Here is a 449,009-nt window from a genome sequence, read left to right on the forward strand (position 1 = left end):
CATCGCGGCTCCTGAAGGGCTCGGGAGGGTCTGTCCCAACCCTCGTGCGCCGGGCAGGAATTTGGGATGGTGGGAGCCAGAGCTGCTCCTGGAATCGCCTCCTTCCAGCTCGGCTGAGGCTCGGGCAGACCCTCGCTGAAGCTCGGGGGGGCTCTGGATCCCCCGGGCCGTGTCCGTGCCTCGATCCCCGCAGAGCCCGGCCGCCGTCTCCCGCTCCAGCCCCGGCTTTCTCGCTCTCCTTTCTCCTGGTTCCGATCCCTGCGCTGACACGTCTTAAAATATATCCCTGTGCAGATGGTGGGGGGGTGGCGGCGGCGCCGGGCGCTTCCCGGTGCCTGGGAAAGCGGGAGCGAGCCCCCAGCGCCCACCCTGATTTATGGAGGGGGCAGCTGGGCCCCGTGCACTCGGCTGGATCCCTAATCCAGCCCTCCTGGTCCCTGCCCGCGGCTCCGCCGGGCTCCGGAGCCTCTCCCGGCGCGGCAGAAGGGACGCGATGCCATCCCGAGCATCCTCACATCCCACCTTCCCTTCCCGCTGCCGCCAGACAAAGCCCCACGTGGCCCCGGCTCCTGCGGCATCCCGATCCAAAGGTGACCAGGCCGTTTTATGCCATTTAATTTATTTTGGCATTGAACTTCCTCGGCAGCAGCTGCCGTGCCAAATGGCCGGGGGCTGCCCGGAGCCGGCGCTGTAAATCTCCGGCGTTCCCGCTTGGAATATGCTCGTTGGAGCGGCGGCTGCTCCATCCCGACATTCCTGGCTGCTCCATCCCACCGTTCCCGGCTCCATCGGCTCGAAATGTGGGATCTGGCGCAGCTCTCCTCCCTCCTCATGCCCGCGGTGCTCTCGGGGCCTTGGGGCTGTGGTGGCGGCCCCATCCGGTCCCGCTGGCTTCGGGAATATCCCGGTGCTCCGGGCACGGCCTGCTCCGGGAATGGGGATGGAGATGGGATGCTGAGGAGGAGGAGGATGAGGAGGACGGGGCCTTCCCATGGAGCAGATCACCCGCGTCCCACGGGCTCCTGCCGGAATCTCCAGCTGGAGGAGGCCTCGCACGTCCCGGGTGGATGTCCCGGGGTGCGCGCACACACCTGGGTGCCACACGCGTGTTCACACGTGTCCGGGGGGGGGGTGACTGTCACCAGGTGTCGCTCTCGGCACGGCCACCACCTCCCACCGCGTCCCCGTCCTCCTCCTCCTCCTCCTCTCCGGCTATATTTGTCCTTCCAGCTGCTCCGGCTGTCGGCATTAAAGGTTTTTCATCCAATTTAGACGTTTCCTTCCAAAAATCCGTTCACACCTTTCCCTGGCATTTGGAAAGGGGAAAGAAGAAAAGGATTGAGAAGGATAAAACCACCCCAAAAAAAAAAAAAACCCTTGGAGGTGTTGGAGGCCACGGATGGGGGATGGAGGAGGTGTTGGGGTTGGGTTTTGGGGGGAAGGATGGGGGTGTGAGCCCCCCGAACATTACCCATCCCGTGGCATCCCGCATTTTCCATCCCTTGGCATCAAGATGCCGCATTCTGCGGGCACGGGCGGCTTTTTGGCACAGGCGTGGATGGGGTGCGGGTTCCTCGGGCAGGGTCTGGGGGTGCGGGAGGAGGATGGCAGGGGGGGTGGCACCGTCCCTGTGCCATGGGGCCACCTGGCCCGGTCCCCTCGCCCTGGCAGCTTGATGAAAGCGGCGGCGCTGGCGGTGGCACAGCTGGTGCCTGCTGCCAGCACCCGGAGCGGGAAGCGCCCGCCATTAGCGGCTCCAATTAACGGGAACGCGGAGCCGCCGCCGCCCGGGGGGTTCCCCGGTGGGCACCCCCCGGTGCCACCTCCCAGGGACATCCCAGCCCCCGTGCCGAGGAGGTGGCAGTGCCACCACGTTCCGCCGAGCCGGGGGTGAGCGCGCCTCGATTTTGGGGACGTTCCCCTGGCGGCTGCCACCACATGCCACCTGCCATGCCCGGCCTTGTGGGAGGGGGACAGGCGGGGTGACCCCACCCCAGCGCCCCAAAGAACGTCCCGAAGGGGACAGGGCCTGGCGTGGCGGCGGTGGCAGCGGGGACAGGACCTGGCACCGCACCCCGGGCGGGCACATCGCCCTCCCCGCTGCCACCGGCGCAGCTGAGCCGAGGCGCGGGGGGACTGTGCCTGCACGCTTTCACCTGCCATTTAATTGGATGTATTTTTAATTAATGGCGCCTCTGGGACCAACATGAGACAACATGATCTCTGAATAGGGGCAGGGGAGGAATTGGGGCCGCGGGAGGATTGGGCCGCCGGGTGCCCTTACGCGCCAAACGCTGCCATCAATCACCCCCTACTTTTCGGCTCTGGACTTTTGGCTGAGGCTCAAGGCGGGCGCCGGGGCCACCCCCGCTGTCGCCTGGCACACGAGTGACGAGCGCCACGTCCTCAGCCGCGCCTGGCGACCGTGGTGGCGGAGGCAGATCCGCTCGCCGCTGCTTTTGCCAGCAAATCCTGCCCCAAATCTGCTCTTGGGAGGATCCTGGGGTCATGGGCGGCATCTGGGGAGCTCCCAACCCCTCTTCCCTCCGCCCCAGCACGAGCGCTCTCGGTGCTCCCCGTGCCTTCATCGTTTTGTCCCTCCCGCCTGGCTCTGGGGAGGGGACACAGATGGGTCTGGCGTGTCCCCCCCACCTTCTGGCGCAGTCCCGGTGGTGCCGGGGCAGCCGCTCACCCCCGCGAGGGCCGGCGGGGCTCGCCCGTGGCAGGTGCCGCGGAGCAATGTAGGGCAGCATTAATATTTAGCGGCACTGGGGGGTGGCACAGCTGCCTCCTGCGCTGGAATGCAGACGGCAGCCAGCGGGGACAGCGGCCACCACTGCCACCACCTCGGTCACCACTGCCACCACCTCGGTTATCACTACCACCCCCTCGGCCACCACTGTCACCCCCTCGGCCACCGCGGTCCCCATGGCCCCGTGCACCCCCAGCCTGCCCGGGGGGACATCACGGGTGGGGCACAGCCCCCACAGATCCCAGCTCTTGGCACACGGTGGCCAAACTCCAGGCCCTAAAAGCCACCGGCCACACGAGGGGGGATAGGAAGATGCTGGGGGTCGTAGCCTGGCCCTGGGCCCGCTCCCCGCTGCTGGGGCAGCCAGCCACAAAGCCACCGTGGTGTCAGGGTGACACATGGTGGCCTTGGCATTTTCCAGGGAAGTGTGGTGTCACCAGAGCCTGGCCCTGTGACACCGGTGACAGTGGCCATGGCTGGGGGGTTGGACCCATCTTATCTGGCATCCCTGGATGCTCTGCCGGGAGCAGGCGGGGCCTGGGCCGCCAGCCCTTCTCCCTGGTGAGTGGGGGTGGCATGTGAGCCCTGGGGGTGGCCCTCGCCATGGCTGGACCCTCACCGTGGCCAGACCCTGACCATGGCCAAACCTTCACCATGTCCAGACCTTCACCGTGGCCAGAACCCTCAGCATGGCTGGACCATCATCACAGCCGGACCCTCACCCTGACCAGACTCTTGCCATAGCTGGACCCTCACCATGGCCAAACCCTCCCCATGGCCACATCCTCAGCAGCCAAACCCTCCCCATGGCGGGACCCCCACCCCAGTCAGGCCCTCACCACGGCCATCCCCTGCCCACGGCCGGAGCCCGGCGGTGCCCGGGCGGTGCGGGCGCGGTGCGGGCGGTTGATTAGCGTGATTCCGGCATTGTGATGCAGAGGCGGTCGGGGCACCAGCTGCTCCTGCCCGGGTGTTTATTGTTACCTAGAGACGCCCCTGGCTTCCGCCCAGCTCCCCCCAGCCCCGCACGATGCAAAATTTATAGCGCGGCGGGTCCCGCGTTAACTCTCTGCCTCCCGGGCGGGGGGCGGCGGGGGAGGCTGCGGGAGCCCACCGGGGTGGGCACGGGCGGGGGGCAGCGGCCGGGCAAAGCCACGACGGGCGGTGCCACACGGGGGGATGGCAGGCTGCACCGTGCCGTATCGTGTCATGCCGCCGTGCCGTGCCGTGCCACCGGAGCCTCAGGCCTGCAGCACAGCGTTCCCTGCGGAGTCCGTATCCATGGCACGGCTAATCCTCCGGCCGGGCAGGGAGCCAGCCCGTCCGCGGTGCCCGCCGGCTGCCAGCCCGGCTGCTGGAGAGGACACGGCCCCGGCTACCCCCTGTCCCGGCCGGGCGGTGCCAGCCCAGCGCTGCGGTCCCTCAGCCCGGCCACCCCAGCCCTGCTCAGGGGGACAAGAGTGTCCCCACACGTCCCAGAATGTCACCGGGCGGGCAGAGGGGACGCGGCCGGGAGAGACGGGCAGGATGGGCTCTCACCGCGGGGATCCGCTCGGTGCCCCGGTCCTGCTCCTTCCCGCTGCCGTGGGGCGGCACAGCCCGGCGGGGAACGGCTCAGCGAGGCTCCGCTCCGCACCGAACGGCGCAGCACGGAGCGGCACAGGCGGTGCCATCTGCCCCCGCGTGACCCTGAGCGCGGCCACTCCCTCCGTGTCCCCGGCCAGCCCCGGTGACACCGGTGGCGCCGTCACCTGCCCCCAGCCGAGCCCCGCCACACCGGGGGCCACCGGGACCCTGCCGTGTCCCCCCGCCGTGTCCCCCCGCCACCGCTCCCGCTCCCCCCCCTCCGCTCCCTCCACCTCTCAGCAAGTTTTTTATGTGATTACAGGCACTGCATGGTAATTAGTGCTAAACTCATTTGCACAACTACAGTTAATTGGCTACAACAATTAATTAATGTGTTGGAAATTTGGCACTGGAAAAAAAAAAAAAAAAGAGAGAGAAAAGGAAAAAAAAAGTTTGTCATCAGAGGGGAAGAAGGGGGAGAGGGGAGGATGCACCCACCTGCACCCACCTGCAGCCCTGCTTCTTCCCCTAAGTTTCCCCCAGAGCTGCAGTTCCTGCCTTGCTCTGTGCTTTGTTTTCCGGTTTTTTCCTTCTTTTCCATTTTTCCCCTTTTGTTGTTGTTTCTTTTTTATTTCCTCCCTTTTTTTCCTGTTTTCCTGCTTTCTTTCAGCCCTTTTCCCGTTTATGTTGTTTTGGTTTTTTTTTTTTTTGCAACTTAAGCAAACTCATTTCCCTGATAAAATACAGCATGACTAATGACTGAAGCATGTAAAAATCATTGGGAAAATGTCCTTGGAAGACGAATGCATTTTCAGCAGAATAATTAACTTAATTAACAAATTCACATGCATATTCATCAGGCTATTAATGTCTTCTCAGCTCAGCTTGACGAACATTGCGGTAATAACCATCTCATTTGCATATTGCATTCTACTGCTATCCAAAAAAAAAAAAAAAAAAAAAAAAAAAAAAAAAAAAAAGAGGAGTAAAAAAAAAAAAAAAAAAGGAAAAAGAGGTGGATGCACACGCGTGTGCTCCCGGGGGACGGCCGGTGGGTGGGGTGTGTGTCCCGGGGAGGCTCCGGGCCTCGTGTGCCGGGGTCCGCGTGCCGGCGCGGAGCGGAGCGGCGGGAGGCGCGAGGCCACGGCGCCGTGCCGGTACCCGCCGCTCCCGGCCCCGGCATCTGCGGCAGGCGGCGCGGAGCGGGCGCGGAGGGGGAGAAGGACCCGTAGCAGCTGTCGGCCTAATTCGGCAAACGTGCTGCTCGTGGGCGGCTTAGAAAAACAGATTAGGCGCCTGCGACAGGCACTGATTCCTGACATACGCTCGGGGTCTGCGTCTTCATCGGTGGAGAGTGGAGGAGGGAGGGTGAGGAGGGTGGTGGGGCCGTGGGGAGGGTGGGGGTGGTGGGGGTGAGGGGGATGACAGGGATGATTGGGGTGATGAGGAGGATGGGGATGAAGGGAACGATTGGGGTGATGAGGAGGATGGGGATGATTGGGGTGATGAGGAGGATGGGGATGATTGGGGTGATGAGGAGGATGGGGATGATTGGGGTGATGAGGAGGATGGGGATGATTGGGGTGATAAGGAGGATGGGGATGATTGGGGTGATGAGGAGGATGAGGATGATGGGGATGATTGGGGTGATGAGGAGGATGAGGATGAAGGGAACGTTTGGGGTGATGAGGAGGATGGGGATGATTGGGATGATGAGGAGGATGAGGATGATGGGAGTGATTGGGGTGATGAGGATGGGGATGAAGGGAATGATTGGGGTGATGAGGAGGATGAGGATGATGGGAGTGATTGGGGTGATGAGGATGGGGATGAAGGGAACGATTGGGGTGATGAGGAGGATGAGGATGATGGGAGTGATTGGGGTGATGAGGATGGGGATGAAGGGAACGATTGGGGTGATGAGGAGGATGGGGATGATTGGGGTGATGAGGAGGATGAGGATGATGGGAGTGATTGGGGTGATGAGGAGGATGAGGATGAAGGGGATCATGGGAATGATGGGAGCGATGGGGTGAAGGGGATGACAGGGATGATTGGGGTGATGAGGAGGATGCGGATGATGGGAATGATGGGATGAAAGAGATGATGGGGATGATTGGGGTGATGAAGAGGATGAGGATGATGGGGATGATGGGGTGAAGGAGGTGATGGAGGTGAGTGGGGTGAAGGGAATGACAGGGATGATTGGGGTGGTGGGGAGGATGAGGATGATGGGGATGACGGGGATGATGGAAGTGATGGGTTGATGAGGATGATGGGGGTGATGAAGATGTTGGGGGTTGTGGGGAAAATGGGGATGATGGAGGTGATGGGGATGAAGAGGATGATGAGGATGGTGAGGATGATGAGGATGAAGGGGAAGATGGGGATGATGGGGATGATGGTGAGGATGATGGGGGTGATGAAGATGATGAGGATGATGAGGATGATGAGGATGATGGGGTGATGGGTGTGGTGGAGGTGATGAAGATGAAGGGGAAGATGGGGATGATGATGAGGATGATGAAGATGATGAGGATGATGAGGATGATGAGGATGATGAGGATGATGAGGACGATGAGGATGATGAGGTGATGGGTGCGGTAGAGGCGATGAGGATGAAGGGGATGATGGAGATGAAGGGGGTGATGAGGAAGATGGGGTTGAAGGTGAGGATGAAGATGGAAGTGATGGTGGGGATGAAGGTTGTGATGCGGTCAAAGGGTTGAAGATGATGATGGGGATGATGAGGGTGATGAGGATGAAGTGGATGATGAGGGACAAAGTGGATTATGGACGTCAAGGGGATGAAGATGATGAAAGGGATGACGGGAAGGATGGAGACAATGGGATGAAGGAGACTGTGAGGATGATGAGGATGGTGGGGATGAAGGAGATGAAGAGAGTGATGAGGTGATGGGGGCATCAAACAAATTCTGCCCCCAAGGAGACTCCACTGTCCCTCCCTGGGTCCTGCCACACCCTGATTGGCTCCACCCATGGGTGCCACACCCTGCTTGGCTCCACCCACCCACCCACGCATGTGCACACAGACAGATGTCAGCCATGGAGCACACGGGGATGATGGATGGAATCCATGGATGGATGGATGGATGATGGATGATGGATGGATGGATGGATGGATGGATGGATGGATGGATGGATGGATGGATGGAATCCATAGATGGATGGATGATGGATGATGGATGGATGGATGGATGGATGATGGATGGATGATGGATGGATGGATGGATGGATGATGGATGGATGATGGATGGATGGATGGATGGATGATGGATGGATGATGGATGGATGGATGATGGATGGATGGATGGATGGATGGATGGATGGATGGATGGATGATGGATGGATGGATGGATGATGGATGGATGATGGATGGATGGATGATGGATGGATGGATGGATGGATAGATGGATGGATGGATGGATGATGGATGGATGGATGATGGATGATGGATGGATGGATGGATGGATGGATGATGGATGGATGGATGGATGGATGGATGATGGATGGATGATGGATGGATGGATGTTGGATGGATGGATGATGGATGGATGGCTGATGGATGGATGGATGGATGGAATCCATGGATGGATGGATGATGGATGGATGGCTGATGGATGGATGGATGGATGATGGATGGATGATGGATGGATGGATGGATGATGGATGGATGATGGATGGATGGATGGATGGATGGATGATGGATGGATGATGGATGGATGATGGATGGATGGATGGATGATGGATGGATGATGGATGGATGGATGGATGGATGATGGATGGATGATGGATGGATGATGGATGGATGGATCCATAGATGGATGATGGATGGATGGATCCATAGATGGATGGATGGATGGATGGATGGATGGATGGAATCCATGGATGGATGGATGGACAGGTGACAGACAGGTGACCAGGTGGGAAGAGTGTGGCTGGACAGACTGGCATAGAGGGCTGGACAGACAGACAGACATGATGGCTTTCCTTGGCCAGGAGCCATCACTGAGGGGACTCTGTCCCTGTGTTGCCCCCTAAAGAGGGGACAGATCCCTCTGTGACCCCTTGGTGGCACCCAGGACCTGGAAGGGGACATGGAGCTGTGACCCTGGGGTCAGGTGTGAGCCCTGGGACAGGGCTGGGACAATGAGGGGGGTCCCTGGGACACTCATGTGTCCCCATCACTGGAGGGGGCCACCAAGGACCACCCGGACACCTGGGATGGGCACAAGCCTCAGCCAATCCCCATCCAGGGCTTGTACTGGCAGCCAATCCCCTGCCGGGGCTGGTGCTGCTGACCAATCACAGCCTTCCGTGGATTTGGCCCCGCCCACCCTGGGTATATAAAGCCCTGCCCGAGCTGTGCCCGAGGGCCCTTGGGGTGTCCTGAGTCCTTTTGGGTCACCCTGTGGTCTCTGCTGTCCCTCCAGGTTCTTCCCCATCATGATGTCCACATCCCTTCCCCCCCAAGGAAGTAGATGGACCAGGACAGGACCCAACCCCCCTTGTCCTGGGGGTGTCCCCCAGCACCCTCAGCTGTGCCTCGGGGTCCCCATTCATGGGGGGACACAGCCCAGCGCCACCATCCCTGTCCCCACAAACCCCTCTGGTGTCACCGGGCTCCTGGGGCATCGTGGTGGCAGAGGGTGGGTCACTGGCACTGGGTGGGACATCAGGGATGGGGCAACCCCACGTTTGCTCATGGCTTGTGAGGTGCCACCAACCTCGCCCCCAACCTGTCTGTCCCCATGGCCACACTGGGGACATCCCCGTGGAGAAACGGGGAAACCGAGGCGCGGGTCACCCGGGGTCACCACAAGGCCAAGGAACAAAGCCACCCCCCATCGTATCCCCAGGACCCCACAGGCATCCCTGTCTGCTCACACCCGGAAAAAAACATCCCCCAGCGATTCCCAAAATTGGGGCAGGGGGCGATCCGTGGGGAAAAAAGGGGGGCACGGATCCCTCGGGAGGGGGTGGAGGGGCGAAGGTCGGGTGAAGGGCGCCGGAGGAGGGGCGGGGGAAGCAGCGGGCGCTCCGTGCCAGCTGTATCCGGAGAAAGGCAAATAATTCAGCGGCACCAACCGGAGAGGAACCAGCCCGCGGAGCCACGTGCCAAAATACCAGCAGTAAAGTAGTTAAATGGATCCAGCGCGGGAGCGAGGAGCTGCGAGAGCGCTTGGGCCCCCATCCAAAGGAGTTAATGTCCCACAGTATGATCGATTAGTTGTCAGACGTGATTTCAAACCAATACAAGATGAATGGCATCATTTTCCTTCCCTCGGTTTCGGCGGAATTAAGAAGCCATTAGCTAACACAAATTTTTGGCAACTTTAATAAAAAAGAAAAAAATATATCAAATAAAAAGATAAATGAAGAAAAGCTCCGGTGTACGTTTTGGAGCGAACGTTCCCCAAGGTAAGGGCCGGGGTGGAAATGTCACTCCCTGTCACACCTGGGTGACAGCGACCGCGGCGGTGGCGGTGCCAATGCCGTGCCCACCACGGCGGGTGCCAACAGAGCGTTCTCTCCCGAGCAGAGCCACATGCCGAGGCTCCCTGCCCTGCTGGCGGTGACAATGCCACGCGTGTGACGAGCCGGGGGTCTCACGGCGGTGCCGGGGGGCTTTGTGCCGGGGTGGCAGCGCCAGGCTGGGGCGGCCACGCGGGGACTCGTCAAGGACAAACGGCGCACAAGCTGCTCCTGCCCGCGTGCCCGCAGGCGCGGGGCCTCCGTGCCAGCCCAGCCGTGGCCATTACGGCTCCGTGCGCCAGCTGCGGCCGCCCGATCCCCCCCTGTCCCCGGGGACAGCAGGGGGGGCTTGGGCACCGTGCCACCGCCCGGGCACCGGGACAGAGTCGCGGCATGCGGCGTCCGAGAGGCGATGGGGTCAGACAGGGCGATGGGCAGCGCGGATTCGGTGACCGAGGGTGGGACATCCCCGTGGACCCCAAAGGGTCGTGTGATCCCGTGACTCCCCGGGGATCCCCCAGGGACCCCCAGTTTTGTCACCTCTGTCGTGAAAGGACAACCTGGAGGGCAGAGCTGGGCCACAGGCACCCCCCCGGCCCCAGCTTTCACTGCCGGATAGCCGGATTTTAGGCACTAAATGGGGTTGAATTAGGATTATTATCACAGCTGCTCTAAATGTAATTAGTTTTGCTCAGAACTTGTTTGCTTTCCCGGGATTACGGCACAATCCTGCCGCCCTTCCCTGCGCTAACTTGGGGAAGGCTTTAATCAGTCTGATAACGCCGCTGCCGGGTTAATGCCGTGATTCCAAAGGTGTGTTTTTCAATTACATTTAACAAAACGATTTGTAGTCGGGTAAAATTTAATTAGGAGTGTGCGGGAGGGTGGGCACAGCCGGGACACTGCTCACTGCTGGTGGCAGGACCTCAGCTCGGGCCTTGCTGCTGCCACCGTGCCCAGGTGTGCCCAGCCTGGCGGCTCCTGGTGGATCCCATCACCCCATCCTGGAGCGCGGGTGGATGGAAGGGGGGTCCAGCGTGATGTGAAGCCACCCACGTGCTGTCCCCAACCCCTGCCCGTGTCCCCTCCTGCCCCAGGAAAGGTGTTCCCGTCCCTCCATCCCGGAGGCATCGTCTGGCGCTGCCGTCTCGAGGGCATCGGGATGTGCTCGGGGCAGATGGGATCCAGGGATCGGGGGAGCGTGGCCGGGGGGCACGGGAAGGGGCCGGGGGCTCACGCTGCCCGGCACAGACTCCGGCGAGCCCGGGCGAGCCAGAGCTGCCAAGAGAAATGGGCAGATTATGGGATGAACGCAGGCCAAGGCAGGGCTGGGATGCAGCCGCCGTAAATCAGCTTTTAAGTAGCAACAAAATGGACATTTCCCATATGAAATGAGGCACCGGCTGCCACCGAGCGGGGGGAGCGGGACCCCGGCCCGGGGGCACCGGGACATGGTGGGACCCCCAGCCCGGGGCTCCAGAGGGGCTGTGGGGATGGGCTGGAGCCCAGGATGGGGGAGGGATGGGGAGGGATGGGAAGGGAAGGGAAGGGAAGGGAAGGGAAGGGAAGGGAAGGGAAGGGAAGGGAAGGGAAGGGAAGGGAAGGGAAGGGAAGGGAAGGGAAGGGAAGGGAAGGGAAGGGAAGGGAAGGGAAGGGAAGGGAAGGAAGGGAAGGGAAGGGAAGGGAAGGGAAGGGAAGGGAAGGGAAGGGAAGGGAAGGGAAGGGAAGGGAAGGGAAAGGGAAGGGAAGGAAGGGGAAGGGAAGGGAAGGGAAGGGAAGGGAAGGGAAGGGAAGGGAAGGGAAGGGAAGGGAAGGGAAAGGGAAGGGAAGGGAAGGGAAGGGAAGGGAAGGAAGGGAAGGGAAGGGAAGGGAAGGGAAGGGAAGGGAAGGAAAGGGAAGGGAAGGAAGGGGAAGGGAAGGGAAGGGAAGGGAAGGAAAGGGAAGGGAAGGGAAGGGAAGGGAAGGGAAGGGAAGGGAAGGGGGCTGGGCTGCTGTGGGGTGCTCAGGTGGGCACCACCTGCTCTCCAGTGTTCCCAGCCAGAGCTGGCCTGGTGTCTGCTGGATCCATCCTCCCCCTCTGCCCCTGCTTGGGTTTTGTCCGTTTGCTCCCTTGGAGCCCGGGAAGGGCTGCGGTTCCCTCCTTCCCACAAACCTTGGGGCTGCAGACCCCGGGCTGCGCACAGAGTTCCGGCCCCCCAGGTGCCCCCAGCCCTGCCCTCCCCTTGGGTACCACCTGCCCCCATTGCTCTCAGCCCTCCCAGCTCTGCCCGTGTGCCTGTGTCCCACCGGAGTGCAGGGCCCTCTCCTCACCCCCGTACCCAGCGTGGGGATGTGGGACAGGACTCAGTGGGGCAGGGGGTAAATGGGGGACAAAAACACGACCCCCACGGGGCTGCGACTGGCGGGGGCACGATGGGGGCAGACACAGGTGAGGACACTGCCCAGCCGGGCCAAGGCCCTCCTGGCCTCGCAGCCCTCGGGGCCGGGCCGGGGCTCCGGGCGGAGCTGCCGGCGGTGCCGCATTCCGGAGAAGCCGCCTCCGCCGGCGGCCGGTGCCAGCAGGCGCTGGCAGGTTCGGAGCTTCGCAGCGATTCCAGGCACAGATGTCCTTGTTTTAACTCCTCTGCGATGGAGCCTGGCAGACCGGGCGGGGGAGGGGGCGGCTCTGCAGCCCCCGGGGCGGGGGGGATCGTTGCCAGCCCGGCCCGCCCCGGCCCCGGCTCCGGGGTCCACCGGGACCCCCCGCTCCCCACGGGGGTCGGCGTCCTGAGCTCCCCATCTCACAAAAACGGGGACAGCCCCCCACCTCGGACCCCCACACCCCTCCAGGTCCCCCACATCCCTCCCGACCCCCTGGCAGCCCCCGGCCCCCGGAGCGGGGCCGCCTCCGCAGCGAGGCGAGCGCCGGGCGCCGGGAGCCTCCGGTTTTTTATGGTATCTGCAATTTTGGCAGAAATCTGTCTTTAATTTAGCTGTCCATATAAAAATCCGCACTGTATAATAATGAACAGATGCCATGAAATTTAAACTGAAGCAATGACTCCTCCTCCCCCCCCCCCCGGCTGGCACTCGCCGGTGGCAGCGGCGACCCGGAGCTGGCGCTCGCCCCGCGCCCCCGCCGCGCTCCGCCGGGCCGGGAGAGGGGCCGGGCCAGCGGGCACCGGGGGCACAGCGGGCACCGGGGGTTCAGGGTAGGGGGGAGACACCCACCGCCATCGCATCCCGCTTTGAAACAGCGGGGCTGGGTCCGGGAGCGCCGCCACCGCGAGGTCCCCTCGGTGCTGGCCGAGCTCCGCTGCCCCCGGTGCAGCCGCGCGGGGTCCCGGCAGCTCCCCAGACCTCTCCACACTCCCGGGGTGAATTTGATGCCACGGTCACACGAAACACTCGCAGAACACGGCGGGGCGGCGGCTCCCGACCTCCCGCTTCCCTCCCCGAGAGCCGCCGGGCACCGGGGCCGCTTGGCGGAAGGGCTGGGCACCGGACACCGGAGCTGTGAACCGCGCCGGGCACCGGAGCCTTGAACCGCCGCTGTGTTTCGGAACAGGGCACCAGCACCGGGCACCGGAACCTCGTACCGAGGCCGGGAACCGGAGCTTTGCAACGAAACCGTTCACGGGGACCGTGCACCAAAACCTTCCACCGGAGCTTTGCACCGGGGCTGTTCTCCGGAGCTTTGCACCGGGGCCGTGCAGCGAGTGCGGGGCCGCATTGCGGGGCCGGGGCCTTGCCGGAGCAGCCGGGCCGGTTCCCGCATCTTCGGCGAGGCCGGGCGGGCACCGGGGAAACAAAAATCCGGATAATTGAGCATAAACCGTAGACCCCGCCACCGGGGCCGGCACCCCTGGCATAGCCGGCCTCGGGAGCAGATGTCGGCGGCCCCCCCGCAGCCCCCGGCCCCCGCGTCCCCCTCCTCCCCTCCGCGGGGGCATCCGCCCTTCGCCGCCGCTGCTCCGGGCAGCGGCCCCGGTGCCGCTGGTAGCGGATGGCGGAAGAAGGGCCGCACATCGACAGCCTCGGCCCCACGGAGCCTCCGACAGGCCCCATAGATTGTCCCCGGGTCCTCCCGGGGCTTTTTCCCCCGAGAAACGAGTCCCGGGAGGTTGTTGGGGCCAGAGCCGTCGGAAGAGGAGCCGCTGCTTTGCGGAGAGCGGCGAGTGCCGGGGCCCGACCGGGGGCTCGTGGGGCCGTGGCGGATCCGCTCCCCGGCCCGGGCCCGACTCCTCGCCGCCGGCGGCTCTGGGACGGGACCCAGCACGTCGGGGCCGCGCTGGATCCGGCCCCAGTTTGAAGTCACGGCCCGACCCTAAACCGGCCCCGTTTATCCCCAAAAGCCGCGGGGCTGCGGGACGCGGTATCGGACACCTCTCCCGGGAGGAAACCGGTGGCTCCGTCCCCGCAGCCCCGGTGCGGCCCCGGTGCACGATGATCCTGCGGACAACCGGCCCCCACGAGCCCGGTGAGACCGGGAGCGCAGTGCCCGACCCTGCGCGGGGCCGCCGGCCGTCGGGCGGCGATGAGCCCCGGTGCTGCGGACGGGAAATAAACCGACGGCCGTTAAGAGGCCCGGGAGGCCGGTCCGCACCGCTGCAGCGGACAGCTCCGCTCCGGGCACCGGCACCGCGCCGCGCTCCCCGGGCTCCACCGGGCACCGGCACCGGGTACCGGGAACGCCACCGGATATTGGGCACGGGCAGTGGCACCGGAGCCGCATCGGAGGTCGCGGGGCTCCCACGGGCACCGGCTCCCTGAACCGGCGCGGGAGCTTCCGGGGCTCCAAAGTGCGCCAGCGCCGGGAACCGGCACAAGCATCAACGCTGGCACCGGCGCTGGCACCGGGCACCGAGCCGAGGCGCCATCGGGAAGCAGCACCAGGAACCGGCACCAGCCCCGGGCACGGCGCCGGGAGCCGACCGAGGAACCCGGCCTTGGCTACCGGCACCGCGCACCCTTCCCGAGGCCACGGGCACCGCGGCCTGGTGCCAGCCCCGGGCACCGAGCTCCGAGCTCCCCCTCCCAGGGGACCGGAGCGGTGTCACCGCCGGTGGACCGAGCCGGGCCGCAGCACCGGATCCCGGTGCCTTTATTGGTGAAGGGGGGACACCGCCTCCCCGGTCCCGGGGGGGACACCCGTGGGGCAGAGCCGCGTTATATCAGCGCCGCCGCCCCGCGGGCCGCGCATTCGGGCGGCGGGAGCGGCGGTGGCACCGCCGGGGGCGGGGGGTGGGGGGCTCGGCCCGGCGCCCCCGGTGCCCCCGGTGCCCCCGGGGCGGAAGGAAAGCGGCGAAGGCGGCGGAGTCAACATTGAATATTTATTAATCGCCGTCGAAGGACGCTCGGTAATTACAGGCTCGCCGCGATCGCACAGGCGGCGGCTCGTCACGGCCGACGGGTCCTGGCGGGACCGGGACCGGGCCACGAGCGTCCAGCGGGGCCGGGGGGGGGCGGGCCCGGGAGGGGGGGGAGGGGGCCGGTGCATGCAGTACGGCCGGGCCCCCCGGCCCGGCGCCCCGCGCTCCGCAGCCGCCGAGCAGTGTCCGGGCGGCGGGGACGGGGACCGGGAACCGGGACCGGGGAGCGGGAGCGGCGCCCGGCACGGGGGGGGTCTTGCATATCGTTGGCCATAAATATTTATTAATCGAAATGAAACGGAACGGAAACACGAAAGCACTTCTGGTGTCGGGCAGCGGGTCCCCTTTGCTACAACGGTTTGTGGGTTTTTGTTTCTTTTTCCCTTTTTTTTTTTTGTTTTTTTTCCCCGTTTTAGTTTTTTTTTTTCCCAAAACTTTTTTCTTTCCTTTTTTCCCTCCGTTTTTTCTTTTTTTTTTTTCGTTTTCTTTTTTTTTTTTTTTTTCGTTTTCAAAACATTTCTCAGAAATCCTCCTCCTCTCCTCCTCCCTGGTCTCTAAAAATGCTGGTTTCTCGAAGGTGGTGCGGGCAGGTTCCGACAAAAAAAAAAAAAAAAGAAAAAAGAAAAATCCCAAAAAACAAAGAAAACTCAACAAAAAAAAAAAAAAAGCATTATCGGCTTCCCGGCGTCTCCCGGCTAAAGGAATGCGGCAAACCGGGACGGAGACCCCCGGGCCGGGCGCCGCGGGGGGGGCGCAGCCCCACCAGCCCCCCCGGAGCCCCGCTTGCATAGCTGCGGGCTGCGCTTCCCGGCTCCGCCAGCTCGGGAAAACCGGGGCGGGTCCCGAGGGGGGGTGGGGAGGTAATTTTTTTTTTTTTTTGTTTTTAAATATTATGGTTATTTTTTTTCCTTTTTTTTTTTTTTCCTATTTTTTTCTCTTTTTTTTTTTGTTGTTTTGTTTTGTTTTGTTTTGTTTTCCGTTTCAAGTTTTTAAAACAGGTAAAAAACGTCCTGACACACGCGCTGCGAGGAGCTCCCGGGGCGGGGAGCGGGGCCGGGGCCCCCCCAAAGCAAAGTGCATCTCGGAGCGTCCGCCGGGCCGGGCCTCTTGCATAGATAGAAATTGGGGTTCGTTCCTCCCTGCGCCTCTTTATTGCTTCGGAAAGTTTCGCTCCGCGCCGCAGCGCGGGCTCCTCTCGCTCCCACGGGCCGGGGCAGCGGGTGTCCAATGCCGGGGGGGTCCGGGGGGGTCGGGGTTAGGGCTGGGGAGGGGAGAAACGGCCCAAAAAAGGGGTGGGAGGGGGGGAAAATATTTTTAAAAATAAATATATAAAATTTAATTAAAACGAATTAAAAATGAAACGAAGCGGCTCGACCCAGAGGGTCGTGCTGGGCACCGGGGGGGCTCCGGTGGGCTGGATGGGGGGGTCGGCCCGTGAGGGGCATCTCCCCCTGGAAAATAATAAATTAAAATAATAACAATAATAATAATAATAATAATAATAATAATAATAATAATAATAATAATAGTAGTAGTAGTAACTATAGTAGTTATAATAGCTGTGATAGTTATTATAATAATAACGACGACAACAGCGATAATAATAAAAGAACTAAATAAATTACATTAAACAATAAAGAAATAGCAATAAATAACGAAAATTTTAAGATAACGGAATCGACAATAATAATAAAAAAATTAAGGAAAAGGGGAAAAATCCTCCCAAAAAAGCACTTTGTCCCCACGGGGCGCGGGGACCCGCCGCCGGGGCCGGGTCCCCATATTGCACCAAAGCCCACGGCGGAGCCCCGGGGGCCGATCCGCGGGGCTGCCGCGGGTTGGGGGGGGGGTTGGGGATGTGGGGGGTGGGGTATCGCCCCCCTCCCCGCCACCTCGGCGATGGGGAGGGGTGTGGGGAAGGGGTCAGTTGTGGAAGAAGGCGTTGAGCTCCTCGTACATGGGGCCCCGCTCGTGCGGGAGGTGCATGTCGTAGGGGAAGATGTTCTCGGAGTGGACCCCCCCGCGCATCCCCGCCGACCCGAAGACCAGGTTATGGGCGGCGGGCCGGGAGCCGGGCAGCGCCGAGTAGTGCATAGAGTAGTGGTAGCTTTTCTCGTGGTCGGGGGATGAAGAGTCCTGCTTGAGGGAGAAGTTGCCGTTGATGCAGAGCGGGGGGCTGAGCCCCCCGTCGTACTCCGAGCTGTTGTAGTCGGGGGAGGTGTTGCCGTAGAGGCTCTCGTAGGCGGAGGCGCAGTAGCCGTGTGTCCTCAGCCCGTGCGGCCCGGGACCGGCGGCGGGCGGGCAGGGCGCCGCGGCCAGCCGCGAGCAAGGGTAGGGGTAGGGGTGCACGGCGAAGGAGGCGGCGTTGGGGCCGTGGAACCGACCCCCCTCCTGCCCCTGCTCCGTCAGGAAGTTGCGGGAGTTGAGCTGGAGGCAGCCGGCCACCAGGTTGGTGGTGGGCTGGGACAGCCCCTTGCACAGAGTCTGCACGTAGGAGACCAGGTCGGGCCGCTTGCCCGAGCGCAGGATCTCGGAGAGAGCCCAGATGTAGTTCTTGGCCAAGCGGAGGGTCTCGATTTTGGAGAGTTTTTGGGTTTTGGAGTAGCAGGGAACCACCTTGCGCAGGTTGTCCAGGGCCGCGTTCAGGTCGTGCATCCGGTTCCTCTCCCGGGCGTTCGCCTTCTGCCGCCGCAGCTTGGACCGCTCCAGCCGAGCCTTCGTCATCTTCCTCTTCTTGGGGCCGCGCTTCTTGGGCCGCTCGCCCTCCGCCTCCTCCAGGCCTTCCTCCTCCTCCTCCTCCTCCTCCTCGTCCCCTCCTAGCTCCCCTTCCTCTTTGCTCTCTCCCAGCGAACCCTCGGGCGGCTCCTCGGGAAGGGCGCAGCCCTTCCCCGCCCGCTCCTCCTTCTCGCTCCGGGCATCCTCCTCGCACTCCTCGGCCCAACCGGGGAATTTCGGGACTTCGGGGACCAGGCTGGGCTCGCTGAAAAGTCGCGTCAACATGGTGGCTGCAGCGGGGGGCAAAGAGCCAGGCGTTACCGGCGGCCCCGCCGCCCGCCCCCCTCCCCGCCCCGCTCCCACCCGCCGGGACCGGCGAAAACGAATTGGGCGCGGGGCCGCCCGCCGCTGCCCCCCGCCCCGGCTGCCCGACCCCGGGGCCACCGGGGCTCTCTCGAGGCGCGGCGATTCCGCCCCGGCCCGACCCCCCCCCAGCCCCACCGCCGGGGTCCCCGCGGCCGCCGCCCGCGCCCCTCTCCCGCTGCTCTGCACAACCCCCCGCGCCCCCCCCGCTCCCGGCCCGCCCGATGCCCCCCCTACGGTGCCCCGAGGGCCGGGCCCGGTGTCGCCGGTCCCTCTTTGACGCCTCCAACTTTTCCCTGCCGCGGGCGCGGAGCAGCTCCGGTCGCGGCTCCGCCACCGCCTTCCCGGGGCCGGGGGCGTCGAGTCGAGACCTCCGCCCTTCCCCGCACCCCCAGGTACCCCCCGTACCCCCTCCGGCCCGGTCAGGCGAGCTCGGCTTCCCCTCCCCGCCCCGGGGCTCCCCGCGGCCGCCGGAGCGCGGCCCGTAAAATGCGGCGGCACCAACCGGGGGGCGGCGGGGGCGGCGGGGGCGGCCGGAGCCCCCCCGTGGGGGCGCGGGAGCCGCGGGCGGCGGCGCTGCCGGGGGCGCCCCCGGGGCCGGGCGGCGCGGCGGGGCGGGGGCGGGGGGCACCGCCCGGGGCGAGGGCCGGGGGCGCCGCGGGGGAGCGGGGGTGCGGCTCCGCCAGGTCGGGCCCCCCCGGGGCGGCGGCGCGGAGGCTCCGCGCTGATTTCGTTGTTGCCGCTCGGCCGCCGCTGCCCGCTCCGTCCCACCGGGACCGCGGCGCCCCGGGCGTGCCCAGGCTGGGGGGGGGAAGACCGGGAGCGGCGAAACCCCAACAACCCCCCTTGGGGGGGGCTCCGGCGGGGGGAGAAAACCCCATCAGCGGGACCCGCGGGGAGTGGGAGAACCGAGGGCCGGGAGAGAACGAAAGACAGGGGGAAAAAAGGGCGAGACGTGGCGGAGAAACAAAATCAACATGGAAGTTGCCTTTTCTCCATTCAAGTTTCCTCCGCTGCCCTCCCAACCCTCCACTTCTTACATAACTCACCTTCGGGCGGACCGCAGGAATTCTTATTTCATTGTTCCCAGCATCTTCTGGGAGCGGGACGCGGCTCCTTGAGGTGCTCCAGCCTCCTGCAGTCCTCTATCCAAAAGGAGGCGAGAGTGGCATCTCTACCCAGCAAAGGGGGTACCAGCTCTGCTGCCAGTGCCATATGGTTGGCACGTCATGCGCGAGAGCTATCACATGAGAGCTAATGATTGACATGCGCTTGCATTCAGGGAGATTTGTCTCTCTGGGGAAGGAGGACTCGCCATCTGTCACTCTGTACTCTAAAAAAAAAAAAAAAAAAAAAAAGAAAAAAAAAAAAAAAGAAGAAAAAAAAAAAAAAAACCTCTTCCAAATCTCCAGCTCTGCCTACACGCTGCAAAATGGGACCCGGGCGAGATGCAGGCGATGGCGGGGCCGGGAGGAACAATGGAGCCAGCGGGAAAACCGGCCATCCCGGCTGGGCCAAGCGTGGCGGGGACACAGGCGGGCGCTGGGGTGAGGGGGGAGATGCCACGGGGACCCTCGCTGGGAGCTGGCATCTGCGGCTCGCCGCAAAATGCCGCGGCGGCTCGCCCAGGTCCGTCCCCACCCTCAGCCAGCAGCCGAGCGGCGATGGCTGCGGTGGCGAGGGCCTGGAGCGGGCTGGGGGCTGCGGCCGGGCACGACAGAGGTGGTGGCAGTGCCCGCTTTGGCCACGCCGGTGCTGGCGGGGGGCTGCAGGTGTGGCGTGGGCAGGGCTGGTGGCTGCGGGGCCGTGTGTCCCCATGCGGGTGGCACATGGACGTGGTGGCACCCCCGTGGCCACACGGCCACGCCAGTGTCCCTGCACCCCATGGCACGGCCCCACACACCCTCTGTGTGCACACACACCGACACACATCCCCTTGCACACTCACAGCCTCCCTCAGCGCACGGGGGCTGAGCCTCCACGGATCCCGATCCCACCGTGGTGGTGGGATCCCGAGGCCCGGCCGTGCAGCGATGCAGCCAACGAGGCCTTTGTCTGTCAGGCAACTCCTCATGGCTCTGTCAGCCTCCGGTCCCCAAATCTGTCCCCACCACAGTGGCTGGGCACCCAGAAATGGCCACTGCCCTTTTGGGGCAGCAGCTGGGCCGCAGAACCTAAATGGGCACGCGGTGTCCCCAGAAGCCACTTCCCATCACCCGGAGCTCCGGTCCTGGCCGCATCCATCGAGGCCAATGTCGTGTCCTGGATCTCCTGTCCCCACAAAACCGGGGGATCAGGACGTGCCCGGCCTGAGGGGCTGGGTGCCACACTCCAGCACGTGCCGGCCGTACACGCTAGGTGAGGGTGGCGTGGCCACGACGTGGACACGGTGACGGCGGTGGCTGTGCCCGCACGCACACAAAGGGCTGGCCGTGCCCGGCCACCGGGGCTTTGCCAGGGCCATCAGCGGTGCCCATTCCCCCCGGTGCAGGTGCCGGGGCTGGCACGTGACAGAGGGGCTCCGCCGGTGGCGAGCGTCCCCCCGGCGCGAACCCTCCGACTGTCACTCACGGCTGCGGCCGAGCAGATGGCACCTGGGCTGGAGCCGGCCCGCAGGGAGGCAGGGCCCACCCCGACCCTGCCGGTGCCACGCTGGGCACGGCTTCCCGGGCATCCTCCTGGCACAAGGTGTCCCTTTCCCTCAGCGCCGTTCAGCTCCCTCTGTCGCTGCCATCTTCGTTTTGCCGGTGGGTGACCCGCTGGGGACGCCGTGCTCCACGAGCCCACCCTCACCTGATGCCTGTGGCACGTCAGAGCCCGCTCTGGGTAAGTCACCGCTCCTCTGCCATCGGTCCCCAGGCCGGGGGACACCCAGCCCTTGGAGGGTGGCCACGCCCTGGGTGTCAGGGCAGTGAAGCCATCGGTGCCCCATTCCTGGCATCAGACTTAGGGCCCGTGGGGCACCGATGGGGGCCCTGATTCTGCCTGAGGCCGAGGAGATGCCCCAGCATGAGTGGCCGAGCTGGCCCGTGTGGGGACAAGGGTGGGGACAGGGACGAGCAGCAAGGCCCTGGCCCAGTGTACCCATTACAGCCTAATTAGCAGCCGGTGAGCGCGAGGGTGGGCGCCGGCGTGAGGCTCATCAGCATGCGCAGAGCTTGGAGGGAGAAGAAAGTGGAGACATGAAACGGGGAGAGGAGATGAAAGGGGAGCAGGGAGATGAAAACCCAAACTGCTGCCTCGTGGCCGGGCTGTGCCTGGACACGGCCCACAGAGAGGGCAGGAGTGGGGTCCCGGTGTTGTCCCTGTGCTGTCCCCTCCACCGTGGCTGCTGATGGCACAGGGCAGAGCAGAGCAGGGGCAGCACCATCCTCATCCTCGGGTGACTTTGGGAAGGGGCTTCATCCAGGGAGGTGAGCAGGGGCTGGATGAGCAGCATCCATCCCACGGGAATTGTGGCTGTCCTGTGCAGCAGGGGCAGGTGAGGTTGAGGTGAACCCAGCACCAGGCACAGTTTGGGGAGCAGGGTGGGAGCAGGGGCAGGGCTGGGTGCTGCCTTTTTGGGTGTGGGGGCTGGGGGAGATGGTCCCAGTGACCCCGGGGCTCTGCTCCCCATCCCTCTGATGGTCCTCGTGTGCAGGGACCGGCTGTCCCAGCGCTGCCACCTCTGGTCCCGCTTCTGTCTCTGGTGGCCCCGGTGCCAGGCACACAGCGAGGAGTTTGGCTGAGGCATGAAGCTCTTTCCTCCTCCAAAATCCATCCTCCAGCAGGAAGGCGATGGATGCAGACGGGGACCCTGCCTGCGGCAGCGACGGCTCCGTCCCCGGGGTGTCAGGGGACACGTGCCACGGGGAGGGACACGGTGAGGGCACAGAAGCAGCTCGGCGCTGGCAGAGCCGGCGGTGGGAGCCGGGTGCTGGGTGGTGCCGGGACGCGGCTGGGAGCCAGCTGGGCCCGTGGCGGCTCCAGGGGCCCAGCGTGGGGCGAGTTCGCCGGGGCTCAGCCGGTGCCACAGCCCCCGCGTGGGGCCAGCGCCTCGGCCAGGCCACGCTGCCCCTCCCCGGGGTGGCACGGGGGTCATCCCAGCTGTCCCCCATGGCCGGTGGGGTCCCTGCTGCCCCTCGGCGAGGCCGATCCGTGCGGGGCCCGAGCGATGGATCCGGCTCCGGCATCTCCCCGCGAGCGGTGGCGGGGGGAGGCGGGGGCCGCTGCCAGATGGAGCCGGCTCTGCACTGCAATATTTCTGGGAGGTGAAGGCTGGGGAGAGATGGATGCGCTAACGTGCGGCGGAGCCACCGCCGGGAATGTCACTGAGGGGAGGAGAGCAGCGGGAGCAGGAGCTGAGCCCATCCCTGTCCCCATCCCTGTCCCCGTCCTTGTCCTCGCTGCCTTCGGGCCGGGTCCCTGGAGCAGCTCCTCCCTCGTAGGACCCATCCCTGGGCATCCTCCAGTCACCGGGTGAGCAGGGCCCCAGCTGCGGGTGGGGGGGCTCTGGGGGATGGGGAGGGGTGGGTGGTGCCCTGCCTGTCCCCGTGTCCCTAAATGTCCCTGCAGTGGTGACTGCAGGGTCATGGGTGGGGAGCTTGGGAGGAGGAGGAAGCTGATGGAGGAGGGAACTGAGGGAAGAGAGGGGGGGCCCTGGCTGAACTGGCATCAGGGGGGTTTTGGGAACTCCTTCATCTTCTGCCAGAGGAGGATGGGGAGATGCTGTGCCAGCCCTGGGGCTGTGCTGTGGCTGCTTCACCCACTGGATCCTGCTCCCAGGGCATCCGAATTCCTGCTCATATCCCCCGCCTGTGTCCCCAACATGTCACCCAGCCTGTGTCCCCAACATGTCACCCAGCCTGGCCCCCCAGCCTGGCCCCCCAGCCTGGCCCCCCAGCCTGGCCCCCACACTCACACACAGGCCAGGGACTTGACAAGTGCTCTTTAAGCCACACTTTGTTAATTAGGAAAATGACACCTGGGAATTGCCCAGTGGGAAACTGCCAGAGCCACGGCTCCGTGTGGCGCTGAGGACAGATGATCACGGGGTGGGGACACAGGGGACTTACACCCCCTGCCCCACGCTCCTCTGTCACCTGAGGGGGTCAGATGTCCTTTGGGGACGGTGAGGGGGCTGGGACAGGGGACCCCAACCCAGGGCTGCCATTGTGCCACCAGCAGAGCTGGCTGCTGCTGAGGTAACAAGGCTAGCCTGATGACATCACAAAGGTCTATGACATCACAACCGCTCTGTGACGTCACCAGGCTGCAGGACTGGCCACAGCAGCCTCTCCATGGCCACCGTGGCGGGTCGGGGGTCCCACACTGGCAGTGCCACCGTGGCGGGTCGGGTGCTGCTGGCAGCGGCCCCGGTGCCCCCCGTGGCAGATGGCGGCTGCCAGGGCCCGTTTCGGGGGGCTGTCAGGGCCCGGTGCTGGGGGGATGCGGCACACGGGGGTGCTGGGGGCTGCCCGTGGCCGTGGCTCCTTCCATCGCCCCCAAAAGCAGGGACAGGCAGCGGGTGGCCCTCCCGGCAGTGCACTGAGTGTGTCAGGCCTCAGCCAGACGGGTGGGCACAGGTGAAGGGACACCTGGGTGGCACCAGGGACAAAGGCCAAGGGGCTGGGGGTGCCAAGCCGCATCCCCCGGAGCCTCAGGTCACATCCCTCGGGAGCGGCTCCAGGGCTACCATCGTACAGCTCAGCCGCTCCCACCAGCCCCAGGGACCCCGGTGAGGGGCACCCTGGGGTGCTCCCGCCATCCCCGGGTGCCGCAGTCCCTGGGGACCCCCATCCCACCTCCCGGGTGCCTTTGGAGACCCCCACCCCGAGAAGCAGCGCCCCCACCCCAGCCCCGAGCTGGGGGGAGCCCGGCAGGGAGTGGATTTGGGGAGATGGGGAGGGTCTCCATGGCGACAGAGCGCGATGACGACAGTCGCCATGGCGAGGCTGCGTGGCCCGGCCCGTTGCCATGGCGATGCGCCTGGCACAGCGAGTCGCCATGGAGATGGCCGAGGGATGGAGCGGTCCCCATGGCTCGGGGACCCAGGCTGGGATGGGATGGGGGAAAGGGGGTGACCCGGGGGCTGAGCCCCCCAAACCCCACGCGGGGCCTCGCCGGTGCCGCTGCCTGCCCGGTGCCGCCTCGTGCCCGGTGCCGCCGCCGCCGCCCGGGATCATTTTCACGAGGCTTTTCCACTCCAGTTCACACTCCCATCTGACAGGCCCAACTTCTCATTTTCAGAGTAATCACTCCACTGCACTAATTGCACATGCAAATATGCAAATTCGTATTAATTAATTACTATACTAATTAGTTCTGTGGTATTTGCGAGTAATAAATCATTCGGAGGGAGCGGGAAGCTGGAGACCTGGCCCATTTACACTTCGCATAAAAATTTAATAGGCGCTCCGGCTGATCCGGGACAGCCGCGCCACCGCACTTAAAGGGACAGAGCTGGCCTGGCACGGCGTGGGGGGCACCGGCCCCCCCGGCCCCACCGCAGAGAGGGGGTCAGGGCATGCAGAGTGGGCGGGGAAAGGCAAAATTAGGGAAAAGCACCGGGGAGGAGGAATAGGGGTGGTTTGGGGGCGTGTGATGTGAGGGGGGTGATGGATGTGGTGGGCTCGGTGGTTTCCTCGTGGGGAAACTGAGGCAAGGAGGACAGGCTGGTCCCCATGCTGCACCCCAGTGTGGGGGGGTCTTGCCTTGCCTGGTGGTGTCAGACCCCTCCTGGCACTCAAGGATGGGGGTACCCAGTGGGGTCACCCTGCTTGGCAGCCGGGTGGGCTCTGACCAGGCACCGCTGCTGCACCGGCACGGTGACCACGCCACAACAGTGACCACACCAACACTGCCACCAGACTGGCACCGTGACCACACTGGCACCGTGACCGTGCCAGCATCACCACTGTGACCACACCAACACTGCCACCAGACTGGCACCGTGACCGTGCCAGCATCACAACTGTGACCACACCGGCACAGTGACCACATGCCACCACACGCCAACACGGTGACCACACCATCACAGCGACCACATTGGCACCGTGCTCGCTCTGGCACTGCCACCACGCCAGCACCGTGACCGTGCCAGCGCAGTGACCACGCTCTCAGGGTGACCACGCTGGCACCATGACCAGGCTGGCACCGCCACCACGCCGGCACCGTGACCGTGCCAGCACAGTGACCACGCTCTCAGGGTGACCACGCTGGCACCACCACCAGGCTGGCACCGCCACCACGCCGGCGCCGCTCTCGCGCCAGCTCGGCGCAGCCGCTCCCCGCTGCCACCTTGGGGGATTTTGCGAGCCTTTAATTGTCGTAAGCACAGATTAATTAAGCAGCGATAAACACAAACCCATGCATTATTGATGAATAAGGGTGAGTTCAGGTTGGTGCGATCGGTGTAATTAAATATAAACCTCAAGCTGCCCATTGTTAACGGACAAATTACATTACTATTGCGACACGTGTCGGGGCGCCGCGGCCGGCGAGGGGCTCACGCCCTTGCACCTCCACCCACGGCCTCCAGAGAGGGGGTGTGGGGTAGGAATGGGGACCCCCCCCAGTGCCGGGGTCGGGCCCTTTCCCATCCTGGATCCGTGTGCAGCGAGGATGGTGCTCCATAGGCCCAGGGACGCATCACCAGCCCACGGATCCGTGCAGACGGCAGGAGAGATGGGGGGTCCCCGCAGGGCCCCGCTGGGGTGTGGGGATGTGTGGGGGCTGTGGACGGCACAGCCCTGCCCCACACACGGATGCACACACGGATGCACACGCATGAACATCTCTGGCACACACATGAGCACACACGTGCCCGTCCCTGGCGCGCACACACATCCACACGCAGCCAGGCTCCTCCTTCCTTGTTCCCTCCTCCCGTACCCAAACACCCCCCTGGCAGCAGGGGAACCCCCCCTCACCGTGTCCCCACATCCCCGACCCCCCCCCCTGCATGACCAGAGCCCCCCCGTGGGCATCACACGGTCCCCTGCGTCCCTCTGGGACCCCCCTGTGCCAGGCACCGTGGCCGTGTCCCCTCCCCGCAGGCACCGGGCTCTCCCCGTTGAGTCCCCGGGGACACCCCCGCACCTCCACGGGGACAAGTGACAATGACCCCGGGGGGCTGCGGGAGAGTGGCGAGCCCGGCTGTGCCCCCCTGGCCCCCCTCGCCCGGCGCGGGGTGGGGGGTGCCAGCTGGAAGCTATTTATTAACCAGTCATGGTTAAATTGGTTTATAAATTAACAGATGTTTTAACTTTATTCTTTCTTCTGGGAATGGAGGCAGCAAACTGGTCTGTGCTGGCGGCCGGGACCCCCCCGGGGGGGGGCAGAGATGGGAGTAGGGGGAGTGCGGCTGGGAGCCCCCCTTCAGCCCACCCTGGCAGGGATCCGGGGGGGCACCAGGATGAGTTTTGGGCTCCCTTGGTGTCCCACCTCCGCAGGGAAGGGGGCGGGTGAGGCTTCAGCCTGTAGAGGCCTCGTGCTACAGGTGGGTAAACTGAGGCACGTGATGTCACCCAAGCAGAGGAGACCCCCGGGCTGCCTCTCCGAGCCTCAGCATTGCACCCCTTCCCTCCTGGAACTCCCTAGACTTGCCCACGCCCCATTCCCCCTTTATCCTCCCGGTATTCCCCCACAAAGTTCTCCCGTCCGAGGTTTGACCTCGTGCACGCCCTGGCACCGGGCATGAACCCCCCCAAAGCAGCACAGCCCCTGCTTGGGTGGGTGCCCACCCCGGGGGTTGTCTCAGGACCCCCCAGTGCCCCCAGCCCCCAATCCCACCCCGCGGTGTGGGTGCGAGGCTCGGCACGGGCCGGTGGCCGGTGGCTGCCAACCAGGACAGCTCCGCTCCGGCCACCCTGTGCCAAAGCCCTTGAGCCGCTGCCCGGCCCACGCTGCCGTGCCAGCCCCGGTGGCCGTGCCAGGCTGGCCATGCCAGTGTCGGCAGTGACATCTGCCACCGCGTGCCGCGGAGCCCACGGGCACACGGGGCTGGTGAGGGCACCGATGGCACCGGGACCGGGCACAGCCCAGGGGGGCCGGGGGAACGCAGCCCCCTTGCCCACCCTGTTGGGGGTTCAGGGGTGCGGCTCCTCCTCGTCGTGCTTGGTGTGGGGACACAATACTCCATCCTGCCGGGAATCCAGGGAATCCAGGGACACAAACCCTCCTCGGGCCAGCCTTGGAGCCCCCACACTTTTCCGGGGTCAGGGGGTTGCAGACCACCCCCCATCATGCTAAAGACATGGGATTCTAGCCCCCCGATCGCGGTGGGCTATAGGGGTGCAGCCCCCCAGTCCTGCCAGCGCCGGGCAGTGCCTCAGTTTCCCCATGGCACCCCCCAGTGCTGCCCAGTGACCCTGAACAGAGCAGTGGGTGCCCCTTCCCCAGCCCCCCATGAAGCCCCATTTAGGAAAGGTCCCTCCCAGGCCCCCTTTCCCTCTGCAGCCCCCCAGGGTGGTCGCTGGGGGGGTTCCCGGCAGCGAAGGGGTTAAGCCGCCTGCGTACCCCCCCCCCCTCCCACCGCCCCCTCGGGCTCCCACGCGTGCTCTGCTCCCACGCGTGTTCCCACTCCCGGCATCTCCTCTGCACCCAGGGGAGCACCGGCCCCCACCCGCCGCCCCCGCTGCAGCTCCTGGGGGGCGGCGGCACCCACGGGGGGTCTTGGGGTGCTGGGGGGTTCTCGGGGGGCTCAGCCCAGGGGGAGCTGGGAGGGGACACACCGGAGCGGGGTGAGGGACACCCCCACGGGGCCGGGCGCGGATACCGGGCTGAGGGGAGCTGGGGGCGGGGGTCCCGGCACCCCCGAGCCGACCCCCGCCCATCCTGTGGCCACGCCCCCTCAGTGCACAGGCCCCGCCCCCCGACACTCACCCTTGGACCGTGCCATCGTCCCGGTGTGTTTGTCCCCACGATGCGCTGTCCCCGCAAGGCCCTGCCCCAGTCAGGTCCTGTCCCCGTGGCGCCCTGTCCCCCAAAATCCTGCGTCCCTGATGCGCCACAACACTGTCCCCTGCACACCCTGTCCCCACCATGCTCCGTCCCAGGGACACTTCGTCCCCACGGGACCCTGTCCCCACGGTGCTCCATCCGCAGCACACCCTGTCCCCATCCCTGGGACACTTCGTCCTCACGGGACCCTGTCCCCAGGGTGCTCCACCCCCAGCACACCCTGTCCCCATCCCTGTGACACTTCGTCCTCACGGGACCCTGTCCCCAGGGTGCTCCACCCCCAGCACACCCTGTCCCCGTGGTGCTCCGTCGCCACCCTATCCCCGTGGCACCCTGTCCCCACGACGCTCGGTCCCTGCTGCACCCCACCACCACAACGCTCCGTTCCCAGCTCTGTCCCCATCTTGTCCCCACGCAGGTCCATCCCCACACCCTCTGCCCCCGGGACACCGCGCCACGTCCGTCCCCACGGCTCCGCGGTGGGCGCAGGCTCCTGCTCCTCGCCGGTGCCCGCTGGCGGGGGGCGAGCGCTTCTTCCCTCAACCTGCTGCTATTTTTACTCTCTCTGCGGGAGGATTCGCTGCTGCGCGGAGCTGCAGCCCCCGCGGCACCGCGGCACGGGCACGGGGACGGGCACGGCACGGGGACGGGCACGGCACGGGGTGCCCACGGTGCCGTCCCGGCGACGAGCGGGGCCATGTGTGCCACACGTGTGCCTGGAAGGTGCCCCCGGTGTGGCCCCCCCGTGCCACGCTGCAGGTGCCACCCGCGGGTGACGGTGCGTGGGCGCGGGCGCGGGCGGCGCGTGCCGATCCCGGGGGGCTGCGGGTGCTGGCGCTGCCGCAGCGCAGCGAGGGGAGGGGGCCCGGCCACCCCCTCACACGGCGTCTTCGTGGGTGGGAGAAGCGGGAACAGCAGCGGGATGGAGCCCGGGAACCTGTTGCCATAACGACTCCGGTCCCGGGATGGGGACGATGCTCAGAACCTGGCACGGGATCACCCGGCACAGGGTGACCGAGGGACCCTTCACTTTGTCCCCAGAGTTTGGTCTCCATGAGGACACTGGGCTGTGGTGGAGCCTGTCCCTGATTTGTCCGCACCTGAGTGGTCACTGCCACAGGGATAAGTTTGTCACCTAGAGCTAGGTTTTGTCACCCAGAGTCCGGCTTTGTCACACAGAGCCAAGATTTGTCACGCAGATCCAAGATTTGTCGCCCAGGAGCTGGACTTTGTCACCTAGAGCTGGGCTTTGCCAGTCAGAGCTGAGATTTGCCACCCAGAGCCGAGATTTGCCACTCAGAGCCGAGATTTGCCACCCAGAGCCAAGATTAGTCACCCAGAGCCGGGCTGTGCCGTGTTTTGCCGAGCTTTGCCGCGTGGTGCCGGGCGGGCGGGAGGCTGGTCCATGGCTCGGTGCCACTCGGGTAAATATTTTGCTGGAGCGGTGGCTGCTGGCCCACGGCCACCCGCAGCCGTTGGAGCACCGGGAGATCCGGGGGACGGAGCCAGTTCCCAGCTCCCCCTTCCTCGTTCCTGCTCAGAGGCGGCTTCCATCGACACCGCCCCGGGACATCCCAGGAGGGGACGAGCCAGCGCTCCGGCTGCTGGCCACCCCGCTGTCCCACTGCCTGGCGACCCCCTGGCTGTGCCCCTTCAGTGGGGCAGGAGAGGTGCCCTCGATGTCCCCCTCTCCCTGCCTGGACTGTGCAGCCCTGGTGCCCAGCGTTGCCCTGAGGGATGAGCCCCCGCTTCCCCACGGGGAACATTTTGTGTCCCGTGGGGTTTTCTATGGGGAAAATCTCCAAAAGCTGGGGAAGAACCAGGGCAGGTGGGCACAACCCTGGCTGAAGACACAGCCCCCCTACCCCCGACATCCCGGGGGCTGCAGCTGAGGGTGGGGGGACCCCCAGCACACAGGCGATGGGATGTTTTGGGAGTCCCATGTCCCCACCGATGTCCCCTGCACAGATCCCCAGAGTGGTGTCCCCGTCCCGTGTGGCACAGAGTAGCCGGGTGGGGGGAATTTTGCCGCTGCCCACACAGGGGTGGGAGCGGCTGTCCCCCCGTCCCCTCTCCCCCACCTCTGGGGCGACTCGGGCATAAGGGACAGGGACACACATGGAGCCACCCGTCCCTGTCCCATCCCAACCGGCCACCGCAGGCGGGGTTCCCCATGGCAGGGAAGGGGTTAAGGACCCCCCATAGGTTGGCTGAACCCCCTGGGGGGCTCCCCAAGGGCTCATTACCGCGGCCTCAGCCCCCCTGCCCGGGGAGGGGGGGATGAATAATTCAGCGCCTGGTAGGAAGACGTGTCCTCCCTCCCTCTCCTTCCTCCTCCTCCTCCTCCTCCTCACCGGCTCTGCCTTCCCCACCTCCCGCCACTCTCATTCCTCGCCGTACCGAGCCCCGGGTGCCACCGAACTCCGCTCGGTACCGGTGCCAGAGACCCCCCCCCGGCTCCGGTGACTCCCGGCCAAGGCCATGGACCCCAAGGAGCGCAAGAAGATCCAGTTCTCCGTGCCGGCCCCCCCCAGCAACCTGGACCCCCGCGCCGTGGAGATGGTGAGGGTGGGGAGCGGGGACACCCCGGGGGTCCCTCCTCTCGGCCAGGGCCAAGCGCTGCCGGTGACCTCCGGGCACGGAGGGACCCCCGGGATGACCCGTGTGGGACGGGAGGGGGACGCGGGAGAGCCGCAGGAGGGAGGCGGGGAAGGACGGGGACACTGGGGACGGGATGGGGACAGAGCGGGACAGGAGGGAGGGGATGGGACAAGGGGGATCGGAGGCGACAAGAGGGACGGGATGGGAGCGGGAGAGCAGAACGAGAGGGATCGGAGGGGACAGAGGGGACAAGGCAGGGAATGGGACAAGGGGGATCGGAGGGGACAAGAGGGGACAAGGCAGGGGATGGAAGGGACAGAGGGGACGGGGGGGATGCGTTGGGACAGATGGGATGGGACAAGGGGGAGGTGGGAGGGGACAGAGGGAGGGAGGGGATGGATCCGGGAGGAGATCGGAAGGGACAGAGGGGACAGCAGGGAGAGGATGGGACCGGCAGGGCGAGGGGGATCGGAGTGGGCAGGGGATGGGACGGGAGGGACAGACCGGACGGGACTGCGTGGGGGACACCGAAAGGGACGGGAGGTGGGAGAGACGGGGACAGACGAGAGAGCTCCAAGGTCCCCGTGGAAGCTGCGTCCCGAGCAGGAAGAGTTGTGCCAGGGGGACAGGGACAGGGACAGGGACAGGGACAGGGACAGGGACAGGGACAGGGATGGCACGGGAGAGCAGGGAAGGGATGAGACAGAGGGCACGGGAGGAAGACAGGGTTGGGATGAAGGGGACGGGACACGCTGGGAGTCGGTGCAGCCACCCCCACGCGTTGTCCCTGATCCGAGGGGACGTCCCCAGCACACGCCGGACCCAGAGCCCCCGGGAGGAGCTGGTCTGGGGCTCTCATGGGGCTGGGACGCACTGAGGACACTCCGGGGACCCCGTGCCGGGTGGGCTCGTGGCCCTGCACCCACAGGCGCACACACGCTCACACACGTGCAGACACGTGTCCCTGGGGCGCAGGGCAGGGGACAGGGGGACCCGGGGCGTCCCCAGCCGGTGACACCCCGCTGTGCCCCAGATCCGCCGGCGGAGGCCCACGCCGGCCATGCTCTTCCAGCTCTCCGAACACTCCTCACCAGGTGAGCGGGGTACGGGTGGGACACGGGGCAGGGGATGTCCGGTCCAGGGACGGGAGGCGGTGGCAGGGATGGGACATGGTGTCTGTCATACACGGTGTGGCATGTCTGCGATGGGACACGGTGTCTGTCATACACGGTGTGGCATGTCTGGGACACGGTGGCAGGGAGGGGACGTGGTGGGGGGTGGGATGTAGTGTCACCTGTGGAATGGGATGTCTGGGAAGCGAGATGGTGGCAGGGAGGGGACGGGGTGCCACATAAGGAAGGGGGTGGCAGGGAGGGGACGCGGGTCTCCGGCGGGCAGGGAAACCCCTGGAGGGGGGTCCGAGGGTGGGCAGGACCCTGTTCAGCTCCGCTCGGTGCCGGTGTCCCGCTCACCCCTCTCTCCCCGGCGCCGCTGACACAGAGGACGAGAATCTGCCCTACCAGGTAAGTGGGCGCCGGGACCCCCGCCACAGCCCCGCTCCCCCGTCCCTTGTCCCCCGGGGGGGTTATCGGGGCCCAGCCCTGGCGCCCGGAGCTTATCGGCTCCTTCCCGGCACGGGCACATGGCGCCAGCGCCGGGGACAGGGACACGGGATGGGGACATGGAACCGAGCCAGGCTGTGGAGTTTGGCCGCGGTGCAAACCAGCGCGTGACCGTGGCGGGGTCACCCCCCCAGTGTCCCCAGTACTGTGTCCCCAGTGCCACATCCCCATGGTGGAGTCCCAAATACAAGGTCTCCGTAACAGGGTCACCAACAGGGGAACCCCAAAATCACGTCCCCAAGGCAATGTCCCCATAGTGGGGACTCCAATGCCACGTCCTCACGGCAGTGTCCCCACAAGGGGGGTCCCCAGCATAGGACCCCCATGACAGGGTCCCCATGGAGGGGTCCTCAGGACGGTGCCCCCAGTACCCCACCCCCAGTGCGAGGTCCCCAGTGCAGGGTCCCATCATGGTGTCCCCAACTCCCTGTCCCCAGTGCCACATCCCCTTAGCAGGATCCTCATTGCTGGGCATGGGGTGGGTGTTGGCCTTGGGTCCCCATCGCGAGACCCCCATCGCAGCCCCCCACCTCGCCAGGGGGGTTCCCGGCTCTCCCGGGGCCGCGGTGACCCCCGTGGGGACACCAGGCCCCCCCATCCCGACACCGCTTCCCCCGCAGCGCTCGGGCGAGGGCTGCCTGCTCAAACCAAAGAGGACCAACCCGTGTGCCTACACCCCGCCCTCGCTCAAAGGTACCGCGCGCGGGGACAGCGGGGGGACTGGGGGGACACCCCGGTGCTCCCAGTGCTCCCAGTGCCCCCAGTTCCCCCCTGACACCGGCGTCTCCCCAGCGGTGCAGCGCATCGTGCAGTCCCACCTGGAGAGTGGCATGGGAGGGGGTGACAGCTCCGACGGGGAGCCCGATGACGGCTGCGACCCCGACAGTGCCCTCGAGTCTGGTGAGGGGGACGGGGGACCTGGGGATGGGGCTGCCGGAGCCCTGGGGACGCGGGGACATGGATGTCAGAGCCTGGGGAACACAGGGACATTCTGGAGCCCGAGGGATGCGGGGATGTGGTGATGGGGCTGCTGGAATCTGGGGGATGGGGACATGGCACTGCCAGAGCCCAGGGGACCGGGGGACATGGGGACACAGAGACAAGGATGCCGGAGTCCAGGGGATGTGGGGACAAGGGAACAGGGCTTCTGGAGCCCAGAGAACGTGGCGATAGGATTGCTGGAGCTTGGGGGGCACGGGGACAGGCTGCTGGAGCAGGGACTGGGGTCATCATTCCATGTCCTCGGGGACGAGGCGTGTGCCGGGGTTGGCACACGGACTGGCTGCTGCCGCTGCTGCCTGTCCCTGCTGCCGGTGCTTCTTGTCCCTGCTGCCCTCTCCGGGCACCACGTCCCCCCGCCGGGCCGTGTCCCCGTCCCCCGCGGGGCCGGGTGACGCCAGCCGGACCCCCGGCCGCTGTCTGACGCGGCAGTGCCCGGTCCCGGCGGGGCCCCGGTGCCGCGCGTGCCTCGCGGTGCCCCGGCCTCATCGACCCCCGCCCGGGCAGCCCCGGGGAGCCAGGGCAGAGCCGAGCGCAGCTACTTCCCCGCCGGGCTCAAGGCGCACAAGCGGAAAGGTAACGGGATGGGGACGGGGAGTGGCGGAGGGATGGGGATGGGGACAGCGAGGGCTGGATGGGGGTGGGGGATGGATGGGGATGGGGGTGACGGAGGGACAGGGACAGCGGGGGATGGGGACAGCCGGAACATAGGGACAGTGGGAGGAACGGGGATGGCAGGGGGACAGACGGAGTGGAGGTGATGGCAGAGAGACAGAGGTGGCAGGAGGATGGGGACAGTGGGGGGACGGGATGGGGATGGTGGAGGACAAGGATCTGGGGGCGGTGGGAGGATTGGGACAGCAGGACAGGGATGGCAGAAGGATGGGGATGAAGGGGACACGGGGACAACGAGGGGACTCGCTCCCTCTCCCGCTGCATCCCCTCGCCTGGGGATGCCGGGCGGGTACCAGGGCTTGGGGTCGCGTCCCCCCCGCGCCTCAGCGGGGCCACCTCACGCTGTGGGTCCCTGGGGCCACCGTGCTGTCCCCCCCAGGCGGGCAGAAGGTGTCCTTCGCCGGCGGCATCGACGAGCGCGAGGAGGACCTGAAGTCGCTGACGGTGTCAGAGATCCCCGAGGACCCCGAGGGAGCGGAGGGTGACGAGGAAGAGCCGGGGCAGGAGCAGGACGGTGGCACCGGGGGTACGTGGGCCGTCACCCCCTGTCCCCGCCTGTCCCCGGTGCCACCACGCCCGGCGCTGACGCCCCGTTTTCTGTCCCCAGAGCGGCGACACGTTGGCTTCGCCGAGGTGCCCTCGCGCCCCATCGGCACCGAGCGCCACTCGCCCACCTTCCCGCTGGGCACCAGTTAGCTGGCACCGGGCACCGGGCACCGGCCCCCCGGCGCCCCCGGCCCCCGCAGCTTCGCCTGTGCCCCCCGGCTGCCCCCCGCCCGCTGCCTGCGCTTCGTCTGCCGTGTGCCATGTGCCGTGCGCCATGTGCCGTGTGCCGCGCCATGCTGGGCCGCGCCGGGACACGTCGGGACCCCCGGCCACGGCCGCCCCCTCCCCACGGGCCTCGTTGCCCCCCCGGCTGCCGGCGCAGGAGCCGGGGATGGGACCCCCGGGCGCTGGTGGGGTCTGGGCCCCCCCTGGCTGCTGCCCCCCGGCCCCAACCGAGCAGAGCCCCCTGCCCGCAATAAACGGCTGTACAGAGGCTGGAGCGTGTTTGGGGGGGCTGCGGCCAGGGGGGGCTGCGGGCTCTGAGCCCCTTCGTGGGGGGGGGGGGGCTGGCCCTTGCTGAGGGGTGACAGACTGGGGGGGTGGGGCAGGGGATGGGGGGGGTGGGGGTCTGCGGGCCGGAGCAGGAGATGCGGGACAGGGCCACGGGACACCCCGTGAATCCCCCTCTCCCATAGGAGAATGGTTTGTCCCTCGCCCCACTGATTCCCCCCATGTGCGGAATGGTGTCTTCCAGCCCCATGGATACTCCCCCAGCACCGAATGGTCTCTCCCAACCCCATGGTCACCCCCCACTGGAGAATGGTCTCTCCCAGACCCACTGGCACACCCCCGAAGGGGGGGAATGATGTCTCCCTTGCTCGCCCCACACACGGGGAATGGCACTGCCTTCACCCCACTGATTCCCCATTTTGGAATGGTCTCTCCCAGTCATAGTGATTCCCCCCTCCCGTGGGTAACGGTGGTCCCCAGCCCCACTGATTCCCCCTCCCGCTGTGAATGGTCTCTCCCAGCCCCACTGCTCCCCCCCTCCTGCGGTGAATGGTCTGTCCCCGGCTCCCCCCGCGGCCGGCGATGGTCGGTGCCGCGCAGCCTCGCTCTGGGGTTTCCCTTCCGGGGTCAGAGGTGGCGGCGGGCCCGGAAGCGGCGCCCGGCGGGACCCGGAGCCGGCACCGGGAGGTACCGGGGGGACACGCGGGGGCGGCCCGGGGGGCTCAGGTGCATCCCCGGGCCTGGGGCGGGCGGTGCCGGGCGGTGCGCGGACCTCCGTGCCTCAGCCTCGGTGGGGCCTCGGTGCCACTCCCGGGCCCGGGAGCGCAGCCGCCGGTGGGAGCGGGACGGGACAGCGCTGTCCCTGCGGGTCCTGAGCTCCGTCCCGCTTCAGAACGCGGTTACCGGGTTCGGCCCTACCCTCGGGCAGCCCCGGGGGTGCAGTTCGGGCCCTCCCCGGAGAGTCCCCAGGTGAGCCCCGGGGGCCGGGGCGGTCCCGTTATAACCCCCGGGCCCCGCTTCACGGGCGCTCCCGGCAGCGAGACCCGAGGGGCGGGAATCGCTCCGCTCCGGGCGACTTTCACCGGTGTCAGCCCCGGGAGGCTGCGGGGAACGGGAGCCCGGGACCGGGGGGTGTTTGGGGGGGCTCTTTGGAGGAGTTCAGGGGGCCCGAGAGGCTCCCGGGGGTCGGGGGCTCCGAGCTGGGTCTGTGCCGGGATCCCGGGCTCTTCCCGCTGCTCCGGGCTGTTGGAAAAGCCCCCGGGCTTCATTCGTGCCTTGCTCGAGGAAGTGAAACGCCGGCAGCACGCCGGGGACCCTTCTGCTGGGGAACGGCAGCGTGAAACCCCCTCCCTGGCAGTGCCCAGAGGGTTCCAAATCCAGCCCCAAATCCAGCCCCACATCCCAAATCCAGCCCCACATCCCATCCCAAATCCAGCCCCACATCCCATCCCAAATCCAGCCCCACATCCCAAATCCAGGACGACATCGCAAATCCAGCCCCACATCCCATCCCAAATCCAGCCCCACATCCCAAATCCAGCCCCACATCCCAAATCCAGCCCCACATCCCATCCCAAATCCAGCCCCACATCCCAAATCCAGCCCCACATCCCATCCCAAATCCAGCCCCACATCCCATCCCAAATCCAGCCCCACATCCCAAATCCAGCCCCACATCCCAAATCCAGCCCCACATCCCATCCCAAATCCAGCCCCACATCCCATCCCAAATCCAGCCCCACATCCCAAATCCAGCCCCACATCCCAAATCCAGCCCCACATCCCATCCCAAATCCAGCCCCACATCCCATCCCAAATCCCCTTGGGAATGGTCTCTCCCGACCCCCGGGGGTTCACAGCACGGGGGTCCCCAGCGCTGAAACCCCCGAATGTTGGGCTCCCGCTGGCTTTGGGACACAGGGAGGAGAGCCCTAAATTTCACCCCAGAACTTGTGGAAATGAGGGAAAACGAACTTGTGGAAATGAGGGAAAACACGGGATGCTGCAGGATCCTGCGGCTGGCTCCGGGACAAAGCTGCTTTTCCCGAGGCTCTCCGAGTTTCGGTGCCAGGGGAGAACAGGCTCCCGGGGGGTTTCGGTGTCCCCACTTTGCACTGAACCGAACTCCAGCGCTTTGCCAAAACCGGTCCTTCCCTTTTTTTGTGGGTGGAGGTTCGGTGTCTGGTTTAATGTTGACCTTTCCTTGCTGTTTTAAAGGGAAGCTCAGACTCCCCTTAGTGCCCAGAGCAGCAGTCGGGGTCTCCATCCCTCTGGTTCTCCAGGTGTTCTCTCACCTGGCAACCTCCTCCCTCTGGAATATCCCACATTGATCCCGTGTCCTTTGCCCCTGGGATGGCTCAGGGGGCTGCAGGGGTTTTGGGGGTCCCACTCTGGGTGTTCCCCGATCCTGGGAGAGGCGACAGGAGGAATTGTCACATGAGCTCGGGGGAAGCATGGGAGGAAGGAGAAGTGGTGTCACAGGGTGGGAAGATGGGTCATTAATGAGCAAACGGGCTAACGAGGGGCTGGGGAAACAGGAAAGCAGCTTGGAGGGGGTGACACGGGGCTTGGGGGGCTGTGGTGGGGTTGGGACATGCCTTGGCACAGCCCCTGGGAATGTTTTGGTGGCCAATGTCCTGCTGGAACTGGGCTGACGGGGTTTTGGGGTGATGGCACTGGGCTGTGGTGGCACTGAGCTGTGGTGGCACTGGGCTGACGGGGTTTTGGGGTGATGGCACTGGGCTGTGGTGGCACTGAGCTGTGGTGGCACTGGGCTGACGGGGTTTTGCTGGGTGTTGGTGCTGACTATCGGATCAGGATTTCACCACCCGCCTCTCCTCTGCGTTTGTTTCCTGCTGGGATCTGCGGGATGTGGCATCACCCTCGTCCCTGCCGCCCCTGCCACCTCCTAATCCCCAAACCGGGAGGTTTCCCCAGCAAAAATCCTTCGTCAGAGCCTCAAAATCCCCTTTTTTCAAGTCAGAGAAGCCCACAAGGGTCCCTGGAGTGTCCCTTGGGCTGTGATCTGTCACCCGGGGTGTCCCCCAGGCTGTCATCTGTCACCCAGAATGTCCCCTGGGCTGTGATCTGTCACCCAGAGTGGCCCCCCAGAAGTGTTTGTCCCTCGCTGGAGTGGAATCCTGGAATCATTTAGGCTGGAAAAGCCTTCCAGGATCATCAAGCCCTTAAACCCAGCTCAACTGTGTCACCCCACCCGTGTCCCCAAGTGCCACATCCACACCTTTTTTAGCATTCCAGGGATGGTGACTCCACCAATGCCTGGGCAGCCCCTTCCAACGCCTGACTGTCCTTTCAGAATAAATCCCCTGGTGTCCACCCTGACCCTCCTCTGGCACATCTTGAGGCCTTTTCCTCTCATCCCATCCCTCATTCCCTGGGAGCAGAGAATGAGCCTGACCCCCTCCTTCCCAGCCCCTGGGCTGCCGGAGCGGGATGCGGAGGATGCTGGAATGCATAATGGAGCACCGGGGCGCTCAATAATTCATCTGTCACCCAGGAACAGCCACGTTTCTCCACATCCAGCCCCTGCTCCGAGCTCTCAGCTCCAGTGGAAGGAGGGGTGGGGGCTTGTCTGGGATCCAAGCATTCCTGCCCTGCCCCACAGTGCGGGTTCTCCCTCGGGAATTGGATGGTTTGGGAGGGGTGTGTGTCCAGAACAGCCTGAACCTCCCCGGGAAGGCTGGGATTGATGATGGATGAGCTGCACCAGGGTGCCCTGGTGCCGTGTCCTCGTGTCCTGCCGTGTCCCAGCACCCCACTGCGACCCCGCTCGGCGTCCCAGGATCGGGTCCCTGGAGCCTCTCTGGGTGATTTTAAAGCGCTGTGAAAGTTGGGGAGGAGCTGCCTAAGTGCAAAGTGCTGTTGGAGGGGAGGAGGAGGCGGCAGCAGCCCCAACGGGGGGGGATTTATTATTTATCCCTCACAGATGTCCTTAACTTTTGTCACTTTGAGCCAGGCCCGGTGCGCGGAGCAGCTGATCCGAAGTGACAAGGATTCCAGCTCCTTCCCAAGTGCCCTTGAGCGGGACTAACGGGGACTTGACAGGAGTCCAGCTTTGTTTCCTTTCCAGCCCCAGCACTCCCCGGGGGTGGGATGCAAAAAACCGCTGGCTCAGGGATCCAAACTGGCCCAAACTGCCCCAAATCGGGCTGTGCTCCTGCAGGTGCTCCTGGAAAGCGCCTGGCTTCACATTCCTTGGGATTTCCACTTCCCACAGATCTGGCCACAAGCTCGTGACCTTTTCCTGTGGGTGCTGCAGCCTCCTGGGTGTGACGGGTGGGATCTGTGTTGGACAGACCTTGCTGGGATCCCAGCAGGCACAGAACTGCTGGGGCAGAAGCTCACACCACAGTCCAGGATGGGATTTTTGGAGGCAAAACAACCTCGAGGTTTTAGCAGGGAAGGATTTAGCAGGGAAGGAGTTTGTGGCTGTGCCGTTGCCGTGGGTGACAGATCCCTGGCCCGACCTGTTTTGGGATCCTCGTTCCGTGTTTGTCTCCCGCGTGTGCTCCCGTCACGCTCCCTTCCCACAGGGGCCTCCTTGTGCTGCGCTGACGGAGAGGAAAAATTTCAATACAATGCTTGGCACAGCTGCAGGAAAACAGCCCCGGCCTTCCAACACCTCACTCGTGCCGGGATCGTGTGCCCGGCACTGCCAGGCGGGGCTGGGACACGGAGCAGCTCCTTCCCTGCTGCCCTTTTCATCCTGGGACACGGAGCAGCTCCTTCCCTGCTGCCTCCTGCTGCTGTGCCTGGCCCAGGCATCAGCCCCAGGGTTCTGTCCTGGCTGTGCAGGTTGGGATCTGTTCCAATGGGATGCCTGGCTCCCGAGGCTTTGCCTTCCCTGCAGAGGGAAGGGTGGGGTGGCTCCATGATTTCAGGGAGTGCTCCCAAAACATCCTCAGACCCCTTTTCGTGTGTCCACAGTGTCTCCGTGGGGTTTGGGCCCCCTTTTTCTTCTTCCACAACATTTTCATGAGGTTTGCAGCTCCTTTCCCTGCTGCCTTGGCATCTCCATGGTCCCTTTTCCTACTGCCATGGCATTAAATCCCATCCCCTGCCATGGGCAGGGACACCTTCCACTGTCCCAAGTTGCTCCAAGCTCCATCCAACCTGGCCTTGGACACTTCCAGGGACAGCCACGGCTTCTCTGAGCACCCTGGCCTGACCAGCCTCACAGGGAGGAATTTCTCCCTGGGATCTGATTTGCTCCAGGGATCGTTTGCCATCAGAGGGGGGACAGGAGCAGGGGTGTGGCGAGGCCTGAGTGTCCCCTGCTGTGTCCCTGCAGGTGACGCTGCCGTGGCCGATGTCCCCGGAGCCCGGAGGATGAGCAAGCCCACGGACCTGCAGCACGACCTGGAACGCAGCCTCCCAGCCATCGCCTCCATCAGCTCCTCCTTCTCCCAGAGCCAGGGCTTCTCCCCGTACCTCTTCTCCCCCGAGAAGAGAAAAGCCATCTCGGATGTGAGGAGGACCTTCTGCCTCTTCGTCACCTTCGACCTGCTCTTCATCTCCCTTTTGTGGATCATCGAGCTGAATGTGAGTTGGAGGAAGCAAACCCGGGGAATCTTTGCCCTTTTTAAGCTCAGTTCCCTCGGTTAATTGCTGTGTTTCAGCACTCCCGGGACAGATCTTTGTTTGCTGTTCCCAGCGCTGGCCAAGGAGCCGCTGTTCTTTAGTGTAAACTAAAGTCCAGCTCGTTTCCTGCCCCGGGGCTTTGTTGGGGCTGTCCGGGGTTGTTAACACCGTCCCTTTGTGTCCCTTTGTCGTGCTGTAAAATCACCAAGAGCCAAATTCCCCTCCTGCTCCCCTGGCCTGACACAAAGCTGCTCCCTGGGTTTGCTGCTGACGTGTTCACAGATCAGCAGAGGAGCAGGGGAGGATCCTCCAGGGGTTTTGATCCCAAAATTCTGCTGCTAATCTCAGTTTTGGGAAGCTGGAGGTGCTGCTCCACCTCCCAAGGGATTGTTGAGGGGGATGTCAGTGGTTTGGTTCCCTCCGAAGCGACTCACAAGCTGCTGTGTTTGCTCTGTGTTGCAATAACAGGGAAAATCCAGTTTATTTACCTCAGTCCCACCAAGTCCAAATCCCTCCCTGGGCTATATTTTATTTTTATTTTCCCTGAACCGGCCCTGGCTGGTTTCAGGTACTGCCTGTCCTCCCTTGGAGCACCCAGAGCAGAGATGAACAGATAGACCCTGGGCTCTGGCCTGCATTTATCAGCTGGATCCTGCTGCTCCCTCAGCAGCTCTCTCTTATCTCTGCCCTCCTTATCTCTGGGTGTCTGCACTTAAGAGACCATCCTGGCCAGCAGCTCCTCACCCTGCCCCAAGCCCCCTGCTCCCCACCCTCCTTAGGAAAAACCATCTCCCAGCCAGCATTCCAGCCATGCCGATGGTGTCCTGCCTGCCCAGCTTGGACCCCGGCCCCCTGCCCTTGTCCCAGTCCTCTCTTGAGAGCTGCTGGAATTCCAGCCCCCAGGAGATAATCCTGGCTCGGTCACCAGGGTGATGCTGAGCGTGGGTCGTGCAGGTAGCCATTAATGAGTGACTAAGTGCTGATATTTGGGCCCCGAGCTGAGATGCTGCATATTTAAAGCCATTAGAGCAGCTTATTTGCCTGGTTATGAAGGTTTGATATCATGACTAATGCCTTTTTTTGATTCTTTTTTATTTTTTTTTTTTACCCAACCGTTTCCTTCGCTGCGAGATAAGCCGAGCAAATTGCCCCTCGTTAAAAGCAAACCGTAATTGTGCAGGCTGGGTGCTCTCAGAGCCAGGGAGATGCCTCAGGTGGTTCATGTGCCTGGTGCACAGCCTGTATTTAAGCTGAAAACACTCCCCAAAAACCCTCACCCAAAGCTTTCCCTGTGTCTCCTCCTTCCTGCAGCATCCCATGGGGTCGGGGTGTGGGGATGAGGCTTTTGGTGGCCGCTCAGCAAAGCTGGTCCGAGTCCTGTGGCCACAGCCCAGCTGGAGACACAGCCCAGCTTTGCCACACTCTTTTTGGCCCCTTTGTTGTATATTAAGCCCCATTCCAGACTGGGAGGAATCCCTTCCCATTCCCACTCTGTGCTGCCCTTGGAGTGCCAGGACACCCCTCTGCCAGGGACTGGCACCCACCAACTCCTTCCTCACAGCCCATCCACCACAAACACCCCCCAAAAACCATCACCCAGAGCTTTCCCTGTGTCTCCTCCTTCCTGCAGCATCCCATGGAGCCAGGGAGGGGGGAAGAGGCTCTCGGTGGCCGCTCAGCAAAGCTGGTCCGAGTCCTGTGGCCACAGCCCAGCTTCACCCCCCTCTTTCTGCCTCCCTCTCCCTGGGTTTTAAGCCAGAGCCCTGACCCAGAGGGATCCTTTCCCAGTGGCTGCCCTTGGAGTGCCAGGACACCCTGGCTGCCAAGGACTGGCCCGAGACCCACCAGCTCGTTCCTCACAGCCCATCCAACAGCTGCCGGCTCCGCCAGCTCCCGGCCAGCTGGGCCCCGTCCAAAGCCATAGCCTAAAGGTGAAGCATTTGTTCCAGTTACCTGAGCCCTCCACTTCCTCACAGACAGCCATTCCAGACTCCCAGGATTTATGGTGGCCAAAGCACCAAGGCTGTCAGAGCCTGGATTATCTCGGGATGAGTTTTTTCCACGCTCCTGTAAATCCCAGAGAGTGTTTTTGCCTCTCTCAGATTCCCTTGCAGCCCGTGGCTGCGCATCCCCCTCTCCTCCCTCTTCCCCTTTGCCAGCACGTTTGATCCTGCTGCTTCCCTTCTTCCATCAGGTTTCCTGGAGCACTGCTGGGAGCTGTGGGAAGCCGGCTGGAGGGAGAAGGGACCCCTCAGAGCTTTGCATGAGGAGGATCCTTAAATCCCCCCAGGTCCTCAGTGACACCGAGAGCCCCCACAGGAAGGTGTTCAGTGCCTTAGTGAAGGTTCCTGAGGAGCGTTTTTCCTGTGGTTTTCCATTTTTTTTCCCTTCTCTCCTCCCATCTGCCACCTGGACGAGGTGGGCAGCAGTGGCAGGTGCACATCCAGGGGCTCCAGGCTGTGAGGAGCTGCCAGCACCGGCTGTGCTGAGCCAAGGATTTGGGATTTGGGTGTTGGAAACCTAAAGGTGTTTGATGTCCCTCCTGCCCCACCTCGTGTGGATCCCAGGGGGAAACACGGTGTGAATCCAGGCAGGAAATGTGCCATGGGATCCTCCCAGGTCCTGTGCTGGGCCTGTGGGACCATTTGTATTCCAGGTGCATTCCCTGACCTGGCCATAACCCCGGGCACTGCTTAGCTCCTTCTCCCATGAGTTTCTTATCAGTGCACTCAACAGCTTCCTGCTTCCCTGTCTCCCTCAGACCAAGGAGGGCATCAAGGAGAACCTGAAGGATGAAATCATCAGCTACAAATTCAAGACCTCATTCTTCGATATCTTTGTGAGTATCTCAGCCTCCTGCGAGGCTCAGTGGGGCCGGGAGGGTCTGGGGTCTCCCCTTGCCCACCTCGGTGAACCCCTCCTGCTGCAGCCTTGGCCCATCTGTTCCCCTGGCGCCTGTCCCTGCCCTCCCAGCACCTGGCAGAGGGACAAGGGCAGTGACTGCTGTGGCTGGGTGTTTGTTGTTGCAGCTCTTGGCTCTGTTTCGCTTTCTTGTGCTGCTCTTGGGCTACGCCGTCGTCCGCCTGCGCCACTGGTGGGTCATCGCGGTAAGGAGGCACTCCTGCCTTTCCTCTGGGGAGTTTTCCCTCTCCTCCTGGACTTCTCAGGGATCTGAGCTCTGTCCACTTATTTTTTCAGGTCACTACCTTGGTATCCAGTGCCTTCCTGATTGTAAAGGTCATCCTCTCCGAGGTTGGTTTCCCTGGGCTCGCAGGAAGTTGCTCTGTGATTTCTCAGTGCTGTTTTATTCCCTCTCTGGCTCATTCCCTGAGGTTTCTGCTTCTTCCCACACAGCTTCTGACCAAAGGGGCTTTTGGGTATTTACTTCCCATCGTCTCCTTTGTCATTGCTTGGCTGGAGACCTGGTTCCTGGATTTTAAAGTCCTAACTCAGGAAGCAGAAGAGGAACGATGTGAGTATTTTTGCTCCTCTGTGGTAGGAGTTGGACAAATCCAACCAGGCCTGGGTTTGCTGCTGCTCTGGCAGCACCTTGATGTGACATTTCTGGAAAAGGGATCTCCAGCCTGGATGGGATGGGAAATGCCTGACTCAGTTCTGTAATGGTCAACAAGTCCCTTCAGGGGAAGAAAACACCAGATTATAAAAAGCATCTTTTAATTGAGGGCAGAAAAAATGTGCCAGATTTCCCAATGGCTGTGTCCTGCAGCCAGACGTGCTGGAGACAGAGCTGAGCTCTGCATGGGAGAAAGTGTTTGGAAACAGGGAGGCAAATGCCAGGCAGAGTGTTGGACTCCCTGTCCCTGATATCTGTGTTTGGATCTGGCTGGAGCCCTTTCCAGGAGGGCTGCTGGAGCCACAGACACATTCTGTGGCACAGGCTGAGTTATGGGGTGTGAAATTCTGCGACCCGTGGCCTCTGAGGTCACACTGAGCAGGGATTGGGGCTGACCTAATGCTTCACACATCACCCTTTAACTCCCAGGGCCCTTCTAGGGAGCTGGCCTGGATTAGCTGCCCATTCCTGCGGCAGCACAAGGAGCTTGTCCCTCTCCCAGGAGTCACCGCCTGGGAAGTGGCACCAAACTAAAAAGGGACATTTGTCAGGCAGGGCTCAGTCAGAAATGCTCTGACTGGAAAGCACCAGAGGATGTTTGGGTCTTGTAAGGAGGCTTTAAGATGAAAAATGATCAAGTGTTTAATGCCTCTATTGGATTAGGCTCAGGTTCCAAATTGCTTCCAGGGGAAGCTCTTATTTAATTAGATGCTTAATCGCCTTTGGATTATTTGACAGGCAGAAGAGCCCATTGATCTCCGGGGCAGATAAAACGTCTCAGACAAAAGATGAGGCAACAGGAGCTGAGGCTGGCTGGTGTCAGTGGGAAAAGAGATGGGGAAAACGTGGGAAAAACAAGAGGGTGTTTTGGCAGGGCTGCGCTCCCAGAACCTGCCAGGTGTTAAATCCTTATGCTCCCATTCCCAGGGTTCCTGGCAGCCCAGGCTGCAGCCTCGAGGCCACTGCTGTACCCCCGAGCCCTCTCCGAGGGACAGTTCTACTCCCCACCCGAGTCCTTCGCAGGTAAGGTCACCTGTGCCATCACCTCGCTTCCCGTGCTCGTCCCACCATGGAATTCCTCACCTCCATCATCTCTTCCCCGAGCTCTGCCTCATTATCCCAACCCTTGGCAGAGCCTCCAAGAACTGACACTGCAACACAGAGTCCCCTCTGCCCTCTCTGTGCCTGCACCTGGGCAGGGGTGGCACTGCCACACTTCCCACACGACACCTTTTTATCAGAGCCGCCCTCACCCCTGCGAGCCGGGCTGCAGCTCCGTGGGGAACCAGAGCCTTGTTGGGGCTTGGGATTAAATCCTCTGAGCTGTGTGCTTGGGAAACGCTGCCCTGGGGTGAGGGCACGGGGCTGGGTGTCACAGGCAGGTGAGGGTAAGGGCTGGTGGCACGTCACTGCCCTTGCCAGCACTGGAGAGCTGCTGGCGTGGGAGTGGGGACATCTCAGCTGGAGTGTCCTGGTGTAGCTGACACCCAGGATGAGCCCAGCCCTCTGGAACACTGTTCCTGGTGTAGCTGACACCCAGGATGAGCTCAGCCCCCTGGAACACTGTTCCTGGTACAGCTGACACCCGGGATGAGCCCAGCTCTCCAGAGCAGTTGTCCCAGTGTAGCTGACACCCAGAACAAGCTCAGCCCTCTGGAACACTGTTCCTGGTGTAGCTGACACCCAGAACAAGCTCAGCCCTCTGGAACACTGTTCCTGGTGTAGCTGACACCCAGAACAAGCTCAGCCCTCTGGAACACTTTTCCCAGTGTAGCTGACACCCGGGATGAGCTCAGCCCCCTGGAACACTGTTCCTGGTACAGCTGACACCCGGGATGAGCCCAGCTCTCTGGAGCAGTTATCCCAGTGTAGCTGACACAGGGATGAGCTCAGCCCCCTGGAACACTGTTCCTGGTACAGCTGACACCCGGGATGAGCCCAGCTCTCTGGAGCAGTTATCCCAGTGTAGCTGACACAGGGATGAGCTCAGCCCCCTGGAACACTGTTCCTGGTACAGCTGACACCCGGGATGAGCTCAGCCCTCTGAAGAGCCAAGCAGGTGCTCAGGGAGACAGGACCAGAGTCATCCTCAGCCCTTCCTGTTGGATGAGGGACAGGGATCAGACACTGTCCCCCAGGAGAAGGGAGGGAGGTGGTACTGGTGGGGTGTTCATTAACTGTGAGTTGATTGGTGCTTCCCCATAGGCTCAGACAACGAGTCTGATGAGGAAGGTGTGGGGAGGAAGGCCTTGACAACTCAGGTAAACAGGGCCTGGCCCTGCCTTCAGCTCCAGGCTGATCTGGGGCTCTGGGAGTCTCCCCAGTCTTGTGGTCCCATCAGGTTCTGCTGCCCCCCATTCCAGACCCCTCATCTCTGTGTGGCTGAGCCTGCTCTGAGCCCCCCACTTTCATTCCACTTCCCCAGAGCTGTGTGCTCTTCCCTGCAGCATCCCACAGGGATGTGCTCTGGCTCTGCTCCTGCCTGTCCCTCTCCATTCCCCCTTCCATGGTCTCATTCTGGGATGGGCTCACCTCACCTGTCCCCATGGCCTGAGGCCTTGACCTCCCCAAAACCCGGCTGGGCACAGGCTTTGTGCCCTTTTCCGAGAGATCCTGCTCGTGTTCAGCCCCAGTTCTGGCTCCTCCAGGAAGGAAGCTGCACATCCCAGAGCCCTTTGCCTGCTGGAAGCCCTCCTGCTAGGGCGGGAGCCGCCGGGAGCAGCTGGTGTGTGGATCCAAGCCAGGGCGGGGAGCGTGACTTGGAGCTCCAAAATGAGGCCTCTGTGACCCAAATTAAGAGATTTCTGATCCCCTTTCCCTCTGCCAGCCCAGGGAGGGGGGAGCAGCCTCACACACACACTCCTCGAGCTTCCTGCACGCCCAGCTAATGAAATCCTCCCTTCTTTCCCAGGAAAAGGAGTATGTCCGACAAGGCAAAGAGGCCATGGAGGTTGTGGACCAAATCCTCGCCCAGGAGGAGAACTGGAAGTTCGAGAAAAACAATGCAAGTGTGGTTTTTCCTCCCCAGCTGGCAGAGGGCATGGATGGCTTAGCAAAAACCGGGACAAACGAGGCTTTGGAAACCTCCTTGCGCCATGAAAAATTAACAAGCGTTACAATTACCTGATTGAATTAGGAATCTATTCCAGTTCAGTTAAATGTAAAATCCCCTCTTATTTAATTAGACGTTTAATTGCCTTGCAGTTTGGTCAGGAGAGGGCCCTTCCCTCCTCCCTGTGTCCGGAGGGTGGGATGGGGCCGGCTCACCTTTGGGATGCAGAGCCATGGGAAAGAGCAAAGGAATGCTGATCCCACAGCCCTGCCCTTGCTCCATGGCCAGGTGCCTTTGGGCCAAACTGGGCTCTTGGCCCATGTGGGGCACTAACTGCTCATCCCACCCCTAAAGCCACCGGTGTCCCCCTTCCCCAGCACCTGCAACCTGGGTGGGTGCTGGGGTGTAAATCTGGGATGTGGCTCTGCCTACTCCAGACTTTTCTGGGGTGCACAGAGCTCTTTTCTCTCCCTGAAGAGCAGACAGAGAGAGGAGGGGGGTTTGCCCCCCAAAGCCAACCTTGTTTCACGAGGTTGAAACACGACTGGGGCGGGGGGTGCGAATCCTGCAAACTGCTGTCTCATCTGGTGTTTCAAATTCCCCTGTCAAGTGATCCTTTGTCTGATGCCAAACTAGCTGGGCAGATTGTTTTCTTTTTCCAAAGGGGGATGGATTTAAATAGACTAATCAGAGTTTAACACAGGGCTAACGATGAAAGGTTTTCATCTGCCCATCCCTGGCCCCTCCGGGGAGGCTCCTCTCGGCCCTAGGTAACACCAGCAGCGCTGGCAGCGAACCCCCTTCGCACCCCGGTGCTGCCACAAAGAGAATGTGACCTTGACGTGGGGTTTGCAGCCTGGCACGGGGCGGATTCTTTTTCTGTCTCATCCCTGCTGCCTCTCTGGATATTGTTTTGTTGATGGAAATTTGGGCATGGCCAGCTGAAACGTGCTCGGGGCGGTTTCGGCGCTGAGGTGGCTGCCTGGTGTGGGGGGCAGGGGGTGGTTGGGGGCTGCAGGGGGTGACAGGAGCCTCAGAGTTTTAGCAAACTTCACCCTAAACAGAAACAGTCCCTTTCACTGGTAAAAATACAACTTTCTCATCTCTTGCACAGGACTTTGGTGATGTTGTTTACACTTTTGAAATCCCTTTCCACGGCAAGATCTTTATTTTAAAGGTAAGAACATCCTTGGGCCGATTCCTTGGTCTCTTTGGCACGGGGCAAGAGCCACAGCTCAGCTTTCAGGACAGCTCAGGCTGCAGAACACGCTCCCTGTGCTTGAGATAGATGAACAGCACTAGGGAATCTCTCCAGGAAAACCCCTTGGCCGGCAGACAAACTCCCCAGTAAATATCCAAGGCCCCAGACTCCGCTGGTAGAATCAGGAGCAGGTGACTGCAAGACTCGCTTCCAACCCCAGCATCTCGGACTAATCTGACCAAGGAGGCTAATTGGAACTAATTGCCAGCGAGGCCAGGGCTGGGCGTGCGTCTGCTGCTGCCTGGCACCGGGCAGAGCCGCTCGGAAGTGCCGTGCTCCGTGCCCTCTCCCAAGCTGGAGTGGCTTGGCTGGGAACCACGCTTTAATGAAGCGTCGGTGCTGCCGTGGCTTTTCTTTGTTCCAGTGCATATGTTGCCTCGCTGGCAGGAGCTGCCAGTGGAGCAGCTCTGTGTTCACCAGCTAAAGCTGGATGGTCCCACTTTGCTGCGTTAACCGTTTGCCTCCGAAGATCCCCGCTCCCGTGGGGACTGGGTGGGAATGGAATGGATGCTGTGTGTGCTGGAGCTTGGGAAAAAAAAAACAAAAAAAACAACCAGTCAAAAATGCAGCTTCCCAAAGCAATGGTGCTCAGGGAGCTGCTGAGGGTGGGAGAGGGGCAGACAGACAGGCAGAGCTCAGCGATTCCCAAATCCTGAGGTCTGTGTGCCCTGGGAGCACTGGCACAGAGGGGTGACAGCCTTGGCTTCGCATGCAGGGGAGCCAGGCCGGCCTCACCCCTCCCCTCCCCTCTGATCCCACTTGTCCTTTGTGTTTTCCCCTGTTTTCCTTAAAAATAATCTCCCCCAAGGGGAGCAGAGGGGCTGGCTGACTGCTCTGGCTCTGTCCTCAGGCTTTCCTGCAGTGCTCCCCTGAAATGGTTTACCAGGAGGTGATTCTGCAGCCCGAGAAGATGATCCTGTGGAACAGAACAGTGGCAGCTTGCCAGGTGAGCGTGCCGGACAAAGATGGCTTAATCACAGGAGCTCCTTGGAGCGGAGAGCTGGAGCTTCCCCGTCCAACACAGGCTGCTGGCGGTGCTGGAGCCGAGCTGGATCCCAGTCACCGAGGCGTTAAATCTCCGCCGCTCATCCGTGCGCTCCGCGCGCTCCGTGGCAGCCGGCTGCACGCCTGTGCCCGGCCAAGAGCCCGAGAGGTGGGCAGGGACAGGGGCCAGGGCTGAGCCAAACCTGCCTCTGCCTGGTGGGAGGGTCTGGGCCTCGTGGAAGGGAGCTGGAGGTGACACCTGTGCACCCCAAAATCTCAGGAGACGAGAGCTCATCACCCTCTGCCCCAAAAGACGCTCTGGTGTGATCCTGGTGTTGATTTGGGGAGGGGCTGTATCCTCTTGCCACGTGCAGGCTTGGAGGCACAACCTGAGCAAATCTCCCTTCTCTTTTATTTCTTCCCCTGCCCTTCCCCAGATCTTGCAGCGGATTGAGGACAACACGATCATCTCGTACGACGTGGCGGCCGGAGCTGCCGGCGGGGTGGTGTCCCCAAGGTCAGTTCATCCCACACTGCCCCTCAACACCCCCCCAAACCACGGGGAGACCCCTCTAGGGCACTGGGAATGCTCTGGGCTGCTGGGAGCTCTGGTTGGCTCTGCAGGTAACGCTCCCAAGGGTGAGCAGCCCCTGAAATTTCCTCCAGACACTCCTGGCAGGATTCTCAGAGCTCCAAACCTCGGTCAGTCGGGCTCCCCGATCTCGAGGCTTGGCTGTGCTTTGTCCCTGTGTTGACACAGCCCTGCCACAGCCTCTCCCAGCAGTCCAGAGAGCAGGATCTGCCCCCTCCACACCCCAGGTGTGTTTTTAAGCTCTTTCTTTGCACAGGGATTTTGTGAACGTGCGTCGGATCGAGAGGAGGAGAGACAGGTACGTTTCCTCAGGGATGTCGACCACGCACAGCCTGAAGCCTCCGCTCTCCAAGTACGTCAGGTGAGAGGCAGGTGCTGTCTTTTTAGCTGGGATCACGCTCTTCTCCAGAGCTTCGAGGCAAAGAGCCACTTAACTGCAAGCCCTGCTGCCTTCCTGGCAGGATTTGCAGGAAGCTGAGCTATTTGTGGAGCTGAACCTCGCTTCCCTTGTTCGTCTCCCTTTGTTCAAGAAACTCTCTGCGCTGTCAGCGGTGCTGGGGCGTTTCCCAGCTCGGGGGAGTGGAGGTGCTGACCAGTAACAGCAGCAGCCCCATCCCAGCCCCACATCCTGTTTATGTAACAGTTCATTCCCAAACAGGAATTTCTGAGGGGCAGTAAACAGCTGGCTGTGGCTCCGAGCCTCTCACATGCCTTTTGCTCCTCGTAAACCGCTCACTCACCGAATTTGAGGCACTGAGGGATGAAACGAGGATGGAGCAGCTCCCAAAATCTCAGCAGGGTTTTGGCCTCTCCCCTTCCAAAGGGACAGGCTGGTGATGGATCCCGGCGGGGTCGGGCTCACCAGACAAGGACTCCTTGTTCCTGCCGGGGCCCAGCTGTGCCGCCGCGCGCTCCGACTTTGGTTTTCTCAATAATCTGGTTAAAGTAATTGACATTTTATCTCAGAGCCGTTGGAGCTGCCTCAGTCTATTTAGGAACTGGGGACTTCAGGGCCTGGAAAAATCCTTTAACGAAGGCATACAGCAAAAATAGCGTGTTCTGAAGAGGGAAGGGAAATCTGTATTTGGGCTGCGTGTGCACAGCTCCCGTCTCAGAGACGGATCAGATGGTGCCGGGAAGGATCTGGGGGCTGGAGTGACAAGTGCTGAGCCTGTCCTGAGAACACAGAGCTTCCTGGGACCTTTTGTTTGCACCCATGGTTCTGCCTGGGAAAGCTTCCCGTGGGGAACAGCTGGCACGATCCAGAGGCAGAGCTGCTGCTCCAGCGGCGGCCCTGGCACCGGCGCTGCCAAGGCACCTGTGGGAAAGCTGCCCTGCCGTGCTGGCTCGTGTGCCTGGAGCCAAGGCACACACCTTCCCGGGCTCCCAGCATCTGCTCCTGCCCCACTGGGCTCTGGCCTTCGCTGCCAGGCTCAGCTCCATGCGGTGCATCCCAGAGCCACGGAGAATCCCGGCCAGAATTCCAGCCTGGCTCTGCCTGACCCTCTTGGCTTTCCTCCGCAGGGGTGAGAATGGACCTGGAGGATTCATCGTCCTGAAATGTCCCAGCAATGCCAAGGTCTGCACCTTCATCTGGATTCTCAACACGGATCTGAAGGTAAAGGCAGCTCCTGTCCCCAGCACAGCTCTCCCCTCTCCCCAGCAGCCCCAGGCCCTGCTCCCAGATCCCGCAGCCACAGAAGTGTCCCCTTACCAAGCACTGCCCCGAAGGGACTCAGGTTTGGCAAGTGGGGGTTAAACTACTCCAAAATCCTCCTCCTTTCCCAGTGGGAGTTTGGGAAGCTCTTCCTTAACCTGGGAGCTCTTCCTTATTTCAGATCTCACTTAAGGGTTTCACCTGTGAGTGCAGGACTGGGGGAAGGGGGAGTTTTTATCCTCACTGCTGACCAAAACCAGTTTGAGGCACGGCAAGTTTTGTGCCTGCCCACTCCCGGCAACACCCCCGAGGGGCAATTCCCTGCTCCCGACCACATCCACCCCACATCCCCCCCCGGGGGAGCGAGCTGCCGCGGCTCCGGAGTCATTTGTGGAGCTTCGTGTCCTTGCCGATGTCCCGGACAAAAGGCAGCGCACGGAGGGACCGGGATGGGGCGGATGCGGGAGCGGGAGCGGAGCTGGCCCCGTTCCTTCCTCCGCGGAAGGTTGACGTGGTAACGGCGCTGCCGCAGCAGCACAAAGGCTCCATTCATCCCTCGGCTGTGCTGCAGCGCTGCGGCCCCCTCCTCTCCCCTCCCCTCCCCTCCCACGGCCCCCTCCCCTCCCCCAGAGCCCAGCGGCTCCTGCCTGTCTTGCCAAACGCTTCGGGAAAGGTTTGGGGAAGCGCCGGGAGCGGGATGGAGCAGAGCGTGCCCTTCCCGCCCCGTTGCGCCAGGGATGTGTTTTCCCTTTTGCGGATCTGGCAGCCATCGCGGGCAGGTTTTGGGTAACAAACCCCCCGTGGTGGGCTCGGAAAGAAAAGAGGTTTCTTGTGCTTCCCGGGCCCGGCGCCGCCTCTGCCGTGGAAGGAATGCCGAGCTATTAATAACCCCCAACTGCTCCCACCGCCTTCCCCAGGGGCTCTGCCAGCGCCCAGACCCCCTCGGCAGCTCCTCGCTCTTCCCTTTGGCCCTGGACGAGTATTTATAGCCCATGGCTCATCCCTTCCTGCTCCTTGGGGGAGGGAGGATTCCGCACGTGTGTGTGTTTGGGTCCGGGCTGAAACGGCCCCTGGAGCGGCGGCCTCCAACTTTTCCTGCCCCTGTGCCCGAGGGAAAACCCACTCCAGGAAAAGCTGTGTGCTGGACCAGCCCAGCCCCGGGGGAGGAGAGTGTCCTGTGCCTGCCTGACCCTCGGGATAGCTGGCCACTCATCCCTCCGTGCCTCTGGAGCCGTTCCCAGCCCTGCCTCAGCTCCCTCCCCCCCAGAGACAAGGATTATTATTTTTTCATGGATCTCCCACCACGGAGCCGAGGCCGAGGCGGGTGGGGGGTGAGTCGTGCAGGGCTTTTTTAGAGAAATCCAACCACGTTGCGGTTCCTCCCCCGGATCGAAGCTCCCCGAGAGCCGCAGCTCCGCGCAGCGGTGCTCCTGCATCCCTGGATCCCTCTGGGGTGGGATGGGATAGGGGCAGACCCCAGCCCCAACCCCCATTCATGGCTTCTGCATCCCTGGGATGGGGCACAGGCCCCCAGCCCAGCCCTGATTTCTCCAGGGCAGGTTGGGTGCAGCCCCCAGCCCCAAATCCTCATGTCCTTGGAACACCCTGGAATGGGATGAGGCCAACCACCAGCCTCGTTTATGTGTCCCTGGAACCCTCCAGAATGGGATGGGGGCAGCCCTGGTTGATGGCCCTGTATCCCCATCCCTGGAGCCTCCCAGGGTGGGATGGGGGCAGCTCCCAGCTCCAAACCGTCCCTCCTGTCCCCGTGTCCCTGTCCTGTGTCCGCAGGGTCGCCTGCCCCGCTACCTGATCCACCAGAGCCTGGCTGCCACCATGTTCGAGTTCTCCTTCCACCTGCGCCAGCGCGTGGCTGAGCTCTGCTCCAAGCCCTGAGGACATTCCAGTGCCCTCTGTGCTCTGTGGGGATGGGGACAGGACCCTGCACTCCCCCAGGGAGGGGTCCCCCCACTACCAGCCATGGGCTGAGGCCAGGGGGGCTCAGCCCCTCCTCCCACCACTGTTGCCCCGATGGGGAGCCAGGACCCGACTGTTCCGTGCCAAATCCCTGCCCTGCCCTCCCCGGGGGGCTGGGCCGGCCCCCCCCTCCCCACGGATGGGTTGGGGGGGGCTCAGCTGGCACCCCCAGATTCCTGTCGCTGCGCCCCAATTCCGTGAGGAAGAGGGGACAGAGGTGGTGGCCGTGTCAGTGAGGGCTCAGCTGAGCCCCGGGCCAGGCTCTGCCCCTCCACCAGCACCTGAAGTTTGTGGCCCCCCCCCACAGCCACGGTGACCCCGGGGCTGTCCCCCCCCACCCTGGGGACCCCAAAAACCTCCCCTCGGCGCTGGCCGAGCCCCCTCCTTCCCAAACCTGCAGCTCTTGGCGGAGCCAGCGCGGGATTTGCCTTAAGCAGAGACTCGGATCCTTTTTTGGGGGTGTTGTGGGGGGGTGTTGGGGGCGGGGGGCGCGGGGGCGACTGCGGCTTCTCTACCTGTGAGCGCCGTGTGCTGCTCTAAAAACGGCAGCAGCAGCAGCAGCGGCAGCGGCAGCAGCGCGGGGCCGCCCGCACGCGGGGGCTGCGCTGCGGGAGGGGGGCACCCACAGCCCCCCCCTCCCCTCCCCCCCCCCCGGGCTCTCTGCACCCCCCCGGAGGGCCGGGGGGGGGGTCCGGACCACCCCCCCAATCTGTGGGGGCTGAATTAAAGCCTTGCACTGTTTGCAGCTCCGTGTCAGCCGCGTGCCCTTTGTCACCAATGAATGGAAGGGGTGGGGGCAGCTGTGGGGCTGGGGTCACCCTGAAGACCCCCCCCCCCAGCGCCAAAGGGTGGGGTCTCCAGGCTCCTTGTGCCACTGGGTGTGGGTGGCACTGTCCCTCACCCCGTGGTGGCACCGGCAGCTCCATCACCTGGGGCATTTCTGTCCGCACCAGCTGTCCCCAGTGCCCTGGGTTCATCCCCTGGGGTGGGACCCCCACGCCTGGGGGCAGCTGGGGGGGCTGGAGCCCCTCGTCCTCTCTGTCACCAGCCACGTCCACGTGAGCCCTGCGTCACGGCCACCCGGCTGTTGGCCCTACAAACAGCCCATTGGGGGGTCCCTACAGCCCCACACCCCTGTCCTGGGTGCGGGGGGACACTCTGGGATGGACCCCAACGTCCCTCTGAGGTCAGCGGCTGCTGTGGGTGGCACTGGGGTGGCACAGAGGTGACACGTGGCACCCCAGCGCTGTTGGGGGACAGGGAAAGGCCAGGCGTGCCCTGGGCAGGTGCCAGGGGGGTCCTGCCGGTGCCAGCACGTTGTTGGCAGGAACCTGCCCCTCATCCCCACGGCCGTGAGAGGAGGGGGGGACACACCCGTGTGTGCCACACACGTGTCCGAGGTGCCACCGCCCCCGCTCTCCCCCCTTGGCAGCGCCCGGTGCCAGCGGCGCGTCCCAAAATAGCCCCAGCGGGGCCATAAAAGCGGGGCGGGCTCAGGGGAGGGGGGAAAGCGGCACCATGGTGGGACCTGGCGTGGTGGGGGGCTCCAGGGGGCTGCTCTCGGCTCGCCTGGGCTGCTGTGTCCAAGAGGAGGACGTGGGGCGGAGAGAGACCTTCAGTGCCGAGTGGCTGGACCTGGAGCTCAGCTCCCGGCCCGAGGACGGGTGAGGGGCACGGCCGGAGGGGTCTGGGGGGGTCCGGGGGTGCTGGAGGATTGGGGGTTTTGTTGTGGGGATTGGGCTCATGGGGGGCTCCAAGGGTTCTGGAATGTGGGGTTTCCATGGGGTTGTAGGGAGCTCAAAGCGTCTCAAATCGTGGGGTCCCCGTAGCATTTTGGGGGGCTCCAAGGGTCCAAAAATATGGGGTTTTCATGGGTTTGTGGGGTGGCTCCAAGGGTTCCAAAATTGGGGTTTTCCATGGGAGTTTGGGGCTGTAGGAGACTCCAAGGGTGCCAGTGGGGTTTTGGGCAGCCTAAGGGTCCCAAACTTGGGTGTTCCCATGGGGTCTTTGGGTTGTGAGGGGGCTCCAAGTGTCCCAAATTATGAAGTTTCCAAGGGGTCTTGGGGCCTTGGGGGTTTCCGAGGGTCCCTGTGGTGTCAGAGAAGATCCAGGGAGGTGGGGGGGGGGATGTCCAAGAGGGATTGGGAACCACAGGGGTCCCTGTGAGGAAACGGGGTTCTTTATGGGGCTGGGGGAAGCCGGGGTTCCACAAGGGGCCAGGAGAACACGGGGGTCTCCAGGGGTTCCCATGGGGTGGTCCCCATGGGGCTGAGAGGGTCCATGGGATATCGGGGGGGTCTCCAGTGGTCCTGACGGGGTGGGGTGACCCCAAAGGGTCAGAGCAGGACGCGGGGGTCTCTCCCGCACCCCCACGAGTGCCCGGTGCGCAGGTGGTGCCGGCGGGAGGTGGACACGCAGCGCCGGGAGACGCTGGAGCAGCGCGGGGCCGTGCGGCTGCTGGAGCAGCGCTCGCCCTGGGGGCTGCTGCGGGTGGGGGTCCTGGGGCAGCCCCTGACCCAGCACCTCCTGCCCTACGCCCGCACCCTCCCCGTGCCCCTCTTCGCCCCCTCAGACCTCCGCGGAGCCAAGGGGGGAATCCCCCGCACCCTCTCCCGCTCCCTCTCCCACGAGGCCCAGCGGGGCTGAGCGCGGCAGAGGGGCCGGGGGAGGTCGGGGAGGGTGGGTGGGGGGCAGGAGGGTGATGTTGGGGGGCTGGGGGGACCCACGCGCCTGGGTCGGCTCAGCCGCCCCGAAGAGGCAGCGCAGGAAGGCGGGGGCAGGTGGGGGTGGGCTTCCATTCACCTGGGACCCACCCCGCTGCGGGCGTCGTGGAGGCCGGTGGGGATGAGGACCCCGCGGGTCGGGGGTCTCCCGCCCTTCGGGGGGCTCCCGGCAGCTCCGGCGTGACTCAGTTTCCCTGGCGAAAAGAAGGGAATGCGAGGATGAGGAACGCTGAATCCTGCCCGGGGTTGGGGGGCGCCCTGGGGGGTCTGGAGGGGGGGTGGGGGGCTGCGGTGGGGTTGTACCAACCCTGGACTTTGTACGGCAATAAAACGCCTACTTTGGCACGGCAGCATCTTTTTTTGGGGGGGTACAAGGGTGGGGGAAAAGATTTAGGGGGAGAGGGACCGTTTTGGGATGACGGAATGGAGGCACAGGGGGAAACTGAGGCACAACAGCTGGAGGGACCCGGTGTCTTATGGGACTGGGGGTGTCTGGGGGTTGGGAGGGTTGTGCTTGTATAACACCCCCCCCTCACCCCCCCGCATCGCCCACCCGGTGCCAGGATCCGCAGTGCCCAGATTAGCTGTTCCCTCTCTGGATCCCGCTGTCCCTGGGCCCCCGCCAGGCCCTGTCCCCTCCCAGAGCCCGGCCCCATCCCGCTCCTTCCTCCCAGGAGCTGCTGACCCTCCACTGTCACCCCCCTACAGCTCCTGCACAGCGAGACACACCCGGCTCCTTATCCCGGGGTGCTGGGGGCACTGGGATCTCTGGGATCACTGGGAGCGCTAGGATCACTGGGAGCTCTGGGATCACTGGGAGCGCTGGGATCACTGGGAGCACTGGGAGCTCTGGGATCACTGGGAGCGCTAGGATCACTGGGAGCGCTAGGATCACTGGGAGCTCTGGGATCACTGGGAGCACTGGGAGCTCTGGGATCACTGGGAGCGCTAGGATCACTGGGAGCTCTGGGATCACTGGGAGCGCTGGGATCACTGGGAGCTCTGGGATCACTGGGAGCACTGGGAGCGCTGGAAGCACTGGGAGCGCTGGGATCACTGGGAGCGCTGGAAGCACTGGGAGCACTGGGAGCTCTGGGAGCACTGGGAGCACTGGGGTCACTGGGATCACTGGGAGCACTGGGATCACTGGGAGCTCTGGGAGCTCTGGGAGCGCTGGGATCACTGGGATCACTGGGAGCACTGGGAGCACTGGGAGCTCTGGGAGCACTGGGATCACTGGGAGCACTGGGAGCTCTGGGATCACTGGGAGCACTGGGAGCACTGGGAGCTCTGGGATCACTGGGAGCACTGGGAGCACTGGGAGCTCTGGGAGCACTGGGAGCTCTGGGATCACTGGGATCACTGGGAGCACTGGGATCACTGGGATCACTGGGAGCACTGGGATCACTGGGAGCACTGGGAGCACTGGGAGCTCTGGGAGCACTGGGAGCTGGCAGAGGCGGTGCCGGCTCCTGCCAGAGCTGGGCTGAGGTCCAGCACATTCAGCTCATCGGTGATGGAGAGCCCAGATGGGCCCCATCCCAATCCCTTCCCATCCCAATCCAAATCTCATTCTAATCCCTTCCCATTCTCATCCCCATCCCATTCCACCCCAATCCCTCCACATTTCCATCCCCATCCCTTTCCAATCCTTTCCCATTCCTGTCCCAATCCCTCTCCATCCATCCTCATCCCATGGGACACGAGGGAGCACAGAGGGGTCACAGCCCCCTCTCGGGGAGGGGGGACATTTCCCCCGGGCACAGGGACAGGATTCCTGGATGCCCGCAGCCCGGGAAGGGCGGGGAGCCGTTATCAGCTCCGGGATGGATCCGGCCGCGGCCCCGGGGCGCTGGCGCTAACCGGGTTAGGCGGGATGGATGATGGATGGAGGGATGCGGGGTGGATGGATGGGGCCGTCGCGGCTCCCCGCGGCCCCCCCCGGACCGAGCAGGGATAAAAGGCGGCGGCGGCGGGGCCGGAGCCGCAGCCCCTCGCCATGAACAGCCCGGCCGCGCTCCGCGAGGGCTACGAGCACTTCGACCCCCGCGCGTACCTGCGCAACAATTACCTCCCGCCCCGCGCCGACTTCTCCTCCGAGGAGTTCGTGGTGCCCTGGAAGCTGCGATGCCTGGCCGAGACCTTCGCCAGCGGTGAGGGGAAGGCGGCGGGGAGCCCCCTCCAAGCTTCGCAGTGGGGCGGGGAAACTGAGGCACGGAGCACCCGCGGCACGCAGGGGCAGCTCCTCTGGCCTTCCCTGGCTTTCCCTCTTCCCCGGATGGATGCGGGGACCACCCACACCTATGTCCTGTCCCCCTGCCAGGTGAGATCCGGGGGAGGACGTTGATCGATGTGGGCTCGGGCCCCACCATCTACCAACTGCTGAGCGCCTGCGACCACTTCGAGGAGATCGTGGCCACCGATTACCTGGCGGTGAACCGGGAGGAGCTGGGCCGGTGGGCGCGGGGCGAGCCCGGAGCCTTCGACTGGAGCCCCTTCATCCAACACGTCTGCAAGATCGAGGGGCGCGGGTAGGTGGGCAATGGGGGGGCAATGGGGGGGCAATGGGGGGGCAATGGGGGACCGCAGGAGGAGGGTGGTGCTGGGGTGGTCCCTGCTGGATTGTGTCCCCAAAATCCACAGGATCACAGATCCAAATCCTCACAGATCCTGGGCTGATCCCTGTAGAACGATGTCCCCGAATCCCGTGGGATCACAGCCACGTTTTCCCACAGATGTTGAGGTGATCCTTACAGGACCATGTCACCAAAATCCCACTGCATCACGGCCCCACATCCTTACAGGCACCGTTCCCAAATCCCATGGGTTCACAGCCCCACGTCCCTGCAGATGCCGGGGTGATCCCTGCAGGATCCCAGCCTCACATATCCATGGAATCCTGTCTCTCTCCCGGTGGATGAAGGGTTGATCCCCATAGGAGTCTATCCACATGTCCTTGTGGGTGCCCAGCTGATCCTGTTCCCACGTCCCTGCGGCTCTTGATCCCTCCTGGATCCCATCCCCACATCCCTGCAGCTGCTGGTTTGATCGCCTGTCCCTTTGTCCCTGTGGGTGTTGGGTTGGCCCTGGTGGGATCCATTTCCTGGGTCCCTGTAGGTTCTGGAATCGGCATCCCAGCCCACAGCCCTGCAGGATCCTGTCCCCATATCCCTGTGTGTGCTGGATTGATCCCATCCCCGCATCCCCATGTGTGCCAAATCCATCCCATCCCCGCATCCCTGTGTGTCCCAGGACAATGCCCACCCAATCCCTACCTCCCTGCACAATCCCATCCCATATCCCTGCAGAATTCCATCCTCACATCCCTGTGTGTGCCGAATCCATCCCATCCCCACATCCCCATGTGCTGAATCCATCCCATCCCCGCATCCCTGCAGGATGCTGCCCCCTGTGTGCGCTGGATTGATCCCATCCCCGCATCCCTGCGTGCTGGATTGATCCCATCCCCACACTCCCCTAGCTGCCAGGTCCATCCCATCCCCTTATCCCCATGGATACCGGATCGATCCCATCCCCAGCTCCTTGCGTTCGCCGGGTCAATCCCCTCCCCACATCCCCCAGGGCCCCATCCCACTCCCCTTTCCCCCCCCCGCCCCTCAGGGAGCCGTGGCAGGACAAGGAGCGGCGCCTCCGGCAGCGGCTCCGGCGGATCCTGCCCATCGACGTTCACCGCCCGGAGCCTCTGGGGGCCCCGCTGCGCCCCCCGGCCGATGCGCTGCTCTCCGCCTTCTGCCTGGAGGCCGTGAGCCCCGACCGCGCCGCCTTCGTGCGGGCGCTGGCCCACGTGGGCAACCTGCTGCGCCCGGGGGGCCACGCCGTGCTCTTGGGAGCCCTGGGCGAGTCCTTCTACCTGGCGGGCCCCGCTCGCCTGCCCGTGGTGCCGCTGGAGGAATCGGACGTGCGGGAGGCGCTGGCGGCCGCCGGCTTCGCGCTGCGGGAGCTGCGGAGTTACGCGATGCCCCCCGCGCTCCGCACCGGCGTGGACGATGTGGATGGAGTGTTCTTCGCCCACGCGCAGAAACCGCTGGAATCCTGAAGGGAATTCCCGGGAAATCCCAGCCTGCCCGGCAGCCCAAAGGTCGGGTGAGGCGGGCTGGAATCGGCTCCGGCTCCCCTGGCTGGTTGCGGGGTCGGTGACAATAAAGGTTGAGGTTGTGGCAGAGGATGGAGGCGCTGAGGGGTGTGGGGAGATCTGGGGGGGGGGAAATGGGGCGCAGGGAGGGGGAATGGGGTGAGAGCAGGGTGGGAGTGGGGTGCAGGGCAGGGGGAGGATGGGATGGGTGGGTGGGTTCACAGCAGGGGGGATACGGGGCACAAATGGGGGCAGAGGGAGCGAGAACAGGGTGGGAAAGGGGGTGCAGGGCAGGTATGGGGTGGGTGGGGGATATGGGGTATGCTGAGGGGGTTTGGGGCACATGGGGTGGGACAGAGTGAAAGCAGGGTGGGAAATGGGGTGCAGGGTGGGTATGGGGTGAGTGGGGGAATTGAGGTGGGGGGATATGGGGTACACAGGGGGATGTTGGGAGGGGGCACAGGGTGAAAACAGGGTGGGAAATGGGGTGCAAGACAGTGGGTGCACTGTGGGGTGACAGGAAAAGGGAATGGGGTACACTGGGGTGTGGGGAGGGCACAGGGTGCCCTTGGGGCAGGGAGGGGACATGGGGAGGGGACACGGGGAGGGGACAAGTACCCAGCACTGCACAGATTCAACTCAGCTTTATTCACATCCCACAGCACACCCGGGGAGGGGGAATGGGGGGGCACAGCCCCACTGGGCCGGGAGGGGGCACACCCAGCCCCAAGGCACCCACACAACACCCCCCACCCCTGCCAGAGCCACCCAGCAGAGCCCCCCATGCACACTGACCCCCCCAATCACCCACGTGTCCCCTACACCGCGAGCCCCAGCAGCCACTGTCACCTCCTGGGGGTCCCCAGCTCAGCACGGGGAGGGTTTGGGGGGGGGGGTCTCAGCTCTCCTTGACCCCTCTGTGCCCAGCAGTGGGGGGGTTCCCACCCCCCTGGGGAGATGGGGGGGCACGGGGGTCGGGGGAGAAAAACAAACCTCAGAAGGCAACCGGGGGGGGCAGGAGGCTGTGGCCGGGGGGGGCCGGGAGGTCGCTTGGCACAGGGCAGGGCACAGCCCTGGGGGGGCACGAGGGGTTTTGCCCTCCACACCCCCCCAGCAGCTCTAGTCCACTTTGAAGAGGTCGGAGTTGGCCTTCAGGAGGTAGAGGCTGTCGTCCATCAGGAAACTGGGGGGACGAGGGGGGCTGAGGGGGAGGCTCAGAGCCGCAGACCCCCCCTGGCTGGCTGAGCCGGGTGGGAAGGGGGGGATTGGGGGAGCCCTGAACCCAACACTGAGCACAGCAACCCCGGGGCTCATGGGGAGCAGCAGAGGGACCCCTCCAGCAAGAAGGGGGGGCCTCAATCTCAAGGGTGAGGCTCCCAGCACCCCATGGAAAACTGAGGGGGACCCTGAGCACCTGAATTTTAACAGGGGGGTACCCAGAACTCTGATTTCAAGGGTGACACTTCCAGCACCCCATGGATCTCAGCACCCCAATTTCAAGGGTGAGACTCCCAGCACCCTATAGAAAATTGAGGGAGGCCCCAAGCACTCTGTTTTCAGTCCCCCAGCGATCCAGCAGGGTCCCAAACACCCCACTCCCCTCACCCCCAGAGCACAGCAGAACCCCCCCAAACCCCCCTGGGGAACACGGGGAGCCCCTCACCCCTGTTTGAAATGGGGAGGGGGGGGTCTCTGACCTGTAGAAGAGCACGTTGAGGGGGATGGTCCCGATGTGCCAGAGCGCGTGGGCGTCCAGCACCCAGAGCAGGGGAGGGAAGTCGAGGAGCTCGAGCAGCGCCAGCGCCTGGAGCAGCAGCACCGCGGCCGCGCATTTCCACACGTGCGGGAGGCGCCGGCCCTGCCGCAGGCACCACCGCAGCCACCACGCCACCGTCAGCATTCCTGGGAAAACGGCACCGGGGGCTCAGGGGTGCCCGGGGGGGAAAGGAAACCCCGGTCAGAATTCATGGGAAAACAGGGCGGGGATCAGGGACAGGGGTGTGCCCAAAAGCTGTCGGCATTCCTGGGAAAATGGGGAGCTCAGGGACATGGGGATACCCAACTCCATGGTCAGCACCCCTGGGAAAACGTGAGGATTCAGAGACAGGGGGATACCCAAACCCCTGGTCAGCATTCCTGGGAAAATGGGGGCTCAGAGATGGTCTCAGGGATGGGGAAAGCACCCCTGACACAGCCCCAGTACAGCCCAGTGGCTTCCAGTACAGCCCAGCACTCCCCAGCCTGGCTTCAGTAGCTCCCAGCGCAGCTCCAGTGTCTCCCAGTCCATCCCAGTGCCTCCCAGCTCACCAGCAGCGGCGTTGGCCACCAGGTTGTAGCCGTAGTCGAAGCGCACGAGGCTCAGGTAGGAGATGTGGCCGGCGAGGAAGAGCAGGAGGAAGGCCCTGAAGATGCTGATTAAGGCCGGGCGCTGCAGCCCCAGCGTCCTGTGGAGGAGGAGGACGGTCAGTGTCCTCCCAGTACGGCCCAGGGTCCTCCCAGGTGCTCCAGCCATGCCCAAACTGGCCCAAGAGAGCTCAGAACCTTCCCCAGCAAAGTCCAGTGGCCCCCAGTAGAGCCCAGTGGCCCCCAGTAGAGCCCAGTGGCCCCCAGTACAGCCCAGTATGGACCAAGAATAAGCACCAGCACAGCCCAGAGTCACCAGTACAGTCTGAGTGACCCCCAGCACAGCCCAGTAGCCCCCAGAACAGAACCAGCACAGCCCAGTGGCTACCAGTATAGAAATGGCAAAGTCCAGTGACCCCTCCCAGCATGACCCAGTGCCTCCCAGTACACTCCCCAGTCTAGCTGTAGCTGGCCCCAGTGCCTCCTGGTCTGGTCCTAGTGTGGCCCTGCAGCCTCCAGACAAGCCTCAGGATAGCCCAGTGCCCCCCAGCCCGTTCCCAGTGCCCCCCAGTCCGTCCCCGGTGCCCCCCAGCCCGTCCCCGGTGCCCCCCAGCCCATCCCCAGTCCGTCCCCAGTGCCTCCCACCCCGTCCCCAGTGCCCCCCAGTCCGTCCCCAGTGCCCCCCAGTCTGTTCCCAGTGCCCCCCAGCCCGTCCCCAGTGCCCCCCAGTCCGTCCCCGGTGCCCCCCAGTCCATTCCTAGTGCCCCCCAGCCCATCCCCAGCCCATTCCCGGTGCCCCCCAGCCCGTCCCCAGTGCCCCCCAGCCCGTCCCCAGTGCCCCCCAGTCCGTCCCCGGTGCTCACCTGACACAGCACAGGTACACGGAGTGCAGGACGACGGCCGAAGCACAGAAATAATCCAGTTTCTGTGGGATTGGGGATGGCTGAGCCGTGCTGGCAGTGTGGGAAGTGGGGGGTGGGGGCTGGGACAGGACCCCCAGGGCTCGGGGACACTCTGGGGGTGCCACTCCCTCACCTCCGTCAGCGCCGTGTCCCTCGTGTGGAATATGGTGGACCAGAACCAGGCGTTTAAGGAGACCTGGGAAAGGGGGAAATTTGGGATGTGGGGGGTGGGGGGATGTGGGTCAGGGTCTCCCTCGCCCCTCATTCGGGGGATGAGGGCCCTGGGAATGGGATGGGGGGTGGAGCAGCTGGAGCTGGGTGGGATCAGGTGGCTATGGAAGATCTGGGGGAAGGGGAAGAGAGTGGAAAAGGGAAGGAGGGGAGAGGGAGAAGGAAAATAAAGGGAAAAGGGAAGAGAAAGAAGGGGGAAAGGGAGGGAAAAAAGGAGGAAAAGGAGAGGGGGGAAGAGGAAGAGGAAGAGGAGGAGGAAGGGGGAAAAGGGGGAAAAGGGGGAAAAGGGGGAAAAGGGGGAAAAGGGGGAAAAGGGGGAAAAGGGGGAAAAGGGGGAAAAGGGGGAAAAGGGGGAAAAGGGGGAAAAGGGGGAAAAGGGGGAAAAGGGGGAAAAAGGGGGAAAAGGGGGAAAAGGGGGAAAAGGGGGAAAAGGGGGAAAAGGGGGAAAAGGGGGGGAAGGGGGGAAGGGGGAAAAGGGGGGACAGGGGGGAAAGGGGGAAAAGGGGGGAAGGGGGGGAAAGGGGGGAAAGGGGAAAAGGGGAAAAGGGGAAAAGGGGAAAAGGGAGAGGGAAAGGAGACGGAAAGGGAAAGGAGACGGAAAGGGAAAGGAGACGGAAAGGGAAAGGAGACGGAAAGGGAAAGGAGACGGAAAGGGAAAGGAGACGGAAAGGGAAAGGAGACGGAAAGGGAAAGGAGACGGAAAGGGAAAGGAGACGGAAAGGGAAAGGAGACGGAAAGGGAAAGGAGAGGGAAAGGGAAAGGAGAGGGAAAGGGAAAGGAGAGGGAAAGGGAAAGGAGAGGGAAAGGGAAAGGAGAGGGAAAGGGAAAGGGCAGGCAGGGCTCACCCAGGCGAAGGCGACACAGGTGGGGTAGGTGGGGGCGGCGGGGGGCACGGCCGCCCGGTAGCGCAGCAGCATGACCAGGCTGGCCAGGCCGTTGAGGAAGGAGGCGAAGGCGGAGGCCGGCTCCTGGAAAAACAGGAACCGGGAGAAGGGCCACTGGGAGGGGACGGGGGGGTCAGCGGGCACGGGGGGACCCCCCCCAGGACCCCCGCTCACCTTTCCATGGAACTGGGGCACGCGGTGGCCGCCCTGCTGGTACAGCCGCACCGTCAGCCACATGCACTCGTACTTGCACTCATCCCGGCACGTCCAGCCTGCGGGACACACCAGTGCCTCCCAGTATGCACCAGTGACCAACGGGAGCGCCAGTGCCCACCTCAGGGCAAGGGGAGCGCGTGGGGTTCACCCCGTGGCTACCTAGGTAACCCCTAGGCCTCGCTGAACAATCTGGGAGGACACCCAGCTGTCCCCATGGTGAGCAGCAGCACGGCCCAGCAGCTCCCAGTATGGCCCAGTGCCCCTCCAGATAGTTCAGGGATGCCCAAACTGGTCCAACACCTGCCCCAGCAAAGTCCAGTGCCGCCATAGTCTGGCTCAGTGCCTCCCCAGTATGGCCCAGTGACCCCACTTTATAGCCCAGCACCTCCCAGTATGGACCAACATGTGCCCAGTAGCCACCAGCACGACCCAGTGACAACCAGCATAGGCCAAGCGACCCTTAACACAGCCCCAGCACAACCCAGTGACCCCCAGCATAGAAGAGCGGGGTCCAGTGACCCCCCAGTATCAGCCAGGCCTTCCCAGTCCAGCCCAAGAGCTTCAGACCAGCCCAGGGCTCCCCAGCACCTCCCAGTTCGGCCCCAGTGCCCCCCAGTGCCCCCCAGTGCTCCCCAGTGCCCCCAGCCCGGCGGGGGCGTGGCTCCAAAGGGGCGTGGCCTCAGCGACATTGCGGCCCAAAGGGGGCGTGGCCTTGGGATCCGCCAGCCAATGGGCGCGGGGGGCGGTACCTGTCAGGCCCATGTAGAGCGGCTGCCGGGCCCGGAAGTGCCGCAGTGCCGCCCCCGAGCAGTTCTGCCGCTCGCAGCGGCTCAGGCACTCCCGGTACAGCGGTTCCCGGTCCCCCTGCGAGCCCCGGGCCGGGCCCGGCGCCGCCGCCGCCATGACAAGCAGCAGCAGCGCGGCCCGCGCCGCCATCGCCGCCCGGCCCGGCCGCTCCCGGCCCGCCCCGGAGATGGGGCCGGCGCGGGGCACTATGGGATATACCGCCCCCGCCGGCCGCGGGGGGTGATGGGATATATCCCCCCACGGGGGCTCATGGGATATATCCCCCCGTTACCCGCCGCAGAGGCTCATGGGATATATCCCCCCATGGGGCCCGCGGATCCCGGTGTCCTGCGGGGACCCTCCGGTGTCCTGTCCTGCGGGACCTGAGGGAACTGAGTGGTCCCGGCCGTGCGGGACCCCGGCAGTGGCCGTGGGATGAGGTTCCGGTGGCGGCCTGGCCTCAGGTGACAGCGATGTGCTGGATCCGCATTCCTGCCCCCGTGGCAGGCGGGACCCCGACACCGAGAGTCCCCGTCTTTGGGGGCTCCTCCCTCGTGGCAGCCTCGGTGACACACGTGGAAGCACAGCACGGGCCGGGGTGACACAAGGGTACACGGGGGGCAGGTCCCGGTTCCCCGTCCCGGCTGCTCCCGGCGCAGTGTCTGGCTCTGCCCGGCCGGGGGTTCGGGTGAGGTTCCCATCTGGGGGAGTCCCCACCTCTGGGGGACCCCACGTCCCAAATCCCTCTGTGTGCCCAGGGCAGCAGGTGAAGGTGGAACAGGTGGGGGACAGGTGCCAGCTCTTGGTCACCTCATCAAGGACCCGTTAGATGCTGCTGGACTGTCCCTGTCGCCCAGGACTGTCCCCAACCCCCTGCAGCATCCCTGGGTGCCAGGGCTGGCCCCCCATCCCCTGGGGCCGCCCCCCAGACCCACGAGTGGTATTTCTGTCCCCCCTCCCCACGTGGGTGGCAGTGACAACCCCAGGGAGGCAGGTGAGGGGACAGGGATGGAGGACGTGTCCTCCTCGCACCCCGAGTTCGCAGCAGGACCCCAGGACAGCTCCGGGGCTGGGGAGTCCCTGGTGCCCCCCACGGAACGGGAACGGGGGACTCCGGATGGGACACTAGTCCGCGGTGCTGTGGGGGGATGGACTCCGGGGCGAGGGGTTCCTGGTGCTCCGAGGGGGTGGAAAGTGGGATCAGAGCCGGGGGGTCCCCGGTGCTCCCGGGTAATGGCCGGGGGGGCCTGGGGCGGGGGGCACCCGCTGCTCCGGGGGATGGGAAGGGGGAACGGGGAGTCCCCGGTGCTCCCGGGGGATGGACGGCGGTGATTCCCGGTGCTACGGAGGACGGGACAGTCCGGGCGGGAGGTGCCCGGTGCTCGGAGGGTTGGGCGGGGGGGTCTGCCCTGGTCCGGGCCGGCGGGAGCGCGCGGGGGCGGCGGGAGCGCGCGGCGCGCCCTCGCCCGGGGCCGGGACCGGGATCGGGATCGCGAGGCGGAGCCCGGGAGCGGCGGGAGGCGGCGGCTCCAGCTCCGCAAACTTTCCCGGAGCGGCGGCGGGGCCATGGGCCGCGGCCCGCGCTGAGCACCATGATCGCGGCCGGGGGCTGCCTCGGAGCCGGGCTGCTGCTGCTGCTGGCCGCCCTCTGCCCCCGCTCCGCCGCTGAAGGTGGGTCCCACCGGGGAGCTCCGAGGGGCACGGGGGACACCGGGAATCGGGAGGAGCCCGGGCCGCGGGAGCGTCCCCCGCGCCGCGACTTCGAGCAAAGTTTTGCACGGGACCGACAGGGACCGGGGGGGCACCGAGAGGGAGAACCGGGAAAGGGAGGGGGGGACACGGGGGGCGTGACCGAGAGGGCACCGGGGGGACATGGGGGGTGGGACCGAGTGGAAAACCGGGAGGGGACCGTGGGGGGAACCGAGGGGGCAGCGGGAGGGGACCGAGGAGGCCCCCAGTTGCGAACGGGGGGGGCACCGGGGGTGGGACCGGGCAGCTCTGGGAGTGGGTCGGGAGGACACCGGGCCGCGAGGTCTGGTGTGCCCGGGGGCTGCACGGTTGGAAGTGACGGGATCGCCTCCCCCGGTCATTCCCCAGTCCCCCCGCTGCCCCCTCGGCGCCCCCGGTTCTCCATGCCGCGGGCAGCGCGTCCTCGGTGTCCCCTCGCCGCGAGTCCCCGCCAGGACTGGGGACCGAACTGGTGTGTACTGGGAGGCGCTGGAGCCAAGGGGAGGCCCTACCCGCTGCGCCTCGGCCCCCCCCCCGAGCGGAACGACCCCCGGTGCCGCTTTCCCGGGGGGAATTTAGGAATTTAGGCTCCGGTAAGCCCGGAGCGGGGACCCCCCCTGCTGCAGCCGGTCCCAGGGCTCCGGTACCGCCGGGAGAAGCGGGATCGGGGGCCCCCAATTTGTGGGGGTTCCCTTGCCGTGGACATCGGGAGGCTTCGGGGTGCGGGGCAGGCGCGGTGCCCCACGGAGCGGCTGGGTGGGCGGCTGGGTGCGCCCCCGTCGCTCCCATCCACATTCTCGACGTGCCGCACCCAGCCCAGCCCCGGGGGGAGCGGGGAGCCCGGCCCGACAGCCCCCGGGCCTCGGCCAGGCACCGCGGCGGGGCTGGCAGGAACGTGGCCAGCAGGGGATGGAGCTGGTGGCCCCAAAGTGGGCACCAGCAGCCCCAAAAGTTGGACCCAGCTGCCTCCCTGTTGCGGGGGCAGCTCCGGCACCGGGTGTTTGGAAAGTGAATGCCCGGTGGGACCGAGCCGGTGTGAGGTGCTGGGACAGGGACGGGGGGACACACCGGGTGCCTTCACTGCTGGCACCCCACAGCTCGCTCTGTTCGGAGGGTCAGTGTGAGGCGAGCTCCTGGTTGGGGACACGGCGGTGTCTCCCCGGGGCCGGATTCGTGTCCGGCAGCCCCGGCTCAGGGCAGCCCCGCGGGCACGTGGCCGACGGGCTTTGCCGGACACCCGCGGGCAGCCGAGGTGCTTCACGGTGGAGTGAGGCCGGCAGGATGGATCGGACCCTTCCCGGTGCCCAGCCACGGACCTGGGCGAGCAGACAAGGCCAAATCCTTGGGCACGGAGCCGGGATCCCACCAGGACCTGGCGCTGGCGCTCACTTGTCCCACCTGCCCTTTGGCCCGGGGAAGCCCCAGCTCCCCGTGCTTGTGCCACTGCAGGTGTGGGCAGAGACCTTGAGCTTTGGCCGCCTCACACAGCGGCACGTTTCCTTCCGGGGTTCCCCCTGTTGCACAGCCGGTCGGATGGGAAAGAGCTGAACCCCAAATTCGGGGGGGCTCCCTCCTTCCTGGCCGTATGTTTCCTGGCTCAGAGGCCTCGGAGCAGGCGGGGGAGGCGAGTGCCAGCCGGGTCCCCTGGACGCAGCTGCCCAGCACCGGGGGCTGTCACTCAGCCCCAGAGCAGCCGGGGACCGGCACACCGAACCCCCGGCTGGCCCCCGTGTGCCCCCCTGCCCCGTGCTGGGATGGCAGCGCCTCAGGGCTGGTGGCTCTGGGAGTGACGCTGTGGTGGCGGCAGGGTCACCGCCGGGCTCGGTGTCGGAGCGGGGCTGGGGTCCGGCGCGGGGGCCCTCCCGGGCTCGGTGTTGGGGTGCCGGGGGCCGCGGGCGCGCCGGGGCTGGGCCGTGCCCGCCAGCCCTGCGTCACCGCTGCTCCCCAAACACGCCCGACCTGAAAAGGCGGTTCCAGCCGGGAGCGGGCGGCCGGGGCCCTGTGCCACCCGCGCCCGTGACTCACTCGCCCGGGGCCGGGCACCCAGGGCGGGCTCCCGCGCCCCCCACCCCGCCCGGATGCCGCGGGGATGCTCGCCCGGCCAGCAGCCCCTCGCAATGGGGCCGGCCGGGCCCCGCAGCCGTCGCCGCTCAACAATCGGGTCTTGTCTCGTCGCGGCCGCCCCGGCGGCGTGGGCAGCGCATTCCTGCCCGCGGCCCCCGCTCCGGCCCCGCGGCTCTGGGGGTCCCATCCCAGCCCCCAGCAGTCCCCGGCCCCCGCCGCGGGCACGGGACGACAGCGGTCCCCGTTGTCCCTCGAGCGGGGCCCGGTGCCAGAGCCGGGAGCAGCTTTGCCGCGTGCCGGGGTGGGAGCCGGGGGAGCCACGATCCAGGAACCCCATCGGAAGCTGTTGGGAGCAGCCCCGGAGATAACGGGCGGCCGCCGCATCCGCGGCGTTTCCTGCGGGGGCCGCAGCTCCACGTCCCGCGGGGGAGAGGAGGGGTCGGGGACCCGCTGAGACCCCGCTGTCCCCACAGTCTGCACCGGCACCGACATGAAGCTGCTGCGTCCCTCCAGCCCCGAGAGCCACTACGAGACCCTGCGGCACCTCTACCAGGGCTGCCAGGTGGTCCAGGGCAACCTGGAACTCACCTACCTGCCCGCTGACGCCGACACCGCCTTCCTCAAGGTGCGCAGCGGGAAAATGCCCCGAGGAAGGGGGGGAAGGACGGGGGTCCGGCCAGCCCCTCACCCGTGTCCCCCCCATCCCAGGACATCAAGGAGGTGCAGGGGTACGTGCTGATCGCGGAAAACCAAGTGAGCGGGCTGGAGCTGCAGAGCCTGCGCATCATCCGCGGCACGCAGCTCTTCCAGGACCGCTACGCCCTGGCCGTGGTGGGCAACGCCGGCCCCGCCGGGGCACCGGGGCTGCGCCAGCTCGGCATGAGGCACCTCACAGGTGGGGGAACCCCCGGCTGGGGCTGGCACGGCGTGTTTGGGGATGGGGGTTGCTGCTCCTGCAGTTGGGAGCTGCCAGCTCTGGGCTGGGCTGGGTGGTTCCATGGGGTGGCAGGTCCCTGTCCAGGTCTGGGTGTCCCCGTGGTGGGTCCCCACCCAGGACGGGGTGCTACCATGGAGTGGCAGGTCCCTGCCAAGGACTGGGAGTCCCCACGGGGCTGCAGGACTCCCCTGTGCCCATGCTGAGCCCCCCTACCCGTCCCCCCACAGAGATCCTGAAGGGAGGGGTGCGCATCGAGAGGAACCCCGAGCTCTGCTTCCAGGAGACAATCCTCTGGAGTGACATCTTCCACCGGCACAACGAGTTCCGTGCCGAGATCCAGGTGGACACCACCCGCACCCGCAGCTGTGAGTGCCCCAGGGAGGGGTCTGGGGGTTCCAGCCCCCCCCCGGCACCCCCTGCTCACGTTTCCCCCTGCGCAGGTCCCGACTGCCGGGCGCTCTGTGCTGAGGGGCACTGCTGGGGCGAGGACAAACGGGACTGCCAGACACGTGAGTGAGGGGCCCACAGAGGCTCTGACCCACTCCAGGGACCCCCAAATCCCCTGGGAACCCCTTTCCTTCCCTCTGTATGCCCCTGCTCTGCTGATCCTCACCTGGCACTGAAAGCTCTGTCCCAGAGACTCCCTGGACCTTCTGCTTGCACTCACACATTGCTGCCCTACTGAGCCCTACTTGCCACCTAAATCCTGTTCCCAGAGACCCTCTGGACATTCAATTTTCCCATTTTCCCTATTTGCCACCTAAATCTTGCTCCTAGAAGCACCCTGACCTTACTGTTCAACCCCCAAATCCATGGTCCACTGAGCCCTACGTGGCACCCAAATCCTGGCCCCAGAGATCCCCTAAAATCCCTGCTCTGGCAGCATCCCCCTACACCCCAATTCCCTACCCTGAGGACCTCTGCTTACACCCCAAATCCTAGCCCTGGGAACGCCCCAGATTCCTGCCCCACTGCCCCCACTTGGCACCTGAATTCCCACCACCCAGATTTTTGCCCTGGGAACCCTCCAGCCCCTTATCCTGGGGACTCCCCCATTGCCTGGAGGGGATCCATGGGGGTCCTTGTCCCCAGCGTGTCCCTCCGTGCCCCCACAGTGACCAACAGCATCTGCCACGGCTGCCCACGCTGCAAGGGCACGAAGCCCACGGACTGCTGCCACGAGCAGTGCGCCGCCGGCTGCACCGGCCCCAAGCACTCCGACTGCCTGGTGCGCAAGGGACGGGGGCACCGCGGGTCCTGGGGGGCACCAGTGGGTCCTGGGGGGCACCAGGGGGTCTCACACGGCTGTGTCCCCCCCTCCAGGCGTGCCTGAACTTCAACCGGAGCGGGATCTGCGAGCTGCACTGCCCCCCGCTCGTCGTCTACAACTCGGACACTTTTGAGTCGATGCCCAACCCTGACGGGCGCTACACGTTTGGTGCCAGCTGTGTCAGCCAGTGTCCCTGTGAGTGACACCCTGGGGGGGTGCAGGGACAGCCAGTGTGGCCCTGACCACCCCCCCTGCCCCCTCCAGACAACTACCTCGCCACGGAGGTGGGGTCCTGCACCCTCGTGTGCCCCCAGAACAGCCAGGAGGTCACGGTCAACAATGTCCAGAAGTGTGAGAAGTGCAGCAAACCCTGTCCAGAGGGTGAGAAACTCCCCCAGGGTCTGGGGGGGCTCTGGGTGCCCTGGGAATGGGGGTGAGCAGCCCGCAGAGGCTGGGGAGGGGGGCTCTGGAGACTGCTGGATTGTGGATGAGCAGCTCCTCAATGAGCTGGGGGGCTTGTGGGGTTCCAAAGGTTGTGGGTGAGCAGCCCCCCAGTACCTGGACATGTCTGGGGACCCCAGGGGTGCAGGTGAGCAGTGCCCTGGGGGCTGGGAGTACTCTGGGAACCCCAAGGGTGTGGGTAAGCAGCCTTCCCAAGCCTTGAGGGGGCTCTGGGGACCCCAGGGATGTGGGCGGTCAGTCCCCAGTGCAGCTCTGGGGACTCCAAGGCTGTGTGGGGGTGCTGCTATGCACTGTGGGGTACCTCTATGGCAGGTGGGGCAGTGTTTTGGGGGGCTCAGGGGTCCTGGAGGAGCACCCCAGCCCTGCCGTGCCCCCACAGTGTGCTACGGGCTGGGAGTGGATTTTCTGAAGGGCGTCCGTGCCGTGAACGCCTCCAACATCCAGCACTTCTCCGGCTGCACCAAGATTTTTGGGAGCCTGGCCTTCCTGCCCGAGACCTTCGCTGGGTGAGTGCCTGATTCCCCCCACTGAGCCCCCCGGGACCCCCAGCAGGACCCCCCCAACCTCCCTCCCATCCCTGGCAGGGACCCCAGCACCAACACCCCACCCCTGGACCCCAAACTGCTGCGGATCTTCGAGAGCCTGGAGGAGCTGACAGGTGAGAGCTGGGGGAGCTGGGGGGGATCGAGGGCTCTGGGTCTGGGGGGGGACAGGGGGTGGTGACACTCAGCTCCCCCCAGGCTTCCTCCACATCGCGGCCTGGCCGCCCGACATGAAGGACCTGGGAGTCTTCCAAAACCTGCGGGTGATCCGGGGCCGGGTGCTGCACAAGTGAGCGGGGCCGGGGATGCGGGGGGACACGGGGGCACAGGGGGACGTGGAGGGGTGCAGGGGACACATGAGGGTACACGGGGATGTGTGGAGGGACACAGGGAGTCACAGAGGGGACACAGGGACACGGGGATGCAGAGGGGATGTTGGAGCACGGGGGGACATGGGGGGCTGCGAGGGGTGTGGGAACACACAGGGAACAATGGGGACATGGGGGGACACTGCGGGATGAGGGGGGACATGGGGGATGACAGGACATGAGGGGATATGGGTGGGACACGGGGGGATGCAGGGGGACATGGGGGGGACACGGGGACACGCGTGTCTCACCCCGGGTGTCTCTGCAGCGGCGCCTACTCGCTGACACTGCAGGACCTGGCGGTGCAGGCGCTGGGGCTGCGGGCCCTGCGCGAGATCAGCAGCGGGATGGTGCTCGTGCACCACAACCCCCAGCTCTGCTTCCTGCAGAAGGTGCCCTGGCACAGCATCTTCCGCAACCCCCGCCAGCGCCTCTTCCAGACCCACAACAAGCCCCCCGAGCAGTGCGGTAAGCAGGGCCTGGAGGGGTGGGGGGAGACGGTGACCCCCCCCATTGCTGACAAACCCCCCTGGTGCTGATGGTGCCCCCCTTGCAGAGAGCGAGGGGCTGGTTTGTTTCCACCTCTGTGCCCAGGGGCACTGCTGGGGCCCCGGCCCGACCCAGTGCGTGGCCTGTGAGCGGTTCCTGCGCGGCCAGGAGTGCGTGTCCTCCTGCAACCTCCTGGACGGGTGAGCGACCCTTGGGAGTGGCAAACAGAGTCCCCACACAACACTGCAAGGTGGGGCCAGGACCCCATCCCTGCCCCTTTGCCCTGCAGAGCCGTCCGGGAACACGCCAACGGGACGCGGTGCCTGCCGTGCCACCCCGAGTGCCAGCCCCAGAACGGCACCGAGACCTGCTTCGGATCGGTGAGGACAGGGACACACGCTGGCTGGGGTGGGGGGCGCCCCCAGACACCCAGGTCCCTCAAGCCACCCCGATTCCTGCAGGATCCAGACCAGTGCGTGGCCTGTGCCCACTACAAGGACGCCCAGCAGTGCGTGCGGCGCTGCCCCAGCGGCGTCAAGGCCGACGCCTCCTTCGTGCCCGTCTGGAAATACCCGGACGAATTCGGCGTGTGCCAGCTCTGCCCCACCAACTGCACCCACTCGTGAGTTGGGGGTCCCCAGCTGGCAAGGGGGTGGCCAGGGGGGGTGCTGGCAGCTGCAGGGGGCTGCTGACAGCAGGGGGCTACACCCTGTGTCCCCAGATGCACGATCCGGGATGAGGACGGATGTCCTGTGGACCAGAAGCCAAGGTAGGAGTGCGGCTGCGTTGTGCCAGCGCCACTCTGGGTGCTGGGGGTCCCCCACACTCATGGTCTCTTGCCACGCAGCCAGGTGACGTCCATCATCGCCGGTGTGGTGGGGGCTCTGCTGGTCATCGTCCTGCTCCTCATCACCGTCATCTGCGTCAAGCGCCGGCGGCAGCAGGAGCGCAAGCACACGATGCGGCGGCTGCTGCAGGAGACCGAGGTGGGGATCTCCCGGGGGGCAGGAGCGGACCCTCAGTGCCTGGGAGGGATCAGGAGCCCGGCCCCCCCTCACCCCTCCGTGCCCCACAGCTGGTGGAGCCGCTGACGCCCAGCGGGGCCCTCCCAAACCAAGCCCAGATGAGGATCCTCAAGGAGACGGAGCTCAAGAAAGTGAAAGTTTTGGGTTCCGGTGCTTTTGGCACTGTCTATAAGGTGAGGGGTGGGGACAGCACAGCGGGTCGTGACCCTCCCTGCTCTGCACCCCCTCACCTACTTGTCCCCACCTCAGGGCATCTGGATCCCCGATGGGGAGAGCGTGAAGATCCCGGTGGCCATCAAAGTCCTGCGGGAGAACACATCGCCCAAAGCCAACAAGGAGATCCTGGACGTGAGTGTGGCCACGGCACTGGGGAGGAATGGGGCTGGCAGTGGCCCCTGCCCACCCTGACCCTCCCCCTGACCTCGCTCCTGCCCACAGGAGGCCTATGTGATGGCAGGGGTGGGCAGCCCCTACGTGTCCCGACTGCTGGGCATCTGCCTGACCTCCACGGTGCAGCTGGTGACGCAGCTGATGCCCTACGGCTGCCTCCTGGACTACGTGCGGGAGAACAAGGACCACATCGGCTCCCAGGACCTGCTCAACTGGTGTGTGCAGATTGCCAAGGTAGGACAGGGGACCTGGGCAGCTCTGGGGGATCCTGGGGGAGACCAGGGACAGCTGGACATGTGCCACCTCCAGGGGATGAGTTACCTGGAGGAGGTGAGACTGGTGCACCGGGACTTGGCCGCTCGCAACGTCCTCGTCAAGAGCCCCAACCACGTCAAGATCACCGACTTTGGGCTGGCCCGGCTGCTCGACATCGATGAGACCGAGTACCACGCTGATGGTGGCAAGGTAGGGCTTGGGGACTCAGGAACTGTGCTGCTCCCCGTGGTGACAGCCACCTCCTGGTCCTGCTCACCTCTCCATCTGCCCTGCCCCAGGTCCCCATCAAGTGGATGGCGCTGGAGTCCATCCTCCGCCGGCGCTTCACGCACCAGAGCGACGTCTGGAGTTACGGTGCGTCAGGGTGTCCCCACCCCGGGGGGATTTGGGGAGTCCCAATGCACTGCTCACCCCCACACCCGTCCCCTCCAGGTGTCACCGTGTGGGAGCTGATGACGTTTGGGGCAAAGCCGTACGACGGGATCCCTGCCCGGGAGATCCCGGACCTGCTGGAGAAGGGCGAGCGGCTGCCGCAGCCGCCCATCTGCACCATCGACGTCTACATGATCATGGTGAAATGTACGGGGAGGGTACACGGGGACAGGGAGGGGACAGGGCGTGCTGTCACCCTGCTCCCGGCTCTGATGGTGCCCACCTCTGCTCCAGGCTGGATGATTGACTCCGAGTGCCGGCCCAAGTTCCGGGAGCTGGTCACCGAGTTCTCCCGCATGGCCCGCGACCCCCAGCGCTTCGTGGTCATCCAGGTATGCAGGTCCCCGAGGGTCCCGCCCCTCGCCGGTGCCCTGGGGCGAGCACTGACCGCTGTGACCTCCCAGAATGACCTGGTGGGGCTGCCCGGCTCCATGGACAGCACCTTCTACCGCGCTCTGCTGGATGAGGAGGACATGGATGACCTGGTGGATGCCGAGGAGTACCTGGTGCCTCACCACGGCTTCTTCAGCACCGACACCTCCACCACCTACCGCAGCCGCATCTCCTCCATGCAGGTACGTGAGGAGGGCTGGGAGGGAGCTCCCAGTTCTGGACAGGCGTGGGGGTGACCCTGTGCCACGTCTGTGAGGGGCAGAGGGCTGGGGCGGTTCTCAGGGTGGGCTCAAGTGCCCCACTCCGTGTCCTCTCCCACACCCAGAGCACAGCGGAGTCTCCGGCCAAGGTGGAAGAGGGCGAGGGCTTGGCCTCCTTCCCGTTCCCTGCCCAGGACCTGGCAGAGGAGCCGGAGGACCCCGTCCCAGAGGTGTCGGATGGGGACAAGGTGGCCCTGCAGAGCCCCCCGGGGCGGGAGCCTGGGACCCTGCCCCGGTATAGCGAGGATCCCACCGAGCTGGTGGCCAAGGATGGAGAGGACCCCGAGGGTTTCACCGTCCTGGCCCCCCACAGCACCATGCCAGGTAGGGGGGGCATGGCCGGACCCTTGGGGAGGTGGTGGGGGTGTGTGCCTGTCCCATGACCCCTGGGGGGTCCCTAACATGTCACTCACCCTGCAGAGTACGTGAACCAGGCTGGGGAACGTCCGCCCCGCAGCCCCTGCAGCCCCCCATCCCCGCCGGACAAGCCCAGGGGGCACCAGGGGAAGAATGGGCTCATCAAAGACCCCAAGAACTCCTTCCCAGGGCCCTTCGGCCACGCCGTGGAGAACCCCGAGTACCTGGCACCCCACGGGCCCCCCACCCCTGGCCCCTTCAGCCAGGCCTTCGACAACCCCTACTACTGGAACCAGGACCCCGCCAAGGCCGGGGGCCCCGAGGGTGGTCCCAGCACGACGCCCACGGCCGAGAACCCCGAGTACCTCGGCCTGGCCAGCCCCGACGCCACGGCCGTATAGGAGAGACCCCCCCCCCAACTTCACCGAGGCAGCTCAGGGAAGGACAAGCCATGGCCACGGGGCTGGGGGTCCATCCCCTCTGCCCGGGGGTGGCACCGGCCACGGAGGGCTGGGAGAGCCCGGGACGCTGTGGGACAGCGCGGCAGCTGAGTGGGGACAGAGGGGTCACCCTCGGTGGTGGCACTGGGGGCCCGCAAGCCGGGCGGTGCCTGGAGCAGCCCAGGGAGCTCGGACCCAGCACAGCCCGGAGGAGGACAGACCCTCTGCCGTGCCCCCCACCCCAGGGCTGTCCCAGTACCTGGGACACGTGGACTTGCACTGAGGGCAGCTGGACTGAGAGCAGTCTCGGCTGCTCCGGGATTCTTTGGAAGCACCGGGATGTATATTTGATAATTGTACATTGCTTGTTTTTTCTACTCTCGTGGTCTGTTTGGTTCCCTCTTTTCCGTCACATCCAGCTGTCTCCCAAGGACCAGCATGTCGTATCCCTTCCCTTTTTCCTTATTTCTTCCTTCTCTTGTTCCCTTTTCCCTTTTTTTTTCCCCCCTTGATTCCTTTCACTTTTCCCCTCCCTTTCGCCTTATCCCTTTTTTCCACTTTTTCCTTTCCCCTTTTCCCTCTCTTTTTTCCCCCTTTTTCCTTCCCTTTTCCCTCCTTGCATTCCTTTTTCTGTTCCATTTTCCCTTTTTCCCATTTCTTTCTTCTTCCCCCTTCCTTTTCTCCTTTTCCTTCTCCCACTCCTCCCTCTTTTCCCCCCTCCCTTCCCCTCCCCTCTGTCACCCTCCACCACTTGCCTGAAGGATAAAATTCCTGATTCCCGGCAGGATCCACCCCCCCCCATTCCCGAGGGATACCAGAGGAGCAACATTCTCCATCCTTTATTCCGCCCAGGCCGTTGGGTTTATACACAGTATAGAATAAATAGGGGGGCCCCCCCGCCCCGAGGCCAAGGGCAGGGTCATTCCAGGCAGGAAGCAGGAGCTGGGAGCCTGGGAATGGGGAGGGGGGAATGTGAACACACCTGTGGCCGTGGGGCTGGGCTGGGGTTCCCATGGCCGGCCCCTGCCCCGGATTAAACAGTGACAGAGGGACTTTAATCATTAACAAATCCCAGGGAAGTTACAGCCAGTGGGTTCCCCGTGGAATGAACCTGCTGGGAGCTGCTCCTGCCTGGCTCCCCGTTCATGGGAGACCCCCAGATTCCCAGGGGGTGGGGGAGGGGAGAGGCCAGCACAGAGAGATGAGGGTGCCACGGGGACCCCCTTGTGCCCCCCAGCGAGGTGCAGCTGATGAGGGGGGAAGGCAAAGGCAGGAGGGAGAGCCCCCCCAGGCCACGGCTACACCCCACAGCAGGTCAGCAGGGGACAGAGTGACCCCCAGTGCCAGGATGGGGGTCCCCAGGAGGCTCCCGAGCTGCCCCCCAGTCGTGCAGGAATTGAAGGACGGCGGCGCGGGGGGACCCCGCCGGCCCCGGGGGGTTACAGGATGACGCAGGGGGGGCGGCTGTTGGTGATTTTCTCCAGGGGCTCCCCATTTCGGGCTCTGCGGATGGCCTCGATCAGCTGGGGAGACACAGCAGGGCAGGGCTCACAGCCAGGGCTTGGGAGCACCCCGAGGTGACAGGAGGGACAAACCCCAGCCACACTCTCCCAGCAGGACCTGCAGCGGGTCCTGGCAGGGCAGCAGGAAGGGGAACAACAAAACAGGGACCCCGTGGGCAGAGCCCATCCCAGGGGGGGCTCTCTGCAAACCAAACGCCCCCAGCCCAGCCTGGCTGACCCCGGGACCCCCGGGTGGGTACTCACGTCCTTCTCGTAGGGAAAGCCCCCGTTCTCCAGCTTGGAGAAGACGAGCTGCCCGTTGATCTCGATCTCGAAGGCACCTGAGGGCACACACGAGGCCCAGCCCTGAGCTGTGTCCCCCCTAAACCCCTGGTGGCATCCCCAGCCCCCCACGGCAGCAGCGGGCTGGCCGAGCACTCAGGGCACCCCCAGGGGCTCCTGCAGACCCCCAGCTCTGCCCCCAGACCGACCCTGCTGAGGGGCAGCAACCAGGGCACGGCCCCCTCGCACTTCCAACCAGCTTCGTCCCACCCCAGCCCCTCCCCAGAGCTCAGCATGGCGCTGGGGGTGGCCTGGGGTGTCCCCCCTCGAGGCCGGGGCTGCTGTGGGGTCTCACCGGTGCCCCCCAGCCGTGACTCGATCTCGATGTCGGGGTACTCGTCCCGCACGGCGCTCGCCAGCTCCTGGTACGTGGCCTCGAAGCCGCAGGGCTCGCTGGGGAGGGGGGAACCGGCTGAGGAGGGGTCGAGACACGGGGACCCCCCCCAAAACCCTTCCCCCCCCTCAGCCCGTACCCCCACAACAGCTCTGCTGCCTCCTGCACCCCCAATTCCCAACGCCCCACTCCCCAAAACCCCCTGAATGCCCCTTCCACATCCCCCATACCCTGAGCCCCCACAACCGGCCCCTCATTACCTCCTCAGCCCCCCAAATCCTCTACAACCCCTCCCTCAGCCCCCGAATTCCTCTGTAACCCCCCTCAGGCCCCCCTTGAGACCCTCAACCTCCCTACAGCCCCCTCCTCAGCCCCAAAAACCCCTCTAGATCCTCCTCAGCCGCCCCTTTCTCCCCCCTCAGTCCCCTCCACGCCCGAACCCGCCGCTCGCCTCACCCCAGTTCCCCCAGTTTCTGCTCCCGCCGCCCCAGTATCGCTGAGGGCCGCTCCCCCGCCCCGGCTCGCTGCCACCCCCGAATGCCCCAGGATCCCCTCGCTTCATCCGCCCCCGGACCCCCGCGGCCGCGGCGCTCACCAGTACTCCACCACGATGCGGACCCGCCGCTCGGCCCCCCTCTCGGCCCCGTTCCCGTCCCCGGTCGCGCCCCCCGCCCCGCTGCTCATGGCCCCCGCTCCCGCCGCGCCGCCGCTTCCGGGTGCGGTCACGTGACGCGGCACTTCCGGCCGCTCTGCACCGCCGCGCTGCTCGTCTCGTCTGCTCCGAGACCTCCGGGAGAGCCGCCGTGACCCCGGTGACTCCCGGGGGACCAAACCTGACCCTCAGTGACCCTCGTGAGACACACAGTGACCCAAAGTGACTCCCAGGACACCTCTAGTGACATAAAGTGACCCCCGGGGAGCCCAGACTCACCCGTGTGTCACCTGCAGTGACCCCCAGGACCCGCAGGGGTCCCGCACAGTGACCTCAGTGACCCCCGTGTCACCCTCACCCACCGCCGTGGGACCCAAGGTGACCCCCGGGGGACCCACACGGAACCCGTCGGGCCTGAAATGACCCTCACAGGAACTCTCTAGTCCCACAGGAACCCCCTCTGCTCCATGGGACCCCCACCTAAAACCCCCGTGGGGGTTGTACAGGGCCTTGTAGCCCCCCCACAGACCAAGGGGACCCCATGGAACCCTCAGCTTCCTCCACAGACCCCTGAACCCCTCCATGGGGGCACCTCTGGGACTCTGTGACCCCGTGGCACCCCAGACCCCGCGTGGGGACACCCACAAGGGACCCCCACAGGACACACACAGAGCTCCTAAGGGACCTCACGTCCCACTGAGTCCCCCCAGTTATCCCAAATACTCCCCCCAGTCCTCCTGGAATGGCCCCTGAGCAGCATGAGACCCCCATGACCCCCCCACCACCCTGTGGTCCCACCTGGCAGGGGTCCCTTAGGGGACAATGGGGACATCCCCCTCCTGCCGTGGGACCCTTCCAGCCCCCCACTCTGGGGGTCCCAGGGGAGCCCCAAACCCCACACCCTGGGGCTGGGGACTCCCAAGGGGTGGGCTGGGGGGCTCTGGGCTCTGCACCCCCAGGACATCCCAGGGGACCGAGGCCCCGTGTCCCCCCACGGCTCCAGGGGTCACCCCAGTGCATTGTGGGAAACTCCCCATCACCACCTCGGGGGGTCGTGGGGGGTGGGTTTGGGGGGGTCCAGCCCCCCGAGACTGGGCCGGGGCCAGGCTGGACACCCCACCCAGGGGCCGGGGGGGCCGCGGGGCTCCCCTGGGTGTTGGTGGGGGGCCGGTGCCCGGCAGCAGGCCCGGGGCGCGGTGATGTCAGGCGGGGGCGGGAGCTGGCGCAGGTAGATAAAGCCGGGGAGAACAGGAATCCCTGGTCCGGCGGGAGGCTGCCGGGACGCGGCGGACGCTGCAGGTAGGAGCGGGGCCGGGCTGGGGACTCCCGGGGACTCCTGGGGACTCCTGGGGGGATCCTGGGGCTGGAGGGTCGCTGCTCATCCCGGGGTGTTGGCCCCATCCTGCCGGGAACAACCCTGGACCTCTCACTGCGCCTGCACCCCTTCCCTCCCTCCTTCCCGCCTTCCTCCCGGCTCTTCCTCCTCCTCGGCCGTCCCGCCGTGGCTCCTCTGCTGCCTCTGCACCCCTGGGGAGCCCTGTCCCCCCCAGCCCCGGCACACACCGGGACCCCCGCCCACAGCTGGGATCCTGTTCCTTAATCCTGCTGGTCCCCAGCACCCTGTCCCTTACCTGGTGACCCCGTGATTCCATTCCTTAACCCTGGTGTCCCTGGGACATCCCATCCCCTAATCCTGGTGGCTCTGGGATCCTGTCCCTCAGCCCTGTTGCCCTGGGACCCCATCCCCTCGATCCGGTGCCTCTGCCCCGCTCCACAGCCCTGGTGGCCCTGGGGCCCATCCTGGTGGTCCTGACCCCCTCCAGTCCCCCGCCCCATAACCCTGATGGCCCCTGTCCCTTTGCCCAAAGCCCTGTGTCCCTGTTTGTCCCACGGCCCCGGGACACCCTGTGTGTCCCCACCCTGCTGGAGCCCTGCCAGGGCCACCAGGACAGGGCTGGCACCGGGGTGACCCGAGGCCGTGGGGCTGGGCTGGGGCTTGGTGCCAGGGCAGCGTCACATCCCCCCGTGTCCCCTGCTGTGTCCCACCAGCAGCATCACCCTGCCTGACCCCGACTGTCCCTGTGTCCCCAGATCACCCCGGGGTCTGGCCAGGGAGGGGGACCCAGCCCGGCCCAGCCAGGACAGGGAGCGGGGATGGAGCAGAGGGTCCTGTGGGACGCTGGGATGGGGACAGGGACACGGCAGGGACAGGAATGGCATGAGGGTGACATCAGTCCTGCCCAGCCATGGACTTGGACCCCGAGAGGTGGCAGGAGGTGGGGACAGTGACGGGCAGCGGGCGAATGATTAACGCGGCTGTACCGGCGTCCCGCGACCGCCGGTTCCAGCGCCCGCGGCCACCGAGCGCCACCGTGGGTGCCACGTGTGTGTTACGTGTGCCACGTGCTGCCGGGGCCGGGGCGCATCCCCGGTCCTGCTGCGGGTCGGCCTGGAGCCGGTGTCGGAGCGTGGCCGGTGTCGGAGCGTGGCCGGTGTCGGAGCGTGGCCGGTGTCCGAACGTGTCCGGTGTCCCAGCACGGTGGCACGGCCGGTGTCCCAGCACGGCCGGTGTCCGAACGTGTCCGGTGTCCCAGCACGGCCGGTGTCCGAACGTGGCCGGTGTCCCAGCACGGTGGTACGGCCGGTGTCCCAGCACGGTGGTACGGCCGGTGTCCCAGCACGGTGGCACCGCGTGGGCGCTGGCACCGGCGCGGGTGGGGACACGGGGGGGCTGTGCCGGCGCCGGGGCTGGCGGCGGTTCCCACGGCGGCTCCCTCGCCCCCGGCTCCCGGCGCGGCCGCCCGGGCCCGGATGCCAGGGCGGTGAGGTGGAGCTGGGAGCGGCCGCCAGAACTGGTTTGGCCGGACCCGAGGAGGTGTTTGGGCTGAGCCGCCGCCGCCACGCTCGGCTTCCTGCTCCCCACGGCGCCGGCACGGCTCGGCCTGGCAAAGCTCGGCCTGGCAAAGCTCAGCCCAGCACGGCTCAGCCAGCGTCTCCCAGTGCCCTCAGTGCTGATGTGGGGTCACTGGTGAGGGTCCCATGTGCGATGTGGGGGGTTCTTGGGGGTCTCTTGGCTGTGCTCGCCATCAATGTGATGCTCCAGCCCCCAGCACCCGGACTGGGGGGGACTGGGACACCCCTGGTGGCCACCTGAGGCTCAGCCAGACCCCCAGGGCTGGGGTCCTGCTTGTCTGGGCACCAGGAAAATACCCCTGGGTGGGTGCCAGGGGTGGGAGCCCACATGGAGCCCGGCGTGGTGACCCCTAAATGTGGCCATGGCCCCCCTAAAGGCATGAGGACCAGGTGCCAGACCCCCTCTCTCCCCACAGATAATGCCATGGAGGGGGGGGCTCAGCAGAGCAGCCTCTGGGAGCCCCCCGAGCAGGATGGGGGTCCTGGTGAGCGGGATGGGGGCGAGGGGCTGCCCGAGGTCAAGCGCTCCCAGCCCCTCTTCATCCATGGCAGCAGGTGGGTGTGAGGCCTGGGGGGGCCGGGGAGGTTATGGGGGGGTCCAGGGGGTGCTCAGGGGTGTCACAGGGGGCACCGAGCTCACCCCCCTGTGCCTGCAGCTGGCAGCCACCACAGGAGGAGCCACGGGCGTCGTCACTGCCCAGCATCCCCAACCCCTTCCCCGAGCTCTGCAGCCCCTCCAACTCACCCATCCTGAGCAGCCCGGCCCTGGGACAGGGACCCCCCCGCGAGGGCACCTCCCACGTGAGTCTGGGGGCTGGGAAGGGGGGCTGAGGTCTGGGACAGGGACACCCGTGGGGTGCTGGGGAGGGGATTCTTGGTCTGGGGGCAGGGACCTCCCCGGCGAGGGCACCTCCCATGTGGAGTCAGGGGGCTGGGGAGAGGGGAGGGTCTCAGCTCTGGGGCAGAAACCTCCCCCCATGTGAGTTGAGGGTCTGGGAAAGGGTCTCAGCCTTTGGACAGGGACCACTCTACAGAGGTCCCACCTTCCTGGGCCGGGGGGCCAAGGGGCTGGGGAGGGGGGACAGGACATCCCTGGGACAGGCAGCACCTCCCACATGAGTTGGAGAGCAGGAGGTGGGGGGGGGGGGGTGGTCTCACCTGCAGGTTCTGCAGGGTCCCCTCGTGCTGGGGGAGCCCTGACAGCCCCTGTCCCACCTGCCAGGTGGTGAAGGTGTTCGGCGAGGACGGCGCGTGCCGCTCGCTGGAGGCGTCGGCGGGGACCACGGCGCGGCAGCTCTGCGAGACCCTGGTGCGCAGGACGCGGGCTCTGCACGACCACAGCTGGGCCCTGGTGGAGCTGCACCAGCACCTGGCCCTGGGTGAGCGGCCGTGGGGGCACGGCAGGGGCACGGCCCGCGGGACCCCCCGGCCCTGCTGAACCCCCCCTGTCCCCCCCCAGAGCGCTGCCTGGAGGACCACGAGTCGGTGGTGGAGGTGCAGAGCTCCTGGGCCCCGGGTGCCGACAGCCGCTTCGTGTTCCGCAAGAACTTCGCCAAGTACGAGCTCTTCAAGAGCAACGCGGTAGGTGGGCGCCCTCTGTAACCCCCCCCGGGGACCCTGAGCGCCCCGAGGGTCCCTGCTGACCCCCTGTCCCCCAGCAGTCGCTGTTCCCCGAGGTGATGGTGTCCAGCTGCCTGGAGGCCAACAAGAGCATGGCACACTCCGAGCTCATCCAGGTACGGGGCACCATGCCTGGCCGTGCCCTGGGGACCCTGCCGTGCCCTGGGGACCCTGCCGTGCCCCTCAGCCCTCGTGTCCCCCCAGAATTTCCTCAACTCTGGGAGCTGCCCTGAGGTCCAGGGCTTCCTGCAGCTGCGGGAGGCTGGGCGCAAGGTCTGGAAGCGTTTCCACTTCTCCCTGCGCCGCTCGGGGCTCTACTACTCCACTAAGGGCACCTCCAAGGTGAGGGCAGGGGGTCCCGAGGGGAGGGGGCATGGCCAGGGGGTGCAGCTGGGCCAGCCCTGACACCCCCCACCCCCCAGGACCCCCGGCACCTCCAGTACTTCGCCGACCTCACCGAGTCCAACATCTACTACGTGACGCAGGGCAAGAAGCTCTACGGGACCCCCACCGAATTCGGCTTCTGCATCAAGGTGGGGATGTCCCTGCCTGTGGCAGGGTCATTCCCTGCGCCTCCCCCTGCCAAGGGCTCTCTGTCCCCTCAGAGCCAGCCGGGGCTGCCCCGTGACGGCTCCGGCCTCTCCCGCAGCCCCACAAGGTGCGGAGCGGCGTGAAGGGCCTGAAGCTGCTCTGCAGCGAGGATGAGCAGAGCCGCAGCTGCTGGATGGCCGCGTTCCGGCTCTTCAAGGTGAGCCCCGGGCGGGATCTGCCGGCCCCGTGCTGGGGGAGCGCCGGGACGGTGGCAGAGGGATGCTGGGGGGACACCGGAGGGATAACGGGGGGATTCTGGAGGAATACTGGGGTGATGCTGGGTGGTAGCTGGAGGGATGATGGGAGGAAGCTTGGGGGATACTGGGGGGATGCTGGGGGGATGCTGGGGAGATACAAGGCAGGGAATGTGGAGGGGTTCTAGAGGGATGCTGGAGGGGTGACCCCATCCCAGTGAAAATATTTGGGGTGGGTGTCCCTGTGCCCATGTGGAGCGGATGCAGAGGTCCCCAGCCCTGCTCTGGGTGGCTGTGGAGGTCCCTGGGTGGCCCGGGGTGCTCCCCCACCCCACAGCAGGGCCCCCCAGCTGACAGGGCTGTTCTCCCAGTACGGGATGCAGCTCTACCGCAACTACCAGCAAGCTCAGGCACGACTGAGCCAGCCCCCCTGGATCGGCCCCACGCCCCTGGTGAGTGTCCCCTGCCCCCGCAGCCCCTGGCCCGTGGGGACCCTCCGGTGACCCCCCTGTCCCCCACAGCGAAGCGTCTCGGACAATGCGCTGGTGGCCATGGACTTCTCAGGGTGCACGGGCCGGGTGATCGAGAACCCCAATGAGGTGCTGACCGCAGCCCTGGAGGAGGCACAGGCCTGGAGGGTGAGTTGGGGTGCTGGGGAGTGAGGGGGTGTCCCCCTGAGCCCACCCTAACGTCCCCTCCTTTCTTTGTGTGCCCAGAAGAAGACGACGCACCGGTACAGCCTGCCCGCGGCCTGCCACAGCTCCCCGCTCAGTGCCGGTGAGATGGGGGGGGTCAGTGCCCAGCGGGGGTCCCTGCCCCGGGCAGGGGGTCCCCCCAAGCCTGACACCCCTCTCCCCACAGCCATCCACCGCACCCAGCCCTGGTTCCACGGGCGCATCTCCCGGGAGGACACCCAGCAGCTCATCGGCCGTCAGGGCTTGGTGGACGGGTACGGCACCCCCTGGGGTGGGGAGTTTGGGGTCCCTGGGGCTCCTGGGGGGGACATGGAACTCCAGGGAGGTTCAGGAGCCCAAGGGTGACAGGGTCTTGCAGCTCCTGGGGGGGGATACAGGATATGTGTGGGGGTGAGTGATCCCAGGGGGTTGTGACTCCCGGGATTTTGCAGGGTTTGGGGGACGCACAGGCTCCTGGGGGGACACAGACTGCCAGGGGGCACCAGGCTACTCCCAGCTCTTCACAGGGGGGTTTGTGGCACCCTGTGGGTGACACTGGGAGGACAGAGGGGACCTGGGGCCAGCAGTGACACCCCTGGGGCGTCCCACAGGGTCTTCCTGGTGCGGGAGAGCCAGCGGAACCCCAAGGGCTTCGTGCTGTCCCTGTGCCACCTGCAGCGCATCAAACACTACCTCATCCTGCCGGTGAGTGCCGGCGTGGGGCTGGGGGAGCCAGGGGGGGCCAGGGAGAGGGGTCCTGACCTGCAGCTCCCCGGCAGAGCGAGGAGGAGGGTCGGCTCTACTTCACCATGGACGACGGGCAGACGCGCTTCGCTGACCTCATCCAGCTCGTGGAGTTCCACCAGATCAACCGCGGCATCCTGCCCTGCAAGCTGCGGCACTACTGCACCTGCGTGGCCCTCTGAGGGCACCATGGCAGGGTTTGGCACAGCCTGGCACCACCGGCATGGCAGGGTTTGGCTCAGTCTGGCACTGCCGGCGTGGCTCAGAGCAGTCTGGCACTGCTGGCGCTCTTTGGCTCAGTCTCACCACCGGCACGGAATGGCTCGGCACAGCCTGGCACCACTGGGATGGTTTGGTGCAGCCTGGCCCTGCTGATAGGGCACGGCTTGGCACAGCCCAGCACCACCAGCGCAGTTTGGCACAGCTGGGCACCACCGACGTGGCACAACCCAGCACAGCTTGACACAGCCTGGCACCAGTGGGATGGTTTGGCACAGCCCAGCACCACCAGCGTGGCAGTTTGGCACAGTCTGGCATAGTTGAGTGGTTTGGCACAGCCTGGCACTGCCAGTATGGCACAGCTTGGCACAGCCCACCGCCAGGACCCCCACACTCAAGCACTTTCTCCCCTCTGCCCTGCAGCACCAGCCCCGAGTGTCCCTGCGGGGGCCTGGCACTCCCTGCCCCCACACCAGGGGGGTTTTGGGGTCCCCAGGAGCGGGATCCCAGGGTGTGGGGGTGAGGGGGGCACCCATCACCGTGTCCCCCACGTCTCCACGAGGCCAGTTGAACTGGGACGTGTTTTATACCAGTGATAATAAAGGTTATTTTTGCAGAGCTCCTGCCTTGTTCCTTCCCATGCCCAGAGCCCCCCAGTGCTGGTGGCAGCACTGCTGGCAGTGTCCCCATGTCCCGCAGTGTCCCCACGCCTGGCAGTGTCCCGCTGTGTCCCCACAGTGCCCGGGTCCCACACAAAGGCCCCTCTGTGCTCCCCGGGCACCACGTGCGGCTCAGCCACGCGGCCGCCGCAAATCCCCGGGCGGGGGGATTATCCAGGAGGGATTAAGGGCCCGGATTTGGGGGGGCTGGGGCGGCTGCTATAAAGGCGGGGGGCTGGGGCGCGGGGAGGAGGCCGTGCCATGGCTCCCAAGACGGTGCTGATCACCGGCTGCTCCTCCGGCATCGGGCTGGCGCTGGCCGTGCGGCTGGCCCGGGACAAGCAGCGCCGCTTCCGAGGTGAGCGGGGTGGAGGGACCCCCCCAGCCCCCGGGGAGAGCCCGCGGGGGCTGAGCCGCCTGTGCCCCCCAGTCATCGCCACCATGAGGAACGTGGGCAGGAGCGGGGCGCTGGCGGCGGCGGCGGGGCCGGCGCTGGGCAGGACGCTGGAGATCAAACAGCTGGACGTGTGTGATGAGGGCTCCATCCGCGCCTGCCTTGACAGCATCCCCGGGCGGCACATCGATATCCTGGGTGAGCCCCGGGATTCCTCTCCCACCCCGGTGCGGGGACCCTCCGTGATGGGGACCCTGTACTGGGGGCTGTCCAGCCAAGCTTGTCCCGTGCTGGGATCATTTGTGCTCCCAGCGCTGGGACTCTCCCAGCCAGGGACACCTCATGACCCTGACCCCGTGTACCCGGGACTGTCCATGCCAGGGACCCCCTGCACCAGGGACCCTCTGTGCTGGGACATTCCCATACCAGGGACCCTTCAAACTCAGGACATCCCATTGTGGGGACCCTCTGAGCACTGTCTCCCCCCCTGCCAAGGGCTCTTCACTCACAAGGAACCCCCTGACCCCACACACCTGTGACCCTCTATGCCAGGGACACCCTGCACCAGGGACCCTCCACACCCAGGACATCCCATGCTGGGGACACCCCAAGAACCAGGGACACCCCATGCCCAGGGTGTGGGATCCCCCAGCCCAGGGCACACCCCACTGATGCCCCCCTGCCCACAGTCAGCAATGCCGGGGTGGGCATGGCGGGACCCCTGGAGTGCCAGAGCCTGGCAGCCATGCAGAGCCTCATGGACACCAACTTCTTCGGCCTCGTCCGCCTGGTCAAGGAGGTGCTGCCCGACATGAAGAGACGCCGCGGCGGCCACATCGTCGTCATCAGCAGCATCATGGGCCTGCAGGGTAGGGGAAAACGGGGTGCCCTGGGGGGACCAGTCCCCACCCAGCCCTGACCGGGACTCCCAACCATCCAGGCATCGTCTTCAATGACATCTACTCGGCCTCCAAGTTCGCGGTGGAGGGGTTCTGCGAGAGCCTGGTGGTGCAGGCGCTGCGCTTCAACGTGGCGTGAGTGCGGGGACAGGCGACCGCGCAGCCCCTGGGGCCGGGGGGTGTGGGGGTGCCCAGTGCCCAGTGCCCCATCCCTGGGCAGGATCAGCCTGGTGGAGCCGGGGCCGGTGATGACGGAATTCGAGACCAAGTTGTACGAGGAAGCCGAACGCGCTGACTACTCACGGACCGACCCCGAGACGGCCAAAATTTTCACTGAGCTCTACCTGAGGAACTCCAGGGATGTGTTCACCAGCCTGGGCCAGACCCCTGAGGACATTGCAGAGGTGAGAGGCGGGCAGGGGGCCCCAGTGGGCTGGGGGGGGGCTGGGCAATTGGACAATTAGCTAATTAGACCTAGCAAGGAGCAGTGATGCCCAGCCAGCAGTGGGGCAGCTCTCACCCAGACAGCTCCATCCTAATGGGGCTGAGCATGGCTGGGAATGGGAATAGGAATGGTGATGGGATGAGAATGTGGATGGGATGGGAATAAGATGGGAAGGAACTGAGGATGGAGATGGGAGGGAAATGGAATGGGAATGAGAAGGGATGGAGATAGGGGTAGGATGGGATGGGGATGGAGTGGGATAGGCTAAAGAGGGATAGAATGGGAAGGAGTTGGGGATGGGATAGGAATGGTGATGGGGTGAGACGGGATGGATTAGAGATGGGGATAGGATGGGAAGGGCTTGGGATGGGGACAGGAAGTGAATGAGGAGTTGGGATGGGAATGGGGATAGGAGGGGAATGGGAAGGGAGGAGATGGGAATGTCATTGAGGATGGAGGTGCAGATGGGGATGGGATGCAGACAGGGTTGAAAAGGGGTAGAGGTGGGATGGGAATGGTGGAGGGCTGGGGCTGGGCTGTGGCGACAGGAAGGGGACAGTCCCATGCCCACGTGCAGCACACCCTGCGGGTGATCGAGGCGGCGCGGCCGCCGTTCCGGCACCAGACCAACGTGGCGTACACGCCGATGGCCGCGCTCAAACACGCCGACCCCAGCGGCGCCCTCATCACCGACGCCTTCTACAAGCTGGTGTTCAAGTACGACGCCGTGCTGCGGTTCGGCCTCCGCGCCATCCGCCTGCTCCGGTGGAAGGCACAGAAGGTCAAAGCGGGTGCGCGGCTTCTGGGCTTCAAATAAGCCCTTGTGGCCCCTGGGCACTGCCCAGCCCATCCCGGGGCGGGGGAGAGGGGCCGGGACCCGTGTGGGGTTTCGCTTCCCGTTGCCGGCTCGGAATAGCTCCCGCCGCCGCCGCATTAAAATGGGGAGGGTATTTATAACCAGCGCCGGGTGAGCAACGCAGAGCAGCTTCCTCCGGGAGTGCAGCAGCCGTGACGGGGCTGGGAAGGGCTGGCAGCTGCCCCCTGCCTGCCTCCTGCTCCCGTGGGGCACCTGTACCTCCGACCCGCGGGAGTGTGACACCCCGGGGACCTCACCCCCCGTCACCTCCTGGTGCTGCATCCTCCTTCCTCCAGGCACTGCCGTGGGGTCGGGAATGTCCCGTGGTGGAGGATGCTGTGTCACCCCTGTCTGGCACCGAGCCCTGGGGCACTGGGGCTGCACAGGGGGTGCGGGAGGTGTGGGGAGGGCAGAGAGCAGAGAGTGAGGGGTGTGCGGTGTGCTCAGAGGGGCACAGGGCTGCAAAGGGGGTGCAGGGGCCGGTGCAGAGGAGGGCTGGGATGTATGACAAGGGCTGGGTGTGTGCAGGGGAGCCCAGCAGCACACGCTGCCCCGGGGGTCCCCTCCAGCTCCCGCTGGGTGACGGCGGGGTGGGTTCACCCTGGGCGCTGGCGTGTGGGCACTTGGCGTGACAGCACCGGGAGGTGAGCGCGGGGGGAAACCGCAGGAGGCTCGGCCTCAATCAGCCCCGCTGCTCAGAAACCTTCCTGGCTCCCCCCGCGCTCCCCGGCGCAGCCCCCGGAGCCCTGGAGGGTCCCCCAGCCGCACGTGAGAGGGCTGGGTGGAAGCGGCTGCAGCTCCGTGTGCCTCGCACGTGGCTTCTCCGAGCCCCCCCGCCCCGCTCCAGGGACCCTGGGGACAGAATGGAGGTGGGGAAGGAAATATTTTTGCATTATCCCCCCTTCTCGCACGAGTTAATGGCAAAACGGCGGTGGGACCGTGGCCCCGGGGTGATGGCAGCACCTGTGGGACGTGCAGGGGTGACATCAAAGCGGTGACAGTGTCGCTGCCTCCCCTCACTGCGGTTTCTGCAGATTTGACTAACTTTCTCCGCTTGGGGGGCAGGATGGGGGGGGGAGGCGTGACTCTGCCCGGCCCCGGGGAGCAACGAGGGGGCCCCCGGCACAATGCCACAGCTGTGGGAAACGGGGCTGAGGGAGGACAGGAGCCCTCTCGTACCCCCCCAGCCCCGCGGTGCCCTCCAGTGCCCAGGGGAGCAGCAATGGGGCTGGTACTGGGGGAACTGGGGGGAGCAGGATGAGCCGCAGCGCTCAGTGCGGGTGGGGGGCAGTGGGGTCTGGGGGGAGCAGTGACAGTCCCCAGCCCCGCTCCCAGCTCCTGCCGTCCGGGGCAGAGAGAGGAGGGAACAGGGAGCTGCTGTGTGGGTGAGGGGATCCCCAAGCGCTGGGGAGCACCTGGGTTATGTTTGAGGCTGAGGAGCATCACCTCCCACCTGGAGCATCCTCCGTGGCCATGGAGCACCACTTGGAGCCCAGGACTTTCACCCCCAGCCCACCCAGCGGGTGCCGGGGTGGAGGCGTTGCCGCAGGGGCCGGGCTGGAAGTAGATTCTTCTAAAAACAATCATCTGCTGGGGCTTTCCTGTCGCCGGCGTGTGACAATTGCCAGCCGCTCCCCGTGTCCTCGATCCCCCGAGGATTTCGCTGCCAGGTGCCGACTCGCTGCCATGCAAATGTGGCGCCAGATATAACCGGGCTGGAGGGGCTGGAGGGGCCGGTTCGGCGGCTCCCCGGGGGCTTCACTTCCCTCCCGGCGCAGTGAGGGGGGCACCAGGCGTGACACAAGCCTGCTGTCCCCGTGGTGGTGCCCCGGTGACAGCCACGGCTCGTGCTGCACACGCTTGTCTCGGTGGGAGCCCCGGGGCTGCAGAGCTCCCCGTGGCGGTGCCAGAGCTGGGGGCACTTCCCATGCCCCTTCCCTCTCTCGCTCAGCGCAGAGGTGGCTCTGCTCACCCCCTGCCCCCCGGATTTGGGAACCCGACCCACGCGGAGGGTGGGAAAACGCCGCCGGGTCCCGCCGGGCCGGCGCGGGGAGCGTGACTCAGTGCACGGCCGGGGAATGGGGACACGGAGGAGGTGGTGGCAGTGACTCAGTCCTCCCTGTCCCCTCCCGGCACCGTCGGGTTTTGGGTGCTGGACGGCTCCCCGCGGGAGCAGGAGCCGGCCGGGATGCTCCAGGGATGCAGACCAACACCCGGAAGAGTTTTATGGGATTTTTTGTGCGTTAAGAAGCGTGTTTCAACACGACGACAGGAGAAACGAGTTCCTCTGTGCTCTATCACGATTACAGCTATCAGCAGATAAGGATCTCTCTGTCACAACACCAACTGAAGGTTTCTGTAAGCCTTTAAAGGAGTTTGTCTCCGGGCAGGAGAAGGCTGAGGGGTTTTGGATCAAACCAATTCTTATTAAGGGACAAACCAGGATGGGAAGACTCCGTGGGACTCGCTGTTCCCAGCCCTGAGCCCCCTGTGTCTCACCCAACCCTCGGAGTGTCCCGGCAGCAGAAAAGACCCCTCAGTGCTTGTGTCGCACCCGGGCTGGGAAGGAAGTGAAGGGAAAAGAAAAAAAGGATCCTCTGACTTTCTTCTCGGTTTTTTTCGTTTCTGTTTCTCAAGCGTGTCCAGCTCTTGCGGCAGAAGGTGTCGGGGGGAATGAAACAAGCGCGAAGAACGTCAGCCTGGTAAAGCAGGTGCTAAAAGGGCCGGGGGGCTGGTGTGAGCCTCCACCCTCTGCCGCAGGGATGTTTCCATCTGGCTGACACAGCCCCGGCACCCCCAGGAGCCACGATCCCACCCCACAGCCCGAGCGCGGGGCTGAGCTGCCTTCACCCCACAGCTCTCGGGTTAAATCGATCCTCTATTAACCAAAACTGTGTCTAACACCATTTTCCAGCAGTCAGAGGAGCAGACGATGTTATTTTACACCTCTGACGGTATCAGTTACTCCACTGAGTAACTGGTTGTGCTGAGCACAGCCTCCACCGTGGCTCAGCACCCCATGGGGACACAGCCCAGCTACAGGTGTGCTGCTCACAGCTTCCATCACACCCGTGGCATTTACAGCTCCCAGAGGTGACAGGCACCAGCAGCTCCAGCCCCAGCACTCACTCCCACTCCTCAGCCAGCTCTGCTGGGCACTCCCAGCTCTGTTTTCATGGCTGACAGAGTGGACATTTATTTGCTGGCATTTTAAAAACTTTAATAAATCTTTAAGCACCAGAAGCTCATTTTGTGGTGCCAAAAGCTCCTTTCCTGAGCCTCCCCTGCCCACTCTTGATGTGTAATTCATCAGTAAATGAAGAACTAAGTGAGACGGACACACCAAAGCACCAGAGAATGCTCCAAACCTGTTCCAGACCAAAATAACCAAGCCAGGAGCAGAATAAATCAGGCTCCCAACAAGTACCAGTGGTTTTTCTATCTGTTTTCCCAGACAAGGTGGTTTCCAGAGCTCTTCCAAGCTCAGAGACCTGCCCTGGACCAACACAGCCCCTCAACATCCAGGCACTGCCCAGTGGGATTCCCACCTCCCAAGCCAGTGACAGCTCTGTGGGACAGGGATGAATGATGGGGTATAAAGGGACAATTAAAGTGTATTCTTAGATGAATCCATTACCCCATCCACTTATGGAAATTAAGATGTTTAGGTGGCTCCAGGAGACATCTCTCTGTGGATCCCTTTAAGAACCTGCCTTTGCCTGCCCTCAAGTCAGGACATCGTCATTATTTAAATATTTTATTCATTTATTGACAATTCTTTGGTCTTGAAAACTAAGCCATTGAAAAGCAAGCTTGTCACAAAATGAGAAATTGATAAAGACAACCACAATGTCCTAAAAATGTCGGACTTAAAAACGTCAGGGCAGCAGCGGAACCTTCTTTTTGTCCTCTGGGAATTCTCTCGATCCCTTCCCCTCCCTTTCCCTCTGTTTTGTGGACCCCAAGGTTTGGCCTTTGGGGCTGATCCCTGATGGAACTGCAGCCTCCCTCACAGGAGGAGCACTGGTCACATTGTGTTCACTGGGGGAGAGCAAACATACACCTTTCTCATGGTGGGGCTCTGGGAAACATCCTAAACCTGCTTTACAGCTCCACACATAACAGTAAAAGAGTTCTCCTCAACCCCAGGGATAGCAGGATCCTGGATTAGAGCTTCCACAGCACTCTGGATACTCAGACACGCTGCAGGCTGATTTATCCCTCTCCAGACCCACTCTTAGTGGGAAAAATGAACATAAATTTCTTATTTTGTACCTTAAAATTCAGGGAGGAAATAACTGAGCCAAAAGAATTCAGAGGGAGGGATGAATTTCAGTATTTCTTGTCCCTCAGCCCTCCAGCCTTCCTTCAGGGAAGTGATTGGATCACCAAGGATAACACAAAAGCAACACAGCTCTCAAACCACACAAGGGATGCAGAAAGTCCGTCAGAACACTCCTAACTACGGGATGCAAAAATACTTTGCAAAGACTAAACCTTCACTCAGCAAAGCCGTTACCAAACCCCTCTCCAGCACAGGGACACCGACACAGCTGCGGGGCCATGGGGAGATTCAAAGAACTGTTGTAAAAACCAGCTTCAAAGGGATGGCACCTGCTCAGGGTGTGGAGCAGCACCTCCCAAGGGCTGCCCCGCTGCAGGTGTGGCTCTCACACACCTGCCTGAGGTCTCACCTGCCCACAGCCAGCCAGGGCCACCCTATGGGGACATGGATGGCATGGCCACATGTCCTGCTGTGGGAACAAGGCAGAGGCACAACACACAGCACAGCTTCATCCTCCTTCTCGGCACCCATCAGAAAGGAGGAGTTTCCAGCAATGAAAATTGGGATTTCCCCCAGGCCACATGGATGAGCCAACCAGTGACCTCACTGGGTATCCCAAAAATATGTACTGTTAAAAAAATCCCAACCCCAAGTAAGTCTCATTTCTTATTTTTCTCTTACAGAGTAACTTTAAAGAAAGTCAGCAGTGGGGTAAGAAAAATGAAAGTGTGCCACACTCTTGTTAGGGCTTAGGGGAAAAGCTTAAAGGAGGAATTAATAATCCCTCCCTTTTCCTGCCCTCGTTTTCCTTGTTTTGGTGATGAGCCACTGGGATTATAACTAGGAAAAGCTCCTCCAACACACCTCTGACTATACACCTGAATGAGCAGGGGAATTGGCATGAAAACCTTTTGTGCTGACTTAAAGCAAACTCTATAAAAACAAACACAAGTTAAAAATTGAAAACATCGTAAATGGCTCTGAAGTTTCACAAAAATAAAGTTCATATCAAACCCAGTCTCTGCTCCTGGTGCTTCCCACAGTCCCACTCACCACAGCAGCCAGGCAGAGATGCTACAGAACACTGAATTATTGGGAAAGACAAATTTAAAAAGGTGTCACCTCCTTGTGACACACTTAAAACTGGCCTAGAAAAATACTCAAGAAATTTCATTATACTAATTAAAAACCCAACCAACCAAGCCTCCCCTCCGATGGGAAACACAGCCTTTGACCTTGGAGAACCGGTCCTTTCACTTGAGCACGACTCTATGCTCTCCCCGAGCTATGTGTGAGGAGAACTCGTAGCGGTCGTGGCTCCGGTAGCCGCAGACGTTGCACTCGAAGGGGTCACGGAAGCCGTGGCAGCCCATGTGGATGGTGAACATCACGTAATCCAGGAAGAGCACGCGGCAGTGGTCGCAGCGGTACACCCCGATGGCCTCCCCTTCCTTGTTGATGACCTTGAAGGCGTCTCGCGGGCAGATGGCGGGCGGCTTGATGATGTCGTACGGCCTCGAGAAATCCTTCAGGGCTTGGAGGCCGTTGCGGGTCGGAGCCGGGATCACCTGGCTCTGGTGGAAGGTGGGATTGGGCCTCTCCTCGTGGTTGCTGTCAGTGTCTGTGGAGTCGTGGCCGCTGTTGTTTGGGGAAAGGCCCCTCTCGGATGACAGGCTCTTGTCCCTGAGGAGGCCGTGGCTCTTCTCGGTCTCTGGCACGGCGCCGTTGGGGACATCGGCGCGGGGCAGCGGCAGCGGGTACAGGCTGCTGATGACCGGCACCATCTCGGCCGTGGGGGCCGGCGAGGTCTGCACCAGCGGGCGCAGGGCCTCGGCTCCGAGGTAGGTGATGGCGTTGTTGATGGCCTGGTCCATCATGCGCCCGTGCATCATCTCGCTCTCCTTTTCGTACAGGAAACTGGAGTTATAATTGACATCGAAGCTGGGCCGTTTCTCACCTGCAAGAGACGAGAGGTGATAATTACCTGGGTGGGTAAAGAACTGTTTGAACCCCATGAAGACTTTTCTAAAGGGCAGAAATCCCTGGGAATGGGGCATGATATGTTCTCTGCTGAAAGAGGCTGTTCTTACACACAGCTAGCATTTGGGTGTTATTTTTTGTTTTTTTCATATTTTTTTAAACCTCAGGCTTAGAAGCAAACCAGTCTAATAGAGGAGGTGGTGAGGCTACTTTCTGAGAGATTCACCTTTGAAAAGTCCTTGGACACTGAAGTCAGTTTTCCCCACTGTCCTTTGACAGCTACAGCTTCCTCTGCACCACACCTGAACCTCTACACAGGAATTCAGGTAATCTAATACTGGCAGATATAAATATATCCACAGTTAGGGTCACTTGATACTGGGTTAATGAAAAGAAAAATGTTTTCCTCTGGGTGTGATGGGGTTTGGAAAACTCTGAACTGGGCAGAAGTGGAGGAGAGTGCAATTCTGAAATTCTGCTTACACCTCTCTGGGCAGCACAGTGCAACTCCAGTTCTCTGTGCCAGCTGCAAGGAGGAAATAAACTGCACCCCAAAAGCGCTAAAAACATTTTGGAGGTGAATGTCTAGAAATAAGTAACTGAATTCTGTGGTTACTAAAACCATCAACTTGTTCATAGCTTAAGAAAAACACAAAAAAGAGCAGACAAAAGGTTTCACGTGCAAGTGACTCGCAAACATTAGATCCACGAATCTCTTAGTTACGGTAACTCGACTGGTGCAGATGTTTATCAGTCACCTGTCAACACCGTGACTCAATGTGTATGAAACTCGTGGGGTTTCACTGCAAAGGCAGAAAACCAGGAGCTCACGTTTCTCCTCTAAAACACTCCAAGAGGTTAATGAACCACAAGAGTGTAACTGCTTCCAGCCCACAGCACCACTCGTCGTCCAGCTTCGCATGGAAGGAAACAAAATGCCGCAGTACTTTTGGGTGACTCATAAAACCAGCTTTGGGCAAGTGAAAGACGTGAATAAATTGGAAATTTAAAAAGAAAAAAAACAAACCCAAAACAACAAAAATAGACAAGACTCCCTAAAAATGTTGGTGTTAAGATTCACTGTTGTAAAGTAAGATAAAAAAACACTATGTATGATCATAGGATTGAGGAATATCCTGAGTTGGAAGGGACCCACCAGGATCATTGGGCTCAAGTCCTGAATGATCACTGAGGCTCTCACAGTGATCTGTGATTCCATTGTGCTGGTGGATTTTAAGGCCCCCCAGGAAAAGGCTCTGAAGAGGGGCCTGGTGCAGAGGTGAAGAGCCAAGTGTAGGGGCTGATGGTCCCTGCCCTTGTGTGGGACTTTTACTGGTGCACACGAGGCAGCTACTGGGGTTGGAAATGTGAAAAATAAAGTGGGTGAGACTCCTGGTGCTTGTCTGAATCTCTGCAGAGTCCTCCAATTAGAATAAAGGGGTTTTTCTTCCAATCAATGGACTTCATTCAGAGAAACGAGCCAAACAAAGATGCCTTGTTAGTGTATACCCTTGTCCCTGCTTCCTGACTAAATGAGATATCAGCACTCATTCCCAGATTTCCCAAGGAATCCCCATGCTGGCCTGGCAGATCCGAGCTCTGACAGGGACAGGTCAGAAAGGCACAGGAGTCAAGGTCGGACAGCCTGCTCCTGAAAACATCTTTCCCAGGGATACAGAGGACTGAGGGGAGAGGATGTAATTATTAAATTACAATTTCACGTGTAATTTAACAAGAAAAATCACAGAAGTCCTAGAAAAACAGCAAGTTTCAAAATCTGGTTATTTTGTGCCTTTAGGTGATCTGTGATGGGTTCTCCAGCTTCTCCACACAATCACCTGTATGTGCAGTGCCAGTTCATGCCATCCAGAACTAGCACAAATCCCAGAGGATCTGGGCCACACAGGAACTCAGTGGCTCACAAAGGAAACCCCAAACCCGCTCATTCTTCACGTTAGGCTCATGCTGAGGGGGTGCATCCTGCTGCAGGCGTGTTTAATAAAATACATAAAGGTCAAACTGGTGGTGATTGCACAATGAGAGAGCTGAAAAAAAGCTAAAATAGAGGAAGCTAAAGGGTTACAAACCCATTTGCATTAGTATTGCTTTTTGAACCACAGCAAAAAGTGTAAGGGCTGAGCCCCACAGGCCCAGTTTCAATCCTGAGCACCAAAGGCACGCAGATAGAATGTACTGTGAACACTCAGATGTGTGGCTGTGCAGTGACATGACTTTTAGAAAGCCACACTGATGTAAAATAAATAAATGAGACCAGTTTTCATAGATGAAAGCCCAGTGCTACCCATCAAACCCACTAAGAGCTCCATTACCTTCAAAAACTGAGTTTTTGAACACATCCTGTATGGACGGATCCAGCTGCTCACCTTTACCTGGATGGATCTGGCTGCTCACCTTTACCTGGATGGATCCAGCTGCTCACCTTTACCTGGATGGATCCAGCTGCTCACCTTTACCTGGATGGAACTGGCTGCTCACCTTTTCCTGTCTCTGGACCTCGTGCACCCCGTGCTGGGAGTTTGGCTGCAGCAGCTGTGGGAGCCCTGCCTGCACTCCCAGCCCACATCTCTCCCTCCCACATGGGCCCCACTCAGAGGGTGAACTTTATATTGAGCCATAAAATTAAAAAAAAACACTTGTTACCTTATATAACCCTACAAAGAGCACAAATAAGGCTTCATCAGCACCAATAATACATAACTGCTGACTAAGGGTTTTCCTTAGGACACAGGGCTGTATTTTATTTTCTCTAAAGGTAGGCTGATGAAATAAGACTGGCCAAGAGGGTCAGGTGTTTGCTGAAACCCAGAACCTGCCCAACTAGTATTTAAGATCCTCAACATGCAAAACTCTGATCATGTACAATTAAATGCAAAGAAAATACTGTGGAAACATCTGCTTGCTTAAATTACCACAAGAAAGGATTTGATACTTTTTAACCATGGACAAATTTAGGAGGATGACTAAGAGAAATCCAATACTTTTCTGTCTTTAGGCCTTATTCCACACATGAATCCTGCAGGAATCTTCAGCTCCTGCTGAGAAAACAATCTTCCTGTTCTTTGCCTGTTCTAGATCCTAGCAGAGAACATTTCAAATACATAGGTACAGAAATGGCACGTGGAAACTTATAAAACATATTTATAAATCACCTACATAAACACACAAGGCACAACAGTAGCTTTCACCCAGTTTAAACAGCCAACAGAATAAATTATTTTTGTTTTAATCAACCCCTTACAACAAATCACTAAAACCCCATCACAAAAATCAGTGTTACTTTATTCTTTTGTATTAGATGCTAAGCTTGAGCAGGATATTTAAAAGAAGCAGAGGCATTGCACTGTTTGTTACCGACCCACACGTATTTAACTGTTGCAGATGAAAAGGGGTTTTGTTCTTACCAATAAATTTCTGAGGCATTGAGCTTTTTCTCTTTGCCACGTTGCTCGCTAGCCTGTCCAGCACAAGGGCTCTTTCAGTTCCCATCTCTGCCTTGATGTGCCTTGCCTCCACGCTGGCTAGGTTGGAAAATGCGAAAAGGAAGGGGAAAAAAAAAGAGAAAAAACAAATACAACACGTAGGTGAACAGGAAAAATAGAAAGATTAAAAAAAAAGAGCTGACTGGTTTAATCTCCAGTCAGCAACATAACTGGAGGAAACAGTTTGGAGATATAATGCAAAATTGGTTTTGCTTTTTCTGTCATTCCTGCTCTCTGGGCACCCGTTGTGGTCAGTGGCAGCACAGCCCTGAGCTCACTCAGGGGGAGCACAAACCAGAACTGTCACCAGCCAGAGGAAGTAAATGAACTGGCTGAAAGGTTGGTTAAATTGTAGATGGAGATAGAAGCTCTGCTGGCCTTTCTTTTTTATTCTGAGTAAGGCTGGGTGACACCTGCACACTCAGTGTTTCGAGCTGCAGTAGGAGACACTCAGTGCTCCTGCTTAACTTTTCAGATATCAGTCATAGATGTCTTAACGAATCACTAAGAAACTTGTATGATATATATCAGTGTTCCAGTAAAATAAAAGTAATAAAACCTTTCAAAATTCAAAATTTCTGACTCTTTTTTCCCTAGGTGGTACTATCACTTAATATTTTTTCCAAAATGCTACAGCTAAAACTAACTATGAATGAATGTTTCTCTGTGTTTTAAAGCTTCTTACAACCTCCCATATTTCTAATTTTTGGAAAAGTACCTGTGACACTCTTGGGACTGGGCCAATTAAGGCTCTTTCCATATCCCAGAGCTCTCCTCAGATGTGCTGAGCAGTGCCCAGCACTGCACAGAAGCTGTGCTTGCTCTCTGCTCCTGGAGGCTGCAGAGGCCTTGAGCTGGAGAGCTGCCACCTCATCTCTCTACTACCACACTAATACTGATCGTAACTGCTGTGGCTTCCCCCCAAACCCTGCTCACACCTCAGTAGCACCCATCTGACCTGGTACTTCTATGTCAAAAATTGTAATAAAGAGTAAACTCATTGCTGGGAGTACCAGGGATCACTGTGCTGAGAACTGGACACATCTTAATGGACTGACCAAGCCTGTAGGAGTTGGGATCTACAAGCTGAGGACAATGAGGGGTGATTTACTTTCCCAAGGTGGTATGAAAGGTTGGATCTCACTGTGATAGAGCCCTGGTTGCTGTGTTACTGTACATACACCAACATAGCTAAATATAGAATCGTGGAAACATGGAATGATTTGAGTTGGAAAGGACCTTGAAGATCATCCAGTGCCTCCCACTGCCATGGGCAGGAACATCTTCCACTCTCCCAAGTTGCTCCAAGCCCCATCCATCCTGGCCTTGGACATTTCCAGGGATGAGACAGTCACAGGCTCTCTGGACAACTGTGCCAGGACCTCACCACCCTCCCAGGGAAGAATTTTTTCCTAACATCCCATCCAACCCTGCCCTCTGGCAGTCTAAAACCATTGTCCCTTCTCCTGTCACTCTCTGCATGTATAAAAAGTCCTTCTGCCTCCTTTTTATAAACCCCTTAAGGCACTGGTAGGCCAAAATGAGGTCTCCCTGAATATATGAAGCATAACCTAACCAGTGCCAGAGGAAAGCGATAGGAACACTTTGATATCACTTAGTCCTGCTAAATACAGATTTATTAAGTATCAGACTTAAATTTCTGTTTGCCCAGTAGAGCAAGTGCTGAAAGTGCAGCTTCATCCTTCCCAGCTCTGTGCAGCCTTTCCCTGAGCGTTTCAGTCTGTCCTCTGTACCTGTTTGTCAGTACTGCTCCTGATAACATGAGTTTCAGTCAGCACAAACCATGACTCACCAAACCTCAGCCAGAACTATTTGTTCATGTTTGTTCAGCAGTTTGTAAACGTCAAGTGTTTCAGAGGTTCTTGGTGCCACAAACACTGGCTACAAATATGAGTCAGGGAGGATGGGATAACAGGGCCTGGCTCCACTTGGTCACAGTCCTGGAACCTTGGGATGTACGTGACAGCCAGCCCTGTGCAGGGCATGAAGTGCCTTGAAGGTAATAACACACTGCTCTTCTAGTCTCAGTTTTATTCCAAATTACTCCAGTGTGCTTGGAGGTTCCCATAAATATATTCATCCCTTCTCCCAGCATGAAATACCCAGACGCGATGTAAGAGCTGCCCGAAGTGAGACAAAACACCAGGTTAAAGTGACACTCTGAAAGGAAGGGAGAGAGGTAGAGTGTAATCACCTGCTTGGGCTTGGGCCAGAAGCTCTAGTTTGGTTTTGAAAATTATAGGGTTTTTAATTTCAGGAGTTCAGTTTAATTCTCATGATCCAAAGCCTGGAATATGCATCTTTATATTAACTTTAGATGACTGTAGTGCAAGGTTTGAACTACCCCCAACCCCAAACCTCATAATCATGGCTGGATCATTGCACAACTCATTAACAATGGTAATCTAAATTTTAAAAACCCCAACAACACTGAACAAAATATGGTGCTGTATATTCAAAAATGTGCTTTTTTCTTTGTAAAGAAAAAAGAAAGAACACACAGTTCACCCATATCATGAGCGCAGCTCCCTGGTCCCTGCCAGCTCTTTGTTTTTCTGATTTTGTTGTTCTAGTTCCTCTTTTTCTCAGCCTTCACCTTCAGGAGTTGCCCTCTGAGGACCCATGGGTTGCTCTAGTAAAGCTTTAATTCCACATTTTCAGAGGTTTTCCCCTATCCTGGCAGGACCCAGAGCAGGGTTGCTCTCGGCCCTCCCAGCCCCAGGAGCACACTGGAAGCTGCACGTAGCACATCAGGGATGACTTGTCAACATTATTTATGTGCCACCAAGGGAACTTTAATTGTTAAATTAATGTCAGGAGGGCAGACGAGGGCTTCCTGCAGGGATAACAGAGCCTTTCCTCAGAGGAGATCTGCAGAGACAGTAACTATTGACCTACATAACATGTTCTGGGACTTCTGTAGAATCAATCTCGCAGCTTCATGGTTCTCTGCCCTTTTATTTTAATGCTGAGGGTATTTGCTTTCACATTAAGATTTTAGACTCCTTGCTACTGGCTATTTTTTTCTAAAGAAAAAATAATCTCTATTTGTGGGCCACAAAAGGTCTTTGATGACATTTTCACAACCCAGCCTTAGGGAAACTGTGTCTGCTCCCAGTAAGATAGAGGTGGTTATACAGGTTCTCACCCACAACACTTCTCTCTGTACCCAGAAACTAACTGGAAATCATCTCATCCAACTTTTTCTTCTGGATCACATGTTAAACAATCCAAGAATAATATTTAGCATTTAAGAAACAGTTTTTTAATCACTCCAAATTCTCTAAAGACTTCTCAAATACAGAGAAGTAATCACGCCCTGTGTCCTTTTTCAATTATCCTCCCTCTGGATGATTCCATTGCACATGATGATTTAAATAACTAATTATCTCACTATAACATGGATCCAAAAATAAAATTCAGGCTGGACTAAGAGAAATGGTCAAGTGCTTTGCTGAAAATTACACTGAGAAAAAAACAAATAGAGAAAATCCAGAGTTCCAAATCACTGAACATACAGCAGCCTGGGATCTTGGGTTATCCTGCAAGCTCAGGGATCTGATGGCTCAGCTGCAGGGCCAGAAAGCAAAAAATCCCTCTGAGGCAGCTGTAAGAAACTCTGCAGCTCCAATAAATCCCCTTGGTTAGATCTGATCAGTGACTCTGGAATTACATGTGAAGTTGAGCTCCTAATCATGGAATTTTATTTATACACAGATGGGGTTGATCTCACCCACTTTTAAAGCTGGGTGTCCCTCTCCTGCTCAGCCAGCACCAGGGCTGAGGATGGTCTTCCCTCACCCCCCTGAGAGGTCTCTCTGCTGCTCCCAGTGCTGCTGCCTGTCTCAGTGTGCATTTCAGGTGTAATCCTGCTTGCATAAAACACTTCCAGAGGACCATTTTCCTGCCACTGTGAATTATCCCTTATGGAGGACTCTTTATGTTGTCTTGTGAGTGCTGGGTGAGGAGCCACCTCTCCAAACAGTGCTGTCCCTTGGCCATCATGAGTTCACTGTGTGGTTTGGGTTGGGAAGGATCACCCTGTACCACCTCCCTGCTGTGGGCAGGGACACTTTTCTCTAGCCCAGCTTTTTCCAAACCCTGTCCAACCTGGCCTTGAACGCTTCCAAGGATGGGACATCCATCTCTGGGCCACCATGTCATCCTGCAGCTGGAGAGAGAGCAGCTGCTGTCCCAGCCCCATGCATACACCAGCACTGAGCTGTTCCCATAGTGTGGTTTCTGCCACACCAACCAATGTGAGCAGAATTTTTAGTAGAATGTGCAGATATTGTTAGCAAAGCCCTCAAGTACAAAGCTGAAATTAGAAGCATTGCTTCCTGTAGCATCTCTGTGTGGTCACTCAGGAAGGGAGAGTGGAACTGAGCTGGGTGATTTTGCAATGAGAACAATGTGAGAGATGGTTATCAGGGACAATGCTCCAACTATATTGTTACATGAAACTTTTAGAAATATTTCCACATTTGGAACATGCAAACATAGTGCTAAAAAGCAACTAGAACGGTTACTACTGTCCTGATGCTTTTAAATATTTCAATCAGTTAGGAATGATGGCATGTAGAGTACTTTTGTATCTAAAGATGGCTCCATGAGAGCATCATAGAATTCCAAAAACCAATCATGAAATGGTTTGAGTTGGAAAGGACCTTAAAGGTCAGCCAGTTCCACCCTCCTGCCATGGACTGGGACACTTTCCACCAGACCTGGTTGAGGAGCTTGAGGGGAATCCAGAAAAACACCAAAATTCAAAGTGATGCAAAGAAGTAGGGAAAGGGTCAGTAATGGAAAGAGGATGTTTACCAAACAGAAATGCAAAGTGCTACACTTAGGGGAAAAAAAACCCAGAATGTAGCAAATGACCTCCTGAGAGTCTTTCCAGCTTTCCCTCTCCCTGGTTCTGTCACCCAACATCCTGTTGATTCCAGGGAATTGGATGGAAATGCCCCAGGAATTCCCATTTTTCATAAAATTTCCTACTTCCCTAACAACACCACAGTACATGTAAGGGTGTGAAGGTCTCCAAGGCAGGGGAGCAGCCACCTCTTGGCACACTGAGAATTTACATTCCCTGTGATCAGTTAAGGCTCCCTGCACTGCTGCAGCAAGGACTGCACCGCAGGCTTGGGGGAAGGGGGAAATGTTGCTATTCTGAAATGCGTCTAAACCATGAGAATAGTTTCTAAGCAGAAACCTGCAGCAGAAATGTTTTCCATTTTCACGGGTGGACACGTTGGGTGATTGCCATGATGTGTGTACTGTAACACAAACCACAGTTACAATGCATGAGGGTTCTCACAAAACCCAAAATTTGCTGATCAGCTGATAACCAGTTACTTTTAACTAATGCTCTAAGAAATATGTCACTTGCTAACAAAACTATAAAACTATTAAAAAACTCTATGAAACACTTTGTTAAATCATGGTTCTCTGGGAGGCTTCCTGTGTGTTTCACAAAGCCCGAAACACCAATTTACTTACTCTGCACAACGTAGGGATTCCTGTACCCAAGGTTTTCATCACATACCAATGGCTCTTCACACTGATTTTCAGGCCTGGCTTGTGATGATTCCTGCAGAATCTTTTTCTTACTGTTATTGGTAGAGTTATTAGGAGGAAATTCCTCCCTGTGAGGGTGGTGAGGCCCTGGCACAGGGTGCCAAGAGAAGCTGTGGCTGCCCCTGGATCCCTGGATGTGTCCAAAGCCAGGTTGGACAAGGCTTGGAGGAACCTGGCCTAGTGCAAAGTGTCCCTGCCCATGGCAAGGGTGGGCACTGGATGAGCTTCAAAGTCCTTTCCAACCCAAACCCTCTGTGATTCCATGTTTACATTATTTGGTATTTTATCAAGGCTGCATAGCAAAAGATGGGAGCCTGAATTCTGAAATTGTAGCCTCAGCTCTGCTTAGATCAGTCATAGAATCCTTTGGGAGGTCACAGCCATGCCCTGACTCTGAATGGGAAGAGCAATTTTTTTTCTTGACTTACTGGTGTGTTGTGAGACTCAAATCAGACAGTTCATTTTAGGATTTGAACAGTTCATGTAAAGCAGAAACAAAGATTATGGTAATTACTTTTCACCAAAGTATTTTGGAACTACAGCACTGAGATTGCCAAATGGAAAATAAGAAAAAAACATGTTTTGATATGTTTCATCTTTTCCAAAGGCAGCTCTATACTCAAAGCAGCCCTTTACCTCTCATGCCCTCTTAAGTTGATCTATCAGTGATTTTTGGGATACCACTGCCTTTTCATGCCCTGCATCCAGGCCAAACTTCTGCAAATTCTAACAGTTCTTATTCTAAAGAAAAGAAATCATCAAACACACCGAGACAGGAACAACAGTTGTCAACAACTCATCCTGTGAAATGACCCACATAACAGCATTAATGTAGGAATAATTTAACTCACTGAGCATGACCTCCAGAAATGCTGGGTACAAGGTATTTTAGATGTTTTACACAAAGTAACTGTTAAAGAAAAAGGTGACTAAAATAAAAGCATTCTCTAACTACCCGCCTGAGGGCTACCATGAACCAGCCCCTTTAGAATGCTGTAGCCCCTCAGGTTACTGAAAGGGAGTGTAGGAAAAGCTGTTCTCAGGCTGTGGGTTAACAGCTCACCAGATGCCCTTTTATAAGCCCTGTAATGTACCAAAACCCCGAAACCACTGTAATGTGATAAACTCACCAGCCTCACACATGCCAGCGTTCTGCAGGTAAGTCCGGCACCGCTCCTTGTGCTCCTCTAATGAGCTCCTCTGCTTGTAGCTCCTCCCACAAAACTCACATTTGTATGGCTTCTCCACTAGAAAAAGAAACAATAAAAGAATTAAAATAACCACAAGGGACCACTAAAACACTGTCTTGCTTGAAGCGTGATGGTTATAGCACTGTACTGGTGGGGGACAGCTCCGCACTGCTGGTCTTGATTAAATCAGAATCTCATTTATCCTTGGCAGATAAGCTCATTTTTGACTTTGATTCTTTGTGAGGTTGAACTTTTTTTCTGTACAGTGCAGTGCAGAGATAACATCTATTATTTAGAATCAAGGTTTTCTTTCTGAGCCCATGTAGAACACAGGATACAGACAAATTCAAGGGCAAGCACAACCTGGCTCCTGCAGAACTGAGGCAGCTAAGATGGACTTATATCTGACTTGATATCCAAGTCACCTCAGCTCTGTGCCTCCATTTCCCCATCTGTGAAATGGACAGAACACCCTACCAGGCTTGAGAAGAAACATCTGTTGAGCATTTTAAGAGATCCAGATGAAAGGCACTACACCACAGTCACGTGGCAATAGTCATCTGCCTGCGATTATGCTCCTGGGATTTTCCTCACAGCTCAGAATGGGATGGGAGGAAGTCCCAGCAAAGCGTATCTCACACTGTCCTCAAGTTCAGAGCTTGCTGGCACAGCCAGCTCCACTCGTATGAAAATGAGCTGACAAGGTGGTGATGAGCCAAAGGTTGGACTTGATGATCTTGGAGGTCTTTTCCAACCAAAATGATTCTGTGATTCTGTGGAAATACCATGGTGTTATTTGTGCAAGCAGGTTTGTGGGCTGTGACGTGGATTCCCATGGCCCCTCTCTCTGCACCAAGAGCAGAGCCAGTCCCGAGCTGCTTCCAGGAACACCAGTGAGTGGTCACTGCTCTGTGTTGAGCCTTTCACAGGCTGAGCAAACCTTGCTGACTGTCTTTTCCACACCGAGTGTCCCAGTGACACACATCCAAAACACATGGAGTGCCTGTGAAGTCACTTACCAGAATGTGTCCTTAAGTGACCCGTAAGCGCATCCCTCCTTTGGCAGGCATAACTGCACAGGTGACACTTAAAAGGTTTTTCCCCTGTGTGTAGTTTAATGTGGCGGAGGAGGTTTCCCTTCTGAGTAAAGGAAGCTCCGCACTGATTACACTGGAATGGCCGTTCACCTTAAAATGACATACAGAAAAGGACATTTAATGGTTACGTGGGTATCATGCTGTCCTCTGCCTTTTTGGAAGAGGAAAGAATGAGATATTGGATTGATTTCTTTCTATAGAAACACACAGAGTGTGACTTCAGTGGGAGGGAGGTGCAGCCCTGTTGTCAGAGCTGCTTGTAGCATATGTAGGACTATGGAAAGCACTGCACAGTTCTTCCACGGAAAGAAGCACTCCAAAGGAGGCTGATTCCAACAAGCCAGCAATTTTTAGAAGGGAAAAAAGTCTTATCATACTGCAGGCTGAAACTTAAGATGCTCATTGGTTTGTTGCCAAAGTATGGCACACAGGAAAATTTATACACAGACTGAAAATGGCAGCACAAAACCAAATTAACTTTTGCTTTGTGCCAGAAATACTGCATTACATAGTGCCTTTCATCCAAAATTCTTAAAATGCCTCACCAACTTGCTTTTAATAATATTCAATCCCAATAAGAAAGATGGGTAAAGTGAGGCACAGAAGAGTGAGTAACTTGATAAAGATCACATGTGGCATCAAGGATGGAACAAGGAAACCCTGATTTTGGTATCCTTTTTTTAAAATAACTAGTCAAGATTAAAAATTATCATCTTTGCAGTACTCCAGCTCTTACAAGAACAACAGAGGGATATTTACCAGTGTGGCTACGCTTATGAACCATCAAGACATTGAGGCTAATGCAGGCTAATCCACAGATATCACAATTCATCTTTCCACTAGCTGGCCTGACGTTGTCATATGAACCCGAGTGTCTTTCCAGTTTAATGCTCTCATATTCATTATATTCTCTGGGATATGTGTAAGGCAGCTCGGATTCTTCCAGGTTTTCCATAGGCTCGGAATTTAAAACACTCTCCTCTCTTTCACTGTATTCACCTTTCACTTTAATCACATCATCTGCAGGTAAAACAAAGCACAGGAATGAAAAAAGGGTAATCTTATTCACAGTGAAGTACCTTAGGGAAAAAATGCATAAAATTTTATATAAAAAGACAGTATTAATCTTTCTAAAACTTTTATTGAAATATACAGATGAAGAAATGGAGATGTAAAACTTCACTGGCCAAGTGCACTTAGTGATACAGTGAGATAACCCTTGAAAGCAATTAACCTGCCTGGTAATTACCTTTGATGGAGAATTTCCTTCTACAGATTATGAAAGTACAATACAGTACAAACATCTCCTGAGATTACTAGCCAGGATTCAAAAGAAAGCATTTTTTCACACCACTCACAATTATTTTTATAGAAATCAAGATTTCAGGTTGTTTTTGTGAATTGGAAATACAGAAAGACACAAATTAAAGAGAGTAATTATATCTTATAACTTATACCTTCTTGTGGAACCTCTGATGCTTGGAACCAGCCCCAGAAAATATGTCTGATCAGTGTAGGACTCCCATTTCTCCCATTAATAGATTCTCACTAGTTAAGCCTAATCAATAATCCTAATTTTCACTTGCAAATCACAGTTTTTATCCATAGCTCTCAGATGTGTGAGGAGCTGTTGATTATCTTGATTTACTATGTGAGTAAAACTAGCAGAGGCAGGGTAAGGGTTTCCTGATAGATAAATGTATCCCAGAAATGCCTGAAGTAATTTTGTGAGGATGTTGCAAAGAACCTGATGCCTCCTGAAGATCAGCATCCATGGCCTTCAAACAGGTTCCTGGAGCTGTAGTCAGTCCAGAGGAATCCAGAGGCATTGCCTAAATGAATGCAGCTCTGTGACAAAGGTGGATGTAACAGGCAGCTAATGATTTACTAACACAGTAAAAATGCAAGCACACTCTATAAACAGCTGATGATTCCCAGCTTAGGGTGATGAATTTCCTTTCCACAATTATCTCCAACACTACCAGCACTTCCATTAAAATCCTTAATAATTACCAGGACAATTATTTTTCTGCTCAAAGCAGACTGAGAAAGTTGGGGGTGTTCAGCCTGGAGAAGAGAAGGTTGTGTGGAGACCTCACAGCACCTTCCAGTGTCTCAAGGGGTCACAAGGCAGCCAGAAAGGGACAATTCATCATAAGCTGGAGTGACAGGACAAGAGGGGATAGCTTTAAGGTGAAAAAGGGAAAATTGAGGTCGGGTATATGGAAGAAATTCCTGGCTGTGAGGGTGGGGGGGCCCTGGCAATGTTGCCCAGAGAAGTTGTGGCTGCTCCTGGATCCCTGGGAGTATCCAAGGCCAGGGTGGATGGGGCTTGGAGCAGCCTGGGAGAGTGGGAGGTGTCCCTGCCCAGGGCAGGGGGTGAGACTGGATGGGCTTTAAGGTCCTTCCAAATGAAGCCATTCCGTGGTTCTCTGATGAGGGACAGACTAAGGTAGAAACTCAAGTCGTGCCTCAAGCTACCAAGTGAAGACAAGCGCCATGAGATGCACCACATGGCTTCCTGTTTGAAAGTCTTGTTCTCTGGCCACCTGCTCCTCCCTCCAGCCGAGGGTTAGACAGTTCAATCTGGCACTGAATCACTTGCCTTTCTCCAAAGTACAGAACATGAACTGCTGAATATGTATTAGCTCTGGTTCTGAGTAATAAACCACATCAAATGCCGAGAACAAACAATGGGTGGCAGTGAAAATGAGGTGGTGACATAAAAGCAACGTTGAAAAAGAAAGATCTGGCAACCTAAACTTTCATGAAATCAAAATTCTCAGCTACATTTTAGGGAGAAAATCACTCCTCTGTCCTAACTGGTTGTATTAAACCCTGCCAAACTGTCTGACTTTGGGCTGAGCTGTGGGAAATAAGTGGGTGATGGTTTCTTTGTCCTACACAAGACTCCACAGTAGTGTGGAAAACTCTGAGATCCCTCTTGTGCTCTCCTTGGGTGGGGATATTGATGGAAGAATGGGGTTTTCTCCCATACTGTGTGTTTTTATTCCCTATCCAGGAAAATATTTAGATTTTGCTATTGGGACTTGCAGCCCCCATCCTGGATGAGCTCAAGGGGGTTTAGGTGTTTGCTAAGAGGGTCAGAGGGAGCTCCAGATTCACCCCAAAATGGGCTGTGTTCCTTTCTGGATCCTTCACATCCCATGGATTCCTGCTTCCATAAAAACAAGGCTTCCTCTGCAGGTGCCATCTGCTGCCAACTCCATGTCCAAGGGTGAAATGAGGGTGATCTTGCTATCAAGACTCCTTCAAAATTAGTTTATACAACCATTTCCATCATTCCAAAGAAAAAAGATTGCCAGTTGCTGAAAGCAGATTTTAACACCCATCCCTTTCCCAGAAAAAAAAAAAAAAGCAGCTTTTTTGGTTGGTTGGTTGGTTGGTTGTTTTTTTCCCTCTCAAAAGGAAGCCGTTCCAAAATAATTTGCTACATCCTGCCCAGCATGGTAAAAGGAAGTACCCGGTGCAGCTGCACCTTGTTGGTGCTTTCAGAAACAATTTCAATTCCCACTTTCTACTTAACGTCTCACCTTTTGTCTGCATCACACGCTGTTGTTCAGCAGTGGAGGCCGAGCTGTGACCTCCAATGGAGGCTTCTGTGCCTTTTGCTGCTCTTTCTCACCACAGTTCTTGGCTCACAGCTCCAGAGCTGTACCAGGGTCTGTGTGGCATGGTGTGGGTGCTGGTTTGAGCCCCCCATGGCACATCCTTGGGGACTGGTACAAAATGAGAAAATCAACTTGATTCCACCGTGGAAAATAATGACCTCTGCAGTTTCCATACTGCACGTAAAGCTGGTGCTTCCTTGTAGTAACACAGGAGGATGCACCTGAGTTTTGATCAAGGCTTTTCCATCACTGCCTCTGCAAAAAATGGGGGCTGTTGAGGCTGTCCATGGCAATGTTTTCCTGTAGGTATTTAAAGGATTTCCACAGAAAAATTCATGTTCTGATGATTTGGACCAGGAGAAGGGAAGAGGCTTTTTTTAACCCAAATTTGAAGGGTTGGGATTTTTTCACCTGTTATGGTTTAGAAGCTGTTTCACCTCCTGACAGCCAGACTGGAGACAACTTTTGTGCAAAGCAGTCTGAGGAAAAAATGGCTTGGTATAGTGTGAACTAAAATTAACTGTGATTGCAGAGTCTGGAGCCACCAGATTACTTTTTCAGTCCTGACTTTTCTCTGTACTGGCATGTACAGGGAATACCATGTGATCAGGAGATTGGCAGCTGTGTGAAAGGTTTGTCTCTGTCACTTAAAAATCATATCAACATATTTTATTAGATCAGGGAGTTTCCAGGCTGGTCTGCCTTAATCAAAAGGAAGGAAGCTGTGACTTCATGTAGAATAGGGAAATTTAACTGAAGAAAAACACAATTATCCCTAAAAACACTAACAAAGTTCCCACAGTGGTAAAAATGAGTGCTATCATGTCTTCTATTAGGCAAGTAAAGAGGTTGTAAGAGAAAAAAAAGCATTCATGGAGTCCAAGCCAGGGAGCTATTTTTCTTGAGGCAGTTAATAGAGTTAATATACGCAGAGAAAAAAAGCTGCAGCTTTTACAGAACAAAGTGCTGGTGTGGTGCGTTAGGGCTGATGTACATGGTTTCATTTCCTGGGGAGATGATTACAAGATGAAAGACATACTCCAGAGTAATATTTTTGTTTCACCTGAAACACTGTAAAAACAATGGGTTCTGGAAAAAATCCAAAATAAAGATGTGGTGGCAACTTCAGACTGAGTCACCACCCAAACAGTGCTTGTGTGTGCTCTATAAAATGATAGAATCACAAAGGGTTTGTGTTGGAAGGACATTAAAGCTCATCCAGTCCCACCTCCTGCCCTGGGCAGGGACACCTTCCACTCTCCCAGGTTGGTCCAAGCCCCATCCAGCCTGGCCTTGGACACTCCCAGGGATGGGGCAGCCACAGCTGCTCTGTCCCAGAGCCTCCTCACTCTCACAAGAGGGGTTTCTCCCATGTATCCAATGAGAATTTCCCATTTTCCAGCTTAAATCCATTCCCCCTTGTCCTGTCACTCCTGTTCCTGATGCAGAGGCCCTCTCTGCTTCTTTTTAGGTCCCTTCAGATACTGGATGGCTACTCTGACATCTCCACACAACCTCTCTTCTCCAGGCTGAAAATGCAGAAATAAAAAAGTCAAGAGAGCCAAATAATTATGGCAAGTTGAAGGGTTTCTGATTCTTGGATGTTTTCTCTAGAAAGGTGTTTCAGAAGGAAAACTCCCCAAATTCTCCATTTGATCTTGGACTCTGGCATCAAACACAGAAGAGAAAACATAAGTTTTGTCCTGTTGTTAAGCAAAGTTTATCAGGAGTGATCAGAAGAGCACAAGGAATAAAACCCAGAAGCCATTAAAGACAACGGCAGGAAAGGGTGATGTAGCTCAAGTGTTTTACAAGGAGTGGGGTCATAATCGTGAAATCCTCAGCACATGCAAAAAGTCAACTGGGTAACAAAGAAACTTAATCATCTTAATGTGGCATTTTAATGATGCTGCTGATTTGCTGTGCCAATTCAGAGATAATGAGCCCCTAATGCTACAGATGTTCAGCCAGACTAAAGGAAAAAAAAAAAGGAAAAAGGAAAGCTTTTCTTGTATGCCATTTCCTAACTATCCAATTAAACAAATTGTGAAAGCATATAAATAGTTTACCAGATTTTGACAGCTGTTAATGGGATTCAGATGCCGAGGAACAAGAAGGGAGTCGATATGGGCCATATTGGAGGGTTCTTGTGACTACCTGAGTTTGACAGGTATTAACTGATGATTCATCACCGTTATCCCCACAAAACCCTACAGACACATGCCAGAGCTGCTCCCCGCCCAGATTGAGAGACTCCTGTACCTAACCCAGCCTGAGACAGAGTGGTGAAGCTGAAAAAGTCAGCGGGGTTTCCAAATTCAAGGCAGATTCCTGCATGTTTGTGAGAAACACCTCAGCGGTGCAATCAACACACTGGGGGCAAAGATAAGTCATGAATAAAAAATTTCCACATTCCTTAGTGAATAAAGAGTGTAGTACATCCCATAAAAATAATAAACCAAGGGAAAGTAATTAAAATAAACAATGCTATGCCCAAGTCTTTTTTCCTCAAACAACAAGAAGAAAACAATTACATGTATATACTGAGACTGTAATTAATGGAGAATTATAAAATGTGAAGTGACACAATAGCAATATGATTTTTTTTTTTTTAATGAGGCAACACTATAAGAGTTAAGACAACTTTTCTCCATGTTTTTCTTCTATCCCACTGCAGATATCCATCTAGGGAAGGGAAAGGATTTCAAGCCATTTTGGCCAACCTGGGTTTGTTTTCTGACTCCAGTCCTCCCTTTTTCCCAACAGCTTTTATGAGATCATTGTTTGCCAATAAAGAGAGAGCAATCACCTCACAGCAGAATTAACTTCCAGCCAGACAACAGAGACAACCACCCCATCCAGGACATAGTGACAAGAAATGCCCTTGTAGGGTGCAGACACTGGGTCTGTCCCATTCCTTGGGTCCCTTTTTGTGTCAATGTAGGCCAAAGCAGAGACTTCTGTACTAAAAATCCCAAATATTGTGTTTATTACTTGGATATATTGGCTTTGGGTTTATTTTATCTTTGTGTCTTTTGGTATTTTCTTAGTACTATTGTTCAGTAGTCACTTTAATACAAAAATCCTAGTACTTATTTTGTTTAGATACTTTATAAAGCAGACGTGAGTGGTAATTCCTAAACAACCCAATGCAGAATGCACCTGGTGGAAATTTCACTTCTAAATATAGGAGAGAAACTTTGATCATTCCCCTTTGTGGAGTGCAGACTCAATGGTAATGAGTCTCCTTGGTTTTATTGTGACTTGAAACAAAAATAGAAACAAATCAAATTGAAATGCAGCACTGAGAATTGGAAAGAAAATAAAAAAAATCAGCCAGGCATCATTTTCCAAGTGCTCAGATGTGTATTTTCTACTTCATTAATACCAGTGCCTCTCTATCATTAAAGCATAGTGTAATTTATCTCGTTGTACAATTAATTGCAAAATAACACCAGACAAACAACACACACACTTTCCAAGCTCATGTGAGTCAGGAAACTTGAATTTTGTAACTGGATCTTCAAGCATCTTACTTAAAACAGTGACTTTTCATAAAAAGATTAATATTCCTGTGGAAATCTATGATTTCACACACAGTACTTCCTCTTTATTATTATTTTCTGCCTAATCATACTCCAGTGTTTTTCTAGGATTTTAATTCAGGTTTCTGAATTATGTTGAAGTTGTACTAACAGAAATAGGGGTAAAGGAGAAATGTTCCCCAAAACTGAGAATTCCCAAAGCTGGAGTAAAACAGGACAAACTGCACAGCAACATTGTGCAGTGCTGCATTTAGAGAAGGAAATGGAATTTAACTTTATTTAACTGCATTTAAGTGCTCTTAACTGAAACTACAAACAGAATTTGGGGAAGCAGAATGACCTTCCCTGGGACAAATTGTACTAGGGGCTGGAAAACTACGGCTAGTGTATGCTGAAACTACCATGGGATTTTATTTTGATGTAAAATTTTAAAAATTGGCAATGATTTGCCTTTTTTACTCAACTTTCTACACCTCCAGTGCTGGAGGGGACCACAGAGGGAATGCCATCCCACATCCTCAGACCTCTGCAGGGCAGAGGTTCTCCAACACCTGTCCCAGATGAAATTTGTTTTAATTTTAACACCTGTTAACATTATCCTTTCAGACTTGAATATCTTTGAAGTCTCCCTCTTAGAAAAAAAACACAGAAAAAGATGAAAATGCATGAGCTCTTCCCTTCCTTTGCCGTTAAGATACCATCACCCAGAGAAAACATTTCTAAAATTACAATTCCTGAAGTCCAGCAAGGCAGATACAATCACAACCGTTAAATCAGACTTCAATGAGACAGTTAATCAGAGAACATCTGGACCCAACAGTCAGACTGAGAAAGGCCACATGTTAAATTCAGATAATCGCTGGCATTACTTATATCAAGGGACCAATCACTAATGTGACCACTCAGGCACAGTCGGCTCTGGTCAACTGTGCTTCAAATGAACTTCAAACCTGAGAAATTCAAAGTATCATTTCATTTAATCTTCGTAAATTCATCTCCAAGGAGCCTTCTTGACAATGCAATATAGTCTTGTAAGAAAAATTAAATACGGAGAGAAAATAAGATAAAATAATAGGAAGAACAGGGAAATCTGTCATAAATATCTGAGGAATTTTACCACATATAGGCTGAAGGCAGGAGCTTGGTTCAGGTGTTCTTGAACACCTTGAACGGTGCACTGATTTGATTGAACTATAAAAAAACTCCAGTAGTAAATAATCTTGACTTGAATTTTAGATTACACCTGTGTCATCTCTTACTTGAGGTTCTTTAATCAAATATTTGTAGTTTACTTTTAGCATAGCCTTCTAGAGGAGCGGGTGCATCCGCTTTGTGTTCCCTTAATAAAACTGATCTTATAGCTGTTTCCCAGCCTCGACGTTCCCAGGAGTCTGCGATTCAGACCAGCACAACAAATCCAACCCTCCCTGGAAGACCAGGATTACTCAAAGCTCCCGTCCGGGAGCACCTGCAGCTTCCAGAGCAGCTCCTGGAGGTGGAGCTCCTGCACCAGGAGAGGCAGGAGAGGAGCGCGGCTGGCGCGCACGGGCAGGTGAGCGCAGCCACCGCTGCTCCGCGGGAGTACAGCGAGTCGAGCTCCGAATTTACAAAATTCCTAACGCTCCTGCAGAGCAGGAGAAGGAAGTAAAGCCGGAACAAGAACGGGAGCGAATGCAGCGTGATGGGAGACGGTGCTGAGGACACGGCAACGCCGGCCCGGGGAGCCCCAGATGAAACAGGCACCCAGCACCCCGTGCAAACCCTGCATAGTTCAGTTAAAATTCGGTCAGTAACGAGACACAAGAGCCTTCAGTTCCAATGCTCAGGGAATTATTTGTATATATTTTAGCAAACTTCTACTCTTGCGGATCTGTTTCCCTTTCCCGATACTTTTGCAGCAGCACAAACAGTGAACCTGTACCTCCAACTCCCATTTTGTGCCAAATGAACAGCCTGGTTTGAGTGCAAAATGTGACTCATCCCCATTAACTGATTTCCTTTTCACCAATCTGTATTTCCAAAAACTGATTATTTCCTACAACAACATGTGATTTGAGTTCCCAGGGTTATTTTCTGCATCACTTGTTTTCTGCTGGGGGGAGTGGGGACGGATCACAACTCATCTGTCCTGGACTAGATTTGATTTTTATGTCAAAGGAATAAATATTTCTCTCACCTGTAATTTCAGGGAATTATTTTGTATGGATCCAAGATACACATTGTAGAACAAGTGGAAAAAAAAAAGTTTTAAAAGTTATGGAATGAAGCCCATCATCTATTGTGTAACTGTGCATCCATCCTCTTTCCAGCCCTTGTTCTGTCTGAGAGCGTCCACTGGGAGTCAGGATATCTCAAAAGTAAATTTTATTTTCTAATCACTACAATGGGTTAATTAGAATGAGAAATAGCTGCACTTTCTGATTATCTCCAGGCAATCAGAGCATCCTAGTGTCTGTGTCAGTGCTGAGTGCTCAGGATAGTCCAGCTGATGTCAATCATTTACAGGCTGGGTGACACCACCGCCCCGTTGATGTCACCGAGCGTGCCTGGCAGCATTCCTGCCGCTGACGGCAGTCTGAAGAGTTCAAACAAAGTCGAGGATCGTTTGTTGATAAGGAAAACGCAGCTTCAGTCCCAGTAGAGCCCCCAGAGAAGCCCAACCCGTTGAGCACAGGCTCCTTGTTGGGTTCAACACTACAGAAATCCCCTTGCAGTGAACTTCTGCTGATGTTGTGAGATAACCCCAAGTCCCATGAGCTCCGGGGCTCGAGCTGGGCTTGGGAGATGTAATATTCTGATAAAAAACGGCACTTCCTTTCCAGGCAGATAAGTGTATGTTCTTGCAGCACCGCTGGAACCTCGCTGAGCGCCCCAGTGAGGCTCTGTCACCTCTCCTGTCTCACTCCAGCCTTTCAACCACCCCCCTCACACACCTCAGTGCAGCAGCAATTAACATCCATAAACCACAAATGTGGCTTTTATCTCTTTTTAGCTCACAACCATGAAAGCTCGCTGACATTCATAACACCCCAAAAGTTGTCTGCCTCAACAGCTGAGAGAATTAAGACATAATTAAACATTCGTGCTTGACTGCGACTCCCAGAGGGAAGAACGCAGGTTTTTTAATTTAATTTTTAAATTAAAGATGCATCCACTTTGGCCACCAAAGGTAACAGTGTTGGGGGCACATAAAGAAACAGGGGAAATCAAGCGCTTCCCCCCTGCTCTCATTGCTTGTCTCTTTTCAGACTAGACACAGGAAGCACCATGGGAACGGTGTATTTTTATGGTTGCAGGCGAGCGTACACCATGTGCACCACAGCGTGCAGCTTCCAGTCCCTTGAGGCAAGAAAAGGGGGTTTTGTTTCTTTTTTTTCCTTCTTCCCCATCAAGCTTTTAATTACCATTTTACTATAGCCTGCTGCCTAATTGTTTGCCCGATACTTAGTGCTGATCATCATGGAAGCCTGTTTAACAGGGGGGTGGAATAGGATGAGTTGTTTCCATGGAATGGCATCTCACCTGTGTCAGGACACACATAAAAACACCATGAGCTGGTGTGTTTGCACAGGCTCAGAGAAGTACAAATACGGGACTGTTTGCTGGAAAAGTGGAATTTTTTAATACCAAATGAGCCCCAGTGATGGTGTTTCAGCCCTATACATTAATTTTGTGCTTTTATGAATTGCATGTAAGCTTTTAAAAGGATCCCAGTGCCACTTTCAGCATAAAAGGCTCCACCAAACCAAATCAGACAACATCTAGATTTAAGCATGTCCAGCTCCTGCTCAAAGCCTCAGAATAATTTCCCACAACATACTCACAGTGTCACCCATGAATAATGCAAGAGTCACAAAAACATGTAGTCCAAGAAACTAGTCCTACTCACTATGGATGGCTGACAAGACATGGAAAAACCAGACATAACTGTGCTGTAGAAAAACATGTTACAGACATACTAAGGCAGTGGAAAGCAGGTTATCGAAGGCCTGATCTCTCTCCATGAGTCAGTGGCCTCATGTTCCCATGATGGCCTTCAGCAGATGGAACAAACCCCGGGGGCACGGATCATGCGGGGGTTCAGGAGAGAAAAGGAGAGGTTTCTGTGTCACAGGCTGTCATCAGCGATGAATTGGGAAGGTGCTGGAGTGGAATTGCTCACTCACAAACATGATTAACATTTATGAGAACCACATAAACATTTTTCATTATTTCTATTTAAATTTGATATAAAATGAGGGGATTAGTGATCATATCAACATGCCAAATAAAGAAATGGAGGGTTGTTTTTTTTTTATTAACCAATAGGTTTTTCAGGTGTAGGCAGGACATAATCCTTTTCCCAAAAGCCATCACCAATACTGATGATATTTCTATTCTGTGATCCTGGAGAATATTATATATTCATTTTTGCCGGGGTTAGTGATCCCCAAAAGATAATCCTCCCACCAGGACAGCACTGTCAGAATGTGGTTTCATTTATAGAAGTCAGACAGTAGTTAGTGACCCACGAGGACTTCTCAGGGACTAACAGAGCTGCTGCTATTTTATAGAGGGCATGACATGAAAGCTGAGATTATTTGTGAATTTCAGTCTCCAACAGCAACTGAACTGGTGTTGTTGGGAGGAAATTTAAGTGCACCTACTGATCATTGCACGGCCTGGAGTACTAGCACAGCATGCTTAAATATTTAAGATTTATTGTGCTTCCGGTATCAGAGTGACTGCTGAGAACAGTGTGTAAAGCACTGAAGCAAACACAATGTATATTTTATTTTGTGCCATTTTACATGGAGATGATGGAGGTACCTTTTTTGTGCATTTGAAGCAGCTTTCTCCTTGCAGTCATGGCTTTATTCCTACAGTGAGCAGCAAGGAACGGGGCACTGTGGTACTGAAGGTTCATACTCACTTTATAATGAATGAGCTCTAATGGTAAGGGAGGCTGCTGGAGGGTAATGATGTTTTATTGATATTTATAGCATTGTCTTTGAGATGTAAATTTTCAGTGTTTGCATTCCAGAACAAATGGTAAAGAGACTTTTAGAGATCATCAGCAATATAAAATATGAATGGTAAGAGCAGTACCGACACAATCTCTCAAGTGTCCAAGTTGTTCCTGACTTAAATGTATGGAAAACGGGGTGAGAAATGGTACTGCAGGCACAGGGCAGAGAGAAAACAGGAAAAGAACTGGCTTCATGCCTGGATGCTGCATACGAGCAGTACGGACATGGCTTCTGGAATGGGAAGCTGGGAAGAAGCTACAGGAACTCCTCTCAGGAGGTCAATACTAAGGTGTTTGGGAAAGAAACCCTGTCCTGGCTTCCTGCACCCACAGCTCTGTGAGCAGGAGGAGTGAAGGGCTGGGACACTGGGAAAGCACAGGGAGAAGTGAGCTAGTGAGAGTGGAATTGGTGCAAGGGGTGGACAAACAGCTGGAGCATGGCTGTGAATATTTTATGTCCTGTGGGATCTGAGAGATCAGCTGCCTCAGATGTAGAAAATGCTCAAGTCTTCCATATTCTGTCTATTCTATTAAACTTCTGTATTTAGGGTAAGCAGAGCAGAACTCACCTGCCCAAGGCAGGCTCTATATTGCAGATATCTATAATGAGCTAATCTCAACTGCAGAATCCTGCTAAGCAGCAATTGCTCTGGGGACACAAAGCTTTTCATCTTAATCCAGACACCCAAATTTGGTCGGAAAAACAGTGTGGTATCTCTCCATAAATTGTCCAGAAAGGCCAGACACCAGGAGAGTTCCACATACTGCCACTGTAGATCCTTGAGTGAGATTCATCTCACAGCTCCCTAGAGTGTTTTATATTTGCTTGCAATTTGTTAACCAATAAAAACATTTGGTCTTTAATAATGCAGAAGTATAACCTCTTCAAAATAATCACATTAATGTTAGAGGGAACAACCAAAGCTACTTGCACAGCCAAAACACATAAATTCTTTAGTGATTTACTTGATTCATGTGATACAAACTCTACCTCAAACTCCTACCCAAAGCCACAGCCGTAATTTCCCTTGGTGCTGCTGCACTGCCACGGACCTGTGGCACAGAAAGGCCCTGTGAAACTGGTAACACCATGCGTGCTGTCCCCAGGACACGTGCCCTACATCCTCTACCAGGCACACTCCTCACTGGCTGTGGCTGAGGCCCCTGGCACAGATGAACACTCTCAGATCACGGGCAGGAACTGTTGTTAATGCTGAGATTTCAGTTTAGGAGCTTCTACAGAAGAATCTCAACATCTATGCCACAGACATACAAACCCCTGAGCTCTGAGGGCTGTAAGATTGCCAAGTTTCAGGAGCTGTTATCTTCTGTCTATAAATGAAGAGGGCCTGCTGTTTTTTAAAGACAGTACATATTACTTTACTATTTTAATTGATCCTTATGTTTTCTCTCAGACCTGTAGGAAAAGTATTTTCTTCAACAATAATCATGGAAAACTGACCAACCTCCCCTTCACCCACAGTTTAAAGTACAGCATTTCTGCTACAGTTTTAAATTTTACAGGTCTGAGTGTTCCAGTTTGAGGTAACTTGTTCTTTCTTTCAAAAAAATTAATAAATTATCAAGTTATTTTTTAGGTATGAAAGTACTTAGCAGCACTAATAAAAATTGCAGTCCTAACAGGGGATTTACCTATGCAAACTGCTCTTAGGAACTTGCTACCACACACATTAAAGGCTCACCAGATGTACTTGCTCTTTTTTCTTCCCGTCCATATTTCATAGATCTGGTGAAACTGACCTTGATAAAATGCACGTGAGGTAATGGAAAAATGTTGCTCCTCCTTAGAGTGTGTTGAAATGCTCCAGATTAATTGTATTGCTATTCCTTGTAAAAGCACAGTCTCATAGCATAATCAGATTAATAAAAAGACAAAATACAACTATTATTTATCAAAACTCCAACTCTACCTCCTGCTTCTTCATTAGACTGATTGTGTTCCTTCATATCTTCCACATTATCCATGCGTTCCATTTCCTCGGATTTGTTCAGATTACAGTCTGTCAAATCCTCTTGTTCTTCTGGGAAAAAAAAAAGAAAGACAAAAAATAATTAACTATTTATTCTCCAAGAATATTTCCAGGGGATTCCCTCAAAGAAAGCACCTGCACACTCCCAGGACTGCTAGCAGTACCTAAAGTGTTATTTCTACAGATGCACTGGTTGTACTTTGGAGAATGATTTTACTTCCCAAAATCCTACACAAACTCTCACACACACCTGGAACCCATTTTCAGCTTTTGCTCAGATCTAAATATTCTGGAGGCTGTTCTAAATGACAGCAGGAATAAAATCCAGTATATCTAACTCTATCATAAGAGCTCTGACAACTGCTGTGAACAGGGATGGAGCTCCTTGGAGCAAGGCAAAAGAATCACAGCTCCACTTTGTTCTTTTGGGCAAAATATTAATAATTCTGGCCTAAGGCCAGAAAACTGCTCAAGCACATGTAATCAAGGCCTCTTTGAACCCACTTGCACTTCTCTGCTTATTCCACGTGTGTATTTTTAAATATCAACATTATCATGCAGATCAGCATCCCAGAGATCCCGGCCTCTCTCCTCAGAAATAAAGACACATTTTTAACTGTAGTGAAATTTATTCAGGCGAAGTGTTTCAAATAAAGCCACTTTCATTAACCCCGTGATTCAAACTAACTCCATATTATGTCTGTTTCTGTAAATTTCAGATCAATATTTCATTAAAAGAACAGACAGTATTTTCTTCCAAATATTATGGGAATTTTTAAAATTTACAGTAATACTATGAAATTGCTGGTAAATTCTTTAACCTACTGACAGCTGAATGGTAACACCCCCAATCCTTCTCAAGCTAAATATTACATTGCAGCTGAAAAGAGGCTCGACTTTTTGATTAACAAGAAAGTGAAACACTTGTCAAACTCACTCAGGAGGTTTGTTTTCATATTTTCAGAAATGCAGTCAACCAAGAGAATTGTATTATTCTTGCTTCCCTAATCAAAACTTTCAGCTTTCTCCTGAAAATCTTTCCTTTCATTCTATACAGTCTTTTTTTCCCACTTCACTATAATTTTCCAATGTTATATTGAACTTCCACGGTTTTATTTCATCTCTAAAATTTACTATTTTTGCCTTTAATGCCCCTCTTTGTACTTTTGACTCTGTTATTCAGTGTCCTGAGACTCTAAACCAGCTGCAATTAATTTCTTTTTCTCCATTTAAATGTAAAATTGTCAAGAGAGAGTGGAAGAACACAACTGAACAGTACAGTACCTGCAGCTAGGGGCTGTTCCTGAGGGTTACTGAGGTCCATCCTGGGCTGTGAATCTGCGAAAGACAGAAAAGCAGCCTGAGGTGTCTGATATTTAGAACAGTTTGCTATACAGTTGTTACAACCTTATAAATTCCTGTTTTCTTGGCTGAAAGTAAAATTGAAAAATAAAACATATCAAAGAAATAAAAACCAAATTAGTAGCATGCTTCACTTCTTTATATCCTGAGCATGTCCCTTCTTTATGTCCTGGCCTGTGCCCAGAAAAGGGATTAAGTATGGTTTTCTAACTTCAAAAATTGTAGAACAGAGTACCTTATGCTTTTAATTTACTCATTGAGTACCCTGCGAGCACAGTGCAGCCGTAGTAACTCTGTAGGAAGTTAATTTCTCTAAAGCACAAAGATATTTTACATTCCTTTTCCAATACAAAGGGAAACCCCCATTAACTTCACAAGATCTACTTGGTTTTCATGGGAATGCAAGTATAATTCCCGCTGAGAAATTCCAAAAGGGATCAAATGCTAGGAATTTTAAAAATTTTTCGGAGGACTACCCTTGAGGCCTGGTTTCCCAGCGTGCAGGGGCTCAGCAGAGCTCTGAAGCCAACACAAGCTGCAGGTATTCTCATTGCCCACTCCAGTGGCCAAAGTTCAGCTGTTGAGTTGAACTGGAGGCACAGACCTGAGCTGTCCCGTTCTGTCTTTACTCAAGGCCTCCCTTTCTTGAGATTTCATTGTTAGGAGACTGAACTCTTAACACAGTTTTCCTGCTTCCTTCCTCCTTTCTTTCTGGTAGCTTTTTCCCTCTCTTTATTTTTTACATGCCATAAAATCTTTTATCAGCTTTGAACCTAAAAAATAATTGTTTCTGGACTGGGAAAAGTTCTTCCTGGCAGTTACATAACAGAAACACCCAGGCAGCGGGCACGAGGTGCTAACCACGGGTGACATTTACCCCATAATTATCTGTCTTTACCTCCTCTGCATATGGAACTTTTTTGTGGTCTCTGCAACGTTAAAATATAAAGCTCTGGTAACTCTCCAACGAGGCAGCCTGGTATCAGAAGAGGTACTCCAAAAAAACTGCATGAATAAAGGGGGGGATAATGTGTGCAACAAAATAAAGGCCTTGCATCATAAAGATAGTCACAGAATTAAATGACAAAAAGTTCAGATATTTACTGAATCAATATTTTGAAATATATAAGAAAGATCAAGGAACTGTATAGTTATAGCCCTTAATTTCTCATTCACATTCCATGATGCCAGAAAAATTGAGGTACAAAGAGGCAAATGGACCCATTTATACAGGAAATAATGATGAGAAAACAACAGTAAATTCTGGGTAAATGAACAAACTCTATACCGCAGTAAGTTGTCTAGAGAAGCTGTGGCTGTCCCATCCATGGAAGTCTTCAAGGCCAGGCTGGATGGAACTTGGAGCAACCTGGGGGAGTGGAAGGTGTCCCTGCCCGTGGCAGGGGGTGGAACTGGATGAGCTTTAATGCTCTTCCAAGCCAAAACATTCTGTGATTCCACAAATACAGACACTTAAATTACACAAACCCTTGTAATTCTGCACATAATTAAATTAAATCTCCCTTATTCTGCAACACTTGGTTTTGGTTTTAATTACATTCAGAATCCCTGCACAGTTGCTCCATTTTGATGATGGGGGTCAAAGCCCCAGGTTGAAGCCCCAAGGTGCCGTTGAAACCTCGGCAGCAATCCTGATTCCCCTGAGCCCCCAGGAGGTCATGGAAGAAAGAACTAGAACCCCTGCATGACTGCTTGAATTCCAATGATTCTACATGTATTCCTGGATAACTATATATTTTTAGAAACCATTGGATTCCTCAGGTTTCCCTGGCAGGACAACTTGCTGGAGAACAGCACTGCTCAAACCCCGTGAGAACCGAGCAGGACCTGCTCAGACTCCTCAGAAATTCATCTCCTTCCTGCTGAGATGGAATCTGTGAATTTATTCATCTTTTGTTGAACACAACAGTTTCATGCCCATGATGGCTGCTGGGCAGGACAACCCTTTGGAAGAGATAAGAACGACACACCGTAGAAGGTTTCTCTTCTTGCTTGAGAAACATCCTGGTCTTTGTCTCACTTTCAAGCCTCCAACCTCCCTGCACCAGCATCTGGTTTCTTTACAGCATCAGTCTCCAGCAACTTCTTAGAGCCTTAGTGGTCTCTTAATTTTTAATATAATAATATTCATTAAAATATTTATTATAATATTCTATTTAATATGATAATATTTAATATTAACCTCAGGTCTCTTTCCTGACTATCCTAAGCCAGATTCTTCATGGTAACAGGAGAGCATGTGGGTAGATTCTACACCAGTAAGGCCATTTTTCTACTAAAATTTCAGAAAAATGCAAGGCAGGAAATCACTTACAGAACACGTTCGTCTTCCCAAGATTCAAAGAACTCCACTGGCTGGGGTGCATGGGAAGAGGACGCCTGTCTCTGTGTGCTGCAGCTGAGGCACAATGTGCATTTACAAAGCAGAACTAAAATTCATGTGCTTTCGAAACCAATCCTTGGCTATCCTGTGTTCTATGCCAATAGGCAAAGGGAGCCAAAATATTCAAATAGCTTGCTAAAAAAGTGCTGTGGTATTTTAGTATGCAACACTATTCATACTTTATCCTGGCATTTGACCAGAACAGCCAACCAGAAATTGAACAGCCCTAAAATGGATATTTTTCAAATCACGGATGACCCTGATTACTTTCTGTCCTTAATACAGAATGGGAGGTATATCTTGAATTATTATCATTTCACCTGTTTGTCCCCAAAATGAAACCAGAATGTTGCCTTTTTCCTGCCAGATGCACTTTTCAGCCCAACAGCACAGGGAAGGGGACGCCTTTGAAAGTCCCATTTGCTCTTAGTCCTTCCATCACAGTATGTGGAGCAGAAACAGCCAGTTTCCTTCTCTGAAGTCAGTGCCTTCACTACGTACACTACTCCACTTCTTCCACCCTAACAAGTTTTTCACCTTGAACCCACACTCGGCCATTAAGGAGAGAAATTCTAGCTGATGTCTCCACTGGATATATTTCTCCAGCATCCACAGCATCCATGGCTTTCTGAAGAAGGCACCTGGGCCAAGTAAACTCTGACACTTTGCTGCTCTTAAGCACCATGCGATGCGTGAAACGTCACGGGCATTTTAAGTGCACGTGTCATTTTGGGAAGAAATCCTGACCAGCAGTGTATAACTAAGGAGATTTTTCTCGTATTGGTGCATACAACCTTCTAAACTCAGCAGAATAATTCAGTGATTCAATATGATTCAATATCCTGAATAACCCAAGTAAAGAGTCCCACTAAAATCATCAAAATCCGACTCCTGATCTAACCTGTTGATCCCAGCCCAGAACCTGGAGCTGACAGCTCCAGCTGGACAGTTCTTTCGGTAGTTGCAAAACCAAACCAGTCACAGAGAGATACAATCAAGTTAACGACAAATTTTGGTTCAAACATCCATTTTTGCCAGGGCCTGTCTGCTGCTCTGTGACCCTACCAAACCTCCACACACACTGGGTGTGGAAAATCCAAGTCAGCCATGTTAGCCCTCTGTTCTCAGGGTACCAAGATTTGCCCAAGACCCACAGAAACACTCCTGGAAGTTGCTGTATCCAGGGATAACGCATTACAACACTGTTGCACTAACTTCATCCCCAGTGCAACAACCATAGGAATGCTAATGGATCCTCATCATCGTGAAGTACAGACGGATCATTTCCATCTTCACTTTGAGCACGCAAGAAATAAGAATACCAAAGAAAGGACTTCTTAGATAACCTCAGTTATAGTGAAACCCTGTTATTTTCTAATGGCAGACTTTCCACTCCCAAAAAGACAGTGATCCCAACCTGATCAAGAAAATGAAGCTGAGTGTTTAAGTGCTGAAGAGTCCTCAAACCCATTCTTTCAAATCATTAGTTACTTCTCTCAAACAGCAGCTTTCTCGATTCAGTCAGATTCAATGAGTGATTATTTACAGGTAAACAGTTAAAAAGCCTTCAGCAAAGGAAAATGCATTTTAAAATAGGTATCTGCAGCTAACTTAAAATAATCAACAGCCTCAAGTCATTGAGACAGAGCAGAATCTAAACAGGAGCCCTTAAAGTACTGAGTTGAAGTAAGAATCTCCACCTTTGAAATAAGAAACCAAGTGATGCTTTGCAAAGCTTCTTTGCCAGGATGTTGAAAACACTAGAAATATTGCTTTTCTATGACAGGTAATTATTCCAGAACCCAATATTAACTCCCAGATTGGTTTTTGCTGGCTCTGAATATTACGGGCACATTTTACAGGTGAAAAGAGAGAAGACATCCCTGAATTCGTTAAACCCCAGAATACGAACAACAGATAAAGCGTGCTCTAAACCCCGGCTTTATCACGCGCTCTGTGGTATCTCTGAAATTAATCAGAGAGGGTGCAAAAAGCCCCGTTCGTTTCCCGTTTAATTGCTACACACGATTCGATTTCTTTTCCAGAGCCTGCGATCTGTTTGCAGCAAGCGCTGAAGAAGCGGCTGAAAGCCCCCGGGGGATAGAGCCTCTGCGGGCCCTGACGGGGCAGAGGGTCCGAGGTAAGAGCGGGGTCGTTTCTCACCTTCCATGCTCCGTTCGCGGGTCCCAGCTCCACCTGCCCGCCCGGGCTCGGGACTGGCAGCGGAGCGCACCGGCCTCGCCTCCCGCCCGTCACCGTGACATCCGGCTCGGCGCTCGGCGGGCGGAGAGCGGCGCCGGGTGGCGGGGAGAGGAGCCGACCCGGTCCCGGTCCCGGTCCCGGTCCCGGGTCCGGACTTGCCTGCCTTGGAGCCGCTGCTGATGCCGTTCGCAGGGGACTCCCGCCCCTCGGGAGGGGCAGGGGGGCTGAGGACACAGCGCCTGTTCTGGGGGGTTGGGGAAGCCCCTCGCCACTTTAGTCCCCAGAACGGGCACACCTCGAACTGTGTGTTAAAGTTAAATGGCTGAGATAATAGTAAACAGAGCTTAGGTTGAGATGGTTTTCTTAAGAAAACAATGTCGCTATTTAGCAGAAAATCAAAGTACAAAGTTCTTCAATAAAATAAAGCAAATATGAATTTCAAAGTCGTCTAGTACAGACTCCGAAAAGAGGCGCATTCCACACCGGGCCGAACAGGGCTTTGAGAGACCTGACCAGGTGCAGAAATTCCTGCTGAGGCAGGGGGCAGCAGTAGGTGACATTTAGAGGTCAGTTCAGGCCCAAAACCAGTTAATGAAGCAAGAAGTGAAATTGGGATCTGAGCTCATCACTTGGATCTAAACCCAAAGGCAGCAAGAGCAAATTATCATAGATCAGGAGCAGGATAACAGCATGGAAACATGATTCTCCTACTCACTTCCTGTGTGGTGCCAACGGCTGCTTCTTATGCTGTTGCTTTTCCATTGCTTGGAAAAATATTCTAGAAATAATTTTTTTTTAAAAAAAGTGTTATAATCAAGCAATTCTTGGTTACTTGGTTATTCCTCACAACCTCTGCAGCCCCCTTCCAGAATCATTTAATAATTAGGCAGGTTTCCTGGTTTTACAAATTTAAAAGAAGTCCTGGGATTGCTGTGCAGCAATCAGAAACCTCTGGTTTCTATCCCAGGATTATCCATGGCCATTTTCTTGTACTGCCAGATTTGCTCTCTGATTTAAATCTCTACTTTCCCTCACATTTACCCCCGGGAAACAATTGTATCTTCACTCTGTTTTTATTTTAAGGGCACAAATCAAGCAAACCTGGTTTACCCAGCCAAGAAAAATACCCCTGTGCTAATTGTGACCCTTCTTTTTGTGATCCCACCTTTGGATCACTCACCTGAAAAATCAGAGACAGAACTTGTGGACTGCAGCCTCTCCAGAGCCCTGCAACAAGTCCTTCACCTGACTCTGCACTCCTGGAAATCTCTCTACGTATTTCCTAGGATAAAATATTCACCTTTTTAATATCTATTTACTCCATTATCAAGTTTACAACTGCAGATTTTTGACCTCTTCTATCATTTCCTACTGATACTCTATTAAGCAAAAAAAACCCCAAAAATCTAAACAAAACAAACAAAAAAAAAGCCAACCCCCTCCCCCCTGAAAAAACCCAGAAGAACCAACAAAGAATCAAACCCCAGTAATCCCAGTTTTAAACACACATATAAATACCCAAATTCACATGTTGTCCTATTAAATCCTCCCTGTAACACAACCTGTTCTTAAAAATAACCCATTCCCCCTCCTTCCCCCCCAAAAAAGCATACAAATCTATAAGTGACAATTTACCAGTCTGGGACTTAGAAATGCTATAGAGTTGAAAATAATTGAGTCATTTGGCTAAAGACACTGACTAAGAGTTTATAAAGAACCAAAATTGCAGCCAAAGCTTTATAGTAGATATACTATTTCATAATAATTAGCAACCTGCGCACTGATGGGCTGTGCAGAATCTGAAAGGAGCTATAAACTTCCTTAGGAACTGAGGCTGCTCGAGCTGAAATATGACTCGTTTATAGCAGACACGTTACAAACTGAATCATTTTGTCTGCACAGTGTAAGTATGAAATGTTCACTTTGAGTAAAACTGAAAACATTCAGCACATGGGAACGTGGGATCATCTGAGGTGGTCTGGGTGCTGACCTGCTCAGCAGCTCAAGGACATTAAAAATGAAAACCCTGACACAGTTCTTACAGCTTAACCGACCACTTGAGTTAATGTATTGGTTTAAGGAAAAAGAAAGCTTAAGTAAAACTATTTTCCATTAACAACTTGATACCTCCTTTTTCACACTTTTTTGTATTTTTACCAAATTTTTCTTTTCTTTATTAAAGGAAACTTAAGTGCTTTTTTTACAAGAAGCATTGAGTTAAAACTTTCACAGCTCTCTATAAAAATAACTCTTATTCCTGTGTTGGTTGGTTCCATATTTGTTACACAAATACTGTGACATCATTTTTGGACATTAGCATGGTCTGGAGTGATAAATATGATCTAGGTAGGTAGGATAAACACTATTTTGTTAATTTCCAGAGGCTTGGCCACCGTTCTGGTGCTGTATCGAGTGTGCTTGTGTGGTCAAATGCAAGGACCCTCCTTTCCCTGCCGGCAGCTTCCTTAGTGTTTTTGTATCACCTGCTCTAGAAACAAAGTAGTTACATATTTAAAAGTTTCAAAGACAGCAAGTTTTCCAAAACATGTAACTGACTTGGAAGTACTTGCAGTGATACTGTGGCATTTGGCTTCATTTTCAAGCCAACGCTATTTACCCGGGGCTTGCTTTCAATCACAACGAGTGGCAGAACCGCCGAATCCCAGAAGAGTCTGGGTTGGAAGAGACTTTAAAACCTTCCAGTTCCACCCCTGCAGTGGACATGAACCTCCCACTATCCCAGGTTGCTCCAAACCCCGTCCAACCCTGCCTTGGACACTTCCAGGGACAACTTCCCTTGTAAATCCTTTCCAGGCCCTCACCACCTTCACAGAGCAGATTTTCTTCCCAATATCCAGTTTGAATCTGTTTTCAGTTGAAGCCGTTCCCGTTGTCCTATCACTCCAGACCCTTATCCAAAATCCCTTCCCAGCTCTCCTGGAGCCCTTTTAGGTACTGAAAGGGATGGGTTTTGTTTTTAAGTGGAAAAATACACGTCCTGTAATGACTTTCTCCAGAAACCTGCAGCTGGAGAACACCCAGCACTTGCAGCCCCTCAGAAGGAAAAGCCACAGGATGTGCCCGGCTCTTACTTTCAGTCTTTGTCACAGCAAGTGACAGAAACACAATCACAGAATGGTTTGGATTGAAAGGGACCTTAAAGCTCATCCAGTCTCCCCTCTCTCTCCCACCATGGGCAGGGACACCTTCCATAGTCCAGGGCAGTGACAGATAAAGCCATGACAGAGCCTCTTTCCCCCTTGTTCCCCTGTATTACCCTCTCCTTGTCCCACAGCCGGAAAAACCACTTTAGAGTCAAAAACACAGCTCACTGCGCACTTTGGAGGAGTGATGTGGGGCTGAAGTGTGACAACGGGCGCGGAGGGGGTGGCAGGGGCCGTCCTTCGCTGCCAAGCGCCTCAGTGGCCTGAAAGCGAGAAAACAAAAAAAAAACCTCCCCACAACAAAATACTGCTTAAAAAACTCAGTGGAGTGCTGGCGAGGAAGCAGAATGTTTTAAAAACAGTATAAAAAGTACCGGGTGTGGGCGAGGGAGCAGAGAAGGAGCGAGGGAGCCCGGCGAGGACTCTCCACCCTTCCCGCCCTCAGCCCTGAGGGGAGGAAAAAGGGCGGGAAGCGCCGTGCGCGCGCGGGGATGGAGGAGGGGGGAGCGGGGGCCGTTAGCGCCCCCTCGCGCCCGCGGCGGCCGTTGTGAGGGGCGGCGGGAGGATGGCGGGGGGCGGCGGGCGGACCCGCTGCCCCCCGGGCGCTCTCCTGGGCGTGGTGGCCGTGGTGGTGGCGGCGGGATGGGGTGAGTGGGGCTAGGGGTGGGATGCAGGGTTGTGCTTGTGTGGGGCCGGTCCTCTCGGAGGGTGGTAGAGGGGATCGGAGCCCGTCAGCGGGTCCCGCTCTGCTGAGTGTGGGGGGGAGTGCCCACAGAACCTTCCCTCAGAGTGGCAGATGGAGGCCCTGTTAGAGGGGACAGGGTGAGCTCCAGCGTCACCCCGCTGGTGGGTGTGGAGGACAAATGTCCCCAAAAAGCTTTAGCTCAGAGTGGGAGATGAAGCCCCCAAAAAGGGGACAGGTGGGCTCCATTAACACCCCATTGATGGGTACCGCTCCAGATGTCCCCCCAGAACCTTCCCTCAGAGTGGATAATGAAGACCCTTAAGAGGGGTTGGCATAGGTTCCAGTGACATCCCACTGTCCCCCAAGCCTAACCCCGGGACACAACAGTCAGGCAGGACCACCCCAGTGTGCCCATGGCCTGAAAAAAAACTCTATTTCCAATAATTTTCACCTCTCCTGGGGATTCTTGTCACAGAAACCTTTGTGGCCGACACTAGTCTGGTGTTCTGCAGAAAGGAAGGGGCTGAGAGATCCCTACCTTGTGTCATCTCAGGGTCACACTACAGAGCTTTTATAAAAACGTTATCATTTTTATAACTACTCCAGTTGTAAAGAGGAAGGCTCATCTGGTTTGGAACGTGATACATCCAGGCAGGTTTGTAGCATAGGCACTAAAACAATTAAAAAGTGACAGGTCAAAAACAAGGACTCCTGCTGGCTGCTAAGAAAAAAGCATCGGGAAAAAAGGAAAGTAAGACAAAAGAAACAAAACTAGGCAAAAAACAGGGTGAAATAAAGGATTAACAATCACACATTTAGACTGATCTCTAATATTCCAATTACTTTTCCCTATAGTGAGAGCAGAACCGAAGGAAGAGCAATCTGTTGATTTAATTGGAAAGAATGAAGTTTATGGTGACACCAGGCATGAAGGTAAATTTGTCCTTTTTTCTATCTATATCTAGTTTTCACTGGAATTTGGAGTTTTAAGCCCAGGGATCATTATGTAGCACCAGTACACGTGGAACCTTGTATTCACAGGAACAAGAAAAAGGAGATGAGGATGGAAATATATTTATCCCACAGTGCTGCTGGAAGCACTGATGAAAATTTAATATCTAAACGAGGGTTTCAGTGAAAAATCGGGTGCTTTTTTTACCTCCTGCACCACAGTTTGTGTGTGGGATACACGTGTCTCCCTCTAACAGTCAGCACCAGCCACACTGTGGACAGTTCCAGGATACTAATTAAGAACAAATGGAGATTAATCTTTAATATTACACTTTGCAAGTCCAAAACTGAAAAATACACTTTAAATACAATTTTTAATTAGGGGTTTTTTTTGTGATTTCATTCAATACCAGCATTTAAATCATTTCCTGTTTCTGTATTGCAGTGAATGTGTACGTTAAGGTGTTCACAAACAGCCCGTTCCTGGTCTGTATGGACTTGGCTCTTTCTCAAGAAAGAGTAATAGATCCCAACTATTTGTGGATTGGTCCAGATGGAAGAGATTTACAAGGTTAGTTCAGGCTAAAAATATCACATATTTTCCTTGTTTCTATTCACACCCCTCAGTGGTTCCAAATAGTTCCTTAGCCTTTTGCCAGATATTTCCACAAGTTCTGACATTAAACTCTGTTTCTCTTCTCCCTCTAAAAGTTCCAAATACTTGAGCTAAAAGGAAATTTGTAGTAAATCCTAAAAGTAATAAATTTTAGATCATTTCAGGTTAACACGAACCAGCATCATTATGCACAAGATCAAGACTTCATCTTCAAATATTCTAAATACATCAGAAAGTGGACATTTCCAGTAACCCAATATTTCTGTTTTAGGGCAAGGATATGTGAATCTGACAGAGTCAGGGAAGCTGATGGTGATGGGTTTCATGGTGTCAATGTCTGGTACCTACACTTGTACTCTCTCCCACAAAGTCGTTGAAACTACAACACAGGAAGAAACAGAAATTGTTGAAGCTTATAAATTCATGGTTTATGGTAAGATTGCTAAATTAGGAGCAAGTACATGGCCTTTGTAGATTGGCAGGTTTCTGTACTCTGTGTTTATTGCAATGCTTGATTTAAAAAACACCAAAATAATTAGTTAAAATTTTAACCCAGAATAGAAATTTTATTTTTTTTTATTTATACACACCCTCTCATGGTTTTGGGAAAAGTTTAATATTACTGATCCCAAGAATGCATGGCAATAAAATAATCTCTACCCTTAGGTACAGCATTAACTGCAAGAATTCCAGAGTTATCTGAGATCTGCATCCATCCCCTTCCATGTCTTGTAACTACTCTTCATCAACATCACTTCCCACCCACAACATAACAACCCAAAAATACTTGAGAAACACCAACTTTTAAAATAATAATAAAATTACTCCTACACCATAATTGCATAGAATTGGCACCAATCCATTTCAGACACACAGCTTTGTAGACATGCTTGTTCTGTGCCATTTTACTATTCACCTCCTGTTTTGTTTTTATTATTTGGGAACAGAATCTCCAGTAAGTACCTAAATTCCTGTATACCTCAAACTAAAATGTGTCTTACTATTGAGGCAGCTTTGTCAAGGACGAACATGTTGTGACATAATTAATGACTGAGCTTTATTTGTTTATTTAATTTTGAATAATAGCCCATACTTCAGATACAAAAAACTGATAATCTAAGATTTGATCTGTGATTACACCCCAGATTCACACCCAAGCTATTTCCTCCCAGCCTACAGGGAAGCTGACCATGCCTATCAGGTGTCTGTTCGCTTTAGCACAGTGCACTGCAGGCTGAAAATCAATGACTTGTTCGTAGACAAATTAGCCAAAATCCTCAGCAGCACCATCTCCTACCTGAACTGCCACATCACAGAGTCGTCCTACAAGTGCCACTCTATCAGGACACCAAAGAACAGCCTCCAGTATGAGCTGTTCGTTAATTTTCTAGGTAACCGATTTCAGTTATTTGGGAGGGATCATTTATTGTTATGAACAACTTGTGAGTGCTATAAACACTGAAGGACAGCAGAGTCAAGAGTACCTCTGAAAGTTGTTCTGGGGTCTTTGTTTTGTTTGTGTGTGGGTGGTGGGTTTTTTTGGTTAGTTTTTTGGGGGGGTTGTTTTTGTTTTTGTTTTCTGTTTGGTTGCTTGTTTTGGTGTTTGATTGGTTGTTTGGTCTGTTGTTTGGTTGTTTGTTTTGGGATTCTTTTTGTTTGGTTTGGGTTTTTTTTGGAGTCCCTGTATTTTTTTTTGTTACCCACAGATGGAGCTAAAACGCAGTTTTTATGTTAAAAGTAGCGTTCAACTTTTTACAATCCTAGCAAGGGCAGCTATTACCAAGGTTAGAGAGGATGGTCGGAAGGAGACAGCCCATAATATGCCCTAATGTCACTGTCATATTTCAGTTTTTAGTATTTGATTTTTAGTAAACCTGGGACCACTCTGGTTCTAGAATTATAGGATGGTTTGGGTAGGAAGGGACCTTAAAGCTCATTCAGTTCCCCTCCTGCCACAGGCAAGGACATCTTCCCCTAGACCAAGAGGAAAGTTCCATCCAATCCAGCCTTGAATTTTTTTCTTGATTCTAGGAAACTGCACAGAGCCAAAGCAAAAACCTCACAGCTCCCTCATGGCAATACTGAGGTGGTTTAACCTCACAAACAAACCAGCCCTGATGCAGCCTTGAGTTAGAGATGGTTTATCACTGAGGGAAGGAAGTTGTTCTTTAATTATCTGACCACTTTCACTCCTGTATCTGCTCTTACCACACACCAAGAGGGACCATCCAACAGGTTATCGAACAGTTTTGTGGATATTTTCCCCTAAGTAAAGTCAAGAAACTTTCATGACAAACTGGGGACCCAAAGATTTTTAGTTTTACATAAAACTTCAGCTCTTTTAGGACCCTGAGGGTGCTATGTGGGAAATTAGCTCCATTACCTCAGTTTAGCCTATTTCCCCCCTCATCCCCAATTTTATATTGGCTGACCTCTGACTCTTACTAAAAAAAGGAAGGAACTGGATAGAAACCACAAGGACCTAAATCTATCTTTTCCCCCCTTTTTCATGGATCTTTTTTGCTCCATCCACAGTCAATCCATTTTTACCAGAATGGGAAGAATTTTGCCACAAGGATCCTTACGACTGTGAAGATGTGACAAACAGGAAAGTCCAACAGGTTCTGTGTCAGTCACCTCGTGTCTTCTCTGCCTCTTTAACCCCCACCTCTGCCTTAGCTCCTGCAGATATGACTGGTAGTAATCCATCTTTACCCAGATTTTGTGGGATTAATACTGTAAATGATGATTTGTGGATTTAAAATAATTCCATTCAGGAAGAAAAATGGGTTTAGAAGTCAAATTGATACAAATAGCTTAAAAACAACAGTTAAAAAATCAGGCTCATTACTTGCTTTGTATTCGCTTATAATAATAAAGAAGGATAAACATTATTATTTGTATTGAACTCCCAGTCCTCTAAATGAAATTTTTAATTTATGATTTGGTCAATGGAATGCAATTTAAAGTAAGTCTACTGTAGCCAGTTTCTAAAATCTGTTCTCTCTGCCTTCTAAATATTAAATCCTGGGATCAGCTCACAACCTAGGTCTGATCCCAAGCTCCTTGAAGCCAAGGAAGACTCACAATTGAGGTGACAAGTCAGTGTGTGAAAATCAGGACTAGAAAATATTTCCTGATATTTTTAAATCAACAACAATCAACCAACCATGTTTTTATTCTCCCAATACTTCTGAATTTTAGGCAGCAGAGCGAATTGGAAAGTTTTTCCATCAGCTGAGGCACGATTTGAAGCATGAGTTTCCCACTGTTCCTACAATACATTACGTGGACAACAGCTTCTCCATGACTCCCATTGACAGCTGTCGTCCAGGTTTTGGGAAAAACCACCACACCCACCAGAACTGTGCCAGCTGCTGCGGTAAATATAAAATACATCCATTTAAATATAGCTCATTGATTTAAATATAGCTGATTAGCGCTGGGCACAGAGCTCTGGGGAGGATTAGAGAAATATTGGGGTCAAAAGCAGGGATATTTCTGTTCATCCTTTGGGAAGACATTCGCATTGTAGATTTAATGTAATGATAGGAAATGAGCCAGTGGAGCGTGTCAGTGCACTCACAGGTGTAGCTGCATTTCCAAGCAAAGTAGAAGCAGTGCAGTGGGGTTTTTTCCTTCCAGGTCACTTGTGAGTGACAGTCCTCAAGATCCAGAGCCCATAAGAAGCAATTCCCTTCATGGAAGTCCTGCTAGAAAATTCTCTGCTGATTTTTCAAGTTCTCTTGCAGCACCTGCTGCAGGTTGTAGAGTTGGGGGGATTTAGCCAGAGGTTCAGGGAGCTCTGGGAAGGGCAGGAGCTCCCACAGGACACTGGGAAGGCTCATGGGGATGTCTGCTGGCCCCCCTGAGATGGGGGGAAACTGGCTGGAACCCCAACTCTGTTCTCTTCACAGTGGTTTGTGGTCCTGGAACTTACAGTCCCAACAATGAGGTGACGTGTCGGACCTGTGCCAGTCCTCAAGCCAGAATGTACGGAGCAAAATCCTGCTATTAAACTGGCAGAGACTGGAAAACCAAAAAGCAGCTGTGAAAGAATTCTTGGTGTTGTGGTGTTCTTTTCATTTTAGCTGCCAATCCTGGAATCCTCTGTTCTCTTTGGAACAAAACATCCTCATTCGTACACCCCTAGGTTTTCCTGTGTTCAGGGACCCCTTAGACTGGAAAAAGCTCTGCTTAAAACACAGTGCTGATGCAAGGAAAGGTAATTAAATGGGAAAAAAAGGAAGTTTGTCACGTGGCTTAGTGCAGAGTCTGTTTCTTGGTGGTGACACCAGACACGCCACAGCTTTGTGCTGCTCAGAGAACACAAAGGAGCTACAAACAATTCCAGGCAGGATGGCAGGTGGCTGTGGTGGAGTTATGTGCCAGACTGACATATGCCAAAATCTCTGTGAGGAATTTCTAGCAGATATTAACACAAGTATTTGATCTTTGAGATTTAAAAGCATTATGTTCCCCCCTCCCTTCTTTTTTTTTTTTCCACATTTCTTTCACTGTTTCTGAAATGTTCCAGCCTGGGCCTGAGGAGAAAGGAAAATCAGGTCTCCAAGACAAAAGAGGGTGAGTAACAGATTACACAGCCCAGCATTCAGGAGGATTAAGGACCCAGGTTATGGTTGAATTCTTGTCCCCAGAATAAAGAGGGACCATTCCAGAGGGAAGCAGAGATTCTACAGAGCCTCTTCCACCTCCTCCTGCTGCATCTTCCCCTTCAGCTGCACCAAACCCTCACGTAGGGCCCGGCTGGCCCCAGGTGCTGTAGGAACAGACGATCCTTTTACACCAGCTGTGAATTCCTGACGAGTTCACCGGATGATACAAATTGCCAAAGCACTGAGCTAATGGGAACGTTTTCTTCCCAGAGAAACCTCACTCCAACCCGCTTTGGAAGGTTAGCTGCTGGATCTGCAGCGATCCATCACCCTGCTCACAGAGTGAGTAAAGATTATTTGATCACTATCAGGAACTTCATGTGTAACACCAACTGTTTCCAGCCCCAGCTGAGCCTCCCGTGGCACAGCTCCTGGAACACAGGCTTTCAGAGCTTCTTTCTAAGCTGTTCCCTGTGGGAGTTTCTACCTTCCAGACTCATTTTGTTGAGGGACATCAGAGGACTTTCTGTGCACACACTGAGCTGTGGAAAGCAGTGCCCAGCTTTCCTCCTTTTTTTCCCCAAAGGAAACGTAAGTCAAGAAAAAGAAGCATCTCCCACTCAATAACCCAAACTTCTTACAACATCTCAAAATTTCTTGGTGGGTATTCATCCAAAATTCGACCCGATTCAACCCAGTTTAACTTATCCATAGTGACAGGAACACAGCAGGAGATGGCACGGGCACAGACCCCGCTCCGAGCTTTTCAGAGTCATTACTTATTAAATACTGAGGAATAAAGTGTGCTGTAATGAGCATTTCCACTGCCCTTGGGCTGATTATCCTCGCTGCCAACTGGACACCGCGCACGGCTCAGGCTGAGACAGATGAAGCAGCGGGGCTCGGCGGTGCTGCCCGGTTCTCTTGGCCTATTTCAGCAGGAGGAAATGCCACATGCATCAGTTATGAGGGAAAAAAGCTCTAAGTACATACTAAGTGCTGTGGAGAGTCACAAATGAACTGTACTCCCTCCTAAAAGCTCTTACAGCACCTCTACTTCTTCAGTGGGCCTCAAACTGAGTGGGAAAATGGAGGAAATCCTTCCCTGTGAGGGTGGTGAGGCCCCAGAACAGGTTACCCAGGGAAGCTGGGCTGCCCCTGGATCCCTGGAAGTGTCCAAGGCCAGGTTGGGCAGAGCTTGGAGCCACCTGGGATAGTGGAAGGTATCCCTGCCTTGACAGGGGGTGCAGCTGATGAGTTTTAATGTCCCTTCCAACCCAAACCATCCTGGAATTCTATTATTCTAAAAGTAGAAAAATAGCTCAAATATTTAAGTATCACATTGCAAAGGAGTTTATGTCAGTAATTCTGTGGAGACTATAAAAACCTGACAGGAAGTGGCTTCTCTCTGACCTTTCCTGTGTGAAAGTCCTCTGCATCCGGCCAGAGCTGGGCGCCTGGAGCAGCAGCTGAGTCTTTTGTTGCTGACACCATCCCTCACACCTCTCCTCCCTGTCACACCTCGGGATATACAAATCCCTGTGATCAACTCTCACCTCAACTGTTCCCATCCCTCTCTACCTCCCACAGCTGCAGCAGCTTGTGAGGAACTGCAAAATCCTTTCTCACTGCTTTAAACCCTCCTCAAATCCTTCTCTTCTGCTTGGCTTTGGCTGTACAGGAGGAATCATGGAAACCTGGGCTGTGCCTGATGCTCTTGGTGATGTGGAGCAACTCCATCACCCCTGCAAGGCTCAGCCCTTTGAACCTCCACTTTAACCTGCCCTGGTCCCACAGTTCCCACCTCACTCTGTGCCAAGGTCCTCTACAACACCCTGAGAGCACTAAGGAGTCCTTACAAATAATAAATTTAGAACGTCAAACTTCCTGTCCTCTTCTCCACACAGACCTCTTGGATCTCAGCACATACTGACAGCACACGAGAGCTTTGAAACATCCACAAATGGCAAAAATAACAGGAATAATCTGCCAGCTGGAAGCTGCAGCCCATTGTTTTCCCATCAGAGCTGCCTGGAACAACCTACTTGAGAAACACTTAAGGAACACATGTTCAAACATCCACTGCAGAGTTGCAAGTTGTGATGGGACTCATCCATCGGGTGACAGTGACACTTCTGCTCCGGTGGGGAAGTTGTCTTAACTGCCTGCAGCAGCTTCACTAACCCACAACTGAGATTTTCCTCTAAATTTAAGCCAGTAGGAGTTGAAGGAACCACAGACCTAGCCAGGACACAGCTCGTGGCCCCCGCTCGCAGGTGATAAGGACAGGGGCTGTGGGAAGATTGGCACATCCCAGGCACTCAGCACACCTTGTGGTGCAGCCCTACCTAATCCAGCCCCCAGGAATTCCTCCAAGGACACTTCCAGGAGCTGTTTTGGTGGAAAGTTGTTTGAAAACAAAGCTTAACCAAAAGTCAAGGGTGTTCTAAGAGTGCCCAGATTGCACTGAAGGTGCCACAGCCACAGGCCACAGGTGCTTCCACAGGAGGATGAACCTGAGCCCCAGACCATGAAGGCTGACGGCCCTGGGTCTCCTGAGAATACCTGAAACTATAACATTTCCCTCTGAGATGGAAAACTTTGATGGTCATGCAACTTTATTAATTGGTACAACTTCATCTTAGAAGAGCAGCTGTCGGAAAATGATCCCCGGACTCAGCCATGCCTGCCTTGGACGAGTGATGAGAGTGAAAAATCACCAGGGAGTCTGGAAGGGAGTGTGTGGCTGGCTGAACCACTGAGCTCTCTACCACAGGCACAGGAAGTGCTATTGTGATTTTTAGCTCGGCTTCATTTTCCTACCCACTGAAATTAAATTTTCTTCTGCCCAAGCCCAGTGACCGCACGATGTGCCCAGCAGCCTTCCTAGAACCACTGGTATCATCAGATTAATGAGTTCTGTGCAGGCAGTGAATAAGGATGATTCATTATTGGCAGCAACGCAGCTGTACATGGATTTTTTTGGGGGGTGAAAAGAAATAAATAAGGTCCCTGAGTGAAAGGCGGGTGATGAAGTGTAGCCTGGCTTTAATCCCAGTGTAATCACTGCCATCACTCCTAATTATTGATAAATATTTTTCTAATTGTGGAAATTAAACAATTAGACATCCTTCCTTCCCCCTTGGAAATCTAATCAGTTCAAAGTTCAGGATGCAGTCTGGGGCCGCTGCTGCAGAACACGTTTCACTCATGGGCAGGGAAAAACAGGGCTTCTCCCAAAATTTTCCCAAAACTTTCTCCCCAGATTTTCTCCCAAAAGCTCCCCGCTGCTACCAGCCCTGCTGCTAGGAGCATGGACTCATGGGCAGGGTGTCCCTTGGCATTGGATACCCTGGGGGTTTCCCAGGAGCACTCCTCCATCCCTGTGCTCCCAAGGGATTTCAGGACCAAGTAGGGAAAGAGTCACCCCTGCCAAGCGGATTCAGGTCGTAGATCTTGCCCCAGTGACACGTTTTCCTCCATCCTGGAGAGGAGAACAGGCCAGTTAATGACCAGGCAGGCAGAGCTCCTTGGAAGTTAATAACGGAGATTTACCAGCGTGCAGGAACGCACAGAAGGAGGTCACGCTGTTAATTGTCCTGCTGCTGATCCCTGCAGATAAATCTACCCAGAGAGGGGTATTGAAAGGAATGTTTCTAATTCCTTGCTGAAGAAGTGTTGCCTTTAACACTGAGCCCCTTGTACCCACCGTGCCGAGTGTGTTCTCAGCAGGATCTGGTCCACAGCACCTCACAACTGGAAAGAGTGGGATGAGAAAAATCCCTCCTTGAGAGTTAAGCCATCTGACAAGCAGTGTCCCCCTGTTCCAAAGACCCCACGTTGGCCACAGCACCCCCAAGAAATATCTCCATAAACCCATTTTTCTGTTCTTCCCCATTCCCTGTCACACCTGATTAAATCTCTGACAGTACTGACAGCCTAAATCCAGCATAATTCCATCCATCCCAGAACAAGTAACCTTCCCAAATCTCACTGCAGATTTTTGTTAAGACTTCTTATGTATTTTATCCCCCTGTACACCCACACAGGCCAGTGGCTGTTCCACATCCAGACAAACCCCTGGAATCCATTTCCTTTCCCCCGTGCTCATCAGTGTGGGCTGCAATGAGCCTGGTGGTTTCCATCCAAGTAATTCCACAGACGGGATCCAGAGCAGGGCTGACGCCGAGGGACTCAGCATCATCCAGCCCAGTGACAGGGGACACCGGCAGGGCTCCGGGGAGCCACGGCCCCACGGACAGGGTGGCAGCTGGGGCCACGTGTCCTGCGTCTCCCCCAGCCCTCCCCAGCTGCTCCGGGAGCCGCGGGACGAGAATCCCCAGGGAGTGACCGGAGCGGGGGACGGCAGCCATCTGCTCCAGAGCCCGGGGTCTGCGTCTGGAGACAGCCGAGTGACAAACAAGGTTAATGTCCCACGAGCAGGAGCTGTCACTCTGCGTTAGGACCCGGGTTTCACCTTCCATGGCACAAGACTCCAGCGCGGATCATGCGGGAAGAGGTGCCGGCAAACCGGGTCGGGGCTGTGACGGAGGTGCCTCTTGTGGGGACCGGCTGGACCGTGGTGTTGGAAGGACCCGTCCCTCGGGGCCGTCATGATCCTGCCCTTGTGCCACGCGATGCCGGGGGCTGCTCCTGGGAGAACAGGAGGGCAGGGAGCGGAGCCGAGCCCTGGGAAACCGCTCCACGGGGTCCTGGGTGTCGCGGGGACCGGCACGGTGCCAGCGACCTGAGCCGAGCCGCGGGTGTTCATTATTGAAGGCTGGGGCAGGGTTACCGGAGGGACGGGTGTCCTGTTTCTTCTGCAAGCGCCTGCCCACAAAGACATCGGCTGTCGCCAGCACCTCCGTCTTTCCTTTGCAACCACAACGTCACCAGGGCCCGGTGATCCACGGACACACACACACACCAGCACACGCCGGCCACCGGCTCCAAAGTAAAAGACAACTTTATTGTCGTATAAGACAAAATTTAGTTAGAACTAAAATGTCCCTTAGCCCAAACACGGACGGGTCGGGTGGTTCCGGCATCCGCCGTGCTGCTGACACAAGCGGTGGCCTGGGGGGAGCAGCCTGGGGGGATTCAGTCGGGTCCCCCCAGCCCCTTTTCTCCTCAGCCGGTTGTAGAGGGGGAAGGAGCTACAGGGGCTGCAGGGACGCCCAGATGGGAGCTGGGGCTGAGGTGTTTGTGCGTTGCAGAGCTCCTGCTCTGTGCTGGAATTAGGCACTTGTGGAAGGGCGGGGGCCCTGCTGCTGGCCAGCTCAGTCCCACGGCTCCCACCGGCACCGGGGCACCAGGGGACAGGCAGAGCCCTGCCTGCACCGCAGTGTGCTGCCCACACGTGGGGCTGAGGCTGGGCCTCGCAACAAGGCAGGTCTGGCCTGGTACAGAGGAGGTTCCAGCAGCTTTGGTTGGTGCTCTTGGTGAGTTAAGGCAATTTAGCATTGGTTGGTTTAAAAAAAGGCCAAAACCAGCAAAACCAGATGTCCCAGAGGCCAGACAGGCAGGTGGAAGAGTCTGGGGCTACTCTGGCTTTGCTCTTGAGTTGCCACTTGGACCCTGCATGCCCAAAAAGTGGGCACTGACCCCTGCCTGTCCAGCCCTGTGCTCAGCATCACCTCCACTGCTGCCACCAGGAACCTGCAGCCCGATACTGGAAGTGTCAAGAAGGGACTTTGGGATATTTTAGGGGAGATTCAGGCTCCTGACAGCTGTGTGGGAGTGGGGAGAGGACAGAGGAGCTGTGGCAGCTCCCTCTGTCCTGCTTCCCATCACAGTGACCGGTCAGCAGCTTGTGAGGTGGGAGCTCCCCTCTGGCAGTGACACGAGCAGATGGCCAAGGGTGCTGCAAACACCCTCCCACGCTGTCCCCGAGAGCACCGAGGGGAAACCCGCTCCCCCAACAACCCAGCAGGGCTGGACCCGCTGTCAGAACCCGTAACTGCCCCTCCATCAGCACCCACATTTCCTTGGCAGCCTCAAAGGGTTCTGCCCCAGGGAGTTCATTCCTCGTTTGGTTCTCGTTCCCCACACTCAGATGGGAAAGGCCCTGGGTTTGCCCATCAGCGATCCCATGTCTGAGTGGAGACCCCCACACCCCTTGCCCCACCTGGCCTGACAGTGCCGGGAAAGGGGCAGGGAGATGAATCGGAAGATGGGGCGGCACCAACCGCTGTGTTCCCACCCCCTGCCCCACCTCTTGGTCCTGCTGGTTGCGGTCTCAGCCCGTGACCCTGCAGGGCCAGTGACCTGGCAGGGCGCTGGCCTTGCACCTGCACTGCTCCTCCCCACTGCCCTCCCAGCAGGGATCCAGGCCCAGGCTGCCCTGGACTGCCAGACCATTCCTTGGGCAGCCAAGGGGGAGCCTGGGAGAGATGAAAACACCAATTCCATTAATGCCCCAAGGGATCTCTGCAAAGGAAATATAAAAAGTTTTAGATGAAGTCCAAATGTCCAGATCAGTCGGAGCAATGGCCACAAGCCAGGAGCTGCTCTGGGTCCTCCGTAACTTGGGAGGATGCTGCAGATGCTCCATGCTCATGGCTGATATCCATCCCTGACCTCAGCCACCAGAGCCAGGGACTCAGCAACCGTGGCTGCTGCTGCCAGGAGGAGAACAGAACATCTGAGGAGAACAGAATCCATGAGCATCTCTGTGCGATGCCAGTGGCCGGTGACAGCCCCTGGCGTGGCCGGTCCACAGCTCCATTCGTCCCCATGTCCTGCAGGATGCTGGTGCTCACACCACAGTGCTGATGGTGGAAGACTCCTCCGATCGCCGCTGCTTGCTGGGCAGTGACTTGAGATACTCCAGGTGTCGTCGGGCGTCCTCCTGGTTCTGCCGCACGTAGTAGACCAGGTAGGAAATCACCATGGCGAACCAGCCGAACATGGTGACCAGCATGGCGATGTCCGTGGTCTTCTTGTACACGTTGCAGAAGTCCGTGTCGGCAATGACCTGCAGGAAAGCTTTGCCGACGTGCTCCTCCTGCGTGGAGGAGTCGCACACGATGCCTCCTGAGGAGTCAGCTGCCAGTTCCACAGCGCGGATCAGCTCCTGCAGCCGACAGTCACACAGCCATGGGTTGTTGGACAGGTTTACCTTGGCTTTCAGGTTGCTAAAGGCGTCTTTGCTGACCGACACCAGCCTGTTGGAAGACAAGTCCAGAGAGTGCAGGTGCTCTGCCAGGCCCTGGAAAGCCCCACTTTCGATTCTGGCGATGGCGTTGTGGGACAGGTCCAGCTCCAGCAGGAGTGGCAGGTCCCGGAAGGCATCACGAGGCAGGAAGCGGATTTGGTTGGAGTCCAGGTAGAGCTTGTTGGTGTCATTGGGGATGTCTCTGGGGACCTCGGTCAGCTGAGCATTGCTGCAGCGAAAGGTCTTCAGCCCCTCCTCTTCTGAGGGGTAACAGCCCTTGGGGAAGGCAGCGGCGGGGTGGAGGCAGGAACCCAGGAGGAGGAGGAGGAGGAGGAAGAGGAGGAAGAGGTTCTGCAGGTGCAGTCTCATGGTGATGGGGCAGAGGACAACCCCCCGTGTCACAGTCATGGTGCTGCACTGCCTTCCTCACACCCACAGTGGCTTCAGCTGGACTTGGCACATCTGAGACAGGGACAACAAGGGGACAGTGTCAGGCTAGGGGAGATGGGGCAGAACCGTCACTGCGCTGCCGTGAGCACCACGTCTGACCCTAGCCATGAAGCAGGGACAAGGACGGGGACCGGGACAGCCTTCATGGCTCACGCTTTCCCCCGTGCTCGGCCATCACCTCGCTCTCGGTTCCTACGTGGCAGGATCAGGCCCCAGGGGCTGGGCACGTCTCCTGCGCCGGCAGCTGGGTTGTAACAACCGGAGACGCTCGGGCTGAGCCAGAGGCGGGGTGAGCTCCCGCCCTGCCAAGGTCACGGCGCCGCGATCGCTGCTCGCAGGAGGCCGATGCGTCCTGCGGCGGCCGGAGAACGCACCAGCCTGAGCCACGGCTCCGGGCGAGCGGCCGCTGCAGGCGGCCCCCGGGGAATGCCACGGAAAACATGTGCAGGCAGCGGCTCAGCAGGTTCCTGCTCCCGGCTCCACTCTCCGGGAGTGCCCGGGGCACACGCGGACATGCGGCGGGTTTTCTCCTTCCGAGGGGACCGGCACAGGTGGGTGCTGGGTGCTGCTGTGCTCTACCCACTGCCACCCCACCGTGGGGTCGGGCGGCTCACACCACCCCGTAACCATGGGCCCCATCCAGCCCTTGATTCCGGAGGGGAAAAGCGTCAGCAGGAAAGAAACAAAAACAGAAAAAGGAAATTCACTGGAGCTGAGCGTGCAACGAGTTCCCAGGGTGGTGGCAGCAGATAAGGGCCATGTCTGAGAGCTCCGAGCGCTACCCGGCTCTCTCAGCCCCGGCTCCCACCACATCCAGGGGTCCCAGCCTGTCCCTGCGCCGGCCGTGGCAGCGGAGCTCTGGAGGCAATATCCAGGTGCTCTCCCACCATCCCACAGCCAAAGCCACTGGCGCTAACAGGCGCCTGTGTCAGCCGGTCAGGCAGAGCTCAGTGCTGCGGGAGACCCGAGCTATGCCACCAGCAAAGCTGCCTGCTGGCCCCACTGCTCCCCGGAGCACCCCAACACCGGCAAACGCGCTTCGGGGTGCTGACCGTGGGGTGTGGTGCAGAGGTGGCCATCCAAGGGTGGTCCCCACAGCACAGGCAGGTGAGCACCCCGAGGGCTGGGCACTGTCACAGAGCCCTGCCACGCCGACACACCCCAAGGTCACACCTGTGCAGACCTGACCCCTGCACTGCCGGAGCCCCGGGATCCAGGAGGGTGCCGAGAGGGAACCAGAGCTCAGGACACATCGCTGGCACCGGGACCCCGAAGATCCACACTACACCAGCCCCCCAAGTCTTCCAGAGGTAACCTGGGACAAACACAGCCCCTTGGTACCCTCTTCCCGCTGCCCGGGAAACCACCGGAATGAGCCGGGACCCGGTGTCCAGGGAGGGGGCTGATTCGTCCACGGAACAGGGACACCCCTGCGGGTGGGATGCGGACCAGGCACGGCGACGACAGCCAGCCCTTGCCCCACCGCGGGCAGCCAGCAACAGGGCTCGGGGATTTCCAGCCCGACCCCGGGGGTCGCTGCCAGCCCCAGAAAATGCGGCTGAGGAGCGGGGGCAGGGCGGACGCCAGGATTCTCCGTGAGCCCGGGGATGCCCGGGGATCCCCCCGGCTCCGCTCAGCACCGGGGGCGTCGCAGGCGAGGGAAGCCCCGGTGCTTCCCCGGGGGAAGATCTGCTCTGCGCGGCGCTGCCAGCCCTCCCCTCCCCGCCTCCCGCCCCACCGGAGGTCCCGTTGCGGACTCACCTGCCTGTGCAGCCCCCGGCGGCGGAGCGGCCCCGCGCCCCGGGCCGGAGCGGGCGCGCCCCGCGCAGCGCGGCGGCCCCGGAGCCGGCGGCGGCGGCGGGGCCGGTGGGCGGGATCCTCCGCCCGGGCCTCCCCGGGGCTCCCCGCCCCCGGCCCGCCCCGCCGGGGGGGCCACGCAGCGCCGAGCACCCTCTGCCCCGCGCCCGAAGCCTTCCCAGCTCTCACCCCCCGGGGGAAGAGCTGCCCCGGGTCCTCAGGCAGGGAGGCGCGGAAAGACACCGGAGAGACCCGGTGAGGAGCTGCCGAGACCCCCGAGCCAGGGGCAGCTGGTACCGGGGCGTCCCGAGGCACTCCATGGCCTCCGCCCCGCCGCCTCCCCGCGAACTCCGGTGGGAGACCCCCGGGTCTGCCCGGCCTCCCGGGCCCTCGGTGCCCCCGGTGCTGCCTCCGCAGCCCCTCAGGAATCCCCTCATCCCCTCCCCAGCTCTTTGGGGGGAGCAGGACCCCCCTACTCTCACTCCGGCGGGCTCACGGTGCCTCCCCCCGCCCTGCACCGGCATCGCTTACTCGGGGAAACCCGACCCGCGGCGGCGGCACCGGGCGGTGCGAGATCCAGGCGAACCGGAGTGGGCCCCCAGCCCAGCCCCCAGCTTTCCAGGCCGGGGACCGCCGGGCTGGGCTGCGGCTCGGGGTCCCGCCGCCCCGGGGCACCGGCGAGGCTGGCTCAGGACCATGGAGAGCGGCAGCCGTTACCGGGCCCCGGGGCCGCCGGGAGGGACGCGGCTCCCGCTGGCCCGGTCCTGAACCTCCGCGGCGGGACAGCCCGGCCCCGGGCACTGACGTTGTCCCGCTGCTGAGGGAGGATAAACCGTTTAGGAGGCGCCTGGCCTGGATCTCGCCTCATTTAGGAAAAGGAAACCTGACGGCAGCCAGACACGGCCTCTGACAGATCCTCCCCGGAGACCCCTCGCTTTCCCCGGAGCCCCCCGCGCTCCGCCGGGGCCAGGCCATTTCTGAGTCTGGCACCCTGGAAGTGTTCAAAAAACATGTGGATGTGGTACTTGGGGATATGGTTTAGTAGAGAAGGTGACAGTGCTTGGTTACTGATTGGAGTCGATGATCTTAGAGGTCGTTTTGATGTTTCCGTGCCTGCAGCCAAACCCGATGCCGGACCGGTGCCGGGCTCACCGGGCAGGGTTGTCCCGGGACGCTGCCGGGAGCCCGGCAGGCAGCAACCGGCAACCACAACTGGTGCTCTTCAGCACTTCTTTGGCATCTCCCCGTTCGGCCGGGGAGCGGAGCAGCCCTGTGCTGCCCATCACCGTCCCCAGCGCCGCCGGGAGCTGTGCACGCAGCGGGAGCAGGGATGGCCATGTCGGGATGTGGCGGCTCCGGTGACACAGCCACCCGCCGCGGGACGGGGCCGAGGGGCCAAGGGGACAGGAAGGGGCATGGGGGGACTGAGCTGGGACCCGGAGAGGCGGTGGGCGATCCCGGCAGTGGGAGCAGCCCCAGGGCTGCACCCCACGGGGGTCCCATGTGGGGGACACGGCACCCACCAGCACAAAACCTGCAGTGCAGCACGACCCGCGCGGACCCTTCCCACCGCAGGATGGCTAAAAATAGCTGGCACCGGCTTCTCGCTGCCACCACGGAGCTAAATATAACCGGCATCGACCGGGCAGCGGGACCGGCAGCCGGCAGAGCGGGAGCTGAGCACGGCCCGGCACCGGCAGGGGCTGGGAGCGAACGAGGCCTAGGAATCCACACGGGAACAGCCCCCCTGAGCACAGGGAGAGCGCGGGGGCAGCTGCCGGTGAGCGGATGGGACCGAATCCCCCCAGGGAACTCCCCGCCCCCAGTGCCGGTGTTCCCTGGGCGGGTGAACGCGGTGTGGGGAGCCCAGGGAGCGGGTCGGGGCCCCCCCGCGCTGCACCGGCAGCGGCGGCTGCTGCATCACGGAGAGCGATGAATATTTATGGGTTTAAAAATAGCTGCTGCATTGTGCTTCCCCCTCACGTGCGGAGCCAGCGGGGTGCGGGGAAGCTGCTAAATTAGATGTCACCGCGCAGAGAGCTGCTCAGTCAGGCAGGAGCAGGATAAAAATAGAGCCTGCTGTGCGTGCGTGGATCTCCTGCAAAGCAGGAGCGGATCCCGTGGGATCCCCCGCCTCCGCACGCCGGCATCCCCGCACCGCTCCCTGCCAAGAGGGCACCGCAGAGGAGCCGGGAAGGGACAACGCGGTTCTACCGGGTGGCAATCGGTGGCTTTTCATCTGCTTTACCCCACATGTGCTTCTCCCTGCGCCCAAAGCCCTCTGGAGGCAGACATTGCTCTGGCTCCGGCAAGTGACCCCGTGCCCTGCCAGCAACACGGTGGCAGCATGTGACACCCAGGCAGCCCCGGAGCCCGCGGGGTGTCCGTGCTCTCGCCGTGCCCTGTCAGGATGTGCGGCTGGAGCCGGATGGATGCAGACAGGGTCAGGACACACGGCTCAGCGTGGAGGCACAGAGACACTCAGGGAACCTCAATGCTGTGACTCCACCTGGGTCGACGCCCAAGCCCACCGTGGGCAGTGCCGAGCTGTCTGTGCCAGCTGGGGGCTGCGAGTGGCGCCGGCACAGCCACACGTGCGGGCAGCCGGGAGAACCTCGCTCGGGCTCCGCACATTGCCAGGGGCTCTGCTCGGCTCCAGGCGAGGGATTTGCAGCCCAAAGCGGCTCCGGCGCTGCCCCTCCGCTGCTGGAAGAGCCGGCAGAAGGCACATACAGAGCCCTGCACAGATGGCTGTGGCACCCGTGGGCCGTGCCAGCCCCACGCGATGAGCTTTGATGGTTGTGCAAACAAAAGCGGAGCCAGATGGTCTCCCCCGCGCTCCAGCACCGGAATCCTGCGTTCGCTCCCAGCCCCGACCTTGGCCGGGTGTCCTGCAGCGCTGCCGGCCTGCCCGGGCTGTCTGCACAATGCTGCTGCTGGGATTTTCATGGTATCACGGAATCAGAATGGTTTGGGTAGGAAGGGACTTTAAAAACCACCCAGTCCCACCCCCTGCCATGGGCCGGGACACATTCCAGTATTCCAGGACGCCCCAAGCCCCCTCCAGCCTGGCCTCGAGCACTTCCAGGGATGGGGCAGCCACAGCTCCGTCGGGAAGCTGCCCCAGTGTTCCCCTACCCTCGGATTTCCCTTGGGAAGAGCTGCAGGCGGGGCAGCCCACCCTCCCCGGACAGGTTGGACGCACCCAGCCAGGTCTGGGGCCCCCTGTGAGCGGAGCAGGGGTCACTGTAGCCCCCGATCCCCTTCTTGGAACCGCTCCCGCCGCTTCCCATGGCGGCTCCGCCTCTCCCGCTGCTGCCGGACTACAGCTCCCGGCGTGCCGCGGCGGGGCGGGCCGAGGGGCCGCCGGGAGCGCACCGGGAGAGCACCGGGAGCGCGGCGGAGCGAGCGCCGGCCCCGCCGAGCCGAACCGGGCCGGAGCGGGCGGGAGCGGTGAGTGCCGGCCGGGGGCGCGGGCCGGGACCGGGGGGCTCAGCCCTCCCCGGGGGCGGCGGCGGCCGAGCCCCGTGGCGGGGCCGGGGGAAGGTGCCTCGCATGGGCCTGGCCCGAAAGGAAAACAGCCCAAAAGAGAGAAGCTGGTGCTGGGATGGAGCCGCGAAGCGGCGGGGTGGGAATGGGGGGTCCCAGTTAGGTAGCGCGGGTCCCCACGGAGGGGTCGCGCTGTGCGGAACCCGGCCCGGAGCGGGTCCTGCCCCGGCCTCCCGGGGCACCGTCCTGTCCCGGGAAAACGGGGAGGAAAGTGGGGTCTGGGACCTCACGTGAGCCCGGAGGAGCCCAACCTCGGCTTTCTCTTTCTGTCCAAGATTTCCCGTTAAATTCACTAGGAAAGGCCGAGGGGGAAGGATCCTCGCCCTCACCCGTGTCCTCGTCCCCGTGTTCCCTGTGTCCCCTCCGGGACTCTGGCACCCCCGGGCCCCTCGAGGAGGAGCCGGGCAGCGCTGGGGCTCAGACATGTCCCACACGGCCCCGGGCTGGAGGGACACGGAGCGTTGTGTTCCCAGTGTCACCTCTCACCCAGCACAGCCCAGTTCACCAGCGTCCCCCATGTCCTCCGTGCTCTGGTTCATCCATTGCCAGCGGCAAAGAAGGGTTTAAAGGATTTGTTTGGGAGGTGGCAGCTGTTGCTGCTAGAGATTGGGACCTGTGATCCGTGGATCATCATCACCTTCAGTCTGGGAACACTCAAGATCAAGATAAATACCTGAGCCCTCCTTCCCTCACCAGCCCAGTGAAGATCCTGCAGCATGTTCCTGAAATCCCTGGGGAAGGGTGACAGCACTGCCAAATCATAGGATCATTTATTTAGGATGAAAAAGGCCTTTAAGATCATCACATCCAAGCATTAAGGAAGAGAACATGAACAGAGGGTGGTCACCACCCTCGGGACAAAGAGGTGTCCCACCTCTGGGGACAAAGGTGAGGAAGGAGCTGTGCCTGGATAAGGGGCAGGACAGGCAGGATGAGGCAGAGGGAGGGCTCAGCTCCACCGCCACACTGTGCCCTTTGCCACTGGCCACAGCTCTGACTTTTCCCCTCCTTGGATGGCCACTGTCCAATGTCAGCGCAGCCCTGACCTTCACCCTCAGCCTGGCGCAACATACAGGCTTTTCTGTCTCCAAAAAGAGTGGGAAAGCAGAGCCTGGCAGCAGCTGCTCTGGGAAGGGGGAGCTGGAGTCCTTCCCATGGTGGGCTGTGCCTTTGTCCTGCAGGTGAGCAAATCCTGGTGTGGAATTAGAAGGCAAACATGGGATGTGGGATGGGGGCAGGGACAGAACTCTGAAAGCTTGTGTGCCCTCAGCCAGGCTTGTGCAATCCAAAATTTGGGAGAGCTGGGCCAAGGGCTGCAGAGCCCAGGGCAGAGCTGGTGAAATATTTAATGTGAGGAAGGACAGAGCTTGAGATGGGGAATCACCCTCATTGCAGTAGTGAATGCTTGGTGTGTCCGTATCTCCTACAAGAATGAATTAACCTCTCAGATATTCCAGCATCCCACCCCCCTAATCCTTAATTTTACAAGGAAGGGAAACTGAGGCACAGGAAAGAGAATTGCTTCACATACAGCTTCCAAGTTGGGCACTTTCCCACCCAGCTGTGGGTCTGCAGAGGAGACCAAGTCCAGGCTGCTCCTTAGTTTTTGGAAGTTACAGTCATGGTTGGAAATTCCACAGCACCAGCCACCTGCACCTCTGGCTGCAGGGGGCTTCCACAGCCCTTGGATAATGGTATCAGGAAAGACTCCTGGAGAGGAGGTTTTTATCTGTTGATTAAAGCAGATTTTAAGGCCTCCAGCAAGAGCTCAGATCCCTTTCTGTGGGCAGTCCCTTCCCACATCCCTCCTCCTGCACTCCTGTGTCGCTCCAATACGCAGCCTGTGGTTCCTCCTGCTGCACAGCTGGAATCCCACAGCCACAGCTCACTGTGGAGTGTCCTCACGCCTGTCTCCAGCATCCTCCAGACTAAACAAACCCGTTTCCTTCCAGCTGTCCTTGCAGGTCATGTTTTTCCTACACCTCTGCTCATTTTCTCCAGCTCCTCCCAGGACTGGACAGTGTTCACCCAACATCCAGGAGAACTATTTCCCATGTCTGGCACTCAGCACTCCTGTTTACACATTCCATAGGGTGTTTTGCTTTTTGTTGTTGTAACAATCTGACTCTTTTTGACTCATTTATGTTTCACCCCAACCCCGAATTTTCCTTCTGAGAGCCCTTGGGAATTGCAGCAGGCTTAGGACAGAGCTGCTCCCTCTGCCAAGGCTGAAGCGCTGAACTCTGGCTCCCAGTCCTGTTCCCAAACTAAACTTTGGGCTTTTCTCTGGAGTATCCAGAAGCTGGTGAGCTGGGAGGTGGGCAACAAGGGAGTGAGCATCCCACAGACCTGCAGCCTCATTCCTGGAAACAAAATCCTTCTCCAGGTATGAGCCCCTGAAAGAGTGAGGTGAGGATCTGCAGCAACAGCTGTCTGTGTGCGTGGAAGAGGTTTGGGAGTTCCTTGGAGCATTCCAAGAGCTGTGGAGTGGAGGCTGGCTGTGAGTCCCAGCCCTGGGCAGGAGCGGGGATGGTGCCAGCTCCTGAGACAAGGCAGGCCCAGCGCTCCATGAGGGAGCTGGGAACAGCTGGCAGTGAGGAGAGTGAGATGTTGGATCTGGCTTGGGCTCGCCTCTGGAGAGCTGGAGGGAAAAGCAACACGGCTTCCAGCTGTGGGAAGCAACAGCAAAGCCATGAGGCCAGACATCAGGAAACAGCCTTCACTGTGGGGTGCTGTGGCCAAGGAGGATGAACTGGATCATCTCATCAAACTGCTCTTCTGTGGGACACAAAGATGATTTTACATAAGAATTTCCCAGATCTTGGTGTGAAGACATTCAGCTTTACAGTGGGTTTAGTTTGTGCTGTTTTCTGTAATCCCTGGATACCAGTGAGCCAGAGCTCTCCTGCTGCCACTGGCACTGTGTCACTCTAGAAAGCCACTTGATACTTTCACTGTCTCAGGGGCACCACTCCAAGGACTTGCTCTGAGAAGGTGACACTCTCTTGCTTCCTCTCCTTCCTGGCATTGTCCAGAAAACCATCTTTGTGCTCCTCCTACATGGCAGTTGTTCTTTCCAGGTAGGGGAAGGGCCACCTCCTCCACAGCTCTTCCTCCTGAAACATCCTCCCAAGGCACTTTTCATTCTTATCTTTCCCTTTTTACATTCCTCAAGAAGAATCTCATTCCTTCCCTGGGGGGCAAATTCTTTTCTGTTCCTCTTTTTTCCCCTTTGTAAGTCTTAAATCTGAAGGCAAAACACGTGAACCAGAGTAGACCAGCAAGGAGACCTCCCAAGCTGTGCAGAACCCTGTTAATTTAGTTAAATTAATTAGGAGATCTGTTGATACAGAACCTTTCCTCTGCAAATACTCTGTTCCCTTCCCAAGTTTAAGACATCCATAAACATGCAGGAAGCTTCCTGTGCTGTGTTTCCATGATTAACATTGTGATTTAAAAGTGCTTAAAAGTATTGATTTGAGTTTTGTCAGGCAATCGTGGGATTGAACCTCAACACCTCGGCTCCAGGAAAACATCTCAAATCATAAGAAGCTTCTGTCACAGACAAGCTTCCCACACATAATTCCCAAATCTTAACCACTCCCGGAGTTAGCGACGTCAGCTCTAAGAATGGCAATAACGAGGGGCAGAGGAGGGAACTGACTTGGGATTTTTATAGCAAACAGCAGATTTTGGGTTTGCTTGACAACCAGCCGGTGCTCAGCCCCACTGAGCAGTTTGGATCCGGGCTCTGAACTCAGTGTTTTTGTTCTAGGGGCTCCCGTCAGCCACGAGAGTCAGGATGAACGTGGGAACGGCGCACAGCGAGGTGAACCCCAACACGCGGGTCATGAACAGCCGCGGCATCTGGCTGTCCTACGTGCTGGGCATCGGGCTGCTGCACGTCGTGCTCCTGAGCATCCCCTTCTTCAGCGTCCCCGTGGTCTGGACTCTCACCAACATCATCCACAACCTGGTAAGGGAGCGGCGTGGCCCAGGGCACATATGGGGAGCCTTGGCTCAGCTGTTCCCCTGAGCAATCTGCTGGGATTCCTGTTGGAACAATCCCTTTGGGTTTCCAAAGATGCCGGCTGAGTTGCTCAACCTCCAGCCCTCAGCCTGTACTGGTGCCTCTGGGACATGGATTTAAATCCAGCCCAGATACAGGTGAGGCAGCAACACCTGGTGAGGCTGCTCAGAGGGGACATGGATTCATTTTCTGTAGGGGCAAGTCCTTTGTCGTGTCCCTTTCCCAAAGGGGTCTGTGACAGGCCCCAGACACTGGCAAGACATCACTGGGGATGGTAAAACCTGAATTGGCCTCGTGAGAGTTAAGAAAAAACAAGATTAATTCCCAGATTTTTTTCTGCTTAAAGTAAAAGATTAGTCTAGGAACTGATTTCCCCCTCTGAAGATCAAGTCCCCACACAGGTCTCCTTGGGCATGGGGGACAAAAAACTTCAGGGATGGAGCAACTCATTGTGCATCTTTTATTTTAAATAATACCTCAGGCTGGGACTATTCCAGAGACAAAAATGACAGGGATTGAGGACCCTCATGGTAAGTTACTACTAGAGAGGGATAAAAACCTCCACAAACGCCCAAACTGGAGCTGCTCAGGGGATAAAAACAACCACAAATCCCCAAACCGGAGCTGCTCAGCACTCAGCTCACGAGCTGCTGGCTTCTCATCATCTTCCCTGGCAGCTTTAGGTTCTGGGGACAAAAAGGAATTTAAAGGCCAGGAGTGGAGCTGTAGCTGGAATGTCTGTGACTTGTGTTCCCCTGGTAATCAGGGGGTGACAGACCTTCTCCCAGCACATTTTCAGGGAGCCTTCCGCCGTGCCGCAGCAGGCAGGCTCTAATCTCCCGATCGCAGAGATCCCACGGCTGTAATCTTGCCACCGCCTCCTTGGCTCACACCCAGGAGCCGAGCGAGGCCTGACGTGGAGCAGCCGAGCTGCCCCGGCCTTTCCCAACTCTCCTTTTCCTGCTTCCCTGGCCGCTCCGGGTTTTCCAGCGGCGCCACATCCCTCTAGTGGAACGGCGCGGGGGTGCAGGCTCCCGGATCCGCTCCCTGGATGCGGGGTTTTTGGGATGCAGTGTGCCTCACGCTGTGTGTCTTGCAGAGCATGTACATCTTCCTGCACACCGTGAAGGGAACCCCCTTCGAGACCCCGGACCAGGGCAAGGCCCGGCTGCTCACGCACTGGGAGCAGATGGATTATGGAGTCCAGTTCACTGCATCCCGCAAGTTCCTCACCATCATGCCCATCGTCCTGTGAGTATTCTGGGCTGGCTGAGCTGCCTCGTGTCCCAGTACCCATCAGCGTTCTGTCCTGGGAGACACACACATGGAATGCCACAGCTCAGTTTGCCTCTCCCTCTGTTCCTACCCTGCCTTTCCAGGTATTTTCTAACCAGCTTTTACACCAAGTATGACCGGATACACTTCATCATCAACACCATCTCCCTGATGAGCGTCCTGATCCCCAAACTGCCTCAGTTCCACGGAGTCCGGATCTTTGGGATCAACAAGTACTGAGTGGCGTGGCCGGAGCGGATGGCGGAGGAGCGGGGTGAAGGGGGGATCCCTTCTCTCCAGCCCCGTTTCCTCCCCCACGCAGACTGGGATGTGGTTTTGCAGCGGCTGTTTAAATGCAGATCCCAACAGACACATTCCGCATGCTGGATCCTCGTGCCCAATAAATCCAAACCAGCTCCAGAGTAGAGTTTAGTGCGGAGCAGGACGTGCGACACCGGATTTCTCTTGTCCCAGGGTGATCATTAGATGGAAAACCACTGAGACTTTGAGGTACAACAAGGATGAATTCTGGGAAGAGTCTCATCTGTTCCAGACGTGGAATGACGAGGATAGGGATGAGGGGAAAAGCTTTTAGTGCTGGTACTATTGCTGTGGTAAATGCACTTTAAAATATGTTTCCCTTCCTGAAGCTGGGTGCTTTGAGCAGAACGTGAGGGAAATCCAAAGGGATACAGCCAGACTTTCCCAGGACTGGATTGTTTTAGGGTCTGATTTCCAGTTTTAGGTGGGAAGTGGGAGGGGGAAGTGAATGACGGATTTTTATTTTGCAACTGTTGACACCACTGAGAAGGGAAGTGTTTTTCCTAAAAACAGCAAAGGAAGGAATGACCTGCAGTTTGACAAAGCTTTTGGTTCCTACAGCCTAAATCATGCTTGTTATTTTCAGTTTATACCCAAATCTATGCAGGTAACTGCTCTCCCCACCCCAAACTGCTGTTTTTAAGTGCACAAGGGCTCAGTGGGCATTTGGATCAAGGGCTAGGGGCAGGTGATTTAGTGACTGACAACAATGGAGCTCCTTGGAACATGGACATGGACAGATGTGGGAAAGGCTGACAATGGGCAGGTACAGGAGGAGGGCTGATTGCTCTAATCAAGCATGCAGCTATCCTTGACTTGGAATTTTTCTCCTCACTTCAGCTCCTTGGTTAGTTTAAGTGCATGTGACTGGGATTTGCCAGTTCTCCATGGACTCAAGGGTTGGATTTCTGGCTTACCTGGAAATCTGTCCCTCAGCTCCACGCCCAAGGGCTGTGTGAGCAGCAGCACCAGCAGCAGATGAATTGACCAGCAGAAGGAGTCAATTAGTCACAGATAATAGATCTTTTCACAGAGGAACAAAATCAAGCCTTTTTCCTCTAAAATTAACACCTAAATAAAGCAGGCTTAGGTTTCCTGACTGAGACAGATTTTACTGTTTTACTGAAAATCAGAATAACCTGATTTTCCTTTGGGTTGTGTCCCAGATGGAATGGGTTTTCCCTCACTCTTCCCCTGTAACCCCATGAAAACCTGTATTTTTGTTGTCTTAGTGCTTATATTGTCTCACCTTTTTTGACAATGGTATAAATCTTTTAAATCTTTTAAATATTTTTTTTTTTGTCCCTGCAGTAGCAAATCCAGCTTTAGAGGCCATGGTGGAGAGTGTTGAGGTTTTGGATGATCTGAGCATAGGACATGAAAGGGGGAAATTCAGATCTGTTACTACTCCATGCATAATTTTAGGCAAGTTGCTTCACTTCTCTCTCAGACTTCCTATGGGACTGCTACAGGGAAGGGAAAATATGGAGTGTACCTCAGAGGGCTGCTGGAATGCAGGAAGAATCATTCCCTAATGTGTTTGAAAAGTGGAAATCCAAGTGAAAAGGAAAATTTCAAGCAGGTAGAAGAAGAGAGCCTGGCTGGAGACCCCAGGGTATTGAGAGATGTGCAATTTCCTTGATGGGCAGTTTAAACCTTCAAACCTAGGATAGAAGAGCTGCTGCTTTAGCTGAGGTACTCTCTAGCCTAATCGGCTCTTTAAGCTACTAGACAATGATAATTGTGATAAAAATAGAGATATTTCATCAATCAGCTGAGAAATGACACAGACATAAGCAGTATTCTTGTGGGAGAGGCTGCTCCAAGGAGGGGCAGGTCCTGGCAGGGTGGCTGAGGCTGGACCTGAAATGCTGACTGTGGTGCTGAACAGACCTGAGTGTCTGCCCAGACACCACTTCCATCTCCAGGGGAAATGAAAGAAAACTAATTATTGTCATAGAAAACATGGGGAAAAACGTCTTTTTTTTTCAACAGAAACGGCCTCTAGATGCTTTCAAACATGACTCCTCACAGACAGACATATGCTGGATATTTCTAAGCATATGCACATCACAGATCTGTAAATTTAGAATAATTATCAATTGAAAGGATGGACTTTTTGATGAGATACAGCAATTCCCAGAGTCTCCTTGAAGGCATTAACACAGCTGTGGGTTTGAATACTTGTGTGCTCACTGACACTATGGACATCTGACCCTGTCTGCTTAAATTAAAGATCAACTGGGATGCAGAATGGGATTACAAACTTCACAAATAAGCAGGTTCTAAAGCCTAAAGCCCCAAACTTGTAAATAAGATTCTGCCTAGCAACAAAAGTAAACAACATTTGATTTCTCTCCTTCACACAAATGATCAAAACAGGCAATGCCACTCATTACAACACAGGTGTGGCATTTTTCCATGGAATAACTGAGATTAACCTGGGCTCAATTAATCCAGTCAAGGGAAGCATAAAAGGAAATAGAAGAAATATGAAAAGAAGTGAGATTTCATGTTCTATTTTGGTGAGTTAAGTATGTATATATGATTAATAAGTATTTGAACAATTACACATCAGGTAGCATCTTCCTTAAGATCCCAACTTAAGGGTAGGTGACAGGATCAATCAAAAATAAAAAGCAGGAAGTTAATTGTAATTAAACCACCATTCTTTGGTGTACCTGAGGCAGTCTGAAGTGAAAGGACAGCATGAGCAGGCTGAGGGTTGGTCAGACATGTCCTGGCAGGGGATGGATCGGGGTGAAGCCACATTGTGGGAGGAGAAACAAAGTGTGAGCAGAACTTCTTTGAGAGTGGAGTTTTTCCCAGGTGCCTGCATGGAGGAGATAACTGATTGTTACTGATTTTAATGGGATTCTGATTGTTGATGATTTTAATGGGATTCTGATCACATCACACTTGACAGATTTCCTCTACACTTGCCCTGTATCATGATCAGGACAAGTTTCTACCTGGAGAGATAAAATCTCCTGTGATGGAGAAACAATTTGTGGTAAGAAGGTATTTGAAGCTTTTCTGTTTTGTTCTGCAATGAAAGAGAAAAGCTTTTGGAAGGCTGGAATCCTTCTCAGGAACTGGCAGCAGCTTGTCCCATCCTGTACTTAGCAAAGCCTCCTCAGCCACTGTCAGCACCACGCACGTTCCCATGGGGTACAGCAGCCCCTGCTCCAGGACACTCAGAAAACCAGCAAGTCCTCCCAGCCTGATGCTCCTGAATCAGGGATCCTGACCTGGGAGTCCTTTCAGAGCTACCAGGCTGGCAAATAGTCCAAACCTTTGTAGGAAAAAGCCTCTAGAATAAACTAAATGGAGGGCTACTTATTCTCGAGTACTTTTATGTTTGATAAAATCACTGTTCAATTTTGGGTTGTTTTTAGCTCGGTACTGGCCCTCAAGGAGGGGACAGCAGTGGGTTAACACATTAATATTTCTCCTTGTGACTTATGTTGCTTTATCATTGCCTAGAATATCTTTAAGCATGCGAGTGTTGGTGTGTCCATACCCTCCTTGGATCAGTTAAATCAGCTGAATTAGTTGGGAGGGTTTTTTAAAGGAATGTTCTGTACAAAGTTTTAAGGTTTTTTTCCCATAGCCTTCTTTTTGCTGTGGATACAGAAGTCTCATGTAGAGAACTTTCTAAAATAAAGTGTGAATATTTTTATTACTCCTTTGTACAGTATTCTAAGAGAGACTAATAAAAGTGAAGTATTCAGGTAAAAATGTGCACTTGCCTTCTGGAATCTTCACATGGATGGCTTTTGGTGTCAAACAAGCGTGGCAATGACTATAGGAAACATGGCTCGGGTAGGAATGCACCTTAAGACTCATCCAGTTCCAGCCCCTGCCATGGGCAGGGACACCTTCCACTATCCCAGGTTGCTCCAAGCCCTGTCCAGCGTGGCCTTGGACACTCCCAGGGATGGAGTGCTCTGGGCACCTGTGCCAGCACAGCTGGTGCTCTGGGCAGCTGTGCCAGGGCTTGACCAGCCTCACAGAGAGGAATTTCTTCCCAATACCCCCTCCTGAGTCCATTTCTCCATCTGTCCAAGAATAGCAGTGTTATATGGCTCGAAAAAGTTGAAGCATGGAATGATGGAATGGTTTGGCCTGAAGAGGCTTAAAGCCCATCCAATCCCACCTGCTGTCCAGTCTGGTCTAGGACACTTCCAGGGATGGGCTCACATCTCCTACATCTGTAGAAGTTCCAGTTATTCACAGTCCCTGTAACAGACTCTGCTCAATGAGTAAAAAAGGAAGTGTTACGCAAGCAACGGCCAATTTGTGGAAGCAGAACACTGAGGATGTACCATTGCTGAAGTGACCTCACAGCTGGGAACAACTTCTGATAAGCTGCTATAAACAGCCAGGGTTCTTCCAGGTCTCCTGTCCAGGTGTTTCTTCAGTGAACCCCCCGTGTAGCAAGGTAAGAGAAATCAATTTACTGTTTGCTGTGACTTTCTGGTGGTGCGAGCTTCCTGTGCGTCTCACAGCTCCTGTACTTCGCAAACACTTCCACACCTCTGAGCACAAGGGAAGCCAGAGAACTTCTCTCCAGTCCTGCTGCTCTCCAGAGGCCACATCACCACAGCAGCCCCACTGCTCTGCACACTCATCACCCACAGATATGCAAGTGGACTATCCCAGAGCTTTGGATAGGGGAGAGGATTGGTGGGAGCTCTCTGTTAAGTGCTCTTCATCAGTTTTTCTTCTCTTCTTGGAAACCTTCAAGGGAATGAGTCTTGCATGGGCTAAGCAAAGCTATTTGTCTTTGGAATTTGGCAAAGAGGACAGGGTTAGATGGGATATTGGGAAGAAATTCCTCTGTCTGAGGGTGCTGAGGCCCCAGAACAGGTTGCCCTGTGAGAAGCTGTGGCTGCCCTATCCATGGAAGAGTCTATAGCCAGGTTGGACAGGGCTTGGAGCAGCCTGGGAGACTGGAAGGTGTACCTGACCAGGGCAGGGGGGGAATGGGATCAGCCTTAAGGCCCCTTCCCACCAAAACCAGTCTTGATTGCCCAATTTCCCCTCCCCAGTTCCATCCCGTAAAACACCAGAAAAGAGAAACTGAAACTTTTTGATAAAAGCAAGCTCTCTCAGAAAAAAAAAGGGATTTTTTTCTGGCCCTCAAACACCAGCCTCTCCCCTGCACATCACCAGGGTCTGCCCAACAAGGCTGGGCTGATTTCTCTCTATTTTGGCAGACATTTGTCCTCAAAATCAGCACCCTGAGGGCCTGAAATCTTTGCCAACTGCACTATCACTGGGGTTCACCAGCAAAGGCAAACGAGGACAAACAACCCACAGCTCCTGCTGCTTCCTCTTAAAACTCTCCCTGTAACAACCCTGTGAAACTTGTGGCCCTGGACCATGAAGGGGATTTTGAGTCATTATTTTGAAATCTTCTTAATCATTAAAGTCACACTTTGTTACAGTGTCCTGGTATTATGTCAAGTAATTTGGCTTAGGTTGTTTTCCCTCTTTCCCAAAGCACAAATCCACTTGGCTTTGCTTCAAAACTTCAGCCACAGCAGAATGTTTAAAAAACTCACCAAATTCCTTGTAAATCAAATGGATCCATGCAAAGAATTGGTCCCTGTCAAGAGCATCGCAGACAACGAGCAGTTCAGGCCTCTCTATCTACTGATAGAAAGAAGAAAATCAAAACGCATATTCCACTCAGCTCCCTACTACCAGAGGACAGGGTTCACACTGGAAGATGTGCTGCTGCCTGGAGAAGATGGTAAATGCATAGGTAAGCCCCAAATTTATCAATATGAATTTATTAAATACCATAGATAATATTTTTGAACCCTTTGTGGCTAAGCTGTACCATGTTCCAGCTCTCCTGTGTGTGATATACTTAGAGTGCTGAGTCTGTGCAGTCCTGCCTAAGATAATGCATGGAATTATTTCAGAGTCTCTCCATCAAGATTCCAGCCAATTTACCCTCACAAAAACCAGCGCTGACCAAGCTGATGGAGGTCTCAGCATTTCTTTTGACCCTGCAAGTGTAGGGCTGCAAGGAGGTGCCTCCTTGTCCAAAGAGTTTTCCATTACACCACAGAAGAAGAGCGTATCACTGGAATCACTGGAGGCACTGAGAAGGGAAAGGTAAGGAATGACAAGGGAGCACACAAGCTCCAGTCATCCCCCTCCAGCACACACAGGGTCAACAATGGGTTATCAACAGCCTAAAACCAAGATTAAGACCTTAGGGCATGAACTCCCTCTAGCTATACAATGTTAGACAGGGAATGGGATGACAAGATCCCCCCAGAGCCTCCTCTTCTACAGGCTTATCCCCCCCCCAGCTGCCTCAGCCACTCCTGATGCTCCAAACCCTTCCCATCCTTTTCCTCTTCCAGGGAAGTCAACATGGATCATTCCTTCATCCAACAACTACGGAGAACAGACATTAAGCTATGTATGATCACTGAAATCCTTGAAGCCTCAGAGGAGGCCATCTATAGGGAATCCACCAAGGCAGACGGGGGCATCAAGGGCAAATTTTACGCCACGTTCTGTGCACAGGTTTGGCTCTTCTCTCCTTCCTTCCCCAACACCTGCACCCAGGTGTTCTAACAGGTGCTTTTCCTTGACCAGGGCACCAGGGAGGACAAACAAAGCATAGTCATACCCAAGGGCTGCACCCTGGCCTTCAGGACCATCCGGCTACACATCAGAGATGGAGCGTGGGGTAAGCAACTTGCAGAAATTACCAGTTCCTCCATTCCAGAAACAGTGCAGAAGAGGAAGAACATTTTATGAAGTATGACTTGTCCCCAGAGCTACCTTCAGCTTGTCTGCAAAGAGGAGGAGGCACTGTGAGGGACAGCAATCACCTGGGAAAGGTCAAATAACACAGGCAAGGTCAGGGATGCTCTCTGGGGAGGGGTCATTAAAGAAGGGAAAGAAGGAAGGCTCAGATTTACTTTTCAGAAGCTGCAGAGCTCCAGTTGATATATGGCACACAGAACAGAGTTTCAGTGTTTCTTTTCCTTTCCTACTCAGGAGAGTCAGGGAGGAAACTGGGTGGGTGACCACCAGTGGGAAGGCAGGTACCAAAAACTGTTCCTTTTATCCTCTTTCAGATCTGGATTATTTCCCAGCAGAACCTGTGAGAAGGGCAGCTTATGTAGCTGATGGTATGTATTTTACTGATTTCACATGCACATTTAATCGCTTTGAGTAAGATGCAATCTCCCAGCATAAAACAAACCAACAGGGGAGATGCATTGCCCTCTTCCTTGAGACATCACAACTGACCAAATTCCATATTGCTTCAAAAACACTCCTACAAGTGTTTCAAACTCTGGGTTTAGAGCTGCCCCTGAACTCCTAGAACTCAAGTGACAAGATTTGGTCTCATTCTGGTTTGCAGGTCCCTCACAAGGAAAATTAGGAGCAGTGGTGGCAGAAGTTAAATACTCCTGCCGAATTTTCCCCCAGCTGTCTTCTGACCTGCTGGTCATAGTCTTAAACACCATCAAAGCTGGGATGACAGACAAGAACCTCCTGCAGGAGCTCAGACAGAAAGTAAGTGAAGCTTTTCTTACTGACACTGTTTATAAATACAGACACACCCAGGAGCACACCTCTTGCCCCACAGACCTCCTGCCCTGTGCCACAACTGTCCAGCCAAAATTCCCTCACTCAGCACATCTTCTGCTCTGGACAAAGCAGCAGCCTCTGCCCTCAAATCCTGACATTTCTTTGCCTCGTTCCTTGCAGATGGAAGAAGTTCCTGAGCAAAATGATGGTTATGAGCTGAAAACTGAGAGCCCACACTTAAAAGATCTGTTCAGCACCTTACAGCACTCTCTAAGAGATCGTCTCTTTCCACTGGCAGAGGGAATCACCTACGTCCTTGATGCTTTGTATGGTGAGGCCTTGGGTCTTTAAGAGGGAAATCAAGGCAGGGATGACTCCCAGTCCTGTCACTCCCTCCTGCCTTCTTCTCACACTCATCCTCCTCCTCAAGTGGAATCTACATCCAAGTCCCATGGAAGGGAGAGCAGAGAAATCCCCTCTGCACCCATCCAGGGCTCCCTGCTCCCTCAAAGTCTGGTCACAGCTTCCTCTCAAGGGACAGCTCAGATCTCTGCTCTGGTGACCAGCGACAGGACCTGAGGGAACAGCTGGAGCTGAGCCTGGGATGGTTTGGTTGGGTATCAGGGAAAGGTTCTTATCCCAGAGGGTGCTCAGGCACGGAACAGACTCCCCAGGCAATGGGCACAGCCCCAAGGCTGACAGAGCTCCAGGAGTGTTTGGACAATGCTCTCAGCACACGGTGGGATTGCTGGGGTGTCCTGTGCAGGGACAAGAGCTGGACACCAATTATCCTTGTAGGTCACTTCCAACTCCATATTCCATAATCCTGTGAGTAACAGCCAGATCACTCTCACAGGGAGCCTGCACAAATCTTTTCTATTAAAGCATCCAAAGAACTTCTGACCAAATGGGCACTGTTTACAAGAAATTATCACCCTTCCCATCCTCTTCACTCTTTCCTATCCTGCTCTCGATTCCCATCCCACCACTAACTGTGGTGGGAGGTTTTGGATCCAAACCCAGTTTATTTCTGCAGAGTTAATGGACGATCAGCTGCTGCTGCTGCTGGAATCCTTGGAAAGGAAGATTGTGTCCCAACAGCTGAGGCTGGTGAGAACACAAATCACATTTCGCTCCTTTCAAGGGGGCATGGACTATTTTAATTCTAACAACATCTCCATAGTGATATCACAAGTTGACAACTGATTGAAATTCTGATTTTGCTTTTTCTATTGTTGTTTAAAGGTTGAAAACCTCCTGAATCATGACCTGGATAAGGAGAAGGAGACTTTCCATGTTGATGCTGAGCTGCTCTCCTTCCCACACGAGGAGGAACAGAGGTTAACCATGGAGCTGGTGGAGCTGAGTGGAGTGCAGCTCCAGGAAGATGGATCAGCTCTCCCGAGGGATCAACCCTTTGAGGCCATGGCAGCCTTGTTTGTGGCCCTGTACACCCTCAACCTCTTGAGTGGCTCTGAGTAGGAGGTACCTGGCCCTGCCCAGGGAACTTCTCTACAAGGTCTTGGGAAATCTCTGCTCTCAAGCCAGGTTTCTGTCCCAGTATCATCCTTGTTAATGCTCAAGACTGCTTTGGCTGGCAAAATGAAATTTAAGGCACAAAAACTCATTATGGACATTAAAGGTTGGATGTCAAAGTGGATTTCTTTCACTGACACCTCCATGGTCCCAATACTGCCATCATCCCTGAGATCCTCAAGGGACACAGGCAGCACTTTAGAGCAGCCATACTTTCATTACCACTTTATAAAGAGGACCTTCTTTCTAGGCAACTGGGTGTTCTCAAAGTCAATTTCTTAATTTTGTATGTTTTGGTCCTACAGCACATCTGACAAGCTCGGGATGCTGTATGAGAAATACAGGCACTTAGCCCTGGGGGGAAGTCGGGGGTCCCTCAGGCTGTGGGGCCCTGGGAGGGTCCCTGAAGGCCAGTGGTGCCTGCAGCAAGGGGCAGCACTGCTCACCTGTGTGGCCACTGACGACTCTGGATCTCCAGCACCAGGGGCCAGGCTCTGCCTTGCAACAGCAACGAGGGGAACCCGGCCCCAACCTGGAACCATCGTAGCATTGGCACCAGACCAGACCCCTCACAGAACCCCCAGCTTCAACCTGGCCCCCCCATGAGACTCCCGCTCCCAGCCCCCGGCCCGCCTCCTCACTGGACCACTCACGGGATTCCCGAGCCCAGCCCAGCCCTCACAGGGGATCCCCAAGCCCACAAGGGACCCTTCACGGGATCCCCGACCAGCACGGTCCCTCACGGGACCCCTCACAGAATCCACGATTGCAGCCCAGCCCTTCACGGGACCCACGGCATCCCCGACCTGGCCCCAGCGCGGCCCCTCAGGGGACCCCTCACGGGTCCCCTCACAGAATCCCCGGTCACAGCGCGGCCCCTCACGGGACCCTTCACGGGATCCCCCACCACAGCCAAGCCCCTCAAGAGCCCTCGCGCTGCGCCTCAGCGAAGACTCGCCCTCGCCCGCGCCCCCAAAAGGCGGGAACGGTTCAGCGCCCGGCGGAAACACCCGAAAGCTCTACGGAGATCCCCGAGGGAGTGAGGCGAAAGAAGCCGATCGATGCCGGAACCCTCCGAGAGGTCTCGGCCGAAACCCCCGAGATGGAGGCGAAAATCTACGAGCGAAGACGGAAATATCCGAGAGCGACACGGAACTACACGAGCGAGCGCGACGGAACTCTCCGATCGCTGCCTGAGATTGCCGAAAGCGGGGCGGAGCAACCCGAGCGAAGGCGGAAACGGCCGAGAGAAAGGCGGAAGGAGACGATCGTATGTCGCTCGGCGCTCGGCTGGTCGCGCCTGGCGGCCCGTTGTGCAGTGTCACGCCATGAAGCAGGACGGAGCGTCCCGCCGCCGCGGCGACAAGGCCAAGGCACCCCCGGAGGGACCCCCGCCCGCGCCCCCCGACGTCGAGATGCACGAGGAGGCGGCGCCGGTGGCCTCTGAGGCGGCCGGAGAGCGGCAGCCGCAGCGGGAGCTGGACACGATCACGCTGGAGGGTGAGGGGGGGGGGTGTTGTGGTAATGGGGGTGTCTGTGGCGATGAGGGGGGAACTGGGGGGTCTTGGGGGTAGAAGGGACCTGGCACAGGTCCCCTGAGAGGGGGGGTGTTGGAGGAAGGGGACTGGGAGGAGGTATAGGAAACCCTGAGGGGGTTGGGGAGGGGGTCAGGGGTTGAGGAGGGGTGGGAAAGAGGCTGGAAAGGTGTTGGAGGAGGGGAATGGCGGGATCAGTTTGGGGGGGCAGTCGGAGGGGACTCTGAGGGAAAGATAAATGAGAGGCGAATTTAGGGTGGGGGAACACTTTGGGGAAGGGAAGTTGGGGGGCAGCATGCGGGAAAGGGAGAGGGGAGGTGTGTTTGGGGGGGTGTCACTATGGGTCAAGGGATTTAGGGGGGCACAGAGAGCGAAATGGAAACGGGAGGTGTGTTTTCTGTGGGGGAGACACTGTGGAGAAGGGTATTTGGGGCAGTGTGTGAGGGAAAGGAAGGGGGAGGTTGGTTTTGGGGGCAGTCACTGAGAGATGGGAGATGGAGTTGTGTTTTGGGGGCGTCAGTGTGGGAGGGAATTGGGGCAGCTCTGTGAGGGTGTGTTTTGGGGACAGACTATGAGGGACAGGGGAGCTGCAGACCTGCTGTGGTGGGACCCACAGGGGTGCAGAGGGAGGCTGGAGCCCTTCAGGGGGAGGGAGAAGACTCTGCAAGGGTCTCGCCAGCCCCCTGCTGCAAGCAGGGACAGCCCTGAGGGCAGGGCAGGTCACTGGGGACACCAAGGCCATGGGCAGAGGGAGCTCAGAGCAGCAGGACAGGGCGAGGGGGCAGCCCTGGCTTTGCTCCGGGGTGCTCCTGTCAGAGGATTTGAGGTGAGGGGTGTCCATGTGCCCCCACAGACATCAAGGAGCACGTGAAGCAGCTGGAGAAGGCGGTGTCGGGGAAGGAGCCGCGCTACGTCCTGCGGGCGCTGCGGGCTCTGCCCTCCACCTCCCGCCGCCTCAACCCCAACGTGCTGCACAAGGCCATCCACGGCTTCTTCACCTCCAACTGCACTGTCAGGGACTTCCTGCTCGGATTCCTGGAGGAGGTAGGGACAGGGGTGGGGAAGGGATGCCTGCCCTCACCTCTGCCCTGCTCTGGTGACACCCCAGCCCAGGGGTCCCAGCACAGGAAGGATGTGGAGCTGTAGAAGTGAATCCAGAGGGATGGAACAGCTCAGTTGTGAGGAAAGACAGGGAGAATTGGGATTATTCAGCCTGAAGAAGAGAAGGTTTAGGGGTGACCTAATTGTGGCCTCCCAGTATCTGAAGAAGCAACAGGGAAGATGGAGAGGGACTGTTTACAAGGGCTTGGAGTAACAGGACAAGGGAGAATGGCTTGCCACTGACAGAGGGCAGGATTAGATGGGATATTGGCCAGAAATTCTTCCCTGTGAGGGCAGTGAAGGACTGGAATGGATTTCTGAGGAAAGCTGTGTCTGCCCCATCCCTCAAAGTGTCCATGGCTGAGTTGGACAGGGCTTGGAGCAGCCTGGTTTAGTGGAAGGTGTCCCTGCCCATGGCAGGGGGTGGGACTGGATGAACTTGAAGGCCCCTTCAACCCAAAAAAGTCTGGGATTCCATGATTCTTTCCCTCTCCAAGGAGCCTCTGGAATACAGCAGTGGGGTTTGGGGACACTGGGGACGTGCAGCCCCTCTGCTCAGACACACATGTGAGCAGGGACAGGCCCTTGCAGTCCTGGGCTGGCTCCTGTCACACCTGGAGCAGAGCTGTCTCCACACAGGGACAGCGATCCAGAATTTCTCTCTCCCCTCAGTCCATGGACACAGAAGCTGAGCTGCAGTTCCGCCCACGGACGGGGAAAGCAGCCTCAGCCCCTCTCCTGCCAGAGGTGGAGGCCTACCTGCAACTGCTGCTCGTCATCTACCTGATGAACAGCAAGAGGTACCCCGAGGTGAGACCCCTGAGCTGCCCCCGCCGTGCCCCTGCTCCCCGGGCATCCCCTGGCTCTGCTCCACTCATCCCAGCAGTGTTCACTTGCTCCCCCCAGCTCAGCCCCACAGCCCAGGTGGTCTCTGCCCCTCCTGGGGTCAGTCCCCTTGCTCTGACCTCCCTTCCCCTCCCGCAGGCTCAGAAAGTGTCCGATGACCTGATGCAGAAGATCAGCTCCCAGAACCGCCGGGCCCTGGACCTGGTGGTGGCCAAATGTTACTACTACCACTCCCGCATCTACGAATTCCTGAACAAACTCGATGTGGTCCGGAGGTGGGATGGCTCCTGTGGGGGGGCTGTCCCTCAACTTGATCCCCCTATTTTCCTCCCTCTTCCCTGACTCCCTGTCCCTCCCTGCAGCTTCCTGCACGCCCGGCTCCGCACGGCCACGCTGCGCCACGACGCTGATGGCCAGGCCACGCTCCTGAACCTTCTCCTGAGGAATTATCTCCACTACAACCTCTACGACCAGGCCGAGAAGCTCGTCTCCAAGTCCGTGTTCCCCGAGCAGGCCAACAACAACGAGTGGGCTCGGTACCTGTACTACACAGGTGAGCACCACTCGGTGCCTGCCCTGGCTCCTGGCACCCTACACCGAGGGCTCCAGTTCCTCAGAGAACCCCTTTGAGCAGCTGGAGGTGGGGCTTCCAGGCAGGATTTGGAGCCCCATCCACGTAGGTCAGGTTGGATTCACTGGGTGGCTTTCCCCACCCGCCCCGTGTGGGCGCAGGGCGGATCAAGGCCATCCAGCTGGAATACTCGGAGGCGCGGCGGACCATGACCAACGCCCTGCGCAAGGCCCCGCAGCACACAGCCGTCGGCTTCAAGCAGACGGTGAGTGGAGAGGGAACAGGACCCCCCTGGGTTGGGTCTGAGACCCCTTGGGGTTGGGATCTCACAGGGCTTGGATGTGGGACCTTCTGGGATGTCAGGCCCCATGGTATCGGGTCCCCTGGGATTTGGTACTTCCCACGGTCAGGACCAGGACTCCCCAGGAGTGGGCTCCACAGTGATGGTTCTGTGACTTCCCAGGCTTGGCATGTTCCAGGATGAGATCTGGGACCCCCCAGGATTGGGCTATGCAGGGACAGCTGTGGGATCTCCAAGGGCTGGGCCCCATTGGGACAGGTTTGGGACCTCCCAGGGTGTTGAGCCCTGCAGGGATGACAGGTGCAGGATCTCCTAGGTTTGGAGCTTCCCAGGGACAAATCTGGGACCTTCCAGGCCCCACAGGGACAGGAACGGGTTTGAGATCTCCTGGGGTCTTGTGCCCTGTGGGGGTGTGTGCAAGACCTCTTGGAGTGCACAGGGACAGAGATGGTTTCAGGCCCCGTGGGGACTCACTCAGGGTCTCGCTGTGCCCCAGGTGCACAAGCTGCTCATCGTGGTGGAGCTGCTCCTCGGGGAGATCCCAGACAGGCTCCAGTTCCGGCAGCCCTCGCTCAAGCGCTCGCTCATGCCCTACTTCCTGCTGACCCAGGGTACGGCCGCCCACCCCTGCCTGCCTCTGTCCTTCCTGCAATGTCAGAGAATCATGGAATATCCTGAGTGGGAAGGGACCCAGTGGGAATCCTCTTCTCTCCCCTTGATGGGACTTGGATGCAGATGCCACTTGGGAAGGAGGAGAAGGAGGAAGTCAGCCAGCCCTGACTCACTTTCCCCAGCCTTTCTCCTTCCCCCATTCCCACCTTCTTCCCTCCAGCCGTCAGGACAGGGAACCTGGCCAAGTTCAACCAAGTCCTTGACCAGTTTGGGGACAAGTTCCAGGCCGATGGCACCTACACCCTGATCATTCGGCTGAGGCACAACGTCATCAAGACAGGTACGAGGGTGTTTGGGGACCCCCAGCAGGCTGGGCAGGCCTGGGGGGCTGCATCCCGTTCACTTCTCCCTGCAGGTGTCCGCATGATCAGCCTCTCCTACTCCCGCATCTCCCTGGCCGACATCGCCCAGAAGCTGCAGCTGGACAGCCCCGAGGACGCCGAGTTCATCGTTGCCAAGGTACCAGCACAGGGAGTCCCATCCCTATGGGGTCCTGGGGTGCCCAGAGCTCCCCACCCTGCCCCGTTCCCCCATACCCCCTCCCTGCAGCACCGCTGGGTTTGGGTTGAGGCTCCTCCAGGGCAAACTGGGGACTCTTGGGGCACCATATCCCCACTCTGTGAGCCCTCGGGGACACCCTGTGCCCTGCCCCGTGCCCGGGCTCACAGGCCATCCGGGACGGCGTGATCGAGGCCAGCATCAACCATGAGAAGGGCTACGTCCAGTCCAAGGAGATGATCGACATCTACTCCACACGGGAGCCCCAGCTGGCCTTCCACCAGCGCATCTCCTTCTGCCTCGACATCCACAACATGTCTGTGAAGGTGAGCACTGCGTGTCCCCAGCTCCCTGATGGGGACAGCAGGATGTGGCTCAGGGCTGGCTCAGCTCTGAGCCCCTCCTCTTCTTCTTCTCCAGGCCATGAGGTTCCCACCCAAATCTTACAACAAGGACTTGGAATCTGCAGAGGTGAGATCTCACCAGGGTCTCTGCAGCCACGGGAAGGATGTGGCTCCTGTCCCCACCTGCCACCAACCTCGGCCTTTGCTTTCCAGGAGCGCCGGGAGCGTGAGCAGCAGGACCTGGAGTTTGCCAAGGAGATGGCAGAGGACGATGACGACGGTTTTCCATGACCCTGGGCCTGGCTGTATTTTTTTATTTGTCCCTTGGACAGATGGTGGCTGAGCAGGGCCCTCCGTCCCCCCCCAGACCCCCTTTTATAAATCCCTGCATGTCTGTACTGTGGGAGGGGACATGGGGGGTTCCCTGGGCCCGCACCCCCTGACCACCTGCACTTGTGGTGGGACCCCCCGTCCCCAAAAAACATCCTTAAAAGGATCCCTGTGGTGACATCGGAGCCGATGCCAGGGGGGCTGCGAGGGGAGCGGGGCTGGAGGGAGCAGGAGTGGGGTCTCCACTGGTGCCCCCCCAGCTCCCACGACAACAACGGGGTCAAACTTTGTTAAACTTCAATTATGACTTTTAAAATAAAATATGGAAAAACACCAGGGTGGCTCCTGCTGTGGGTTTGTTGGGATGGGAAGGGGCATGGGGCTGGTTTGGGGTCTCTGCTCTCTCCCTGGGGCTGGGCACCAGTGATAGGACTAGATCTGGTCAGGCCTGGAGGGCCTGGAGCTTTGTCTCAGTCGTGCTGGGAGCGGTCCCAGCAGCTCCAGGATGCTATCCCAGGAGAATTCCATTGGGAAAGGCACAGAGCCCCCCTTGTGCCCCACAACACCACCCCTGGGGGTGATGCAGCCACTCCAGGTGGGGTCCCATCAGCATCTGGGATGAGTTCTCTCAGAAAATCTGGGAAACTCCCAGTCACACCCATGCTGGGATGGCAGCCAGGGCTGCAGGTCAAGAGTGGGGCTGTCCCAGCCCATTCCCGCTCTGGTGGTCTCTGGGGGAGACCAAAGAAGGCAAGAGCCCAGCCAGGGGCGCTGGGGCTGGCACTGGGGACACAGGGACATCCCAGGAGCACTGGTGGAAAGAGGCTGAAGAGGAAGGGTGACACAACGGCGTGGGTGCCCAGGACAGTCCCTGGACCGAGCAGCTCTGGCCCCATGGTGGGGGGGTGGTTTGCTGGGCCAGCTCCTTCCCCCACCCCCCAACACCCACAGTTTCAGATTTGAAACCACTTCCTTCCTTGGAAAGCTGACAGGGCCTTTGGGTGCTGATTCAACCCCCCCACGCCCCCATCACAATTCCTGAAAGCACCATCCTGCTGAGAGGGCAGCTCTGGGGTGATCCTGTGGCTGCTCCTACTGAGGGGACCCCACTGAGCCCCTCTATGGCCTCTGGCTCTCCCTGGCTCCGGGCTGGGGACAGGCAGAGCTGGGGGGGCTGTTTCTCCCAAAAATCCCATCAACAGTCTCTTATTGCCAAGGTCCCTTCACACATCCACAGCGCAGGACATTTAGTGCTGCCAGGCTTGAAGGGAGGTCATCAGCAGGTTTTAGAGCACACCTGGCTGTGCCAGGAAGGCTCAGCTTGGTACTCATGGATTGGCTGCAGCTGATGGGGGTTTATTTCCCAGCTGGAGGCAGGAACTTCCAGGACTTCCAATTTCTGGAGCTGGTACTATGGCTGTACCCCACAAACTGTACCCACAAAGTACCCCACTGGATGTGTGGCCCATCCCAGCGCCCACCAACATCTGCAACCTGCAGACACTGGGTTCCCTGTCCCCATCCCTGTCCCCATCCCTGTCCCCATCCCTGTCCCCATCCCTGTCTTACAGCCTCCAGAGGGGCAGCGATGGGACCCAGGCAGGGGTCAGGAGTGCAGAATGAGCCTCCCCAGCCCGACGCTGCTCTGGGGTCACCCTGTCCGGGGCTGTGAGGGGAACGGGTGCCTCTTGTGCCCCAACTGGCCCGTGTAGGGCAGGAGCCGGCCAGCTGGCACCAGCCCAACAGATCCTGGAAGGACTTGCGGGAACCGGCACGAGCCAAATTCCCTCGTCAGCGCAACGGGGCCAGGAGCAGCCACCCCTTGCCAAGGGCTGCCCTGGAAGCCTCTCCCCTGTAGGGCAGAGTGGGGGGTTGGCCCCTCGCAGGTGGGGTCAGCCCGATGTGGCTGGTGCTTGGTGCTGCTCATGGGGACCCTGGGCACAACCCTGCCCCACAGCGCCCAGCAGGGCAGGATCTGGCCCCGTGCTGCTGCCTCAAGGAGCCGCAGCCCTGGGCACGTGCCTGGCCCGGGTCACACCTTGGCCACCTCCAGCTGGTGCCACCACCCTGAAGGTCACACCGCCAGCACCAGCCCTGATGCCGGAGCGAGGGTCTGGGGCAGCTGTCAGGGAGTGCTGCCCACGCGGGCTGGGGATGGGGACAATGCCAGGGTGACAACAGCAGCGAGAAGCCACCATCCCCTTGGCTGGTGGCGAATGACCCTGCGAGCGACCCTGCACGTGATCCTGCTGTGCTGGGCACTGGCCCACCTGGCCAGTGGAGTGGGAGCCCTACGAGCAGGTTAATGAGTCACCAAGACACCGCCTGCCCTGTCCCGGCACCAGCCTCAGTGCCTGGGCTCCTCCGGGCGGCTGCAGCCTCCCCGAGGGGCACCGCTGCCCACCGGCCCCGGGAAAACCCCACGGTGTGGCCGCGGCCGAGCACCCGGTTCGCGAGATTTGCATGCTGTGATTAAGGCAGTGAAGCAATCGCGCTGTTGCCTCATCGGTGAGAATCCCCGAGGCCCGAGTGCTATAAATGCCCCCGATCAATGAGCACAGCCGGGCAGGAGAGAGCGGAGCCGGGCCGGGCTGGGCAGGGCCGCACTGAACAGAGGAGGAGACACCGAGCCGGGCACCCACCATGTGCTTCCTCACCCGTGAGTAGCCAGCACCCAGTGCAGCACCCTCATCTCCCACTGCTCCCACTACACCCGCTTCCCCCACTGCTCCCGCTGCACTCAAACCACCCCAAAACCTCACTTTTCCCAGAGACCAGCTGCCCCCACTGCGCCCAGACCACTCTAAGAGTAGCACCCACTGTCTCCACTGCACCCAGAGCACCCATAAACCCACCCTACCTGTGGCACCTGCTGCACCCGCACACCCACAGCCCCCTGCTGCTGCCCTCGGCACCGCTCGGATGCAGGAAACACTGGTCCCTCTCCCCTTTTGGGGTCTCCGCCCCTTCCCCAGGCCACGCTGCTCCCACCATCCCCAGGGTGGTCCTGGTTGCTGAGCCCATCCTGGCTGAGGGCTCGGGGCTCCCTGGGGTGCCGGGGATGCTGAGCCGCTGTCCCCGCAGGTGGGCTGGCGCTGCTGCTGGGCGTGCTGCTGTGGGCGCCGTGGCGAGCGCTGCACGGGGCGCCACTGACCGAGCTCTCAGGGGACCAGGACTTCCAGCTCTTCCTGCAGAGGAACCTCGAGTTCACCCGCAAGATCCGTGGGGATGTGGCCGCCCTGCAGCGCGTGGTGGTGAGTCCCACACGCTGCGGAGGGGGGATGGCAGCCACTGTGAGGTCACAGATAAGGTGACCTTCCCCTCCCTGCCCTTATCGGCACCGCAGGGCCAGGAGCCAGCAGTGTCCCCTGCACTGCCCAAGGCTCAGCCCCGGGGTGTTGGGGCACCCACCGGGGACACGTGGTGACCTTCCTGGGTACGCACCTTGCCAGGGCAGCCACAGCTCCGTCCCTGTTACACCGGGTCCACTCCATCCCCTCCCTCCTCCTGGCAGGGCTGCACAGGGTCCCACACCCCAGGGACGGGATGCTGGAGGGCGCTGGGGGTGTCGGGGTCCTCTGGTGTCCTGACCCTTGTCCCCTTTGTCCGCAGTGTGACACCTTGCAGCTGTGCGAGGAGGACGAGCTGCTGCTGGTGCGGCAGCACCTGGACATCGCCCAGGCGCCGCTGGAGCAGTGTCACAAGCGAACCTTCCAGGCAGTGAGTGCGGGCAGCCCACCCCTGCCATGAGCTCGTCAGCTCTGTCACGGCTCGGGCCACCCCAGAGTGCCCCGTGTCACACCCAGCCCCTCTGACCACGCCGTGCCCCCCACAGGAGACTTGCTTCAGCCAAATCCGTGCCGGGCTCCACATCTACCAAGGCTCTCTGGCCACCATCCAGGCCCTGCTGCCCGGGCACGCTGGGCTGGTGGAGACCCTGCAGCTGGACATGGCCAACCTGTCCTCCAACATCCAGCAGCAGGTGCGGGGGCAAGGGGGGAGCTTTGTGGGGCAGGTGGGTAAAGCAGGGGCTGCATCCCAGAGGAGGAGTGGGCATGGTGGGGGTTCCATTCACAGAGAGGGGTGGGCATGGTGGGGGCTGCATTGACAGGGAGGGGTGGGCATGGTGGGGGCTGCAGCCCCAGGAGGGGCACACTTGGGCAGGGGGCATCTCCAGGCCTGGAGCTGATGCCTCTGCCTGGCTGCAGATGGAGGACCTGGACCTGGCCACGGTGACGTACCCCACAGAGAACCAGGACCCCCTCCCCACCTTCTCCTCCCACTTCCACCACCAAGTCGGCGGCTTCTTCATCCTGGCCAACTTCCAGCGGTTCCTGGAGACGGCATACCGGGCACTGCGGCACCTCGCCAACCTCTGACCCCTGTTTGTGGATGTCCCACCTGAGGGACATCCCGAGAGCACCCCATTTCCTGCTTATTTAATATTTATGGCTATTTAATATTTATCTGTCTGGGGATGCTCCCCCACCTGCGGCCCCGGGCAGGTGCCAGGGGATCCTGTGGTGGATCTGTGCACAGGTACCTGTGCAGCATCACCCTTGTTTAATATTTAAACACAAGCGTATCTCTGCTATGAGGTTCTGGAGCTGGGCTGAGCACCCACAGCTGCTGCAGGCACTGCCTGTGCCTCAGTTTCCCCACAGCTCGCACTGCTGGGGCTGCTGCAGCATCCCACAGGAAACCACCTTCATTCCAGGATGAGGATGCTCCAGAGCAGCATCTCCCTGTCCGGGCTGCAGCCTGTAGGGACACATCTGATGGGTGTTATTTCTAGTAATTAATATTTATTAGCCATTAGGGAGGGAGGGGAGGCAAAATGGAAGAACCATAGGGATGCAGCAGCCTCACCAGGATGAGGCTTTTCCAGGGAGCCCCAGCATTTTGGGGAGCTGCATCTCTGTCCCCCTTCCCTGCTAAACTTGGAATACTTATTGCAGTTTAACTTATTTGTGCCCACCCCTGGCCGGAAAGAGCCACTTGGACACATTCCCATCCTCCTGAGCCTGACGCAGCCCCGGTCCCGTGGCTGTGTGGGAGCTCTGGGCGTGGGGGGTTTTGTACTGTATTTATTGCTGCAGCTGGGTGAGCCCTAAGAAACACCCGCTTTTTTCTATGTGATAAAAAAGGAAATAAACTCTATTTTTGCACTCTCTCTCTCTGTTCCACTGTCTCCTGCTTGTGTGGGAGGGAGGCAGAGTGGCCAGGGTGTGGGGATGCAGGGACAGAGACACGGGGGATGAAGGAATGGGACTTTGGGGTGGGGCTGTGGCTGCTGGTGTCAGCTCAGAGATGAAATGCAGCCCCCCCAGTGCCCCCACCCCACAGCCTGAGCCCACTGAGGGCCAGGAGGCACCGTGGGACAGCTGCTTCCTCCCTCGCCCAGCAGCGCTGCTTGGGCAAGAGCCGATTCCTAGAAAGCTCCGGAAGCTTCCCGCGCTGGCAGCGCCTGCCGAGGGCACCGGCACCATGCCCAGAGCTGGCTTGTGGGCTCATCCTGGGGCTGGTGGCACTGGGGGGGTCCCCAATCCCCCTTTAGCTGCTGTTGTCACACAGGAATCTGCCCCAGAGCTGCCCAGGGATGTGCCCAGAGCTGCCACGGTGGGAGGAGGCTTTCAGCAGTGAGGATGGACAAAGGAGGCAGCCCCAATGTGGCTGAGCAATGGCAGGAGAGCCCTGGGCATCTCCCCTGCCCCAGAAAGCCCCTAAGGGCACCCCCAGCCTCTCCCCAATGGGTGTTTGCCCACCCTGGGCTGTCCCAGCTCCACCAGCCCCATTTCCTGCCATCGGGCCCACGCTCACATCCCATGACCACCAGCATCCCTCACCACACTCATCCCAGTGATGATCCCAGACAGAGCCCAGTGCTGGGGCGTGCCAGGGCTCCCAGCTCCTGCCTCCTGCCAGCTGTCAGCCCTGGGCAGGGGCTGGCACAGGCTGGAGCCCCAGGGTCACAAACTGCCAGGGGGAAGCCCTCGCCCGTGGACATTTGGCTGCACACACCCCACGGGCAGCAGTTCCCTCCTTCCTCCCTCGCTTACAGAAAACCCCTTTCTCCTGCTCCAGCCCCTTCCTGTAAGGGGAAGCTCCGGTGCCAACGCCAGGCATGGGGCTGCCTCGGCAAATATTGACAGAGCTGGGAAGGCCACGCCAGGTCCTGCTCTTTGCTCCGGGCTAACGGTAAAGAGCTGCCCCTGAGCGAGCAGAGGTGCCTGGGCGGGTCGGTGCCAGCTCAGGGTGGGACTCACAGCAGTGTCAGGCTCGGTGAGGGCATCCCAGCCCATCCCGCTTCGTGCCAGGCTCTGTGCCCCACCCAAGCCCGCAGCTGCTCCCGGCTGCCCCGGGTTGGGATCACGGGCTGGACCCCTGGGGCCGGTGGGAAGGGGAGGATGCTCTGTGTGTGAAGGCCAAGGACCAGCAACACCTGCAGCTACCCCAAGTGCATCGGGGTCTCTCCCTCCGGCAAATCCTGGGAGCTGCCGGGAGCTGAGCTCATTCTGGGATCAGATGGGGTCAGCCCGGCCCTGAGTCACTGTCCTGCTGCCTCCTCCTTGGCCACCAGCCCCTGTGGCACTGCTCCAGGATCACCCTGTGCCCCAGCTCCCTTCACAGCCTCCCAAAACAGGGCTGGGAACCCCACTGGTGCCGAGGGGGGCAGAGGCACAGCCCAGCCCCAGGAGTGGGCTTGGAGTCACGGTGCCCTGAGGGAAGGGCTGGTGCCCGCTTTCCCCTTTCTTGTGAGTCAACACCAGTGGAAGGGGCAGAGGTGCAGCCGCCCTGGCCCTGCCACCCCCTCGGGGACAGGAGCTCGTGACAGCTCTGAGAGGATTCACTGCTGGAGCAGCTGATGGGGTGTGGGGACAGTCCCAGGGGAGCCTGTCCCAGCACGAGGCCGGTGTGGTGCTGCCAGGGTCACGGTTACTCACCCACTGCCCAGCCGTGCTCACCACGGACTGAACTCACGGGGAGGAATTCCAACAAAAACTCACACTCATGGAGAGGAATTCCAAGTAGAACTCACACTCATGTGGTGGAATTCCCAACAAGATCCCGCTTGTGGCTGACAGCGCAGCAGGGAAGCATCCCCGCCCCACCCAGTGCAGCGCCCACTCCCAGTCAGAGCACCACAGGCTGCCCACCACCCATTCTCAGGTGTGGGACAGGGTGAAGATCTCCCCTCCTGCCCAGCACAGGGCTTGGCCACTGGCTCTCCATCACCCCCAGAATCGAGGGGGTTTTGGGAGTTCCAGGAGCCCAAATGTAGATGAGGCAAAGGCTGGTTGTACAAAAGGATTGATTTATACAACTAAAAAAATTAGGGGGGTGTCTCAGTCTCAAAAGTGCCACAAAGCAGAGCGAGGAGATGGCTCTGTGTGCTGAGGGAGCAGCTCTCCAGCAGCTGCAGTGACTGAGTCCATCCCAGCCATCAGGAACATCCCTGGGCTCCTCAGGGATCCCCCCTGGCTGGAGCAGCCCTGCTCACAGCGCAGCGATGGCCTTGGCGGCGACACGACGGCCCAGGGGCAGGCTGAGGTCAGTAATGGCCAGGACGATTTTGGGACTGGACATGGTGGACACCTTCACCAGCTCTGACACCTGCCCAGGGAGAGAGGAGAAACACAGGTGAGTGTCACCAGGAGCCTGGGATGTGCCCATCCTGTGGGACCCAGGTGCCCCCCAAGCAGGGACAGGGGTGTCACAGCTGCTGGACCCACCATGGTGAAGGGCATGAACTGGAGGATGCTCCCACGGCTGCCCTGCTCCAGGCACTCCACACACTCCTCCATGAACCACTGGACAAACTGGGTGTGGGTGCCGGCTGTCTTGGCCCCCAGGATGGAAGAGATGAGCAGGAAGAGGTTTGCTGTGGGGACAGGGAGAGAGCAACAGTCACTTCTGGGAGGCTGTGGGTGACCTGAACTTCCCAGTGGTGTGCCAGTGGTTGGATGTGACCCCACGGACCCATCCCCACCTTACCCAGCACCCGGTTCAGCGGGTCCCTCATGCTGACGGTGTGGAGCTGGGAGGCAGAGAGTGAGCTGCTCATGGAGCGATCTGTGGGCAGGAGCAGAGAGTCAGGAACAGCCTCATGGCCCCTTTGGCTGAGCCAATGTGCCCACGCTGGCCAGCTCTGGCCACTCGAGGTCACCCAGCTCTGGGAGAGGCTTTGTCGTGAGGCAACTCTGTGGAGCAGAAGAGCTTTAGGTCCCCTGTACCCGACAGAGTCTGTGCCAGCAGGGCACCCCAAAAACACAGCCCAGATGGTCTCTGCCCCATCCCTGTCCCCTCTGCCAGCCCCCAAGGAGCCCAGGCAGGTTTCCCACGCTGCTTTCGGGGTGTGATGCGTGGTGGCACGATCAGGAGCGCAGGAGAACGGCAGCAACACACACGTTACACATCCTGTGTGCAAGCCAGATGTTCAACAGCTGCACAGCAGCCTTCCCATCTCACTGTCAGGGTGCAATCCAGCTATCAGAGCTGAGGCACGTCCAAATCTAGCAGCAAATCATGGGACAGACCAGGAGGATTGAGCTGACCCCAGCTGGGCACTCCTGTGGGAAGAACTGGGTCAGGTCCACTCCAGCAGGGTGGGAATCCCCTTGGGAAGGCTCTTGTGCACACCCCACAGCCCCTGTCCAAATCTGCAGATCCACCTTGTGCTGCTCTGAGGATGCTCACCAGAAAAAGAAAGCCCTCCCACACTTTTCTCATGGAATCACATGAGTTACATGGTGGCTGCAGGAAGCGGCATTTCCACATCGCTGCAGCAAATAGCCCAAAAAAGTCCTGAATGTCACTGGGGAGAGGTGGGACTGCCTCAGGAGGTAAAAGAAGATAAGTGAAATAAAGGGAAAAGCCCGTATTTCAACAGTAATGAGACCAACTGAAACTGAAGGCCAATGGATGTGTCGAAAACTAATATACAGAGTAATATGGGATAAGGAGAGAAACAATGACCTGAGAACGTCCTGACTCACTGCTCAGGAGTGTGGACAATCTATGTGGGAACCGTGACAGCACCCACTGGGCAGGACATGGACGCTCCCAGCAAATCCCCCCCGGAGCTGTTGCAACCCGTGACACTGCAGGGACACGGATGTGAGCAGGGGCCTCATCCGCTCTGCTTCAGTCTTGTTAACAGCACTGGAATGTCAGGATTTGTCCCCAGACACCAGGAATGTCACCTCCAGCTGAGGTCCCATGCAGGGTGGCTGGAGGGACACAAAGCCCCCAAGCCTCTCGGGTGTGGGGTGTTGGGCTGGGGGGAACTGGCACGAAAGGAAGGTGTAATCTCACCCTTTTTAGTTGTTCTGATCAGAAAAACAAAGAAATTGACCTTTTCTAAATGCAAAAACTCCAGGATAACTCAAAATGCACTTGAGATCTCTAAATCCTCACCCGGCTGGTTTGGGAAGGGAAGGGGTTTTGTGCAAACACACATTTCACACCCAAAAGGGACAGCAAGGCAGGGGAGCCATCCCCCCTCCCCTCCTGCACTTACTGGGGCTGGAGAGGATGTTGGAATCCTCCTCGTTGGAGCTCAGCAGCCGCATGAGCTTGGAGGGCTGTGTGTCATCCAGCGGGAACAGGCTGATGTAATCCTGGGGGGAGAGGGGGGTCAGCCCCAGCAGCCCCTCACCCTGCCCAGGGCTGGTGACCCACCCACGGCTCTGCACAGCCTCACAGCCCAGGATGTGATCTCTGTTAACCCACAGCACCCCAGTCTGGGCTGGACACACGCTGAGCAGCTCGGCCCCTTGCCCAGAGAAGAGAAGAGAGAATCCTGAATGTCAAGGTTGCAAGGCCTCAGAGAACCCAGAGAAGCTGGGCAGGGAGTCTGGCTTTGCTCACTCATTCCTGCCACCCTCACATTCCCCAGACACTGCTGCTTTTGGGCACAGAGAGCCCCCAGCCAAGCCCTGCTCCACCCAGACACACCTCGATGTCCTCCCGGTGCCTCTTCTTCTGCCGGGCCGAGGCCTGGACCTTGCTGTGGGAGGAGTAGGAGCTCAGGGCACACCAAACAGAGAGCCTGGGGACAGAGCAGAGACACAGCCAGGTGCTGCCAGCCCGCCTGACAATGGGGTGTGGGACACAGCAGCTTCCTCTTCAGAGGGGGACAGCAGGGACTGGGGACCAGAGTAGGAACTGCTGACACTGCCGAAGCCAGAGTGGGGTTTAGGCAGGTGTGATCTTCATCCCAGCACAGACCATCTCCCCATCTCCCCCAGCAGGCAGTCTCCATGGGTCTGGGGCCTTACTTGGCCAGGGCTTTCCCAGGGGGGTCCATGAGGGTGTGCCACTTGGAGGAGTCTGTCAGCAGGTTGGGCAGGATGTGGCCCAGCAGCGTCAGTGTCAGCTGCTGCATATCCAGGCAGAAGATGGCATAGAGCAGCTCCACGGCCCTCAGCGTGTGCTCCTTCCGCGTCTCCTTCAGCAGCTCCTGCAGTGCAGAGGGCAGATGTGGGCCTGCCCCACTCCCCTCCACTGCCAGAACTGTCCCTGCACCCAGCCCAGGGCCAGCCAGGACACTGGCAACACAAACCAGTCCCACCAGTCCTGGCCTCAGCACCCCACCCAGCACCAGGGATCCCTCCTGCCCCCTCGTACCTTGACCAGGTTGTTGCAGAACCAGTACACGCCCCCCATGTGCAGCAGGGTGTCAAAGATGTGGATGGAGCGGCTGTCGACCCAGCCCTTCTCCAGCACCTTGGTGAACACGCTGGTCAGCACCTCCTTGATGGGCTTCTTGGGGGGCAGAAGATTCCAGTAGGGAATGGTGTCCATGCCAGTGGCAGGGAATTTGATCTGCGTGGCCGTTTGCTGCAGGACATCGGCGCACATGTGCTCCAGGATGGAGCTCATGATCACCACGCTGTGACGGAGAGACGGCGTCAGGAGGGCACCGGGAAGGGACAGCAGGGCAGAGAATGGCACGGCTTGGGAGGTGTAAGCTGAGCAGGAAATGGAATGGCTCCAGGAAATGGAAACAGGAGATTACACAGCACCGGGGAAGTGGAAGCAGGGCAGGAAGTAGCACGGCACTGGGAAGCAGTAACAGGGAAGATGGCATGGCACTGGGAAGAGGAAGAAGGGCAGAAGACAATGGCACTGGAAAGTGGAAACGGGGCAGGAGGCAGCATGGAACTGGGAAGTAGGAGCAGGGCAGGAGATGACATGAGATCAAGAAGTGGAATCGGGTCAGGAGGCCATGGCACTGGGAAGTGGCCACAGGGCAGAACAGGCCCGTGTCCCCGAGCTCACCGCTCGTTGTAGAACTGGAGCGTGTTCTCTCCGTAGAGGGGGGTGGCGAGCTGCCGGATCATCTGCAGGGACTTCTCCCGCTCATCCAGGCCCAGCATGCGGACATGGGCCACCAGCCAGGCCACGGCACACACCGCCATGCTGCACACCTTCCCCTTGATGTTGTCCGTGATTTTCTAGCAGAGGAGACCGAGCAGAAGATGAGCACAGCCAGGTGGATGTGCAGCCATCACCTCCTAGGGCTCTGGGTCCTGACTGCAGGGTCCAAGCCCCTCTCTCCTCCATGGGTGACACTGTCCCTGCCAGTCTCACTGCCACCCACAGGGCACTTTGAAGCAGGAACAAGGGGATGGAGCCACATCAGTTTCCCACTTCCGAGTCACAACAAACCCCAAGGCAGCTGCCAGAGAGATCAGGGCAGGAGAACAGGGTACCCCAGAACTTCTGGACCCTTGGCCCCTCCTCAGGACACAGCACAGCTCCACTCTGCCCCCCCACCAGCCTCACCTGGATCGACTCAAAGCTGAGGACTCCATTCTCCCAGGCATTGAGGATCTCCAGTATGGCAGCTGAGATGCTCAGACACACCTCGTGCCACTTCATCTGCCTGTCAGGGTGAGAGGGGGATTCAGACACAGCTCTGGGGCCAGGGGAGCTGGGCTGGGGTGGGCACGTGGGTGGGCTCTTACACCAGCTTCATCTCGGAGGAGTTGTTAAGGAGGGCAACCAGGGACTCCACCTTGGTGGAATCTGGGCGGAAGCAGGGGTGGTCAGGGTTGAGGATCTTCCCCTCCTCGGGCATGCAGGTCAGCATCCAGGTCTCGAAGAAGGGCACCTCGCCCGGAGAGTTGGAATCCGACAGGATCACCTGGGAAGGAACAAGCACGGGGTCTGCATCCCACAGGGACCCTGCTGGGGACCCTCACCCTGAGGCTTGTCCCCTACCCTGGGTCTGTCCCCACCCTGGGTCTGTCCCCACCCTGGGGTTTGTCCCCCACCCTGGGGTCTGTCCCCCACCCTGGGGTCTGTCCCCCACCCTGGGTCTGTCCCCACCCTGGGGTTTGTCCCCACCCTGGGGTGCTCATGGCCGCGGGAACAGCGCCGCCCTGTGGCCCGGAGGGGAGACAGGCACTGGTCAGCCCCTGGGAGGCACTGGTTTCTGTCTGTGGGCTGTGGTTTCCCCCAATACCAGGGAGCTCCCCAGCAGAACACAACCCAGCTCAGAGGAGAGATGCCAGCTGCGAGTGTGGCCACGGGGTCACAGCTCAAACAGGTCCCTTGTCCCCCTACCCCACCAAGTACAGGGTCCCTAGGGTGGGGGTCACACAGCCCAGCTGGGGGGGTCCTGTGGGGGCCAGGAGCTGGGAACCCCACACATCACTTCCTCCCCTCAGCCTGTGTCACCCAGGGGACACTATTTTTATCCAAAAAAGTTTCGCACATCTGTTCAGCAGCAGCTGGGCAGGAAAGTCACAGGGCTGGGAGGGGGGGAATGAGACCTCATTGGACAGCCCTGGGCACTTCCCTGCCTGGTCCCCCCTCCCTGCTCCCAGGGCCAGCTGGGCAGGACCCCTCTCTCCCCCTCTCTGCATTCCCAGTGTTTCGGTATCGTTTCACCTCCCAACACACACAGATGTCGAAACCTGGAAAATTTTCATGCAGCAGAAGTGCTGTTTCCTGAGCAGGGCTGTGAGTTCCTCCTTGGACGGGGAGGGCTGACACTGCCTGGCCATGCAACCCCCCCCCAGCCAACCAGTGCCAAACTGGAGGGGCAAACTGGGAGCAGTCTAGTGAGCTCCAAGGCCACTGGAAGCAGCATTCCCACTGATCCCACCGCCCATCAATGGAGCACAGCCCAAGTCCTCAGGGAGGCGACAGCCAGTCCTGCTCCATCACCTGGCACCCAGAGAAGCCCCAGGGACAGATTTCCAAGTGACAGGTGCTGGGTGCTGTGACCTGGGCTATGAAGTGGCTGCAGGGACAGGAGGGACAGAGGAGACAGTGGCAGGCTGGCCACTAGAGGAGGCTGAAAGGCCGCGGCAGCGCAGGGGCTGAGCTGGCAGGGTGAGAGCCCCTGTTAGGATCCAGCCTCATCCTTCCCCACCCTCACAGGATCCATCCCACCCTCTCATCCCCTCGGAGGATCCTTACCTCCGAGCCATAGGTCTGGGCCACATGGCACAGCATGAGGAAGGAGATGTCAAAGAGCAGAGCCCGGACTGGGCCACTCTTGGCTGAGGGAGAAGAAATAAAGACCTTGGAGCTCTCTGGCCTCAGCAGAAGGGAAGCAGAACCCCACAAGAGCGGGGGCCAAGGCCTTGTTTCCACCACACAGCTTTTCTAACCCCCTCTCCCAGTGCTTCTGTGTGAACAAGGGGATGTGCCAAGTGCCTTCCCCCAGCTCATCTGCCTCTGCTCGAGCCCCCAGAGCAGCTCTGGCCTCCCTCTGGCAGCCCCAGCACAAGCGGGGGCCCCCCTCACCATGGAAGGTCAGAGCACTCCGCAAGTTTCATCACACGGAGTCAGAGTCCTTATCTGGGCTGTGCTGACACATCACCCCTTCCAGGGAGGGAGCCAAGGGGCCCTCGGGCTCAGCTGGGGAGAGGGAGCCCATGGGAACACCCTGGATTTGGGATGGACACGCACATGAAGGCAGCACATCCCCAGGAGCCCAGATCCCCACTGGCACATCCCCACCCTGCCAGCACCCCCAGCCGGGCCTGGCACAGCTCAGCTTGCTCTGGTGCCACAGCCAGTCCCAGTTTAATCCTGCCAGGCCCCAGAGCATCCCAGCACGGGAAGCAGGGGGGGCACAGCTCAATCACCCTACGCACGGACGCACACGCACTTACAGATTTCTCCGGTGATTTGCTTGGTGAATTCATTCAGCCTGGAGGGGCAGAGAGTGGCAGCAAAGCATTATCAGTCCAACCAGACAATTCCCAACCCTGAGACAAGCAGGGGGCAGCCTGGCCTGCAGACCCCTCCCCAAACTCCATCCCAGCACAGAGGGGTAGGAGACTCAAGGCCCAGCTCTGCAGACACCCTCCAGTACCACAGGGACAAGTCACCTCCTCCCTGTCTCTGTTCCCTGTGGCCACACAGGTCCAGCCACGCTGCTCACCCCACACCAGTGAGCTCTCCCCAGAGCCAGCTCTGTGGGCATTTTGGAGCACAGACCCCCAAGCAGGCCCCCCATGCATGCCGAGGCTGGTGTGTGTCCAGCCACCTTGTGGGGAGCCCATCACACAGCCCCACGTGTGAGCTGGTGGGTGTGCACTAACCAGGACACGTGTGTCTGTGAACAGCAGGGACACACTGCCCTGCATCCAGGGCTCTGCCAAAGCCACCAGTATTCTCAACACCCCCAGACCAACCTGGATCCAATTCTCTGTCCTGTTCATGCAAAGATGGGGTGCGGCCTCCCTGAGATCCCAGCCCTCCCCAGGGCTCCACAGGGCCAGAGGCACATCCAGCCCTGCCCAGAGGGGCAGTTTAAGGGGCTTGCCTGTTCCCCCCAGCCCCCTGGTCACCAGTCACAGTGACACCCAGGTGGACACTCACTTGACAAACTTCCGAGCGAAGGATTTCAGCTTCCCAGTGGCTGCTGCCGCTGCCAGCAACAAGTCCAGACTTTTCCCAGACAGCATGTGACCCAGGACCCCCAGCAGGCCCTCAGGGGACTTGGAGTGATCTGCATCCATGGTCTACAAGCAAAAGAGTAAGAGGAAAGGGAAGTCACAGGGAATGTGTACCTCAGAGCAGCAGCAAACTCCAGCTTTTGGGGTACAGAGCTGATCAGCTGCAAGAGCTGTCCCTGAGACCATAAGGAGCTGGATTTGGGAGAGGTGGGATGGAGATCTCTGAGCCCCTGCCACCAGCAGGAAAACGTCCCCTGTCACTCAGTAGCAGCAAAACAAGCAGAGTGACACAGGGACATGAGGAGTCCCCAGGGAACAGGGGAGATGCACACAAGGAGCAGCTGAGCAGGACAGGCAGAGCTGGCTGGGCTCAGGCTGCTGGCACTGATGACATGCCACATGACAGCTCCTCCAGCTTCCTGGGAAGGAGGAGGGGAGCTCCTAATCTCCACAATGGAGCAGCAAGGCTCCAGAGATTCCTCCACTACCCCACCCCAGGGCAGGGGGAAATCCAGTGCCTCCCAATTGCCCCGGCTGCCTGGTTAGACCGATGCTGCTGGCAAAGGGCTCCAGGCCTGAGCCCAGCCAGCCCAGCACGGCTGCAGAAGGGCACTCACCTTCAGGATGTTGGTGACAGTGGGCTCAGCCCTCAGGATGAGCCCAGGGTTTGGCTGGATGTTGGCATTCTCGGCCGATTTCAGGGACGGAGAGTTCTCCTTGTCTGCGGCCCTAGGGGACCCCAAAGAAGGGTCAGTGTGTAGGAATCCATCACTCTGCCTCCCTCCCTCCACCCACTGGCCCCCTCAGGGGACAGCCACTGCCTCAGGCCACCACCAGCTGCCTCTCTGAGGGGACAGACTGCCGGTACACAAGCTATCCCAAAAGCAGCATCCTGTCCCCACAGACCGCCATGTCCCAGTTGCGGTCCCCCAGTGTCAGCACACTGCTCCCTCACGCTCCCCCCAAGACCAGGCCCCCACTCCTGGGGTTTTCCCAGACTTTGGTGTGGCTGTACCGTTTTTCGATGAGGTTGTTCATGTTGGCCTCAGAGAGCAGCCCCTGCTTGCTGCACTCCTGCAGGAGCAGGCTCATGCAGTTGCAGCTGGAAGAGAGAGGAGAGCTATAGCCCTAAGGACAGCATTCCTGTCACCCCAGACAGTGCCAAAGGGCAGGGGGGTTCGTGACATGCCCTCCTGGCCCTGTCCCACCCCTCCGAGGGTGCTGCAGGGTCCAGAGCAGCTCTGGGTGTCACACACGTGACTCAGCTGTCACACACTCACTGCCTCATTCATGTGGCAGCAGCAGGTCCTCGGGAAGAAGAAATGGGATCAGAAACTAACCCAGCCCTGCCAGAAGCTGCCCCAGCACCCCACACTGAGGACAGGGTGCTTGTGCCATGTGGCTACGTGGCAGCTCTGGCCATGGTGAGCACTCACTTGCAGCGCTGGTCGGCTTTGTCAAGCAGAGGGGTCAACTTCAGCAGGAACTCAAAGGCACAGTTCACATCCTCAGTGAAATCCTGACAAACACAAAATCAGGCACTCAGCTCACCATGCTACTGGCAGAGGCCCACCTCCCCCTGCCCTGTCAGGGACATTCTTGGGACAGGGAGCATTTCCCCATGCAGGCCAGGCACAGCACCATGGTGACACACACAGATGGCCCTCCAGGCTCACCTTGTCCCCTTGGGGATACTTCTTGAGTTTAACCAGCACTTGGGGCATCTGAAAGACACAAAGCACAGAGTGACATGAGGGCAGACCCCATTCCACAGCTGGGACCCCCCAGCAGCACCAGCTGCACACAGCTGTTCTCCCGGCCCCAGGAAAGCAGCATTTCTGGAGCAGTGTGTGCACCCAGGAGACTTTGTGCCCCTGTTCCCCTCTGTGGTGTCCTTCCACCATCACCTGAAGCCACATTTCCCACAAAACATCTCAGGAAAACTCATTCTGCCAAACAAAATGAGGCTGGGCTGAAAGGAAGTCCCTGACAGTGAAGTTGATGCTCAGTGGAGGAGGACTGGAATGGACCCCAAGGGGCACATTGTGAGGTGTGGGGGGCATACTGTGGGGTGTGGGACACATTTTGGGGTGTGGGGGTACCCCAATGGGCATCCTAAGGGGCACACTATGAGTAAGGGGCACACTGTGGGGTTGGAAGGCGCCCCAAAGGGCGCACTGTGGGGTGAGGGGCACACTGTGAGATGGGGTACACCTAGAGGGGCGCACTGTGGGGTGTGGGCACCCCAAAGGGCACACTGCAAGAGAGAAGGACTGATTGCTCCAGCAGAGCTCAGGGCTCAGCAGGAGCCAGACCTGCAGGGAAAGGGCAGCAGCAGGCAGGGACTCGGTGCTGGGGCTGGGCCCTACCTTCAGGAAGGTGAAGGCTGTCCACTTGAGCTCCTCTGTGCCCTCGGGACACTCGATGAGACCCACAAAACAGGCCTTCCAGATCTCCAGCACGAAGAGCGGGGAGGGGATGCGCTGTGGGGCACATACACAAATCCTCCCAGTGCTGGGCTGGCAGCAAAGCACATCCCCCAACACAGCCAAACCCCAAACCCCTGCAGAGGTGTTGATGGGCTCCTGCTGCTCCCCTGGACCAGGACCAGCACAGGGAAGGCACATGGCATGGAGCCCCACAGCCCCAGGCTGCCTGAGCAGAACACACTGTCACTTCTGTACCTGCATCCTCTTCACCATCATCAGCTGCTCCACTAGCGGCTGGGTCTCTCCTGTGAGGTTCATGGTGCCCTCCAGCAGCACCACGGCGTGCACGGTGGGGAAGCCTGTCTTGTTCAGCTGCTCCGAGTGGACTGAGAGCATGGTGGGGATGCTGGGTGGAAGAGGACAGCCCAGGGTCACTGGAGCCCTGCAGGGACAGATTGCTGCTCCTCCTGTCCCACTCCCATTCCCTGGCCAAACCCCTGACCTTTGCTGCCCCAGGGCAGGACACTGGAACACCTGTGCCTGGCAGCTCCAAGGCACAGCCAAGTCCTCAGGGCCTGGGAGAAATTCCAGGGGGATCCAGAGCAGGGACAGCAGCTCTGGTGTGGCCAGAGCAGCTGAGGGATAGTAAAAGGTCTCAGGGTCACCAAAGGAACAACTCCTGGGTAAGACTCTTCTGCAACAAGTCACCACTAGCCCTCTCCTCTCCTGGGCAGCCCCTGCTGGAGCAGGGGTCTGAGCTGGGAAGGGTCAGGAAAGCAGGGAGCCAGTGTGGAGGGAGGCAGGAGCCTCTCAGTCCTCAGAGCAGGGAGTTTGGGGGACTCAGAGTGAGGCTCAGACCCATTTTGCCCCTGGAGCCCATGGAGCAGCAGCACACAGACACCTCTTGATGAGGGACACGCAGTCATCAGCCTGGCTCCTCAGCGGGGAGCTGCCAAGGTTGTTCAGGTTCTCTCCCAGCTTGACGAGGGACTGCTCCACCGTGCTCCAGGAGGCTGGGGAGGGAAAGCAGGGATTCAGCAAGGCAACAGTGGCACATGGGGAAACCAGGCAGGCCAGCTCCAAGGCCTACAGCAGCCCAGACAGGCTGAAGAGGCTGGGAGTCCCCACTGGTGATGCAAGCCCAACCCAGGGGTCTGTGTACTCCCGGCAGGTCCCACTCCAAGCCCAGCCTGGCACAGCCTCCTGGCCAGACACAGACACAGGCACAGACGAAGGCGTGGGGCTGTGCCAGGCTGTCGGAGCACAGGGCTCGCCACGCACCCAGGAACAGCTCATGCAGCCTTCACATTAATTCTGCTCCTCTTCCAAGGGCAGCATGGAGGGGAGGGGGCAGAGAGTGGCACACAGCCAGGGAGGAGATGGTTACAGCCACAGGGCTGGAAGATGGATAGGCTTGGAGCCGCAGGGACAATGCGGCAGGAGCCGGGCAGGGGGAAGGGAGAGGTAGCAATGACATCTCTCCAGGGCCAGCACGCGGGGCAGGGACATACATGTCTCCTCCAGCTTGGCGATGTGGATCAGGGCACGGTTCTTGGTGCTGCTGAGCACCTTCTCCAGCCGCTCCAGGCACATCTTCAGCTGGTTCTCTGCTGCCGCCTGCTCCAGCGGCTCCTTCACCTTCTCAGCGTAGAAGGCGGCGCAGCGCAGGAGCCAGGTGAGGGCACTCAGCAGTGCCCGGCACAGGCTGATGCACTCCTCGGCCTTGCCGTGGCAGCTGGGACAGGAGAGAAGTGGGAATATGCTCACAGTGTGTGTGGAAACTGAGGCAGGGACACTGGGTAGGCTGGGGAACCCAAAACCAGGCCTCGTGCTCCCAGCCCACTCCTCTGCTGCAGATTCCAACCTGCTCATCCCACCAGCATTCCTGCTGTGCCCAGGGGAAGGAGACACCCCCAGCCCCCACCATGCAGCCTCCTCGCTGGCCTCTCCACTACAGGGAAACTTTCCAAGCTTTTAATCAAATTATCTTGCTAAGAGAAGCTCAGCATTGATCAGTGCACTGCGAGAGGTGAACGCTTTCCCCTCCTGATGCACAAATCATAAGGGCCAGAAGTTTTGATCAAATCAAGCAGAGGATCAGAGCAGGCAGGAGCGGATTAAGGGCTGGCTCTGCAGTTGGCCAGCGACAGCTCCTTGTCAACATCTGCCACTGATGCATATTCATTGCTGATGCTTCATTTCATCTCACTGAAGAGCCTTCCTCATCCTCCTCCTCCCACTGTCCCTGCCACACGCTCCCGCCTGCCAGAAGAGGCTGTCAGGGGTTAACAGGAAGATTTCTGAGCTCTCTAAAAAAGTTTTTGTGGCCTGAATTGTCTGGAGTCCCCTGGGTCCTGCAACACCAGCGGAAGAGCATAAAGGAAAAAAACAAGGCAGCGCCTGGGGCAGAACAGGCAGGACCAGACCGGGACACGCAGCCAGGGCCTGGGAAGGGGCAGAGAGAGAGAGAAAATAGAGACCCTCAGACCACGGGTCTTACATCCACCCCATCTACCTGAACTGGGCAAGAAAGCCACAATGAGGTTTATCCCAGAACAGGGGGGGTTCCAGCAGCTTCCCACAAAGCTGGTAGGGTTTGGATTCCCTCTGCTGTCCCTGTGCTGGCACTCACGAGGCAGCGACTTGGTAATGGACACAGCTGGAGGGGGAACCTGCTTTCCTCTGCCAGGATGAGTATGCTGGGATCAGACAGGACCCCCAGGCTCCGCTGGTTCCTGGTTCTGCCCATGGCACAGCCAGGGCAGAGGTGGAAGCACTGGAACATCACACAGTACCTGAGGCGGTCACAGAACATGTCCATGATCTCCAGGAGCGACTGGACACACAAGTCCCGGGAGAAGTCATCGAACTAGAGCAGGGGAACACAGAGAGGCTTCAGATGGGGGTTGCTCCAGCAGCTCCCGACACGAGCTCAAGCCCTTCCTCCAGGGCCGGGCCAAGCGCTGCGGCCGCAGGACACTCCCCCTGGCAGCTGCCCAGAAGCCACTTGAATGAGAAGTAGGTCAGGGCTGTCTGTCGGCCAGGTCGTGCCCTCCCGGGGTGGCGAGAGGCAGCGGGGCCGCGGCAGCAGGGCCGGGGCTGGGTTTCCTCCGCAGCCTCCAGCCGGGGCTGCGCTGCCCTGCCTCGGCGGGGCTGGCCGGCCGCCAGCCCCCTGCCCCCCCCCGGCTCGCTGGGGCTGGCAGCGCCCACAGCCCGGCCGGCCGCGGGGCTGGGGGCGGGGGGCAGCAGAAGCGCGGCCCCCCCGCCTCCTCCCGGAGCAGATGGGGAGCCCCGCCGGGCCGGAGCTTGCCCGCAGCTCCGCGCTGGGCCCACGCTGCGCTGAAGGAGGAAGGCTCGGCTGTCAAGGTCAGCGCTGTGCCCGCCCCTCCGATCGGCCAGCGACGCGGCTCCCGGTAACAGCAACGAGCCCGAGCCCTTCGGAGCAGAGCTGGGCTGGGCTCGGCTCTAGCCTCCCCTCCGGGTCGGTGCTGGGACCGCTGGAGGGGCCCCCACCTTGCCAGGGCTTCAAGGCACAACTCCGAGCTCAGCCTGCAGTTCCCCAAAATTTTCAACGCTGACTGCCAGCGGCGTTCTCCTCCCATTCCCATAACAACAAAGAGGTGGGGGAAGAGAAATCATTCCTCCTGACATCATTCCTCCTTTGGTCACCCTGAGTAGGGCGCCTGAGGTGACCCTGACAAGGAAGAGAGTGGGGGGGGCTGTCACAGTCTGTGAGTGGCTTCCCAACATCAAGCAGAGGCAGCTATGGAGGGTGCTCAGTGTCCCCATGGAAGCAGCACAGGGGCACAGAGCACCCGTGGGAAGCCACAGCTGAGCGTGGTGTGTGGCTGCAGTCGCATGGCCCGGCCCTGGCAGCTCCTCCACGGCCAGCTCCGATCCCCACAGCACTGCCAGCACTGCCGGCCGCAGCGGGATGTGGTTTCCGGCGCTTGGGATGGGGTTACACGCAGGCCGGGAGCCTGCCAGGCCCCCCAGGGCAGAGGGACCAGGCACTCACACCCCCAAAACCCGCTGGGACCCACGGCAGCCCATCCCCAGGGGGACACAGAAAGGCTCGGGCGCTAATCCGTGCTGGCTGCCCGCTGCTGACTCAGCCCAGGACGTCGCTTTCCACTTGACCTATATTTGGTGGGAGTTGTGGGGAGGGAAAGGGATTCGTGGGCTTGTGGGTAAAGAGTGAAACCTCTGAGAGCACCTGCCAGCACCGTACCTTGCTGATGGCCATCAGCACCGTGGAATAAGACACCATCTACAACACAGAAAGGCAAAACAAGCGCGGTGTCACAGGGACTGTGTGCCAGCACCGCGCTCGTTTCTGAGGAACGGCAAGGTCAGGGCACGGCCCCACTGCCTGTCACCGCAGACAGGGCCGGGGCCGGGGCGCTGACCCGGCACAAATCCAAACAGACATTTTTAGGTGATCGCTGATGTGTTTCACACAAACTTTAGGCGATATTAAATGCCAGGATATGAAAGCGTGGAGCTCACAGCGAGTGCAGAGGCTCTTGGGGGGCAGAATTCCCACCCTGGGCGATGGCAGAGGCTATTTATGGAAACATCCCTGCCCGGGGCACGCGCTGAGCCCTCCACTGCCTGCCCCGGCCCAGGAGAGACTCAGATCGAGGATTTGGGGTGTCTACCCTGCCCAGGAGAGGCTCACATGGGGGATTTGGAGTACCTGCCCACTACCAACACCCCAGTTGCTTTGCCCAGCCTCGCTGAGGCTGCAAGGTGACCCCCAGCAGCACCAGCAGGTCCTTACCTGGGAGCTGATGGCGTATTTCAGGTAGGACAAGATGAGTGGGTTTGGGGATGGCCCGATCATGGCCTGCTCCAGGAGAGCCTCTGCAAGGAAAGAGGGTCCCAGGTCAGCACATGGGGACACACAGACACACTCTGTTCTCCCCTCATCCCACAGGGAAGCTGGCAAACCCCAACTGTACCAACCACAGCAACTCCACACCAGTTTTCTCCTAAATTCACTGAATCCCACAACTTTCTAATCCCCTGACGGGCACAAGCTGGTGAATAATTCAGGCAGAACACACAGCCTCCCCGGGCGCTCCAGCCCCAAAACTGCTGCTGCTGCTGCTCTCCACGTTCCCCGCCCTCCCACTTCTTGCCAGAAGGCTCCTGCAGCCTCCACCGAGTGGCTTTTGCCCAGGCACCTGGGGCTGAGCTTGGGGCCACCAGTCCCCTGCACTGGGCGCAGCCCTGCCCGTCTGGCCCTCGGTGGCCTGAGGGGCTCTGCCCGTCCCATCTGCTCAGCCAAGCCTTTAATTGCCCATTTGAACCATGGCAGAGTGCAGGAAGCACCTCCCGAGCAGGCCCCGGGCTGTGGCACAGGCTGCAAGTAGGTCAGAGCACCCAGATGTAAAAGGGGGAACAGCAGCCGGGTGGGAAGTTGTCGCCCCAAAGCCGAGGAGGAGGAGCCGCCGCCGGATCCCGAGCGCGGGAGCAGGAGACTCCCTGGGTCTCACTCCAAGGCTGAATCCTGGGCCAAGAGCATCTAGGATGAGGACAGAAGGCTGGTGGCAGCCGTCCCCTCCCCAGCCCATCCCAGAGTGTCACCACGAGCCAGCCACATGCTGCTCCCCGCTGCAGACGTGTCAGTAGTGATCTGCCAGGCCCTGCCGTGATCCTGGCAGCTCATGCCAGCTTTCCCTCCTTTGTACTTCCAAGCTGAAAGGCACGAGCTTGGGAAAGGACAGCTCTGGGGGCTGTGGGGAAGAAGGGAGCTGCTGTTCCAGCCATCAGGACCTCGGGAATGGGCTCTCCCTGTGTGCACACAATGCTCAGGGCCAGCGTTCTGCCCCCGTGGCTCCCAAAAGGAAAAGGGGACACGGCTCCTTCCTCTCCCGGCAGAGGAGCTGCCCCAAAGAAGCCATGGAGCCCTGGCTAAATGTGGGCCAGGAGAAACCCGTTCCTGCAGAAATAATAGGGAATTATCATCTCTGTGTTTGTTTTTGGGGATACACAGATGAGCCCAAGCCAAGCACCCCGCAGGCCTCGCTGCCAGCAGAGCAGGAGCTGGTGCCACCAGGGTGGGAACAGGCACCAGGGAGCCCCAGGGACCAGCTGGGCAGCAGCAGGACTGGCCCTCGAGCCAACCACCCCCACCCCCAGCAAATCCATCCAGAGCAAATCCATCTCTCCACAGCCACAGCTCCACTTGGCCCCTCCAGCCGCACCTTGGAGATGACAAACCCAGTAGGGGCAGCTCAGCAGCGGGGACAGGGTGTGACAAAAAAACAGACACTGACAGAAAACCCAGCGGGAGGATGGAGAGAGGGGAAAAAACATCCACAGGGGAAAGATCCCCACACTCAGAGGAGCGAGAGCTGCTGCCTGTGTGGGGCTGGTTCCTTTAAACCCCCTGGAGCAGCAACCCCCAGCTCTGTTTATTTATCTATGGACTTGTTGCACAGGGAAAATCCCAGCACCAAGTTTCTATAATTAGCAGGAGAGCCTGGCAAATCTTTAAACCAGCCCTAGCCTCTGGCAGGATTTCTGTGAAATGCCCTTGAATTGGGCTGGGAAGCAGCCTTGGGAGCAGCACCTGGCTCCTGTGCAGTGCTAGAACTGGGAAATGGGGGAATCATTGAGGCTGGAAAGACCTCCAAGAGCATCTCACCACTAACACAAGTCCCCAGGAGTCACATCCACATGGTAACTCCACCACAGCCCGTTCCACCACACCTAACCACCCTTTCAAAGAAGGAAGTTCTCCTAATTTCCAACCTAATTCTCTCCTGGCTCTCAACTCGAAGCTGCTTCTCTCATCCCAAAAGCCAGGCTGTGCTGACCCCTGAACCATCCCGTGGGGAAAAAAAGAGGGAATGACCCCAAAATACAGCCAGAGGGGTGGGAAAGGGGTGGGGAACATTTGGGAATGGGCTGGCATGGTTGGGAATGGGCATTTTGGCGTGAAAAGTGGTATGGATGGGATCGGGGAGCCCAAAATGCTACAGGGACCCCCTTAATACCCCTGTCTGCACCCCGGAGGGGGGAACACTGGGGGCAACACCCCAATACCCGCGTGGGAGCCCCCAAAGCAGCCCAGTGTGCCCAGTAAGGAGGGGGAACCCCCCGCCTCCCCCCGACCTGCCAAGTTGAGGATGTCCCAGGTGGCTCCGCGGGGGAAGAACCGCTTCATGTTTATGGCCCATTGATAGTCGCTCCAGCGCTCCTTCCAGGCCTGCAGGATGGCCTGCTTCAGGTTCACCACCTTCATGGTCACCCTGCGGACGGACAGCTCAAGGCGAGGGGGACGGAGCCCTGACCCCACCGGGTGGGGCGGGCCGGGGAGCGCGGGGAAGAGGCCCAGCGGCTTCGGAGGAGCGCAGCTGGGGGTCTGCCCGCTCCCTGCGCCTGGGGGAGCTCGGAGTCGTCCCGGAGCCCCCCGAGGTCCGGTGCCCGCGGGTTCCGCCGGGTCCCGCCGCCCCTCACCGCGGCCCGACGCCGCCCTCAGCGCCTGGGCACCGCCATTGCGGCACCTGCCAACAAGGTGCGCGCTGATTGGGCGGCGGGGCGCGGCGGGCGCGGGGCAGCATGGGAGTGGTAGTTCGGATGGGTAGGCCGGGCGGGGGTGGCCGTGAGTGTGCAAAGGGTGGGTGGAAACGGGGGCCGAGTGTGCAAACATCGCGGTGAGAATGTAAAAACCGTGTGGGTGAGCAAACGGGGGAGAGTGGGCTAAAATGGGATGTGTTTGTGTAGAAACATGGGGCTGAGTGTGGAAATAGTACTTCACTATGCAAACACCCGAGGTGAGTGTGTAAATAGGGTGTGTGTGCGAACACGGAGGGGTGTGCAAATGGAGGGTTGCAAACACGGGGGTGTGCAAACAGGGGCGGGTGTGCAAATAGCAGGGGTGTGGAAAGGTGGGGGCGTACAAACAAGCGGGGAGCGTGCAAATATCGTGTATATGTGAAAATGAGGAGTCGTGCAAAAACAGGGTGAGTGTGACAACAGGGGACGTGCAAACAGGGGGTGAGTGTGAAAACAAGGGATGTACAAACACGGTGCAAAGGGGTGAGCGTGCAAAGGCTCTGGGGTGGCAGCACGGGTGTCCCAGCAGGTGTGTGCTTGCAGGTGTGCAAGTGTGTGCATGCACACGGGATCGTGTGCGTGCACACGTGCGTGTGTGTGTGTGTACATAGATGTACAGGTGTTCATTCACGCGCACACGTGAGCACAGGTGTGCACACAAGCGTGTGAGCACAGAGGTGTGCGCAGGTGTGCACTGGGGGCCGCGTGTGACACAGGCGGGTGTCTGCACGCGTGGGGACGCGCGGCAGCGCGCGCGTGTGTGTGTGTGTGTGTGTGCGTGTTCCTGCACACGCGTGCGGACGCCGGCACCCCCGGGGCTGGTGTGCACGCAGGTACCTGTGCAGGGGTGGGCACACGCGGGGTGTGCACGGCCGTGTGCCGCAGACACGCGTGTGCACACACGTGTCACAGCCATGGGCCTGGGCTGCCCCCCCCCACCCCCTCCCTGCAGTACCAGCAGCTAAAAATATCCCCAGGGATGGTGCCAGCCGTTGCTATGGCAACGGGAGGATGGGGAGCGGGGCCGGGGGGCAGCCCCCCACAACCGCCAACCCCCCCAAAACCCAAACACCCTCAGTACTCCCAGGACATCAAGCCCCCCAGAATGCCCCCAGTAGCCCCCCAACACCTCCAGCACCCCAGCATCCCCAGAACCCCCTGCAACCCCAACACCCCCAGGCCTCGGCACCCCCAGAACACTCCCAGCCCCCCACCTCCAAACCCTCAGCACCCCCAACACTCTCAGTACCCCCAGAACTCCCCAGGGGAGCCCCCAAGGCTCAAGAGCAGGGCGAAGGCCCCCAGGGGGCTGGGGTGAGAGCTCAGTCACCCACTGCCCCCAGTGCTCGGGGGGCGGGGGGGCTTCGCGGCCCCTTAATTCCCCGGTTAATCATTCATGGGGCCGGGGCGCAGCAAATCCCCCCGTGCCGGGGCCGGGATTAGGCGGGCGAGCGGCTGCCCAGCCGGCGAGGGGCCCCGGCAGCGGGGGGGTCCCGCCGGGGGGAGCCCTATCCGTGAGGAGGGATTTCCTGTGCAGGGGGGGCCCACTTCCCACAGCTGGCGGGGGAACAGACACCACGGGGGTCCCCCAGGCAGGAGGGGCTCGGAGGAGCCCTGCTGGACACCCCTCTGGCACAGCGCTCCCAAACTCTGGGGGCAGGGGGTGCTGGCCCTGGCGGGGTGGCAGGGTGTGTTCGGGGGGTCGCAGCTCCCCGGGGCGCCGCGGGGGCGGCCGGGTGGGGGGAAGGCGTCGGGGCTTCGGCGCCTTGGCAGGGCGCCCCGGCACAGCTGCCTCCGGCCCGGGGCCGGGGGGGCCGGAAGGGGCTGGGGCCGTTCCCAGCGCCGGGGGCAGGAGAGGGGCGAGCGGGGGCCAGCGTGGGGGGCTTCCCCTTCCCACGGGGTCACTGGGATGGCTGGGATCTCTGATGCCGCATCCTGCTGGGGGGCACATGGCTGGTGACTGGTGTTTGGTGGGGTGTGAAGGAGCTGATCCGGGGCAGGGGGGCACCCCCATGGGGCCATCCGGAGCCCCCGGCTGGTGGCGGGTGCCGCCCCCCGGGGGTGTCCAATGCTGGGGATGGAGGTGCCTGGTGTCATCCCCTTTCCTGGGGGTCCGGGGGGGCACCACTGCTGACTTGGGGCTATATTTAGTGTCTGTGCCGCAGAGCAGCAGGATGAATTTTAATGAGCATGTTCCGGCCGACTGCCTGAGCCCCGAGAACAGCACGGCCCCTCTAAACCCAAAATTCCACCCGGATCAGGGTCTGCCACAGAGCACGGGGTCCCCACCCTGCTGGGGCAGTGCAGAGAGATCTGTAGTGGCACTGGGGACACCTCACAGGAGACGAGGAGCTGGTGATCAGTGTGAGAGGTGCCTGTCCACGTTCCAGAGGGGCCACAGGCGAACTCCAACCCTGCCTCAGTTTCCCCACTGGGAAGCCAGCCAGCCTCCGGCAGGGGGATCTGGGGACATGTTGTGGTGTTGAGGTGGCCGAGCCCCATGGGCTGGGGGCAGGCAAGCTCGGCCACAGCCTTATCGCGGGCAGACGGTCGTGGGGGGCCGTGGCCGTGCCGTGTTTGCTGAGGATAAAGTGTACGGAACAGGCGGGGAGGGACGGGGGGGCCGTCACGCTGCTGCTGCCCCGCCACGTTGGGACCGCCAGCCATGCGGATGAGGACCCCAGGGTGACACGGGGACCAGGGGATCGATGTGGGCTATGGGGAACACAGCCCACGGGCGATCAGGGGCAGCAGGAGGTCCAGGGGTCCATCGGGGTCTGTGGGGACACCCACCAGCAGTCCCAGCTGTCACTCTCCTCCATGTTCTGGGTACCCCCATCCCCTGGGGACCACCATCCCCTGGTGGGGAACTCTCATTACCTGGGGACCACCATCCCTGGGAACCACCATCCCCTGGGGATCCCCGTTCCCCGGGTAGAGCTGTCCCCTTGTTGTTCCCATTCTCGTGCCCTGAGAGCCGCTGGCCCTTGGGGACCCACCCCCACCCCCCCCTTCCCTGGGTGTTGCCTGCGGTTCCCGAGTATGGGAAACCATCCCCTGGGTACACCCCTCCCAAGGAAACCTTCATCCCTTGGGGACCCTCCTCTCCTAGAAGCCTTCATGCCCCGGAGACCCCCATCCCCCTCGTCCCCTGGGTGTCACCGCAGCACCGCCTGTGCAGTCTAGGGAAGGGGGTACCCATGGGGCTGGGGGGGTGGGGGGCGGCCAGGCTGAACCGCCCGGGGGTCCCAGGGCCGAGCTGCGGGGCGCCGGGCGGGGGTGGGCGGGGGGGCGGCAGAGCGGCTTTAAGCCCGTGCATGACGGGACGTGTAGTCCGGGGAGGAAAAGGGGGGGCTGGGAGCAGGGACTGCTGGGAAGGGGGTGGGGTGGCACGGGCGGGTCGGGGGGCTCCGGGGGGCGACCCTCAGCGCCCTCCCCAGTGGTCCCCCCGGGCTCCCAGTGCACGCCGCCATCCCTGGCCCCACAGCAGCTCCGGCTCCGGCCCCACAGCAGGATGCGGCCCCCGTCCTCCCCAGTGCCACACATCCCCCGGGGGGCGCAGGGGCAGGGCCCCCCGACGTGCGGGTGTCCTGCGGGGCCGGATCCTGCCCGGAGCGGTGCGGATCTGGGTGGGACCCCCGTGTCTGGTGTTTGTCCCTCCCCGGGCCGGGCTGGGCACTCCGGGGTGTGGAGATGCCCCCTGCCCCGTGGGCACTGTCACCAACCCCCGTAGGGACCGTCCCAGAACCGCCATGAGCATCAACTCCACCCCACCGCCACCCAGCGAGGGCACCGTCCCAGCCCCTCCTGGGTGCTGTCCCCAAATCCTGTGGGCAGCCTCCCCACTCCCCACTGTCACTATCACAGCATGCCCGTGGTCCCCAGCTCCCTGCGGGTGCCGTCCCCTGCCCTCGTGGACACCAGGTTGTCACTGTCACAGCATCCCCGTGGGTGCTGTTCCCAGTCCCTGTGGGCACCGTCCCCACACTGCCACGGGCATCCCCCTGGGCCTCCCTGGGCGCTGCCTCCGGTCCCCCTTCGGTACAGCCCCCCGCGCTGGGGTCGCCATGCCCCGTCCCCGTTGTCACTGTCACGACATCCCCGTGAGCACCGTCCCAAACTCCTGTGGGCACCAGCTTCAACCTCCCACGGGCACCATCCCGGGGACCCTGAGGGCACCGTCCCCAGCCCCCGTGGGCACCTCCCCCCGCCCCCCCCGCACGCAGCCCCCCACCCTGTGTTCACCACCCCCCGTCCTCGTTGTCGCTGTCACCACATCCCCGTGGGCACCGTCAGGGCTCCCATCGCGCACCCGGCCCACGGCCACCGTCCCCACCCCGTGATCCCCGTGTCCTGCGCTCCCCATCCCGGGGTCACCCTCCCACGGTACGCCCGGACCCCGCCGCCCCCCCGTGGGTCCCCACTCGGGGCCGGGCGCGGCGGGTGCAGGGAGCGGCTGCGGCCGGCGGAGGGGGCTGCGGCCGCGGCGGAGCGGAGCGGGCGGGCGGCGGGGCCGGGAGAGGGAGGAGCCAGCTCCGTTCGTCCGCCGCCGCCGCCGCCGCCGCTGCGCCCCGCTCCGCTCCGCGCCCCGCACCGCCACTCCGAGCCCCGCTCCGCACCCCGCACCGCCGCTCCGCGCCCGCCGCCGTCGCCCCCAGGTACGGCCCGAGCGGCCCCCCCGGCCCCGCCGCCCCTCGGTTGTTTACCGCCGCCCCCCCGGGCCCCCCCGGCTGAGCACGGGCGCAGTTCGGTGCGTGGAATAGGGGGGTGAGGGGCGATCGTGTCGGGAGGCTCGGGACCCGCGGAGGGCTCAGGGGCCGCGAACCGCGAGGAAAAAACACGGGGAAAGATTTTTTTTTTCTTGGAAAATCCGGGCGTTTGGCGTGGGGCGGGGGGGCCGCGTCCCCCCGTGGGGGCGGGGGTGGGGGGGCACCGCGCCCCCCACCCCCACCGCACCCTCCGCTGCTGCATGCGGGGCACGGCGCTGCCCCCCGCCCACCACGCCACGCCACCGGGGCAGGCCCCCCCCCGCTGTGGCCCCCCCGCCCCGCGGCCCCCCGGGGGCGGGGGGGTGGCGGCGTGGCGGGGTCCGGGCCGCGGCGTGGCTCTGCGGTGATGGGCGCGGGGCCGCGCGGTGGGCGGGCCGGGGGGCCGGGCCGGGGGCAGGCCGGGGCCCTGGCGCGGCGGGAGGGGGGGGGGGGGGAACCGTGGACGGCCGGGCCGTGACGGCGCCGTGGGGTATCCGTGAAAGCTTTAGGGGCCCCTGTGGCCGCTCCCCCACACCCACCCCGCAGGGCGGCAGGGAAGCTGCGGTTTTTTTTTTTTTTTTTAAATTTTAAATATTTTTTTAATTTTTTTTTTTTTTGGCGCGGAGAGCAGGGCGGGGGGGGGGGGGGGGGGGGGGCGGTTCGGCCGCTCCCGGTTAGGGCGGGGGCAACGGGGGGGCGTCCCCGGTGCGGCGGGGCGAAGGGGGGGGCTCAAGCCCCGCACCACAGGCTTCGCCCTGAGTGGGGCGCGGGGCGTGGCGGGGGCTCCCCTCTCCACGGCGCCCCGCGGTCCCGCGGGGTATCCCTCACCCCAATCCCGGGGTGGGGGCGGATCCTGCCCCCGGTCCGGTGTCTCCGCCGGGGTTAGGGATGCGGTCCCAACCGGACTCTGGCGAGTCCCCACTGTGCGATGCGGGGAAACTGAGGCAGGGGCGGGCGGGCGCCACGGCCAAGGTCACCCCGGGACCGCGACCTTCAGCCGTGACCCCCCCGCCGGGGGCTGCCACCGGCACCGGGAGCCGCACCGGGAGGCCGGGCTGCGCCTCACCCTGCCTGACCCTCGACGGCACCGGGGACCCCCGCGGCTCCTTTGGAGCTCTAGGGGGGCTGTGGCTGCCGTGGGGCGCGGGCAAACCCCGGTGGAACCGGTTTGGGGGGGCTCCCCTGCCCGGGGGTCTTGGCGCAGGGTGGGGGCGCGGCTCGTCCCCCCCTCCCCACGGCAGTGCCGTGCGGCTGCATGTGCCTCCCGCAATGGTGCGGACCCCGCGCCCCGCGGAGCGGGATCCTCGCGTGGGGGTTCTCCCTGGCACCCCTTACCCTCCCGCCGCCGTGACCTTCGCGGGCCCGCAGCGTGGTCGTCCCGCGGACGGGTTCCCGGAGGGGGGAGCTCGGGCCGTACACGCCCCGTGTCCCGCACCCTGCTCCGCAGGGACTGGGGGGGCTGCGGGCGCACCCCGGACCCCTCCTGACGGGCGGCGGCTGCAGGAAGTGGGACCCCCCCCGGCTCGGCTCCTCGCCCCGCTAGCGCATTCCCGGGGCGGCAGAGACCGAAGCAGCGGCGGGGACGCCCCTGGGGTCCCATCCGCGGACCCCCGGCCCGGCCGGACCCCGCGCAACCGCCGGTGCGTGGGGGCGGGGCCGGGCGCCTGGGTCCCCCTCCGGACTGGGGGGGAAGAGGAGGAGGAGAAGGGGGGGATGCGGTGTAGGCGAAGGCGGGCGCGGGCTATGCTCCCAGGATCCCGCTCAGGCTGGATGCGGGCGGGGGGCTCAGCGGGGTCCGGCCCCCAGGGGCGGTGCCGTTCGGGATGTCCCCCGTGCTGCAGACCCTCGGACAGAGTCGGGTGACTGCAGGCAAACCGCGAAGAGTGTCCCCCGTGTCCCCTTCTCAGGGGGGACGGGCTCCCACGGGCGGTCTTGGTGCTGTGTCCCGGTGCCTGTTCCCATGTCCCGGTGCCCGTTCCCATGTCCCGGTGCCTGTCCCTGTGTCCCCTTATCGGTGCCCGCACTGGACACCTCGTGGCGGCCTCTTCCCTCCTTCAAGCAGGGTCCCCCGGGGAGGGGACCCAGGAGCCCCCCCACCCCCGTCCCCGTGCACGTGAACCGGAGCCCCCGATTTAGAAACGTCCCATGCTGTGCCAAGGGCTGAGAATAGCTCCTGGCGTCCCGGCACACCTCCTGGGGCCAGGGGCACCCCGCGGGGCTCGGGGCCCGCAGCCACCCCAAAGGACTGAGACTGGGCACACCCAGCACACGCCAGGTGCTCGGGGGTCCCTCTTGGATGACCTTCGCGGCCTGGACAGGCAGTGACATAGGGATGAGCCACATCCTGTGTGCTGGCACAGGGGACACAGCGCTGGGGATATGGGAGTATGGCTCTGCCGGGCAGCTCCGGTGGGATGGGAAACTGAGGTGGGATGGGGAAAGGGAGGCACAGCTGAACGCTCAGACTGCAGGAAGGAGCCGGCCGGTGTGGCCTTGGTTGGATGTGGTGTTACTGGGAGTCCTGTGGGGTTTGTGGGGGCTGCGGGGCCGGGGGCAGGTCATGCTGCAGGTCCCCACGGTGGTGATGCAGGACCCGTCGGACACGGGACCCATTGGAGGCTCAAGGCCACAACATTGGTTGCCCGGTCAGTGTCGGGACAGGTCACCAGCCCTGCAGCCACCAGCCGTTGTCCGAGTGGTGGCTTCTCTGAGCCGCGAGCTACAGGAAGAACACGAACCCAGGCTCAGCCATCCTTCTGCCACAGCACAGCCCAGACCCCACATGTGTGGGGAGGGGGCACCACGCAGGGCTCCCGTGGCACTGGGTGGGCTGCCCTGATGTCAGGCCCGTGGCATCCCCCTTGCTCGGGCTGTCCAGCTGCTGCGCATGCCTGGGATTCCTGCAGCCTTCCCCGCACAGCACAGCGCAGCGCAGCTCGCTGTCCCCACTGCCACACGTGCCCGCGGCACCGGGCACCGCGTGGCCCCGGGCATGGTGCGCTGGACACTGGCACAGGTGTGTGTGCGATGAGCGCACAGCTCCAGACGCAGACACGCGTGTGGCACTTGGCACAGCCTCAAACGCGGGCATCGGCGCGTGCCGGGTGCTGCCAGCCGTGGCACGGCAGGTGCCCTGTGCCTGGCCACACTCCCGTGGCACGGTCCTGCCAGCCGGTGCGGCCAGGCTTCTTCAGGCGGCGGCGGACCTGTACCACGCTGGTGCCCACCGTGATGCTGCCCCAGTGCCCACCAAGAAGCTGCCCTGGTGCCCACCGTGATGCCGCAGCGCCCGCGATGACACTGTCCCGGTGCCCGCATGGCCGGTGGCATCGGTGGCCGGTGGCAGCGGGTCTGCCCTGCCCCCAACCCGTGCTAATCACACTAATTGGCACCGTGGCTAAAGCGCTTAGGCCCTCACCTCTCTGACCCGGCTGGCAGCTGGCCTGGGGGGGGGGGTGCTGGGACCCCCGGAGCCCATCTGTGCTGGGGGGCAGGGACACGGCAGTGGCCCCCCGGGGCGGCCCCGGTGTCCCGCACCCACGTCCGGCTGCACCGAGGCGGTCAGTGCCTATGTGGAGGGGCGTCCCCATTGTCTGGGGTCCCCGTTCCGGGGGTCTCCGGGGGCGGGGTCTGTGGGGAGCGGGCTGCTGGGTGCCCCCACTAGGGCGAGGTGGCTCCCGCCGTCGGCCCAGCCCCGGACTTTGCCCCCGGGTTGTTTTCAGCCGCCTGCAACCACCCGACTCAGCAGAAACGCTCCCCTGGGCGTGGGGCTGGGCTGGGGGGGCGCCGGGGGGGCTCCCGCTGGCTGCCACCCCGCTCCCACCCAGCACCTGGTGCTGCAGGTGGGACGCGCAGGTTTGGGTGCCGGCGGCGCAGGGTGGGCTGAGACCTGACTGCGCTCATCACACGTGTCCCGCTGGAGGAGGAGGAGGAGGAAGAGGAGGAGAAGAGCCGCCTCCCGTGTCTGTCTGTCTGGGCCGCCCCAGCGCGCCCGGGATTCCTCGAGTGACGGTTCCTGGAGCGACACCGCAGGCTCCGCCGGGTGATCCCAGGGTGCCGGTGATGCCGGGGGTGTCAGGGGGCTGCTGGGGTCTCGCTGGGGTGGCGAACCCCGACCTAACGCCGCTGCCCCCCGGCTGAGCCTCTCTCGTTTGGGGCTGCACCCACCAGGCCACCTCAATGGGGAAACTGAGGCGGGGTTGCCGAGCCCACCCACCACACAGTGGCTTTGGGGACACCCCATATTCCACCCCACAGTGGTTTCACCGCGACGTCGATGCACCCCGAGCCCCACACATGCACCGAGCGTGTCGGGGCTCTGCCGGCGCGCGGGGTCCCGCGGGAGAGGGGCGGGGGGCGGCGGGGGGGCCGGTGCCCGGCGGGGGCCGCGCAGCTCTGGATCCCTGCCAGTGCCTATACTTGGAAGTTCTCCGCGCGCCGTTCCCATATGGAACAAACATTTGCTGCAGCCCCCGGCTCTATAGGTACCGCCGGCCCCAAACCCGGCCTGAGGCTGCGGCGAGGGGCGCCCAGGCCTCATGAGCCCCTCGAGGCGGGGAGTGTACCCCGGGGTGCTGGGATGCGGTGCGGTGCCTCAGTTTCCCTGAAGAGGCTGGTGCAGGCGACGCCCCCTCCTCAGGCGTTCTGGGGGACCCTTCGTGCCAACCTCCCCCCGTGCGGCTCGGGGTGCTCTGTGCACCCATGGGTGCAGCATCCCTCACCCCCCATCCTTCGCTGGTCAGGGTGTCCTCGGCTGGAGGGGGGGCAGCAGCAAGGGGAGCCTGCCGGGGCGCCCCGTAGCGTGGGGGTGTCGGAGCGGGGGGGGCTCCAGCCCCGTCCGCCGCGTTTTAAATCCGCCGGAGGAATTTCTGTGGCGGCCAAGACAAACGTGACCTACTTTCTGCTGTCCCCGCGCGGAGCGGAGGAGCCCGGGGCTGGGCCCCGCGCCCGCCGCGGCCCCCCCGTGTCCCCCCCGGCGCGGGCTGAGGCCCCCCGGTGCCCCTCACACCCCTCCGAGCCGGGAGGGTCACCGGGGGGTCACGGGGGGGGTGTTTGTGAGCAGGGCTCACATCCGTGGCGCTGGATGGGTGCTGGTTATCCGTGGGATGTGGAACGGGGTGGGGACCGAGAGCTGGGGGTGCTGCCGCCGTCGTGCTTCGGTGTCCCCGTCACGGGGGGCCGGTGGGGGGGGATCGGGGGGGTGCCCCTTGGTGCTGCCCGTGCCCTGACACCCCCTACAACGTGTCTTTGCCACAGCAGAGCTCGCAGAGGAGGGATCTCCTGGACCCCCGGCGCCCCCCACCCCGTAAGTCACCACCTACCCCGTAAGTCACCCCCACCCCATAGGACGCCCCCCTCACCAAGAGTCACCCCCAGCCCCAGATTTGGGGGTGTTCAGCCGTGCAATGAACACGTCAGGGCTCAGCCTGGCTCCTGAGCGCAGCTCCCGAGGGGCTTCCCTGGATGGTGAGGGGCTGCCCTCTGCAGCCCCTCCCCACCGGGCTCCCCCCACCTCTTGGGGAGCCCCCCCAGCCCTGCCCCAAAGGTCGGGGGAGCTCCCTGTGTGTGTTTGTGCTTTGCTGCACACTCACAGCCCTGGGCATGTTCTCACACAGCCTTGAACCCCGGGTGTGCTTTTGCACACCCACCCACACCTGTGCACACTCACACAGCCTTGCACACCTCTGCACACACCTGTGTGCGCTCTTGCACAACGCTGAACGCATCTCTTACACACTTTCTATGCTGCCACGGCCTCGCACACCTGTGCACACTCTTGCACACCCGTACATGCTCTTGCACACCCGTGCACGCACTCCCACGTGCCCTGCACACTTGTGCGTGCTCTCCCGCAGCGTGGCACACCTGTACACACACTTGCACACCTGTGCACACTCTTGTACATCTCTGCATGCTCTCCCACAACCCTGCACACTCTTTCATTCCCTTAATGCTCTCACAGCTTTGCACACCTCTGCACTTCACCCTGCTGTGCACACTCTCACCCCGCTGTGCACACTCTCACCCCGCTGTGCACACTCTCGCCCCGCTGTGCACACTCTCGTCCCGCTGTGCACACTCTCACCCCGCTGTGCACACTCTCACCCCGCTGTGCACACTCTCACCCCGCTGTGCACACTCTCGCCCCGCTGTGCACACTCTCGCCCCGCTGTGCCCTCTGTCCCAGCCCCGGTGCTGTCGCACACACCCTGCACGTCGCTCCCTCCTTGTGTTCTCGCACGTCCCTGGTGCCCTCGCCCAGCCCTGGGCGCCCTTGCACGCTCCACACGTTCCTGCACACTCACACCCAGCCCTCCCCGGTGGCCGCAGCTCCTGGGGGCACCCCGTGGCTTCACACCCCTCCCTGAGGGTCCCGTCCGTGTCCCCTTTCCCCCTCCCGGAGGTCCGGGCTGACGCCGCTGTCCCGCAGGGTCCGGCCCGGGATGCTGCGCGGTGCTGAGCACTGAGGGGCACCATGGGGTGCGCGGCGTAGCCCCCCGCCGTGGCCGCCCCGCCGTGGCCACCCCGCCGTGGCCCCCGCGTGGCGCCGGAGCCCCCTCGGTCGGTGCTGAGCGCTCCTTGATGGAATTGCGGTGAATGGAACAGAAGCCCAGCACCCTGGACCCGCTGTCGGAGCCAGAGGACACCCGGTGAGCCCCCACCCCAGCACGGGGACATGCGGGGGACACGTGTAGCACTGCGCCTGGAGTGTCCCAGCGTGGCCTGCGCCTGGCTGTGCCCTCTGTGTCCCCAAGTGTCCCCGTACCTGCTGCACCCCTGTGCCCACTATGTCCCTTGTGTTTTCGTGCCCAGGGTGTCCCCATGCATCCCTGCATTGCCCGTGCCCTGGGTATCCTATGTCCCTGTGTGTCCCGTGTCCTGGGTGTCCCTTGTGTCCCTGTGCCCACCGCGTCCCTGTCCACCCGCTGTGTCCCCACGCGTGTTCCCAACCTGGGTGTCCCCATGTCCTGTGCATCCCCGTACCCCCCATGTCCCCAGTGTCCCTATGTGCCCTCACGTTCTGGGTATCCCCACGTGTGCTCATGTCCCCCCCGCACCCCACATGTCACCAGGTGTGTCCATGCCCAGGTGTCACTGTGTCCCCCAGCCCACATGTCACCACTCGTGGCACTCCCAGCCGCCCCCTCCCCACGGAGACCCCTCGCCCCCCACGCCCGGGGCTGTTTCGGGCCCCCGGTGGGGGGTGGCGATCCGGGGTCACCTTGGGCTGGAGCCCCCCGGGGGGGGTTGGGGGTCCTGGGGGCGCTCCCCCGCCCCCCCCCGCAGGTGCCGATCCCCGCAGCCTCGGGGCCCCCCCGCGGGGACGGGCGCGCGCGGACCCCCGCCGCCCGCCATTGGCTGAGCCCCCGATGACGTCACTTCCCCGCTCAGCCAAAAGGACATTTTGTCTTTGACTGTGAATGAGCCCCTCCCCCACCCGCCCCTCCCCCAACCTTCCCCGCCCCTCCCCCACCCCCCCACCCTTTCCCTTCCCCTCCCCCACCCGCCACCCTTTCCCTTCCCCTCCCTCACCTCCCCACCCCCCGGCCCGGTCCCAGCCCCCCCGGGGCGGTGCCGTGTCCCGGAGGGGGGGTCCCGGGTGGGGTGTTCTGGTTCGGGGGTCCCCAGGGCCCTCTCCTACCCCCCCGTCCCGCACCCCAGGGCCCGACCCCACCTGTGACATCGCCGGGCGGGGGCTGCCCCCTTCCCAGCAAAGAAGGGGGTCCGAGAGGGATTTTGGGGGGCTGTTGGAAATTTGGGGGATGCAGCGGGAATCCGTGAACTCTCTCCCAGCCTGTTCCCCCCCGGCTCCCGCAGGTGGCTGGATGGGAAGCGCAAAAGAAAGAGCAGCCAATGTTTGGTGAAGAGCAGCATGTCAGGTACAGGGACCCGCGGCACCCGCCGAACCCCCCCGGGCACCCCATGCCCCCCCCCCGGGTCACCCAAACACCTCGCCAAATGTCCTCGCCGTGTTCTGCAGGCACCCCGTGTTCTGGGGGCCACCCTGGGAGCCCCGAGTCCTTGCCGGGGTCTCCTGGACACGTCCTGTCTCACCTGGGTCCCCCGAAGTCTATGGACACCCCTTGTCCCCCATGGGCACCCCAGGATTCCTTTGTCCGTGCACCCCAGTATCCCCCGGAAGCCCCAGGTCTCGACTGGGCTCCCCAGAGTGTCACGGCCACCCCTTGTCCCCTGTGGGCACCCCAGGAACTCCGTCTCGTTGCCAGGGTCCCCACGGACATCCCCCCGTCCCTGGTGGCCAGCCCGAGGTCCCAGGAACCCCAGAGTCCCCCCCCGCCCCCCACACCCCTGCAGGGTCTCCCGGGGTCCCAAGTCCCCCACGTCCCCGTCGGTGCCCCGTGGGCCGGGGCGGTGCTGTCGGGGCGGCAGCGCCCTGGGGTGGGCGATAAGGGGGGCCCCGCGGGCGCTGCCCCCCGCCCTGCCCCATTCCCCGGCGGGGAGCGGCCGGCGCCGGCGGGAGCTGACGGGGGGGGGGCCGGGGGGAACCCGTCCAGTCCCGCCCATCCCCTGCACCCGCCCCGCTCCGTGAGGGAGGGAACACCCGGGGACCCCCACACCCGGCACCTGCAGAGCGCCGGAGTGGGCTCGAGGGGTCCCCACATCTGGGGTTTGTGGGGTCCCGGGTGGGTGCTGGGGACACCCCCCCGAATTATGGCTGCTCTCTACAGGGGGGGGACCCGGCCGTCCAGCCCCCTCCCCATCTCTCCCACCCCTCGGGGATTCCCCGTTCCAGCACCCCCAAAACACGAGGGTGGGCTCCTGGGGGGACACGAGGAGCCCAGGGTGCTGGGGACCAGCTCGTGCATCATGGATGATCCGTGCCTCAGTTTCCCTGTGCAGTTGGTGGTGGGGGGCTGGTCCCCGGGGCTGCCAGGCAGGGGGACCCCGGACAACGGCGGGGACAGTGGGTCTTTGTGTGCCAGGGGGATGGGGACCCCCCCCGCTGCCGGTCCCCGGCCGGATAATGGGATAATGGGGGCTTTATTGGTGCGGGGGGCTCAGGCACCCCCACACACCCCAGCGTTAACCCTTCCCGTGCCGGGGCATGGGCAGGGGCAGGGCAGACAGTGGTGGGTGCAGACAGAGGGGAAACTGAGGCACAGAGAGGGGAGGGTGTACTGGGCATCCCTGGCATGGGGGGTGTGGGGAGGGTCCGTCATGCTGCATGTGCCAAGGGTCTCTGACGGGGGTGTGCAAGGGGGTCCCTGAGTCCCCTCCTGAGGGGGCCCCGCTGGGGGGGGGTGTGGGAAGGTCAGTGGTACAGGGTGCTCCAGGGGTCCCTGATTTGGGGTACCCTGGGGTTACCCTGCCATGGAGCACTCCAGGGGTCCCTGACACGGGAATTTCTGTCATGGGGTGCTCTGGAAGTCTCTGTCATGGGAATTCCTGTCATGGAGCACCCCACGAGTCCCAGCTGTGGGGGGCCCTGCCCTGGGGTGCCCTGGGGTGCCCTGACTCGGGGATCCCCACAGGGTACATCCCTAGTTACCTGGACAAAGATGAACAGTGTGTGGTGTGCGGGGACAAGGCCACCGGTTACCACTACCGCTGCATCACCTGTGAGGGCTGCAAGGTGAGTTGGGGCAGGGGGGCTTGTGGGGCTCCGGGGGGCTCAGCAGGGCTCACTGTGTCACCCCCTGTGCCCTCCACAGGGGTTTTTCCGTCGGACCATCCAGAAGAACCTGCACCCCACCTACTCCTGCAAATACGATGGGTGCTGCGTCATCGACAAGATCACCCGCAACCAGTGCCAGCTCTGCCGCTTCAAGAAGTGCATCTCCGTGGGCATGGCCATGGACCGTGAGTTGGGGGGCACGGGGGGGCTCGGCTGGTGGGGCAGGTTGGGGTCCCAGCACCGTGGGGCACATTGGGGTACCCAGATCAGCTGCAGGACCAGGCTGGGATGTCAGGTGCTGTACTGCAGTACATGGTGGGGTGAGATGCATGAATTGGGGAGGGTCCTAGCTGAGTGGGGGGGGGGTCCCCAGATGACAGTGGGGGGTTTTTGGGAGCTGGGCTGGGGGCCTGGTGCTATGGGGCGAGTTGGGGTGCCCAGAGCAGCCACAGGAGGAGGCGGGGGGGTGACCATGGGGTGCTGTGCTGCAGCTGTGAGGTGCATGGGTGGGGGTCCCGGCTGATGCTGGGGGTCCCGGCAGTGGTGCTGGATGACTCGAAGCGGGTAGCCAAGCGGAAGCTGATCGAGGAGAACCGGGAGCGGCGGCGGAAGGAGGAGATGATCAAATCCCTGCAGCACCGCCCCAACCCCAGCGCCGAGGAGTGGGAGCTGATCCATGTTGTGACAGAAGCCCACCGCAGCACCAATGCCCAGGGCAGCCACTGGAAGCAGAAGCGGAAATTCCTGGTGAGGGGATGCAGCGGAGGGACTCTGTCACCATCCCAGCCCCCCACCCTGCCCCCAGCCCCACTGGGATCTGCCGAGCGCTCGCACCCTCAGCACACACACGGTGGCAGTGCCAGGCTTTGGGGTGTCACCGGTGTCCTTGGGCAGTCGAGGGGGTTTGGCACATCGCTCAGTGTCCTTGAGCTGGTCACCCCCAAAGGGTTCAGGGGTGAGCAGTGACCGAAGGGGACAGCTGTGCCCGCGGGTGGCCCCAGCCCTGCCACTGGCCCTGTCACTGTCCCTGTCACACAGCTCCCTCTCCTGGCTGCTGCACCGGCCCTGCCACGACCGTTCCCGGTGACACGGGGGCCTCACGGGGGGACAGGGTCACATCACGGCCCCCCGGGGGTCCCAGGGAGGGGGAACAGGATGACACCGCACCCCAACACCACTGCCCACCATGGGGGTCCCAGAGGGTGACACAGTCACGCTGCACCCCTCAATGTCCCGTCTGTTGTGGGGGTCCCAGGGGTGACGTGGTCACACCGCCATCCCCAGTGCCACCATGGTGGTCCCAGGGGGCACACGGTGACATCACATCCCCAACACCACCGTGTCCCCCACAGCCTGAGGACATCGGCCAGTCCCCCATGGCCTCCATGCCCGACGGGGACAAAGTCGACCTGGAGGCATTCAGTGAGTTTACAAAAATCATCACCCCGGCCATCACCCGCGTGGTCGACTTTGCCAAAAAACTGCCCATGTTTTCAGAGGTAATGGCGGGCTGGGGAGTTTGGGAGGTTCTGGGGCGATCTGCCCAGGGTCTGAGTCACACCAAACCCCCCCCAAAACTGTTCCCATGTCCCCCCAGCTGCCTTGCGAGGACCAGATCATCCTGCTGAAGGGGTGCTGCATGGAGATCATGTCGCTGCGGGCGGCCGTGCGCTACGACCCCGAGAGCGAGACGCTGACGCTGAGCGGGGAGATGGCAGTGAAACGCGAGCAGCTCAAGAACGGCGGCCTCGGCGTCGTCTCCGATGCCATCTTCGACCTGGGCAAGTCCCTCTCTGCCTTCAACCTGGATGACACCGAGGTGGCCCTGCTCCAGGCTGTGCTGCTCATGTCCTCAGGTAATGGATGACGGGTGGAATGGGGTGGGCACCCCAGTGCCCTGGGAGTCAGAGGGTGTTGTGTTGGGTGGGCACCTCGATGCTCAGAACCCCCAACATCTTCAGAGTGGTTTGGGTAGGAAAGCGTGCACCCCTGGATTTTGGGGGGATTTGGGGTGGGCACCCCAATTCCCGGAACTTCAGGCAGCTGTGCCAAGGTGGGAGGGGTCCCAGGACCATGAGGTGGGCACCCCAGTCCTGGGTACCCAGGAGCACAGGCTGTGCCTCTTGGTCCCCTGGGTGGGACACTCAGCCCTGTGAGAGGGACAATGCCTGCAGGTGCTGGACTGGGAGAGGGACTCTTCCATGGGCAGAGAATGCCAGGACAACAAGGAGAGGTTTAAACTAAAAAGGGGAGATGGTGACGGGGTACATGGAAAAAATTCCCTTCTCTGAGGTTGGTGAGGCCCTGGCACAGGTTGTCCAGAGCAGCTGTGGCTGCCCCATCCCTGGAAGCATCCAAGGCCAGGTTGGACGGGGCTTGGAGCAACCTGGGATAGTGGAAAGTGTCCCTGCCCATGGCAGGGGTGGCACTGGAGGAGCTTTAACGTCCCTTCCCACACAAACCATTCTGAGATTCCACAGTCCCCTGACCATTCCCTGCTTCCCGCAGACCGGACGGGGCTGATCTGCGTGGAGAAGATCGAGAAGTGCCAGGAGACGTATCTGCTGGCCTTTGAGCACTACATCAACTACCGCAAACACAACATTCCCCACTTCTGGCCCAAGCTGCTGATGAAGGTGACGGATCTGCGGATGATCGGCGCCTGCCACGCCAGCCGCTTCCTGCACATGAAGGTGGAGTGTCCCACCGAGCTCTTCCCCCCCCTCTTCCTCGAGGTCTTCGAGGACCAGGAGGTGTAGGGCTGACACCCCCCACCCTGTGCCCCCCCAACCCCGCTCTGGCCCCCCCAAAATCTTTCTCATCCCCCTGTAAGGACAAGGGGATGCTGTGCCCAGGGTGGGGGTCCTGCTGTGCCCCCCAACAGCCATCCCCCCCGCCCCAGGACTTGACGAATTTTGTTTGTTTGCACAGGGAAGGGCCCCGACGGTCGAGCGTTCCCTTTATTGTCCTTCTCTTCGTAGATTATTATTTTTTAAGCATTTATTTCCCTCCCTGAGAGGCTAAAATATTAAACTAACTGCACTTTGGAAGGAGGAGGAGGAGGAGGAGGAGGAGGAAGAAGAGCAGGGAGGAGAGGAGGGGGCTCTGGGCTGCACAGGGAGAGGCTGCCCCGGCCGGGGGGCCGTGGCCATATGCACTTTTGGCCGGGCAGCAATTTGGGGGGCTGGGGTGGGGGCCAGGACCCCCCCCCATAGCAGGGCAGGGGCTGGAACCCCCATCCCCCATAGTGGGGTGAGGGCCAGGACCCCCCCATAGCAAGGTGGGGGCCAGGACTCCCCCCTACAGCAGGGCGGGGGCACGGGGGGGGCACAGGGGCGGCAAGGGGGGACCCCAGCCCATCGGGGTGCAGGGCTGGTGGACCCCCCCCAGCCCACTGGGTCTGCCCCGGCTGGGGTGATGCCCCTGTGTGCCCCCCCTTATCCCCAAATTTGGGGCCAGATTTGGGGTTTTGGGGGTTCTCTTGTCTTTTTGGGGCTGAGAGGAGATGACTTTGTGCCAAGCGCCGCGGGTGGTGGGCGCTGCAGGACACTGGGGGGGGGGGGGCACCCCTCCCCCCCCCCCCAACCCCCCCCAACTTTTTCGTTGTCCTTTTTTTTTTTTTTTGTTGTTTTTCCCCTCGTCCTCGTGGGTTTTGTCGTGTCCGTCAGGAGTTGCAAAGGCCCCGGAGGCACCGGCAGGGGGGGCGGTGGGTGCCCCCCCGGGACCCCCCACTGCACTACTGCCCCGGCCCCCCGGCAGCAGCACTTTGGGGGGGCTGCACCCCCCAACCGCCCCCCCGATGCTCCCGGGGGGGCCGGGCTGAGGTGGGGGCCGGCAGGGGGAGTCCCAGAGGGGGCTTTGAGGGGGGGGGCACAGCTGCAAGGGGGCACCCGGGAATGGTTTTATCACCTTTTTCCGCCCCCCCCCCCCAAAATTTAGGTTTGTGAATTTTTTCTTACCTCAGGCGGAGGCCGAGGGGGGGTGCGGGCGGGGGGGGGCCGGCGAGGCAGGCCGGGCCCACCTAAGCTAATATATATATATATATATATATATATAAATATATATAAAATATATAATTTTTGTAATTAAAAAAAAAATCTTTTTACGGGTCGTTTAAAAGCAGAAAATCCCAACACCAGACACGTCCCCCCACAGGCACAGGGGGCCGGGCTGGGCTCCCCCCACACCCCAGACTCCCCCAACCATGGGGGTCGTGTCGGGGGACCCCGCCAGACCCCCTGCAGCCGGGTTGGGGGACACAGCGGGGCTGTGGCACCCCAGGGTGCCCTGGGTGTGGGGGCGCCCGCCCCCAGCCCCAAGTACCAGCGCCGGATTTGACCTTGGTGCAAAATGTCTTAAACCCCGGCCCGGGTGCCCGGCTCGGGGGTCCCGGCAGCACCGGCTGCAGGCGGTGCAATAGGAGCCGAACACTAATGCCCGCAATGGGGGGCGCAGGGCTCGGGGGTTCGCCCCCCACCCCTGGCAGCACCGGCCCCAACACGTGCCTTCGGGCCACGGCTGGGGCCGCGGCACCCGGGGGATGTCGGTGGTGCCGTGACCGTGCCGGTGCCGTGGCCACGCGTGCTGGGCGTTGTGCCAGCGCCGTGGCTGTGCCGTGTCAGCGCCGGTGCGAGGCACGTTGGTGCAATGCCGGTGCCACGGCCACGCGTGTCGGCACCGTGGCCGTGCCGTGTCAGTGCCATGGCAACTCCTGTTGGTGCAATGATGGCGCGGTGCCGTGGCCGTGCCGGTACCGTGGCCGTGCCATGTCGTGGCCGTGCCGGTGCCGGTGCCATGGCCGTACCATGTCGTGGCCGTGCCGGTGCCGTGTCCCCACGTACACTCCGTGTGACACCGCGCGCTCCCGCCGCGACACGGCAGCGCCGTCGCGGGACGTGTCTTAATCAGCCCCCGCCGTGACCCCCCCACCCCGAGCGGCCACACGGGGCGGCTTGTCCCGGGGGGGGGGGGTCCGCCCGGCCCCCCTCACCCGCTGCCCCCCGCACGCCCCCCCAACCCTGTACTCCCCCACCCTCCCCGTGCCCCTCCCGGGCCGTCCCCGCGTCTCCGTCTCGCGTCGCCATCGCACGTCCAGCATCCAGCGTCGGTCCCGGGGGGCCACACCGGTGCCCCCCACCCCTGCGCCACCTCCCCCGGGCCACCCCCGCCCCGCGTCCCCCGCCCCCGCGCCCCCCCCCGCCCCCCCCCCCCCAAGCACATACCTCATGGCTCCCGGAGCTGCCCCTGCCCGCGGGCGTCGAGCCCGGCCGGCACCTGGCCCAGCACAGCCCCGGCACGGCCCGGCTCGGTGTGCCCCACCAGGGGTCCCCCACTATGCAGGATGCCGGGGGGGCCGCGGCCGGCGTCGCTGAATGTAGGGGCGCGGGCCGGGGGGGCCGTGGAGCCCCCGTGACAATCACAGTCTGTGACGTGCGATTTTAAACCCTTTTGTGTTTTGGTCAGGATTTTAAAGAAAGATATTTTTATGGTAATTGTTGCTGGTCTATTTTACTATATATTTATGTAATAAATATATGATGAAAAAAAAAACCAACCAACCAAACCCCACCCCACCCCCCCGACCCACTCCCCAGCGCGGCTGGATCCGGCCTCTGCGTCCCACCCCCGGCCGCCAGAACGGGGGTGTCGGGGTGAGGGGACCCCCCGGCGCTGCCAGCGGAGCCGTGGGGGCGGTGCCCGATTTGGGGTGGGGGGTCCCAGCATCCTGGCGCCCACCTTGGGGTGAATCCCTGCGAGTCCAACAGGCGCCACGGGGTTGGTGCTGCCCCGGGAGGGAGGGGGGAAGTCTGTGTGTCCCCCCGCTGTGGTGTATGTACAGGGGTGCGCGGGGGGGTTCCGGGGGGGGGGGTCCGGGGGGCACTACTGGGCGTCGATGCGGAAGGAGAGCAGCTTCTCAGAGTGGAGGTTGTTGAGAGTGCGCAGGTCCGGCAGCTTCAGCAGCAGTTTGGTGAAGCGCGAGGTCTCAGCCGGGCGCGTCTTCAGCACGAGGGCGCGCAGGGCCCGCAGCAGCGTCTCCTGCAGCTGCTCCACTGATGCCGTGTCCTCCATGCCCGAGCGGTCTGTGGAGGACGGGGGGTCAGGGGCAGGGGAGGAGACACCCCAGTTCCACCCCCAAAACCCTGTGATCCCACCCCAGCATCACCCCAATCCCAGCACTGAACCCCCTGATACTCCTCTGATACCACCGCAGTGCCACCCCATCCCATCCCTGAATGCCCCAAACTCCCCACTAATCCCCTGATCCCAGCCCCAAACCTTTTCCAAACTCTTCCGACCTCAGCCCCAAACTCCTCAATTCCCCTCAAAACTTCTCAAACCCTCCCGTGCCCACCTGCCGAGACAAGGACGACGGCAGTGAAGAGCCCCAGCTCCTCATCACTGAGCTCAAGGGCGCTGAGCTTCTCGCTGAAGTCGAACATGGCCCCGAGGAGGTCGCCCATGCCCATGGCCCACAGCTCCTCCAGCCCGTACCGCGTGCGGCTCATGAACGTCACCGTCTGCTCCTTCACGTCAAACAGCGACGCGAAGCGAACCATCAGCACCTGTGGGAGGGGGGCAGGATATGGAATGGGGCACCAGGCAGAGCCACGGGAGCTGCACTTCATGCCAGGGACGCCTGTCTTCATGCCACGGGCTCCTGAGTGTGGGGCATTGCCGTGCCATGGGGCACCAGACAATGCCAGGGGCATTGTGCAATGCCATGGGGCTCCATGATCCATCCTGTGACCACCAAACGTGGGGTACCATGCCAAGGGTACTGTGTGATGCCAAGGACACTGTGTTTCATGCCGCAGCTCCCAAATGTGGGGCGTTACAATGCCATGGGACACGGGGCAGTGCCATGAGGTTTCGTGTCAATCCGTGGTTCCAAAATGTGCGGTACCACACCATGCGAGAGGTGCCCCACGCCACAGCTCCCAAAAGTGTGGCACTGCAGTGCCATGGGGCACTGTGCAATGCCAGGAGCGCTGTGCTGCATGCCACAACTCCTATTTGTGAAGCACTGCAGTGCTGCAGGGCTCCGTGCCAGTCCACAGGGCACTGTGCCATGACACTGTGCTCTGTGCCACAGATCCCAAATGTGGGGCACTGCAGTGCTGTGAGGCACCACGCAATGCCATGAGTGCTGTGGCTCCCAAATGTGGGGCACTGCAATGCCACGGGACTGCTGCTGTGTTCTGAGCCACTGTGCCCATGCTCTGGGGCTCCAGGCAATGCCATGGGGCATCCTGTCAGTCTGTGGGGCACCGTGTCGTCCATCGAGCCCTCGCCATTCCGGGACGTACCTCAAAGGTGCCAGCCTTGAGCAGGGTGACCTGGTCGTGCTGGGAGAGCGCCTGGAAGCCGGGAATGTGCTTGGCGAACTCGACGACCTCGCGGACAGCGGGGGTGAAGCTGAGGGAGAAATCCTCCCAGATTTCCTGCACGGAGCGCCCGCTGCGGCCGGGCACGTGGCTGTTCATGGGGCACGCCTGCGGGTGACCGGGGGTCAGCGGGCACCGGGGACTCCCCCAGGCTCTCTGGGGCTCTTGCTGCCACAGAAGGGAGGGGCACCGACAACGGGGGGATTAATGTGATTAACGGCTAAAAATAACCGGGGGGGAGCGGGAGCCCCCGGGCGCTCACCGGCAGGACGTCCTTGGGGCTGCGGGGCCAGGGGCACCCCCGCGGGGCCGGGGGCTCGGGGTAAGCGGCGGGGCACAGCCGGGGCTCGGGGGGGCCGGGAGCCCAGGCGGGGGGCGCGTCCCAGCGCAGGAGACCGCTGTCACAGGCGGGAGGGGGTCCCAGCTTGTCGTGCGCGTAGATGAAGATCTCCTTGTGGGCCTTGGCCACCTGCGCGATGACATCCTCGGTGGCCCCCCCGGGGCTGGGCGAGCGGGGCGGTGTCAGTTGCTGGGGGAACTGCGAGAAGCAGGCGGGGGGGGCGAGCGGTGGGGGGCCGGGGGGCGGCGCACGGCCACCGCCCGCGGCGGGACCCTCGCCGGGCCCCGGCATCGGCGGTGGGGCACTGGCCATGCCGCCCATGGCGCTCTGCATCTCCGCCAGCATCCGCTGCTTCTCCCGCTTGGGGATGCGCCCGAAGCGCACGGCTGAGGGGGGACAGCGGTGTTAGGGGGGCAGCAGTGGCAGCAGGCACGGTACCCACCCGCCCCGGCCCCCCCAGACCTGCACCATGAGGCGACAGGGGCTAATGGGAGCGGGGCTGCATCCCCTCCCCCAGGCTTGGAGGGGACACACAGCCCTGAGCACGGGAGGAATTCATCCCAGGAAGGGACATGCAGCCTTAAAAATGGGAAGACCCGGTCCTGGAAGGGACATAGAGCACTGAACAGAGGAATACCCATCCCGAGAGGGGATGTAGGGACCTGAGCACGGGGGAAACGCATTCAAGGAAGGGACAGATAGCCTCGATGTTGGGGGACCCTTTGTGGGAGGGGATACACAGCCCTGGCCATGGAGGACCCATCCCAGGAGGGGACATGCAGCTCTGGGCACAGGGCACCCAGTGTTGGAAGGGACACGCAGCCCCACATACGGGGGAGGTCCCAGGAAGGGGGGACACATCCCTGGGGACAGGCACAGCACCCAGCACAGGCAGCGGGACTCAGCTCCAGAGGTCCAGAAAGGATGTACAGCCCTGGATACATCCCGGGAATGGACCAGCTGCCTGGGCACGGGGAATCCCACCCTCAGAGGGAATCCCCAGCTCAGGACGTCACCGGGGTCCCTCCGAGCTCACCATCACGGGACATGCCGACCAGCAGGCACTTCTTGAAGCGGCACTGCTGGCAGCGGTTGCGGTTGATGCGGACGATAGAGCAGTTCTCGTTCTTGAGGCACTTCTTGTACTGGATGTTCTGCTGGATGCTGCGGCGGAAGAAGCCCTGCAGGGCGAGGGGGAGGAATCACTGGGGATCCCTTCAGTGTGACAGGGGCTCCGTGCCCCATCCCCGGCCCCATCTCTACCTTGCAGCCCTCGCAGGCGTGGACACCGTAGTGGAAGCCGGAGGCGACGTCCCCGCAGACCTTGCAGAGCAGCACCATGCCGTTGAGCTCTGCGGGGGGGTGGGGGTCAGCGGGGTCCAGGGGTGCCTGCCGCGGGGTGGGGAGACCACCCGCCACCCCCCCGCGAGCCCCACTCACTCGTGACGGTGCTGCCGGCTTTGCTTGGCGAGCTGCGGCGCCGCTCGTCCGCGGGGACCGGCTGCACCCCGGGGAAATTCACCGAGGAGCCGTACGAGGAAGAGGAGGTGGAGGAGGAGGATGAGGAGGAGGAGGAAGGGGAACCGTCTTCATGGGGGGCCAGCGTGGCTCCACCATAGGCGCGGGAATCCTGGAGGGAGCCGGTGGGTGACGGTGGGAAGTAGGTGGGGAAGGGCTGCGAGCCCGACTGGGAGCTGCCGTTGGAGCTGTCGCTGCAGAGGGACACGGGGCTGGTGCGGGTGGGAGAGGCGCCGCTGGAGCCCACGTAGCTGATCACCCCACCTGCAGAGAGAAGGAGCCACTCATGCACCGAGCTGTGCCGGGCTCAGCCTCCCCCGACTCATGGACGTGGGAACCTCCGGAGGTGGGTGGGATGCCAAGGGAAGCACCCCGAATCCATCGGCAGTGAGGATTCATGGGCATCCCGCGCAGCCACACGTGCACTGAGCTGTGCCAGGCTCAGCCTCTCCCAGCTGAGGAGGGGGAAACTCCTTGGAGGGGGAAACCCCTTGGAGGGGGAAACCCCTTGGAGGGGGATTGCAGCCGCAGGTGGGGTGGGATCCATAGGGAAGCATCCGGGGTGCATCCCGGATCCATGGGCATCCCGGCGGGCTGCTTATGTACTCAGCTACAGCAGGCTCAGCCTCCCCCAGCCCGGGGGGGTGAGGGGGAGGGAAGCCCCCCAGAAGGGAATCACAGTCCCACGCGGGGTGGGGTCTCCAGGGAAGCAGCCCGGATGCATCCCGGATCCATGGATATCCCGCTGCGCCGCACGTGTGCCGCCCACCCTGAGTCAGGCACCGCACCCACCGGCCGCCACGGGCGACGGCCCCACGTGGGACGGGGACAGCCGGGTTTATCCGGGTGCGTGCCGGCTGGGGACACGGGCAGGGCACCCCGGAATTGCCTGCAGGAGGAATGTGGGCTGGGAACCCTCTGGAGAGGTGAAATCAGGAGGTCACAGGAGTTACGCTCCTGCAGTTCCTGGCTCCATGCCCGCAGCACAGCCGGGCTGCCGCCCCACAGCTCCCGGGAAGTCCCAAGGCGCAGCCCCCCATGATGCAGCCCCCTGCGGCACTGGGGTGCTTGCTCCCTGTACAGCCCCCCATGGCACCGGGATGCTCCCAGCGCAGCCCTCCCCAGCTCGGGGGGTTCGTCCCCACTGCAGAACTGAGCAGCTGTGTGAGGATCCCCGAAAGTGGGGAGCAGCATGGGGGGACGGACACACGCGTGGCCCCTGGCTGAAGTCACAGGCGTTGTCACCCCACTCACGGGGCAGGGACAGCAGCACCGGGACACGACTCCGGGCTGGGACACGTGGATGGTGATGTCGGGGACACACGGGATCACCAGGGCCATGTGTCTCCCGCCGCACACGGTGCTGCTGGCACAGATGCCACGCGCCAGAGCCAGCTTGTCACCATCCCCCCTCACTGGACCGCCTCCAAAGGGGGTCACTGAATTGGGGACAGTGGGTCCCACCTCCAGGGCAGCTGATTCTGGGGACACCCCGCTGCTAAGACACCAAAATAATTGGGGGATCCCCACACCCCAAAGCCTCGGAACACCCATTTTAGGTTTTGGGGTGTGGGGATTCCCCCTAAGGGCTTTCCCCAGAGTATGAGAAACTTTTCTGACCCCAAAACAGAGGGAACCCCCCCAAGCAGCCTCCCCGCAGCCCCCCCCGAGCTCAGGCGGCCTCACGCCGCCGCCCCACGTGCTCCAGCCGCACGTGGCCCCCCTAGACCCCGCCCCTACACGCGTTACCACGCCCCCCTCCCTCTCATTGGCCAAACTCCGCCCCGCCCCTTCTCGTTGCCCCGGAGACAGGGCTGCCCCCCCAATGAACGGCGGCGTCCCCAGATCCGTGCGTGACGTCATCGCTGATGTCATGTGCCGACCAATGGGAGGGGGTGGGGCGGGGCTGCGGGGAAAACAAACTCCGCACGTGGCAGCGGCGGGGAGGGGGACACGTGCGGGGGGGTGGACACGGGGGAGGGGGGGGCACCGCCTCCGGTCCCCCCTCCGTCCCTCCGGGTGCGCGGGGAGCCCCGACACGCGCGGCACCGCCTCGGCCATCCACGGGCTGCCTGGTCCCCGTGGCCCCGGTGCCGCTGATAGGGACACCCTGGTCCCGCCGCCGTCCCCTTCGGCCGCCCTGACCGGTCCCGCCGCTCGGGACACACCGATCCCTGTGCTCTGCCCTGCGGTCCCGGTTCCTGGGACACCCCGGTCCCGCTGCTCCGGACTCACTTCAGTCCCCTCCGGTTTCGCTGTCCAGGGGACAACAATCCCGGTTCTCACCCGTCCTACCCCTGCGTCCAGCACTCCCCGGCGTTCGGGAATCCTAGGTCCCGGTCTCTGGAACACCCGGGTCCCGCCGCGCTCCCCTCCGGTCCCGCTGCTCAGGACGCCCCGGAACACCGATCCCAGTTCTCAACCTTCCTACCCCCGCGTCCAGCACTCCCCGGCGTTCGGGACACCCCAGTCCGGTCTCCATCCCTTCTGCCCCGACCACCGGAGCACCCCCGTGCCGGTGTTCACGTTTCCCCAGTGTGCAAGACTCCCGGCACCGGCGCGCAGCCCTCCCTACCCTCCTCCCGGGGACACCCCGGCCCCGCTGTCTGAGCCTTACCCCGCTCCGCAGGACCCCCCGGTCCCGGTAGGACGGAGCCCCGTTCCGGGACGCGGTCCCGGTGCGCATCCAGCCCGGTCGGGCGTGCGGGACCCCTCGGTCCCGGTGTCCGGACCCCTCCAACTCGCGGTCTCAACACGCAGCCCCTCGCCGCGGTCCCGGGGCGCTGCCCCCCGATCCGCTCCGGTGCTGGGGACCGGTGCCGGTGCCCGCACGGTGGTCCCGGGGGTGGGGGGCTCCGGCGGGGCACTGACCTGTGCTGCCGGCCTCGGGGGCCGCCATCCTGTCCCGGCCCCGTGAGCCTCCCGGAGCGGAGCCGCGCCGAGCCGTGCCGCGCCGCCGCCCGGTGCGGGCTGTTGTGCGCCCGCCGCCCGCCCCGCCGCCCCCCGCACCGGCCGCGGCTGCGCACTGGGCCGCACGCGGCGCCGCCGCCTCCCCCATGTGATTCCCGGGGACAGCCTCGTGCCCCAGTGACACACTTTCCGCCGGCGGCCCCGGCCCCGCGCCGCCGCCAGGGAGCCCGGGCTCGGCGGGGACCCCCGCACCGGGGCCGCCCGACGGACCGCGGGGACCGGTGCCCGCGCTGGTCCCCGCACCGGGGACACGGGGTGCCCCGTCACGCAGCACAGCATTGTCAATGCTCTGGGAACTCCCGGGCGCTGCACTGTCCCCTGCGCTGCGGACGCTTGGGTGCAGCACTTGACACATCTGTCACCTGGCAGACACTATCCCCCGCACTGGGGACCCCCAGTCACGGCACTGGCAGCTCTGTCACCTTGCACAGCACTGTCACCTGCACTGGGAACACCTGACCGTGGCACTGGCTGTCCCCTGCAGCGGGGATATCCAGTCATAGCGCTGTCACTCTGCGTGGCACCTTCCCCCGGGGACACCTGGGCACCGATGTCACCCCGCACAGCACTGGGGATATCCAGGTACCCCTGTGACCCCTCAAAGCACTGTCCACCGTCCTAGGGACATCCAGGTACCCCTGCAACCCCGCGTGGCACTGTCCCCTGCACTGGGGATACCCAGCTACCCCTGTCACCCCACATGGCACCGTCTCCTGTGCCCACCTGTTCGGCAGAAGCACCGTAGCCCCCCCCCCCCCCCATACATTGTACAGCCCCCGGTACAGCCGCTGCCCGCTGCCCCCTCCCGATGTTCCCCTGCCCAGCCCCTGCTGTCCCCATGCTGCCCACGGCGGGTGCCCGCTGTGGCACGTGCCTGGCATCCACGTCCCAGCCTGGCCCCACTCCCGGCTGCCGCGGGGGCTGCGGCATCGCGGTGCCAGGGCAGAGTTGGTGGCAGATCTGGGTCGCGGCGCCGGCCGGGGCCAGCCCAGCCCGGTGGCACCGGGGGCTCCGTGGGTGCTCCTGCTCCCGCCGTGGGGAGGGTTTTGGGGGTGCCAGCACCCTCCCGGGTGCCGTGTGCCGGGCGCTGCCCTGGCTCCCAGCCAGGAGAAGGAGCAGAGCACGGATGTGCCAGCGCCGGGAAATCCTCCGTGCTAATCCCACAGGAGGGGCGGCCTCCGGTGCCCCGGCTGTGCGAAGTGCCCGAGAAGGGACACCAGAGCTCTGCACCCCAAAGACCCCCTGGCACCCCGTGGGTGACGAGACCACCCCTCAGCTGGGGATGTCCGGGGGGTGCTGTGGGTGGTTCCGGATTTTGGGGCTCCCTAAGGCACTGGGACCGTGGGAACACCCCGACACCCCACAGGACGTGCCCTTGCCCTGAGTCACGGGGCGGTTGCACGGTGCCGCGGCAGCTCCGGCCGGGAGAACCGCGGCAACTCCCGGAAGGATGTGTGGGGCCACGCTGACACGGGAATAGGGGCACCCGGGGGAGACACCGGTCCTGGGATGAAGGGACCCGCCTGCCCGCGGGGCCCTGCCTGGACCGTGCAGGTGCCCCCGGCCGTACGCAGCTCCTCGTTCCCCTCCCGGCACGTTCCCGGTGATTATCCGTGACTCAGCCTTAAGTCTGGATTGGGAAAACATCCCCGCGCACGGCGCTGCGGCACACGGCGCCTGAGATGCTCGCCTGAAACCCTGGTGCCCCAGGAATCCCCGGGACAGGAGGGAGGCTGGGAGGGACGGGGCAAACCTCCGGAGGTCTGTCTGTGGGGCCCCGTGAGGCTGGGAACCCGGCACGGGGGGTCCTGGTGAAGGTGCTGTGAGCAGGGACCCCAGGCTGAGCACAGCTGGGATATTTCCGGGATATCCCGAGTCTGGGACCACCCATGGGGAGCAGGGTGAGGGAGAGGGGCCACCAAAGCCACCGGGAGGGGGGGGATACTGCAGCTGACGTGCACCGGGAACGCCCCCAGAGGCCGGGTCTATAGCTCGGGGGGCTTCCCGCGGCTCCCTGTGCACCCCATCATGGCAGTGCCCGTGCCAACCGGTCCGTGGCGCGCAGGTCGTCACATGCCACCAGATTCACCCCTAAACCCTGCACCTCCACCGATCTGTGCACCCCTGCGACCCCAAACCCTGCACCCCCAAACTCTGCATCCCTGCACTCTCCTGGAGCCCCTGCAAAGCCAGATCTTGTCCCACTTTATCCCGCACCCCCGGATCCTGCATCTCCCGGGGTCCCTACTCCTCAATCCAGGTCTGCCCCATCCCGTTGTGCCAGGACTCCATGGGGTACCCCCACCCGCCGTGGGGTGCCCGGAGTGGCGGGGGGACACACACGTCACCCCGTCCGTGCCATCGGCTGTATCCCCCCAATTGCACACCCGCACTCCCCCACTTCAACAGCCCCACGGGGGATGCAGCCCGCACTTCCCTCCCTTGCCACTGCTCCCGGGGGCAGGAGGCAGCGGAGGGGCGGTGGGGCCGGTGTCGGAGCGCGGGGTGAGCCCGGTGCCTGGTGTGGGGTGAGTCCGGTGCCGGGTACCCGGTGCGGGCTGCCCGGTGTCGGTGCCGGTGCCGTGGCCGTGCCGCGTGACGCTCGCCCCGCTTCCCGCCCGGCGCCTGCGTGCCGAGAGTTTATTTTTACTCGGGGCTGGAGTCTTGTTTACCTTGTTGAACCTTTTCCAGGAAGAGGGGGGGGGGGGGGGCGTCTCCGCCGGGAACGGGGGTTCGTTCCTGCCTATCGCCCCCTCGGCCCCCGGGCTGGACACCGGGGGCTGACAGGGGACAGGGACCCCAGCCCTGCACCCCCAACCCCAATTGAAGACCCCCAGCCTCGCTGTGGGGCTGCAGCTGCCCTGTGGGTTTGGGGACACCGGTTCCAGCTGTGTCCCCGTGTCACTGTACACATATCGAACATCAGTTTCTCCACACGTAACTGTAAATTCGGGGGGGCAACCAGAGGTGCTGGGTCCCACCTAATTTGGGGGTCCTGCACCCCGGACCCCACTTTCATCCGCCCCCACTGACAGCACTGGGGGGAAGGGTGGGGCAGGAGCCCCGGTGCTGCTGTGGGGGACCAGGAGAGTGCTTGGAGGGTTGGGGTTTGGAGTGGTTTGGGGGTGTTTTCCTGCCAGGAGCAGCCCTGGCTCGGCCCCTGGCTCTTGGCTGGGGCAGCAGCTCCCGCTGCCAGAATCATCCTCCCTCCCCGGGAAAGGGAAAAATCGGGTAAACAAGGCAGGCCTGGCCCCGGGCGGGGGCAGCCCACGGCAGGTGGGGGCACCCCAAGACAGGCGGGGACATCCCATGGTGTCCTGGCACTGCGGAATGGGGCAGACCAGGGCTGGGGGACAGAGCCCCAGGAAGTGCAGGATCCGGGGGTGCAGGGTGTGGGGGTGCAGGGACACCCCAGGAAGGTGCAGGATTGCAGGACTGGGGGGAGTAGTGTGCAGATCCATGGACGTGCAGGATTTAGGGACGAATGCATGCCAGGAGGTTGCAAGGACCCAGAAAGGGATGCAGGGTCAGGGGATGTAGGGACCCCACGAGGATTTAGGGGTGCAGGGCCACAGGAAAGGTGCACTGGGATAGCGTTTGGGAGTGTCAGGACCCTAGGAGGGTTCAGGGGCCCAGAAACTGGGGTGATACTGTGACATGGGGGTGCAAAAGTGGGGCAGGACCCCCGAGGGAGGGGGGACCCCAGTGTGTTCATCCCGTGGGGGGGTCCGGGGAGCACCCCCAGGGGGAGCAGCCATGGCAGGCGGGGAGCCCTCTCACCTGCCCCCTGCCCAAGATCTCACGTGCTGATGTTTGTGTTCCCTCTGCAGCCTCGGGACCCCACGGGGGGTGGGGCGAAGTGGGGTAGGGGGCGGGACAGCACCGGGAACTCCTTCAGCCTCCAGATCCCCCACCTCAGACCCGCCACCGGGGAACTCTCCTCCCCTTTCCCATTCCGTTGTCACCCCCTGTTTGACCTTCCCAAAGGTCAAATGTGTGAGGAAGAGGGGGGGACACCCCATCAGCCCCCCCCCAACCCACAGGTCACACAGAGGCCACGGCGTCGTGGCCAGCGACCGGGTTGGCATCTGTGCCAGCCCATGTGAGCGGGCTCCCTCCTCCTCCTCCTCCTCCTCCTCTTCCTCCTCCTCCTCCTCCTCCTCCTCGCGCGGGGAGCCCTCTCCATGCGCGTCACGTGGCGCTGGCATGTGCGCCCTGCTCCATTTTTAGCCCCAGCAGCCTCCCTGCTGCAGAGCCATGTGCGGGCGGGCGCCGGCCGGCACGTGGGCCTGCCGCAGCGGGGATGGGCACCGGCACCGGCACCGGCACCGGGCCGGGCCGGGCAGGACGGGCACGGCGGGGACACGGCACCCGTGTGTGTGGATACCTGTGTGTGAGCACGGTCATGTGTGTGTGAGCACAGCTAGGTGTGTGTGAACATGGTTCTGTGTGTGAACATGGTTCTGTGTGTGAACATGGTTCTGTGTGTGTGAACATGGCTCTGTGTGTGTGAACATGGTTCTGTGTGTGAACATGGCTCTGTGTGTGTGAACATGGTTCTGTGTGTGTGAACATGGTTCTGTGTGTGTGAACATGGCTCTGTGTGTGTGAACATGGTTCTGTGTGTGAACATGGTTCTGTGTGTGTGAACATGGCTCTGTGTGTGTGAACATGGTTCTGTGTGTGAACATGGTTCTGTGTGTGTGAACATGGTTCTGTGTGTGTGAACATGGTTCTGTGTGTGAACATGGTTCTGTGTGTGAACATGGTTCTGTGTGTGTGAACATGGTTCTGTGTGTGTGAACATGGCTCTGTGTGTGTGAACATGGCTCTGTGTGTGAACATGGTTCTGTGTGTGTGAACATGGTTCTGTGTGTGTGAACATGGCTCTGTGTGTGTGAACATGGCTCTGTGTGTGTGAACATGGCTCTGTGTGTGTGTGTGTGTGAACATGGTTCTGTGTGTGTGTGTGTGTGAACATGGTCATGTATGTGAACATGGTGACCCCTGTGTGTGTGAGCACTGTCATGTGTGTGAACATGGTTTTGTGTGTATGTGAACATGTGTGAACACGGCTCTGTGTGTGTGAACATGGTCACATGTGTGTGTGAACATGGCTTTGTGTGTATGAACATGGTCATGTGTGTGTGAACATGACCACGTGTGTATGTGAACATGGCTCTGTCTGAACGTGGCCACACGTGTGTGAACATGGCTCTGTGTGTGTATCAATATGTTCGTGTGTGTGAGAACAACCACATGTGTGTACGGCCACGGTTATGAACATGAGAACAGCCATGCGTGTGTGTGAATATGAATACAGCCATGCATGTGTGTGAGTATGAATATTAGAACAGCCATGCATGTGTGTATGAATATGAGAACAGCCATGCATGTGTGTATGAATATGAGAACAGCCATGCATGTGTGTATGAATATTAGAACAGCCATGCATGTGTGTATGAATATGAGAACAGCCATACATGTGTGTATGAATATGAGAACAGCCATGCATGTGTGTATGAATATTAGAACTGCCATACATGTGTGTATGAATATGAGAACAGCCATGCATGTGTGTATGAATATGAGAACAGCCATACATGTGTGTATGAATATGAGAACAGCCATACATGTGTGTATGAATATGAGAACAGCCATGCATGTGTGTATGAATATGAGAACAGCCATACATGTGTGTATGAATATGAGAACAGCCATACATGTGTGTGAACGTGGCCACGCGTGTGTACAACCACGGCTCCGTATGTGTATGACAGTGGCTACACGCATGTATAAACACAGACACGCGTGTGTGTGCACAGCCACACCTGTGTGTGACCACAGCCATGTGTGGATGTTTACAATCACATGGGGGGACAGCCACAGCCCCCCGCATGTCTGAGCAGCCTTACATGTACACACGCTGATGGGCACAGCTGCTGGCAGGGCTCGATGTGACCCATGGCACAGCAGGAACCTCGGAGAGGCTTCCCCAGTGCCACACCACGGGGGTGGCACCGCCAGCGTGACCCGGGCACCGGGACCAGGGCACCCTGATGCTCGCAGAGGGCTGGGTGAAGGGGGAATCTCCCCCCGCGTGTGTTTGTGTGTCCCTGAACGCAGCTCTGCAGAGAGGCAGATCCCCCACGTGTCCCCTGTGCGTCGCCAGCACGTGCCACGCGTGTCCCCTGTGTGTCCCCGGTGTCACGGCCCCGTGTGCTGCGGGGGGTGGAGTTTCAGCCGGGAGAGGGGGAAATGATTCTGTGTGTGTGTGAATACGTGTACATACATGTCCGTGCATGCCCGTACGCGTCCGTGCGTGTGCTCGGACGCTGCAGTCCGGACCGTGCGTGTGCATCCATGTCCATGAGCGTGCATCCATGTGCACACGTGTGTTCTGGGACTGCAGCCGGGGGTGCATGTGCACGGGCTGCAGTGTCTGCGGGCTGCGCCTGTGCTGCAGTGGGGGCTGCAGTCGCTCCCTGCAAGGGGACACGCGTGTGCATGTCCGTGTACGTACGAGTGTGCTGGGGCTGCAGCCTCTGCAGAGGGGGTGGTGCGCACTTGTGTGTGTCTGCGCGTTCTTGCACACGTCCAGCAGGAACTGCAGAGCTCCGCGTGTGCACGGGGAGGGGGGGTTCCGTCCCCGTCAGGGGGTTCAGCCCCCGTGGTGGAGGGGGGTGTGCGCCTATGGGGAGGTGCAGACCCCGAGAATCACAGCACCACCATCCCCTCTCGGCCCTCCCCGCGTGGGGGGCTGGTAGCGGTGGGACCCTTTGTGTTGTCCCTGCACACAATCCGGAGGTCCCCCGGCCCCGCCGTGTCCCCTCCCGGCACGGGACCGGCCCGTGGCCCGAGACCCCCCCCCCCCCCCCGTGGGGCGGGCGCGGGGGGCGGGCGCGGAGAGCCGGTACCACCACGCTCGGGAGCCCCCGAGCGGCCGCCCCCGGTACTGCAGCGCGGGACCCCCGCCCCACGCGCGTCCGCGTGTCGCGACCACCCCCCCCCCCCAGCCCGGGGGCAGCGGCTCGGGTGGGCACCGTCCCGAGGGTCCCCGGAAGGGACCGGCCCCGCTCCTCACTCCCGGGGATCCCACCGCCCCCACCGCCGCCGGCGCATGCGCGCCGAGCCCCGTTCGCCGGTACCCGGGGTCCCGTGCCCGGTACCGACCCCCGCCCCGCCGCCCCCCCTCGCGGCTCATCCCCGCGCGGGTTATCCCCGGGGCGGGGGCCGCTCCGCGCCGATGCCCCCCGCGCCCCCCGCGCCCCCGCCCCGCGGTGCCGGGGGGCGGTAAGGGGGCCCGGCCATGCGGTCCACGGCGTTCCGGGGGGGCGGGCGGCGGCGGCCCGAGGGGGCGGGCGGGGAGGAGGAGAAGGAGGAGGGGGGGGAGGGGGAGGAGGGCCCCGCTCCCCCGCCCCGGCGGCCCCGGGCCCCCCCGCCGCTGGGGGCACACACGGGCCGCGGCTGCGGAGTGGCGGAGCGGGAGCGGAGCGGGGCCGCGGCGGGGCCGGCGGTCGGCGGGGGCAGGGCCGCGGCGGGGGATGCGGGCGGGCTGCCCGGGGGGGCGGCGGCGGGGGGGGCGGGGGCGGGGGCGGGGGCGGGAGCGGGGCCCGCGGAGCCGGGGAAGCGGCGGCCCGCGGCCCGCGCAGCGATGGGCGCCGGCGGAGGGTCGCCCGGGCAGGCCGCCTGCCTGCGGCAGATCCTGCTGCTCCAGCTGGACCTGATCGAGCAGCAGCAGCAGCAGCTGCAGGCCAAGGAGCGGCAGATCGAGGAGCTCCGGGCCGAGCGCGACACGGTACGGCGGGGGAAGTGGGGGGGGGGGGGGGGCACGGGGGGGACCGGGGAAGAGGGCGGGAATGCGGCATGGAAGGGGTTAATTCCCGCCAAGGTTAACCCCCCTAGGTTTAACCCGCTCTCCCTGGGTGCCCCCCCCTCAGGGTTAACTCACCTTCAGGGTTAACTACCCTTACTTAGGTTTAACCTCCCTCAGGTTTAACCCCCCCCACCCGCCATGGGGTGACCCCCACCCTAGAGTTAACCACCCATAGGTTTAACACCCTCCTATGGGGTGACCCTCCCGTGGGGTGACCCCCACTAGATTTAAGCCCCCCTAGTTTTAACACTCCCCCCGTAAGAGTGATGCCCCCTACGCCTAGGGTTAATGGCTCTCCAACACTACCCCGGGGTCCCTGGGTTTGTGGTGGAATTCTGCCCATCAGCAGGAAAGTTCCCACTCCCCGTGACACCCAAGGGGTTAATGCTGCCCCCCTTCTTTGGGGTTAATACTCCCCTATTTGGGGGTTGATTTAACTTCTCTTTGGGGGTTAATCCTGTCCCTTCGATGGTAAATTTATCCTCCTTGTTTGGGTTAATACCTCCATCTTTGGGGTAATACCCCCCTTTTTGGGGGTTGATTTAATCCCTTTTATTTGGGTTAATTCAGTCCCCCCTCCTTTGGGTATTAATTCCACCATCTCCTTGAGGGTTAATTAATACCCTCTGCCTTTGATGATTAATTTTGCGCCCCTCTTTGGGGTTATTGCCCCCCCCCTCTTTGGGGGTTAATTCCATCCCCTTGAGGGTTCATGTCCACCCCTCTTTGGGTGTTAATTGTGCACCCCATGGGGTTTAATGCCCCCCTCCCCCTTTGAGATTTAATTCTGCTCCCCTGGAGGGTAAATGCCCCTCTTTTTTTGGGGAGGGGGTGGTTAATGCTCCCCCCATAGGGGTTAACGTCCAACCGCCGTGTCACCCTGGGGCTCAGTGCACCCCCTCGGGGGTTATGTGGCCCTCATGGCAGTTAACCTGATCCCCCGTGGCACCGCAGGGGTTAATGCCCCCCCCCCATGGCTGTTAATGCCCCACATCGGCACTTTCTGTTCTGCCCCCATCGGGGAGGCCCCGTGGGCGATAACGTGCCCCCCTTTCGGGGTTAACGACCCCCGCTGGCACCCCAGGGGTTAATGCCTGCCCCTTGGGGGTTACTGTCCTCCCCCCCGTGGCACTCCAGGGGTTAATACCCCCCCTCTTTGGGAATTAACACCCTCAGTGGGGGCATCTCCAAGGTACCCGGGGGGTACATAACCCTCCAGGGGGTTAATGCCCCCCTCCCCAAGGGGTTAAACACTCGCCAAGGGGTAATTCTGCGCACCCCCCCGCGAGGGGTGAGGGCCCCTTTCCCCCCCCCCCCCCGAGGTCTCTGCCTCCCCCAGGCCCGGGTTCCCCCTCAGGGGTCGCGGTTCCCCCTCGGGGGTCGCAGCCCCCCCAGACAAAGCCGCGGGGGCACAAAGGGCGGGGGCGGGGCGGGGGTTAACGGGCCGCCGCCCGTCACCCTGGAGACGGCTCGGGGGGGGGGCCTTAAAGGGGCCGCGTCACCGCGGGCACCGGGCGGGACATGGCCGCAAGGGACATCGCTCCGCTGCTCGGGCCAGCCCGCCGAGGAGAGGCTGCGACCCCACCCTGGGGATTTGGGAGCCCTCACAGCCACGAGAGGCTGCCAGCCTTGTGGGGAGGGGGATACTGTGCGGTCCCCATAGCTGAGTTGTGTTCCCCCACTCACCCCATTGGTGTCCTGTGTGTGTCACCCCAGAGATGACATGTGTGCTCCCACCAAAGGAAACCTACTTGTATGGCCCCACACGCCCACACTGCCGTGTGTTGTCCCCCCATGTGTGTTGTGTCACCCCATGGATGCTGCGTGTTCCCCCCTACAGCCATGGGTCACCCCCTGCCAGCCCCACGGCCCTGTGGCCACGTGCCATGAACGGCGGTGTCAGCAGTGGTGGCCCTGGTTGTGGCAGGAAGGACGGGGACACCCCATGTGATGTCACCGCAGGCAGTGCCGCGTCCCCCAACATGGAGGAGCCACTGCGGCAAGTCTGTGATGGGACTCTTTAAAGATGTGCTCTTTAAGCCCGCAGCTAATTGCAACCCCCCCCCTCCATCCTGCATCCTTGGGGAGGATACACAGAGGGTGGGACCCTCAAATTCTCTGGTTTTTGCTGCCCCATCTCTGGAAGTATTCCAGGCCAGGTTGGACAGTGTTTGGAACAACCTGGGATAGTGGAATATGTCCCTGCCTGTGGTAGGGGATGGGACTGGATGGGCTTTAAGGTGCCTTCCAACCCAAATTATTTGTGGGTTCTTTGATTTGATGAAATGCCCTCTCAGACTGGGTTTTGCAGCTGGACACAGGCATGGGCTGTGCTGGAGCAGGAGGAGCCGGAGAGTGGCCATTTTGTGCCATTGGACACCCAATGGCAGCTGCCCCGGGGTGCCCACGGGGGTGACCCCACCTTGAGGTGAGCCCTCCCTCACCTGCCTTGCAGCTCCTGGCGCGGATCGAGCGCATGGAAAGGCGGGTGCAGCTGGTGAAGAAGGACAGCGAGCGGGAGAAGCACCGCATCTTCCAGGGCTTTGAGGTGGATGAGAAGCCGGAGGCGGAGGCGTGTGAGAAGCTGCCTCTGGAGTGTCCCCAGGACTTACTGGAGCCTCCCCCGACCCTGCAGCCCAAGCACTTCCCCTACGGCAGGAATGGGAAGGGGCATAAAAGGTACAAGAGTGCATGGGGCGGGCTGTGTGGGGAGAAGGGGGAATGCTTCCTATGGCTTCACCCTCTGTTTGTGGGGCTGGCACTACCCAGCAGACTTTGAGGTGTTTGGAGAGGCCACCCAGCACCAGGAGCACGTCCCTGTGTCCAGGAGAACCTCAAGAAAGCCTGTGTGGGGAGTCCAGGGTCCCAAAATGCTGGGGGAGCCCCTCTGTAAACTGCTTAAGTCTGGCCCTGGTGCAGCAGCCCTGGTTTGGGGGTGCCAGGAACCCCCCCCAAGTGGCCCTGGTGCAGTGCCTGGCTCAACTCCTCTTCCTCCTGCAGGAAGCCAGCGTTCGGGAGCACGGAGAGGAAGACGCCTGTTAAAAAACTAGTGTCAGAGTTCTCTAAAGTGAAGAGTAAAACTCCAAAGCACTCACCAGGGAAGGAGGAATCGGGTGGCTCCTTGGCTGAAACTGTTTGTAAACGAGAACTGCGGAGCCAAGAGACTCCGGAAAAACCCCGGTCGCTCCTGGAGACCCCACTCAGAGCGTCAGCCCCGCCGAAGGGCCCTGGCACCCACCCCAAGGAGAAAGGCTTTGTCAGCGAGGCCGACGACCTGCCCTATCTCTCCACCACCGAAATGTACTTGTGCCGCTGGCACCAGCCACCCCCATCGCCGCTGCGGGAACCTTCTCCGAAAAAGGAGGAGACTGTAGCAAGTAAGGATGGAGAGAACGAGGGAGAAGCTGCTGGGGCTGAGAGCGCTGAACAGGGCTCGGCACCCTCATTCTGAATCTGGGGAAAGGTTCCCAGATTGCCAAAGGGAGTGCCCGTGGTGCTGGGAAAGGTGTCACGCTGCTGGCTCCTTCCACTGCGGTGGGTGCTGGCTCTGGGCTCTCCCCAGTCTCATCCTGGGCTCACGCCGCTCTGGGAAGGGCTCCTGGCTGGTGTCTGTTGGAACAAGCGGTGAAGCAACTTCCTGTGGGTGGGTGGGAAACGTGTCTCTGGCTCATGCCGTGGTGACACAGCACTGGGGTCATCTGCTGTCCCTAAATCTGCTGCTTGTCCTGCCTTGAGCCCAGCCAGGTTGGTGTGGATGGGAGCTGGGCTGTGCCGGGTGGCTCAGCGCTCTGGCTCAGACAGAGCCCAGCACATCCCGGGGAGTGGCTCAGCTTTGCTCATGTGCTGGACCAGGGGGGTGGAGATGAGCTCTGCTGTCCCTGACAGCTCACACTGCTGGCTCAGGACGGGCGTTTGGGGCATCCCAAGCTCTGCTCTAAGGGAAAGGATGGGCAGGAAGGGAGCAGTGAGGTGGTGGGATGCAGCAGGGGCCGTGAGGATTCCAGTGTGGGGTAACACCCTCCTTGTTGTCCTGCAGTTCCTTCTTGGAGGAACTACGTCGTGGAGCCCCTGAGAGACCCCAACCCCTCGGACCTCCTGGAGGTACGTGAGCCATTGCAGCTGGCAGTGCCACAGGGGCTTTCCAGGCTCTCCCACACTCCCAAAGCTGGTGGCATCTCATCCCCTGATCCAGCATCAACCCTGGCTGTGCTTGGTGGGGGGCTGAGGTGGTGGATCTGGCCCTGGGATGATGTACTGATCCCCGTCCGGTGTTGTTGCAGAACCTGGACGACAGCGTCTTTTCCAAACGGCACGCAAAGCTGGAGCTGGATGAGAAACGAAGGAAAAGGTGGGAGCAAAGAGAGCAATGGGGGTCTGGAGTCCCTGTCTCACAGGGGAGGGTCCTGTGGTGTCACCTTGGAGCAGGGGACAGGGCAGGGTGCAGCTGGGATGGGCACCAGGAATGCTGCAGGAGGAGGGATGCTTTCACATCACTGCAGCCAGTGCAGCCCCGTGATCGCCTTGGGGGAGTCTGGCACTACCCGTGGCTCCTCACTTTCCCAGCCATCCTGTTTTCCAGGTGGGACATCCAGCGGATCAGGGAACAGAGAATCCTACAGCGGCTGCAGCTCCGAATGTACAAAAGGAAAGGGATTCAGGAGTCGGAACCTGAAGTTACCTCATTTTTCCCTGAGCCAGATGATGGTGAGGCTTGGGAAGCGGGTGTTGGGTGTGGGGCTGCAGACATGGGGCGGGTCTCACACTCTCTGGTGTCTCTCCACAGTGGAAAGTTTGCTCATCACCCCTTACCTGCCCGTTGTCGCCTTTGGCCGGCCTTTGCCCAAACTGACCCCACAGTGAGTACTGGGAGCAGGAGGGGACTGGGCTGGGGAGCACCGGTGTCACTCCTGGGAGGGCACCCTGCCCATTTTGGGTCTGCATGGCGCTGCAGTGACACCAGTTGTGCCCACAGGAACTTCGAGCTGCCCTGGCTGGACGAGCGCAGCCGCTGCCGGCTGGAGGTGCAGAAGAAGCAGACGCCGCACCGGACCTGTCGGAAATAAGGGAGGTGCTGGGAGCTCCAAACACCTCCAGGAGCTCCGTGTGTCCTCGGGGGGGCTCTGAGCACCTCTGTGGCACCAGAAGCTCTGCCATCACCGGGTCACCACCAGCTGCTGCCTGCTCCGTGCTGACAGATGGTTCTGTTCTGTGATCCCAGTTTTGTTCGTTTGGGTTTTGGAACGTTTCCTGGACTCGTCCCCCGCGCTGGCGCCGGCTTCCCAGTGCCACCGGCCAGCAGCTCCCGTCCGTGGGGCAGCGGGCAGATCTCAGCCCCGTCCTCGAGTCCCCCGTGTGCCGCCCCTGCACTCTGCAGCCCGTGGCCTTGGGATCTGGGGCTCTCACCGTGTCCGGTGCGAGCACGGGGATCACCAGCACCAGATCCCGTGTCTGGGGGTGCCACATCCCCCGGGACTCACCCGCTGCTGCCTTCATGTTGTGTTTAGTTAGAAAGCAGGATAAACAGCGGATTGTGTTGGAGCCGGCTGGGGCTTGGGAACTGGGAAGCGCCTGGGATTCTCTTTTGGGAGGTTTCCCCCTCTTTGGGGGTTTTCCTCTCTAGAGTGGGTTGGCGGGGGCAGAGGGGAGAGTTAAAAAGCAAAAATTAATTTTTTTTTTTTTTTTTTGGTGAAATAGAAACCCTGTGCGCACAATTTGGGGGGTTTTAATGTTTTTTTTAAATGTAATTTAAATGTTTTGAGGCGGGCAAGGGGTTTGCTGTGAGGGGGGGCGATTATATTGCCTGTCCAATGCTCCTGGGTGCTGCTGGACCCTTTTGGTGCTGGATGGGTGGGGAGGGGCTCCATGTGTCCCCTTTTCCTTTTTCGTCTTTTTTTCTCTGTTTTCTCTCCCTGTCTTCCCCCATTTTTCCTCACCCTTTCCCCCTTTTTTTCCACATTTTTTCCTCCTTTTCCCCCCTTTTTTCCTCCCCCTGCACTGAGCCTGTGCCCCCCCCCAGTCTTATCCCCCACTGCCCCCCTTTCTGTAATTAACCCCGAGCTTATTGAACGCCTGAAAACTCGTTTACAAAAAAAAAAAAGACTTAGGAAAAAAAAAAAAAACTTTAAGAAAAAGAAACAAAACTTTAAAAAAAAAAAAAAACCTTAAAAAACCCGGAAATTGTTAAAAAATCGATAAAGTTCTAAAACCACCGAGTTCTAAACACGTTACGGGAGCGGGTGGGGTCACGCGCGGACACGCCCGATCGCTGGTTTTATTTTATTATTTTTTATTGCTTTTCGTTGTTGGTTTTTTTTTTGTTTTGTTTTGTTTTTGTTTTTTACAATAAACAAGGAAAAGGCTGCTGGGTGCTGGTGTTTTTCCCCCCCCCCTCTATTTACCCGCCTTCGCGTGTGACGTCATTTCCGCGGAGCGGTGACGTCAGCGGCGGGCGCGGCGCGCGCCCCCTGGCGGGCGGCGGCGGGGGCAGCGCGGTACCGGCGGGGGGCGCCGCGCGCGCCGTTCCCGTGGTGCCCCGCGGCCAAGATGGCGGACCGGCGGCGGCAGCGCGCCTCGCAGGACAGCGAGGACAGCGAGGGTTCGGCGGCCTCCGACAGCGCTGCCTCCGCTCCCGGTTCCCCCCGCTCCGCCCGCTCCCGCTCGGGCTCCGGATCCCGCTCCCGGTCCGGCTCGCCCCGCCTGCCGCACCGCCCGCCGCGCGGCGCCGCTGGGGCTCTCGGCGCTGGGCCGCGGGGCCGCGGGGCCGAGAGCGCCGGTGGGGCGGGGGGGAAGAGCGCGGCCGAGTCGGAGTGTGTGAGTGAGGGGCTGGGGGGACCTCGGGAATGGGAGCCTCCGGGGTCTGAGTGTGGCCGGGGGGAGGTCGGGGAGCCTGGGGACACTGAGGGCCCTGGGGAGGGGTCTGAGGGCCGTGTTCTGGTGTCTGGGGAGATCGCGGGGGGCCCTGGGGAAAGGAGGGAGGGGGCTGAGGGATGTTCTGGTGTCTGGGGGTCCCGGGGGGAAGATGGGGGGATTGAGAGAGGGGTTCTGGTGTCTAAGGAGGGCCTTGGGGAGGAGTGGCAGGGCTGAGGGGCTCTGGTGTCCGGGTGGCGTGGGGGAAGCTGGGGGGCTGATATTACACCCGTGGGGACACTGGGGACAGAGTGGAGGGTGGAGAGCTGAGGGAGCACCGGTCGGGGGAGTTGGGGGAATTACCATGAACCCTCCCACAGTGTGTGTGGGAGAGCTGGGCTGGGGCAGTCTCAGGTGGGGAGGGCACTACAGCCCCCCAGGACCAGGCAAGGGGCTTTGCTCTGGCTCCCTGTGCCCCATAGCTTGATCTCCCCAGTCTGAGATCCTGTCCCTGCTCCTGGGGTCCCTGCAGCAAGGGCAGGTGGAGGGTGGGTGCTGCTGTCTGCACCCGCCGTGCAGTCCTGTTCTTGCAGTTTACATCCAGCTGCGATTCCCTTCTGCTTTGGGTTCTAATGGTGGTTATTTCCAGCTCTTTCCTGTTTTGGGTTCCAGGGCTGGTTATTTCCAGCTCCCCCTGACTCCCTGTGTGTTTTTCTCTGGTGGTTTTGGGTTTATCTTGTTGCCTTGGTCAGGTTGTTTGTGCTCTAGGGTTGTTTTTCCTGTACTGTTGGGTTGATCTTTGTTTTTATGCTGGAATTATGGACTGTTTTGGTTTTAAAGGAGCCTTAAAAAACTAAAAAAACTCATCCAGTTCCACCTTCTACAGTGGGCAGGGATGCTTTCCACTATCCCAGTTTAATCCAAGCCCTGCCCAACCTGGTCTTGGACACTTCCAAGGATGGGGCAGGCACAGCTTCCCTGCGCAGCAGTTTTACTGAGCACTGTTCCTGCTCTGAGCTGTTCACTTCATCCAGCCCCTTCCCTGAGCTGGGTCCTGCTCAGCCTCTCTGTTATTCCCTGTTTTTGCCCTTTCCCTGGCTCTTGGTTGGTGAGGGAAGGATCCTGGCTCCCCGTCACTGTCACTCTGTTCCCTGGAGACCCCCAGCACTCACAGGCTGTGATTTGCTCTCAATATTCCCCCACTGTGGCTGCTCTAGAAGGTTCTTGGAGAAAGGCTCTGGGAGCCTGGAATTTTTTACTTGTTCACTGCAGCAGAAGTTCCAAGGGTGGATGCAATAGGGTCAGGGCCAGACCTTGCTGTCCTCGTGTCTGGGATCATGGGATGCTGGGTATTAGGAAAAATAGACATTAGGACAGAAGAGCAGCTGTTAGGAAAAGGTATTAGGATAGTGGATACTAAGAAAGTATGTTTTGAGGGAAATGTTTTTCATGGAAGGTTTGGTCAGGCACAGGCTGCCCACGGAGTGGTGGAATCCCCATCCCTGAAGTGTAAAAAAAGCGTGGATGTGGCTTTTGGGGACATGGTTTAGTGGTGACATGGGGCTGGTGCTGGTTGAAGGTTAGACTTGATCTTAAAGATCTTCTCCAATCTAAACAGTTCCATTATTCTGTGGTTTTGAATCCATGATTCCATGTTGCTGGGACCTGGCTGCTGCCCTCCCCTCCTCTAACACCCCTTTCTTTTCTCTCTCTGCAGGAAAGTGAGGATGGCATCGAAGGAGATGGTGAGTTATGGCTCTTGGGCAGGGTTGTTTTTGTGCAAAAAAAGTAAAAACCAGACAAAACAGCTTTTCCAACAATCCTCTGATTGTTGCCATGCCAAGTACTCGTTTGTGACAGCAGGCAAACATATCCCAAACTCTCTCCTGCTTCCCCCTGAGCTGGTTGTGGCATTGATCCAGGGTGGTGCTGGCATCCAGATTCCCTTTGGAAGGGGTTTGGTCCCATGGCAGAGGAGCCTTGTCCAGCCCTGCCCTGACCCCACCTCCTTTCCCTCCCCACAGCCGTGCTCTCCGACTATGAAAGCGCCGAGGACTCGGAGGTAAGGCTGATCTCTGTCCTGCTGAGCCATTGATTCTCATGGAATTTCAGCACCAGCCCAGTTTGTGTCCTTGGATCTCTTCCACTGACCCCTCTGTCTCCTGAGGAAAAGGCCTCCCCCAGTCCCAGCCCCTGGCACTGGGACCAGTGTAAGGCGAGGAAAAACCCTTCTGGCTCCTCACACTGGGAACTGGATTTGCTGTGGCCAGGAAGGGTGTGGGAGGAGTGTGGGATGCTTGTTGGGTTTTAATTAGTTGGAATTAAAAAGCAAAGTGGTGGTTGGGAGCATCCCAGGAGCTTCCCTCTGTTGTGAGGGAGCAGCCGGAGGGGGGATGCACTTTGGGAGCTGGGGGATGCTGAGGGATCCCATCCCACCCGTGCCTGGGGGCTTCAGGTTCCCATGGATTTTTAGTTCAGAACTCTATTATAAAGTTTGAGATGTACAGGGAGTTTAGAGAAGTTCTGGTCTCTAAGGAATATAATGAAGGCTTTCTAAGGAAAATCCATCTCTCTTTTGGGAATCTTGAGGGAAACAGTGGCTAGTGTACATCCAAACCACTAGGCAGAGGAAATCCAAGCTGTTTATTTGGGAATTAATCTATGTTATTAACAAGGAAGGAACTCTGCAGGCTGCAGGGGTGATGAGGCATCTCCCAGAGCTCTTCCAGCCTGGAATCCCACGTGGAGGCTCCCGGTGGCAGCGGGGTTGTTGCATCATTGCCGTGCCAGGATGACTCTGTTCCTGTACCTAAAAATAATGCCCAGCCTGGGCTTCCCCGGCGTAAACACCGGGAGCAGCCGATGTGCAAAGGCTGTGTTGAAAGAGGAAAATGGAGCAGGGTTTGGTTAATCACCCCGAGCTATTTTTAGTTCGGCTCCAGCCTCCGGAGGCTCCTGGGGGTGAAACCAGGTCATGCTCCTGAGCAGAGTGAGTCAGCTGAGGAACTCCAGGGAATTTGGAAACGTGGCCCTGGCTGGATCCAGGCCCTCAGTGTGGAAGGAAGGACCTGAGATCACCAATCTTCCCAGTGTGCAGGAGCCTTTTTGGGGTGGTCGGATGCCGCACCTTTGTGGGGCAGGTGATCCCAGTTCCATTCCAGAAAGCCTGTTGAATCCTTCCTCTCTTGGGAGAGGTTGGGTTTAACCTTTGCTTTTCCTGTAAAAATATGGGGATAGGAAGAATTCTAGGAGCTAATTGTCTGCTTTGGAAGAGTCACATCTAACAGCTGGAACAGGGATCTAACTCCAGAACTGAGGGAATTTCTGGGTGATCTGTTGCTGGATCTGACTCCAGATTTGGGGAGATTACTGGCAGATCTGTTCCTAATGGAGCATGTTTGAGTCACTGGGTGTCTCCCAGGCAGAGGAAGAGGATTACAGCGAGGAAGAAAGCTCCAAGGTGGAGCTGAAGCAGGACAGCAACGATTCCTGCGAGTCGGCAGCCAGAGGGGAGAAGGGGAATGAGAAGGCGGATCCCAAGGGAGCGGTGACGGGCGAGCGGCAGAGCGGGGACGGGCAGGTGGGTGTCCCACGGCTCCGGGCTGGGGGCTGGCAGCAGGACTGCTGCAGTGGTGAGAGCTCCCTGGTTCTGACAGGAGAGCACGGAGCCTGTGGAGAAGAAAGTTGGGAAGAAGGTTCCCAAGCACCTGGACGACGATGAGGATCGGAAGAACCCGGCGTACATCCCGCGCAAGGGGCTCTTCTTTGAGCACGACCTCCGAGGGCAGACGCAGGAGGAGGAGGTCAGGTATGTGAGTGTCCCCCTGGGGCTCTGGGAGGGGCAGCTTCCAGGCCAGCGTCTGGCAGCAGGGCTCCTTGTTTCAGTGGGATGCTCTGGGAAGGTCTGTGCTTCTGTTGCCTGCTCTGTATCCTGTCAGGACACTTCAGCTCTTTGTTTTGAAGGAGAGATGCAAAAAATGCACCAAAAAAAAAGCCTCACGCCAAGCAGCAGTGACTCTTTGAGCTGCTTTTTCCAAATAGCAGTGGGTCACCAGCAGCTCCTGGGCAGGAGGAGCAGGAGGATGGAGGGATGCTGCGTCCTGTGCATTCCCTGCCCCAGAAACGCTCGGGCTCTGTTTGTGGAACTGCTCAAAACTGCCAAATCTTGGCCTTACAGCTCCGTGCTTCTCCCTGTGTCCCTTTTCCAGGCCAAAGGGTCGTCAGCGGAAGCTGTGGAAGGACGAGGGGCGCTGGGAACACGACAAGTTCCGTGAGGATGAGCAGGCCCCCAAGACCAGGCAGGAGCTGATCGCGCTGTACGGATATGACATCCGCTCAGCCCACAACCCCGACGAGATCAAACCCCGCAGGATGCGCAAACCTCGGTGAGCCCCAGAGTCACACCAGGGCCTGGATTGTCCCAGGAAGAGGGGCCAGGTCTGGAGGTCCAAAGATGGAAAGCTCTGTCACATGTCACGTGTTCTTGGGATTTCTAGATGGGCATGCTGGGGAGGTGTTTCCTGTCACAGTGATTCTTCCCACCCAGGGGTTTGTTTCTAGTGAATTGTTCTATTTTTCTCCCTCAGGTTTGGCAGTCCCCCTCAGCGAGACCCCAACTGGTCCAATGAGAGGCCCCCCAAGCCCCCCAGGCACCAGGGTGCCAAGAGCCCCTCGGCTCCTCCACGGTCCTTCAACAACCGCAGCTCTGCCAGCACTGGCAGGATGCCCCCTGCCAGAAACTACCCCAGGATGGGGGGCTACAAGGAGACCCGTCCAGGCTACCGGGCTTCGGAGGCGACCGTCCCACACCGGAACGGGGAACAAGCCAAGCAGGAGAGCGGCTACCGCGGGAAACGTGCAGAGCAGAGCCCGTCAAGGGACACGTCCCCTGAGTTGGAGATGGCACATGTCCATGGCAGCCCTGGGAAGGAGGAGGGGGCTCTGGAAAACCAAGCCACGGCTGCTGACGCTGCACAGCCGCCACCAGACAGACCAGTCGAGAAGAAATCTTATTCCCGGGCAAGAAGGACCAGAGTCAAGGCTGGGGAGGCGGGGAAGCTGGCAGAGGAAGTGCCTGCTTCTGAGGGGCTGGCTCCCGCGATTCCGAAACCCACGCCGGCCGAGACCTCCCCCCCGCCAGCCAAGAGCAACTGGGAGTCATCAGTGGAATCCAGCGTGGATGGACTTGAGCAGGAGATGAGCCAGATGAACCTGACAGAGCAGAACTGGAGCCCGGGGCAGTCCCAGTTCATCCCGCCCCGGGAGATGAGGGGTAAGTGTCCCTCCTGGTTTTCCAGCAGCCCAGTGCCACCTGATCTGTTGGTCAGAGCTGAGCTGTCTCTGTCCGAGCCCTGTCCCAGGGTAGGTGCAGAATGATTGTTCCTGCTGAGAAAATGGATACAACAGCAGAGAAAAAGGGAAATTAAAAAGTTAAACATTTCAGTGTAGGTGAATAGAATAAGGATTGGGAAGGATGGAAGGATGGATCCTTTCTCTGTGATTGTGAATCAGAGCAAGACTGACCTCTGCTGCAGGAGAGCATGAGATAAGGATCAATAACTGGGCTCTGTAGTGTCCTCTCAGAGCAGGAAGGAACTTTTCCCTGTTTGTCAGTTCATTTCCTGGCACTGGGATTTGGTTGCCAGTAGCCGAGGCCTGGCTGGGATTGGCAAATCCCTTTGTGCCTGGGTGGAGGGAGGGACATGGGGCAGAGTTACTCTGGTGCCAGCTGAGGACAGTTGCAGTTGCACATCCACAGAGAGGTCATCCAGGTATAATTATGCCTTTGCAGAATTAGAGTCTGTTCTGAGAAGTGTTAGAATGCTTCCCGAGGGGAGTAAAACTGGAGCAAGGAGAAGACTTGCTGCTTTCATAAGCATCTGGGAGGCTGAGGTCATGGAACCAGAAGTCATTTGGTACTGGTGGGACTGTGAAGTCTGAGAACAGAACCCTGGACAGGCTGGAAACGTCACAGTGGGATGAGAGTTCAAAAGTGCTGAGATTGTCTGGTTTGGGTTTTTTTTAATGCACAAAAATGAAGCATCTTCCCAAATTTTTACAGGCCAGCTCTTGGCTGCAGGTACATGATCATGTTCTGCTGTGAGAAGGATGATGACTGCTGTCCCTTTTTTGTCCCTAGCAGAGGAGGGAGGAGTTATTCTGGGAAGCATTTGGCTCAAATCAGTTCATTCTGTATCCCTCTGCCTGTACTGGTGCTGTCGGTGATCCATGAACACTTCCAGTGTTTGTTTTATCCATTTTTACTCCCTGGAATCACCTGTGATCACCGTGGCACTGTGGTTTTGAGCCATGGTTTAAAATTCACTTTGCTGTGAATTCACATGGATTCAGTTTGCTGTTTGAATCTAAAGGAGCCTGTGATAAAAGTGTTTACATCCTGCAGAGGGTTTAAACTGCAGCTGCAGATCCCACATGGACCCTTGATCCACCTGGAAGAGATCCGTGTCTCAGCAGACACAGAGCTCAGAGCAGGACCTGAGTTTCAAGCTGGGGGTTTAGTTTTGAAGCAGGATTTAGGCATTTCTGAGCACCGTGGGTGAGCGTGCAGTGACAAAACAGCCTCTAATTTGTCCCAAAAATATTTAAAATCACCCGGGTGATGAAGTCCAAATGTTCTGTGTCATGGGAGCGAGAGCTGAGCCACAGCCACACCCCCGGGCGAGACGGCTCCGGCCTGGGAACCAGCACAAACCACAGTAATAAGCAGTCTGTTCCTTCCTCAGGTATTCCCAACCATATGCACGTGGGAACTGGGCCACCGCCGCAGTTTAACCGGATGGAGGAGATGGTAACGCGTGATCCCGGAGCGTGACTCCGGCTGCGCGGCGCGCGGGAGACGGGCTCTAATTGTCTTGGGGTTGTGGTAATTACAGGCTGTTGATGTCTCAGCCTTTCCCTTGTGGGGGTGTTTGGGGGTGACCCAGGGGAGGTTTGGGTGGGTCAGGAGTGTCGGGTGAGTGCCTCACAGTCTCTCTGACCCCTGGATTCTCACAGGCAGTGCCGGGGGGCCGTGTGAAGCGCTACTCATCGCAGCGGCAGAGACCCCCCGTGCCTGAGCCTGCGCCCCCCATGCACATCAGCATCGTGGAAGGGCACTACTACGACCCATGTGAGTGTTTCCTTCCTGCTCCTGTGGCTCCATGTGTGCTCAGAGCTGAGCAGCTGGAGCAGGGATCCCCCCACTCCTGTCGGGGTTGGGACTTTGTCTCCTCTTTTGTTTGTTGTAGTGGCCCAGTGTCCCCTCACACAGTGTCTCTAAGGCAGCTGGGAGCCTGCTTGGTTGTATTTAAACCCATGGAATTATCCTCAGTGTTATCCCCTCTCTGTACCAGGGCTCTTAGCACACCCCAATTCTTCCCAAGAACTGGGATTTAAATTGAACTTTAAGTCAGGTCTTTGACGCTTGAGCATGGGGAGAACAGGACTGGGGATGGATTAGGAATTCCCTCCAGCATTTAAAGTGTTAGAGAATAAATTCCCTGAGTATTTTTCTAGTTTCTGAAGAGAGTAGAAGGCTTTTCTTTAGGGAGCTTGTGGCATCTGTGAGCCCGGGAGCCTCTGTGTGCCGTGGGAGCCCTCGGGGCGGGCTGGGCTGTGTGTGCCAGGCTGCAGGGGAATGAAATTCCATGGAGCTTTTCCTCACAGCCTGTCATGTGTTGTTGCAGTACAATTCCAGGGACCAATCTACACCCACGGTGAGAACCCAGCCCCGCTGCCGCCCCAAGGGATGATTGTGCAGCCGGAGATGCACCTCCCTCATCCAGGTGAGGAGCCAGTGGGACACTCCTGGACCTGGGGAACAGAGAGCTCTGCTCATTCACAGCCTCTATTACAGGGGGGAATCCATTTTCCTTAATTTCTACAACATGGAAGAGACCTGTTCCCTCCTGCAGTGAGGCTGAACCAGTATCAGTTTTAAGGAAAACAAAAATAGGTGTTGCTGGAGCTTCCAGACAGTGCAGGATGACGGGAACTGAACCTTTGGCACCTCCCAGCTGGATATTTGCAGGTCCCTGAGGGGCCTCACCAGGCTGGGCCACTCCCTTCTGTGTGCGCTGGGCTGGTTCCTCACTCCCTGGCCCTGTAGCTCAGGAAAAAGCAGAACTGGGAGCTGTCAAACATGTTCTCTGCTTGCCCACACAAATCGTTTCCTGCAGTGGAGTTGCAGTGGGGCCATGTCTGGTTCCGGTGAATCCAGAGCTGGGGAGGGAGCTGTGCTTTGCTGCTCTGTGTCCCTCCCCAGCATGGGGCTGCAGCCTTGGAGCAGAGCGTGCTCCTTCCTGCTGCTGCCCAGGGATGCTCTGGCTTTTTGGCTGACGTCCGTGTGCTTCGCGTCACCTGCAGGTTTACACGCCCACCAGACGCCCCCTGCCATGGCAAACCCCGGCCTCTACCCCCCACCAGTGTCCATGCCCCCGGGCCAGCCCCCGCCGCAGCAGCTGCTCACTCCGACTTACTTCTCCGCCCCTGGAGTGATGAATTTCGGGAATCCTGGCTACCCCTACCCCCCTGGAGCTCTGCCCCCTCCGCCCCCTCCTCATCTCTATTCCAACACGCAGGTAAGCCGGATGCGCCGCGGCTCCTTCCCAGGCAGGAGCAGATGATGGGATGTTGTGGAGTGTGGGGTGTGCTCTGTGAGGTGTTCCTGGGAGGGGATGTGGATCAGCTGTGCTGCTCCATGGGGAAAGGCTGCTGTCATCCCACAAAGGATCGTTCTCATGGCTGCTGTGCAGCTCCCTGAGCATGGCAGGCAGCGGGTGAAGTCCTGTCCTGGGGGGTCTGGAATTGAGATGTTCCCTTATGGAACAGTCCCTCCAGAGCCCTGCTGAGCCAAGGATACCTTGGGAATGGCTTTGGAAGTCAGCTCTGTTTGAGATGGAGGCTGGGAACTGGCTGGTGTGAGCAGCCTGGGGATGGATTTTCTTGCTCCATGGCCCAACTCCATATCTAAGGTCACTGCCAGGCAGCCAGGAGGCAGATTGGATTGGGTCTCTGAGGAGGCAGATCAGATCACATCCCTGAGGAGGCAGATCAGACCAGATCCTGTAGGGACATGGATCAGAGCAGACCAGATTCCTGAGAGGAAGCAGATCACGTCCCTGAGGAGGCAGACTGGATTGGATGTCTCTGAGGATCAGACCAGATCTGATCCCTGTGAGGAGGCAGATGTAATCCCTGAGGAGGCTGATCAGACCAGATCCTTGAGAAGGCAGATGAGACCAGAGCAGACCAGATCCTGGCGCCGTGGCTGGAGCAGGGCTGACACGCCGTGGAAGGCTGGAGAGCTGCATGTTCCCTGAGCTCCCAACCATCCCTGCCCTTCCCACTGCTCCAGCTGATCCTGCCATGACCTCACCCTGCTTTGAGGGCAGTTTTCCCCCAGGCTGCAGGGCTGGATGTGCAGGGGAGCTGTGTCCAGGTGGAAAAGCTGCTGTTGGGAAGTTCAGGCATTCCATGGGCTGCGGGGTGAGGGAATCCCATCTGCACAGGCTGTGTCCTGTTCCTGCCAGAGTGGGGGGACATTGGTGAGGGGTGGGGACACACAAGGGGCCTCGGGAGCTGGTCTCTGGGGGACACAAAGCCCCTCTTAGCTCTGGCTGGGGGCAGCTGTCCAACCCCAGTGGGTGCTAGGAGGGGCTGCCAGGGCCCCCCAGCCCGGAGCTCTGATCCTGCTGCTCCTGCAGGCGCAGTCCCAGGTGTATGGGGGGGTCACCTACTACAACACTGTCCAGCAGCAGGTGCAGCCCAAGCCCTCCCCGCCCCGCCGGACGTCCCAGCCTGTGACCATCAAGCCACCCCCTCCAGAGGTACCATCCCCTCACCGTTGGTCCTTGCGTGTGTGTGTTGTCACTGGTCTGTGTGTGAGGCTGCAGTTCCCCCCTCCCATCCCAAAAAAAATAACGTCATTCTTTTGTAAGGGGAAGTCTTAAACTGTCTCACCTCTGACCTGTCCCAAACCTCAGCTTCTCGTTGCAGGTGGTAAGCAGGGCTCCAGTTAATTTGAGTTACTTAAATCTTTAAAACTAAAACCACGTAAAAAGTAAGTCTGAAGTTGATTCTTTTTTATTTTATTTGCTCAGGGTAGAAAACAGGACGATTTTGAGAGGGAAAAATCCAGCCCTGGCTGGAGGAGCTAGGAGGCAGGGAGTTCTCTGGAAGGATGAAGGTTGAGAACTCAGCAGAGTTAAAGTACTCAGTACAGTAGAGTACTTTAACTCAGTAGAGTTAAAGGTTTTTCAGGATGCGAGTGCTTCCCTGTGCTGGGAATGGTCTCCTTGCTCCAGTGCTGTGAGCTGTGCATGTGTGAGCGTGCTGGAATGCCATGTGTGTTTTTGGTTTCCCTTTCCATACCTTCTTCACGTATGGGAGCCAAGCAAGCCCAGACCCGGGCAGGCATGTGCCGGTGGGTTCCTGTACATGGGGAGGGCTGAGAAGCAAATTGTCTGGTGGAGGGGCCCTGGAAAAGCCTCGTGGTGGAAAAATCTGGAACCATGAGGAGAGGCTGGCACAGAGAGGCGGGTGGGGGGCTTGCCACCCACAGGGGGTTGCTGGCAAGAAGCAGCCATAGCACTGTCCCCCCCCATGCAGGGGTTTGGGGGGCCCTAAACCTCTGCTGCTCTTCCCTCTTCCCCCCTTCCAGGACAGCAAAGGTGAAAAATCAAAGGAGAGGAGCAACACGTAGGGACACGGCCACAGGAATCCCAGCACCAGACTCGGCCCCTCGGCGAGGAGGAAGCTGCTCCTTGGAATGGCTCCTTCCCTGCGTGGAGGTGAGGCAGCGGGATGAGACACCTGCACTGTGCCCAGGACCAGGCACTTCCCCCGTGGCCCGAGCGGTGCCTTCCCAAAATCCATCTCGCTGCTGCCCACCCCCCTTCTCCCCCGCGCTGGGGCCGCCAAAGAACCAACCCCTGAGTCGGTCCTTGGCCACACGTTCTCCCAACTTCTCCCCGTTACTAAACGTTCCCCACTCCCTCCTGGGATGTCAAACTCTGCTGGCTTGATTGTGGTCTCTGTTTTTATTTAAGGAATGAAGCAGCTCGTTCAGTAAAGCTGATTTGTTTCTTTTGGGTATTTCGTTTTTATTTGTTTGGGTAAGCAGCAATGACATCTCCCCCACCCCAGTTCATTCTTCTTTTCAATTCTCTTTTCAATTAGCAAGTTGATTTCTGCCACTTTTGGAGCAGGGGAAGGGCAATGGAGCTGTGGGAAGCTGTCAGGAATGCACTGCCTGGGCAGGAACCACTTAGGAGCTCCTCCTGATTCCTTTCCCAACAAACTGTTGGTAACTGGCGTGTGTGAGCTCTCTGGTGGGAATCCACAGGGTGACCCCCATCCCTGCCCCCTCCAGCAGTGCAAGGGGACATTTCCACCCTCCCTCTGCCAGATCCACAGAGGGGGAGGTTTGTGGGCAGCCAGTACCCTGACGCTGCCCGAGCAGCCCAGCCAGCACCCAAACCAGCTCGGCAGGGCCAGGTTTGCTCCCAGCACTTGGGTGTTGCTGCTGGGGCTGCAGAGGGTGTTGGAACCCGCCCCAACGCACCGGGCTGGGCTCCGGCCCCACAAAGGAAGCACCTCAGCCCTGCGCCAGCTCCTGCCTCAGTTGCCCATGGCAGCCTTGTGTCCCCTTTGGGGTGACTGTCACCGTGGCTGTGCCACACTGATCCTGGCTGGCTCTCCTGTGCCGCAGTGCTGCCGCTCTGCATCCCGCATCCCGCCAGCCCCGCAGCTCCGGCCCTGCTCCGGCTCCGGTTTGGCCACATCCTCGCAGCCGTTTGCAAATTACATTAGGAAACTTGGCAGGGCCGGCTGCTGATTCCTGCCCATTCCTGCAGATTCCTGCTGCTCTCCTGAGCACGTGCCGGGACGCCGTGGGGACGCGCCAGCTGCCGGCGCAGGCACTGGGTGAGGGGGACGTCACCGAGCGAGAGGTGGCTCAGCCACCCCGTCCCCATCTGTGGCCAGGATGGGGGACTGGCACCCACCTGCTTGTTCTCAATGTGGCTCCTTGCTTGGCTCTCCAGCAGAAATTCCTTCTCTCTTTGGTGTTTGTGACTCTGACCTTTTGCATCTTGTTTCAGCCACTGAAGCCACATTCCCAAAGCAGAATCTCCTCACGTTTTAGATGTCACTGTGTGTCATTGACGCATTGGTCACACAAGCAAAATCCTGAACCTTACCACCCCCATGCTGGGGTTTTGGTTTTATTTGGATTCCTATCCTGTGGGATGCACATCCCTAACAGTGCTGTAGGAAGCAGACAGCTCTTGTGTGTCCTTCCTGGGGCTGAGACCCACTGTGTCCATCTGAGTTTCCCTGGCAGGACCACTGCTACCTCTGCTGTCTCCCAGGAACTGCTCGCTCCCAGGAGCCAGACTGTTCTTTCTGAGTACAGCTCTGCCCTTCTCAGGAGCTCACGGTGGGACTGAAATTACGGCTCTGCTGTGCCTGGTGCCAGCCACTCTCGCCCCCACATCCCAGGAAGCAGCTGCCACTCATCCCCAGTCCAGCTCTGCTCCAGTAGCGGGGCTGGAGGGAGCCCCCTTGTCTCTCTGGGGGCTGATGTGAGCCCCCAGCTCTCCCCCAGCCTCACTGGCTCACGGGGAAGGACCAGATGTTGTGTTGGTGGCGCGGGAGCTGCCACCCGCACATTTGCGCTGCCTCCGCCTCGGCAGCTGCCGCCTCCTGCCAGCCCCCCGCTCACCTGCCCACGCCAAATAGGGGTGGGGGGCACGTACCCCACTCCTGCTACACCCTGATCCTGTGGATGGAGCAGCACGGTGACCTCTGCCCTCCTGCAGCCAGGCTGGGCAGGGGAAGGATGCTGGTGGGCCCTGCCAGTGCCATGGTGGAAGGGAGGTTTTGAGGGGCACAGGGATCCCCAACTCCCCCCTTTGCATCCCACCTCCTTCTCCTCCCTTCCCTTCAGGACTCCCCAGTTCCTGCCCTCACTTCTGGCAGTAGGGTGGGGGTCCCAGAGTAGTTCCAACAGCAGCAGCACCAGGAGGTATCACCTTCCTGCCCATATTGCTGTGCTACCCCATCCCTCCCCAGTGCCACCGCCTCAGTTTCCCTCCCTGGCAGCAGGATCAGGTCTGAGCATGGTCCTGGATTTGGCTCAGCCATTCACGGGATCCTCATGGACGAGCTGCCCCAATCTCATGGCAGTTCTCCCCCAAATGCCTGACTCCCTTCTCCCAGCGCTGCAGCTGGGAAGTGGGTTAAGGAGCTGGCTTGGGGAGGGATTTTTCCCGGGGTGTAATTTTTCCCTCCTACACACGGTCTGTTTTGAGCAGTGCCTGGAGGCTTCGCACCCCCGGCTCACTGCCGGGGCGGGGGAATGCGCTGGCTGCCAACCGAGGGAAGCGCCCGCTCCAGATCCCAGCTCATTAGGAGAAATAACAGCAAATTAATTAAGCCAATAGTTTGCTCTGCGCCAGCAGTGCCCCCATCCCTGCCGACATGGGGAGAGGGAATGGGGCAGGCCAGATCTGGGACACCTTTCCCAGGGGGAGCATTGCCCTCAGCATGGCACAGTGCTCCAGGTCCCTCTTGCTCGTGTGGCTCAGTGCATCCCCATTGCCACCAGTGAGTGGGGTCTCAGGGTGTCTCTGTGCCTCAGTTTCCCCTCCTCCTGTCAGGAGAAGCCCCTCTCTGCGTGGCTGAACTTGGCCAGCAGCACCACTTGCACGCGGGTCCGAGAACCCTTGTCTGGATACTGTGGGGAAAGGGGATGGAGGAGCTCAGCAGATTGGGATTTTTGGGGGGTATTGGATGGGGTGTGGGGGATCTGGAGGCTGGAGGAATAGAGGAGGGACGTGCCGGGCCTTGCCGTGCTGTGCCATCCCGGCAGGACCTCATGCAGCTGGGGATGGGGATGTAGGGACGTGTTTTGCCGCTCTCTGGCAGCCGCACGGATGGAGTTGCCAGGCAACTGCCGGGTGGAGGCGAAGCGGGAACAAAGCGGGAGCTGCCGGGACCCTCGTTCCTCCATCTCTACCCAAACCCCCTGGGCAGTGGGGCCCAGCAGAGGCCATGGGGTCACTTGCTGTGTCCCCCCAGCTGCTGCCACCATCCCACCACAGGGCCGTGTTTTTGCAGGGGGTGGGCCACGGAGAAGGGCACTTGCACCCACTGGCCTGTCCAGAGGGTACAAGGTGGGGCTGGGGGCAGCGGGCATGGGCAGGATGGGCGCTCTGCACCCCGCGGGAGCGGAGCAGGAGGATCAGCCCTAGGCAAGCGCCACATCTCGCCCTGCCCTGCCCCAAAACCTTCCCCGGAACCTGCCCCGGCACGCCGGGGCCCGTTCCAGCCTGGCAGGCGGCGGAGGATGGGGTCTGGCAGCCACCCCGACCTGCCCACCCTGCCCGCGGGGGGGACTCAGCCCCAGGGGTGCCAGGGTGGGGGGTCTCGCACCCACCCCCGGCCTTTTCTCACGCTGCGGCGGGTGCAAAGAGCTGGGCTGGGGGTCCGGGTCACCCCAGAGCTGGGGATGTGCTCCCCGTGCAGGGGACACTGGGGAGGGGCAGCACTGGGGAAGGGCGGTGCCATGTGCCCCTGGGCTGGCATGGGGGAACTGTGCGGGTGTGCGGGGGGAGACCGAGCACGGGGGTGTGCCGGGGGTGTGCCGGGGTTGTGAGGCAGCACGTGGCGGGGGGCTGCGGGGCTGTGTCCCCTGGTCGCGGTGTGTGACCGGGGGGTGACAGGCTCTGGGCTGTGTCCCCCCCTGCTGTAGGGTGGAGGGGGGGGCCGTGGTGGTACCCCGAGGATGCGACAGGGGAATGCGGGGAGATGGATGCGGGGGTGTGTGATGCATCACCTGCGCGGGGCTGCGGGGGGTGACCGCGTCCTGCTGCGAGCCGGTGTCACCACAGCCCCGGGGCGGGTTCGGTACCGAGTGCGGTGGTGCGGGGAGGGGGCGGGCAGGTGCCGTTGGCGGGCCCGGGGGCGGCGGCGGTGCGGGGAAAGGGGCGGGCAGGTGCCGGGGTCGGCGGCGGCGGGGCCGTAGCGGGGCGGGGCGGCGCTGGCGGCGGGGCCGGTGTGGGGCGGGCGCACCGCGCAACCGGTGCGGGGCGGGCGGGGAACGGCGCCGCGGCCCGAGCCCGAGCGGAGCCGAACGGAGCCGCCACCGCCGCCGATGGGCCCCTGAGCCACCGCCGCCGCCGCGCCCGGGCGGCCATGAAGCCGCTGGAGAAGTTGCTGAAGAAGCCGGGCTCGCACCTGCCCGTCCGCCCCGCCGCCCCCCCGGGGCAGGTACCGGGGCCGGGGTCGGTGCCGGCGCCGCGGCGGCAGGGCCTGTCGCGCCCGCCCGCTTCCCCCGAGGAGCCGGCGGGGCCCGCGGGGCCGGTACCGGGGGGCGAGGGCCGCTGGCTGGAGCTCCGGCCGCCCGAGGCGCCGCTCCGCTCCCCTGAGGACCCGTCACCGGGCTGCGGCCGCCACCGGGACCGGGATCGGGATCGGGCCCGGGACCCGCCGAGCCCGGAGCCGCCGCCCGCCGCCCGGTGCTGCTGCGGCTGCGGCTGCGCCCCCGCCGCGCCCGCGCCCCCCGAGCGGCTCCTGGCCGCGCTCCTCGACCGGCTGCCGGCGGCTGCACACGGGAGGGGCTGCGGGGCAGGTACGGGGCTCCGGGACCGCCGGGACGGGCTGCGGGGCTGCCCGCGGCGGGGAGCGCGTGGGTCGCGGGCGATGCGGCGGTGCGGGGAGAGACCGGGGGCGGCCGTTGCTTGCGGGGGAGATGCGGTGGTGGATGCCGGGGTGGGGGACAGCGGGGTGCGGGACCCCGGTGCCCGGTGAGGCGGGTAGCCCTGCACAGGGCACAGCGGTGCCCGGTTGGGGTGACAAGGTCAAGGCTGGGTCCCCGCCGGGGCAGGGTGTCCGTGGCAGCAGGGTGGGCAGGGGTTCCCCGGGCAAGACAGCGCGGCAGAAGGGCTGGCAAGGGGTTATGGGCTCAATGGCAGCGCCAGCTCGGTGGGGGCCGGTGTTGGCCAGGCACCGGCAGTCACTGCAGCATCCACCTCCTGGTTGGATGGTCCTTAACATCCTCCTGGTGCTAAAATTAGCCCCGACTGGAGCTGCAGTGGAGGGGGGGCTGGTTGGATGCCCCTTTCCACTGGCACAGTGGCTGCTGTCCCACCGTGGCTCCCCGTGCCCGGGTGTTGGGGTTTTTTTCGGTGCCAGAGCTGGATGGGAGCCAGGCTGGGTGCAGGTGGGTGGGAGCCTTCCCACACCTCGGCGATCCCTGTCCCGGCCAATCCCACTTGGCTGCTGGGACCAGAGGCCGTCGGGGACCCCAGGCCACTGCCAGCCCCCGGCTCCAGTGATGCCAAGGCCGGGATTGGGTGCAACCACCGACAAGAGGAGCCCTCGGGTAGGGGCGAGCTGGGACTGGCAGCACCAGGTCCTCCCTGCACAAACACGCTGCCAGGCCTGGTGGTGCCCGGGTTGGCAGGGAGCAAGGGGGCAGGAGCCAGCACGGGGGTTCCGACACGGGGAAACCTCCCTGTGGCTCTGGTGTACAGTGTGAGTGATGCAGAGGGATGGGGAAACTGAGGCAGGACTGGAGGGGGCTGCAACCTGAAGGGATGGGGGGAGTGTTCAACTCCTGCCCCACAGACAGAAACTGGCAGGGGGCTGCACTCAGGACTGGGAGAGCTGGGGGCCGTGTACCTGCACCCCCCGTGCCGCTGGTGCCCCTGCCTGTCCCTGTGCCCCAGACTGCCTGTCTCGTGTCCTGCTTTCGGCAGCAGCTGAGGCCCCGTGGGTGCTGTGCCTGGCGCGGGACTGCCAGGGGACCCTCTGCCCTGCCCTGGCACTGATCCATGACCGGCTTAACAGTCTGGGGGGCGACTGGGGACTGCCTGGGTGGATGTTCTGCATGGCCCCTCCATGGGTCAGGTCCTTGGGCCTTGGAAGGGCTCTGGGGTCCCACCGCAGGATCCCCGGGCACGTGGGCACAGTCCCTCGGGCACCCCGGGCTGGGGACCCACTCAGGGCCGAGGGTTGCGCTGGTGCTGGGCGAGGGAGCGGTGCCTGGTCCAAAGGTTGTGCCGGTGACTGATGTCTGTACCGGGCCCTCGGCTCACCTGGCCTTGCCACAACACCTTCACAGGGTGGTGCCACCCTGAGAGCCCGGCTGTGGCACCCGCCCGCTGTGCCCCAAACTGCCTGCCTCAGTTTCCCTTCTCAGTATCCTGCTGTGCCCGCGGCCGGGCTCTCACAGGGCTCCCGGGTGTGCCGGGGCGTCGCGGCCCCGGTCCCGCCCTGCCGGCGCCTCTGCCCCCACACCGGCTCGGCCGGGCCCGGTTGCCCCGGGGCTGGGAGCGGGCCCTGAGTCAGCGCTGGCGCGGGGCGGGGGGGTTCGCGTGGGGCTCAGCCTCTCCCGGTGTCACCCTGCGAATTACCATCGCTCCCCTCAGCCATCCACCCCCCGGAGGTGTCGGGGGGCTCTATGGGGGGGTGCCCACGCCTGTCCCCCTGTCCCCCCAGAGTCGCTGCTGGATGACATCGTGCTCACCCACTCGCTGTTCCTGCCCACCGAGCGCTTCCTGCAGCAGCTGCACCAGCAATATCCTGGGGGGCCCTGGGGGCCACGAGGGTGGGCACGAGGGTGGGTGAGGAGGGGTCTGAGGCTGGCCATGAGGAGGGCATTGGGGTGCAGTGGGGGTGGGCATAAGGGGGCCATGAAGGGGACATGGTGGTGGCACAAGAGTTGGCATGAGGGTGAAACCAGGAGGCACCAGCATCGTGGTGAAGCTGGCACAAGGGTGGCCATAAGGGTGACAAAAGGGTGGGCATGAGGTTGCAAGGAGAAGTGGGACATGAGGAGGGCAGCGGGGTGCTCTGGGGGGGCTCACAGCAGCAGCAAGGAGGGGATTGGGGTGCAATGAGGGTGGGCTACGGGTTTGGGTGTGAGGTGGGCAGTGTGGTGCTACCAGGGAGGTCAGAACGACCCTCAGTGAGGTCCCTCGGTGCAGTGGGTGCTGGAGGGGGTGGCCGAGGGTCCCTCCTTGCCGTGGCACCTCCTTGACAGTGCCACCTTTGTGCTGGCTGCGGGCAGCCCCCCGGCGCACTGGGAGGAGGGGTCCGGGCTGCGGCGCAAGCGGGCGGTGCTGGCAGTGCTGCTGCACTTCCTCGAGACCTACAAGGGGCTCCTGCAGGAGGAGGAGAGCGCCGGGAAGGTCATCAAGGTGGGTGTCCCCTTCCCGTGTCCCCCCCTCAGTCTCCTGCAGTCCTGGCCCTGAGCCCTCTCGCCCCACAGGAGCTTTACCTGCTCATCATGAAGGACACGTCCCTCTACCACGAGCTGGAGGACGAGATCATCAAGCTGCACCAGCTGGTGGAGACCGTGGAGCTCAAGTGAGAAGAGGATCAGGGGGTCCTGGGGGTGCCTGGCAGCCAGGGGCGAGCAGGGGTCACCGTCGGTCAGGGGTCCCCAGGGAGGGCAGGGAGCCCTGAGGTTCCCTCTGGGCCAGGAGGTCCCTGGGGAGGGCAGAGGGTCCTGGGGGTCCCTGTGGGTCAGGAAGTCCCCAAGAAGGACAAGGAGTTGTGGTAGCAGCCCACCCTGGTGCCCTCCTCCACAATCCAGCATTGTGCCCCCTCTGGGGGGGAGCATGAGGCCATGCTCAGCCTCGGACCCCTCCCCACTGCACCCTCAGCGTGCCCCGCTGCCCTCCCTGTGCCCAACCTGCCGTGGGTGGGGGCTGCCGGGGCACCCCGCGGGTCTCGGGGTGCAGTCCCGGGGGTCCGGGGCTCTGCCTGAGCCCTGTCCTGTGGCCCCCCCCCCCCCCCCAGGGTGGCCGACGAGACCCCCCCGCCGAACAAGCAGGTGAAGCCTCTGTTCCGGCATTTCCGACGCATCGACTCCTGCCTGCAGACCCGGGTGGCATTTCGGGGTTCTGACGAGAGTGAGTGACTGTGGGGGGAGCTGAGGGAGACTGGGGTCCCCTCCGTGACCCACCGGCCGCTCTACGGGGCCGCGCCCTCTGCGGGTCTGCTCAGGGCCCGCTCAGTGCCTCAGTTTCCCCAGTGGGCAGTGCCCGGGGTGGTGTGGGGGTGCCCGGCGCTGACCCCCCGCCCTCTCCCCAGTTTTCTGCCGCGTGTACATGCCCGACCACTCGTACGTCACCATCCGCAGCCGCCTCTCGGCCTCGGTGCAGGACATCCTGGCCTCGGTCACCGAGAAGCTCCAGTACTCGGAGGAGCAGAGCGCCCGCGGGGACGCCCTCATCCTCGTCACCATGGCCTCGTCCGGAGGTGCCCGGGGGGCCGGGGGGGGCTGCGAGCGGGGGCTGGGGGGGTCCGGCCGGTGCTGACCCCACCCTGTGCCCCGCGGCAGAGAAAGCGGTGCTGCAGCCCAGCGAGGAGTGCGTGTTCACCACCCTGGGCATCAACAGCCACCTCTTCGCCTGCACCAGGGACACTTTCGACTCCCTGGTGAGCCCCGTGGTGGGGACACCCCGGCGGGGACCCCCCCATGGCCCGCCCGGCCCTGGCACCGCCATCGCTCCCTGCGCAGAACGGGGGGGACCGGGGAGGGGGTGGCACCCCCTGAGCGCCCCGTCCGCTGTCCCCTCGCAGGTGCCGCTGCCCGAGGAGATCCAGGTGGTCCCGGGGGACACCGAGATCCACCGCGCCGAGCCCGAGGATGTCGCCAACCACCTCACAGCCTTCCACTGGGAGCTCTTCCGCTGCATCCACGAGGTTTGGGGGGGACCCGGGGGTGGGGGGCTCGCGGGATTCGCCCCTCTCTGGAAGGCGGGAGGGGGGCTCTGATGGAATGTGTGTGTCCCCCCCCCCAGCTGGAATTCGTGGATTACGTGTTCCACGGGGAGCGGGGCCGGCGGGAGACGGCGAACCTGGAGCTGCTGCTGCAGCGCTGCAGCGAGGTGCAGCACTGGGTGGGCACGGAGCTGCTGCTCTGCGAGGGGCTGGGCAAGCGAGCCCACCTGCTCAAGAAGCTCATCAAGATCGCTGCTATGTGAGTGGGGGGACCACGGGGGGCTGCGGGGAGGGTCCCTGCGGTGCCCAGCCCGCCCCTCACGCTGTCCCCCACCAGCTGTAAGCAGAACCAGGACATGCTCTCCTTCTACGCCATCGTCATCGGCCTCAACAACGCCGCCGTCAGCCGCCTGCGCCTCACCTGGGAGGTGAGGGCTGGGGTGCCCCTGACCCCCACAGTGCTCCCAGATCTTCCTGTGCCTTTCTGAATGTCCCCAGGTGCTCCCTGACCCTTTTCTGGGTGATCCCAGTCCGCTCCTAGGTGCTACCTGTTCCCTCCGGGAGCTCCTACCCCTCGCTCCAGGCTCCCCAGGACTCTCTGGATGCTCCCAGACCACCCCTGGCTGCTCCCTGACAGCCCCTGGGTGCTCCCAGGACCCTTGGGATGCTTGTGCCCACACCTGGCTGCTCCTAGATCTCTCCTGGGTTATTTCAGATGCCTCTTGTGTGTTCTTGGAACCCCCCAGGAACTCCCTTCCCCTTCAGTACTCCCAGAACTTCTCTGGGTGCTCCTGCACTGCCCTTGGGCACTCCCACCCCACTCTCCAGTGCTCCCAGGATTCTCTGGATGTTCTCAGTCCACCCCTGGCTGCTCCCTGACACTGCTCAAGTGCATCTAGGACCCTTGGGATGCTCATGCCCGCACTGGCTGCTCCCAGACCTCTCCTGGATTCTTCCTGATCCCACTTTGAGCGCTCTTGGAACCCTCCAGGAGCTCTCATCCCCACCTCAGTGCTTCCAGGAATCCTCTGGATGCTCCCAGACTACCCCTGATGCTTCCAGACCTTCCTGGGCCTTTCTGGACACCCTCAGATGTTCCCTGACCCTTTCCTGGGCTCTCCCAGAACCTCCTGGATGCTCCTGCCGCCCTCTTTGGTGCTCCCTGACCCTGCCGGATGCTACCTATCCTCTCCCCGTTCTTGTCTTCCAGAAGCTCCCAGGGAAATTCAAGAATCTGTTTCGGAAGTTTGAGAACCTGACGGTGGGTGAGGGGTGTGGGGGCTGCTCTGGGTCTTGGGGGGTCCCCAGGACTCCCCTGGGGGAGTTTGGGGTGCTGGTGAGCAGGGGACATTCCCGAGGTGTCCCAAGGTGGCCTGGGGTGTCCTTGCCCCTCTCCAGCAGGCCACCAGCCCCACACCCAGGGCCACCAGGATGGGGGGGGATCCAGGGTGCCCCTGGGAGCCCCCCTCAAAGCCTGACCCCCCAGTTCCCCCCCAGGACCCCTGCAGGAACCACAAGACCTACCGGGAGGTGCTGGCCAAGATGAAGCCCCCACTCATCCCCTTTGTGCCACTCATCCTCAAAGGTGAGGGGGGGTCTCAGGGGCTTCCCCTTGGTGGGTTGGGGTCCCTCTGACACCCCATGGGACCCCCCATCACCCCCTCTCTGCCCCAGATCTGACCTTCCTGCATGAAGGCAGCAAGACCCTCCTGGACGGGCTGGTCAATGTGGAGAAACTGGTGGGTTCTGTGGGGGGATGGGGCAGAGGGACCCCCAGGATGGGGGCAGGGGAGAGGGGACCCCCCTGAGGGGCTGGACGTGACCTCCTCCCCCGAGGCTTTGGGGCTCCCCTGTCTGGGGGGGTGGGAGGGTTCAGGGTGTTCTGGGTGCAAAACAGGATCCAGGGGGGGTCCCCGAGGGTGGGGGGTGTGCAGGAGGCTCCTGGAGGGGTCAGTGGTCCCAGGGGGGCTGGGGCTGACTCTGGGGTCTCTCTGTGCCCCAGCACTGCATCGCTGAGAAAGTGAGAACCGTGCGCAAGTACCGGAGCCGCCCCCTCTGTGAGTGGGGGGGATGGGGAGGGGGCACTGCTGGGGGGCCCCCACACAGCCCTGAACCTGCAGGGCTGGCCCTGAGGGGTGGGGATGTGGCCAGAGCATCCTCACACCTCTTTGCCAATGCCCCTCCATCCCTAAATCCCTGCATCCTCATCCATCCCTTCACTCTGCATCCCCGATTCCTGAGTTCCCATTCCTGCATGCCTGAATCCCTATCCCTTCATCCCTGTCCCCATCCCCATTCCCACATTTCCATTTCATCCCCATCTCTGTCCCTGCATCCCCATCCCTTCATCTGCATCCCCTGCACCTCTTCCATTCTTCAATGCCCATTTCCTTCCTGCATCCCCTGCATCCCCTCCATCCCCTGCATCCCCTGCATCCCCACATCCCCTCCATCCCCTGCATCCCCACATCCGCTCCATCCCCTGCATCCCCACATCCCCTGCATCCCCTGCATCCCCTGCATCCCCACATCCCCTGCATCCCCTGCATCCCCACATCCCCTGCATCCCCTGCATCCCCTCCATCCCCTGCATCCCCTCCATCCCCACATCCCCTCCATCCCCTGCATCCCCTCCATCCCCACATCCCCTCCATCCCCTGCATCCCCTGCATCCCCTCCATCCCCAAATCCCCTGCATCCCCTGCATCCCCTCCATCCCCACATCCCCTCCATCCCCACATCCCCTGCCTTCCCACTGCTGCCTCGCCATCCCTGCATACTTCCATCCCTCTCCATCCATCCCTGCATCCCTCCATCATCATTCCCACATCCCCATTCCCATATCTTCCCATCCCCATCCCTGCACCCCCACCCTGCATTTTCCCATCCCTCCATCCCTGTTTCCCCGCTCTGTTCCGGGCTGTTCCAGGCCTGGAGCTGGAGGCGTCCCCGGCCCAGCTGCAGACCAAGGCCTACGTGCGGCAGCTTCGCGTCATCGACAACCAGAACCTGCTCTTCGAGCTCTCCTACAAGCTGGAGCCTGGCAGCCAGTGAGGGGGGGCCCACCCCGGGACCCCCAAACCCCGGGACCCCCCCCGGGGGCCCGGAGCCCCCCAGCACTGACGCACTTTGCCCAGCCCCGGCCCTTGGGTGCTGCCCCCACCCTTGGTGGGGGGGGTGTGGGTTTGGGGACCCCCCTGGTGCATCCCCCTCTCCCCCTGCCCCCTCCCCTGGCTGGGGCACAGGGGCCCCTGGGGGGGGCCATGTCCCCCCGTCCCCTCTATTTTTGTATGTGTGGCCCGCCCCCCCAGACGTGTATATTTTCTACCGCCGCTGTCCGGAATTGTACATTTATTTTTTAAGAAAAAGTAGGAAAAAAGGCAAAAAAAAAATTTAAAAAAAAAAAACAATGAAGCTGGGGGTGGGGCGGGGAGCCCCAATAAAAGTCTGTCCCGGCACCTGGCTCTAATGTCATGCTAGGGAGCGAGGTCATGGCGGGAGTGACGTCACAGCTCGCTGTCGGTGACGTCACGGCCCCGCTACGGACAGGATGGCACCGACCTTCCCAAGATGGCGGAAGCAGGAAGTCAATATTCGACCTTCCAAACATGGCGACCACAAAAGGTCTCAGTCAACCCTCCCAACATGGCGATTTCTGTGGGGCCAGCTGACCTTCTCAATATGGCGGAAGGGGTGGGACAGGCGGCGTAGACGCGCTCTGTCGCGGCATCACGGGCCTTCAGCAGCGTTTCGGCACAGAGTGGGGGATTTCTTCTCGCTGGTGCCGCTCTGCTTTCCATCACCGGGACGCCGTGGCGCTGGGCGCCGACAGAGCCAGCGTGACCTTCCCAAGATGGCGATGGCGGGCCCTTCTCTCACGGCCATCCGACCTCCTCATCATGGCGCTGCCGCCCCGCCGTGCCCCGCCCACATCCGGTTCGGTCGCGCAGGCGCAGAAGGGCCACGACCGCCATTTCGTTCGGCGGGGCTGGGGCCGGGGCCGGGAGCGGCGGGAGGAGCCGCGGGTGAGCGGGGGAGGGCCGGGGGGGATCGGCGGGGCCGGGCCGGGGCTCGCGGGGCCGCGACTGTGGCCGCGGGACCCCTGAGTGGGGTGTGGTGGCTTGGGGTGGGCGTGTGGTGCCTGTGCGGAGCCTGGGACCGGCGGGGCGGGGGTTGCGCTGAGGCCTGCGCGGATCTGGGGGCTGCCCGGGGCCGGTTGGGGATCCTCGGCGCCGTCTGAGGGGTCCCTGGGGCCGTCTGAGGGGTCCGCGGGGCCGGCTGTGGAGTGCCAGGAACCGGCGAGGCCGGGGGGGGCTGCAGCCCCCCCATGGACCCCCCCACCCTGACCCCTGGGACCCCTGTGAGATCTCCCGCCCCCCTGACCCCTGGGGCACGTCAGGGACCCTTCCCCAGAACTACCCTGCACCCCCAGCTTGGGTGTGCTCAGAACAGGCGGGTCTGGGGGCCTGTGACCCCACCACCATGGGGACCCCCACTCTGACCTCTAGGTCTCCTATGAGAGCCGTCTCCAGCACCCCCATGGACCTCCACTGAGACCCCCGTACTGTCCTTGACCTGTCCAGCCTGACCCTTTGATTATGTGTGGGATCCCTCCCCAGGACCCTCCTTGTTCCCCCATCCTGGGTGTGCCTGGAACTGGCAGGACCATGGCCTGGGATCCCCACACTGACCTTCTGGACTTCTCTATCCCTCCTTGAACTCCTGTCTTTGGGTTGGCTGGAACCAGCGGGGCCAGGGGTCTGGGACCTCCACCCTGACCCCAGGGTGTCCTCTAGGACTGCCCTGAGATCCCTACACTGACCCCTGGACCCCTTCACCCTGACCCCTGGGTGACTTCAGGGACCCCTCCCCAGGACCCCCAACCTAAGGGTCTCCAGAGCTGACAGGGCTGGGGGCCTGGGACTCCCCCAGTGACTCCTGGCACCCCTCTGAGACCCCCATATTGATGCCCTGGACTCTTCCACCCCTCCCCAGGAGCCCCCTGACCCCCAGGCTGGGGGTGCCCAGAAATGGTGGGGCCAGGTCGCACCATAGGGACCCCCAGCATGGAGACTGACCCCAGAGTGTCCCCTGGGACTCCCTCTATGAGCTCTGAGACCCCCACCATGCCCCCATTGACCCCTCCTCCCTGACTCCTGAGTCACCTCAGCGTCCCCTCCCCAAGACCTGTCTGGGGCTGTCCAGAATGGGCAGGACCATGGGCCAGGGACCCCCAGTGTGACCCTTGTGTCTGCCTGGGACCCCTGCCATGACCCTTAGGACCCCTCCACCCTTGCCAGTATCCCCCTGGACCTGCTCTGTGACCCGTGGGACCCTCACACTGACTCCCTGGACCCCTACCCTGTGGGTGCCCAGAACCAGTAAGGGTTGGGGATGCACTGGGGCCTATTGGGAGAGGGGGGACCCTATTTGGGGTACAGGAGAAGGGGGGGCCAGACCTTTTGGAGCCTGTGGTGGCTTAGGGATGACCATGGACACAGAGTTCCATGTAATCCTGGAATGACATGAGTTGGAAATGACCTTAAATCCCGTCTTCCACTGGAAGGGGTTGTTCGAAGCCCTGTCCAACCTGGAACAATTCTAGGGATGAGGCAGCCACAGCTTTTCTGGACAACGCTGGAGTTGAGTTGTCCCTTCAGCTCCAGGGAAATGCATCCAGGACTCCCTGCTCCCAGTCCAGCAGCCTTCCTGACCACCGTGCCGAAGGCAGCATGGATGGGGAGGCCGGTGCACCGGGAGTACGTGTCCACTGCAGGCTCCTGCTCTGCTGGGTTTGCTGTCAGGATCGCTGCACCCGGAATTCCCAGCTCCGGCTCAAAGGAACCGGGAAGTCCTCTCGTCTCCCGCCGCTTCCTCCCGCTGGAATAATTCAACAGTTCCTGCCCAGCCCCTCGGTTCCTGCCCAGCCCCTCGTGTGCCACCTCTCCCTTCCCGGCTTCCTTTTGCCTCTTCGGCAAAGGGGGCGGGCGGGGAAGGCTGCGGGCCTGGCAGGACGGGCTTTTCCTGCTTTTCCCTTTGCTGCAGCGGAATTTCGGGACAGGGTTCCTTGCTCCTGATTAAAGGTTTCCTCTGCTGAGTGACCTGAGATGAGATGGGAGCAAGGGACAGACTGAGCTGGGGGTTCTGTGGTTGGGGAAAGCCAGGGCGGGGAAACTGGATAGGGAAATTGAGGCTGAGGAAACTCTGGAGAGGAAAACGGAGGATGTGGAAGCTGTGGATGGATAGGGAAACTGAGGTTGTAGAAGCTGTGAGTGAATGGGGAAACTGAGGCTGTGGAGCTCGTCCCTGAGGAGTTAGAAACTCTGGAGTTCGGGGTTTTGTTAAAAACGCCTCGTCAGAGCCCGCGGATCGTTAATAATTCACAGGGAGCGTCTGGATCCCGCGGGGCCGGAGCGTGTCTGTCTGTCTGCACGCAGGGATGCGCCGGCTCCCCGGGATGCTCCAAATGGAGCTGGCAGCTCGGCTCGGGAAGCATGCTGATAGGATTTTAAAAGCCTGAATGACCTTAAATCCTGCGATGGCTGTCGCTCAGGATAAATTATTTATGTAGCATCCTCAGCTCCTCGGGAGCGGGCAGGAATGTCAGGCTGCGGAGGACAGGGTTGGAATTTGGGAGGGGGTAACGAGGAACTGCGGGTTTGGATGGGAAGAGAGGGAAGATAAAGGCGCGGGGGCGGGTGTTGGAGAGGTCCAGCCTTGGAAGTCGTTCCCAAACCGGTGCGGCCGCATTTCTGCACCGACATCAGAGGGTGGAAATTCCTCTTGATCTGCAGTTCAAAGCCTCCCTGAGGATGAGGCGCTGCAGCTCGGGCTTGCAAATGTGAAATACAAATCCGCCCGGAGCCCAAATCCCCCTGAAAAGCGAGGAAATAGGCGGCTGAAGGTCACTGCTGCTGCCTGTCCTGCTCCAGCAGCAATCCCCCCGGGATGAGCGGGATGGGGGCTGCTGCTGGGGAGAGTGTTTCAATTCCCTCCACAGCAAACAGGGACTTGAAAAATGCCTGGAAAATGTGGTGTGTCTCTGTGGCTGGGCCAGATTTGCTCAATCCTGCTGCTTTTAAGGGACAAGGGGCAGCTGAATGTCAAGTTCTTGGGATTTAATAATGTTTTGATCCCAGGGTTGGCAGGGAAGTGCTGATCCGAAACACTGCAGAGGGGTCTGTGGCCGTGGTGTGCTCCAGCCTGTGGAGCAGCAGCTCTGAAGCAGCTTTCCACAGGGTGACCTCGATCTCCTGATCTCTCCCTCCTCCCAAGGGACAGCTTTTCACACCTTGTTTTCCTCATGCTTTGCTCAGAGCTTTCCTGAGGTTTGGTTTGGATTGGAAAAGCAAAGGCACTGTGTAAACCTGCCCCTCCTGCCTCAGCCCAGCTTTTATCCCCTGGTGTCTCTGGATTCAGCTCTTCCCAGCCGCTTTCCCTGCGAGCACAGGGAGCTGCCACCATGGCATATGGAGCCCTCAGAGGCTCCGATGTGTCTTGGTGGAAGGGTCCTGGTAAAGAAGAACAAAGGAGAAGGAGTGTGGAGAAGTCGGAGCGTTGTTCGCAGGGATAGCTTCTGCCAGGCATGAAGGGGTGCTGGGAGGAGATTCCCCCCCCCCCTTTTTTCTTTTCCTGGAGGATTTAGCTCCTGTCTCCCTAATCTGTATCAGCTGGGTCTGTCTTCTTGCACATGAAAGATCCAGGCTGTATTTCAAAGGCACCGTTCCCACACGGAGCTCTTTAGCTTTTCCCAGCCATGTGCTGAGTTTGGGGCCTCTCGATTTTGGTTTTTCAATGTGACCTTTGCTGTTAATCCCCAGCCCAAACGGGGCCGTGCGCTGAAATGGAATGACCTGTTTCTTGGGAATTCAGCTCCAGTTTATCCTCAAGCTGCTTTAGCTTAAACTCTTCTCTCCTTTCCTCTCGCTCTTCTAGGTCAGAGCCTGGATCTGAGCGCAGGTTTTGCTGTAAGGGCACCTTAGAGGGGAGATAGTGACTCGTGATCTGTTTGTAGAAATAGCCTCCTTGTCCTACAGGTCCCTGTGGATTGTCTGGAGCCTGTCGCAGGGTGTCAGCAGGTCACACTCAGAGACCCCAGCAGTGCTGGCCTGGCACGGGTGGCACTGGATGGTTTGTGCCAGCTGACAAACCCCTGTTTGTCTGTCTGTGACATGTGTCCCTGTCACAGGGGCCACCGAGGGAAGTGTCACCCTGGGAGTAACCAGCTGGCGCAGGAGCAGAGCGGGGACACAATGTGTGACGTTCCCGTGGGTCGGGAGCAGAGGTGGTGGCCCTGGCATCACTCCTGTGCTGGCTCAGGGCTGTGACACACGAGCCCAAGTCAAGAGTATCATTACCTGGCGCGTTCCTCAGCTGGATCCCTGCTAATTCCCTCCGGCAGCTGATCCAGCACGGCTGGGTCTCTGCCCGGAGCCACTCGTGCCACCCCGGCCCTGTGATCCCACTGCAGGTGGGAAGGGAAGGAGCACAGGGAAAAGTGTTCCTGTTCCAACACGTCCCAGACGAGCACGTTCAGAGCCGTCTGTGATCCTGCTCCAGTGGGAAAGGCACAGGCCGGATGGGTTTGCTGGGCGTTGTTCCCTACTGGAGTGTCCGGAGGGATCGATGGATGTCGGCTCTTGGATGTGAGGCCTTGAGCTCGGGCTGGGGTGAAGGAGCACCACGTTTGTTATGGGAGGGCACTGGGGAACTGGGAGTCTCTGGTGACTTGGAAAATGCTGTAAGATAGAGGAAGGAATGTCTTCCTGATGAAGCTGTAGCTGAGGAGTTCTCACAGGGTAGAAGAGCTGATTTTAATTAAAAGGCAGTTTAGGTATTTATTTATTTCCCTGAACCCAGAGCCAGAGGTTTGCCTGAGGGCAGGGGAGCCGCTGCTATGGCAGCCATGCTGCTGCTCCCTGCTTCCCATTCTTGCACCTTGGGAATGTCTGACAGAGGATAGACCTGTGTCCTGTGGGATTAGGAAGTTGTAGTTTATCTAGCAGGAGATGAGTGTGAAAAGGGATCTGGTTGTTCATACCTGGTACAAACCTGAGTCATAAAGGAACTTTCCCTGCGGTGGGGGCTGTTCCCATGCCCTCTGTCACCTGCCCTGGAGGTCAGGGCTCGGAAATCGGAAGTTTCAGGTGTGAAACTGCCCTGTCCTTTCCTCCTGTTGGTGTTGTGGTTCCCGTTAGTGACTGTGGAATAGGTTTTCCTGTGGGAAGGACATCTATGGCCCAGAGAGGGACATTTGTCCCCTGCCTCAGGGTCTATCCCGAGTGCCTGGAACTCCATGTGGTGAGCAAGGCCTCCAGTCACCACATTCCTATTCCCTGAGCCGGTGCTACGGGAGGCCCTACCTGAGCCCTGCTGTCAGCAGCACGAGGGCCTGTGACCTCCCAGTGATTCAGGCTCCTCTTCCTGTCCCCACTCCCTCTGTGTTCTGTCTCCAGCGCCGAGCGGAGCTGCCGGGCCCCGCGGAGCCACGGGAGCTGTTCCAGGTGAGCCGTGGTGCCAGACAGGTTCGTTCTGGGCTTCTGATGAGTTGAGTTGGAGTGTGGCCAGATCCGTGCTGGGAAAGCTGGTTTCCCTGATTACTCGGACAGCTTTGAGGGGGCTTTGGAGTTGGGGGCACAGAGAGCCTTCAGTGCTGGGGGTTATTGATGTAGGAGAAAAGAGGTCGGGAAATTCAGGGATGGGAGCCACAGGACAGTCCCGTGCTGCTCTGGCTGTTGTGGGGCCGGAGCCATCTGGCAGATTTGTCCTGGCCATGGCTGGAGAGGCCATGGGGCCACGTGCCAGTGCTGGCGGGCTACTGTCACACTCCCAAGTGAGCAGCCTCCGGCTGCAGCTGGAGGAGCTGGATGGATGGTGCAGGATCAGCTTGGCCGCGTTTTGTCTGCCGAGCGAGGTGGTTGTGTGAGACATGTCCTGGGTTTTGACTCCAGGGGCTGTGGGGGCCCTGGGGATTTGGAGTGGGGGCATGCTGGCTCCCACCTCTCTCACCTGCTGCTCCAGGGTGTTGGGACAGCCTGCGAGAGCAGCTCCAACTGCTGCTCTGCACGAGCTCCGGGCACAGGGCACCAGCACAACTCCCCGGGGCTGTGTTTCACTGCCGGCTTTCCCCGCGTTCCCTGACCGCTTCCTCCCTTCCCGCAGGCATGAGTGCCCAGGCCTGCCCCCAGCACTGAGCAGCCGGAGCCGCCAGGATGCCGATCCCTCCTCCCCCGCCGCCGCCCCCCGGCCCCCCGCCGCCCCCCACCCTCAGCCAGGTAGGGGTCACCTCGCTGGGCAGGGAGGTGGCCTGTCCCCACATTGGACCGCTTGCCAGAGGAATTGCACCCTGGTGAGGTGCTCCGGGAGGTGGGAATGTGGAGCTGGGCTGTTCCTGTGCCGGGGGGGTGCTGAGCTGCTGCTCCTCTCCAGGCGAACACGGAACCGCCGAAGCTGAGCCGAGAGGAGCAGCGGGGCCGTGGGGCCCTCCTGCAGGACATCTGTAAAGGGACCAAGCTCAGGAAAGTGACCCAAATCAATGACCGGAGTGCACCCATCCTGGAAAGTGAGTCCCCAGGAGGCTCCCGGCCCCATGCTGGGCGCTGCCGTGCCCTTCAGGGTGCTTGCCCATCTGGTTCCCAGCAGCTCCTCATTGGAGGAGCGGATAATTCCAGGCTTAACCTCTTTGCCTCCCTCCTTTCAGAGCCCAAGGGCAGCGGTGGCAGCAGCTACAGCTCCGGCTCAGCCGCCATCCAGCCCAAGGGCGGCCTCTTCCAAGGCGGCGTTCCCAAGCTCAGACCTGTGGGAGCCAAGGACAGCTCAGGTAATGGCCACAGGCCTGTGGTCTGCGTGGGGGTCCCTGGGGAGGGTCCTGAGCAGGAAGGGGTTGAGGATCTCGCTGCGTATCCCTGGGGATTTCAGCTGCTCAGAGGCAGGACCCCAAATCACATCCCAGCTGTGCCCTCCCTGAGCTTCAGTCCCACACACAGACCTCTTGGAGGATGCAGGAGTTTTGTGTATTCCTGAACTCTGTGTTCTCTGTGGTGGCCACGGAGTAGAGGGGTGAGAGAGGAGCCGTGTGTGGCTGTGCTCGGTGCCAGCTCCCTGCCTGTGCCAGACAGCCGTCCCTGTGGCCTGGCCCTCCTCTGCCATGGCTCTGTGCAGGGACAGGGCACTGCTCCCGTGTCGTGCCCAACCCCTCACTGTGCTCTCCTTCCCCACAGACAGCTCCACTAAACAAACACTGCAAGTCCCTGGCTCCCGAGCAGCTGCTCCCAGGCCCCCCGTGCCGGCCAGCAACAGCCGCCCTCAGGACGATGCCGACAGCAGCCGGGGGTCCCCGCCGGAGCTGCCGCGCACTCAGAGGCCCTCCCTGCCTGACCTGTCCCGGCCCGGCAGCACCGGCAGCACCGGCATGAAGCACAGCTCCTCGGCCCCGCCGCCCCCGCCGCCAGGACGCCGTGCCGCCGCCCCCCCGGCCCCCCCTCCAGCGCACGCCAAGGCCTCGCCCTACAACCGGGAGAAGCCGCTGCCGCCCACCCCGGGACAGCGCCTGCCTGGCAGCAGGGACGGACCCCCTGCCCCACCGCCCATCAAACCCCCTCCTTCCCCAGTCAGTCTCCGGTCGGGCGCTCAGGGCCAGTCTCTCGCGCCACCACCTCCCCCTTACCGGCAACCCCCCGGTGTCCCCAACGGCCCTTCCAGCCCCAGCAGCGAGTCGGCTCCGGAGCTGCCGCAGAGACACAACTCCTTGCACAGGAAGGCACCGGGCCCACTGCGGGGTCTGGCACCGCCACCACCCACTGCTGTCTCCCCGTCCCTGCAGAGCAGCCGCCCCCCACCGCCGGCCAGAGACCCCCCAAGCCGTGGAGCAGGTAAGAGCCACTCGCTCCGCGGTGCCTGGGGACAGCTGGGGTGATCAGGACTTGGTGGGAGGTGATGGGCATGAGTTGGCTTTGGGGCACAGAGAATCTTCTGCACTACACCTGTGTGGTGTAGGGACCAAGCTGGGGCAGGAGTTGCAGTGCCGTGTTTAACACATGTCCTTGGTCATGTTCCATGACCATCCAGCTCCTTCCAAGCCTGGTGCTGACAGTGGATTGTGACTGGGCAACTCCTGCCTGTACTCTCCTGGGGTGGGAGATGAGAACGTGGCAGAGCACAGCTCCCCTGAGCTTCCTAAATGTAACTGGGAGGGAGCAAAAAGCTATGGCAGACAGGGAGAAGCTTTTCCCTGGGTGTGCAGCCCTCGGGAGCGTGTCCCCGTGGCTGGGACTGGTGTTGGCTGTGCCCCGGTGCCCCCCCGTGCACTCCTGGGCTCCCCGTCCAGACCGCAGCTCCTGCCTGGGCCCCTGCCAAGCCGCTCCGTCCTTCTGGCCCTGCCAGAATCCCTCCTCAGAGCTACAGCTGGGATTCTGTGCTGTCAGCCTGGGTGTAATTAGGCTAATGAGGAGCACGAACTGCCACGGAGCCGCTGTGGGAGGCTGGGCAGGAGTGAGAGGTGGGTCAGGGGGGCTGTGGGTCCTGTCACTGCCTTGGTGACACTGCAGATGTGGCTTCCAGTCCTGGCAGGCAGCATCTTGGCTCCACATGGAGCCACTGCCCTCAGACTCGGGGATCTGCGGGATCGTAGCTGTTCCTGGAATCCCCTCTGGTGCGGAGGGACCTGTGCCCAGTGTGGGCTGGGAGCATGCAGGGCTGGAGTAGCCCCCCGGGCAGGCGGTGAGCTGGGGGTGGGCAGCGGGGCTGGCTGGTCCCTGCACTGCAGCTGGTGGAGGGATGAGGAATGCAGATGTCAGGAGCAAGCAGGAAATCTCCAGGCAAGCGTAGGAGCATCCCTGGGCCATGGTCTGGCGCAGCAGCTGGCCCGCAACGCTCTGGGGGATGTCCCTGGGTTTGTCCCGGGAATGTCGCGCTGTGCTGACCCCGCTGTCCCTGCAGCTCCGCCGCCCCCCCCGCCGATGCTGCGGAACGGAGGGCGCGACGCCCCCCCGCCCCCACCCCCCTACAGACTGCACGGCCCTGCCGAGCCCCCCAGCCGGGGGAAGCCCCCGCCACCACCCACCCGGACCCCGGCCGGGCCTCCGCCGCCACCGCCGCCCGTGCGGAACGGGCACCGGGACTCCATCTCCACCGTCAGAGCATTCCTGGGTGAGTGGGACCCCCGCACTGATCCCCCTCAGAGCCATGTGGCTTTGGCCTGGCTCCCCCAGAGCCTCCTCCCTCACCTGCCCCTTTTCCCATTTCTTCACAGATGACTTTGAATCCAAATACTCCTTTCATCCCGTTGAAGACTTCCCAGCCCCAGAGGAATATAAATACTTCCAGAGAATCTACCCCAGCAAAACAAACAGAGGTGAGGCGAAGGAGGAGGGGGTGTCCCAAATTCCCTCTCCCCTCCTGTGCCCTTGGGGCTGGCACTGTCCTGTTTGTCCCTGCACAGGGTGGGTGGTGCAGTGGCCGTGCCCTGGGTCTTGCCTGTGTTCTGGGGGTTCTGAGCCCCATTCCCAGGAGTACCAAGCCCTGAAGGCAGCTCTCTGTGCTGTGGAGGGGGGCAGAAATTTGGGCTGTGCGAATGTCCTCTCCCACCTGCTCCTGGTTTTCCGGCTGGGAAATGCCACAGGGCTCATTCCTGCCTTTGCTGAGCACCTTTGGTACCAGAGGGGATCTCGAAGGACCCCAGCAGAGGCTGGGCAGGGGGCTGGGGGGATGCAGACCCTGCATATATCCCAGGATAGGCCCCAAGCACCGGCACTTGGACCCAGCAGAGCTCAAAGTGCCCTTGGTGCTGCGCGTCAGCGCTGCGGATCCCGGCGGAGACTCCGGGGAGAATGGGATGCTCGTTTATTTTTAGAGCCATGAATGTTTAATGCGGGTTTGAAAAGCCCCGAGCTCGGTGCGGCTGCAGCGGCTGCTGCCAGGCGCAAATCCCAGGCTCCAGATCTCCGCGGGGAGGTCGGGGGGGGGCCGGCAGCTGGCGCGGGGGTGTGGAGGAGGGAAAGCAGACGTGCTGGATCCGGCTCTGCGGAGCTCCCGCTTCCAACAGGCTTCCTTGTCTTCCAGCTACGCGTGGAGCTCCCCCTCTGCCCCCCATCCCCAGGTGAAACCGGGCTGTGCAGGTGGATTGTTCCAGAGCAGAGACATGGACCACCTTCCCCTTCCTCAGCCGGACCCCTCCCAGCTCCCAGCCCCACGGATCCTGCATGACACACTCCCAGCCTCTCCGGTTTTCCCAGGACAAGCGGATCCCCCCAGTCCAGCGTGCTCCGCCAGCCCCACCTCATCTATGCATCCCCCAGGACTCAGTGACCTCGTGGCAAGCCTGGATGGGTCCATCCCTCATTCCTCCTCATGGATCCTGGGTCGGGATCTGCCTGGGAGCCGGGCACGGGACTTGAGGCTGAACCATGTGCCGGCTGTTGGGACCAGGGGGGCTCATGGAGAGAGGCTGGGGTCAGGCAGGGAATGGACATGCTATGAGACCCCCAGAGCGAGGAGAAGCAGGGACAGGCCAGCAGCACCTCATTATCCTGGGAAAGCCTCGTTATCCTGGTGGAACCTTGTTGTCCTGGCACAACCCATTGCTTTTTTGCACAGGAGCCAGTGGAGATGCGGGGGGAACATGATTGGGACCATGCAGGGACACCCCAAACCCCTTCCTCTGACCCCACAGGGGCGGCACCCCCATGTGCCCCCCTCAAAACCACTGCTCCCCTGGCACTCCCCCCTGGGGTTCTCCTGGCTCTCACTGCTGACTCCCCCAAACTTGAGCATTTTAACAAGAAAACACTAATCACATGGGGGGGCTGTTTGTGCTGGGTCTGGCGCATCAGGGGGTACGTGGGGGGGCCCTGGGGGCCGGTGATGTTTTGCCTTACACTCCCTGTCCAACGGGTGGTCCTGGCAGGACTGTCCGTGTTCCCGTGGCGGGGGTCACACTAACGTAGTTACTGATCTCTTTGTACCATAGCAGGAAGGGCACGGGGTGCAGGGGGGCCACCCCTGCAGATGGCTTTGGGGCTCATTCAGGGGATTTTTTTCTAGGATGGACCTTCCCCTGTTGAGGCTGGAGCGAGGTGGGTGAGGGGTGAGTGGGGGGTTTCTCTGGAGAATGAGCCCCCCCAGCGCTGCCCTCTGGGTTAAATATAGGTTCAACACGGTTCTGCCCCTCCGAGAGTGAGGGGCCCTTTTAAAAGGGAACAGAGGAATTTGGACGAGCTGGAAATTACATTTAAATAAAAGTAATAAAGTGATACATGATGTCAAGGACACTGTCTAAGGGGGAGGTCCTCAGGAACCCCTTTTCTTTCATGGGGGTGATGGCCCAAGGGCTGGGGCAGGGCACTTCGGCACACGGTGAGAGTAGTGGGAGCACAGAGGCGGGAGGAAGGCAAGATCAGGGTTACTAATGGGATCACTGGGAAGGAGGATAGTGGGTACTGGGAGCTGGGGGAGGGGCGATGGGCCAGTGTGGGCATTGGGAGCATGGGGGAAAGCGTGGTGGGGAACACTGGGAGGAACGTGGGGAATACTGGGAGCATGGAGAGACAAGACTGGACAGCAGTAGAAAGGCAGTATAGGACGAACTGGTGGCACTGGGAGTACGGGGAAGGCTGGGCTGGGGGGGTGCGGGCTGTGGGAACACTGGGGGTACCGGGAGCTCAGAGTACCCGCATGCAGACTACAGCTCCCATCGTGCCCCGCGGGCCGCGCTCGGCAATTTCCGCTGTGCCTCGGGTGCATTCGCTGATTGGCCGTTCTGTTGCGGCCCTTCCTCGGGCCGCGGCGATTGGCGGCGGCGGCAGCGGCGCAACCAATGGGGTGGAGGGGGCGGGGCCAGCTCAGCCTGGTGGCGGGAAGTGCAGAGCTGAGGCTTATTTGGCGCGAGAAGGTTGGTGGCGGCAGCGGGGGTGACCCGGAGGGGACCTGAGGGGGCTTGGTGGCACATGGGGGACAGAGATGGGAAGCAGCGCGGCGGGGACTGGGACTAGGGGGGCAGGGGGTGACCGGGACCCGCGGGGCTGGCGGTCTTTCTCACCTGACCGGGGTCCCGCCCTCTGACCGCTTTCCTCCTCCACCCGTAGCCCCCGCCATGGCCAGCAGCAGCCCGCAGAGCCAGCCCACCATCGGCTTCCCCCGCACGAGGAGCGCCCGCCGCCTTGCTACCCCTTCGGCCAAGAGACACCCCGACGCCCCTGCTCTGCGCCCTTCTCCGCGTTCCAAGGCCTCGGGCCCCGCAGACTCCGGAAAGGCCACCCCGGACACACACTCAGGCCGGGCCACAGCGCAGCCCCTGAGCCCCAAAGTGCAACCCCTGAGCCCCCGCAAACGCCTGGGTGAGTGCCTCCGCCGGGACCCCCCGAGAGTGGCGGGGGGCGCATCCCTCTTCTCACCCCGGGGGGCTGGGGCAGACAGATGGACCCAGCCCCATCTGGCTCTGGTCCAGCTGCGTTTGTGGCTTCACCCCCATTTCGGGAAGAGCTGCTCCTGCGGGGTTTTTGGGGGTGCTGAAGCACAAAGCCACAGGGAGAGTGGCCCCGTGTCACCATTAGCCTATTGCCCCTGCAGGTGATGACAACCTGTGCAATGTCCTCCATGCCCTGCCTGGCTCCCCGGCCAAGCGCAGCAAGGAGAACCAGGGCCGTCGCCTGCTCTTTGGGGACCCCTCGGCCTCCCCCGAGCAGCCCAAGGGCCCGGGGCCATCCCCACGGAGCAGGGGGCCAGAGACCCCTCGGAGCTCAGGGCTCAGCGGGCAGCAGCCACGCACCCGGCTCTTCAGGCAGGAAGGTGAGTGTGGGCAGGGCTGGGGATGGGGTTGTGGATGGGATGGGGATGCAGGGGTGGGAGAGGGATTGGGAATATGGATAGGGAATATGGATAGGGATGGTGATAGGGGTAGAGTTGAGGGTGGAACAAAGGATGGGGTGGGATGAGGTGGGGGATAGAGCCCAGGATAGGGATGGGTATGTGCAGCTAGGGATAGATATGAAGGCAGGGATGGGGATGGGGACATGGATGGGGATGATGATCAGTTGGGATGGGGTGCCACATCCCTCCCTGAGTCCTCTTGCTCCCCATGCAGGTACCTGTTACCAGCAGGCCAAGCAGGTGCTGCATGCGGCCGTGCCTGACCAGCTCCAGGGCAGGGAGCGGGAGACAGGGATCCTCCGGCAGTTCCTGCGGGAACACGTCCTGGGGCGCCGTCCTGGCAGCCTCTACGTGTCTGGAGCCCCTGGGACTGGGAAAACAGCCTGTCTGAGCCGTGTTCTGCTCGACTGCAAGGTGTGTCCCATGGCCATGACTGGGGGGCTGGGGGGCAGTGGGATGGGGGCCAGTCTAACATTCCCATTCCCAGCAGGATGAGCTGGCCAGGAGCAAGACTGTGGTGCTGAACTGCATGGCACTGGGCAGCCCCCAGAGCGTCTTCCCTGCCCTGGCACAGCACCTGGGGCTGCCCACGGCCACTGGCCGGGAGCGTATCCGGAGCCTGGAGAAACATCTGACGGCCCAGGGCCCCATGGTGTGAGTTCCCTGTGTCTGGTGGGTGGAGTGGGATCCCCCTGGATGCCAGGAGAGGCAGGCTGGCAGCAGCTTTGCTCTCCCTGCTTTGAGTGCTGTGAGGGGACAGAGCAGGGGTTGATCTGGGCTCTCCCACAGCCTCCTGGTGCTGGATGAGCTGGACCAGTTGGAGAGTAAAGGCCAGGACGTGCTCTACACCCTCTTTGAGTGGCCCCAGCTGCCTGGCTCCAGGCTTGTCCTTGTGGGTGAGTGTGCAGTGTGTAGCACTGCTGCCCTGGGCACCCTCCCTCTTCTGGGGCGGTTGATGGGGACTTCCTTTTGCAGCTCCCTCCTTGGAGAACAGCCCTCATCCTCCTCTTCCCCTTGTCCTGCAGGGTTGGCCAATGCCCTGGACCTGACAGACAGGAGCCTGGCCAGGCTGGGAGCCCACCCAGCCGGCAGCCCCCAGCTGCTGCACTTCCCACCCTACACCAAGGAGCAGCTCACCCGCATCCTGCAGGAGCGGCTGGGGCAGGTGGGGACGCAGAGGGGACAGAGGGAGGGACATGGGGTCCACACAGGTGGCAGCACTGATGGCCCTGGTGCCTCACAGGTGGCAGGCGACCCCGTCCTGGACTCTGCTGCTCTCCAGTTCTGTGCCCGCAAGGTCTCTGCAGTCTCCGGTGATGCTCGCAAGGCCCTGGATGTCTGTAGGTCAGTGTGTGCCCCAAAACCTGCTTGTGCCAGGGCCAGCTTGGTCCCTGTGAGTCTCCATGGCTTCCCTGCACCAGGGTGCTCGTGCCAGGGGTTCCCATGGCAGGGGTGCCCGCTCTGCCTGGCACTTAGGGCTGTCCCTCCCCAGGCGTGCCGTGGAGGTGGTGGAGCTGGAGGTGCGAGGCCAGACCCTGCTCAAGCCACTGCCCAGGGGTGAGTCACTGCTGCCAAAGCCAAAACCCTGGGGGGGCTCCTCTGGGTTCCCTTTGTGGAGCCCCTCTCTCCAGTACCACCTCCTTTTACCCACCACCCTGGGATCCTCTTTCTGTCCCACAGGTGACTCCCCAACGTCCCCTGTCCCCAAGCGCGTGGGGCTCCTGCACATCTCCCGGGTGCTCTCAGAGGTGTTTGGGGACCGGCTGGCAAGGGGGTCCCAGGGGGCCCAGGACACCTTCCCTCTGCAGCAGAAGATGCTGCTCTGCTCCCTGCTCCTGCTTGCCCGGCACTCGCACGCCCGCGAGGTGACCCTGGGGAAGGTGAGTGGCGGTGGGACCCTCTCAGGGCTGGACCTGGGCAGGGTGTGGGTGTCCCTGGGGGGTCTCTTGGGTGCTTTGCTGTGGTGTAACCCCCCCTGCCTTCCCCAGCTCTACGACACCTACAGCCAGGTGTGCCGGCGGCAGCAGCTCCCCGCCGTCGACCAGGCCGAGTGTCTGTCCCTTGTCACCCTCCTGGAGTCCCGCGGTGTCCTCGAGCTCAAGAGGGCCAAGGAGGCCCGGCTGGCCAAGGTACCATGGGGTGGTGGGGTAGGGTCTGGTGATGGGACACGATCCAGTGGTGGGACTGGGGCAGGATCTGGCAGCACAGTGCTGAGCATCCCTGTTCTCCCACGCAGGTTTCCCTGATGCTGGAGGAGGCAGCGCTGGAGCACAGGCTGCAGGACACGGCGCTGGTGGGCAGCATCCTGGCCCAGGGGCTGCACTAACCCCCCAGCAACCCCCTCCCCATGTCCCCAAGGGGGATTTTGCTGCTGTGGCAAGAGCAGAGAAGTGGCTCCCAAGGTCTTGGACATTTGTCAAGTTCTGCTGTCAGTCTGGGATCTTTTTATTGAGATTTTTAATATAATATTGTTAACGTTATATTGTGATTTCTGCATTATAGGAGCTTAGGTGGGAGGCTGGGACACCCCCCAACCCCTCTGCATCCCCCCCCAGCCCCTTTGCAGTGCGTGGTGGGTGCTCCTGGCTCCCCTTGCCACCCTGGTGTGTGATCCAAAGGTCTGGTGTTGCTCCTTTCATGAATCATGGACCATGTTTGCTCCCAAATCTTTCAGAGCCTTCTGAGACCCTCCAGACCACTCTGGCTCCAGGGAGAATTTTCCCAGTGCCAGCCCTGTTCTGGGTCCTGGTGCTGGTGGTGGCAGAGGGGTTGCAGGGACTCCTGGGGAGGGAGGGGGGGGGGGCTCCCTTTATCTCCTGCCATGAAATAAAGTCTTTTAGGTTCAGCTCTGGCTTCTGTCCCCCCTGTTTCATCCCTGTTCCCCCAATCTCTGCCTGCCCCACGGCTGTGGGGACTGGGCTCCAGCCCCAGCCTCAGCTCCTGGCCCCAGCTCCTCTGTTTCTACTAAATAATGGACGCTTCGACCTAATTTTGCAGCTTCCTCATTGCAGGGGGGTGTTGGGGGCTCCAAATGTGGGGGGGGAGTGGGGAGGGATGAGGCTCTGTTTGTGCCCCAAGTCTATCCATCCCACCCTGTCCCCCCAGGACCCCTGGCTGCCCCTCAGCAGCTCCTGGCCAGGGATGGGGTGCTGGTGGTGGGGAGGATGTGTTACCGGAGTCCCCAGTGTGCCTCAGTTTCCCTGTGGCCTCGGGCTGGCCCTGCTCTGTCCCAGCTCCACCTCGGCTCTGCCCCCCAGCTCTGTGGCATCCCTGCAGCTCACAGGACACGGGGACATCTGCACTGGGTGCCCAGGACAAGGACACAAAGGGGAGCCTGGTGAGGCCCCTGGGTGCCACCACGAACGGAGGAGCCCTCTCTCCGCCGTTGCAGGGCCAGGGGACACCTTGGGGACACGTTAGCCGCTGTTGGCCGTGGGGAAACCGAGGCAGGGGGGGCACGGGGGGATCTGGGAGCCCCGAGGGCCCCGAGCAGGCTCAGCCCTCGCTGCCGGCGCTATTTATAGCCGGCACTGCCATGTGTCGGACGTGTGCGGCAGCACGGGCGGGTGCCGGGGTCAGCCCAGGCTGTGCCCGCTCTGGGCTGTGTCCCGGTGCCCTCACCGTGTCAGGGGCCCTGGGGAACCCTGTCCCTTGCCCTTCCCCACACCGTGGGGCTCAGCGGGCACCGTGACCCAGCCACCTTTCACCAGGCGCTGGGGCTGGGTACCAGCACGGTCCTGCCCGTGGGCAGAGCTGGGCTGAGCATGGGCTGCCTGAGGGTCCCCAGCTCCCCACGGAGCACGGTGGCCACATCCTGCCCCGTGCCAGCCCCAGGGAGTGACGCAGCCCCACGGCACACGGTGACCTGGCACACAGTGACGGTGTCAGGAAGGAAGCGGCTGGCAGCGTGCGGGTCCGCAATGACGTGGTGGTGATGCAGGCAGGCATCCTTCTCCCTCTGTCCCCACGGTTGCTCCATCCCCGGCTCCCCTGTGTCCCCCCATGGTGACGGTGCCACAGGCAGGTGCAGGCAGGCCACGGGGACATCCCCACATCTGGGCCAGACTGGCCGTGGTGGGCACCCTATGGTGAGGCTGGAGCGACGCCCGGCACCGTCCCTGGGGTGTCCTGGCTGTTTGCGTGGGGATGGGGACAGCGGGGCCGTGTAGGGGACATGCCCCTCCTGGCCATGCCAGCGCCAGCCCCAGCTCCGCTCTGCCGCAGTGGATGAAAAATCGATGGCGCAGCTGGATCCAGGCGCGTGGGTGCCGGAGCTCCCGCCGGAGCCGTTCGTCACCGCGGGCTGGCAGCGCTGCGGTGCGAGCAGCGCGGCGAGGAGACACCCGGGACACCCAGCCGTGATGTCGGGTGGCTGGGGGACCTCTGGGGTCCTGTCCCCCCGCTCCAGCACACGTGTGCCCGTGTCCCCTGTCCCCGCACACACGTGCCGTGCCCACGGGGCCGGGCAGTGCCCGGCTGTGCCGTGGGCAGCCCCACGCGCGCGTGTCCGGCCGCGCACCCGCCCGAGAGCGCGGCGGGGGCTCGGTGTCCCCTCGGCGGTGTCCCCGGTGCCCCGGCTGCCTCGCTGTCCTCCCTTGCACTCTCCTTACATAAGCGGCCACGTGGCGGGCACGGCCGCCTCCCGCCGCGCCGTCACCGCCGGCACCCAGATTCCATCTGACAGCCCCTTTCCGCTCGGCTGCTCCCGCCTGGCACCGGGGCCGGGGGTGCGGGGCAGGACCCCGCGCGACCCCGCCGCGCCCGAGGTGTGTGGGGCCTCAGTGGGATGGGGACACGGCCACCCTGTCCTGGTGGCACCTCCTGCCGCGCCCTGGCACCCGCTGCTGCGCTGCCCGCCCCGCCGCCGGGGCACTGCCGGGCCTCGGGGCCGCGACGCCACGGCACAGACAGGACCTGGCCCCGTGGCCGGGCAGGATCCGGCTGCTGATGGGCTCGGTCCCGTAGGGCTGCGCTCGGGGGTCCCCGGTGCCCGGCGGCTGCCCCGGTGGGAGCGGAGGGGGGTCGGGCCGGTCGCCGTGCACATCTGGGAGTGATTTGGCACATTCCACTGGGCTGAGCACATGCCGGCGCCTGGGCCTCGCCGCCGCGGCCCCGGTGTGTGGGGAGGGGGCCGGCGGCTGCTCCGGGCTGGGGGTGCCCCGGCCTGGCTGCCCGGGACCAGCCGGGATGTCCATCCTCGTTCTGGCGAACACACTGGGGAAACTGAGGCACGGGAATGGCCTGGTGGGCACCGCCCTCCTGTGTGGGCACCGTGGGATCCTGACAGGCACCCAGGAGTCCGGGGCGGCGGGGGACCGGTGTGACTCCCCCCGGGGCATGTGCTGAGGCTGCCTACACTCCTCACATGTGTGAGCTCCTGCCCCACTGCCCTCCCAGCCCTCGTGCCGCGGGGTCTGGGCTGTGCGGGTGGGTGCAGGGCTTTGGGTGCCCTTTCTGGCCTCCCAGAATGCGTCTGGGTAGCCCGTGTCCGTGTCTGTGTCCCCATCGCCATCCTCTTCTTAGGATCAGCATCACTCCAGGGACAGACAGAGCAAGGAATCCCCCCTGGATACAGGCATTTCGTACCCCCAGGGTGCCATAGGTGCCCCCAGCCCTTCCTCTCTGATCCTGGGGGCAGCTCAGGGACTCCTGATCCTTCTCCCCTCTTCCCCCCGGTGTGTTCCCATCTCTTCCCTACACCCCTGGAGCACCCACCCCATGTGTTTTCCCTCATGTGGGTGCCCAAATCCCCCACCCGGGGGGTGCGGCCGGGTACCCAGAGGCAGAGAAGAGGGAAGCGGGCTGGGGGGGGACGTTGGAGCGCCTCCTCCTGTGAATGTGGGAGGAAAGAGGGTAAGAGGGGCATCGAGGTTGCGGTGCGCGGCCCCTTTAAGAGCCCCCCCACCCACAGCGCGGCGCGCGCACCCACTTTCTCCCCTTCCGCTTTCTGGAGACTTCAAAGAGTTACAAAGCAGGGCCGGCCCCGCCCCCGCCCCGCCCCCGCCCGCGCCCCATTGGCTGGCGGGGCGGAGCGGAGGGGTGGTCACCGGGAGGGGCGTGGCCCCCCCCCGCTCCCCCTCCGCCGCCGCCGCCGCCGCTGCCGCCGCCGCCCCGCCCGGCCCAGCCCCGGGTAAAGTTTCCCCGCGAGCACATGACTCGCAATGGCCGCAGCCGCCGCTCGGTGAACCCCCCCGGGAACCCCCACCCCACCCCTCCCTCACCCCTCTAAGCTGGGGCGAACCCCCCCCTTCCCCCCGCTTCTTCCCGGTGCCGTCGCCATGCAGCCTCCACCGGGAACTCCCCGGGTTTAAGGATTTCGGTGTTGGAGTCTCCGTGAGCAGGTAATGAGGGGGCTCTGGATCTACCCGTGGGAGCGAGGTTGGGAAGGAGGGTTTTGATGCGGCTCCGGTACCGCCTCTGGGGATCCCCCTCCGGTAACGGGTGATCCCGGGGTTCCCGCAGCGGGGGAGAAACTCCGCCGGGCTGCGGCTGCACCGGAGCCGCAGCGGGTTCGAGAGCGTGCCTTTGGCCTCTGCCTCCTGCACTGGGCTTGGGGGTGCCGGAGTTCCCTCTCCCGGTACCGACCGCCTGGGCGCTCCCGAGCGGCAGCGCTGCCCCCCCCGCCCCCGAGGCGTGCTCCGGGGAGGCTCCGGTAACCTCTGTACCCCATCAGGGACCGGACGGCCGCCACAGAGCGCGGTGCTGGGGAGATCTCCCCGGGATTACCGGGCTCCCCTGGGCCGCCGGTGCGCGCAGCCACATTCCCCTCCACCTTCCCTCGGGGGGGTGGGAGCCGGGCCGCTTCCCCTTTTCGGGGTGCGGCGGGGCCGGGGCCCGGCGGGGCAGCGGGGCCGGGAGCGCGGGGGGCGCCGGGGGCCGGGGGGCGGGAGCGGCGTCTGCGCCGTTTCCTGGCCGGCGGGCGGAGGAAGCCATCGCTCTGCGCGGCTGACAGGGCGGCGGCGGGCGGGGGGGCCCGGGGGAGCCGGGCGGGGGGCGGCGGGGCCGGGGGAGGGACCGTCGGCCGCCGCCTCCCCCCCGCAGCAGCTGCCCGGGGCCGGGCCGGGGGCGGTGGAGCCCCCGCGGGCTCTGGTCGGGGTGGGCGGATGGGGGGTGCTGTACCCCGAGTGCTCGACCCCGACAGAGAGGGGACCCCCCCCGGGGGCGGGGAGCAGCGCCCCAGGCTGGGGCGGGCCGGTACGGAGACAAATCTGTGCCTCTGTCCCCCAAATCTGTGCCTCTGACCTTTGACCTCGTTGGCGGCAGGGGCCGCCCCGCAGCGCGGCGGGGGCTGGGGGGGACACGGGGGTTCCCCGAGCCGGTCCCCCAGCTCCGGGGAGCCGGGCAGGCACCGGCTGGTGGCTCCGGGTGCAGCACCCGCCGCGTCCTCGCGCCGGGATTAGCGGGTGACGGCTCGGTGGCTTAGCGGCCCCGCGGCCACTGCTCCCGGGCCATATGTCACCCGTGGGCCCCCACCCTGCCCTTGGGGGTGACCTTGCTGCGGTTCGAGGATGCGCCTGCTCCCATGGGTGTTCGCACCAGGGATGCCCGTGGGTGTCCCGATGGGTGTCTGGCCCCTTTGCCCATTGCTCGCAGCCCCCCCAGGTGACACGGTGACACGGCCACCGACAGTGGGATGGCAGCAGCAGGGCAGTGCCCTGTGCCTTATCCGGCTCTGCCTGGTGCCCGCGGCTGCTTCATCCTACAGGGACGCCTGGCTTCACCCAGCTGTCCTCCCTCGTACATCCTCTGTGTCCTCGCACTCGGTCCCTGTGGCAGGAGCAGCGTCGCGGCCACGGAGCCTGGGGACAGCCGTGCCACCGCCACCGCCTGCCCTGCGGCGCTGGGATTCACCATCCCGCCGCTCCGGATCTATTTATATCCAGGAGGTTCTGGTGTGACAACGTGCCACATTTGGCCGCTTGTTCCCTGAGCCACCGTGCCCTGTGCCACCGTCCTGGCGATGTCCAGCGCTGGTGCCAGTGCTGGCATGAAGAGGGTGGCTGAGCTCTGGGACCCCCCAGCCCTTTTTGGGGCGCTGCTGCAGCACGTCAGGGCTGGGGGAACCGTGAGTCCCCAGCAGTGCGTGCCTGGAGGCCCAAGGTTCCCCATGCCATGGGGCACCCCTGTGCCGCAGGCAGGGCCCCCTGGCAGCGCCAGCCCCAGGGGGGGCGCAGCGAGTGCGGGGGGTGCGATCATATCTGCGGTGACACATGTGCTGATTACGGAAAATGGGTTAATCTCCCTGCGGCTGGAGGCGGCTTAGCGGGGGGTGGCTCGTGGCAGGGCCCGGCGAGGGGCCGCGTGCGCCCGCAGTGGCCTCCGCTGTCCCCACTGATCCCCGGCTGCCAGGCAGTGACAAGGGACATGGCAAGGGGACGTGGCAGTGGCACACGGCTGCCTGCCCGCCCGCAGCCAGCCTGGGCGCGACGCGGTGGGTCGCGGTGGCTGCGGCGTGGAGTGGTTTGGCCCCCCCAGGTACATCGGGTCTCTGGGTGCCTGCCCAGGCTTGGGGGCACGGTGCCACCAAATCCCGGTGTCCGGGGGTGTCGCACAGCCGCCTGCCCGCCGGGTCCACCCGCGCTGTGTCCCGAGCGGCCCCGTGCCAGCTGCACTTGTCTGCCGGCTGTCGCCGAGCCAGCGAGGGCTGTCTGGGGCCGCGCTGTTCCCGGCACGCCATTCCCAGGGCGCCGGCTGCCGCCGCAGCCTCGGCTAAAAACAACCGGGACTGCCGCGAGTGGCTGCCGGGGCGCCATCCCCCTGCTTCCCGGGAGCCCCGGGGGAACTGGGATGGGGCACTCGGGGATCCCTGGGATGGGGCACTCGGGGATCCCTGGGATGGGGCACTCGGGGATCCCTGGGATGGGGCACTCGGGGATCCCTGGGATGGGGCACTCCAGGACCTGCCCTGGGTCTGTGGTTTCCTGCTTTCATCCTGAGGGCTGGGATGCAGGCTGGGGGTTGGGCTGTACCTGGGGATGTCCCCTCCATGGGCAGGCAGTGGTGGGTGTGGGGGTGTGTCTCCAGTGTGCTCTGGGGGCAGCCCCGCAGTGTGAGGGGCTGGTGGGTCATGTTGGCCAGGACACCACTGGACCTTTGGGACTGGCCTGTTCCTCGAGGCTCCCACGGTGCAGCCAGGCCGGAGCGGTGCCGGTGGTGGTGTGGCACAGCTGTGGCCATCCCAGGGGCCGTGGCGGGGGCTGGGGCACCTGTTCCCACAAAAGAATGGCGTGTCTGGTGGTGGGTGCGGGAGGTGTAACCGGAGCGGCGCGTTCCCGGCGTAACCGGAGTCAGCCCAGCCGCAACAGGTGGAATTTCAGTTTGTGGCTCCTGGCGGCAGTGACGTGGGGTGCTGGGGTGAGGACCCCCACTACAGAGCCAGTGGTGACTCCCTAGGGTTCCCATGTGCCTCCATGGGCTGGGGAGGCCAGCATGGACACCATCCCTGATGGCATCCCCGTGGGCCCGTGTGCTGGCCCTGGCCCTGTGTCTGTGCTGGGGGAACAGCGGTGGCTCGATGTATCTTGCAGTTGGTGTAGGGATGCGATAACAGTAGTGCTGCCCTGGGACCTGTGGTGGGGCTGAGCAAGCCCCTGGGTTGGCTGCTGGCCCTGGGGAGTTGGATGTAGGTCCTGGGGTCTGCATTGGCCTCAGCATCCTCAGATTCCTGTTCCCAGCAGCCTCAACTCCGGCACTCGCTGCCTGGCCGAGTGTGTGCCTCTGGCTCTGGCCGTGCCGCAGGCTGGGCATGATTCACGCCTGCCCGGGGACGTGAGAAACGTGACGGTGACTCACCGTGGAGAGCTTTGGGGATACAGGGAGAGGGTCTCTCTCAGCAGCCCTGTCAGGGGGGCACCTCACCGCCCCTGCACAACTCTGCCTTGCTCGGGGGGGCCCAGAGGGGCCGGTGATGGCGGGGGGCAGTGGGGGGCAGCCAGGCCCTTGGCCTCGCGTGCAAGGCCACCCCAGGCTGGCTCTGCTGCCAGCGAGGAAACCGCAGGCTGCAACCGCAGTGGCTCCGCAGGCGCTTCCTGCCCTGCCCGGAGGCTTCCATCCTGTGCCCCCGTACCCCGGCACGGCAACCCCGCTCTGCCCACACACCGTGGGGGCACAGGGAGGGTCCCCATTATCTGTTCTGGTGAGAGTGGGGGACATATTGGGGAGTGCAGGATGCTGTGGTGGTGAGCCCTGTGATGGCAGCAGGGACAGGGGCCTGGGTGACAGGTCAGTGGGGTCATTAGTCAATGGGGTGATACGTCAGTGGGGTGACTGAGTCTAGGGTGGCAGGGGAGCTTGGTGACAGAGTCTGGGGTGACAGGGGCTGTGACAACTGGGCCGGGACCGAACTGAAACCTGTCAGCCTGGGAATCGAGAGTGGCAAGGGGAAGCTGCGGCCTGGAGCATGGTGCCCACTGGTGTGACAGGAAGGGCTGGGTCACTGCCCGCTGCCCTGCCAGGCACCCCCAAGCACCCCCAGACCCGCCGGCCCCCCGCTGCTGGGGGTACCAGGGCGGTGCCCCCACTCACCACGTGTCACATCCGGACGCTGGTGCTGCCATCACCGTGTGCCCCAACAGGAAGCACAGCTGGGTTTGGGGGTGTGACACGGGCCGGGGGGTGCCTGCATGGGGGGTTTTGGGGAGCATCAGGGTGGGCTGAAGGTGTAGCTGTCTGGGGTGGTCGCTGTGGAGGGGGTGTTGCGGTGTGGATGTTCTGGTGGGATCCCGGTTGCTCTGTGGTTGGCACTGGCTGTGCTGGACGTGGCTGTGGGCACTGAACCCAGCCTGGGGGGTTACAGTGGGGGGCTGCCTTTTTGGAATGGGTCTCCTGGGGGACTGTGCCAGCGCTGCCTGGCCTGTCTGGGTGTGCACACGTTTTTGCAGAGGGCTTTGTGTTCTCTTTGGGGTCACAGTGAGATGGTGGCTTGGGCAGCTGTGTCCCACCCCAGCTGTGTCCCTCCCCAGCCATGGCCCCCAGATTATGTCCCCCACCAGCCCCACTGCTGCTGGCCCTGGGAATGGTCTGATCTGCGTGTCCGTGTGTCTGTCCATCCGCTCCTGGGGGCCACCCCCGGCCTGGGTGGGAGGTTCCTCGTGGCTGGATTTGGCCCGGGCCCTGCAGCAATGTTTTCCGGGGCTGGAACGAGGCGCTGGATTCCAGGAAGCTCCGGGCCTCGTCCAGCTCCTGCAGGGACTGGAGGAAAAGGCGTTGGGGCGGGTGAGCATGGGCCCTGCCGAGGGGCTGCACGGCCCCTGGCCCCACACTACTGACCTGGGGGGGCTTTGGGAATGCAGCTTGGTCAGAACACCCAGGACCCACATTTGGGATGCCCACGACCCCCCAGTTGGGGAGCAGCTGTGTGCTGGGGGCTGTGGCAGCACACGGTCCCAGGGGAGCTCCTCTGGGCAGCAGCTCCTCCTGCCCACCAGGACCCACAAGGGGGGCAAGGCTGGCCGTGATCCCCAGACCCTCCTGGCCACTGCTGGTCATGTGGAGCACTGAGAAGGGGGGGTCACTGGGGTGCACGGTGACCAGCCCGGCGGCGTTGGCCTCGCTCGGTCCCTGGCCGGCGGCGTGTGGGGGGGCCTTAGTGGGTTGAGTAATTGGGCCCCGGCACGGCTGGCGCGGTGCCCGGCAAGCACTTGGCACCGGCAAACATAAACAGTTCTTCCCGCGCCTCCCTCCCCCGGCTCCCCCCGGCCAGCACAACTCGGGGGCCACGGCCTGGCCTGGGGGGGCCGTGGGCAGTCCCCCACACCGCAGGCCAGGGTTCCTGCAGCGCCATGTGTGCACCCCACGCAAGGGCTGTCCCCGCTCCCATGCTGAGCTGGCGTCCGGCACCGTGCCCTGGCAATGCCTGTGGGAATCCCACACTCACTGGGGCACCCTGTTCTGGGGGGATGTGACCCCCACCCAGCCACTGATGGGTGCCCACCCCAGGGGTGGCAGGACCACAGGTCTCCCCATGGGTGTATCACTGGGTCAGTGGGTGCTGGTGTGAGTTGGGAGAACGGGGGTCCTGCCTCCAGTGGGTGCAAGCAGCTGGGTTCTGGGGGGGGCGGGCAGGGCCATGCCCATCCCGGCCCCTCCCCAGCGCCTTGCCGGGCGGCCCAGCCTTGTTCCTCTGGATCCTTTTCCGCCTCCGCGGGGCCAGGAGCCAGCACTCTCGGCAAATAAACAGCCCCCGCCGGGCCCTGTGCCAGCACTTAAATAAACAGTCAGCCCGGGATTGTGAAAGCCCCGCGCCCCCCTTCCCACCACCCCCCGACTGGCCAGGGCCGAGGGGTCCGTGCCCACCGGCCTGGCGTGGGAGCTGCCGGCACACGGCGTGGCCTGGCACATGGCACATGGCACACGGCACATGGCACGGGGCGGGGGCTGCGTCGCGACGGGCAGGGCCCAGCCCTGCGGCCGGCTGAGCCCCCCGGTGCTGGTCCTGCGGGGGCCGAACCCCCTCCCTCTGAGGCCGGGTGGCTGAGCCCCCTCAGATCCGCGCAGCCGGAGTGGGCGCGTGGCCGTGACGGCAGAGCCGGCCTGGAGCGGAGCCGCTGTCCTCAGGGGACCCCAGTGTGCCCGTGTCCCCCCCCCCCGCCCAGTCCCCAGCTGCCCCACAACCCCCAGGCTGGGGCAGGGGTGGCCCCCAGGCCTCGCTGTGTGCCCCATCTCCCATGTCTGGCCTGGCAGAGCAGGATTGGGGTCATGGTGTGGCCTTTGGCTGGAGGGGGTGCCCTGTGGGGCCACAGTGTCCCCAGGCCGTCCCCACACCGTCCCCCCCCCCCCCCCCCGTTCCCCCCACTCAGCTAAGCTGGGATTAGTGAGCTGCGCCTGCCGGTGCCGCCGTCCCGGTGTCGTTAATCGGGGGGATCGGCGTTAATCCCACACGGAGCCCCAGGCCTGGCCGGCTGCGCCCTCCTGGGGCCGGGAGGGGATGTGGCTGGGGAAACTGAGGCACGGCTGATGGGTGACAACACAGGGTGGGGGTCAGTGGTCCCAGCCCCTCTGCTAATGCCCCTCTCTGCTTCCCCTGCAGCGCCACAGGACCAGCACCAGCTGTGAGGACAGCCCGGCAGCAGGGCACCCGCTGGCCCCATGCTCTGCTCGCCCCCAGGACCCCACACCTGAGAGCCCCCCGCAGCGGAGACCCCACCATGGCCAGCAACAGCAGCTCCTGCCCCACGCCGGGCGGGGGGCACCTCAATGGCTACCCTGTGCCCCCTTATGCCTTCTTCTTCCCGCACATGCTGGGGGGGCTTTCACCGCCCAGCACCCTGGCCGGCATCCAGCACCAGCTCCCCGTCAGTGGATACAGCACCCCATCACCTGCCAGTGAGTACCACAGCCCTGCTGGGACCCCCAGTGCTGGGGACCCCTCTGGACCAGGCTCTGTCCCCAGTGTGGGATGTGGGTGCCAATCCCAGGCTGGTCCATACCGTGTCCCTGGGGTGGTGGCACTGGTGAGGGAGGGGCTCCCTGCTCCCAGCCACACCTGTGGGGAGCTGATTTTGGGGGCTCCGTGATGCAAGCGCTGGGTGCTTTTCCCCATGCGTCCCTGTGAGTGCTGCTGCTGGGGAAACTGAGGCAGGGAGTGGTCAGTGGCCCTGGTGAGGTTGTCATTAATTGTGGCCGCCTTCGTTAGTGGCTGTTTTATATGCTGGTTATTAATGGCCTGCGGGCCCTGGCCAGGGTGTCCCTGTCCCTCACTGTGACCAGCCTGGGTGCCAGTGGGCTTGGTGGGTGCTGTGTCCCCATGTCTTTGTTCACCGGTGGCGGGGCTGCCGAGGGGGAGGTGATGAAGGCAATGAAGACAATCATCATCGCGGCTGCTCCCGATTCCATTTCCCCATGACAGGGTCGTCCATCACGGCCCCAGTAATCACTGCCTGCCATGACAGCAGCTGGCAGCCACTGGAGGTGGGCTCCCACCCGGGGTCCCCCCAAACCGGCACCCCTCAGAGTGCCTCAGTTTCCCTGGATGCCGTCTTGGATGCCGTAGGGTGGCTGCTGGACCTCACCGCGGCCTCACGGTGGTGGGTGCCCGTGCCTGTTCCGTGCAACAGGAATGCCCTGCGGCGCCCGCTGCCGGGGAGAACCCCGTGGGTCGGGGTGTGGCGGGGCCCCCCCGGCCCGTCCTTGGCCCCGGGGCCGGTGCAGGTCCGGGCAGGGCCGGCCCTGGGTGCTGTCCCCCGCCGGAGCCGCCCCGGCGGCGGTGGGACCCAGTGGGACCAGTTCAGCGACTGGGTGTCGGCGGGTGGGGCCACTCCCCCGCGCTGGCTCTGGGGCCATTCCGGGCGTGTGGGAACAGGCTGGGGGGGCCGCCTGTGTCCCCCCCTTTCCTGACACTGAGGACAAGGCCGCGGGTATGACTGGAGGGTGTCCTGGGGTGGGTGGCCGACTGGTGAATCATGCCTCAGTTTCCCCTTTGCCTTCCCTGCTGGGTGCCCGAAGGATGCAGGGGGTGGGGGCGCCAGGTCTTGCTCCCCCCCCCCGGCATCCACACAGCCTGGTGGGTGCTCTTTTTGGGTAGGTCCTGTAGGATTGGGGTGTCCCGTGGTGCCGCTGCTCTCGCTCCTGCTGCAGGGAGGTTCCGGTGTCTGTGTCCCGCCTGCGGGGGGGCCGGTGCCGCCACCCCCTCCTTACCATGTGTCCGGCCCTCACCAGATGTGCTGCAGCTGCACAGCCCCAGGGCCGATCTGGCTGGGCCCTACCGGGGGTGCAGATGCCCCTCCCAGGATTTGGGATTGGAACGGGGAGCCCAGCGGGTGCCGCGATGGGGATCTGCTGTGTTGGGAGCTGCATGCGGGCACGCGTGTGCTCCCGCGATGGATGTACACGCGTGTGCCCTGCCCGGAGCTGCGTGTCCGCGGCACCGTGCACGGTGCCGGTGTGTGTGTGCACACCTGGGGCTGCACAGGCCGTGCACGCGTGTGTCACACGTGTGTGAGTGTGTCAGTGCCCGCTGTGCCAGTGTGTCGGTGACACACACAGAGCGGGTTGCCCGTGTCCCTGTGCCAGGTGTGTACACACGTCTTGGTGTGCGTGGCGCTGCTGGTTTGTGCCTGTGCCCTCATCCCCATCCCTGGGGGCTCCGTGGCGCCTGGCTGTCCCTGGAGGTCCCCTCGCCGTGCCCAGTGCTGGCCCCGTGGCGTGTCTCGGGGGTCTGTGAGGGGCTCCCTGCGCAGCCGCCCCCCCAGTCCCTCCCTTGCCCTGATTCCCAGGCCTGGCTGCGGGACCCCAGCCCAGCCCCCGCTGCAGCCGCGCCCCCCCCGGCCCCGCTGCGGGCTGCCGGGACAGGGGGCCCCGCGCCCGGGCTGGCCTGTCACCCTACCCGCTGGCTCCGGTTTCCTCGCGCCGCAGCCGCTCCCCCGCAGCGCCCCGTAATTAATTAATTTTTAAAAATTAATGAGCAAAACGTGCTCCCTTGCAGGCCGGGGGCCGGGGTTGGGGGGGCCGCGGGGCCGGGGGGCCCCGCTCAGGGCAGTGACCGGGGGGAGCCCCGCGGGGTGCGGTGCTGGGGACCCCCCGGCCCCCCCATCCCTGCCGGGGGAAGATTGATGAGGCGCTGGGCCCCCAGCCTGGGAAAGCCCATTAGGCGGAGGTTCTCTATCACTGTCAGGGGCCGGGGGGAGCCGCCTGCTCCAGCCGGGAATTCGCCGGGCTCAAAAGCGGCTGAAGGGGATAAATGGGGTCTTTTGAAGTGGGCGGGCGAGAGGGGGGCTGCGGGGCCCGGGGGAGCTGCGGGGCCCCGAGGTGCCGGCGCGGCGGTGGGGGAAGGGCCGCGGCCAGCACCCCGGGCTGGGCTTGGGGGGGTTTGTTTGGGGACCCCGGGCATCCCTGGGGATGTCCGTGGGGACTGTGAGCCTGTGATCCCAAAGCCATCCCCTCCGGGCACGGGGGGTCCTCCATGAGTTCCCCATGGGCTGTAGGGTTGGGTTTTCATCCGCCTCTTGGAGGCATCTCTGTCCCCCCGGAGCATCGCTCGCGGAGTGGGGCCAGGAGGATGCGGGGCTGGAAGTGCCCTGTTTTCGTGTCCCCAGGCTGCCGGTGGGATGTGGCTCAGGGCGGGGTGTCCCTCTCCCCCTCACACTGCGGGATTGCGTGTGGGGTGTCCCCTCGCCCAGTTCCTCTTGGCTCTGGAATTAAGGTTTTGGGTTTTTTTTTAATCTCTGTTTCTTCCTGTTGCCGCCGACGCGGGACGGGAGGGGATGCGGGACGGGAAGGGATGTGGGAAGCTGTGCAGGAAGCGATGCGGGATGGGAAGCGCTGCCCGTCGGGGCGGCCGCCGGCACGGCCCGGCCGCGCGGTGCCACCGCCCGCGTCCCCTGCGCCGTCCCCTCCGTCCCCTCCATCGCAGCCACATTCTTTCCAGCGCTGGTAAATGAGTCAGAGCAGACATTTGTCATGTTCACTGCAGGAAGTTGGAGCAGCGCTGGGCTTTTGTTCGAAACCTGCTGGCTAAGCAAAGCCCCGACTTGCCATTATTATTTAAACAGGCGCTGCCGCTCTGCGCAGCCCCGCACGAACACACGGACACGCACACGCGTGTACAGCCACACACACAGAGACAGCCACACACACAGAGACAGCCACACACACACACACACAGACAGCCACACGCGTGTACAGCCACACACACACACACAGCCACACACACAGACAGCCACACGCGTGTACAGCCACGCACACAGAGACAGCCACACACAGACAGCCACATGCGTGTACAGCCACACATGTACAGCCACACTTGTGCACAGCCACATGTGCACAGCTGCACACACACATGTACAACCACACATGTGCACAGCCACCCACACATGTACAGCCACACGTGCGCAGCTGCACACGCACAGTTACACATGTACAGCCACACGTGCACAGCTGCACACACAGAGACAGCCACACATGTGCACAGCCATGCATGTACAACCACACATGTGCACAGCCGCACGCGCAGCCGCAGCCACAGCCACACGTGTGTACAGCCACACATGTGCACAGCTGCACATGCACAGCTACACACACACACAGGACAGTCACACGCACACACACAGTCACAGAGCCACATGCACGCACACAGCCGCACGCGTACACGCAGAGCCACACACAAACACAGCCACACGGACACACAGATGTGTCCGGCAGTGCCCGCACCCTCCCATCCGTGTCCAGTCGTGCACATGCGTGTGCTCCTCCTGCCCGTGGCAAGGTCCAGCCGGGGGGTCAGTGGGGCTCCTCTCCCTCCGGGGGCTCGGCAGCGTGGGGCCGGGGCAGTGTGGATGCTGTGCTGTGCCCGCTGTGCAGCAGGGACATCTCTGCTGCGGCGGGAAGTGGCACCCCCGGGGCCTGTCCTTGGCGTGTGACCGTCCCCGCTCTGCTCTGGCAGCGCTGTCACCACTCAGGGGTCTCTGGGTTTGTGGTGTCACCTTCAACAGGGGCTTGCGTGAAGGGGTGGTGTGGTGGGGAGTGGCGGCGCACGGTTCTCTTCCCTGCATGGGTGACACGCCAGCACACGCGTGTGCGTGCACACACAGACACAGTGCGCTGTGCACACACGCGTGTGCTCCCGTTCTCAGCTGCTGCCGTGCTCGGTGGGACACGGTGTCACACACGTGTGCGTGCAGGACGAATGCACACACGTGTGTGCACACAGCCTGCCCTGTGCAGGCGCACACACCTCCCCGTGTGTCTGTGTAGCGGGAGCGCGTGTGGCCCCGCTGCAGCGGGGATGCAGACACGCATCATGCACTGGGAACATGCATGAACACAGGTGCACATGCATGTACACAGACCCAGCCACCCCCCCCGGGGGGTGGCCGAGGGTCAGGCCGAGGTGAGCCCTTCCCGCGGGTTCACCCGCAGTTCACCCGCATCCCATTAGGCAAATGAGCCGCGGCCGCCGGGCAACCCCCCGGGACCCCCCCGGGACCCCCAGGGTCCCCCGTCATCTCCACCGGGCAGCCCCGCCTTGAGCCCCTCCCCATTTCGCTCCCGCGTGGCGCTGACCCCGCGTGTCCGCGTCCCTCTGCATGTCCGTATTCTCCTGCGTGTCCCTTTGCCCCCGCGTGTCCGTGACCTCTCCGTGTGTCCATTTCTCCACCGCGTATCCGTGTCCTCCTGCGTGTCCGTGTCCCCACCACGTCTGTTACCCCCTTCATGTCCGTGTCCCTCTCGGTGTCCGTGTGTCCCCCACCCCTTGTCCGTGTCCTGTGTCCGTGCCCCCCCAGTGTGTCCATTTCTCCCTTCCGTGTCCGTGCCCGTCCCCGCATGTCCGTGCCCCGTGTCCCCCCGCGTGCGGGTTCCGGGCGGCCCCGCGGCGCGGAGCGGGTTAAGCGCGGGGAGGCGGCGGGTGCCGGGAGGGACCGGGGCTGGCGAAGCCGCAGAGCCGGCGGGGCTGCGCCTTCCTCCCCTCCCCCCGCCTCCTCCTCCTCCTCCTCTTCCTCCTCCTCCTTCTCCTCCTCCTCCTCCCGCCGCTCGGGCGCGGAGCGAGCGGCGGGGCCGCTCCGCGGGGCGATGGCAGCGCGGCGCGGGGCGCCCCGGGGGCGCGGGGGGGGGCCCCGGCCGCCCGGGGCCGCCCCCGCCGGGGGGGCCGCCCCCCCCGCCCCGGGGCCATGTACGAGGGCGCGGCGGTGGCGGGGCTGCCCCCCGGCCCCTTCCTCCGCATGGATTTCTACGGGCCGGGCCCCCGGGGGCTCCCCCCCCCCGCCCCCCCCGCCGTGGAGCAGCTCCGGCCGCTGTAGGTACCAGCGCACCGGGGGCGGACCCCGGCCCCCCCCCGCCGCATCGGGCCGGGGAGAGGGGCCCCGAAACCCGGGCGGGTGCTGGGGGGGCTGCGGGGATGGGTGCGGGGTGCGGGGGCCTCGGCCGTGGGCGAGGGACTGAGCTGGGTGCTGGTCCTGGAAGAGTGCGGGGCTCAGCCCCCTCAGCCTCTTCCCCACCCGCTCCATGCGCAGAAGCCGCCGGCTCTTTAAACACCCCCTGCCCTATTTCGGGGGCAGTCGGGACCTCGGTGAAGGGGGACAGGGGGGTCGCCTCTCGACCCCCCTTCCCGCAGCGGGGTCCGGGCAGCGCCGGCTCCGCCGGGAATTTCGCTCTCTCCTGATAAAGGCTCCGGGAAAATCCAATTAACTACAGACGGAGCCGCCGCCGCTGCCCAGGCGCGGGGGAGCCCCAGCCTGGGCCCCCACCCTGCCGCAGATCGGGGGGTCCCCCAGGGCTGCGGGGTCCTGGGTGTGGATGTGGGGTCGGGCCGGTCCCGTTCCCGCTGGCGGGACCCTGCCCTGAAGGGGTCACGGCCCGGTGTCCCCCCCGTGCCCATGCGCTGTGCCGGGGGGGCACGGAGGGCGTGAGGGCACCGCCGTACCGGGATGGGCAGCGGCGGGGCACGGGCAGCGCTCTCGGTGCCGGCGGGCCGGGGAGCTGTTCCCTCACGGGGATGTGGAGCTTTGCTGTGGTTTGTGCCCACCGTGTGGGGGGCGAGCGAGGTCTGGGAGGGGCTGGAGGAGTCCCGTGCCCCCGCTGCGGGCAGCCGGTGCCCTGGCACCCAGGGGCCGCCACAGCGGCCCCAGAGAAAGTCCTGCCGGGCTCCGTGGGACTTTCACCCCGATAAGGGCGGGGGCCCATGGCGGGGTGCCCGTGGGCAGCGCTGTGCAGAGGGTGTTGTGGCCGTGGACCCACGGTCTCACTCCCCTCATTGTCTCGGGGCCGCTCGACCTTTGCGCTGGCACCGAGCGCGGCCGAGGGGCCTTTGTCTGCTCTGGGGACATGAGGGGGCTCCCGCTGCCCCCCTGAGGGGTTGGGGCTGCCCCCGAGGTCTCGCTCGGGCAGGGTGGGCAGGGGGGTCCCGGGCTCCAGTGCCACCCATTAGCGCAGGGCCCCCCGGCTCCGACTGTCCTGAGCAGGGTACCTGGGGGGCCATCGTCCCCTCTCTGTGCCCCCCTCCCCGTCCTGCGGGGGCCGGAGCCCACTCCCCGTGGGCCGCTGGGTGGGTGTGGGTCCCCTGTCCTGGCCAGGGCACCTCGGGGCTCTGGTCGCGGTGACCGTGACCTGGCGAGCGCATGGGCGGCGGGCCCTGGCAGCACTCCCTGGCTCTGTGCCCTGCTCCCGACGTCACACGAGGTGCCGTGTCTCCCCAGCCCGGGGGTGCCAGCCCGGGCAGGGCTCAGTGGTGTCGGTGCAGCCGTGCTTTGCCTCAGTTTCCTCAGAGCCAGCTGCGGCTGTGCCCGCTGGCCCCGCGGTGCTGGCTGCTCGCCCAGCGTGGCACGGCACTGCCCTACCCGGCAGGGCGTGTTGCGCTGGCACAGGAGCCAGAGCTGCTCGGGGGGCACGGAGAGCCCACCCACACCCCCAGAGAGGACTGGGGCTACCACCATGGGGAAACGGAGGCACGAGGCAGTTCCCGAGGATGATGGAAGATCTTGTAGGAGCCCACCAAGGCACTGGAAGCCCCCTGCCCCTGTGGAGCCGTGTGCTGTTGGGGGTTTTTGGAGTGCTTTGCGGGTGTGAGAGGGGTACGTGGGGTTGGATTATGCATGGCACCCCCCCGCTGGGCACATGGTGGCCTTTCGCGGCCTTGCGAAAGCTGCGGGTAACAGATGGGTGTGTCGGGGTTTTGGGGACGCCAGGCCCTGCTGCTGGCAGGGGGCAGACACCGGGTCCTGGGCAGGATGCTCCGTGGGCACCAGGCGGTGCCCGGTGGGCTGAGCCCCGTGGCCGGTGGCACAGGAACAGGACCGGGCACCCCACGGCTCGGGGTTCCCGGCACCCTCTTCCCTCCCTCCCCCTTCTGCAGAGGCGCAGGAATTCGGGGCACGTGGGGTTCTCATCCACAGGGAAGCCTCCACTCTCCTCTGGGGGGCTGTGACCCCTGGCACGGCACTGCCACCGCACCGGGCTGCGGGGACCCCCGGTGACCCCCGCTGCGCGCCTCGGGTGGGCTTTCCTCTCTAGTCCCCCCATTCTCGTCCTCCCCGCTCCTCTGGCCGGGGTCTGTCCCGGAGCCGTGGCGGGGTGGTGGCGGTGCGGAGGCCGGTGTCCCCCCCGGGCAGCGGCACACGGGGTGTCCCCGCAGGCGCTTTCCCACGCCAGGGCGGGGGTGCGGGTGTCGGGGTGCCCCGGGGTCCCCCGGCGCGGGCAGGAAGCAGCCGGCGGGGCCGCGGGCGGGGGCGGCGCGTTCAGCGTTCACCCGGGATCTGGCGGAGCCGCAGCATCTGGTCTGCAGCTGGAGCCGGGCTCTGCTGCCTCGGCCGGGGGGAGACAGCGGGGTCCCCCCTGCTGCGGGGGGCGGGCTGGGGGACGGGATGAGCCTGGGCATTGGGGTCCACCGTGTCCCCAGCTGCACCCCGCCACCCAGCCCTGTTCCAGCGGGGGAGGTTGGCACCCATCCTGCCCTGCTCAGCGCCTCTGGGCTCTGCGCCCTCCCCGTGCCCCGCAGGGCCCTGATGATCAGGGGCGCTCCTGAGGAGCTGGCCAGGCTGGCGGCTGTGCCTGTGTCCGTGTCCCCTCCGCGGTGGCACCGCAGTCCGCTGGCTGGTGACGGGGGTGGCAGGGGATTCCCGGGGTGCTGGCACAGCTCTGCCAGCGCAGCGACGCGGAGGGAGCCGGGTCCCCTCCCCCCTCCGCACCCAGCGCATCAAAATCTTGTCAAATCCGCGTTTTGTGAGTGCAGCTCTCCACGAGGAAGTTCTTAAATTATATAAAAGAGGCGATAAATTATAGACGACGTTCTCTCCGTCACTTTAATGGCTCCGCTCCCTCGAGTGGCAGCGGTGATTTATTCAGCCTGGGAGCTCTGCCCGGCTCTCGCCCCCGCGCCCGTGTCCCACCCACACCCTCCTGTCCCACCCCGCACACCCACATCCCACCTCGCAGCCTTGTGTCCCACCTTGCACACTCACATCCCTCCCTGCACCCTCCCAGCCCACCACACACGCTTTTATCCCGCTTTGCACGCTCATATCCTGCCTTGCACACTCCCCCGGTGCCCCACACACTCATATCCCACCCTGCACGATCGCCTCCGTGCCCTCATATCCCACCCCACACATTCCCCTTGTTCCCCACACACTCGCATCCCACCCCACACACTCGTATCCCACCTTGCACACTCATTTCCGTGACCTCAAATCCCACCCCACCTACTCCTCGCCCTGCCCCGCACGCTCCTGTCGCACCCCGCACATTCCCCGTCCCCGTTGGCGCCTGGGGACAGTGTCAGGGGTGGCTTTGTCCTGTTGTCCCCTCCCTGGCCCCATCCCGTGTCTTCTGGCGAGGGGCCCGTGGCACTGCCGGGCTGGGGACCCCCACCCCTCACTCCCCAAAACCCCCCGCTCCACTGGAGCCCCTTCTTCGGGCTGGGTGTCCCCGGCCGGGGCTCCCCGCGCCTCGCCAGCCCCGGGGGGACTCGGGCGGCCGTGGGGCCCTTTTTGGGGTGCAGGGGCCGTCGGGGCGGGGGGGGGCCCGGGCTCCCCCGCCGGGCCTGGCCTTTAATATCCTGTTTGACTGGTTCGCTTGGCTCCGCTGCAGAAAAACATTCGCAAACATCCCGGAGCAGCCGGGGAGCGCTTAACCCCTGCCTGGCTGCTCCCCACGCTGGGGATGCACCCTGACTCTGCTGAGCCCCTCGCCAGCTCCAGGGGTGCACCCTGAGCGTGCTGAACCCCCCTGGCCTGCATGCCAGCTGTGCTGAGCCCCCCCGGTGGCAGGGGTGCACCCCAACTGCACTGAGCACCCCGCTCCCCACCTGGGCTGTGCTAGGACAGGGGCCAAGGCTTGACCTGGGGGACTTGGGCACCTCCCGCAGGGTCCTGGGGGACGGGGGTGCTTCTGGGCTGCAAGAGGCACGTGCCTCGAGGTTTTAGGGTTCAGGAGGGGAGCAGACATGATCCATAAGGTTTTGGGGTGCAGAGGTACTGGCTGTGTCCCCTGTGCTGTCAGGGCCAGCATCTGCTTGTTAGGGGGACAAAGGCAGCGCTGCCCTTGGGGATGTCCTGGGGGGGCCACGCTTTGGCTGGGGGTGGAGGGTGACTCTCGGGCTGTGGGGGTCACCCTGCACATATGGGGGTTACATTGTACATGTGGGGTCACCCTGTATGTACAGGTTTCACACTACATGTCCCCACATGTGTGTGTGGCACTGGCCCCCCAAGCTGGCCCTGCACCCTCTGTCCCTCCATCCTCTGGCAGTGCCGCCTGGGCTGGGGGCTCCTGGGATCCCGGCCCTTTTCTTTGCTTTTTTTTTTCCTTTTTTTTTGTCTGCCTGAATTCCACATCGTCTCTGTGACCTGGAAATGTCACGTTGCATCTTCCCAGCACGCGTCCTCTCCCCGCTGGCCCCGCTCGACCTGGCGCCAGGGCCGGGGTGGGCAGCGCGGGGCTGGGGCTGCCGGGACCCCCAGAGCTGGGGAGCAGCCGTGGGGTGCGGGGTGGGGGGGGTCCCTGCCCGGGGGGCTCCGTGCCCTGAGTGCTGCCCCTTCCCCACAGCCGTCGAGACGCAGAGCACCAGCTCCGAGGAGATCGTGCCCAGCCCCCCCTCGCCCCCACCCCTGCCCCGCATCTACAAGCCCTGCTTCGTGTGCCAGGACAAGTCCTCGGGGTACCACTATGGGGTCAGCGCCTGCGAGGGCTGCAAGGTGAGCGCTGCCACCGGCCCCGACTGCCGCCACGGCTCCCCGGAGTGCTCGGGGTGCTCGGGGTCCCCCTGCCAGGCGCTGACCGGGGCGTGCGGGGTCCCCAGGGCTTCTTCCGCCGCAGCATCCAGAAGAACATGGTGTACACGTGCCACCGGGACAAGAACTGCATCATCAACAAGGTGACGCGCAACCGGTGCCAGTACTGCCGGCTCCAGAAGTGCTTCGAAGTCGGGATGTCCAAGGAGTGTGAGTGGGGATGGGAATGGGGACAGGGATGGGGATGGGGACAGCGATGAAGATCGGGGTGGGATGGGAACATCTTGCCTGGTGTCCTGGTCAGGGGGGGCTCTGGGTGTGATGGGCCATCCCAGCAGCCCCCACCATGTGCCCAGCAAGGCTGGGGGGGATGGGGACCCCCTGGGATTGTGTCACAGCCTGGCAGTTGCCCGGGCAACACGTGATTGATAATGTCAGAGATAAATGACACTGATGAGGCCTCCCGGCTCCGCTGGCAGTTGTCATGGTGCCCGGCTGTGCCCCTGCGGTGGGTGCCCGGGGGATAGGGCTGCTGAGGCGCAGCTGCCTCCCTGAGTCCTGCCCCATCTGCCAACCCCTGGGGGCCTGGGACCCCTGGGAGGAGCTGGCAGAACCTGGGGGGCCAGGAACTGCCAGGGGGATTCAGCATCCCAGGGACTCACCCTGCACCTAAGAGGGGTCCTGGTCCTCTCAAGCCCACAGAGGCTGATCCCTGCAGGGCTGGGGGCTCCTCTCACCTGCTCCCCCCTTCCCAGCTGCCATCCCCAGGGTCCCTCCCGTGCCCCTCACCCAGCACGGTGGCTCAGCTGCCATTCTCTGTCCCCAGGGTCCCTCTCTGATGCGTTGGCTTTGCAGAGCAACGTCCCCTTGGCGAGGGGTGTGGGGCCCCCAAGGCTTCAGGGTCGAACTGCACCCCTAATTGCTCCTAATGACTTGGGAGCTGTTTAAAGGAATCTGTGGGGCTGATGGCTCTGCTGGGAGCTCATCACTACAGCTGAGCCCATTGCTTGGTGGCAGGTCCCCATCCTGTCCTGAGGGGCAGAGCGTGGTGGGGCAGGGGCTGGGTGGCACCGGGGACAGGTGACACTGACCCTGCCATTCCTGCAGCCGTCCGCAATGACCGGAACAAGAAGAAGAAGGACGTGCCCAAGCCGGAGTGCTCGGAGAGCTACATCATCACACCTGAGGTGGAGGAGCTCATCGAGAAGGTGCGCAAAGCCCACCAGGAGACCTTCCCCGCGCTCTGCCAGCTCGGCAAATACACTACGGTGGGTGTCACGGGGTCCCGGGGGTCCTGGGGGGCTGGGAAGGGTGGCACCCCCTCCGTGCCCTCATCCCCCACCTCCCACCACAGAACAACAGCTCGGAGCAGCGCGTGTCCCTGGACATCGACCTGTGGGACAAGTTCAGCGAGTTGTCCACCAAGTGCATCATCAAGACGGTGGAGTTCGCCAAGCAGCTCCCCGGCTTCACCACGCTCACCATCGCCGACCAGATCACCCTCCTCAAAGCCGCCTGCCTCGACATCCTGGTGAGCAGGGGGACAGGGATGGGGACAGGGACGGGGAGGGGACAGCAGGCTGAGCCCCCTGCCCTCTCCCCCCCCAGATCCTGCGGATCTGCACGCGCTACACGCCGGAGCAGGACACCATGACCTTCTCGGACGGGCTGACGCTGAACCGCACGCAGATGCACAACGCGGGGTTCGGGCCCCTCACCGACCTGGTCTTCGCCTTCGCCAACCAGCTGCTGCCGCTGGAGATGGACGATGCCGAGACGGGGCTGCTCAGTGCCATCTGCCTCATCTGCGGAGGTGGGTGCAGGGATGGGCGGGCTCCCGCTGCAGCCTGGCTGTCCTCCCCCAAGGGCTGAGCGAGGAGACCCCAGATGAAGCCCAGGCGGTGGGAGCTGGGAACCCACAGCATGTGCTGTCCCCCCCAACCACTGTGTGCCCCCTCCCCAGACCGCCAGGACCTGGAGCAGCCTGACAAGGTGGACAAGCTGCAGGAGCCACTGCTGGAGGCACTGAAGATCTACGTGAGGAAGAGGAGGCCCAACAAGCCCCACATGTTCCCCAAGATGCTCATGAAGATCACAGACCTGCGCAGCATCAGCGCCAAGGGTGAGGCTCCTGCGGCTTCGGGTCTTGAGGGAGCATCCAGGGGACCCTGAGGGGGTCCAGGTCACCCAGCATCCTCCAGAGGGGATGAAGAAGAGGACACACCCAGGACTGCATCTTCCAGGGATTCTGGGGATGTGACCACATCCCTTGTCCTCAGAACCCAGGGACAAACAAAGCTGGGGTTTTCACTTTGAGGGTGATGCTTTGGGGTGCCGTTCTGGTGGTATCACTTTTTGGATGCCATTTTGGGGGTACTGGTTTTGAGGTGCCACTTTCAGGGTGCTCTTTTGGGGGTGCCATTTTTTGGGTGCCAGTTTTAGTGTGCCATTTTGTTTTTTTCTGGGTGCCGTTTGGGGTGTGCCAGTTTCAGGGTGCCATTTTGGGAGTGCCCTGCTGACCCTGCCCCTCCCGCAGGTGCCGAGCGGGTGATCACGCTGAAGATGGAGATCCCGGGCTCGATGCCGCCGCTCATCCAGGAGATGCTGGAGAACTCGGAGGGAATGGACACGCTGGGGGGGCAGGCGGGCGGCCCCCGCGGGGGCAGCCTGGGCCCCCCCCCGGGCAGCTGCAGCCCCAGCCTTTCGCCCAGCTCCAACCGCAGCAGCCCGGCCACGCACTCGCCGTGACCCGCGCCCGGCGCGCACCAGGACAGAGCCCGGCACGCCGGCACGGGGGGGGGCCCGGCGCCCGGCCCGGCTGCAGCCCCCCGGGGCGGACTCCTCGGCAGCCCCCGCCGGAGCGGCCCCCGCTGGGGCCCCCCCGCCCCGGGCCCAGCGCCTTGGTTGAGTCACATTTCAGGGGCGCGGGGACCTCGGCCGCGGCCCCGGGGACGCCCCGGCCCCACCAGCACCAGCACCCACGGGATCGCGACCACCGAGCCACCCCCCCCGCCCCGGCCGTCCGCGGGGAGGTCCGGCCAGCCCCGCACGCCGAGGAAGCAGAGTCATTTAAAAGAGAAAAGAAAGCAAAGTATATATATATAAATATCTATAAATATCTATAAATACGTTTTAAAACCTTTGTAAAAGTTTGGAGGGGTTTTTAGGCCTGTGCAGGTGGAGGGGGCACGGCGGGCGCTGCCAGGGGAGGGAGGGGGCACACGGTTTATTATTATTAAATTCATTTTTTTTTGTTGTTGTTGTTGAGATTTTAGTGGATTTAGAGTCGGGGGGCACCGGGCGGGCCCTGCCCCGGCCCCCCAGGCGGGGAGGGGACTGTGGGGGGCACAGGGTGGTGCCAGTCCCGGCCTCGCGGGGATGGGGGGCCCGGCCCTGCCGGCACGGGGAGAACGGGGAGGGGGGACGGGGGGGGCTGGCTCCAGAATAAAGTTTATTTATTCTAGTGCCCGGCTCGTTATTCTTGTGAGGGTATCAGGGGAGGAGGGGGTGCAGGGGTGGGGAGGAGAATGGTCCCAAGTCCTGGTTGAGGGGGGGTGTAGAGCTGCAGGAGGGTAGCCCAGGACCCCCCCCCCGCCCCCATTGCTCTCCCTGTCTGGTCATCCCTAAAGGCCGGGTGAGAACCCTTTGGGGTCCCCCAGCACCCTAAAGCTCTGAACTTCCCACTCCTGAAGCCACAGTCGTGTCCCTTCATGCCAGGGGCCAGCCCTGATGCATTTGTGGCACTCCCAGCACAAGGTCTGGGGGCAGTCCTGGCCCTCCCGTGCTGCGCTGGGGGGTCAGGGGTGTTCCTGCCGCTGGGAAGGGATGGGACCTGTTTGTTTTCTTTTTGTCCGTATTTTTTTTCCAGCAGCTGCCGGGTGAGGCCCATCCGCCGCCCAAGCAGGAACCGGGGGCAGCGGGGCACGGCCCAGCCCGGCCCGGCCCGGATTCCCGGGCACGGCCAGGACCGAGACCCCTCCGGGGCAGGGAGATCCGCAGTCGCCGCCGGCCTGAGACCGGGCTCAGCTCGTCCCAGCCGGGGCCCGGTCACACGGTGAGGTCTCCCCGCGGGTGGGGACCGCAGGGCCCGTCCGCAGCCCCCGCCGGCTGTCCCGGCGCCGGGCCCCGCTCCTGGGGCCGGTGGCAGCAGCCGGGCCGGGCCGGGGGCCCCTTGCGCAGGAGATGGGCGAGCTCGGCCAGGCTGAGCAGCGCCGACACCAGCCCCACCACGAAGTAGAAGTGGATGAAGACGGTTTTCTCGGTGGGGCGGGAGACGAAGCAGTCGACGCGGTGCGGGCAGGGCCGCCGGCGGCACACGAAGAGCGGCTGCACCCTGAAGCCGTAGAGCAGCGCCTGGCCCAGCAGGAAGCCCAGCTCGGCGGCGATCCGAGCCACCACGCTGCCCACGTAGAAGGGCTGGAGGCGGCGGGCGCGCTGGCCGGGAGCCCCCCCGCGCCCCGGCTTGGCCGCCTGGTGCACGGCGAAGATGACGAAGAGGGCGGCGGGCGCCGAGAGCACAACGACGTGGAAGACGAGGAAGCGATAGTGGGAGATGGGGAAGGCGGCGTCGTAGCACACGGGTTTGCAGCCCGGCTGCTGAGTGTTACACACGAACTCCTCCTGCTCGTCCTCGAAGACGTCGCTGCCCACGGTGGCCAGGACCAGGATGCGGAAGAGGAGCATCACCACCAGCCAGAAGCGGCCCACCATGGGCGAGTGCTCCTGCACGGCGTCCAGCAGCGAGCTCAGGAAGCCCCACTCGCCCATGGCCGCGCTGCGGGAGCGGGGTCAGCGCTGGAGGGGACGCAGTGCCCGCCAGGTCGGAGCCCGGTGGCAGCACGGCCCCTCCAGCTCTCCATCCTCCCGCCGTTCCCAAACGCACCACGGAGTTCCCGCTCACGGGAGGGTGCCCAGGCACTGCCAGTCCAGCTCAGCCCCGTCATGAGTGTCCCCAGGCACCCGCTGTGCCCAGGACTCGCTTCCCCAGGGATGGGTACAAGGACAACACCAACAACAGGGGCAGGAGCAGTAGATTCCCCATCCCTTGTCCCCCTCCGCAGCTCGGCCCCCACAACAGCCCCGTACCTGCGGACGCTGCGGTCCACGGTGTGCCAGCGCTGCTGGCTCCGGCCGGCCAGGGCTGTCCCGGACTGTCCAGTCTCTTTGTCCAGCTGGAACGGGATAATGGTCCCACGGCCACGCCTGGAGTCCTTTTAAAGGGACAGAGCACCCGCAGGGGCGCCTGGAGGGAGGGAGGGAAGGGCTCAGCACTGCCGGTGGGGCTCAAGGACAAAAGCTGCCCTGCCCAGGGCCAGCAGCTGCCCAGGGCATAGGTTGGGAGAGGGGTGGTGCCCACCCCCAGGGCAGAAATGCCCCCAAACTTTGTCCTTCCCGAACCCACTGGGGCTCAGAGTCCCCAGGCCACAGCACTCGGCCCCCAAAAGCGCCCCCCCTTCTGCTGGCATCACCCCCCTGACCCATGAGAGGGCATCACCCCCCTGACCCATGAGAGGGTATCACCCCCTTGACCCATGAGAGGGTATCACCCCCTTGACCCATGCTGCCACAGCTCCAGCCCTGCAGTGCCTGGGAGATGCTCACAGCTGGCACCAGTCCTCTCTGTCCCAGGACACAGTGCCAGGGCTGTTGGGGCTCCCATGGATCTTCCCAGGTTGGCCCCAGCTCTGGCATGTGTAGAATAACCCCTACAAAATCCTGTGTGGCACAGCCAGGGCTCCTGCCAGCCCCTGGCCAGTGCTGACAGCAAGTTGGTGGCCCTTCAAATCCCCTTTCCAGAAATGGGAGCAGAGCCCTGGATAACACAGGTCACCCTCATTCCACCCTCAGCCCTTGGGGATGTGCAATGCCCAATGTGGGTCAGTGCCTGATGCCCCAGAGCCCAGCTTCCATCCAACAACATCCCCAGCACTCCATCCAAGGTTTTGGGATGGGAAACTCCTGGTACCGACTCCGCGCTCCACTGTGTTCCCAAAGCTCTCCATCCACATTAGGGTGATCCAGAGTTCTGAGAGCAGCCCCACAACCCACCCGTGGCTCTGTCATGGGTCGTGTTCTGCAGCAAGAGGAGCCGTAAATAGCCCAGCCCTCTGAGGGGACGCGCTGGAGACGCTCTCCAGAGCCAGTGGAAAATCTGACAGTGCTTTCCACACTTGACTGGGTTCCAGCAAAGCACCGATAGCACGGGGGGCCCTGGGCTTTCATGGAATCATGGAATGGTTTGGATGGGAAGAGAGCTTAAGAGCTCATCCCAGTCCATCCCCTTCCATAGGCAGGGACTCCTTCCACTAGACCAGGTTGTTCGAACCTGGCCTTGGACACTTCCAGGGATGGGCTGAGCACAACTGCTCTGGGCAAGCACAACTGCTCTGGGCAAGCACAACTGCTCTGGGCAAGCAGCTCCCCCCGTGCTGGGGACCACAGGGGTGTTCACAAGAATTCAGCTGGAGCCACAGTGGCCACAGCCAGTGGGGAAGTGGCCAACCAGCCCAGCACCCTCCAGAGCTTGTGCCAAGCCCTTTGCTGTGACAGAGGGGGGGCTTAGCACAAACTCTGCAGTTGTTATTTCCCTAAAAACACATAAATTCAGTGAAGAAAATAAGTAAAACCACTTTTATTAGACAAATATTTAAATGAACAAACTCAGGACAACAAGAAAAAAAAAACACAAAGAATATTTACATAGTGAAGGAATAGTGCTGGAAAAATGATTCCTGTGTTGAGTGGTGGAATTAAAAATTTTAGTACTGCAAGATATTTCAAGAGAGATATATAAATTTTAAAAGATGTGACACGTTCTAAAGTCAACTTTAACACTAAAATGACCACATAGTGTCGAACAATGGGGAAGAGGGAAGTGTGGCAGCACTCGCTGGGCATGTGGCTCCAGTGTTCACCAAAAAGGGAATGTTCCTGTTTAAACAAATCTAACTTCTTTAAAACTAAGAAAAACGGAGCTGTGTTCACCTGTAATGAACATTTCTGGAGTGGCTCACGTTTAGTGAAGATTTCCTAGGCTCAGGTGGTCTTTGGTGGGAGCTCTGGAGCGCAGCTGAAGGTTCATTGTGGATCTGGAGTTTAAAATTTTCCTATAAACTCAGAATATATCGTCCTCAGAGGACTCCTCCAGGTACTGGACAGGTTTTTTAAGGCGGCCAGGCCTGGCACGGGGCTGAGCTACAGGACTTGCATCACCGGAGTCAAAGCTGTCCTGTAGCTTGGATTTCTGGAGGGAAAGAAGGAAAGGAATCATGGATCTGAGCATTGACAGGGAACACAACGAGCACCACATGCCTCCTGTGCCATGGGGCCAGTGGGTGAGGTGGTGGGAGCAGACCAAGGATCCAGGCTGTCTGACCCTTATGAGGAAAAGGTTCTTATCCCAGAGGGTGCTCAGGCACTGAACAGACTCCCCAGGCAATGGGCACAGCCCCAAGGCTGACAGAGCTCCAGGAGTGTTTGGACAATGCTCTCAGCACACGGTGGGATTGCTGGGGTGTCCTGTGCAGGGATGGGAGTTCTATGATCCCTGTGGGTCCCTTCTAGCTCAGAATATTCCATGATTCTATAACCCCCCTCTTCCCCATTCCCCACATCCAGGTAGAGGTTTGACCTCCACCAGCTTTTCCTGCCGGCAGAACCGACCCCACACTCCTCGGCACTGATAGCATTGCACAAACCTTTGATGCAACAGATTTGGCAGCCTTGGAGCCAAAATCCGAATCGGAATCTGAAGAAATTGGCTGTCTCTTCATAACCTTCCTCCCCTTGGCATTGTCACCCTCGGCACACAGGGGTTCCTCCTTCACTGCTGGCTTGGGTTTGGGTGCAGCCTTTTTCTTGGCCAGGATATCCCTGATGGAGAGCTGGTTGTCTGGAACAGAACACAGCGTTAAACCCCTGTTTCGTTCCTCTCTCGCTCCCAGTTTGGGAATTACTTCCAACAGAAACAGGCTCTGTGCTGTTGGGTCAGCGCACAGGTCGTCTCTGTTTGAAGCTGGGTTTTCCAGAAAGATCCCTCTTCCACAGATGGTGAGGAATGAGGTTGTTTGTCTGCTCAGTTCTGCCACACTTAGAGGATCAAATTAAAGCGTCCCCAAAGCAATTTACAGACTATTTCAGATTGAAAAAGTCCTGATCTCTCAAGGCTCTGTAACCCATCTCAGACCTTCAAACTCCTGCACAGGGAGGAAGGAATTTCCCAAACACTCACTCATTCCTTCTTACCTATCTATTCACTTTTTTAAAAGAACATCTTGAGGCACAACTTCCAGTTCAGCTCATTTCAGGCCATTTCTGAGTGATAACATGCTTTCTCAATTTAAGAGTGGAAGTAACACTATTTTCCTGCTGGGATCAACACTGAGTTGATTCCATTTGGAATATACAAAACAGTGTCAAAGTCTGGCAGCTGAGTTTAAAAAACCCCAAGTCAGATGCTGGAGATGGATGAGATGGATCCAGCACTGAACAGATCAAACTGCCCCCAAAAGCTTGCCTGCTCCAAGCTTGCCTTGCTTCTGAAAAAGACATGAAGTAGGACATTGACTGCAAGACACAAATTCCACTCGGATTATCCCTGCCAAGTATTACATAGCACCGTAGGAAGCATTCACTTTTCCTGTTCCCAAACTAAAATTCCCTCCCTCCAAGCATGTCCAACATGAACTAGAACATGATATGTTTGGAAACAGACCTCAAACCTGACAACCAGAGAACCTCTGCCACAAACCTCAGATCTCTGCTGAAATGCAAACTCCAGTTGCCCAGGCCCTGGAACACCACGTGAAATCACTGGGATTGTTTCCCACAGGAATTATAATTGTTCTCTAGAACTGATGTTGCTGAGCTGCCCTTACCCTTGATAGCTCCAGCCTTCTTGGCTGCTGCAGGTTTTTTAGGCACAGCCTTGGTGCTTGGCACTGGCACGGACGGAGCTGCGGGAGCCCGGCTCACCTTGTCCTCAGGGACATCTTGGACTGGAACGGGATAAGGAGAGCAGAAGGTCAGCCTGAAACAGCCAAGCTATCCCCTCTGCACTGCTGAAGGATTATAGAGCAATCCACATGGTTTAGAGGTCTCACACTCACCAGGGTCAGCACTTGGCATTGCCTTTTGCTTGGGAGCTTTTGCTGCTTTCTCAGTGGTTTCCCTGGAAAACAAAACTCCAAGTTTTTAATTTGTTTTATGACGCACTAAAGAAAGGCATTAGAAAAAAATTCCTTTTAATTTCTGTGTAGCATTAAGCACTACTAATTTCCAGTGATTATGGAAAAATACTCACTTGGGAGCAGGTCTGGGCTTGGGAGGAGCCTTTTTCTTAGAGTTTGTGTCCGATTCAGAGTTGCTTTCACTGTCACCCTGGAATTCAAACGCCTCATCTGAGCTGGAGTGATTCGAGTCCGAAATGACGATGGGCTTGACTTTGGCTGATGGAAGGACACAGATGTGTTATTTTACACATTTGGCAATATGCAGCTCCATTTCTTTTTCAATATTTTAGCTACAGTTATTAAAAAATATCTGAATAAAAACAAGCAGATGCTGAGACTGCCAGGGAGAAGACTCCACATGACAAAGTGTGTTCTGTCATTTGGAGTCTTCCAACCTCACCCACAACACATTTAATTTGCCAAGACAGTTGTGTAATTAAAGCCAATAGCCATATTTCTCTACTTGCCCATTTCTGCTTTTCCTTGAAAATGTGCACAAAATGGTAGAAATATTTAATAGTTTCAGACAGTAAAATAAAGAAGCCTTTTAAAGATGATTTCTAAATGTGATCTGAGGCTCTAGGAGGTCCCTAAATAGTCTGTTCCATTTTCTCCTCCACAAGGAGGACCACCCCTCTCCTGCATCCATGTCCTCACTCACCTGCAGCCTGGCGAACCACTCGCTCTCTTTGAGGTGGTGCTTCAAAATCAGACTCTGAATCAGACCCTGAGTCAGACCAAGGGTTTCGTTTCTTGGTTTTCTTTAATGGCTTGAAAGGCAGAGTGGCCTGTCTCTTAGCTCCTGAAAAATATTGGGAGGCAGGATGAACCAGCAAACTTCCATGTGTAGTTCAGGCTCAGCAGTTCAAGCTCAGCTTAGAAATGCACTGAATTCAGAGGATTCTGGCTTAAATAAAGAGAATTAGAAATTTATCCTGCTTGACTGTTATCCAGGATCACTTTCTCACCTATTTTTTCCAAAACTACTGATCCTAGGTGTTTCTCACCACCTTCAGGAAGAGATCAGATAACCAAACTGACAACCCTTTCCCTCTTCTCCTTGGAGGGAATAGCATTTACCTTGCTCAGTCTTCAGCCTCTGCAATAATCTCTGCTTCAGGCCTGCAGACTTCTTCTCTCCGGATGTGTTTTCATCCTGATTCTCATCAAATTCAGTTTTTTCACTCTGCAGATGCAAGCAGATACCAAACAGTGAGTCAGCTCACAGAGAAGAGGCACACGGGGTAATGGAGGAGTGAGCTGCTTATTTTAGCCATGTAAAAGTTAGTGATACAAGAAATCTGAGTCTGTGAAATAAACTGTGTGTAGACTTGATTACAGACAGGATCTGTAAATTAGACAGGATCTACCCCCCAGATCAGGTGACTTAAAAGGTAAATCCGACATGAACAAAAACAGGAACTCTGGCCCCACTCCTGGGCACTCTGGTCCTGCTGCTGTGTGCTGGCTCTGGGGGGGATGGGGATGCAGGGCTGGACAGGGTGGGATAAAAACAAAAGCAAGAGTTATTTGGAAAAACTGTTGGGTGGACTCATGTGGAGGAAAAAAGTGACCTGTATGGCTTCCAGGGCCAAACAGGTGAGGGGATGGGTTATATCTCTCTGTTGGAAATGGCTGAATGGCACAGTTTGAACTAGTTCTATAAAAAGAGTTCAATCTTTTTTATCTCCTTGATATGGAGAACAATGATGGCATTAAGTGGGTGAAAGCATTGCTGGGAATGTAAAGGCTGTTCTGGAGAAGGGAATGTGCTGGCTGTGCTTCCTGCCTGCTAGAGGGTTTATCAAATTCCCAAGACACCTGGAACAACCTTACTTGCATCCGCCCCCTTTTCTGAGCTACCAGCCCACCCCTGGCACTGCAATGTGCCAAAAATTTCCCTCTAAGTCATCTCCTGATATGTGAGTCTGTTCTCCTTCAGACTGAGACATCCCCTATTCCCAGTGTTTCCCAAATCCTGAGGTCCTGTCCCTCTCCCTGAACAATTGCTTCAACAGGACAAGTCCAGCTAACAAGGACTCGCATTTCTTTAGGCCTGTATTGAAGAGGATGTAAAGGAAGATAAGAGTATTTGGAATATTCCTTTTTACCTTTACTTTCTTTTTAGTTTTCTTCTCTGCCTCTGCCTTCATCTCAGCAGTGATCCGAGGAACAACCCTGATGCCATGAGGGGATGGCATTACTTCTGCCAGCTGGGCTTTCTTCACCTTTGCTTTCCCTCCTTTCACCTTCAAAGGTTTGCCAACAATCCCTGCACTTTCATCCTGTGCTTGCTTGGCCTCCACTACCTGCAGAGGGGAGCATAAAATAACACAAAAAGGTATAAAAGTCAATAAAGGGCTGGTGGATAAGAAGGGGCAGTTGATTGTCTGCACTGAGCATCAACATACATCGAGTTCTTCAATGAAGGCAGCAAGGTCTTCCTTCCACAGGTCAGAGGGACTCTTGCGCTTAAGGTTTTCCAGCTCCTTTTCCTAAAGGGAATCACAGATGATAATCATTAGTGACACATTTCAATCCACCAGCCAAAAATAAACTATATAATACATAATATATATAAGTTTAATGCTTTTATAAGGAAAGGAAGGCACATACTTTGTTATCCCTCTGCTTGCAGAGCTCATCTTTCTTCTCCTTGGTCAGATACCACAGGGGCATGTTCAGCAGGTAGTTGAAGTCTGGGCCAGAGGCTGCAGCTGATTCTTTGTCACTCTCTTCCTCATTTTCCTCCTCCTCATCCTAAATGGGGATTTGAAACAAACATAGTCAACAAAAACCCTGACACACATGGGTAGGGCTACTGATCAAACACAGAAGCTTTTGAATCCTGTTAATTGAAAAGCAAGTTGGGCCTCTCTAAGGATTATGAAGTCTCAGAGCTTGGGGCCAGTTTGGGCATATTCAGAGGATGACTGAAGCATTACCTTGTTTTGAGCCTCCTTCCAAGCCTTCACCGGATCAGACTCGTACCCTCTCTGGATAAGAACTTGAATCAGCTCTTTCTTGGGTTTGTTTTCTGCAAACAGACAGTTCAGGATTGTCACTCAGTGCCCACTACCAATCGCTGTTAGGAGCAACAGATGAGCGTTACAGTTTGGATCCTGTGGTTGTGGCTGCTCAGCATCCTACAGAGCTCCAAACCAGCCTTTCCACATCACAGCTGAGACACGGGGAAGAGCCTAAAAAGCTCCTGTTTTAGCAAGTGATTTGTTGGGGAAGCATTGCTCCTGTACCAGCCAAAACAATGTTAATATTTTTCTTTGTTTTCATGCATGCATTTCCCCTGCTTTAAGTAGTCTTTGAACTTGGGGGAAAAAAGGTATGATGGTATAAAACAGGTTTCATCATGACAGGCAGGTGGAGAAAGAAACCCTTCATAGCTTGGTATAGCTTGCACCTCATTAGACATCATCTGGGAAATTTATGCTCTAAGTGCTCAACCACTGGAAATGCTTCAGCTGGAATTTGCTCCTTTTTAAGGTATCAGAAGCCATCAACCATGAGACACAAATACAAGTGAAACCAGCTCTGGCAGCCTTGGAACTACTTATTACAAAAACCCAAGAAAATGCATTTCAGGGGAATTATTTCTCTTCCTGAGTTCAGGCAGACAGACTCGGGCTGCTGGGATTACTGGGCTGCCTTCAGACACAAACCACAAAGCATCTTATGACACGTTGTCTGGCCGCATCCTCTGTGAAGGCAGCGGAACACAGCCCGGCTTTTACACCGAGGGGGAAAAGTTGATTGAAAAATGTATATGTTGGGAACAAAGATCTGCTTCTTTTTCTAGCTCATGATTCTCAGATGCTGCTGCTTGAGTATCATCGAAGTTTGAACCCCCAGTCCACTGAGAACATGATTTGGAATATTTTTGCAGAGGTTCACAAAGATAATGGAGAGAGATACAGATTTTTAAGAATGCATTAACAGCAAACACTGCCCCTTTCTAAATCCACAATTAATTAAGTCTTAGTCCTACCAAGTCAGAAATAAATGAGAATTATTGCTAAACTATTAAAAGATTCTCTCAAAAATTCTCAAACATAGAGCAGGAAAGTTGCATAAGTATCCCATTGTCACGATTATGTGTATAATACACAGACCAAGGATACTCTGCAAAGCATTTTCCTCTTAGATGTCACTGGAACAGAGATAAGCCCTGGTGTGGTTTGTAAAAGCCAGCCTGGGGCTGAGGGGGTGCTGACAGAGCTCAAGAGATCACCCAGTTCTCCCAGTTACAATCCAAGTCACCAAGAACAACATACCAATCACAATTTTGCCATCTATTTTCTCCAGGATGAAGCGAGCCTGGTTGCTCAGCTTTGCAGACTCAGCACCCAGCATCCCAATAAGCCATTCCTTCCTCAAACTGTAATATCGGAGCCGGAGTTCAAAGAACTCCTTAAGAATATCCTGGGGAGAGTCATATTTCTTGAGAAAGCCAACATGGTCAAAAAGAACCTGGAGGAAAATGAAAGAACACCGGTGTTATGATGATAAAACTGATTCCAAACCCACTGAAAGTTACCTGTAACACAGGTGTGATGGTACCACCAAACTATTAACCAACAAATTATCAAATCTCAGTGTTGTTCTAGAAACTACTTCAGTTTGTGAGCACAACAGCAGAGATGATTTTATAATTTCAGTGTTCCTGAATAGGCACAGTAAAGTTAAGGTTACTTGAATCTTAGAGCTCTGTGCAGGACAAACATCTTGAATCAAAGCTTCACACATTGTCAGGAGCCAGACGTTCAGTGCCCCTGCTGCTGGCTCAAAGAGCTCTGCGAACTGTGATTTCAGATCATTTTGCCTCCTTCAGGCAAACCATCCACTCTGGGCCCACTCCTAAGCCAGGCTCTTGACCTTTGAAAGCTGATTTAAAACCAGTAACAGCAGAAAAATCAAAGTGAATAGGTTACTGCCAAAGAGGATTTTTGTTTCACGCAACGACTGCAGCTGTCCACAGAGTCTGAATTAAACCAAGAAATTCCTTCAGCAAAATCTGTCACGTACCATGGAGTTGCATGTTAAACTTGTTTGGAGTTTGAAGACCTTATGTAGCCCCACAGCTTCGGCTTCTGCTAGTTTATCTTCAGTCATCTTCACCACAAACCTCACCGTGGTGTCTGTGTGATATTCTTTGTAGTCTGTGATTAGAGGGGGGGTCTTCTCCGTCCCATTCAACATCGGCTCCAAAACCTGCTCTTTATATGTCTGAGGGAAGAAACAAAGTCAGACCCAAAACCCACTACATGCTTTTTGCTTTAAAGAGCAAACTACATTCCCAGAGCAGATTCCCTGTTTATTACCTGTGTCCATGTTCTGACAGGCAGCTCAGTGATCTCAATGGTTGTGGAATCAAGGATGGACACTTCACCACTTATCACATACTGATTAGGCCCCAGCTCATCTATGGTGCCTTTGAAATTCTTGTAACTGGGAAGCTGAGGAGAAAAAACACTGAATTCAGCTTTGTGTGGATGCCTCTTTTTTAGCACACACATAAAATGCTCAATATGAGCTCAAGCAAGATATTTGTTTTTGAATTATATTATTTACCATTGGCAGTGGCTCTTCTCCATCCATCAGCCGGCGGATATTGTTCACAACTTCCCTGATATCGAAGTTGGGGATCTTACAGGCCCAGCCAGTACCAATCCCTTCAGCCCCATTGACCAGCACCATTGGGATGATGGGCATGTACCACTCTGGCTCCACACGCTGGTTGTCATCATAGAGGAACCTCAGGATGTTGTCATCCATCGGTGGGAACACCAAGCGTGCTAGGGGACTGGAATGGAGAAGGGAATTTAAGCCCAAATTCTTGTGACAGAACATGACTGCCATGCAAAAAGAAACCTCCTCAATTTTTATTATCCCACCCAAATTTCTCCCTTTGGTTCTGCTTCCATTTCCATATTCTCTGTGCTCAAAGTCACGTTTCCATAATGGAATCTAGCACCTGAATCTCACTTCAATTGTTGCTACTCTGAGCATGCAAGTATAGCCTGAAATTTTAAAGAGAAAAATCCAATTTGTTTTTCTTTCTAGTTGCTGTAAAATGGAGTTCTTTAAGACAGTAAGAACTCTGGAATGCTGACCTGAGCATGGTGAAGATGTATCGAGGGCTGGCAGAGTCCTTCCCTCCATGCAGCCTTGTGCCAAACTGACCAATGGGCTGGAGCAAGTTGAGGTTGTTGCTGCCCACAAAGTTCTGAGCCAAGTTAATGATGGTCATCATCAGTGCAGCCTGCAGTGAAGGAGGTGCAAAGCTGAACATGCAGAATGGTTCAGGGGATGGACAAAGTAAGGACCATTCACACCAAGAACTTAATTGATACAGAGTATAAATTCAAGTGATGAAACACTGGAGGAAACTCAAGGTAAGTGTGTCACAATACTATCTGAAATATTCTCGTGACCTATGTCTCTGTCTATTGCTCTTTACCTGCTCTGAAACCTCCAGTGAAAGATTCTGTCAGCCTCCAGAGAGAACCTTGTGGTGGTGTCCTGACCCTTGTCCTGACCCAGGCAGAGAGGTTATTAACATCTGCCTGAGTCCATTATAAATTACGCAGGGTTTTCTTGTTCCACTTTTTGAATGAACTATGCTCCCATGAAGTCCAGACAGGCAGAGTGACTAATGTCAGATTAAATTAATGCTGAGGAATTAAGTGTAAACAGCTAAACAGCCACTTCCCTTTGGTGTACACACTCAAATGTAATTCTGCTTTAGAGGCATCATAACTCACACCAACAGAAGGGCTTTTTGCCTTTCCTTTAAAGTGTTTTGCACACCCAGGCAGGTTCTTACCTCACCGTGATGGTATGAGGACATCTCAGCGACAGAACCAGCCAGCTGAGCAACCTTCACCTCCCGCTTATCGTTTCGTTTGAAACAGGTGAACAAAACTTTCCTCTGACCTGGCTTCAAACCTGTATGAAAAAGAAAAGACCTAGTGGTAAGAACATACGATGTGATGCACTTGGCTTCTGCTCTCTAGAGATACAGGAACTACTTATACACCTAAGGATTCTGTACCAGCTGACTAAGGTACTGGCAATAATACACTACAAAATGGACAAGACATTTCATCCAAAGATGAAAAAACCTTAGACAGCAGAAAACAAGACTTCAGGATACTGACCCTGAAACCTCAGCAGGTTCCTTGGCTCTGATGTGACATCAAACACCCGTTTCCTCAGTGCTGAGGATACACCATGCAGAATCACAACTTAGAAATCACTTACCATCAACCAATGATGGGATTGATCTCTCATTATCTGAGTTTGAGAACAGCACTAACTCCTTGTTGATGAAGTCATTGTATGTCAGGTAATCAGTGTCTTTCCCATACAGGTATTCCTAAGAAAAACAGAGAAGATTGTCTTAATTTTAACTGGGCTTAATCAGTTTCTTGGCTAGCTTCACTGAAATGGGAACTCAGCTCAAGTGCTGACACCCTTTTCATGGCAATGGGAAACACTTCCCAGGATGTATAATTTCCCTCATTTTGGGGGAAATAAAGACTTCATTTGCCTCTGCATGAGTTATAATTTTCCTATTGATACAGTAACTTGAAAGATGAGAGTTAAAAATGAAATTGACAGTTGGATAATTGACAATGAGGCTACACTGATAAGATGAGAGAAGCTGCTCTGCAAAATCCTGACACATTTTCAACGTCCCATAATCCGGACCTGACTCACTGACTGAGCTGTGTGCAGCTCTGGCGTGCTGGGATGAAGCTGAGAACAGCCCCAGGCAGAGACTGGAAAACCAGTTTCTTTATAAACATAAACCTTTTACCTCTGGCAGACCGTGCAGCTTCCGTTGTCTTCTATGCTCCATGAAATTAGTCAGCCACTCCTTTCGCTCTTCTATCTTCTTCTTGCTAAAGGCCTGGATGTTACAAAATGAAAAGTAAACTCAGTTCCAGAACATTCTGTGGTTGTGCACTATTGGATCGCTTGAGAAAAAGGAAGAGCTTACCCAAGAGAACAACATGCTAAACAGGCTGATTTAAGAGCCCAAAAAATGCAATAAAAGGTTTCTGTAGCTAAACATATTAAGAGCATAATTTCCACCACTCTGTAGAAGACAGAGTAGTTAGGTTTAAATTTATAGTTTTTTAATATAATAGCAGAAGACTAAAGCAGATTTGAGGGAAAATTAATATTTTGGGGAAAAAATTTATTTTTTTGGCATCACCTAACAACTCTTAATATTTAAGAATCAAAGACCAGCTAAGGTGAAGTTCACAGAAACGAGGACTGTTTTAATCCAATTTGCTGGGGGAGGAAGGGGAGATCCAGCTTGGAGAAAAACGCAGCAGAATACGCAGAAAAATATTCAAGGAATATTTACTATTGTGTCTGAGAATGTCAATTGGTTTGCAGTGATTAGTTTGTTCTGAGCTATATTTAAAGCCCATCATTAAAAGGGTACTCTTGCCCTGAGGTCGAGGGGCAGATTCGCTGCTCCTGGTTCAACTAAAGCTGTAGCCTTGGTAACACAGAGAATGTCTCCAGCCCAAAGGCCTCAAAGAACATTTTAAGAGAAAATACAGAGCACTCTACAAGGTGAAATACCAAAGGTAGTAAGTCAGCAATTAAATCAAGTGTTAGTTACCAGGGTGATCGCAGCATCATCTTCAGGCCCAGAATATTTGAAGCCAATTCGATGTCTTGCCATATCTGCAAAGTATTCTTTGGCCTCCTTTGACGTGCTGGTACCCAAACCTGCAGAGACAGGAGAGTTAATCCTAATGACGTTTTGCCTAAATTAAGTTCCAATTCAAAGAAATATTTTGCCATGCCCAGTTTTTGTGATGCGTCATACGAACATATAGTATGAAGATGACTTCCTGAAAACTTAAGTTACTTCAAAATGAGATGTATCACAAAAGTCATAAGAATTACAATTAAGTGAGTGGTGGCATGTAGTAGTTTTGGATTTTGTCTGTAATTCCTCTAGGTATCTAAAATCTAACTGGAATATCATAGGAGGGAAAAGACTCAGAGGACACCCAGTCCAAATCCTTTCTGCAAAGCAGGATTGACTGCATCGAATCATCAATGCTCTGACTTGGATCAGTTTCACCACATTAAATTTTTACAAACCTTTGTAGTATTTGATTTTCCATGAGTTGTAGTTCTGTGTATTGGTTTTCCATTCTTCAAACTCAGGAATGCTGTAGAATGCAATTTCTTCTTTGTTTTTAGAGGCCTACAATGGACAAACATTTTAACTGTGAAATGAAAGGTGTTTTTTGACAATGGATCCTCAGTCATTCACCTCATCCTCCCCCAGCCCTCACCTTTATGATGGGAGTAATGAATTCCTCCAAAAAATTGTGTCTTAGAAGTGATGGCCAGTTGTGATGGATGAAGTTAATCAGCAAACCTTTGATGTGTGATCCATCCTGATCCTGAATTATAAAAGCATAAAACAAACCATATTTTATCATGGAATGATGGGAATGACAACTGTTGGCTTAATAGTAAATGACTCTGTAATTCCAGCTACCTGATCCTATTAACTTTCACCTCTAAAAAGGTGGCCATGTGTTAATTGCTGAAAATTAAGAGAAATAGAAAAAGTAGATTCTTGATGAAAAAAGGTGTCAAGGACTGGTCAAGACTTTGAATCAGCAGACTGGAAAGAGTTTTTAGTGTTTGAGGTAACTCACCATTTTACTTTTTTTATGGCTGAAAAGACATTATGACCCACAAAAATATAAAATGGGGAAAACCACAGAGAACTGGGTACAACAATAGCAGCAGTTAGAGAAATATTTTCTTCCTATCTCTTTATGTAAGTGCTAAGTGTTATCCTCTCCCAACTTTCAATTTTAATGAACCTAACCTGATCTGTCATGATCATAATCTTTCCATAGCGAAGACTTTTTAAAGATTCTTGATCTTCATAGTTCTTTTTATATTGCAAACCCACAATCTTGATGATATTGTTGATTTCGGCATTTTCCATAATCTGAAAGAGATCACACAGAATAAAAAACTTGTCTTTCAGATTCAAAATGTAGCTCAAAAAATTACAGTTATCCCTAAGTGAATCATTGGCTGAGCTCTGTCCTGCTGCTGTTTAGAAACTTGTAATTTCTAATGGTTAAACTACTCTAGATAATTCCAAACATTTTCCAATCCACAACACAAACATTATCCCCTCAGGCAAATCGCTGAGCAGGACTTAATCAATATTCCTACTTAACCAGTGAGGCAGGCTCAAGGTGAGGGAAGACTCAGGTGTTTAAGACACTGCTCCTTGGAGTTCCAGTGCTCCAGGTGCAGCTGCACTGACTCATTGCACAAATCACACCACACCTTCCAACACGTAACTGTAACCATTTTCCAACCAACCTGCTTATGAGAAGCTTCCCTGACATTGAGTATTTTCCCACGAAGAGGAAATACTCCATATTTGTCTCTACCAACCACTCCCAGACCAGAGACAGCTAGAGTTTTGGCTGAGTCTCCCTCAGTCAGGATCAGTGTACAATCTAGAGAATTCTTGCTGCCTAAAAAAAGAAGAAAATCGAGTCGGTTTTCTACTTAAGAAATGAAATCCAAGGCTGCACATTCACAACTGAGCAAGTATAAATAATCTTCTAACACAGTTTTTTTGGCACTGCACACAGTAAAAGGGAATAATCATAGTAAATGGGACTGTAAAATGGGAGTAAAACTATAATGACAGGTTTTCTCTTCTCACTTTTCCTTAGGAGACAAATCTTTTGTTTAACAAACAAGTTTTAACTGTTTTTGAATTAATTGGTTAAAAAGGATGTCAAACACTTACCAGCATCGTTGGCATCATCCAGTTTAGGAACACCCTTAATCTTGGAGTGTTTCACAGCTGAACATTTCTTATTCAGTTGGTTCTGGGCTTTAAATTTTACCCAATTTAGGATACTTTCAACAATGCCACAGCCAACTGCCTGCAATACAAAACCCAATCCAAAATGTTGGGAAAAGTCTCAACAATGACAGAAACTTTTGTTATGTATTTTATACAGACATCTTGACTGTCTGTGTACATCAGGACTTACACCCTTAATGAATTTTTCACTCAGTTTACAGGTAGAGCCGAAGTTCTTTGCCTGCAGAGTCATGTTCTCCTTAGTCTGAGAGTCAAAGGTTGGGTTTTCAATTAAGGCATTCACAAAAATCCACATGTGATTCTTCACCTGTAGTTAAATACAACAAGGATCACACACTGCACAGGCTCAGCTCACTTGTCAATCACACAGTGAGGGAACACTGTAGTGTTTGGAATTTTCCTATAGTTATTTATTTAGTTAATTTTGAACAGCTAATGAACACTCATGAACAGTGTTAGATGATTTGGGATGTCAAGGAATTGGCAGCTCTCCACCTCAGTAGGTGTTATCTAACAGATACCGAGGTTCAGTGCATCTACACTGACTTAAAAGTGACTACAAAACACATTGTTCAAGCAAAGGAAAGTAAATTAGCTTAAACTGGACAATATGAGACTTCTATAATTAGCAATCTTATATATATTATCTGTACAATGGAAATGTGTTATTAATTAATGCAAGTATGCATTAAGCTGAAATCACGATTTGCAGTAATGCTCAAGTTGTGTTTCCCACACGGAAAATTCTGGCATTGTACCTGGAAAGGCTTCACTCCAACTCCATTTTTGTTCTTCTTTTTCACAACATCAATGAGTTTGGTCACGAGCTGGTCAGCCACATAATCGACGTGTCTGCCACCCTGAGGAGAATGGGACAAGGAGTGAAGCCACTAAAACCCACAAAATTATAAACATCCATGTAAAACTAAGCACATTCTTTGCAACATTATTTTTCACTAACATATGTACATTTACAAATAGCCAAGAGTATTAATGTTGAAGAATATGGCACTAGCTCGACTAAACACACTAAGGAGTTACCTTTGTGGTGGCAATGCTGTTAACAAAGCTGACTTGCTGGAAGCCTTTTTCACTCAAAGTTAAGCACACTTCCCATCGGGAATTGACTTCCTCATGGATAACTTTAAGTGCATTCCCAGTTTCATCGACCTTATCCTTCAGATAGAGGTCCACATAGCTGCGGAATCCTTTCACCTGCACGCAGATGAGAGCAAACAACTGGTTGATAACAGCTCCTATAAATACTTAATTCACATCCTCCTGCAAAGCAGGTGCAGAAATCCCTCCTGCACATGTTCCTTTGTTCTGTGTGATGACAGGAATGGCCTCAACAGATCTCACTGGTTAAATGGCACAAAAAAAATGTAGATATTTGTGTTTCTTTTCAATGCTCACTTACAGGAAGCCTCTGTCCATTCAGGAAAACCTTGACATCCTTTGTGGACCCAGCAATATCATATGCTCTTCGAGACATCAGTGCTACAATGTCCTTATCCAGAATGGTCATTTTGAACTTGGACAGATCAGGTTGGAAAGTAACACAGGTGTAATCATCTCCATCAAAGTATTTCAGCTTCATTTCTCCAGCCTTTCCCATATTGTCTGTCCAGGTCTGAGGAAAGGAGCTTTGGTGAGTTGCAAGTCAAACACACACAAATAACTACTTTAGTTTTTAAATGCAGTAAGATGGTTTATGTTTTAGATACCTATGAATTAAACAAAAAATTCTGGTTAAAAAACAGATTCTGACGCTGTCTGCTAATTTCATTATTCCTTTGAATTACATTTTGTGGGTTAAATTTACTCTAATCACAATGAACTGACTGCAAGGTATGCATAGAGTTTTGAAACAAAACCTGAGGGTCTCATTTGAAAACCTCAGGTATAAACTCCCTGGAAAGAAAAGCACTCCTACCTGCTTGAATAACTTTTTGTATTCACGACATCCAGTTTCCACAGTAAATTTTGTGCTGAATATGTTGCACAGTTTGGCTCCATAACCATTTCGCCCCCCTGGAATTAGAAGGAACACAGACTTGTGTTATTATCTTTGTCCAAAACCATCTAAAAGAATCCAAGACTAACTGGAGTTTGTCAATGTCAGCCCAATCCAAGGCCAACTGCCAACAAGCAACAATATTCTACAAGCTCAGTAAGCAACTACAAACTTTGATTTAATTAGGGTTTAAGAGAATACTCAAAGACAATTTTCCCTGTTCCCACGTTTGCACTGTTACTACAATTAAACAGAGCACAGAGACTTCTCTGATCGATTCAGAATGTAATTTTCATAGAATCACAGAATGATTTGGGCTGGAAGGGACCTTAAAGCCCATCCAATCCCACTATCTGCTGTAGGCAGGGCACCTTTCACTAGCCCAGGTTGCTTCAAGCCCTGTCCTACCTGGCCTTGGACGCTCCCAGGGATGGGGCAGCCACAGCTTTTCTGGACAACCTGGGCCAGGGCCTCACCACCCTCAAAGAGAAGAATTTCTTCCTTATATCTCACCTAAATTTCCCCTCTTTCAGTTTTTACGCTGCATCAAGGACCCCCTTCCTGCCCTTTCTAGTTCAGGTCACACACTCAGAGCTGCTCAGAGATATTAGTGCGTATCTGAGCCTTCCCCACCTGTGACTTTCTTCTCATTGTCATCATAGTTGCTGGATGTCAGCAGCTGTCCAAAGATCAGAGCAGGCACATAGACCTTCTCCACTTTGTGTTCAACAACTGGGATACCTTTCCCGTTGTTCCACACGCTGATTGTGTTGTTCTCTCTGGGGAGGGAAAGAAAAGTCTGTTTTTAAGGCTGCAAATGGCTGAGCTGTGAAAGGAGTCACTGAAAGGCTCTGGGGAAAGGCACCATTTCAACCAGGAACAAATCTGTGCTCAGCAAGTGCAGCAGCTGCCAGCAGAGGGGGGACAGGCAACACTGAAATGCCCAGATCTGCACATGCCGGCTCTGAAATGGACCCACAGACAAAACCCTCCAACCCTCTGCTCAAGCAGGATGAAAAGGGAGAGGAAGAGGTGGAAAAAACCATCAACAAAAGAGCAGCCGTTTCCCCAGTCAGCCCTCAGTAAGAGATCAGGGGACTAAGCAGAGAGAAAGGCTTTCACAACTGGTGACTTAAATTTGGGCTATCTTGGATCAGCCCCACGGCAGAGCCCTGCAGTGCCACCTCAGCTTTGCAGAACAGCTGAAGCCAACGAACCATAGTGAAACCAAACTTACACATCAATTGTGACTTTAATGCACGACATGTTTTTATCCCTCTGCTTGTTGTCTGCGGCATTGACTAGAAAGAAAAGAGAATATTGGTTTTTTATTATGCTCCAAATCAAGGGAAAACTATGAACTGTGAAGTGTTCCAGTAGAATGAAAGCAAAAACTCACAACAGTGTTACTAATAATCATCTCAGCATGAAAATATTTTGCAAATTCAAAGAGGAGCACAACAAGTTATCATGGAATTATGAAGGTTGGAAATGACCTGTGAATTCCTCCAGTGCAACCATTAACGTAAAAGGGAGAATTTTGGGCAGAATGAAATCAGGTTTGTAATTGGATTTTCGAATTTTTTCTTTTTGTTTGTTTCCCATGAATAGTTTGCTATTAAGTAGTGCTAATAAATTCCTGATAATTTATGTTTAGTTCTTCCATTCAACCCCCGTTAGTAACCTACCACTCACTGATTCAATGGATCTGTCAGCTTACCCAGAATCTCATCGAAGATTTTGTACAAGCCAGGCACAAAGGTCACATCTCTGCAGTTGAGGCCAACACCTTCATCATAAACCCACATTTGCTGGAATAAAAAAGAAGGAATTTATAAGTGCCCAAGTACAGCTCCTCTTCTGTGCCATCCGTTTGTAAAGCAGGTGTTTTGTGATTGATAAGCAGATGTTTCGTGTTTTGTAAACAGCTGCTAATGACTCCTAGCCTGCCCCGAGGGGCTCAGCCCCACTCCCCCCTGCTCCTACCTGGGTGACGAGCTCCACAGAGCCGATGTAGGTGTCTGGCCGGAGCAGGATGTGTTCCAGCTGCGTCTTCTTCTGGTAGATGTGCTCCACCGTCAGCTTCTTGGGGCCATCGGGCTTGTTCACACGGATGTTCTCGTTCGCGGGCTGTTGGGGGAAGGCAGCGGCGGTGAGGTCGGTGAGCGAGGGGAACGCGAGGGGGCCAGGCCGGGGAGTGGAAGAGGATCGGGGTTGGGAGGACAAAGAGAAGCGGAATCGCAGAGAAGCGGGGAATCTGAGGAGAGGGAAGGGCTGGGGAAAGACTCGAGAGAGGGTCGCGGGGAGACCCTGAAGGAAGCCCAAGGGGGGCTGCGAAGGACCCGGGGAGACCCTGAGGGGGCCCGGGGAGAACTTGCGGGTGTCCGGCGGAGGCTGAGGGGGACCCGAGACCCCGAGGGGACGGTGTGGCGGGGGATCACGAAGCCACGCAGGGTCGGGGGCAGCGGTCGCAGGACGCACCCGGAGAGGAGACGGGGCCTGCGAGAGCTCCATGGTGATGGTGGCGATAGCGGCTGAGGCGGTGATAGAGGCGATAGTGGCTGAGGCGGTGATGGCGGTGCAACGTCCCCTTCAAACCTCCGCTCGTCCCGCCGAAACGCGCAGCCAATCGCAGTGCTGGGGCGGGCACACGGCCAGCGTTCTGCCTGCCCTCTGACCAATCAGAGACCGCACCGTGCGTTCAAACCGGCCAATCGGGAGGGAGAGCGGTGAGATGGGCAGCAGGATTGACCAATAGAGGAGCGGAGGGAGGGCGCCGAGGCTGGCCGTTTGTCTTCGGTGGCGGGATGTAGTGGGAGGTACTGGGACGTACTGGAATGCACTGGGAAGCCCTGGGCACACACTGGAATACACTGCACGGAGCCTGTGGATCCACTGGGGTACGAGTACAGACTGGGCAGCCCCCAGGGACCCAGTGGGCCACTGGGCAGACCTTCGACACGCACTGGGATAGACTGGGAATCATCGGGATACTCTGGCCAGACCTTGGACACGCACTGGGGTACACTGGGAAGGCCTCGGGAGCCCACGGGAGTACACTCAGCAAGACGTGGCAACCCACTGGGATATACTGGAACACTGTGTTCTGGGATCAAAACACAGACATGGGGACCCGATGCCAGGGTGTCCCCTCCCAGTTATTGCAAATGCCAAGGGGACTGAAGCCCGTTCCCTGTTCCTGTTCCCTTTTCCCATTCCCAGGTGTATCCCCTTAGCCCTTTGCTGCACCTGGCCATGTCCCCCCAAGAACAAAGCATGGTGTCATAAAAAAACAACATTCTTTTATCTTTATTTCTGCGTGGTGACACTGTTGGCTCCAGTGGGGGTGAGAGGCTGCAGGCACAGCCTAGCATTGCCCCATGGCACAGGGATCCTTGGGATGGCACAGCCTGGCTGTGGATCCGATGTCCCCTCAGTGCTCCAGCACAGCTCAGACACCACCCATGGTGCTCCCAGGGACATTCTGCAGCCACACAGGGCTGGAGGAATGCCTGGAGCACATGGTTGGGTGTCACCGTTGTCACCACATGTGCCGGTAAGGAAAAGCCACCTCGATGCAGAGCACGGCCAGCGGTGTGGAGCAGTTGTGCCGGTGCCCAGCCAGCAGCCGGCCCTCCCCCAGAGCAGTGGCCATGCCCTCGGCCGTGCCAGAGCTGCGCCAGCCCTGGCAATCCCACCGGCGGGCATGGCCACCCCGTGGTGTGGAGCCGTGCCAGGCCAGCCGGTGGGGCCTGTGGGTGGGGACAGGGTGAGAGGGGCTGGGGACACCCTGGGCACCGCCGCTCTTTGCTCCTGGGAGGGACCCAGCACAGACCCCCCCTCTCCAGCTCCCACACAGGAGCAGCCGTTCAGGACCGTGTCCAGACTCACCAGAGCGGATCCGTCAGGATGTCACGCCCGTTGAAGGAGTAGATGGGACCCTGCAGGGTGGCACCAGCCTGACCCCCAAAGAGGGAGCCCCAGGACTTGGCCAGCAGCTGCCCCTGTGGGCACGAGCCGTGGTGCTGAGCCAGGGGAATGCCCTTGTCCCCACCATGTGTGGGCAATAACATCCTCTGGGTTCTGTCAGCTCCCCAAAAGCCCTGAGCATGGCCCAGCTGCAGCAGCCCCAGAGTAGGTCTGGGTGGGGGTCCCCCATCCACTGAGGCTTTGCCACCCTGGGGACAGGGACGGGGTACCTGCCTTCAGGTTAACGATGGGGAGGGTCCTGTCTGTCCTCTTGACGATGGACACCAGCTGCTGGCTGGGGGCTGACAGGAAGGCCCGGAAGGTGCCATAGAGCCCGGCCTCCTGTGACTGCCGGTAGCACTGCAGGTCAGCGCCCCGGATCCCGCTCATGTCACCAGACAGGGGCACGTTGAGGGCAGCCAGGCGGAGCTGGGGATGGCAGGGAGGAATGGAGGTCTCTGCTCCCCCTTTCCCAGAGGGTGCAAGTCCCTGGCAGTGCTGGCCAGGATTGGGGGTCCCCTGGGCTCCTCTCCCCCCTTTGCCATGACTGGCCACTCATCCCCACCCTGGGGCCAGGCATTCCTTACAGATGGGATCCGTGGGGCGATGGTGGTTGGCAGAATCTGGGGCAGCCCTTGTTCCTCCTCCTTCTGGATCTGCAAAAACACAGCTCAGGTCAGTCTGGGGACACCCATCCGTGTGCCGTGAGTGGGGGGCACCCATCCCTGACCAACATGACCCCAGGCTCTGCTCATGCCAAGCTGGCACTGTCCTGCTGACATCCAGCCCATTCCTATGGCACATCCCTCCCAGCACGACCAGACCCTCAGCAGGGCTCACCAGTGAGTCTGTTGGAGACTGCATTGGTGACAGCGTGTTGGGGCCTCTTGGCTGCACCCTCTTTACCTCCTGGATGGAGAGGTGGAAGAAGAGGGAGAGAACAGTCCTGTGTGGTCTGTCCCATTAATCATGCAGAGGAGGGTTCTGTCCTCTTACAGGGACATGAGTGGACCCTGCAGTTCCTACACCCCTTACCTGGTACTGTGGGGTGGAGGCAGAAGGGTCATCACCAGCCAAGAAGGACTTTGGATCCTCCAGCTGCTCAACGACACGAGTAGAGGGAAAGGTTAGGGAGAATCCTCTCCTTCCTGGGGATCTGCTGTCCTAGTGCCAAATCCAGCTCTGGATCCTGCCCCCCCAGCCCTGTGAGGGACCCCACACGGTACCAGGAGGCGGCTCCAGCCAGTGGGGGTCCGGAGGAAGGCGTTGCTCCCTTCCCGTACATAGACCAGGCTCCCCTCGGGCACAGCACTGCTCGCCTTCACCATCAGCTCCTTGGACTTGAAAACCCATGTCTGGCGCTGGGGGAGTGCAGAGGGTGAGGGTCCTGCTGTGTGGTATGGGGCAGCTGGGGGGGTTTGCCCTGGGCCGCAGCCTGGACTCACCCGGAGATCAGCACGGGAGTCCGATGGATCTGTCTGAGGGACACCAGCATCTGGAGAGCCCAGAGATGGTGAGGGGTCACAAGGTGTCCCAGCATCGGTCCTGGGTGCTCCCATGGGAACTGGTCCCACAGGGATGCGGTGGGAGTGGGTGGGAGAGCCAGCAGTGGTGCCAGGGACCCGTGCTGCCACGGTCCCGGCGCCCAAGGAGGGGAGGTAAGACTTCAGGAAAGGTGTCCCCAAGGTGGCTGGAGCCCCCAAAACACCTGTGAAACGCCCTCACCTGATGGCCAGCTGTGGTCTGCAGATGCCTGTGAGGGGAAATGGAGCCTGTGTCTGCTGCTGGGCACAGGGAGGGGGACGGGGACACTCTTGGGGACAGTGAGGCTGTGGCTTACCGGCTGCTTGCAGGGTGGCTGGGCATGCACAGGGTGCACCCTCTGGAACCAAAGACAGGCAGGTTTGGGGGGGCCCTAGTGCTGTGCACACTCACACGTGTGTGTGCTCTGGCACAGGCATGTGCACACCAGTGCTGGGCCTTACGTTGAAATAGAGGAGACCTGGTGGGCCAGGGGGGCCAGGGGGCCCAGGAGGGCCGGGGTTCCCGGGGGGACCTCGAAGACCCTGCAGTAGAGCAGTGTAGAGATTGGACTGGGCTATTTTGGTGCTGCCTTTTAGGGGGGCAGCTATGACACCCAGCTGATGTCTCCCATGCTTCCCACTCCTATCCCTTCCCAGGGCTGAATGTCCCTGGCTGGGGCACCACAGACACCGGCCAGGGAGTGACTCTCACATGGGGGATGATCGCTCCATAGATCTCTGGTTCCTCTTTGCCATCCTGCAAAGGGAGAGGGAGAAGACTGAGACTGATCTCCATCCTCCCTCTCTCCATTTTCCATTCTCCCCTTCCCGTTCATCCACCCCATCTGGGACTATGGGTCTTGTGGTGTTGCTGATGGGGTGAACCATGTCCCCAAGGCAGGGCTGAGGTCCCCAGGCACCCCTTCCCCTGGCCACTCACCGTCTGGTACCTGTTGATGGACCCCCAGGAGCCAGGCTGGCTGCCAGTGCTGGGGAAGGGGAGGTGGCCTGGTTTGCACCTGCGATCCCCATAGCAGCACCCCTGGGTGAGCCACAGAGAGAGGCAGGATTAGAGCCTGTGCTGTGTCTGGGTGCTGGGGTGTGCTGGGGATGTTCATGGGTGGCACAGATGTGCACACATGTGCCTCTCCATGTGCCATGGTGTCCCTCATTCCCCACCCTGTGCCCCATGCCCTGGGGGGAGGTGAAGGGGGAGCAAAGGCAGCATGGAGGGCTCAGGGGTGCACACTCAGGTGTGGGGATGGGACCCCCCCAGCCAGCTTCCCCCACGCTGCTGCTCATGGCTACAAACCGGCTCTCCAGGGTCACCCTTTTCTCCCTGGAAGGGAAGTGAGAGATCCTGTCAGTGCCCAGCTCTGGGGGTCCCCAGGCCTCCCAATCCCCCCAGGCAGTGCTGTGCCTCACAACCAGGGTACCACCCACCATGGAGCTGTTTGGGCAGGGTGCCATGGCCAGTGCCCCTGCTCCAGGACCCCTGCCCATGGTGCCACTGCCTGGCTCACCTTGGGGCCCGGCAGCCCGGCCAATCCACGGTGTCCAGTGTGGCGTGAGTCGCACTGCAAAGAGAGGATGTGTGGGGTGACACTGGGGTGCCCCCTCCCTAGGACCCACAGCCCAGGACCCCCTACTCACCCTGTAGTCCCCTGGTGGTCCTGGTGGCCCCATAGGACCGGGCATGCCTGGGGATCCCGGCTCTCCGGTCCGGCCAGGGCTCCCTGGCATGCCTGGCAGCCCGTACTCGCCCTTGTCACCCTGAGGGCAGATGGCACAGGGTGGTGAGTGTGGAGTTGAGCCCGTGTGTTCCCCCACAGTGGCAGGATTGGGGCAGTCCTGGAGCCCCCTGAGGGTTTGGTAATGGGGCTGCTCCCCCAGGGCAGGGCAAGGGGCTGGTGAGCTCAGGTAGCCCACCCCACCCCAGTGCATGGACAGGGTGGGCTGGGACCCCCTTACCTTTGGTCCTGGGAATCCTGGCTCCCCTCGGAGCCCTGGTTTTCCAGGGAGTGATGCAGATCCTGGGGGACCAGGGGGTCCTTCGTGCCCAGGAACCCCAGGGGGACCCTGAGACCCTGGGAGTCCGGGTGCCCCTGGGGGTCCTTCTGGTCCAGCTGAGCCTGGAGACCCTGGAAGTCCTTCAGCCCCAGGGAAACCAGGTGGCCCCACGGCTCCTGGAGGGCCTGGGGGTCCTGGCTTTCCCTCCCGCCCAGGGGCCCCCTGGGGGCCATCATGACCTGGGTAGCCGGGGGGTCCAGGCATGCCTGGCAGCCCAGGGGGACCTGGGGGTCCTGGGTTTCCCGCAGGGCTGGAGACTCCCAGCTGCTTGTCAGGTTGCAGGGGGAGAGGAGAAGGAGCAATGAGCTACCATGTACCATCCCCTGCTCCCCCTGCCCTCCCACACAGCCACATGTCCCAGTCCTCCTCATCCCCGCCAGTCCCGCCGGGGACGGACCCTGCGGCCAGCACCGGCATCACCTGCCCTTTTCCCTGCTCCGGTGCTCACCTCGTTCTCTGATCTCTCCAGGAGTGCAGCAGGCGCGGGTGGCCCCCGGGCTCCCCAGGCGCCTGGGGGCCCCGGTGGTCCCGGAGGTCCCGGAGGACCAGGAGGGCCCCGGGGACCCTGGTGACCTGGCTGTCCTGGGCTGCCGGACTTCCCTCTCTCCCCTAAGAATCCGGGCTTGCCTCTCTCTCCAGGGAATCCTCGGTCACCTTTCTCTCCCTGTCGGGGAAATTCAAAGCCTGGCTCCACCTTCCGGCACTTTTCTCCACTGGGGCCCACCACGGGCACCTGCTGACCCCCTCCCTGGAGCCACCTGAGCCACTTCTCAACCCAGACCCCAAAGTTAGAGTTCAGATCCTGAGCAAAAAGGGTTTTGCACAGAGGACGAACAGGATCTCGCGCAGTGTGTCCCTGTGGGTCCCCGCATACCCCTGCCCCTCCCCGGGGAGGACCACCGCACCTTTGGGCCGGGAGGGCCGGGAGGGCCGGGGCGCACGGGGCAGACACAGCCGGAGGTGTTGTGCACCTGGAGAGGGAGAGAGCGATGAGCCGCGGGACCGGAGCCCCGGCTGACGGGTCCGACACGAGTGCCCCGCGCCCATCTTTCACCTGGAGGGCTGGGTCCGTCTCGGGGGCCGACGGGACCCGCCGGGGCAGCCCCTTCGCCGTCGTCTGTGTGGAGGAGAGGACGGGCTGAGTGCGAAATCCCTGATCATCATCCCCATTCTCCACTTCCACCATCCCCGTCCCGGCCTGCCAGCCCGTGTCTTCCAGAGCCCCTTGCCCGGGTGTTCATCCCAGGCTGTCCCCGACACCTCCCCGGGGACCGGGACCCCTCCACCACCTGGATCTGCAGGAACTCCTCTTCCACTGCGCTCCCCTCAAGGATCTCCGGGGCGGCCGTGGGTCGGTGCTGCTGGGACAGACAGGGAATACTCAGTGCAGGGCTCGGGGGGATCCTGGGGGGAAGGTGGGACCCTTCCCCAGTCGGGGCTGGCCTCAGCCCGGCGGGGGGGTTCAACCCCAGCGCTGCTGTGGGACTGCCCCATGTGAGGGGACCCTGGGAGCTGCCGTGACTTCTTTCCAAGGGGGAAGAGGGAGCTGAGAGTCGCGCTCGAGATTGGAGCGGGGCGCGGTGCCCGGGCTGCTGTGCAAGCAGAGCACGGAGAAGGGGAAGGACACACAGCAAGGAGCCTGGAAGCAGCTGGCGAGTTTCGGGAGGGCTGAAGGAGCCGGAGGGGGGCCACTGCCCACGGAAAAAGCACCTGGCCTCGTGTGCGCGGCGGGGCACGGCCTGACCCCTTCGCTGTCCCCCTGGAGGCTTGGTCCCGGCGTCTAGGGGCTGTTGCCAGAGGAGGTTTGCTCAGCAGCACCTTCCCCACGCGCTCCACGCTGGTGTCTGTGTCTGCAGGAGCAGAGGAACGCTGGGATGGGAGGTGGTACCAGGCTGGAGGGGTACCAGGCTGGCACAGCACTCCCAGTTCCCAGCACCTGCCATGGCCACAGCAGTGCCACCAGCAGCCCTAGACCCTGGCACCCTCCACATCACCCTCCAAGTGCCCCCTCCATGCTGAGGTGCAGGAATTCGGGGTGCTGGGATCCCCATCCCGCCATGCCTACCTTCCTCCCCATCCAGGGTGGGGGGCGTGGGGCTGGTGCCTGGATCGGGGGTGGTGTCCTCTGAGCCCAGGGAAAACCACTGGGCCGTGGCAGGGTGCAGGCACCCGGCCAGCACCGAGACGATGCAGAGGGTGCGGAGGAGTCTCAGGAGACTGCTGGACCCCATTCCGCTGCCTCGGGGCCCGGCAGCCCAGGATGGAGGTCCTTGGATCATCCCACTCGTCTGGTCCCGCGGCCCCGGCACGGCGCCCGCTGTTATCGGCGGCCCCCGACACGCCCCTTGCCCGCCCCGCACCCGCACCCGCACCCCACGGACCGCATCCGGCGGTGCTGGGCACCCACGCAGCCGGGTCACCGCCTGTCCTGCCAGCCCAGGGAGAGGGGGGCAGTGGGAACCACAGGAAGGGAGCCAGGGCCAGGAGGAGATGCCAGAATGGATGCGAGGGAGGGCTGGGGAGGAGAAGCTGCCTGGAAATGGGGAGTAAATCCAGTGGAGGAGTGGGCTGGCTGAGAACAGAGGGCATTGGCTGCAGGTCCTCCCTGGGGTCTGTCCTGCTGCTGGTGGCTGGAGGCAGGAGGTACTGGAGACCTGCAGCATCTGTGTCCCAAAGCAAGTTCAAAGGGTCTGGGGTCTCACTGGTTTCATCAGAGCCACCCTCAGCTGTGGGGCTACAGCCCACCTGGGCTACACTGAGCACCAAGCACCAGCACTGAGCCCCTGCGTGGCCTCAGAGTTGTGGTTGGGGTAGGGGCAGCACGACTGTGGAGGCACCAGCCCAGCCCCAATCCATTTTACAGGATGGTGCTGGGACAGGGACCTGGAGGAGCAGTGCCTGGGTGGAGGTGAGGGAACACTGTCCCCCCCACGTGTGCCCCACCGGCCTCTGGCGCTGCCTTCTGCCCGCAGACACAACAGTCTCCCTGGCGGGCACTCAGTGCTGCCAAGGCCTGATAAGGTGCCATGGCCTGAGCGGGGCTGGGCACCTGTTTGGGTTTGGTCTCTGCTGGGACACTGGGTCAAGGCTGGTGCCTCTGCCCCGAGTCATGGCCACTGTGCAGCAGTGCCAGGCAGGGCAGGGGCTCAGAGCAGTGCTGGGTGACCACACCTTGTGGGGCCTGGGGGGTGCAGGGGACATAGACCCTGTTTGCCCCTGTCCTGTCTGCACTTGCGCAACTCACCTGCACGGGAGAGAGAAGATGGTCTGGGGAGCCCTGATGGCAATGCCATCAGTGCTGTCACTCGAGCCTCAAAATGCCAGTTTAAGCACTAGATGTACTCATCCACGAGATGAATTTGGGGCTCTCAGCCCAGGCCCTGCATGACAGGCAGCTCTGCTCCTCTTGTCCCACCCACCACACTGACTCCCACACCACGGCCCCCCTGCCATATCCAAGACCCCCGTGCTGTGCCCAAGACCCCGCTGCGGTGCCCACGACCCTCTTGCCACACGTAGACAGGTCCCTCCAATTGCCCCAGTCCCGATGTTGACTGAGATGCCCCGGGGCTCGGGGATCAACAGCCACGGGTGACGCTCGGGGATTGTCCCCCGGGCACAGGGGCTGCTCTCTGCCGTCTCCCGAGCCGTCGCCCGGTGCTGCGGGGACTGACGTGGCCGGGGTCCCAGGAGGCAGCCGGGGCTTCCGCCCGCTCCCGCTTTTCCCGAGTAGCCACTAGGTGCCGGCAGCCTTCAACCTATCCCGGGCTGTGCGGGGCGGGGGGCGCGGGGGGCCGCGGCTGCGGGACCGGGGGCAGGTGGGCTCGGGGAGCCGGCAGGGCAGCTCTGGGCCGTCCCGGGCAGACCGGGGCCGAGCCGCACGGGACGCTCCTTTGTCAGCAGCACTTTTCCTCCCGCCGGGACCCCCCACCACCCGGAGCCCGGAGCCCACCCCGGGGGTCCCGGCCGCATTCCCCGCGCTGCAGCCCCGCACGGTGTGTCCCCCGTTCATCCCCGTTGCTCTCCGGACTGAGCAGGGTGTCGAGGGGGCGGGTGATTCGGGTGGGTGGCTCGGGGCCGGGGGCTCCGGGCCGGCTCTCCGCACTGCCCGGCGCAGGAGCTGCCCCGCCGGGGGCCCCCCTGCTCGAGCCGCCGGGGCCGGTGCCGGTGTGGCCGCCGCCGGGGGGAGCGTCGCTGCCCGGTGAGTTCCCGGTGGCGACGGGGGCGGCCCCGCCGGTGGCCCCGGTGGCGGCGGCGGGAGGTGTGGCCAGGGGCCGCATAAAGCCGCATAAAGCCGCCGCCGCCGCCCCGCGCCCGCCGCCAGCCGAGCGCCGCGGAGCGGGGCCGGAGCGGGGCCGCCATGCGCCCGGGGCCGGGGCTGCCGGTGCTGCCGGTGCTGCCGGGGGTGCTGGCGCTGCTGGCGGCGGCGGCGCGGCCGGGCAGCGGCGAGGAGGCGATCCAGTGCCCGCCGTGCTCGGAGGAGCGGCTGGCGCGGTGCAAGGCTCCGCAGGGCTGCGCGGAGCTGGTGCGGGAGCCGGGCTGCGGGTGCTGCGCGACCTGCGCTCTGCCCCGCGGAACCGCCTGCGGCGTCTACACCGCTCGCTGCGGTGCGGGGCTGCGCTGCTACCCACCCCGCGGCGAGCCCCGGCCCCTCCGCACCCTCATGCACGGCCAGGGCATCTGCACAGACCTGGCCGACGTCGAGGCCATCCAGGAGAGCCTCCAGCCCCCAGGTGAGGTGGCGGAGGGGCGGCAGAGGGTGGGTGCCCAGGGTGGGTACCCAGGGTGGGTACCCTGGGTGGGTGCCTGGGGGTCCTTGTCCCTCACAGGGGCAGTGGCATAACCCCTGTTGGCACCAACCCACTCCCTGCTCACTCGGCAAGAGCTGTGACTAAAGGATTGGACTCATCAGGGACCTTCCCATACTTAGAGGAAGCTGATAAAAACGATGAGGAGTGATTTTTACACTGATAGATTGTGGCAGGGCAAGGGGAAGGATTTTAAACTAAGAAGGGAAGATTTAGATTAGATGTTAGGAAGAAATTCCTTCCTGTGAGGGTGGTGAAGCTTTGGCACAGGTTGCCCAGAATATTTCTGGCTGCCCCATCCCTGGAAGTGTTCAAGGCGAAGTGAGATGAGGTTTGGAGCAACCTCGTTGGGTGTAAGGTGTCCCTGCCCATGGCAGGAGGGTGGAACTGGGTGGTCTTTAAGGTCCCTTCCAGCCCAAACAATTCCATGACTCTAAGAAGCAGGATGGGAATGCAGGGAAGCATGTTCCAGGGAGCAGAGACAGGCTGCAGGAGACCTGGTACAAGTGCCTCCCGTTTGTGCCATCCTTACCCACTGTGGGCACAGCAGTGTCACAGCCACTGGCACCACATGTGCTGGAGAGGCAAACCTTCATCTGCTGTGCCCTGGCTGCAACGTGGACAGCCCAGTGTCCCACGAGCACCTGCAGCCCTTGGGGACACATCCCAGCTGCCAGGGAAGCTCCCGTTGCACAGTGACCCCTGGGATGCTGCCAGCAGATCTGGCTGCACTGCCGGGAGGAAACAGGAAAGAGGGCACGGGGCACCTGCTTTCCTCCAGGCTGTGTGGGAGCTGTGCTGTGCTGGACAGGGCAGCGGGGTGCAGGCAGGGCCAGGCTGGAGGAGCTGCTACCGATGTGCTCTGTCTGCCTTGCAGGTGGTGATCGTGGCCCCCCTGCCACGCCCCTGCCGCTCGGGCAGGATCTGGGGTCTGAGAGCAGAGCTGGCAGTGGGAGCCCACCCCAGAGCTGTGCAAGTCGCACCATGGGAATGAAGCTTCTCCCAGGGAATGAGTGTGGGGACCTGGTCCATCGGTGGTCCCCTTTTCCCATCCTGTGACCAGGACTATGTCCCCTGACGCTGGGGTGTGTCATCCCAGAACAATCTACAAGCTGCTCTAGCCTGACCCTGGGTCCGCACGTGGGGTCACTCGGAGCTCCCTGGGGGGCAGAAGGGAATGGAGCAATGTTTATCCCTGCCCATCCGGGGGGCTGGATCCCAATTCCACTCCCTCCTTGCATGTCTGATCCATGGCATCTCCTCTGGTGTCCCTGCTGTGATGAGTGCCGTTCGTGGATAGGTCCCTCTAGGCACCCCCCTGCAGGGACAGGAGCTGGCTGGGAGTGCTTGGAGCCCCCCTGTCCTGCCTGTCTGTCCTCATCCCACATCCTGCAGGAGCTGTCTGGGCTCCCTGGCCCGGGGCTGCGCCGTGCTGCCAAGCCCTGTTGGTTTTGGCCGTGCCCTGTGTAATGCAACATTTTTTCCCAGAGCCTTTAGGAAACAGACTTGCATTTTTTCCCTTCCTTCCCGCGGTGTTTTGGCTTGGCTGGGGATGGGTGGGTGGCTGTGGGAGCCGGGTCGCCCGCCGGGCACTGTGCTGGCCAGCGGCGTCACAGGCAGCAGGATGGGCAGGAGGAGCCCGTGTGTCCCGGACAGCCCGTCAGGATGTGGGCAGGACACCCACAGAAAATTGGTCGGTGCAGTCCCAGTGGTACCTTCCCCCGTGGGTCCCTGACCTGCTCCGCAGCCCGGGGACAGTGGGAGTGTGGGGCTGGGGGCTGCGGGACCCCTCGCTCCCACACAACCCTGTCTGGCACAGCGAGGGCACCCTGGCACAGCCTCTGATGTGTCCCTCGGGATCAGCAGAAGGGAATGAAATGCCTGTTCAGGGGCAGGGGCGTACGGAGCAGGTGCCCCCGGCTGTGCCCGCGGCCCCGGGGCCGAGCGGGTGCCGGCGGCTGGGAAGCGGTTAACGCGCAGCTCGTACAGTAAACACTTTGTCTGGGGGCTCTGTCCGGGGGGCTCCGCATTCCAGGGAAGAGGCTGGGATCAGGGGGCTGGGCTTTCTGAACAGTTGGACATGGCTCCCGGCTCCATAGCCAGGAAGAGCCTCTGTGCTCACCCGGGAGCTGTGGCACCCGCGGGATGTGAGGGAGCACTGGCTGCTCGCCTGACTTGAGACCGTCTTCCATGGCAGTGGGCACCTTGTGCTGGACCCTGTCCCTGCCACCCGCTCCCAGCCCCGCCAGCTCAGGACTGGCTTTGGGATCCCACTCCTCGGCCAAAGTCCTGTGCAGGGACCGGCTCCAAAAAGTCCCAGCCATGGCTTTCCATCACAGCTGGAGGTGGTGGTGGCTGAGCCCATGTGTGGCAGCCAGGAGGAGGTGAGGACACACTCCCCAACACACACGATGAGTGATTTAGTGTTGGGTAAATGATTATGTCTGGGAAAACCTGACCCATGGGAGCTGCATTCATCCCGTGTGGTCTCTGTAAACTGGGACAGATCCTTTTTCCTTCCTATGTGCTGGGAGGAATGGCAGTGGCTGAGCCATGGCTGGACCATGCACAGGTAGGGAGGACAGGCTGGGTTCGGCCAGGCAAGGATCAGCCGTATCCCATCTGTCCCCTGGGGTGGGGTTCATACACACCTGGGTTTTTCCAGGCTGGGTGCTGCTCCTGGCAATGTTCTGGCGCCTCTGGGGAATCACCTGCATCTGCATCCCTCACTCCCTGTCCTGCATCCTGACCTGCCCTCCCTCAGTCCCACACTGGGCACTGAGGTGGGAGGTGCTCAGCCGTGTTTGAGCAGGGCAGCGTGTCCCGGGATGGGGACAGGCCAAACTCCCAGCTGCCACCTCAGGCCAAGGGGCAGCAGGTGCCTGGTGCCTGTGCCCCTGCCATCCCTATCCCCAGCTCCCCGCGTTCTGCCAGAGCCAGCACTTGGCAAAAAGAGCCCAGCCTTCCCAGTGCTGGCGCCTGCCAAGTTGGGAGCCCAGAAAGGCAAGAGCCAGCACTGCCACGGTCCTGCCAGGACCACCCACAGGTGGCACTGGGGGTGCTGGGCAGGGACATGGAGGGTGCTGGAGCTCACTGCGGCTCGTGCCATGTTGGCCACAGACACGTGGATGTCCTTTCTGGCCTTTGAGGCATCAGAGGTCCTTCGTGCTGGGGCTGGTGGCACAGGGGGCAGCAGGGCTGGGGCTGTGAGGGTCAATGACACTTGTCTGTCCCCATGGACACACGCACGAGGTCCCAGGGCTTTGCTGGCTGCCCCAGGCTCTGCTCCCACGGGATCCGCGCGGTGGAGCCGGAGCCCTTCACCACTCCCTCGGACTCAGCGCTGTGAATCACAAGTTCGGCACGTGACCAACCTCATTTGCAGCTCCCGTTAATTGAAGGCGATGCTGAATGACTCGTTTGTGTCCCCTGTCCACAGGACGGGCAGGAATCCTCCTCCTCCTCCCGGGACAGGCTGTTTTATGTGTCCGGCGAGGGCAGCACCCCCTCCCATCCCCTTGCCACCCACTTCCATTCCAAAGCGAGAAGATTTTTCCTTGGCCAAATCGGGACCCCCCCTACCCTCCATCCCTCCAGGGTGGTGGTGCCCATGCATAGGTGGCAGATTGGATGGCATCAGGGCAGTGTAGGGCCCCACACACATTGCCTTTCCCAAGTCTTTGTGCTGAGGGTGAGTTTTCTGGTCCAGTCGGATTTCCAGGGAGGCGAGAGGCTCCCTGAGCAGCTGTGTGTCACTTAGCAGGGGGACAGTAACCCCAAGGGCAGCAGCGATGCTGGAGCTGCCCTGAGAGCCGGGGACCGAGTGCTGTCAGGAGCCGCCTCGCTGCCCGGAGGCACCGGCGTTTCATGTGACCTTATGAAAATGTTATTGGCATCTGGTTTTATTTAAGCCGGGAGATTTGATGCTCTGGAGGCGGCTGGCGGGCGGAGGAGGGGGTGTTTGGCTGTGCCGGCGATCGGTGAGGGTTTCCCTGCGGGGGCAGCGCCGGTGCCTCCCGGTCCTGCCTTTCCATGGCGTGGGAGCAGTGCGTGGAGGTGCCGGAATTTTGGCATGGTGGTCCCCACCGGTGCCAAATCTGCCCAGCTCTTCCTGTGTGTGTCCCCACAGCAGTACAGAGGAGGGAAAGGGCATCCTTGCCAGAGCCCCCGAGCCCCCGGCAGGGCTCTGCCACCAGCGCCCGCGTTGCGCCACAGCCTCATGGCGCTGGCACCGCTCTGTGCAGGGTCCTGGAGACTTTGGGTTTGTGTTTCAAATTTCAAGGGCATGAGCTATTTCCTGGAAAATATGGACAGATTAAGCAAAAAGTAAATAACACCCACGAGGGAGGGGGCTTTGATTGGGGCTTCACTCTGGACTTTAACCAGACCCCCAGGAGCTGGGCCAGGAGCCCTGCACTGCAAGGGACCGTGGCAAGAGGTGCCAATGGGAGATCAGGAGCGGGATGCTGTGGGGATACAGTGGGCAGGAAACTGCGGCTCTGACCCCTCTGCCCGCCTGTGGGAAGTGCCTGCACCAGGCATCACCCAGCAGCCTGTCCTGGCACTGTGAGCCCCTGGGTGTGCCCCCCGACAAGTGACCACCTCCTGCCTGGTTTGGGAAGGTTTTCCCTGCTGCCAGCTGCAATATTGATTTGTTTAAGCCCAACCCCACGAATTTCAGCCACTTCCCTGCACAACCTAGGTGGACTGGGGGAAAAACACTTCTCGGGGTGTGCCTGATGCAGCTCTGAGCACAGGAGGAACCCTGGCTACTGGGGTGTCCCCCTTCCACAGAATCTTCACGGGCCCCAAACCAGAGGAACCAGCAGCTTTTTGAAAACTAAAGTCACGCCGAGCCCTCGTCTCATGACGCTCTGTCCAGCTGCCAACATCTGGGCCGGCAGCTTGGCTGCGCTCCTGGCGCAGGCGGGGATGCCAAGTGCCGCCTTTTGGGATTGGCCCCTCGGGAGATTAACTTTCTTATTCCAGGAATTTCTTCTTTCATGTCTTGGCGGGGGCCGTGCCCCGCAGCAGAGCTCGGCTCCACTCCCGGCTGTGGCGCCCGGTGCTGTCCCGGGCGTGGCGGGGGCTCAGCACCGCCCCGGTGCCCCCACTGCCACTGCAGCTCCTCAGAGGGAGATTTTGGGGGGCACTGGGGGTGTCCTGGGGCTCGTTGTCTGTGTGTCCCAGGGTCAGCTTCCAGGCCTGTAGCTCCAGTGCTGTGGGTGAGCCCCTGGTGCCCGGTGACACGTGGCTGGCAAGGGCACAGCCAGAGCCAGCACACTGGAGCCACTGCCCAGCACTTGCAGCAGGCATTTGTGACCCTGTAATAACAAACACATGGCAACAAGTTCTTAGTCGTGGCTAATGAGTAGGAAAAGCTCCCAGGAGTCTCTCCCAGTGCTGCAGGGAGCTCAGCCCAGTGCAGTGGCAGAGGCAGGATGGACACAGGGCTGTGAATGACGCCTGTGGGGACCAGAGATGGTGATGTGCAGCCTGCCAGAATCCACTGCATGCTGTTCCTCGGGGTGCAAGTGGCGCTGTGGAGACTGGGGCACCGTGGGGGCTCTGCCACTCCCAGGCACTGAGCTCCTTTGGTCTGTGTCTCTGCAGAGAAGGAGGAGATCGACCACCCCAACAACAGCTTCAGCCCCTGCAGCATCCACGACCGCAAGTGCCTGCAGAAGCAGCAGGCGAAGAGGGTCAACAACGGCAACAAGATGCGCAGCAGCGGGAGCCCTCACCACCGCGAGGACACGCGGGTCATGGTGAGCACAAGGCTGGGGAGGGCAGGGTGGCTGCTCCAGGGTGTTGGGGCTCTGGGCCAGGAGCAGGTGCCAGCCCTGTGACCAGCCCAGCCCCTCCTTTTCCCCAGGCACAGGGCTCGTGCCAGAGCGAGCTGCACCGGGCGCTGGAGAGGCTGGCGGCCTCGCAGACCCGGACACATGAGGACCTGTATGTCATCCCCATCCCCAACTGCGACCGCAACGGCAACTTCCACCCCAAGCAGGTAGGAGGGGCTCTGACCTATTGTGGGGGACTGGGGGGGATTTTTAGAGCCAGGGTGAGGCTGGGAGGGATCCTGGCTTTGGTGGGAATTACCCTTGGGATGCGGGGGGCTCTTTACAAAAGCCCCAGGGTGCGATGGGGGTGGTAAAGCCCCAAAGAGAGCTCCTGATTGCCAGTCAGCCTATGGGAATGGCCACGGGGACCAGGCTGGGTGTCCTTGACCAAAGCCATCCCCACAGTGTCACCCGGCGCTGGATGGGCAGCGGGGCAAGTGCTGGTGTGTGGACCGCAAGACGGGAGTGAAGCTGCCGGGCTTCCTGGAGCTGAAGGGGGACTTGGACTGTCACCAGCTGGCGGACAGCATGTGAGCGTGACCGCGGCGGCCCCGCGCCGTGCAGGGCCAGGACTCCCGCCGGGGCTGCCTTGGAGAGAAGGAGAGGGGACGTGACTGCTGAGCAGCGCCCTGGTGCCGGGGGACCCCGGGATGCGCCTCGGATGGCAGCGTGCTCTGCGCCACGGGCTGCCCACGGCACCGCCACCTGCGCCATGACCACTATCGGCCACTGCCGGGGGTCCCGGCACGTGCCAGCGGCACCTCCATCCCACACGGACACGGCTTGGAGCATGCTGCTCTGGGGCTGGGGTCGGGCTGTCTGGGTGGAGTGGGTGGGAGGTACCCTTGATGCTGCTGCTGCTGCCCCGTGGTACCCCTGGTTTTCAGCCCGGCCCCGCAGGCAACCTCGGACACCTGGCACCTCGGGGGGTGCAGTGGCAGCATCACATTTGCAGCTCGGTGCCCTCCATGCCAGACCTCCGCAGCAGCAGAAGTGCCTCATCCTGCCCTCCCTGCTGGCGAGAGGCTGCCCAGGCAAGGACTGGGGGATCTGGAGAGACCCCAGCGTGTGTGTGTGAAGGGCACTGTGGCCTCACAGAGCAATAAGAAACCTTCCCCTTCCCTGCTGCAGCCTCCCAGCCCCACAGCCCGGGACCTCCTCCCCACAGCCCAGCCCCATCCCACTCCCTGTGCAGGGACAAAGCCTCCCACCCATCCTGTCTCCCCCTCCTCCATCCTGGGGTCAGGGGGTCGGGATCCCCAGGCAAGCAGCATTGAGGGGAGGGTGGAGGGGTGAGGGATGCCCAGGAAACACATCCCAGGGGGAAGAGCTTCTTTCAGTTTGAGATTTTTCTTTCTTACCTAAATTTTTTAGTATTTAAAAAATGTTGTTGGTGGGGTCTGTGTGACTGTGTGAGGCCCCGAGGCTGGAATTCTCCATCCCCAGGGACCAGGGCATGATGATGGCTTTGGTGATGGCTCCTGTCTTCTCTTCTTGGCCAATGTGACAAAACTGGGATGGATTCTGGAACGTCTCCATGATGGGATCTGCAGATTTCACCAGCACAAAGTTCTCAGCTGAGAAATTGCCACTGGTTTTGTGCCTGGTTTTTCTTCAAGCTGGGATGGAAATTTTTCACATAAAAATGCCGTGGAAAGTGTGCCAAAGACAGAGGGGACTTCCCCAATCCCCTCCTGCCCCACCCTCTGGCTCCATGGCCCCAGTGGTAGGTTTTGGTTTTCCATGTGGATTTGTCCTGTCCAAGGCCCCCGCAATGGGAATGAAGTGTTTCAGTTTTAGTGAAACACCCTCTGCTCTCCTGATCCCCTGCCCTGCCAGATCCCTGCCTGCCCTGGCTGCCCGTGGCCCTGCTCACACACAGCTTCTAAAACGAGTCAATTTGCCAGGACAGTCCTCGGTGGGGAGGGGGGTCCCTGCTGCTGCCACCCCCCAGAGCCAGCGCACCAAGGAAGGGGTTCCCAGGGCCAGTCCCAGTGCCAGTCCCCTGCGGCAGCCCCGGACACTGCGCAATGGCAGCGCCAGCCCGGTGGCCTCGGCCACTCGGCCGCTCCCTGTGGACACCAGGGCAGATCCAGCAGGGCCTTTCGTGGTTTGGGGGCTCCTGGCAATGCCGATGCACCAGGGCACGTTCTGTGTCCTGCTCTGAGGGCTCCAGCGTTTTGTAGCGTCTCTCCTGTAGTTTAGGGCTGTATTTACACACCACCATGTACCAGTGTCCCCCATCCCCAGCGCATCCCCTGGTGCCCAAGGGGTCCCTGTCCGTCCCTCCTGGGCCAAGCCCGTCCCATCAGATTCCTGTGTAGCACCGACCTTTTACAGTACACATGAGCCTTTGTATCCTCAAAAAAGGTAATTACTGTATTTAATTTCCTGTTATTTGATGTGTTTCTATTGAGTGTGTTTTGTCTTTTATGGCTTTAAATTATGGGAGAGGAGGGGCTGTGGGATCCCACTGGTGTGGGGACAGGCTCTGGTCACCATCTCTGCACAAGGACTTGGTCTCCTGGCTCTGCACTGGGTTTGGGGTTCAGCAGCCCTGGAAACCCAAAAGGCCACAAGCCTCTGGAAGAACTTCACTGAGCAGGGATGGGGTGGGAAACAAATGTTTTCTTGCTTCCTTGTGACTCCCAGCTCAGAGTCTCCAGCGGTGCCACCGGGAGGATTGTCACTGTCACAGCACCACCGCAGACGGCGCCAGGCTGGGGAGGGGACCCTGGACTGGCTTCAAAGTTCAGGAGAGGACAGGGACAGGCACTGGCTGCTCCAGGGACATGGGCTCGTGGCCAGGCTGTGCTGACAGCCTTGATGAGCCGCAGCCCGTGTGCAGGTGCCTGCTGGTGCCGGGGTGCACCGGGCATCTCCGGCCCTGCTCGGTGTTTTGGGAGGGTGTCAGGATGCGGGCGGGAGATGTCCAGGCATAGGAATTCTGACAGCCGCACGCTTCCCGGTCATGGCTTGGCTCTCTCCCAGTGTCTGCAGCCAGTGCTGCCCGGGGTCACGGCCCAGGAGCTCGCTGAGTCCCTGTTTGGTGGCTCCTGGGGCTGGCAGTGCCATCCGGGGCTGGTGCCAGCCCGATGCCCCGGTTACCGGAGCCGGGTGGCCGGCGGTGCTGGTGCTGTGCAAACACCACCGGGATGGGGCCGGAGGCGGCTGCAGCCAATACAGACAGCCCAGAAATCTGCTGGCACGGCAGATCGGCCACCAGACCAGGGCCGACACCAGCCCTCCTGGAGCCCAGCCCTGTGTCCTGGCCCTGTGCTGGTGGTTACCAGGGCTGGCTGAGATCGAGGGAGGCAGCACAACCCCCCCAAAGCACCGTGTGGAGCCAAAGCCTTTGCCTGTCCCCACCCCCAGTTGCTGATCCTGACCAGCAACACAATAACCACAACAGAGTCCAGCTCTGGGGGTCCTGGGCCTGCCCCAGGGTCTTGGGGCTGAGGTCCCACAGCCTGAGCTGCCTGTGATCTTCGGGAGCTGCAGGCCCCTGGTCCCTGCAGCACGATGGGGACAGCAGAGGCTCCTGGATCCCCTGGGCACCAGCTCCCGAGCTCACCCTGCAGTGCTGGGATCACTGGGCAGAGCACAGGGCAGAGGGACCAGGGGGACAAAGCTGCTCCTGTGTCCTCTCAGAGTCCCATGTGCCCCCTCTGTGGTGACCCCAATATCTGTTTTGGTCATTGCCAAGAGTGGCCACAGCTGGAGCCTCTCCGCAGCCTGGCTGCAGAAGAAGGGCTCTGCCATGGGTGCATCTGTTCAGCTGCTCTGGAGCAGAGCGAGTGTCTCTGTTGCTGCCATCCCTGTGGTGCCTGTGGCAGGATAAATGTTCTACTGCTTTACTGAAAATACCCCTGAGAGGGCTCGTTAGCATGGGAGCCAAAATTAAACAAATGCAGAGGCACCAAATGAGAACTAAGGTAGAGAGGAGCGTGGTGTCCTCAGAGCCGCTTTCTGCTCCGAGCTGCAGCATGAGCTGACCCTTCAGCTGCTGCAGATCACGGCAGCACCGTCTTCCTCAAGGCCCTGCCAATTTACGTCATCTGAGAATCCGGCCCAAATTCAGGCAAGTCATTTCCAAAAACCCAATGTTTCACTGTCATGGAAATGTCACCATTTATTTCCCAGCTCTCTGCAATGCTGGGAGGTCGAGCCCGCCCGCAACCCTGCGCTGCGTAAAAGGGCAGGAGAATTTCCCAGCATCAGGAAAAATGCACTGCTCTGTCATTCCTGCCTGTGGATGCTCCTTGAGGGGAGCAGGTTTCCAGCAGGACTTAGTCATTTTATACACTTTGATTTGCCAAGCTGCCTCTTTGTGCTGCTCAGGGGGGTGATTCCTTCCCCAGACTTTCCCTCCCGCAGCACTGGGGCGTCAGGGCTGGGTCCCCAGTAGTGGGAGCTCAGCCAAGCTCCTTGACCTCCCTCAGCCCAGACACCCCAAGAACAGAGAACCTCATGGCTGGTAGAAACCCCAGCCAGAGCACTGTGGTCCAGCTGGGGGACAGTGGTTCCAGAGAGAGCACAGCTCTTGTCCCTCCTGGGCAGCTCTCGCCCCTTCTCCAGGGCAGCCAGTGCCCCACGGAGAGGCTGGAGGAGCATCTCATCCCAGCAGAGCTGAAAGTCTTTAGCTGAGACTCCTGACGTGACGGTGCGTAACAAAAAAGTCTAAATACATGCTGTTGCCAAAATGCAACCCAGAAGCAGAAGGGGAGCAGGAGAAGCTCAGCAGAGTGTGGGCAGCTGCTGGCCCTGAGCGTCCCAGGGTTCTGTCCCTACGGGCTGGGCAGGAGCTGGCGGAGCAGGTCGATGACAAGGGACACTGGCTGCACGGTGTCGTACTCTGCAAACAGGTGACACAGGTTCTCCGAGTCTGCCTGGTTTTTGGCCACGAACCCGAAGATTCTTTGAGAAAAAAAAGAGGCTTATTCAGTTTGCATCCAGGAATCTGAAGGAATAGGCTGAAACCAGCCCAGCCACAAAGCCAAATCCCAGTTCCAGCAATTCCACCTTGGCCCGCTCCCCAATCACGTTTCCTTGGAAGCCAAGCAGCCGGGAGGAGCATTTTTGGCAAGGCTTCCCCAGCTGCGAAAAGATTCTTGAGCACAAGGTAGAGCCAGATATAAACTCACTTCCTGAGCCCAGCACAAGTCCCTGGGAAGGCTGTGGGATTTGGATGAGGGGTTCTGCACAAGGGGATGTGGAGAACTGAGCTCAGCCAAACCTCTCATCCAAACCTACAGAGCAACCCTCTCCCCACAAAGCTTCACCCATCAGTCCCACGCCTCATCCTGCCACCATGGTAACTTCTATCACATCCCCTTCTCATTTTTAAGCTCATTCTTTGCTGCTCTGCAATGCAACCACTTCCCAAAGCAGCACCATTCCCAGGAAGTTTCTGCTCTTACCTGGAGGACTTGCAGTACTTCTGCCACCTGGGGGAAGAACAGAATTGGAGTTGCTCAAAGGCTGATGTTTAACTCATTCCATCAGCTGCAAAGCCAAGGGTTATGTTTAGATCCACCCCAGCACAGCGTGCCCAGGGCAGTTTTATGGGATTTGGGGTCTGAAGTGGTGCAGAGGCACCGGGAACCACAGGGAAGGGAGCACAGCAGGTGGCTCTGACAGGCACAGCTGCCCAAAACTCACTTTCTGTTCTCAGGGTCCATCCCACAGAACCTGATGGCAGCCAAGGGGTAGTGTCGCCTGAAAAACACCCTGGAAGAGGAGAGGGAATTGTTAGGAAATGAAGGGCCTGGGCAAGGACACAAATTCACAAATCCAAGCCCTGCTGTGCTTGTGGGAGATTGAGGATCCCAAGGCATCCCAAAATCCCAACCCTGGTTCCTGCATCCCACCCCTGCGATGCCACCAGCACCCCTTGTTAAGGGGTCCAGTCCATCCCTGGATTGTGACATGAGATTATCCAACCAGGGCAGGTTTTCCTGAGGCTGGGAGGTGAGGACAGAGCTGGAAACCTCCCCTGGGCCACCCCCTTGACCCATCCTGGGCTCTTACTTCCTCTGCACGTCGGTCAGCGTGACGCCCTGCTCCGCCACCCTGAAGTGCACCAGGGTGGGTGTGGGCAGTGTCTCCAGCTCCAAGGTGCAGGAGATGGCTTTCAGGATGGCCGGGGCTCCCGTCAGCGTCTCCACGTTCACAGAATTGAGGTACAGGACGTTGCACACTGCAGGAACAGCACAGGGCCCTGCTCAGTGCGGGTGTGACCCGGGCCAGATCCAGGGCTGGGTCCCAGGGGCCATCCTGCAGATCCCTCACACGGACCCGGGTCAGGTTTGTTTTGATGAAAATTAAAAGATTTGGTGACTCAGAAATTCTTCACTAATTTAGTTTGGTTTACTTTAATTCTTTGCACTAATTGTTGTAAAAGTCAAAGTATTTAATTTCCCGTTTTTAAATGTCACATTTGCTGTTTTCTTTTTTTTCTGTTTATTACATATTTCCTTTAATGAAAAGCAGAAATACCCCAAGCCAACAAAGGGCTGAAGGCCAACCTAAAACATGACATTTCAGGCTGATTGAGCTGTTTAAAGGGCTGTGCTGGGTCAAACTAAACTTTCCAGCTTGCCAACTGATTTTTCAGAATTTCCAGCAAAACAAAGCACTCCCCAGCTCCCCAGCCTGCGTTGTGACCCATCCGTGTGGTCTCCTGCCCTTCGTTCTTTGCCCTCACCTGGAGCCCACCCAGGCTGGGGTGCACAAACCCTTCCCTGTCATTCCCACATGTGCCCCATAAGGTCCCTTCAGCAGCCCCTGACTGCCCATCCCTCTCCTAAAGCTCCAGCTGTTCCACCCCCATTGGAGCCCATCAGGAGAGAGGCTTAAAAATCAGGAACTCATTAAACCATGGAAACCAGGGGTCTTTTATCAACCTCATGACCTCAAGAACTGTGTTTTCGTGCATCTTGAGGACCCCAAGTCTCCTTTCCTTAAAAATATCAGCTTCCCTTGCAGCCCAGGGAAAAACCTGCAGAAATCCTGCAGGTATCTCCAGCCCCATGGGGAGGCTGAGGGGGATGTCACATCAGTGCCCACCACTGCACAGGGGTGATCTGCTGCTGTCACAGCGTCCCCAAGGCTCCAGCTCTTGCCAGCCAGGCTGTCCCCAGGGCCAGCAGCCGGTTCCTGTCCTCACCTGCAGTTTTCCTGGCCAGGGACGGCGCAGATTCGGGGGCGCAGTCAGGGCTGTCCTCTCCATCAGTGAGATCTGCACAAAGGACAAGCAGGAGCTGTGATGCCACAGGCCAGGCTGAGCTGGTCACCTCTTTGGCCGTTCCTTATCTCACAAGAGGCTCAAAGGACAACTCTAATTTCAGGGGTTTAGAGCAGTAATTAACTTAATTGTCCTTCATTTCCCTCTCTGGGCTCTGTTCACCTCTGATCACTCCTGCTTCCCTTGCCCTCTCCCCATCCCCAGAGGAACGGAGTCACCGCCATCCCATCCCCAGGTCAGCTCTGCAGGTCCCTGCTCCACCTGCAGCCAGGGGAGCAGCCCCCCGCAGGCACCCGGGGGCATTCAGACCCCTCCCCACAGCAGAACCACTCCCACCTGCCCGGAGGGGCCGCTCGGAGCTCCCCTTGTGTCCCGTCACCTACCTCGGGTGGGGATGCTGAGCTTGCAGGGCAGTGCCAGCGGGGTGATGGAGTGCTGGTAGACAAAGGCAGAGAGGCTCCCTGCAACCAGAACTGTGAGTTGGGGGGGGCCTGGTGCCTGGAACACCCCCCACCCACACACCTCCAGCCTGCAACAGTGTCCCAGGGAGCTCATGCTCCTGCTTTGGAGCCACTGCCACGGTCTCACTGTCAGGGAAGTGCAGGCAGGACCTGGGGCTGGGGGGTTCCTGTGCTGGCAGGTGTGCGACACATTCGCCAGGTCCTGGCTGGTGCTTCCAGGGGCTTTGGAAGCAGCTCCTGGGACTGCCAGGGCTGCTGTGGGCAACAGCAGTGTCCTTACCAAAGTACAGCTCCTCGCTGGCACCTTTCAGGTGAACCCCTTTGGTGGAGGACTCGATGAGGAAGTGCCGGACAAGGTCACTGCTCTCCTTCCCTGCAAGAGGGACCATAATCAGCATCAGCACCGGCCCCAGTGACACTGTGCCACCCCTGCCCACCCCAGAGTGCTGTCCCAGGGCATCACTGGAGCTGCTTTGTGCCACCACCGTGGTGCCAGCCCCTGTGAGAAGTGGAATGGGCACCCACAGACTCGCTGCCATCACCTCCCAGACTCCTGTGGCTTCTCATCTGGCTTTAGTTTGCGTAGCTTCAGTTAAACCCTCGAAGCAATCCCCCCCGTTTGCATCCCTGTACCTGTCTGGCTGTCGGAGGGAGAGGCAGGAACCTTCATGGCCAGTCCAAAGGAGCCCCGGAATGAGGTGCTGTCCCGCACGAGGAACGTGCCCGGCTCCTTGTCCCTCAGCAGCTGGATTGCTGTCAGAGCACAGGCAGGGGCTCAGCCAAACACAGCAGGTGGGACCCCCTGCTCTGTGCCCTGCTGCTCTGCAGGGAGTTGCTCCTTGGCAGCGGCAGGAAAAGCTCTGGAGCGTGTGCCAAGGACACGCACACCCCTTGTGTGGCACCAGCTGCAGCGTCCCTGCAGGGCCCTGGCTTGGTGCCACGGTCCCTGCAGTCCCCAGGACACTCAGCCCCTGCCCAGACCACGCTGTGTGACAGCTTTGCTGGACTTGGAGGGCACAGAGGGGCCGTGGCACAGCCCTTGTTTCTGTGCCACCCCCCCTCAACCTGTGAGATGGTCCCTCCACACCCATCAGCCCCCAGTAGGCTTTGATTTACCCCCACTGAGTCCCCACAGGGACACCAGAGAACTCCAGGGACAGGCCAGAGCCTGAGGTGGGCTCACACCCGTGGAGCCTTTCCTGCCTCACCTCGGTCCCTGCTGATGCTTGGCTTGAACCAGTATTTTGAAGTGTCCATCACAAACTTCATGGTGGGCTGCCCTGCCTTCAGGGGACCTGCAAGAGACCACAGGGATGTCAAGGCCAGCAGGAACCTGAAGGACCTCCACCGATGGCAGAGCCCAGCAAAGACATTTCTCGCTCAGGCTGGCCAGGGCTGAAGGTTTTTCAATCCTTTTGAATCCTTTCTTCCCCAGTCCTCAGAACAGCTCATTCTCCATGTAATTATCTCTCTTGGCAGGCTATGATGTAGTGCAGAGAGGGTCACATGGAATCCCCTGGCAGTGCCAGCCTGTCCAGCCCTGCACAATCCACTGGACCATGGGATTTACACCAGGATCTGACCCACACACCCTCTTGCTATTTCCATAAGGATCCCAATTAAAACCCTCTGCCCCGAGAGCTGCCTCTGCTCGTCTCCTCCAGAGAACAATAGCCCCAGTGTTTGCTCTTGAATGAGAGACCTGGTGAACCCTGGTACCTTTTGGTGTCCTCAGAGCAAATGGGAACTCCAACCCCTCCTCCCAGCCTGGTCTGGGGCAGCAAACAGGACAGAAGGATGTATCTCATTCTCAGGTACTATAAATAGGTACATCTGCATCTCCTGGAGGGAGCAGAGCATTCCTGGCTGCCGAGCCCATGCCCCAGGACGCTGGTGGGCAGAAGGCCGTGGCTAATCCAGGGTCAGGAGACCACCTGGAGCATGGGGAGCAAGGAGCTCTCATCCACAGCCTCTCATCTCATCCTCTGCTAAAGCAAAATTGGGTTTGCTCCCCCTTTCCCAGCAGGTTTTGGGGTCTGCAGCTCCTCCCTGCCCTGCCCGTGACTCACTGTCCGAGAGGCAGCTGAGAGCAGGTGCTGACAGCGCGTTGTTCAGGCCACCGAGCCTCGAGGCTGGGCTGCAGCCGGGCACGGGGGGCTGCATGCCACAGCTGGGGGGGGCTTTGGCCAGCCGAGGGGGTCCATCCCCTTGTTCCAGGCACCCGTTCACCAGCAGCACCGGGATGTCGGCAGCAGAGGTGAGGATGGAGGGGGGGCAGCTGCTGGCCTGGCCCTTCTGGCCCAGGGAGGTGCTGGGGGAGCTGCCTGCCCGGGGCTGTGCGGGGCTCTGGCCAAAAGCCTCCCTGGAGTGAGACACGATGGCAGAGGAAGGAGAGCAGGGGCTTCCCAGGGAGCTGACGGGGGACGGGGAGGCAGCGGCCGAAGCATCCGAGTCCTCGTTGTGGAGCGAGTGGGTGCTGCTGCAGGAGGGAGACAGAGCAGAGATCAGCGGGTTGTTCACACACAGACACCGTCCCAGCGACTGCAGCAGCCCTGCAGGGCATCATCTCCCAGCCCAAGGAATGAGGGACTTGGGGCACTGCCCTGTGCCCCTTCCACCAGGCACAGGTGGCATTTACCTGCCCAGGATGTAGCTGGTGTCAGAGCCAGGGCTCGTGGAGAGCTGGGACACCCAACTGCCCCTCTGCCGGGCCCTCAACACCTGCAAGGGCTTCAGCAGATTGTCAACACCTGGGGAGGTGCTGAGGGCCCCGGGGCTGTAGGAGACTGTGTCCGTGTGTCCTGCCAGGCACTGCCAGGGCGTGCTGGTGCTGCAGCTCAGGGCGGCCGACTGCGGGCTGGAGGGTCCGGGTGGGCTGGAGAAAACCACGCTGTCACTGGTGCTGTATTTGCCTCCGAGCGCCCCTTTTTGGGGCAGGAAGCTGTTGGCCTGGGGGGATCTGGAGAAGGGGGTGCCTGAAGGGCTGGGGGTGCCCCGTGGCTGGTCAGGCCCCGTGGCTCTGCCCGGTGTCAGCTCTATGTACTTGATGTCTGCAGAGAGAGAGGCAGAGAGAGGAGGTCATGAAGGGTCTGGTGTGCAAGCTGGGTTCCTTAGTAAGGCTCTGTGAGGAACGTGTGTCTGTTCTTCCTGCTGTGGATTCTGGCTCTGCGGGGCTGGGGGTCCAGCAGTACCCTTTGTTGAGAGCCTGTGAGGGCTGATTCCCCACAGATCCCAAGGTGAGGTGACCCCCCGGTGCTGGCAGGCTCCCAGGGAAGGGGGTTACGTGCGGTCCCGTCTGGCTGCTCAGACCCCCCTCGCCAGCATTACCCAGCCAGGACCTGCCGAGACCTGCAGCCAGAGGTGGGTGTTCCCTCAAGCAGCTGCTCTGTTTGTACCTGACTCAAGAGAAAAACACCTGGCTGCTCCCCTCAGGGTGACGTCAGGTTCAGAGGGTGGCCCTGCACACCCGGGGCAGAGGAGCAGGGGGATGTCACCTGGCCCCAGGTACAGCTGGACTTCCATCCACACTGTGGCAGTGAGGCAGAGGAAATCCACGTGGGACAGGGGCAGTTACAACACTCTTGGTGTCCACTGCAGGACCAGACCCGGCAGGAGAGGGCTGCTCCCTCCTCCTTTCTCCCACCCTGCACAAATCTCTCTAGAGAAGTAACTTCCAAGGCAGTCTCTGTGCCTATGTCCTGCTGTGGGGTTCCTCTCTCTGTTCCATTGGTGCTGAGAGGCAGCTCCTCCTTCTGACAGAGCATCTCCTGTCCCAAACCCTCAGTGGAACCTCACAGCCAGCACCAGGGTGCCTGATGCACGTCCTGGCTTCCTTGGACAAAGCCAGCATTTCTGGCTGAGCTGGAAGAGGCCTTTTAGCAAGAGACATTCAGATTGATTTGAGTGCTTGCAGCGATGGCACATCCATCACATCCCAGGGAAGCTGCTCTGGTGGTTAATCACTCCAGTGCCAGAGGTGTGCACCTCCCTTCCAGTCTGGACGTGCCCAGCTTTGCTTCCAGCGCCTGGTCCTGCCCTGCCATGGAGTTCAGGAAAGTTCCCCTTCTCAAAGGTGTTTCTCAGAGAGGGAAAATCCTTTTTGCTGCAGCAAACTGTTCGGACAGCCCTGAGCTCCCTGCCCAGGGTGTGACAGTCTGATGGACCTGCTGTGTGGGAGCTTCTGGCCCTGGCTACTCTGGGCACGGAGCTGGATGAGCAGGAAAAGCACGTGTCTTTACAGAAGTTACTCCCCAAGCCCTTTCTCTGGGCCCATCCCAGCACCAGATTGGATAAACACGGCCAGCCACGAGCACCAAGGAGGTGCTGGGTGAGCCAGGAGGGCTGGTCCCAGTGGGGACACAGCTGGATCAGGCAGGACAGAGCCAGAGCCTTGCCCCTCCACAGCCTGGCTGCCAGCAGCAGCTCCTCCAGTGCCCAGCCTGGGGGAAGCTCTGTGGCCACGTGTCCCGGCACAAACCCTTGCAGTTGAACTGGCCAGATGCTGGCCGGATGCTTTTTGTCAACGTCTCCCCAAAAGGAGAAAGAAATGGGGATTTTAATCGTGCTTTAAAGGACTGACAAGCATCCGTGCACCAGGCTCATGAGGCCTTTTACCTCCTACTTCTCTGCCTTTGCTTCTCTTATCACCTGTGGTTAAACCTCAAATATTTGCTCAAGACCTTGGCAAGTTTTCTAGCATCAAGGAGTGGCAAAAGTGCCACAAATACAGAGCTCAGATGTCACGCAAGCCGAGATCTGAGATCTCCTTTCTCCTCTAGGAACTAGAAGGATCCAGAGGGAATAGTGCCTCTCATGAACGTGCCTCCTGTTGCTGCAGCGTTTCACAGAATGACAGACTGTGCTGAGTGTGGTGGTTTTAAAACTAGCACACTGAGTTGGAAGGGACCCATCAGGATCGAGTGCCATGTTTAAAGCTTCCTCGTGGTCTCCACAAGACAAGAACAGTCCCCTCTCGCCTCTCTTGGGCTCCATCAGTCCCTGCCACCCTCACATCAGGGCACAGGTTGCAGGGCTGGAGAGGGAGGAGGTGAGTGAACAGGGACGCTGCCCCATGGGAGGAAGTTTGTGTAAAAAAAACAAGAGCTGTTAAAAGAAAATGAAAGCTAAAGTGAGGCTTTTCCCACTGAATTCCTGGCCAGCTTTCCAGATGTTCAGTTCCACACTTGGAGCCAGATTCTCCAGACCACCAGCACGTTACCTGCAGAGCTGCTTGGGGCTCCAGCCCCCGAGCATGGAGTGGGGCAGTGGAATGGGTCAGGCACTGAGCAGCCAGAGCTGAATCTGCACTTTGTCACGGTATTTTATCTGCAAGGCCGCCCTGTCCATCCCAGCAGGAAGGAGGGACACTGCTCTGGAACTGCCTGGCTGCTGCAGTGCTGCTGCCCTGTCCTGTGCCACCTCATCCTTCTCCAGCCCCGCCATCCTCGTGTTTGAGGGCTCACATCCTTGTTGCATGAGGGCTCAGGGAGAACTGAATTTTTTTCTTGTCTTTAACATACATTTGCTGTGGAAAGAAGCCTGAGGACTGATTGTCAAGGTATTTCTGTGTGTAAAAGACAGGGACAGGCAATAAGGCTTTTGGGAAGTACCTGAGGCACCTGGACCACCCTGGACCTGTCCTGCCAGCAGTGTCAGCTCCCCACACGCTGGGGCTGTGCCGTGCACAAGGTGTTGAACACCTAAAATGAGCAGGAGAGCCCAGGCAGGAATACTTGGATCAGGAGCAGCTCACAAATCAGAGCTTGGGTTGCAGGGATGACAGGGAAGAGCTGCACAAGGGTTCACATAAGGCACTTGTGAGCAGAGACAGGGCTGGTATGTGCTGCTGGTGCCTTGCCTATGCCAGGTATGCTGCCTGGGGAGTGCACAAGCCCTGGAAAAAGAATTTCCCTGGCAAAAGAACTGGGAACACTTAAATGGGATGGTTGTGCAACACTTGATACCTTAGCCCAGGGCTCTGGAAATCTGGCTGCAAATCCGTGGGTTCCCACAGGTCAAGTGTGACCCTGGGAAAGGTTCTGCTGCCCTTGAGGAGAGAAGGGTCCTCACTGGGCACCCAGAGCCCAGGGCCAGTCCCTGGTGGTGACAACTGGGTTTAGAAGTTTTCCAAGAGCAGCAAGTCCCACTTGTAATGAGAATTGTTTTCTCCAAACACAGGGAAATGAACATCAGGTAGAACTAAAGGCTGTTTTCCCTCTTCCCTTCTGGAGCCCTTTGAGCTGTCTGGATGTGAGATGTCAACAGCAACCAGACCAGGGCCGTGGAAACACCGGAGTTAGGCAAAGCTTGGATACACAGCCTGTCCTGCTCCTTAACCCTGATGTCAGAGAACAGTCCTCCACGCTGAACCCCCTGGGGACAGCGGGGAATGTCCCTGATGCCCATTTCCAGCCTCCCCAGGAGCACAGGACCTTGTGTGGGTCCAGGGGACAGGCGTGTGCCCGACCCCTGTGCCCCAGGCTCTGGCAGAAGGTTTTCACCAGGTGGGAGCCTCTCTGTCTCCACAGCCCGAGCGCTGCCTTTGTCTCACCTACTGCCTCCGGGTCCGGCTTCTTGGTGGCCACAGAGCCGCCCTGAGCAGGCTGGGCTGCATCCTCCACCGGCCTGCACGGCAGCGGCTGGAAGGTCGGATCGATTTCTAGGATCATCTGGTTGAGGGTCTCTATGGTTATGTCCAGGGAGGGAGACATGGGCTGAGCCTCGGGGTCTGTGCCGGTGTTCTCCTCCCTGCTCGGCTGGAGCGGGGCAGGGGCTCTCTCCAAGGAGGAATTCTGCTGGTTCTTCCCCTGTGTGTGAGCAGCCACGTGCTCCGACACGGGCTGGGCTCCGTACGCTCTCGTGCTGGGGAGCAGGGGAGCCTTGGGGCGCACCATGGAGCGGGGATCGGTCCAGGCCTCTGTGGAGTAGTAGACGTACTTGGCCGGCAGCGCGGAGCAGCCCGGGTACCCCGCCGGGCGCAGGCTCTCGCTTTCCTCCGGTGAGGAAATGCACACAGTCTGTCCAACACGCAACACGTGGGATTCTATCACCTGTGACATGGTTTGGTTTTCCGGTTTCGCAGCTTAGAGGCCAAGGGAAACCTCCTTCTCCTCCTCCTCGCCTCCTTCCTCCACCAGGGACCTCAGACCCCGTCTTCACTCCAGTCTCCAGCAGAATAAGAATCTGAGGAATGCAGAGAGGAGCGGTTACACAGGCATGCCCCGGGCAGGAGCAGACTTCAGCGGAAAAGTCTATAAAAACGGGGATTTGGAGTGAAAGCTGGAATTCAGCTCAAATGAAAACAAGTCACCCTCTTCCTGCTTTTCCACCCCCTCCAGCCTCTGCTCCCGGTGCCACAGTGCAGCCAGGCAAGCACATGAAGGACTCATTGGCAACAGCCTTTCAGGATTCAAAGGCCTAAAATGGAATCCTGCTTTTATTTGCTAATTTTCTGGATTAAGAATGAAATGAAGGCTCTAACAGCCTTCCCATGGGACCCTGACCCCCCGGGAGCCAGCCAAGGACAGGCAGCAAGCCTGGAGTCCTGCAGGGCAGAGAGCTGGAGCTGCCTGCCAGGGCAGTGTCCTGCAAGTGGGTGTACAGCTAATCCAGGATTTTGTTTTCCTGGTACAGCGAGAGTGTGGAGCCTGTGGACGTGGCTGCTGCCTCACTCATGGTGCTGCTCGAGGAATCAGACTGCAGATACTTTTTTTGAATACTCCCTGGCTTTGCTTTAGGCATAAAGTATTTTTTTATTCCCCATTATAAAGCCCTGGAATGAGGTCAGCTTCCCCCAGGAGTCTGGGAAAGAGGGTCTTGGGATGCTGTTTGGAGGTGGGGAGGCTGTCCTGCGGCATCAGTGATCAAATGGGGCTCCCCCAGCTGCTGCCCCCCTCCGCTTGGCAGGAGCTGTCCCTCAGGACACCAAACAGAGAGAGCCTCACTCCTTTGGCTCGGGATGAGGACAATAACCCCGTCCCCCTCTGTGCCCACTGTGGCAGCCAAGCCTGCTGTCTGTGTGCTGGGGACATCCAGGCCCAGCACATTCCCCGTGTCAGCACCAGCCCATCCTCTCTGCTCCCTGGGGAGGCGGCACTGGTGGGGACCACAGGGTATCCAGAGATCCAGAGGTTTGCTGGCCGGAGTTAATGCCACTGCTCAGGGCTCCCTCTCCACATCCCACGCGGATCTGGTGTGTGACACTCACAAACAGAGGGGAACACTTCAGAAAATATTTATCCTCTCCTGCACCAGTCTCCAATGACGGACTTATTTACTCCCTTATCCTGGGCTGATTAACGATGGAGTCACAGGATTAGGAACGAGACACGTTGCTCCAAGGCAGCCGGTCCCTCAGCCCCGTGGGCTGGGCTGGAGCCCTGCGTCACTGACTCTAATCGGTGACTAATTGCCCCGCCAGGTGTTGAGAGCAAGTACAGAGGGTGGCTCAAAACAGAGCAGCCGTGGCCTGGCTGAGTTATATAACCCCGGAGAAGCCCCACATCTTGCTAGAGAGACACCCGGAATAGCCCGGGCTCATGAAGTGTAGGGAATTAGAAACAAAACATCGCTGCTGTCTGCTGCTGCTCTCAGCACCCGGCCCCGGGCGAGTCACGGCAGGTAAATCCCTCTCCAGGGCTTCCGAGAGCTGCAGGAGTGAATAAATACCTCAAGCCCATTTACCTTCCTGTCAGCCCGGCCCCCGCCGTGTCTCCTGAGCCTCTGAGAGGTTTTAGTTACAGGACTGGCATAGGAAAGGCTTGGGAGCAGGGCTGTGCTGCAGGAAGGGAAGCACCTCTGGAGCCAGAATTAGACAGGTCCAAGGCACCTCTGAATTGTTGCTAATTATTCCTAGAGGTGGGAACCTCTGGGAATTGGGGGCTGTGCTGTTGGAGCCAGGTCTGTCCCAGTTCCCAGAGGAGATGGACTGAGTCTGGGGCCAGTTATCTCCATGGGGAACCAGCTGTGAAGGGATCTGCCAGAAATTGGGGTGCAGGTGGGTGAGGGGCTGCAGGAGGTGGGGTCCCTCCTCTGACTGCAGCAGTGCCACTCCTCTGACTGCAGCCCACGGTGCCCTCCCATGGTCACAGCACCAGCATGTGGCTCTTCCTTGCCATTTCCAGACCCCAAGCCCAGGGCACAGTGGACACAGGAGCAGGATTCTGCCCCCCTTTCCCACAGCAGCTGGGCTGGGCTGTGCCAGGGCTCTGCCCACAAAGCTCGTGTCCCCTCTGGTCAAGTGACAGCACAGCTCTGCCTGGGGGTGGTCAGAGCCCAGGTAAGCAGGTGCCCACCTTGGGAAACCACCCAGGGTCTCCTGCCTCGGGGCACCCTGTGCGACAACGCTGCCAGCTCTGCGTGAGAAGTGCAGTGTGGTACTTCTCAGTACCACTCAGGCTCAGAGGGAGCGTTTGTTAAATATAAAAAGAAGAGTCATTCCAGGTCAAAAACACAAGTGAGATGGAGTGAAAATTGGATTCTCCCCTGGGGAGAAGAACTGCCTGGCTCCAGTCAGCATCTGCAAGAAAAGGCTGGTTTTAATTTAAGTAGGTACAGAAATAACGTGCAGGATGCATGAACCAGGGCTGTCAGAGCTTCCAGGAGCATGCACGCAACAGCTTCCCTCCTTTCTTGTACTCCTGCCCCGAGTTTTTGATCTTTCTCATGTGTGATGCTGCCAGAATTAGCCTCCAAACCTCATTTCTCCTCCCTTCCCTTCCCTGGGTTGAAGTGAGAGGTCTCCCGGGCTCCTCACAGGAATTTTGGGCCTCGGCTGCAGGCTCTTGTGCTTGGAGGAGCAAAGGAGAAAGGCTGAGGTGAAGGAGGTGAATCACAGGGTGGCTGCTGGCCACCAGCATGGCACAGCCATGGGATGGGCAAACACTGGCCACAGATATCAGGACCTCCCCAGAGCCACTGGGAACGGCAGTGTCCCCATGCACAGGCCCAGCGAGGGCTGGGCAGGGTCTGGCTCTGTCCCCCAGGTGTGGGCACAGGTACCACACATCCCCACAGTGTGCCATGAGCCGTGCCCTGGGCTCGTGGCAGCAGCAGAGAGCTCTGGGACACTCAGGGCAGCCCTGGCAGAGGGAACCCCAGCACTGCAGCCGTGCCTGGACAGGCTGGTTCAGCCAGGGCTGGGAGATCAACTGCATGGAAATTCCTGGGAAGGAGCTCTGTTGTCTCAGCTAAGTCAAGGCTAGCACAGAAAGAGATGGAAATAAGCTGGCACAAACACATCCAGACTGGAAATCGCAGAGTTTCTGCTACTGGAAGCAGACTGTGGAACACAATTCTCTCTAAGCAGAAGGGGACGAGTCACAGATTTCACATGCAGATGGACACTCCTAGAAACGTCCTGAGTGAGGGACCTGCCAGCTGTACCAGGACACCCAGGCTATGGGGCTGGAGCTGCAGCTCAGCCCAGTAACCCCAGCTCTGCTCCAGCCCGGCTTGGCAGGCAGCAAAAGGAGCTGGGCTGGGGGTGTCAGGAGCGGGACTGCAGCACCCAGGCGGGGCAGGAGGTGGGGAGCTGGGTTTGGAGGGCTGCAGGGCGCTCCTGGGCGCGGCTGCGAGAAGCCGGGTGCCCTGGGGCCAGGGCTGTGCCACACCCCGGCTGCTCGATAACCACCCGCCCTTCCCAAAGCCGCCGGGCACGGGCCGAGCCCGGGGATCCGCACCGAGCAAAGTCCCTCCCGCTTCGTCTGCGGCAGCTCAGGGAGCCCGTGGGACCCCCCAGCCCCCGCACCGGCTCTGCCCTGGCACCGGCTTGGGCAGGGGAAGGGCAGAGCTGGCAGCGCTGCCCCGCAGCATCGCCGGCAGCCGCACGCTGGGTGTCCCAGCGAGGATATTTGCAGCTCAGACATTCGAGCCGGGACACGGCCTCGCTCCCTGTCTGCGCAGACCCCAAAACAGCTCAGCCAGCTGCCAAGTCTGGTTGTTTTTCCTTGCAACGTGAGCCCTGGGAGCCTCCCGATGACAAGCCTGTTACACAGCCCCTCGCCAGGAAGGGCAGAGGGAACTGCTGGGACACCCAGGATTTCCAGAGCTCATTATACACTGTTTAATCGCTGCGAGGGCTGCGGGCGACTTGCCTGGATTAGAGGGGCGTGCTGAGGGGGTTGAGGAAAAGAGGTTCCCATGGTTATGATGTGTTTTCCCTGCAGAGCAGGGAGAGCCGCGGTATCACATGGCAGATATTAATAAATCCCAGCTCCGGGGGGCTCCAGCACCTGGTGCCCGAGGAGGGGCTGCCCTCCCACGCCGAGGGAGAAGGACAGTCTGTCAGAGCCTCCTCCCTCGCTCAGACACGAGCGATTAGCAATCTCAGCGGCAAGGAAAAGAAGCGTTTATGAAATCCCAGACAGCATCTCGGTATCTGAGCAGCCCCCGGAGCCGCAGCACGGGGCAGAGCCCGCATGGGCAGTGCCAGTGAAGGAGGTTTTGGTGGGGAAAAAGAAACCCTCCAGTGCAAGCCGAGAGCATCCACAGCAGGAGCCACCCACCCCCAGAGACCCCCCTGAGGACCCCCCCCCCCCGCCCTCCAGAAGTGCTGCTTGTTTAGCAACATTTCAGACTTCTGGAAGGGTCTCCAGGCCTTTGGAGGAGGCGGGTCATTAGGAATGTTGAAATCGCTGCTCCAGCAGCTCCCCCTCCCACTGCCTTACAGCCTTTTCCTCTCCCGGGACAGCTCTTTCCCCTCTGGCAAGAGCTTCTCTGGGTACAAGATCAGCACAGAGCCTGGGCCCTGTTTCCAAGAGAAGTCCCAGCACAGCAGGAGAAGTTTCCCCTCCCCTCTTTGTGGGTGAGCAGTTGACATGGGAGGCTCAGGGACAACAGCGTCTTTAGAACAGGGTGTCTGTCTAAAAATAGGCTAAATTAGCAAATCCTAAGAATGCTTGAGATGAGTTACAGGAACAGACAATAACAAGCTCCTTGGAGCACCAGCCAGGATGTTTTTTCTCTGAGACCATGAGAGCATCTCCCTCCAGCCCTTGTGGGACTCACCAGGCAGCATCAGACAGAGGAATCTGCAGCATAAGAGACAGTTTCCCTGCATTTCAGGGGTGCCCAGGGGAGGGAGAGGATGGCAGCTGCTGCAAAAGGGGGGCTCTGCACACTGCAGGTGTTTCAGAAGGGCCCTGAACATCTGTGCTGGCCTGGGCACCTCGCCTGCTCCAAAGCCCTGCACCCAGGCCTGGGAACCTCGTGAAGCACCAGAACATGCTTCAGGCCCTTCCCTTGGGTCCAAGCAGTAGAGGTGGGACTGGATCCTTTTCCTCCTCTCCTCAGACTCCATTTTCCTCCCAATACCTCTACCTACACCAGCAGCAGACCCCAGTGCTCCCACATGGAGCTCTGGCTGCATAGCTTCTATGCCATCCTCCCCATAATCCCTCTCCTCTGACACAAGGATGAAGGCCCAGAACCTGGTTTTGGTTTCACGGCATTTTTGTTGCTGAGCCCATTCCCAGTGCTTTGACCTTCCTGGCTGTCTGTGGCTTAAGGAGGTTCAGTGGTACCACAACACCCTGAGTAACTCAGAGCCCCACACAAACCTCTGCCTCAGCCGCTGACACTTCTGCTCCCACGTGGCACTTTCATTGCCTTGAACTCTCCACAATTCCCACACCACAGCCTCCCACAGGGAGGAAGGAGACACTGGAACACTCAATCCCAGCCACTTCACCTCAGCTGAGCTCACTCGAGGCACAGGAGGAAACATGCACTTGGACACATGCACAGACAACAAACACCACTGGAAATCTTAAATAGGCTTCAAAAGGGTGAGGAAGGTAATTGCTCATGTCATAAACCCCATGGACTACTGAGAAAACCTCAGAACCTCAGCTAGAGCAATGTGCATAATTCCACACCACTGCTCCCAGCATTATCCAGCAGCTTTCCCCAGCCTGGATCACCACTGCTCAGTTTCTGCCCACCGGCAGCACTGCTGGGGCAGGAACAACCACATCTTGGTTTATTTGAGATCCCTGCAGCAGATTCCTCCCAAGGCACAGGAATAATCCCCAGCTAAATGCAAAGCAGTAGAAAGACGAGTGATGGAAGGGAAGAGCTGATACGAACTGCACGCAGCATTAGCATGAGAACTGAAAGAAAGAAAGGACTCGGAAGAGTCACGGCAAAGGCAGAGATGGCCCTGGGAACCAGCGCTCGGAGGTACCTGGGCTGCAGCGGCTCGTCCCCACTCCGCGGCTCTGCTGCAGCACCTCCAGCACCTGGAGCTCATAAACCACAAGGGTGAGTCTGTGCAAGGACCGGCTTCCCTGGGAGCTTGGATTTAACGGGAGCCCGGTCCCTCCCACCTGGGCCGAGCTTCGCCGCCCCTCCGTGCCCCGCAGGTGTGGTGCGAGAGGGAAGAGCCAGACGGGCTCTGGGGCAGCGCAGGGCTGGAGAGGGGCCAGGCTGCCCCCGGGCACGGCAGGGCTGCAGGCAGAGCTTTCAGCTGGAGCACAGCGAGGAAACCCGCTCGGGACAGGTGAGGAGCCGCTGCTACAGCTGCCAAGGACTGTGCCTGCCCCTGCATCCCCCGGGCAGCAGCAGCCCCAGCTCTCAGCTGTGGCCCTGTCGCTGGGGCAGGGCTGCTGGGGACTGTGCTTCAGCCTGTTCGAATCTCGGCTGTCAGCTGTGACAATAAATGAAGAGGGAACGACAAGCACAGACTCCTCTCCAGCTGGAGCATCGGAGTTGAGTTCCTCCCGCTTCTTTCCAGAGCTACCAGCTCCTCCTGAGTGCTGCAGGCACCACAGACACGTTTCTGGGAGGGGACAGCCTGTCCTGTGTCACTGCCTCGTGGCAAAGGTGCTGCCTTAAGGAGGGAGATTGGTTCAAAGGGAAAGGCACTATCATCAGTCTGGTTAAAGGGCATCTGTCGCCAATCAAGGGTCTGTGATCAGTCACCACTGGACTGTTATCCCTGCTGTATTATAGGGAGAAGACTGAAAAACATTTTGAAAGGTAACCACGTCTCTAACACGTGTGTGCAGTGTCCAGCCCAGGGCAGACAGGCCTGACTGCTGCACTCAGCATTCCCACATCGGGGAACAGGGGATAATAAATAACTCCAAAACATCCTCCTGGATTGCTGTACATTTTGGCTCAAGGGTTTCTTCCAGTGTCAGTGGGCACAGAGCCATGGAGCAACCTTTAAAACCATGTCTCTGAAATATCCTTTTCAAGGAAAATGCCTATTCCGCTGCCCATAAATGCCTTGGGCTCACTGCAGTGTTGCCACACTGTGAAAGGACACTTTGAAATGTCTGATTTTATCAGGAAATAGGCCATATAAACTCCCTGCCTTAAATTCCTTCATCTCACTTTACAATCTTTTCAACGTTTCATTTATTACCAGCCATTGTTTTTTCCTGTCCTTACATCCCAGGGCAAACAGTTTGTCATGGCCAGCACAGCCCCTTTCCATCTGTGATGGCTGTGGAATTGCAGTGGGAGTGATTTCCCAGCATCTTTCCTATTCCTGCTGGTAAAATTCACCTGGATGAGGTCCTTGAGGGATGGAATTTCTCACCTGGAGGACATTTGGCATCACACACACATCAGCCTGACTCCAACTGGAGGGAGCCAAAGGGGAGTGAAGTTGGGTTGGGTCCCTCAAGCTGAGCATCTTCTCTGTCCTGGAGTGCTGGGGTGGTTACAAAGGACAGGGAAGCACCAAGGCTGGGGGAAGAGGAAGGTTTTGGCAGTAGGACAAGCTGTCTCCATGCTCTGGTCCTGTTTGCAGCCAGCTCTGAGCACACACAGCTTTGACTCTTCACAGTGCTGGGAAGCTCAGCAGGATAAAATGTGTTCAGGGCTAAGCACCTCCTTTGGAAAAATCACTCAAAGTGACCCTGTGCTGTGCCACCCCATCCCAGTGCCCAGCTCCAGCCAGCTCATGGAGGTGGGGATTGGGTGGGACTCACCTGTGGAGCCAGGATGGCCTCCCCAGAGGAAGGTGCTGTCACCTTCTGCTGTCACCTTCTGCTGTCACCTTCTGCTGTCACCTTCTGGTGCCATCAGCATGCTCAGCAAGCCAGGAATCAGAGCAAAGCTCTTTGCTGTGTGTTCACATCCCGTGTTGGCCCCAGGCTGAAGAGGCCTCTGTGTCCTGGAGTGATGCAATTCTCTGTCAAGGCACTGGGTTGTGACTGTTTTTGGCACTTAGGAAACCAAATTGCAATTCTTGTGCTGCTCTAACGTTGCTTTTCCGTCTTTTCTCTCTGCTTTTCCATCTGTGTTGTGCAAAGCATGAGGAGATGGCCTGGGGGAGCAGCTGCTGTAGAAAATGGTTTGTTTCTAGCAGGGCTGTCAAACTCCTCCCCAGTGCTGAAGCAAATGCAGAGATATTGCAAGACCCTTCTGAAAAAAACATAATTTACCTCTGGCTTTGACATTGCTGGTTCTGCAGTGAGGCCAAGGACTTCAGTGGCTCTTTGGCCAAGCTGTCACATTTTCTTTGTGCTCTCTGTATCCACAGAAAATCAACAGGGAAAAAATAATGGGGTCCAGGGAGGCTTGTCCACGCATCAGGATGTTCTGCCCTGCCCCCTGAATCTGTGTCACAAAGGGGTAAAAATCTTACATCAGGGCTCTCTTACCCCAGTTAGAACCCAGCTTACACTGAATTTACTGCAGAGGTTTTGGATTGAAGCAGCAATGCCTGTGAGAACCACGTCAGTCAGTTCACCTGTGCAGGTGAGGATCCCACCAGGAACAAACCCCTGTGTCACCCTGGATTTTCCCACCCTGAAGGCCCCAAACATTAACAACTAAACTTTGGAAATGGTGATACAGGTGTGCAGGTGGGCGAGACCATGGGAGCATGGATGGGATGGGGTGGTCAGCAGCAAGTTAAAGCCACTTTCTGTTCTCAGGGAGAAAGCAGAGGGAAATGAGGAGTGAGAGACTGGGGGAGAGCACTCTGCTCACAGCTGGGGATGGCCAAGGAAAACTGGAGTGGCCACAGGACAGGCTGGAGGAAGAACAAGAGAGGCAGAGAGCCACAGAGTCCCTCCTGCGGGGCTGCAAATGTGTGGCTCCTTGTTTCTGGGATTTGAGCAAAAGAAACGCCCAGACACTGACGAGGGACCCAACATAAAAGAACATTTTCAGAGGAACAAATATTGGTTATGAATAAGACTTGGGAGTGTTTCCCTGGAATGCACCTGTGCAAACGAGGAGAAAAGGATGAAACATCCCTCTCTTTGTCACTCACACAGGTTTGGTTCCTGGGTGAGGGGAGGTGATCCACAGAGCTCCAGGGGCTGCAGGATGGGGGCAGGCAAGGTGGGAGGCCTCAGACCTGAAATGTTTGGGCCATGCAGAAGGAACAAGGGATTGTCCCCCAGGTCCTTTCTCCTGCAGGAACCCCTCTTGGCAGCAACCGTGGCAGAATTCTCTGTGACCCCTCTGAAGGTGCCTCCTCTGCCTCTTCCTTCCTAAACCCAACCTGTCTGTGCAGAGCAGACTTCTCCAGGCATGGCCCTACCCAGGACGTGCTCATAAAGGACAAAGTATTAACCTGACAGCTAAAAAAAGAACAAATAAAACGCGTGAGTTGGCCCAAGCAGCTGCTCTGCCCCGTGTCCTGAGTTGCCACTGACACCGACTCTCTGCTGCTACCAGCTCTGGAAAACCTTCCAGAAGTCTGACACTGGTGAAGTGACACCACGTCCAGCACTTCAGAAGTGTCACGGAAAATTGAGCAGTAAATCTGTGCAGAAAGCAGACTGCTTCTATCTCCTTCCTTCCTCCTCCTCTCCTCACTCCTCCAGCGTTCCTCCTTCCTCTGGGGCCTTTGAAAATGAAGAAAACATGTTAAGTGCTGCAATACCTGGCTGAAAAAGGCACAAAGGGCTGTGGTGTTCCAGGGATTGATGGCACAGCTGGTACAGGCAGAGCAGGTCTGGGCAGCTCCCAAGGAGCCCTCTGAGGGGTTCCTGACCTGTCCTGTACCCAGCCGGTGGCACAGGGCAGGAGAGAAGATCCCAAACACCCCCAAGGGTCTGTAACTGGGTCCTGTTGTCGTGTCCAAACACCCCTAGAGATTCCCCCAGCCAAACCAGCCCCTTCCTCTGGTGCGGGAGCCGGCGAGCACCGTGTCCAGCCCTGCATTCAGCACTGGGGGGGTTCAGCTCCTCGGCATTTGGGGACTCGAGGACAGGGCTGTGGGGCAGGGCCAGCCCCTCACACCTCCCCCGGACCTCAGGGCTCCTGGAACAGCCACGTGCGGCTGCGGGGACTCACGGCTTCCTCGCCAGGTGAGTCACCCTTTTCATGGAATAATAACAAAACATATTTACTCAGAGGGGTGACGAGGCCCTTTGGTTCCCCTGAGGGGGTGTTAATCAGCCTCCTCTCAGCGAGAAAGGACTTTTTGTTTTCTAGGCCTCACAGTTACGGTTTTCACTGTCCGAAGTGACAGGGTTTCTCCAGGGAAATCCCATCGTGCTTGGAAGCATCGGTGACATCCAGAGTCGAGGAGAGGAGGGGGACAGCTCGGTGTGGCCGTGCCCTGCGGTGGGGCTGGCGGCTGTGGCTGTGCAGGAGGGGATGGAAGAGCAGCAGTGCTGGCCCCGAACGTGCCAGAAGCGTGGGCAGGGCTGAGCACAGCTCCAGGACTGTGCCTGCACACGCCGGGCGCTGCGAGGGGAAAACCACTGACGTCAAGGACACAGGATGAGTGAGGATCCTGCTGCTGCCCCGCACCGGCACAGCCCAGGGGGCAGCAGCAGCTGCTTCCTGCTGCCTCCCACCAGGAATTACCTGCCTGTGGAGGTGGGCCACGGAGAAAACCCCTTTTTTGACCAGTGACACTGGTAGCTGACCGAGTGCCAAAGAGCTGCAGACGAGCCCAAAAGAAATCTGGCACCTCGAGGCTGCTTGCCCCAAGGATTTTGATGCTCAGAACATAACTGAGGAACCCCAGGATGAGCACCTTGGGTTTCTCTGGGCTGTTTCCCAGAGGTTCAAAGCAAGCAAAGGAACACAGGACAGCTCTCCCCAGACTGCATCTGCAGGTGCATTTTGCTCTCAGAACCTCCAAGAGTCAGAGACTGAGCTCTTCTTTCCTTAGCAGCAAGCGCTTTTCCTGCAGCAGCTTTTGATGGATCATTTCCAGCGAGGAAATCTCACATGGGGAGTACCTGCCTCCCTATTGCTGTGGGAAGGCAGGAAAAGGCAGCACAGGTGCCCACATGGCATCATCCATCATCAGAAGCTGGGACGTCATTGTCCAAAACTTTCCTTGGAAAGATCCACCCTGGCCCCAGCCATGAGCCATTCCACACTGATGTCAGGCAGTGAATGAATCACGAAGCCTCCTGGCTCCCCACCACAGACAGATCTCAGCCTGTGCCAAGTGACACCATCCCCTTGCAGGGAGCCACCCCGGGGCCACCTCTGCCAGCACAGCCCCGGGGACCCTGAGCTGGATTGTCTGAGGGGGCTCTGCAAACTGAGCAGGAAAACAACTTCCTTTTCCTCAGGAACCAGAGGATCTTCCCACTGCCTGTTCCAGGCCCCTCAGCAGCTCCACAAGGACAGTGTGGTGTGAAGGCACAGGCCCTGGGGCCATCCGCTTCCCAGTGTAACCCTGTGTGTCCAGGGGAGCAGCAGCACCCCTGCTGCTGTGGTTGTGCCTCTGGGAGCTGCTTCTCTTTCCTCTGGTCTCCAGGCACTGCCTCAGGCTCAGCCCCCAGAGAGAGCCAGAAGACCTCTGACACCTCTGAAGAGCCATGGACCAGTGAGCACTTCCACACTCCTGTACGTGATCAGTGACACAGGGCTGTGGAGATGCTGCCTGAAAAAAACCCACACTTGGAGCCATTCTAGTAACTATCAGCACCATTCTAGTAACTATCAGCACCATTCTAGTAACTATCAGCACTAAATCCCAGGGGTTTTCGGAGGAGACTGTCCTGGTCACTCCCAGGCTGAGCACTCGCCCTCCCCAGTGAGCCAGCAGCAGTTTCATCATTAGATCTATAAGCTGGTTCAAACTCACTGGTCCCAGGGGAGCTGTGTGCTGGGAGAAGCCTCCAGAGCTCCTCAGCAAGGGGGGGCTGTCTTGGTGGAGAAATGCAGGAGGAGAAATCCTGGAGGTGTTTGTGTTTGTACCCACAGACACAGAGGCTTCTCTGCAGAGTGGGATCCTCCGGGGTTTGTTTCCCATCTGTGCAAGGTTGGGCTGTTCCTGCTGTAAAGAAATCTGGCATGCTGGCCCTAAATCCTGCTGGCAGCTGGGCCCACGGTGCAGGTGTGCAGGTGGGGATGGGGAGAGATGGAGCCATCACACCTGTCCTTGTTTGCGCTCCAGTGACCTCTCAGCAGAAGCATTTCTGCACACACTGACAGCACGGCGATGGGAGAGACATTAACCTCTGAACTATGGCTGCTGACAGCTTCCAAACAAATAATCCTGGTAAAGTTCTCTTCTCCAGGGTAGGAGACTTGCTGGAGGTTTCATGGTGGTGGAAGAAGAAAAGGAAACGAAGCCCAGCTCTTCTCGTGCTGCCTGGACTCTCCTTCCCACCTCTGAACTGCATTTTTAACTAATACACCAGTTTTTCAGGAGTGAGACTCCTGCAACTCCAGGGCATGGAACCGTGAAACAGCTTTTGTCTTGGAGCTGGCGTCTCTGTTATCAAGGTGAACTCAAGGAGAACAATTGCTTTCCACACTCACTTTTCCCCTCCACAATCAGCTCTGTTTGCTCTAGCTGCGGTGCCCCACGCCAGCACTGATAGGGGTTGGCAATTCAGGGGAATTGCTCCCATATTTGTTCAACGGAAAAACCTTAAATCCTGTGAGGAGGGAAGGGAGAGGATTGTGGGCACAGCCAGAAGGTTAATTACAGCTCTTACTGCTAATAGCAGCGGTGAGGAGGAACGAGCAGGGACTGCAGGAAGGGGAAGGGTAGAGCCAAGGTGTGCTGAGGGCCTCCGGATGGGTGCAGCAACAAAGGGCTGGAGAAGAATAGGCTGATTATTCTGGGTTTACTGGGATAAAGTGGGCAAGGATGGTGAGGATCATTCGGTGCTGGAGGGCTGCCAAGGGGCTGTGAGTGGGACAGGGAAGTGCTGAGGGGTGCAGCTCCCTCTCTGAAGCTCTGCAGGGACAGGCACACACACGTTTCCATCTTACAATGGCTCAGCCTCACTGAAAATTGTAGCAGCTTTGAGGGACTGAGGATCAAGCACTGTCCCAGCAGCTGTTCCCAGATTTTTCTTGGGAGAAGATCTTGGGACGGAATCTCAGGATCCATTTTCTGTGCTGAATGCCGCCCAAAGTGCTCCAGGGCTTCTGGGGAGGCGGCATCTCCCCTCGGGTCCCCGCAGCCTGGGCATCACCGCACGGGGAATCACAAGGTGCCTCCTCACCGTGTCTGATCCCGGGGGAGCAGCGGGGCTGCCGCTATGGGCTCACGTTCCGGGGGACCCCAGACAATGGGAGCATGCTTGGTGACTGCAGGCAGTGCCAAGGGCTGACTCACAGCTGCTGACACTTGTCACGCTGAAAGCATTTTGGTATTTATGGAGGCTGTTTCCAGCCGCAGTGCGGGCACAGCGGGGCCAAAGGCTCCCCGCCTTCCCCACCCTCAGCCCAGCCCGCAGCGCCCTGGCCCGGCTGCTGCCAGGGCCGCAGGATGGGAAGGGCACCTGGATCCCCCTCCCCAGCCTCCAGTCCGGGCCACTTCCCAGTGAAGAGGCAGCTTTGTCCTGGCCAAAGCTCTCCCGCACCAGTCCATCCATTCCTGTCCCACACGGTCCTGAATTCTTCCTTTCCAGCCTTTGCTCTTTGCTCAGGGATGTAAAGCTCTCTGTCTGGGATGGTAAGGCCATGGGAAAATCTGGGAACAGCTGCTAGGACAGTGCTTGATCCTCAGTCCCTCAAAGGCTGCTACAGATTTCAGTGGGGCTGAGCTGCTGTAAGATGGAAACGTGTGTGCCTGTCCCTGCAGAGCTTCAGAGAGGGAGCTGCACCCCTCAGCACCTCCCTGTCCCACTCACAGCCCCTCAGCAGCCCTCCAGCACTGCTTATCCTCATCTATCTCACCATCCTTGTCCACTTTATCCATAATAATAACCCCTAATAACCTGATAGCAGGGACAGCTCAGAGCGAAGAACCAGCACCCTGAGACCCCTACACAGGCCAAAAAAAAGAAAAAAAAAAAGTGCCTGTTTATTAAAACTCTTCATTAAAACTTCGCTTTGGGGAACCCACTGCTTCGTCTCTTTCCAGCCCTTGCCCTGTTATTGTCCGAGCCTGCAGGAAAAGGAAGGAGCGGAGGCCCCCGCGGTTCCTTCCTGCCCGGAGCCGGGGCTGCTCTGACCCCTCTCCGTGAGCTTCAGCCCCCGGGACCACCACGGTGACAACTTTCACAGGACCACACATTGCCAGGCAGAGGAGAGGAAGCTGCTAATGGACGCTAATGGAGCTGTGAGGATCCTCCCGGGAGGCAGCCGAGCTGTCCTGTAGCGAGAAAAGCGGCGAGCAGCTCACCCGCACTTCCACGGCTGCTCTGGCTGTGGCTCTCAGCCATCCCTCGGGGTTACAGCTTCAACAGAGTAGGGCGGAGGAAGATTTGCAGCTCCGGGCAATCCACGGAGGTGGGTTGGGAAACTTGAGGCCAGTGCCGCTACTGCAGGGAAATTTGGGGATCTCACGCCTCAGCAGCATCCCATTTCTGCCAGGTAACAGCAGCATCCTCCTCCGAGGAGCTCTCAGGTGAAGGAAATACAGAACACAGGGATGAGCCTGACCCAGTGCCAGGAGTGACACGCCGGCTTCTTTCATTTTTATTTTGCGATTAAGAATTTTCAAGACTTTTCTCATAACAAAAGTGTGCCGTGGGAAAACCAAAAAGAATTTACAAGAACAAGACGGTTTGCCCCCGGTTTTGTTGTTTTCCTGCGAATTTGTGAGCTAGCACTCCTGCTCCCTCTGCCTCTCCCCAGGGATTACCCGCGGTGTTCGGCACGAGGAAGGGATCAGCTCCAGACTTTCTCCAGGAATCGAGAGCTGCAGTGCCCTTCCCGTACTCCGCAGGCGGGTCATGCTCTATTTATCGGCTCATTTCCATAGCCGAGTGCTGCAGTGCTGCTTCCTCAGGCCCTGCGAGTTCCAGTGCCACGGGCTGTGCCAGCAAAACGGGACCGGGAACGAGCTGGTGACATTGGGAACAACCGGCCAGCTCCGGGCTCCGCTCGCAGCCCGAGCATCACCTTGGGCTCGTTGTGACACACACTGCGAGCTCGCTTCCCATCTCCAAATGGCCCTGAGACCCTCAGGAGGTACCACAGCAATGGAAAATGTGGTTCTCCTGCCTGGTTTCCAGCTGGGCTTTGCCATTGTGCTGTTCAAGATTTGGAGGAATGGGAATTGTGCTCGGTGGTCACTGATAGGGGCACCGGGATTTACCTGGTGTGAGGCTGTGCTGGAAGGAGAAGCTGCCAACTGCAGCCAGGTTTTTTTTTTGTGGATTTCCTGGGCATCACCTGCTCCCTGCAGCAGTCAGTGGTGAGAAGGGAAGTGAGAACAGCGTCTGCTTGGGAGGCACGAGCACATCTGAGCACCAAACTGAGCTTTTAGACCCTTAATGAGAATACTGAAGGGCACCAACAGACCCCCTTGCCCCAGAGTGACACAGCACACGGCTCAGAGTCAGAAACTTTCCTGGGAGATGATAGAGGGAATAAAAACCATTCAAGGTTAATTGGGGCTTGATCCTGGTGGCATCTGCAGCTCCTGCATCCTGCTGCAGTTCCACTCCTGGCAGTACTGTCCCACAGTGACAACAGTGTTATAAAACCATGGACTCACAGAAGAGTTTGGGTTGCAAGGAACTGTAACACTCATCCCGTCCCACCCCCTGCCATGGGCAGAGACACCTTCCACTATCCCAGGGTGCTCCAAGGCCCGTCCAACCTGGCCTTGGACACTCCCAGGGATGGGGCAGCCACAGCTGGTGCTCTGGGCACCTGAGCCAGGGGTGGTTCTGCTGCTGGCTGTGTTGGCTCAGGGGGTCCGGGTGTCCCGGTGGATCCGGCGGTGTCTGGTGGGCCCGGCTGTCCTGGTGGATGTCCCGGTGGATGTCCCGGTCGCTGGATGTCCTGGTGGGTGTTCCCGGTGGATGGATGTTCCCGGTGGATGGATGTTCCTGGTGAATGGATGTTCCCGGTGGCTGGATGTTCCTGGTGAATGGATGTTCCCGGTGGCTGGATGTTCCCGGTGGATGGATGTTCCCGGTGGATGGATGTTCCCGGTGGATGGATGTCCTGGTGGCTGGATGTTCCCGGTGGATGGATGTTCCCGGTGGCTGGATGTTCCCGGTGGATGGATGTTCCCGGTGAATGGATGTTCCCGGTGAATGGATGTTCCCGGTGGATGGATGTTCCCGGTGGCTGGATGTCCCGGTGGATGGATGTTCCCGGTGGATGGATGTCCTGGTGGCTGGATGTTCCCGGTGGCTGGATGTCCCGGTGGATGGATGTTCCCGGTGGATGGATGTTCCCGGTGGATGGATGTTCCCGGTGGATGGATGTTCCCAGTGGCTGGATGTTACCGGTGGATGGATGTTCCCGGTGAATGGATGTTCCCGGTGGATGGATGTTCCCAGTGGCTGGATGTTACCGGTGGATGGATGTTCCCGGTGGATAGATGTTCCCAGTGGCTGGATGTTACCGGTGGATGGATGTTCCCGGTGGCTGGATGTTCCCGGTGGATGGATGTTCCCGATGGATGGATGTTCCCGGTGAATGGATGTTCCCGGTGGCTGGATGTTCCCGGTGGATGGTTCCCGGTGGATGGATGTTCCCAGTGGCTGGATGTTACCGGTGGATGGATGTTCCCGGTGGCTGGATGTTCCCGGTGAATGGATGTTCCCGGTGGATGGATGTTCCCGGTGGATCCGGCGGTCTCCGGTTCCCCCCAGCGGCGGCGGGAGCCGCGCTCGGCTCGGGGCCGCCAGGGGGCGCTGCAGGGTCAGGCGGGGGGGGCGGAGCGAGGGCGCGCGGGAACACGTGAGGGGGACACGTGACTGCGCGTGCACAGGAGAGAGCGGGACAGGTGAGGGCAGGAGAGAGTGAGGGGACAGGAGGGGACAGGTGGGGACAGGTGGGGACAGGAGGGGACAGGAGGGGACAGGTGGGGACAGGAGGGGACAAGAGAGAGTAGTGAGGACAGGTGGGAACAGGTGAGCACGGGGGGAGCAGGTGAGGGCAGGCGAGGACAGGTGGGGACATGAGGGGACAGGTGGGGACAGGAGAGAGTGAAGGGATCAGGTGAGGACAAGTGGGGACAGGTGAGGGACAGGTGAACACAGCAGGGAAGCAGGTGAGGGTTCCTAACCTGGTGCCTGTGCTGTGCCGTGCAGGGGAGACACTTGGACAGCATTTTGGGGAAAAACCACTGAAATGTTTTGTAAGGGGGTGTGGGAACCTTTCCTTGAAAACAGATTTGCTGTCACCGAGTGTTTATTTCCATTAGGTCTGAGGGGGTGGGTTCTGGCCCCTGCAGATAAAAGCCGGTGGTATAGGTGGGGCGAGCGGGGTTGTTTTTGTTCGTTTGTCTTCTGCAGAAGCCACAAAAAAGGACTTTTTTTCACTATGCAAACAAGGGGGAAAAGGCAAAACCCGAGTGAAGAAATGTGTGTGGAGCCGGTGAGGTTTCAGTTTGCGGGGAGTGTGTTGGGGGGGGAAATGAGGGGAATTCAGTTGTGCCTCACACTTCTGGATGAGCACAGAGGTGCTGGGAGAGTGTCTGAGGGGTTTGGGCACCCCCTGGAAAATGAGCCTGAAGTCGGTGTGTTTCTGCACTAAAAGCTGTGAATTTTCACGTGCATCTTTGCTGACAAAGAATCAGAGAATATCCTGAGGATCATCCACTCCAGCTCTTGTCCCTGCACAGGACACCCCAGCAATCCCACCGTGTGCTGAGAGCATTGTCCAAACACTCCTGGAGCTCTGTCAGCCTTGGGGCTGTGCCCATTGCCTGGGGAGTCTGTTCAGTGCCTGAGCACCCTCTGGGATAAGAACCTTTCCCTGATACCCAACCAAACCATCCCAGGCTCAGCTCCAGCTGTTCCCTCAGGTCCTGTCGCTGGTCACCAGAGCAGAGATCTCCCCACCAGGAGGATGTTGAAGAGCCCAATGCCCTCAGCTGCTCCTCCATACCCTTCCCTTCCTTCACCATCCTCACAGCCCCCTCGGGATGCTCTCAGACAGCTTTAGATCTCTATCTCTTGCACAGGAATTACTCCAGAACACTTTGTTCACAGAAGCTCCCTGCAGAGGGACCATTTACTGTCAGAGTTTCTGTCCATCCTCTACCAGCTGTAGCTTCACCTCGGTGCAAAGTTCACACCTCTGCAACATTCATCGTCACCTGCATAACAGTGAGAAGTCTTTGGGTCACTGACAGTGTTTTTCTCAGTTCATCTACAAATTCAGGAGCTGAAGCCACCCGTTATTGTGTGGTGAGAGATGGAAAAGCACAGTGAGGCCTCGTGGAGAGGAGGGAGTGTTTGTAAAGCTTGCTTGGAAAAATCATCTGCTTCCTGATAAATCCCATTTTCCAGGCTGGGATTTTTCCAGAGCAGATGCACTGGAGTTTCCCACAGGGTCCCACGTGGTGGGAGGTGGCTGGAAAAGGCCATTTAGGTTTTTCAGAGTTGTCTAGGAAGTTTGGGTACAAAGCCAGCGGAAGGTGATCTGTGGGAGATGTCATTTAATGGGAAGATGGAGGAAACAGGATGGGATTTAGCACTGAGAATGGATTGTTGAAGTCACATGGAAGAGGTGTGGGCTGATCCAGAGGGAAAAGTCAGGTGAATCAAAGCCATTTAAAATCACTTCCAATAGATTTAAATGAAACCAAAGTAGAGCAACTCCACTTCTTAGCCTGGTTGCCGACAGAGGGATTCCAGATGATATCACTGATACGATCTGAACCCACACCTTTACTTCAGGGTAAGTTTTCCCGAGTTTTTCCAGGAATCCTGGCTTGGACGGCAGGAGGTGTGTGTGGATCACTTCCCAGCCGTTCCCACATGGTGTCAGCAGCTCTCAAGGGGAGCGCTGTGGTTGGTCCTGTGGGGATTTCAGAGGTTTGGCTGGGAGCCCTCTCCCAGGAGCAGGGAACTCATGACCCAAGGCAAGAGCAGAGGAGGGTGGCTGTGAGGGAAGGACATGGAGGAGACCTTGTCCCTGCTCTCCCCTATCCCAGCGTTCCATCTCTGGTTCCCAGGGCTGCAGCCAAAGGGGGCTGGTCACAGACCCGTGCTGGATGTGCTGTGGGTCACTCAGAGCCTGTCTGTCATTCCTGAGGCTGTCACTCAGACCCTGGGGAGGTCACCAGTGCTTTCAGAAGTTCTTTCTGTTCTGGGCTTTTCCTAATAATCTCAATTTCTTTTTGTTTCAGATGTCAGGGAAGAGAAGGAAGTGTTTGTGTCTGGGTCACTGGAGCTCTGTGTCACGGTGTGTTTCAGGCCGTGTGCCATGACCTCCTCCACGGCTGCAGGAGGAAATGCCCAGCGAGGGAAGGCTCTTTCTGCACAGGTGATTGTAAAGGGGGCTCATTTCCCTGCTGGAGCTCAGGAGCAGGTCCTTGGTGGGGGTGGAACATGCACCACAAGTCCCCTGGGAAGAGCAGCTTTTCTGCAGAGCTGCTGTCTCAGTAGAGCATCACCTCTGTGCCCTGGGGCAGCTGGGACAGGATCTGTGGCACAGCTGTGGGGCTGCTCCCCACCCTGAGCTCCCTCCAGCCCAAACCGTTCTGTGATTCCATGATGACCTTCTCTGGTGCGGTGCAGCCTGGGCAGTGCCTGGAACAGGCTGCCCAGTGGAGGCAGGAGGCTCTGGCAGCTTTTCAGGGCTTGTTTGTGGTGTTGGGGAGACCTTTTCTGTTGGCTGTTCTCTGCAGCTCCAGAACAGCCTCACGCCTGCAGCTGTTTGGGCTGCGCAGGCAGCGCTGGCACGTGAGGGCGGCTCGCGTGGGGAGGGTGGTGGGGGCCTGCCAGGAGCTGCTGGCAACACAGCTGGATGAGTCTTGTAGGGATCTGGTGCCTTTCCAGGTCTGCTGCAACCCTCCAAAGCCTGCTGGAAGCCACGTGTGTGTCAGGGGGGGATGTTTGAGCAGGAGCCTCCTCCCTACCTGTGACCCCCTGGCGAGGCAGAACCAGGACCCACCTGCAAAAGTGTGGAACTCTTCAAAGGGGCTCATGCAACAGTGGAGGAGCTGAGCCTGGGTTAGTCATCCATAAAGGGCTTTGTTTTTTCCCTCTCCCACTCCCCGCCCTGGCACAGGGGCTGAAGCTCTTTCTCGCTGCGTGGTGTGGCCAGAACTTAGAAGCAGCATGTTATCTCCCAGGGAATCAGTCAACTCTGCCCTGAAAACACGAGTTTCTCTCTGTGCAGCCCCAACAGCTGGGTTTTGCCCCAGTGGGGTTGGATTCTGCTGTGATTGCCCCAGAGTGAAACCAGGACACCTGTGTGTGCTCACTGAGCTTCGTGTGGAGGTGGGATGTTCCCTGATGAGAAGACAAAGCTGCGGGTAAAACCTGCAGGATCCAGGAACTGGAACTGGTGAGAGAAATTCTGATTTTGGTACAGAGCAGCATGCACAGATTCCAAATCCTGGAAGGCCTTTTTGTCTGTTTAACTGGAAATCATCTGGCCTTTTCCTCTCCTGCAGGATGATTCTGAGTATTAGTGTTGTCCTTCAGTCATGGAAATTTCCCAGTAAAGTCCCTGACTGCTTGACAATAATTTTTGTGCTAGCAAGCACAGAAAGGAAAGTAGCTCTCTTGTTATTTATTTTTTTTTTTAGACAATTGAATTAAAAACAAAGCAGCAGGAAGGGAAGTTTCAGTTCCTGCACATGAGGAGCTGCAGGGGCTCAGCAGTGGCAAATGCCTGGGCTGGCTCTGCATGTGGAGCCAGAAGGCTCCTTATCTGTTCAGACCTGAATAAAGTTTCTACAACAAGCTGGGGCAGTGGCAGGTGATGGTAGAATATCAACACTTGACTCTCTGCTGGTTTAATATCAATACTCAGCTCTGCAGAACTGGGGTCTTAGTGAAAGTGAAAAAGCAACTCTCATTTTGGGCAGGCTTGTGGCTGCCACAGCCTGGCTTGAAAACTGCAGATTTCTGCTAAATCTGAATGTGTGAAACTCTTCATTTCTGAAACTGTGAGGCTTCCCACACGTGGGATGAGCACAGAGGCAGGGATGTTCTGCCTGGTTTTAGTGCTTGGGGAAGGAGCAGGACGGGCTGGGCTGAGGAGAAGGGCTGGGGACACGGCTCCCACTCCGGGCTCTGAGGTGGTCAGCAGTGGATTGTGCTGCTGTCATTGAATGCAGCAGCACACTGTAATCTGGTTATTTTCCCTTATATCTCTACTGCATGTTCCTGTCCCCTGCTTGGTGCCAACTGTTGGCTCTGAGCTGATCCTCCACCTTCTAATCCATAAACAGTGGATTACAAATGGAACAGTGGTTTCTAATCCATAAGCATATGGATTATGGAAATATATAATCCATATGGATATCTAATCCATAAACAGTGGGTTACAGACTGGAAACAGTCCTGGTCAGACTCTTTGATTCACTTGCTTTGAGGTCATGAAGCTGCCTGTGATGACACAAAGGGCAGGTGGCATCTCAGCTGCCTCAGTTTCCCCAGGTGCCTCTCACCGTGGCCCAGGATGGATGGAACCCCACCATGGCCCCAAGCAAGACAGCTTTGCCAACAAGGACAGTTGGTGGTACAAGAAGTTCTCCCCTGAGATGTGACACCTCCACCCCCAGAACAGGAGTTTGGGGTTTTTTTTTCCTTACAAAAGAAGCCGTGAGGAGGAAGCCATGGGCTGCTCTCAGCTACTCTGACTGATGCAGTGTGCCCCCACCCTTCCCCACCACCCACGGGCATTATTTTTAGGGTTTGTTTACCTCACTCGGTTCCAGCTCATTCTTTTTTGGGGTGACAAGGACTTTCCTCCCGCAGCTGCCCAGGTGGCACATGAGAAACCACAGCCCTGCCTGGAGAACTTTCCCCTTCCCATCAAGTGACGGGGGGCAGTGCCTGGGATAGCACAGAGAGGGAGGTGACACACCAGTGCCACGCTCTGAGATCGCTGGGAGCAGCTGCCAGCTCCCCCAGTGCCAGCTCTCTTGTTCCTCTTTCCAGTTTGGCTCCCACCCAGCCCAGATCCATTTGGCACCGAGGGCTTTCAAACCATAACTTAAAAATACACGTGCACAGAGACAAAGAACTGTCAGGGAAGGAAAAATGATGAACAGTGATACTTATCCAGAGCAGTGAAAAGTCCAGGGCTTCTGAGTGATGCAGGATTCCCCACAATAACCTGGAATAAGGATTGCAGAAACCCCCCAGACTCCACACAGCTGGGACTGGCCAGTCACTCCCTCCCCTGCCTTTATGCAGTGAAAGGCAAACCTGTGTCCCCATTCTCTAATGAGGTCCAGGCTTTTTATTGGCTTTTTAAAGAAGATTTGGAACTGTGAAAGGAAATAAGCAGCTTTTTCTGGTGAAAGCTACTAAAATAGGTTAAATCCATCTGAGAAACGCACGTTGTTTTTTTTTGTAGCAAGTTCTGTGTGACTTGGCTGCAATATTTGTTGCCCAAGCTGTGATTTTTAGGGGTTGCTTGGTGGTTTTACTGGTTAAGTTAGGGCTTTAAGGTGGAGTCTGTTTTCTTAATCAAGAAAGTTCCTGGATTTCAGGAGTTTCAGGAGGAATAAGATAATAAGAGTTTCAGGAGGAATGGCTACAAGTGCTGTGGCTCTCTGCAGATCCCCAGCTCTTGCTCCAAGCCCTGCCCAGCTGACTGCACCTTGTGCACAAACGAGCCTTGGGGCAGTTGAGTACCTCACCGTGGTGAGAGCAGGTGTTTATTTAAGGATCCCAGGGTTTGGGGTTCTGCATCTTGTGTTGTGCTGCAGTCTGGAGACGCTTCTGGAGTCTCTGTGCCAGGTGCTGAAACTTGCCCTGTCCTTTCTCTTCCGGGAGAAAACGTGAGGCTTTCGTCTCTCAGCGAAAGCAGAAATGGGCCTTAGCCCTGGCACGGGGGGGGGTCAGGCTTCTGTCTCCTCGTGTTCTTTGAGTTTCTTCCTCTTTGATTCCGTGGTTACAATTACAAGGCACTTTTGGTGAAGGATATGGGTCCCCCCTCACTCCCCTGAGTGCTTTGAGGCACGAATTGACTGGGGAGGTCAGGCAGGAGCATTGTGTTCATTGTTTTAGTTGCAGTTCCTACTCTCCCCCTGGATGAGGATGGGGACCCAGACCTGCTGCCTCTCCCTGGGAGCAATTCCCACAGTAACGTGGTGGTTTATTACTGAATTTTAATTAAACATGAACAATAAAGTCCTACAGCTCAAAGAATTTTCATTTAAAGGTTGATGAGTAGCCATTAGGTGCACCCAGCTGTGGAGCAGCATCAAGGCAGGTGGGTTCACAGTTAAAAGAAAAACTTCATGTGCTGCTGACTTGTTTCTTTTATAGTCCATCAACAGATGAAGTAAACCAACATTTTTCTATTTAGTTTATTTTCCACACGCTCTGTCCTGCAGGGCAGCACTGGGATGAAGCTGAGCTGATCAAACAGCTCCTGACAGGACAGAAGGATTGACAAGGACTGTACAAGGATGGAGAAAATGCAATGGAAATCCAGAAGTAATTTGTTTAAACCATTATAATTTATTTTTCTCAAGTAGCAAAATACAGTCAGTTTTCAGACATCAGTGGGGAACCTCAGGTTGGGATCTTAGGCCAGCATTAACATGACTCATCTAAATTAGATGCAAATTTGTTCTGTCCGTTAAATTTAACCAGGGAAAGCCAGGCACTCTGACATCACCACTGCCTCTCTGAGGCACCAGCTGCAGCTGTCCCAGAGGGCGCCTCTGCATCTCATTTATGGAAGCAGATGTGTGTTATCCTGTTTGGAATCCATCTGGTCTGTAAGGACCTGGAGACCTCTTCATTTGCAGGAGGGGAATGGTTTTTATCTACAGGACACAAGTACAGCTCCAGGTGCTGGTGGAGCAGTTTCCTGGCTGGAATTAGGTGAATGGATTCTGCATAAAAAGGTTCCATGGAAGCAGAGTGTTCTCAGGGTACATTCATGAACAGATTGAACTTTGTCTGTGTAAAGCAGCTTTACATATTGAATATACATTAACAATGTATTGTTACTGATGAGGAAAACTGCAAATACCCCATGCTGGGGGTGTCCCTGGCTCTGGCCAAGATCATGATAGCTGGGTCTTGCCCAAATAAGGATGAGAAGGAAACCAAGGGTAAATAGCTGTTCAGTGTCAGTTGTCATGAACTCCGTTTCATGTGACAGAGAAGCAGCACTTCTGTACAGTTACCTGGGCATTGTAAATGAAAATGAGTTCAACTCTTGAGCACAGATAGGCAACACGGAGCAGAATGTCCTCTCTTCCTGAATCCCAGCCCTTGGCAAAAATGCCACACACCAGAGGTTTATGGAGAGTTTGTTTAGATTTGGTGGCAGCCAGGTAAATAACTGGCAGTGCTGTCTCAGACCGAGCCAGTGAATTCTGCCTTGGAAGGCTGATTTTAATTCTCAGTTCTCTAAAGCAATCCTCTCCAAACCCGTGAACCAGGGAGTTCTCTGTGTCACTCCTGATGGATCCGTGTGTTAAAAGAAAAGGATAAATGTCTGTTTAGTGAGTGTTTTGCTGCTCATGGCTCTGTGTGTTCAAGGGAACATGGACATGTGTCACCTGTCAGCCCTGGGAGCAGCTCCAGGCTGAGCCCTCTCTCCACTGGTGATGGCCCTGGGAGAGGTGGGTGCTGTGGGACCAGAGCACGCAGGACAAGGACAGGGACAGCTGCACAGACGTTCCCCTGTCCCACGACAGCGACAGCGCTTCCCAGAGCGTTCATCTGTCATCAGGAATCTTCGCTCTTCCTGTAAAAGTGCCAACTGGAATTACAGTCTGGGCTCCTCCGAGGTCTGACTTTGCACAACAGTAATCTCTGTTCAGCTGCCGTGGCCCTGGCAGTGGTGGGACTGCGTTCAGATCAAACCTCAGTCAGCCGTGTCTTTGTTGGTGCCGACAGCACCGATGCAAAACACGCCCCAGTAGCTTATGAGTGAAATACAGATCTGACTTCAAAGGCAGCTGAAGTCCTGTAGAAGGATGGGGAAGGGAGGAGAAAACCCACATTCATTTTTATCTCAAGGTCAGCAGGTGATAGCCCAGAAACAGCATACAGGCAGAAGTGGAATTTGTACTTTTCCTGACAGAGCTACGAGTGGCTACAATATTATACAAAATAATTGAAATTATGTCTAGGGTTTGTATGGATTTAGCATTAGCTGTGGTCATCTCTCACTTTTCATGGGGGAAGGCAGAGCAGTTGTGTGCTCAGATACTCCACTGCTGGGCTTGTGGGTTGGATGGAGCCTGAGGCTGCGGGTGAGGGCTGTCCTCGGACTGGCTCAGTGCAAGGGCATTTCCATGGGATTGCAGAGCCGTTGTCTTGTTAAAAGCAACATCCAAAGCAAGGGTGATGCTCCTGGCAGCTCAGCTCCAAACGACAGTCCTGCTGCACCAGCGTCTGTTTTCTCTTGGTGCTTGTCGCTTTTAGGGTAAATGTTCTATTTTGAGCATTTCTCATTTTGACAGGGAAAGTTCTAAGCTGAAGGTGAAATGACAGGAGAAATTGTAGACTCACCACCTCTCCCTTGCTTTGCTGTTAGTGACAACTCCGTTGTAAAGCCTGTTCACCCGTGGGATATTGGCCAGCAGTCCTCACTGCTTGAAACAGGGGGAGGCTTCTGGATTTTCCCCTCGGCTTCTCTGCAGTGTGGCAGGTCTTGTTCTGCCAGGAGTTCAGACTAGAGAAAATGTCTAAAGCCATTTCAGCTCGACCAAGAGCTCACGGGGAGAAGGTGGTGGTTGTCTCTGTCTCCATGGCGAAGGAGGACCTCTTGTTGTCGCGGCAGGAGGTGAGCTGCCAGAGGCGCTCCTGGCTCAGGCAGCCCAGCTCCTTCAGCAGCTTGAAGAGGTCGGTGCGGAATTTGACACCGATGAAGGCGTAGAGGAACGGGTTGAGGCAGCATCGGAAGCAGGCCAGGGTGTAGGTCACGTCGTCCGCCACGTCCAGCTTCTTGCTCTCCTCACATGAGCTGGTCTGGTTGAAGGCTGAGATGGTCTTGGCCAGCATGACGCCGTTGTAGGGCAGCTGGAAGACGACGAAGACGATGACCACGGCGATGATGACCTTGATGGCTTTGTTCTTCTCAAAGTTGCGGGCCTGGAGCAACGTTTTGATGATGATGAGGTAGCAGAAAGACATGACCAGGAGGGGAATTAAGAAGCCAAACACCATTTGGGACACTTTGATGCCAGTGTTGAAGGTCTGCAAGTCATTAGCAATGATGGAACAACGGGGATTGCTCTCCGAGTAGTTCACACCACTGTGAACCAGCTCAGGGATGGAGAGGATGAAGGCCAGGAGCCAGATGAGGATGCACGTCACCTTGCTGATGAATATCATCCGGGGACGCAGGCGATGGGCCGAGGCAGCCTGGACGATGGCGAAGTACCTGTCGATGCTGATGGACAGGAGAAGCAGCATCCCGCTGAAGAAACTCATTTTGCAGATGCAGTAGACGGCTTTGCAGGCAAAGCTCCCAAAAAGCCAGTGTGTGACCGCGCTCGTGGCCCAGAAGGGAAGGGTCAGCAGGAAGAGGATGTCTGCCAGAGCCAGGTTCAGCAAGTAGATATCTGTCATGGTTTTCAGCCTCTTGAAGTAGATGTAGGTGAGCATGACCAGGCCGTTCCCCAGCAGCCCCATGAAGCAGATGAGGCTGTACATGGCCGGGAGGAAGGCAGCACGGAAGTTACGGACCTCCTTCTTCTCACACAGGGACTCAAACATGCTGTAGTCGATGGTGCTGTTGGAGTCGTAGTCATCAGTGACATTGTCCCCAGCACAGAACTAGAGCAGGAAAGAGAAGAGTGTTGGGACAAGGACTGCATTCCCTGTGTGGCCGTGCTGGGAAAGGAGCCTGGAGAGAAGTCCCAGGGAGTTCCCAAGTGCTGTTTCATGCCAGCATCACAAACAGAGCTGACACAACCTCGTGGCTGAAAGCATTTCCCATAAATATATGAGGTTTGGGGCTTTTTGGGGGGCTCCATGTTTTGTGCTCAGCCAAAGTAACACCTGCAAACCCCCAGATGTGTGGCAGCTTTCCAGAGTGTTCCAGGACCTGCCTCCAGCTGTGTGTGCACAGCCAGCTGTCAGATAAAATGTGAGAAATAAAACATCCTTCGGCTAAATTAAAAATCAGTGAAGGTGTCGGTGAGAGTGTGAGGAAGCGCAGTGAGTGCAGCAGGAAGCTGTTTCCGTGTTGGCGCGGATGTGGGGCCGGCATCTCATTCAGGCCCCTGATTTCAGTTCTGATTACTTGTTTCATCTTCCTACACTGCCATAACCTGCAGGGCAGACAGGGCCTGTGGTATCTGTGCCCTGCTTTTTGTGACTTATTAGTCTCCAGAACCTTCTCCCCATCTCACAGACATGAAAGGTTTCCTCTGGATACCCCCACCCTTTATCGGAGAGCATCTTGGTGCTCTCCATCTCAGCAGGTTTGGCTTTCACCACATCCTGCCAGGCTGCCAGCAGTGAAAGGGAAAAGCACGGGTGGCTGGGCTGAGCCCCAGGAGCCCCACGGGCTGGGGGTGGCCACTGCTGCCGAGGGACAGCAGGCACCAGGACCAGGCCCCGGCTTTGGGAGCAGGTCATGGCACAGCTCCGTGCTTGGGGTCCTCCCTGCTGGGCAGGAACTGAGCAAGAACAGGCAGGGGAAATGCTGAGCTCTTCCTCCTCGGGCACATCTCTCTCTGGCTCTATGCTTGGTCAGAGCCCAGCACCTTGACCAGGAATCTGCAGGGAGCAGGAACCGGCTGCTCCCTGCAATCAATGTGGTGCACTCCTGTCTGCCCTGGAAATGCTCATTTGGGGCTAAAAGGGACTCCTACAAGCCAGGCCACCTGAAAATCACTGCGTTTGTCACTGTTTTTCTCTCCTTGGTTTTGTTTCTCTTGTTTGTTTTTCTGTAGCTGGGCTCTGCTCTCACCTCCCACCTCCCACAGCTGGATCCTGGGGTGAGCAGCTGTGTCCCCACACATTTCTGGGACTGTGGGTGGCTGCTCTGAGTTTTTGAGATCTCCTTTTACCCACTACTCAAAGCAGCTGGATTTCAACAACGTTGTTGAAAACATCTTACCTGAAAAATGAGTGGCAGGCTGAAAACAAGGGTGACCTTTAGCTGCTTGCCTAGGAAAGAAGGAGATGCTGTGTTAGTGGCTGAGTGGGGGTTTCCACAAGGTTCTCTGTTTGAAAAAGCAGAGGGTCATGTTGTCCATGGCACTGTGAACCCTGCAGAGCCCTCATCACTGAGGAAACCAAAACCTGGGGAAGATGCCAGCAAAATAACTCAGGGTTGTGTGTGTTACTGCCAGAGCACTGCTCAGGAGTCTGGCCCCTCTGGCTTCATAGATCACAGTTTGGGTTGCAAGGGGCCTCTAAAGGTCATTCAGTCCAACCCCCCTGCAGTGAGCAGGGATGTCTTCAACTCGACCAGGTTGCCCAGGACCCTGTGCAGTGAAGGCTGAGAGCTGAGAACTCTTAACTCAGGCACAGAGCACCCATTCTGATTTTATCCGATACTTCTCCCTGCAGGCAGCCAGCAGCCTGTTCCCTTGTGTCTGAGCAGTGAGGGTGCAGCTTAATCCTTGTGAAAATACCCAGCTGTGAGGGCCATAAATCTGCCCCAGCTGTGCCCGTGTGGTGCCTGGGCTGCGGAGAGGAGAGCTCGGCTCCCCATGGGACAGATGGAACTGGAACTGGCTGAAATTTATTGCTTGTATCTAAATGTCAAGAATTAGCTTCTGCTGCCTTGGGATGTAAAAATACAGGATGCTGACAGCTGGGAGGAAAAACTGAATTCAGAGGCAGGTGTGATGGTGGGGAGAGAGCAATCTCAGCCAAGCAGCTCTTCCTGCTGTGGTTAGCAGGGCAGGGGCCAGGGAAAGCTTTCTCCTCGCTGGTTTTACAGTTCACACCAGCATCTACCTCAAGCATTTGCCACTGAAAGTTGCTCAGCTGGAAGATGGCAGAGGGAAAGCCCTGGGCTCCACTCTGGTGTGAGGAGATGTGTCCCTCCCTGAGGGGTGCCTTGGCCCAGGATGTCCCTCCAGGCACTGGCTGGTCCCTGCATCCCCTCTGTTACTGTGGGTTTCTGCTCTGCGGGCTCTGGGCAAAGGGATAGCTTTGGCTTTCAGCTCCCTGTTCATCCTGGAACTCTGCCTTGCTCCTCATGGCCTGGCTGTTCATGCATGTCACTGATTCCTGTGCTTAGTGTCTGCTGGACTCAGCTCTGCTTGGTTTCTGCTGGGTTTCAGTTTGGAGCCTGCTCTGCCAGGCTCCTGCTCATGTTTCACTGGACCAGGATGATGAACTTCCACTACAGGTAACTGCACCCACTGCAGGCTGTTTGTGGAGTTAAAATATATTTATATAATAACACCAAGTCCCCATGCAAAGTCACATGCAACAGCTTCACTAATAACAGATAGAGTTATCTGTGAGTGGGGATGGTTTTTAATACGTGAGGGTGATGTGTGGGTGAGAGTTCCTCACGTGTGAAACTCATACTGCTCATCCCCGGGCCTGTGTGAGCGCCTCCCCTGAGGTCTTCTACAAGTTCTGTCTCACCTTCCCCCCTTATTTCCATCCATTATGCTCATGCAGCTGAGTGCTCAGTTGTGTTCATCCTCCCCTCACCTTCTCCTTAGTGCAGGTGACTCAGGAGTGGAGGAGTGCAAGGCAGGGACTGAGCACGGAGTGGAACTTCTGGCTGTTCTGTCCAGCCAGTGGCTTTCACTCTGACCAGTCCCAGACTGCAGGAAGAGGTTTTGTGTCTGCTGTGGTTGTCTCCCCTTCAAACTGTTGCCCTGGCTTTTGCATATAACACAGGAAATACACGAAAAGCCCTAAGGACTGAGACCTGCTGGGTGGGTTTAAGCAAGCACAGGCTGTAGCTGCCCTTCCTGCCTGGGATGGGGCACAGGGTCCCTGACTCTGCAAACACCATAGCAGCCTTTAGCCTTCCATTGCACCTTCTAAAGGTTTCCCTGGGACTCCTGGAGCTGCTCCTGGCTGCCTGGGATGGGTGATGAGTACCTGTGCTAGTAGCTCAGCCCCACCAGGAAATTACCCCTGTGGCTGCTGGAAAAGAGGAAGAACCACCCTCACTCCATGAAGGAAAAGCCCCCACCTAAACCATATAGCTGACCCTATCAGCTCTCTTTGGCTTGGTTTTCAAACTCCAGAGCCAGCCCTGGTGAGGGCTCCTTTGCTCTATTCTGTTTTCTTATCACCCTGTAAAGTCTAGAAAAACAGGACTGAGAACGTGACTCAACCAACTCCTGAAACAGTTCAGCCCATATCATTCCTTTGAAGATCATCATGGGTTTCTTTTTTCCCCCCCTTCTCAGTTGCTGTTTCAAGTGTCATAAATGTCAAATGGCTTTTCAATATGAAGAAAGTCTGTGCTGTTTCTGCCCCTCTTCTGTGCCCCCACCTCAGATTACAGGTTTGCAAAAGCACAACCAGAGAGGCCCTGCTGCCTCCTGCTCCCTCTGCACCAGTTTGAGCACGTTTGTGTCCCTGGTTTCAGTCAGACTGGACAGGACTTGCATCTCCCCAACTTGTCTTGTGGTCTGGGGCAGTGGGCAGAAACAATTATCATAACGTGAATCTTGCTCTGCCGTTTATCAGGCAGTTTTTCTTTACTTTTTCTATTTTTTACACCTCCTGGCAGTTGACTGCTGTGGGTATTTTCTTAAAGTTTTTAAAGTTTTGTTCCTCAAAATATTAAGGAAAGAAAACCCCTCTCAAAAGTCCCTGCAACCAGTTGCACTAGAAACCTCATTTATAAAAATACACCAAAACCCCACCAGAGCAAATGAGTCAGCCTGGCCCTAAAGCCCCATGCCAGCCCCATGTCTCAGCCTGGGAGGTGCTGGTTTGAGGCCATCCTTGTCCTGAAGGACCTGGAAACAGGTGGAAAGGGGAATTGCTCCATGGGAATGTAGGAATGAAGGGGTCTGTTCATGGCAGGGGGTGAGAACCCCCCAGATTTACAATCTTCCTCCACAGACAAAGGGGTGTGATTCATCCCTTGGCAGCTGTTGAGCTGTTCAGGCTCCCTCGATAGCAAAGGGAAAGAAACAGGTGTTTTCAAACCCCAGTTCAGGTGTCCTGGGGTGGGCACCTGGGGTGGGCACCTGGGGCACAGTTCAGGCCGTGCTGTGGCAGAAGGTTGGGTGAGTTTGGACAGGTAGATCCCTCCCAGTTTATCTGGATCTCCCTCAGCACCAGCTACTAATTATAAGCAAGGTAAGAGCAGCTGCAGGAGCGGTGAATCCCATCAGGTGGACCCAAAAAGACCTCTGGCAGTGGAAGTGTTCAGTGTCAGGACATCTGCCTGGAGGAGAGACAGCCCTGAGGGTGATTAATCAGATCACACAAATGACCAGGGCAGCTCTGAGGGTCTGGCTGCTGCTACAGCCGAGGGATGCACGAGAGCAAAGCAGGAGTTGGGAATGCTTTGGGAGTGTTGGCAAAGCTGAGCACACCTGCTCTGGTCAAACCCTCATGGTGAAAGAACATTTTCTGGCCATCCAGGATGGCAAGGCAAAAGTTCCAGCCTCAGCTCATTTGTAGGCAGTGATTAACCTGCTCTCTGTATTTTATACATGCACCAGTTTCTGGTGCTCCAGCAGTACAGGAAGCTTTCGGGGGAAGAACCAGATATTTCTGAGAAAAGTTAATCATACTTAAGTTATTTAATGACTATTGGCAGTTATCAGCCTCCTGTCCCCACTTCGCCTCCTCACAACGGGCAGAGGAAAGACACTGTCATCTCAGGAGTGAGTGGACCCAGTGAAACCCAGTCATGCTCTTATTTCATGTGTTCACTGATCTATTGCAGAAGAAAGTTAATAATTATCTACCTCCACTCCTTTCAGGAATCTGTGAATCAAAAGATAAGCAGAGAGAAGCAAGTAAAAAACTTCCTGCTGAAGTGAGCCAGTTGTGTTTTAAAGAAAGCACCACGGTGGTACAACTTCCAGGGAAATTAAATATTCATCTGAAATACGAAAAACCCAAAGCAGGAAATTTATCATAATCTGGTCAGATTCTCAGTAACTCTTTCTTTTCCCTGTCATGATTAACCTTTCCCAGGAGCTAAGTTCAGCTGTCCTTGTACACTGAACCCCTTGGAACAAACAGCCCACAAAGTGCCCACAGGATGATGCAGAGGCCAGAAGTTTAAATGAGAAGAATGATGTGTGGTGGGCAGGTCCAGCTGGGTATTTGTTTGGATGCAGGAATTCCAAAATCCAGGAATTTCCTGAGCCATTGATTGCCAGAGGCTCTGAGAAGACATCCAGGAGAAGGAAAACTCCCTTGGCCCATTCCCTGCTCCTGTCTGAAGGGTCCTGTGGGATCTTCCCCCCTTTTTCCCTGCATCCCCCAGGGCTTCCTGCATCCCTGGAACATCCTCAGAGCTTCCTTTATTCCCCAGAACTTCCTGCATCCATCCCCCTGAGCATCCTGCATCTCCAATGCATCCTGCTTCCCCCAGTGTTCCTGCAGATATTTTTTAATAGAAATAATTTGCAAAAGACTGGATGGACTCAGTGAACAAACTCAGCTCTTCTTGCTCCCAATTCCTTGATTGATTCACTGAATTAAAATGTTGCCAGGGAAAGTGTTCTCTCTCTCTCTTTTTTTAAGTTTTATTTTTTAAATTAAGAACACAGAAGAAAAGGTGTGAATTATGCAAGATTCCATTTGCTTTGGAACAAAAGGCCCCCTTAAAATTGCCTCCCATCCTCTTTTTTTGTGTTTGTTTCTGAAGTGATTTGAGCTTTTTGAGCCTCTAAAAGAGAACTGTGCTTTTTTTTTAATTTTTTTTTTTTCTTAAATAGTAAAAATGAGGAAGATGAAAATCTTTTACACTGTTTAAATACTACGATAGAAGTGCTCCACTCCTGTGTCACAGGGCAGGGACCGGGAATTATTAATAAAGCGGAAGATTATGAATTAGCTATTAATTATGTATAAATTATTTATTAATTATTAAGTAATTATTTATTAATTAATTATTTATTAATTATTAATAAAGCCCGAGGCTGCAGCCCAGGTACTCACCCCCATCCATGGTGTGGTTCCAGCACGCTCCAGTCACAGAGGTAGCGAGAGCATCCCCAGCCCCAGCGCCGCCTCCTCTCCTGCAGGACCCTCCTCGGGCAGCTCTGCTTTTATACCTCCTGCGCCCCTCTGAGGAGGTCACGGGCACCCTGATGTCACTGACATTTAGTAGACCCTGCTCCTCCTCCTCCTCCTCGTGCTCAGAGCTGTGCTGAGCTCTCGGGGTGCTCAGGTGCTGCCTCGGCGTGTTCCGCACACCCAGAGCTGCTGCTGACGCTCGGGGAAGAGAAGTGAGCTCTGCTTTTGGACTGACACATGAGGAATGGTCTGTGGTGAAGGAAACAGGGGAAAGAGGCTCTTTCTTACCTTCCCCTCCAGCAAATCCTGCTTCATCTATACAGCCCTCAGTGCTGGGGAAACAGAGAGGATCCCATCCCATTCCCCAGAGCTGTTTTGGGAAGGGGGCTCAGGATGAAAACTCTCAGTGCACAGGACCGCCCATGACAATAACACTTTGTCCTTCTCCCTTGCTACACTGCCAGCAGCTCAGTGACTTCCCCCATTCTCTTTCTGGGTATTTTTGTCTTCCCCAAAAGGCTCTGAACTTTCTCAGTGTCACGCCTTCCCCCAAGGCAAACCAGTGTTTGATGGCTGTCAAAGAGGGCTCTGCTCTTGGAGCAGACCCCTCAGATAGAGGGGTTGTTTCTCAGACAGAAACATCTCCAGCTCCTCACAAACTCGCTGTTCTCCTAAGCCAGGCTCACCTGGAAGTGATGCCTTTGGCATCTTGTCCTTTCTGTCTTTTTATGCTATGTCAGTACTGTTACTGCAGCCAGGTGGAAAAATAGGGCATCACAGGATGGAATCCCAGCCCAAATGAAATATACCTGAAGCTGAGGGTAGTTTTGAGGCTCCTGTGGATTTAGATCCTAGGTCATAAGGTCTTAGGTCCTTTATGAAGACTCAGATCCAGTTTCAGACCCTCCTTCAATGTGGTCCCAGCCCAACTCAAAATCCTCTCAGTGGACCAGTGCTGGTGTGGTTCTGAGCCCATTCTGGGGTGCTCAGGGAACAGGGTGCTGGGGTACTCAGGGTCAGGATTTTGGGTTTTTGGTGGGGCAGGAGGACTGTGATGGTTTTCCTCTTCTCACACAATGTGACCCCACTCTCCTTGCTGCTCTGTGAGTGCGCGGCACCGACTCCCCCGCGCCTCGCCTGGCTCTTATCTCAGTCAGCAGGTGCCGTTCACATCTCTGCAGCTATTTATTGCCCTGTTTGCCTCTGCTCATCAGGAATCCAGGCAGGTACGCTGCCTCAGGAGCTTTATCTTGTAACCACTTCCGTCAAGGAGGACTGGAGATGAAAGACTTCCCTTGGGTACCGGCAGAATACCCGGAATCAAGGGGTGTGACAGCTCTGTGGAGGCTTCACACAGGGTCACACCTGGGGAGCTGTGGGTGTGCAGAGAGGGCACGGGCCCCTCGGGGTGCTCTGTGCTCACCCTGCCCCAGGGAGAGGCACCAGGCACTGTTCTGGTGGATCCATCCCCATGTCCACGCTGGCTGAAGCCAAAGGCGAGACAGGGGAGGCAGGCAGGTGGTTTGCAGCTTGTTTTCTGCTCATGGTCCCAAGATTCAGCTTCAAAGTTTTGGTACCTGCCAAATTCTGTGTTGTTAGAGCCCAGTCAAGCAAACTGGTTTTCTTAAAAAGAACAGGAATGTTTAAAATGGGAATATTTAAAATGGGAATATTTAGAATGGGAATATTTAGAATGGGAATATTTAAAATATTTGGATCAGTTTGCTGTCTATGTATGACACTGAACATATATATGACATATATCTGTGTATGACACTGAACTTCTTGTATTGTCACATTTTGTACCCAGGGATTTCTCAGAACATTTATTAAATCTTTTCTTAATTTGATTGTGTATATTTGCAGTCCATGCCTGAGTGATTCCATCTCTGAAACGTTGCCTGAACCTGGGTGCCCCCTGAGCTGCTTTTCACAGAACTGTGATCCTGTGTGAGCAGACAGACAAACCCAGACACTGCCAGGCCTGAGCTGTGCCCATGAAAGCCATTGCTACTAGAACCTATTTGTTATTCCAAAGTTAATTAAATATATATAAAGAATCAAATTACCAGGCATTCCAGTCTCTGGGTGCTTCTGCTCCCCTCCAGCACCCAGGAGAGTGGAAGTCAGTGATTTAAACCTGCTGCCCAGGCTGCAGCAGAGCTGGGTGGCAGCTTTCATCCATAAACTTCTCAACAAAAATGCAGTTCCTGATAAATTCCACAGGAAATTACTCAGAGAGATTTTGGTTCAGTTCTCATTGGTTCCAATTTCAATTGAAATATTGAGTTGAACTGAATTGAACTGTGTAATCCTGAATTGTCCTGACATTAAATTGCAACTTGCTCAGCAATGGAACATCACAAGGAAGTTTAGCTCTGTGTTTCACATCCCTGGCCTGTGTGTAAAATTGGAATTCCTGTGGTTTGTCCCAACACAGTCTCACAGACATCCTGAGGTGGGCAAGATCCCAGAGCTCCAGGAGCGGGTTCCAAGGTGGCACGTGCAGGCTGGGAGACCTTGGAAATCAGAACTCAGGGCTGTGCCTAAGGAGGTGGAATTTGGTCTGAGAGAAGCACAACACAGAATGTTCTTGCATCCTGGATTCCAAACTTTTTGGTATTTTCCATCAGTTTTGCTTTAGGTGATTTGAGATGGAAACTCTGACTCCATTCCTCTGTTCTGCCCCTTGGCTGACATGAGCCATGGGAAGGTTTGTCCCCGTGGCTGGAGGAAGCCAGGGGTGCCCAGACAGAAGTGTTGGTGAGTTCAGGGTGAGCCTTTCCCAGCTGTACTTCCCAGTCACATCCTTGCACTGACGTCAAGGAGGGACCCTCACGTCTGTCCTGCTGTTCCTCTGCCTGGCAGTGCCAACTTGAGGTGCCTGGGATCTCCCAGCTCCAGCCCTGCTCCTGCCCAGACCCCTCCTCTGACGTCTGGGGACATCCAGGGGGGTTTGTGGTGGAAGTCAGCAGGGTCGCTCCAGGGGCTGTTGACGTTGTTGTTCCTCAGGCAAATATAAAATAGCAGAAGTGAAATCGTGAGTAAATTCCTGACCTTAAGAGTGGCACCAAGCTGGGATTCTTCACCCAGGAGAGTTCTTTGAGCGGGTGTCGGGGATGCCCTGAGAAACATCTCGTGATTGTGATCTCACCACCAGGTTATTAACAGATCCTTATCCTCCCGAGGGAGGAAGCAATCTGTGCAGGGCCAGGCTCTGATGGGGATGCACAGCACCCGTGGTGGTCAGCCACAGCAGAGAGGGGCACACCCAGTGTCACTGGGAATTCACCTGCTTTGTGCCCATGTCATGTCCTAGGTGATGGCCTGGCTCTCCAGGTCTTTTTTTTGGGAAAAATAAAAGATTTATCAAATTGGCATCTGCCTTGCACAGAACAGTTGGACATCAGCAAGAATTTCTTCATGGGCAGGGTGGACAGGCATTGGAAGGGGCTGTCCAGGGAGGTGGTGGAGTCCTCATCCCTGGACGTGTCCAGAGAACAACTGGATGTGGCACTCAGTGCTCTGGTCTGCTTGGTAAGGTGGGGATCGGTCACAGGTTGGACTTGTGACCTTGGAGGTTTTCTCCAACCTAAATGACTCCATGATTCTACTCCATGAAAGCAGCTCCCTCATCCTGGAGCTCAGGAATTGAGACATGAGGAGGGAAACAGAGCCGGAGATGCCAGTGAGGAGGGGTCAGGCTGCCAGGGACAGTGACATTCCCCTTTCCAGCCCCAGGGTGAGAAGGGAATTCCAGTGATCAGCCACTGACCATTTGCACTGCTGGTCCCTCTGTCCCTCAGGGCAGGGCTGGGCAGCTTCCCGTGGCTTCTGCTCCCTCTTGTCTGCCTGGGCTGCAGAGGGGCTGTGATGAACAAACTGATCCTTTCCGGATCTGAAGGAGACAGTGGTCCCCTCAAAATGCTGGGTGGGAAAGGAGAGGTGATTGAAAATGGGCAGAAAAGATCCTGGGATGTTACAGAAGCTATGTCAGGGGGAGCATATGAGCACCAGATGTGCCTAGAGATGGTAGAACCTTCTCACCCAAGTGGGCAAACTGCTGGGCAATTCACACAGGATATCAAACCCTAGTGAGCAGTGAATCATTTAGAGGCATAACAAGATACAGTTTAGGGAGATAAAGGGATATTGATAAAAGAGATAAAGCATTATGACACTTAAAAATAATTGAGAGGCAAAGTGTCCCTCACCATCCAGCAAACATCACTCCTGCAAGCTGTGTTCCCTTGGTCAAAAGGTGGAAGGTGTAACACCGATCTGCTGCTGCCTTTGGATGAAAACTGGATCTAGAAACTGGAAATAATCCCCTCAGTGTTTGCTCCAAGAACAGGTCATCCAGCCCTCTCTTACAGATCTGGCATTTCTCATCCCTGGGATTAAAAAATTGTAATAAACCCATGATAATGTGATTTTCACTCTGGTTCCAGAACTAAAATGGCTTTTTCTTGATTTTTAAACAGAATTGGGTGATAAAAGCAAATTGAAACTGGTTGTTGACTGAAATTACTGACTTCTGGAGTCACAAGTGAAGTTTTACGTGATGATTTACAACAAAGTAAGACACCAGCCTGATACGTGCAAAACCACTTCAAAAAACCCCTCAAAGACTGTGGAAAAAGAAACGTCAAAGTGAAAGAAGGGAACTGAGAGCACAAACAGCAAGACAGACCTGAAGCAGGATCTGGGCTTTCAGATTCAAGTGCCTGATCCCATTTGGCCATCAGATCCTGCTGGGAGAGGTTTGCCAGCCTCTGTCAGTAACACTCTGAGCACACAGGGGATTTCAAACCCAGGGATCCAAGCCCTGGATTCAAAGTCTCGAGCAGGTGTTGCAGCTCCTCAAAGGCACAAACATGGCTGTAACAGTCCAGGATGAAACTGGAGCTTGCCTGGGAGAACATGTGGAATTCCTGAACCCCCACTTCTGCAGTGTGGCACCCACAGTTTGTATCCAGGTGCCTGGAGAGCTCAAAGCTGCAGCTGAGTGACCTGTGAGCATCACCCTGATCTGGCAAATTGGTACAAATATCTCACCCTGTGAGTTGGTACAGCTGCAGCTCACTCTGAGCTGGTACAACCAGCAGCTCTGAGCAGTTGCACAGAGCATGAGGTGCCACAGCTGCTGCTGTTGGTGGCACCGACCATCCTGTACAAGAAAAGCAGCGCTCACGTTTACAGCCGAGGGAAGTACCGTGTGTCCTTTGGGCAGGTTGGTGAGGACTCCTGGTGGCAGTGCCTGCTGCAGCTCACACACCTCTGCCAGCACATATCCTGCACCAATTCCATCTCCAGTCTGCCATGAGGGGTGTTTTCCCCCGGTGTTCCAGCACCTGGGACTGCTGGGAACACTGGGCAGTTAAAGGGATGAGGGGAGGTCACACTGGAGTGAGGACACCCCGCATGGTGGGGAGGTTTGGATTGGTGGCTGATCAAACATGCTTTGAGTAGCTTTTCATAAATTGAGGAAAAAAAATCCAAAATAGCATTGTTTTTTAAAAAAATGAACAGCAAAACTTGCCTGGTTGGAGGTTCAGGGCAAAACCTGGGGCAAGAAAAGGAGAAATAAACCATCCCAGGATCCTTGGGACAGGGCAGAGGATACACTTGGAGCTGGTGGGAAATGGGAAAGCAAATCCTGGGATGGAGGAGGGGTCTTGGCAAAGGCCTGAGCAGAGCGAGGGTCTGACCCTGCTCCCTGTGTGCTGCCCACCCACACCTCCCCTCCTCAGGACCCTCCTCAGGACCCTCCTCACCCCCAGTTTGTCACCACACACGGGTGGATGTGAGTTCCCCCACCAGGGGCTCTGGACGTGCTCCCCCGAGTCAGGGCTCAGGGGCTCTCTGCTCCTGCCCTGAGCACAAGGCTCTGAACATCGCTGACACACACGAGCTGCCCCAACACCCCTTTGTGCCAGCATTCGGATTTGCTTTGATATTTTATTCCTGTAAAGCTCCTTTAATCTGTTTTATTTCTTTCTGTCACCAGCATAATCCTCTCTTGTGAGCAGCGTCTGCAGCTCATTTGGCTCCAGGCAGAGCAACTTGGCAAGACTTGTCCAGGTGATGCACAGGTGATTTCTTCCATTCATTTTTTTTCTAAAAAACAACCTTGTTTGTTTCTCTAGAAGTCTTTTTTTTTTTTCTTCTCTGAAAGTTCAGCTGCTGAACAAACACGAGGCTTTTGTCTTTCTGGGAAGCCAAGCTCAGTTCTGTGTGTAGGTGAGGAGTTTGGAAGGGATTTGGGTGCATGAAGCTCTGTTGGGCTCTGGGTTCACTTTACCTGGTGAATAATTTCTGAACAACCTCACAAGGTGCCTGGTTCATATTTTAACATCTAAATCCCTTTCAAAACTTACCCTTTGGGCCTGCTTTGTGCTATGTACCCGTTACTCTGTACCAGCTTTGTAGGTTAGAAGGTTTTTGGGGTGATAAAATCTAGTAATTACATAAATGAAAAAAAAACAAACCAACAAACCCCCAAACCATCAAAAAACTTGAGACCAGTTCTTTTTTTAACCCAGGCTTAATAACTTTTACCGAATGTGTTTTTGTGGTGAGATAAAAGCATATTTTTGACAACGACCCAACACAGACAAGAACCTTTGCCTGCAGAGCAAACCAGCAGCAGCACCACGGTGATGTCAGAGGTCACAATGCCTGAGTCAGACTTGAAAACCCCTGGTTTTTCTCAAAGAGAAAAACAAACCGAAGAAAACAACTCTCAGCACCCCACGGGGGATGGCTGCACCCCAGATCTCCAGCCTGCACCACCACCTGCCAGACAGGGCACCCAGCAAACAGAGCAGCTCCAGTGGGACCAGCAGCAAAGCACCAGGGCTCTTCCTCATGGGAGGAAGGGTTCCTGGCCCTGCTGGGGCCCTGCAGGGTCCACCAAGAACATCCCACTGAGGCCCTGTAGGACACAGGGCCTGCCAGGAGCTCCAGGTTGCTCTGGGGAAGGGCTGCTCAGGAGCCAGGTTTCTCCTGAGGCCTGTCCCTCCCCTGTGCTGGGGTCCCTGATGCTCCTGTCCCTTGTAGGCACCTCTGCCTGGCGCCACGGGGCTGGTCAGTGCTCCAACACTGCCCATGGGCATTCCTTCACGTTCTCATGTGCTTGGACAAGTTATTTCACTCGTGAAGACGACACCCACTCCTTCACGTACACACCCTGAGCTGCACACACCCGTCTTTGCCAATAATTAGTTATTTACATACACCTTGAGAATTTGGAGCAGATGAAAAGCACCCCTGGCCTACAGAACCCAGGGCTGCTGCAGATAAAAGCTGTTGCACAACAAGGGTTTGCAGCACCTCAGGTGTGGAACCCCACCTGGTCCCCACGGTGTTGGGGGAGGGAGGGGGGCTCCAGTCCAGCCAGCAGCTGGTACTGTGTAAGAAATAAAATCCTGTGTGCTTATTTTCCTCTGGTTTGTGATGGAGAACAGCTGAAAAAAGCTCTGAACCAAACACTAGCACTACTTTAAAAGACAAGAACAGACCACTGTGAGTTTAAAAAAAAACCAAACATGTTGGATTTTATTATTTTTAGACCATTTAGAAAAAAAAGGATTTAAAAAACACCATCTGATAGACCCACTGCTCTGTAAATACACATTGGCTCATTGAAACATTATGTGTTCCCTCAGTTAAAAGTCAAGAAGTGGCCCATGGCTGTTGCTGCAATTCAGTGTATTTATTTGTGGGCTTTTGCTTATATAGGGCAAATTATGGCCTTTTCAGTATGTTTGTAGAGTCTCCAGAGGTTCTGAAAGCTCATGACAAGCAAAACTACTATTTTTTACCATTTGTGCCATATCAGTGACTGTCTGCTCAGAGAACATGTGCGTGTCTAAACGCTCTCCTGCTCTGTTCTGTGCCAGATCTCTGGCTGAGGTCACACCAGGGTCTCTTGGTAGCAAGTAAAGGAGTTAATTGGAAAAGAAAAGCAAAGGCTTGTTGAAAAGAATCCTGCACCACAGAAAAAAAAAATCCCTCATGATGTGTCATTTCCTGCAAGACTACACTGAGCCCTTTGGAACTGGATCTCCTGACATGCCACACACAGACCATGAGAAAGTTTCCACCACTGCAGAGCAGCTACTCTAGAAAAGCAAGTTACACCAAAAACCCCTAAACCCCAGACTTTCAGCCTCACTCTGGAGCTGCTCCTGAGCACTGAGAGCCTTCTTTAAAAGCACAGACTGGGGCAGCTGCAGCAGAAATTGCCTCTGTTGACATGCAGCGCAGTAGTTGTGGGACACAGGGGACTTTTGGGGCTGTTAGGTAAGAAGAGGCTCCAGGGGATGCCTTAGGCAGCATCAGGTCTTTGCTCCATGGTAAGAACATGTCTGAATGCTTCAGCCACATTCCAGCCTCTCCAGAAAGCCAGTGCCACTGCCAGGAGCACCTCGTGCAGTCAGGCCAGGACTGCAGCACAGGTGAGACACCTGCACCTGACTGCTGCCACAAAGGGGCAGGAAAAGACTTTGGGGAAAAGTGCCACTGTGTCCATGGCATCAGAAGAAAAGGAGAAGGCCTGATTTCTCATACAGAAACCAAAACTAGTGGTGTCTTTCTAGGGAACAATTACAAGTGATATAAGCACCTCTCCACACTGTAATAACTGTGTTTAGACACATGAGGTTCCTTTTCTGCCTGCTGCAGGATACCCTGTGCCTCTCCAGGCCCCTTCACATTGCTACGCTGCTAACCTGACATGTCATTAAGCCCTGGCATCCTTTGGAGACGAGTGACAGAGGCAGGGAAGGTACAACAGCTGCAGAGCACGTTCTGAAATCAAACAGTACTTCATTACAGAGACACAGGAACTGAGTCAGTGATTATTCTTTCTTCTCTCCCTCCTCGGCGATGGGGTCTGCGGGCGGCTCCTCCACGGTCGCGCTGTTGCTCTCTGAGCCGGTGTTGCTGTCGCTGGTTCCCTCCTCAGCTGTGCTGTCCACCCCTTCCTGCCCACTCTCCTTGTCCTCTGGGGTAGAGGTTCCTTCTTCACCATTCTGCTGGTTCTCTGTGCTCTCTTCTGGGTGAGGCTCTTCTGGAAAAACGTATTTCTCAGTGTCAATTACATGCCAATATTTATTTAGATTGTGCAATTAGGATTTAGGAAGAAACAGAAGCTGTAATAAATCCGAGTATTCCATAGCACTCACTTATGTCACGTAGAACATGCAGGGACAGGCACAGCTCAGGGATCTCTCAGTGCTGAGGACACATGTGGTCCTGACACAGTATCCTGATGTTAGCCACAGCTGCCTGACCTCAGAAAGCCATGCTCCTTGTTGTAGCAGAAGCACTGGAATTCAAACTCCCTGGTCCCTCTTTCCTTATGCCCCTGCTGTTGCAGCAGTGACTCACTGATGTCATTGGGACTCCCGAATCCAGCAGCATTTCTTACTCCCACTGTGCAGAGCACAAAGCAGCTGGAAAATTTGCCTGAGAGCTGCATAGGAAGCATTGCTGGTGCATCATCCTGGCTGGGCACTGACACTGGGACAAGGAAACACTCCTAGTTGCTCCCAGTTAACCAAAGTCTAACTTCTGGTTTACTATTTTTCCCCCTGGGTACATCACACACAAAGCATGACATGGGGCTCTGCGGGATCTTATCCTCTCCTCTTTTAAAAATGAGTGATTTAATGAGAAGCAAGCAAATGCCTTTGTTCACCAAGATGCAATGAACTGTTCTCCTCAGAGACCCTTTAATGCAGATCCTTGGAGGATTCTGCAGCTGATGATGCAGTTACCTGTCTCCATTGGAGTGCTCTCCTCTTCCTTCTTCTCCTCCCCCTTGCTGGCTGCCTGCTCCTCCTCGGCTGCCAGGCTGTTCTGACTGCGCTCGGCTTGCTCAGCTGCTTCCTTTTCCCTTTCCTCCTGTCTCTTGCGAGCCTGTTCCTCAGCTTGAGCAATTTCAGCTGCAATTTTTTCCATATCCACTTCCACCTTCAAACTGCATAACTAGCAATTAAAAACAAAACAAAGCTCTTCAGCTCTTTTATTACCTCAGTTACCCTGAGAAATAAATCATCAGTAAACCCCAGCGATGAGTTCATTATTTCTACATGCAGCACAGTCCTTTTGATTGTACAAAGTTTATATTAGAAGTAACTAGGGAGGGAGATACAGGCATATTAACAAAAAAAGGGGAGAGGCAGTAAATAAAACTTGTTATTTGAATGCAGTCAAGGAGAGCAGTGTGCCCTCCACAGTGGCTTCAGGCCACCTTCCTCCAGCTACTCTGAGTGAATTCACCCAGCCCAGCCTGGTAGCACTTCTAAACTGTACTGGCCCAATGTCCCCTAAAGGTCACTGAAGGAGGAAAACATCCTGTATTTTGTACCACCCACACCAGGGCACTGCCCCAGCAGCTGGGCAATTGCTCAGAACTGAACAGAGAACTGAAGCACTTAAACCACTGTGGAACCAGCAGCTTCCTCAGAGTGAGAAAAATGAGTTGTACCCTTTTAAGCTCGTTGTTGAAAGATTCTGTGCTTTCCAAAAACTTCCTCTTCTTTTCCTGGTGACGCTCCTCAATTTGCAGCAGCTCAGCTTCAAGCTTACGCTGGAAGTGAAACAAAAAGCAAGAACCTCACTGTGCAGTCACCTAAAAACTGGGCAAAGGTACAGCTACACATACAAATTTTCATATGGGTTTATTTTTAAATATTGGTCTAATACGTAAACATCCTTCTGCCTGCCTCCGATACCCACTAACTCAGAAGTTCATACTGAAAAGTAGGAACAGTACATGGGTCTGTGCAAAAGTTTGAGCACATTGTAAATGAAACACTGTGTACCTGAGGTGAAGCTTCCAGCATCAAATCTGCACATTTTCTTTCCTATTCTGCACCCCCAGGTCTGTGTATACATATCCCACAGGTCTGTATATACACAGCTCACAGGTAGAGATGCACCCTCCACATCAATTATATTCTCTAACACAGAAAGACCACTATTCACAGGAAAGAAGAACAACCACCCCCTCCACCCTCCAAATCTTCTGTGATTAAAAAAAAACTCCAACAAATCTCTACCTAATTCTGGTCTCACTTCACTCACACACACACTGAACATGCTGAAAGGGTTCTTTTGGTAACATGAGTGCTTGGAAAAGCACATGCATGTGCCCAAAGCTGGGTGAAACAGGCAGGTGTGGCTTCACCATGTATTTTGTATGAATTTAACTTTCAGTGGAAAATGTTAGAATAGAGACAATTCACTGCAAAAAACCAGAATCATTACAAACAAGATGACTTGTCAGGTATCCAAGATCACAACCCTACCAGTACTTACTAACCAGCAGACTTTTACACTGCATACAGAGGGTTGTGTGTAATAATGAAGAACTATGCAACTAACACTTAGGATATCCCAAAGAACAAAATACTGTTTAACATGATCCTCCAGAACAAAACAGCACAGAAGGTGAAGTCTCACGTTCTGCAGCTCCCAAGAAATCCTAGGGATTATCTCCTGGAGCACACAGAACATTGACACCCAGCAAGAACTATCATGTAGGTGATCGAATGATCCAAGACTTGGAGTCCAGCCCAACCCCACCACGTTTTAACCGCATCCGCATCCTTTCTTTTTACCTGATGAACCATTAAAGACTGAACCTGGCGTTTCAGGACTTGCATTCTGGCTGTGGTGACCACGGAGCGGACGTCGGGCACCACGCTCTCGCTCAGGATCTCGCTGATGAGCCGGTGGTTCCTCTGGAACCGAGCCGTGGCCGTGTGCTTCATGGAGAACCCATCGTCGTAATCTGCAACAGGAGTTCGAGGGGGAACTGCTTTGATTCCACAAAATGACAGCCAAGTCTAATGATGCTGTACCCACACGAGCACTCACAGAAAACAAAATAGGAGCCCTAACACCAGTAGTTCTCATGTCACAAAGTTCACAGCAACACAGACAGAGCATCAGAGAATCACGAGAGGAGACAAAGTGTGGCCAGGGCAGCATTTACCTGGCACAGCTCTAATGGCTGATTTCACATGCATTTCCCACAGCTGAAATTGGGACTGACCTAGTTATTCACTCTGTTGCTTTCCACATTTCCACAGTAAGAGGACTATTAATACACCAAATAAAAGACCCATTCCTGATTAATCATGTTTCCAGAACAAAATGCCAGCAGGATAGTCATTCATCTATAAATAACCTTTGCAGCACAGATCAAAAACACTTATTTTTTTAAAACACGGAGGGCTGAAAGCATGAAGCAGTGAGACACATTTACTCATCACCAAAAATTCACAGTCATGTATTAACAGTATTTATTTATTAGTAAGTGCACTTTCTCTAAAGAGAAACAAGTTAAACAATAAGTATGAATTATTTCCCAGAACAATGCCGTGTATAAAAGTCCAGAAACCTAATTTGTTTTACATTAAGTATTCCTACTGGAGATGACTATCCCAATTATTCACAGAAATCTTCAGAAGCTGAACACCATGCCAGGGGATACTAGCAAAGAAGAGAACTAGTTAAATGGAAGTTTCTTTATTTCAAATTGTTATATTGTATCTCATTGAGTTATCTTAGTAAACAAAGCAAGAAAGAGGTAACAGTTGGTTCTGCCCCAGCCTACTTTGCTCAGGTAGCACAGAACAGAATCTCAAGTCCCCAGGTTCCAGCTATTCCAGCATGAAATGTATTTACATATATGTTGCAATTACCTCACACAGGGGAAAGTGCTGTTTGCCATGAGCTTTATCTCAGGGGTGTGCTTTTACAAGGGGGAAGGAAAAAAAAGGGTGTAACTGAGTACATTTTTCACCCTCAGGTTTCAACAAGTATTTGGTGATGAATTTAAAAGCAGCCATGAGGTGTGTGAGGCTGACTTTTCCCACTGGGTGGGGTGCATTTCCTTGCAGTCAAATAAACTTTCAGAATTTTCTCATCAACTTGTCAGCAGCAAAGGCACCTCAATACCCAAACAATCTCAAATGACAGTTGTTGAACACATTCAAAGTTCAGGTGCTCTTAATCACACCAGAACTCTGCCTGTCAGATTTATGTGCTTCTGGTAATAAAGCACAACATTCCATCCAAGCCAGATTAAATCAGGCATCTCAGCCTTTTCTAAAGCATGTGCTAAAGCCATTACGGAACCGTAAGCAGACTGATTTGGTTTGAACTATTAAGCATTACTTCACACTTAATTAAGAAGGGTTGGAATAACTTTTGCCACGGGTGCCACCTTACTTTTGGGAACAAAGTCAGCTGTATGGAATAAAATGTGGTAATGAAAATCAGCATTAAATCACCAAAGCAGAAACAAAGCCACGTGAAGCGCTGCGGAAGGTGCACATGGGTGGTTTTCTGTATCTCCAAGGCCTGTCCTGCCATGAGAACATCCCACTGGGAGTGCACACAAGCTCCTTACCATCGGGATCCTCCGCGGGCTGGATGCTCATGTAGGGCTCCCCTTTCTCCATGCGCGACTGGCGCTGCCGGCTCTCCTCTTCCAGCGCTGCCTCGGCGCGGCTCTTGGCGTTGATGTAGGCCAGGTAGGCAGGGGAGTTGTGGTAGGCCTTCATGGACTCGTTGTACTCGATCTGAAAAGTGACCAACACGGTTTGATTGCACCACTGGGTGATTCCCACCTTGCCACAACTGCGCTCTGTGTAACTCACAGTGTGGTTACACTGGCAAAGCTGAATCTGGCTGAGATACAAATGACCAGATTCTCTCAGTCTTTCTTTTTTAAAAATTAGAACTTCCTCTATAGTCATTCGTGTTTTGAAAACACAGCTGGTTTTTAGGTCCTTTTCAGTTTTACTACCTGGAAGTCTTAGGATAGCTTTGTTTTCTGAGATTTCAAATTCAAACACCTCAGAACATTTATGATCAAGTTCTGGTAAGATGAAAATAGCAAACACAAAATATTCTTGGTAATTCTCTGAAGTTCTAACTAAATCTGTGATTCTGATTTCTTCTCTTTCCTTATGCCAGCATGTCACGAACCACTTTTCAAAATCACTTAAGATTTGTCCATTCTTTGACCCATCCCTGCTCTGGGATGACACAGAAAGCTGCAGCCAGGCTCCTGTCTCCTCCTGGCAGCAGGACAGCAACGCTATTTTCATTTTCTTTGAAATACCTTTTCCCTTTGAATTGCTTTCTGTAATCTCACTTTTAAGATTTTATACAGTGATTTGAGCTATTTCCAATGAAAAAATGGATATAATCTCTGATATTGTTAAAGGTACCTAAAATGTTTGTTTATGATCAGGACCAGAATCCTTCTGCCTTGGCACTGCACAAACAGAAACCAGCTGGCCCCTGCCCCAAGGAGCTTACAATCTAAACATCATTACCAAGGTAAAAATAGAATTCCTGGATTCTTTTTTCTCAGCTAAGAGTGCCAAGCTTTGCAGTACTTCTCTACTGCCTTGGAATAGAACCAGCTGAGATTTGACCAGGTAGCCAGAGCCTCAGGTGCCTGCCAGGTGTAAGCACAACACATCAGCTGGAAAATTCTCCCTTTGTACCTGAGAATCACAAGAACAGTCTCAGGTGCTCAACACTTACCAACCTAGACACGAGGCAGCTGTCATCTCTTGTCATTAATATCAATAAAACCAAAACAAAAGCACAAGAAAACCCTACAAGTGGTATCATTTTCTATTAAGAAACAAAACACTAATGCCACAGCGTGGAGTTCCACCAGGAAAACCAAACCCCACGTGACTGGAAGTCTCTTAGGAACATGTTCATGACAACAGCAGTAGTTGCAGAGCACCAGTTTTGAAAGAGGATTTTGGTGTTGAGACAATCTTTTCAATACTGATGTTGTACAATCAAATCCATTCATTAAACAGTTAAAATCGACACTCAATTATAAATACTTCATTTTGAATTAGGTCTAAAAACTGACCAGTCACAGTTGATGCACAGTTATTTAAAAAAATCTAAGAGACGTGTCAGGACAAACTTCCATTTAAGTTACATACAGGGCTCTCGTGAATGCCTCAAACACCCCTGCATGGGGAGGATGAATTTTTCTTCTCAGACCAGTTCCTAGAAGAATCAGCTGTAATAAACATCCCAGATTTCTTCCATTTACCTTTTCAGCTTCATATTCATTCAAATACTCTTGCTTCTCTTCATCAGTGAGATCTCGCCACATTCCTCCAATAATCTTGCCAATTTCCCATAACTTCAAATCAGGATTGGACGCCTTCACTTGGTCCCAGACCTTAACAGAAACAGCTGGAGCTTTACTAATGATATCTAAATACTTCCAAATTAAACATTTTATATTGTCATCTCAGTGTTCTTTCTGGAATCACCATGAAAAACAGGATAAAGTTAGGAATGAGTCTGGCTAAACTATCTGGATTATTTTCTGGGGCAGGAAGTCAGTAGGAAGCCAGCTACTGAACCAGGTAATTGCTGAGTGGCTTTGGTCTCATGGGAATATTGCCTTTAACCCTCTCAATTCTCTTCTTAAATGAACATCGCTGCATCTCGGGGAAAAAAATGCTACTGAGTAAACACATCCAGCAGTAGATTATGACAGAGACTGAGCTTTTCAGATCAGAATGTAACATTTCACAATATTTCAGTCTTGCTGATCAATCTGAGTTCCAACAAGTTCTGACTCCACCAAAAAGGTTTCTAACTTTATAGGGAAAAAAAAAGGAGAGCTGCCAGTGTAATTTCTTGCTGCGCCACTTGACATTTTTTTTTATTATTATTTTTTTTTTTGGTGTGTGTGTTGATGTTTTTTGGCCTAAGACAGACATGCTGGTAAAGATACTTTACCAGAAGTGGAAGAAATTCCTTCTGGCTCACCCGCTTCAGCCAGGCTGCCATGCCCTCCCCATGCCCCATCAGATTCCAGACTCCACAAGAGTCTCTCTCCTACTTTCTGTCAAACAGTTCAGAATAGCGAAGCAAACGTTGCCACGGGCTAGGGTGGTGAAGGAGAACATGCAAAGTCCACTCATTGCTACTCTTCAGTCCAGCTACAGCACTGCACAAAGCCCAGAAAACGCAAGGAATACTTCCTTTATATAAAAAAGTTCTGTCAGTAAGTCACAGGAACTTCTGAATGTGGCGGGGTGGATCCTTGTCAGCAGACAGTGGTAGGAATTAGCATTTTAGCAATTTTCCCCCCAGAAATTGGCAACTGTGTGATCAGACTATTGCTGCCTTTGTTCTGCAGGGCAGACTCTGTACTTTACATCCCCTTAAGAGAGCGCAGGCTGTTAGGAGTCAACGTTTAGAAGCTGAAACTAAGATCATAGCAATTAATTGTTAGCACAAACGAACACTGACTTTATTACTGATGGACACTGTAATACCCACCTTCCGGCTGTACCTCATGTAGGGCATCAGGGGCTTGTCTGGGGGTTTGGGGGGCTTTGGAATGGTAATACCAGAGGAAGCCTATAAAAGAACCGGATAAATCCATTCGTTAATGGGGTCGCTGAATAGTTTCTACACGCACTAGTTTTGGAAAACACTCATTCTTGTGCATTCACACACCCCCACCAAGAGAAGCAAGCAACATGACCAAAAAAATTACCCAGTCTGTAAAGGAACAAGCACTAGCTAGAGCTATTCCTCACAGGAATAATTTTCCAATGTAAATTTGTTCTTTTCTCTCTAAGTTTACAGAGCAGTAACTAGACAAATCCTCAAAAGGGCTCCATGTTCTTAAAACTGAACTACACAGATAGGAACTGACATGGAAGCACTAATCCCAGCATGTTGTTTTTTCTCACATCTGATGAATAATTTATTTTATCTGTTTTGAGAAATTTAATGTGGCTACTGTACAGGTGAAAAAAGATATGAAGAAAGTTTAAAAACATTAAGTTAGAGACATTATCAAATAATTCTAGAAATTATTTTTCTGCAAAATTTGTCAGTGGTAATTTGGAGCCAATTAACAGACTCTTCACAAAAAGAAAACAACCCTATGCAGCTAAAAGGTAAATATGTGCTCTACTTGTAGCCAAGCTGTAATGAATTGTCCCAATTAGCCTGGAACATGTTCCCGTGCTCTGTCTTTCTTTGGCTTTATGTTGCCAGACACAGTGCTGGCACCACACAAAAGGCCACTGAGCTTTAATGCTGCTGCTGGGTCCCCTGCATCCCCTAAACCCACAGAACACCTAAAACAGTGCAATGCCATCACAGCCCCTGTCAACTGCAGGGTCTGAAACCCTCCACTCTTCCAGCACTTCCACATATTCAGCAGTTCTACTAAGTGGGAGTATTTACATGAAAATATAAAGCAGGCTCAAGATCTTTCAGGGCTGTGGCCTGTAGATCAATACTTGGGTGTAGCCCAGAAGGCTCACATTCAATACTCTGTTTTCCTCCTGACAGGTGTTTTGTTGGTTTTTTAAAAAAATTTATTTTTTTTATTTTTTGTTTGCTGAATTTATGGAGCTCTATGAACAATGCATACAGAACTGTGTATAAATAATGTGCATGAGGTATATGCATTACCAAAATGTATACATAGATACACATACAGATGGGTTGGAAAAACATTAACGGAAACTGTTTAATGCTTTTAAATTAAGAGGGATTTAAAGACACCATCCATATACTGGGATATGCATGGCAGAGCAGGCTGTGTATGCTTGTGACATACAGAAACAATGGAAGTTCTCAGACAAAACCTGACTTAGTCTTGTATAAGGAAAGTATCCATTTGGACAGTCAATTCCACCTTGTAGGGGAAGGTCCTTTCTGTAAATGCTTTAAACAAATTGGATGAACTTCATATAAGAAGTTTGAAAGAAGGTTTATATGAAAGGTATAAAAAGAGTACACTTCTTTAAAAGCACCATGTATTTGGTCCTTGAGAAATCTTCGTATCACCTTCCAAACTGATAAGAAGTTTTGAGGTACAAAGTTCTACATGGAAAAACTCTAAAGTTGTCAGATATTTAAGAAAACATCAGGGATTTACTCTCTTTCTGTTGTGGTATAAAAGTTACATTTCCACTGTCTATTTTTGTTTCCCAACTGCATACAATGCTAGGACTTGATTCATGTTTGAAAGAAGCTGTCACCTCCCTCATCACTTGTCTCCATCTCACTGTTTACCCCATGAAAAATGAATGTAATATCCATTTCCCACACACTGACACATATATGAGCTGAAAGGATTCTATTTTATTATCAACATCACGCTTTTGTTGAAAAAATAATGACTGAACTTGGGACTGTGCAGTTATTATCAGACTAAGACTAGAAAGAAAAATAAAGGCCTGTACCTCTCACATGGCTTAACAGGATGATGCAACGACTATCAATGATCTCTAGCTTGCAAAATGTTCTTATTTTTGTACCAAAAAAAGCAGTTCCCTCCCTCCAAAAATTCATACCAAGCTACAGAACCTTTTCCTATGCATGCAGTGGTTACTGAAGACCACACACTCTATCTTTTTGGATGTCTGCATCATATACCATTACCAGTATTCCCTGCTGAGTAAAATCCCATTTTCCTGCAAAAGGTTTCAGAGTGAAAGGGAAGGGGGGGAGAAGGTAAGAAATAAGAATGAGAAGTTGGTTTTGGTTTTTTTTTTTATAAAGAAGTGGCAGCAGCCAAGACTCCGAAGAACCTAACCCTAAAGCCATTTCTGGTCAGTTCCTGGTGTTTGCCGGAGGATGTAATAGTTGATTCTCCTACCGTGACCCGGCTGTTGGTGCCCGGGTTCCCTCCCAGCCTGTAGTTGTTGTAGGCCAGATGGCTGTATGGATTGTATCCCACAAACCCTGGGGTGCTGGGCATTTGCTGATGGAAACAAATGAGACAAAAACACGAATGAGAAATGAGCTCAAACGAGGAAAACACAGAAATGAAAATGAACTGCAATATGGCATGCAAAAGCAACCAGAATTCAAACAAGCAATGAGGTGTAGCAGTTGGTGTCTTCCCAACACACACAACTTACTTCAGTATAAACCTAGTAAGGAAACAGGACTTTCAAGCAAATGTGTCACTACAGATTTCTGTCTGAAATTGTTGATTTTAGTTCTATTAACTGTGTAACTCATTTAAACAGGTATTCTGTAAATTCAACACATGGCTAATGAAGTTTTCCAACATAAGCCACCAAGGAATTCAGAAGATTCTTGTCTGCCAAGGGTGAAAGTTAAAGGATAACACAGCACCCAGTGATGGGGCAGAAATCCCCAGTACCCACATTTATTGAAAAATCCCTGCCTGCTTTTCTTTCCAGAATTCTGCCTTCCCAACAAATGGGGCAGGGGGGAAAATCTCTCAAAGCACCATTTGTGCTCCACTGCCAGTGGCTGAAGACAATTCCCATGGACATCCCTCTGTTATAAGGCAGGCTGTAGACTGACAGAGCTGAGGAACTCTACATCTGCAGTAAGACCTGTAAGTTAAAAACTTTAAACTAGTCTGATCACATCACCAAATCCAAGACAATTCAGAAGTTAATCAATACATCGTCATTCATTCATGGAAGTAGATTGATTTGTTCTCACCTCAGTCATGCAGAAAAAGAAAATAAATCTTGTTTCTTTACATTCCCTCTCATTTAGCAATAGACATTCAAGTTTCACCAGGTTCCCTGTATTCCCCTCCTCAAATAACTTTTTTTTTAAATTATTTTTTTCCATTATCCCCCCCCCCTTTCCCAATCAGATTTTGTTGGAAAAAAAGATCAGCTATTTGATGGTAATAGCGATTAAGTCCTGACTGTGGTGGTTCTATGATTCCATAAGAATTCACAAGAATCTGGAGTTTTTCTGGACATTTAAATGTCATTCCCACAGTGTCCCACTCTCCAGCAGCCCTATAAACATTCCAAGAAGTCTTCCACAGCGATTTGCTGATTGGACCTGTTCCAGATTACAGTTATAAAAATTACAGATAGGTTCAGGACTCTAAGAACCAAAGTATGACACGCACAAACACAGAACAGAAGCATCCTAGGAGCTGACTACAGTAACTAGGAAGGTTTCAGGTCAATGCAGACATACTGCAGGAGTTTATTTCTCAACACGCAAGTGCAGAGGAAAATTATCCTTTAACAGTCAGTCTTCAATAGAGATTTTATTGCCAAACTTTTGAACTCAGTCACAGCAGCTGATGTGCTTATCTGTATGCCTGGGCTCACGCCATACACATTCACTACTTCATAAGGCACCATTTTACTACAGTTTTTTGTATTACCATAACAACAGGTTTTGAATATGTTGAACTACACCTCTTCAATAAAACCAGATGACAATTGCAATCTCCGTCTGCTTAATTCTTTATTTCTGCAAGACAGGATTTAAATGTTACCAGGAACTACCTTGCATCACATGGAGAATTTTTATTTCAGGTACAGTACTGCAGTTTTGAGTATTACTGGGATTTTGTTGACTGCAGCACTTGGAACTGGCTGTGGAAGAACAAGCAAGGTTATTTGGCTACTTTGTGACTTGAATTAACAGAGCACAGGCCATCATGTGAAGGACTGTATAAAATATAATACAGAATAAAAGATGCTTGTGAGACAGGCAATGCATGTCACTGGTTGCAGTTCTGACATGTGCTTCATGTATCCTTCTGAAGGACTGTACCACATCAACATGAACCATTCAACATTTGTATTCATGCTACAACCCAAAAGAATCACGTGTGTATGCACAGCTCTCGATGCAGGAATCCAGCGGTCAGAGTGGATCCATCATGTTCCTTCTAACACTGCCACAGATCTATTTCGCTGTGTGCAAAATGAAAACTCTGAGAAAACTATGCAAATCAAGTTTTATTTATGTAAACTTAAAAAACATAACTTGTATTTATGCATTACATATTTTCAAGCCTCTTCCTGTAAAGTATGGCACAATAAATTTGAAGATCACATTCCTTCTAATTCCCCTCCTGCAGAGATCAAGGACACACTACTGGGTAACAGTTTTCCAATTCACTTTGGTAAAATAAATTCACCATAGCATCTTTTCTCAATCTTCTGTACAAAGGATTTGTTCTAAAACCCAAACTATTTGCAAATGTGACCAAGGATGTGCATTTACTTTCACACAGTTACTGCAGCACCTTTGCACATCCTGTGTCACCTGACGGGATTCAAAGCTCCTGTTTATGATTTCCTCAGTGTCAGGCCACACCACTTTACTAGAAAGTAAAATACTTCCCATGCCCTAGACTCCAAAATACCAGTGATTTCAAGGAATGCAAGACTGGCATCAGGAGTGTTTCATTATTCTGACCCGATATAACAGGATGTTTCATAATCCTGCATTCCACTAAAAAGCAGCTCAGTACAACTGAAATGTGGAAAATGCACTGTCTGCCCATGATTTGGGCACAGGCTGAGTAGGACGTTTTACAATCAAATACATCAGTTGATTCTTAACCATTCCAGTTCTGCTGCAACCCACTGTGAGTCATTTGAAACAAGAGACTGCTCACAGAAAATTCAGTGTCTGCGAGATCCAGCCTTAAAGGCAAACCAATTTATTCAGCTTCTCTTTCCCAAACTTCTCAAAAAAAAAAAAAAAACCAACTAATTTAAACAATTCATATCACACTAATATTGTGTTTCCCATACAGGAAGATGATGCAACTCCGTAATTATTGTTCTGGGAAGTTACTAAAGGGTCTGTGTTAATGAGAAAAATCACTATACTTACAGTTGCAGGAGCTGGGGTGGGAGGTGGGGCATAGGATGGCCTTTCTGTTAAGATAGAAATGTAAGCACATTTTTTTTTCTTGAAAATCTGAATGAATTTTTAAGGCATCTGCTGTGACCAACATTTTTAAAGGAATGTACAAAAACAAGCAAATTCTACTCTGAAAGACTTTGCGTTTTGCCAGTGAACAGCAAAAAGCAACACAAGAAAAAGAAAAGAAAAACTGAACCCCGCACATTGCTCTAGTCCCAGCCTTTTATTCAAGCACAAGACTGAAGAATATGAAATTCATTTATATATACACCAATTACATGGAGGGAAAGCAAAAATGCAGTCCAACAGGAATTAGAAGCTGTGATATCTGGATTTCCTACAAAAACAATATGCCAGGAATCAGCCACAGCAGGATTTAAGGCCAAGAGTTTAGTCACTACACTCGCTAATTTCTTTTAATGCCAGGAATAATGGCATCATCTCAGAAACAGGTTCTGCAGAACCAGATCTTTAAAACACCAAGTTAAAGAAAGAAAAACCTTTTAAAGAAACTTACTTGACATTTTGATAGTCAAATTTTCAGCCACCTGACATTATATTTGTACTTCTGCAAGACAAAAGAAGATCACGCTAATAAGTGTTGTACCTTTCCCCCCACCAGATCATTGAAGCTTCGATTGTTATCGGTATCAGTGATTATCAAAGTTTGTCAGTTTTGGAATACAGAAAGAAGGATTTTCAGAAACCAAGGTGTTATCCCTTTGAAAAATTAATTGACTTTACAAGGAATCTGGCCTTAAATAGCTGTGCAAGAGCTATTTAAGAGAGAGGTTTAGATCACTTTCATATTAAAGGGTCTAAATAAATATATTTTGTCTCTTAAGGAATAAAGAGAACACACCCCATTATTTTACACTCACTTTTTCAGAAATCTGGTATTAACACATAAATGACCAAATTATGCATTTCCTTTACAGGGAACATAGAACAATCACCGAGCCCGGCAGCTGCGGTCTGACAGGCAATGCTTAACCTTTTAGCAAAAAACCCAGGAGTGCGTCAAAGAGCGCTGTAAAAAAGCGTTTTTTCGGTCCTTCTCTTCAAATAACGCCACAGCAGCTGCAACCTCCTTCAGAATCCCTATTAACGACGTGCTCCGGGCTCGCACACGGGGCTGGCTCGGGGAGACCGGGCAAAGCCTGAGCGGGCCCAAGGCAGCCACCGGGGGGGTCCCTCGGCCCTAGCGCCCCCTCCCCGGGCCCAAGGGCCCTCTTGAGCCCCGCAGCGCTGCCGGAGAGGGGCCGGGGCCGTCCCGAGCCCCCCGCTCAGCCCCGCTGGGCCCCCCGCACTCACCCGCTCGGCGCGGCCGCGCTCCCTTTGTTCCCACGGGCCGGGGCAGCGGCGACGGCGCCTGCGCACTGCGCTCCGCACTTTCGACACACCGGCCCCGGCCCACCGGTGGCTACCTACTCGCAATGGGGGGCCAGTTCGGCTGCCCCGCGCCCAACCGAGGGGCCAGGGCCGTCCCCGCACCCTCCGGGACGGCGGCGACTCCAGGGGCCGTTGCGAATCTGCGGGATGCAACCCGAGCTCCGCGCGAGGAGCGGCCCTGCCCGCCATTAGGACAGGGAGGCGCTGTGCCGCGGCGTGTGACCGGGGCTCCCGAGGCACCCCAGACCCTCTGTGACAAGCACTACACCATCCCCTCCCCGGTGACCGTGCCCCGAGTGATGGCTGCCGGTGGTGAACCTGCGGCGCAGAACGGGCGCACAGGGAGGGCCTGCGGACGCCTCGTGCCCGCTGCGCTTTGGCGCCTTTTTCCCCTCACGGGCAGCGCGCGGCCCCTGAGGGGAGTTTGGCGCCTTTTTCCCCTCACGGCCAGCGCGCGGCCCCTGAAGCCCCTGGGCTGCCGTGAGGCCACGGGGAAATGCTGCAGGGTCGTGTCCGAGCCCGAATAATATCCCATAAAATCAGCGATGGAGTCAGGTGAACCGTCCGTCAGTGCTGGGGGATCCTGGTCTGTGCACAGTGTGGTGCCGAAATGGCTGTTTGGAATGGCAGCGCTTCCAGAGGCGGTTCAGTGGAGCAGGATGAGCTCTGAGGGCAGCGGGAAGGTGCCGGCGTTTGGGAGAAGGTCAGGAAGGGGATGGCGTTAGGGATGGCTGGGAAGGCAGCGAGATGGACCCCGGGTATTAAATACGCTCATACATGATAATTGTCAATTAAATGAGCCTGACGAACTCAAAACACTCTGCTGCGGAATCACACGGGATTATAAATCACCCAGTAGTCTAGGAGCAGTGGAATTGTCCACAATTCCTTGCAGCAATCAGCAAAGTAATCACACATAGGTAAAACCCTCACAAATATCAAACAAGGTGAAGCATGTGGATCTGGGGGTGTGAAGAGGATGAAGAGTTCCAGATCTCAGCATTCAGCTTTAAGAGCCTTTTAAGCTGAAAATTATCAGTGACTGAGCTAAGTATGAAAACTTCGGCAGTGAAACTTGAAATTTTGATATTGAATGTTTGACGTTGAAATTGAATGTTTGGCATTGAAATGCTCTCACGTGGCCAATAAGATATATTTCTAGACATTCATGTGGGAGAATTTGTGTGGATCTAAGGAAGGCCAAGGGGGTTGATACCTGCCTAACCCAAAAGGATAGAAGGTAGAAGGTGAAAAGAAGAAAAACTGAACATGGGTTGCTGCAAGTTGGGTCCATTTTTCTTGATGCTTGCAGTTCCACTAGCCCAGTGTGTTTTCCTGTTTAAATAAACTTATTTTTATGAACAAATAAAGAGACAAGAGCTCTGCCCTCATCTGCTTAGACTCTGCTGACTATACCTACAATAGCCATTTATTGACATGCAGCAGAATAATCTGTGACTTCAATTTGATATTAAAGCAAGAGTTGAGAAGATTCCTCAGCCAGCAAAATGCATCACACTAGTTCACCAACTTCACTGGGTCAGGAAAAGGTAAAGAAAAGGTGAGAAAATACTTGTAAGAGGTGAAAAATAACTTGGTTTCCCCATGTTTTTGACCAGGTTTCGCCCTAGTTTCATACATTCACTTCTAGTTTATTAATAACATGGTTTTGTTGATAGTGTAAATTGCATTTAATGTTACATTTAAAATTGAAATTTTGAAGTATTTATTATTTTTAAATTACACTTTAATTTTTAAATTTTAATTATTTTAAATGCATTTATTTTTAAAATGGAATTGCTTATTATGGTGTTTAAGTACATTTAGGGAAACTCACATTCTACACTAATAATTTTAAATCATTATGTTTTCAAAGCCACCAGTTGTATTTCCTGCTTTGTCCTGTTTCCCCCCTTTTTTTTCTTACTGTGCTCCTTGCCTCAATTCCATCTTGTGATAGTGAAAGGTTTTTGCCAGCATATGCTATTTAATATCCTGTACAATATATAAGTACTTTTACTGATTTAATGGAATTGTTTATACTGCACCATGCTCACCAGGGGGGATGTAAAAACTAATTCTTACCCAACTGTTTTAATTACCAGCAGTTTCATAAGCTCTGGAATGAGGACAGACATTCACTGGGAAGTAGGTTGAGACAATGAAATGTTTTTACATCAGCCATTTGCAGGTGCTGGTTGGCAGAGGCTCAGCTGGTCTGGATTTAATTAGACCCACAGAAATGAAGAATTCTCTGCCATAGTACTAAGCTTCAGTGTTTTTTTGTTTTGTTTTGTTTTAAATTCAGCTTTAAAGTGACCTAAAAATGAGGGTGAGATATCATTTGATGCCCATGTGGAGTTCACACTGACACTTGTGGAAGTTCACTACATCGTGAACAAAAGAGTGTTTTTTACATTTGAAGAGCTGGAATTTGTGAATAGTGCAAAAATAGATACTTACTGAAAGGGGTGAAAACTTAGTTAAAACCAGAATGCCCTCTTAAACCAGGCTTAGAGTAGCAGAAGCTACTGAAGTCAGTATGAGGAAGTCACACCTGAAGAAGATAGGCAGGGTGACTGGATTTACCAGGAAAAAAGAGTAAGTTTTGTAGCAGGAGAACACTCACATGTTATGGTAAAGATTCTTATCCGTAAAAATAGAAAGAAAGATAAAGAGGGAATTTGTGTCTTTCTAATTGCAGAGAGGCTCATAGAAACCATTTGTTACAGTGCTACAGGTTTTCCTATCTGCAACTTTTATTTTGCATTTTTCTTTTAATCCTTTCCACTTAAGGAGAAGACATTGACACACACAAAATATGCATGGACAAACGCCATTTTAATACTTTTTTTATTGTAGTACTATAATTTACTTTGGTAAATTCGTATCCCTGTTTAAAGTGCCTTAAAGCAATTAAAACTTAGTTTAAATTCAAGTATTGTAAAATGTACAGTCTAAGCACAAAAAAAAGCTGCATAGTGAAAATACTGGAGCAGGCTGATACATTCAGGATGCCAAGTACTCAAGTGGTAACATCAGCTCATGATTCAGGTTAAGAATAATTAGCGAGTTTGATACAGTACAGACAGGACAGGGCGATATTGATGCATTGTTCTTACCATAAAAAAAGGATAGAAGCATAAATTAACTCCGAAAAAATCTGCAGTATCACTTTTGTACACATGCCATAAGTAATAAGGCAGATACTGACACTGAAATCAATCCTTTACATGCTGCTATAATCCAGCAAATCCCGTGCGTGGGTTTTGCAGACTCTGAGCCCCAGGAATCCCAGCGTTCCAGTGGGAGCTGTGACATCCATCCTCTTCAGAATCCTCACAAACAATCATTCTTGTCTTTGTACAATCTTGTTTGAGTCTTTGTAATTTGTCCCATAAGATTTTAAAGAAGGATGGCTGTTCCTCTGTGTACTGGTACAGGGTTTCTGTTGGGGTTTGTGTTTTCCCACAGCTACTTTGGGTAGGAGTGGGGGTATTTAAGGGGTCTGGTTTAATTGTAGTTTGAATTTGTAGCCCTTATTTTGCCCAGTTAATTTGAAGTAGTAACAGTTGTACCCTGGTATAAGAGTGACTTGTCACATGGACTAGATCAACAGCATCACTTACCTGTAGTTTTTATCAGAAGAGGAATTTGTTGAGGATATTTCAATGCACATTGTCATAATAAACAAAATTAATGGAATACCAGCATTCAAATGGTTGTTTGACTCATCGCATTTCAACAATTAGAGAGTAATTTAATTTGCCTTGGCTGAGAGACTTGTAGTACAGGTGTGTGTGGACACAAAATGATTTTTCAGGGGAAATTACTGCTTCAAAATCAGTTGAACAATATGGCTAAATGTTACTGGATTGTAACAACACTTTTAAAATAGGTGTATAAGGATGTAGAGGAAAGATATTTTTGTTCAGTTGTTGCCTGAAAAAAAGGAATTTAAAAATACTAGCCACTTCTAAAACTCTTCATTAATAGTTCATGTATTTTAAGAGTAATTTTGTATGTAATTTTTGCTCTTAGAAAGTATTATTTTAAAATATATTTCTAGAAGTATGATAGCTGTGATATAAATTATTGCAAGGATTCACCAGTCATTATATGAATGGAATATTGAATAATTAAGCAAATAGGCATTTCTCAATTTTGGAAAGAGAAAACAAGTTCTCTTTATAAAGGCAAAATATGTCAAACTATAAAGTTCTAGTTTAATTTTTGTAATATTTGGTGAAATTCTACAAAACAACAACAATGAGAAAATGAAAGGGCTGCACCCAGAGTATAAAACCAGTAAAAGTAGGCTTTCTTGGAATTGGAACCCCCTTGCTCTTCACCCTTTCTTTTAAAGGACTTATATGGTTTTATTGTATTGATCCAAGTGCTTGGTAAGATGTTGTGGTTGTAGCAGACAGCAGCCGTGGGAGTCCATCTACAGTTTATTTCCGGAGCCCATTGTGGATGCACTTTGAGGGAATTGGCTGAGGTTAAGGTTTGATGGATGGGATGCTGCAGGATCTCCTCATCACCAGCCTGACTTCAATGTCGGGGAGGGTTTTCTTTTTTGTGTGCAAACACCCTTCCTCTGTGGCTGCCAGGTGGAGATCAAAACGCAAGGAAACGGACTTTTTCCTTAAGCGAGGGTTGTCCTTAAAGAAAGAACCTTCCCATTCCTTAATAACTTCATCCACTTTTTCTGTCCTGAAACAATAAAGAAAATGTATTTTTGATTTTTTTGTCTATATTAGTTATCTATCTTCAGAACTGCCTTTAAAACAGAGAGAGAAATGGCATCATAAAAAGTCGAGTTATTTTGTATGGTACTGAGATATCAGAGGTGTCTTTTTTTACAGGTTCATTCTCCAGAGAAGCTAAATAAAGGATGAGGGTTCATTATGTTCTTGTTTTTGTACTTTTAGGTAGACATGGCTATAAAACCACTGCTCCAAATACATGAGGCAGTGTTTCCAAGGAGAAAGTTTGTAATCCAAGCTCAAAAATTTTGCAAGAAACCTCAGTACTGTAGAGAGCAGGACAGAATTCCTGCATCTGAAAACCTTCAGAATAGGGAGGAGAAAATCTAGTTTAGACTCTAACCTCAGAATGTGGAGCTATATTACATCAAAGAGAAAAAGGGGCAGAAGTAAAGTAGTGAGAATTGAAAAGCCAGCTGATCCAGGACTATTGAGGCACCCAAATCCTGTTGATTCAATTCTTTATGTGTGTGTCAGAATTCAGATCTGAAAGTCAGGCTCTGGGGCCTCACCCAGCTGAGTACACTGCACCTGGCGGAGTAGCTCCTTGCAGATCTGAGTGTGTGATGAACAAAGCTTGTGCACAAAAATAAACGTCACCTATAGGGTGTGTCTGGTGCGCCTTATGCTGGCATTAATTTTTTCAGCAGCTGATTATGGTTCAGTGTTAGGAATGGCCCACTACAGTGAGTTTAAAGGTAATATTAAATTAGCCTACAAAAAAGCTCAGAGAGCAGCAGGAAAAAAAATAAATATGAAGCAATCCATTGCTATTAAAGTAATTTCAGGTGAATAACACATCCTAACAGACTTTCACATGTCTACTTGGGAGCCAGGCTCTCCCTCCCCTGTTTGGGGAAACGTAGGAGTTTCCAAGGAGCAAGTTGGAGCAGCTGAGCCTGAATTTATGTGCATAAATATGCCCCAGAGGGACTTCCCAAATGTGGTCTGGGCTCTTTGCTTTCAGCCTTAGCAAGATGAATTATTCATAGTTTCATTCTTAACAGAAATAGAAATTACAAATCAGAAGCACCAGAATGGTATTGTTTGCTTGTGAAGCCAATGCTAATAAAAAGAACTTTTAAATGTAATGTATTGTTAAACACTGCCATTGAGTGCACCTTCAGGAGCTCTCCCTGTGCTTCTGAAGCTCCTGGGCTACGTGGGCATGATATAACAGATACCAAGTAACGGAAAATTCAAAGCTACTGAAACATAACCTCCACCCTTTACTTCCAATTGTTATTTTGTGAAATTCCTGTTTATCTTACTGTACAGTGCCATGAGCTTCAGCACTTTCCTTCATGATATTTCCATCTAGGATTGCTTGTTTTGTCATCAGTTCCACCTTCTTTGGTTTGTGCTTCTTTACACCCTCTGTAAAAGAATATGCAGATATACAGTGAGCATGCAGAAGGGCAAGGGCAGTACATAGGACCTGGAGGTATTTCCCATACATTAGAAAAGGTCCTTTTTTAATATTCAGGAATTTGTCAGTAGTTGTGAACAGTTAGGGCCAAAATCCTTAAGGAGAAGGTGCCTGAAACTCACCTGAAGGCAGCATAAAGGTGATCTTGCTAGTGCTGGGCTTTTTTTCATCCTTCTGAGCAGGTATTGAGCAACGGAACCTGCAAAAAAAAAAAAAATTCCAGGTGCCTAATAGTATTGAATTACTTTAGTTCCTAACTTGTCATATGTGAGAAATTTAAAAATGTGAGAATCATGAGAAGTTCTGTTTGATGGTGGTAACTGTTTGTTGGGATTTCTCATTCTGAGCTCAGAACTGGAGGAAGTTACTGACAATATCTGTGCAGTTTCCTGTAGGGGTCTGTCCTGGTCTGAGACGTGGACACTTCATGTGTGTGGACTGGCCCTGTCTGCTCTGAGATCTGCGGGGCCGCAGCCCCCCAGTGTCCCACAGTGCCTCGAGTGAGGCTGCAGTGACTGAGCTGCTCTCTGCAACGTGTGTGAGACACTGAGCACCAGAAACTCTGCAGTCAGTGAAGCTACATTACAACAAAACCTTTCTAAGATCTTATACTGTTATTTTTTAAGGTTTAGTTCATTATTTACAATTCTTGTTATTTGAGACTTCCAGAAATGGAAGACAAATTTGAGATCTTTTGCTCTAAGCATTGAATACCTGCTTTCTTCTTGCTCCAACAGACTGCGATATGTCGCTATTTCCTCCTCCAGCTTCATCCTTGTGTTCAGGAGAATTTCGTGCTCTCGAAGCTGTTTCTCAATTCCCCTTCTCACATCCAACAACTCTTTCTCCAAGCATTCAATCTCACCTTCCAAATTTTGTAGCTGCATGTGGTACTGCTGTTCTGTGGCCCTCAGTGAACGTTCCAAACCCTTTTCCTGTGAAATTTAAGTCATATTTTAAAATTTGGAAAGTTTGTGTGTAAAGATGTTACAGGTGTACATGGTTTCATTAACAAATTGTGTATTTTTACATTAGTTCTTGTAAGATTATTCTTTAAGAACAGGAGTAAAACTTTTAAGGTAATATTTTGGCTGAGAATTTTTCCAGTAAAATCTGTGGTAATTTAAGATCAGATGAAAGAGTGGCCACATCTTGCATAGCAATCCACTGCCTTGAGTTTACAGATCTCTGATTTTACAGTTAAACAATGTCCAGCTCAGTACTGTATGAAGTGTCTGTGTGCTCTTGGAGCTTTTCTATACTGCTGAATTGAGCAAATGGCTGACATTTTGTCACTAATGAATTGATAAATCTGGTCCACACATTAAAAAATGCTCATAAACATGCTGTGAGATAAGGCAGAATGACCAGGAGCTTGGTGGGGGAGTATCATGCAAATATGTGCTTGGGAGGTGTGAAAACAGGACTCCAGGTGTGTCTGGAGTGGCAGATCCTGCTCCAGAACATGTGCTGGGTCAGTATGTGAGTGAGGGCTCTGTGAGGAGCTGGAGCCCCCCAAAGCTGAGCATTCCCATGATGGATTTCTGCTTTATGGTGCCTGTGACTGTTACAGAAATTGACTGTGGCATAGTTTACATCAAGGACAAGACTTCTTTTTTTTCCAAGAGATTTCAAATTTCATTTCTGACTCTTACCACAGCGTGGAGAGACTCGATTTCGATCTGCATGTGGTGCCACTGCCGTCGGGCTTCACACAGTTCTGCTCTGGCTGCCTTTAGTGCTTCTGCATCTCTGTCCATTCTTTTACTTGTACCTTCTTCTAACTACAGGGGACATAAAAAAGATAACAATATTAAAAATATTCAAATAACAATAATAAATTGGCACATAAAAATGTCTAGCTGGAATTTTTGTTGGAGTCGTATAAATGTGTGAAAGCTCACAGTGAGGAGTTAATATTTTTGTGCTGTGTAGAGGGAAAGCCCTTATCCCACCATGTTTGATGGGAAGTGGTTGGCCACATCTCTATCCCTGGCACCTTTGTCCTAGAGGAATGCTCATAGAAATTACCCAAATGTATTGAGACCTTACTCACCTCTAGAGTAAAGGGGCTTAAAGGAGATGCACATAGTTCAAACTTCCAAGTTTGAATAAAGTGCTTTAATTTTAATGCATTTTGATTTCAGAATTTTGGGTTTTTTTCCTTTTATCCTGTTAAAAGTAGCTTTTTAAAACCACTCCTGATCATGTATGGGGTCATTTAGATTTGGACTTTGATTTCGATAGTGTGTTTCTGCATGTAACTTCCAGAATGATTGTTTGGCTTATGGAAGTTATTTTTCTTTTTTGATTCTGGGTTTCCCTGCAAGTGGTGAAGTTGCCATAAGCCCTTGAAACAGCACTTGCTCTTTTGCATATTTTACTGCTTTATGCAGGTTCTTATGATGACACTGACTCTAAGAAAACAATCTCTTTAATTCAGGTCTTATAAACTAAGGAAAATAAGGGGTTTGTTCCCCTGTACATTCTGACCTATTGCAACTTTACCAGATGATAATTTTTGTGAAAAATCTCGATTTGTCTCATCCACAAGTGAATCCCCAATATCTTTGCTTCCCTTTTCTTGCCTGGGTACTGCAGAATTTGTGTGACAGGATCTAACCAATGTGCATTGGTTGCTTTGTGCCAGCACAAAGATAAAACTTGGCTTCCCTGTCGGGTGTGCAGCTGCCATGTGCCTGGCACTGCTGGTGGATCAGCCGGGCTGCAGCAGCGTCTGGCCTGTCCTTAAAACAAACCTGGGACTCCTGCAATACCTGAGTACAAGGTGACAGAATACCTGATTCCCCCTTGAATTTCTTTACATTTGATGGCTCAAAATTGTTTTGCCATTTGATTTCAGTTGGGTTTAGAGCTGTTTGTATGTAAATCCCTAACAGCAGCATTGTGTGTTGGTAACATTTAATCAAGCTATATGAGAAAGCAACTGATATTTGCTGAAGAGCAAAACATAGTTTTTACTGTGAGCAATAGAAAATAGTTTCTGCAGAGGTACAGTGTACTTTACTAGAGGGCTAAAAATGGCAAAGATTGCTGTATATAAAAGGATTCTCTTCAGGATTCTTTTTTCTTCTGAGATAACTACATGGAGCTAGAGGTTACCCTGTTACAGCCTATGTCATCATCCCTTAAATCCCAGCAATAACCCGGCTGCAGGGGCAGAAAAGCATCCTGATGAATTACACAGCACTCGTTCAGCGTGAATCTATACCCTTAACAAAATCTATTTCCCATTCTTCTAGTTCACGTCTTACTGCGGTAAAATCCACGTCCCTTCCCCGAAAATCTGCTGCATTGAAAGGAATTACTGTACCTCATAGAGGCTGCGGGAGGAACTGTACGGCCAGGGAATGGCTCCGTACTCTGCAAGGTGTGTGGCTGTGAGGAGGCATTACCTGCGTCCTTGCTGAGCTGACGGTCTTTATCTGATTTCGGGTGATGAGCGATTCATACTTTGCCCTGATCTCACGGCGGAGCCGAGCCGGCTCCATCCTCCTCCTTCTTCTCCTCCCATCCTCCCCGGCTCCCGGCTCCGCTGCCGGTGGCGCGGAGCTGCGGCCGCGGGCCCGTTAAAGCGGCAGCGGCCCATTTCGGGGAGCGCGGGGGACTCCCAACCTGCCAGCCCGTCCTGGCAGCAGGTCAACACAGCAAAGGATGGCACTAAAAAATCTATTCCTAAATTATGTGCCGAAATTAATATATCAATGTCATAATGTTTTTGTTACGCTGGAACTGTGGGGTTTTATAACCTCAGAAATGTGGGGGTAAGAGAGAGAAAGCAAAGGATAAAGATGCAGCTGCCCAGCATGAGATGCTCTGGCAAGAGGATGTGGAAGGACAGAGCCTCCCCTGCAAAGCTGGGTTGCTGTCAGTGTCTCCACCATTGTTAGGGATGTCACAGAATTTCCATCTCTGAAGGTATTTGAGACTCAGTGAGATGAAGTCTTGGGTGTCTGACCAGGGTTGAGGGCTGTCCCATTTCAGAAACGAGCTGGGCTCCTGGGCATCCTCTTTTATGGGCAGAAACACACAAGGAGGGAGAGGAACCAGCACTACTGGTGGTGAGTAGTGCTGGTACAGTTTGTGGTATGGGCTCCTCTTCTGCAGATGGCAAAGTTCTGGTGAACGTACACTTCAGACACATCACTGCTGTCAGGAAAAGGGTCTTGGTTGCCTCTGACAGTGTTTCAGTACCTGTGCCAGGTGTTGGTGTGCTCAGTACACACAACATTCAATGTACATGGAGCTCTTACCCCTTTCCTGACAGCTCCCAGGCAGGTCAGCACAGGTTGTCTGGTGTGCTTCTTCATGTCCTTCTCACTGGAGCACTGTGTGATCCCTATGATCTTGTCTGCTAAGAATGGCTCTTACCTGTTTCATTTTACCTCTTGCTTATTTAATTTTTTTTTTCAGTAGTGCACAATAGCCAATACACAGTAAAAAAACTTCGATTTAACTAGAAATTTAAAATTTAGCAAAGAGAGAAATGCATTCTAAATGAGACTATATGTCAATGAAATGATAAAACAGGCAGTAAACTTTCACAAGACACACATCTTTTTAGAAGTCAAAGTATTGTACCACTTAAAAGTCTCTTGGTGTAAAAAGGCTTCCCTGTTCTTGGCTGGGTCTGTTGGCACATATGAAAGGATCCTGTATTTGGATTATATTTTCCTTAGCTGACTGTCTTCCAGTTGACCTGGACTGAGATGGAAAGGTTTTGTTGTCCACTCTCTTTTTTACAAATATCTCAATTATCCTTGTTCTGTGTAGCTCTAAACCCAAAATATTGGCAGTGTTTGTCATTGATGGGTTGAGAACAGTTACATAAGAAAACCATTAGGAATCCATCAGAAAAACACAAGGTATTGCACTTGGGATAGTATAAACTAATGCTTTCTTTTTCTTTTTAGGAGAACACCTGGCTATGAGAATCCTGAAGGCTAAAGGTAGGTAGGTATAAGCAATTGCATCTTTCCTAGAACTTCTGGAACTTTGAATTCTAGCTGCTTTCAATGTTCATATTTTATTGCTGGTTCACCACACAGCGGGAGGGGGTCATAGAGAATAAAGGGACACTAATACATTAAAGCTGGTTGAGTTCTTTTTATTAGGGATGAAAACTGGAAAATGAGGTTAGAACAGCAAAATTGTTTTATCTATTGATTATAATACTAAAGATTATAAAAAGGCAGATCTAGTTAAATGTGTGCTTCTTATTTCTGATTATTGAACAGAGATTTAATGGTATTTTTAAAGAACACCGTGGAAATAATACAGGTAATGCTGATAGAGTGAAGCAGAAAATATATTGCATGTCTGCAGGGAATGAAAGTGCCAACTTTGTCTTATCTGAAAGATTCTTAGTACAAAGCCAAATGCTTTATCACTTCATACAAAAGAATAAAATTATTTATCCATTTTGGCTTGGAGCAAATGGATCCTTTGCCACATCAGATTGTGCCTCATATCTTCTCTTCAACTTCTTTAACGTGGGATGAAACAACTTTTCCATCTACCACTTCTTCGACAATTGTCTTGATCTTTCTAGTTTTGGTTGGATCTAAACATCATGAGCAAAACAAAAAATATTTATCAGTGTATTAAAAACGATCACCCCAAGCAGCACATGACCAGGTGCCCCCTTTTCCTTTCCAATTGGCTTCTGATTTTAATGAACTCTATGATATAGTTAAACAGGATAACATATATTATTTGAGTTATAAGAATGACTTTAGAAACAAAATTTTATTCAGTCAAGTTCTACCTACCTTGGGAAGAGTCCAGTGATTGTGTTTGAGATTTGGACCCTGTCAGGGATGAACTTTCAAATGTAACTCCCTGTCCAGCTCCCCTAAAAGGGAATCAGAGACATGCACTACTGCAGGGTGTTCAATAGGATCAGGATAAATTCTCTTTTCATGGTGACATTGATACATTATTTAAACAGTGAGCAGAATGGCTCACTCTCCTCAGTCACAGTGATATTTCAGATCACTGTTTGTGCCTTACTGTCTCTTGGAGAATGTTCCACTTATTTTACCTCGTATTTTCCTGGAAAGGATTTTGCTACAGAAAATAAACCCAAGGAGATATTTTGTTCCTTACACAAACTCGCCATCCAGCAGGCGCCTGTAGGTTTCAATCTCCATTTCCAGACGAGTCTTGATGTCTAGGAGCTGTTGGTACTCCGCGTTCTGGCGCTCCATGTCAGCTCTGACCTGGAAAAGCTGGGACTCCAGGTTCCCGATCTGCATTTGGATTTGTGACAGCTGAGCGCAGTAACCACCTTCCGTTTCTGCTAAAGTGTCTTCCAGGGATTTTTTCTGTGTAAGGATATTAAATAATCTCTGGTTAAGGAAAAAATCTCTTTACAAAACCAACTGAAGTAGTTTAAGGGAGTGAGCACAGCTGCATTACTTAGAAGGTTTTATTTTCTTTTTGAAAGCACCAGTTTGAAAATGGTCCCTTGTCACTTCCCTAAATGTGATGTAAAAACTCATCTGCTTTGTGACATGCTCTTTATAATCCAGTTATCTATATTACTGCTATTTAGGAACTAAAAGAATATAGGATTTAATCTGAAATAAATGCAAATCATCAATTCTATGGAATAGGATTAGGTCTAAAATGACTTTTGAAGTTGCTGAATTGGCTCTGAGCAGTCAGCAGCTTCCCAGAACATACCATGGCGAGCTGAGACTGCAGCTCTATTTCCAGGCTCTGGAGAGTCCGTTTTAAATCTGTGATCTCGCTCTTTCCCGACTGAAGCTGCTCAGTGTTGGTGGAGATTTCCCTTTTCAGCTCCCCGCTCTGAAATGACAAGGAAGAATGGGGTGTAATTTTACAGTTCCAAGTATTGAACTAATTTTCCCGTGCATTTTGCTGAGTTTGCTCTCTCTGATTGTTACTTTTTCATTGAACCACGCCTCAGCCTCTTTACGGTTTTGCTCGGCAATGACTTCGTACTGTCCCCTCATATCATTCAGAAGCTTGGTCAGGTCAGTCCCTGGAGCAGCATCCATTTCCACGCTGACTTGGCCAAATTCACTGCTTTGGATGCCCTGAAGCTCCTGGAGAGATTGAAAATAAAGAGAAGGGTCTGTTACTAAAAGACAAAATAGTACTACCAAAATATGTGTAAAGAAATATATGTGATATAAATTCTGTTTCAACAAGGATCTGTAACTTGATTCTTGCACTCTTTCACTTAGCAAACTCAAAAAATATCAGCAAACAAAACCTATAATGAAACCCAGGACCTGGTTTAAATAAAGGAGTAATTTGATGTTTCACAATTTCATGTGTCTTGTTATGAATTCACAAAGGAAAAAAATAACCTCTTCATGATTCTTCTTGAGATAAGCCAGTTCTTCATTCAGGCTTTCAATCTGCATCTCCAGATCTGCCCTGGTCATGGTCAGCTCATCCAGGACTCTGCGCAGGCCATTGATATCGGCCTCCACACTCTGCCGAAGAGCCACTTCATTCTCGTATCTATGCATAAAGGGATTAAATATTATTTTTTACATGATCAGTGAGGTCAAATGCAAACTATTAATGTGCTTTATTTTAGCTTTAATATGAAAACTTAATACACATAATTATTATAATATTGTTTAATAATTATATTACAAGTATTCTACAAGGAAAGATATTTTTAATACCAAAGAACTTTTTCCTTAAGTTATTAGTAGGAGTTTTTGTAGCATTAAGATATCCTTACTTCACTCTGAAGTCATCAGCAGCCAGTCTGGCATTATCAACCTGCAGAATGATCCTTGCATTGTCGATGGTTGCATTGATGATCTAGAATACAAACAGTGTTCAGAGAATGATGTTACAGCCCAAAGGCTTCATGGCTTTGTAATGGCTTTAAACTTTGTGTTCTGCAAGGGTTTGTAGAACTGAAATCCAACACTGCCTTCTCCGTTATTCAGATTAGACAAATCACTGTGTGACACAACTACAGAACAGCTTTAATGTACAGGAAAAATTCAGCACATGTCACCAATGCAAGGTGACAGAGGTCACTGCAAGTGTCAGTACCAAAGGATAAATGTACTCTGGGTTTCTTAAAGGAATTTGTTATTTTCATTCATACTATTAAGTGAGTTACAAATTTAAAGATACAAAAAAATACATTGCTTTGCTACCTTGTTTCGAAGATCTTCAATGAAGGGGTAGAATTTACTGTAGTCGTTCCCAGATCCAGGGGTGCCAGTGCCAGGGCCACTTTTCTCATACCACTCACGGATTTTGCGCTCCAGCTCGGTGTTGGCATCCTCCAGAGATCTCACTTTGTCCAGATATGCAGCCAGACGGTCATTGAGGTTCTGCATTGTCTCTTTTTTTGAGCCAGAAAGAATGCCACCATCGCCAGCACCAGCAGGGCCAAACCCACCTCCAAAACCAGTCCCTAAGCCACCACCAAAGCCACTTCCAAAAGCAGCACCTGAGCTGCTGCCAAAACCACTTCCCAAACCTCCCCCAAACCCACTGCCCAAACCGCTTCCATAGCTACCACCCAAACCACCTCCAAAGCTTCCACCAAAGCTGCTGCTTAAGCTGCTTCCATATCCTGCACCTGCGCTGGCCCCAAAGCCCCCACCGAAGCCAGAGCTTGAACCCAACACAGAAGCTGAGCCAAACCCTCCACCAGACCCCCCACCAAACCCAAGCCCACTGCCAGCAAAGCCTCCTCCACCACCAGAACCGGACATCCTCAGAGATCCCCCTCCAAATCCACTCCGAGAGGAGGATTGCCGGGACCCGCCGCTTGTGCGCACGGAAAGGGCCATGGTGCTCGAGGTGCCTGGATCTGCCCCGTGGAGGATACAACAGAGAGTACGGCAGAGTGGGAGCAGGGTCAGCTTTATAGAGGGACAGCAGTGGGTGTTTCAGGAGGAGTCCCCACCTCCTGGGGAGAGCTCTCACTCTCTCCTTCCTGTTTGGAGGAGATGTCAGTTTTGTATGTTCTGACCAACTGAAATGATATGTGCTAACCGAAATTGCCAATGGGAGTGGAAATCTGGTGCCCTCCAGGTATTTGTATGAGGGGAAATGGGTGGAGTGGAGCTGAGATACCATGATTGTGTTCTGCCATGTGCAATGGAGCACAAAAAGTTCTTTTTGCATTTAAATCCCTCCTAAATAATTGTTTTGTCATTGCAGATTCAGTGCTTCCTGCATTTGGGGCTGTTCTTACAGGAGTTTGCTAAGTCAGCAGAGTGATCCCTTTGATCCCTGCTTCTCAGCCTGTGTGACAGGAATGCCTTTCTTTTTGTAATGCTCTTCTGGCAGGAACCTCTGCTAAATTAGTGCTCCTGGGTGCTTGATAGGAAGTAAGAAAAGTGACCATCAGGTGTCCTAGGGCACACAGATGTTCAGTGAGCTGCAAAGTGATCATTAATATGAAAATATAAATATATCAAATAAGATTTGGAATTGGGTTTATGCCCTAACCCTTTAATCATTGAAATACCTCAGAGTGATATGCTTATAGTCTGTATTGTATAGTCTGTAGCATATGAGAGTTTGTATTTTGGGGCTGGGAACTCACCATTGTGTCTGCTAAATAGTTTGCTGTTATCTCAAAATAACAAACCTGATTTCTGTATTTGGTGCTTTTTATAATACAAGTCTAAAGATCAAATGTAGTGCTTCTGGGTGCAGGTTTGGGCATGGGAACCCTTCCAAGCCAGTATGTTTTTCTTTTGAAGTTATTTTGATAAATGGAAAATTATTTTTCCTTTGTCCTGGCTTAATTATATCATTGGATTTGTCAATTTAAATGCGTTAATTTTTGATTTATCCACACCCAGGAGCATGGGGTGCTTTTGGGGCAGAAAAGAGTGGAAGATCAAAGGTGTAAGTAAAGCATTTCTGTGGAAATGAGCTGATAGCCTGGTCTCAGTGACTCGGGGCAGTGAAAGCAGAGGATTAATTCTTTGGCAGCTGTTTATGTTCAGTACATAGCTCTGGACAGGTGAGGTTTCATAGGGAAGAGCTTTGTGTGTTTATGTTCTCAAGAGGAAAATGTAAACTTCTGGGACTGAGAATCCAGGTGTGGCACAGGGGCCTCCCTATGGGACAGGGAACATTATTGGCACAGAAAGGTTTGAGAGAGAGGGAGATAATTTCAAATATATTCTTCTTGATAAAATATCTTGGCTTGCTGTAGTCCCTGGTGATATAATCATTCACAGAATGTGAAAAATATCAAAAAGTCTTCTTCAATTTATTTTTTCATGTTAATATATTATGAAAAGCAAGTTGACGCTTCATAATTATTTGAAAATCAGGTTTTAATGAAGTGAAGCTGCTTTATGTTTGAGTGGGAGTTCACATTCAGAAAAGGTGTGCTGAACTGATGCCTTAATGCATTTTAAAAACCTAATACTTCCATTTTTATCTGTGTTGGAAGCAATTACACATTCATATAAGGCTGATTAGTTTTTTTCATCAAGGTACTTACTATGTAAGTTGACCCAAAGTCTTCTATGTTTTGACTTACAGAATTTTATTAATGCTCCCCCACAACAACAACAACAACAACAACAACAACAACAACAACAGATTTGATATTTTTTAATCCTTCTGGGGTTTAGGGTGAATTAGATAAGATTCTTTATGATCTTTTAGTTTTGACATCTCCGGGGAACTCAGAGGCATCTTTTCTGCTGGTGCCATTTATATCTTTTCTTCAATCTCTTTGACCTGAGAGGAGACAATCTTGCCATCAACCACCTCCTCAACTATTGTCTTGATCTTCTTAAATTTACTTGGTTCTGTTAAGGAAATTGAAAAGAGAAGTAATTTAATGCAAAGTTCACTGACAGAGTAATATTGCTGCAGTAGTAGCAGTCAATGAGGAAATATCAAAAAGCATCTTCAGTCCTCAGGTCCTTGAGGTAAACTTTTGCAGTGTGCAGGGTGTGGCTGCTCTTTTGGATATTGAGTATGTTGCCCATAGACTGTAGTGGACACTGGGTTCAATAACTCTCTAGTGCTCCTGATAGTTTTGCTTCAGTTTAGCACTGACTTGTAGACATAAAGCCTTGGAATAGACTTACACCAAATTGGAAATTTTTGCTATGAAACTGGATGTTACTTGGAAGCCTCAGTCTCCCTGTGCAGCCAGTAGGGAGAAGCAGGTGCTTCTGCAGCTCTCCAGAGGGGAATTCAGTAATTCTCTGTTGTTCTCTTGGCTCTCTGAGGACTCACAGAATCACAGAATGGGTGAGTCTGTGATTTTACACTGGGCACCTGATTGTATATATAAACTCAGGTTTGTATAGTCCCCACACTGTTGATTACTTTCTTGATGTGATATTCCACTGGCTGATTGTCTGCTCTGAAGCTGTTGTTTTATATCAGGCTACTTCATTCCATAGTGTTCCAATAGGCAGCCATCAAAACAGAAGGAAGTTGGTGGGACATACCTTTTTCAGTCTCTGTTGTTGATGTTATCACTTCCAAATGCCTGTTCAAATTAGAAATTAGAACATGTAAATATATGGCAACTCATGTATTGAAGAAACATCCTTGTGCATTTCCTATGTGTTTGATCAGGACAGTTAATCCCCTTTCATCAAGACATTTAGTCAGGAGATAACTCAGTAAAATGAGTTCTCGCAGTTAAAGTGAAACTTGCTAAGCATAAGCTGTAGGTGCAGTTAATCTGCAATGCCAGGACTTCACCTCATGCAGGTACACCCAGTCTAGTTCCTGAACAAGGTAGAATCTGGAAGTGAGTTCCACTCTCTGCTTAACCCACATGGACAGGTTGATAGAAAACTGCATTAGTGGTGTTCCTGGCATGTGAACATCTACCTGACTCCCCAGCTCACAGAGTGACAGTCTGTAGGCTGGGAGAGCCCACCTCAAAATTCCACAGCAGCTTCAGCAGCCCAGCCTGAACAGCAATCTGCTCTGATTCTGTGGCTGAGAACTGGGCAATGGGCTTGCCCACCCCAAAGCAGCTGGAGAGAGGCAGATCTGACACAAAACCCAAACCAAAACGCAAAGCCATGTGTGTGCTCACCCGCTTTCCTCTCCCTCAAGCAGCCGGCGGTACGTGGCGATCTCCATCTCCAAGTGAGTCTTGACATCCAGCAGGGTGCTGTACTCATTGTTCTGAGCTTCCATGTCAGCTCGGAGCTGCCTCAGCTGAGCCTCCAGACTGGAAATTGCTCCCTGTATCTGGTCAAGCTGGTAACTGTACCGTGCTTCTGTTTCAGCCACAGAGCCTTCCAGGGTCTGTTTCTATAGTCCATGGGAAGAACAGTGACATATTATTTAGAGGATACATTTTTCTGTTGAAATAACATTTTGATTGCCCCTCATTCCTCTATTTATCTGTGTAACTCTCTGCTATCCACAGTGCTTATTTTGCTTTTTGTTATTTACCATGGTCAGCAGGGACTGTAATTCCAGCTCCAGGTTCTGGAAGACCTGTCTCCGTTCTGTGATCTCTTTCCTTTGGACCTCCAGCTGTTCAACATTGAGGGCAACTTCCTGGTTCAGTTCTACTGTCTGGAATGAGGAATGGAGGGACTGTGAACTGCAGCCAGGCATGACTGAGGTTCTTACTGGTGTTTAAGCAGTTGACTTTACCTGCTTTTCAAAATGTTCTTTGGCTTCTTGGCGGTTCTTTTCTGCCATTTCTTCATATTGCTTTCTCATCTTTTCCATAATAGCTGCAAGATCAATGCCGGGAGCAGCATCCACCGCCACGTTCACAGAGCCGCTCGCCTCTTTGCGCAGCCTGTCACGGTCCTGCAGCAATGGGGACTGTGTTAGCACCGGCTGCTGGCTGCTGGCACTCCTGGGCACTGGACACAAATTCAACATCTACATGCATAGGACTAATCCTTAATAGTAGCTTGGGGCAAGACAACTTAATCACTTTGTAAATACTGCTTAGTGCACCTCATCTTGGAACAGTTTGCTTACTTTATGGCAATAAATGTTATATCATAGATAAATGTATCATAAAAATTATTTCCTCAAAACTGAACCTGTGGAATGAGGGCAGAAGTCATGGCTCCCATTTGCATACTTTTTGAGGTAGCAATTCCTGAACCATAAATTTTTCTTAGGGGAAACCTTCACTCCTCCGTTCCTGGAATGGAGGAGTGTTCAGCCCTCGATTCCTGACAGCTTGAATGTCCCTTAGGGCCACATAGGGTTACGCTGCTTCCAGGAAGGATAGAAATTCCCTAGTGAGGTTGTGTTTGCCACTCTAAACCCCTCTCCCTGGCAGTGATCAGCTGCTCTCACCTCCTCATGGTTCTTCTTAAGGAAAACGAGTTCCTCTGTTAGACTCTCAATCTGGGACTCCAGGTCAGCATTTGTCAGAGTCAGGTCATCACGGACACGGAGCAGTCCAGTGATGTCACTCTCCACGCTCTGCTTGAGCAGGTGTTCATTCTCAAACCTGTACAATGCAATGCCTTTTGTCATCATTGGAATGCAACAGTTTGGAGTAAATGTTAGAATCACTAACTACCACAGTCATTGTGAAATTTTTATTAAACTTAAAGCTGGAAAATGTTCACTCCTTGGCATCGATTCCAATAAGTGGAAGCTTTCCTAAATAAGAGGAGCATGAAAGAGAATTGATATAAAATTGTGGAACTTACTTCAGCCTAAAGTCATCAGCAGCCAGCTTGGCATTGTCGATCTGCAGGACAAGCCTGGAATTTTCCATCTGGGCAGCAGAAATCTAAAGGGAATGGTGGACAAGCAATGAAACTTTGCATAGAAATTTACACTTGATCTTTTCCTGGAAATGAATACTGTAAGTGGGCTTCATCTTCCTTCACTTCAGCTGTCTGTTGGTCCACTGGCTTTAAGCTAAAATCCATTTGAAGTGCATGAAAATAATTAGGGATGTCCAAAAGACAAGTTGTCCTGCCATAAAATAAGAGTATCAAATAGTTGGGATGAACTGCTCTCTGAAGGGATCTGCTTTTAAATGTTGGGAAGTAGAACTGATAAAAAATAAAAGAGAAAAGACTGAAGGAAGTTCTGGAAACATGATTTGACAAGGCTTTCAGTTGATTGTTTGGAATATTTTATTGTTTCCAGTAGTAATTTACTATTTTAAATAGTGGTCTTTAATTTTATTCTGAATGTTTGCTCTTCTTTTCTGAAAAAACACTTTGAAATACACTATCACTAAACTATATTTAAATATGTAGATTACCATTAGTACTTTCTCTAATTAAAGCCATCTAAGACAAATATCATAGAACTAATTAATTTTGAATCACAAATTTTTCAGGTATGAGATTATTCACAACTGCAGGTATATATCTGGTATTACAAATGATCTGTCACCTATTTCTAGCTGATCAAAAATAAACTTCTTCCCAGCTAGGCCAATTACAATTTGGAAAAGTACATTTTCTACAACAGATTATTCTCTATTTCACTGATGATTGCAATTCCTATATTTATGGAGGGCTCTAGAATCTCTTACCTTATTTCGGAGCTCTTCAATTGTTTTGAAGTAGGAGCTGTAGTCCTGCCCTGTGCTTATGGTGTTCTTTTCGTACCATTCCCTGATCTGCATCTCAATCAGGGAGTTTGACTTCTCCAGTGAGCGCACCCTCTCCAGGTACGCAGCCAAGCGATCGTTCAGGTTTTGCATAGTTGATTTTTCGCTGCCAGCCAGCAGAACATCACTCCCAGTGATGCTGAGCTGGAGGCTCCCTCCGAGGCCTTGGCCAGAGCTGGTGCTGGTTGATATGCGGGTGCCATAGCCCCCGGCTCCCCCATAGACACTGGGTGCCTGGATCTTCTGGATGGACATTTTCCTGGAGGTCAGACTGCTGACACTGGGTGCAGAGGGCTGGACACGGCTGCCCGTACTCCACTGGATGCTGCGGGTGGAGAATGCCATTTGTGCTCTTTGTCTTCTGGACTGAAGCAGGTAAATCAGCACAGAGAGAGACAGCAGTGAGCAGCTGAGTGTGCACTCTGCACCTTTATACAGGTCCAAGAGGAAGCACAGTGCCTGGAAACCCCACCTATGTTGACACAGAGTGTCACTGGTATCAGCACAAAGAGCACACAGGATATTGCTCCCCCTCCCCATAATTTGAAGGGATTCTCATCTGTTTGTCTGTGTTTGAGGAACACTCCCTGGGTAGTTTGCTTGCTTTGTTATTTTGTATAACAGATAAATAAAAAATGATCTGTTGAATCATTTATAACCATGTACCTGCAGCCAACCTGCTCTGTAGCCCTTTGGAACAAATGAGTAGGTTCTAAGCCCCCTGCGCAGTGCATGAATTTAAAATGAGAGTTGCCTGTATGTGACAAGAGACTTAAAATATTTATATTTCTGTTGAGTAAGCAATAACTTGGTCCTCAGGACAGTCTAGAGCAGTGTATAAATTATTAGAAAGAAGACAGCTGTACTACTGTGTGAATTCATTTCATAGTAAGCACAAACCAACATCTGCACTGCCAGTGAAGAGTGGAGGCTGTTGCCATCAGCTTGCATTGAATATGCATTCGTCTGGTATTAGAAAACCCTTGCAAGTGGAATTTGAGCTTTCAGTACAGCTGAGATTGAGTGGGAAGGGTATTTCTTTGTCCTTAAGTGAGGTAGGAGGAATGAGAATATTGGAAACCCTCACAGCCCACTGTGTTTCACATGTGAGATGCTGAGGTCCATAGAGTGGCAGGAAGTGTTGAGTTCCAGCTTCTAGCAGAATGAGCCTCTAGCCCTCCTGTGTGGCTGAAGTTGAAGCAAAACAAGTTTCCCTCCTGCCTCATCAGAAACTACCAGCTAACAAATGCCATGCTGGGGGGTCTGTCCCCAACCCAGGGGCTGTGGTCATTAACAGGAAACCAGCTGCCTTTCCATGGCATGAAGAGATTCAAGAATCCTACTGCTGATGGTGTGGAGGAGGCTCCTGGACTGACTGTGCTGTACTTGATACAGAAAGTGCATGGAGAATTTGTAAAGCAAGGGAAGGACCTGATGGCTGAGGGGTTGTTAGTGCTGCAGGAGAGCAGGTGGCAGGTGTGTGTTGGGACAGTGTGGAGGTGAAGCTCCTGGGGCATCGCATTGACAGTGCTTATGTGTGTTACTGATGTTGTCAGGTTGAACAATGAACACACATGGCTTGGTTAGTGAGAGCAGCTGCTGTATGTACTGATCTCCCACCTTGGGGCAAGGAAATTGGTGAGACACGGAGCTTTTGAGGCATTGAACTGTGTTTTGGAGGCACCTTCATCTTTCTGAGAGCACCCAACCCAGAATAGTTGGGTATTAGAGAATGCCCAATATATTAGGGAATCAGTACTGCCAAGTTTTTAAGTTACTGTGCTAGGGATTAGTCTAGCTGGTCATGGCTCAAGGCAGAGTTAAACTGTTGTACTTGGCTGTTCTGGAAACAGCTTCCAAACCAAAGCAATCAGTGTGCAGGGCAGGATTTTTTTTTTTTTTTTCTAGGAGGATGCTGTGGAGGGTCTTTGGACCTTGAACTTCTTTGGGTGCAACTTGTAATAAAAAAACCTTTATGAGATGTGAAACCAAAGTACACTGGCCATGATATTTGATGTGTCATTACAGACATTCAGAGTATGCTATTTTTTGAAATGATTGAAATTATTCGGGCTGAGTAAGAATTACTCATTTCAGTAGAGCAGAGTCTATACCTTTAGACTGTAGGAGGAGTACAGAAGAGGTCCTGCTGTTTCTACATCCCTCGGCTCTATATCTCACTACCTAGATCTCTGCAGGATTGTGTGGCACTCTATTTAAGAGCAAACATTCTGCTTTGTCTTCTCATTATTAAAATTAGTTTCCATGTTACCTTGGTGATATTTTTTTCTAAACATCATTTGGAGGTTCTATTTTTTCATTTAGTGAGGAAATGAAAAAAGAAGTCAGTGATCTGAAGTAAGGTGAGCATCAGGCTTAGGTCAGACATTTGCCTTGTGTCATGGCTCTGCTGCTTTTGTTCAAGCTGAACCTCCAGCAATTATTTTCCTCATGACTATTCAGCAGAAGCACCCAACATGTATGCAAGAGGAAGCAAGAAGCAATGGCATCGTGCAAACCCAATGTGAAAAGATACAAGATGGAATTTTCTTAGTGTTCTTTTTATTGTCATCCCTCAATTGTTTACTGACAATTTCTCTGGTCTTATAATTTTATATATGCTTCTATTCTCCCCAAAAAGCTAGAATATTTGCAAGAATACTTGCTAGGATTAGGATATATTCACATCAGAGGTGGGGTTTTCTCCTGGTTTTGGTTCAGTACACTTTTTTCCATGAAATGTATCATGACTGGTTGTATGAATGACTGGAAACTGCCAGAGGGAGCTGTGAAGCTGCAGCCATGGCAGTGAGAGGAGGGCAAGGCCCTAGCCAGGCTGGAGGGCAATGGACTCCTCAAGGCGTCAGCTGGGAGTGGCCACAGTGTCCTCCACCCCTGGACTATGCTCAGGAATTAATCTGCAAGAACACGGGCTGCCTAATTTTTATTTATTTTATTTTATTGGTTGGGAGAATAAGTTATCTAAATAGATATTGAGCATCCTAGAAGTGTTTTGTCCAGTACTGCACTTTTGGTCAGCATTGAAGAAGTGCTGTAACAGTTTGCTGGTGCTTTAGCTCAGCAGAGCAGTTTCAGCTCCAGACTCAATTGTGGGAGCTGTAGAGGACAGTCTGTGGGTTCAAGGGTAGCACTTCCCTTCAGTGACGTGCTTGGTCAGAGTGGATTGCCTATAGTCATAATAAAACATTTATAGCAACACTAATGAATTGTTTGATTTCATGAAGAAATGTCACCTGTGTGACAGAAGTTTAATGTGCATTAGAGGGCCATGGAGATAAGTTCTGCAGGGCTCTGATAATGTGGATGCCATTCCATCTGACTCACCTGTGCTAACCAGCCATGGGCAACCAGTCTGGAGAGTTCAAGGAAAAAAGACACACCCAGCTGTGGGTCTGCGTTTTTGCTGCCTTTAGGTAGAACAGATGCTTTTCTTTTGGCTGACATAGAGACTGAAATAAAGCAAAGTTTTTTAGTTCAGTCTGTAGAGATGATCCATTCTAGGAGTGAAATCAAACACCCTTTTGTTGGTCCCTGTGTTTGGGTATAGCATCATAAGAGTTTGATTCTGGAAGATCTACACTAAAGTCCTGAAGGGACATCGCTGTGCAAAGTGAAAGATGCATTCAGTGTTCAATGTTCCAGCCTTATTCCAATATTCAACATTTCTGGGTCTGAGATATTCCCCTCCTTCTTTTCTTAACTACTTTGCACTTAACTTTGAACCTCCTGTTGATGCCAATACCCGTGAAGCCTACTCTCTCCAAAGACCAAAGCAAGGTGTTTTGTGCTTTGCTGAATGGGATCAGAGGAGAGAAACTTCTGGATGATGTCACCAACTCAGCTGGATTCACCTAAACATTCACCTAAATGCTCTGAATGCTCACCTAATTCACCTAAATGCTCTGAACATTTGCAGCTCAAGATCTTTCACTGTCTGTCTCATGTATTTTCCCCCCCCCCCCCATTTCCCTCTCCTTTTTATCTTTTGTCCAATGAAAATATCTCAATCATCAAACCACTGCACCTTATTTCTTTCTGCCTGGAGCTTTGACCAGAGGGGTAAGTTAAAACATTGCATATTTATGGTACTTAGAGAGGTGTTCCAGCTCCTGGAGTGGTGTGTGAGGCAGTGTGTGGGTTCCATCCCTCCCCAGCCACAGGTGGAAAATGAAAGTCAGGAGCTGCTTTTCCTGTCTCGGCTGCTCTCCTTGAGCAGAATCAGATCTCAGTGCCAACAAAAACAGCTCCAGGCCACACAAACGAACCTTCTATTTTTTCTTCCCTAAAAGTGCCATTAAGATCAGCTCTTAATCTGCCAGGACTGCTGGCAGATCTCTCTTCCTTGGAAAAACCCTGTGCAACTGAAGTGTCAGGGGAATGAGAAAACCAGTGAACTGGAGAGAATTTCAGCCTACTAACTCTCTCAGTTCCATAATGCTGGAGTATCACCATAATCCATGAAAAATATTGTATATTTCTGTGATTCAGGAGGCAAATACAATTTTCATAGCCCTGTGCAAGTATAGGTACACACTGACTGTACACTGTAAAAAATATGTATAAACGCGTATCATGTGTATCATATCTGTATAGACTTTTCTGCTAACTTTAAAAAAAAGTTCTTCAGGTTCTGGGGGTCTCACTTGTGTTACAATTGGAGCTCCCAAATCAGAAGAAAACCGCAATTTTTTCCCCAGGGTAAAATTGCACTCATAATGCCAGGAGGTGCCTAGGCAGAGGCACAGCTGCAGTTTCTTGTCTGGGGACTGCTCTGGATTATAATCCTTTCAGTGCATCCCAGCGATCCCACTGCAGTCCCCTCCTGGGGTTTGTACAGGAGCAAGCTACGGGCTGCTTGGAACCCAAAATACCCTCCCAGGATCAGGATCTGTGTCAAGAAAGCAGATATCAAAAAAACAAATAAAGGAAACAGGCCGAAAATCCGCCTCCATACCCCCCTGGAAGAATTCTGGCGCTGTTAATAAGGTTCATTGCACAAATACTGCAGCAGAAATTTCCAGTTAGAAGTTGTTCCCCAGCCGCAGGAGCCCCCGAGGAGCGGCAGGAGCAGGGACAGGCACCGGGCTCCGTGCGGATCTGCCAGGTTGTCACTAGAGGCCACCACCGGCCTTCGGAACGGAGCTGCCCCAGCCCTCCCCGTGCTGAGCACCGCCGGACAATCCGTGCGGAACTTGAACGAGAGAATAAAATTTACGGATTACATAACAAATTTCTCATATTATACGCTTTCCTGGCCCACAGGAAATTTAGTTGCATCGCTCTTGTGACCAAGCGTTTAGAGGAATATTTCTCTTCAGAGCCATCAGCCATAATTAAGGAGTTCAGTGCTTTGTATGGAGTGGGTTTGGAAGCAATGGCAGGAAGAATGGGCTATCTTTCTAAATTCTAAATTAGTCTTTGAGAATAAGGAGTGTTCATTACCCTTTTGAATTACACCCTTTTATATGGCTGATGCTTGAGTATCTCAATTTTTAGGCAGCAATAGGCTGTAGACATTAAAGAAAAGGTTTATTTGGTTGTGTTTTTAAGGTTTTGGTTTTGTACAATAGCAGAAGATACATTCTCAGAATGTCTTGAGACTGTCTCTTGTGAGATTAACCTGGCAGCAGAGCCTGGGTGATGGAATGGCTTTCAAAAATTAGTCATTGTTCTCATTAATAAAACACAAAAGAATGTGTTTTCTTTCCTGCACAGAGTAACTTTAAGATCACAGTTTCTGTCTGCAGCAATGTTACAGATTTCCTGCTTTGAAATCGTTCTGGCAAGAGTCACTCCCAGTTTTTTGTTTGATGCACTTGATGTTTTATTTTCTCATATGTTGGTTCAGGGGTGCAGAGCTGAGCCAAAGCTGGTACTTCTCTAAAGGCAGCACACCTTTAACTTCTGTTCCAAGGAAGAACTGTAGTTAGTAGCTACTTCAGCCTGTTTGTTTCTCCATTTCCCTGCCTGCTCCAGCTAATTATGTCTCTTAATTGAAACACATTTTTCCAAATTATATTCCTCATTTTTGTTGCTTTCTATAGAGCCTAATTACAACCCATCACATTGACTCCTTTGGACTTGTCCTTAGGACATTGGAAAGCCAAAAAATTTACCCCTGAAGTCTATATAGTTATTGAAAGTGTCTTTACCACAGCTGGTGTTATGATTTTGTGCCTTTAAGGTTCTGATGCATATTCAGACATTCAAAAAGCAAATTAACATGTCCAGAAGAAGCAGCCCTGCACCTGCCTCACCATTAGGTCATATTTCTCACCTCCTGCCATAGGGACACTCTAAACTGTCTGACACTGATGCTTCTGCTTCATGGAATATTTTTGCAGATAATTGGTTTGTACCAGTCCTAGGCCAGGGGCTCAAGTAGGTCATTTCAGTATAGTCACACAATTAAAGATATCATAAAAGTACACCTTGAAAATAATCAAAAAATTTACAGAGGGAGGAATGATGAGGAAACAACACATGGTAAAACTTTAGTTGGGATTTCACCAAGCCAAACATCCAGGTAGAGTCAATAATTAAGATGCTTTTGCTGTACAATGTGTGAAATGGGGGATCAGGGGGTGCAGCCTCTCCAGCATTATTCCTTCCTTGCTTCTCTGTTTATAGATTCGTCCTTTTTCTAAATGATTCATACACAGGAACAGGCATCTCCTAGCAAAACTTTAGAAACCTTTATAGGTCAGGGTGTGGACATTGTGAAATGTTTTACCAGCTCTTCTACCTATTCTCTCTGCTTCAATAATCCATAGAACCTGTGGGCTTAGCAGTGCTATAAAGGCAAGATTTCTTTTCTTCTCTTTCTGAAATGGCTTTGTTAATTTTGCATCTGCATTAACCAGGAAGGCAGAAAGCAAAAATTTTCATTCTACAGATGTGGCTGTTGATAAATAAGGCTGAACCCCAGCAGTGTGGGGCCAGCTCCCCAGAAGAATGTGTGATTAATAGCACAAACCATGACTGCATTACCTCATCGCACACTTCTTCCAGGGGATCAACACTTCACTTACCAAAGCTGCCTATTGTAATACACCTTAATAAGTTTTAACATTTCTACAAGTGAAATGAGCTGTGACTCATGCCCAGGCTGGAGTGCAGTCAAGGCTCTTGGAAATCATGCTGAGGATTATTCCATGCAGGACTGCCTTAAATGGCAGGTGAAACTGCGAGGAGCCGGTTGTGAACGCTGATGGTTTCAGCCTCCTTTTATAGGCTGAGTTCCTGTATCTTGTTGGTTTGCAGAAGTATTGTTGCATCATTCACTTAGACTGAGAAATGCTGTTCTCTCCTGCTCATGTTTCTTTGCTATCCTTTTCCATTTATGGGAAATAAAGTTTATTCACTTGGAGAGTGTTGTTTTTAGTGATACTTCATATTTTTCAAATTGCACTTTCTTTGTGCCTGGGTCCATCACTTTCTTCATGTCAAAATGGCACTTCTGTGTGTATGGAATACTGAAGGAGAACAAATATGAGCTGGCAGAGTTCAATCAGTTTCAATACAATGAATTAACAAAGTCATTTTTCAAGCCATACATCATCACAGTCCTGAAATCAGAAACAGCACCACCTGTGCTCTTAAAGTCTCCCAAATACTACAAAGCTGCCAGAGCTGCCAGCACAAGGTTCTGCACAGGACTCATTTCAGTCGGGCTGTTGGCACAGGTGCATTGAAGAACATCATCAGAGTATGTGCAGGGTCCTGACCAGCCATAAACACTTGGAATGAATCAAGGGCATTATCTCTTCCGAGCCATCAGACACTGACAGGATTGCTGTGAGTGGGAAATGGCTCTTTGGGAAGTTGTATTATCTAATAGCTGGGCTAAGTAGAAGCTGTGAAGTGATGGATTCTAATTTAGTGGCTCTCAGTGACTTTCTTTGCAGCCCTGAGTGATTTATGTCATCTCTTTTTCCAATTTCTCAGGCAATAAAATGGGAATGATAATACTGCCCCCATTCATTATCTCCCTGACTTCATCTCTCAGCGTGGTGTGAGAATGTGATGTTAACAGTGTATGCAAGTGGTAAATATTAGCATCATTATTTATTATTTAGGGTGCAGACCCACCCTAAATATATTTAGGAATGCATAGCTTATCTACCAGAGCACAAATTCAGAGGTAATGAGTAACCACCAGATACCGGGCACACATGGCTGGTGACACGGTGTCACGAGGTGTTCAACAGAAAGGAGATCTACAGTTGTACAGAGCAATCTGAAGCTGTGAAAGATTCTCCAGAAATAAGCAGTTTTTTCCAGAAACAAACAGAATATGGTGTAATGCTTATTTGTATGTTTAAGGACTAATTGTGAACATGGTGCTGTGAGCTGTAGTGGTGGAGTGGAGTGGGAATTCTGCTGCATCTCAGCAGAGGAGAACAGGAATTCTGCTGCCTCTTATCCAGCCCCTCTCAGACCACAGCTGAGCGTGACACAAAGCATGGGGAGCGGGTGTCACCTCTGCGTGGTGAGGGGACACCAGGGCAGAGTAAAGCCAGAGACTTGCTCGGGAATGTGAAATAAGGGCAGGCATGTTCCATAAGGCACTTCAATTACTTGCTTTTCCTTCTTTCTTGTAGTTCAGCACAATAACCCAGCACAAAGCACATACTTTCCTTTGATGTAGAAATAAGGGGCTACTTAGAAGTTTTTATACTTATTTGTGTCACAGCAATGTGGCTCAGCTATGTAAATCTGATAAATGAACATATCTTTAAATAACACAGAAAAGAAGACCACATTTTGTCCAGATGCTGCAAACACCAGGTCTGGCTTGTTAGATCTGGTAAGCCATAAGGAAGGACACTCTTAATTAGCCAGGAGTTACTAATCCTGTAGTACAAGTTTTACCCAGTTTAAAGAAACCATTAGGTAATCCATCCAATGCTTTTGGGATCTCTTTGTGCAACAAGGGTGGAGAGCTGGGCTGCGGGGGGCAAGGGGGGATCAGGAACTGGTTGGAACATGCCAGTAGCAGAACACAGTATGACAGAAGTGGACTTTGTTCAGTTTAATCTGCATTTCCTTTGAGATTTCCCCTTTCCTTTGTGAGCCCTGTTTAAAAGCAAGGCAGGTAGCAGGAGCCCTTTTGTGAGAGTCCATGGTGCGTGGGGATGACAGAACACGATGACAATGTCGCTCATGAATGCGAGACTGCCCTGGACACGCAGACGGTGACTTTGGAATGCAAATCCCTGACACACTCATTATATTCCATTTGGTCTCTCTTCCTTCTGCCTTACACTCTTCCTCATCTAAACATCCTAATGGTTTTTCTCTTTTCCTTGCCCAGATTTTATCTTTGCATAGCTCTATTGCTGTCAGGGTCTGCTGCTGACTCGGGCATGAGAAAGGGAGAAAGACTGAGTTTGTCTAAGGCTGACAGCTCTCCCTGATGTTAACATGCACTGTAAACATCAGTCTGGCCTGACTGCAGAACCCTTGACAGAGACAGTGAACATTAATTTGAGACCAAATAACTGAGATGGTTTTTTGAATTACCTGGGTCATCAAGAAAAAATGAGTGTCTGGAAAAGTACTTACAGGCTCTGAGGGAAAGTGAGTAAAGACAGTGCTAGAAAATTTCTCTCAAACTGAAGAATAAAGAAACTTTTCTGGGGGACTATTTTTAGTAAAGTGAGTTTGCAACACTCCTACTCATAATGCAGTTTTAAATGGTGACATTGATAAGTTGCATGTAGGGAAGTTGAATAGTTTTGCTCATGTAAATGTCACTGTAACTTGTGTCTCCTCTTTTCTTTTTTGTGTTCTTCCAGTGTTGTCCATTCTGAAATGATGAGGCTTTGGCTGTCCTGACCCACGTCAGTGACACTGCCACAGTGGACTGGGCATATGTAAGGGAAAGCAAAATCAGATATTCCAAGGACCAGAACAAGTGATGGATAAAAATTTATTTGCTGCAGTGAGGTATATGATGAGAGACATAAGACCAGGAAAAAAGTTGAGAGATTATTCCCCTTAAATTACAGCTAATTTGCAGAGAGATAACTGAATCCCAGATGGATATTCCTGCCCTGGGGAGATGTGCATAATACATCTGTCGCTAGCTCAGCCAGTCACTTTAATTCAACAGCTTTTCTTCAGCATTTTGGTGACTAAAAGCTCTTTAAACTACCAATGCCAGCTATACCCAGCTCTGTGTGGCAGTGTTAGGCTGCAGATCATTTGAGAAGTGCGTTCCCTACAGGATCCCTGTTTGACACACGGGGAGCCAGCCCACGGCACGCTGTTCCCAGAGGGGCTGTGGGAGCTGCTGCTGGGGGAGCCGAGGTTGGCAGAGCTTTCCTTCAGGCTTGTGGGGGCAGCTCGTTGATGGTGGAGGACACCACCTCCCCGTTCACGCTGTCGTGGACAATCGCTTTCAGCTTTCGGTTGCTCAGCCCAGAGTGTTCTGAAAGAAAAGAAAGTTTAATTATCCAAGGAGCAATGCTGAGACAGAGTGATGCAGGGAAAGCCTCATTTAGTCATTTGCCTGCTGCCTCCTCAACAAAGTTTTCTCTACATGTTTTCCTTCAAGTCAATGTTTGTTATTCTCTGTGTGAAATGTGCTGCCAGAAAGTCACCCTGGGTCTGGTCCAGGTCAGGGCAAATGAATAACGCAGGGACAGCCCAGCCAATGCAAATCAGCAGATTATCCTGGATGTCTGCAGGTCATGCCCATGCCATAATATGAGTTTCCAGACATGCAGATTTTTGGTTTGCTCTCAGGCCCTAATGCTGTTTTAGTCACCCAGTGGAGTCTCCTTGCCTCCTCATATCCCAGGAAAGCTTTAGTCTGGAGCCTGAGCTGTGGCCACGTGTGTGACTGACATGGGCAGGCACAGCCCGGTGGACTCTGCAGTGAGCCTGCCATGCACACTTTCCACACTTCACTCAAGTGAGGTTAAAATTGCCCTGAGTAAAATTTGATTGGAAATGACAGTAATTAAGAGTCACTTCAAAGAACAAAGTAAAGAACTTTTACCTTTAGTTTCAGATTTTCTTGCTGTCCTGTGAAGATAATGAAAGAGAGAGAAAATAATGTTACACTAATTTAAAGAAGTTATTTATCCCCTTCTCACTGTTTCTAAGGAGACTTTATCCCACTATGAGATAAAATTAAAAAAAAAAAAAAAAGAAGGAAAAAGAATGATGCTTTTATACCATGTGAGCTTTCCCTTTGATAGATATTGTCACTGGAAGCCATCCCTGGGCACATTCACTACTGCTCCCAGGGACAGGTGGGAGAATGAACCAATGTGTTCTTGTTGAACCCAGTTTGGTTTCTGACAAATACCCTCACACTTGGGACCACTCTGTCCTGCCTGCCTGAGAGTACTGGTTCTAAAGGCTGATAATCTTCTTTTTTTGACTTCATACAAATCAGATGAGAGGATAAAAATGAGACCAGTGTTCTCCTATGATGAGATGGCCATGCTGTGGGAGTGGAGAATTTGATTCTTTTTTTAATAAAAAGTTATATTAATTTAGGTAATCCAAATTACATGGATACCAGTGTCTCTAAGTGGCTCCATCTTTTTATTATGATCCGTCACATTAAAATACCAACCCTTGATGTAGTATGGGACTCACAAGCTTTGATTAAGCATAAACAAACAAACAAATAAATAATCCAAATATGAGGACTCTCATCTGTTCCAGTCAGGGCAGCTCTGCCTTACCCGTCAGCATTCCCTTCCAGCAGCAGGCGGTATGTGGAAATTTCCTTTTCCAGGCGCGTTTTGATCCCAAGAAGAACCTTATATTGGTTATTTTGCTGCTTCATGTCACGACGAGCTTGGCTCAGCTCTTCCTCACATCTGGAGATGATCTGCTGCATATTTTGAAGCGCAGCAGCGTAGTAATTCCGAGTGTCAGCCAAGGTGTCTTCCAGCATGTGTTTCTGACGGGGCAGATAATACCAAGACCATGATTATTATTTATGTGGTAGATACAACACAGAAATACCAGCAAATTTGGTCTCTAGCTAGAAGATTGCAAAATTAAGGCTGTGGTAATTTAAATACTTATGCATTTGCATAACTATTCTTGTGAAGGCAGCAGAACCACAAAGCTGTGCCGTGTGTGCATGAGAAGCAAAACCGAGTCGTTTATCCCTGCCATATCCGTTCTGCTCAAAGCTCTGCTCCTGAGACTGTTTTCTGTCCTGTCCCTTCTGCATGAACTGCCCAGAATTGCTCCAGTCTCCAGGTCTCGGGGATGTGAGCTTTAACCCATGTAAGAGCTATGTAATATTTGTGAAAGTTCCCCACCAATTTTTCACAGTTTGTGTATTTCATGCCTGATAACAGGGCTTGTAAATATGATCTTTGCATTATTTGTGTTACTGTTTATTGTCTGGACACATTTTCTTTCTAGACCTGGAGTCAGCTATCCCTCCTTCTCCACTTTTTCTCCTCATATTCTGTCGTATGAAGAGACATAAATTTTTCACTTCCTGGTGATGGTTTCTGAATCTATTTTGCATATTTTGGCAAAGTCAAGCATGATCTGAATTCCAATTTCCCTCATACTTTAACAACTGCAATAAAGTTATGCTAGGCTCTGGATTTAAATGGAGAATTGGTCCATGAAAACTTCTGAGTGTGTGAGCAGCCCAAGATGTCTGCAGCAGATACCTTACTAATCTGTGCCTGCAGCTCGATGTCCAGGGACTGCAAAGTTCTCCTTAACTCCTTGATCTCGTTCTCGTTGCGCTGGATCTGCTCGGGATTAGGGGTTGCTGCCAGGGACATTGCTGCACTCTGTGGAGCAGAAGCAAGAGAAAAGCTCACAGACTCTGGTCAGACAGCTACAGCCATGGGGGGCTTGGGAATGAGCAGGGAATAGCTGTTACCTGTTCTTTGTACCAATTATCCAGGCTTTGACGATTCTTTTCAATTATGGCTTCATAATCTTCTCTTATTTCTGCCAGAATCTTGCCTAAATCTGCAGGAGGTGCCGCGTTTACTTTTACATTGACTTTGAAGTCTTGTGAGGAGCGATTGGCTTCCATATCCTGTTCATGTGTTAGCAGAGGGAACATGCAAACTCGTTTATGGAAGTAGAAAGTTTTCAGAGAGACACCAAATCCCAGAGAGGTTTGGGGGGTAATTGTTATATATACATTAAGCTAATATTATTTTAAAAATTTATATATTGATAATACTGATGTATTTGTAATACATCATGATGTAATGTTCTGATGTAACTTAAACCAGTGACATAGGTGCTTCTGTGGCAGAATTCAATAAAAAACATGTGAGAAGATCTTTTCATAGAATGTTTCTGGAAGAAATGGACTCAGTGAAGAAGCACTGCCATCTTTTATTTATTTATCTATTAGAAACCCAAAACCTTGATGAAAATCTAACAGTAATTTCATCTTTCTTACCCTTTATGTTAATATTTATGGAACTATAACTAAGTTTACAGGAGAGTAATGTAAAAGTTCTATGTAATTGTTAAAGGAATAATTGGATTAAAGCATATAATTACTGTGTAAACAACATAATTACAGGACCAGTTGGGCAGGTAGGGTAGCATTCCTTTCAGTGTAGCACAGCCTTCTGTGCCTGGTACCATTTTCAAAGCACCCAGGCAAAGGAGCCTTTCGGGGTATGACATCACGGAATGCGGATCAGCTGGACACAGGGATGGCTCTGCTGGTCCCCTGTGTCCAAGAACTCTCCTGGGCTGGAAGGGGGTCAGCCAAAGGCAGCTGCACCTACCACTGTGCAACCCCTGTGTTTCATTCTCAGCTTTAATAAGCCACAGACACTGAGCAGGACGTTTAGTCTGGTGTTAGGTAATAGCTGCAAACACCAGATCAAGCGAAACCAGCATGTTTCAAGCAGTGGAATTATAAATGTGGGAATAACAGAGAGCACTGAGTATAGCTCTGGAGAATTCAGAGTAGTGTGGCTTTTGAGAATTATCTAATTGCTGTGCTTAGGATTTTGCAAGAATGAGTAATTTTGCCTGACTTCACCAGCCATTCTTTTTAATTTTGATCCTTCAAGAATTTGAGATCTGTTTTGCTCAGGTCAGCCTGTTCTGGGTAATGCTGCTTGAGTTTAGTGGGGGTGGACAAGGGGGGCCTAAAGAGATCCCTTCCAACCCTCAACGCCTCCATGCTTCTGTGAGTAAGGGAAATTATATATTCAGAACCGAGGAAAAAGTCTGTGATGACTAAAACCCGGCAGCACTCTGTGTATTTATATCTAAATCTTTCTGAGAACATTTCTGTCCAATATGTCAGTTATTATTAGCTATCTGTGACAGATGGGTGGGAGAGACTCCAGCAATCTGTTCTCTCTGAAACCCCAGTGTAATTGGTAAAGCAGACACAGACTTTTTGCCTCACTTGACTCTCATTGGCTGCCTCAGAAACAGGATTAGGTCCTGAATCATCAATCCCACTTACAGATTGTGGGTCTTACTCAGTTAATTGCATGGTAGTAAAGATTTGTGTGATAGGATTTTACCAAGTGGAACTTTTTCTACCTCCTCATGGTCTTTCCTCCTGAGGATGTGCTCTTCTCTCAAGCCTTCAATTTCCATTTCCAGATCTGTGGTAATAATGGTCATGCCATCGAGCTCCTTCCGCAGGTTCTCCACATCCAGCTGCACTCCCTGCCTGCGACACTTCTCTGCTTCATATCTTTATGAGGGAAGAGAAGACACAACGTGCGTGTTGAGAACTGCCCGATTCAGGCTCTTGTATAAGGAGAAGTAGACTTGCTTAGTCTGTGTAGGGAACTAGAGAGAACAAACAACCAAAGAAACCAATTCTGTTTCTAACATATGTTATTAAATATTTTTGAATAGTCTTAACAATAAAATTAGTTTTCTTAGTTTTGTATTTCACTTTCCTTTCTCCCTTGTAACTCCTCCTATAAGGCAGGAAATAAAATTTCTTTTTTTCACTTCCCTTTTTGCATGTTAACCTTCACCAGGTTGTGAAAGCTTTGAGAATACAATTCTCTAAAAGGAGTATCAGCAAGCACTGATTGCTGTAGTTTATCCAAAATGGTAACTTTTGAGTCCTTCAGAAAAAAAAGAAAAATGTGATGGAAGCCAGTTACTAATATTCCTCTCTAACCTCTTCCAGTGTCTGTAGTAAGTCAAAAGCACAGAGATGCTGCTGTGATACCCTTGGGCATGGGAAACACTTGCTCCTCAGCATCTCTCCCTTTGCTCCATATTTTTTGGGTTCTATTGGTGTTCTCCATTCACTCAATAAACTCAGCCTGAATCCCATCCCTCAAATGGTTCCACTGGTTCCTTTTGTGACACTGCTGACTGATAATGAAAGGCTGGCAGTGCTCAAGGTTTCCAAGTTTGTCACAATATTACCAAAAGCTGAGATATTTTTTTATAGCTGATCACTAACTGCTTGAAATAAGACAAATCTTCCTGCTTCCTAAGAAGTCTTAGAGAATTGTCAAATCCTTTCCATTGGAAAGACCTGCCTGAAAGTGTTCTGTACAAACATTTTGTCTTTTTGGTTGATGTGAAAACTCTTTTTCAATGTGCTGAGAATCAGACTGTGCTGGGAGCCAGTGATGCACCGGCTCAGTTACTGTGCACAATGCACGGGACTCCAAAGCAGAAGCTCCACAAGGACAGGTGTTCCCTGCAGAGCTGGACAGAAGAGGTGATAAGTCCAGGAAATAGATTTGGGCTGGACTAGGAAGTGCAGTGCTTAGAGGGGATAATTTGTAATCCCAGATGACAGTTTTAAGTGCCTTTTGTCACAAGTATCAAGTGTCTACTGTCAAACCTGCTCGTCAGGAACTGCTCTAAGTATCATAAACAGGGTGAGTCAAGGTTCTTCAGCAATCATTTGTGGGTTTTACATCCTTTGGGGTTTTTTTTTTCCCCTGTTCTACATTGTTTTTATTCATCCAGTATCAACAGAAAACCTCAGTAAAATCACTTCCCTATTGGATTAGCAAGAAAAAGTAATGTTTAGTTTAATCCTCTCTCAAATCTAATGAGGAAACCAAAGAAAAGCTTACTTGAGCCTGAAGTCTTCAGTTGCCATGTTAGCGTTATCAATTTGTAAAAGGATGCTGGCATTGGTGATCTTGCTATCCTCGATCTGGAAAACAGAGAATCCAGCAGGAGAGTTGGTGTTACCATGGGGTGACAGTAAATAATCTGTGCTGGTTTAGCCTCTTTGCTGCTCATAGCAAGCATCTAAATAGTGGAATTCCCATGCTAAGGAGACTATAGGAATAAAAGCAGTTCAGTTTCCTGATTCACCTAGGTGTTTTGCAATTTTTGTTCATAATCATACTGTACTTTTTTTCTTATTTTTTTGAGAGTATGAACCAGGAGGCATCATCTTATTCCTGGCCAGGTAGAAGATACGAATTTCATTACACAAACTTCATGGTCTGTTACAGAGTAACAGTCACTGCCTTCCTCTGGTTTTGAGACAGGATTCTGATCCTGTTCAGCACTGCTGACAAAGCTGCCTTGGGCATCTTTAGGGCAAATTTCAGTAAGAACCATTAAGCTGTGTCTGAGTACAATCAAAATACTGGGGTTAATGTTATGCTAAAAAGTAGCCTGTGCATGAACACCCCACTGAGCTTGTCTGGCATCTGGTTGTTGTGGTCAATTCATTTATGCACCTATAGCTGCTCTGAATCAACCAGCAGCACAGACTGATTGATTCAGGTGTCTGATTTTGCTTTGGGATTTGAAAATTGCCCTAAAAGCTGCAGGATGAAGCAGAATTTCATTCCTTTGATGCACTCAGCACGCATGGAAAGGCTCATGTGTCCCTGATAACCTGGAATAGCTTTTAACTATAGATCTGAATTTGAAAAGTTCAGTATTCTGTGCCAAATCTTTGAAGGAACTCCAACAGGAACTCATACATAATTATCAGGAAATCATAAATGCAGGGCATCGTGTCCTTTTCTAACACAGGAAAAAGAAGTGTGGTTGCCATCCCACCAGCTCCCTTCCCTCAGCATCCACAGAGCAAACCAAGGGGCACCGTGGCTGTACAGAAGTCATTTACGGAGCTCTCAATACCTTGGAGTAAATTTCCTACACCTCAATGAATCACAGAGAAACAAGGAAATGACAGAATTCTCCTGAAGTGTCAAAGGTTCACCTCTGTAGTGAAGAAGAAGGTGCTGTGGAATGTTTAACTAATCTGCTAACACACTGTGCATTCCTGTGCAATTAGCAGCACACCTCGGATACTGCCCTGGGACATGATCGAGGCCAGCTCAAGAACTATAACAATACCCTGAATGCATGGCTGCCTGGAATTTGGTGAGAGAGAAGAGGCAGTTCTTGAGTCCAGCCTTGGAGAATGTAGAAGGCAAGGAGAAAACAACATGAGTTCTTGAGCTTTGTGCCGTGTACAGAATTGCTGTGTGACTCTGTGAGATCCGAGCACTGGTCAGTGCTTTGCCCACTGCCGTGTGGCCCCAGTCACTCTGCAGCCAGCAAGGGATCTCACATGTGCCAGTTATTTCTTAGGTCACGTGGAATTCCTTACTGCATCCATTATGAACATGGCTGTGTCTCTAGTACCAGTCTGCAGACTGTCAGTATCATTAAGAACTCACACATTATTGTATAGGAAGCATTATTGTATAGGAAATAAACTCCAATTCCTTCTCAAAACAGGGATTTTCCAAGAAGGCTTCCTGCACTGATTTACCTCTCATGTCTCATGTCCTTTGTCCCTCCTGGAAGGCTCTGTAGATAACTTTGCTTATTTAATAGCACAAGGTGTTTGAATGAGACAGTTATCTGAAAAGCAGGTGCTATTTCATTGTGTATCTGGGTTAGGATAGAGTCAGGCTGGAGCAAGGCTTTTCCCAAAAGTTGTTGCTCCATCAGGTATTCATTTCATTCTA

At 57.0% G+C, this 449,009-nt stretch overlaps 37 protein-coding genes and 1 long non-coding RNA gene across 66 annotated transcripts in view; 21 read left to right on the plus strand and 17 right to left on the minus strand.

Annotated features, from left to right (window-relative positions):
* Positions 1–17,088: 17,088 nt before the first annotated feature.
* Positions 17,089–19,423, minus strand: NEUROD2 (neuronal differentiation 2). The gene is made up of 2 exons (XM_005531414.2): positions 19,293–19,423; positions 17,089–18,170 (listed from the first exon to the last, which is right to left on the minus strand). Exon 2 carries the CDS (start codon positions 18,163–18,165, stop codon positions 17,089–17,091), a length of 1,077 nt encoding a protein of 358 aa, XP_005531471.1. The 5' UTR covers positions 18,166–18,170; positions 19,293–19,423.
* A 10,103-nt stretch (positions 19,424–29,526) lies between these two features.
* Positions 29,527–35,121, plus strand: PPP1R1B (protein phosphatase 1 regulatory inhibitor subunit 1B). 2 transcript variants are annotated; one of them, XM_005531512.3, is made up of 8 exons: positions 29,527–30,747; positions 31,820–31,880; positions 32,287–32,309; positions 33,029–33,101; positions 33,201–33,308; positions 33,915–33,983; positions 34,462–34,608; positions 34,690–35,121. In XM_005531512.3, the coding sequence occupies exons 1-8, from the start codon at positions 30,667–30,669 to the stop codon at positions 34,776–34,778; spliced, it is 651 nt and encodes a 216-aa protein (XP_005531569.1). In that variant the 5' UTR covers positions 29,527–30,666; the 3' UTR covers positions 34,779–35,121. The 2 variants fall into 2 exon arrangements, with proteins under 2 accessions (XP_005531569.1, XP_087924320.1); XM_088068194.1 differs by having other exon boundaries at positions 29,536–30,747; positions 31,597–31,880.
* Positions 35,122–35,756: 635 nt separating this feature from the next.
* Positions 35,757–54,303, plus strand: STARD3 (StAR related lipid transfer domain containing 3). Of its 2 annotated transcripts, none has more exons than XM_005531415.3 (15): positions 35,757–35,825; positions 40,450–40,700; positions 43,501–43,578; positions 43,769–43,846; positions 43,938–43,991; positions 44,094–44,211; positions 45,241–45,336; positions 46,519–46,574; positions 47,225–47,317; positions 48,480–48,542; positions 49,477–49,572; positions 50,048–50,127; positions 50,459–50,563; positions 51,727–51,820; positions 53,651–54,303. In XM_005531415.3, the coding sequence occupies exons 2-15, from the start codon at positions 40,488–40,490 to the stop codon at positions 53,753–53,755; spliced, it is 1,329 nt and encodes a 442-aa protein (XP_005531472.1). In that variant the 5' UTR covers positions 35,757–35,825; positions 40,450–40,487; the 3' UTR covers positions 53,756–54,303. The 2 variants fall into 2 exon arrangements, with proteins under 2 accessions (XP_005531472.1, XP_087924273.1); XM_088068147.1 differs by lacking the exon at positions 35,757–35,825 and adding an exon at positions 35,983–36,107.
* A 1,031-nt stretch (positions 54,304–55,334) lies between these two features.
* On the plus strand, positions 55,335–56,826 carry TCAP (titin-cap). Its single transcript, XM_005531513.3, has 2 exons — positions 55,335–55,500; positions 56,227–56,826. Exons 1-2 carry the CDS (start codon positions 55,355–55,357, stop codon positions 56,480–56,482), a joined length of 402 nt encoding a protein of 133 aa, XP_005531570.1. The 5' UTR covers positions 55,335–55,354; the 3' UTR covers positions 56,483–56,826.
* A 1,021-nt stretch (positions 56,827–57,847) lies between these two features.
* On the plus strand, positions 57,848–60,742 carry PNMT (phenylethanolamine N-methyltransferase). The gene is made up of 3 exons (XM_005531514.2): positions 57,848–58,712; positions 58,883–59,090; positions 60,181–60,742. Exons 1-3 carry the CDS (start codon positions 58,559–58,561, stop codon positions 60,614–60,616), a joined length of 798 nt encoding a protein of 265 aa, XP_005531571.1. The 5' UTR covers positions 57,848–58,558; the 3' UTR covers positions 60,617–60,742.
* Positions 60,743–61,279: 537 nt separating this feature from the next.
* Positions 61,280–66,164, minus strand: PGAP3 (post-GPI attachment to proteins phospholipase 3). 3 transcript variants are annotated; one of them, XM_014260154.2, is made up of 8 exons: positions 65,978–66,164; positions 65,187–65,284; positions 64,974–65,096; positions 64,031–64,093; positions 63,859–63,920; positions 62,960–63,096; positions 62,350–62,554; positions 61,280–61,835 (listed from the first exon to the last, which is right to left on the minus strand). In XM_014260154.2, exons 1-8 carry the CDS (start codon positions 66,162–66,164, stop codon positions 61,772–61,774), a joined length of 939 nt encoding a protein of 312 aa, XP_014115629.1. In that variant the 3' UTR covers positions 61,280–61,771. The 3 variants fall into 3 exon arrangements, with proteins under 3 accessions (XP_014115629.1, XP_005531473.1, XP_087924212.1); XM_005531416.3 differs by having other exon boundaries at positions 64,974–65,126; XM_088068086.1 differs by lacking the exon at positions 64,974–65,096.
* Positions 66,165–66,357: 193 nt separating this feature from the next.
* Positions 66,358–77,825, plus strand: ERBB2 (erb-b2 receptor tyrosine kinase 2). Of its 4 annotated transcripts, XM_005531417.3 has the most exons (27): positions 67,525–67,685; positions 70,280–70,431; positions 70,515–70,701; positions 70,971–71,108; positions 71,184–71,252; positions 71,859–71,971; positions 72,067–72,208; positions 72,278–72,394; positions 72,855–72,981; positions 73,060–73,133; positions 73,216–73,306; positions 73,654–73,853; positions 73,942–74,074; positions 74,164–74,254; positions 74,336–74,496; positions 74,596–74,643; positions 74,722–74,860; positions 74,950–75,072; positions 75,149–75,247; positions 75,338–75,523; positions 75,599–75,754; positions 75,844–75,919; positions 75,998–76,144; positions 76,232–76,329; positions 76,402–76,572; positions 76,716–76,974; positions 77,071–77,825. In XM_005531417.3, the coding sequence occupies exons 1-27, from the start codon at positions 67,607–67,609 to the stop codon at positions 77,406–77,408; spliced, it is 3,714 nt and encodes a 1,237-aa protein (XP_005531474.3). In that variant the 5' UTR covers positions 67,525–67,606; the 3' UTR covers positions 77,409–77,825. The 4 variants fall into 4 exon arrangements, with proteins under 4 accessions (XP_087924289.1, XP_005531474.3, XP_087924288.1 ...); XM_088068163.1 differs by lacking the exon at positions 67,525–67,685 and adding an exon at positions 66,358–66,478 and having other exon boundaries at positions 74,164–74,496; XM_088068162.1 differs by having other exon boundaries at positions 70,971–71,252.
* Positions 77,826–78,271: 446 nt separating this feature from the next.
* On the minus strand, positions 78,272–80,355 carry MIEN1 (migration and invasion enhancer 1). Its single transcript, XM_005531515.3, has 4 exons — positions 80,221–80,355; positions 79,587–79,684; positions 79,214–79,290; positions 78,272–78,970 (listed from the first exon to the last, which is right to left on the minus strand). The coding sequence occupies exons 1-4, from the start codon at positions 80,307–80,309 to the stop codon at positions 78,887–78,889; spliced, it is 348 nt and encodes a 115-aa protein (XP_005531572.2). The 5' UTR covers positions 80,310–80,355; the 3' UTR covers positions 78,272–78,886.
* Positions 80,356–81,523: 1,168 nt separating this feature from the next.
* GRB7 (growth factor receptor bound protein 7) lies at positions 81,524–87,850 on the plus strand. Of its 4 annotated transcripts, XM_005531516.3 has the most exons (15): positions 81,524–81,576; positions 83,607–83,745; positions 83,847–83,991; positions 84,413–84,569; positions 84,650–84,771; positions 84,849–84,926; positions 85,015–85,152; positions 85,233–85,343; positions 85,460–85,558; positions 85,967–86,047; positions 86,117–86,233; positions 86,312–86,372; positions 86,457–86,544; positions 86,881–86,974; positions 87,049–87,850. In XM_005531516.3, the coding sequence occupies exons 2-15, from the start codon at positions 83,615–83,617 to the stop codon at positions 87,193–87,195; spliced, it is 1,569 nt and encodes a 522-aa protein (XP_005531573.2). In that variant the 5' UTR covers positions 81,524–81,576; positions 83,607–83,614; the 3' UTR covers positions 87,196–87,850. The 4 variants fall into 4 exon arrangements, with proteins under 4 accessions (XP_005531573.2, XP_087924292.1, XP_087924290.1 ...); XM_088068166.1 differs by lacking the exon at positions 81,524–81,576 and having other exon boundaries at positions 83,185–83,745; positions 86,315–86,372; XM_088068164.1 differs by lacking the exon at positions 81,524–81,576 and having other exon boundaries at positions 83,188–83,745.
* Positions 87,851–88,146: 296 nt separating this feature from the next.
* RDH8 (retinol dehydrogenase 8) lies at positions 88,147–90,972 on the plus strand. The gene is made up of 6 exons (XM_005531418.2): positions 88,147–88,249; positions 88,322–88,483; positions 88,975–89,154; positions 89,226–89,319; positions 89,405–89,588; positions 90,207–90,972. Exons 1-6 carry the CDS (start codon positions 88,153–88,155, stop codon positions 90,444–90,446), a joined length of 957 nt encoding a protein of 318 aa, XP_005531475.1. The 5' UTR covers positions 88,147–88,152; the 3' UTR covers positions 90,447–90,972.
* A 3,263-nt stretch (positions 90,973–94,235) lies between these two features.
* On the minus strand, positions 94,236–128,338 carry IKZF3 (IKAROS family zinc finger 3). Of its 5 annotated transcripts, none has more exons than XM_088068132.1 (8): positions 128,241–128,338; positions 123,596–123,649; positions 122,252–122,359; positions 108,895–109,155; positions 108,058–108,225; positions 106,979–107,095; positions 100,173–100,289; positions 94,236–96,727 (listed from the first exon to the last, which is right to left on the minus strand). In XM_088068132.1, exons 1-8 carry the CDS (start codon positions 128,245–128,247, stop codon positions 96,024–96,026), a joined length of 1,536 nt encoding a protein of 511 aa, XP_087924258.1. In that variant the 5' UTR covers positions 128,248–128,338; the 3' UTR covers positions 94,236–96,023. The 5 variants fall into 5 exon arrangements, with proteins under 5 accessions (XP_087924258.1, XP_005531476.2, XP_087924259.1 ...); XM_005531419.3 differs by having other exon boundaries at positions 122,252–122,362; XM_088068133.1 differs by lacking the exon at positions 108,058–108,225 and having other exon boundaries at positions 122,252–122,362.
* A 3,670-nt stretch (positions 128,339–132,008) lies between these two features.
* ZPBP2 (zona pellucida binding protein 2) lies at positions 132,009–137,901 on the plus strand. The gene is made up of 8 exons (XM_005531420.2): positions 132,009–132,090; positions 132,984–133,061; positions 133,525–133,650; positions 133,967–134,128; positions 134,868–135,086; positions 136,231–136,316; positions 136,900–137,077; positions 137,613–137,901. Exons 1-8 carry the CDS (start codon positions 132,009–132,011, stop codon positions 137,711–137,713), a joined length of 1,032 nt encoding a protein of 343 aa, XP_005531477.2. The 3' UTR covers positions 137,714–137,901.
* A 5,351-nt stretch (positions 137,902–143,252) lies between these two features.
* LRRC3C (leucine rich repeat containing 3C) lies at positions 143,253–147,751 on the minus strand. Of its 2 annotated transcripts, none has more exons than XM_014260176.2 (2): positions 147,679–147,751; positions 143,253–145,929 (listed from the first exon to the last, which is right to left on the minus strand). In XM_014260176.2, the coding sequence occupies exon 2, from the start codon at positions 145,873–145,875 to the stop codon at positions 145,069–145,071; it is 807 nt and encodes a 268-aa protein (XP_014115651.2). In that variant the 5' UTR covers positions 145,876–145,929; positions 147,679–147,751; the 3' UTR covers positions 143,253–145,068. The 2 variants fall into 2 exon arrangements, with proteins under 2 accessions (XP_014115651.2, XP_014115652.2); XM_014260177.2 differs by lacking the exon at positions 147,679–147,751 and adding an exon at positions 146,096–146,562.
* Positions 147,752–151,082: 3,331 nt separating this feature from the next.
* ORMDL3 (ORMDL sphingolipid biosynthesis regulator 3) lies at positions 151,083–160,630 on the plus strand. The gene is made up of 4 exons (XM_005531422.3): positions 151,083–151,167; positions 155,039–155,239; positions 156,393–156,544; positions 156,673–160,630. Exons 2-4 carry the CDS (start codon positions 155,066–155,068, stop codon positions 156,806–156,808), a joined length of 462 nt encoding a protein of 153 aa, XP_005531479.1. The 5' UTR covers positions 151,083–151,167; positions 155,039–155,065; the 3' UTR covers positions 156,809–160,630.
* Positions 160,631–161,193: 563 nt separating this feature from the next.
* On the plus strand, positions 161,194–166,404 carry GSDMA (gasdermin A). 2 transcript variants are annotated; one of them, XM_005531517.3, is made up of 10 exons: positions 161,194–161,333; positions 162,399–162,662; positions 162,826–163,021; positions 163,276–163,441; positions 163,514–163,607; positions 164,002–164,055; positions 164,292–164,446; positions 164,642–164,792; positions 165,498–165,571; positions 165,707–166,404. In XM_005531517.3, the coding sequence occupies exons 2-10, from the start codon at positions 162,443–162,445 to the stop codon at positions 165,941–165,943; spliced, it is 1,347 nt and encodes a 448-aa protein (XP_005531574.3). In that variant the 5' UTR covers positions 161,194–161,333; positions 162,399–162,442; the 3' UTR covers positions 165,944–166,404. The 2 variants fall into 2 exon arrangements, with proteins under 2 accessions (XP_005531574.3, XP_087924235.1); XM_088068109.1 differs by lacking the exon at positions 161,194–161,333 and having other exon boundaries at positions 162,595–162,662; positions 162,751–163,021.
* An 847-nt stretch (positions 166,405–167,251) lies between these two features.
* On the plus strand, positions 167,252–172,531 carry PSMD3 (proteasome 26S subunit, non-ATPase 3). Its single transcript, XM_005531423.3, has 12 exons — positions 167,252–167,497; positions 168,386–168,576; positions 169,306–169,443; positions 169,618–169,754; positions 169,842–170,032; positions 170,212–170,315; positions 170,848–170,962; positions 171,184–171,303; positions 171,379–171,482; positions 171,692–171,847; positions 171,942–171,992; positions 172,079–172,531. The coding sequence occupies exons 1-12, from the start codon at positions 167,326–167,328 to the stop codon at positions 172,154–172,156; spliced, it is 1,557 nt and encodes a 518-aa protein (XP_005531480.2). The 5' UTR covers positions 167,252–167,325; the 3' UTR covers positions 172,157–172,531.
* Positions 172,532–174,766: 2,235 nt separating this feature from the next.
* On the plus strand, positions 174,767–177,368 carry CSF3 (colony stimulating factor 3). Its single transcript, XM_005531519.2, has 5 exons — positions 174,767–174,854; positions 175,280–175,449; positions 175,808–175,915; positions 176,031–176,177; positions 176,404–177,368. The coding sequence occupies exons 1-5, from the start codon at positions 174,839–174,841 to the stop codon at positions 176,572–176,574; spliced, it is 612 nt and encodes a 203-aa protein (XP_005531576.1). The 5' UTR covers positions 174,767–174,838; the 3' UTR covers positions 176,575–177,368.
* Positions 177,369–179,536: 2,168 nt separating this feature from the next.
* MED24 (mediator complex subunit 24) lies at positions 179,537–197,057 on the minus strand. Of its 2 annotated transcripts, XM_005531424.3 has the most exons (25): positions 196,674–197,057; positions 194,332–194,414; positions 193,780–193,818; positions 192,344–192,417; positions 191,060–191,283; positions 190,450–190,561; positions 189,804–189,954; positions 189,489–189,602; positions 188,796–188,843; positions 188,556–188,638; positions 188,135–188,221; positions 187,737–187,848; positions 187,043–187,185; positions 186,331–186,368; positions 185,630–185,712; positions 184,168–184,346; positions 183,986–184,085; positions 183,479–183,654; positions 182,825–183,089; positions 182,476–182,657; positions 182,153–182,246; positions 181,716–181,815; positions 180,191–180,268; positions 179,929–180,077; positions 179,537–179,809 (listed from the first exon to the last, which is right to left on the minus strand). In XM_005531424.3, exons 1-25 carry the CDS (start codon positions 196,801–196,803, stop codon positions 179,693–179,695), a joined length of 2,961 nt encoding a protein of 986 aa, XP_005531481.1. In that variant the 5' UTR covers positions 196,804–197,057; the 3' UTR covers positions 179,537–179,692. The 2 variants fall into 2 exon arrangements, with proteins under 2 accessions (XP_005531481.1, XP_014115628.1); XM_014260153.2 differs by lacking the exon at positions 193,780–193,818.
* A 4,621-nt stretch (positions 197,058–201,678) lies between these two features.
* THRA (thyroid hormone receptor alpha) lies at positions 201,679–215,060 on the plus strand. 2 transcript variants are annotated; one of them, XM_005531427.3, is made up of 10 exons: positions 201,679–201,775; positions 207,125–207,170; positions 208,296–208,515; positions 209,684–209,745; positions 211,360–211,460; positions 211,540–211,687; positions 212,044–212,249; positions 212,855–213,001; positions 213,100–213,358; positions 214,011–215,060. In XM_005531427.3, the coding sequence occupies exons 3-10, from the start codon at positions 208,463–208,465 to the stop codon at positions 214,259–214,261; spliced, it is 1,227 nt and encodes a 408-aa protein (XP_005531484.1). In that variant the 5' UTR covers positions 201,679–201,775; positions 207,125–207,170; positions 208,296–208,462; the 3' UTR covers positions 214,262–215,060. The 2 variants fall into 2 exon arrangements, with proteins under 2 accessions (XP_005531484.1, XP_087924207.1); XM_088068081.1 differs by having other exon boundaries at positions 201,715–201,775; positions 207,122–207,170.
* Positions 215,061–217,107: 2,047 nt separating this feature from the next.
* NR1D1 (nuclear receptor subfamily 1 group D member 1) lies at positions 217,108–223,733 on the minus strand. The gene is made up of 8 exons (XM_005531520.3): positions 223,617–223,733; positions 220,668–221,009; positions 220,491–220,579; positions 220,264–220,408; positions 219,150–219,613; positions 218,810–218,995; positions 217,855–218,065; positions 217,108–217,582 (listed from the first exon to the last, which is right to left on the minus strand). The coding sequence occupies exons 1-8, from the start codon at positions 223,642–223,644 to the stop codon at positions 217,383–217,385; spliced, it is 1,665 nt and encodes a 554-aa protein (XP_005531577.2). The 5' UTR covers positions 223,645–223,733; the 3' UTR covers positions 217,108–217,382.
* Positions 223,734–231,339: 7,606 nt separating this feature from the next.
* MSL1 (MSL complex subunit 1) lies at positions 231,340–237,950 on the plus strand. The gene is made up of 8 exons (XM_014260164.2): positions 231,340–231,513; positions 234,047–234,270; positions 234,592–234,968; positions 235,628–235,692; positions 235,872–235,939; positions 236,171–236,295; positions 236,375–236,447; positions 236,564–237,950. Exons 1-8 carry the CDS (start codon positions 231,370–231,372, stop codon positions 236,652–236,654), a joined length of 1,167 nt encoding a protein of 388 aa, XP_014115639.1. The 5' UTR covers positions 231,340–231,369; the 3' UTR covers positions 236,655–237,950.
* Positions 237,951–238,134: 184 nt separating this feature from the next.
* On the plus strand, positions 238,135–249,514 carry CASC3 (CASC3 exon junction complex subunit). Of its 2 annotated transcripts, XM_014260199.2 has the most exons (14): positions 238,135–238,401; positions 240,155–240,182; positions 240,462–240,499; positions 241,859–242,017; positions 242,094–242,245; positions 242,646–242,822; positions 243,024–243,709; positions 245,181–245,245; positions 245,452–245,566; positions 246,123–246,221; positions 246,802–247,016; positions 248,142–248,264; positions 248,421–248,497; positions 249,098–249,514. In XM_014260199.2, exons 1-13 carry the CDS (start codon positions 238,135–238,137, stop codon positions 248,454–248,456), a joined length of 2,160 nt encoding a protein of 719 aa, XP_014115674.2. In that variant the 3' UTR covers positions 248,457–248,497; positions 249,098–249,514. The 2 variants fall into 2 exon arrangements, with proteins under 2 accessions (XP_014115674.2, XP_005531578.2); XM_005531521.3 differs by lacking the exon at positions 248,421–248,497.
* A 4,121-nt stretch (positions 249,515–253,635) lies between these two features.
* Positions 253,636–261,250, plus strand: RAPGEFL1 (Rap guanine nucleotide exchange factor like 1). The gene is made up of 15 exons (XM_088068121.1): positions 253,636–254,071; positions 255,943–256,021; positions 256,493–256,643; positions 256,715–256,812; positions 257,248–257,360; positions 257,542–257,709; positions 257,792–257,889; positions 258,034–258,156; positions 258,255–258,433; positions 258,512–258,602; positions 259,385–259,435; positions 259,672–259,759; positions 259,849–259,913; positions 260,177–260,231; positions 261,104–261,250. Exons 1-15 carry the CDS (start codon positions 253,636–253,638, stop codon positions 261,226–261,228), a joined length of 1,920 nt encoding a protein of 639 aa, XP_087924247.1. The 3' UTR covers positions 261,229–261,250.
* Positions 261,251–262,083: 833 nt separating this feature from the next.
* On the plus strand, positions 262,084–273,424 carry WIPF2 (WAS/WASL interacting protein family member 2). Of its 2 annotated transcripts, XM_088068143.1 has the most exons (9): positions 262,148–262,199; positions 267,630–267,677; positions 268,336–268,448; positions 268,603–268,735; positions 268,874–268,993; positions 269,394–270,044; positions 271,111–271,320; positions 271,424–271,525; positions 272,233–273,424. In XM_088068143.1, the coding sequence occupies exons 3-9, from the start codon at positions 268,386–268,388 to the stop codon at positions 272,271–272,273; spliced, it is 1,320 nt and encodes a 439-aa protein (XP_087924269.1). In that variant the 5' UTR covers positions 262,148–262,199; positions 267,630–267,677; positions 268,336–268,385; the 3' UTR covers positions 272,274–273,424. The 2 variants fall into 2 exon arrangements, with proteins under 2 accessions (XP_005531485.1, XP_087924269.1); XM_005531428.3 differs by lacking the exon at positions 267,630–267,677 and having other exon boundaries at positions 262,084–262,199.
* Positions 273,425–273,831: 407 nt separating this feature from the next.
* Positions 273,832–277,882, plus strand: CDC6 (cell division cycle 6). 2 transcript variants are annotated; one of them, XM_088068073.1, is made up of 12 exons: positions 273,832–274,060; positions 274,254–274,505; positions 274,738–274,956; positions 275,252–275,451; positions 275,525–275,691; positions 275,827–275,933; positions 276,063–276,202; positions 276,281–276,381; positions 276,530–276,594; positions 276,718–276,917; positions 277,026–277,166; positions 277,274–277,882. In XM_088068073.1, the coding sequence occupies exons 1-12, from the start codon at positions 273,844–273,846 to the stop codon at positions 277,361–277,363; spliced, it is 1,899 nt and encodes a 632-aa protein (XP_087924199.1). In that variant the 5' UTR covers positions 273,832–273,843; the 3' UTR covers positions 277,364–277,882. The 2 variants fall into 2 exon arrangements, with proteins under 2 accessions (XP_087924199.1, XP_005531580.2); XM_005531523.3 differs by having other exon boundaries at positions 273,833–274,060; positions 275,528–275,691.
* Positions 277,883–281,221: 3,339 nt separating this feature from the next.
* On the plus strand, positions 281,222–302,052 carry RARA (retinoic acid receptor alpha). The gene is made up of 9 exons (XM_005531429.3): positions 281,222–281,378; positions 288,065–288,360; positions 298,510–298,658; positions 298,763–298,904; positions 299,802–299,962; positions 300,049–300,225; positions 300,303–300,507; positions 300,658–300,816; positions 301,231–302,052. Exons 2-9 carry the CDS (start codon positions 288,183–288,185, stop codon positions 301,440–301,442), a joined length of 1,383 nt encoding a protein of 460 aa, XP_005531486.1. The 5' UTR covers positions 281,222–281,378; positions 288,065–288,182; the 3' UTR covers positions 301,443–302,052.
* Positions 302,053–302,741: 689 nt separating this feature from the next.
* Positions 302,742–303,828, minus strand: GJD3 (gap junction protein delta 3). The gene is made up of 2 exons (XM_005531524.2): positions 303,780–303,828; positions 302,742–303,468 (listed from the first exon to the last, which is right to left on the minus strand). The coding sequence occupies exon 2, from the start codon at positions 303,459–303,461 to the stop codon at positions 302,742–302,744; it is 720 nt and encodes a 239-aa protein (XP_005531581.1). The 5' UTR covers positions 303,462–303,468; positions 303,780–303,828.
* Positions 303,829–305,310: 1,482 nt separating this feature from the next.
* TOP2A (DNA topoisomerase II alpha) lies at positions 305,311–323,608 on the minus strand. The gene is made up of 35 exons (XM_005531431.3): positions 323,350–323,608; positions 322,855–322,998; positions 322,589–322,679; positions 322,106–322,169; positions 321,502–321,647; positions 320,788–320,885; positions 320,272–320,484; positions 319,893–320,066; positions 319,610–319,711; positions 319,021–319,158; positions 318,771–318,909; positions 318,332–318,489; positions 317,820–317,945; positions 317,272–317,382; positions 317,075–317,180; positions 316,584–316,693; positions 315,762–315,854; positions 315,203–315,317; positions 314,766–314,887; positions 314,053–314,201; positions 313,511–313,742; positions 313,261–313,395; positions 312,965–313,165; positions 312,214–312,409; positions 310,870–310,961; positions 310,541–310,684; positions 310,336–310,419; positions 310,036–310,233; positions 309,005–309,110; positions 308,586–308,726; positions 307,996–308,140; positions 307,802–307,863; positions 307,571–307,690; positions 306,392–306,585; positions 305,311–305,937 (listed from the first exon to the last, which is right to left on the minus strand). Exons 1-35 carry the CDS (start codon positions 323,380–323,382, stop codon positions 305,809–305,811), a joined length of 4,611 nt encoding a protein of 1,536 aa, XP_005531488.2. The 5' UTR covers positions 323,383–323,608; the 3' UTR covers positions 305,311–305,808.
* Positions 323,609–324,003: 395 nt separating this feature from the next.
* Positions 324,004–330,900, minus strand: LOC102112833 (uncharacterized). Of its 2 annotated transcripts, none has more exons than XM_088068103.1 (23): positions 330,496–330,900; positions 330,141–330,280; positions 329,720–329,788; positions 329,485–329,547; positions 329,336–329,401; positions 328,879–329,094; positions 328,332–328,694; positions 328,014–328,133; positions 327,884–327,937; positions 327,673–327,699; positions 327,301–327,402; positions 327,073–327,117; positions 326,823–326,903; positions 326,678–326,719; positions 326,563–326,590; positions 326,283–326,401; positions 326,064–326,198; positions 325,873–325,935; positions 325,678–325,746; positions 325,425–325,493; positions 325,072–325,266; positions 324,760–324,872; positions 324,004–324,620 (listed from the first exon to the last, which is right to left on the minus strand). In XM_088068103.1, exons 1-23 carry the CDS (start codon positions 330,707–330,709, stop codon positions 324,410–324,412), a joined length of 2,604 nt encoding a protein of 867 aa, XP_087924229.1. In that variant the 5' UTR covers positions 330,710–330,900; the 3' UTR covers positions 324,004–324,409. The 2 variants fall into 2 exon arrangements, with proteins under 2 accessions (XP_087924229.1, XP_087924228.1); XM_088068102.1 differs by having other exon boundaries at positions 326,283–326,332; positions 330,496–330,742.
* Positions 330,901–332,775: 1,875 nt separating this feature from the next.
* On the plus strand, positions 332,776–341,478 carry IGFBP4 (insulin like growth factor binding protein 4). The gene is made up of 4 exons (XM_005531432.3): positions 332,776–333,163; positions 338,852–339,006; positions 339,114–339,248; positions 339,487–341,478. The coding sequence occupies exons 1-4, from the start codon at positions 332,791–332,793 to the stop codon at positions 339,613–339,615; spliced, it is 792 nt and encodes a 263-aa protein (XP_005531489.2). The 5' UTR covers positions 332,776–332,790; the 3' UTR covers positions 339,616–341,478.
* A 1,709-nt stretch (positions 341,479–343,187) lies between these two features.
* Positions 343,188–360,053, minus strand: TNS4 (tensin 4). 2 transcript variants are annotated; one of them, XM_014260137.2, is made up of 13 exons: positions 359,972–360,053; positions 353,339–353,970; positions 349,427–349,838; positions 348,858–349,267; positions 347,997–348,083; positions 347,422–347,541; positions 347,069–347,161; positions 346,711–346,788; positions 346,250–346,321; positions 345,112–345,280; positions 344,743–344,811; positions 344,502–344,528; positions 343,188–343,998 (listed from the first exon to the last, which is right to left on the minus strand). In XM_014260137.2, the coding sequence occupies exons 2-13, from the start codon at positions 353,844–353,846 to the stop codon at positions 343,869–343,871; spliced, it is 2,175 nt and encodes a 724-aa protein (XP_014115612.1). In that variant the 5' UTR covers positions 353,847–353,970; positions 359,972–360,053; the 3' UTR covers positions 343,188–343,868. The 2 variants fall into 2 exon arrangements, with proteins under 2 accessions (XP_014115612.1, XP_087924248.1); XM_088068122.1 differs by lacking the exons at positions 343,188–343,998; positions 344,502–344,528 and adding an exon at positions 344,531–344,586.
* Positions 360,054–372,664: 12,611 nt separating this feature from the next.
* Positions 372,665–392,355, plus strand: LOC148182459 (uncharacterized). 3 transcript variants are annotated; one of them, XR_015774695.1, is made up of 3 exons: positions 372,665–372,774; positions 373,226–373,362; positions 391,658–392,355. It is a non-coding gene; the product is annotated as an uncharacterized LOC148182459 (long non-coding RNA). The 3 variants fall into 3 exon arrangements; XR_015774697.1 differs by lacking the exon at positions 391,658–392,355 and adding an exon at positions 386,124–386,500; XR_015774696.1 differs by lacking the exon at positions 391,658–392,355 and adding an exon at positions 373,878–374,206.
* On the minus strand, positions 377,384–387,288 carry CCR7 (C-C motif chemokine receptor 7). The gene is made up of 3 exons (XM_005531433.3): positions 387,096–387,288; positions 382,099–382,148; positions 377,384–380,807 (listed from the first exon to the last, which is right to left on the minus strand). The coding sequence occupies exons 1-3, from the start codon at positions 387,103–387,105 to the stop codon at positions 379,743–379,745; spliced, it is 1,125 nt and encodes a 374-aa protein (XP_005531490.1). The 5' UTR covers positions 387,106–387,288; the 3' UTR covers positions 377,384–379,742.
* Positions 392,356–394,699: 2,344 nt separating the features above from the next.
* On the minus strand, positions 394,700–410,293 carry SMARCE1 (SWI/SNF related BAF chromatin remodeling complex subunit E1). Of its 2 annotated transcripts, none has more exons than XM_005531434.3 (11): positions 410,211–410,293; positions 409,414–409,464; positions 408,864–408,907; positions 405,880–405,984; positions 403,536–403,616; positions 402,289–402,420; positions 400,606–400,777; positions 398,807–398,979; positions 397,672–397,773; positions 396,959–397,169; positions 394,700–396,249 (listed from the first exon to the last, which is right to left on the minus strand). In XM_005531434.3, exons 2-11 carry the CDS (start codon positions 409,418–409,420, stop codon positions 396,038–396,040), a joined length of 1,239 nt encoding a protein of 412 aa, XP_005531491.1. In that variant the 5' UTR covers positions 409,421–409,464; positions 410,211–410,293; the 3' UTR covers positions 394,700–396,037. The 2 variants fall into 2 exon arrangements, with proteins under 2 accessions (XP_005531491.1, XP_087924274.1); XM_088068148.1 differs by lacking the exon at positions 410,211–410,293 and adding an exon at positions 409,891–410,144.
* A 2,896-nt stretch (positions 410,294–413,189) lies between these two features.
* On the minus strand, positions 413,190–420,006 carry KRT222 (keratin 222). The gene is made up of 6 exons (XM_005531438.2): positions 419,903–420,006; positions 418,142–418,270; positions 417,201–417,421; positions 416,609–416,685; positions 416,329–416,434; positions 413,190–415,004 (listed from the first exon to the last, which is right to left on the minus strand). The coding sequence occupies exons 1-6, from the start codon at positions 419,996–419,998 to the stop codon at positions 414,791–414,793; spliced, it is 843 nt and encodes a 280-aa protein (XP_005531495.1). The 5' UTR covers positions 419,999–420,006; the 3' UTR covers positions 413,190–414,790.
* Positions 420,007–421,829: 1,823 nt separating this feature from the next.
* On the minus strand, positions 421,830–425,308 carry KRT12 (keratin 12). Of its 3 annotated transcripts, XM_088067923.1 has the most exons (9): positions 424,963–425,308; positions 424,664–424,926; positions 424,234–424,316; positions 423,848–424,004; positions 423,419–423,580; positions 423,195–423,320; positions 422,616–422,833; positions 422,279–422,361; positions 421,830–422,070 (listed from the first exon to the last, which is right to left on the minus strand). In XM_088067923.1, the coding sequence occupies exons 1-9, from the start codon at positions 425,306–425,308 to the stop codon at positions 421,973–421,975; spliced, it is 1,536 nt and encodes a 511-aa protein (XP_087924049.1). In that variant the 3' UTR covers positions 421,830–421,972. The 3 variants fall into 3 exon arrangements, with proteins under 3 accessions (XP_087924049.1, XP_005531493.2, XP_087924048.1); XM_005531436.2 differs by having other exon boundaries at positions 422,622–422,833; positions 424,664–425,308; XM_088067922.1 differs by having other exon boundaries at positions 424,664–425,308.
* A 1,697-nt stretch (positions 425,309–427,005) lies between these two features.
* On the minus strand, positions 427,006–431,490 carry KRT20 (keratin 20). Its single transcript, XM_005531439.2, has 8 exons — positions 430,996–431,490; positions 430,154–430,236; positions 429,792–429,948; positions 429,126–429,287; positions 428,919–429,044; positions 428,554–428,774; positions 427,952–427,992; positions 427,006–427,297 (listed from the first exon to the last, which is right to left on the minus strand). The coding sequence occupies exons 1-8, from the start codon at positions 431,416–431,418 to the stop codon at positions 427,200–427,202; spliced, it is 1,311 nt and encodes a 436-aa protein (XP_005531496.1). The 5' UTR covers positions 431,419–431,490; the 3' UTR covers positions 427,006–427,199.
* Positions 431,491–441,040: 9,550 nt separating this feature from the next.
* LOC102112963 (keratin, type I cytoskeletal 23) overlaps positions 441,041–449,009 on the minus strand; it is a 10,036-nt gene continuing 2,067 nt past the window's right edge. Inside the window, exons 2-8 of the mRNA XM_005531440.2 lie at positions 447,141–447,223; positions 445,624–445,780; positions 443,975–444,136; positions 443,757–443,882; positions 442,800–443,020; positions 442,103–442,128; positions 441,041–441,529 (exon numbers count right to left, since the gene is read on the minus strand). Coding sequence (XP_005531497.2) covers positions 441,426–441,529; positions 442,103–442,128; positions 442,800–443,020; positions 443,757–443,882; positions 443,975–444,136; positions 445,624–445,780; positions 447,141–447,223 — 879 coding nt within the window. The 3' untranslated portion in view covers positions 441,041–441,425. The remainder of the gene's footprint in view (positions 441,530–442,102; positions 442,129–442,799; positions 443,021–443,756; positions 443,883–443,974; positions 444,137–445,623; positions 445,781–447,140; positions 447,224–449,009) is intronic.

The sequence above is a fragment of the Pseudopodoces humilis genome, chromosome 29 (genome assembly GCF_049639895.1).
Source record: "Pseudopodoces humilis isolate 2021_Gansu_Grassland_sample_001 chromosome 29, ASM4963989v1, whole genome shotgun sequence".
NCBI classification, from domain to species: Eukaryota; Metazoa; Chordata; class Aves; order Passeriformes; family Paridae; genus Pseudopodoces; species Pseudopodoces humilis.

Bases quoted from the DNA above. Each gene is read 5' to 3' on its own strand.
- GRB7 (XM_088068164.1), top strand. From the start codon at position 83,519: ATGGAGCCCGGCGTGGTGACCCCTAAATGTGGCCATGGCCCCCCTAAA. The intron at 83,992-84,412 runs GTGAGTCTGGGG...CCCACCTGCCAG, and splicing joins CCCGCGAGGGCACCTCCCAC to GTGGTGAAGGTGTTCGGCGA. The intron at 84,927-85,014 runs GTACGGGGCACC...GTGTCCCCCCAG, and splicing joins CACACTCCGAGCTCATCCAG to AATTTCCTCAACTCTGGGAG.
- THRA (XM_005531427.3), top strand. From the start codon at position 208,463: ATGGAACAGAAGCCCAGCACCCTGGACCCGCTGTCGGAGCCAGAGGAC. The intron at 211,461-211,539 runs GTGAGTTGGGGC...TGCCCTCCACAG, and splicing joins TCACCTGTGAGGGCTGCAAG to GGGTTTTTCCGTCGGACCAT. The intron at 211,688-212,043 runs GTGAGTTGGGGG...GGGTCCCGGCAG, and splicing joins CGTGGGCATGGCCATGGACC to TGGTGCTGGATGACTCGAAG.
- IGFBP4 (XM_005531432.3), top strand. From the start codon at position 332,791: ATGCGCCCGGGGCCGGGGCTGCCGGTGCTGCCGGTGCTGCCGGGGGTG. The intron at 333,164-338,851 runs GTGAGGTGGCGG...GTGTCTCTGCAG, and splicing joins GGAGAGCCTCCAGCCCCCAG to AGAAGGAGGAGATCGACCAC. The intron at 339,007-339,113 runs GTGAGCACAAGG...CCTTTTCCCCAG, and splicing joins GCGAGGACACGCGGGTCATG to GCACAGGGCTCGTGCCAGAG.
- GJD3 (XM_005531524.2), bottom strand. From the start codon at position 303,461: ATGGGCGAGTGGGGCTTCCTGAGCTCGCTGCTGGACGCCGTGCAGGAG.
- ORMDL3 (XM_005531422.3), top strand. From the start codon at position 155,066: ATGAACGTGGGAACGGCGCACAGCGAGGTGAACCCCAACACGCGGGTC. The intron at 155,240-156,392 runs GTAAGGGAGCGG...TGTGTCTTGCAG, and splicing joins CCAACATCATCCACAACCTG to AGCATGTACATCTTCCTGCA. The intron at 156,545-156,672 runs GTGAGTATTCTG...CTGCCTTTCCAG, and splicing joins ACCATCATGCCCATCGTCCT to GTATTTTCTAACCAGCTTTT.
- GSDMA (XM_005531517.3), top strand. From the start codon at position 162,443: ATGTTTAAAAAACTCACCAAATTCCTTGTAAATCAAATGGATCCATGC. The intron at 163,442-163,513 runs GTTTGGCTCTTC...TTCCTTGACCAG, and splicing joins ACGCCACGTTCTGTGCACAG to GGCACCAGGGAGGACAAACA. The intron at 164,447-164,641 runs GTAAGTGAAGCT...CGTTCCTTGCAG, and splicing joins TGCAGGAGCTCAGACAGAAA to ATGGAAGAAGTTCCTGAGCA.
- PNMT (XM_005531514.2), top strand. From the start codon at position 58,559: ATGAACAGCCCGGCCGCGCTCCGCGAGGGCTACGAGCACTTCGACCCC. The intron at 58,713-58,882 runs GTGAGGGGAAGG...TCCCCCTGCCAG, and splicing joins GGCCGAGACCTTCGCCAGCG to GTGAGATCCGGGGGAGGACG. The intron at 59,091-60,180 runs GTAGGTGGGCAA...CCCGCCCCTCAG, and splicing joins TGCAAGATCGAGGGGCGCGG to GGAGCCGTGGCAGGACAAGG.
- LRRC3C (XM_014260176.2), bottom strand. From the start codon at position 145,875: ATGACTGTGACACGGGGGGTTGTCCTCTGCCCCATCACCATGAGACTG.
- WIPF2 (XM_005531428.3), top strand. From the start codon at position 268,386: ATGCCGATCCCTCCTCCCCCGCCGCCGCCCCCCGGCCCCCCGCCGCCC. The intron at 268,449-268,602 runs GTAGGGGTCACC...GCTCCTCTCCAG, and splicing joins CGCCCCCCACCCTCAGCCAG to GCGAACACGGAACCGCCGAA. The intron at 268,736-268,873 runs GTGAGTCCCCAG...CCCTCCTTTCAG, and splicing joins GAGTGCACCCATCCTGGAAA to AGCCCAAGGGCAGCGGTGGC.
- MED24 (XM_005531424.3), bottom strand. From the start codon at position 196,803: ATGAAGGTGGTGAACCTGAAGCAGGCCATCCTGCAGGCCTGGAAGGAG. The intron at 187,186-187,736 runs GTGAGTGCCCTT...TTTTGCTTGTAG, and splicing joins CTGTCACCAACATCCTGAAG to ACCATGGATGCAGATCACTC. The intron at 180,078-180,190 runs GTAAGGTGGGGA...CTGTCCCCACAG, and splicing joins CCCGCTGAACCGGGTGCTGG to CAAACCTCTTCCTGCTCATC.
- RAPGEFL1 (XM_088068121.1), top strand. From the start codon at position 253,636: ATGAAGCCGCTGGAGAAGTTGCTGAAGAAGCCGGGCTCGCACCTGCCC. The intron at 258,603-259,384 runs GTGAGGGCTGGG...CTTGTCTTCCAG, and splicing joins GCCTGCGCCTCACCTGGGAG to AAGCTCCCAGGGAAATTCAA. The intron at 259,914-260,176 runs GTGGGTTCTGTG...TCTGTGCCCCAG, and splicing joins TGGTCAATGTGGAGAAACTG to CACTGCATCGCTGAGAAAGT.
- PSMD3 (XM_005531423.3), top strand. From the start codon at position 167,326: ATGAAGCAGGACGGAGCGTCCCGCCGCCGCGGCGACAAGGCCAAGGCA. The intron at 168,577-169,305 runs GTAGGGACAGGG...CTCTCCCCTCAG, and splicing joins TGCTCGGATTCCTGGAGGAG to TCCATGGACACAGAAGCTGA. The intron at 171,993-172,078 runs GTGAGATCTCAC...TTTGCTTTCCAG, and splicing joins AGGACTTGGAATCTGCAGAG to GAGCGCCGGGAGCGTGAGCA.
- SMARCE1 (XM_005531434.3), bottom strand. The intron at 403,617-405,879 runs GTAGGAGAATCA...GTTCTTTTATAG, and splicing joins GCACCAACAGCCGGGTCACG to GCTTCCTCTGGTATTACCAT. The intron at 400,778-402,288 runs GTAAATGGAAGA...GTCACTTTTCAG, and splicing joins ATGAATATGAAGCTGAAAAG to ATCGAGTACAACGAGTCCAT.
- ERBB2 (XM_088068161.1), top strand. From the start codon at position 67,607: ATGATCGCGGCCGGGGGCTGCCTCGGAGCCGGGCTGCTGCTGCTGCTG. The intron at 71,253-71,858 runs GTGAGTGAGGGG...GTGCCCCCACAG, and splicing joins CAAACGGGACTGCCAGACAC to TGACCAACAGCATCTGCCAC. The intron at 75,073-75,148 runs GTGAGGGGTGGG...TCCCCACCTCAG, and splicing joins CTTTTGGCACTGTCTATAAG to GGCATCTGGATCCCCGATGG.
- ZPBP2 (XM_005531420.2), top strand. From the start codon at position 132,009: ATGGCGGGGGGCGGCGGGCGGACCCGCTGCCCCCCGGGCGCTCTCCTG. The intron at 133,062-133,524 runs GTAAATTTGTCC...TCTGTATTGCAG, and splicing joins TGGTGACACCAGGCATGAAG to TGAATGTGTACGTTAAGGTG. The intron at 133,651-133,966 runs GTTAGTTCAGGC...TTTCTGTTTTAG, and splicing joins AGATGGAAGAGATTTACAAG to GGCAAGGATATGTGAATCTG.
- PGAP3 (XM_005531416.3), bottom strand. From the start codon at position 66,164: ATGGCGGCGCGGGCCGCGCTGCTGCTGCTTGTCATGGCGGCGGCGGCG. The intron at 65,127-65,186 runs GTGAGCGGGGGT...GTCCCCTCCCAG, and splicing joins TGCCCCAGTTCCATGGAAAG to TGGCCCTTCTCCCGGTTCCT. The intron at 63,921-64,030 runs GTGAGGGAGTGG...CCAATCCCACAG, and splicing joins GGGACACGGCGCTGACGGAG to AAACTGGATTATTTCTGTGC.
- CSF3 (XM_005531519.2), top strand. The intron at 175,450-175,807 runs GTGAGTCCCACA...CTTTGTCCGCAG, and splicing joins CCGCCCTGCAGCGCGTGGTG to TGTGACACCTTGCAGCTGTG. The intron at 176,178-176,403 runs GTGCGGGGGCAA...GCCTGGCTGCAG, and splicing joins CCTCCAACATCCAGCAGCAG to ATGGAGGACCTGGACCTGGC.
- CCR7 (XM_005531433.3), bottom strand. The intron at 380,808-382,098 runs GTAAGATGTTTT...TTCCTGCTCTAG, and splicing joins GCCTGCCACTCATTTTTCAG to TTCTGTGCTGGGGACAATGT.
- KRT12 (XM_088067922.1), bottom strand. From the start codon at position 425,308: ATGGCCCTTTCCGTGCGCACAAGCGGCGGGTCCCGGCAATCCTCCTCT. The intron at 424,005-424,233 runs GTAAGGATATCT...CTTTATGCATAG, and splicing joins GCTGATGACTTCAGAGTGAA to ATACGAGAATGAAGTGGCTC. The intron at 422,834-423,194 runs GTATGTTCTGGG...ATCCTTACACAG, and splicing joins TGCAGTCTCAGCTCGCCATG to AAAAAATCCCTGGAAGACAC.
- TNS4 (XM_014260137.2), bottom strand. From the start codon at position 353,846: ATGTCACAGGTGATAGAATCCCACGTGTTGCGTGTTGGACAGACTGTG. The intron at 349,839-353,338 runs GTGAGACAAAGG...CTCTCTCTGCAG, and splicing joins GCCGGACCCGGAGGCAGTAG to ACATCAAGTACATAGAGCTG. The intron at 347,162-347,421 runs GTACAGGGATGC...TCCCTCTTGCAG, and splicing joins TCCCTCCGACAGCCAGACAG to GGAAGGAGAGCAGTGACCTT.
- CDC6 (XM_088068073.1), top strand. From the start codon at position 273,844: ATGCAGACTACAGCTCCCATCGTGCCCCGCGGGCCGCGCTCGGCAATT. The intron at 274,061-274,253 runs GTTGGTGGCGGC...CTCCACCCGTAG, and splicing joins GGCTTATTTGGCGCGAGAAG to CCCCCGCCATGGCCAGCAGC. The intron at 276,918-277,025 runs GTGAGTGGCGGT...TGCCTTCCCCAG, and splicing joins GCGAGGTGACCCTGGGGAAG to CTCTACGACACCTACAGCCA.
- CASC3 (XM_005531521.3), top strand. From the start codon at position 238,135: ATGGCGGACCGGCGGCGGCAGCGCGCCTCGCAGGACAGCGAGGACAGC. The intron at 242,823-243,023 runs GTGAGCCCCAGA...TTTCTCCCTCAG, and splicing joins CGCAGGATGCGCAAACCTCG to GTTTGGCAGTCCCCCTCAGC. The intron at 247,017-248,141 runs GTAAGCCGGATG...CTGCTCCTGCAG, and splicing joins ATCTCTATTCCAACACGCAG to GCGCAGTCCCAGGTGTATGG.
- NR1D1 (XM_005531520.3), bottom strand. From the start codon at position 223,644: ATGGCGGCCCCCGAGGCCGGCAGCACAG. The intron at 218,996-219,149 runs GTGAGCGCCCGG...GGTCACCCGCAG, and splicing joins GCCCCAAGGACGTCCTGCCG to GCGTGCCCCATGAACAGCCA. The intron at 218,066-218,809 runs GTACGTCCCGGA...CCCCTCCCACAG, and splicing joins TCAAGGCTGGCACCTTTGAG to GTGCTGATGGTTCGCTTCGC.
- MSL1 (XM_014260164.2), top strand. From the start codon at position 231,370: ATGGGCGCCGGCGGAGGGTCGCCCGGGCAGGCCGCCTGCCTGCGGCAG. The intron at 231,514-234,046 runs GTACGGCGGGGG...CCTGCCTTGCAG, and splicing joins TCCGGGCCGAGCGCGACACG to CTCCTGGCGCGGATCGAGCG. The intron at 236,296-236,374 runs GTGAGGCTTGGG...GTCTCTCCACAG, and splicing joins TTTCCCTGAGCCAGATGATG to TGGAAAGTTTGCTCATCACC.
- STARD3 (XM_005531415.3), top strand. From the start codon at position 40,488: ATGAGCAAGCCCACGGACCTGCAGCACGACCTGGAACGCAGCCTCCCA. The intron at 40,701-43,500 runs GTGAGTTGGAGG...TGTCTCCCTCAG, and splicing joins TGTGGATCATCGAGCTGAAT to ACCAAGGAGGGCATCAAGGA. The intron at 45,337-46,518 runs GTAAGGTCACCT...GCTTCCCCATAG, and splicing joins CCCACCCGAGTCCTTCGCAG to GCTCAGACAACGAGTCTGAT.
- RDH8 (XM_005531418.2), top strand. From the start codon at position 88,153: ATGGCTCCCAAGACGGTGCTGATCACCGGCTGCTCCTCCGGCATCGGG. The intron at 88,250-88,321 runs GTGAGCGGGGTG...TGTGCCCCCCAG, and splicing joins CAAGCAGCGCCGCTTCCGAG to TCATCGCCACCATGAGGAAC. The intron at 88,484-88,974 runs GTGAGCCCCGGG...CCCTGCCCACAG, and splicing joins GCGGCACATCGATATCCTGG to TCAGCAATGCCGGGGTGGGC.
- LOC102112833 (XM_088068103.1), bottom strand. From the start codon at position 330,709: ATGATCCAAGGACCTCCATCCTGGGCTGCCGGGCCCCGAGGCAGCGGA. The intron at 329,095-329,335 runs GTGCGGTGGTCC...TTTCCCCGACAG, and splicing joins CCGGCCCTCCCGGCCCAAAG to GGAGAGAAAGGTGACCGAGG. The intron at 325,267-325,424 runs GTAAGGAATGCC...TGCCATCCCCAG, and splicing joins TCGCCCCACGGATCCCATCT to CTCCGCCTGGCTGCCCTCAA.
- NEUROD2 (XM_005531414.2), bottom strand. From the start codon at position 18,165: ATGTTGACGCGACTTTTCAGCGAGCCCAGCCTGGTCCCCGAAGTCCCG.
- KRT20 (XM_005531439.2), bottom strand. From the start codon at position 431,418: ATGGCATTCTCCACCCGCAGCATCCAGTGGAGTACGGGCAGCCGTGTC. The intron at 430,237-430,995 runs GTAAGAGATTCT...CATTCCCTTTAG, and splicing joins TTGAAGAGCTCCGAAATAAG to ATTTCTGCTGCCCAGATGGA. The intron at 427,298-427,951 runs GTATGTCCCACC...TTTCCTTAACAG, and splicing joins AACAACAGAGACTGAAAAAG to AACCAAGTAAATTTAAGAAG.
- TOP2A (XM_005531431.3), bottom strand. From the start codon at position 323,382: ATGGAGCTCTCGCAGGCCCCGTCTCCTCTCCGG. The intron at 318,910-319,020 runs GTAAGTCCTGAT...TTTGTATTGCAG, and splicing joins GTGAAAAATTCATTAAGGGT to GCAGTTGGCTGTGGCATTGT. The intron at 309,111-310,035 runs GTAAAAAGGAAT...TTGCATCTGCAG, and splicing joins AAACTAAAAAGAAAGTAAAG to AGTGAAAAAACTGAATTTGA.
- RARA (XM_005531429.3), top strand. From the start codon at position 288,183: ATGGCCAGCAACAGCAGCTCCTGCCCCACGCCGGGCGGGGGGCACCTC. The intron at 300,226-300,302 runs GTGAGCAGGGGG...CTCCCCCCCCAG, and splicing joins CCGCCTGCCTCGACATCCTG to ATCCTGCGGATCTGCACGCG. The intron at 300,817-301,230 runs GTGAGGCTCCTG...CCCCTCCCGCAG, and splicing joins GCGCAGCATCAGCGCCAAGG to GTGCCGAGCGGGTGATCACG.
- PPP1R1B (XM_005531512.3), top strand. From the start codon at position 30,667: ATGGACCCCAAGGAGCGCAAGAAGATCCAGTTCTCCGTGCCGGCCCCC. The intron at 30,748-31,819 runs GTGAGGGTGGGG...GCTGTGCCCCAG, and splicing joins ACCCCCGCGCCGTGGAGATG to ATCCGCCGGCGGAGGCCCAC. The intron at 33,309-33,914 runs GTGAGGGGGACG...CCGCCCGGGCAG, and splicing joins CGACAGTGCCCTCGAGTCTG to CCCCGGGGAGCCAGGGCAGA.
- KRT222 (XM_005531438.2), bottom strand. From the start codon at position 419,998: ATGGAGCCGGCTCGGCTCCGCCGTGAGATCAGGGCAAAGTATGAATCG. The intron at 418,271-419,902 runs GTAATGCCTCCT...TGTCCCCTGTAG, and splicing joins TCAGCTCAGCAAGGACGCAG to TTAGAAGAAGGTACAAGTAA. The intron at 415,005-416,328 runs GTAAGATAAACA...TTATTGTTTCAG, and splicing joins GAAGCTCATGGCACTGTACA to GACAGAAAAAGTGGATGAAG.
- MIEN1 (XM_005531515.3), bottom strand. From the start codon at position 80,309: ATGAGCAGCGGGGCGGGGGGCGCGACCGGGGACGGGAACGGGGCCGAG. The intron at 79,685-80,220 runs GTGAGCGCCGCG...CCCCCTCCCCAG, and splicing joins CGCATCGTGGTGGAGTACTG to CGAGCCCTGCGGCTTCGAGG. The intron at 79,291-79,586 runs GTGAGACCCCAC...GTGTGCCCTCAG, and splicing joins GTCACGGCTGGGGGGCACCG to GTGCCTTCGAGATCGAGATC.
- IKZF3 (XM_005531419.3), bottom strand. The intron at 109,156-122,251 runs GTAGAGTTGGAG...TTTTACCTGCAG, and splicing joins GTCTAATGAAGAAGCAGGAG to ATGATGTGATTAAAGTGAAA. The intron at 96,728-100,172 runs GTAAGAACAAAA...CGTCTCTTGCAG, and splicing joins AATGCCTCAGAAATTTATTG to GTGAGAAACGGCCCAGCTTC.
- TCAP (XM_005531513.3), top strand. From the start codon at position 55,355: ATGGTGGGACCTGGCGTGGTGGGGGGCTCCAGGGGGCTGCTCTCGGCT. The intron at 55,501-56,226 runs GTGAGGGGCACG...CCCGGTGCGCAG, and splicing joins AGCTCCCGGCCCGAGGACGG to GTGGTGCCGGCGGGAGGTGG.